This window comes from Marmota monax, unplaced genomic scaffold (assembly GCF_021218885.2).
Source record: "Marmota monax isolate L192 unplaced genomic scaffold, Marmota_monax_Labrador192_F-V1.1 WCK01_AAM20220418_F8-fsc00014, whole genome shotgun sequence".
NCBI lineage: Eukaryota > Metazoa > Chordata > Mammalia > Rodentia > Sciuridae > Marmota > Marmota monax.
This window is the reverse complement of record NW_026695222.1, coordinates 16,086,099-16,534,023: the sequence shown is the minus strand read 5'-3', so window position 1 is coordinate 16,534,023 and position 447,925 is coordinate 16,086,099. Positions and strand designations below refer to the sequence as shown.

General features: G+C 42.7%; 14 protein-coding genes, 3 non-coding genes and 1 pseudogene across 47 annotated transcripts; 11 read left to right on the top strand and 7 right to left on the bottom strand.

Annotated features, from left to right (window-relative positions):
* Positions 1–1,785: 1,785 nt before the first annotated feature.
* LOC124085991 (U6 spliceosomal RNA) lies at positions 1,786–1,891 on the top strand. Its single transcript, XR_006849667.1, has one exon. It is a non-coding gene; the product is annotated as a U6 spliceosomal RNA (small nuclear RNA).
* Positions 1,892–16,592: 14,701 nt separating this feature from the next.
* Positions 16,593–48,945, top strand: Rbm39 (RNA binding motif protein 39). Of its 7 annotated transcripts, none has more exons than XM_058575547.1 (18): positions 16,595–16,932; positions 17,544–17,607; positions 17,834–17,906; positions 19,391–19,440; positions 23,101–23,172; positions 24,301–24,495; positions 27,321–27,374; positions 30,442–30,559; positions 31,702–31,854; positions 35,348–35,485; positions 37,158–37,223; positions 39,353–39,557; positions 39,980–40,057; positions 43,675–43,725; positions 46,454–46,535; positions 48,014–48,119; positions 48,517–48,595; positions 48,692–48,945. In XM_058575547.1, the coding sequence occupies exons 8-18, from the start codon at positions 30,497–30,499 to the stop codon at positions 48,790–48,792; spliced, it is 1,122 nt and encodes a 373-aa protein (XP_058431530.1). In that variant the 5' UTR covers positions 16,595–16,932; positions 17,544–17,607; positions 17,834–17,906; positions 19,391–19,440; positions 23,101–23,172; positions 24,301–24,495; positions 27,321–27,374; positions 30,442–30,496; the 3' UTR covers positions 48,793–48,945. The 7 variants fall into 7 exon arrangements, with proteins under 7 accessions (XP_046288890.1, XP_046288888.1, XP_046288889.1 ...); XM_058575548.1 differs by having other exon boundaries at positions 18,867–19,440; XM_046432932.2 differs by lacking the exons at positions 17,834–17,906; positions 23,101–23,172 and adding an exon at positions 27,158–27,223 and having other exon boundaries at positions 16,594–16,932; positions 43,693–43,725.
* A 3,263-nt stretch (positions 48,946–52,208) lies between these two features.
* Romo1 (reactive oxygen species modulator 1) lies at positions 52,209–54,122 on the bottom strand. Its single transcript, XM_046432938.2, has 3 exons — positions 53,985–54,122; positions 53,664–53,794; positions 52,209–52,402 (listed from the first exon to the last, which is right to left on the bottom strand). The coding sequence occupies exons 2-3, from the start codon at positions 53,792–53,794 to the stop codon at positions 52,294–52,296; spliced, it is 240 nt and encodes a 79-aa protein (XP_046288894.1). The 5' UTR covers positions 53,985–54,122; the 3' UTR covers positions 52,209–52,293.
* Nfs1 (NFS1 cysteine desulfurase) lies at positions 54,110–78,499 on the top strand. 2 transcript variants are annotated; one of them, XM_046432936.2, is made up of 13 exons: positions 54,110–54,243; positions 54,830–54,933; positions 55,474–55,590; positions 57,403–57,486; positions 58,729–58,881; positions 67,166–67,259; positions 67,920–68,054; positions 73,130–73,287; positions 73,673–73,778; positions 74,178–74,259; positions 74,843–74,926; positions 75,460–75,549; positions 77,772–78,499. In XM_046432936.2, the coding sequence occupies exons 1-13, from the start codon at positions 54,147–54,149 to the stop codon at positions 77,833–77,835; spliced, it is 1,368 nt and encodes a 455-aa protein (XP_046288892.1). In that variant the 5' UTR covers positions 54,110–54,146; the 3' UTR covers positions 77,836–78,499. The 2 variants fall into 2 exon arrangements, with proteins under 2 accessions (XP_046288892.1, XP_046288891.1); XM_046432935.2 differs by having other exon boundaries at positions 54,824–54,933.
* On the top strand, positions 64,543–67,071 carry LOC131423761 (10 kDa heat shock protein, mitochondrial-like; annotated as a pseudogene).
* Positions 78,500–80,214: 1,715 nt separating the features above from the next.
* On the top strand, positions 80,215–114,640 carry LOC124085881 (RNA-binding protein 12). Of its 9 annotated transcripts, none has more exons than XM_046433900.2 (17): positions 80,215–80,353; positions 85,478–85,562; positions 109,722–109,850; positions 109,945–110,124; positions 110,262–110,336; positions 110,414–110,485; positions 110,621–110,701; positions 110,874–110,963; positions 111,064–111,150; positions 111,268–111,354; positions 111,455–111,514; positions 111,596–111,729; positions 111,835–111,889; positions 112,460–112,511; positions 113,626–113,759; positions 113,899–114,135; positions 114,309–114,640. In XM_046433900.2, exons 3-17 carry the CDS (start codon positions 109,722–109,724, stop codon positions 114,447–114,449), a joined length of 1,614 nt encoding a protein of 537 aa, XP_046289856.1. In that variant the 5' UTR covers positions 80,215–80,353; positions 85,478–85,562; the 3' UTR covers positions 114,450–114,640. The 9 variants fall into 9 exon arrangements, with proteins under 9 accessions (XP_046289856.1, XP_046289857.1, XP_058431528.1 ...); XM_046433902.2 differs by having other exon boundaries at positions 80,227–80,353; positions 85,510–85,562; XM_046433904.2 differs by lacking the exon at positions 80,215–80,353 and adding an exon at positions 88,800–91,696.
* Positions 114,641–117,783: 3,143 nt separating this feature from the next.
* Positions 117,784–122,299, bottom strand: Spag4 (sperm associated antigen 4). 2 transcript variants are annotated; one of them, XM_046433905.2, is made up of 12 exons: positions 121,933–122,299; positions 121,351–121,455; positions 121,030–121,096; positions 120,775–120,836; positions 120,482–120,525; positions 120,178–120,203; positions 119,952–120,060; positions 119,642–119,717; positions 119,426–119,541; positions 118,943–119,110; positions 118,356–118,445; positions 117,784–118,248 (listed from the first exon to the last, which is right to left on the bottom strand). In XM_046433905.2, the coding sequence occupies exons 1-12, from the start codon at positions 122,234–122,236 to the stop codon at positions 118,090–118,092; spliced, it is 1,326 nt and encodes a 441-aa protein (XP_046289861.1). In that variant the 5' UTR covers positions 122,237–122,299; the 3' UTR covers positions 117,784–118,089. The 2 variants fall into 2 exon arrangements, with proteins under 2 accessions (XP_046289861.1, XP_058431533.1); XM_058575550.1 differs by having other exon boundaries at positions 121,952–122,299.
* Positions 122,300–125,695: 3,396 nt separating this feature from the next.
* On the top strand, positions 125,696–167,653 carry LOC124085880 (fer-1-like protein 4). Its single transcript, XM_046433896.2, has 45 exons — positions 125,696–125,808; positions 126,085–126,140; positions 126,651–126,739; positions 126,837–126,936; positions 128,302–128,393; positions 128,568–128,609; positions 128,894–129,064; positions 129,582–129,642; positions 129,758–129,889; positions 130,152–130,214; positions 130,293–130,377; positions 130,632–130,791; positions 130,902–131,085; positions 131,173–131,359; positions 131,978–132,339; positions 132,638–132,746; positions 132,937–133,114; positions 133,206–133,326; positions 133,775–133,875; positions 135,414–135,501; positions 135,575–135,691; positions 145,938–146,090; positions 147,044–147,197; positions 147,321–147,445; positions 147,954–148,088; positions 148,188–148,361; positions 148,904–149,020; positions 149,111–149,272; positions 153,126–153,324; positions 153,454–153,512; positions 153,599–153,730; positions 155,244–155,286; positions 155,384–155,484; positions 155,560–155,697; positions 155,795–155,911; positions 161,888–162,015; positions 162,185–162,355; positions 162,909–163,063; positions 163,564–163,724; positions 164,201–164,286; positions 165,651–165,749; positions 165,942–166,183; positions 166,679–166,962; positions 167,048–167,148; positions 167,245–167,653. The coding sequence occupies exons 1-45, from the start codon at positions 125,730–125,732 to the stop codon at positions 167,441–167,443; spliced, it is 6,012 nt and encodes a 2,003-aa protein (XP_046289852.1). The 5' UTR covers positions 125,696–125,729; the 3' UTR covers positions 167,444–167,653.
* Positions 167,654–169,512: 1,859 nt separating this feature from the next.
* Ergic3 (ERGIC and golgi 3) lies at positions 169,513–183,162 on the bottom strand. The gene is made up of 13 exons (XM_046433658.1): positions 182,995–183,162; positions 182,788–182,858; positions 182,581–182,668; positions 182,251–182,370; positions 180,029–180,122; positions 178,744–178,909; positions 178,544–178,601; positions 171,909–171,940; positions 171,008–171,104; positions 170,866–170,930; positions 170,066–170,202; positions 169,922–169,977; positions 169,513–169,733 (listed from the first exon to the last, which is right to left on the bottom strand). Exons 1-13 carry the CDS (start codon positions 183,080–183,082, stop codon positions 169,654–169,656), a joined length of 1,152 nt encoding a protein of 383 aa, XP_046289614.1. The 5' UTR covers positions 183,083–183,162; the 3' UTR covers positions 169,513–169,653.
* Positions 183,163–196,413: 13,251 nt separating this feature from the next.
* Positions 196,414–243,663, bottom strand: Cep250 (centrosomal protein 250). 12 transcript variants are annotated; one of them, XM_046433262.2, is made up of 35 exons: positions 243,557–243,663; positions 243,283–243,437; positions 242,794–242,889; positions 234,416–234,723; positions 233,238–233,294; positions 232,237–232,319; positions 231,872–232,037; positions 231,069–231,175; positions 230,601–230,852; positions 228,633–228,798; positions 226,291–226,398; positions 225,607–225,768; positions 224,900–225,078; positions 224,421–224,603; positions 222,652–222,796; positions 221,708–221,854; positions 220,581–220,811; positions 219,608–219,801; positions 219,258–219,385; positions 218,877–219,046; positions 217,821–217,988; positions 217,295–217,429; positions 214,210–214,353; positions 211,833–211,966; positions 210,344–210,482; positions 209,089–209,431; positions 208,480–208,601; positions 207,439–207,559; positions 206,284–206,405; positions 203,287–205,884; positions 200,387–200,500; positions 200,049–200,204; positions 199,439–199,540; positions 198,514–198,576; positions 196,414–197,141 (listed from the first exon to the last, which is right to left on the bottom strand). In XM_046433262.2, the coding sequence occupies exons 4-35, from the start codon at positions 234,599–234,601 to the stop codon at positions 196,878–196,880; spliced, it is 7,389 nt and encodes a 2,462-aa protein (XP_046289218.1). In that variant the 5' UTR covers positions 234,602–234,723; positions 242,794–242,889; positions 243,283–243,437; positions 243,557–243,663; the 3' UTR covers positions 196,414–196,877. The 12 variants fall into 12 exon arrangements, with proteins under 12 accessions (XP_046289218.1, XP_046289219.1, XP_046289220.1 ...); XM_046433263.1 differs by having other exon boundaries at positions 243,552–243,662; XM_046433264.1 differs by lacking the exon at positions 243,283–243,437 and having other exon boundaries at positions 243,552–243,631.
* Positions 243,664–255,990: 12,327 nt separating this feature from the next.
* On the top strand, positions 255,991–260,637 carry Gdf5 (growth differentiation factor 5). The gene is made up of 2 exons (XM_046433580.2): positions 255,991–256,905; positions 259,232–260,637. Exons 1-2 carry the CDS (start codon positions 256,293–256,295, stop codon positions 260,104–260,106), a joined length of 1,488 nt encoding a protein of 495 aa, XP_046289536.1. The 5' UTR covers positions 255,991–256,292; the 3' UTR covers positions 260,107–260,637.
* A 12,017-nt stretch (positions 260,638–272,654) lies between these two features.
* LOC124085602 (ubiquinol-cytochrome-c reductase complex assembly factor 1) lies at positions 272,655–364,931 on the top strand. 2 transcript variants are annotated; one of them, XM_046433415.2, is made up of 10 exons: positions 272,656–272,806; positions 280,156–280,260; positions 287,179–287,274; positions 289,685–289,792; positions 298,932–299,004; positions 306,505–306,562; positions 321,593–321,701; positions 353,628–353,705; positions 359,692–359,805; positions 362,945–364,931. In XM_046433415.2, the coding sequence occupies exons 1-10, from the start codon at positions 272,783–272,785 to the stop codon at positions 363,077–363,079; spliced, it is 900 nt and encodes a 299-aa protein (XP_046289371.1). In that variant the 5' UTR covers positions 272,656–272,782; the 3' UTR covers positions 363,080–364,931. The 2 variants fall into 2 exon arrangements, with proteins under 2 accessions (XP_046289372.1, XP_046289371.1); XM_046433416.2 differs by lacking the exon at positions 353,628–353,705 and having other exon boundaries at positions 272,655–272,806.
* Positions 296,617–296,723, bottom strand: LOC124085980 (U6 spliceosomal RNA). The gene has a single exon (XR_006849657.1). It is a non-coding gene; the product is annotated as a U6 spliceosomal RNA (small nuclear RNA).
* A 10,669-nt stretch (positions 364,932–375,600) lies between the features above and the next one.
* Positions 375,601–383,501, top strand: Fam83c (family with sequence similarity 83 member C). 2 transcript variants are annotated; one of them, XM_046433807.2, is made up of 4 exons: positions 375,616–376,747; positions 378,889–379,056; positions 379,248–379,372; positions 379,872–383,501. In XM_046433807.2, exons 1-4 carry the CDS (start codon positions 376,100–376,102, stop codon positions 381,304–381,306), a joined length of 2,376 nt encoding a protein of 791 aa, XP_046289763.2. In that variant the 5' UTR covers positions 375,616–376,099; the 3' UTR covers positions 381,307–383,501. The 2 variants fall into 2 exon arrangements, with proteins under 2 accessions (XP_058431441.1, XP_046289763.2); XM_058575458.1 differs by lacking the exon at positions 378,889–379,056 and having other exon boundaries at positions 375,601–376,747.
* A 220-nt stretch (positions 383,502–383,721) lies between these two features.
* Eif6 (eukaryotic translation initiation factor 6) lies at positions 383,722–390,347 on the top strand. 2 transcript variants are annotated; one of them, XM_046433661.2, is made up of 7 exons: positions 383,722–383,866; positions 384,058–384,180; positions 384,277–384,362; positions 386,036–386,211; positions 386,722–386,898; positions 387,101–387,282; positions 390,070–390,347. In XM_046433661.2, the coding sequence occupies exons 2-7, from the start codon at positions 384,074–384,076 to the stop codon at positions 390,077–390,079; spliced, it is 738 nt and encodes a 245-aa protein (XP_046289617.1). In that variant the 5' UTR covers positions 383,722–383,866; positions 384,058–384,073; the 3' UTR covers positions 390,080–390,347. The 2 variants fall into 2 exon arrangements, with proteins under 2 accessions (XP_046289617.1, XP_046289616.1); XM_046433660.2 differs by having other exon boundaries at positions 383,743–383,895.
* A 522-nt stretch (positions 390,348–390,869) lies between these two features.
* Mmp24os (MMP24 opposite strand) lies at positions 390,870–391,768 on the top strand. Its single transcript, XM_046433662.2, has 2 exons — positions 390,870–390,957; positions 391,051–391,768. The coding sequence occupies exon 2, from the start codon at positions 391,056–391,058 to the stop codon at positions 391,215–391,217; it is 162 nt and encodes a 53-aa protein (XP_046289618.1). The 5' UTR covers positions 390,870–390,957; positions 391,051–391,055; the 3' UTR covers positions 391,218–391,768.
* Positions 391,769–391,783: 15 nt separating this feature from the next.
* Positions 391,784–433,023, bottom strand: Mmp24 (matrix metallopeptidase 24). The gene is made up of 9 exons (XM_046433069.2): positions 432,814–433,023; positions 414,483–414,631; positions 409,869–409,985; positions 408,007–408,311; positions 401,199–401,360; positions 398,952–399,166; positions 396,994–397,132; positions 396,533–396,799; positions 391,784–394,436 (listed from the first exon to the last, which is right to left on the bottom strand). The coding sequence occupies exons 1-9, from the start codon at positions 433,021–433,023 to the stop codon at positions 394,099–394,101; spliced, it is 1,902 nt and encodes a 633-aa protein (XP_046289025.2). The 3' UTR covers positions 391,784–394,098.
* Positions 400,248–400,320, bottom strand: Trnaa-ugc (transfer RNA alanine (anticodon UGC)). Its single transcript has one exon. It is a non-coding gene; the product is annotated as a tRNA-Ala (tRNA).
* Positions 433,024–447,925: the final 14,902 nt, after the last annotated feature.

Genomic DNA, 447,925 nt, shown 5'->3' with positions numbered 1-447,925 from the left:
TTCACCTAGATTTGCCAGGCTCTTCAAAGTCTGAACTTAACCTGCCTCTCATTCTGACACATCCAGCTGCCCTGAATTCTCAGTGTCTTTCAAGTCCTCATAGGAGTCAGTTTCCTTCTTACCTCAGGACTCTTGCTCCCATCCCTCCACTTTGTGTCATTAACTTCTAGGAAAATTCAATTCCTGTTGAAAAAAAAAAAAAAAAAAAAACGGAGCTGTATTTTGTCTCCAAAGTCCAAGTTGCATGGACTACAAAAGATTCTGAGGTGTTTTCCCAACAGGACAAATACCAAGGAGAAATGCTAAAATTAGTGATTTATGGGAGCAATAACGACTGTATTTTACACTGAAAAGAGAGGGTAGCCAGATCGCACTTCTTAAAATATAAATTTAATCATGTCACTGCCCTACTTAAAACCAACCATCAATCAGTTTCTCCATCTGCAGCCTACCCCCCACTCATCCTCTGACCACACTGACTTTCAATCAGGTTTTTTTTAATGTGTTGTTTGTTTTTAACTGGGAATTTAACCCAGGGGTGCTTTACCAGCCCCCCTTTTTTTGGACATATTTATTTTTTTTAATTTTGAGACAGTGTCTCCCAAGTTTGTTTAGGGCTTTGCTAAATTGCCTAGGCTGTCCTCATACTTGCAATTCTTCTGCCTCAGGCTCCCAAATCACTGGGATTACAGGCAGGCTCCACTGAGGAGGACTTTTCTGTCAGTTTCTATGGCTCTTTCCAGCCTCTAGGCCATTGAATTCCCTGTTGCTATTCATAAAACTGACTCTTCACAATGGAAGTTTCAGTTTATCATCTCCTCAGTTTATCATCTCCTCTCTTCAGCCACATAATCTAAAAGTGCTCCAATAAGATCACATACCCCTCTCACAGCAATTACTCTCTTCATTTTTCAACAGAGCCATTTACACAGTTTTAATCACTTCATGTTGTTTTTGTTCTGATTGTATTGCAAGGTTAAAAAAATGGTTCCTCTTTTAGACTGGGAGTGCAGCTCATGAGAGTGTAGGCTTAGCATGCACAAGGCCCTGGATTCAACACCCAACACAAAGAAAAGAAAAGAAAAGGAAAGGAAAGGAAAGGAAAGAAAAGAAAGGAGGGAGGAAAGGCAGAATGATTCTTCTTGGTTGCATTGGACTACTTCCCATGATAAAAGTATAGTCTACTTTGTTTGCTTTTTGAATAGTGAGAATTTGCTTGCAAATAATAGATACTCAATGTGTACCTGTAGAAGGAACAAAAGGAAAGAAGAATAATTGAAAAAATTAGATTATCATTATAACATGAGTCCACAGAAGAGATGCTTTTGGAATCACAGTTGGAGCTGGGTTTGGTGGTATACACCAGAGACTCAAGAGGCTGATAAAGGAAGATGGCAAGTTTGAGGCCATCCTCAGCAATTTAGTAAGATTCTATGTCTCAAAATAAAAAATGTAAAGCACTGGAAATGTAGCTAGTGATAGAGCACCTCTGGGTTCAATTCTCAAAAAGTAAATAAAATCAAAATCAACAAATCAAAACTTGAGATAAAGAGAGTTCTTCAGCTGAGAGGGCAAAAGGGTAGCCCCTAGGAAGAGTTACTAGATAACCAGGGACAATGGGGCTGGGGATGTGGCTCAAGCAGTAGCATGCTCACCTGACATGTGTGCGGCCCAGGTTCAATCCTCAGCACCACATATAAAAAAAAAGGATGTTGTGTCTGCCGAAAACTAAAATAATAATAATAATAAATATTAAAAAAAAAAAAACGGACAAAAGCTTTGGCTGTGCTCATTGGGTGGTATACATTCTAAAATTGTAACAATTCAGAGAAGATTAGCATGGCTCTTGCACACTGATAATATGCAAAAATAATATTTACTTTTCTTTCTTTATTTCTCTTTTTCTCATATTTTTTAAAAAGCATTTTGAGGACCAGAACCATTCATTAAAGTGCTCAAGAAAAGACCTTCAGGAGGGCTGGGGGTGTGGCTCAAGCGGTAGCGCGCTCCCCTGACATGCGCCAGGCGCTGGGTTCGATCCTCAGCACCACATACAAATAAAATAAAGATGTTGTGTCCACCGAAAACTAAAAAATAAATAAATATTTTAAAAAAAGACCTTCAGGATACTCCAGGCTTATTAACATGAAATTGCTCACATATTAATGCCTATTGTAATATAGAGAATTTCTTGCCCCACAAACCACGATAATACCAAGAATCCCAGACTCTGTAGGCCCATACAAAATATAACAAAATATAACATTTCCTGCATTTATTAGAGTCTGAATTGTGCTAGGCACCAAAGACCCAGAGCAAAATGAGATTTTAGGCCCTATTCTCTTTTTTTTTTTAATATTTACTTATTTTTTTTAGTTCTCGGCGGACACAACATCTTTGTTTGTATGTGGTGCTGAGGATCGAACCCGGGCCGCACGCATGCCAGACGAGCGCGCTACCACTTGAACCACATCCCCAGCCCTAGGCCCTATTCTTAAGGAGCTCATAGCCTGGTAAAGAAATTGGCATAATTTGTAAGTTAAAATTCTTTTTGCCTGATACAAGTACAAGCATTGACACTGTTGCAAGTACAAGCAAAAACAATTATAGCTGTTCACTGGGGGCACTCCTATAATCCCAGTGAATCTGGAGGCTGAGGCAGGAGGATTACAAATTCAAAGCCAGCCTCAGCAATTTAGTGAGACACTGTCTCAAAGTTTAAAAAAAAAAAAAAAAAAAAAAAAACACTAAACTAAAAACCTGGGATTGTAATTTAGTGGCAAATGCCTGGGTTCCATCCTCAGTACTAAAAAAAGGGGGGGGGGATTTATATTACAAGGATATTTATATTACAAAGATATTGGGGGCCTGAGCATCAACCAGAAATCAGACTTATAAATCAGACTTATAGGTACAAGGGCAGTTTAAGTAAGAACCTACAGCAGCTGCTACTGGAGTATTGTACACTACTGTTGGAATTCAGTCCCTTTGTCTTTAAGTCACTTGAGGCAAAGTTTGGCCAGCAGCCACTGCTGATTGGCCAATCTCAGATCACATGAATGAGTCCATGCTGCCAGGGAAAGAAGAGAGAAATTATCTACCCATAAAGGATATTCCTCCAAATGGGAAAGGAGGGAGGATGGAAGGAGGCTAACGTTGACCAGGCAATAAACAAACAAACCTGACACAGATATGAATAAAGTACCTTGATAGTTAATTTCTTTTTGATTAAGAAACCTGACTTGCCAGCTTCTTCTGAACTAGACATTAATAGACTGCTAACCAGAGAGCTGCAACTGACAAAGTTCTGTTTTTGTTTGTTTGTTTGTTTGTTGTTTGTTTGTTTGCTTGTTTGTTTTGTTTTTGTTTTAAACTAGGGATTGAATGCAGGGACATTACCACTGAGCTACATCCCCAGCCCTAAGTTGTTGAAGCCACCACAAACTTGAAATCCTCCTGTCTCAGTCTCTTAGTTTTGGGAATTATTAATGTGTACCACCTTGCCCAGTTTTACCTATGCCTTGTTAGTAGCATCCATCTTTTGCCTTAAGATCATCCATAGCATTTTACTAATATTTGGGTCTTGCCTTCCCAATTTTTAGGAGTCTTTCTTTGCATGAGTAGGCACTCAACTGGTGTTTTGAATGAGTAAATGAATGTATGAATAGCAGCCTCAACTCTAGAGAATAGAAACTCTCCTAGTCTCAACTATTTCAAAACTATAGTCATCCTAGCCCATAAAATGACAGCTCTACAACAAAACTCTGCATACACACAAGGCATATACTAACACAAGAAACATTCAACCCCTGCAGAGAAAAGTCCTTGAGTTCCTTAAGCATTACTTTTTTTTCATATTCCCTTTTGGGGGCTGGGAATAGAACTTAAAGACTGAGTGCTTGCCTAGCATGCACTGAGGCTCTAGGTTCAATGCCCAGCACACACATAAAAAAAAAAAAATTCACTTTTTTCATTCACTAGGATATCTACCCTGCTCAGATATTTGTCATGTTTAAGTTAGAGAATAAAAGCTGCAAAGTTCTACATAAACAATTTAATTGCTATCTTACTAGATTCAGGGTCCAATATATTTAAAATAATCCCTCTAAATAGAAGTAGAATTAAAGACCTAACATGAGATAGGACATTCAATTACGAAATGATTTTTCAGACCAGGGCTGGGGCTCAGTGGTAGAGCATTTGCCTTACATGGGTAAGGCATTGAGTTTGATCCTCAACACCACATAAAAATAAATAAATAAATAAAGATATTGTGTCCATCTACAACTAAAAAAAAATTTTTTTTAAATGAAAAGGGCAGGAAGGGGAAAGGAGTGGGCAAAGGGATAGGAATGATGGTTGAATGATTTAGACATCATTACCCTAAGTACATGTATAAGACATGACATGTGAAAATACTTTGTGTGTGAAATACTTTGTGTACAATCAATGTCTTGAAAAATTGTGCTCTATATGTGTAATATAAAATGAATTACATTCTGCCGTCAGGTATAACAAATTAGAATAGATTTTAAAAATGAGGGGCTGGGGTTATATCTTAGCAGTAGAGCGCTTGCCTCGATATTGTGAGGTACTGGGTTCGATCCTCAGCACCACATAAAAAATAAATAAATAAGGGCTGGGGATGTAGTTCAGTGGTAAAGCACTTGCCTAACATGCATGAGGCACTAGATTTGATCCTCAGCACCACATTAAATAAATAAATAAAAGGTATTGTGTCCATCTACAACTAAAAAAATTAATAATAAATTTATTTAATAAATAAAGATATTGTGTCCATCTTTAAAAAAATCTTTTAAAAATGAAATTATTTTTCTCAATCTCTATCCAACAAACCTAACTCTCTCTCTAATGAGGCATTTATAATGAGTCTGTCACGGCAAAAGGGCAGAACTAAGAAAAGCAAGCCTCTTTATCTCTCACAAACCTCATGTATTAAATAACACTAAGCTTGAGCATGTCAGACCCCAAAGCAGGAACTGGGGTGTGATCTCTGCAGCACAAAGACAAAGCTGAGTGTGAGAACTCAGGAAGCCGGAAACCACAGTCTCAGTAGCATCTAAAAGGTCCAAGAACTTCAACAAGGCACTAGGGGCCAAGGAAAGCAAGTTGAGTCTTTTTTTTTTTTTTTTTAGAGAGAGAGAGAATTTTAATATTTATTTTTTAGTTTTTGGCGGACACAACGTCTTTGTTTGTATGTGGTGCTGAGGATCGAACCCGGGCCGCACGCTTGCCAGGGGAGCGTGCTACCACTTGAGCCACATCCCCAGCCCACAAGTTGAGTCTTGACTCTGGCCTGGGATCTCTCCAGTCTGGGTTTGATGGAAAGTTCCTGAGCACCATAGCATTTTGTAATTTATATAGGTTTTTTTGTTCATTTCTTTTCTATTTTATTTTTTATTTTCCTTATTCATTTATTTTTTGCAGTACTGCAGATTGAACTCTGGTACTCTACCACTGAGTTACATCCCAGTCCTTTTAAATTATTATTGATTTTTTGGTACTGGGGATTGAACCCAGGGACACTTAACCACTGAACCACATCCCCAGCAATCCCTTTTAAAATTTTTTTTAAAATGTTAATTGATCTTTATTTTATTCATTTATTTATATGTCGTGCTGAGAATTGAACCCAGTGCCTCACACATGCTAGTGAAGATCTCTACCACTAAGTCACAACCCCAGCAAAACCCGCCCCAGCCCTTTTTCAATATTTTATTTAGAAACAGCTCTTGCTAAATTGCTTAGGGCCTTAAGGTCCTCCTTCCTCAACCTCCCCAGGAGCTGTGATCACAGGCCTGCACCACCACGCCCAGCAGCACTTTGCAACATTATAAGAGAGCAAGAAGCCAGGTGCAGTGGTGTGCTCCTCCATCACAAGTTTGGGCCTAGCCTCAGCCAATTAGTGAGGCTCTAGGCAACTAATTGAAACCCTGTCTCAAAATAAAAAATAAAAAAGCCTGAGAATGTAGCTCAGTAGTGAAGCATCTCTGGATTAAATACTCAAGAACAAAAAAAAAAAAAGAGAGAGAGAGAGAGAGAGAGAGAGAGAGAGAATGGCTTTAATTTTTGTCCTACTCACAAAAAAACTGATTAAGTCCTCTTGGCAGGCTTGTAGCTCAGTAGTAGAATGTTTTGTCTAGCAAGTGTGAGGTCCTGGTTCAATTCCCAGCATTGAAAAAGAAAAAAAAAATCCACCTGGTCCAATTGAAGGGACAAGGACTATATCCTGGGGACCCACTACTACGTAGCACTATTCCCTGTAATTTTTTTTTTTATTTTTTTAGAGAGAGAGAATTTTTTAATATTTATTTTTTAGTTCTCGGCTGACACAACATCTTTGTACGTGGTGCTGAGGATCGAACCCGGGCCGCACGCATGCCAGGCGAGCGCGCTACCGCTTGAGCCACAACCCCAGCTCCTATTCCCTGTAATTTAAATTCCTGAGGTTGGCTTTGAACTTGCAATCCTCCTGCCTCAGCCTCCTAAATCACTGGGATTATAGGCATGCAGAGCCCAGCAATTCCCTATAACTTAAACATACTTTAAAAAAAAGTTTTTGTTTTTTTTTTAAAGAGAGAGTAAGAGAGAGAGAGAGAATTTTTTTTTTTTTAATATTTATTTTTTAGTTTTTCGGCGGGCACAACATCTTTGTTTGTATGTGGTGCTGAGGATCGAACCCGGGCCGCACGCTTGCCACGCAAGTGCACTACCGCTTGAGCCACATCCCCAGCCCAAAAAAATGTTTCTTGTTAATTGAAATTTCTGTCAACCTAGAGATAAAAAGAAAGGGAAAGAATTTTAGTCTCAGGGACAAAAGGATGTGTGATTAGAAAAAAGCTGATTAAATAAAATCTAAGTCCCCAGGTATCCACACTATGAACTTTATATAATTAAATTAATTTTAATTTTAATTTTTTTTATACTGGGGATAGAACCCAGGGTCTGGCTAACTTACTTAGGGCCTTGCTTAATTTCTAACTGGCTTTATATCTTTTTTGAATATTTGTATTTCATTTTTATGTGGTGCTGAGGATTGAACCCAGTGCCTCACATGTGGTAGGTGAGCACTCTACCACTGTGCCACAACCCAGCCCCTGGCTTTGAGCCTCAGTCTCCTGAGCTTCTATGATTACAGGCATGACCACCACACCTGGCTCGTAATTTATTTTTAAATAATTAATATTGTCACAGGGTTTAAACACCAGAAATTATATAAAAAGATATACACATAAAGTGTCCCTCTAATTCTTGTTCCTCATTGGTATAGTTTCCATTGGTTTCTTACTGTCTTATAAATCCATTGATGATTTTTTTTTCTGGTTCTACCACCACTGAGCTATATCCTTAGACAGTTTTTTTTTTGTTGTTGTTGTTGTTGTTTTTTGAGACAGGGCCTCACTAAATTGCCTGGACTAGACTCAAACTCATGGTATCCTGAGAAGTTTGGATGACAGGTATGTGCCACATTGCCCTGCTAGAAATTATCTTTATAACCATGTATAGATAGAAATATCTATATAACATGTAAAGGATAAGCCACTAAGGAAAATATTATAAATTCAATAGAATTAAAAAATTATGCTTAGAACTATTCAGGAGGATTGCAGGTTCAAGGCCAGCCTGGGCAATTTGAGCAAGACCTTGTCTCAAAATAAAATTAAGAAAAAGGGCTGAGGATGTAGCTTAGTGCTTTCCAGGCATGTGCAAGGGCCCCTGGTTTAAATCCCAAGTTAAAACAAAACAATCAAACAAACAAACAAAAGATACATATGTTCAGGTTAGGAGTATAGCTCAGGGTAGAATGCTTACCTAGCATGTACAAGGCCCAGGGTTCAAGCCCCAGCAATTGAAAACAAATTAAATTTTGCACACATACACACACACACACACACATAAACATACATGCATGGGGCTGGGGATGTGGCTCAAGCGGTAGCACGCTTGCCTGGCATGCGTGCGGCCCGGGTTCGATCCTCAGCACCACATGCAAACAAAGATGTTGTGTCCACCGAAAACTAAAAAAAGAATAAATATTTAAAAAATAAAAAAATAAAAATAAATAAACATACATGCATACACATAGATGGGCTTATGCTAGGAAAATAAAAGGGGAGGCTAAAGAAGAGTAACCAAGAGGGTTCCCTCGATTTGTTTTGGATTTTATAAACAATGCTGCAATAAATAATTCCCCTATTACGGAAATTCACAACCTTTCTAATAATTATAAATGATGCTTCAATAAACATTTCCATGGGTTCAATACAAGAAAGAAAGAAAGAAAGAAAGAAAAGAGAATAAAAGAAAAAGTGACTTATGGAAACTGTGCCAAGACACAGAAGTATAGGGCTAGGGATATAGCCAGTTGGTACAGTGCTTGCCTCACATGCACAGGTCCTAGGTTCAATTCCCAACACCACAAAATAAAAAAAGAAACAAAAGTATGATTGACTATATCAGTGTAATTATGTGCTTTTAAGGATGAGGGGAGGATATGTAGAATTTTTAATAACTGAAGCTCTGCCTCCCAGAACCTTCTGAATTTGTTTTTGTATGCTAAGACCCAAAATCTCTCTCTCTCCCTTCTCTTTTTAAAAATATTTTTAAGGGCTGGGGATGTGGCTCAAGCGGTAGAATATTCAGAGATATAACTTCTCCAAAACCTGGCCCCACCCAATATATAAACAATGTATCAGAGCTAAACATATACATCATAAACATGATTTAAATGCTGTGATGAGGGCCTGGGGATGTGGCTCAAGTGGTAGCGCGCTCGCCTGGCATGCGTGCGGCCAGGGTTTGATCCTCAGCACCACATACAAAACGAAGATGTTGTATCTGCCGATAACTAAAAAATAAATATTAAAAAAAAAATTTTTAAATTGTTGATGTACTTATTATTTATTTATTTATATGTGGTGCTGAGAATCGAACCTAGAGCTTCACACATGCCAGGCAAGTGCTCTACCATTGAGCCACAACCCAGCCCTCCTCCTCCTCTTTTGCCCAGCCCATAGTTCCCTTGGGTTGAAATAGTATCTGAAGTCCAATCTGAATTCCAAAATCCAGACTCTATGCTGGGGGTATATCTCAGTAATAGAGGGCATATGTGAGGCCCTAAGTTCAATCCTCAGTACCAAACAACAACAAATTCAGGTTCCAAATAGAATCAGTGAAGAAAGTCATTGTAGGAACAATTAAGGAGAAACAGATAACCACAGGTACTCTCACACTCAGACCTTAGTTCACTTTCTCTGCTTTCCTTGACTATATCACTGGGTTTTTTCCCACCTGTTGGCTGTTGGCTTTTTTTTTTTCTTTTTTTTTGAGTGGGGATCAAACTCAAGGGCCACTGAACTACATTCCTAGCCCCTTCTACTTTATACTTTGAGGCAGGGTCTTGTTAAATTTCTAAGGCTATCTTCAAACTCACAGTCCTCCTGTTTGAACCTCCTGAATAGATGGGATTACAAATGTGCACTACCATGCCCAATTTTCCTTTCCTTTTTTTTTCTTTCATTCCTTTTTTTCAAATTCTTTTCTTTTGAATGCTGTACTGGCAATTGAACCCAGGGCCTTGCATATGCTAGGCAACTACTCTGCCATTTCAGCTACATCCCCAACCCTACAATTAATTTTTTAAAGTAATGACCAAATTGTTTTCCACAGTAGCTCCATCATTAAACTGTAAAAATTCATACCATTAATGTACAAGGGTTCCAATTCTTCATATTCTTGGCAATGCCCCTTATTTCCTTTACCATCACAGCATTTTTTTTTTTAAGATAGAGTGAGAGAGGGAGGGAGAGAGAGAATTTTTAATATTTATTTTTTAGTTTTCGGCGGACACAACATCTTTGTATGTGGTGGTGAGGATCGAACCTGGGCCGCATGCATGCCAGGCGAGCGCGCTACCACTTGAGCCACATCCCCAGGCCCTCATCACAGCATTTAAATCATGTTTATGATGTATATGTTTAGCTCTGATACATTGTTTATATATTGGGTGGGGCCAGGTTTTGGAGAAGTTATATCTCTGAATATTCTACAAAAAATAATCAAGGACTTTTTTTTCCCCAGCTCCAAAAAATAATGAGTCTACTAGATGCATCCTTTCAGAGATGCTGTCTTTCTGGGCTATTCATTGTACAAGCTCATTCAGTCATATCATGGAATCACATGCCTTTCATTGAAAATTACTGTGAGTTGATGCTTCTTTTGTTTCCCAACCATCATTTCCAAGGTATATCTTCATCTTGTGATGCCTTGTCAGCAGGATCTTCCTCTCTATTGCTAATTTGCTTAATCCCTAAATCTCTTCTAATGCTATGTTTGATCACATTATTTTTGCTTCTACGAGCAAATGTTTTAAAATAATACTCTGCCTGCTAATTTGCATTTCTCAGGTCGTCAATTCAGGATCTGTTGGGGGAAAATATATTGCTTTACCTGACCCTTTGTGTTTGTTTCTGTCTGTCCTTCACTTGTTTGTTTTTGCATTAGTGGGGATTGAGTCCAGGAAAGCTCAGTTATAGCCCCAGTCCTTTTAATATTTGAGAAAGGGTCTTTCTACATTTCCAGGCTGTCCTTGAACTTGCAATCCTCCTTCCTCAGCCTCCGGATCTCAGGGATTACAGGCCTGTGCTACTATGCCCAACAATTCCTTCACTTTATTATTTAACCCCCTGGGTTAAACTCCCAGTACCAAAAACAAACAAACAAAATAAATAAAATAAAGAGACAAATTATACTTTAAATTACAGTGTTTTAAATTTTTATTTTCAATTTAAAATGGTGATTTGGCAATTCTTTTGGCTATCATTTGAACTGGTTATTATGAATGCACATTAATTTTTGTTGCCTTAACCAGGGGGAGTTCAAAACACTTTACTTTTTTTTAAGTTGTTGATAGACCTTTATTTACTTATTATTTATTTATATGTGGTGCTGAGAATCAAACCCAGTGCCTCACACATGCCAGGCAAGTACACTACCTTGGAGCCACAACCCCAGCCCCTAAAACACTTTACTTTTCAACCAAAGATTAAACTCTGGAAAATGCAGCAATTGTTGTTTCCCTTATAGTTCATAGGGTATCTTAAGAAAATGTATCTTGAGTTTGGTAAAAGGGATTGACAGTTATTGTGAATGTTATAACCTGTGGTACCAACCTCAAGTAAGTGGCTATGGACATACCTCTAAAACATCTTAAGGACTAATCATTCACAGTTGTGTGTGTGTGTGTGTGTGTGTGTGTGTGTGGTGCTAGAGATTGAACCCAAGGCCTCATGTATGATAAACTCTTGCTCTGTCACTGAGTAACACCCCAGCCTATGTTCACAAATTTAAGTAAATTCCTTTAGGGTACGTCATTAGAATGCTCTTGATATCATGATCAACAAGCAGGTAAATATTTGCAACTTGTGCCAAATTCAGTAAGTAGTACAGACAGGATCTAGGTGGAGAGGATACAATAAATTTCTCTACCTAAATCAGACCAAGATCATATGGGTGGTAAAGTTAATTCCATCTGAATAAAATGGGCTTGAATTTACTGTTGTCATAGAGACAAAAAGAAAAAAGAAAAGACTCCTTGTGCCCATTAGTGGCTTAGGAAGAATTGTTAGAGCATCAAAGCCATATTGTGAAACCATAAGATTCTGATCCTGATTTTAAAAAATCTTGAATTGACAAACTTGAGGTCAGCCAGGACAATTTATTTATTTTTATTTAAAATTTTTTTTTTTCGAGGGGTTATCAGGGATTGAACTCAGGGCCACTCAACCATAAGCCACATCCCCAGTCCAACCCTATTATGTATTTTATTTAGAGACAGGGTCTCACTGGTCTCACTCAGTGCCTCGCTGTTGCTGAGGATAGCTTTGAACTCGGGATCCTTTTGCCTCAGCCTCCTGAACCACTGAGACTACAGGTGTGTGCTACCATCCTGGCTTATTTTTTAAAATGTTCTGGTACTAGGAATCGAACCCACATGATCATTACCAGTGAGCTAAGTCCCCAGCCCTTTTTCTTTTTGATGCTAAGTTACTTATGGGTTCAACAAGTTGCCAAGGCTGGTGTTGAACTTGTGATCCTCCTGCCCAGTAGCTAGGATTACCCAGTGCCAACATACCTGGCCAGCTTATGCAATTTAATTTTTTATTTTATTTTTTGGCAATCAGGATTAAACCCAAGGGCATTTTACCACTGAGGTACATCCTCTGCCCTTTAGGCTTCTTATTTTGAGACAAGGTGTCACTAAGTTGCTTAGGGCCTTGCTAAATTGCTGAGGCAGGCCTCGAACTTGTGATCCTCCTGTCTTCAGCCTCCCAAGTTGCTGAAATTACAGGCATATGCCACCAAACTGGCCAGTCTAGGCAATTTACTAAAACTAAAAATATAAAGTATGGGCTTGGGTTGTGGCTCAGTGGTAGAAAACTTCACTGGCACGTGTGAGGCACTGGGTTTGATCCTCAACACCACATAAAAATAAGTAAAGAAAATGTACTGTGTCTATCCACAAATAAAGAAAAAAATAGCTAGGTGGTAGTGGTAGAGCACCTCTGGGTTCAATCCCCAGTACCACACACACACACACACACACACAAAGACAACACAAAACGTGTGTGTGTGTGTGTACACTTCCTTGTATATACTGGAAATTAATTTTTAAAATGCAAATAGCAAAAATGTACTTTTTTCCCATAAAAGTCACACATGGCACTAGTTTAGTAATTGCAAGACCCTGGGTTCAATTCCTAGCACCACACACACAAAGTCATACATGGATATAAGAATAAACTTATGCCAGGTGTGGTGGTGCACATCTGTAATCCCAGAAGCTTGGGAGGCTGAGGCAGGAGGATCTCGAGTTCAAAGGATCTTGAGTTCAAATATTTTGTATTTTATTTAGACCTTGACTCTAAATAAAATACAAAATAGGGCTGGGGATGTGGCTCAGTGGTTGAGTACCCCTGAGTTCAATCCCTGGTAACCGCCCCCCCAAAAAAAAATCTTACCCAAGCAAAATGTTTAATTTTCACACAAATTCTGAGTACAATATCCATTATGTCTTCTATTCTATTGACTGTTGTTATGCCATGGACTCCTCTCTAAAATTTCAGACAAATTTAGTTCATTTTTTATACTTCTGTGTATCTATTTTTTTTTTTTTGAGAGTGAGAGAGATAGAGTCTAGAGAGAGAGAGAATTTTTTTTTTTTTAATATTTACTTTTTAGTTCTCGGCGGACACAACATCTTTGTTTGTATGTGGTGCTGAGGATCGAACCCGGGCCGCACGCATGCCAGGCGAGCACGCTACCACTTGAGCCACATCCCCAGCCCCGTACTTCTGTGTATCTAATCCAGAGGCTGCCCCATAGTTAGCCAAGTGTTCTACCACTGAGCTATATTTATAGCTCATATATCTGTCCTAGAACTTGATACTTTTGTTGCAACCTCCTGAGTCAGTGGGATTATAGATGTGAACAAGTTTTATAGGATTGGTCCACTGTGCCCAGTCAGAATAATGTGTTTTTTTGTATGTATGTATGGTGCTGGGGATTGAACCCAGGGCCTTGTACATGCAAGGCAAGTACTCTACCAACTCAGCTATATCCCCAGCTCCAGAATAATGTTCTTGATGGTGACCAATGACCTTCTCTCCACAAATGAGAAAATGATGAAAAGGAAATGAATTTACATACAATGTTCATGAACCAGAGAGAGGTTTTACAAAATGAAAAGCATGTAGTGTTTTTTGTTGGGGGTGGGGTGAGTACCAGGGATTGAACTCAGGGGTACTCAACCACTGAGCCACATCCCCAGCCCTATTTTGTATTTTATTTAGAGACAGGGTCTCACTGAGTTGCTTAGCACCTCACTTTTACTGAGGTTGGCTTTGAACTCCTGATCCTCCTGCCTCAGCCTCCAGAATTGCTGGGATTATAGGCATGGGCCACTGTGCCCAGCTTCAGCTGGTGTTCTTGATTGTCTGCTAAACTGATGGTCCTTGACTGGAATTTAAGAAACTTTCACTCATGAAGTGATTTAGATTCTGCTCCCCCCCCCCCACTTTGGTACCATGGATTGAACCCAGAGATGCTCTGAGCCACACTGAGCCACATCCCTAGCTCTTTTTTATTTTGAGACAGGTCTTGCTAAATTGCTGAGGCTGGTTTATGAACTTGTGATCCTCCTGCCTCACCCTCCCAAGCTGCTGGAATTACAAGGCTGTACCATCCTGCCCAGTTTCAAGTGATTTGGATCTTAAATCTTTCCTCTTCACAAATAAGAAGTCTAGAATTTAAGGTCAAATTTTGCCCCATCATGTACTTAAACAAACCAAAATATTTGAAGGGTATGATGTATCCTTTAAACTCCACTCTGCTACTCAGCCTTCCTTCATTAATTTTTTGTCTACCTAACCAGTGGACCCCTGGTAGTACCTCAAAATTCAGTAGTGAGTGTCACCAGCTTTGGTCAGTCTGGAGAAGCTTAAGACTTCCTAATAAGATTACCCCCTTTCTTCTTTTCTTCTTAGTAGTAGAGATTGAACCCGGGATCTCTCACATGCTATGCAAGAGATATACCACTGAGCTTCATCCCTGACTTTTTTTTTTTTTTTTTAATATATTTTAAGTTGTAGTTGGACACAATACCTCTACTTTATTTATGTAATTTTATGTGGTGCTGAGGATAGAACCCAGTGCCACACACTTACTAGGTGAATGCTCTACAGCTGAGCCACAACCCAGCCCACATCCCTGACCTTTTTTTAATAACTTTTTTTTGGAGGTGGGTACCCAGGGTTGAACTCAGGGACTAGACCATTGAGCCAAATCCCTAGCCTCATTTTGTATTTTATTAGAGAGAGTGTCTCAATGAGTTGCCTAGCTCTTTGCTAAATTGCTAAGGCTGACTATCCTCCTGCCTCAGCCCCCGGAGCTGTGACCCAAATAATAACTTTGTTTATTTACATTTTATGTAGTGCTGAAGATTAAACCCAGTGCCTCACATATGCTAGACAAGCACTGAACCCACTAAACCACAACACCAGTCCAATCACTGGCCTTTTACATTTTGACACAGGGTCTTGCTGAATTGCCTAGGTTAGCCTTGAACTTGTAAGCCTACTCTTTCAACCTCCACAGTAGCTAGGAAGAGTAACTGGATAATAGGAGTGTCCTATTGAGTCCAGTTAATCCCATTTATTTTTTAGGAGGAATTGGAATGTGTTCTGGGGAGTTACTTATCTAAGGACACAGTGTTGGAGCAGTTACACCAATTAAAGTGTTTTAATCACATTTCAAATCTTTTTTGCCCTCATTAATTTACGAATAAACTTCATCAAACTTGTTTGAAGACATCTTTTTTCCCCCCCAAAAAAAAAAAAAAAAAATATATATATATATATATTTAGTACTGAGATTTGAACACGGGGGGGGGGGGGAGCTCTACCACTGACCTATATCCTCAACCCTTTTAAAATTGTGAGACAAAGCCTAGCTAAATTACCCAGGCTGGCCTCAATCTTGTGATCCTCCTGACTCAGTCTCCTGAGTCGCTGGGATTACAAGTATAAGCCACTGTAACAAGCCTCAAACATTTTTATCTGGGAGGAAAAGTGACCCTGTGCTCCCTCTTGTATTTCTCAGACTTAACCAAAACACAAGTGGCAAGTTTACGCTTGGACTGCTAGGTTTTGAGAGGTGGTGAGGAGCCAAATTGTAGGGGAAAATTGCCCCTTACCCGCCCATTGCTGGAAATAGAACCCAGGGCCTACCATATGTTAGGCAAGCACTCTGCAACTGATCAACATTCCCCAACCCAAAATGGGGGCATTTTTGAAGAAACAATGATACAAGGCCAAACTAAATTCAGGGGCTCAACGCTGATTCAGTTTGAAAGGAAGCAATTTTCCCCCCACGCTCTCTTTGCTTTCACCCTGTTTCCTCAGGTGTTTCAAAGAGACAGTCTAGGCCTTATCTAGCCCACTGTCCCCACATGGCAGGGAAATCACAATTTTTATTCTATCCTCCTACCCCTGTAAGGTCTCTTCTCGCCGTCTCTTTTATACGTTTTCCCCTTCGTCTTCCCCCTCGGCGGACAATCTGAAAATAACCGTTTTATCCTACCGCCATTTGGACTAGGTTGCCTTATGGCGACCTTGACAGCCATCGGGGTGGGAGGCCGGAGGGGGTGGCGGTTGGCTGTGTGTGGGGGAAACCTTCAGATGGCTGCAAGGAGGCGCCACCAGCAGGGTACCAGGGCTGATCTCCACTCAGGTAGGAGTTCTCTGAAAGATTGACAGACAGTGCACCAACTGTCTTTGACCTTACGCTCTGCCCCATCTCGCGAGATTTCGACGACGATCTAGTGAGGGGGTCCAAGGCGCCTCTCTGAGTGGGGGATGGGAATGTCTGTGGCGCAATCATTGCGCGAGATTGAGCCACGGCCGCAGAGGCCCTGCTTAGATCTCGCGATACTTCTGTCTCAGTTCTGGAACTCCGGGCAGTTTCTCGCGAGACTCCGTGCCGAGAGCTCTGGGAGACCCCGTGTGTTTGTGTGTGTGTGTATGTGTGTTAGTGAATGTGAGTACGGGGAAGCATCGGCCGCCATTTCAGGGAGCTTGCCGACGCTGTCGCAGGGGTGGATCCTGTGCTGCCGAAGCCGCCGTCCTGCTCCTACGTACGGGTTCTTCTAATCCCATTGTTTCTTTTAGATTCGCTCCGGCCTAGTCGCCCTCGGAGCCCGATATACGGGCTGGGCGGTACCGCGGCCTGGGCCTAGGGGCTTAACAGTAGCAACAGCGGCAGCGGCGGCGGCAGCAGCACTAGCAGCAGCAGCGGCGGCAGCAGCAGCGCAACTGACTCGGGACAAGTACTACAGGCACCCAAAAGGCCGCACAGGTATGGGGGGCGTCGTGGACCTACGTATTTTCAGAGCTTTCCCAAGGTTTGCTGCTTATCGGTGCTCAGAGGCACTTCTGGCGGTTTTTAGCGACTGCCCGGATAGGGGGTACTTCTGGAGAAATAGACTCCAGTTCGGTGGCCGCGCCCTTATTTTCTGGTCGGGTATTGTTCGTATTGGTGGTGGGGGGCAAGGACCCTAGGGAGACCTGGGGCAGATGGAGTCCTGTCCCTTTGAGGCCTGCGCCGTCCGCGACCTCCCAACATGGCGCCAGTCGAATGCTGCCTTGGTACACAACCCCTCCCAACAGAGGGAGTTTCCCTTGGCCCCTAAAATGGCAGCGCGGGTTTTGTGCCGAAGGAGGCGCTCTCTCTGGAGCCTCTGATTTTAGGGGTTCATTGCGGGGTTTTAAAAATCGGTCAGTGAAGTCTTTTCATGTGTTGTAAAGGGGCGTTTTAGATGGGCAAGCCAAGCCTGATAAAATGCGTGTCAGTTTAGTCATTGTAGGGCTTTGAAGGATTTTATTAAGTTTTGGAGCGTATCGGCCAAGAAAAAAAAAACAACCTAATTGAAAAATGTTTATTCATAGGATTGTCTTGTTCTTTCCTAGGCGTTTAGAGAAAATGGCAGACGATATTGATATTGAAGCAATGCTTGAGGCTCCTTACAAGAAGGTGAGAAAAAACATGTCGGTGAGGTCTATATATTTCTTAATTTAGCATTATTCACGAAACTACTGCTGAAATGTAAACTAACCTCCCCGGAGCCCTCTTGATTTATCTTATCAGAGATGCATTACGTGTAACTTACAAAAGTAAATATATGCTATTGATGTAATAATATTGTGCAGTAGTTTCACTTCAGCGTGATGAATAAATGCCCATCTATCTCTCTTTGTAGACTTGCCTAACGATATCTCACCTCTACTCCCATGAATTCACCTTTGATTCCAGTGTGAACTGTCAATCATAAGGTAGTAATTGAGTGACTTATCGCTGTACCGTGGTCCCCTAGGTAAAATGACTCAACTAAGAATTACCAGTTCCAGTTTGGTATAGCAAAAAGGTGAATGTAGTGGTTTGGGAAAATAGCAGGGGTCCAAGAATAACAAAGTATAACCAGTCTATGGCAAGTAAATCTTTTAATAAGTCTTTTGAGAAGAAATGGGTGAGATTTTTAAAAATTTATACATATATATACACACATAATATATAAAAGACTGGTGATAGTAAATCTTACAACAGGCAGGTGGAGATCTGCTTCTCAGTTAATAATTATAAAATTCTTGGATCCCTGAATAGAAATTTAAAAAAGAAAAAAAAAAAGGCAAAAGAGGCAGTATCACAGCTTAGAGTCACTTGATGACTGTTTTACTGTTCTCCATATTGTTTTGTTTATAATTAGTCCCTGCCATAGTTTTTCACACTTAAAAACTACAAAGGAATTATTTTGGCTAATATAGTATGACCCATTTCAGTAGCACAGTAAAAGTTAGCTGTCTTTTCATTCTTTCACCCAATTGGTGGTGAAAACATCAGTATGCATGCATTATCACTGGTGTCACAACTGTAAGTTAGCAGTTATGCTCCTATAGCTGATGTGATCAAACTTTAAAATAAACATTGCGCTAAACCTTTTAAAAATAAAATAATACATTTGTTTTGGAGTGTGTAGCACGACCATGTGGTACCTTTTGGATGAATTCTGATAACTTTAAATAGTGAATGTAGTTTTGTAATGTTTAGACTCTTGAAGAGCTGCTTTCTGTTTTAATGTTAAAATTCTTGTGTCTTAGTTTAACGTGGATGTAATTCCATGTAAACAGGTATGGAAGTAGGAAATGTTTAGGTTGGACTGGTGGATTATTAATTAACTTTCGTGGGTTCTTGGGAGTCAACATTACTAAAGCAGTGTGAATCCCTGTTTGCTTCAGGGCGAGATGTGTGACAGAGGTGGCATCAAGCTCTTACAGTCCCAACCCTCCAACGGAAATGGGCGAAGATCTCAGGAATGGCATCGGTCACAGGAAATCGATAGTGGCTGGCTGCTAGCATGGCCACTTGGGGCTTAGGCAGAAATAGAGCCATGGTACTGACGAAAGGGACCATAGCACTTGGAATAAAACTCAAAACAAGACTTTATTCATATTTTATAGAAATTACATTTAACCACTTCAGCATTGTAAATGTGGATAACTTAATACCTAACTATGTAAGAAAGTAAAATTTTAACATGTTAATGTGGAGAGATTTTTATTTTTGTATCTTGATGACTTAATTGTAAGCAACAAAGTGGTTATACCATCTAAATTTTTTTATAGCCTTCCATGTTAAACTATAAATAAGTAATTAGTTTTAAAATTGTTTTGTATTTTCTTATTCCTATTCCCTTTACCCTTTGACATCTTGAAATGTTACCACTACGTCCTCATGATGTTCTTCTATCAACCCTGCTTAGGATGAGAACAAGTTGAGCAGTGCTAACGGTCATGAAGAACGTAGCAAAAAGTAAGTTTTAAGAAGGGACCTGGGGGGTGGTGATGAACTTTATGTGATTGAGGTCTTAAGTTGTGTTTCTGTGGCTAAAGCATCAAACTGAGGTTCTCTTCTGATACTCTTTTTCCTCTTAGAAAACTGATTCTTTACCTTTTGGGAAGAGAAACTCCTTGAGGATAGACTATGGATTCTTTTGCCTAGATTTCAGGATATTGTGGTTTCAGGGAACATCTGGATACCTTCCCTTTCAAGTCCATTATGATAATCTGGTTAAGAGTTTGTTTTAAGATGGGTGTGGTGCCACCCACCTATAATCCTAGCCACTTGGAGGCCAAGGCAGAGGATTGCAAATTTGAGGTCAGCCTGGGCAACATGGCAAGACACTACCTCAAAAAAACAACAAAATGAGCTAGGTGCTGTGATACACGCCTGTAATCCCAGCTACTTAAGACGCAGGAGGCAAATTCATGTTGGCCTCAGCAATTATTTTGAGACTGTCTCAAAATAAAAAGGAGTGACGATGTACCTCAATGGTAGAATGCCTCTGGTTTAAATCCCCAGAACCCAAGACAAAAGATTCCTGCATTAGAACTTTTGTTTGTTGTAAATTTCACTTTGGCTTAATATTTGGTGATAATGTTGATAAAACTATTTGTTGAACTTAGGAGACAGAGGTAATATTAGAAATTTTATAACCAGGCCATAGGCAGTGTCCTGAATCATTAAAGGAATTCTGCTCCTTGCTGTCTAAAGGCAGCACTTTTGGTAGTGATGAGATAGCATACATAAATACTACTTAGGCATTTTAAACTGCAGTAGATTTTAATAGTGAGAATGTACTTTTGAAAATTATGAGTATTTTAAGCAATTTTGGGGAGTATATATGTAACCCATTCTAGAAACTTGCTGCTACAGACTGTTAACAGATTAACTGGATCCCCTTTATAAGGTTGGAGCCTATCAGTTGTTGAAGTTTCCTTTCAGTTCTAAGGTTAGTGATTCTTACACGTGCTGTGGTCATGTTATGAGCATTAAGTTGTTTCACTAGCCTGTTTTTATATGTTAAAGCATTTTATCAACATTTCTGACCCCATAATGTATAATGAAAAATTACCATGTTTGTATAAATATGTCAAAATAGACTGTACTGTCATGTATAACTAAAAAGAACAAATAAAAAAAGAAAAATATTAAGATGGCCACTTAATTTGATTCTTTTTGGCTCTTTTTCTCCTAAGAGCTCAAAGTGCTTCATAACTACCTCAGTCATCCTCACAACAGCTTTGTTAGGTAGGTTGATAATAATTTCATAAAATAGATGAGAAAATTTTTGGATTTGGGTTTGCTGGGCCAGTAATTCTTTTTATAATGCCCTTAAAATAATGATAGTAATGGATAATTTGTGGAAAACATCGTTTTTCCTGGTACAGGCTTATGTGGTAATAATTTAGTTTCTAATTTATCACAGGTGAATGTGGGTATCAGGTTGGGTTTCATCTTGATTGTATGAGATAACCAGCTAATTATTTCAGGGTTTATGTCATCTGGTTTTAAACCTTTACAAAAGTTATGTTTTCTTAGTGTTTCTGTTTGAGTTTTTGAATCAAAAAACCCAGGAACAGGTTTCTGTATTGACATAAATTATCCCAAGTAGATGTCATACCTCTCAGCTAGGTAAAAGCTGTGATTTTATCTTAAATGTCAAAAGGATGAGGTCATACACTTTAGGATGCAGACTTTTATTGTACCATTTTCTGAAGTTACCCCTTGCCCCTAATGTCATCTAGAGTTTATATTTGTTGTTGTCCTGCATCTAAAATCTTCAAGGCCAGCAAGCTTTTATAAGGAAATCAAGCATCAGGCTCTGCATAAATGGTATTTAGTGGCCTTAATTTAATGTAATGTAAAGAATCCTGAGGGCTGGGTGTGGTAGTACATGCCTATAATCCAGTGGCTTGGGGGCTGAGTCAGGAGATTCCCAAACTTAAAGCCAGCCTCAGCAACTTGGCAAGACCCTGTCTCAGAAAGGACTGGGAATATGGCCCAGTGATTAAGTGGTCCTGGGTTCAATCCCTGCTACCAAAAAAATTAAAAGTCCTGAGGGACTAAATAAGAAGAATTGGTAATTTAATTGGCCATATGATTCTTTCAGGGAGGCCTGTTTCCCAATACTCTTTTAAAACCTATAAAATATTTCTCTCAGGATTTCTGTCCTAAATTAAATCTGGTTGTATAAATGATACCTTTGTTTAGTCAGGAGCTTTTTAAAAAATTTTTTTCTGAAGGAACTTTATTTTTCAAATTTGAATATAAAAAAATTTTGCCTTTAGGAAAAATTGTCTTACAAAGGAAAATGCTGCTTTGCATTTTTCCACCCTAAAACTGTGTTTAAAAAAGCCACTGACTCTTGATGTAGTTCTTAATAAGGTAATATGAAATAGAAATAGTCCACTGTGTTTCTTTTTTAAAAAATAGTGTTTCTGAACATGTAACACTTCATTGTATCCCAGTAATAAAAGGGACTATTTCAGATAATACAAAAGGTTACCAATTAGCTTGTTATTGAAGAGCTATACTCCTGAGTTTGGCAAGACCTCAAAATATGCTTTGTACAGTAACTTAAGTACCTGAGGTTGCCCTCATGGAAGTATTTGTTAGTGTAACCAATTTTGCAAAGTATAAACTGGCATCTGTTCCTTTCAGCTCAAATTAGAGAACTACTCAAAAAAGGATAACAGTAAAATGACACAGTTGAAATATTTGGCTACTGTGGTGTGGATTATCTATAAATTTTGGGATAAATGACTTTTCTATTTTTTTTTCTTATTTTCCAGAATACTTTGCATTTAAAATTTAGATCTTCTTACATGGAAGAGGTCAAATCCAGTTATAGCAAAACACCTTTACAGCAGAGGCCATATAACCAAAAAGTCCAAAGGCCCAGACCAGTGGACCATTTACTTCAATGATGTTCAGTACAAAATTCCACTGCCACTAAAGACTTTGGAAAGTCCCATTTAAGTTGTAACAGGATTTGACTATTAGTATGGATTTTGATAACAGTTCTTTAGTTAACCTAACACGTATTCTTTGAAGCTGGAATTTGTTACAGAGAAGTATACTGGTTTCTTATATAACTTTTTGTCTGGACTTTTATGTAGAAGATTATGTTTCCTTAATGTCTTAGTACATTGTTGTCTTTTTACCTGTCGGGGGTTGCCTTCAGATGTGGGTGGGAACTCATTTACAAAAAGTCCTAGGAAGATCTTAAGTTAAAATTAGCTCTCTGATTTTTGAAGTCTTGTCTTTGGCAGAGTACATTTTGGGGTCTGTGAGAGATAAATATAGAGGTTGGCTACCTGTGCTATGGGCCATCTGTGAAGAGAGAAAAAATCTATTAATAGTGTCTTTTGTGGGGAATAAAATACTTTTTATCTTGTCCCCTAATTTGAATTATGTATGGTTATAAACACATACTTTTGGTTTTAACCATCTCACAGAATTTTGTAAGAGATAGTGTCAGGTTTTTTGAGGCAAAATGGAATGTTATCTGTTGCCCTTCTGGGCATTGCTTTGACTTCTATATAAATAATGAGTGTAGCCTAATTTTCTGTCATGTGCTGCCTAGCATATACATTTCTGACAGTCAGGTGGATTATCTTGAAATTTTAGACAAAGTTTCTGCCTCCTTGGAAAGCTCTACATCTCCTTGTGATTGGAGTGTGGGTTTCAAGATTCCAGAAGGTGGGTGTCTTCATTTTCTATTTTCAATGCACTCTAAGGTGACCTGCTTATGGGTTGGTTCTCTGAAGCGGACCTCAGTTGCTCTTATGCTAACTACTTTGATAAGGACTCAACAGTTAATTAAATTTCCAGATAATGATGTAGCGTTCTCAGTATTCAGTCTATAAACCATTACACATGGACATTTTAGTGGAATAAATTTTATTTTGAAATGTCTTTTAATTTATATTGAAAATCTGAAGGCACCTCTAATTAGATGATGACACAGATATAGATTGTAAGATTTAATTATGAAATGAAGGGTAGAATACTGTGAAGAATTTAGAAATGAAGATATATATATATATATATATATATATATATATATATATAACTGGATTTTTTTTACCTTTCAGAGTTTGAGATTTTATAAAGATTTGTGAAGGTCAAGTTGATTATTTTATTGCACTCCACAGGCTTGTGTAAACTGGTGTAAAAATGGCATTCTCCATTTTCTGGTGTATTTATTACAACTTTAAATTTTAAGTATTTTAAATGGTCACTTGAATGTCTAATAGTTTCAAAGTGCATTCAACTGCATTAGTTCTAAGTGTCATTTGTTATTTCTTTGCTTATGAAAAGCAAATTGTTGATGCCTATGTGGCCCTTTGAAAGTATAAAATGTTCTGTAAATTGTTTAAAAATGGACTTAGTATTATGAAAATTTTTATGTGAACAACTACTATTACTCATGGATTTATTGTAACTTGATTTTAGTACCTTAACTTGTGGATTATTAGATAGTTAACATGAAAGTTTTACTAAAATGCTCAGGTTTTTCTTGTACCTGGCAACTAGTCCTATTTCTCCTTAAAGCTGTAGCTGACTCAGGAAATCCTTGGAGTTCCTGCTCTTAAAACACTATGGCTCACAATACATTGATTGAACATTTTCAGTTATAAGGCAAAGATGGGGGTTAGTGTTAACCACATCTAGAAATTTTTTTTAAATATGATTATGTATCATTGTATGATAGTTAATAGCAAAATGAGTTTACAAAAGGATAAAAATTCTGAGTGTTAAAAAAAAAAAGCGTATTTTGGTGGGGTTTTAAAACAGCAAGATAATGATGATTTGTTTTCTTCTCAGGAGAAAAAAAAGCAAGAGCAGAAGTCGCAGTCATGAACGAAAGCGAAGCAAAAGTAAGGAACGAAAGCGAAGTAGAGATAGAGAAAGGAAAAAGAGCAAAAGCCGGGAACGGAAGCGAAGTAGAAGCAAAGAAAGGAGACGTAGCCGCTCAAGAAGTCGAGATCGAAGATTCCGAGGACGCTATAGAAGTCCCTAGTATGTAACTATAATTATGATTTTTGGTTGGAGGGTCATTCTCTGGGTATTTGGGGAGCAATTTAACTTGAGACTTGACTTAGGAGACTTTATTTTTCAGTAAGTGGTTAAAAGTATTAAAAATTAAGGATGTTGGCATTAAAGATTAGAAAAGCAAAGGTTCAATGTTTGAAGAAATAAATGAAACTTCTATTTTACCAGGTATACTAGCTTATTTTCTGTCAGTCTAGCTAAAATTCTAATTGTATGCCCATCAAAGTTAGACTGAAGCACTATCATGCTTGAAAAAAGAAAGCTTAAAGGTGTGTGAGCTATAAAATATTCTTTATTAAATATATAAGATTTAAAACTTGGGTGTATAGATTACAAATGTGATTAATTAATTAAGTTACTCTTAAGTTACTGGCTCTTTCCAGCTGAAACTACAGATAATTTATGAATTTTTTACATGTGCTCCTTGATAAAGATCATTTGTTAGGCTCATCACACATTATTTTTAAGCCCTCTTTAATAGTAGTAAGATACTCTAAAAGTGCTTTGAAGATTAAATCACTACAGGATATTTGATGTGGTTAAACAAGTCGGAAGGAAGTTAAAAAATACCTGTATTAACTTTGGAAAGACAATTCTAAGAATGACTTGAAACTACTAGCAATCCTTAATGCTTTGTTGTTATTTCCTATTTAATCACAGTTATAAACTATATGGGATATACATACTTTCCGTTTTAAATTTTGAATGATTGAGAATAGAATTTAGAGAGACCTTGAAACAGTCCTGGTTCTTTTAAAAGATACTTAGCTCTCTTTTTTTCTTGTCTTTTAAGAAGGAACTAACTTGGAGTAAGCTGATAATGAGTAATAAATGAGATAGTAATGTAAAATTACTTAAGAGTACTTCCTGGAATTATGGAATGTTTTGATTTGAAGGCACTTGGAGTTAGTAACAGATTTCTGATTTGGATCTTTTCATGTTTAATGAATTGAACTACCTGTTTTCTAGGTTTCTCCAACATGCCTTTTTAATATAATTTTTCACTATCTGAAAATGGACCACAAAGCTATTTTAATTCTAAATGATGTATTAAAATTCTTTGCTTTTTGTCCAGTTCCTCAAGTTTATTGTATTACTAAAATGGGAATATATAACATCATTTTGCCAGAATGAACCAAATGGAAGCAACTGTTTCTAATTTGAATGCATATTTAATTTCTGCTTATAATCCTGATCTTAGTGGTTTAAAATTTAAATTTAAAATTTGTTTTGGGTTTCAGATGATTTTTAACTATGGAGGCTATCATGGAGATTGATTCAGAATTAAAGGGAAAGGAAGTAGTGTATAGATTCTTTCTTGAATTTTAATTTATCCAGAAAAAATATATTCTCAATTATCATTTGTCTGAATTGGAAAGGACCTTTCTCATTATATAAAGAATTGTATTTGGAAGTGCTTGGTTATTATAAGTAGAAGTTTTCATGAAAACTAAACCAATCGTGTTTCGTGGCCTCTTTGTTTTTTAATATATATATTTTTAGTTGTAGTTTGGACATAATATCTTTATTTTATTTGTTTTTAGGTGGTGCTGAGGATTGAACCCAGCACCTCACACGTGCTAGGCAAGCGCTCTACGCTGAGCCACAACCCGAGCCCTTCATGGGCTCATTTAAGTTTGCTACTCTGGAGTAGGATAGCAGGATGAGCACTAAAGTATATATATATCCAACTGGTCCCTATAAGTTAGCTTCTTGTTTACAAGGCACAAAAGTTACCAATTTTATAAAAGCCACCTAATATCTGTTCCAAAATACTTTTTTAATTCATGAAATTCTCAGATTTTCTGAAGAGTTGGTAAATTGCCATCACACAATTTTTATGGAATGTTTTGTTACAGAGAACTGAAGTACAGTGCACTAAGGTGTGCCTTTGTGCTGTGTAAGACTATTGCATAGATAAAATTCTAGTGACTATGTAAGGAATTTTTCCCTTTTTAGCTGGGTGTGATGGCACATACCTGTAATCCCAGTGACTCAGGAGGCTGAAACAGGAGTATTGCAAGTTCAAGGTCAGCCTCAGTACTTTAAGCCAGCGCCCTGAGCAACTTAGTGAGACCCTGTCTCAAAAAAGGCTGGGGTTATTTCTCAGGGGCAAAATGCCATTGGGTTCAATTCCCGTTTTGAAAAGAAGTTGAAACAAAAAAACTGCTATATATTGTATATGTATATGTAAAATTTTCATATGTGCTCTCAAGAAAGTATCTACAAATGGATTCTTGGGATCTGCACACAAAATAGTTTAAGTTACTGCTGGTGTGAGGAAAGTTCAGAGGGATCTAGTTTTACATGTGTGCTTTTCAAGTCTCAGGAATATATTCATATATATTTTGAAAAGTGTATGCGAATGGGTGCAAACATTTTCAGAATCTTAAATATTTGAGGCTGTAACCTATGGTCTTGGCACCTCAAAGTGGTCCGGGATGGATAAATATAAGGGCAAGCATGCCTGGGAAAGAGTTAAGCTTTTTCAAAGTCTTTTTGTTTCCTCTTCATACTTGAGGTGGAAAACAAGCAGCCTAACAATGTAAAACTTGCTGGAGAGCGCATGAATGCGATCTTAGCAAGACCCTAAACCTGTAACTAGTGTAATTTTGTGTTTTCTTTTTAGCTCCGGACCAAAATTTAACAGTGCCATCCGAGGAAAGATTGGGTTGCCTCATAGCATCAAATTAAGGTTTTTAAACATACTTCTGAATTGTTTAAATTGTTTTTCAAGGAACTTCTGTGATTTACATGTTTGGAGTAACTTCTGAAACTTTTTAACTTTGCAGCAGACGACGTTCCCGAAGCAAAAGTCCATTCAGAAAAGACAAGAGTCCTGTGAGGTAGCTGTTGTCCCTTTTTTTTTTTCCCCTTCTTTTAAACTTATAGTTTTATATGGGTTTTGCCAAAATGAGAAAAGGGGCGGGGAGAAACACTTTTGCAGTTCATGTTACTTCTAAATTTAAGCCCAATAATTTGGATCATGTTAGATATCTTGTTTTCTTTAGTAGTATTAATACCTTGAAGTCAACGTGAATTGTCATGTGAGTTTTCAGTAGCTTTCATTTTAATTTCGTTTATTTAAAAAGCGCGAAATACTATTATGATGTGTAGATAACTTATTTGAGTTAACAGAATTTTCAGTAGCTAAAGAAAGGTTCAAAAGACTTGACTAATTTTGTTATTAGTAAATAAAGAGTAGTTGTGTTAACAAGTTTTAATTAGCTCTACTTTTTAAATTTTTTTTGTTATGAATGGATCTTTATTTTATTTGCTTATTTATATGTGGTAGTAGGAATTGAACACAGAGCCTCACACGTAGGAGGCAAATGCTCTCGCGCTGAGCTACAACTCCAGCCCCAGTAGCTCTACTTTTCTGAATTAGGGCTGGGGATATAGCTCAGTTGGTAGAGTGCTTCCCTTGCATACATAAGGCCCTGGGTTCAATCCCAGGCTATTCTTATGCTCAGATTCTCAAAGCTTTACATGGATTATTTGTCTCCTAAATAAAAGTCCTGTCAATTATGTCATTTAAAAAAAAATATTTTTCTGTGGTGTTGAGAATCAAACCCAGTATGCGAGGCAAGCACTGCACCGAGGCAAGCACTGCACCACTGAGTTACAACCCCAGCCCCCAAGTATCATTTTTGTTCAAGGAAAATTTTTCTGTATAATAGCTTTTTTTTTTTTTTTTTTTTTTGGTACCAGGGATTGAACTCAGGGGAACTTAACCACTGCGCCACATCCCTAGCCCTTAATTATATCATATTTAGAGACAGGGCTCGCTTAGTTGCTTAGTGCTTCACTGTTGCTGAGGCTGGGTTTGAACTTATGATTCTTCTGCCCCATCCTGGGATTATAGGAGTGCACCACCATGCCTGGCTGTGGTAGCATTCTTTCCTGTCATTTCTAACTTATCTTTAAAAAAAAAGGAGTATTATTATTATTATTTATTCTTTTTTTTTTAGGTGGACACAATATTTTTATTTTTATGTGGTGCTGAGAACAGAACCCAGGAGCGTGCCAGGCGAGCACGCTACCACTTGAGCCACATCCCCAGCCCTGGGGAGTCTTATTTTTTAATATATATTTTTTCGTTATAAATGGACACAATGCCTTTGTCTATCTGTTTATTTATTTGTTTATTTTAACGTGTTGCTGAGGATCTATTCCGATGCCTCACGTGTTCTAGGCAAGCACTCTACCATTGAACCACAACCCCAGTCCTAAAAAAGGAGTATTGTTTATACTTTGAGTTGATTGTGTGTTTTTGTGGATTATAGTTACACTGCAGAATTTAGGATTTGATAAAGATCTTAATGATTATTAAATTTTCTTTCTAATAAAACATTTTTTTAGTTGTTAGTGGACCTTTATTCATGCTGAGATGTGAACCCAGTGCATTACACATGCTAGACAGGTTCTTTACCACTGAGCCAAAACCCCAGCTTCTAGGCTTATAACTTTAAGGATTAAGTGAGGACCTAGATACTTTGGAACAGAAATATTCTTTTGGGGGACAGGGTGTATGACTGAGCCACATCCCTAGCCCTATTTTGGATTTTAGAGTTGCAAAGTGCTTCTTTCAGTTTTATAGGATAGCTTTGAATACATGATCCTCCTGTCTTAGCTTTCCAAGCCACTGGGATGACAGACATGTTGTCCTGTGCCGGGCCAGAGATATTCTTTTTAAAAAATATTTTTTAGTTGTATATGGACACTTATTTATATGCAGTGCCGAGAATCAAACCCAGTGTCTCACACTTGCTAGGCAAGTGGTCTACCACAAACTCAGCACCCAGAGAAGATCTTAATAGATATTTTTCCTTTCAATTTGTGAAAATTTAGTTTTATCTGTTGTGCTTTTGTTTTTTTCTATTGAGCATTTAGAAGTATGTTCTGTATTTATGCCTTTTTCTTATTGATACTTGTTAAAGTAATTTCCTCTTAATTAAAAAAAATTACATATACTTGTAGATGGACAGAATGCCTTTTTTTATTTATTATGTGGTGCTGAGGATCAAACCCAGTGCCTTACACATGCTAGGCAAGTGCTCTGCCATTGATGTGTAGCCCTGGCCGATTTTTAGCTTTTGATTTAGTTATGATTACTGTTTCTGTGGTCTTCAATTATTTCAAAAAATCATGATTCAGATGCTAAACTTGTTGAATTTTATAAGCTTAATATAATTAAATGATAAACATTCAGCTTGCTTACTTTAGTAAAATAAACTAGCTTTCCTTACGTGAAGTACTTTTTATCATTTGTGGTTTTATTATTTTTGTCTTTATCCTTTTTGATTTTTAAACAATTTAATGGCCTTATGGTTTTGTTGTGGGGAAACATCCACTGCACAGATTTTGCATGTCTGGTACTTGTGGTCAGGGTTTGTATTATTACTGTCATTAAACTGTTAAGTTGTCTGAGTTACCATTTAATATTGTAGAGAAATGACTACTTTGAACATTATAAGTCAAGTGGAGGTCTGTCCTGATAGAATGCAAAATGTGATTAGAAGATACATCTAGGGGGCTGAGGATGTGGCTCAAGCAGGAGCGTGCTTGCCTGGCATGCGTGCGGCCCAGGTTCGATCCTCTCAGCAACACGTACAAACAAAGATGTTGTGTGTGCCAAAAAAACTAAAAAATATTAAAATTCATTCTTTCTCATTTTCTCCCTCTCCCCCCCCACCCCTCTCTTTAAAAAAAAAGATTTAGTTATTCTGTTGAAGGAATTGGGTCACATGGAAATGAATTACAGACATTGTGTATAAAAAAATTTAGTAAATATGGACTTGGACATAGGTATTAATTTTGATAAAAGTTTATTCTGCTTACTGAAAATGTACTTTTAAAAAATTACTTGAAAAGAACAAGTTATAAAGTTAATTCTGTGTTCCTTATTCTTAGGGAACCTATTGATAATCTAACTCCTGAGGAAAGAGATGCCAGGACAGTTTTCTGCATGCAGTTGGCAGCAAGAATTCGACCAAGAGATTTGGAAGAGTTTTTCTCCACAGTAGGAAAGGTAACAACCTTTTTAGGGAGGTCAAGTAATAGGTGGAAATTGGAGTGCTTTAAAAATTAGCATTATGGCAGGTAAAATGGAGAAAACATATATGCTTCAAGTTTTTCATGAGATTTATTTTTGTTATCCTGCCCATAAATAACTTTTTCCATATCTGTAAGTTGTGGTGTTAGAGTTAATGTAATTGCCCTTTCATCAAAATGCTTAAATAGTGCTTGACGGTCAGGTAAGTGGGTCATCAAGATATGTGAAACTCTGGTTTCTTTTATTTTGGGTACTAGGGATTGAACCCATGTGTGCTCTACCACTGTACGGTATTCCCAGTCTAATATTTTGATATTGGGTCTTGTGAATTTTTTTTTTTATTTTTATGTGGTGCTGAGGATCGAACCCAGTGCCCTGTTCATGCCAGGCGAGCGCATTACCGCTTGAGCCACATCCTCAGCCTCTGGTCTTTTGAATTTGCTAAGGGTCTTGCAGGGTTGCTGAGGCTGGCTTTGTTTGAACATGGAGTTTTCTTGCTTCAGTGTCTGCACACCTTGTGATTACACCTGTGCACCACTGTGCCTTCTGAGAAAATGTTTTGATTCCCAGTCAGTGAGAAAATAAAAAAACGGAGGGGTTAGCTGAATGGAGGGTACTTGTAGTCATATCACTTGAGAGGCCAGACTGTCAAAATAACAAGCCCCTTCTGGAAAAAAAAAAAAGAGGAAAGAAAGAAAGAGATTAAGGGTTGATCTCAGTATTAGAGACCATCCTTAGTATGCATGAAGTCTTGGGTTCGCTCCTCAACACAAAGAAAAAAAAATAGAAGGCCAATAATCCTTGAAATTTATCGCTTTTTTTGTGTCTCTGTGCATGCTGCAATTTGAAGTCAGGGAACTTTTATTTCTTTGTATTTTGTTCCATCCTCAATGCACCTTGTTTTCTGAATACGTATTTTACATTCCTGTGTTTGTTTCTGTGGTACTGGGGGTCAAACAAAAGGCTGACAAAGTAATAGACAAAGTGTTGTACCACTGAGTTGTAGTCCTAAACCTATTCATGTAATTCGTGCCTGCTTTTGAAATAATTATATTCATATAGGTCACAGTGCATTATTGCACAAGCAGAATTCTATTAAATGTGTATTTTCTTTTCAGGTTCGAGATGTGAGGATGATTTCTGATAGAAATTCAAGACGTTCCAAAGGGATTGCCTATGTGGAGTTTGTCGATGTTAGCTCAGTGCCTCTAGCAATAGGATTAACTGGCCAGCGAGTTTTAGGAGTGCCCATCATTGTACAGGCATCACAGGTAATTTTTTTCTTAAGAATTGAGTTACTGATACTGGAAGCCTCCTAAATCTTGCTGAAATGATATTATGTCCTGATGAGGTTTTATATACATTAATCATCACATTACCTTGAGTCAGATGATATTAGGTTGCTTTATTGAAACTTTGTTGTGACTCCTGTGGTATACTGTGTTCTTAACACCATATTCGTGCCACACACCTGTAATCCCTGTGAATCAAGAGGCTGAGTTAAGAGGATCACCAATTCATAGTCATATTGAGCAGTTCAGCGAGGCCAAAAGAAAGTTGGCAAGACCTTGTCTCAATAAAAAGGTCTGGGAAGTGATTCAATGGTAGAGTGCCTTTTGTTTAAATACCTACTGACCCCCCAATAAATAAATAAATGCACCTTAATCTAAGTTACAAACATTCATTTCATTAAAGGCTGGGCGCCATGGTGCAAACCTGAAATCTCAGCGGCATCAGAAGCTTGGATTACTATTTTAGCAAGACTCTGTCAAAATAAATAGGGGTGGGAATATTGCTCAGTTTTAAGCATCCCTGTGCCTGATATTTGGTACAAAAAAAAAAAAAGGCCTAAAAAAAACTTAGTATTGAGAATCATGAATGTATTTTCTCAAGAATGTATTTTCTCAAGAATGTATTTTCTGGCTGGACTCTTGTGGCACATTCCTGTAATCCCAGTAATTTGGAAGGCTGAGGCAGGAGGATCTCAAGTTCAAAAACAAGAGAGCTAGGCAACTCAGTGAGATCCTGTCTCTAAATAAAATACAAAATAGGGCTGTGGATACAACTCAGTTTAATTCCTTGCCCCTGCAAAAAGGTAGTACTTTGGGGGCCCAGGAGTGCTGAAGGTTACTTGTAATCCCTGCAGCTCAGGAGGCTGAGGCAGGAGGATCACCAGGTAAAGCCAGCTTACCCAGATCGTGTTTCTAAATACATATCTGGCAATGTGGTTGAGTATTTAAATGCCCTTGGGTTGTTCAATCCCTGGTACAAAAAAGATAAATGAATGTTTTCTTTTCACATGGTATGATTTTATTTTTTTTATTTAAAGAATTTAAAAAAGAAATTTTTAGCTGTATAAGGACCTTTACTTAATTTATATATGATGCTGGGAAACCCAGTGCCTCACATGCTAGGTAAGAGCTCTACCACTGAGCCACAAACCAGCCATAAAAAAGTTTTTAGTTGTGATGGACACAGCACCCTTATCCATCTATTTATTTATTTATTTATTTATGGTGCTGAAGATCAAACCCAGTACCTCAACACGTGTTAGGCAAGTGGTCTGCCACTGAGTTATAGCCCCAGCCCTAAAAAAAAAATTTAAGTAATGTCTTTACTGGTGGCTGGGTTGCTCACACCAGTGAGGTATGAAGGGAAAAGAAAAACGAATCTTCTATCATTAAATAGTAATATATTTTTACTGTGAAAATACATGCTCATGCAAAAAAATTTTTTTTTTTTTTTTTTTGGAATAGAGTAGTTTGAAACCATTGGTTACAAGATTCTTTTGAACATAAGGGTTTTTTGGGGGGTTGGGTATTTGGGATAGAATGTGGTAACACTTTATCTCTGAACTACAGACCAGCCAATCCCCTTCCCCCCTTTTGTGAGACAGGTTCTCACTAACGGCTTAACCCTTCACTAAGTTGCTGAGCCTTGCCTTGAACATGAGATCTTCCCCCCTTAGCTTCCCAGGTGACTGGGATTATAGATGTTTACCATTGTTCCCAGATTAGGTAAAATGTAAAAATCTCATTTGAAGTATTTTTGTTTAATATTCAGTTTATGATTTATTGATATCTCACAGTATTTGAGTATTCCTTTGTGGAAATGAATTTACATTGATATTTTAGTTATTTTGTACACAGAAAAATCAGGATGCCTAAATCTAGTGATTATGTATTTTGAAACTATCCTTAGGATTCAGTACTCTATACATACTGAATAAGCAACCATTTTCTGTTGCTAGTCAGCTTTTTTTTTGGTGGAGGGCTGAACTGGGGTTTGAATTAAGGGGCACTCTGCCACCGAGACACCTCCCCATCCCTATTTTGTATTTATAGAGAGGATTTCACTGAGTTGCTTAGCACCTCACTTTTTCAAGACTTGGCTTTGAACTCTATGATTCTCCTGCCTCAGCCTCCTGCAGCTTTTTCTTTTCATGGCAAATACGTTAAAATATTTTGTGGAATACGCTAGAAGAACAATGGCCAATCTTTTTCTCCTTTAATCCTAAATGTGTCAATCAGGGTCACTTTTCAGCTGAGCTGCATCCCAATACTGTGTGTGTGTGTGTTTTGAATAACTTCATGTAGTTCTGATGATCCACTTTGGTGCCTCACACGTGCTAAGCATTTGCTCTACCACTAAGCCAGAAAACCAGTCCTTCTAAGCACCATTTGAGACAGACTTAAGTTAATCACTAAGTTGGTTAAGTTGGTCTTGAGCTCATTTATCCATTTTGAGCTCAGTTATCAGCCTCCTGAGTCATCTGAAGTTGTTTGCTTTTCAATTACTGAAATACATTCATTACTCCATAAGTCTTCAGTTCATCAAAATTACATAATGCTTTTGAAGTTGCGTACAAACTTGATAGAGTATGTCATGTCTACTGTTAAACTGTAGGTATAGCCAACTTACTTGTTAGATTCATTTTTACCATTGTATTATATGTTCTTTTGTATTCTTGATTATTAATCCTGAGTAATGGTCTTTATAAACTGGATAGGAAAATAATCATAGGTTGGCTCAGTTGCAGAAAGCTTGCCTTACTTAGCACACCATGTTTTGTTTTGTTTTTTTTTTAAAAAGGCATTCCGTCCATCTACAGTTACCAAAAAATTTTACAAATAAATAATCCTAGCTCAAGTTATTTGTCAGAATGAATAAGAAGAAACCCAGTAGCTGTATGTGAATAAAACTGTGACCTCTCATAGTAGTTTGTGACCAGACAAGATCCTTGTTTCAGAATGTAAAATGTAGTTTTATGGTGGATTTAATTTTACATATGAAATATGGATTTTGTGTATTTGTGTGTGTGGTGGGGTGCTGGGGATTAAACCCAGAGCCTTGTGCATGCAAGGCAAGCACTCTACCAACTGAGCTATATCTCCAGCCCCTTGCGTATGAAATATGGTATGAGCTTTATATATGATTTGCATATACTTAATTTGATTTTATTATAAAACATACATTTCAGCTATTATTAAGCATTCAGTTCAGTGCCATTAATCATGTTTAAAATGTTGTACTATTACCACTATGTGTCATCAGAATGTTGCATAACATTGTGGTAATCTGTAAACTGCATTCTGTTTCTGACTTTTTTTCCTTCTAAAGTGATTTATAGATTTTTTTTTTAACTTGTTTATTTAGCATATTTGTATCTCTAATCTTGGCTGTGGTTGTTATTGAGCATCTCTGTCTGTTCAACCTGATGTATTAGCACTGTTTGTTATGGATTTGTTCATATTTTTCTTGTAGGCAGAAAAAAACAGAGCTGCAGCAATGGCAAACAATTTACAAAAGGGAAGTGCAGGACCTATGAGACTTTATGTGGGCTCATTACACTTTAACATAACTGAAGATATGCTTCGGGGAATCTTTGAGCCATTTGGAAGAGTAAGTACAAGTACATCAATGGATGTTTTAGAAGTTCTTTACCCAAATGTAGTGCATAACGATTTCTGTATGTAGAATTTGTTATTCTAGGGAATCAATTTTTTAAAAAATCATTAAGAATAAATGGTTATGCTGTGCATTTTTAATTAGATCATATTTTGTTTTGGGAGGTTTTCCCCCGTACTACAATTCTAGTGGTATGTGGAGAAGCTTCTCTACTACTAAGTTAAGTAATTAAATTGTTTCTGACAGAATCAATCTTACAATGGACAAACAAATGGGGGAGAGAGAATGTACTATCGATTGAACCCACAGGCTATCACAGCTACTTTTGCAACCCTTTTTATTTTTTTTATTTTTAATCTTTCTGTGTTGCCAAGGCTGTCCTTGTATTTGTGCATTGCTGGGATTACAGGCATGCACCACCGCCCTTAGCCTAATATTAATCTTTTGGGGGGGTTGAACCAGGGTTTGAACTCAGGACATTCAACCACTGAGCCACATCCCCAGCCCTATTTTGTATTTTATTTAGAGATAGGGTGTCACTGAGTTTCTTAGATCTTAGCTATTGCTGAGGCTGGCTTTGAAATTGTGATCCTCTTGTTTCAGACTCCTTAGCCACTGGGCTTACAGGCGTGCATCATGGCATCCAACTTTGAATGTGGTTTTTAAATTTGTTTATCAGCCCACCACCATATGGCATCCCTTTATGAAGTTTTTAAAAAAATCAGTCATAAAAGGCTTGTTATTGTTGGGGGTGCTTTATTGGAATTGTAGCAGTGCCACTATCAAAGTGTACATTTTGCTCAGTTATCACAACACAAAAAGGTTGAAACCACCAACCAAAACACTAAATAATATAATATAGGTATTATATTTGAATTTTTCTTTGCCCTTTTTTTATATGGGCAGCTTTTAGGGACAGTTTTAATTGTTATAATTGACAAACCATGAAGTTAACTTATTTAAGTGAACAGGCTAATGATTTTTAGTATATTTGGTGTCCACTAATCACTATATTCAGTGTTTAGCCTATTGAAACTTTTTTTAAAAAATAAGTGTCTGTAGGCAGGCATGGTGGTGCATGGGTGTAATCCTAGTGCCTTGGGAGGCTCTGGTAGGAGGATCTCAAGTTCAAAGCCAGCCTCAGCAAAAGCAAGGCGCTAAGCAACGCAGTAAGACCTTATCTCTTAATAAAATACAAGAAAATTGCTGGGGGTATATGGATCAATGGTTGAGTTGTCCTGAGTTCAATCTCTAGTTTTCCCCCATCCCCAGTATGGAAAGGACATAGAATATTTATTTTGTTTCCAACATCTGATGTTATTTTAGAAAGGCCTTAGACTTTTTTTTTTTTTCCCTGAATAAAAAGACAATTATTTTACTTGGCATTGGGAATCAAACCCAGGCTCTACAATTTGGAAGTTGTGTGCTGTGCCTATCACAGCAATACTCACAACTACTTAAGACAATCTTAATTTTATTTCCACCCTTCAGTGTATAACTTCTTGCTTAACGAATTTTCTAGAGTTGCTTTTTTTTTTTTTTTTTCAATTATGGGTTATGAGAAGTTTTTAGTTTCTTCTATTGGGAGGAGAATTTTTTGAATTGTCTATGTATACTATGCTTTTTTTCTCTTGTTGACTTAAATAATTATGACATTTATTTTTAGATTGAAAGTATCCAGCTCATGATGGATAGTGAAACAGGTCGCTCTAAGGGTTATGGATTTATTACAGTAAGTAATTGACATGTTAACATATGAACTATATGCGTGTGATTCTCCCCCTTCCAGGAATGTAGATGTAGTTACTGTTTTCAAATTGCTTAAATTTGGTAATAGTAGTCATTTTCTTTTCATTTTTTATTTCCTTTTTTGACCACACCGTTAATCCCCAAGTCTCTTGCATGGTAGGCATGTATGTGCTCTTCCACTTATCACCAACCCTTTTTCTTTCTTTGTATGTTACTACTTACTAAGTATACTAAATCTGATCATTAGGAGCTTATTATTATTATATCTGATTTTTTAAAATGTGTGGTCAGTTTGCTTACCCAGATCTTTTTTTTTTTTTTTAATTATTAATATTTATTTTTTAGTATTTGGCGGACACAACATCTTAGTTTGTATGTGGTGCTGAGGATCGAACCCGGGCCACACGCATGCCAGGCGAGCGCGCTACCGCTTGAGCCACATCCCCAGCCCTTACCCAGATCTTTATGAAAGCTGTTATATCATTCTGTTTCTCTTGTGTCCCATTGTTTACGATATCTTGTTTCACTTAAAAATTCTTTTTAAAATGCATACATACCTAACAACCATGTTTGCCTTATTACAAGCGATTGTGGCTAATCATGATAGCCCAGTTCTAATAGGATTATTAAGTGTTAATTGGAGTAATGTAGAACCGATGTGCTTCTACTTTTTCATATGTGTGTAGGGTGCTGGGCTTATAACCAAGGGCCTCATACATGATGGCCAAGTGCTCTACACTGAACTGTATTCTTAGGTTAAAAAGAGGGGGCATGCTGGGCATGTGACTCAGTTGTTACATGTCTCTGGGTTCAATCCCTGCTACCAAATAAATAAAATTCATATGTCTATTTTAGTCCAACTCTACCTTAATATATTGGTGAAAGGAGAAAAGCTATTTAGAAAATGTAGTACACCTGCATTGTGTTTCTTAATAACATCAGCATGGTTATCCTCTTTCATTTTTCAAAAAAAGGAGTTATAGCTGGGTGTGGCCCATGCCTATAATCCCAGTAGCATGAGAGGCTGAGTCAGGAGGAGTGTGAGTTCAAAGCCAGCCTCGGCAACACCACCTTTAGCCTGATATTAATCTTTTTTTGGGGGGGGGTGTGTACCAAGGTTTGAATAGGAGTTTTGTTAAGGGAATATATTCAGATTTTTTTCCTGTAATTTGTATCAGATTTGAGTATTGTATTCTAGGTAATAAAATATTCAGTAATTTAGAAGTACAAGGCTTATTTTGAGTTTGGTCTGTAGAACCCTTTTTAATAGAAGACTTAAATTTTACCAAATGATTCATGAACGTTCTATTATTGTATAGTTATATAAAATTAGATTATATAAATTATTTGCATGGCATATTTGTATTAAATGGTTGATATCTTTTCATTTAACTAGCATATACAATTATTATGATCTGAGTAAGCATAATTGTTATTTTCTAAAGGTAATTAAACCCTGGGATCACATCCCTAGTCTTTATAATGTTTGTTTGTTTGTTTGGGGGGCATCGTGGGAATTATAGTATGCATCTTTATGCCTGACTGAAATTTTTTTTTTAATTTTTTTTAATATTTATTTTTTTTTAGTTTTCGGCAGACATAACATCTTTATTTTATTTGTATGTGGTGCTGAGGATTGAACCCAGCGCTGCAAGCATGCCAGGCGAGCACGCTACCGCTTGAGCCACATCCCCAGTCCCTGAAATTTTAATTTCTCATTGTGTTTTCCTTCATGAGTGGAAAAAAATCTTATCAACATTTTAAAAATACGCTTGGGGATATACCTCAGTGATAAAGCATCCCTGTGTTCAATTCACAGGGGTGAAAAAAATTTAAAAAATCATTTTGGTTTTTGAAAATTTATTTTTCAAATTTTGTTATTAATATCCCATATTGCCAACTGTAAAATAATATCTTTTCTTTCATTGAAATTATTTGTCAATAAATTTTGATTTTAATTTGTATAATTTTAAGGTCTGATCTGTTACTTAAATCTTGAAACCTATTTCCCTATCTACCTGGTAGTCATTATTGAGTATATTTATTAGGGTTATGTGTATGTGTATAAATCAAATGTTGTGAATCTCCTCTCCTTTCCCTCCCCAATTGTAGTTTTCTGACTCAGAATGTGCCAAAAAGGCTTTGGAACAACTTAATGGATTTGAACTAGCAGGAAGGCCAATGAAAGTTGGTCATGTTACTGAACGTACTGATGCTTCTAGTGCTAGTTCGTTTTTGGATAGTGACGAACTGGAAAGGACTGGAATTGACTTGGGAACAACTGGTCGTCTCCAATTAATGGCAAGACTTGCTGAGGGTATGTTTCTGGTGGTGTTTGTCATAATTTTTTACAGGTGTACTGATGAAAAACTAGTATAGTTTTAGGTATTATACCTTTTCTTATTTCTGACTTAGGTGAAAGTGGTAGTATGGATCCAGAAAACATTTTTTTTTTCTTTATTAAAGAGAGAAAATTTTAATACTTGTTTTTTAGTTTTCGGTGGACACAACATCTTTGTTTGTATGTGGTGCTTAGGATCCAACCCGGGCCGCTTGCATGCCAGGCAAGCGCGCTACCGCTTGAGCCACATCCCCAGCCCTCCAGAAAACTTTGTTTCTCTTTTTCTTAGCATAGTAAACTAGAAGTGTTTGAGGACATTTAGAGAATGTGCCTTTGAATTTCTCTTCTTTCCTCCTGCCAAATTAAACCACTTACTTTGTAAATCTATTCTTTTACAGGTACAGGTTTGCAGATTCCACCAGCAGCCCAGCAGGCTTTACAAATGAGTGGCTCTTTGGCATTTGGTGCTGTGGCAGGTAGGAATTGAATCTTTTCTAATTTGAAATCATTTATTTTTTTCATCTAATTCGAAAATTTGCCAAATTTTTGCATTTAAAAGGACTAACTGAGAATTCAATTCATCAAGTACTTTTAGCATAAATTTGTACAGTTCATGTAAGGAAGTATACATTTTGGATTGAATTGTGTCCACTAAACATGTATGCCCCAGGTTTTAGTGGGAATTAATATAAATTTAGAAAGGTTAAAATATCACTCTTGATGAGAATCACAAGTTGATATAATGAGGATGAAAACATTTCTTTTCAATAATGTTTGAATTGTGAAAACAATAGATCCTTAAACTTAAAATAATTGCAAAAGTAACAGTGTATGAGGTAATTGCCTTCTTAATATCATGTAGGATTTTGACTTGGGGAATGACATACTTGGAGAAAAGAAAAAAACGGGAGAACTGACAGTTTTTTGTTTCATGGTTTTTGTTACAATACAAACCTTATCTTTTTAATGGAGAGCATTATTATTATTAAGAGAGGTGTGTTTTGTTATTTTGTTATTTGCCTTCTTGGTGGATAGCTAGAAGTGTTTGAGGACTTTGAGAATATGCCTTTGAATTTCTTTCATTCCTCCTGCCCAATTAAATGACTTACCTTTTAACCTGATTTGTAGTTAGTCTCTAGTGTTTCTGACAATTATGCCACTGCATTCTTGGGTGGGGGTTGAGTGGGGTGGGATGGTGGTTGGTACCAGTTATTGAACTCAGGGTCACATGATCACTGAGCAACATCACTGCCCCATTTTGTATTTTATTTAGAGACAGCGTCTCACTGAGTTGCTTCACACCTTGCCATTGCTGAGGCTGGCTTAGAACTTGCCATCCTCCATCTTCACCCTCCCAAGCGAGTGGGATTACAGGAATGTGTCGCTGTATTCTTTTTGAAAAATCATAACTATTGGGGCATTTTTGTATTTGATGCCTCTCTTAACTCTCTGTATTCCATTTGTTTCAGTGCATTATTATTTTTTACTTTTAAGATTATTATCAATTTAAAGGCTGGGGATATTGTATAGCTCATTTGGTAGAGTGCTTGCCTCAAATGCATAAGGCCCTGGCTTCAGTCCTCAGCACCACAAAATAATAAATAAGTAAATTACCAATTTAATTTTGTATAGTGACTGAATGGTCATAGAATGCCACTTGCTGTAAATGCATCTCTTTATGAAATATATCTTTTCTTAGGATTTGATAGGGATTTTTTTAAAACCTGAAAACTATCCCCTTTTATTACTGTACATGTCATTCTTTGATAATTTAGAAAATGTTTATCAATTCTAGTAGATGATAGTAACAAAGATTTTGTGCCCTACCTTCATGGAATTTATAGTGAAATACGAGTCATACCCTGATTGTAAATTTCTATGTAAATATTTTTAGCTGTTTTTAAAAATAATTTTTGATGTTGCATAGTATGTCCATTATGACTATTTTATTTTTGCAGTTTCCTGGGTGCATGCTTATGTTTTTGTTTGTTTGTTTGTTTTTCCTTTGTACTGGCATTTTTCTTTTTCCTTTGTACTGAGAATTTAACCCAGGCATTCTTAATCATTGACTCACATCCTAAGCTCTGTTCTTATATTTTATTTAGAGGTAAGCTCTTTCGAGTTGCTGATGGTGGATTTGAATTTTTGATCCTTTTGAATCTACCTCCCAATCAGATGAGATTAAAGGTGTGCACCACTGCACTTAGCCTTCCTGTGTGATTTATTGTATGGTTGGCTGATTTTTTCTGAGTTCATAAGTCTTAGTTAAATATTTCTGATCGGAATGTGTTTTTTTTTTTTTTTTTTTTTTTAATATATATATTTTATTTTTTAGTTTCAGTTTGTCACAATACCTTTATTTTAACGTGATTCTGAGGAACGATCCAGAGCCTCCACATGCTAGGTGATTGCTTGACTGCTGAGCTACAAGTCCATTTGGTGCAGAGTTTTTGTAAAGGTGGTTTTCATAAGCCCTTCAAATAACCACATTGAAATTAAATTGATACATTTTTACTGTGATTGAGGCTCTTATTCCTAAATCTTTCAAAGCAGTTACTTTGAAACCAAGTTTGGATTATCATTATTCATCATTTATTGTTGTAGTAGCTTAATAGTCCTAAGATAAAATATGATTATAAACCATGCTTTCTTTCCTAGTATGTCAGGAATGGCCTCAAAAATGACTTATTGAAACTGAGATTGATAAATACTCCATAGCATGGATTTCTAATATCTATGCGACAATTTGTGTTATTATTTAAGGTTTATTGACAGTATTCCTATGATCATGTCTTCAAGTTCCTTCAACAAGCTCCAGTTAACATTTATTCAGCTCCCTGAGATGCCAATTTTGAGAACCTAGGACCCCAGGTATTATATATATCCCAGTATAATTTTGGCTGCAGGGGCTGGGGGTGTGGCTCAAGCGGTAGCGGGCTCGCCTGGCATGCGTGCGGCCGGGTTCGATCCTCAGCACCACATACAAAGATGTGTCTGCCGAAAACTAAAAAATAAAATATTAAAACTTCTCTCTCACTCTCTCTCTACTTCTCTCTACCTCTCTCTCTCTCTCTCTTAAAAAAAAAAAAAAAAAAATTTCGGCCGCAGATCCCAAAATTTTGACCCGTTTCCCAGTCATTTCTATCTCCAGCAGGAACCTTCTATGGTAATAATGGGCCACAAAATTCAATCACATTTTAATGAAAATTATTATAGGAAACTTTCAGGTAATTTGTATATTTGTATTTTGTTTCTTTTTACCTTCAGGGTAGCTTTATAGCAATGTGGCATTTTAATTAGGCAAACTTGTTGTCATTTACTTCCCAGAGCTTTCTTGGGAAATGGTGATGCTTATGTGAAAAAATATGTTTTAAAATTCTGTGATGTATTTTTAATATGGCTAGATGTTTATATTTTCCATGTGTTTCATTGGTTGTAATAAAATCCCATAGATTTCATTCCTCATAATAGTAGTATCTCATAGTAGGCTGGAAAACTGTTAACTTTAATGAATTTGTGATCATCTCTGCTACCCTTGACAATTAAGTATTAAATTGTCAAACACAGTCAATATACATTCATATTGTTGGAAGTGTCTTTTCCAAAATTGATGTTCTTGTTACAGAAACATGAGATTATTGAATATGTTTACAACTTTCTGATTTATACTGTTGATGAGTTTACAGTTTTATTACCACCTTTTAAAAGTATTAGTCACTGATATAACAAAATATTATAATTTCCCAAGTACTTGGAATTGAATTCTCAAGATCAGGGTTTTTCACACATTATCTGACCGGTGTGCTCCCCTTTCCCCATTTCCCATTATTTCCATCTGAAGAGAGTAGTATAGTGGAACACATTTGAAGTATAGAAAGGTAGTTGGAATAGGAAGAAAGGAAGTTTCCTAGTGCAAGAGGGAAAATAAAGGCCCCAAAGCCTTGTCAATGAGGAATGGGGAAGGAGGTTTTGCTGCCAGGTTTTACTAAGTTCATTTTAATAAACCCTGCTGTTATAGTCCTCTTTTATTAAAGCTTTCCTGACATTTACCCTGTTAGTTGAGGCTCTTCATTGTTCCTGCACTGAGCTGTAGAATTCTCTTTTGTTATAGATTTGCAAACACGACTTTCCCAACAGACTGAAGGTGAGTTGAACTGCTTATAATTATTACTTGTTGTTAAATTAAAATTAAATGGAATAAGACATAGTTGCATGTTATTGTATAATTTTGTATCTAATTTTGAAATTTGACAGAATGACAACAGTGGTATATACATAGTAAGCTATGTATTTCAGAATATCTAATTCAGTTACCTAATATATAAGAGAAATGTACATGTCCCTGAATGCTTTTACTTTTAACTTTCTTATTAATATTTTTAGCCTTGTGCTGAGGGTATAGTCCTATGGTAGACTGCTGACCTAGCATGCCAGCAATATATTCTCAGCATCACCAAAAAAAAAAAAAATCAACCTCTTATTTTTATTTGTTTTGAGTGTTAATGGAACTTTTATAGATTTCAGAAAACAAAATATTCTGTTAATTGTTATTTAGTAGAATAGTCTTTCAAAACATGAAAGACGATTTTAAAGAATGGTATTTTGATGTCATTCATTTGTGTAAGCCCATATAAAGTCATGAGCGGTCTTTTTTGATCTAAATTGCATGTATATTAAAAGTATTGTATACTCTCTCTTTTTTTCTTTTGTAATTGTCGAGTTAATCTGCCAAATGGCAGGCAAGAACATTTTGCGGTTTAAATTTAGTATCTTTTCATAAGAATATCCTATTGTTTTATAAAATCCTATTCAAGGAAAGGATAATAGGATTTTATATGAATAATATCTATTGTGTTCCTTGATAGTTTAGAATTAAACTCATACTTTAATTTTTCTTGCAAATGAGATGTACTTGGTGTTCTTTAACAGATTTTTAAAAGGTAGAATAGAGTATTGTCCTATTCATTCATTGGATTCTTCATGTGATATAGTTTGAACCATGATGTTTCTATAGTATATGCTCTTAATATTTTTGTTTTCACATTGTATTTGTGAAAGCAGAAAAAGCTGGTCTCCTTCAATTGTTGAAGACCTTCTGGTTATTCCAAATATACTTGAAAATATTTAAAGCTACTCAGATTGTTCTTCAGTTTTTCTTAAAACTTACAGATTTTTTGGAGGTTTGTTATTGAGGTTGAACTGGAACTACTGAGCCCAAATGATCCTCTTAGATCAGATAGCCAAGTAGCTCAGATTACATTGTTGCACTACTGTGCCTGATTATATTCTTTAATATTTTTGTCTTTCCCCCAGTAGAATTTGACAGTTATTGTAGTATTTTTGCTTTTATTTAATACAAAGTTTATGGAAGAAAGCACTATTTGTTGAAGGAAATGTAAAGGGACAAAGATTTTTTATTTAAAATACAGCTTAATGTGCTGCATATATAGCTCAGTGGCAATGTCTGTGCTTGCCTAACAATTGCCAAACCCTGGGTTTAATCTCCGGTTCTTTAAAAACAAAACAAAAAAATAAACAAAATATTGCTTTACAAAAGGATAACAGTTGTTCATGTAAGGAAAATTCTGCCAGAAACAATCATTCTTTTATGATATATTTTATGCCTAGCACTACCTTTATTTAGTGGTATATTTCTAATACTTCCTCAGGTGATTGTTCATTTTAATTACCATAATTTCTTAATGAATTGTTCTGTCCTTAGCTTTGTTTGTTTTTATGCATTGGAATGAAATTTGGTCAGATAATATGAGTACGGTGAGTTCTGTAACTGCTACTGATAATTTTGTAAATCACAGAAGCAAATATTTTGGAATGTGTTGTAACTTCAGATTTCAAATATGTATTTTAATTGGAATATTAGTGTTCATTTTAAAAGTGGATATTGCAGATATGCCGCTCATTTTCATGTTTTTTATATTATAAAAGTATACTTGTTTAATTCATTAGGATTTATTTTCATTGGATATTAAGTGCCTTGTTTTATGCATTTTATTTTTGACGTCTAATTTTATTAAGGTTTTGTATTTCAAAGAAAGTATATGTTAGAAGGTTGTAGATTTCATTGGCATTTCAGAGGATTTTATTTTTTATGTTGGTATAAAATGCAGCAATTCTGCAGAACCAGTATTTTATTTATCATCTTTCTTGAATTATTTATATTGAGATTCCATTTTTTTTTTTGAGTTGATTTAGATCACACAGAAAGTTTAATTTTTCCTATAAACATAATACTCCCTAGTTGGGCATGGTTGCATGCCTGTAAACCCAGGTACTTGGGAGGCAAAAGCAGGAAGACCACAAATTTGAGAATAGTCTCAGCAGTGTCGTGAAGTTGTAAGCAACATTGTCAGACACCTTCTCAGAGTATTTATTAAAAATAAATAAATAAAGACTGAGTTGTAGGTTAGTGGTAAAAGTGCCCTGGGTCTAATCCCCCATAAATTTCAATTAAAATAACTAATACAATTTGCAGAATGTCTGTAGGTCGCCTATTTTTTGGCACCTAAAGTAAAGGATAGTGGCCTTCTGTGTTTGTTCCCTAAGGAAGGATTCAGCCAACCACAGATTGAAGAAAATATTTGGGTGAAAACGTTGCATGTGTATTAAACATTGTCATTATTTTCTAAGCAATGTAAAAAAAATTACATTTTATTTAGCATTATAATTAATCTGGTGATAATTTGTGACTGTAGTTGTAGATTAGTGCGGTATCTACAGAGTGAATGACATCCTTAAACATTGGGATACGCATTTTGTTTTATTTATCAGGGATATTCTCATGCATTTTCCATGAAAGTAATTTGTCTCTTTGGTTTTTTTTTTTTTTTTTCCTCCTTTTTTTTGTGTTTTAGCTTCAGCTTTAGCTGCAGCTGCCTCTGTTCAGCCACTTGCAACACAGTGTTTCCAACTCTCTAACATGTTTAACCCTCAAACGTAAGTATGCTTTGATCAAGTTTCAAAGAGTGTTCTTTGAGGGCTAGGATAAAGCTCAGTTGGTAGGGTGATTGCCTCCCTGGGTTCAATCCCTCGCACAACCCCCCAGTTTTCTTTGAAAACTGTAATATTTAGTTTATAAGGTAGCATATAGGACATTTTCATATGATTCTAAATTGAAAAAGTACAAAAATTTTTAAATATTTTAACATAAATTTTAGGTATTTTTTGTGTAGTCCTTATAATGGTTACATTTGTAAGATTAGGATAAATTAAAACTATGGAGATTTTCCCTGTTTTTCTAAATGATTTCATACTGTGCATTTACAGGGATTTACTTCTATCATCAGTTTACCCTCTCACTAGCTTTTAACTTTGAAATTTAAGTTTTCAGTATCTATTGATTTATTAATGTATTTATTTAATTTAAAGTGTCTATTGATGGATGCAGGGCATGAATTAGCAGATTTCTTTCTTGGAGATGCTGGGGTTTCAAACCCAGGGCCTCGTGCATTCCAGTCAACCACTGTACCACCAAGCTATACACAGAGCCCTCTTAATTTTGACAGCAAGTTCTTGCTAAATTGCTGAGGTTGGGCCAGAACTTGGGATCCTCTTGACTCAGCCTCCTCAATTGCTGACATTACAGGAGTGTGCCTTTTCACCTTTGACTAGCTAAGTATTAGAATACCATTTATTAGTACAGAGTTTTGGTGATTTTATAAATCATATTTACAATATACCAAGTAAATATAAACCTAAGTTTTCTGTTCAGCTTTAATATTTATTTTTCAGTTGTAGATGGACACAGTACCTTTAATTTAATTTATTTATTTATTCTTATGTGGTACTGAGGATAGAATGCAGAGCCTTGGACGTGATAGGGGAGTGCTACGTGGCTAAGCCATAACCTTAGCCCCTCTGTTCAATTGTCATTCCAGCCCTTCTTGTTTTATTTTGAAAAAGCTTGTTGCTAAGTCATTGAGGGCCTCACTGAATTGCTGAGGCTGGCTTTCAATTTGTAATCCTTCTTTCCTTCTCAACCTCCTAAATCACTGGATGACAGGCATGTGCCAGTGTGTCTGGATTCTTATGTTCTCCAAATACCAAATTTCTTTTTTATGAAACAGTTATAATTATTGATAAAAGTTTAAATTTTAGAGTTAGCAGTATTTGATCCCTACCATGGACTAAACGAGAAAAAAATAGTCAGCAGATCATTTAAATATTCATTACAGAAAAAAAAAAAAAGACCAGGTTATAAACAGTGTTTTACATTTTAAAATTTTATTTTTCCTACTGTTTAAAACAATTGAGTTCTCAATTGGTAAATTTATGATTATCCAGAATAATGGTATATGCTTAATTTTATTAATCTCATGAGTACTTTTAAAAAACTTAACTTTTATAAATTCTTTGATATTTCTGTATTCATTTGTTTCTATAGAGTTCTAATATAACTTAATACTTTGTTTTAGAGAAGAAGAAGTTGGATGGGATACAGAGATCAAGGATGATGTGATTGAAGAATGTAATAAACATGGTGGAGTCATTCATATTTACGTTGACAAGAATTCTGCTCAGGTATTTCTATCTCTAAAAAAGTATTTTATGGCCACTCTCTTCGATTAGAATGGTTATTTATGAAAAGAACTTTAACATCATGACCAAATATACCCTCCAATATAATCAAAACGTTGACCGGAGTGTTATTATATGTTACTGGTGATATTAAGAGCCTGCCATGAAATCCTCATATCTTGAGTCATTTCTAGCTTTTGGATCAGAGTCAAAAGACATTATATGGCAAAATTGAGGAAAATTTGAGATATGCATACTAGCCTTTGTAATAAGTATTTAATACATTTTATGGTTATCAAATAAAATATTGGGTTTTTCTGTAGGTACCTTGAATAAATCTGTGCAGGTCCACATTGTTTATAGGGATGTCTTTACCTTTGTGTTATTGTTTGCATTTTAGGGCAATGTGTATGTGAAGTGCCCCTCAATTGCTGCAGCTATTGCTGCTGTCAATGCGTTGCATGGCAGGTGGTTTGCTGGTGAGTTTCATCTTCATTCTGAGTGATTGTTAGTTTGTAAAACTTAAGTGAATATGCTTAAACAAATATCTTTTTTTTTTTTTTTTTCTCCAACAGGTAAAATGATAACAGCAGCCTATGTACCTCTTCCAACTTACCACAACCTCTTCCCTGATTCTATGACAGCAACACAACTACTGGTTCCAAGTAGACGATGAAGGAAGATATAGTCCCTTATGTACATAGCTTTTTTTTTCCTTGAGAATTCATCTTGAGTTATCTTTTATTTAGATAAAAATAAAGAGGCAAGGGTCTACTGTCATTTGTATACAATTCCTGTTACCTTGAAAAAATAAAAATGTTAACAGGAATGCAGTGTGCTCATTCTCCCTACCTAGCAAATCCCACTGTATACAAAGCTGTTCTCGTTCTGCCTTTTAAAATGTTCATGTAGAAAATTACATTAAGGATCTATAGGAATAGCTCTAGGGGAACAAGTGTGCTTTCTGTACAAAGGCAGACAGGTATGTAATGATGTTTTTAATGTTTCAGAAGCCTAACTTTTTACACAGGTTACATTTCACATTTCACTAATGTTGATATTTTACTCATGGTTTAGCAGAGGTTTCTGGAATACACATTTAGTGTATGGGGATTCAAGCCAGGTAAAGGGCTGTTTGGCTAGCATCTCATCTTGCATTTTGATCATTTGGCAAGAAAGGGAGATTTCAAAATTATATTTCTTGATGGTATCTTTTCAATTAATGTATCTGTAAAAGTTTCTTTGTAAATATTATGTGTTTTGGTGTGTCTTAAGATTCCAAACAAAATGATCACTGCATTTCCTGAATATGTTTAGTCAAGAGTCTGGTAAGGCAAAGAAGTCTTAGCAAGAAAATAGGAAATGCAGAAATAGGTTTTGTCTGGTTGCATATAATCTTTGCTCTTTTTAAGCTCTGTGAGCTCTGAAATATATTTTTGGGTTACTTCAGTGTGTTTGACAAGACAGCTTGATATTTCTATCAAACAAATGACTTTCATATTGCAACAATCTTTGTAAGAACCACTCAAATAAAATTCTCTTAAAAAGGCCATAAGAAATCTTTATTTTTCAAGTATTGTAAAGTCATAGAATCTGAAGAATAGGGTAAAAGCTTGTTTGACTTCTAGTGGTGAAATGATTCTTAATGTGTAGTCTGGGGAAATTCGTACCCTTATACAGTCCCTGTCAGTTCCTTCTCAGCATCATTACTCTAACCTAGCATTGTACTTTTAAGTCCATGTATCAAAATGAGAGAAGATCAAGCAAGTTTACTGAGACCTTCTCAACCTGGCTGGTTTTTATGTTGTCTATTGTCTGGCCATCTTGGTGGACAAATCTTCACGGTTCTATTTAACAGAAAAAATTCAAATCAATAGCAGGTTCCAGTGTTTTGGGGGCAGGGACACATTCTTTCAATATATTTTTTTCTCTCAAAGAATCTCCTGATAACCATAGTAGGACACCTGTGCTGAGGATTGAAGCCAGGGCCCCTCATGTGTTAGGGGAGTGTTCTGCTGAGCCACAACCCCAGCCCCCTTGAAGTTTTTCTCCCATTTCTATACCATGTCCTATGAAGTTTATTGTCATTCCTTTATAGGGAACTAGGACAGTAAATGTATTTTTGTAGTTTTCAAAGTTGTCCACCGGTGAACCACAGAAAAATTCAGTTTATAATGGATAACTATGATGGGGACTGGGCAGTTGAGCATAACTGTAATGATACCTACTCAGGAGGCTCAGGCCGAAGGAACACAGACTTGAAGCTACCTGGACAACTTAGTAAACCCTTCTCAAAATTCAAGGAAGAGTTGGTGTGTGGTGGTACACACTTGTAATTCCAGTGATTGGGGGAAGCAGGAGAACTGCAAGTTCCAGGCCAGCCTCTGGAATTCAATCCCCACTGTAGACCAAAAGATTAAAAAATACTGTTTAGTGGTGATGCATTTTCCTAAAGGAAGTCTTTGGGTTCCATCCCTAGTACTACCACATAATATAATGGTTTAGTTTTTGAACTTTTTTTTCCCCCTTGGCACTGAGTATTGAACTTGGGCACATCCCCAGCCCTATTTTGTATTTGTTTTTTATTTAGAGACAGGGTCTCACTGAATTGGCTAGCACCTTAGCATTGCTGAGGCAGGCTTTGAACCTCTGCCTCTAACTTTGATGCATAGAAAGAAGTTAAAAATTGCCACCGAATTAGATTGAAGTCATCAACTCCTGACACACTATGTCATTTTAAGAAATGTATGCTTTAAAAGCTGATTGACCTATGTCTCCCATACATTTTTTTCTCTGTTGAATGGGGGCAGGTAGGTGGTGGTACTGGGGAATGAACCCAGGCCTTTGATTGAACAAGTAGTTAAGGGGTGGTGCCTATTGTGGTAATCTCAGACAGTAATGGGGCTGAGACAGGAGGATCAAAAGTTCAAGGGGAAGCCAAGTTCAAGCCTGTAATCCCAATGTTATTTCAAGAAAAAGAATTTTGTGGAGGATCAGGTTACAGTTGACATCATTGAGGCCTGGTTAGGATGTTATCTGGGATTTAGCCACTTAAGAAGGTAGAAAAGTGATATTTCAGATTTTTTTTTTTCTTTTTCATTGTATAAGCTGTTCTTTTCTGATCAAGCAAGATCAATTTCAGGTGGGAATAGGATGTTATTAAAATCCTTTGGGAGGACTGGAGTTGTAGCTCAGCTGCAGAGTGCTTGCCTGTGAGGCACTGCGTTGGATTCCCAGTACCACATATAAACAAGCAAATAAAGGTCCATCAACAACTAAAAACAATTTAAAGGAAAAAAAAATTCTTTCTTTGCCAGCCATGGTGGCATGTGCCTGTAATGTAAGCCCAGCAATTTTGTGGAAGATTCCAAGTTCAAGGCTCGTCCTAGCACCTATATGAGTGTGTCTTTTAAAGAAAAAGGCTGAGGATGTAGCTCTGTGGTAAAGTGCCCCCTGGTTTCAATCCCCAGTACCAAACAAAAAATAAGCCTGGGTGTGGTGGTGCATGCATGTAATCTCAGCAGTCTGGGAGGATGAGTTAGGAGAATCAGAAGTTTAAAGCCAGCCTCAGCAACTCTGTCAGGCCCTGTCTCAATATATAAAAAGGGCTGGGGATGTGGCTCAGGGGTTAAGCAATGCAATGCCCTGTATCAAAAAAAACAAACTGGGTATGTTATCAGTGGTTGAGAACTACTGTGTTCAATACCAGTACCACAAAAAAAATAAAAACTTTTTGCAGTGTGTTATATTGAGGAAACATAGGCTTTACAGTGTTTAACCTCACAAACTGTTACAAAAACATCAAATTTACAAGGTTGAATTGAAAGTTTTAGTAGATGGCTGGGGTTATGGCTCAGGGGTAGAGCGCTCACCTCGCATGCTGAAGGCCCTGGGTTCAATCCTCAGCACCACATAAAAAATAATAAAGTTATTAAAAAAAGTTTAGTAGAGTATATGGAGGGTATCAGGCATCCCCAAGTTTCCAATTTTGGATATCTAATCCATGCCCTGTAAACAACAATTCTACTCATTAGCCTACCTGTTTTTACTCTACAAAATATTTGGCCAAGTTGGATAATAATAGACTGAAAATGAGAAGAAAAGACTTTGTTTTATTATGGTACAAGGGCCGGGGTGGATAGGAAGATGTAGATGTAGTGGGCAACCACTGTCCTGGTTAGCATCGTATGCCCATTCCGATGGCCATGAATGTGCCAAATGTGCCGCCACTCTGCATCATAGTTTTCCCAATGCCGCCCATCAGCTCCCGACCCCGCATTCCGATCCTGAGGAGGAAACCAAGATGGGGCCATTTGGGAACAAAAATACTTTCTTTTTCCAATCTGCACTTGTAATAATTATGAATTAAGCACTACTAAAATCTAGCAATTCCTTTATATCACTTGGTACTGCGAAATTTTACCTTTTCCCATATGGGTAATGAAAAAAAGATTAATCAGGGTCTGTAGGAAATTCAATAGAATGTCATATCAACTGCTTTCAATTTGTGGGAGACAGGAGATAGTGTCAAGTGCATGGTGGCACTGGGGAATGAATGATAGGGATATCTTACTGCACTATACTCCCACCCTCTTTTATTTTTTTAAGACAGGATCTTGCTAAGTTGGAGAGAGGCTGGTTCTTGAATTTGCAATTCTCCTGCCTCAGTCCTTTGAGTGTGGGACTACAGGGGTCACTGTCACTCCTGATGTGAAAGCAGTTTTTACAGTTGGTTTTGCCTCCTGAGTGTCATCGAATAGATATTTGTCTTAGTTGGTTTTTGGTATTGATGATTTTGGAGTTGATCATGGGTTCAAGAACCAGCTTTGTGATTTTATAGGCTGTGTCAAAAAACCATAAAATGGGCATCAAAACACAATTTTTTTTTTGGGGGGGGTACCAGAGATTGAAGGAACTCAGAGGGAGTTAACCACTGAGCCACATCCCCAGCCCCAATTGTTTTTTACTTTTAGACAGGGTCTGGCCAAATTGCTGAGGTTGGCCTGGAACTTCAGATCCTCCTGTCTCAGCCTCCCAAGCTGCTGGGATTACAGGCTAGCGCCACCACACCTGGCCAACAGAACTGGTTTGTTAAATATGGTATTGCTCAGTATATTGTAAGTTATAATCTGGAAACACGGGAATAACACTGCCCAAATGAGAAAATGACCTTCCAAGTGTACAGTGTTATATACTTCATCTCTACATCTCATTCCCAGGGCAAACACCTCAACAATTTTCATTTTGTGCAACTGGATATAAAAATAGCAGCAACAGCAGTAATAATTATTTACTAAGCCCTTGCTATGTGCCAGATTCTACACAATGCGTGCTGACTTGATTCTTACAAAGGTGGTGGTACTGTTTTCATCTACACTTGATGAAACTACAACTCCAATTTGCCTCACGTCACTAACAAATGAAAGTAGGGGCAGAAACAATTTGTAGAGCTCTGCACTGCGCTCCCAGCCCGAATCAGGCTGTATTCGGGATGCAATCGAGCAAGCAGTGAAGTCCCTCCCAAAGTTCAACAACTGCGTCCCTCACCTGAGACAGGAAAAGGTGCCAAAGAGCGCTCCGGCCGCCATGCCCACGGCACAACCCATGACAAAGCCCATCTTCACGCGGTCGAAGCAGCTTGGCTGGGACTGCCCGTAGGGACCCACGGCCACCGGCATCTGCGGAGTGTGAGGGACTGGGAAGTGCGGGCCCAGCGGACAGCCCAGAAGCCGGGCGGAGTGGGGAGCCAGCCCAAGGGGTTCAGGAAAATTAGTGAAGGAACAGCCTCTTGCCCTATTCCACCACCCTCTTCGCATTCCAGACCCGACGCCGCGCGACGGAGCCCGGCTCGGGCCACCCCAACCTCACCTCGTTCGTGGCCTTTGTCGCTCGGCTCTACGTCTCACACGGAAAACCAGACGGAGGGCGTTCGCATCCGGGGGATCGCTTCCGGAGCGCGAGGCAGTACTTCCGGGAGCCCGGGGCCGCGGACTGCAGCCACTTCGGGTAGTGGGTTCTGACGCTGGGACCATGCTGCTACGAGCCGCTTGGAGGCGGGCGGTTTTGGCGGTGGCGGCCGCAGTCGGGCCCAAGCCTGCGACGCCCTCCCGTGGGCTGCGCCTGCGCGGTACGCTTCCGATCCCACTCTTCGCCGCCCTTCCCCGAAGCGGCCTCCTTTCCCCTCCGAGCGGCCAGTCCCCTCGAATATTCCCAAGCTTCCCTGTCCCGCCCCGCTGCCCAGAATCTTTGACTCTTTGTCTCGCTTGCACCCCACAGAGTTTCTCAGGCTATACGTCAGAACGGTTAATTCCTCCGCTTCACACCCCCACCCCAGTCCCCGCAGATCTTGTCCCCAACCCCCCATAGCCTGGAAGCCTGGGCCTTCTGGCCTCTCCTGGCCAACTATTAGATATGTTGGTCTAGCCTCGCGTCCACGTTCCATCTAGATGGCTTTGCCCTTCTGAGCTCTCTTCACTCCGTCGAGCCAATTTGAACATTGCCACCAGCGTCCTCCTCCGCCCCCCCATCACCTTGTTTCTAACAGTAGCCTCCTTGTATAGTGTTCTTTGATATTGTTTACTTCCTCTTAGGATTCCACCCCATCACCCCTTAAACTTATCACACTTCTATCCAGCTATTGAGTCTCTGTGGCTGCTCTGTGTTCATAGTTGTGTCCTCCTTCACTTGGCCACTCCACTTTTTGTCAGTTGTAGATCATGCCCCCCAGTCGGCTGTTGCCTCAAATTCAGAGGCTGTCCCTGAGGCAGAGTCAGTGCTGCGACCTCTCTACATGGATGTTCAAGCTACCACTCCTCTGGTAAGAATACAGTGGCAGCTTTTCCTAAGGCTGTAATAGCAAGTACTTATTAGAAGTGAAAATTCATAGAAAGGGTGGATTGCTGTAGAGGTGAGAACCTTTGAGGTGTTTTGGGAAAAGGAATAGAGCCAGGAATTAGGAGGCTTAAATTCTTATTCATATGCTAAATATCTGATCCCCTTCTCCAGTATTAATGCAAATTTTCAACTATGTGTGAGAAGAGATTTTTCCCTGCCTCTATCATGTCCCAACTCCTCATAAATCACATTGCTGGTGGAAATGCAAACATCTGCAGAAACAGTAGTCAGAATAGTGTTTACTACCTGAGGGGACAGTAGAACAATCTGATTGAAGATGGGTTGGGAGTGGGAATATATTAGGTTGATATTTAATTAATAGAAGGGAGGGAAGACTTGTCTAACCTAGGCGCAGTGATGAAGGGTTGGGAGTGTGTTGAGGCAGGGTGGGCAGGTTTGGAAATGTAGTGGGGCCTGAGTTGACTGTGGACTCAAGGTGACTCATCTGTTGTGTTGTGCTCAGGACCCCCGGGTGCTTGATGCCATGCTACCATACCTCATCAACTTTTATGGGAATGCACACTCTCGGACACATGCTTATGGCTGGGAGAGTGAGGCAGCCATGGAACGCGCTCGCCAGGTTAGTACAGAGGAGTCTGGGAGGTTACAAGGTCAGAGGTTCTGTGGCCTGTGGGAGATATTTCCTTAGTAGGTGGAATAGAAGTAGAAATAATTTGGGGATTGGTCTTGGTGTCTGGGTTGCGTGACTCACACCTATAATCCTAGTGGCTCTGGAGGCTGAGGCAGGAGGCTCTATAGTTCAAAGCCAGCCTCAGCAATTTAGTGAGGCCATAAACAATTTTAGTGAGCCAAAAATAAAATTTTTAAGAAGGGCTTGGAATGTGGCTTAGTGATTAAGTACCCCTGGGTTCAAACCTTGGTGCCAAAAAAAAAAAAATCCTGAAATTATTATTTGGGTTCTTTCTTTCTAGAAGACATTCAGAGAGTAGCCTGAAGACTGACCATAGACATTTGATTAGTATCCCTATTTCCTAATTGAATTACCTTGGGGAAATGATCTAATTTCTCTTAAGTCTCAATTTTCCTCACATTTCAAGTGGAGTGGAGTAGATTCTACTGTGTGATTATTGGGTGAATTAAATGAGATTAGGTTGGTAAAGCTTTTTAACACAATTCCTATACATAGTCTGTATATAGTGAGAACTCAATAAGTACATTTAAAAAATAATGTCACTGCTGAATGCAATGATAGAATGTCTGTAGTCACAACTACTCAGGAGTCTAGGGCATGAGGATCAAAAGTTCCAGGTTAGTCTAGGCAACTTAATGAGCCATGACCAAACCCCAGGTACTCTGGAGGCTAAGGCAGGAGAGTCACAATTTTGAGGCCAGCCTGGGCAACTTGGTGAGACTATCTCAAAATGAAATGTAAAAAGAACTGGAGGTGTGGCTCAGTGGTATCATACCACTGATCCCTATTACAAAAAATACCTATATAAATAATTATAAAAGGGCTGGGGATATAACTCAGAGGTAGAACTCTCCTGGGTTCAATCCCCAAAATGATATCACTTAATGTTCTGTTTTTGATGGGGTTGCTGGGGATTGAACCCAGGGTCTTGTGCATGCTACGTACTCTACAACTTAGCTACTTCCTGAGCCCCCCCCCCTTTTTTTTTTTGGTCCCATGAATTGAACCCAGGGGCACTTAACCACTGAGTCACATCCTCAGCCCCTTTTTAATATTTTTTATTTAGAGAAAGTGTCTAGCTAAGTTGCTTAAGGTCTCTCTAAGTAGCTGAGACTGGCTTTGAATTTATGATACTCCTGCCTCAGTTTCTCAAATTGCTGGGATCACAGGCCTGCACCACTGTACCCAGCTGGCTTAAAATTCTTGCTAGTATCTTGTCTTGCACTGGAAAAGAACACGGAGTCTAAAATGTAACTGAAACTGGCCTTTGTCTAACACACTAACATTAGTCTAGTTGATCTGTAGTCTAGTTGATCTGCAAAGCTTCTTCTTGGGCTGTATGTAGAATACAGTGGAGCTCCTTTTTTATTTGCTCACTCCTAGTGACGGATCGCAAAGGCACTCTACCATTGAGTTATTTATTTATGTATGTTTTGTTTGTTTGTTTGTTTGTTTTTAGTACCAGGGATTGAACCCAGGGGCACTTAACCACTGGGCCACATTCCCAGCCTTTTTTTGTATTTTATTTAGAGATAGGTTCTTGCTGAGTTACTAAGTGCCTCTCCAAGTTGCCGAGGCTGGCTTTGAACTCCCAATCCTCCTGCCTCAGCCTCTTGATTTGCTGGGATTACAGGTGTGCACCACCATGCCTGGTTCATTTATTTATTTTTCTGAGGCAGGGTCTTGCTAAGTTGCTGACTGGGGAACTGATGATATCTATCTCTGTTTCTTGGCATATAGCAAGTAGCATCTCTGATTGGAGCTGATCCTCGTGAGATCATTTTCACTAGTGGTGCTACTGAATCCAACAACATAGCAATTAAGGTAAGAGAAGGGTGCTGAGGGTGTAGCTCAGTTGGTGTTGGATCCTCAACACCTCCTAAAAAAAGGAAAAAGGTAAGAAAAGGGAAACAGATGGCACCTCTGGAATTGTGGGCCATTATGCCCAGAAAGATAACACACCCATTCTAATATGTTGCTTCTTTTTTCCCTTTGTTCCAGTTAGTTCTATTTTTGTTATTTATTTTTTGATGCTGAAGATCAAACCCAGGGTATAAAGTGTGCTAAGTATGTGTTCTAACATTTAGCTATATCATCAGTTTCTAATAATTTCATATTTTATATGTGGTGCTGAGGATCGAATCTGGGCCGCACGCATGCCAGGCGAGTGTGCTACCGCTTGAGCCACATCCCCGGCCCAATAATTTCATATTTTACTTTTAGAATAATTTTGTATTATAAACTGAGTGCGGGGTACCGCACATTTTATCACTTTAAATTTTTGTTGTTGTTATTTTGATTTTTTGTTGGTACCAGGGATTAAACTCAGGGCCTCCTGTGTGCTAGACAATTGCAATAAGTTTTATTTTGACAGTGTTTTGTTAAGTTGCCTAGGTTGGCCTTCAACTTGCAATCGTGCTATGTCAGCCTCCCAAGTAGCTTTGGACTACATGTGCCACCATATCTGGTTATGTGTTTTTTTTTTTTTTGTCTTAAATGAAAGAAATGCTTTTTACTTCTTTATTTCCTTATAATAAATTGAAATTCTAAGAACTTAAAATATAATACTGGGGGCTGAGGTGTAGCTCAGTGGTAGAGCACTTGCCTAGCATGTGTGAGGCACTGGGTTCGATCCTCAGTACCACATAAATAAATTAAATAAAGGCATGCTGTCGATCTACAACTATACAAAAAATAATTAAAAAATATATATAAAATACTGTTTTTTCTGATATTAAAAGTATCACATGGGGCTGGGGATGTGGCTCAAGTGGTAGCGTGCTCGCCTGGCATGCGTGTGGCCCGGGTTCGATCCTCAGCACCATATACAAATAAAGATGTTGTGTCAGCCAAAAAACTAAAAACTTAAAAAAAAAAAAAAAAGTATCACATAGTTGGCTGGGAAATAGTCAGTAATAGCATGCATGCTTAGCATGTGTGAAGCCCTGGATTCAATCCTCAGCACCAAATCAAGTAAAAAAAAACAAATCCCTTTGTAAATGGAATTGAAGTTATTGCTATTTCCCTGAATATGTTCTCTTTCCTTCCACCATCATTACTGTTTAGGGGGTGGCCAGGTTCTACAGGTCACGGAAAAAGCACCTGATCACCACCCAGACAGAACACAAATGTGTCTTGGACTCCTGTCGTTCACTGGAAGCTGAGGGTTTTCGGGTCACCTACCTCCCAGTGCAGAAGAGTGGGATCATTGATCTAAAGGTAAGAATGGCTTTTGGCATGAGGGGCAAAATAGGAATATCCTGGCTTCAGCTCTAAATCTGTCACTTCCACCTTGGCTAGCTAGAGCTTAAAGGTGGTTCTAATGGTGAGGGTGGATTTTAGAGAAAGCATCCTGGCAAAGAAAGAGATTGTTTCCCTTGAGTGAGCACATCCTCCCTCTCTTTGAAGGACCTGTGTCTCCACTCTATTAGTGCTTCCTGGCTTTTATGAGAGCCACTGGGCATGTGTTCAGGATGCTGGAGACTCTTACTCACTATGGCAAAGTTCCTCTTTCCCTGTACTGATGCCATTTATCCCCCCTAAAAAGGAAGTATAGGGCTCTTTTCTTTCTCTCTGGCACTGAAGATTGAACCCAGGGTCTTTTTTATGCTAGGTAAGCATTCTACCACTGAACTACACCCCGAACCCTTTCCTTAAATTATTTTTTTATACAATTTTTTTTTAAGAGTGAGAGAGAGAGAGAATTTTTTTTAATATTTATTTTTTTTTAGTTTTCGGTGGACACAACATCTTTTGTTTGTATATGGTGCTGAGGATCGAACCCGGGTTGCACGCATGCCAGGCGAGCGCGCTACCGCCTGAGCCACATCCCCAGCCCAAATTATTTTTTTAATATCTGTTTTTTAGTTGTAGTTGTCAATACCTTTATTTTTTAATTTATTTTTTTATGTGGTGCTGAGGATCAAACCCAGGGCCTGGCACTTGCTAGGCGAGTACTCTACCTCTGAGCCACAACCCCAGCCCCGCCTTTCCTTAAGTTTTATATTGAGATAGGATTTCACTGAGTTGCCCAGGCTGCCCTCTAACTTGTAATCCTGCTGCCTCGGACTCCTCCAGTAGTTGGTACCACAGGTATGCACCACAGCATGCAATTAGCAGTGTAGCTTAGTGGTAGAGTGCTTGCTAAACATGAATGAGGATTTAGTCTTCAGGGCTGAAAAAAAAAAAAAAAGTATACTTTTATAGAATATTACCCATTTTGGTCCATTTCTTTATATATATGTATATATATACGTGTGTGTGTGTGTGTGTGTGTGTGTATGAGGGGATATATAGTAAATATATAAAGATATATTTATTTGGGGTTGAGGTTATAGCTCAGCGGTAGAGCGCTTGCCTAGCATGTATGAGGCCCTGGGTTCGATCCTCAGCACCACATAAAAATAAATAAATAAAATAAAGGTATTGTGTCCGAATACAACAAAGAAATCAATATTTAAAAAAAGCCAGGACAATTGGTCCCATAATAAAAAAAAAAAAAAGATATATTTATTTATTTTAGGTTGTGAGTTGAAGCTTCTTTTCTACCAAATTTTGGATACCAGCATTCCTAGACAAATTCAAACATGCAGTTTGTAGACATAGCCCTAAGTCCAAATTCAAAACTCTTTTTTTTTTTTAATCATTTTTTGTTTGTTCTGTCTCTCTTAATTATCTCTCAGTCATTCATATCTATGGCTGCTTCCACATAATGTCTCTGGAATTATGCTCTTCTTTTCTTTCTTTTTTTTTTTTAAATACCTTTAGTTTATTGATTTATATGTGGTGCTGAGGATCAAATCCAGGGCCCCTCATGTGCCAGACAAGCGCTCTACCGCTGAGCCACAACCCCTGCCCCATCTTCTTTTATTTCTTTGGCTAGATTGAATCCTGAATCTTAGGAACCTCTGTACTTGACCTTGTTGCCTGTCCTTTAGCCCCCACTTTCTAGTATCCTGCAGATCCTCACCAGATTGTATTTCTAAAGGACTTGTTTGATATTTTTCTTTTTTAAATATATATATTAATCTTTATTGGTTCATTATAATTATACATAATAATGGATTTGCTGTTATATATTTGTATATGTGTACAACAGCATAATGTGGTCAGTTTCATTCCCCAGTATCTCCCTTTTTCCTCCCCTCTTTCCTCTCCTTGGTCCCCTTTATATTTCCTTTCTATTTTCATAGGACCTTCCCTCCCCATGTTTGTTTTTTTTTTTTTTTTAAATTTACCCACCTTTTTTTCCTCTCTAGCCTTCACATATGAGGGAAATCTTCTGACCCTTTGAATTTGCTTTTATTTTGCTTAACATGATATTCTTGAGTTCTATCCATTTTCCTTCAAATGACATACTTTCGTTCTTTATTTTTTTCACTTCTGAAAAACCCTCAGATGCTGGGCATGGTGGAACACATCTGTAATTCCAGCAACTAGGGAGGCTGAGACAGGAGGATTTCAAGTTTGAAGCTAACCTCAGCAACATAGTGACACCCTATCTCAATATTAAAAATGAAAAAGCCTGGGGATGTAGCTTAGCAGTAAAGTCTCCCTGGATTCAGTTCCTAGTACTAAACAAAGAAACAAACAACAAAAACCCTGAGAGATTTACCTAATATTAAAATATCTTTTTTTTTTTTTTTTGTGGGGGGGGGATGCGGTACCAGGTGTTGAACTCAGGGGCATTCAACCACTGAGCCAAATTCCCCAGCCCTATTTTATATTTTATTTACAGACAGAGTCTCACTGAGTTGCTTAGCACCTCGATTTTACTGAGGCTGACTTTGAACTTGTGATCCTCCTACCTCAGCTTCCAGAGCCCTGGAATTACAGGTGTGTGCCACTGTGCTCAGCTTATTAAAATACCTTAACAGTGTTTTTTTAAGCATCTAAAAATTGAAATGTAATTCACATATCATAAAATTCATCCTTCAGGAGTGTTTATAATTCTCAGTGGTTTAGTGTATTTACCAAGTTGTTTGAGTTGGGTGCAGTTGTGTAGGCCTGTAATCCTTGTGGCTCAGGAGGCTGAGGCAGGAGAATCACAAGTTCAAAATCAGCCTCAGCAATTTAGTGAGGTGCTAAGAAATTCAGTGAGACCCTGTTTCTAATAAAATACAAAATAGGGCTGGGGATGTAGCTCAGTGATCGAGTACCCCCAAGTTCAATCTCTGGTATCCCACCCCCCCAAAAAAATGTTTGAACAATCATCACTACCATGTTCCAGATCATTTTCATCACCCCAAAAAGCTTTCAGTTCTTTTGACTATCATTTGTGCTTTCTGTGTTATATCTGAAAACCCTTTGCCACATTCAAAGTTATTAAGATTTATACATTTCCTTTTTTTCTACTTATTTATTGATTGATTGATTTTATTTAATTAATTTATTTTTAATTTTTTTTTTTTTTAGGTGTAGATAGACATAACACAATGCCTTTATTTTTATGTAGTGCTGAGGATCGAACCTGGGTCCAGCCCATTTTAGGCGAGTGCTCTACTGCTGAGCCACAATCCCAGCCCCCTTTTTTATTTATTTTATGTGGTGATCAAACCCAGTGCCTCACCTCCACTAGGAGAGTGTTGTACCACTGAGCCACAACCCCATCCCTATCCATTTCCTTTTAAGAGTTTTGTAGTTTTTATCTCTTACATTTAGGTCTGTGGTCATTTCAAATTTAATTTTTATACATGTAAGGCAAGAGGAACACATGAATCCAGGAGTTTGAGGCCAGACTAGGCAACATAGTAAAGCCCAATCTCAAAAAAAAAAAAAAAAATCAGTTGAGCATATATGTATCCGTTTATTTCTGGAATTTCGATTTTGTTCTTCTATTCTTATACCATTGTTTTGATTCCTGTAGCTTTGTAACAAGTTTGAAATTAGGCAGTATAAGCAATCCAACTTAGTTGTTGTTTTATTTTTGTTTTTTCCAAGATTATTTTGGCTATTAAGGTCTTTTGCAATTCCTCATGAATTTAGGATCAGTTCTATTATTCTTTTTTTTTTTTTTTTTGGTACCAGGGATTGAACTCAGTGGCACTCGGCCACTGAGCCACATTCCCAGCCCTATTTTGTATTTAGAGACAGGATCTCACTGAGTTGTTTAGCGCCTTGCCATTGCTGAGACTGGCTTTGAACTCACAATTCTCCTGTCTTAGCTTCCCGAGCTGCTGGGATTACAGGCGTGGGCCACTGCACCTGGCCTGTTATTCTTTTTTTTTTTTTTTTTTTTTAAATATTTATGTTTTAGGGGCTGGGGTTGTGGGGCTCAGTAGCAGAGCGCTCGCCTAGCACGTGCGAGGCCCTGGGTTTGATCCTCAGCACCAAATAAAAATAAAATAAAGGTATTGTGTCCAACTACAACTCTAAAATACGATAAAAAATTTTAAAAAATATTTATTTTTTAGTTGTAGTTGGACATAATACCTTTATTTAATTTATTTTTATGTGGTGATGAGGATCGAACCCAGGACCTAGCACATGTGAGGCACTGGGTTCGATCACTGGCACCACAAAATAATAAACACATAAAATAAAGGTATTGTGTTCATCTACAAGTAAAAAAATATTTTAAAAAATATTGAAAAAAAACATTGATTTGAGGATCAGCTTTTTTTCACTTCCCCCACCCCATTTTTGAACACAGGTCTTGTTGTACATGCTAAGTAAGTCCTGTATCCTTGATCTATATCCTGAGCCCTTTCTTAAATTTTAGTTATGTTGCAGGGAACAGACTGGTAGAGAAGCAGCAAGTAGCACTCAGACAGGAGGATAACTCCAAACTTTATTTTACACCAGCGGGCCCAGAGGAAAACAAAATGTCCAAATCTGAGCCCTGATCCACAGTTTCTTACAATATTTATAGGTTATTTGACATCATCTTAGACCTATTCTATCACTGGGGCTTTTTCCTCTTTTTAAAAAATGTCCTGGGGCTGGCTGGGGTTGTGGCTCAGAGGTAGAGCGCTCGCCTACCATGCATGAAGTACTGGGTTCGATCCTCAGCACCACATAAAAATAAAATAAGGATATTGTGTCCACCTATAACAACAACAACAAAAAAAAAGTCCTAATCTGTGAGCTGAAGGCCTTGTGCAGGGTCTCTAGCATAAGCATGCTCACAGAAACTGATAAGAAGAAAGGGCTCTTTTCACAGGCATCTGTTTCATTTCAAGGAGTAGTAGTCAGACTCCTAGGGCAATTATTTACAATCCAAAACATAGGGACTCATGCATGATTAATTAGGCTTCCAAGAGAAAGGCTGAGAGAGGGGTGTGGAATTGACCCCTTTCTCAGGCATTGGTTTCTTACCATACGTTTTTTATAATTTTATTTCACAACTGGGTCTGCTTTTGCCATCACAGTTATTGGCTGGTTCTTGCTAAATTGCTAAGGCTGGCCTTGAATTTGTTATTCTCCTTCCTCCATCTCTTGAGTTACTGTGTGCACCTTGGTGCCCAGCTCTTGTTTGGATTTCTCTTTTTTTGGATTTTACTTGTACTGAATTGTGTATATGTATGTGTTTAGTTCTGTGCTGTTTTATCACATTAGGTTTCACATAAAAATTACCATAGTCAAGGTAAAAATAGTTTCATCACCGTAATGATCCTTCACGTCATTCGTTATTCTTAAAACCACCAATCTAGCTGGGTGCAGTGATGCATGCCTGTAATCCCAGCTAATCAGGAGGCTGAGGCAGGAGGAAATTCAAGGCCAATGACTCACAATTTATTGAGACCTTTTCTCAGAATACAAAGGGCTGGGATGTAGCTCCAGTTACAGAGCACCCCTGGGTTTAATCCCCAAGGACTGAAAACAGAAACAAAAACAAAAATGCTGATCTGTTCTCAAATTCTTTAATCTTGTAACTGTATAATGTTATATAAATGGAATTATACAGTAAGTAATCTAGGATGGGCTATTTTCTTTCTTTCTTTCTTTTTTTTTTTTAAGGAGAGAGAGAGAGAGAGAGAATTTTTTAATATTTATTTTTTAGTTTTCAGCGGACACAACATCTTTCTTTGTATGTGGTGCTAAGGATCGAACCCGGGCCGCACGCATGCCAGGCGAGCGCGCTACTGCTTGAGCCACATCCCCAGCCCATAGGATGGGCTATTTTCACTCAACATCCATCTTTGGAAATTGTTGTTTATACATACCAGTAGTTTGTTATTAGCGAAGAGTATTCTCTGTTATATATGTACCATAGTTTATTTAACCACCTATTAAAGGACATCTGAGTAGTTTCTAGGTTTTCGCTCTTATGAATAAAGCTACATTGAACATTTGTGTACACGTTTTCAGAATTTAATTTTTCTCTGGGATAAATGCCTAAGAATTCAATTACTGATTCATTTGGTAATTTTATGTTTAGGGTTTTTTGGGGGGCAGGTACCAAGATTGCACTTGACCATTGAGCTACATCACCAGCCCTCTTTTGTATTTTATTTAGACACAAGGTCTCACTGAAGTGCTTAGCGCCTCGCTTTTACTAAGGCTGGCTTTGAACTTGTGATCCACCTGCCTCAGCCTCTTTTTTTTTTTTAGAGAGAGAGAGAGAATTTTAATATTTATTTATTTAGTTAGTTATTGGCGGACACAACTTTTTTGTTTTGTATGTGGTTCTGAGGATCCAACCCGGGCCACATGCATGCCAGGCGAGCGCGCTACTGCTTGAGCCACATCCCCAGCCCCTGCCTCAGCCTCTTGAGCTGCTAGGATTACAGACCCTGGGATTATAGGCATGTACTACTGTGCACAGCTGTTTCTTTCACTCTCTCTCCCTCTCTCTCCTTTTCTCCTTTTTTTTTTGTTTTTTTGATACTGGGGAATGAACCCAGGGGCACTTCACCACTAAGCTTTATCCCCAGTATTTTGAAAAAATTTTATTTTGAGATAGGGTCTTACTAAGTAAATTGTTGAGAGGCTCTCTAAATTATGGAAGCAAGCCTTGTACTTCAGATCCTCCTTCTTCAGCCTCCTGAGTCACCGTGATTACAATTGTGCACCACCATGCCCAGTGCAAGACCATCTCAAGCCAGACACAGTGGCACATGCCTGTATTCCCAGCAACTTGGGAAGCTAAAACAGGAGGATTTAAAGTTCAAGGCCAGCCTTAGCAATTTAGTGAAACTCAGCAATTTGGTGAAAACCTGTCTCAAAAATAAAAAGGGTTGGGGATGTGGCTCAGTGGTAAAGCGCCCCTGGATTACATCCCCACTACCAACAAAAAACCAAAACCAAAACCAAACAAAACAAACCTCAAAAAAAAAAAAAAAGGAAACCAGAAAAATCTGTCAAACTGTTTTATTAAGTGATTGGTTATACATTTTGCATTTCCACCAACTGTGTATGAGTGATTCAGTTTCTTTCCATACTCACCAGCATTTTATGTTGTCATTGTCTTTTTGTTTGTTTGGTTTGTTATTTTGCAGTGCTGTGGTTTGAACCCAGTGCATGCTAGGCAAGCACTCCATCATTGAGCTATGTTCCCAACCCCTAGTTTATTCTAAGGGTTCCCAGAGGTTGGGGGTGGGTAGCAGGGATATTGAACTCAGGGGCACTCGACCACTGAACCAAATTCCCCAGCCCTGTTTTGTATTTTATTTAGAGACATAGTCTCACTGAGTTGCTTAGCATCTCACTTTTGCTGAGGCTTGCTTTGAACTTGTGATCCTCCTGTCTCAGCCTCTGGAGCCACTGGGATGACAGGCTTGTACCACTGCACCTGGCCAACCCCCCTAGTATTTTTATTTTATCCAGTCCAATAGGGGAGTAGTAAAAGGCTCCCTTTTAAAATTATGTTTGCCACGTGTTCCGAGGGCCGCTCTGCAGGTCTCTTTGCGGTGGTGGCCCTAGAGCAGAGTCGGAGCTGCAGCGCCGCGAGTCAAGGCCAGACAAGCATTTAGAAAGTTTCTTCCACTTCTTGACTGAGTATTGGTCGAAAGGAGTGCAGCAGAAACTGTAACCAAAGGAGGCATTATGCTTCCAGAAAAATCTCAAGGAAAAGTATTGCAAGCAACAGTAGTAGCTGTGGGATCAGGCTCTAAAGGAAAGGATGGAGAGATTCAGCCAGTTAGTGTGAAAGTTGGAGATAAAGTTCTTCTCCCAGAGTATGGAGGCACCAAAGTAGTTCTAGATGAAAGGATTATTTTTTATTTAGAGATGGTGACATTCTTGGAAAGTATATAGGCTGAAACAAATCATTGTTGAAATGGCATCCTATGAAGCTGCCCATTCCACTGAAGTTCTGAAATCTTTCATCATGTAAATAATTTCCCTGTGTCTTTTATAATAAACTGATGATAATCTAATAACATCCACTGCCTCAAAATTTTAGTTTCCTCGTACTTGTGTAAACATTTCCAAATAAAATATGTAATGAAAATAAATAAATAAATAAATTAATTAATTAAATAAAATTATGTTTGCCTACATTCTTATTTAAGGAGGACTTTTTCATCAGAATATAGTCTTCTTAAATCCCTCATATTCTTAGGAACTGGAGGCTGCCATCCAGCCAGATACCAGCCTGGTTTCAGTTATGACTGTGAACAATGAGATTGGAGTAAAGCAACCTATTGCAGAAATAGGTGAGTGTCATGATCCTTGCTGACTAGTTGGGTCCATCTGAGGAAGTAGGGATAGACTGAGAGTTCCAACACTCTATAGAGCATTATGAGTGAACAAAAGAAAGAGAGTCTAAGTATCGCCTTCTAGGACATTATAAGTGGCAGAGCAGTATTTGAACCCAGATCTAGTACCATTTCTGTTTTTTCATTTTATTTTAGTTGTTTTCTAAAACAACCACAAAACAACAATAAAACAACCCTCTACTTTTTTTTTTCCTGTAGAACATCTCTTTATTTAATCTCCACTTAGAGCTCTCCTTGTAATCTCTTTATGCAGATTTGTTAATCTTTCCTTCTTTTAAATCAAAAAGGTTCTAAAAGGTAATGTGACATTTTGAAAGGTCATTGTTTATAAGGTGATAAGAAAGAATCTCATGCATCAGAATATCAGGAGTATATTCATTTAGTACTTTGTCCTTGAGCTTTAGAGAGCAGAGAAATAGGAGGACAGGGAAGGGAGGGGAAAGAGAAGGAGGGAGTGAAAGTGGAAAGGTGGAGCCAGAGGTGGAAGAGGATTTAGAATCATTTACTGTGGGTAGAGAATTCATGGTGTATGGGGGACCACTGTCAGGGTAGTTCCCAATGTTGTGCTGTGGGTCTTCCCCTCTGTTGTTTTTTCAGGGCAGATTTGCGGTTCCAGAAAGGTATATTTCCATACGGATGCAGCCCAGGCTGTTGGAAAAATCCCACTTGATGTCAACAACATGAAAATTGATCTCATGAGCATCAGTGGTCACAAAATCTATGGTCCTAAAGGTACCAGCCCCTCCTAGAGTGCCTCTTGTCTGAACATCTCAGGAAACTCTTTGATAGATGTTTCTCAGAGTTATTTGAAACTGCCATTACTTTCAAAGGAAGTTATACATTCAGAATGCCCAGCAGAATGCATGTGTCATTTAGCAATATTCAAGAAACACTGCCTATTTGTACACCCAAGTAGTTACTGTATGTACAATAGGCCATTCTTCCTTGATCCCTTTAAAAAAATACTTTGAAAGCATATAAATATTAATTTGACAGAGGAACACAGAGTTTTGTTCAGTCAAATTTCACCATGCAGTCCCAGTTACCTTGTCTGCCTCACTAGGATGTGCAGAGCTTTTAAGTCCTTCATTCCCAGTGTCTCACTTTAGCTTAGTGGAAGAGTGTATGGGTTTTAGCATCTATTGGTGTTCAGTAGTCTTAGTAGTCTGTGCCCCTAATAGTCTCTTAAGGATCCTCTCTGTTCCCTATGTTCCTCCTAGCTGAGGAGAATTTTCAAGCTTGAGTTCTGTCTCCTTGACCCTTGGAAAGAGACTATTATCTTTTGTTCTATGGAGATAGGCCTAAAAAAGAAAAAATTTCTGTCTCTGGAGTGAGGGTCTTTTTTGGGTTGATGTCTATACTAGTATATTTTCTGTGTCTGCAGGGTTTCATCTGAGTATGTACCTTATAAGAGAATTGTAACAGTTCCTGGAAGGATGGAAGATGTTTATTCTAAGGGTTCCCAGAGGTTGTAAAGAGTGTTTTTGTGACTATTTTTTTCAAAAAGTCCAACAGTCTTGATGACTATGCTCTCTGTAATCCCAGCAATTTAGGAAACTGAGGCAGGAGGATTGCAAATACATGGCCAACCTGGGCAGTTTAGGATCTTCCCCCCAGTACTGGGGATTGAATTCAATGCCTTGCATAAGCTAGGGAAGTGGTATTCTACCACTAAGCTACAGCCCCTGCTGCCAGCCTAGGCAACTTATTGAAACTCTGTTTCAAAATCAAAAATAAAATGGGACAGGCATGGTGGCACACACCAATTATCCCAGCGGGGAGGCTGAGGCAGGCTGATTGCAAGTTCAAAGCCAGCCTCAGCAAAAGCAAGGCACAAAGCAACTCAATGAGACCCTGTCTCTAAATAAAATACAAAATAGGGCTGTGGATGTGGCTTAGTGGTTGAGTGCCCCTGAGTTCAATCCCCAGTACCCCCCAAAATATATAAAAATAAGATAAAATGGGCTGAGGCTATAGCTCAATAATAAACCACCAGTATTGAAAAGGAAAAAAAAAATAAGTCCAACAGGCTCTCTATCTAATTAAAATGTTGTTTTTTGTTTTGTTTTTCATTTTTGTTTTTCCTTCTCACTTTTTCTATTTCATTTGTAATGCTTGGGATGAAACCTAGGGCCTCACACATGCTAGGTAAACACTCTACTACTGAGCTATACTGTAGATATATCTATTTTGGTAAAACCATTGAACTCATATTGATCAAAAGCTCCAGTCAGCTAGGCGTGGTGGCGCACGCCTGTAATCCCAGTGGCTGGGGAGGCTGAGACAGGAGAATCCTGAGTTCAAAGCCAACCTAAGCAAAGGCGAGGCACTTAGCAAGTCAGTGAGACCCTGTCTCTAAATAAAATACAAAATAGGGCAGGGGTTGTGGCTCAGTGATCCAGTGCCCTGAGTTTAATCCCTAGTACCAAAACAAAACAAAACAAAACAAAAACAAATGCTTTTGTCAGCACTTGTACCTATATAGGTATTTCTCATTATCTATCCTCAGCATCTTAATCAATTTAGATAATGTGGTATCCTTCACTATCCTTACATGGTATCTGAGCATTTGCTCTCAGATTTGAGAAGTGGATAGATTCTGATAGTGTAGGGCCCTTGCATTTTTTTAATTTTTTATTTTTTTAGGACACTCATTTTTTTTTTAAAGAATTTTTTTTAATATTTATTTTTTAGTTTTTGGTGGACACAACATCTTTATTTTATTTTTATGTGGTGCTGAGCGCCTCATGCATGCCAGGCAAGCACGCTACCACTTGAGCCATATCCCCAACCCGAGGACACTTAAATTTTTTTAATGGGAAAATGAATTTATTCATTTATCTATTGGAGACAGGGTCTCTCTATGTTGCCTAGGCAGGCCTAAAAGTCCTCCTGACTCAGCCTCCTGAGTAACTGAGATTAAAGGAATGAGCCACTATAATGAGTTTGAAATATTTCTTTTCTTTTCTGGTACCAGGGATTGAACCCTGGGGCACTTTACCACTGAGCTACATCTCCAGCCCTTTTTATTTTTTTATTTTGAGACAGGGTCTTGGTAAGTTGCTTAGGCCTCACTAAATTTCTGAGGCTAATCTTGAACACACCATCCTCCTGCCTCAGCCTCCTGAGCCCCTGGAATTATAAGCATGTACTGCCATGCCAACACTGAAAAATTTTTTTTTCTTTTTTTTTTTTTGGTTCCAGGGATTGAACCCAGAGGTACTTAACCACTGGAAACATTCCCAGTCCCTTTTATTCTTTATTTTGTGATAGGGTCTCATTAGTTGCTTAGGGCCTTGCTAAGTTGCTGAGGTTGACTTTGAGCTGGTGATCCTATTGCCTTAGCTTCCTGGGCTGCTGGGATTCCAGGCATGTGTCACGGTGCCTGACTGAAATATTTCTTAATAAATAAATGTAATAGAGTCTATAAATCATTGTTAAATTGGTGTCCTTCATGATAAACTTGGAAACTATTGCCTTAGTTTTTTTTTAAACATTTATTTTTTAGAAGTAGTTGGACACAATACCTTTATTTTATTTATTTATTTTATGTGGTTCTGAGGATTGAACCCAGGGCCTCACACGTGCTAGACCAGTACTCTACCGCTGAGCCACAATCCCAGCCCCTTGCCTTAATTTTTATAGTAATTTTATTCTGTGCTTAAACTGTTTTTCTGCATGGGAGATGAATTTTATCAAGTACTATATTCATTCTAGAACCCTTGACTGCTTAGTGGATATCTTTGCATACTCATGCTCACATTTTTGTACAGAATTCCTGTAAGTTGGTTTGCGGAGTCACAGGCTATACATATATATTTTTTAAATTTTAATATTTTTTTTTTTTTTAGTTTTCGGTGGACACAAAAAACATCTTTGTTTGTATGTGGTGCTGAGGATCGAACCCGGGCCTCACGCGTGCCAGGCGAGTGCGCTACCGCTTGAGCCACACCCCCAGCCCCTACTATTCGTATTTTTAAGGGTGTTTTGTTTTGGCACTGGGGATTGAACTCAGGGGTGCTTAACCACTTACCCACATCCCCAGCCCTTTTAAATTTTATTTTGAAACAGGATCTTGCAAAGTTGTTGAGGCTAGCTGTGAACTTACCATCCTTTTGCCTCAGCCTCCCAAACTGCTGGGATCATAGGCATGCACCACCGTTCCTGGCTTTTAAGTTTTGATAAACTTTGAGAGACAGTGCAAATTCTTAATACCATTCTGATTCTTCCCTTAAAGGTTTTTATTTTTTTTTCTCCTTTTAAAAAAATTTTATTTAGAACAGGTAATATATTTATATAGGTCAAACTTTAAAACTTCCAAAAAACACACAATGAGAAGTCTTCCTTCTACCTCTGTCTCCTCCCTTTGGAGAAAACAATTTCTTCGTTATTTAATTTTTTTCTGTTTTTGAGACCCAGCTCACTGTGTTGCCCAGATTGTTCTCCAAATTCTGGGCTCAAGTAATCTGATCCTTCTGACTCATCCTCCTGAGTGCTGGGAGTATAGGTGTGTGCTACCATGTGTATTTTTTTTTTTTTTAATATTGATTTTTTAGTTTTGCACAATACCTTTTTGTTTATTTATTTATTTTTATGTGGTGCCGAGGATCGAACCCAGGGCCTCATGCGTGCTAGGCGCGTGCTGTACTGTTGAGCCACAACCCCAGCCCCCACGTGTATTTTTATATAGCAATTTCTTCCCACAACTTCTTTTCCTGTCCTGGATCTCATATTTAGTGGCGTCTTGGCATAGCTAAGTTAGATTGCTGCTATAATAAATATACTTGTGTATATTTGTAGAATTATTCTTTGTATTTTCACATACATACATACTTCCCCTCCATCCTGCTGTTGATTCAGATGGTAGCATATTATATTCATTGTTCTGATCTTGCTTTGTTTTACCTAACAATATCTCACTTTTTTTTTAATTCCTTTTTTGGTACCAGGGATACAACCCATGCCTTAACCACTGAGCTACATTTCCAACCTTATTATTTTTTTTTTTTTAATTTTGAGACAGGACTTTGCCAAGTTGCTGGGGCTGACCTTGAACTTGTGATTCTCCTGCCTCAGCCTCCCATGTTGCTGGGATTACAGGCATGCACCACCACACCTGGCTGTCTTACATTTTTTAGTTATAAGATAGAATTTGTTGGGGTTTCATGAGTTTTCTTTCTTTTTTTGTGGCGGGGGGGGGCGGGTATTAGTAGGGATTGGACCCTGATGTATTATACCACTGTGCTATATCCCAGCCCCTTTTATTTTTCAGTTTGAGACAGTATCTTGCTATATTGCCCAGACAGACCTCAAATTCACAATTTTCATGGCTCTTCCTACCAAGTAGCTAGGATGACAAAAATGTGCCATTGTGACTGACCACCTAACAATGTATCTTGGAGATCTTTCAGTGTTAGTAGTGAAAGAATTTCTTCATTCTTTTATATATCTGGGTAGTATTTCATTGCATGGACATCAAATTATTTGACATTCCCCTGATAACGCCCATCCAAAATGTTTCCAATCTTTTTGCTCATATGAATAATGCTGTAATGTATGATATGATTTCATTCTTGCTTAGGGAACTACCTTAGACTATTTGGATCATTACTCCTTCTGGTAGTTAAATTCCTGATGTTAAATAATTTTGCAAAATATTACGATTTTGGTGCTATCTTCTCAGCTTTTTTTTTTAATTTAGAAAAATTTCAGCTGAGAGGAAAATTGAAATAATATTTTGATTTCTTGGAAAGTGATATTTTGTTCCATCTGGATTTCTCTTTTTTGTAACAAATTTTGTTTCCCAGGGGTTGGTGCCATCTACATCCGCCGCCGGCCCCGAGTGCGTGTGGAGGCCCTGCAGAGTGGAGGGGGGCAGGAGCGGGGTATGCGGTCTGGGACAGTGCCTACACCCTTGGTGGTGGGGCTGGGGGCTGCGTGTGAGGTGGCACAGCAAGAGATGGAGGTATGAGAAGAGCAGTTTCCTCCCACAACTTCTTTCCCTCTCTTGGGTCTCATATTTAGTGGTGTCTTGGCATAGCTAAGTTAGATTGCTGCTAGAAGAGGAGGTTTTTTTCAATAAGCTCCTGCTGGCCCCCTAGACCGAAGGAAGTATTAGGGGCTCAAAACCCATGTCCTGGGAGAACTTATGAACTCACTTGTTTTAGTTTTGTTGGAACCTTATGTGGCGTTACTGAGCACTTTTGCACATTAGGTGGTGTTCTCAGGGCTGGAGATAAAGTGGTCTCCAGCAGTAACATAGGATGGTAGAGGAGAAGGGTTTCTTTGAGCATGTGTTTTTGAACTGTTTGGTGATCATGTTGCTTAATCCTTCCCTATATTCGCCCTAGTATGACCACAAACGAATCTCAAAATTAGCAGAGCGACTGATAGAGAAAATAACGAAGAGCCTTCCAGATGTGGTGATGAATGGGGACCCCGAACACCACTATCCTGGTATGGACATAATTTTTTTTTTTTTTTTGATTGTTGGGGCTGGGGTTGTGACTCAGCGGTAGAGCAATCGCCTAGCATGTGCAAGGCCCTGGGTTCGATTCTCAGCACCTCATAAAAATAAGTAAACAAAATAAAGGTATTGTCCAACTACAACTAAAAAACTAATATTAAAAAAAATATATATATATTTTTGGTTGTAGATGGTCATGATACTTTTATTTTATTTATTTATTTACTTATTTTTATGTGGTGCTGAGGATCAAACCCAGTGCCTCATACATGCTAGGCAAGCGCTCTACCACTGAGCCCCAGCCCCAGCCCTGGATATATCTTTTTGATTCCCATTCTACAAGAAGCTGGAGTCTAGACCCCTTTCATAGAGTATCCTTCTTTCTTTAGGCTGTATCAACCTCTCCTTTGCATATGTGGAAGGGGAGAGTCTGCTGATGGCACTCAAGGATGTTGCCTTATCCTCAGGGAGGTGAGTTGGACCAGATAGACAGGGACTGTGGTAGGTCTTCTATGTTCCATACCGTTACTAAGCTTCATGGTATGGCAAAGACAGGCGCAAGAGCTCTTGATTCAAGGTAAAGGTAATTTTTTGGCTGGGTACAAGCTGAAGTTTATCACCCTAGCAGAGCTTCCTGGAGGAGAATTCTCTATTTTTGTGGTTCTAGGGAATGTGTGTGTCTGATATAGAGTTCCACTAGTAGTTCTGTTACAGATCTCCAGAATTGAAGATACTCTAAAGGTCACCAAGGATTTATCTTCCCTTGGAGAATGAGTACAAGGTTCTTTGCTGCCTCTCTTTGTCAGATTCACTTCATGGGGTATCATGCTTTGGCTCTGTCCTTGTTCAAGGATGTTATCCATGATGGGAGCCAGAGGAGCTGGGTTCACAACCTAAAATGTGTAAGGCAGCATTAGGCTCTTTAGCTCTGCCAGATTAGGTCTTTTGTCCCTATGGGGACAGAAGGGCCCTGGGGGAGGAAGTAAGACTGGAGTTTTGTGGCTTACAGAGATGTTGATGATGATCTGAGCAAGGTTCATGTCTGTTTCCTCAGTGCTTGCACCTCTGCGTCCCTGGAGCCCTCTTATGTCCTTAGAGCGATTGGCACTGATGAGGATTTAGCACACTCTTCCATCAGGTCTGTGAGTTGAGCTGCCATGTTTATGAAAGACATCCTCTTTATTTTTTATTTTCTGTTATACAGTCTTTTTCTGTCTGGTTCTTCTTATCCCTTCTTTCTTTCTCTCTGTCTTTTTTTTTTTTTTTTGGGGGGGTGTTGCTGGGTGTTGGTTTAGAACCTTGTTCCTGCTAAGCACCTACACTACCACTCCCAACCCTTTCTTATTCCTTCTTGATTCTTTGGGAAAGTTTCTGGGGCAGAGGTTTTCAGACTTCATTGAGCATCACTTGGGAAATTTGTGAAGGATGACAGTTTCTGAGTCTCACATTCGTATTTGGCTTCACTAGGTCTGGAGGAGAATTAGGAAACTTCTTCTGAGGTGGTTCTGATGTATTAAATTCACAGACCATGTTCTAAGAAACTCTGACCTATAGGGGTAGGACCATATTCTTCTAAGTCTTTTGTGTACTAGGTTCTCAGTGAGTACTGGCCAAGTAAATTTACCACAGTACCAGTTCTGATGCAAAGCTCTTCTCCTTTGCCTTCTTAAGGTTTGGCATTGGCCGCTTTACTACAGAGGAGGAAGTAGACTACACTGCAGAGAAATGCATTCAGCATGTGAAGCGTCTTCGAGAAATGAGGTATGCACTATTGTATCAGAAACTCTTAGAATAAACTGTAGTGTAGGCTCCTCTTTTGTCCTCATGTGTTCACGCTGCCAGAAACCAAAGTTTGATTTTTTTTTTTTTTTTTTTTTGGTGTTGGGGATTGAACCCACTCTACCAACTGAGTTATATACCCAGCCCCAGAAACCAGTTTGAGAGTAATTGGATTTTAGGATTTAGAGCTTCCATGAAGTAAGAAAGTAGAGCTCTTTGGTTGCTTGTTTTCAGAATATGAGAAAGTGGTTTAAAAATTGAAGAACTACATTAATACAGGTAGCATTTTTCATTACTGTTATTGAAAGTACTAGCAGGGCTGGGGATGTGGCTCAAGCGGTAGCGCGCTCGCCTGGCATGCGTGCGGCCCGGGTTCGATCCTCAGCACCACATACCAACAAAGATGTTGTGTCCGCCGAGAACTAAAAATAAATAAATAAATAAATATTTAAAAAAAAAAAAAAAAAAGAAAGTACTAGCAAACATTGTTGCAGCAATATCAGTACAAAGTTAGTGACTTATAGGCTAAATATATGAGAAAATTCCTTGTAAGATAGGAATTTTTTTTAAATTTTTTGTTTCTTTGAGGAACTGGGCATGGAACCCTTGTGTATACCTTGCTTCCCTTTGAGTTCTCCCTGGCCTTTCTGTGCTCTGGATATTACTTGCTAGGGTCCAGCTGTATTGCTTAAACATCTGCTGGTTGCTCAAGTTTCTTATGCTTAGGATTCTTCTTTTGGCCAGGCATGGTGGTACATGCCTGTAATCCTAGCTGCTCGGGAGACTGAGGCAGGTTCAGTGGTTCAAAGCCAGAGTTCAAAACCGGCCCCAGCAAAAGTAAGGCGCTAAGCAACTCATTGAGACCCTGTCTCCAAATAAAATACAAAATAGGGCTGGGGATATGGCTCACTGGACGAGTACCCCTGAGTTCAATCCCCAGTACCAAAAAAAAAAAAAAAAAAAAAGATTTTTCTTTTGGCCAAAGACCATGATACCTTATTTTTCCTATGTGGTTTCAGTATCTGTACCTTATTGCTTCTGACCCTTTACAAAATGAATTTAGCCTAGTCCCATTAGCTTTCAACCAAAACCTTATGTTGTGAGCCTATTAGGGACAGGAAGGAAATGATGGCTACCTTTAAGAAGCCTAGGAAAATATTATAAATAGAAAGTTATGCTGGGAATGTATCATATAAAGGAGAAGGATAATCAAGAATAGAATTAAATCAGGTAGAAAAAAATAGCTGGGTAATCCAAACCACAGAATTTCACAATTGGTGCTAGAGGTATAGCTTGGTGGTAGGTAGAGTGTTTACCATGTGTGAAACCTTGGGTTCAGTGCCCAGCATGAAAATACAAAAACATTCACATAGTCATACCACACTGAAGTAATAGGTGGTCTGAAACATGCAAGACATTCATGCTGAAGGGGATCGGAACTTTAAGTAGAGATTTCTTATATGAGATGGGATGCTGGGGCCTAAAACCCAAGAGGTCCTTTTGGATTGGAGCCAGAAATTCTGGAAGAAAAGTTCAATATGGGGAGGTGAAAATGGCAAGAACTATATGATGGAACTGTATGCTCAGATGATTTAGAGCCAAGTTCCAACCAGGAGAACTGAGAACTAGATCAAAACCCAGAAACAAGTGCTGAAAAGTGGGCAATTTGTGATAGTTGTAGTAGAGAAGATGAAACTTGCTTTTTATACAGGTCTGAGGCTGTTGGTGTTCTTGGGAGCCTATAGCCTCTCACATGTGGGAGGAGAGCTTTAAGAATATGACCACAGCTGGGGCTGGGGATGTGGCTCAAGTGGTAGCGCGCTCGCCTGGCATGCGTGCAGCCCGGGTTCGATCCTCAGCACCACATACAAACAAAGATGTTGTGTCCACCGAAAAATAAATAAATAAATATTTAAAAAAAAAAAAAAAAAAGAATATGACCACAGCTGAAGTCCATTGACTAAAGGTTCAATTGCCTTTGAGCATTAGGTGCCTAGTTAATACTGTTTGTTGGCTAGACTTGAGGAAGACTTATAGTAAGTAGCTGGGAAAGACCTTATTGACCACCTGTGTTGAGATCCACTCAAGCAAAAGGCAGAGGAGAGACAAGAACAGGAGGCAAGTCATGGCTCAAGGCCTCAGAGCCAATGTTGGCTGCTTCCTATCTAAGTTCTTACTCACTGAATGCCTCTTCTCTTTGACAGTCCTCTCTGGGAGATGGTACAGGATGGCATTGACCTCAAGAGCATCAAGTGGACCCAACACTAGAAGAGTGGGTCCCTGACTTTGTGCTGGCCTGGCCCATCCTGCCTCACTGACCCACAAAAGCCAGGGATCTCATTCTACCCAGTGGGTACTCTGTGTAACATCAGAATTGGTATAGCCCAGTAACATCATCACAGTCCTCTTCCACCTCAGAAACACAAGGAAAATTTCTTTCCCTCACCTTAGATCCTATGTTGGGACACATTCCCCATTTCTCTTCAGGTGTTCTTCTCTGGTCATTTATAGAGTGTGGACATTCTCATCTGGAAGCAATAGAGATATTTGCTATGATGTTGCTGCTGGACGTGTCTGTGTCCTTTGTGGGGAAAGCAAAAGGAACTGGAAGAAAGCTCTTTGGGGACTCCATTGTTCTATGTAGACATTTGAATCGTGGTATTTTACTGCTCAACTGGACTGGCTCCTTCAGCAACAAGCATAATCGACTTCAATTTAATCCTTTTAGAGACTCCAAAGAACGTCTGTTTTTATTGACTGTAGACAAAATAACAACTTTCTTAGTTCTCAGCTTGACCAATATAGATATTGTCTTAGACTCTATCCACTATTCTAATATGACTCTATCCATTATTTTAATAATTTTATGTTTCTTCTCTTAGAATTTGTTAATTTGAAGATTTGGAGAGAAATAAATTTATCATCTTCTGTTTACTGTGTGACTTTATTGAGAACCTGAGAGAAGTGGAAGCTGCACTTGGGCATAGTGAAGACTACCCATTCTACCTGACTTCTATAGATGACTCAGTCAGCTTACATACCTTTTTTTTTGGCAGTACTGGAGATTGAACTCAGGGCTTTGCACATACTAGGCTAATGTTCCACCATGGAGCTACATCCCCAGCCCTTTTGAAAAAAATTTTTATTTTGAGATAGGGTCTCACTAAGTTGCGCAGGCTGACCTTGAAGTGCCTTAGCCTCCCCAGTAACTAAGATCACAGGTGTGTGCCACCACACCCCAACAAATATAAATAAATAGTTATTTATTTATATATATTTATATTTAAACTTTTCTAATTTTCCACTCTGACCTTGCCTCCACGTGCTTCTCTGGTGTTATTCTTCAACATTGGGTAGCAAGGACTCGTCGCCCTTGGGTGGAAAAGGAAACTTTTTCCTTTAAATGGCAGCTCTCATGTAAGAAGGGCATTCAGATGCTAAGCAAGGACTGTATACAAAGTTAAATCACAGAAATATTCAACAAGATACAGTGTATGGGGGCTGGAAATGTAGCTCAGTGGTAGAGCACTTGACTAGTGCAGGCAAGGGCCTGTGTTTGATCCTGAATACTGGGTACCGGTGGGGGTGGAAGGAGGTTGTATAGGATACAAGTGATACCGATGGATGGTTATCCTGATGAGTCCTTGCTTCCAGATTTCTGAAGTATAACACCAGAGAAGCACGCAGAGACAAATGTAGAGTGGAAAGTAAAAGGCTTTATTAAAGGATAGCAGAGAAGACTTGCCCCTGGAGGAAGAAGGGGATCTGAAAAAGCAGAATCCCTGGGATGGAGAGGTCTTATCTTATTTTGTATCTAAGGTCTTCTTTTGTCCTCCTACATACCTGTAGGAGGACAAAAGGTGGAAAACAGGTGGGACCCTGGGGCAAGGTAGCAGTGATCCGGGCTGGAAGGGCCTAGGGTGATTTGATTAGCACCTCTCTATTTGCTGGGAGCTGCTTCATTAACAGTTCTTTAGGATGGGCCACCGGTGGCCTTGGGGACATTAACATTTCAATCTCCCAGATGTAGTTCTGACTTCCCGGGCTCAGATTGGACTCGCTTTTCTTTATTAGACTCGATATCAGACCCGATTTACCTAGCTACACTAACTACCTATCTCTTTAAATCTGGCTTCACAAGCAGGAGTATTTGGGTAGGGGTTAGGACCAAAGTATCTTGAAATAGATTTTTCTATAACAAAATAATACTAAGATACAGTTGTGGAGCGGTTAGGGTGCATAAGGCTTCCTGGATTGAAACTGTTTCATGGGAAAAAAAAGAAGCAGGTTCTGGCTTTGTTAGGACATTATCAATAGAACCAGCCACTATTTCTGATCCTTTTAAAGTTCAAAACAATTCTGCAAGGTAAGCACTATTTCCCTCTTTTCGGAGAAGCTGAAAGAATTGAAGGAATCTGCTCAAAGTCTCACAGAGAAGAACGTGTGCACCCAACTGGTAGCTTGCCTCAGCTCTGGCTTGGGAGCTAAGATTGTAAACACTAAACGAAAGTCTTCTCCACCGACACCCGCAACTTCCGGGAGCTCGCCTGAGAACCTCAGCACGCCTGCGCAGTCCTGCCCCACGACGTCACCATCTCGTCCCGCCCCCTCCTGGAACGCGGAGCCGCTGAGCGGGCTGGCGGCCATTTTGTGAAGCGGCGTAGGAGGTGGTGGCTGCGGTGGGCTCCGGGAAGCCGTTCGGGCTGGGGCTGTCGGCCGCGGGGCGGAGGCACTCGCGCGGGGGGTAACTCGGGTCTGGGTTCTGGTGCCGCGCAAGTTCTCCCCGGTAAGACTCCCACAGCCCCTAAACGGGCGGGGCTGTGCGGGGCTCGAGCCGCCCCTTGATGGCCCGGGGCGGGGCCTTCGGAGGCCTCTGAGCCCGCCGCAGCGAGCGCCCCACACAAAGGGTTGGGGGCTGGCCTGCGGGGTTCCTGGGGCTCACGTAACGTCTCTGCGGCCTGTGCGGACGCAAGGATGGCGCGAGAAAGGATGAGCCTGCGTATCGAAGTGGGGACGAAGCTATAGAGAGAACCCTTCGGTGGTCTGAGAGGAGGCAGCCAGAGCTGGGTACCTCGGAGGCCTGTGAACTAACGGGGACTGCAGTGAAAATACACCTACATCCCGCATGGGGAAGACTCCCTTTGCCTCCAAATAGAGCAGAGGTTATAACAACACCGCTGCCCAAGTGGAGAGGTGATCGTAGTGAGGACATTATTTGTAACTGAAGTGTAAAGAAGGCCTTTGTGGCCTTCCAACAAAAGGGGACTACAGTCGGGACACACCAGGGAGGAGGAAGCTCACTCCTGTGAGTCCAGGAAGTTAAGTCTCAGCACTCGCCGCCTTCCTGGCTTGAAGGTGGGCTTATAATGAAGTGCTTTCAAGGCCCAGAGCTAAGGAGGGGCTTACTCTAGCGTGTGTAGAAAGCTAGTGTTGTAAGCAGCACCTTTACTGCTCCTTGGGAGGGGAATCTCTGGCACTATGAAGGAAAAGGTCCTCTAAGATGTGGAGGGTGGATGCTTTCGATGGACAGTTAATTGAGTTACTCTGAAGCTTGGCGGCGCTAGCTTTGCAGCCACGTGAAATGGGTGGGAGGGCCTTTGAAGATCTACAGGTTAGTGTCGGGGTTGGACTTAGAGCAGCGGGTTTGCATAGACTTTGTCTCCCGTGTGTGCTTTATGGTGAAAAATATGAGGAATTATAGTGTGGGCTACTTAGGATTATTCAATGCTAAACATTAATTCAACTAGGTAGTGTATATTGAGAATTGCAGGCTGTGGTTGGAGTGGTTTCTGGCCTTAAAACTCGGCTTGGCGCCTGTGTCCCCAGAGAAGACCGAATGTAAATAGGGGAACCTGGCAGGAGCCATTTTGTATCATTCAAGATTAGGATGATGCCAATCAAAATAACCTTCGGGAGTGGGGGGGGGATGTGGCAACTGAAGGCTTGTGGAAGGGAGAGGTTTGTGAATGGAGTGTTTATCTTAGAGCTTCTTGCCCGCATGGTTTCAAATGGTGTAATTTTTGGAAAATTCAGTCTTTGCAACAAGAATTGCCTGGGACCTTGTTAAGTAGTGTTGTTAATGTATTTCAGAGTATTTGTCGTTTGGAAAAAAATCCTGCAAGTCTAGACATGTAGGTTGTACTTGTTTTTGAAATTGGTAGTTTTGATGGAATGGAGATTTTTGGATTTGGTGGAAAGTTTTGTGTTTGTGCATTTTTGTAAGAATAAAAAGTTTGGAAAAACTGTTACAGGTGATTCACATAAATCTATGGTGATTGTTTTTTGAAGGAAATGAAATGTTTGGTATGCTTATATAACAGTTCACGATCTGCTTAGTATGAATGATTTGACAGTTTACCAAAACAGGGAATACATTTTTATGTCACTTTCTTATGTTGGCTTAAATGTTGGTTACATTGTTTATGATTGTAATGTATAATTTCAATTTTTCTTATATTCAAATCCAGTAGGTGAAAAATACAAAGCTTTAGAAACCATTGTGGTAGTTACTTATAATGTGCTCTTACAGTACACTTTAGACTTTTTTCACTTTGATATGTCAAATATTTTGGTCGACAGCATAATGAGAATTTGGGGGTTGTTGGTACAATTTAGATCAATGTGTACCGGATGCTGGAGTCCAGTGACAATATTGGTATTGCTTTTATTCCATTTTGTAGAGGGTCACTTCATTATTCAGTTTGGTTGTTTTCTTTTGTAGGTGTAGAAAGAACTAAGTATCAGTAATTGGCTGCACAAACGATGCTTTTAGCTATCTCCCTAAAACATGGAGAATGTTGTCAAGTTTTATGTCTAATGCCTGGCTCACAAGTGCTTAATAAATATTCATGGATATTTGTTAAATATTTAGGTCAACTGAACAGAATAATAATTTTAACTGTGTAGTTTTGTCAGACCACCCTCTATGTACCCTTTGGTTTGCAGAGTTTTGGTTTAAAGCCAGCTTTTCAGTCCTAAACCACAGTGAGGGTGAATGTGGTAGGTTAGGTTAGGAATATTTTTACTTTGAAGTGTAAATGAAGTAAGAAAATGAACATTTTTGGACTTTTGGGGGGGATCAAAAATAACAATATTAAAGTCTTGCTGCCTTTGAGTACTGAATGGGAAGTTAATGGGAAAATTGATCAATGTATTATAAAGTGAATACATCTTCATCAGTGTCAGAAGAATTTTTTCATTACGAATGATTCCATAATCTTAAATGTACTCCATTTGGTGATGGGGATAAAATCAAGTGGATGAAGCTGTGGTAGTTTCATAATGCTTTCCATAATGTGATTATGATTATACTCTTTATAGTGTGCCTATTGTAATCGATTTTCTGCTGCTCATCTCTGATGTGAAATGAGGTGTTGCTGTGTTTTTTTGTTATTAGTGTTGTTTCTTTTAGATCTGAATGAAGTACCTAGATTACCTGAACAAAGTAAATATTCACTTCTGAGTGTATTACAAGATGAAGAGTGTAGATGGTCAATTTCTAGTTTGTGTCTAGACTTGATAAAGAGGTTTATCATTTTATCCTGAAACTCCAAGTGATTAGAATGACTAGTAAATCAGAAAATCTTGTCATAATATGCTAAATTTTTATAACAGATATTTGTAATTTATGTATAAATCAGGTAATTGTTGTGCTGCGTTAATGTCTGTGTTGTATAAAATGGAAAGTATACTAGAGCAAACTTGCTTGTTTTAGATCTTCTGAAATGTATTAGTGGATTATTGGTAAACCAGGCCCGTTTTCTTTTTGCCTATGCTTCTAGTCTTTGTATAAGTAAAATACATATTTTTAGGGGGGGTGTTGCATAGAATTGTTTCTCTTTTAAAGTCACGAGAGCTTAAAGTGAGTGGGATGAATTTTTCAATTTAGAATCCTGCATTAGATTGCTAACTGACATTAGCTTATAGGAATGAGCAGGTTCCTGAAAAACAGTGATACCACGTTAAATTATTGTGATCTTTACAAAGTATGGTTTTGAAACAAAAATACTTCAGTTCTCAGAACCTTCTTTCCTTTCACCTTGACTTCCTGCATACTTTGGCTTGGGATGGAATGGGGGTTTCTCTTTGCTGAAATAGAAGAGAATCACAAATTTATATGTGGATTGATTTTTGTATTTTTAAATTGAACACAACTTAAATGAGGCATTTGTCAAATTCAGCTGGGTTTTCAACCTTTCTTTGTGGAATGAGAATTTTTTTTCCTAATAAAATAATTTCGAATAGTCTTTAGAAATTTTTGTGTAGATCTTATAAGTTCCTTTGGGCTTGAGTAGATGATCTGGATTTGTCCTCCAGATGCCTTCTTGGTTCTAGAAGGAAAGAGGCTGAGGAATCTGCTTCCATTGTATTGAGACTTTTTGAATTAGAATCTCCAGTAGGGATCAAATGTTTTTCACAAGTAACTTAACTAGAAAATTACCCTGCTTCTATAGCTGCTAGAGTGGACGCCTTTTAGAAACAAATATTGCAGTAATTTCATGCCCTTCTTTATAACTTTATTTGAAGCTGCTTTTTTCCGTCGTATTTCTCTTTGTGAACCTTAAATAAATTGTTAGATATGGCTTTCAGATGAAGAGCCTTAAAACCCTTTAGACTTAATTAGAATAGATTTGTACAATGTCAAAGATTAATACAATGCTCTGGGCTTTTGAAAGTGTTTATAACATTTGCATAATTTTTGGCAAAACTGTTCTACAATTTGAGTAGTTGACTCAAAGACATTTAACTTGTCCTTTAGACAAGTTTGGAATAACACTTGGGATTTTTAAAGTTGGTTTTACTTTCTGGTGATGAATATTAAGCTCACTAGTGATAGCTTAATCTTGAAAGATATTAAAAAATGAAAGTCATTCTACTGTCATAACTAATTAGAACAAATTTTAAAAATGAGCATCATTTATCAATCTATTGATGATCTTAATACTGAACAGCAGCAATCTTTTTCCTCTCCTCTTCTGAATTAAAAAAAAAAAAGACCCTTTGAACCAGATGCATTGTCACAGTCTATAATAATCCCAGTCTCTTGGGAGGTTGAGGCCAGCCTTACAGTTTAGGGAGATCCTGTTTCAAAAACTAGAAAGGTCTCAGGATATAGCTCAGTTGGTAGAGCACCCCTGGGTTGATTCCCCAGTACTCCCCCCACCCACACTGTGACCTTTTGAATATAATTGTCATTTGGTCATGTATGTTGCTTGTGAACATAACTTTGTACCATTTTGGAATAAATTCTAGTGAAAGATGAGTGATCTGTTTCTTAGTATGTCAGACATTGTTAGGGAATTTTTAAAACAAGATTTTTGGAACTGTTGTGTTATGAGAAAAAAGTATTTTTCCTGAATATGTTGAGCCCCAGTGGAACTGGTCATCGTAGCCAAAACTTTCATTATGTTTTGTGATCTTTGATATTTTAATGCAAAGGAAATTATATTGAAAGAGTAGTTGCAATAATTTCCATGAATACCCTTGAGTTGACAACTTATTTTGCCAAGGAATTATTATTGTGTGAACTTAGTGCTTTTTCATCCAAAGTTTGTGGGAATATAGGGAAATAGGTAGAAGTTGGACTTGTTCTGCCACCAAGTGATTAGCACCAGTTGTGAAGCTGAGCTTTGTTTCTGTTGATTCATTCTTGGGCTAATTCATGACACGTTTGTGAGACATATAAATATATAGATATTTTGAGAGACTTCTATGCTTGAAAAGCAGTACAATTAAAAGTGTATGTGGGAATTTGGTATCTGCTTTCCCCCCCCCCTTTCCCCATGTGTATTCCAATGAAGTTCTCCGGTGGTTTCAGACTGGCTGCCTTAATATACAGTTCAGTGTGGCCTGTGCGTGTTGTTTTGTGTTTCCTGCATTGATTTTTGCCTCCGTTTATTCTCTATTGCAGTCTAAAAGTTGGTTTTAATTGGTTGCCCACAGGATTGACTTGGCCTCTACTTCTTGTTAAGAAAATACATCTCTTGTTTAATCAGGTAAGAGACTTTGAATACAGGGTTTGTTTTAATACAAAAATAAAATGAGATACTTTGTTAAGAAAACATAAAAATATGTGTAGTGGTGAAATTGTTGTATGTGTGTGTTTACAAATTTATTTGAGGGTTGGGGTTGGGGTAAATGGGTACCTTGAGTAGTTTTGCTTCCTTTGAGGGCCAGTTTTACCTGGATGCATTTCTCCTGCTACATTCTTTATTGTTAGGTAGTAAGTAACTTTACCCCCTTAGTAGCTTTCTAGATGACCTACAAATACAGGTGCTTGTTATTGGTATGGGTATGGGTATGTGTATGTGTATATATATATATATATATATATATGTATGTATATATATGTATGTATATATGTATGTATATATATAGTCCCTGGAGGTATAGGTATAGACAGTGAGTTATGTTTTAGAGTACAAATTTTAGATTTTAGATGGAAACTTAGCAAATTTAATATAACTTTTTTGTTAACTAAGCTAGACTCGAGATAGGTTGAAATGACTTATCAAACAGATGCTTATTAATAGCAGAACAACAGATGATAACTCATATTTTTCAGAACCTAAAAATTGTTTTCCTCTTCAGGTGGCTTTATGAATAAATCTTGTGCTCGATTTAATCCTCAGCCCCTTTCCTGCTTGTAATCTGAGGCAGATGAGCATGTTTTCATTGTAACTTTGTGTAGCCTTTCAGTAAATCTCTTCTCAGCAGAAAATGGTTTAAAGACTTAATGAGTGTGTCATTTTGCGTTGTGTTTAATTTTTGTGTACTTGAGGCCATATCAAGTTCCCATTTTATTGTCTGAAAGTTTGTTGGCATAATTTTTTTTAGTGTTAATTTTTCTTCTTGACTCTTGTAAATAAATGAAAAACTTTGCCCATCTTCCCCAAATTTGTAGTGCTTTATGATGATCTCATGAAGAGCATTTTCTGTTTGCCAGTCCATCTTTCTGGATTAAATTTTAAAATAACTTTTATTTTGGACTGGGATGTAGCTTAGTGGTAGGTAGAGCACTTGCCTAGAATGTGCATGCAAGGCCTTGGGTTTAATCTCTAGTACTGCCAAAAACAAACAACAACAAAAACAACACTTTTATTTTTGTATATAAGTGTGTTAGAAAACCATCAAAGTAAAGTAATATATTTCTCTTTTTATCCTCCTTTTAGAGATGGAGATCTTGGCCATTTGCCCAGGCTGGTTTTCGTGCCTCAGCCTCCTGAGTAGCTGGGGTTATGAGTGTATACCACTGCATTCAGTTTATTTCTCCTTGTATGCAGCAGTCAGAATATTGAGATATAGTTATAGATTTGATTACATTATATTAGTATTCATGTAATACTTGACATGGAAGAACTCCTTTCTAGAATGTTTCTTAAACCTTATAACACGAGACCTTTTAATACCCTTGTTTGAGAAGTAATAAAACCACGAATAATTAATAACTTCCTTGAGGCTTTGGAGCCAGTTTAATAGGCTCATATTGAAAAGTTGATTTGTTCACATTAATTTCAAATCAATATTTTTTCAGCCTTATAAATATGGTTTGTGTCAGTTTACAAAAGCCTGCCTTTGCATTTGCTCTTAGAAGCCATTAGAACTGAAATAGACATTATTTAAGGAGATCATGAGTAACTAGAGATCCCACAGGAGTTATATTGGGTAAGAAACTGAACAATTACTGAGTAAACTTCACACCCTAGACAAAACCAAAAAAAATTATTCCTTTTCATTGTCAGCCCTCCCCTGTCGGGGGAAAACAAGACCTTGTTTTTCCCCCTTTAATGGTAGATTTGGGAATGAATCATTGGACCTGAGTTTTAATTAAAGCATCAATGTGAATGGTGCTGCACCCAAGTTCTACATTTTAAGGTGATGAATTAAACCAGGTAATGTGCACACACGTGGAATCCCAACTACTCAGAAGCTTGAGGCAGGAGAATCTCAAGCTTGAGGCCACCCTAGTATTTATTTTTTATTCTTAATATGTATTAGCCATGTTTATAATAAGTAATTCCATACATAGATTAACTTTATAAATAAAGTTATAAGGCAGATTGTGCTGGGCACAGTTGTACTCTTCTGTTATCTCAGCAGTTTGGGAGGCTGTGGTGGGAGGATCACAAGTTCAAGGCTAGCTTCAGTACTTTAGTGAGCCCCTAAGCAACTTAGTGAGACCCTGTCTTAAAATAAAAAAGAGAACTGGAGATGTGGCTCATTTGGTAAAGTGCCTCTGGGTACAATCCCTAGTATAAAAACAGAACCCCCCCCCCCAAAAAAAAATGTTATTTTTAGGTTCAAAACTGCCAACCTAGATATACCACCAGCAATTGCTAGTAAATCAGGACCACCACCTAGATCAGGAATGAGTGGCAGTGTAAACTTGTGTATAACAAGTTTTTATTTTTTTGGTTTCCGTGTGTGTGTGTGTGTGTGTGTGTGTGTGTGTGATTGAAAAGTGTTAGGAGCCGAGTGTGTGGGCACATGCCTATAATACCAACTATTCAGGATGCTGAAGCATAAGGATTGGAAGTTTGAGGCCATCTTGGGCAATTTAGCAAGACCCTGACTCACAATAAAAAATTTAAAAACAAAAGGAGGGCTGGGAAATAGCTCAGTGGTACAGCATTTGGAGGCCCTGGGTTCAGTCCTCAGTGTGCCCCCACTCCCTTCCCCGAAGAAAAGATTTAAGTTTTAGTTTGAAAAATGAAATTGGTTCTCATTTGAGACTTGAGCATTCCAATTTTTAATTTGGATTTTGAGATGGAACCCTATAAAAGGACATTCTGGTAATTCTTTGAAATTATGAAGTTTCTAGGGAAGATGCTAAATAGTTTTAAATATTTAATGTGTCCTTTGTATGATTTTTTTCCCCTACCTGTTGTTAAACTTGGCTTCCTGATTTGATATACACATTTCTTTTAAATCTTAAGGGCTAGTTGTCTGAATGATGTTATGGTGATTTTGTACTGTCCTGTTGTTTTTTCTTGAAATTTTCAAATCTTAGGACTGAACATCTGATTGTTTCCAGAATTAATCTGTTTTGGAAATTGAAATTGTCTGGGTTTAACATTTAAATTTAGAATCTCTAAATTTAAAAAAAAGATGATGCCTGTGTTAGCCTGAGGGACTGTTCGAGGGCCTAATATGGTAGTTGGTCATTCTTGCAGCTAAAAACTTCGTGTGATAAACAGGAGTCTGACCTGGCCGTTGCCTTTTCTCATCTGCAGGTGTGTGTGGTTTCAGCGCGCGCAGCATGGCTGTGGTCATCCGTTTGCAAGGTCTCCCAATTGTGGCGGGGACCATGGACATTCGCCACTTCTTCTCTGGATTGACCATCCCTGATGGGGGCGTGCATATTGTAGGGGGTGAACTGGGTGAGGCTTTCATCGTTTTTGCCACTGATGAAGATGCAAGGCTTGGTATGATGCGCACAGGTGGTACAATTAAAGGGTCAAAAGTAACACTATTGTTGAGTAGTAAAACGGAAATGCAGAATATGATTGAACTGAGTCGTAGGCGGTTTGAAACTGCCAACCTAGATATACCACCAGCAAATGCTAGTAGATCAGGACCACCACCTAGCTCAGGAATGAGTGGCAGGGTAAACTTGCCTACAACAGTACCCAACTTTAATAATCCTTCACCAAGTGTAGTTACTGCTACCACTTCTGTTCATGAAAGCAACAAAAACATACAGACATTTTCCACAGCCAGCGTAGGAACTGCTCCTCCAAGTATGGGGGCTTCTTTTGGGAGCCCAACATTCAGCTCGACCATTCCAAGTACAGCCTCTCCAATGAACACAGTCCCACCACCACCTATTCCTCCGATCCCAGCAATGCCATCTTTGCCACCAATGCCATCCATTCCCCCAATACCAGTTCCTCCTCCAGTACCTACATTGCCCCCTGTGCCTCCTGTGCCCCCGATTCCACCAGTCCCTTCTGTGCCACCCATGACCCCACTGCCACCCATGTCAGGCATGCCACCCTTGAATCCGCCACCTGTGGCACCTTTACCTGCTGGAATGAATGGCTCTGGAGCACCTATAAATCTGAACAATAACCTGAACCCTATGTTTTTGGGTCCATTGAATCCTGTTAACCCTATCCAGATGAACTCTCAAAGCAGCGTGAAGCCTATTCCCATCAACCCTGATGATCTGTATGTCAGTGTTCATGGAATGCCCTTTTCTGCAATGGAAAATGATGTCAGAGAATTTTTCCATGGGCTCCGTGTTGATGCGGTGCATTTATTGAAAGATCATGTAGGCCGAAATAATGGGAATGGATTGGTTAAGTTTCTCTCCCCTCAAGATACATTTGAAGCTTTGAAACGAAACAGAATGCTGATGATTCAACGCTATGTGGAAGTTAGCCCTGCCACAGAGAGACAGTGGGTAGCTGCTGGAGGACATATCACTTTTAAACAAAGTATGGGACCTTCTGGACAAACCCATCCCCCTCCTCAGACACTGCCCAGGTCAAAATCGCCCAGTGGGCAGAAAAGGTCAAGGTCAAGATCACCACATGAGGCTGGTTTTTGTGTTTACTTGAAAGGGCTGCCATTTGAAGCAGAAAACAAACATGTCATTGATTTTTTTAAAAAGTTGGATATTGTGGAAGATAGTATTTATATAGCTTATGGACCCAATGGGAAAGCAACTGGTGAAGGCTTCGTAGAGTTTAGGAATGAGGCTGACTATAAGGCTGCTCTGTGTCGTCATAAACAATACATGGGCAATCGCTTTATTCAAGTTCATCCAATTACTAAGAAAGGTATGCTAGAAAAGATAGATACGATTCGAAAAAGACTCCAGAACTTCAGCTATGACCAGAGAGAAATGATGTTAAATCCAGAGGGGGATGTCAACTCTGCCAAAGTCTGTGCCCACATAACAAATATTCCATTCAGCATTACCAAGATGGATGTTCTGCAGTTCCTGGAAGGAATCCCAGTGGATGAAAATGCAGTACATGTTCTTGTTGATAACAATGGGCAAGGTCTAGGACAGGCATTGGTTCAGTTTAAAAATGAAGAAGATGCACGTAAGTCTGAACACTTACACCGTAAAAAACTTAATGGGAGAGAAGCCTTTGTTCATGTAGTTACCCTAGAAGATATGAGGGAGATTGAGAAAAATCCCCCTGCTCAAGGAAAAAAGGGCCTAAAGATGCCTGTGCCGGGTAATCCTGCAGTACCAGGAATGCCCAGTGCAGGAATGCCTAGTGCTGGAATGCCTGCTGCAGGCATGCCCACTGCTGGTATGCCTGCTGCGGGAATGCCCGGCGCTGGCATGCCTGCTGCGGGCATGCCTTCTGCAGGAATGCCTGCTGCAGGAATGCCTGGCGCTGGCATGCCTGCTGCGGGCATACCTGGTGCGGGAATGCCCGCTGCAGGACTGCCTGGTGCGGGCCTGCCTGCTGCGGGAATGCCTGGTGCAGGAATGCCCAGTGCCGGAGGTGAAGAACATGCTTTCCTGACAGTAGGATCAAAGGAGGCCAACAATGGACCTCCATTTAATTTCCCTGGTAATTTTGGTGGATCAAATGCCTTTGGGCCACCACTGCCTCCTCCAGGATTAGGAGGGGCCTTTGGTGATGCTAGGCCTGGTATGCCTTCAGTTGGAAACAGTGGTTTGCCTGGTCTAGGATTGGAAGTTCCTGGTTTTGGAGGTGGACCGAATACTTTAAGTGGGCCATCGGGATTTGGAGGGGCCCCTCAGAATTTTGGAAATGGTCCTGGTAGCTTAGGTGGCCCCCCTGGCTTTGGAAGTGGCCCTCCTGGTCTTGGAAGTGCCCCTGGGCATTTGAGTGGACCGCCAGCCTTTGGCCCTGGCCCTGGCCCAATCCATATTGGTGGTCCACCTGGCTTTGGATCTAGTTCTGGGAAACCAGGACCTACAGTAATTAAAGTGCAGAACATGCCCTTCACTGTGTCTATTGATGAGATTTTAGATTTCTTTTATGGCTATCAAGTAATCCCAGGCTCAGTGTGCTTAAAATACAACGAAAAAGGTATGCCCACGGGTGAAGCCATGGTGGCCTTTGAATCTCGAGACGAAGCCACAGCTGCTGTCATTGACTTAAATGACAGGCCTATAGGCTCAAGAAAAGTAAAACTTGTATTAGGATAGCCATTCACATCAGTTCTTTATAGGGTAGACCTTCATATTGCTGTGTTCAATGCATCCAGATTGTTTTCCTAGTATTTTCAGGTTAGAACCTGTGGATTGTTTCAATTGCATATAGATTGGTTTCCATAACAAAAGCATTGGTTGACTGTTTACAGCTCACTACCAGGATGAACATTGCTGTATGTAACAGTAAAGTTATCTGGAGAGAACACAAAAATGATTTTGGCATACTATTAGAGAAACCATTTGTAAAAACTCAATGACCACATAAAGTTTATCAAGGAGTCTAGATTGGTTTTGTTTCATAATATATGGGATGAAGAAAATAGAAATGTCAGTAGAGCTCATTGAGGGTGCTCCTGCCAGCTACTAAAATATAGAAGTTGGCTACTCTTGGAATTTGGTTTAAAGCTGGACAGATGTGCTTTGTTATAGGGTCAAAGCTTTGTCTAAAGTCTTCATTTTCTTTTAAAATTGAATAAAATCTCTGTATACAGATTCATTGTATGTACCTTTATTGCTTCTTTGAGGATTCTTGCTGTATGGACAGTCCTGCTTCAGACGTTGCTGCTTTGCTTGCCTAATTGACTCATTTGTAAATGAGCAGAACTGTTTTGTTGGGTTTTTTCTTTAAATATGAAACTCCACAATTGGTTTGTGCTATAACCCTGAACTTTTGATTTCTAATGACACACTTAAAACTGTGTGAAATAAGACTTTTGCCATAAAAATAAACTATGGAGTCCTCTACCTACCAGAGCCTTTTTGGTTTAACCGCCAAGTTTTAGTTTAGTAAGTTTAAAAATTGTTTATGTGGTTTGGGTGGCATTGAAACCAGAAAATACTTTTAGTAACCAGTGTTTAAGATGATTGTTCTAGCAATTCCCTTTTGTCCCAACTTCAGTGAAATTTTTGCCTGAAAGCATACAAAGAGGGATCTATTCATTAGAAAGAGCATTATATTAATCTAGTCTTTTAAAACTGAAGTTGAAATTGTTAGCAATATCATTATAGAATAAAAGATTCATTAGCTGGTCCATAGGTTTATGTGTGTTTAATCCTGTTAATTTAGAGGCTTTTTGGTATAGTTATTTAATCAGGAGCCTTGTTCTCAAAAATTCTTTATGCAGAGTAAAAGTTTAGCTGCCAGAGAGGAGCAAATTAAGACTCCTTGCCCTTTTATATTCGTTTCTTGGGCATTCAGGACACATAGCTTCTGGTTGGTACGTGTCCTAGTCATAAAAATATTTATCTTGCAATGTCCTGCTCACTGCCACATAGGCTCTATTTAGGGCTTTTTTCCCCCCCTTAGTTTAAATTCTCTAAAGATATGTCACATTATATTGTTAATGTACAGAATGGAAGATTGGAGAATTATCATGAAAAACAAATTTTTATCTTTTACATTTTTCTCTTGCCTTGGTTTAAAACATCTCCAACGTTTCCTACAAATCAATGTACTTATAGAGATCTGACCTTTAAAAGAAGTATATCCTATTAAAAATTATGTAGTGCCTTTTTGGTGTTGCAAATCAGTAGAACACTGAAATAAAGCGTCGCCCTTAATTTAGAGTAGCAACAGTTTCACTTGTGAAGATTGTGTACAATCAGAGGATGACAGTACAGGAATTTTGTTTTAGGGAAAGGATTGTTCAAACTCAAAGAAGAGTTGGCTGTGTTGTGGGTCTTTTTGATAATTCACAAACACAAATTTGATATGATAGATCACTAGATACTGCTTCCTTAACTTAAAAAGCAATATAATGTTTGTTTTTGCTGTTCAATTTAAGCTGTTAAGTAATCTTTTCTCATTCCAAAGACAATGGGAAAAACTTCAGTGCTGCTTGGGAGTCTTGTTTCAACCACAGATTATTTTCCCCGTTGGAAAGCTGACTATTTTCATTTTAGAAAAAAAAAAATGGGTTGTTTGAAGATGAAAGTCCTTTTTTCACAATTTATTTTGGTTAAATGTGCTCGTACATTCTTATTAAATACTTCATACACTTTATTGCACCTACTTTGTTATTTCTACATCTTAGGTAAATGCTGAAAAGGAGAATTTGATTTCATTGTTCATCAAATTAAATAAATTTAATAGTGGTTTGTGTAGCAATTGGAGAGAACTATGTTTCATATTTCGTTGAGCCACAACAGTGCTTGTTGTGAAATGTAATTAAATGCTTTGCTGTCTTGGAACTTGATTTTTGTGTATCTGAGACTTATTAACATAGTGCTAACTGCTAAGCATACTGTTTATCTTCTGGGCTTTGGAGTTTCAGGTTTGAAAAATTCTTGAAAATCTTCTGTGAAACTATCCATACATCTCTTCTTACAAATTTTCTCCTAAGAACTAGGTTTGGTGTAGAATTGAATTTATATTATTTTCTTATTTGCTTTGTATGGTATGAAGGATTGTAAAGTTTTGCTCAAAGTTGTGTGCATTTGTAAACACTATCATGGTATTCTCAATTTTTATGTGTAAATTTTATTGTCTGTGTTCGGTGACTTTGACATTAATGGAAGAGCATCTTTTCCATTAGGTTTAATTTTTTTTTCCTCCTACTGAGTTTTTATTGTTCATTTTTCTTTGGGTTTAAAGGATTAGAGAAACTACGAAAAATGTATTTTATAAATAAGCAAATTTGTAACTTTTCTGAAGTTTAGTGAAAGATTTAGTTTACAAGCCTAATTTAGAGGTATGTTCTGTTTTTACACTGTAGCTTGGATATACAATTATTAGTGGCTGGTTTTTGTTTTTGTTTTTTAATGCAACACAGTGTTAAGTGAAATGTAGTTCCTGACTCTGTATTCCAAGTTGTCAAAACATTGACAATGAAAATTCAATTAGAAAACTTGTTATTCAGAATTTCAAATAGTAATAATATTTAATATAGTTAAGGTCAGTCTTAACTCACCAGATGAAAATCTGGGATTGTACGGAAGTAATCAAACATGTACTTTTTAGGTAGAAAGAGTCACCTAGCATAAAAATGAGGAAGCATGACTTAAACTCACTCCATTTTTCTGGATTCTATGATTCTGCACAGGTGTGGGTCAAGTGTGTAAAAAGAAAATTCACTTAATTTTGAGAACACTTAAAAAAACAAGAAATGTAAAAGTCGCTGGTAGTTAAACCTCTTGGAGAGAATTTCTGGCAGCGATTGCTTTAAAAATTATTTCCCACCTTCAGAAAATTTGCCACACTTAAATTGTTTTACTGGCAGTTCTATTAGTAATCCAAACTTTAGAAACTACACACAGTAAAATGGCTCATAGACCATATGTGCCCAGCATTGCCAGCAAATACTGCCTTGGCATCATTCAGCAGATTTTCTTTTGTTTATAAAGATGAAGTCTGAATACTGTTCAATAAACTTGTCACAAAATAAAAACAGGCTGATGCTTTTAATGCTTTAACTGCACAAAAGTACTGAGCTATTTTAACATCAGTTTTTTAAACTTCCTGAAAATATTTTGTGCCTTTGGAAAGGTGAATTTTGGTGATCTTGGAGGAGGTAACAATTGTTGCTTTTACTTGTCTGCTAATGCTGAAGTTTGGAAAGAAGAGGATGCCTGGAACGGCAGGGAGGAGTCTTGATACTAGGTCAAATCTGTGATATCCACCTTTTCAGAATTTTAATTTACTGTGTGTGTTTGCTAGTGAACTACTTCATTATGTGGACTTGGAAAGAACAGATACCAGATTCTTCTTTTTCACAGGAGTCTTAAAGGGTCTGTGAATTACCATTTTAAAAAATTGATTACAGTAGGAAAAGAGAAGAGAAATCTTCAAAATAGATTATAATTTTCACACACCTCTACAGCTTTTTCTCTCTTTTTGGATTGCTGTATGAGGTATTTGAGGTGGGGAAGAAAGGAGAGGAATCACAAATATTGCTGCTTTCTGACGTTGATGCTCTGGTTTTAGTCCCTTCCACACTTATTCAACTCCTGAAAAAAATAGTGAATGAGTTTTCATAAACTCCACAGAATTCTTTTTTTTTTTTTTTTGTAAGTCTGGATTACAGTTGCTGGATCTAGTGGGCTGTTATAACGAAAGCTCTTGAAAAGTGTAATTATTGCTATAGTTTATTCTGTATTTGAATTAGAATAACCAGCTCACTTTAGAGGTATTTAGACTAATATACATAATTCCAGGTAGTAACTGAGCCATTTTACTTTTTTTCCCCTTCCTTCATTTTCTTTTTTTGGGATGTAGTCTGCCCAGGCTGGCCCTGAACTCCTGGGTTCACACAAACTCCTGCCTCAGCCTCCCAAATAACTGGGACAACAGGCACATGCCACCATGAGCCTTTTATAAATAATCAAGGTTGTCCAGGAATTTGAAAAATGACTGAGTGAAATCAACTGCCCACAGATACCTAGCATGGCCTTTACCACCTGAAAGGTGTGGACTCTGATAATGATTGTTTTTCTTGTTGATCACTTCTGTAAATCATTGTTTCTGCTTTCCAGTATTTTACAGCAAGAGTTTATTAATTATGTACATCTATTGACTGTTTTCCCAAAAGCAGAGCTTTTGTGGGATATGGTAGAATCAAACTATGGCTCTGCTTTTTTATTTTAAAAAATTGTTTGATTACAGTTTCATCTTTTTAGTGTAAAATCTGATGGAACACAAAGACTTAATGTAAAGTGTTTTGAAAAGATTGTACTCTGATAGTCACGCAATTAATCTTCTGATGCTAAGGTGACTTTTTCTGAGAAAAACCTGTTCAACAACATAAGCAAGTTCATCTCCTATTGGTGCCTGCTCAGGTAAACATTAATTCTTTTTGTGCCGTTCCTGGGTTTATTCTTGGTGCTTTGAGCTACTTTGTCCAAGAGTCTCAATAGCATCCTAGAATATGGCTCCTTTTCTGGGTCAACATAACTAGTAACCAGCAAACCAAGGTGGCATGCTTTTCTACATCATTGCTCAACTACTGAAGAGTCCAGAAGGAGAAAAAAGCCACCTGATATAAACATTCCAACCCTAAAGCAGCACAGTAGGGCAGCATATTGTGATGGGGAAATCTTATTAACTATATCCCTTAAACTCTGCCTCAGGGACCTCCTGCTAGTGAAAATGTAAGACAGAGACTCAGCTGGCAGTGGTAGAAAAGTGACAAATGGCACAGCAGAGCATTGGAAATGGAACCCCAGTTGTCCAACATGGACTCTAACCTTAGTAAAAAGTTTCAAGTCTTTTTTTTTTTTTTTTTTAATTTTATTGTTGGTGGACCTTTCCTTTATTTATTGATAGGCGGTGCTGAGAATCGATCCCAGTGCCTCACACATCCTAGGCAAGCGCTTTACCACTGAGCCATGAACCCAGCCCTCAAGTCATTTTCTTGATTAATTGATTGCTAACCATTTCATGTTAAGAGAATGAGATATAGTGACTGGGGGAAATGTATCAATGATACAAGAACATAAATGAAGAGTCAAAGATATTGTATTGGTTTAACTTGTCCCAGTAATGAACTAAGCTATACTTACATAGGTTATCCCTTGGTGTTTCAGTCCCTTTCCATTCTGCTGCCACCAGTGTTCTGCTTTGCCTGCTTATATAGTAAATCTTATGGTAACAAGGACTATGGGTCTCACTTGGACTGAAGATCCCTTGCTGCTCTCTTGATAACCCTATCCTCCTAATGGGTAGAGGTGGTAGAGATTAGAGATCATTCACTTAGCTCTTGATTAGTGAATAAGGCTTTTTCATACACATTTGTGCTTCATATCAAATGGTAACAGTTACATTATTCTACCACAAATCACCTGTTAGTCCTCAAGAAGTGGGAAAGCTTTAAGAAGGGTGAAGAAATTCAGCTGTTTTTAAAGGGTCTTAAATCATATCAGCTGGCACTGCTGCTGATTTCCTCATATATCTTTGGTTCCACTTTGAAATGAATTATGCCACCCACTGCTACACTCCTCCACATATTGGGTTGCAATGGGGGTGGAAAGATGGCACATACTTCATACATAACTCCCTCTGCCATCTGACCAGAAGAGCCCCTCTGCTATAAATCTGGCTAAACTGGTTGAAGGATTAATACAACTGCTGTCCTGAAATAGATAATGCTTTGCTTCTGGGGCTGTTGAAATTGGAAACATCTATTACCTTCATGCTTTTAAGACGGTTCAACCTGAATATACATGGTAGCTATAGCTATAACCTATACTAACAACTTTTGAGGGATGTTCTGTACCTAGCACATGGAAAAGAAAGCAAAGTAAGTGTAGAGTCTTCAGATACACATGAAAGTGCTTTATTGTATTTGTACCAGGCACCTCGTGTACCAGAGGAGTTGGGTAGAGGCTTTCCTGAATAGTTGCTGAATGATGTTCAGACAAGAGGAAATGTAAACCAGCCTGTGGCTGCAGTATGATTTCCCTATTGAAATCTCACCTTTACTTCCCAAGCAAGCAAATTTTGGAAACAACTCACCTTAAGTTCTCCCAAGTATCCCAAATGAAATATTCCAATGAAGAGTAGGAAGATTTGCATTACAAATAATAGGTTACTTTTCTATGGAATCTGATCTGCTTTTCACCCAGCCCCTCTGGGCCATAAGTCACTGCACATAGGAGATGGTCAGGAAGGTGGTCTTTCTATTGCATCATATGTCCCACAGAAAGTAAATTCTAGCAGGGCATGATGGGGCAGAATTGACTACACTGTAAATATTCTTTGAAAATTTTCATATAGATCACATTTTTCTAAGGTGAATTCTACCTTGTTTGCACTATTTATGGTTGCTGTTTAAGATGCATTCCTTTGATGAAGTCCTGAGAATGTGGAGTCCAGCAGTTCCGGCATTCCTGCCCCAGTGGTTAAACAGGGAGAGTGTGATGGATACATAATTCTTTCCCATCTGTGTGCAAGGCTAGTTATTAAAGGTCATGGGAGAGGCCACATGAACCTTACTACTCTCAGTGGACAGGTGGGCTTTAGATTGGGCTGGATTACAAGATGTGAGCTGTTGCTAAAATGGCTGGACAGAGAAAACACACTTTGAAGGAAAATCAGGTTGTGGTTCTATCAGTTATAGTGACCCGGGAAATATAATTTTCCTCCTGTGGCCTCTGTCTCTTCTATGAAATGGGATTCAACTAGATGATGTCCTCTCCAATTTTAAGCTTCTGCAACCCCAGCTATTCTCTTTTGGAAATCTGTAGTGGGTTTGGACCTTAGATTAGGGGTGAACTCAAGTTTTTGTCTGGATGCTGCTCTACTACTTCTTGTGTGGGAGCAGTCCCACACTGCATCTTGAGAACTTCAGAGTTTAAGTGTTTTCATTTTCCCTTAAGAGGCTGCTAGTTAGGTTTTCTGGATCAGGTATAGCAGAGGCATTGCTCTTAGCTATCGCACGAATCAACAAGGAGTTAATGATAACAGCACAAGGACTCAAAGATGCATTTTCCCTTTTATGAGCAATGAAGGGAGTGTTTCCCATAGTTAGCCTTATTTGTCCCAATAGCCATATAAATTTGACATTATTACCCCAACTTTATAGGGAAATCAGGAAAGTAACTTGCCCAAGGTCTCATTGATAATGGGGGTGAACAGAATTTTCATAGATGCCTGCATGGCTTCACAGATGCAGCCTATTCCCTGTCTCTTCCTGACTTCAGACCAGGGCGGGGAGTGGGTGGGCAGGATACGGAAGCTACCAGCATAGTCCTCTGTCATAGATACTGACCCTCCCTGCTCCAGCTTTTTCAGTCCCTCAACTGTAAGTATGGTATGGAGAAATGAAGCATTATCTGTTGGCAAGGCCTCTCAGGGTCCATAGTTGAGCTCATGGTCATGGAGAGTAGGCTGGTGCAGGCTGAGTGTAAGCATGTTCAGAGCCTCTAGGCAGAGAAAAACTCCAGCTCCACAACAGTGCAAGCCTGCTTATAGGCAACGCATTCCTTCCCAGTCTGGTTTGCCTTCCTTATCCAATTCTCAAACTAGGATTCTAGAATTGGGCACAGGTTAGACTTGTTCAACTTTGGGTAAATCTGTAGGGATGTTGAAGTTAAACTGCAGTGTTGCCAAATGTTGTATGGCAGCCAGACTTCTTAGTATGTACATTTAAACCAAATTTATTGGTTAAAATTTTAGTTGACATGGTTTTAGTGGCCCTGAATCATACATCTGAGTAAAGAATATAATTTTATAGTAAAGCTTTATACTTTTAGTTCAGTTTGTGACCTATGGGGCTGCCGATTTAAATTTGGAGAATCCTTGGGTTAGAATGCCTCGAGGAGTCCAAGAAGGAAAGGAATGGTGGTGTTTGTAGTCTTTTTTTCAATCATGGGAAGAGTATTCAGTGGGTGGTGTTTCTTCCATTGGAAGCCTATAGAGGATTTCCTGATTCACTTCCAAAACTTGATCCAGCATTTGAGCTGCTCCAGCATGCCAAGGTAGGCAACAGGTGTGAGCGTGGCTTTGGTTGTTGGAGGAGTGATCCTACCGCTCAAGACACTTGATCCTCTCTTTCTCCTTGCAGCCTCTCTCTACAATTTCTGTACCATGACTTAGGGTGGATAAAGAAAGGGAGGTAGTAATTGCAGGCTGGTGCCTTTCTTGATTAGGCTTTTGGGAGGGAAGAGGGTAGCGCATCTCCTAAGCTTGAAAGACAGATAAATTTCAGCTCATGTGGCGTTGAATTGAATCTGTCTGAACCCATGAGAAAAGATAGGTTCTTGGATTTATGAAGAGCAGGGTTAGAACCTCCCAAGGCAGGGAAACAGGTGCAATTAAAAAAAAAAAAAAAAAAGGACAAGTCATCCCTATTATCAGAGTGAAATACCCTGTTGTGAACTGCTCCCAGGGGAGACAAACCCTAACCCTAACTTTAACTGTAGTTTTAAACTTACCAAGGCCACTTGTTCACACAGTTCCTTAATATTTAACAATTGGCTCTTGTAAGTTATACCAGCCTGCTTTAGCACACTAATGCAAACTTCCCTCAGTTGTTTTGAATTTCCATTTTGTGTTCAAGTTTATTGTCTGTAGCAGAAGATAACTGAAGTACCATTTTTTAAAAATATATTTTTGTTGTAGATGGACAAATACCATTATTTTGCTTATTTTTATGTGGTGCTGAGGTTTGAACCCAAGGCCTCACACATGCCAGGCAAGCACTTTACCACTGAGCCACAACCTTATCCCCCTGAAGTGCCATTTATGCTGCTACTTTATGCTAAAGAAGTTTAGTCATTTAACTGACAAATAGCTGGAGAAACATTGAGAAAATACTGTTGTGTGGAATGAATGGAGTATGGTATCCTAGAGTAAGAAGTTGTTGAGTGCTAGAAAGATAAAAGGGGGGTCTATGTGAGCTAGGCTTGAAGGATACTAATAATAGCCAACACGTGCTGGTAACAGCCTATCATACACCTTGCATACATAACATTAATCTATTAATAATATTCCCTTACATTTGAGGAAACAGGCTTAGTAAGATTAAGTATTTTGCCCATGTTACATGAGTAAGATGTAATCTGGTACAGTAGTATTGTACTGTGGCTAGGAAGGACTACAAACAGTGTAGGAAGCCTTGTCACTTCGCTGAAGAACCCATGCAGTTACTATTGATTACTACTGAATATAAATGGAAGGGAGGATCTTGCAAGAAAACTGTATTCCAAAGTTTTAGACTAGTGGTAGAGTCAGACTATTTGTATTTAGCACTTATTTCACTTAACCATGTATGTGGTTTTACCCAAATCCCATTTTCCTTCTCTGCCTATTTATTTCTGACATTTTGTGAATTCTGAGTTACAAAATTGAGAGTGAATACGGTTTCTTTAAGGGATAGTGTGTGAATGTACCCTATCAGGGTCCAGGGCTTGGAAAGTATTGAGGTTGACTGGGGGTGAGTAGAAGAAAGAAAAATACGAAGAGAAGCAGCAGGGAATGTGACTTCCAAATGGCAAATAGTAAAGGCAGAAAATAGCTGTTTGCATCTGCAATTCCCAAGTAGCTTCAGATGGAAAGGTGAGGATAGCTGGAAGTACCAAGAGATAATAAAATTTGTCTTTTCTGTTGGATATTCCTAAAAAGCTCACTTCCCCTTTGATGGCTTCAGCAGCAGGTCAAAGCTAGATTAGAGTCATTTCCAAGGATCCTTGGGTTATCACTCATTTCCTAGAATTCATTAATACAACATATGCAGATATTAATACAGCATCTGCTATTTGCCAGGCACTGTAATGGGAATCAGGCAGATCTGGATTTACAGTCTAGTGAGAAATATTTAATAAGTAGGTTATACAAATTGATAGGTTTTGAGTAACTTGGTTTTTTTTAATATTTATTTTTTGGTGTAAATGGACAAAACACAATGCATTTTGTTTTTATGTGGTGAGGATCGAACCCGGGTCCTGCCCGAGTTAGGTGAGCGCTCTACCACTGAGCCACAATCACAGCACTGAGTAGGTTTTATTGGGTTTGAATCAGGCAATTTTTTTTTAGTTGTTGATAGACCATTATTTTATTTATTTATGTGGTACTGAAAATCAAACCCAGTGCCTTGCACATGCTAGGCAAGTGCTGTACTACTGAGCCATAACCCCAGTCCCCAAATCAGGCAATTTTTTAAAAATATTTTTTTAGTTGTAGTGGACACAATATTTTATTTATTTTTATGTGGTGCTGAGGATCAAACCTAGCGCCTCACACATGCTAGGTGAGCGCTCTACCACTGAGCCACAGCCACAGCTCTGAAAACAGGCAATTTTTAATCCCAGCATAGAGAACAGATTAGAGGGTCCTGAATGAAAATGGCCAATTAGTTAAACATAAGATACTGGTTGATAGAAGAACACACAAATGATCTTGTGAGTACTAGCCAGACCTCTCTTACAAAATAAAATCTTAATTTTCTGGCTTTTATTGACCCACTTAAATGTGATATGTAAGATGTTTTTGTAAAATCCTGATCCTAAAAAATTCAAAAGCCCCATAGGGTTAATTATGCACTATATGAAAAGTGAATGAGTTTGGTTTAAACTGTGTAGTTATTCAGGGACAGGAAAGAAGAGTGACCAGGAGTGAGCCAGAAGTTTTATCAGATTTCCAAGTAGAGATAAGCTTGGAGGTAGAGTTTCAAGGACTAAAGATTTGGAAGAGATTAATAATCCCATGGATTATAGATCATTTTAAGGAGAATGATCAAAAGATAGAAAACTGCAGGTTATAAACATCTGTAGAGAGTTGGCCAATTCCAGTAAGAAACAAAAGGAGGCAGATCTGTGAAAAATAATAAAACTGGTTGCACAGGAGGCTCGGGCCTCTGAGAATAGAAGCCAAGCTCTCTTAGTACCATTACATCCTCAAGAGTCCTGTTCCATATGCACCTGGGCCCATAGGACTAACGTTGGGATTTTGAGTCTCAGTTCAAAAAAGAAACTGAAAATGGATGGACTATATCTGGATGTAGGGAAAGTGGTGTCATGGTCATGACTAGAAAAGAATTTTCTACTTTTCCAGAACATAAGGCCTAGCACAGGAAGAAGCTCCTGGCTCACTCTATGTATTTGGTCTTCTCTGGGGGAATCTTTAAGATGATGGCACTTGGCAGATGTAGCCTATCAACTCAGATAATCACTGCTAATTCTTTTGTTGCTTACCACAAAGTCTTAGAAGATTATAGCTCCTTCCCCTTTTAAGACTTTCCAACATTTTATTATAAAAAACTTTCAACATGCAGAAGAGTTGAAAAGAATTGTACGGAATTCTCAAGAATATGACCTCCACTTAGATTCTATAGTTTTTCCTTTGTTTCACTACATATCTCTCCATTCAACAATCCAGTTTCTTTCTGGTGCATAAAGAAATTGTAGGATCAGTATACTTCTCCCATAAACATTTCAACATGTCTTTAGAAAAGTATTTGTGGGTTGTGTTTATTAATTTACATACAGTCAAATGTTATACAACAAAGTGTATCATTAGATAAAAAGTGATAAGTGCATATATTTCTGTGGTCTACAGTCAGATCATGATAAAGAAATACTTCCATTCCCTTCTAGAATTCTTTCTTGCTCTTCTCAGTCAATATTGTTCCCTCCCCTGGCAAAGAAGAGAGGATAATTACTGTTCTGAATTTTATCATACATTAGTATTGCCTCTTCTAAAACTTCATAAATAGAATCTATATACTTTATCCTTCAGATTTATCCATGTGACATTAATTTTGTTGTTGTTGAATGGTTTTTAATATATATCCATTCTCATTGATGGATGTTGAGGTTCTTTGGCATTTGAGGCTTTCATGGATAAAACTGCTATGAAGCTGTGCGTGGTGGTGCACGCCTATAATCCCAGCAGCTCTGGAGGCTGAGACAGGAGCATTACAAGTTCAAAGCCAGCCTCAGCAACAGCGAGGCCCTAAGCAACTCAGTGAAACCCTGTCTCTAAATAAAATACAAAATAGAGTTGAGGATGTGGCTCGTGGTTGAGTGCCCCTGAGTACTTAAATCCCTGGTCCCTCCCCACCAAAAAAAAAAAAAAAGCCTGAATAAATTTTTGTGGACATAATCTTTTCATTTCTTTTGGATAAACATCTTTGAGTAGGTATATGCTCTTGGGCTAGGTATATGTTTGGTTTCCTGATAAGTTTTCCAGATTGTTTTCCATTGTGTTACATTTATTGCTTTCACTAATGGTGTAAGAGCCCATATCCTTGCCAATATTTAGTGTTGTCCATAATTTTACTTTTAGCTGTTGAGGTAGGTTTGTAATTTATCTATCTCCTTGGTTTTATTTTGCATTTCCCTGATGACTAGTGGTGTGGATCACTTTGTTTGCTTATTTCAGATGCATGTGTTTTTTCGGGGGGGTGGGCAGTAACCAGGGATTGAACTCAGGGGCACTCGACCACTGAGCCACATCCCCAGCCCTATTTTGTATTTTTATTTAGAGACAGGGTCTCACTGAGTTGCTTAGTGCCTCGATTTTGATGAGTTGGCTTTGAATTCATGATCCTACTGTCTCAGCCTCCTGAGCTGCTGGGATTACAGGTGTGTGCCACTGGGCCTGACTTCGTATGTTTTTTTGTTTTTGTTTTTGTTTTTAATGAAGTATCTGTCAATCTCTTGTCCATTCTTTAAATTGATTGTCATTTAACAGAGTTATAGGAGTCCTGCGTTTGAAATTTTAAGCTCAATATTATAAGACTAGGGAAAATTTACTGCTGGACGTCAGTTCAAATGAAAAAGGCCTGAAGTATGAGATGATCAAAAAACATTCACCATCCATTCAGCAAATGATTATGAATACCAGCTGTGTACTACGTACTAGTAATTGGAGTATAGAGATAATATCTAGCAGTACTTAAAAAGAGCCCATAGTTTAAAAGACAGACAAAACTCAAAATTCTGGGGAAGTGGTTTCAACATTAAATCAGTCATTGAATATTTGCTATAGGGTAAGTACTTTTATAAGTACTGGAGATAAAGAAGTAGACAAACAAAGCATGGTCCCTGGTCATCTTGTTTTCTGGACTATGGAGGGAGTAGCTCAGAGGCCCTGAAATGGAGAATCAGATTGATGTTGTACATTTGTGGTTCAGATAGGAAGTTACCTGGAGCATGCTTGCTTGGGTGGCTAGATGCTTAGTTAGGCAAGGATTTGATGTTGCAGGCCTTATGGACCATGGTTAGAACTTTGAATTTTATTTTATTTTAAATATTTATTTTTTAGTTGTAAGTGGACACAATATCTTTATTTCATTTTTAATGTGGTGCTGATGATCAAACCCAGTGCCTCACATGTGCGAGGCGAGCACTGTACCACTGAGCCACAACCCCAGTCCTTTTTGAATTTTATTTTGAGTATTATGGGAAACCATTCCAGAGAATGGCATGATCTGATTTCTGTTTGGCTAATCAACACAGTATTGTGTGTGTGGTTGCAGAAAGACTGGTTAGTTATCCAGAAGAGGGGAAATATGAAATCCTACTTAGGGAAGATAGGCAAGGATTCATAATGGAATAATGTCATATCAGAGCCTTGGATGACAAGATATTTGCTATACAAGAAATTAAGATTTGTGTTTGTGTTGATGAACCAAAAATAGCTTTGGATGACTAGTTGAGTAGGTGAATGTCAAGAGATAGGGCTTAAAAGATAAAAGAACTAGAATTGCAGGGTTACCACATTTTAGTGCTCAGTTCTCTTTAGGTACATGCTCTGGAGTAGTTGTAACAGGGTGGCTTGCTAGGGAATTTGACTCTGAACTTAAGAGCCATGGTCATCTATACAGGGCTTTTAATTATGGTAGAGACTTTTTTTAAGCTGGCATCAGTGATGATTAGATGGGACATTGCTAGGGAGGAAAAATCAAATGGGAGGCAAGAGACATTGAGGCTTGATATTAGGGACTATTAACTGGAAGTCAAGACATTGAGCAAAGAATGAATTGTCAAAGAGGATCTGAGGAATAAACTGGAGGAAAAAAAGCTAATGAGGCCCCTTTAAAAAAAAAAAAAGTCTAAAATAAACCAGGCACAGTGGCACATGCCTGTAATCCCAGTGATTTGGGAAGATGAGGCAAGAAGATCACAAGTTTGAAGCCAGCCTCAACTAAGACCCTGTCTGAAAATTAAAATAAATAATACACTGGGGCTGGACATGCTCAGTGGAAAAGTACCACAAAAACAGTATGAAATATGAAACTACAGAAGAATATATAGAGTACATAAATTTCCACCTCATTCCACTTCTCCAGAGTACTTAAAATTACATTTAAAAAAATTATAGTTGTACAGAATGCCTTTATTTTATCTATTTTTATGTGGTGCTGAGGATTAAACCTAGTGCCTCATGCGTGCTACGTAAGCACTCTGTGTGTTGAGCTACAGCTCCAACCCCTAAAATCACTTTTTTTTTTTTTTTGAAGTTGGACCAACACTTAATTTCACTTGTTTATTTTTGTATGTGGTGCTGAGTATCGAACCCACGGTCTCAAGGCAAGCAACCCAAGGCAAGCACTCTACCGCTGAGCCATAGCCCCAGCCCTAAAATCACATTTAAAAAAAATATTTTTTTGTTTTAGTTATAGATGGACACAATACCTTTATTTTATTTATTTTTCATGTGGTGCTGAGAATAGAACCCAGTGTCTCACATGGGCTAGGCAAGCAAGCACTCTGCCACTGAATCACAGCCCCACTTTTTTTTGGTCCCTGGATTGAACCCAGCGGCACTCTATCATTGACACGTCCTTAGCCCTATTTTTTTTTTTTTTTTTTTTTTGGTACCAGGGATTGAACTCAAGGGTACTCAACCACAGGCCCACATCCACAGGCCAGTTTTATATTTTATTAGAGACAGGGTCTCACTGAGTTGCTTAGTGCCTTGCCATTGCTGAGGCTCCCTTTGAACTTGTGATCCTCCTGTCTCAGTCTCCTGTGCCGCTGGGATTACATACAGGTGTGCACCACTGTGCCCGGCTTATTTTGTATTTTATTTAGAGACAGGATGTCACTGAGTTGCTTTGTGCCTCACTTTTGCTGAGGCTGGCTTTGAACTTGCAATTCTCCTGCCTCAGCCTCTCAAGCTGCTGGGATTACAGGCGTATGCCACTGTGCCCAGCTCTAAAATCACATTTATTTGTTGTATCTTTCATTTTCCTGTATGTGTTTATTTTTTGTATATATCCAATTCTTTGTATATATGCTTATACACATACAGTTGAATTAGTGTCATACCCTGTTTTTTACAACTTAGTATTATCAGATAATACCAATATAATTTGATTAGTCTACCTTTAAGCTGTTGCAGATTTTCTGCAGTAGTGAAATGAGCATTCTTTTTCATTTGTCTCTATACTGTGCAAAGAGTATAAGAAATAAAATAAGGCTTTCCCTGATAGTCCAGAGTGGGAAAGAAGTAGGACTAATGGGTAAAAGTGGGAATTCTGCAGACTCTGGTCAGTGTGGATAGGACTTTATGGAACAGAACTTTCATATGAATGGGTTGTAGGAATGGTGGGTTTTTCATCATTGGATGCATTCAAGCAGAGGTCAAGGTGCTATGGAGGGGTAAGTTGACTTCTAAGAATCTTCAACTTTAGTTAACAGCATTCCAAATAGAAACCATGAGGGATCAAGATTGGTGCAGTGGTCTGAGTGTGGAGAGAGCTTGACTGAGGGTCAGTGTAAGGATGGCTGTGGCTGGAAGCATCCTGAGAATACTGTTGGGGAAGTTGGAATGTTACAGATGGTCTTCAGATGTATGAGCAGGGGAACATAGGAATAGTAAGAAGTCTGAAGACGATTGGTACGGTGGCTGTAGGAGGAAGAACTATATTGGAGCCAAATTATGATTCATGCAAGTTAGTGTGTCCAGCGGAGGCACTGGGTAGATGTTGAAGCTTTGTGCTGCTTGATTTGGGAAGCAAGAGGCCAGTAAGAGCTGGGTGGGCTTAAAGTTCAGGCTGGAAACAGCCTTTTGGGTTTCATTCAGCAAATATTGTCTGGGTGCTTGGGACACAGCAATGAACAGAACAGATAAATACTCCTTCCCTCACAGCATTTACATTCTAGTGTGGGAGATAGATTATATAGATAAAAATATATGTAATTTGTTAGACACTTATAAATGCTAGAGTGAAAAAGCAGGAAAGGAATATGTTATGTGCCAATGATGGTAGGCTTGGAATTTTAGAGTGGCTTGAAAGGAGAGCCTTTTCATTCATAGCAAAGAAGATGATACTAAATGAGGGGTTGGGGAGGGGAGCAACAAGCCATGCAATAATATGTGGAAAGATGTGGTTGGCTTATTTGAAGAATGGCAAGCTGGGTAGCTAGAATGAGTGAATAGGAAAGAAGGTGTTAGACCAGGTTAGAGAAATGTAAGCGCAATGGAAAATCTTTAAATGGTTTAGGCAAAGGTTTATGCTGTTTATTTTTATTTATTTATTTTGATGGGCCTTTATTTATGTACATGTGGTGTTGAGAATGGGACATATTCTAGGCAAGTGCTCTACCACTGAGCTACAACCTCAGCCCAGGCAAAGGTTTTGACTTGACAAGGAATGTGTGTTTTGCTAGGGATTGAACCCATGAGTGCTCTACCACTTACTTTTTAACTGCATCACCTCGGTTGGGATATTGAGAATAGCCTTTTGGGGTGGAGATGGGGCAGTGGAAATGTGGGATGGCATAGGATATGGGAGTCCAGAGGCTAATACTGTAATTTAGGTGAGGAATAACAATGACATGGACTAAATAGTGGCAGTGGAAATGTTGAGTTGGACACGAACAGCTGATTTTAGATTAAGAGAATGGGTGAAGCTGGGTGTGGGTGTGATCCCAATGACACAGGTGGCTGAGGTAGGAGAATTGCAAGTTCAGTGCCAGACTCAGCAACTTAGGACTTAACAAGTCCCTAAGCAACTTAGTAAGACCCTGTCTTAAAATTTTAAAAAGGGCTGGTGATGTGGCTCAGTGATTGAGTGCTCCTGGGTTTGATTCCTGGTATTAAATAAAATAAAAAATAAAGAGAATAAGTGGGTGAATCAACTGTACTCCAAGATGTTGGTGCCCAGGGTGGCAAGTCATTGAAGCAAGAGCTTTTTTGGGAGCAGTATCTGGATCATGGTTGCATTGATGACAATATGGGACTAGAACTTGGATTAGGGTCTGACCTAGGGCCCGTAAAGGTTCAGAATGAGATTCATTGGTTTCTGCAAAGATTAATGTTGGAGTACAAGACTGGGATTAGGATCAGTGTTTGAGTGAGTATTACTTAGGAGTCAAAAGCTATTTCCCCTTTTCAACATCTTCTTGTCATACTCTTTGAGAAAAGGATTGGTTGTAATCATTGAATCTGTGCCATTGAGGTTGGGGATATTGAGGGTATAGGGCCTTTTCTTCCTTGGGTGTTCTGGGAGTGGATGCCAGCTCATCTCTGCCTGGGTGAAAATGCTGACCTTTCCAACTGGGACCTACAGTCAGGGAAGGGTGAAGAATGGTCCTGGTGCTTGACTGAGCTCTTTTCCTCCAGATGGCCAACTGTGTGACCTTGGTTCAGCTGTCCATTTCCTGTGACCACCTCATTGACAAGGACATCAGCTCCAAGTCAGACCCACTCTGCGTCCTTTTACAGGATGTGGGAGGGGGCAACTGGGCTGAGGTGAGGTGGGCCTTGGAGGTTATGGAGGGAGGTTAGGTTTAGGTTTTAGGATGAAGGGTGTGTGATTGTGATGCTTATTGGCCTTTGCCCTCAGCTTGGCCGGACTGAGCGAGTACGGAACTGCTCAAACCCTGAGTTCTCCAGGACTCTGCAGCTCGAGTATCACTTTGAGACAGTCCAGAAACTACGCTTTGGAATCTATGACATAGACAACAAGACACCAGAGCTGGGAGATGATGACTTCCTAGGGGGAGCTGAGTGTTCCCTGGGACAGGTATGTAGGGCCAGGGATTAGAATCCTTCAGTAAGTGCCCTCTGAGATAATCTAGGCTTCTAGGCTCCCTGGAGGTAAGGGGGACAAGAGGACCTGGCTGTCTGGCATTGAAGCTTCCTTGGCCTATTTTGCCATAGATTGTGTCCAGCCAAATGCTGACTCTACCCTTGATGCTGAAGCCTGGAAAACCTGCTGGGAAGGGAACCATCACGGTAAGCCCCAGCAAGGGCCAGGTAGGAATTTAGCAACAATGAAGTTTTCATGAGGTAACAGAATCCTTCCTATCTAGGTCTCAGCTCAGGAGTTAAAGGATAGTCGTATAGTAACAATGGAGGTAGAGGCCAGAAACCTTGATAAGAAGGTACATCTGGGAGGAGGCCCTGGGGACCCAAGATTATAAAGGGTGGGGGTGGTTAATAGGGGATAGGATGGGTGTGGGGCTGGAAGAGTGGTTGTTTCTTCCTGAGTCTTGTAACAAGTCTTGTGGCATTGACAGGATTTCCTGGGAAAATCTGATCCATTTCTGGAGTTCTTCCGCCAGGGTGATGGGAAATGGCACTTGGTGTACAGATCTGAGGTGCGAGATCCTGGGATTAGGTGGGGGAAGAGTAGGAGAGAATCTCTTGGGCTTGCAAGGTTTGGAACACAGGAAAAAAGAGACTGCAGGTGGGTGTGGAAGGGCAGCAACTTCACACAGGCTCACGTGGGCCAGGCCAGAGCTCACTGGAAGCCTTGCCCTCCACCTCCAGGTAATTAAGAACAACCTGAATCCTTCGTGGAAGCGCTTCTTAGTTCCCTTTCAGCATTTCTGTGGTGGAGACCCTAGCACGCCCATCCAAGTAAGGAGCTTGCTTCCTGAATGAACTGAGCAAGGGAGAAGAGCCTGGAGAAGGACTTCTAACCTGTCTCCTTTATCTATATACACACACCTTTCCTCAGGTACGCTGCTCAGACCATGACAGTGATGGGTCACATGATCTCATTGGTATTTTCCACACTAGCTTGGCCCAACTACAGGCAGTCCCGGTGAGTCTGTTAACGCTGCTTAGGTGTATTGAGGTGGGCTTAGATGGCTAATCCAAGGGAATAGTGGGAACAATGCAGCTTGGGAGATTTTTACCCTAATTTTCCTCTCCTTACCAGGCCGAGTTTGAATGTATCCACCCTGAGAAGCAGCAGAAAAAGAAAAGCTATAAGAACTCTGGAACTATCTGTGTCAAGATTTGCCAGGTGAGACAGTAGCTTATGGGATCAATGGGCTATGAACCCTGAGCTCCAAGATTCCATCCCCCTTTTACCTGATTAGGCATGACACTGGTTTCATATGCAGGTAGAAACAGAATATTCCTTCCTGGACTATGTTATGGGAGGCTGCCAAATCAACTTCACTGTAAGTTGCCTTACCAGAGACAAGAGAATCAACCCTAACCCTAACCCTAACCCTTCAGCTCCCTTCCTGGCCTCTTCCCAGGTAGGTGTTGACTTCACTGGCTCCAATGGTGATCCCTCCTCACCTGACTCCCTGCACTACCTGAGTCCTACAGGAGTCAACGAATACCTGACAGCACTATGGAGTGTGGGCAGTGTAGTTCAAGACTATGACTCGTGAGTACCCGTTTCTCTTGGTCAATCCCACTCCCTACAGATGCTTCAACCTCTGGGTTTACAATCCCCTCACTGCCTCTTCCCCAACTCACTGTCTTTCTACAGGGACAAGCTGTTCCCAGCATTTGGATTTGGGGCCCAGGTACCCCCTGATTGGCAAGTAAGCTCTCTCCCCGATCCCACTCCACCCCACTGCCTCCCCCCCCTCCCGTTTTTTCTTGTAGCTGTAAATGGACAGAATGCTTTTTATTTTTTTTTTTTTAAGTTATTGACGGACCTTTATTTTATTTATTTATATGTGGTACTAGGAATGAAACCCAGGGCCTCACAAATACAAGGCAAGCTCTCTACTGCTGAGCTACAACTCCAGCCCCAGAATGCCTTTATTTTGTTTATTTTTATATTTTGGTAAGGATCAAACCCAGTGCCTCATGCATGTTAGACAAGTGCCCTGCCCCACTGAGCTACAGCCCCAGCCCCCATTTTTGTTTTTAGTTTCAGAATCCTAACTTGGGGGGATGTAGTTAACTTACTTGCTGCCTTGAAGGGGATGCATCCCTGTAGGCATGTATATGTCAAGCTTAGGACTAAATAGCTCCTGGTATATACCATAGGGTTTTTTCTTCTTTTTTGCACATGCTGTACCATTGAGCTACACCCACTCGGCATAATAATGGTGAGGGGGACATGGGAAGGAAGGAGACTGACTCATTTTCATTTTTGCCTTCAGGTTTCACATGAATTTCCCTTGAACTTCAATCCCAATAACCCATATTGTGCAGGTAAGTTCCCTCTATCCTCCATTGTGAAGCAGATCTCTCCACTCCTGAGTGGTGAGCCTCTGGCAGAGAAAGCAGGTGGGGAGGTGGCTGACACTTTGTCTAGAGGAGTAGATTTTAGAGCTAGCCCTCTGGAGTCAAATCTTAATCAATCATACTACTTACTAAACTATATGACTTGGGGAAAGTTGCTCACCTCTGTGTGTTTGGGCTTTGCAATAAATGTAAATATTGTAAGTTATTGAGTATTGAAGAAATTAGAAGTAAAGCAGTAAATAGGAAGCAGTAATCCTGACAACATAAGTGCTCTCAGAATTGGTAGCTGTTATTATTTGTTGCCTAGCGATTCACAGGACATCATTAGAAACCTTGATGCCTCCTCTGCAGGGGGTATTTTGCTAGTCTTCCAAGCCCTTTTAGTATTTTTTTTAGTTGTTGATCAACATTTATTTTTTATTTATATGTGGAGCTGAGGATCAAACCCAGTGCCCCATGCATGCTAGTCAAGTGCTCTGCCACTGTACTACAACCCCAGCCCCTAATTAATGTCTTTTTTTTTTTTTTTGAAAGAACTTTTTAATATTTATTTTTTAGTTTTCGGTGGAAACATCTTTTATTTTTATGTGGTGCTGAGGATTGAACCCAGCGCCCTGCGCATGCCAGACAAGTGTGCTACCACTTGAGCCACATCCCCAGCCCTAATGTCTTTTGACAAGAAACTTTGAAGCTGTCTAAATGCGCAGTTAAACATCAACCTTTACCCTTTAGATTTAATATCCATTGGTGAACCTCATTGGAATCAGTACTATGATAAATGATTTATATTTCTTCTTTTTTTATTTATTGAGCTTTTTCTTCTTCCCTAGTAATATCTGTATTGATTCTTACTGTATTAGATTATAATTTTTACTTTAGTAGGTTATAATGATGCTTAATTCAAGCCATTATTTTAGGCAATTTTCCTCCTCTCTTTGTATAGAGTTAAGTACCCAGGGTTACAGGGTGAATGAAATGCATCTACATTCCCAAATCTTCTGGCCAGGGTACTGATTTCAGGATCAGCCTAATCCTGAGAGGTCAAGTATTTTATAATGTTTCTTGCCCTTGTTCTCTACAGGCATCCAGGGCATTGTGGATGCCTACCGCCAAGCCCTACCCCAAGTACGCCTCTATGGCCCCACCAACTTTGCACCCATCATCAACCATGTGGCCAGGTTTGCAGCCCAGGCTGCATATCAGGGGACTGCCTCGGTGAGGGTTGTGGGTATTGTAGCAATGGAGTAGTGAGGGCTGTGCATCAAGGGACTTTTTATGTATGGGTGTGTGTGGCTAAAGTAGAGGAGTTTAGGAAAGAGGATCTGACTCAGTGCATGAATGGGCTTACCCCCAGCAATACTTCGTGCTGTTGCTGTTGACTGATGGTGCTGTGACAGATGTGGCGGCCACATGTGAAGCTGTGGTGCATGCCTCGAAACTGCCCATGTCAGTGATTATTGTGGGTGTTGGTGGTGCTGACTTTGAGGCCATGGAACAGCTTGACGCCGATGGTGGGCCTCTGAGGACACGCTCTGGAGAGGCATCTGCCCGCGACATAGTACAGTTTGTACCTTATCGCAAATTCCAAAATGTGAGTGGGTGTGAATCTGGGGGTTTACTCTTCCTGATATGGGTTGAGGCTCAGGACTTTCATCAAAGTCTTAGGGTTGGGTCTTGGGTTTTGTGTCCTTCCTTGGGTGTGAGATGTAGACCTTAGGAAGCTGTTGTAGGCCCCCACTGACCTTGCTGTTCTTCTCCTGGCAGGCTCCTCGGGAAGCATTGGCTCAGACTGTACTTGCAGAAGTGCCTACACAGGTGGTCTCCTACTTCAAGGCCCAAGGTTGGGCCCCATTCAAGATGCCTCCATCCCCCGCCAAGGGTCCTGTCCAGACCCCACAGGTCTAGATTCCCTTGGAATCTAGCTATGGCTAGACCAGGTCCTTAGCCTTGTACCCCCAAGATTCTCTGGGCCATGGCCCAACCCTAGACTCTCCCCCCATGCTAGCACTTTATATTTGATACTTTTATACTGGCTTCTGCTATTGCTGCTCTTCCTGTTTGTCCCTTATCATTTAATAAAGACCAGTAAAAGACCACTGCTGTGCCACTCTGTATTTTGGGTAAGATTCCATTAGCAATGTTTACTTCTCTGAACTTCAGGGGTGCTGATCCTGAATGATGCCTAAAGATGGGTATTTCTAGCCAGATTTCTGTTCCTTCCAAAGAAGCTGACTAGTTTTGAAAATACAAAGTCTGAATATAAGGGAAACACACAGCCTTTCCTTTTAAGGTGTAACGGGCTATATTACACTTCCTAGAGGAGGGAGCAGTGGTAGTTCTGGTCCTAAATATAGGCTATAAAACCTGAATTTTTTTTTTTTTTTTTTTTAACAGCGATTTTCTTTTTTTTTCCTTACTAGAGATTTAATACCTATATTCATTGTAGAAAGACTTTTATAAGGATGGGGCATGATGTCTCATTGTGTTGTCTAGGCTGGCCTTCAACTCCTGAACTCAAGCAATCCTCCTGCCTCAGCCTCACAAGTGCTCTGGACCACAGGCACATGCCACTGTGCCTTAGACTTATTTTTGTAATAGTAGGGATTGTACCCGAAGTGCTGTACTACTGGACTACAAGCCCAGTACTTTTCATTTTGAAACAAACAGGGTTTTGGGAAGTTGCTGAGGCTGACCTAAAACTTGGGATCCTCCTGCCTCAGCCTCTATGTAAGTACAGAGTTATAAGCATGTGGGCTGGGGCTCAGCGGTAGAACGCTCGCCTTACATGTGCAAGGCCCTGGGTTTGATCCTCAGCACCACATAAAAATAAATAAAACAAAGGTATTGTATTCCAATACAACTAAAAAATATTTTAAAAAATTAGGGCTGGGGCTATAGCTCAGTGGTAGAGCGCCCGCCTTGATGTATGAGGCACTGGGTTCGATTCTCAACACCACATAAAAATAAATATATTGTGTCCAAGTACAACTAAAAAAAAAAGTAAAAATAAAAAATAGACATGTGCCACCATGCCCAGCTAGAAAAGTTTCAAATATAGAAAAAATAGATACACCAAGATTCTTGTCCTAATTAAAATATATTTGGTGCTTTTAGTCCTTTATGCATATTTATAGGCCATGCATACTGTTTTAGGTTGTTTTGTTTTCTAATTTTTAAAATATGTCCTGGTTAGTATAGATTATTTCACGTGTAAATATTATACAATGTAGATAATGCAGTAGGATAAGGGCCTCTGTTCTACACAAAAAAAAGTTTTTCCTAAATAGGACATATTACATACTATTAGTACCTTATTTTTATTTAATATATTTTGGATGCCATATCTATCAGAACTTATTGCCTCACTTCATTCTTTCTGACACTGGGGACTGAACCCAGGGTTGCTATATCACTGAGCTACATCCCCAGTCCTTTTTTATTTATTTTGGAGAAGGGGTCTTGCTATGTTGCCCATAAGTATTATCTTTGAATATATATATTTTTCTTGCTGAGTGCTGGGGCTTGGAACCACACACGGTCTTACATATGCTAGGTAAAGTGCTTTACCACTGAGCTATACAACCCCAGCTCTTTTTTTATGTTATTTTTTGAGACAGTCTCACTGTGTTACCCAGGCTCAAACTTGTGATCTGCCTGGGAAGCCTCCCAGATAGCTAGGATTGCAGGTGCATGCCACTATGCCCCTATATCTGGGTATTCTTCAGATAACACTTTTAAATATGGAATTGCTGTGTTAAAGAGTATAAAAAATGTAAGGCTTTTGGTTCCTGTTGTGAGACTATCCTCCAGAAAAATCTGTATTATTTTGTTTTTCCTTTCTTTCTCTCTTTTTTTTAGTATTTAGTTTTTAGTTGTGGTTGAACACAATGCCTTTTATTTTTATGTTGTGATGAGGATCAAACCCAGGGCCTCACAGGTGCTAGACTTGAGCACTCTACTGCTGAGCCACAACCCCAGCCTTCATTTTTTCGGTGCTGGAATCAACCCCAGTACTGCCTCATATGTATATTAGGTAAGCATTGTATCTCTAGCCCAAGATTTTGAGAGCACTTAATTTGGCTTCAAATTAAGTACAAAATAATATCCCTGAAGTTTAAACAGATGGATAAGTATTCCACCCCAATCCCAGTTTTACTTTCTAGGGAACTATTGATAGTCTGTATATTCTTATAAAACATGAACATACTAGCACATGCCTGTAATCCCAGTGGCTCTGGAGGCTGAGGTAGGAGGATTGAAAGTTCAAAGCCAGCCTCAGCAACTGCAAGGCACTAGGCAACTCAGTGAGTCCCTGTCTCTAAATAAAATACAAAAACTAGGACTGGGGATGAGGCTTATTGGTCAAGTGCCTCTGAGTTCAATCCCTTCTACCAAAAAAAATAAACCATTAATATACTGAGAATTGGGGCTTGGGGTGTACCAGGGTTTGAACCTAGTAACTTAGCTTAAACCCTGACCCACATTTCCATTCTTTTAATATTTTTTTTTAGTTGTAGAGGGACACACAATATCTTTTAATATATTTTTATGTGGTGTTCTGAGGATCAAACCAGTGCCTCACACATGCTAGGCAAGCACTCTACCACTGAGCTACAGCCCCAGCCCCCCAAGCCCTTTTTTATTTATTTTACATTTTGTGACAGTCTCACTAAGTTGCTTAGAGTCTTGCTAAATTGCTGAGGCTGGCTTTGAACTTGAGATCCTCTTGCCTCAGTTTCCCATTGCCAGAATCACAGGCATGTGTCATTACACTGGGCCATACTGGGAAATCCTAACACCCAAGATGTTGCATATTTCTTTACTCTTGCTATGCCCTTTTCTCTACCCCTAGGTAAAATTCATTAATCCCTTGATTGCCTGTCTCTTCCATCTATTTTCCTTGAATTCCTTCTGACCATTAGATTGAACAATTCTTGGATCTGTAAATAAATGCTCTTTCCTAGAGCATCTTCTTTATTTACCCTGCCAAGCTTCTTGACGGCACACACTGATGAACACTAGATGGTGAACATCCACACTTTGTCAAACAGAGTCAGTCACTCAGGTCTCAGTGAAGACTACCTGCATAAGGGCTACTAGGCCTGCATCACCTCTTTGATTCAGAAGCTTCCTTAAGTCTCCTTAGTGTTTGAAGAAATGTATTTTCCCCTCCATCTGTACCTAGTAGGATTTGGGAAGCTTCCCAGACATTGGGAAAGTCATTCCAGACATTGGTGGATGGGAATTGAGGAGTTTAATCATGTCTTCAGCTGCCTGTCAGCTCTGCAATTAAAGAGAGCGGCCCTTGGAGGTAATGTGTAGTACAGAATGTCCACACAGCACTGGCTCTTGTACATGGTAAGCACTCCATGAACATCTGCTGCTATTATTTTGATCTGGACTTACTCTAAGAAAAGAGGATGCATTGGAAGGTAGACCCTATCATTTATATGCCAGAGATCTTTCCAGCCGAGACCCCCCTGGCTCAGTACTGATCTAGCTGCCTTCAGCACAGGGCTCAATTCTACTCCAACCATGAGCGTGTTTAATGGGACCCCCCAGTGGCCCCCATGGCACTATCCCCTGCCCCCTCTGAGGTTCGCACACCATGTGCGCGGACTCGATACAAGCATGTGAAACGTGGGTGGCCCCAGTTGCTTAGAATCTGGATCTTCACCTTTGGAAAGGCAGATGGAGGGTCATTCTGGGAAGACAAATGGATCATGCCAAAAAAAAAAAAAATGCTCTTCCAAGGGCTGCCCTCCCCAATCATCTCTCTGCTGCACTGCCTTAATGGTGAGAGACACACACCTGTAGATGGAAAGTCTGAATCTCAGATTTCTTCACATCAAAGGTGAATTTCCCCAAGAAAACTTCAGTCTCATCATCAACCTGAAGGCCCTGATGGGTGAAGAGTGAATGGAGGAACAGTGAGGCATGGGGAAGGAAAACAACTTTGTGGGGGTTCTTCTATGTGTTTGGTAATTGTGAGTATTCTGATGATAGGATGTGTAGTGTGGAATGTGGGCTCTTAAAAAACTAGGTTTTTTAAGTTTGGCCAATAGTTAGTTGTGTTACTGGGGAAAGTAATACCTCCTCTTCCAGAGTATTACTTTCCTTATATATAAAAGGGGAGATAATAGTATTTCATCGGTGGTGAGATGGATTCAATGAAATAATGCATGTAAAGTGCTTGGCCTAGAGAAAAGGCTCAATAAGCCATAACTAACATTTGGATATAGTCATGATTATTTATAACCTATAGCAGGCCTGAGAGGCAAGTGGCTTTGTCTTTATACAAAAATGAGCAAGCAAAGCCTCAAATAACCTGCCCTAGTTATTATGATCGCTTTGCGCTTTCTAAGCACCCCCCACCTCCTGGCCTCAGTACCACTCACAAAGATTGCGAAGTCTCTGGGGGCGCTGTTGGCTCCCCCCGTGTGTGCCACACTGGGCGGTGGATGCTGTAGGGTGATGTCGCTCAGCTCCACACGACCTGGCAACCTGATGACCACCTGACCCTGGTCGCCCTCAAAAGCCCAGCAATTTCCAGGGAACACATCTGGCTGCAGGCCGGGTAGGGGTGGTAGAGGGAAGAGATCATCAGAACCCACAAAAGAGAGCAACTGCCGTCCTTTCCCATCCTCTACTCCTCCCAGAGGGTCACTTCCAGTCCGGATCCCTATCAAGCCAGATGCCGCCCAGTGCTCAGTCCCCAGCGCATTTTAACCCCATCCTCTGCTTTCAGCACAGCCTCACCCGGGCCAAGCCAGACCGGGCTTTTCAGCAGGCCATACCCTTCTGCACCGCCAGGTTCCGCCTCCACGGAACTCCAGGTCCCGCCCCTTGATCTCATCCTGGGATCCCGATTACAGGCCCACCTCCAGGATGACCGAGGGCGGCCGCGCGTAGTTCCAAAAGCTGAAGCGGTTCCAGAAGTAGGCAGTGTTCGTGTCCTCGTAGTCGTGGGATGTCTTCTCTAGATCGATGGAGGCTCCTGTAGTAGGGAGGAGTAACCCTCAGGAGTTCCCAGGCCTTACCCCCTGCTGGGGAAAGATCTGTGTCAGGATCTCTCTTTGCCTGTCTCTGAGTCTTACCCACAGAGCTCAGCGCATAGTCGGGTTTCCTCACGAAGTCCTCATTCAGCCTCTGAAACACTAGCTTGGCCACTCTCTGCAGTGTGAAAGGGTGGCGGAGAGGCGGGCTTGTGAGCTGGTTTACAGGTGGGCCTGTCTCCCCAAACTGAGTGCTCTGGGATGGATTCTGTGGGCCCCCAGGAGAGACCCGCAGTGGGGACTGAATCCCGGGCCCCAGCAAGCGGGATCTGCCGGCGGTTCCCTAGGTGCGCGGGGACTGCGAGGGGGGCGGGGTCACCCAGCCTCTGGGCATCCTCGCTGCGCGGCTCACCTCGCTGTGGGCTGCGCGAACACTGGACACCTCCTTGTGGAGCTTATCCAGCTCGGCCTGGAGCTGCTGCAGCTGCTGCCCCTGAGAGCGCACGCGCTCGTGGTACTCGCTGGAGAGAGGAGGTTAGCACCTGCAGTTGGCTTCCTGATCCGGGACCTCTCCCGTTAATGCCCAGAACGAAACACCTTTGAGCCGCTCAATACCCACCCCAAGTGCCCTCTTTCACCTTAAAGTCAGCATCTCCTTAGGTTCCTATTGGAGAGAGGGAGGGACAAACAGTGCAATTCAGCTCCGCGCCCCGCTTTCTCCCAAGCCAGCCTTTGGACAACCGACTCAAAACGCCTCCTTTTGGAGAACTGCTCCTCCCACACATACACTACTACCCTGAACTTCCCGCACCACAGCCTCTCAGAAATTTGTTCAAGGCCCAGCCCTTCCTTAGAATTAGCCTCCAGCACGGCTCCCTCCCACCAGCACAAGGAGCCCCCCACAACCTCCGCCCATCCCAGAAAACGGTCTTCCCGACTTACATTCTCCAGAGGAGGGACCAGGTACAGGAGCCCCCACCAGAGTGCTGTAGAAAGGGGGGAGGGGTGTCCGGGAAAGGAAAAGGAAGGAAAGGAGTTACCTGGCGGAAGGAAACTGGACCGCAGAGGCCTGAAGGGTGGGGAGGGCGATGGAAGACAGAGGGGCGACTAGAGGGCTCTGAAGGGGGCTCTGAAGGGGCCGAGTGGGCTGAGGAACGTGGGGCGGGGGTGTAAATCAGATGGATTTGTCTCTAAACTTTCAGAGCTGGTGCCTCAAGGGATTCTCGGTCCCTTACCTGCCAGAAAGACGCTCAGCAGCGACACTGCGGTGATCAGGAAGCGTATGGAAAAGACCTCCCTAAGGAACCGGAGGGAGGTTGAGGCCCCAGGCCCTCCCAGGACCTCGTCATCCCCCAGAGTCCTACTAGACTCAGCTCCTGTGAACACGACTCATTCAAATCTGAATCGGCTCAAGCCTCGGTCTTGCCTGGCCCTACTTCCCACCCCCGCCAAAGAGCAGCCTCTGGGGCGCCCTTGTCGCTCCCTCTGACCTGTACACACTGACCAGCGCGTCTCCTACCAGGGATAACACCACGCTCAGCACCTGGAAGAGGAGGCCTGGGAAGAGGAAAGCGTGTTCAGAGAGCGTGGTGTTACAGGTTCAGAAGGGGCTCAGGAAGGGCATCAGGGCAGAGCCTGGGTTCAGGAGGGACCCGGGAAGCGATGAATAAGCTAGGAGAATGCGTTGAGGGCGAGAAAGGGCTGGATACTCAGACTTGAATCTCAAAGGGGCTGGGGACTCGGACTTGAGAATTGGAGTCCGAGGGCTGAGCGGGAGGATCAGAGGGGACTGGCGCTGGCCTGGACCGTACTCAGGAAACTCTTGGACACTCGCGGCGGAGGCATCTCCTGCCTCAGATCCAGGGTGGAGAGAAGATCGAGCGGCTCCTCAGAGACTACAGGAGACTCAGTCGGTTCTGCGAGAGCCCAAAGGCTCCATTGGGGCCTTGAGCACCGCAGGCCCATTCTTTCCCCGACAGCAGGCTCCCCAGCCCAGCCGCTAGAGAGCTGGGCAGCCTCTCAAACAGGCTTTGGACCCGCCGCACCGCAATCCCAGGCCTCTCCCTCCGCATCCCCCCAGGCTCAGTCTAGAGTCGGTCCCACTCCCAAGCGGATGCTCCTCCCCCATCCTGAAGTCTGGGTGCGGCCCCCTTTCCCAGATAGCCACTCACGCCAACACTAAGGCGCCTCCTCAGTGGTGCCCAATCACAGGGTTTTCCCCGCCCCTTCCCAGGGCAGTCCATCACACCAAGGCACCGCCCCTCAAGGGATTTCATTTAGCGTCCCCCTTGCTAAGAGGTGCCCAGACATAATCTTATCCCCTCTCCACGCCAGGCTCCGCCCGTAGGCCCCGCCCCCTCCCTCGGCTCCCCCAGGTTCGACCCCGCCCGCACCCGAGGCCCCGCCCCTCACGGTTGCGGCGCCACAAGCGGTCTGCCCTTTGTGGCTCCGAGACGCCGGCTTCTGCCGAGACCTTCCTGCCCATGTGGGTCCTCCGGGCAGTCCTGGGCTCAGGGCAGGCTCACCGCAGCTGGAGCCCCCAGCCCTTCTGCCCTCGGGTTCCCTTGGCCCCGGCCCAGCTGAACGGTGCCCGCTGCTGTCCCCCGAAATGACGCTCTCTGAACTATTGCTGTTGTCGCTGTAGAAGTTGGGTTTGTGCGGGGACGCGGCCGAGCCTGGTCGAGGGCTCCGCCGCATCCTGACCTGGGCTGCCCCTCACGGACGCTAAAGTCGCCGCCGCAGCCGCCAAGGCCCTCAGCCGCTGCGTGCCGCGAGGACCCTACGGATTCTGCGTGAGCCGACGGCCGCGCAGCCAGACTCAGCCCTCTCACCTGTATCTGGGCCTGGCTACTGTCGTCATAGAGGAGACCAAGGTCTCCGCCGCACGTCCTGACCGTACGTCATAGAGCTAGCCGTGACGTCGCTGGGAGCCATTGCAATCTCTTACTCTTTCTGATGTTTGACATCACGTCTTTTTCCAGAACACGCAGAATGGCGCTCAGCGTAATTTCTATCTTCCTTCCCTGCTGTTTTTCTCATTTGACACTAGCATGCTATATGTTTTACTTATTTATTACCTTATTGCCTGTCAGGCCCACTAGAAGGTAAACTTTTTGAAGGTAGGGATTTCCCCCCCACTGCGTATCTTGCAGTAAGTACTTAGATAGTCTAGCCTGTAGTAGGTGCTCAAATATTTGCCAAGGAATAAACATTAAGAAGGATCAGAGCATCATCCAGGGCACTTCTAAATAAACATATGGTCCTTTTGCTCTGCAAGCCTTCAACTCTCTCTTCTCGTTCTAGTTATCAAGACAGAAGACTCTGACCTCAGGATCTGTGGGTTCCTCCCCAACCAGGCCCATGTTCCCAGAGGTCTGTCGGGTGGGAATTGTGCACCCACCAATCACTATACCCACACTCAAACCCCACACTGAACTATGGATAAGAAAATGAGGGGGCTGAGATTGTGGCTCAGCGGTAGGGCGCTCGCCTGGCACATGCGAGACCCCAGGTTCCATCCTCAGCACCACATAAAAATAAATAAGTGAAATAAAGGTATTGCGTCCAACTACAACTAAAAAAATAAATATTAAAAAAAAAGAAAATGAGGAATCACAGATGGTCACTTCCAAGACACCAGAAGTTCCCAAACTCCTGCTGTGCAACAGAACACTAGAGCAGCTTATAGAAACTCAAATTCCCAGGCATGCCTTGGGATTATACCACTGCATTTCTGGGGTGGGCACAGAAATATGCATTTTAACAACCACATGTGTAATCCTGGTTAGAGACCACGCTTTGAAAACATCCAGCACAAATTACACAAAAAGGTCCAGAAGGGGGAAGGACATCCCTGAGACCACACAATATGTGACTGATTAGAATTCCAATATCCTGCCCTCCAGCCTATTAAATACCATTCCTTCCTTAGAATGTTAGGAAGTGAAAGTGGCAGTTCTTAGAGGGGTGGAGGCGCAGGGACAGCCTTTTAAGATGTGTTCTAGCCCAAGGGGAGGTGCTTGTGCCAGGCTCCAGAGAAGTGACATCAATGCATTGCTTGATTAGATACCGCAGAGCTCAGGACAGAAAAAGAGGAAGACCAAGGCACTGCAAACTAAAAATTCTGTCCAAATCTAGTCCCCTTCCTCCCCTACTTACTTAATATTTGTGAACTCTTTTGGTACAATATCCCTTGTTTATCAAAAGGGCAAGTGAAACCCCCCAACATCTGAGGACCTTGAGGTCTAACCTGGTCCTTGCTTAGAAAGAGAATAGTCCATTCCCCTTGTCTTATATTGTATAGATTCCCAAACTCAGTTGAATTCCTAATAACTGGGGGAAAAAGCAGAACAGGGCTTTCCAACCCCTATTGAGATGGGAATGCTAAAGCACAAGAAGGAATCATAGGTAGCTTAAAGCCATACAGCAAGACCTAGTTCCTCTGATGGTCTAATCTTATCTACTGCTGCTGCCCTGAATTCCTTGTATTCAGGTCAAACTGAGCAAAAGTGTGTCCTACAAAGCATCCTGCATTCCTCTCAACTGCTTAGATGCCTATCTCTGTTCCCAACTCCTATAATCAAAGCTCCCTCCTCTGGGAAGCCCAACTGCCCTCCTTCTTCGGAGATCCCCACACCTGACCCTTTCCTATTGTGATGGAAACTGCCATATGGTGGTATTTCTAGGCCGTTTTATCAATGGAGCCCATGAAGCTCCTGGGAGACAGACAACACATCTGACTCACCTCTCTGTGGCTAAATCCCTTCCGTCCATCCTCTAGGATATAGCACAAGTCCTGCATGTAGGAGTATAGTAAATAGAGTAAGTGACTAGGCATGGTGGTGGGCCATTATAATCTCAGTGATTTAAGAGACTAAGGCAGAAGGATTGCAAGTGTGAGGTCAGCCTCCATCAATTTAGCAAGATCCTCAACAACCACCACAAAAAGGGACTGATAATGTAACTTAGTGGTAAAGCACTCTTGGGTTCAATCCCCAATGCATTCAACACACAGTTTTTGTCACCTATTTTGGGTTCAGACTGTGAGATATATTTATTCCTTCATTGAGCATAATTATTGAACATCTATTAAAAGTCATTAACCCAAGCTAGGAATTTTATGCCCAGAGAAAAGCACACATACTTCGTATTTTACAGTGGTATGTTAAAATTTTTTACATTATGTATGGTGGCACATGCCTGTAGTCCCAGTGACTCAGGAGGCTTAGGCAGGAGGATTGCAAGTTCAAGGCCAGCCTCAGCAACTTAATGAAGCTCTCAGCAACTTAGTGAGACCCTGTATTAAAATTTTAAAAAATTACAAACTATTTTAAAGGTTTGCTGACTCCTTGGAGCCCGTGTATGATACCACTGGAATCCTAGGACCCCAAGTTAAGGACCGTTTGCTTCTGGTTAAGAAGCATATGGAGCTGGGCGCAGTGGCGCATGCCTGTAATCCCAGCAGTTCAGGAGGCTGAGACAGGAGGATCATGAGTTCAAAGCCAGCCTCAGTGATGGAAAGGCACTAAGCAACTCAGTGAGGCCCTGTCTCTAAATAAAATACAAATTAGGGCTGGGGATGTGGCTCAGTGGCCACATGCCCCTGAGTTCAATACCTAGTACCAAAAACAAAACAAAAAATATGAAACAACTACTATGCTCAAGCTAATAATGTATCCCGTAAAACTAGGGGATTCTATTATTATTCCATCCTTTTACCCAGGCAAAGTAAGTGACTAGGCATGGTGGCCCACCATGAGGATGGGTCTACTGTGTATCATATTCTGAGCTAGGAAAAATAAATAAAATGAAAACTGATTCTGAGAACACGAAGATGAACAAGAAACAGCATGAGATCTATGCTCTTGCGGCTTCATAGGCTAGCAAGGACTAGATTTGGGCCCTATCCTCTCCACTCCTATCCTGTCTCAGCTCTCACCCCATGAGGATGGAATGAAGTATGAAGCATTGACCAACTTGTAGCTGATGAAGGCAGGAAGGACTAAGCTGACCACAGGGATCTTACCCCCACCTCTCCATTATCCCTCCCTCTCCACCCATGACTCCCAGGCCTGCTGCCTGAGTGTTTGACTAAAGGGCAGGGATTGCTGAACCTGCTGGGTGAGTCCAGTGAGTCAGAAGTGATTGGGGTGGACAGTCAGGCAAAGGGTGAGCCAGTGGCACAGGGACCATGGCTCTGACTGTGTGTGTGAGGAGACTAACAGGGCTGCCAGGCACCCATGACCGACAAGTGAAGCTCAGCTTTCGGGGTAAGGCTTGCAAGGATACTGTAAGAATTCTTGGAACTGGACTTCTAACCCTCTATTTCCCAGATCTCTAACCCAATTCCTGGCCATCTCTACAGTTTGTCTCCTTTCTCCCCAGCCTACCACCTCTGACTTTCTGCTTTTTTTCTCTCACCCAACCGCTTTTTTCCTTTAAATGTGAATCTAGTGGGGAATGGACACTGGACCAAGGGTAGAAGAGGCTAATGACTTTTTTATGTGGGGAAGGGCTAATAAATGACTAGTTTCAACCCTGAGCAGGTTTTACCCAGAAAACAAGGAAAATTCGCTGTGGTCAAGAAGCCGATGTCGGTGAGGTCAGTATGGATGGCTCCTGGATGGGTAAAAGCTGGGCTGATTCCTTTCCAGGTCCATCCTGGGCTCATTACTGGGATTGGGGAAATGTAGTCTTGGGAAATGGGGTCAGAAACAGACTTAAGAAATCAGACCCTTGGGCTGGGGATGTGGCTCAAGCGGTAGCATGCTCGCCTGGCATGCGTGGGGCACTGGGTTCCATCCTCAGCACCACATAAAAGTAAAATGAAGATGCTTTGTCCACTGAAAACTTGAAAAAAAAATCAGACCCACTTGGAATAAGTCAGTTCTAAGACTGGAGGGCATTATTTCTTGACTGATTAGTTAGCTCTAGATTAACCCTTGTTTGTAGTCAGTCCCTGGTTGGAAGGATCATTTCAGGTTTGGAAGACCAGTCCTAGGGTTAGCTCCAGGTTTAGGAGTTGGCTTCAATTTCAGGGTTGGGAATAGGGGTGGATTAGGAATAAGGGCCAGCCCAGCAATGGGTGTTACAAGCTTCTTCCTATCCCCAGCTGTTCCGTTGGCCCCATTATGGAGCTCCACTCACTGGGGAAAATCTGTCCGTGCAGGTAGTCAACTGCAGCCATGTGTTCAGCTCCAGGTGAGTAGGCCTGAGGGAGCCAGGGATGCAGGAGAGGCTGGGATTGACTTACTGACATTTCCCTGGGATACTCTTCTGTCCCATGCTACTCCCCTAGGCCTCTGGGAACCCTGGTGATCTCCCTGCAACAGCTTCAGAGTGCTGGGCGTTTGGTGCTACGGGAGGCCCTAGTGGATGAAAACCTGCGAGTGTCCCCTGTGAGTCCCATCAGCACCAGTCTGCCACCCCCAAACTCGAGACCCCCTCTAGATAGAGGATTCTAGACTTAACCCAGGGAAACTCAAGACCCAGACACGGTGGTATCAACCCCTACCACTGCTAGGGCTCCTTTCATTGCAGTCCCTGTCTGAGTATGATGTGGGCCAGAACCAGGTTCAGCTCTGAGGCCCTGGGTTGTGGCAAAAGGGGAGATAAGTTTTCTGTTGCTCTCTGATCCTGGAGTAGACTCACTTCTTGTGAGAGACAAAGTTGAACATCTGGCTGAATTTTCTTTATTTTTTCTTTCTTTCTTTATTTATTTTAATTTTTTTTTGTACCAGGAATTGAACCCAAAGGCGCTTAACTACTGAACCATATCCCCAAGCATTTTCTATATTTTATTTAGTGACAGGGTCTCACTGATTTGCTTAGTGCTTTGCTCAGTTACTGAGGCTGGCTTTGAACTGGGGACCTTTCTGCCTTAGCCTCCTGAGCTGCTGAAATCACAGACATGCAATGAATTTTCCTGGTGTTTCACAGAAATTCATATTGCCTAGAAGTAGATCTGGCTTGAAATCTCCCATCTGACAGCTTCTCATTTGAAAACTTGGACAAGCTATTTAACATTTCTAAGCTGTTTTCTTATTTCCATTATGTGGATTTAAAGCAAGTGTTGTTTTTCATTCACTCTATAGTCATTGATAAAGCTCTTAAAAGCCAAGTGTGGTGCTGAGCAAAGAGGATTCAGTAGTGAGTAAAACCAGACATGGAATTACCCTGTTGGAGCTCTCTTGCCTAATATTAAACAAATATCCACACAAATAAGTGTGAAATTGCAACTGAATGCAGGTAGGGAGCTGGGAGAGTACATAACAAGGATATGAGATCTACTTTGAGGTCAGAAAAATTTCCCTGAGAAAGTAATGCTTAAGCTTGGAGCTCAACTATTATAGGTATGAAGCGTGAAGGAAGAATATTCCAGGCAGAAGAACCCAAATATGCTAAAGTCCAGTATCCTGGGGGAGCATAGCTAGAGAGCAGAGAAGAGCAGAACCCGCAATGAGAAGGAGCTGGAGTGAATGGCAAGGACCAGGCCATGCAGAACTGAGAAGATCACAGTAAGGGATTTGCAAAAGCAATAGGAGATTTTGGAGCTGTATTTGACCTCCTCAATAAATAGATTGCTCATTACATTCTTAGCAAAGTTGTGAATAATCAACATTATTGATAATTAGAGAGGATCCACAAGTCACCTTAGTTGCAGGCCAGGAGGGTCTGTGTTTACAGATGGAGAAAAAGGCATTGTCCTTGGGCCTCTCAGGCTTAGGACAGTTTGAGGGGTACTACACTGTATATGCTTTCAGATCCAGGTGGAGCTTGACCTGAAGTATCAGCCTCCAGAGGGCGCTGCTGGAGCCTGGGCAGAGGAGGACTTTGGGGCACTCATCCGGGATAGGTAACCTAAGCAAAGCCTGGTGATTCCAGCCCAGGTGGTCCCAGTTCAGGCAGGTCCTGGAAAGGGAGAAGTTTTCACTCTGGATCCATAGAGTTATAGCCAGATACTATGACTCTTGCAGCTCTGTCTTTGGGCCTGGCCCTCCCTCACTCCCCTCATTTTTCCTCCTCCCAGCTCAGAGTTGATCATCCCCAATGTGGGCTTCCAGGAGCTGGAGTAAGTATATGGGGGATGATCTGGGATCACTGGAGTTGGTGTTGGGGTTAGGAGCCAGTGACATGGGGTTAGTCCTGAAGGTATCAGGACTGAATCGATTCCAAGGGCAGAGATCTGTTCTAGAATCAAGAGTCAATTTGGGAATTAGAGAGCTCTCAGGGTTAGGAGTCTGTCCTGAGATCAGTGGGGTCAGTCTAAGGGTCAGTCCTAAGGTCAACAAAATCAAGGGATGCCCAGATATGGGTAACAGGTCCCAGCATATCTCTTGAGGGCTTTCCTATCAGGCCTGGGGAGGCCCGGCTGGAGCGACGGGCAGTAGCTCTGGGCCGCAGGCTAGCTCGAAGCCTAGGTCCGCAAGATGATGATGAGAATGAGCTGGATCTGGAGCTGGAGCTGGACCTGGAAGATGAGCCTGATGTGGAGCTTTCTGGGGTCGTGTTCAGCCCCCTCAAGAGGTAACTTGTACCCATATGCATCTGCTCCTACACCCTGCCAATGAGTCAGTCTCACCATTCACACATGTGGACCCACACCCATCCACCCTCACCAACACGGTCCCAGGGTATGGGTGAAGGGTGGATATCCTGTGGTCCAGGGTCACTCATAGGCATAGACACTGCCACTTCCAAGGTCAAGATTGGTTACACTGGCTCACACAATGATAAGTGATGAAAGGTAAAGAGCAAGTTTTAACTCTGGCTCACTGCAGTGTCTCAGTGCTTAGAACAGTGTTGGCATATAGTAGGTGCTCAATAAATTTTTGTTTGAACGAATAAATTGATTCAGGAGTTCAGGAATGAGTCAAATTCTGGGTGTTAGGCTTGCTTGAGGTGTAGGTAAGGCAAGACAAGCCCCAAAGGACTCAGAATCCAAAAGTTTATAAGGAACAGGAGACCTCACCTCCAGTATCAAGCGAGTGTGTGTGTTGGCAGGGAATGGGGAAGCTAGAGCTGACTTTAAGCTTCTTTACAGCCGAGCCCAGAGCCTGGCCCGTGGGGATCCTTTCCAAATGTCCAAAGCCCAGGACTTCCAGGTACTGCTGTCCTCCCAGGCCCCAAACCTGTGGATCCCCCATTCTGTGTGCCCGCACGTTCCTTCCCCTACGTTGGTAGGTCTGGCGTCCTCTCCTCCTTTTCTGCACCTCTTAGGTAGGGGTCACCGTGCTGGAGGCTCAGAAACTAGTGGGAGTAAACATTAACCCCTATGTGGCCGTACGCGTTGGGGAGCAGCGCCGTGTGACAGCCACACAGCGTGGGACCAATTGCCCCTTTTACAATGAGGTGGGCACGATCAAGGAAAGTGGCGAGTCTGAGAGTGGGCGGGACCAAGATAGAAATCATCCTTAGAGGACGCCTGGCCTAGGTGCGCTGGAGTCTAGAATATGGAGGGGCGGGGCTCATCAAGGGAAAAAGTGTGCGGAGGCTCAGTCCAGGGTGGAAGTACCGCGTTGTCTTCCCAGAGGCTGGAGCAAGCCGGCGTGAGCGCTTCACATCTAACGTTCTCTCACCTTCCCTACTTTCCCTCACCCCCACTTCAATCCAGTACTTCTTGTTCGAATTTCATGAGACCCAGCTTCGCCTTCAAGACTTGCTGCTGGAGATCACGGTGAGGAGACAGAAGGGAGAGCTTTCCTTCAGGAAAGGGGAACGCTGAAGCTTCGGGACTAACACCACTTCCCCCCAGGTTTTCCATTCGCAGTCCCTTCCCTTTATGGCCACCCGGATAGGCACCTTCAGGATGGACCTGGGCATCGTCTTCGACCAGCCAGGTACCGAACTTTAGGCTTATTGAGACTGATCTGCAGGGACAGGGACCTCTCAGCAGTGACTGCGCATGGACTCCTGTGCACTAACTTCTGAGACAGCCATCTCTTGCGAAGACTGACACTCCAAACACTCTCACTCCTCCCTACTGAGCCAGAGAGGAACCCCGGCCACTGTCCAATGCTCTGGTGGCAGCTCTATGAACGCCTGGTGCATCCCACCAGCGTCCCCTGACTCCTCGCCCGTCTTTCTGCCCTAGATGGCCACTTCTATCAAAAATGGGCTCCTCTGCATGACCCCCAGGACACCCGCGCCGGGACCAAGGGCTTCGTTAAGGTCACCTTGTCCGTGAGGGCACGCGGAGACCTGCCTCCTCCACTGCCACTCCTGGGTCCAGGGCACAGTTCGGACATCGACAAGTGAGCTGGGGTGAGGGGAGGAGAGAATCGGATCGGGTGCGGCCTCGGAGGCGCGGAGAGGCGAAGGGATAGATTCTGCTCCTCGGCCTCTCACCTCCCTGCTCCTCCAGGAACCTGCTCCTGCCGCGCGGGATACGAGCAGAGAGGCCGTGGGCGCGGCTCCGCGTGCGGGTGTACCGCGCCGAGGGCCTTCCAGCACTGCGTCCAGGGCTACTGGGCAGTCTGGCACGCGCCCTGCACGACCAACGCGTCCTCGTGGACCCCTATGTACGGGTGTCCTTCTTGGGACAGCAGGTAAGTCTCTAGCGTGCCCCCTCCGCCGCAACTCAGGCCCTGATCCCGCGCTCAGCTCTCTCAGTCTGTCTGCACGTCGCTCTTCAGGGCGAGACGTCGGTGCGCAGCGAGGCGGCGGCGCCGGAGTGGAACGAGCAGCTGAACTTTGTGGAGCTGTTCCCACCGCTGACGCGCGGACTTCGCCTGCAGCTGCGGGACGACGCGCCCCTCCTCGATGCGGCCCTCGCCACGCACGTGCTGGACTTGAAGCAGATCTCGCACCCCGGCCGCGCGGGTGAGTGCAGCTGGCGCTGGGCCCTGTCAGCCCCAGATCCCGCTTCAACTAGCCTGGGTCCCTCAGAGCCGCAGTCGCTCCTTCCTCGGGACCCAGCTCAGCTGAGGGAGTCGGGGCCACCGGGCAAAATAAACTGCTCCAGGCTGGCCCCGCCCTTCGCCCGCCCCCCTCCCCACCCGACACAAACCCCACCCTCGGTTTGACAAAAACCTGACCACAGTCACGCATCCGGTAACCACACCTGCCCTGCTCTTCCTACGGATTTACGCTGAAACACAGCTGCTGCCAAAGTAGCCACTCACCCAGTCCTTCACCCTATTACATGTAGCCCCACCCCGGTCCCGGCTCTGCCTGGGGGTATCTGGCTCTACCAATTGGTGGCCCCTAAAGGCCAAACTTCACCGATTCGCTTCGCCTTTGGGAGCCCGGCTGGTTTTGAGCTGCACCCAGGTGATGCTCCACAGCGGTCTGCAGCTTTTCCCTTCCAGAACTGCTGGATTCTTTCCTGCCCATATCCCCACCCCCCGGACTTGGAGAAGATAAGGGTATGGAGTATAGACTATTCTAGTACCCACCCGCTCCTGCTCCCCTGCAAAACACTGTTCTTGTCCCCCACAGCCGGGTTTAACCCCACCTTTGGCCCAGCCTGGATACCCCTCTATGGCTCGCCCCCTAGCAGGGGTGTCCGGGATGGTCTTCAAAGTCTCAATGAAGGCGTCGGCCAAGGCATTTGGTTCCGAGGCCGACTTCTGGTGGCAGTGTCCATGGAGGTGTTTGAAGGGAGAGCTGAACCTGAACCTCCCCAGACCTTACAGGGGTCCAGGTTGTCCCGACTCACCGGAAAGAAGAAGAAGAAAGCCAGACAGGGCCAGATCCCAACCAGGGTTCCGCAGCAGGTGGACACCAGCTCCAGTGCAGAATCTCCTGAGATTCCCAGTGCTATGGAGGTGGAAGTGGAGGAGTTGCTGCCTCTGCCGGAGGTGGGGGCTGGAGTCACTCTCGGCTTTGGAGGTTTATTGCATTCCCAGACACTGAACACCATGGGGGAGTTTCAATTTGGGGGCCTGGGTGGGTTTGTACCATAATGGTGGAGGGAGACTGACCAATCCCTTGGAGCCAAAGTGTTGAGGCTGCAAGGCGCAGAGAGGGGTGTAGGACACCTGCAGTGACTTCTGGGCCTTGGTTGCAATGGTTTTTTTGTGAACATTGTGGCCAAGCATAGTCCAGGCTGCTCCCTGGGAGGCCAGGGGCTGACTCCATCCTGATTCCCTTCCCCAGAATGCCCTGGCGCCCTGTGAAGATTTCCTGCTTTTTGGCGTGCTCTTTGAAGCCACCATGATTGACCCCACTATGGCCTTGCAGCCCATCAGCTTCGAGATTTCCATTGGTGTGTGGCCTACCTGAACCCCTGAGGGTCATGTTTTGAGGGTGGTCATTCATTTCAGACTGTATGCTCCTGGAAGGGGCTATTGACTTTCCGTAAGGGTGGATTTTGACTTCTCTTGAGGCAGAATTGATTGAGGGAGGGGTCTGATCCCCCACCCATTGCCTGCTGACTCTTGCTGCTCTGAGGCTAGGTCATGCAGGCCGCCGAGAGGAGCAATTGGGCCGAGGGTCCAGGGCTGGTGAGAGAACTGAGGGCAACCTGGGGGAGGCTCAGCCTCTCCTGGAGTCCAAAGATATGGGGACCGGTCTGGAAGAGGAGGAGGAGGTGGGAACTCCAGCTCAGAGGCCAGAGCCTGTGGACGGCAGTGGGTGAGTGTTCCAATGACTCTAAGGGGGGTGTTGGGAGGTCATCATGTACTCAGGACACCCCGGAGCCTCAGTTTCTTTCTGTCTGGCCCAGACCATACCTCTGCTTGCCCCTGCGTCACCATAAGCCCTGTGTGCATGTGTGGAGCCGCTGGGAGGATTACACATGGCGCCTGCAAATCAGCAACTGTGTGCACAAAGTGGCTGAGAGGCTGGTGAGGGCAAGGCCAGCACTTAAAGAGAGATGCAGGGCTATGCAGATGCTGGGGATACTTTGGCCCTTGAGGGAGCAACCAAGGGAAGCTAATCGGTAGAGCAAAAGGGAGCCAGCACCTTATTGGTGCAAGGCCAGAGCATAGTGGACAAAGAACACAGTTTCTGGGTAAACTGAAGGGAATTCAGGAGATCAAAGTTATAGGAGGACAGGGATTCAGAATAGTTGAACCCAGGAAGGGGCTGGGTGAAGGGGTGGGGTAGAGTACTGGAGGCCAGGCTCCAGTGGGGTGGAACCACTAAGGTGCTCGAGGAATAGAACCATGAATCCATAGAGCCAAAGAAGGGCAGGTTAGGAGGTATGGGTGGAAGTGGGTGGGGTCTCCAGGTGGGAGTGGGGGTTACTGTACCTAGGACCCTCAAGACTTTGACCCTCTCACTGCCCTACAGAGCCAAGGGCTGCAGGAAGTTGAGAAGATGCAGCGTAGATCAGGACTCAGTGCCTGCACACGGCTCAAGCAGACTCTGGAGGAACTGGTGGCTGGAAGCAGGTGAACTAAGAGAGAACCCTTAGAGCTGTTGATCCTGGGCCTGTTCCAGGGTGAGGGAGACTTCGTGACTTGAAGCTGCATTTGCTCAGCGTTTTATAGGAGACAATTTTAAATATCAAGGAGTTTGATGGAAATTTGGGGAGTTGGGATGTGCCCAGGTCCTTAGGTGCTTCTGCTACCACCTTCCATAAGGTCTCTTCCCCTAGCTCCTGGGGACATATTTTGCTTCCCGTGTCTCCTACTTTATGGAGGAAACAGAATCCTCACCTTCTTCCATTTAATCTACCACTTGACCAGCTTGTGCATCTCTCTCCTTCCTGCTAAGTGGAGGAAGCATCCTAGCTGTGATCTTGATTTTATCTCCTCTCACTTCCTGGAGGAATTGGCTCTGCTGTTGTCCACTTCCTCTCCTGCATCCTCAACTGGTCCTTACTTATATCATCTTTTTTTGCTGTAACCACATAAACATGTTCTGGTTCCTTCCATCTTTGACCTTCACTGACCCAAATTCCATAACCATAATTCCAGGCACTTAAGAACCTTTCTGGCGCTATTCTCAAAAGAATTAATTGTGTAATTATTCAATAAATAATTATGGTACTTGCTGGGCGTGGTGGCACATGCTTGTAATCCCAGCAGTTTAGGAGTCTGAGACAGGAGGATTGCGAATTCAAAGCCAGCCTCAGCCAAAGCAAGGCACTAAGCAACTCAGTGAGACCCTGACTCTAAATAAAATACAAAATAGGGCTGGGAATGTGGCTCAGTGGTTGAGTGCCCCTGAGTTCAATCCCCAGTACCCCCTCAAAAAAAATATAGTACTTGCTATGCCAGACACTGTTTAGGTACAGGGATATCAGTGAAAAGGCATTTCTGATCTCGAAAATCCCTGAAGCTTGTATTATTCCCCTGGGGTGAGGGTAGGGGGTATGAGCAGAAACACAGATAATAAACATGAAAACAAAGAGATAAAAATATGCTATGTAGGATAAGTATTAAGGGAGGAAATGAAAGAAAAATACATCAGAGAAATTTTATAAAGGGTGAAGAGGGCAGGGCATAGTGAAGGTGACGTGAAAAAGATGAAGGAGCATGTCACATCTGTAAGGGAACAGGCATGTTATGTCCTTTCAGCCAACCAGGGGCGACTAAACCACAGGTGATCTCTGACTTAAATGGGTACAGGAATGCCCCAGGGTGTAAACATGTACATCCTGATGCAGTAGTCTCTGGGTCGGGCTGAGACTCTGCAGTTCTGACAAGTATGCAGGTGATACCAGTGCTGTTGGGTGACACATGGAGTAGCTAGGGTTCTTCTCAGTGGATAGTTAAATACCGGGGAGCTGTGAGGCTCAAAGGAAAGGCGACATGTCCTTGATGAATTTGGGTTGGTCCAAATGCATACAGACACCTTATGGAGAACAAGGCTAAGAGGGCCGTGAGGGAATGGGGGTTGGGAGGCCTGCTCTGAGGGAATTGGCCCCAAGAGCCCATGTTCTCTCCTGTGATTCCCCTGGTTTGCATGTCCCCTCTCCCTGCAGACAGTTTTGCCGCAGTACTGAGCGTAGGACGATGACCCGGCCCAACAACCTGGATCGATGCCGAGGGAAACTGCTGATGCACAGCCTGGTATGGGCAGGGGAAGGAAGGCAGGGGGACCTGGTTAGAACCCTCCACTCATGCTCTCTTTTTGCCCTTTCAGAACCTGTTGGCAAAGCAAGGTCTGCGGCTTTTACGTGGTCTGAGACAGGCCAACATGCAAAAGAAGGTGACATTGGCCAAGAAACTCCTTGCAAAACTGCGCTTTCTGGCTCAGGAGGTAATGCCTCCCTGACCCCGTCTGCCTACCCTGTACACCCATCCCCCGAAGCCTTTTGACCATCCAGAGTTCTCTGGGCAGGTGTGATGTCACGTCATTCCTTTGGAATGACTGAGGGTGAGGAAGAAAGTTCTAGGGTTCAGCAGGGATTCAGGGAGCATTCAAGATCTCTTTGGTTGAAGATTTGAGAGTAAATTCCCTTGGGCATGACCTCCCTGGTCTGAAGCTCTGAATTCAGTGTATGAAGGGAAAGGGAGAATATTTTCTCTGCTAAGCATCTGCATATGTTATCTTGTGTTATTCCTCTGGCAAACTTGGGAAGAGTTTACCCCATTTGAAAGGAGCAGAAACAGGCTTAGAGAGGGAGTCTTAACAGCTGGTTGAGTAGCAACCGGAATTCCAAACCAGTTAGATCCTGGTTTCAGACTTCAAAGGATAAATTGGGATTTAGTAAGAAAGAATGCATATATGTGCAAATGGCCAGAATTAGAACTGGGGGACATGTGGAAGACAGAGTGTTGGAAAGACGGAGACAGTATATAGAATTTATACTGAATTTTAGTGCAAAATTGCTTTATTGGTTTTGTTTGTTTGGTGCTAGAATCAAACCCAGGGCTTCACTCATACTAAGCACATGCTTTACCACTGAGCTACAACCCTACTCTGCTTTTAAAAATTTGTAGTGAAAACCTGTATTTTGTGACATAGATAAGCATCCTGAAATAATATGGTTTAGTTTTGCTCTTTTTCAAACTTATATTATTTTGCTCTTTTTTTAATATTATGTATGTGAGATTTATCCAGATCATTACATGTAGATGTGTAATTTGTCTCATTACTGTATAATATTGTATATATGTTATACAATATTGTACATAATATTATATAATTTTGTAATTTGTTTCATTGCTGTATAATATTTCCTTCTGTGAATATACTATAATTTATTTATACATTGTACTGTTGATGGATTTGCAAATCGTTCCTAATTACTGGTCATTAGAAATAATGCTTCCAAGCTGTGCAGTGGCACACAACTGTAATCCCAGCAACTCAGGAGGCTGAGGCAGAAGGGTTGCAAGTTCAAGGCCAGTCTCAGCAACTTAATGAGACTCCATCTAAAAAATAAAAATTAAAAAAAGGACTGGGGCCTGAGTGCTGTGGCACACACCTATAATCCCAGTAGCTCTGGAGGCTGAGGCAGGAGGATTGCGAGGGCAAAGCCAGCCTCAGCAATTTAGCAACTAAGTGAGAGACCCTGTCTCTAAATAAAATTCAAAGTTGGGCTGGGGATGTGGCTCAGTGGTTGAGTGCCCCTGAGTTCAATCCCTGGTACCCAAAATAAATAAATAAAAATAAAAAGGCCTAGGGTGCTGGGGTTGTGGCTCAGTGGTAGAGCACTTGCCTAGCACGTGTGAAGCACTGGGTTTGATCCTCAGCACCACATAAAAATAAATAAACAAAAAAATAATAATAATTAAACAATAAAAAAGAAATAATGTTTTCTTTTTTAAAAAATATTTATTTATTTATTTATTAGGTGTAGATGGACACATACAATGCCTTTATTTTTATTTGGTGCTGAGCATTGAACCTGGGTCCTGCCCATGCTAGGCGAGCGCTGTACCGCTGAGCCACAATCCCAGGCCCAGAAATGTTTTCCAAGACCGTTTTGGCACATGTCCTGGTATGCAAGGGCTAGAGTTTCTGTAGAGCAGTAATTCTCAAGCTTTTTCTTCTTAGGACTCTTTTGTGCCTTTAATAACTATTGGTTTTCCCAAAGAGCATTTGTTTATGTAGACTTTGTTACCATTACATGAATTAAAAAGGAAAAACAAAGCCAGGTGTGGTTGTGAATGCCTGTAATCCCAGTGGCTCAGGAGGCTGGGGCTGGAGGATTGTAAATTCAACGCCAGCCTCAGCAATTTAGCAAGGCTCTAAGCAATTCAGTGAGACCCTGTCTCTAAATAAAAATTTTTAAAAAAGTATAAAAAGGAAAAACTAAAAATCCTGAGAAATAAAGCAATAGTTATTATTTCATTAAATAACACGAGCAAACCAATTACATGTTAATATAGATAACATGTTTTCATAAAAAATAACAACAGCCAGGCATGATAGCACAAACCTATAATCCCAGTGACTCAGGAGGCTGAAGTAGGAGGATTGGAAGTTCAAGGCCAACCTCAGAATTTTAGTGAAGCCTTAAGAAACTTAATAGGACCTTGTTTCAAAATAAAAATAGAGCCGGCACAATAGCGCACTTCTGTAATCCCAGCAGCTCGGGAGGCTGAGACAGGAGAATTAAGACTTCAAAGCCAGCCTCAGCAACAATGAGGCACTAAGCAACCACGGTGAGACCCTGCCTCTAAGTCAAATACAAATTAAGGCTGGGGATGTGTCTCAGTGCTATAGTGACCCTGAGTTCAATCCCTGGTATAACAACAACGACTACAACTACAAAAAAACCACCACCACAACAAAAAGCAAACAAAAACCCCACAAAGCTATAATCTCCAAAACAAAAAATTTAGTGAGAAAAGTGGTATTGCTTCACATTTTAAAAATAACTTTTTAATACTCTGTTATATTAAAATTTTGGTCTATCTTGTACTTTGAAAGGATTGATAATTTTGATTATTTTCAATTTTCAAGTGTTTGCTGAAATGACCCATCTTTTAGCTCTTGTGTACTTCCACAGTGTAACTTTTAGAATTTTTATCATACTTATTTTAATGTCCCAGTCTAATAATTCCAACATCTGGGTTATCTTATGTGTCTTATGTGTTATTTCTTCTCTTGATCAAGAGTCACATTTTTCACTTTTCCTGTCTTACGTTTTTTTTTTGTTTGTTTGTTTGTTTGTTTTGGTTTTTTGGTGGGAGATGTTAATCCCAGGGACACTTTACTACTGAGTGACATCCCAAGTCCTTTTTAGTTTTTGAGACAGAGTCTTTGCTCAGTTGCCCAGGTTGGCCTTGGACTTAAGGTCCCCCTGCCTCAGCCTCCCAAATGACTGGGGTTACAGGCAGGCACCATCATGTCCAACTGTCTTGTGACTTTTTCATTATAATGTCTGTATTTTTGTATGAAAGAACAGTAAAGACTAAAATAAATAATATATATTTCCAGAAAGTGTCATTCCCCTCCTCACATCAGGCATCTGGAGTGAATCCTGCATCATGCTTTGTATTTGACCTGGGCTTTGCTGTGAACTTGTTTGGGTTCACTTCACCTCTGGCTTCGAATGATTTGAGGATAGGACTGGACTCTCCTTTCATCTGGGCCTAGAATTGAGAACTGGCAAGATCCCACAAATCTGTCTCTATTCTCACCCCAACTGCCAACATTCTGATTATGGGCCCTTGTCCCTGCTTTACAGGCCACCTGACAGGCTTAGGGTTGTAGACAAGTTCTTGTTTTCTAATTCTGTTTCCTTCCCTCTGCACCTAAGGAGATAGCTTTTAGACCTGTTTTCCCTTCCCTAGACTTTAAAAAGGACCCACCCTGCAGCTCTGAAAGTCCAAAATGCTCCCCTGCTTTCAGTGGGCTCTCCAGCTGAGCCTTCAGCATTCGCTAGCCTTGGGGCAGTGTGTCCTTTCAGCTCTCCAGCTTCCCTCTCCACTACAAAAGCTGAAATCCCAGAGGACCACTGATGGATTTCTTTGAGCTCATCTGTCCTCTTATTTTCTTCTAAAGGTGGTTACTGTTCACTTGTAAAAAAAACCCTTAAGGGGGGCTGAGACTGTAGCTTGGTGGCAGAGTGCTTACCGAGCATGTGTGAGTTTCTGAGTTCAAACCTTAGCACCACATAAAAACAAACAAATAAAATAAAGGCATTTTGCCCATTTACAACTACAAAAACAAACCTAATGAGGATCTCTTATTGCAACTATTACATACCTCCCCTTAGCTCTAAGTGAAGATCCTTAGGAAGGAGTTGGTAGATAGATAAGTCTTGTTTTGTGGCTAGGTCCTTGGGATTCTCATGTGGCATGCAGCATTAAACATTTCTTTTTTTTTTTTTTTAAATTTATTTATTTTTAGTTCTTGGCGGACACAACATCTTTGTTGGTATGTGGTGCTGAGTATCGAACCCGGGCCGCATGCATGCCAGGCGAGCGCGCTACCGCTTGAGCCACATCCCCAGCCCCATTAAACATTTCTTAGAAGTTGTATAGTTTCTCCTTATTTACGACCAATTCCTTTTTATAACTGCAGCTCTGCCAGAGGTGGGAGCATCTGTAGATCTCTCTTCACCTATGAAGAATCCATCACTTTCTGGATTTATTTCATTAGGTTTCTTTGGATCCTCACCTCTGTGATATTTTGTTGTTGTTGTTGTTGTTTTAAACACACAGTTTTGCAATTTATTTGGGTTGTTTTCGTTGTTAGGGTGACAGTGCATCTTGTGTGCAACTTTCTACGTCCAGACTGGTAATGGACTCCTCCGCTGATTTTTTTTTAAATTTAGCATTTTCCTTTCACACATGCAGTGAAATGTACAAATCTTATCGAAACATTTGCTGAATTTTGGTGAATATATAGAACTCTATAAAACAAATGCCTACCAAGAATCAAGGTATAGGGGGATTGGGGATATAGCTCAGTCGGTAGAGGGCTTGCTTCACATGTACAAGACCCTGGGTTCAATCCCCAGCACCACAAAAAAAAAAAAAAAGAATCAAGGTATAGAATATTACTATCATCCTAAAATGTTTCTTTCTTTCCAGTCTTTACTCCCCACTGCCAGAGATAACCACTGTGTTAATTTTTCATTATGTTTTTGACTATTCTAGGATTTTGTATCTAGAATGATGCAATATGGATAGATGGTTCTATAAAGACATTGGAAACACTGAATTAGCACACATTGAACTAGTGATTCCTGAATCATTATGCCTAGGGGAGGGATGTTGGGTTTCTACAAACCTCAAGTTTTTGTCATTGGACCATTATATAACCTTGTTTTATGTCTGTTTAAAGAAACCTGGTAGTGGACTCCTCCACCGATTTTAAAAAAAATTTAGCGTTTTCCTTTCACACCACACATGCAATGAAATGTACAAATCTTATCTAAACATTTGCTGAATTTTAGTGAATATACAGAACTTTGTAAAACAAATGCCTACCAAGAATCAAGGTATAGCGGGGCTGAGGATATAGCTCAGTTGGTAGAGTGCTTGCTTCACATGTACAAGACTCTGGGTTATTTAATAAATATTGTTGATTTATTAACATTGAACTCCAGGCTAATAGCACTATCACTCAGGCCTAAATGAAGGTTTTCTAATACACATCTGTATTAGAAAGTACATGTTCTTGTGCTTAGCAAGACTAGCCAGCACTTCAGCACTACACCTGGGGATCATTTTAAATAGTGAAAGCGCTGACAAAAAGCACAAGAATGCAAAGATCATAGCGCTCAGTAGACTATAAGAAAGACACTTATTTGCAGTAGTATAGGTCATGAAGATAGAGAATGGCCTTATTCCACTGCAGGGTGGCTCAATTTTTTTGTCTCTTTGCCAAAAAAATACACATGTGCCTATAAAAAAATGCCAGGACTATAAATTTGGGGCTTACAAATATTAGCAAACAAGTGAATTTGCAAATACAGAATCTGTGAATAATGAGGATAGACTATATTCTTTATAGTGAAAGGCTTTTTTTTTTACTTTATTTTACTTATTTATTTATGTGGTGCTGATGATCATTTTGTTTATTTATTTTTTTATGTGGGTGCTGATGATCAGACCCAGTGCCTCACACATGTGAGGCAAGTGCTCTACCACTGAGCCACAACCCCAGCCCAGGAAGGGCTTTTTTTAAACTCAGAACTTTTGTTTGTGATTCTCCACATTGTTGCAGATGTCAGTTTTATTTCTTTTTATTGTTGAGTAATTTTTAATTGCTTGAGTATATGTTAGTTTGTTTATTCATCCTCATGTTGATGGATACCTGGATTGTTTCATGTTTTAGGCTATTATGAAGAAAGCTTCCATGAACATCTTACATAAGTCTTTTTAAGAATACATACATTGGTTTCTCTTGGGTAAATACCAAGAAGTAGAATTTCTTAGTTATAGGATGTCTACATGCTTAATTTTTAAAAAACTGCCAGATCATTTTTTGAAGTAATTACTCCTTTTCACACACCCACCAACAAAATAAGAAAGTTCCAGTTGCTTTGTTTTCTCTCCAACTTTTGGTGTTATTAGTCTTTTTTTTTTTAATATTGCACTTTTAAAATTTTTATTTTTAGTTGTTCATGACACAATACCTTTATTTTATTTATTGATTTTATGTGGTAGTGAGGATCAAACCCAGTGCCTCACACATGCAAGGCAAGTGCTCTACCACTGAGTTATAACCCCAACCCAGGCTTTTTAATTTCAGATATTTTGGGCCTGGAGATGTTGCTCAGTGGTAGAGCACTTGCCTAGCATGCATAAGGCCCTGGGTTTCATCCCCAGCACTACAAAGATAGATGAATAAATAGATAAAATAAAAAATAGTGCCCAATTTTTTTAAATTTTGAATTTTGATGGGTGTATAATGGCAACTCATTGCAGTTTTAATTTGTACTTTCCTAGCACTCAGTGATGTTGAACGTTTTCATGTGACCATTTGCCATTCATATATTTTTATGAAGGGGTTTTATGGCTTTTCCAGTCTTCAAAATTGAACTGTTTGGTTTTAAATTATTGAATTGTATAGTTTTAAAACATATCCTGGAACTGGGCATGATGGCACATACCTATAATTCCAGCAGCTCAGGAGGCTGAGGCAGGAGGACCACAAGTTCAAAGCCAGCCTCAGCAACTTGGCAAAGTCCTAAGCAACTTAGCAAAACCCTGTCTCAAAATAAAAAATTAAAAAATGGGCTGGAATATAGCTCAGTTGTTGAGTATCTCTGGGTTCAATCCCTGGCACCAAACAATAGCAACAACAACAAAAAACCCCAAAACAAAAAATCCCCCAACATATCCTGGATATGAATCATTTGTGACTCCCTGATTCATTTTCTTTTCTTTATTTAAAAATACTTTGTTTTAGTTGGAGTTGGACACAATACCTTTAAAATTTTTATTTTTATGTGTTGCTGAGGATCAAACCCAGCGCCCCACACATGCCAGGTGAGCGCTCTACTGCTGAGCCACAACCCCAGCCTATGATTCATTTTCTTAATGGTGTTTTTTGGTGACCAAATTTTAAAGTTTGCATGAAGTATGATTTATCTAATTTTTCTTTTTGTCATCCTCCTGATGCATGTGTAAGGCACCTTTGTCTACTTCTAATCTACAACGCTGTCCTCCTCTGCTTTTCTCTAAAAGCCTATGGTTTAGATTTTATGTTTAGCTCTCTGTTCTCAAATTAATTTTTGTGTTCAAGTAAGATAAAGGTCAAAATTCTATTTAAAAAATATAGACATCCAGATCTTCCAGAGCCATTTGTTGAAAAAATTCCTTCTTCCCATTGGGTTGTTTGGTTTCTTAATTCAACATTAGAAGACTATGTAAGTACCTCTATTGAATTTTTTATTTCAATCACTCCACTTTTCATTTCTGTAATCCTATTTTTTCACATCTGCTATACTATTTTTTACAGTTTCTTATTCTCAGTTAAGTTTGTCTTTTGTTTTATTTAGTAAAACAAGCACAGTTGTTTTTATAATACTTCAAATAATAGTTTTTTGGGTGTTATTGTTGTTTTGTAGGGGGTGGGTCTGGTATTACTCTCTGTTTCTGTTTCCTTCTGGCTTACTGGCTTTTGACTAGGATCTGCTAGATCTGTCAGACTGATGTCTTTACCTTTCCCTGCTTCTGAGTTTGATCCTTACCCAGTTTCCCCACCAGATGTCCATTTGCATCAGTTAAATACTGATGCAGATGTCAGTTTTCTCTAATATCCAATCACCAAGTCCGACCATTGTCCCCCTTCTCTCCTGTCCTTACCATCCTACTTCAAGACCATCCACTCCTATTCAGACAATGGCGTTCCCTTAAAATATCATTTGTAGGAATTCTTTGAGTCTTGGAATAAAGGTACATTTTTTTTTCTGGAAAGCATTTGACTTTGCTTCTGATTTAGATAACTTTAAACTAAAATTTGATATCCAGCAACACCCAGGCACAGTAAAAAGTCAGCTAGAGGATTTTCTTCTTAGGAACAATTTCATCACTTCACTCAACCAGGCAACTTTTCCTATATATCCTTGGTGGTGAAAGGGTGGCCAGGTTTATTTATGGGTTACTTTTTTTCCCGAAGGCACATGTTTTGTTTGATTGTTTTTGTTTTTTGGTGGTGGTGGGGATCCTGTCTTCCAGAGATGGGAGAGATCTCCTATTAGACTCCTGTCCTGAGTGAGATCTGAGATTTTATTTTATTTTATTATTTTATTTTACTTTTACTCACTGTCAGGTCATGAGAAGCTCAGGTTTGTCAGGTTTGGCCAATACCCTTGTAGCAAAAATGGCTTAAATTCTCTGCTAACCTCCTTGCATTCCCACTTTCATGTAGAGGTTTGTCTGATCATTGGGGACTTTTTTTTTTTAAGAGAGGAGAGAGAGAGAGAGAGAGAGAGAGAGAGAGAGAGAGAGAGAGAGAGGGAGGAAGAGAGAATTTTAATATTTATTTTTCAGTTTTCGGCGGACACAACATCTTTGTTTGTATGTGGTGCTGAGGATCGAACCTGGGCCGCACGCATGCCAGGCGAGCGCGCTACCGCTTGAGCCACATCCCCAGCCCCTCATTGGGGACTTTTAATAAAATATTCATAAATATTTTACCCAGACACTTTCACTGTTTTTAGTGAGAGGAAGGTCTTAATTTCTAGCTCGTGATATTACTCAAAATGGAATTGTGGGATGATGGCTTTGAATAGGGGAGGGAGAGGATCAGGTTTGGGCTTCCTATCAAGCAGTTCTAGCAATTTTTTGAATTCTGTGATATTTGAAGTTCTACTATGTTCCATGCTCTGTATTAAGCCAAGGGGATCCAGCCCTTCTGATGTTCTTCACCTTTTGGGGGCTTGTGTTTTAGTAAGAGAGGAATTATACATCTGTAAATGAATAAGAAAACTGGTTGTGACCTATAGGAGTTGCCATGAAAGATGTTCTAGAGGCTAAGAGGGCCAGGGAGAACCTCTAGGCAGGAGTTATCTGCAGAAACAACACTGACTAAAACCCAGAGGAAGGGGGAAATGGTTTTTCATAGTAGAAAATGGGTTGGGAGGAAAGACTGAAAGCAGGAAGACTTAGTAGGAACTGTCGCCATTATTGACTGTGGATGGTCTTGAAGTAGGATGGTAAGGACAGGAGAGAAGGGGGACAGTGGCAGGACTTGGTGATTGGATGTTAGAGAAACTGACATCTGCATCAGTATTTAGCTGATGCAAATGGACATTTGGTGGGGAAACTGGGTAAGGATCAAACTCAAGAGAAGGGAAAGGTAAAGATATCAGATTGATACATGCTCCAACATGGTTGAACCTTGAGGTCATTGTTCTAAGTGAGATAAGTCAGGCACAAAAGGACCAAATGCTGAGGAATCCACTCGTACAAAGCACATGGAATAGTCCATTTCATAGATACAGAAAGTAGAAGGGTGGTAGCTGGGGCCTGGATGAAGTGGGAGAAGGAAGAGTTAGTGTTTAGCGGGAACAGAGTTCTATTTTGCAAGATGAAAAGAGTTCTATCCAGGGGCGTTGGCACACGCCTGTGATCCCAGAAGCTCAGGAGACTGAGGCAGGAGGATCAAGACTTCAAAGCCAGCCTCAGCAATGGCGAGGCGCTAAGCAACTCAGTGAGACCCTCTCTGTAAATAAAATACAAAATAGGGCTGGGGATGTGGCTCAGTGGCCGAGTGACTCTGAGTTCAATTCCTGGTACCCCCCATCCCCCGCCAAAAAAAAAAAAAAAAAGAGTTCTAGAGATGCATGGCAGTGGTCTGCACAGCAGTGTGAATGCCACTGACCTTACACTTAAAATGCTTTTGGTGATATATATATTTTTTGTTATATGTAACTTTATTACAATTTAAAAAGAAGAACTGAGGTTGAACTATGAGTCTCAGGTATTCTATAAGGCATCTGAGCGGAGACGTCAGGGGCATATGGCACATAGATCTGGGGTTCAGGGGAGGTCAGGGCTGGGATGGATATTTGGTTGTCTGTCTAGCCCAAGCTGTGGGAGCAGGTAGTCTCAGCTGCAGATGCCTGGATGACCCTGTTCTCCAATGGCAGCCACAGCCGCCCCTCCCTGATGTGCTGGTCTGGATGCTCAGTGGGCGCCGCCGTGTGGCCTGTGCCCGGATCCCTGCCCAGGATGTGCTGTTCTCTGTGGTGGAGGAGGAGCGAGGCCGGGACTGTGGCAAGATCCAGAGTCTGCTGCTCACAGTGAGGGGGGCCCTGGGGTGAGGGTGCTGGGGAGAGTGGGGTGTGGCTCAGGGAAGGTGGGACCTCAAGAGTGGAGGCCTGTGGTTCCCAGCCAGGGGACCCTGAGCTCTTTTCAGTTGCCCCCAAAAGCCAAAAGGAGATCATAGGTTTGCCCAGGTCAACTTAGAAGTGAAATAAACAGCAAAGTTGTTAGCCCTCAGCCTGCACTGGCTCTTTTGCTGACCAGGCTCTGATACATGGCAGAGTGATGAGAGACAGAGAGAGATTAGTCAGTTTCTTATAAGGGTAACTGATATTCAGGCAAAATATTTCTAAATGAGGCATCCCTAGACAAGTTATCAAAAGGGATCTCTAATGGTGAATTGTTGTGACTCTTGGAATTGGGGACAGGGAATATATTGAGGGTGGAGGGAACAAAAGAGGGAGGGCAGAGGTCAGAGTGTAGCTTTGGGGTTGGAGTTTTGGGGAAGTGACAGCATTAGCCAGGAGGTGTAGAGACAGGGTATGGGGTGCAGGGCATGAAGTGGGGTGCAAAAGTGGAGGCAAGAGGAACTGCTTTTTGGACTGAAGTCCTCCTCTGTTCCAGACTCTGTTGTAGCCCTGGGGATCCAGCCCTTGCCATGTTCCTCATCTTTTTGGAGGGTGGGGTTTCGTAAGGGAGACTATACATCTCTAAATGAGTAAGAAGAATAGTCGCAACCTGTAGGATTGCCAAGAAAGATGTTACAGAGACCAAGGGGGTGGGGAAAACCTGCTCAGATAAGATGGCCAGGGACATCTCTACGGAAACAACCTTGAATCTAAAACCCAGAGGATGGGGAGAAGCCAGTGTGGAACTTGGGCACGGTTTGACTGTAAGAGCAGGGTGTGCCTTGGAGCCACAGGATTGTTGGGCCTAGCTGGGGTAAGAAGAGGAGGCCTCTGAGGCCCCAACATGCCTCCTTCCCACACAGGCACCAGGGGCAGCCCCTGGGGAGGTCTGTGCCAAGCTGGAGCTCTTCCTGTGGCTGGGGCTGGGCAAGCAAGCCAAGGCCTGCACCTCCGAGCTGCCCCCAGACCTGCTGCCTGAGCCCTCGGTGGGGTTGCCCCACAGCCTGTACCGGGATGGTGAGTGCAAGGCTGGGCGGGGCAGGCACAGGGCTCACCTCACTATTTGCCCAAGGTGGGAGCTCATGAGTCATGGGAGGGGTCGCCTGAATGGGCATGGCACCTTCCTTTTCCACACCCCAGACTTCAGCTACTTCCAGCTCCGTGCTCACCTATACCAGGCCCGAGGCGTGTTGGCAGCAGATGACAGTGGCCTCTCTGACCCCTTTGCTAGAGTCCTCATCTCTACCCAGTGCCAGACCACACGGGTAAGGGCCAGGCTGGGGTATGGCTGAGGATCCTGGGGCACAAGGTGGAGTGGGACTGTGCTTTTCCCTATGGCCCTAAGTCTCTGCCCACTTTTCAGGGCAGAACAGTGGATAGGACCACGCTGTTGTAGCTGGTGGTGGAAAGCCCAAGTTCTCAGGGGAAAGGAGTCGTTTCCTGGGGTTAACTTTAGGATAGGTTCTGAAGGTAGCAGATTACAGCAGGGAGAGCCAGGGCTGGGAAGGGCAGCCCGACCCTAATGGAGGATGTTGGTCTTCATCTATCCCAATTCTTTCATGAAATATTAAATAAATAAATAAATAAATAAATAAAAAGAGCTAAGGATTGTGGCTCAGTGGTTAAGTATCCCTGAGAATACCCTCCAGAGAATACAGGCTGAAGCACAAAAATAGAAAGTACCATTTTAGAGCAGGAATGCTCACCTGGCACACATGTGGGGAGCTGCCTGCTGACACCTGCCATTGCCCCCTTCTCTCCTTGGCCCCCAAGGTTCTGGAACAGACGCTGAGCCCCCTGTGGGATGAACTCTTGGTATTTGACCAGCTGATCGTGGACGGGAGGCGGGAGCACTTGCAGGAGGAGCCTCCGTTAGTGGTCATCAGTGTCTTTGATCACAATAAGCTTGTGAGTGCATGTGGCCCCACCTAGGCTCTTGTCTGCCCCTGCTTCTTGATGTCCCTCCTCTGAGCATCTTTTGTTTTTATCACCCTGCCCCTCTCCCAGGGCCCCCCAGTGTTCCTGGGCAGGGCACTGGCTGCCCCCAGGGTAAAGCTGGTGGAGGAGCCATACCAGCACCCTGAGCTGCAGTTCTTCCCCATGAGGAAGGGACCCCGGGCAGCTGGAGAGCTCATTGCCACCTTTGAACTCATTGAACTGGACTACCGTGGCGGACTTGAGGTCAGAGTCCCACCTGGCACAGGCTGTGGTCCTATCTTGTTATTCATTGAACCCCAGGGGATATAAAACATGGGTATAATCCTAGCGGATGGGGAGGCTAAGGAAAGAGATCATGAGTTCAAAGCCAGCCTCAGCAACTTAGCAAGGCCCTAAGCAACTCCCCGAGACCCTGTCTCTAAATAAAATATAAAAAGAGCTAGGGATGTGGCTCAGTGAGTGCCCCTGAGAATACCCTCCAGAGAATACAGGCTGGAGGTCTGTCGTGGGGTCACTCATTGGGAACATCACGAGTGGTCATACTGTGGGTTCACCTCACCAGGCCTTTAATCCCAGAGAGCCCTGGCTGTGGCCTTCTGGTGCCATCCTGTCCTACCCACCTGCCCCCCGTATGCGCTGCTTTTCAAGAGCCACTCCCACTCCCAGCCTTGCGGGCTCCTGGGCACTGCACTGCACCAGGGGCTCTCGGCCTCCCCTCCCCAAGCCCAGGCTTTCTCTCCTTTGGCCTGGTTCCCCTTTGACCTCTGACTTCTTTTCCTCTGCAGCCCTCAGTGCCCAGTGATGTGGAGCCCCAGGATCTGACACCCCTGGTGGAGCCCCTTTCCGGACGCCTGTCCCTGCCACCCAATGTGCGCCCAGTGCTCAGGGAGTTCCGTGTTGAGGTAGCACCAGGCACAACGTCTTCCTGCCCCCTCACAGGGGTGTCCGCTTGTCAGGTGCAGGCCCCTCACTCTCCCACTTCCTGACCCTAGGTGCTATTCTGGGGTCTCAGGGGCCTCGGTCGTGTGCACCTGTTTGAGGTGGAGCAGCCCCAGATTGTGCTGGAAGTGGCTGGGCGACGTGTGGAATCTGAGGTCCTGGCCAGCTACCGTGAGAACCCCAATTTCACTGAGCTTGTCACACATCTGACAGTGGTGAGCCGTGGGCTGGGGACAAGGAATTTGGGGCAGAGAAGTGAAAGAGGGCAGTGGGCGGTGAATTTCCACCTGGTTATCTTAGATCCAAACAGAAGACTTAGGTGTGTGTGTGTGTGTGTGTGTGAGAGAGAGAGAGAGAGAGAGAGAGAGAGAGAGAGAATTTTTGAGGACTGAATTGAACCCCCAGGAGCTTTATTGCTGAGCCACATTCCCAACCCCTTTTCATTTTTTGAGACAGGGTCTCCCTAAATCACCCAGGCCGGCCTCAAATTTATAATCTTCCTGCCTTAGCCTCCCAAGTCTCTGGGATTGCAGGCATGTGCCATGGTACCCGGCTCAGCAAGTTCTCTATAAAGGGCCAGATAATAACTATTTTAGCCTTTGTGGGCCATCAGTCTCAGCTGCAACCAGTCAACTCTGCCATTGCTGCATGAAAACAACCGTAGATAACATGCAAATGAATGAGTTTGACTGTGTTCCGAGGAAATTTTATAAAAACTGGCAGTGGGCCAGACTTGGTCTATGGGCTGTGGTTTGCTGATCTCTGGATTAATCTGCTGCTCTCTTGGCTCTTTTGAATGAGTGGACAAACAGGGCTGAGAAGAAAAACACATTGTATAATATGCCATTACCATTCTATGGGTTTTGGAGTCAAATTCTGACAGTGCCACTTAAGATCTTACCAAATCACTTGTTTTACCTGAGCTTCAGTTTTTCTATGTGTAAAATGGGTACAAAAGCAAAAGGGGCTCCAGTGATGTGGAGCCCCAGGATCTGACACCCCTGGTCGAGCCCCTGAGCACTGGGCACATGTTGGGTGGCAGGGACAGGCCACCCAATCACAGCGGCTCAGAGGATGAGGCAGGAGGATTGTGAGTTCAAAGCCAGTCTTGGCAATAGCGATTGCTTGCTAAGCAACTCAGTGAGGCCCTGTCTCTAAATAAAACACAAAATAAACCTGGGGATGTGGCTCAGCCATTTTGGCCGCACTCCCATATACTTTAGACTAGATAATTAATAAACAAGAAAAATTTGTCACTGTTCTAGAGGCTGGTCGGGCAAGGTAGCACATACCTGTAATCCCAGTGACTCGGGAGGCTAAGGGATGAGAATCACAAGTTAGAGGACAGCCTCAGCAATTTATTGAGGCCCTAAGCAACTTATTGAGACCCTGTGTGAAAATAGAAAGCAGGAAGGGCTGGGATGTGGCTCAGTGGGTTGGTTCAGCACCCCTGGGTTTAATCCTCAGAGCCAAAAACAAAACAGTTCTGGAGACTGAGAAGTCCAAGGTCAAGGCACCAGCAGATTTGGTGTCTAAAGAGAGCCTGCTCTTCATAAATAGCACCTTCAGTGTGTACTGTCATGGTGGGATGGCAAAAACAGGAAGGGACCCCCTCAGGACTTTTTTGTAAGGGTCCTAATCCCATTCAAGAAGACTCTGCCCCCATGACCTAATATCTCCCGAAGGCCCTACCTTAATACCATTAGTTTGGTTAGGATTGAATGTATGAATTTTGGAGAAACACATACCTTCAGACCACAGCAAGGTGTTTCCTCTCATTTCATACTTCATGGTACAAACTGGGCAACACACATTCCTCTTTCCACTATGCACTTGAGAAGATGTGCATTTTTCTGTTGTTGCGTGGTATTCTGTAGATATCAGTTGTATTGAGTTTTACTTGATAGTGTTATTAGAACCTCTTGACCAGGCATGGAGGTGCACACCTGTAATCCAAAGTGCTTCAGGAGGCTGAGACAGGAGGATTTCGAGTTCAAGGCCAGCCTCAGCAAAAGTGAGGCACTAAGCAACTCAGTGAGACCCTGTCTCTAAATAAAATACAAAATAGGGCTGGGGATGTGCTCAGTGGTCAAGTGCCCCTAAGTTCAATCCCCAATACCAAAAAAAAAAAAAGAACCTCTTGAACAGGCCTCCTTGATAGCTTTCTGTCTAATTGTTATATCCATTACTGAGAATAGGGTATTGAAGTCTCTGACTTCTATTGTTGGATTGTCTATTTCTCCCTTCAATTTTACTTTTTTGTTGTTGTTGTTGTTTGTTTGCTGAAGATCAAACCTAGAACACTACATATGCTAGATGAGTGCTCTACCACTGAGCTACACCCCTGGGTCCATCTGTCACTTTTTACTTATTGTGTTTTAAAGTTCTGTTGTTAGGTGCATATGTGATTATAATTGTGATATATTCTAATTAACCATTACAATTTACCATTGTAAAACAAGCCTCTTTGTCTCTAGTAAAAACTTTTGTCTTAAGGTATATATTCTCTGATAATATAGCAACTCCAGGTGTCTATGGTTGCTGTTTGCATGATTTATCTTTGTCCATTCTTTCACTTTTCACTTTCTCGAGAGTATCTCTTAGCATGGAGTTGCATCTTTTTTTTTTCCCATTCAGTTGTCAAGTTCTATATTTTTATTGGCATGTTTAATATAATAACATTATTATTGTTATTGGTACGATTTACTTACATCCACTATTTTGTAATTTGTTTTCTATGCTTTGTGTGTTTTGGGGGCTTCTTTACTGCCTTCTCTTGCATTAAGTAGATATTCCTTTGTATACTGCTTTAATTACTTTATTGATTTTTATTTAGTAGTTGCTCTAGAGGTAACAATGTACATATTGATTTTTCACAATCTATTTCAGATTAATAATTTAATTCCAGTAAAATATAGAATTTTTTTTCCAGTGGAGCTCCATTCTTTCATCTTTTCTTTGTGCTATAATTGTCACATATGTAAAAAATAAATTCAGTCATCCAGTACTGTAATTAGCATCTTTTCCTCCCTTAGGATCCATTGATAGATATAGAATTACTGGGTTAAAGGCCATATATAATTTAATGGTTCTAAATCTATATTAGCAAATTAAGCACTGGTACTTTACGTAAGAATAACAACAGCAACCCTGTATTTCTTGTTTTTTAATGTTTATTTATTTTTTTAGGTGTAGATGGACACAACACAATGCCTTTATTTTTATGAGTTGTTGAGGATGGAACCCGGGTCCCCCCTGTGCTAGGGGGGCGCTCTACCACTGAGCCACAATCCCAGCCCAACAACCCTGTATTTCTGATAGCACTTTGTAGTGTTATCAGAAAGTATTTTTGTATCTTTTATGTCATGTGATATTTACAATAGTCTTTTTCTTTTCTTTTCTTTCTTTTGTGATACTGTGATTGAATTTAGGAATCTGCACATTAAGCAAGCACTCTATTCCCCAGCCCTTTTTTACTATACATAAATGTATATATACATTTTTTTCTTTTTTTTCTCTCTCTCCCTTTTTTTTTGGGGGGGGGGGCAGGGATTGAACCCAAGGGCACTTAACCACTGAGCCACACTCCCAGTCCTTTTTGGAATTTTATTGGAGACAGGGTCTCGCTGAGTTGCCTAGGGCCTCACTAAGTTGCTGAGGCTGGCTTTGAACTTGTGATCCTCCTACTTTAGCCTTTGGAGCCACAGGGATTACAGGTGTGCACCACTGTGTCCGGCCCTTTTTATTATATTTTGAGACAGGGTTTCTCTAAGTTGCCCAGTCTGGCCTTGAACTTGCAATCCTCTTGCCTCAGCCTCCTAAGTGGCTGAGATCACAGAAGTGACCACTACTCCCAGTTTACAACAGTCTTTTGAACCGGGATTGTGTTGCTTTTTCACATGGGACACAGAATCAGAAAGCAGTGACTTAACTGAGATGACTTGGAGGGGCTGTGGTAGAGCTGGACCTGGGGGTCAGGTGTGGACCTGCTTCTTTCCTGCCTGCCTCTGGGCTGCTTTTCCCTTTTCCCAGTTCTCTGGAGACACAGTTCCTCTTTCCCTTCCCCAGGACTTGCCAGAGCAGCCTTACCTGCAGCCCCCTCTCAGCATCCTGGTGATTGAGCGCCGGGCCTTTGGCCGCACAGTCCTTGTGGGGTCCCACATTGTTCCCCACATGCTGCGGTTCATACTTCAGGGTCATGAGGATCCCTCTGAGGAGGAGGGAGAGGAAGAGGAGGCGGGAGACCTGGTACCCAAGGAACCTCAAGGTAAGGGGCCCTCTGCTAGGACTGTGAGATAGAACCCCCCTGGTTCCTGGCAGAGATGGCCCCTCCAATGGGGCACTGATGTGACTTTTATTTGTCTGAACTCCTGTGGTCCCACTTCCCGGCTTTCAGGACAGAAGGCCCTGGATTCCCTTTTAGCTGACTCTGGAAGGTCCACACGGCTCCTGAAGGTGATAGCAGCTGGAGAAGGGAGGACAAGGGGCTGGCAGGGCTTGGGTGGTGCTGGGTTGGAGTGACTGGGGCCTCTCTCCCTCAGGCTCCCCTGAAGAAGCTCCCCCTAGGAGGCCTCCTGAGTCTAGGCCCAGAGCTGGAGGAGGACATCCCGGATCCTGAAGAGCTTGACTGGTGGTCCAAGTACTACGCTTCACTGCAGGAGCTCCAGGGGCAGGTGGGACAGGGAGGGTCCCAGGGTGGGAGCTGGGTCGCAGCTACTTGGGAGGCTGAGGCAGGAGGATTGTAGGTTCAAGGCCAGCCTGGGCAATGGAGCAATGGAGTACACTTACCTAGGAGGATTGCGCGTTCAAAGCCAGCCTCAACAACAGCTAGGCACTAAGCAACTCAGTGAGACCTTGTCTCTAAATAAAACACCAAATAGGGCTGGGGATGTGGCTCAGTGGTTGAGTGCCCCTTGAGTTCAATCCCCATTAATATCACCCCCAACACACAAACACACACACACACAAAAAAAAAAAAAAACCAAAACAAAACAAAACAAAAAACCTGGAGGACACTTGCCTAGTATGTGTGAGGCCCTGGCTTCACCAAAAAAAAAAAAAAAAAAAGAATGATTTTAGCAAACATGGAGCTCTGTAGTTTTTCAGAGCTTCTTATTATAGTCATCTTTTCTTTACCACAATCTTAGAAGATGGGATTATTATAGCTTCATTATCTGGAGCTTTGTTGTCCAATAGAAATATAATGCAAGACATAAGTATAATCATTTTCCCCCCAGGTACTGGGAATAGAACCGAGGGGGCTCTACTGCTGAGCTACATCCCCAGCCCTGTTTATTTGTTTTTTATTTATTTACTGCAGTACTGAGGATTGAACCCAGAGCCTCGTGCATGCCAGGCAAGCACTCTACCACTGAACTACATCCCCAGCACCTGACATATATGTAATCTTAACTTTTATACTTATCACATTAAAATAAAGGAACAGGAAAAGGAAACAGGTGAAGCTGGGCATGGTGGCACACACTGGTAATCCCAGTGGCTCAGGAGGCTGAGGCAAGAGGATGGCAAGTTCAGAGCCAGCCTCAGCAACTTAGGGAGGTCCTAAGCAACTCAGTGCGACTCTGTCTCAAAAATAAAAAATAAAAAGGATTGGGCATGTGGCTCAGTAGTTAAGCACCCCTGTTCAATCTCTGGTACTGGAAAAAAATTAAAATGAGCTATTTTACATTCTCATGTTATAGCAAGTCTTTAAAACCTGCTGTGTATTTTATACTTCAGCACATCTCAGCTTACACGAGCCACATTTCATATGCTTAGTAGCACCATGTGGCTGCTGGTAACTGTGTTGTTAGTGCAGGAGTAGATGATAAGCATAAGTTTTGAAAAAGAAGTGTCTTGCCGGGTACAGTGGCACATGCCTGATATTCTAGTGGCTCAGGAGGCTGAGGCAGGAGGATCAAGGCTTAAAGCCAGCCTCAGCAACAGCCACGTGCTAAGCTACTCAGTGAGACCCTGTCTCTAAAAAAAAAAAAAAAAAAAGGCTGGGAGTGTGGCTCAGTGGTTGAGTGCTCCTGAATTCAATCCCTGGTACCCCCCACCCCCAAAATGAAGTGCCTTAACAAGCTGGAACTTGAACCAAGTTTCCCCCCTTACTATCCCAGAAAAGGAGTAGACTAAGGAGTGAAGAGGGTAGGGAAGAGTCTCTGAATTGCACTTTGATTTCAGCCCAATCTTGATGAGGATGAAATGGATGAGCCTGGGGATTCCGGTGAGTGATTGAGGTTTTTGCTTTTGCTCCATCTGTCCCTCCCCCCACCTCTACTCCACCAGATATTCCTGACCTGAGACACTTCTGCTGTTTCCAGATGGGGCCAACCTCATTTCTGTGGAGGGGGAGGCCAAAGACCAGGGTGAGGCTGATGTCAAAGGCTCTGTATCTCAGAAAAGAGCAATCGCCACCCTGAAGGTGACTGGGTGTTGGGACGAGGGGAGTCCCCTGGGTTCTGGTTGCCAGGCTGTCTCTGAGGCCCTCCCCTTTCAGATCTACACTAGCTCCCTGGAGGAGGAGTTTCACCACTTTGAAGACTGGCTGAATGTGTTTCCCCTCTACCGAGGGCAAGGGGGCCAGGATGGAGATGCAGGGGAAGAAGGGTCTGGACATCTTGTGGGCAAGTTCAAGGCATGTTTGGGGAAGGAAAGGGGGACCAGGGAGCACAGACAGGGATTCAGGAAGAAAACTTTCTTACCAGGGCCTTCTCGGTCTCTCTCCACTCCAGGGCTCCTTTCTCATTTATCCTGAGTCAGAGGCAGTGTCATATGCTGAGCCCCAGATCTCCCGGGGCATCCCACAGAATCGGCCCATCAAGCTCCTGGTCAGAGTGTATGTTGTAAAGGTGAGTGTCTCCAACAACAGCAGAGAAAAGTTGCTTGGCGCCTTGCTTTTGCTGAGGCTGGTTTTGAATTTGTAATCCTCCTGCCTCAGCCTCCCAAGCAGCTGGGATTACAGGCATGTGCCACTGCACCTTACATGTCTTCATTTTTTAGACAGGAAATCTTTGACACAAAATTAGGAGACTCTCCAGGGTTACAAAACTTGTTTATTGTAGAGCTAGAATTTAGAGTGTAGGGCTCCTGACTCCGGTTCCCAGTTCTGGTCCAAAGGCCTGGGAGTGTAGCTCTGAATCTTGAGCTTCAGAATAGTTATTACCAAATACCCTATAGCTACTTCTGTTGCTGTGGTTTTCATGCAGAGGTCAGCAGGCCCCTAAATTTTTCTGAAAGATATCCTCAGGGAGTAACAAGGAATGAGTGGGTTGCTGTGTCATCTCACTCCCTGTCACCAGAGCAGATGCTGTAGTTTTATCTGTTTTGGGTTCTGACTAAGCATTCAAAGAGATATTCTACCATCATCTAAGACTCGTGGGATTTCGACTTGGTCATGGAAGTCACCTTGACTTTCTGCTTTGAGCAACTGGCAGACCGGATGGTCTGAGATAAATTCTTTTTGTAGTACATCTACAAATGCTAGACACACAGTCTTTGAAGTGAATGCTAAGATTGTGGGTTGGGGTGTGGCCTGTGGTAGTCTTCACCTGGATGCTGAGATCCTAGGTTCCATCCCTAGCACTGCAAAAAGATTTTAAATTTAAATTTAAAATTAAAAGGCCTACATGAATGCTAAGCTCATAAGAAAGGACAGTGAAGAAGCAATGGGAATCCTGGATGGAAGACAAGCCGTGAAGCTCCGGTTGTCCTGGGGGAGTTTCTCCACACCTGGACCCTGGGCCTTGGGTTCTTACAGCCTGTGAAAGGTGGGGGACCAGAACTGAGACCGGGAATGAAGTAGGATCTCAGTAGAAGGTGGGCAAGAGGAAGCCGGGCCACCGGAAAGGAGCCTGTAAAGTCTACAGGCCATCTCAGCCTCTGTTCCAGGTGGGGAAATAGAAAAAAAAAAGTCTTCCTTGAGAATTTATTACAGTTGTGCCCTCACATTGTTAAAACGTGAATTTAAATGATCTTTTTAGTCTAGAAAATTCAAACTGAGAGATTGGCACAAAGTGATCCCAAACACAGCTTCATAGTTTCCATAGATATAAATGACCAAATGTGGGTTCACAATACAAAAATTATAAAATATAGAAGAAAACAGTGTATCTGAAAAAATCATCAGAAGAAACAACACAAAGGAGAATTAGACATTTAAAAACTTTGGATGTTAGAATTTTCCAATATTAGAATGTAAAACACTTGTTTAAAGTATTTCACAAGCAGAAAATAAGAGGCCATCAAAAGTGACAGAGCAATTTGTGGGAATAACAAAATAACATTTCTAAAAATGAAGGACTATTAAAAATGAAATCTTATTAATGCCCATGCATAGAAGAGTGTGTAAATAAACTATGACACGTCCACACCATGTAGTACTAGGCAGCTGTGAAAAAAGAAAATGAACCATCTCTATGGGGTAATTTCCAGAATCTTCTGTAAGGTCAAAATAGCAGAGTGCAAAAGAGTGCATATAGGATAGTACTCTCTATCTAAGAAAGAAGAGGATACAGCAAAATATGTGTGCAACAAAAATATAGGAAAGATTAACCAGAAACTAAAGAGACTGGTTCCTAAAGAAGGTGAGGGAAGGGGCTGGGGCCACAGCTCAGTGGCAGAGCGCTTGCTGAGCACTTGTGAGGCACTGGGTTCAATCTTTCGTACCACACGAAAATAAACAAATAAAAAATAAAGGCATTATGTCCATTTACAACTATAAAAAAAAACGTAAGTGGAAAAGAGGTAGAAAGAAAGGGATCAGGGCAGCAGGAACCAGGCAAAGCTAAACTGTAGGTATGCAATTACAAGAAAAGCAGGAGCATGATTACTATAAAGATCAAGGTGGTAGCTTTTACTTCTAGAAAGGAAGGATGAAATATGAAGAGGGGACCTGTGTCATATGCTGAATGATTTGGTATTTTATGTTTTTGTTACAGCTTTATTAAGATTTTTTTTTAAAAATTTTTAGTTGCTGATGAACCTTTATTTTATTCATTTATTTATATTCAGTATTGAGAATCGAATCCAGTGCCTCACACATGTGAGGCAAGCACTGTACCACTGAGCAACAACCTCAGCCCTTATTGAGATTTAATTCACATACCATCCAATTTGCCTATCTAAAGTGCACAGTTCAATTGTTTTTTAATATATTCTCAAATCATGCAATTATGCAATCAATTTTAAAACATGTTCAACACCTCAAAAAGAAGCCCTGGTTGAACCTGGTGGCACACTCCTGTAATCCCAGTGGCTCTAGAGGCTGAGGCAGGAGGATCATGAGTTCAAGGCCAGCCTCAGCAACTTAGTAAGGCTTTAAGCAACTCAGTGAGACCCTCTCTATATATAAAATAGAAAAAGGGCTGGAGATGTGGCTCAGTGGGTAAGCACCCCTGGGTTCAATCCTCAGTACCAAAAAATAAAAATAAAAAAAAGCTCTGTACTTTTTAGTTGTCACCTCCTCAAACTCCCCATTCTCCCCAACTCTAAGCCATCACTAAGGTACTTCCTGTTTTTATGTAAGTACCTGTTCTGGGCATTTCCTATAAATGCAGTCATGCAGTTCGTGGTCTTTTGTAACTGGATTCTTTTTTTTTTTTCAGTTGTAGATGGAGACAATACCTTTATTTATTTGTTTATTTTTATGTGGTGCTGAGGATTGAACCCAGTGCCTCGTGTATGTGAGGCAAGCGCTCTGTCACTGAGCCACAATCCCAGCCCCACTTGTAACTGGATTCTTGCCCTCAGCATAAATTTTCAAAGTTCACAGTGTTGTAGCATGTCTCAGCACTTCATTTCTTTTTACAACTTGGTATTTCGCTCTGTGCCCATGCTACACTTTGTTTATCCATTTGCCAGTCCACAGATATTTGGGCTGTTTGTATCCTTTGACATTATGAAGAACACAGCTCCAGGCAAGGATCTGTACATTGCTTTCCTGAGCCTCTAGAGTACACCTGTGTGTCTTGGCTCATGGTCTCGTCCTCCATCTTCAAAGCCAACAGTAGAGCGTCCTCAGATCTCCCTGACTCTCCTATCTCTTTCTTTCTCATATATGGACCTTTGTGAACCCATTGGGCCGACACTGGTAATCTCATGATCCCTAACCTGCAAAGTCCCTTTTGAGATGTAACCTAACACATTCAAAGTCTAGGGGATTAATATGAAGATATCTTTGGGGGGGACATTATTCTGCCTGCCACTGAATAGATATTATTATAACAACGTTGGAGAATAATTTAACATCAGTAAACCCCAGATGTCAGAGCGTCAAGAATACAGAAATTGGGGCTGGAGCCGCAGCTCCAAGTGGCAGAGCGCTTGCCTAGTATGTGTGAGGCACTAGGTTCAATCTTTAGCACCTCATAAAAATAAACAAATAAGATAAAGGCATGTTGGGGCTGGGATTGTGGCTTAGCGGTAGAGCACTCACCTAGCACGAGCGGGACCCGGGTTTGATCCTCAGCACCACATACAAATAAAGGCATCTTTTGTGGACACATTTGCGTCCATCTACACCTAAAGAAAATAATTTTTTTTAAAGATAAAGGCATGCTGTCCATCTACAACTATAATTTTTTTTTTAAAGAATATGGAATGTGAACTGGGTGTGGTGGTGTGCGCCTATAATTCCAGTGACTTAGAATGCTGAGGCAGGGGAATGGCAAGTTGGAGGCCAGCCTCAGCAACTTGGCAAGACCCTAAGCAATTTAGCAAGAACCTATCTCAAAATAAAAAAGGCTGAGTACGTGGCTCAGTGGTGCAACAACCCTGGGTTTAATCTCCAGTACCAACAAAACAAAACAAGCTTACAAAAACAATGGAAAATGAGAACATGGTGTTAAGAAACTTAGGGGGCAAAGTGAGTGCTAAAGGAGGCTTTCACCTGCCAGAGACTGCTGACCTTGAACATCCCTGTGGATGGCCATGCAGTCAGGACAGGCAGGAGAGAAGGCCCAGGGATTTCCTAGGGTGAAGAATTGGGCAGAAGGGCCCCTCTGAGGTGAGCACCTTAAAGGCTACCCCCTCAACATAAGGATGAAAAAACATGAACCTGCCAGTCAGAAGGGACTTAGTGTCTTAATTTTGGCACTGGCTAGAGGGGAAAATCTCTCCTGAGCATTTATGACCACTGTGTTGCAGTTTGGGACACAAGTTCCACACTCCACGTCATTGCCAAATCCCAGTTGGAGGATTTGAATTGAAAGTGGTTGCAAGCTGGTAGTTTGTTCAGGAAACTGGCAGAAGCAAAAGCAAACCCTCTCTGGAAGATCAAATTAGCTCGTAGAATGAGCTAACCCAAATAAGAATCATGATAAGAATACCAAATACCAAGACACAAATCACCATGAGTGAGAATTCGCAAAAATAACAGATTCAGAGGCCAGGGTCACAGATATCGGAATAAAGAGATTGAGAATATAAAATTACAAGGTATGAAGTATTTAAGGAAAAACAAGATTTAATTTAAAATGAATAAGGTACAAGAAGACTATCAAAAGTAAACAACAAACTTGAAGGAACAGATAGAAATTTGGGAGTCTGGGGGTGCAGTACAGTGATAGACCATGTGCAAGGCCCTAGGTTCAATACCAGCACCACAAAACAAAGAAAACCTTTGGAGAAAAAATTAAATATTAATAATTTAAAAATGAAATATTAATAATTAAAACCTCAGTGTAGGGCTGGAGTTGTAGCTCAGCAATTGAGCGCTCGCCTAGCATGTGCGAGGCCCTGGGTTCGATCTCAGCACCATATAAAAACAAGTAAATAAAATAAAGTCATTGTGTCCAACTACACCTAAAAAAAAATAAATATTAAAAAAAAATTTAAAAAACCTCAGCGTAAGTTTAAAACGCACATTTTTAAAACGTGCTAATATATATATATATACATATACATATATATGTATATATCATATTGGGATACACATATATGGAATAAAAGTATAAACACACCTGAGAGTGATTAACCTAAGAGTTCAGGTGAGCCGGGCGCATTGGTGCACGCCTGTAATCCCAGCGGCTTGGGAGGCTGAGACAGGAGGATCATGAGTTCAAGGGCAGCCTCAGCAAAAAGCCAGGTGCTAAGCAACTCAGTAAGACCCTGTCTCTAAATAAATACAAATCAGGGCTAGGGATGAGGCTCAGTGATCGAATGCCCCTGAGTTCAATCTCCAGTGCCAAAAAAAAAGAGAGAGAAAGAAAGAGAGCGTTCAGGTGACTTCAGGGATGAGAAGGGACTAAATCAGGTGAGCCTATTTAGGGGCTTTCAATTTATTGTTAATGTCTTATCTATTAAGCTGAGCATGCACAAGCTCAATGTATTGTTGTAAAAATTTAGTTAAAATACTTAATTTAAAAAGTAGGGCTGGGGATGTGGCTCAAGCAGTAGCGCACTCGCCTGGCTTGCGTGCGGCCCGGGGTTTGATCCTCAGCACCACATACAAAGATGTTGTGTCCGCCGAAAACTAAAAAATAAATATTAAAAAAAAATTCTCTCTCTCTCTCTCTTTAAAAAAAATAAATAAAAAGTAAAATATGCTCATCATGAAACAAAAATCTCTCAGTATGGAAAGTTACCAGTGGAATAGTTGAGTTCCAAATGATCTTTCCAAGTATATCCTGTTTCATTATATTTTTCATTATAGCTGTTTGTGTCTTCAGTATTTCATAACCAAATTGAAAAGGTAAATCATCTTGTCATAGCTCTCAGATCTCTTCTTGGCCACTTTCTGTTTACACTTATTCTGAGGTTAGGTCCAATAAGGGTTTGGGCTATGACAGTGATGCTTATTCCAATCCCACTTCATCCTCTCCCTCTAGGCTACCAATCTGGCTCCTGCAGACCCCAATGGCAAAGCAGACCCCTATGTGGTAGTGAGCACTGGCAAGGAGCGGCAAGACACCAAGGAGCGCTACATCCCCAAGCAGCTCAACCCCATCTTTGGAGAGTGAGGCTGGGCCCTGGGCTGGGAATGGGCAAGCACCTTGGCCATCCAACCTGTGGCCCAAGGGCTCTCACCCAGTAGCTGGTTGATGATGGCATGGGAAGGGACACCCACACTCCAGACTACTTCTGAGGACATAGAGGTGTCATTAGCCACTTTCCCTCCTGGCCAGGGTCCTGGAGCTAAGCATCTCTCTCCCGGCTGAGCCAGAATTGACCGTGGCTGTGTTTGATCATGACCTCGTGGGTTCTGATGACCTCATCGGGGAGACCCACATTGATCTGGAGAATCGATTCTATAGCCACCACAGAGCAAACTGTGGGCTGGCTTCCCAGTATGACGTGTGAGTCTCACAGGGCCCTCAGGAGCTGTTCTAAATCTCTGACCAAACATGTTCAAACTTACATTCCCATTCATCTCAAATCCTAGGACTCCATAGAATGGGAACTGCCCAACCCCTCCAAGACATAGTTCAGTGGCCAAGACTTGGGCTTGGGTGTTGGCATCCTGTAACTAATATCTCTTTGAGCCTCAGTTTCCTCATCTGCTAAACGGACATATCAGTATCTCTTTCATAGAAGCACCTTGATGTCTTTGATTTTCATCTTAATCGTAGATGAAGACTAAGCTGTCTCCCATTGGGGTTCTTCTTTTAAAAAAATAATCTGTTTTTTAGTTGTAGATGGACACAATGCCTTTATTTTATTTATTTATTTTTATGTGGTGCTGAAAATCGAACCCAGTGCCTCATACGTGCTAGGCAAGTGCTCTGTCACTGAGCTGGAACCCAGTTTGGGTTCCAAAACTGGATCCTTCAAGGGTCCTCATTCCTACTCCTGTGCCCAACTGTGTCCATGTGCTGGCTCCAGCTAAGGCATCTTCCTTTCCTGTCTCAGGGATGGGTACAATGCCTGGCGCGATGCATTCCGGCCTTCACAGATCCTAGCAGGGCTGTGCCAACGCTGTGGCCTTCCTGCTCCTGAATACCGAGCCAGGGCTGTCAAGGTGGGCAGCAAAGTCTTTCTGACACCGCCCGAGACTCTGCCTCCAGGTACCAGCCCCTCTCTGCTGGACAGGCCAAAGGGAGCAAGATGGAGGTAGAACAAGGAATAGGGACACCAGGTACCAATATAGTGTGTTCCTCCAAAGCCTGCTGAAGGCAGCAGGCAGAGAATATTAATTTAGTTGATTTAGGATGAAGTACAATGGTCTTTAAATGGACCCCACAGAGCCACAGTTCATCAACTTCCCAGAACACAGAGCATCCATACAATGGCATGTGGCTGTGGAATTGAGCTCATGCCTCATAAATAACCAGTGGTCTGTTCTCTACAAAGGATTTGAGCAAAGGCTACAGCCTCTCCTGTGCCTTTGTCCCCCTGCCATCCCCTGCCCTACACATACACGATTTGTGCTCTGTGGTCCTGCCATCCCATCCTGGGCTCCATCCAGTGCAGTGTGGCCCCATCTTAGTGCTGTGGAGGGCTGGGGGAAGAAAGGAGGATAGTGGGGAACTGTGCAGAGCCCAAGCTCACACACCTCTTGTTCCAGGTGGCAGTGGTCCCAAGGTGGCAAGTGAAGCCTCTGAGGAGGCCCAGGCATTGCTTGTACTACGGCGTTGGCAGGAGATGCCGGGGCTTGGCATCCAGCTCGTGCCTGAGCATGTGGAAACACGGCCCCTCTACCATCCCCGCAGCCCAGGACTGCTGCAGGTGAGGGGGTGCCCAACATTCCCAAGACTACAGGACTCCCAGAATTTTAGGATTTCCACTTGATTCACCCTTTCCCCAAGACCTTTACCTGAGCACTTCCACTGCCTCTTGACTCTGGATCCCTGGACCCCGTCTCTGACTCTGATCCTGCAGGATCTCCACCCCTGGGCTACCAAGGTTCAGATCTGGGCAATGCAGCCTCTACCCCAGATCACTATCTGGACCTTTGGAACAACATATCCTACTTCTGATTTCAGTCTTCCACTTCTGGGACTTCATCCTTGAACTCCTAACCCCCAACCTGACTTTGACCTGGAACCCCCACTTCAGGCTCCACCTTCATCCTGCACCCCAGAATCTGCCTTCTGTCTGACTGCCCCCCAATCCACTTGGAGTAAGGCACAGCTCTATGCCATAGGCTGTTAGAGGAGGTGGGGTCCCTAGCAATACCCACCAACCTGGTCCTGTGCTCCCAGGGATCCCTTCACATGTGGATTGATATCTTCCCCAGCGATGTGCCTGCTCCACCTGCAGTTGATATCAAGCCTCGGAAGCCAATCAGGTGAGAAAGTTATGGTCCCTCCTCCCAAGGGGTGGGGGAGGCACAACTTGATCTATTCATACCAGGGTCCTTTGAAAATCCAAAACCTCTCTGAAGCAGGTGGAGGCTGTTGACCACAGTTTTTTTTTTTTTGGTAGGTGAGTCATTAATTGACCTTTTCTCCTATAAGCCATTGTAAGTAGTTGGGTTTCTGTCACTTTACTTTTTTTTTTTTTTTTGGTGGTGTTGCGGATCGAACCCAGGGCCTTGCGCATGCAAGACAAGAACTCTGCCAACTGAGTTATATCCCCAGCCTTTGAACTTTCCATCCTCTTGCCTCAGTAGCTGCTGGGATTACAGGTGTGCCCCACCGTGCCATCCTGAGAGGAGCTCTGAATCGGATATATCCAATTCAGACAGGGCTGGATCCAGATGATCAATGTTGTCAGCAATATGTTACTTTCTGCCTCTGGAATCTGCTTTCCTTGATGCCACTCTCAGGGAGCCTTTGGCAATCTGAAGGCAAGGTGACTTCTGATAGTTGCAGGCTTATCTCTTAACAGCTAGGCCATTTGAGCAGAAACTAATCTCTTCCAAGTTGGAGCAAAAGCCTAGAGCCACCTCTAATTAGACCAGCTTGGGTCAAATTCTACCCCTGGAAGCTATTATTGTGGTCAGGGAGGATAATACACCAATTGGCCAGTCCTATGTGATGTCCCCTGGCCTGGAGCCAGGACCAGAATCACATAGATTGGCAGTAGGGCTGGGGTGGGAGTCACCAGCAGAAAATCAGGGTGCTATCAACAAACAAGGGGAAATTGATGCTGGTCAAGGAGAACAACTATCCAGGCAACACCATGACAGGCCCAGACAGGACCACAGGAAAGCAGGATCCAGAATGTTGCAGCCCTTCCTCTGCCCCTTGGGACTTCAGGCTCTCATTCCCACTGTCTCCCATTCTTCCAAATTTTCTCTGCATCTGGCTTCCTCTGCTGTGCTTACTCACCACTTTTCTGCACTTGAAAGTTTCAACTTGCACATCATTTTGGTTTGCAGTCATTTCAACTCTGCATCTGATGCCACACTGCCCAACATAGTGTCAGAGACTGGACTCCAAATTTATAGGAAGAAGAGCCTCCTTGCATTGTCTTGGGTCAGGAGAGCATTCCTGGTGCCATTGGCTATGGCTGGCTGGGGTAGTCAGTGGTAACTAGGCTGTGCCTTCACGGGACCACAGGCATCCTCATTATCCAGCCAGGCACACACCAGGTGCCCAGTGAATGTCAGTGGCCCTGGTCCAGGCCCTTCCTACTTCCTGCAGTCCCTCCTAGAACCTTTTAAAAGGTTTTAAGAGTCTGAAAACTGTCCCCCAATACATCCCCCAGCTATGAGCTCAGAGTTGTCATCTGGAACACAGAAGATGTGGTTCTGGATGATGTGAATCCACTCACTGGAGAGATGTCAAGTGACATTTATGTGAAAAGGTAGGTGTGCAGACAGGGAAGTCCAAATGGCTGTGCCCAAGGCGGGGATTGCACATAGCAATTGTACTGGCTGAATTCAGTGCTCTGCCCCAGGCCCTCTGTGTGCCTAGAGCTGGATGAGGAGCTGAGTTCTGGGAGTGGCCCCACCCTGGATGCCCAGCTACCCTAACCTGTCCCTTCCCCTGGCTCCAGCTGGGTGAAGGGGCTGGAGCATGATAAACAGGAGACAGATGTTCACTTCAACTCCCTAACTGGGGAGGGGAACTTCAACTGGCGCTTCGTGTTCCGCTTTGACTACCTGCCCACGGAGAGGGAGGTGAGCGTCCAGCGTCGTCCTGGACCCTTCGCTCTGGAGGAAGCTGAGTTCCGGCAGCCGGCAGTGCTGGTCCTGCAGGTCTGGGACTATGACCGCATCTCAGCCAACGACTTCCTAGGTATTGCTCAGCCTTCCACAGCCTCAGGCCCTACTCCTGATTTCTGCCCTCCTTGCTCTTGTCCGCCCCTCCCCCCACCTTACCACCCTCCTCCCCTGGTTCCCTATTTGAACCCAGCCCTGAGTCCTGGGATTTCAGACCCCAGAACTGAACCTTTGTTTTATGGCCTAATTACTGAGTCCATTAAGCCCTGACCACAATAAGTTCTGACTGCAGTACCCATAGTCCCTGCCTCAATCCTCTGATATGACCCTAGCTAAAGTCCCCCGGAATCCAACCCCATGGTTCTTGCTTTGGTAATCTGATCCCAGTCCATGGCCCTCTTCTGCTGGGATCTGACCACAGGATGGTAGTTGAACTGTGATCCAAAGCTGTGGACCTGACCACCACATCCCACCTTTTGATGCCCCAACTTCCAGCCTGGTATGCTGCTGCCTCATCCCTAATCCAGTTACACTTGAGTCTCCTGCTAACCCAGGGGCTCTGCTCCTGCAGGATCGCTGGAGCTGCAACTGCCAGACATGGTGCGGGGAGCCCGGGACCCTGAGCACTGCTCAGTGCGGTTGGCCCAAGATGGGGCTGGGCCAAGGTGCAATCTGTTCCGCTGTCGCCGCTTGCGGGGCTGGTGGCCTGTAGTGAAGCTGCGGGAGGCAGAGGATCTAGAGCGTGAGGATCGGGAGGCTCAAGCCAGCAAGAAGAGGAGGAAGCAGAAGAGGAGGAAGGGCCGGCCGGAAGACCTGGAGTTCACAGACACGGGCGGCAATGTCCACATCCTTACAGTGGGTGCATCAGGGCAGTGACCCAGGCCTGGCTGAGGGTTTGGCCTTTCTCCCAATGATGCAGGAGTATTTTTTTTTCCCCTAGGGGAAGGTGGAAGCCGAGTTTGAACTGCTGACAGTGGAGGAGGCTGAGAAGAGGCCAGTGGGCAAGGGGAGGAAGGAGCCAGAGCCCTTGGAGAAGCCCAAGTGAGTGGGAGCCAGGCAGCCAGAGTCAGAGAGAGGGCGGTGGGGGCCACCGGCAGGGGCTTCCCGGTCATCCTGACTCCACCCTCCCTTCAATAGCCGCCCCAAAACCTCCTTCAACTGGTTCGTGAACCCACTGAAGACCTTCGTCTTCTTCATCCTGCGCCGATACTGGCGCATCCTGGTGCTGCTGCTGGTGCTGGCGCTCCTCACCGTCTTCCTTCTTCTGGTTTTCTACACCATCCCTGGCCAGATCAGCGAGGTCATCTTCAGCCCCCTCCACAAACCCTCAGACTAACTGACCTGGGACACTCATCTCACCGTAGCAGCCCTTTAACTCCCGCTCTGGGAATCCTTCCTGCCCATATGAGCTATCCCAGGGTTCAGTGCTTTCAATAAACTTTATCACATCCATGGGCCCTCGATTATGTGCTGTGCAAGGCTGGTTCCTGCAGGTGACAGGACAGAAATGTTCTTGGGTGACCTCAGGTGCTGAGGGTTTGCTAGAATGCACAGGGATAAAGACTACCCACGTCCTGTCAGAAGGGGATCTGGCAGGAGGCTCAGGGCAAGGGGGCCCTGAAGACTGCTTGCTGCTGCTGTTCCTCCCTGGTTGGGTCCCACTCACCTATATGGTTTCTGCATTCCATGGCGTCTAAGCACTCTACTGTTTCATTAGCATTTTTATTCTATACCAACCCTTAGACTAAGCATGCCTGGCTTAAGCAAAAATAGAATTTACTTACTAGTTTGACTGGCTAGCTTCAGGGACAGTTTGTCAACAGGGTTCAAATGACACCACCAAAACTGGTTGTTTCTGCCCACCCCCCAGCTCTGCCATACCCTGGGGGATAGGTCATTTGCAGTCAAATTTTCCCTTAAGAATGGTTGCTGCAGTGACCTCAAGTCTCCCGGTATCACACCAGAAGAAAAGAAAGTGGTCCCATGGGCCTAACTTACCCTGGGTCACTGACTGCAGGTGGGGAGTGGGATATACACATTGTGATCCTCCCTGGGAGATTAGGGTGGGAGACCAACTCTCTTCATAAACCACATAAGCTAAGATGGTAGACAGGGGATCCCAAGGGAAATTTACAATCCTGTTAACAAGGGTGCCCCCCAAAACTGGCTCACTATAGCTGGTGTGGTCATCTCCTATTTATAGATGAGACTTCGTGTCCACAAGGAGGATTAAATCATGCCCAATCAAATCATGTCCAACATGACACAGTTCTTGGATGATTACATCATCTGGATATTAGGCCAGACACCAGAAATTTTGTCATTACCATTTGTTATGGTTTGAATGTGAGGTGTCCCCCAAAAGCTCGTGTGTGAGGCAATGCAAGAAGGCTTTGGGTTATGAGAGGCTTAACCCAGTGAATTAATCCCGTGATGGGATAACTGAGGGGTAATTAAAGGCAGGTAGGGTATGGCTGGAGGAGGTGGGTCACTAGGGTGTGCCTTTGGGGTATATATTTTATATCTGGCAAGTGGAGTCTCTCTGCTTCCTGATCATTATGTGAACCACTTCCCTTCACCACACTCTTCTGCCATGATGTTCAGCCTCACCTCCAACCCTGAGGAATGGAGCTAGCTGTCTATGAACTGAGACCTCTGAAATCATGAGCCCCCAATAAAACTGTTCTTGTCAGGTCTATTAGTCACAGCAATGAAAAAGCTGATTAAAAGACCATTCTTTGCCCTTGTTTTCTGCTTCTCCTTGCTACAGTCTTACATTGAAACTCCCCAATACATGACCTGACTGGTGGTTACCATCGCTGGGTCCCTGGACTATGGGAAAGTCTCTGGGCCACAGTTTTCCACGTGTCGAAAGGGTTCTAACGGGAAGCCCTGGTTAGGTCCCAAGCCAGGGGTCTGGTGCTGGTCCTGTTCCAAGATAGCCAAATAGCCACTGCCACCTCTGCTCCTCACTTCCTAAACAGACCTGGATGGACTTTTCTCTGGGCCAAGAGCCCTCATGGGCCTTGGCACAGAACAGGTTGTGAGCATGATAGGATCAGGTGGCTAAATTCAGGGTTGCAGGAAGCAGCCCCACCTTTAGCTGTCAAGAGGTGGCACACCTCAACCCATACTGAGCCTAGTGGTTTTGGGGTCACAAGCCTGGGGACCATGGTGGCTCCAAGGACACTCACCCTGGCAAGGTCCATCTGATCACAGAGGAAGGATTGAGGACAGGGCTGTGGAATACACATCAATCTGGTATGAATAAACCCTATTAGCCAGGATGTGCCCATGTGGGGGCTCCCAGAGGGCATCTGGGCCTCAAGTTGTCAGTCATGACATAGTTGAGGGACCAGTCCCAGGTTACAGCCAGACCCAAAAATCACACAGAGACCAAGCAAATACTATCACAATCAATATTTATCAACCTGGGGATGGGGATGAATGTTAGGTGAGGGCTGTGTGGGTGGGAGAGACTGGGGGCTATGATCACAGGCAGGAGAAACAGGGGAAAGAGGGAGGAATCAATTGGGTAGAGAATGACTACGTCGTCTTCCCTAGGTCGATTTTCTTCTGGATGGCTCGGGCTGAGTGGTAGATGAGTGAATCGATGAGTCCAGCCACTGGGAGAGACAAAAGCTGCTCTGGCCTAGCTGGTCCCTTGCCTCAACCTTGTGGGCTTTGTCACTTTACTGGCCAAGGCCAGCATCTCCTTTGGCTCTTAAGGTGCACCTTCTCCCCAACCCAAACCTGGGGCACTCAGAATTCATACTCCGTGACCCCAAACCCCAGATTCCCTGGGACTTCCTACCTGTGAACATGCCCCCAATGATGGCACACACGCCTGTCAGGAAGTGAGTGAAGGACCTGGCAGAGGGAGTAGGTGGACTCAGTGGGCTCTACTCCCACAGGCCCCACAGGCCCATGCCTGGCCACTCCCATCCCCTACCCTCACCTGTGCTTCTCTGTCAGCTTCACCATCATAGGTGAGAGCTCGTACAGCACGAAGACTCCAGGGAGCCCCTGGTCACCCAGAAGCCCATTCGCGACCTTCTCATGTCTGGTCACAGAGAACTGATTTGTCCTCAGCACCTGGGGTGTGAAGGGAGCCAGAGCCAGAGCTGGGTCTACAATCTGGCTCCCAACCCTCCCGCTCCCTGCCCCTCCCTTGACTACACAGAGGGAGAGAACGAGGTGCCGCATGGGCAACCAAAACTGCAAGGCACAGGGACCAGCCAGACTCCTGGTCCTGCCTTGCCATCCCAATTTCCACTCTGGCCACCAGCTCTTTATAGTTTATCCATCCCAGCTATATCTTGTGGAGGCCCAAGGATGAGAAAAAACTCTCAAGGTCAATCCTAAAGCTGGGACTGACTTCCTTGCCCCTCAGCCCCTTGCATTTTACCACTCTATAGAGAGGCTGCTCCACAGGTCACAGCAGGAATGGAACAGGGCCTCAGAAGGCTTGGCCTGGCCAACCCCCAGCCCAGGACAGACTCCAGGGGGACAGCAGGCACTGGAGGAAAGGATGGAGGCAGTCTAGGTGGTAGAAAGGGCAAGTGCTTTGAAATCCAGCAGCGCTCAGGCCTGAACTCTGTCTATGAGGGCAAGTCACCTGCCCTCTGAGTCTCAGTTTTTCATCCACCATATGGGGATAAGAGGAGCACCTGACTTTCCAGGGTGAAAGAGCTAAATGAAGGATCTCAATGCTTGGCACCAAGCAGGAGAGTGACATCTGAACTCCCACAGACTCACCTCCCCATCTACTTTCATGTACACTGTGGGTACCACCTTCACAAAGTACTGGAACATCATGGAAGCTGCAGGGAGAAGAAAGCATTGGGCATGTGTTCCAGGCAGAGCTTTGGTGGCAGGGGACTACCTCCCAGGTTAGTACCTTGGGGTGCAGTGACGTTGGTGTGGTCCAGGGGGTTGACAATGCCTGGGTAGTCCTGCCCGAATGATAGATGCTGGATGTAGTGGGTCATGTTGATCTGCAAGCAACATCAGTGCCTGAGTCCCTGACAGTCCACACTCCATACCAAGCTCTGTATTATACTAGCACACAGGGATGCCTGGGTCTGTCTGTACAGATGGGGAAAACAGGGATGAAGGGAAGGAGGGCCCTGTCTGGGAGAAGCTATGGTCTTAAGGAAGAAACCTTTCTGAGACAGACATCTCCCATTTCCTAAGAACCTTTTCTTCCCACAGTCCACACAGGCTCCCAGGGTTCAAGTCTAGGGTACTGGCTTCACTCACATGTGGGCACACTCAGACCAGGCACTGACTCTGCATGGCAGGTGCAAACTTTTCCTGGAGGCCTTAAGCCATGAAGGCCTGAACTGGAGGCCACTGATCTTCAGGTGAGCTCCCTTCCTGTGTCTCAGCCACAAGAGAGATCTTTTAAAAATGCAAATCTGATATGTTACCCTGCTTTAGGAAGGCCGACAGCTTCCCTATTAGGGGAAAGACCAGACACCTCAGTGTGGCCTCTAAGTCCTGTGTTCTCTGGTCTCATGGACTCCCCCAGTCTCCCCACCCACAGCTGCCCTTGCAGTACCTCACAAGCACCACACACCCTCCTAACTGTCCTCAGTTTAGGATGCTCCTATCCACCCTCTTCCCTGCCCCTGGCCTGCTTAGATCTCAGTGTTTCACTCTCATTCAACCCTGAGACCCACAAACAGGATCCCACCAACAGGGAATATTGTTCTCTAGATGCGTGCCTGCCTCAGAGAAAAGAAAGCCACAGCTAGTCTCCCCACCCCCCAACCCCCATGGTGTCCCCTGGTACATACGTTGTCAAGGCCAAAGCTCTGCAAGTCATGGACTAGGAGAGAAGGGAGAAAGGGTCATTCAGGGGAGCAAACTGGTCTCCCAGCCCACTCAGTCCTTGTTCAAGCCTCCTCCCTCCTCCCTCCGGAGTATGACCTGTCTGATGCTCTTTGACTCCTAACCCAGCTTGGCACCTCCTGGTCCTGTTTAAGGACACAGAAAGGGTCTGCCCTGGGCCTATGTGAGTCTGCACCTTCTTCAAGGGCCATAAGAACACAGACCCTGTTTCTTCCCTGACAAACACAGGAACTCGAGGCCTTCACTGCTAAGGCCCAGTTATGACTCAGGAAACAAAACCCACTGACTAGTCTCTCATGAACTAGTCTGATGGCAAATTACTGAACCCCAAAGTGAGGTGGGACCTGAGAATGCTAAGCTCTTTCCCTGATTCCCCTCCAAGCTCCCCAAAGGGAATCCCATGGGCACCCTGTACCAACTGTTCCAGAACGAGTTCTTCTTGCCCTCTAACCCCCAATCCCTCCTGCTGCAAGGAACCATACCCTCAAAGATATGTCCTAGTGCTTTTTATAGTCACCCAGCAGGCAGGCCAGAGAAGGCCCCAAGCCCAGACCCATCCAAACCTCCCCCCTTCTTAGGAGGACAGGCTGCCCCAGAATTGGGGCTTGGCCTCCCTGGAGGACAGGGCCACTTACTCTCCACAGCATGTACTGCAGCATGGGGGAGGGAAGGAGAGAGAGAGAGGGAGGAAGAGAACACAAATTCAGAGCTTCACAGTGAGAACCATGGAACAAGAGAAGTGGTGACGACTAGAATATTCCTGCCTCAGCAACAAGGTCTGGCCTCAGCTAACAAGTCTCTTTCTGTTTCCTCAAGGGAGCCCTTCCCTGGCCAAAGAAGAGAGCAAGATGGCTTGGGAGAGAAGGATGGTGGCCTAGGAAGAATAAAAGACCTAGAGTCCAAAGAGCCACTTTCCTAGCTGTGTGACCTTGGACAAATCACTGCGGTTCCTGAACCTGTGTGTCCTCTGCAAAGGGCTGTCCTGAAGACTAGGAAAGATGGGGAAATACACAGTGAATTTTATAGTGTAATATTATACTCCATTCCCCAATCCACAAGGATGTCAGAAAGTAGCTCCCAGGCTTCAATTCAGGTAGATTTCTGGTCTCGGGCAACTACAACTTTGTGTCTGAACGTCCATGCTTAAGGCAACCCTTGCCCTGGGGTCCATGACTCTGAAACAGCCCCCTGCAGACAAGCAGAAATGTTACTGCCTTCTAGGCACCACCTCCTATTGAGTACTTGCAAGGCCTTGTGCCAACAGCTCTGCACTGATCACCTTCCTACAATCCTAGTGAGCCACCCTCCCCTAAGAAAGGGTACTCCAGAGTTCTGCAGGGTCCCTCAGACCCACTTGCACCCACCCTCCCCATGCTTGGCCTCACCCCACAGACTAACAGACCTACAGGGCTATTGCCAAGGACCCCTCCTGCTTACTCAGTCACTTGGAGCAGCTCAGTGCTTACTCATGCCCTGCACTCTTCTTACCAGATGGCTTTGTATATCCCCTTGTGGTCCTGACTCTCAACCCGTCTATACCTTACACTGGATCCCCATTACTCAGTCATCAGCATACCCAGCTTCAACCTCTACACAGTCCCCTCACTCTTTATTCAATTTAGTTTTGCAGTGTTGGGGATGGAACCCAGGGCCTCACACATGCTAGACAAATGCTCACCACCAAAGCTACATGCCCTGTTTTCCTGCACCCCTTTGCCCAGCTCTCCCTTCAAGGTACTAGCTACATGGAATCACCTCAGTTAGTGACTATTTTGTCTCCCATACCCATTCCCTTTTTAGCCTAAAGAGAGGTCTCTCTTGCTCTTTACTGTCCCTCAGTCACTCTCCCTTGATGTGCCCTAGAACCCCATAGCTTTCAAGCTCCTAGCAACCCATCCCTTCTTGTTTTAGTTGTGAATCTCCACAGAACTCCTAGGACAGTTCTCCCACCATTTCTCAGTGGTTTAGCAACTGCCTGTCCCTCTCTTATGCTACCCCTATCACAATTTCTGTGATGTTCACACCACATCTATGAGACTTCCAATATCCTGGCCTCCCAGTTCCAGAGCATTCCCCTCTTCCTGGTCTTCTTTCACCTGCCTGAGCCACCAGATCTAATGGCCATTCCCCAAAACTTATCATTAAGAACACCCCTTTGCAATTTAAATTTTAAGCACCCCATGCACCAACCAACAACTTTTATTTCCCCATTCCTTCCCTCCAGTACCCTGAATTCAAGTTCTTTGCAACTACACCAAGGACCTTCAGTCCCTTGCTTCCCCTGCCTCCTCCCTGGCTTTCGGCTTTTGTCTCCATTCCTGCTCCCTTGTCTTGGCTTCCCTCCTTTACTGGCTTAGGTCCTGTGGTCCCGCACCAGGAATTTTTGTTTTGCAGTGCTGGGGATTGAACCCAGAGCCTCACGCACGCTAGGCAAGTGCTCTACCATTGAGTGCGCCCCAGCCCATTCACTAGTCCTTCTTTACATGTACCTTGAATCCCTTGCCTTTACAGGCCTATGGCAACACCAAACACTAGGTAATACCAATGCTCTGTCTCCTCCAAGCCCACCCTCACACATCTACCAAGAGCCAGACAGCTATGCTGACAGGTCTCACATCCTACTCTTGGCCCATCTCCAAGGGGGCCCTGGGATGCTTTGAAACCCAGCTCCAATCTCCCCCAGCATGCTCTCTCCCACCCCAACATGATCACTAATACCTTTCCTTTTTCTCAAATCACTATCTCCTACCCTTTCTCCTCATCCTCAGCTGATGACCTTACTTTCTACATCATGAAGAAAAAGAATCACTCAGAAGAGACTGTCCATGTGCTTCCACCACCCTTACTACCACCCTGCTGTGCCTAGAGTGTGCTTTCTTCCAGATGCCACATCTGGTCTTTGCATATGCCGAAGGCGCTACACTCCTGTCTTCTTTCTCCTTGAGGACTTCACTATAGGGATTGTCCCTAATCTCTGGAGCATCACTCCTACTGTTCTTAACTGATAATTTTCAATTATCATTCTGCTACACCACCCACCTTAGAAACCCTCCCTTGCTCCATATGTCCCTTCATGACAGCTCACACTCCCCACCCCTCAAAGCAAACTCCACAACAGGCTCATCTATACTCACTTGCTCCAAAACCCCTCACATCTCTCCTTGTGCCCAATGGTTTTGTCAAAGTCACAAGTGATGGCCACGTTATCCATGACATATTCAATTCTTGCTTGACATCCAGAAGTATCTGACAGTCTTTGAAACACCCATCCCTTGGTTTGCAGGATGCCACTCTCCTGCCTTGAATTCCTACCTCACCAGTGATTCTTCCCAGTTTCCTCCTAAGGTTCCTGATGCCCTTAGCTTTTAAGGATGCCATTGGCCTCCCTTGACCTCTAACATAGGAGGCCTGGCACTCACCCTTTGAGCTCTTCCTTTCCATCTACCCTCACCTGCAGGGTGATTCATGAAGTCTCAAGGCTTTAAGTATGCTGATGGCTAAAATGTTTGTGTTCCCAGGCCATCCTTTTCCCTGAACTTGGGGTCCTGGTATCCTAGGTGTCTACAAAGACACTCAAATCCTATTAGTCTGACCGTGTCAGAAGCGGAATACTAGTTTACACCCCTCAGTTCCAAAGTAAACCTGTCCTTCTGAGTCTTCTTCAGCTCATTAAATGACAGCTCCATTCTTCCTACTACTTAGGCAGAAAACACTGGAGTCATCCTCAATTCTTTCCTTTATCCATCACATCCATTAGACCTCCTCTCAGCTCTACCTTCAACATCTACACAGATGCATTCACAGAACCCAATTACTTCTTACCACCTCTACCACTGCTCTGAGCCAAGTCTTCTTATTTTTTGCCTGGATTAATGACTGCAATGGCCTTCTCACTGGCCTCTGATTCTGTTCTTTCTTCTACAATCTTCTCCAAGAGTGCTACTTACCTTTTAAAAGTCAAGCCAGATCATGGACTTCTCCAGAGTCCTATGATGGCTTCTCATCTCATGCAGCATAGAGTCAAAATCCCTATAATGCCCCCCTCCTTGCCACTACCTTTTTTTGGTACTAGGTATTGAACCCAGGGGCACTTAACCACTGAGCCACATCTGTGGCCCTTTTTATTTTTTATTTTGAGACAGGGCCTTGTTAAGTTGCGAGGCTGGCTCTGAATTTGCGATCCTACTGCCTCGGCCTCTTAAGCTGCTAGGATTACAAGCATGCACGCACCACCATAACCAGCAGTTACAATGCCTCTTCATACCCTACATGACATGGCCCTTTACTTCTCTCACCCAGTATCTAACTACAATCCTCTGCTCCAGCCACCCTAACTTCCTGACTGCACCTTGCATTTTACAGGCACATTCTTGCCTTTGGGATTTATATTTAATGTTCTCTTTGCTTGGAATGGCTCCCTCACCTTCCTCAGGTTTTGCTCAACAGTAAATTCATGAGAGTCTTCCTTGACTCCTTATTAAAAGAACACCCTGCCCCATCTTAACTTTCACACCAATCATCTTTATCCTGCCTCGTTTTGGTCTATATTACTTAATAGCATCTGACATACCATACATTTTTCATACTTGTTTACTATTTCTTTACTAGAATGTTCCTAGGACTAGGCTCTTACTGACTGCTGTATTTTTAGCATTTCACATTCTCAACACTAACAACCAGAACACAGGAGGTGACTACTAAATATTTAGTGACTGCATGAATGAATAAATGAATGAGAATAAATCTCATTCATCTGACATCCCTGTGAGGGAGGTATTAGCATCATTACTGCCTCCCTTGATGGAAGAAGAAAAACTAAGCAGGGCTCCATAATTCCCAAACATGACACAGCTCATATCATGTGGAAGAGGACCCGCGTGAACATGGGGCTGAGAGTGTGCTAGCTGCGGCGAGCAGCCCTGCACTTGGCCGGTGAGGGCGGATGCCATTCAGACACTGCGTACCGGACCTCTCTGCTCTCCCTGCATAAATTCACTGAGAAACACAAATGGATAACTACAGAAAATGGTATTGGAATAGTAGGAATGCTGATTTTGCACAGGAAGCTCTGGGAGATGTTTTTTATTTTTAAATTTTTATTAAAAATTTTTTATTTTTTAATAAAAAAAATGAGATGAGTTTGGTGCTTTGGAATGTGTGAAAGCTGCCAGTGAACTCTATCCTCCTCTATCAGGAGAAGTAACTGAAATTAATGAGGCACTTGCAGAAAACCCAGGGCTTGTGAACAAATTTTGTTATGAAGATGGTTGGCTGATAAAGATGACACTGAGTGACCCTTCAGAACTAGATGACCTAATGAGCAAAATAAAATCTATTGAGAAGTAAAAATGGCACCCTAAATAAACTGGTGCAGAATAACTTCAGCTGCTGTCTTAAATTAGTGATGGACAGAAAACTTAAAAAACTACTTTCAACACTGCTACTTGAAGAAGATATCTCTTAACTTCCCAATAAATGTCAATAAACACAATATGCATCTTTTTTACAATTCCTTATGATTTTTAGAGTATGCTTTAGGCTGAATCTGAAATTATCTGTGGTAAAAAACTATTTCTAAAAAGTATATAATTCAAGGATAACCTTTTTATAAGCCTAATATAATATTGTAACTTGCTTACATCCATTCCTGGATTTGGGTCATTATATTTAATGATCTTCCATTGGAAAAAACTGGGCATGGAGGAAAGTGCATGTTGTACAGTGTCAAAAAAACAATACTGTCTTAATTTTATAATATACTGTATTTACTGGTACTATTTTTACACACTGAAACAACAGCTTGGAATAAAATAATAAAATATTCAACTTCATTAAAAAAAAAGTGAATACATATATGATGTTCTGATGAGAAAAAGAAAAAAAAGTGTGTCACATTAAGGGGAGGAGTAGGGAGGACAGGAAGGGCAGCAGAATAGACAACATGATTGATGTATGTACATTCCATGTATGTATTATATGTCAAAATATATTCTGCTGTCATGTAGGACTAAAAAAAAATAAAAATAAATCATATGGTTAAAAAAAAAAAAAAGTGAAAGAATCTGAATTCTAACCCTGCTGTTTTCCCAGAGCCTCACACACAGGTCTTCTTATATTGAGAGCTACCATTTAAACAACTGCCTACCACAAGCCAGGCCCTGTGTTACAGTCTTTTTTTTTTTTTTTAAATTGCACAGAATCCTTGCACATGATAGGCAAGTGCTCCACCACTCTGCTACATATGCCCCCTAGCCCCTGTATTTTTAACCTGCACCAATGCCCTGTGGGATAAGTACTATGATCATCAATTTATCAAGAAGGAAACTGAAGTTCAAAAAGATTAAGGAATGTTCTCAGAGTCACACAGCCAGTAAGATTTGAAACTCACATCTGAACCCAGGCAGTTTGGCTCCTCAGCCTGTGCTCTTAACCACTGTGCCAAACTGCTGTCCTGAGATGAAGAAAAGCCTGCTTTGGACCAAAGACAAAAGAACATGAGGCATGTAAGGGGCACTTCCAACACACCAAAAGGGTGTCCACGGTCTAAAACCTCCCCAGCCGGTGATGCAGGATCACTTACCATGTACATGGGACTGCTGGAAGCTCTTCCCAGGGGCAAAGTGGAAGTTTCCGGCAACCTGTAGGGGATATTTTCTCTCATTCTCCAGTTTTGTTCTCCCTTTGCCTGCTGAGGACCTGCATGGGCCCCTGCTTCATGGAGCAACTTTCCAAGCACAGCTAAGCCCAGCTACCCTGCCATGCCTTGATCCCTCCTGGTACCTTATTGACTTCTAAGAAGCCATACACCTGGCAGCCTTCATTCTTCTGCTCCTGCATCTTCTGGCTGAAGCCCTCTCGCCGGCACTGCTCAATAGTGTCTGGGTTCTTAAAGGCCCAGCCTCGACGGCGATACGCCTCCCGCACATCTTCACAGGTGTTACAGCACCTATACGAGATAGGGCGTGGGGTGAAGAATGTGACCAGTGCTGGCCGCTGAGAAGGTCTGCCTGCTGTGAAGCTTCTGCTAGCCTCATCGCTGGCCACTGAACATCCTCCAATGTTTCCTCACTGGCAACAGGTGTTAAAAATACATGTTCCCATTCTGTTTGGGGTGATGAACTGTAGTGGAACGGATGGATGGTGGTGAGCGCTGCACAACACTGTGAATGTTCTCAAGAGCAATGAGCTGTACACTTAGGAATGGTTAAAATGGCAAATTTTGTGTCATATGTATTTTACCACAGTGGGTAAAAAAAAAAATTTGTAGTGCTGTAGACTGAATTCAAGGGCCTCGTGCATGCGAGGCACTGACTAGACCCATAGTCTCCCACTGAAAAGAACTTTGAAGTATATATTCCAAGATGGGAGCAGTGGTACATGCCTGTGATTTCAGCAACTCGGGAGGCTGATACAGGAGGATCACAAGTTCCAGGCCAGCTTCAGCAATTTAGTGAGGCCCTAAACAACTTAGTGAGACCCTGTCTCAAAATAAAAATAAAAATGGATGGGGTATGTAGCTCAGTGGTAGAGCACCTCTGGGTTCAATCCTCAGTACCAAAAAAAAGTAATATATTCCTAGGTTTCACCCCAGAATAGCTGAGTTAGCCTTTCCAGGGTCAGGACCTGGGAAGCCCCACAGCAGTTCCCATATTCTGGGGGCTTAATAATCTAGGCAAGGTCTTCTACCTCAATGCTTTACATACAATATATATTTAATCTTTAACACTTCTCTATCAGGAGGGTGTTATTATTATCCTTCTTTACATAGAAAGGTGACATGGTTTGGCCAGAGGCCACAGGGATGGAAACCAGGTAGTTGGCTTCCAGAGAACACCTGTGAACTACTTCTCTAAGCTGAGAAGTAGTTCTCTTCAGCTTCATCTCTAGGTCTGCAGTTTCCAGGGAAGGCCTGCTCACAGAGCATTAGTTACTTGAGGAATGCACCCCGTACCCTTCTAGACTCTTGGTTCGACCACCCACCTGCTACAGTCTGACTATGGCTGAGGCAGATTAACAGACAGCACCTGATGGGAAGCCTTCTCTCCACCCCCAGAGTCCTGCTCACTTGATGTCTTCTGACTCAGCACCATAGCAGCTCTCACAGCGATCGGGGTCCAGGGAATCCGGGTCAAACACCATCATCTCAACTTTCCCGAGCTCTATGGGGAGGGCAGAGGCAGAAGCATCAGCTGAAGGCAGACAAGGTGACATCTATAGCCCTAGTTCCTGCATGGGTCCTTTGGCTAGAGGGATGATAATAATTCAAGTTAAAAAAGGATCTAAGGGCCAGGGTTGTAGCACAGTGGCAGAGTGCTTGTCTAGCATGTGTGAAACACCGGGTTTGATCCTAAGCACTACATAAAAAATAAACAAATAAAATAAAGGCATGCTGTCCATCTACAACTACAAAAATATTTTTTTGGAAAGGATCTGATATTTACATAGTACAGACATTTGGATCAGACATTAAACATTTCTTTTTTAAAATATTTATTTTTCATTGTAGTTGGACATAATACCTTTATTTTACTTACATATTTATTTATTTTTATGTGATGCTGAGAATCAAACCCAGGGCCTCATACATGCTAGATGAGCACTCTACCACTGAGCCACAACCCCAGCCCCAACATTAAACATTTCTATAAGTCTTTAAATAAAAATAATAAATAGTAAGAACATGAGGTGGGCACAGTGGCCCACACTTGTAATCCCAGCGGCTTGGGAGGCTGAAGCAGGAGGATCATGAGTTCAAAGCCAGCCGCAGCACTCAGGCCCTAAGCAACTCAGTGAGACCCTGTCTCTAAATAAAATACAAAAAAGGACTGGGGGTGCTGGGGTTGTGGCTCAGTGGTAGAATGCCTAGCATATGTGAGCCCTGGGTTCAATCCTCAGCACCACATAAAAATAAATAAACAAAATAAAGGCATTGTGTCCATCTACAACTTAAAAAAAGAAAAAAAAGGACTGGGGATGTGGCTCAGTGGTTAAGTGCTCCCAGGTTCAATCCCCTGTACTAAAAAGAAAACACTAAAGGTAAATACTAAAAGGTAACTGGGTACAGGGTCACTGCATTTTACATACATTATCTCTTTCATCCCCACAATGATTCTATGAAGATAGAACTGAGGCTGGCCAACAACACTTACTTAGGGAAGCCTCTTTGATAAAGGAAAGGAAGCTAAAAGTGAGCACCCATTCTGTATAAGGCATTTTACACATAGGTGTTCCTTAATGTACGATGGCATTATGATTCAATATACCACTATAAGTTGAAAACATGGTAACTTGAAAATGCATTTCAATATCTGATGTTCTATAGAACATCATAGCTTAGCCTAGCCTACATACAAAATGCTCAGAATGCTTATATTAGCCTACAGTTCGGCAAAATCATCTAATGCAATGTCTTTTTTGTAATGAAGTACTGACTATCTCAAGTTAATTCACTGAATGCTGTACTGAAAATCAAAAACAGAATGTTTGCATGGGGACACTTTCATACCACCAGAAAGTCAAAAAAATCAAGTTGAACTATCACAAGTTGGGAATCAACTGTACTTTATTTGATCTTTTAATTCCATGTGATGGGTACTACTTTTTATCACCATTTTGTAACTGAGGTTTACATTCTTCAAGAAACAAGTTAGATCTAAACCCAGCAATATGACTGAAGAACCTACTCTTTTTTATTTTCATTTTGTTTTGGGTACTGGGGATTGCATCCAGGGGCACTCTACCATTGAGCTACATCCTCAGTCCTTTTTATTTTTGGGACAAAGTCTTGTGAAATTACTGAGGCTGGCCTTAAACTTGAACTTGCAATCTTTCTGCCTCAGCCTTCTGAATCACTGGGATTACAGGTCTGAACCCCCATGACCATACCCAGGCAGAACCTAGACTCCTAACCAAGCCACAGGCATTCCAAAGAGGGAAGAGCATTAAGGACTGAATTCAGCTAATGGGATATGGAAGCAAACACTCAAGAGAAGCTCAGGTTTATCTAAAGGAGTTCCACCATGACAATTGTATATAACACCCATCCTCAAGCTTCTGTTACTCAAACTACAATAAGCAGAGAATGACAGCCAGGTAAATTACGCCACTCAACTAGCTAGAGGTTAGAAGCCTGGATTTCAATTCACTGACTCTTAATAGCTAAGAGACCTTAAGCCAGCCAGTTGACTTCTCCAGATATTAGCTGTTTAATATGTCACAGCCTGCCATATTTGTGGGGCTTGGGTATGTCTAGTTCTGGGATCTGAGACCCAGTACCCCCTTGGTTACCATGCCGCTCAGCCTCTGAGCTCACGGGAATGCCATCCTTGTCTAGTCTTTGCTTGAAGAGGTTGTGCTCCACATCCAGCTGCTGTTCCCCAGCCACATCCATGGCATCGATGCTCAAATCTGAAAGCAGATAGTCAAATTAAGGTATTAAGACCTCAATGGAGTGGAGGTCTGGGTTTGGGGGAAAACAGCCTGTCTTAGGGCAGAAATGGATTAGGAGAAGGAGGCTGTCCTGGGGTCCAGTACAAATCTAAGGCTGGAAGTGTGAATCTGGAAGCCCACCCTGAAAGCCCTGGGACTTGCAACCCTCACCTATGGTGAGATACTTACAGGCACAAGGCATGTGTGGGAAAAGTACATCGATGTTGATCTTCAGTTTATCTCCCCGTGACTTGTCCACGTAGAGCTCAGGATGCACCTGGGGCAAGCGCTATCTCAGTTAGATTTGGCCCCAAGACTCTCCTTCCTCAAGCCCACCTATAGAGGTCCGACCCCTCGGAAGCAAAGCCCCGCCCACTATTAGGCCCCGCCCATTACCTCAGTGGTGAGGTAATACTGCAGCTCCGACAGGAACAGTAGCAGCATGAGAAGGCCACTGACGATGGTCACTGCAGGGCGAGGAGTGAGGGTCAGAACGGCCTCTGTGCCACTCCCTCAGACTCAAGCAGGCCGGTCTGAGTCCAGGAGCCAGGGCCAAGCTCCAGGACACCCCCTCCCCGCAACCTTGGCCCTGCTGCCGCCTACCCGTGGCGCCCCCGCAGGTCTTGACCCGGAAGTCCTCCAGAGTCTTGGGGTAGGCATCGAACTGCTTCAGCTTCCCCAGCGCCTCCATGGGGACCGGCCGGAAAGGGGACGCCAGCCGGCCCGCCTCTGCAGCCTCCTGCTTCCGGGCCCTGAGCCGGAGCCAGAGCCACGCCTCCTCGCTTCCTTACGCAGGCGCAGCAAATGATCATGCTGACCCCACCCCTCGCCCGCGTTCTGACAGATCGTCCCGCCCACTTATGCCGCCACGCCCCCTCGCGCCGGAACAGCGTTGGAGAGACCACGTGTGGGGTCCGGGAGGGACTAGGAGGAGGTGTCTGCGGGCTAGAAACACAGCAATAGCCGCCCTTGCCTTGTGCCGAAAAGCGCCGAGTGTTTCCCTTCGCGTGGTGTGGCGCTCAACTCCCGCTTCCTATTGCAGCTCGTACAGTAATACCGCCTTAATGACTAATGCGTAAAATGCGCCTCGCTTTTTCTTAGGTCAAACTATTTTTTTTTTCCCTTATGTGATTCTGGGGATTGAACCGAGGCGCTAGGCAAGCGCTCTACCATTGAACTACTTCCCAGTCCTCTTAGTTTTTTTGTTTTTGTTTTTTCGGTACCAGGGATTGAACCCAGGGGCGTTTAACCACAGAGCCACTTCCCCAGTCCTTTTTGTTTTATTTTGTTTTGAGGCAGGGTCTCGCTAAGTTGCTGAGTTTGGCTTTGAACTTGCGATCTTCCCGCTTCAGCTTCCCGGCATGTGCCACTATCCCTGGCTGTTGTTTTTGACACAGGGTATCACTGTGGCCCAGGTTGGATTGGAATTCCTGGACTCAAGCAATTCTCCTGGCTCAGTATTGGGTGTCTTGGTTCATTTTCTGTTGCTATAATAAAATACCTGGATAATTTATAAAGGAAAGAGGTTTATTTCGGCTCATGGTTCTAAGAGAAGGGAAGTCAAAGATTATGCAGTTGCATCCAGCGAAAGTCTTGTGCTGTTTCATAGCATGGTAGAAGTTGGAATAGAGAAGGCATGTGCACAAGAGAAAATAAGGGATTGAACTCCCACAATAACTAACCCATTCCTGTTCCTGAGAGAAAACCACTATTCCTTTCATGAGGGCTGGGTTCCCGTGGCCCAAACACCTCCCACTAGGTTCACCACCCAACACTGCAGCACTGAGGAATTAAATTTCCAACACATATAGGGGATATGGTGGGACCATTCATTGAGATAAGAACATTTTGGGAATGGATTGGTTTATAGGGAAAATCACGAGTTCAGCCTCAGACTTGTTCAGGTGAGATGATTTTGAGACATCTAAGTGGAAGTCCACTGAAAGAAGAGACTTTGCTGGATGTGGTGGTGCACACCTGTAATCCCAGTGACAGGAGGTTGAGGCAGGAGGATCATAAGGTCAAGGACAAGTTTGGTAACTTAGCGAGACCCTGTCTTAAAACAAAAAATAAAAAGGACTGGGGATGTAGCTCTGTGGTAAAGCATTCCTGAGTTCAATCCCCTGTGCCAAAAAACAAAAAAAGAAAAAGAAGAGACATATGGGCTGAAGGTGTGACTCAGTGGTGGAACACTTGCACTTGCCTAGCCCTGAGTTCAATCCCCAGCACCATCAAAGAGAGAGAGAGAGACAGAGACATGGTCATTTCTCTCCCTGTGGGTCTTATACTCAATGTAATATGCATTAGAGAGAAGATAGGGTAGTAACTTTTTCTAGGCAGGTTATAGGAAGGAGGTCACAATGTGTACTTTGATGACACTGAGAGATAATCCTTCCTTCTGTGGGAAGCATTTGGGACACCAACTTATGTTATCTCTCTGTTCTGGCATTTTCCATCTCAGGTCCCGTCGGAGTTCTCTTTGGGGTAAGCAAATGGATGGGGAAGTAGGACATGAGAGGTTGGAAAGAGGTGGAGGATGGAGGGCCGGGGAATTGTGGTGGCCAACAGGTCAGAGGAATGCAAGTGCTATCTGTAGCCTCAGTTCCACATCCCTCCAGGTGACAGAAGCCAGTCTACTGCTTTCCATGTGAGCCATTTCCTGGGCCAGACATGAAACACTGTTGGAAGATTTTTGTCCTGTGGGTCTTCTGGGTGTTCATCTTGTGGCTGGTGATCTCCTACCTGGATCTGACAGCTGAATCATCATCCCAGGAGAAACGGATGTACCTGATACCATGGCATTGCAACTGCTCTTGGTTTAAATTCGGGAAGTGTGGCTGCCTATTTGGGAACCTCAGCTGCTCCTCCTGTCATCACACAGTCAGAGAATGGAACTGGTTTGAAGCATGTCATGAAAAGACCACAGGGTAACTGACAAAGACAAAAGTTCTCTGATGGCTAATTAGTGGTCGGCTCTGGGTCCTGACTTATCCCCTTTCCTTCCAGGCCTAGCTTATCTCTTTCTGGCCCAAACCCCTGCCCTCAGCCTGATTTAATGCATTTCCCTCCTTTCAGCCTCAATCCCTGACTTCTGGCTGCAGGTCTCACCTACTCAAGCCTGTTTCCTTCCACTGATATCTGGCCCAGGCTGATACCAGTTTCCTCCTTCTGCTTTAACCAGGGCATAATCTCAGTGAGCAAGCTTGGAAAAGTATGGAAGATGCTATAGAAAGTGATTCCCAGACCCTTGTTTACATTTTGATTTCTGTTGGATCTGTGCTTTGTGGAGGACTCACAGATCCCACTGGGCTCTGGTCTCAGCAACACTGACCAACACTGCATGGTCTTCAGATGGGTGCTGAGGAAAGGGCAGCAAGCAGGGTGACAGTCAGGTCTATCCTAGGTTCTGTCAGTTTACACTTTCTTTCCCAGGATGAACCAGACTCCTGTGCAGGACCTTGAGGCAGATATGGGGAACCAAATCACAGGACCTTTCATCTGTCCCAGCAATGCCAGTGACCAGGGTTCCTGGAAGCAGCTGCTGTAACTTTCTGAACTATCTGGGGCTTCAAATGCTGTGACCAACAAGGTATACAGACAGGACAGTCTGTGTGGTGGTGAAGAGAAGTCACTTCAGGGGAAGGCGGAAGGATTCTGGAGAAAATCTCTTCTGGCTTACTGTGGGCACCTGCAGGACTTTCCCAAGTCTCAGGAGCTTTCAGAAACTACCACCTCCATTTTGGAAGATGGTCTGGTTCCCTAGGGGAGTGGGAGATAATTGAAGTGAAGAGCAGGGAAATAGAAGGTTGTGGCTATGGGTTGCTCAGGCCAGCCCTTGCCCTTCTCCCTCAGGTAAAAGAGGGCAACTGTCTGGAAAACCAGTCAGTATCCAATGCTGAGGCTCATGGCTCTGTTCTGGCCTTGTGTACCTGTGCCTAGACATGAAATTCTTATACTTTTCTCACCTAAAATTTCCGTTCCCCATTCCCTTCAGCATAGAGTCTAAAGTTTTCTGTCTGATATTCAAGGTTCTGCATAGTCTGACCTACCTCCTTGTCTCTTTTCTCCCAGGTGCTCACATTGGGCTTCTTGGGTTCCCCCAAATACAGTAGCTACCTCAGGCTACCCCATAGGCTGTTCCTTCTGCCTGGAATTTCCTTCTTACCTCCCTGGAGGAATCCTCTCGTCCTCCAGTGTCCTGGGAAGCAGCTAAGCTAGTTGATGGTCTATTTGGGGCTTCAGGGTGATTTTTTTTTAATGCCTGCTAGATTTGTTTTTCTCTTAGTTGTCAATAGACTTTTATTTATTTATATGCAGTGCTGAAAATTGAACCCAGTGCCTCACACATGCTAGTCAAGAATTCTATCACTGAGCCACAACCCCAGCCCCCAGGGGGACTTTTTGATATTATTTATTTTACCATGTCTAGAATCTGTCTTCCCTGGAGTAAGTGAGCTTCATTCTCCTTCCTGTTCTCCAAAGATCCTGCACTCTATATGTTGAATGAGGGGAGGTGGGGTAAAGACAGATTCTGGCTGCTGACACATACATCCCTATCTTATCCATCAGCCCTCCCTGTTTGGATTTGAATCAGAACAGCAAAGAAAGCCATCTTGTTGCTGAAAGAATAACAAGCAGACCAGTGGCCCCCAAGAGATCCCGTCTATGCAGAGTACAGAAGCAGAAACGGAAGTTGCCAGCCAGATAGGGTGTGCTGTACAAGCTCACCATTCATACGTGGCCCCCAGCTGGGACCACACAGGTCCTATTCCTTTGGAACTGAATGCTGGGGAGTCTTTAGATTGCAGCAGCAGCATCGAGACTGCAGAAACTTACAGGGGGTAAAGAACAAGAAAAAATTGTATGGAGATCAGTCTGGTACTGAATAAAATTCTAGCCTGATTCTGTTTCTGGCAGCACAGTGCCTGGGAAGGAAGGACCAGATCTCAGGGGCCATGTTTATGGTAATTGCTCTGTCTGATCCCCTGGATTGTACAGGAGGTGTAAATTTAGACCCAACTCCATGCAGAGTGTGTGAGGGAGGCTCTTTCATTATTAGGTTAAACCAGCCAGCCTCCTTGCTTCACCCATGTGAGGGGGCAAGGTATTTTCTAGCCCAGCTTTTTACTGAAGGTTCAGAATTTTGAGGTTCTCAGTTCATTTAGGGGTCTCAGTTCTAATTCTCTGTCTTCCCTGGACTGAAGACCCTCTGCCCACATAAACATTGTTTTAGTCAGCTTTTTTTCATCACTGTGACCAAAAGACCTGACACGAATGATTTAGAGAAGGAAAAGTTTATTTTGGCTCATGGTTTCAGAGGTTCAGTCCAGTTCAGCCAACTCCATAACTCTAGGCCTGAGGAGAGGCAGAATATCATGGCGGAAAGGCAGGGAGGAGGGAAGCAGCTCCGAACATATCAACCAAAAAGCAGAGAAAGAGCTCCGCTCACCAAAGACAAGATATAAACCCCCTATCTGCCTACAGTTGCCATTTTCTCCAGCCACACCCTATCTGCCTACAGTTACCACCCAGCTAATCCATATCAGTGGATTAATCCACCAATTAGGTTACACCTGTCATGATCTAATTGTATCACCTCTGAAAACTCTTGCATGAGGTTTTGGGGGGCACTTCATATCTAAACCATAACAAGCATTAAATTTTCTAAACTCTTGGGCTGTATTTCTGTTCTCTGAGGTTCTTGTACTGTCCTTACTTGAAATTTCTGTTCCCCAATGCCTTCAGCACAGCATCTAAAGTTTTCTGCCTGGAAGTCGCCTGTCAGCTAGGGTATGCAGGCAAGCTCACTGTCTACACATGATGCTCAGTTAATGCTCTACAGTTCCTAATCCTTTGGGCCCAAATGCTGGGGAGTTTTAAGATTGCAGCAAATCTTTTCTCAAAATGATCAAACACATTGAATTAATCAGTTTCATTATTTTCAGAGGAGGAGATTATTTCTTACTGGAACTGAAAAAAAATATATCCATATGGAAAAGATGAAATTGGTCCCTACCACATATCACATACAAAAATTTAACCCCAAATGGATTAAGGACTTAACTGTCAAAGAAAAAAGGAAAAATAGCCAGGCAATGGTGGTAATTCCAGCTACTCAGGAGGTTGAGTCAGGAGAATCTCAAGGGAAAAAAAACCTTGGAAACTAGTAGAAAATATAGGTAAATATCTTATAGATGTTGGGATAAGAAAAGATTGATTAAACATGAGACAAAAGGATTGACTATAAAATAAAAGATTGATAAATTTGACTATATTAAATGTACAAACTTTTGTTCATCCAGACCTCTGAAAGTTTAAAAAAAGCCCTAAAAACTCAGAGAGTACTGGGATTGTCGCTCAGCGGCAGCGCACTTCCCTGGCATGTGTGAGGCACTGGGTTCGAATCTTAGCACCACACATAAATAAATAAAGGTTTATCAACAACTAAAAAAAGAAAAATAAAGGTTTAAAAAAAATTCAGAGAAGATAATCACTGTACATATAACTGAGAAGTCAGTATCAATACTATTTGACAAATTCGTAAATAAGGACAAAAGCAGGGGCTGGGGTTGTGTCTCAGCGGTAGAGCACTCGCCTACCATGTGCGAGGTGCTGGGTTCGAGCCTCAGCACCACAAAATAATAAATAAATAAAAATAAAGGTATGTGACCAACTACAACTAAAAAAAAAATTTAAAACAAAAGAACAAAAAACAGTCATTAAAGAATGAGCAAAAGACAAACTGACATCTGACATCTTGAGAGAGGAAAAAACATATGGCTAATAAACATTTTATCACCAACATTATTGGTGGTCAGGGAAATTAATATCAAGACCACAAATTAGATACCATTTTTCATTTTAATTTTCAATAGTTAAAATATTTAAAAGTCTAACTATATTAAATAAGGGAGAAAATGTTATTCATTGGTAAAATGGTAAAAAAAAAAACCAACTAAAAAAAGTGACTATTAAAAAGTTTATGATCTAGCAATTCTATTTCTTGATAACTTAGATTTTTATAACAAGACATATATTAGAATATGTCTAATATTTCTAATGTCTAATGTCTAATATTCTTTGCAGCACTCTACAGTAACAAAAAACCTCCCAGGGTTGACTTTTTATTTTCTTTTTGAGAACTATGTAAACACATGCAAAAAATCTGTTTTAATTTCAGAAAGACTATTATATTTGCTGATTTTTCAAAAAGTTTTTATTTATTTATTTTTTAAATATATTTTTTAGTTGAGAATGTATACAATACCTTTATTTTTATGTGGTGCTGAGGATTGAACTCAGTGCTAGGCAAGCGCTCTACCACTGAGCCACAACCACAGGCCCCAAAAGGTTTTATTTTTAATTTATGTATAATAATTGTACATATTTATAGAATACAATGTGATATTTTGATACATATATAGTATAATGATCAAATCAGGATAATAAGCATATTCATCATCTCTAACGTTTATTATTTCTTTGTGGTGAGAACATTAAAAAAATTCTCTCCGGCTGGGGTTGTAGCTCAGTTGGAAGAGTGCTTGCCTCACATACACAAGAACCTGGATTCAGGGCTGGGGATGTGGCTCAAGTGGTAGCGCGCTCGCCTGGCATGTGCGGGGCGCTGGGTTCGATCCTCAGCACCACATAAAATAAAATAAAGATGTTGTGTCCAAAAAAAAATTTAAAAAAAGAACCTGGATTCAATCCTCAGCACCACCAAAAAAAAAAAAAAAAAAATCCTCTCTTCCAGTTACTTCGAAGATACACAATTTCTTTTTCCTTCTTCTTCTTCTTCTTTTTTTTTTTTTTTTTGGTAGCAGGGATTGAATCCAGGAGCACTTAACCACTGAGATATATCCTCAGCCCTTTTTATTTTATTTTTTAAAAAATTTGAGACAGGATCTCACTAAGTTGCTCAGGGCCTCTCTATTTTGCTGAGGCTGGCTTGGAACCTGCAATCCTCCTTCCTCAGCCTCCAGAGCCACTGAGATTACAGGTGCAATTAAAATTAAATTCCTTGTCCTTTGGGCTCTGAGCTGAAGGCCAAAGTAAAGTAGGAGGATTTGATCATGATCCTACATAGAAGAGGTCACAATGCAGTCTCTGTGATGAGGTCCCTAATATTGCTGGGCTGGCAGGGAAGACCCTCTTGAGCATCAATATCCTCAGGGAGGCCACAAGACATAGAAATGTCATGTCTCTCTTTCCATTCTCTCATTCATGCTCTGGTAGCTCTCTTTAGTGATTAGCAGGTGGGTAGGGAAGCCAGAATCAAGTGTTGGGTGGCGTGATATGAAAGATTTGGCAATGGGATGAAACTATCAGCATGAGTGACACCAGGGATGTCTTTGGCCCCAGGCCCTCCTCTTTTCCTGTGCCAGGTATCAGAGCCAATCTGCTGTCTGCTAGGGACTACCATTGGAACCAGAGATGAAGGTTCGATACTGGACTCTGTGTCTGACAGCTCTCTTTATGCTTTCATTGTGGATGATGGTTTCCTTCCTGAACCAGAAGGTCAGCCTAGATGTTATGGACAACTTACGTTTAAGGATCTGCCGCTGTTCCAGAAATATTTCCAGAAAGTGCAGCTGCTTATCTAAAGTCCGTGAGTGCTCTGCCTGCCTCTACGTACCTGGAGAGTCTGACTGGTTTGACAGACACTTTGAAAAGGGAATAGAGCCCCTGATGTCAGAAAATTCCATGTCCTATGATGCTCTGGGATTGTGGCTGGTCAGTGCATACTCTTGGTCTCTTTCAGATCCGCCCCCCAACCGGGGCTCTGGTCATCTGTGCCTCATGGCATAGACTCATAATTTTTTTCTACAGGTAGCTGGAGCCTGGACTAAGCCCCTAAATTCCCCCTTTCTATGCTCTAGGGACTTCAGAGAGTCAGGTCACAGAAGAATATTAAGAGTATGCAGTTAACTAATGTTTTTCCCGCACATTCCTTGGACCATTTGAAGTCTGGATGCCAGACCTGTGCAGTGGTAGGAAACTCAAGGTCCTTACTAGGTTCTGGTCTTGGCTTCAGGATTAACCAACATGATGTGGTACTCAGGTAGGTAGGTAAGGGTAAGAGGTGGAAACCTGAAAGGCTAAGCCAAACCCGCTTCCTTCTCCAAATACCCATCCTGCCCTTTCTTTCCAGGATGAACAAAGCCCCTGTCCAAGGCTTTGAGACGGATGTGGGGAATACCACCACTTTGCGTATTATGCAGCCTGAGATTGCCAGCACTGAGAGCCCCGAACCCCAGCTGCTGCTTCCATTGAATTCATCTGGTCTGAGATGGATGATGACTGTGCTACGTGACTATAAACTCTCCTGGAAGCCAAGAAACCCTGGGTATGTCAGAAGGGATGTCCATTGTATTGTAGTGACGGGAACTTCAAAAAGATCCTTGCTGAATGTTGGGGTCCCCCAAGGCCTACTTGATCTTGGGAGCTGCTGTGTCAAATGACTGACCTAATCCTTTTTTAGATTTCGGATAGTCCATTTCACTGATGTAACCAAAGACAAGGTGAGCGACCCAGGAAGGAAAAGGGAGAAAAGGAGGAACATGGACAGACTTCAGGTCAGCACTCTCTTCTACCTTCCTCAGGTTCTGATTATCAGCATCTCCTTCCTTAAGTATATCCAGGAAAATTGGCTGGAAAACTATGGTCAGTATCCATCGTTGGGGTTTGTGGCTCTGATGTATGCCTTGCATACCTGTGACCAGGTAAGACATCTTCTGGAACTCAAGACCTTCATTCCTCTGTTTAACCTTAAGTTTTCTGCCTGGCTTTCAAGAAAGACCATGCATGATCTGACCTATGGCTTCCTCTGTCCCAAACTCCCACACTGGGCTTTTTGGGGTCCCCTAATGACACCACCTGCATTATGCCTTCTCACATGCCTGGAATGTCCTTCAGTATCTGGAGGGAATCCTCTCTTTCCTCAACACGTTGGGAAAAAGCTAGCTGATACTTACTCTTTTCTGGGCTCCAGGGTTACTCTGAGTATTCAGAGTTTATCCTCCTGGATGAGTGAACTCCTTCCTCCTCCCAGCCCCAAGAGGTGGCCGCACACTGGGTGTTGAGTGTGTTTGCTGAAGGAGTGGCAAGTGTGCATGGGGGCAGGACAGGATCCAGCCTGTTACCCATGGGCATCTCCTGTTTTATCCCATCTCCCAGGTGTCCTTGTTTGGCTTTGGAGTAGACCATCACAATAGATGGACCCACTACTGGGATGATAAATATCTGTGCTATGACATCATGAGAAAGTTCCCCAAAGAAAACGATGTCATCATTAAGTTGCAGTGTGAGGGGAAGGTTGCTGTCTACAGATGAGATGGCTCTACTGAAGCCCCAGGAAGCAGACAGATAGCCAAAGAGACCTTGGAGTGTCAGAGAGGGACTTAACTTCAAGTGGACACAATGGAGATCACTCTGCTACCCAATAAAACCCTAGTTTATTTCTCTCACTGAATTCCTAGTGTCATTTTTTTTTTAAGAGAGAGTAAGAGACAGAGTGAGAGACAGAGAGAGAGAGAGAGAGAGAGAGAGAGAGAGAGAGAGAGAATTTTTTAATATTTATTTTTTAGTTTTTTGGAGAGCACAACATCTTTGTTTGTATGTGGTGCTGAGGATCGAATCCGGGTCGCACGCATGCCAGGCGAGCGCGCTACCGCTTGAGCCACATCCCCAGCCCTCCTAGTGTCATTAAAGGGCTATGTTCTATAACTGATTCTCAACAGCAAATGTATCATCATGTGACTCATACTATATATTATCAAAAACCAAAATTAATGAAAACCAGATAAATCTGAAAACAAATCAATAGAATCTAACTGTGTATCAAATTGATAAAATAACCACCAGAAAAAGGACTATTTCAAGTTCCCTTACAGGGCATCCTTTACAGGATATTAAAGGATAAAAAGAACTATAAAAAAATTATTGCTTTGCTGTCTGCCATGTGATAATGTAACAAGACAGGCACCTTCAAACAAGGACTGTCACCAGACACCTGATACGTAGACACCTTGATCTCAGATTTCCCAGTCTCTAGAATTAAAAGATCTAGCCAGATGAAGTGGAATACACCTGTAATCCCAGAGCCTGGGGAGACTGAGACAGGAAGATTGTTAGTTTAAAGCCAGCCTCAGCAAATAGAATATAAAAAGTCTGGGGATGTGACTCAGTGGTTAAGTGCTCTTGGGTTCAATCCCCAGTACAGAAACAAAAAACAAACAAACAAACAAAAACCCCCAAAACTGACCCCCTTAGGTTTTACTCAAGTATCTGTGAGTAAAATCATGTGCAACAGGAACTTAAATATCTGAGGCAATTCTATGGTCAGTCAAAAGTTGAGAAGTTGTACTTTGGTAGGACTCTCTAGAAACTTCTCTAAGATCCAGATAAAAACTAGGGAACAAAGGGGAATTTTGGAATGTTGTCACTGTCCTCTTCATGACCTACTCTCTCCATTTAGGGTGTTAATTTACTTCTCTTATAGTAAACTTAGCTATACCTCAAAACAAAAAATACCTTAAACTTCACTCAAAATTTAATATATCATTGGTATTATTTTTTGAAACCATAGAATAAATGTCATAAGTTAAATAAATATACTAATACTATTAGGAACCAAATACAGAACCAGTTAGGTAAAATAAAAACCCTATGACGTTAAATTCAAACTGGAAATATCATTAGGAACTCAATTTCTAGATTAATTAATTAGCTTATTTATATATTTATTTTTAATGCTGGGATTGAGCCCAAGGCTTATATGCTCTACCACTGAGCTATATCCTCAACCCTTTTTATTTTTTATTCTAAGACTTTTCTTCCCCGCCCTCTACCTCCTGCTTGACAATCCTCACTGGGAATTGATGGTTGTGGCCTTCTCAGAAAGATGTACATACCAGCTTCAGTTCTGTTCTTGCCCTTTCTTATTGCTGTCCCCATCACACTTGGCTGCCAAGCCCTCTTTCCTAAACTGGGCCTTTGGCGAATGTCAAGGTGAAGAGTCTTAGGACAAAACAGACATGCAGGAACTCACATGTGATTTGGGTGATGAGCCCCTGATATAACTGGGCTAGCATGAAGGACTCTATTGGGCATCAACCCAGGGCAGACACAGGATACGTTAAATGTCACCTCACCCATCTCTCCTCAGTCTCCAGGCAGAGCACCCTTCAGGACTCAACAGGTGGACAGACAGGCAAGAGGTAGTGTTGGAAGGAGGTGTTTGTGGAAGGCTGAGGAGAGATGAAGGCCAACAGTGTAGTGGGATGTGGAACTCTGTGACCACAGTTCCCCCCTGTTCCCAGTGCCTGGCCCAGCCTGCCACTTACTATTTGCTTTGTCCAAAGGGAAAAAAAGAATGTGGTCTTTAATGGGGGCTTTGAGGCTTGGTAGATGCCTCGGTGCTTACCCCATGGCTGATGTTAAAAAAATATATTTTTTAGTTGGACACAATACCTTTATTATTTTAAAATTATTTTTAAAAATATTTTTTAGTTGTTGATGGACCTTTATTTTATTTATTTGTATGTGGTGCTGAGAATTGAACCCAGTATGTCACACATGCTAGGAAAGAGTGCTACCACTGAGCCACAACCCCAGCCTAATACCTTTATTTTATTTATTTTTATGTGGTGCTGAGGATCAAACCCAGGGCCTTGCACGTGCTAGGTGAGTGCTCTACCACTGAGCCACAATCCCAGCCCCTCCCCGCCCCATGTTCCTGCTTAAGAAAAAAAAAAACTTTTATAAGTGGCAACAATATCTTTAATTTTATGTGCTGCTGCTCAACATGGCAGGCTTGGACAGCACTTCAGATGGGTCCTAAAGCCTCCGAGGAACTGGAGGCCACCTTGTCTCTAGAGGCTGGTGGAGGGTCTTCAGTCCTGGACTCTGGGCTGCACCCTCTCCTTGACCTCTTTCTCTTTTGGGTCTCCCTCTCCAATGGGGTACAGTACATTCTATACTGGGACCTTGGGATGAGGGGTCAGTAATTTGTGTTCTTTTCCACAGGTACCAAGCTTGATTTCACATAAGAACGAACTATTCTAGTGGATCCCTAGGCCACAGCCAGACCCTGACACCCTTCTAAGCCAATCCTCTGCTGTGGTGGGAACGTGAGGATCTCAAGTATTTGGGATAACCAAGGATGAAGGGGCAGGAGGGTGAATGTGGGGAGCTGTGCTTGGCTATGTCCTGTCTCTGCAGAAGGAACCAGGTGTCCCACTTCTGGGCTGTGCGAATGATGTAGGCAATTGAACCTTCCTGCACTTAATGCAGTTGCCAACAATAGGTCTTGTGCCTGTGAGGTGGGTTTAGTCTAGACTGTGTCCATCAGGCTCAGTCCATGTGACAAGTTCTGCCATAGTCCATCCTCTGAACTGGCTTGATGCATAGTTAGAAAAAGGGGACCAGAGTCAATTCCAGTTGATATGTCCAGGAAGGTACACCTCACAGCCATTCATGCAGATAACCATGTGTCATGGGGAACAAGGCCAGATGGAGCTTCTCAGCTCTAGAGAATCTGACTGTAGCCACATATCAATCCAGTGTTTTTGAAACCCAGAACTTATTTTATATTAAAAACATTTGGTGGTTCCTCATTGCCCAAGAGTTGGAAGTGGAAGCCCTCTATAATCTACCCTCCTCCAACCTTGGCCCCCAACCTCTGCTATAGCCAGATCAGTCTTCTCACTGATGAACTTAGCAGCACCCATCTCCTGATCTTTCCTGAAGGGCCAGTTCATGCCTCCCTCCCTCAGTCCCCGTGTACTTCTAGTCAGTACATAGAGCTGCCTCTGACTTGTTTCAGGTATTAGTCTGTTCTCATCAATTGAACTCCAGGCTCTGTGTGGACAGGGACTTTTGTTTTGTGTATATAACCCTGATCAGAGAGCATGACATGCAGGAAGTTCATGTTACTTGCAGGAATTAGCAAATTCTTCCCAAATTCCCTTGATGTGCAGCTGCTGCCCAGTTACACAAGTGGAGATAGCAGCAGAGGACTAATGCAGAGCCTGGGTTTATTGTTGAAGGGAAAGGCAAGAGAGAAGGTGACGTGTTGGGAAAATAAATTGCAGACAATAGGGAAACAAAACCTCCCTGAAGTTAATGCACAGAATGCTCAAAACATGGACAAGAATACCCACACACTGTCGTCATTGTTGAAGACCTAGTGTGGGCTGTTCTGGTTTCTTCTGGCTGTAAGCCAGTAGCTGCCCCTTGGCCAGGACAAGGCACTCCTTGGGAGAGTCTAAGTTATCAGGCAAATGTGATCTGCCTCATTCCCACGTAAGCTGGGGCCCTCTGCAGCCTTGTGGTTCTCTGTCTTCTTCCTGGGAATGCCAGGTAATCTGGGACAGCCAGGCTGGATAACAAGAGAAGACCTTTCCTTTGGCAAACCTATAGCCACTATGGTCATCTGTCCATATGCCATCAAGCTGGCCTGTATCCTGCTCTAGCTGTGGCTGCTACCTGGGGGTGGTGTGGGTAGTGCTGGGGCTGGGGTATAGCAGGACTGGCCCTGGAGATGTCAGACTTTGGGTCAGGGACTCATCCAGCTTGCGGGTCTCAGCCTCTAGGACAGTAGCTTCAGGGGCCTGTGCCACAGCAAGAAGAGAGTGGGACAAGCTGTGGTGTAGGCCTGCTAGCTCACGGCTGGTCTGCACAGAGCGAGCGATGTAGTCCTGCCTCTGCTTCCGTTCCAAAGCCAGCTGGGCTCGTAGCACAGCCACCTGGTGGGCAGGAAAACCAAGAGGGAGAGCAGTTGAGGGCCCTGCAGCTGTCCATCTTGTCTGCTCTGTGCTCTTGTGGCTCTTGGCCTAGCATTCATTTATACACATGAACCTCAGAATCAGGCTTTAGGGTGTCTGGGACAAGGACTCAGAGAATCCACTAATTCACAACCCTGACTGCCCCAATGATGCAAATAGGGAGCTTCAAAACAACAAAACTGTTCACCAGCTTTACTGAATTTAAATCAGCTTTACTGACTTTAAATGTATAATTTGATGAGTCTGATAATGGCATACGTACATGTAACCACTATCCCAAAGACACAAAACATTTTCACACTGCAGAATGTCCCATCATGTCCCTTTGGAAGGTTTTCTTTTCCTTTTTTTGGTACTGGGGATTGAACTCATGGGCACTTTACCACTGAGTTACATCGCCCAGCCCTTTTTATTTATTTTTAAAAATTCTTATTTATTTATTTTGCAATCCTCCGGCCTAAGCCTCTTGAGGCTTTTTGGAATATTTTAAAAAATATTCTGACTTAATTAGATTGGAGTGGGGCCAGGCATTGGTAATTTTTCAAAGCTCCCCAGGTGATCCTAATGTGCAGCCATGGTTGAGAATCACTGGCTAATCCTTTCATTTTTTCAGATGGGTCTAATGAGACAAGCAAGGAGGTGAAGCTACAGGGATCTCAGGGTGGTACAGGACTAGGGTGAGGTCTAGGGTGCAAATCTAAAGAAGTGCTCCAGGTCAAAAGTGAGTGCCCCCTTAAATACTACAACCCAGAAGTACCTCTTATCTCACTCTGCCAGGGCCCTGTCTCAGTATTGCTTTGTATAAGTTCAACAGAATTCAAAGAAACAGCTGGAGTCTAGCTACAGAGTCAGGCCCTACCAGTAGTAACTACTGATTTCTGATACAGGCCAGAAATCAAAATTCCATACTTCTTATTACTCCTGGGCATTGAGAGAGAGTGACCCTTGGCTTGACCTATGCACAATGTTCCTCTGCCTGGAGTGCTGGCAATAGTCCAGCCTGTAAGGGTGCAGCTAAGGTACAGGGGGCCAGCCTAGTTTTCCACACACTATTCTGTTTTAGAATCTTTGCTCCTCAGGCCTCTTTTTTTTCCAAATATGAAAATGGAGATTGGTCTGGAACATGCTCTTTGTTCTATTCCCACCCTAAGCACATGGCAGGTGGAGTTGGGGCAGGGCTCCTCTTGCCTCCCAGGGAGACTGAAGTTCTCTGAAGGCTGGAAATACTTCCCCTCTCCCTGTTGGAGGTACTCAAAAGGCCAAGCACACAGTAGACACTGATACCTTGTCATTTAAGTGTGTGACTTACAAAACGGATTCTTCTAGAACATACCTCTTTCTGCAGGTCAGCTATATACTTGGCATCTGAGGAACTGCTCTGTCCTCTTCTTCCATCCTAAGGAAGACACACCAATCTGGTTGGAATGGACCTTCCCACTCTGGGGTTTCTACAGGTATTCTTTGGCTACCTCATCACAGTCTTGGGACATGAGCAAGGACTGTGGACCAGAAGTGCCTAAACCTAACCCTAGATCTCTATGGGGTACCATATCCCAGGGCAAGGAGAGGCCCAGGCAGGCCCACAGCAGCATAAAGGACAATGTTCACAGAGACCTGATGTTAGAAAGGCTTGGCACTTTTATTTAATAGAAGCATGCCAAACATCTGCTCTGTGCCTAGACCTTTGCTGTGAACTAAGGATGAAAAGGAGACAGACATAGTGCCCAGAGCTGGGAGAGCTAGAGATGCTCACCAGAAACAGTCCCTCCTTGCCAGGCTCCAATACCTCAACTAAAGAGTGATAATTTAGGGAGAATCTTTTCCAAATACCTTATCCAAAAAAGTGACTCTGTTCCTAGTAAATACCATGGATCTTAACCTTGTACTTCAAGGAGGTCTAAGAGAGCTGTGTTCAAGCATCCAGGCACATTGGGGGTTGGGAAGTACCATACAACATCCTGTGCCAGTGTGACTATAGCCCTGCTCCCACTGAGCCTGGGGTACTGGTCTGGGAGTGGGCATATCTGAGGCTCCTCAGAATGCAGGATCACTACACTTGCCTCCCCCAACCTACTGGTGTTGGGCCTCCTTCTAAGGCAAGGAGAGCCTGAGCTGTGCCAAGTTCGGCAGAACCCATCAGGAGGGGCTCTCTGAATTGGCTGGAGTGGCCACCTTCCCACCTGAGGGTGCCTGGGATATGCAATGTAGAGGGCCAAGTTTGTGGTGGCTGAGGGTGCAGGTGAAGAAAATAGGTGCACCTTCTGTGTGGGTGATGAGGCAGCGGCGTCACTGATCTCTGGGGCCCCTGCCCGAGATGTGCGCATGGAATCCCTTTTCAGCTTCCTCCGTTCTCGCTCCACCTGCCAAGATGTGAATGTCAGACCAGGTCTTGGTTTGGGGCTAGAGTATGTGCAGGGGCCCACAGAAGCATAAGGGACAATGCTCACAGAGACCTGATGTCCTGATGAGTGTAAACGGACAGCAACCATGGGCAGTGAGACTCCTGAGCTGGGAAAAGAATGTGCTAGGGCAGCCCTGAGTGCAAAGAAGTGCTCCTGAGGCAGAAGGAAGAGGCTACTTCTCAGGCCTTTGGCTCAAAGGTCAGCAAACTTTTTCTGTGGCAAGTATTTTAGGCTTTGTGGGCCGTTCTAGTTCTGTCACAACTATTCAGCTCCTCTGATGTAGTGGACAAGGCCACAGACAATGCATGGCTGTGTCCCAATAAAACTATTTCAGAAGCAGGTGGTAGGCTGGGTTGGGCTCACAGGCTGTAGTTTACCAACCCTTGCTTTGGGAGCTGCATGAGAAGTAGAGATGTATGTGTACCCAACCACAGAGGAGGAGCTGAGGACGGCAGAAGTCCCTGACCTGCTCCAAGGTGGTCCGCAGCTGGACGTTGTGGCGCTGCAGCCTGCTCCGATCAATTTCCAGTCGGGCCACCGCTTGCTGAAGGTTTTCAAGCCTTTGTCTCCACGACTGTTGCTGCTCCATTCCAGAATTAGGGTCAGCCTCCATTCCTGAGGCCTGTTGGGAAGGCTTGTGAATCTCACCTGGGCAGTCCCACAAATAGTTGGGGGAACAGACTGAGAGCAAATGTACCAATTAAGCAGGTCTGGGCTTAAAGGGACCCAATTTGTAAGGAAGAGGAACAAGCCTGACAGAAGCTCCCTCTTTTGACCATTAGTTCCCACCAGCCCTCAGCTTACCTCTCTGGGCTGTTCGCTCTGCCCTGCTCTGGGCTCCTGCTCCACTCTGCTGGTTGAATGTAGGCTGTGTAGTCGCTCCTTCTCCAGAGCCTGTCTGGTAAGGTCCAGCTCTGTCTGGGATATGGAGGTATAAGACAAAAATCACACCACGCCTATCTCATATCCAGACTCACCACAGTTTCTATCTTCATAAAACCCGTTTGACTTCTTCACCAGGGTATAGTTTTAGTTTTCCTGGAGCCTCTGAGTGATTCTAGTCTAGACCCCTCATTTTCCAGATGAAGAAACAGAGCGAAGAAGCATCTTCCCAAGGATTCCTGGAGAGCCTGCACGTGAGCTAGGACCAGAGCTGCCATCTTATTTCAGGTCTCCCATGAAGCCAAGCAACAACTTGGGGCACTGATGTGTTCTAGAAACAGCAAGGACTCCTGGAGTCATACAGAGCTGGATGTGATGTCACCACTTATTGGTTGTATGACTCAGGTCAAGATTTGAGATCATTCCAAGCCCAAATTCCTCATATATAAAATGACTATATGCTCTATAAAACAAGGATCATACCCTTGAGGTTAAATCCCTTTGGATGAATGGGGAAACTGGAATCCTAATACTAGATAGTTTCTCAGCACCTGGTGTTTCATAAAAAACAGTCAAGAAAAAAGATTCACAAGAGGGAATGAGCATACATGCGTGGTGGCACAGGCTGTAAGTCAGAGAGGAAGAGCTGACCCTGATGTCAATAACCTCAGCTCTAAGAGTCAGACTGTCAGATCTAACCCCCCTTGGCCAGTTACCAGTCGTATGACTTTGGACAAGTTAACCTAACTACCATTTCTCAACTCTAAAAAGAGCTAAAAGTTCCACCTTTTCAGGGTAGTGAAAGAGAAATAGTGCACTATTGCTGGGCATGGTGATGTGTAATCCCAATGACTTAGGAGGCTGAGGCAAGATAACTGCCAAGTTCTAGGCCAGCTTCAGCAACTTGGCAAGATCTTGCTTCCAAATAAAAAGGGCCGGGGTGTAGCTCAGTGGTAGAGCATCCTTGGGTTCAAACCTCAGTATAAAAGGAAGGAAGGGGGCTGGGGTTGTGGCTCAGTGGTAGAGCACTTGCCGAGCACGTGTGAGGAACTGGGTTTGATCCTCAGCACCACATACTCAGTATCCCAAGAGCATGGCTAGCAAGTACCCTCAGGCCCAGTTATGTACTGGGCCTGTGAGAGTAGACCTGCAAATAGGAAAGAAGTTTTACTGAGTTTTTTCTTCCCAAGCACTCGGTAGGTATCGTCTTACTCCATACTATCGTTCCTTATTTATTTATTTTTTTAAAATTCCCTATCTTGTTAATAAGAAATCCCAGAGTCAGGGAAGTGAAGACACTTACCCAGGGCCACACAGTCAATGAATTTGAGCAGTATTTCACCTATATTGCAGGAACTTGACTCCAAAGTTCATAAATATAATTCCCTATATATTGCCCTTTTACAATTTTGTGAGTTCCCAGAAGGCAAGTTCTTGTGGGACTGTGTGTTTGAGATGAGTAAGGGAGATCCTATGGGGATTAGTTAAGGAATGAGGATGTAGAGTCAATTTCCATGAAAAAATGGACTGAATTTCTCTTGACAAAAGCAACAATGTTCCTCTGTAGTCAGCTGTCAACCTAGCTTTCCTGAAAAATTGTTCACTCTGTGCAGGTTTTGTGCTCAGTGTTAGGGGTATAAAGATGACTTAAAGCATGACATTTAAACCTGAGGTTAAGTGTTATGCCCCACAAATCCTATTTGAAACCCACTTCCTTTGTCACTTAACATTATACCTACCAGAGCCCACTTGTTCCTAACTGCTGATGACTCCAAATTCTCCATCCCTAACCCAGTCTCAGTCTCAACTTCAGACCACTTCACTGAGCCGCCCTCTGGACAGCTCCCCTTGCATATCCCATAGGTCCTCCTCGTTCCACTCCTTTTCCTCATACCTGCTTTTCTTCATCTTAGTGGGAAGAAACCCTAGTGTTGCCTTTGACTTTTTTTTCTGTCCTTTCTTACTCCTCCCACCTCTTGGTCAGTCAATTGCAGAACACCTGTGAGTACCTGTTTCCACTCACACCATCTTAGGTGTCCACCACTCCCCTGGACCTCTACTAATCTCCTAGCTGGTCTCCCCAGATCTGCTGTTACTGCACACGGCAGCCTGAGAGATTGTCCTGAACTGTATCTCTGATGGTGTCATTTTCCTGCTCTTCAGGTGCTTCCCACTACTAACCCAGGTCCTTAGCGTCTTGCTTACAGGTCCATACTTCTAAGACCTGAATGCTGTGGTCTCTGCTGTCCTCTCTTCTCTTGCCAACAGCCCCTCTAACTTCCAGACAACCTGAACCTCCTACACCTCCGTGTTCTTTCTCCTTTTTCCTCTTCCTTAGAAAGCCCCTGCCCCCACCAGTGCTTGGCTAGCTCCTGACTGGTCCCTTCAGATATTTTTTTTTAGTTGTTGAGGACTTTCATTTTTATTTATTTATTTAGATGCGGCACTGAGAATCGAACCCAGTGCCTCACACATGCCAGGCAAGCGCTCCACACTGAGCCATAACCCCAGCTGCAGATCTCATCCACTTTTAGCAGGAAGCCTTTTGGGACATACTTGAAGGAAAGGTTGGGCAACCCTCCAGCCTGCCTGGAACAAGAGTGCCCTCATTAGGCACGAAGCACACTGCAGCACAGCTCTTTATTTACTAGTCCCGCTCCAAAAGCAGAGACTGTGTGTCTCACAGACTAGCTCATGTTGAGGTACTCATGATCTCAGCTTCTTATACTTTCTGAGTGCCACAAGGCCCAGGGTGGCAAGCAGCCCTCGAGCTCAGATAGACGGGTTCTGTCTCTGACCCTCGCTTCCCCTGAGGCACTTACCTGCAATCTCTGCTGTTGTGATTCCTGCTCCAGGACAGAGGCTTGTAGAAACATGGCTACCTCCTGCAGACTGTTGACACTGGCCTTGCTCTGGGCCAGGGACATCGCCAAGTCCCGGGCCTTCTCCCTCCACTCAATCTCCCTGGCCTCTGTCTGCCTCAGGACCATCTGCAGTCGCTCCAAGTCCTGCTGCAGCACAGGTGCTAAAGAATTCAATTTTGGAGATGGCTCTTCCACTGAGGAGGCTTTGTGGAGGTGGGGAGAGGCCTCCAGATTCATCCTTTGCTGGGCTTCTCTCAGTTCCTGAATCTCTTCTTCCTTTTGGGCTAGAATCAGCTTTAGTTCCTTTAGATTCTCACGCAGGCTCCACATCTCTTCTTCTTGCCCAAGACTCTGCTTCTCTTGGATCCTATTCTCTCGATTGCTTTGTGCCAAAGACTTCTCCAACAGCTGCCCCTGTTCCTTCTGCTGCCTGAGCTCTTCATCCCTTTGGGCAAGTGCCTGCTGAAGTTGCTTCACATCCTCCTGGTGTCGAAGATCCTGGTCTTGAATCTCACCTTCTCGCATCCTCAGGGCCTTTTCCAGCTGCTGGGCATGTGTCTGACAGGTGCCGAGTGCAGCTTGCAAGGTGACAGTGCTGGCCTCCAGACCACGGCTCAATTCTGCCTGCTCAAGGAGATGCTGTTCTTTTTCCTTCAGGGCAGCCTGGGCCTTGCTCAGGGCCTCCTGCAGAGCCTCTGCCTGGCCCAGTGCAGCGGTTTCCTGATCCCTAGAAGACTGGCTTTCTGCCAGCAGAGCCTCCAGCTCCTGGTCTCGCTCTTTGAGTGTGGCCTCTGCCTGCAGCCAACTGTCCTGCAGAGCTCTGGCCTCTGCCTCGTGCTCCTGTGCCTGCTCAGCACATTGTTGCTGAAGGGCCAGCAGAGCCTTCTCCTGCTCCAGAGACTCGGCCCTCAGGTCTCCTAAAACCTCCTCCAGTGCCTGAACCTGCCGTCCCTCCACTGCCAGCTCTTCCTGGAGCCTTCTCACCTGCTCCCTGTGCTCCTCCAGCTCTCCTTGGCACTCCTTCAGCGTCACATGGGCCTGCTCCAGAGCAGCCTGGAGGGCACTTGCCTTCTCCTCCTCCTGGGCCAGGGCCTGCCGCTGATCTTGCAGCAGGGCCTCGAGATCTTGGTCCCTTTGGGCCAGGGCTCTTTGGACCTCTTCCAGCTGACCCTGAAGTGCCTGCTCTTTCAGCTCCCCTTGTTCCTTGGTTTCCTGAAGGTGCTGCTGCAGGATTACTATCTCCTGCTCTCGCTGGGTCAGGAGCAGGCTGGTGTCACCCACCTTCCTGTGCAGGCCCTGGAGCTGCTGCTCCAGCTGGTCCTTATGCTCCTGAAGTTCCTGGATATGCTCCAGCTGGCATTCCACCTCCTTCTCCTTATCACGCAGGATCAGCTTCATGTGCTCCAGGCTCCCACGCTGTGCTTTACTAGGGCTTTTCCCCTCCTCTGCCCGCTCCTGCATCAGCTGCCTCTGGGAGGCCAGCTCCTGGCCACGCTCTCTCAAGGACAGCTTGATCTGTTCCAGGTCCTCCTCTAGGATCTTGGTCTGCAGCATCCTCTGGTCTTCCAGAACCTGAATTCTCTCCTTCTGCAACATCAGCTCCTGGTCCCTTTTCTCAAGGTCCTGAGTGAGTTGGTCTTTCTGCCTCCGCAGCTCTTCTATTTGTTGGTGCTGGGACTTCACTTCCTCATCCTTTTCCTGTAGCTCTCTTGCCAGAAAGGTGCTGTGGCTCTCCAGCTCCTGTATCTGACTGCTTTGTGCCTGCAGCTCCTGACTTCTTTCTTCCAGGTCCAGAGTCAGGTGGGTCAGAGCCACCCTCTGTGTTTCTCTCTGGCCCTCCAGTTCCTCAATCACCTTCTGCTGGCCCTCCACTTTGTGATGACTTTCCTCTAGCTCCAGAGCCAGGCATTCCAGAGTCATCAACTGCTTTTTCAGATCCTGAATCTGTCCTCTCTGGGACTCAATCACTTGGGCTTTCTTCTCAAGTTCCAGAAGTTGATGCTCCAAAATGTTCCTCTGAGTCTCCCGATCCTTCTCGAGCTCTTTGATTTGCTCCCTCTGCACAGTCAGCTTCTGTTCTCGCTCCTGGACAGCCATGGGCAGGTGCTCTAAGACAGACCTACACTTCTCCAGCTCCTGAATCTGTTCTTGTTGCAGATCCACCTCTTGGTTCCTCTTCTTCAGGTCCAGAGACAGCAGTTCTAGAGCTGCCTTCTGCATTTCCCGCTGCTTCTCCAGTTCCTGGATTTCTCCCTGCAAAGTCTCTACCTCTCCTTCTCTTTCAGATAGAGTCTGGGCCAGCAGAGCCAAATTCTCCTGCAAAGCCTTCCCTTGGGCCAACTTCAGCTCGCCCTGCTCTTGTAGAGCCTGGGCTCTCTCCCGCTCACTCTCCACCTCTTCGTTTTTCAGTTTCAGTGCAGAGCGAGCCGTTCTTAGGTCTTCTTCTAGGACCCCAGCAGCACTTGCCTGAGCCCTGGCTTCTGTGACACATACTTGCAGATGTTCAACCTGGGTTGTTAAGTTCTCTTTGGCTGCCTGAAGTAACTTTCGCTCACTCTGGAAAACAAGAGGCAAAACCACTTTAGGCACTGGACTTTCCCTTCCTTATTTTGTGGCATTAGCAATGACAAAGACTTGGGAAAAATGAACAATTACACTTAAGCTGATCCTGTAAAAGGAATCCCTACCATCTACCAGGACTCTGCATGGTGCAGAGTCATCCCAGACCCTGGTCCTTCAAGGAAAGGGACAAAAATCTCAACCTAAACTCAGAGAAGGTAATTAGAGGAGGATTCATTATGACCTTAACAATGGCCTCCAGGGACTTGGGGACAACCAGAGGAACTGAGAGACTTGCTAAAAGGAAGCTGGGCACATTACCATAGGCAAAGGAGAGCGACAGCTACAGCTGTGGGCCCTGAGTACCACTCAGTGGCCCAATCAGTACCACTTTACCTGGGCTTCCATTCTCTGTAGCTCTGCTTGCCGGAGGCGACTCTGTAAGGATGCCACAGTTTCATGCAGCTCCCTCAGCTCAGATTCTAGGGTGCTGTGTTTTCCTTCCCACTTGAATTTCTCTTTGGGAAAAGCAGAGATACTGAAATTAGGTCCATGGTTGGGGTGGGAGACCACAGGAGTATAGAGGCAGATGGAGAATGGGGAACATAATCAAAGGGGAAGAAGGCCAGGAGAGAATTACATTCAGCATCCTAAGACATCACCCATCTGCCAGCTGCTCCCATCTATCTAGGCTCCCTGAGGCTCCCAGACTTCTGTCTGTGTCTGCTGCCAGTCCTAGCATTGCCTGTCAATTATCCCAACACATCTTTATCCTGATCACAGAGATCCTTAGGCCTGGATTCCAGGGAGGGTTGAGCTAGCAACATCAGAGGTTCCTTCCACACCCCAATCACATGATTTTGTAGAAGCTCCTAGGGACCTAGGTGGCTCTGCTGGCTGCCCCTCACTTCTGCAGGGTGTCCTGGAACCCAGCTCTATTTGTGTGGATCTCTAAGAGCCCTCAAATGGCCTCAAAAAGGCAAAACCCATCATCCAAGTTTCCTTTTCTACAGAAGAACCTTGAGCCTCAAGAGCCTTCTCTCTCCTCTCTAAGCGGTCATCACCCTTTCTAACCCTTAGCTGTGGTACAGATGTTTCCCCGAGATTTCCTCTCCTTGTTTTCTCCCAAATAAGTCCTTATCCTTCTGCCCTAAAGTCTAATTTTGAGGACATTGTTGGCAATGAAACAAATAAGTAACATGAATAAATAACAAAAGAAACAGGATTTTATCATATTCTCATACCCTGGCCCTGGATTTCCAGCTTTTTTGTTTTTAAGAACTCTTGCAGAGACAGAAAAATGGAAATCCTGCCAGCTCCTTCTGTCAGTTTCCCAACTCTGTTCTTCCTGATCCCTTCTTCCAGGATGGCCCTCAAAGGCCAAGCAAAGCATACAAATAGTTCAAGGGGCTCACTGCCCCTTTGGTTCTACCTTAGATATAATCTCCCAGGTGTGGGTAAATAATAGAAAGAGTGGCTGCTAGGCTGTTCCTGCCACTTTTGGTCTTTCCACCTGTCCTCTCTGCCAATCTGCCCACCGACACAGCTCACCTTCCTGGCTCTGGGAGAGCTGTCTCTGAAGGTCCTGAAACTTGGAGTGGATCTGGCTCTTCTCCACCTCAACATCAATTAGACTCTGTGTCAGCTTCTGGGCCTGATCTCTCAGGTCATCCTGGGAAAGGAAGGCAGGGCTGAACTTGAGTCCTTGTTTGCCACAAAGCTGTCCCAGCCAGGGCTCAAATTCTATTCTCACTTCCTCTCTGGGGTGGCCTGCCATCAAGGCCCTATTCTCAAATAGCTTCCACAGAACTCACATGTGCATTTTGCTCCCTGAAGTGATGATGGGCTCTACTCCAACTTGCCTCCATCTAATATCTTTTGAAATAATTGCTCAAGGCCCTATTCCAGGGAACACCTCTACCCTCCCAAATACTTACTTCAAAGTGTTGCCTAAGGGCAACCTCTTCCTTCCTTGGATCCTTTGTGAACCAGAATGGACTGCCCCTTCCAAATAGTTCCACCAGTCCATCATCTGTGTCTATTACTGATTCAATTACTTCTGTCAGTTCTGTTTGCTATCAGAATGCAGTTTGGTCCCTCACTGTGTCAAGAGACTTCTTGAGGGCAGAGGTCAGGTCTTTCTCTTTTTGATAATCCCAGCTCAGAGTGGCTGGCATGTAAGTGGCCAGCAATTTGCATGGATGCTCCTATAAAAGGCAACCTCAAATCTTGGTGGTCCTTTCCTCAACGAGTTTCTCTTGGAGGGCTTGGTCTAAGAATAAATTCTTGGCTGAGAGGAAAATGATGTGAACCAAAGCGTACACATATAGTTTTATAGTTTACAGGGCTCCTTTACACCCCCACTCCTTTAATCTTCACAACAACCCCTGGGGCAGACATTAGCGGTCCTCCTTTGCAAGTGAAAACAAGGCCCAGGAAACCTAAATGCTTTAGTCACCAGGAGGCAAGTGATAGGGAGGAGCTCATTCCAACTTGACCTCAGGAATAAAACAAGCCAAACAGCTACTTGAGTCTTTGCCTCAGTCTTCTCAGGGAAGTGACCCTCAAGGAAGGAGGGCAGAGAATACACACCCGGGCCTGCTGAGTCTTCCACAGGTCTTGGTGAAGCTTGTGGAGAGCAGATTCTACAGCCTCAGCCGAAAGAGCAGTCAGGAGGGACCCTCTCTTAAAAAGGCTCCTGGCTCCATTTTGGCCTGAAGAAATGGAAGAAAATCTCCTTACCTGGCTGCTGTCATGAAAACAAATAGTCTTCCTTCCCAGATGTGGCCTTGGCCTTCCTGCTAGTCCCTCCTCTCATCAAAGAAGCCCCCCCTTGGTATTGGTAGTTGATTCATCACATAACTTTCTGCTTTTCTAAGCACTAGGCACCAAGGTGGGTACCAGGTAGTTAGCTGTCATTTGTTATGCACCCTGTGGGCTATTTACACCTGTAACCATATTAACTCCTTAGAAAAATCCTGAGGTAGGTGCTTTTAATATCCTCACTTTAAAGTCAGAAGTTAGGGACTTGCCCAATAACACATAGTTAGCAAAATGGTAGAGCTAGAGTTCAAACTCACATAGAGTGAATTCTAGAGTGGTGATCTTAACTTTGATGTAATATTGCCCGAGGAACTGCGTTCCCCTCCTTTCTCCCCAGGGAGCTAGGCCTGGCTTCTGCGGTAAGGACTAAGAGCTCACCTGGCTCTGGGCCCCACAGGGTGGGAGCAGAGTCTCCCCCGCCCTTCAGCTCTGGCCTGTTCTCACATAGAGATCCCAAAGCCTTCTGCAGAACAGAGTAGAGGCTGGCCAGCTGGGCCTGAGCATGGTTCCCAGGCTGCTGCTCAGCAGCCAGCACCTCCAATTGGCTTTCTGTGTTACGCAGTTGCAGCTGAAGTTCGTCAGCCTTGGCTTCTTGGGCCCACAAGGAAGCTCGCAGCTGTTGCTCTGTGATCCGAGAGGCCTCCAGCTCCTCCAGCAGTTGTGCTTCCTGAGCCACAAAATCAGCCTCCTTTTCCTTCACCTCCTGCCTCAGTAATTCCACCTGCCAGGGAGGAAGCCATTCACTATGAGCAGGGGGTGGATACTCTCTCCTCAGACTTTCTAAGCCTGACCCTGCTCAATCCCTTGTAAATCTGGATCAGGACAGAGGATTTCAGCTGGCTCAGCTCTAAAGCAGGTAGGGAGGGCTCTGAAGTGAGTGCCTAGGTCTGACACTTAGAGGCTAACAACTCCTGACACATAGGCCCAATCTATACTAATGGGCTCTGGCCTTGGTTTCCCAGGCTGATGTGCCAGCTCCCTATGATATCTTCCCTGAGATCCTGACAACTAGCCTAAGACCACTCATAACAACGGCTACCATTTACTGCATGCTCACCGTGTTCCTGACGCTTTATGTATTTCCATCACGGCTCAGAATTACCATCCCTGTTTATGGATGAAGGGACTGATGCTCACACAACCAGGAAGCAACAGAGCCAGCAGTCAGACTCAGGACTAACAGGCAGACCTGTCTAGCTAGCTCTTACTCCCACTCTTCTTCTCCCAGTCCTCTCTCCTCTGAACCCAGGTCATGGGTCCCGCTGTGAGCAGATCTAGTCCTGGGAGGTCCTGCTGCTGCTACCTGACCTGGAGTGTTTCTTGCCGCTCAGTTCCCTCTGCTGTGTCTTGCCACGCAGACCAAGCATACTTGGAAGTGGCTGTGTGTCCACCAGGCCCACCTGGGCTCTGCCCCTCTGGTCACTATGATCCAGGCTGTCAGGTTCCCCGCAGAGGCCATTCTCATTGGTCAGGTTCCCAAGCCTCCACCCTGCCCATTCCTGGCTTTCCCCTCCTGCCAGGGCTACTGAGGATCCAGTCTGACCCCTGTGTAAGAGGACTGTGAGCACTCATCCCAACACTTCAGGAACAGGCCTCCCCCAGGAAGCAGGGTTATAACCACAGTGGGGAGTACCTGAGCACTGAGTTCCTTTTGCCTTTCTTGAGCCTCTTGCATGTCACGGTGCAGGGAGTTCAGCTCTTGCTGTCGAACAGAGTCAGCTTCTTGTAAAACAAGGAGTTTTTGTTCCTTTTCCACCAGTGACAGAGTCAGGCTAAGAAGAAAAGGGTCACAGGGCTGTCACACTCTCAAGGAGAAGAAACTACCTTCTTACCGTACTATTCTAAACATAGCATAAATAATTAAAATAGAAATACTAATGATAATGAGTATAGTGTCACAATACATGCTACCATTTACTGAGCACCTACTAAGTGTCACTTCATGCATGACACCTCATTTCAACTTCATAGGGTATTCTATGCTACATTCTACACGTACCTATGCATGTACTTTAAATTCAACATGACTAATCTTCATCCCGTGTAACTTCAACTCCCCACTCATCTCCTACCATGTTTCCTAGCTCAGAAATGGTACCTTCATCCTCAGTGTCCCAACATAGAAACTACGACCACAGCAGAACTCTCCTTTCATCCTGCCCACATCCAATCTGTGACTATATATAATTGATTCTAACTCTACATCCCTTAAACCCCTTCCTCCCTTCCCTTCTCCTCTACCTGCCTCAGCTCAGCATCCAGTATCTCTCATCTGGACACCTATACCAGCCTCCTGACTTGTCTTCTACCTGACACTGTCATCACCAAAAGATCTGTCCTTTCTCAAATTCCTGCAGCACTGAGAATGTATGCTGCTCTCCATTCTGTCGCCTGCTGTTTCATGCCATTAACTGTCTCTTCTAATACCTCATAAGCTGAATTATGTCAACTTCCCTGCTTGAAATCTTCCAGTGGTTTCCTACTAGATATAATCTACAAATTCCTTGCCATGGCCTACAGCTTCCTGAATGATAAGGACTTATCCAGTTCTCCTTGTTCACTATGCTTGTTACACCATACTCTGAGTTTCACCAAACATTTTAAGTTTTCATCTGCTCAGGGTCTCTGAGCATAATTTCTATTCCTACTGTATAGAACTTTCCTTTATCCTTTGGCACAGATAGCTCCATTTCATCCTTCAGTGCTTTATTTAAATAGTGTCATGAGACACTGTTGCCTTCACTAACAACTTTCTACAGTGGGTCTCCCCTCTCTCACTTCCATTTCAACACCGTATTTCTTTCCTCTACACTGTATGTCATAATCTGCACTAATGTGTTTGGAGAATTATTTGATTAAAGTCTTCCCCGTAAAACTATAAATTCTGTTGGGTCAGGGGCCACAATGTCTTGTTTATTACTATATCCCCCACTCTGAAAGTATCTGATGCATAATGGATGCTATTTACTAAATTAATTAAGTGTAAGCTTTGAAGACAGAGATCATGTCCTCTCCACATATACCTGTATCCTCCAGAACTGGAGACATGAAGATGAGGTGCAAAGAACTGTCAGAACTGTCAGCCAGAAAAGCAAAAACACCTCCATGGCTGTCTAGCCTACCTGGCTTTCTCCCTCTCCAGTTCCTTCTGAATTCGGCTACTCTCCTGGGCCTCTCTCAGCTTCTCTTGAACCTCCTGCTCCTCTAGTCTGTGGGAGTCATCCTGGGACACCAGCTGAGACCTCAAGTCCTCCACCTGAAAGATTAAGGGGATGTGGACCAGATGACAGGGCAGGGGAACAATGGGAGGATGCTTCTAGTAGAGCTTTAGGGTCCTGCAAGAACCACACTCAGTGGCTCATCTCTAAAGCTCTGGAGGTTCTTCCCACCAATTCCTAAACTATTCTTAGCCACCTCCTTTCCCAGTATCATTCAGACCGGGCCATCTGTCTCCCAGGCTCACAAATGCTGCACACAGGCAGATATAAATAAAATCTTGGCTAAAGAGCAAAAGTAAAATTATGGGAAAGTGTGTAGTGATTACATTTTTTTAAAATAAACAAACAAAAAAGATCAGAACATCATCTGATATAGGATTCTGATAAGAAAAATCAGACTGAATAAGAAAAGTAACCCCAAAACGGGATGGATTCAAACTAAAAAGGTTCTTCTCAGCAAAAGAAACAATCAGGTGAGTAAAGAGCCTACAGCTTGGGAGTGAATTTTTAACACTCGCACATCAGATAGAGCATTAATCTCTAGGGTAATAAAGAACTCAGAAAGCTAAACACCAAAAAAACCAAATAGCCAAATCAATAAATGGGACAAGAAACTGAACAAACACCTCTCAGAAGATGATATACAATCAATCAACGAATATATGAAAAAATGTTACACAGTTCTAGCAATTAGAGAAATGCAAATCAAAACTACTCTAAGATTTCATCTCGATCCAGTCAAAATGGCAGCTATTAAGAACACAAAGGGCTGGGGTTATGGCTCAGCAGTAGAGCGCTTGCCTAGTACGTGTGAGGCCCTGGGTTTAATCCTCAGCACCACATAAAAACAAATAAAATAAAGGTATTATGTCCATCTACACCTAAAAATTAAACAAAAAAAAAAAGAACACAAACAACAATAAGTGTTGGTGAGGAGGTGGGTAAAAAGACACATTCATACATTGCTGGTGAGACTGCAAATTAGTGCAGCCAATTATGGAAAACAGTATGGAGATTCCTTGGAAAGCTGGGAATGGAATCACCATTTGACTCAGCTATCCCTCTCCTCGGTCCATACCCAAAGGACTTTAAAAACAGCATACTACAGGGACACAGCCACATCAATGTTTATAGCAGCACAATTCACAATAGCTAAACTGTGGTACCAACCTAGATGCCCCTCAATAGATGAATGGATACAAAAAAAGTGGTATATATACACACAATGGAATATTACTCAGCAATAAAACAGAATAAAATCATGGCATTTGCAGGTAAATGGATGGAGTTGGAGAATATAATGCTAAGTGAAGTTAGCCAATCCCCCAAAAACCAAATGCCAAATGTTTTCTCTGATATAAAGAGACTGATTCATAGTGGGGTTGGGAGGGGGAGCATGGGAGGATTAGATGAACTCTAGAGGGCAATGGGGTGGGAGGGGGCATGGGGATAAAAAAGATGGTAGAATGAGATGGAGATCATCACCATAAGTACATGTTTAAAGACACGAATGGTGTTCACTCTACTGTGTACAACCAGAGACATGAAAAATTGTGCTGTATATGTGTAATATGAATTAAAATGCATTCTGCTGTCATATATAGCAAATTAGAATAAGAAAGAAAAGAATTCTAAAAAAATTAAGATATAATAATGTAACTATAGATATTTTTGTGTGTAACTCATCTTTTCAAAGTCTCTACAATAAATATATTTAAAAATAAAAAATAAAAAAATACATAGAGTTGAACAAAAAAAAAAAAAGAAAAAGAAAAGAAAGAAAGAAAAGCAACCTGATATATAACAACATTGGATTCAGGATGAGAATGGGAAGAACAATCAGAACTGGGACAGCCTGAGAAAAACCTAGCTTTGTTTAGATCACTTCAAAGAAAGAGTTACAGTGGTTACTCGCATCCTAGAATTAATAGACACCAAAATTTGCAGATGTTCAAGTCCCTTATATAAATTGCACCATGTTTTGAATATAACCTAGGCACACCCTTTCATAACATTTAAATCATCTTTAGATGACTTATCATCCTAATACAATGTAAATAGTTGTTATACTCTGTTTAGAGAAAGAGTTCTGTACACATGTGATACAGATGCAATTTTTTCCCAAACATGTGGAACCCATGGATATGGAAGGCCACTTGTACTACTCCAGGGCACCAAGAGACACATGCTTAGCTCTGAACACCCTTCAACTATCCACTTGGTACTGTGACCTATCCCTGTGCTCCTGAGCTCAGGCAGCAGGATGGAGAAGAGCAGGGACCTGCTTCTGTAGGTCTAGTTTGTCCTGCAGCAGGGTGCTACCCTCCTCCTGGAGGGCAGCAAGGTCATCTCTGTGCTGCTGTGCTGCCTCCTTCAGCTCCGACTGAGCCTCGCGGAGCTGGGACTGTAGCATCCCAGTGGTCTCCTGCAGAGGGAGAAGACATCAGGGAGTGTGACGTATACTTGAGCCTTTGTCCTGAAACCTGCATTGGATACATACGGACATTTTGTTTTTTTCTATTGGGTTGACAAAAGCTAAGGCAGATCCATGTCATTCCAGCAATCCATGTCTTTCCCACCTCAACTCCTTGCCTCCTTTTGCTCTCCTACTTCATACTGTGCACAGGGTCACCCAGGTTTCTGAGTCAGGGGCCCCGAGTTGGTAGTGGTTCATCACCCAGACCATACCAACAGCCTCCTGACTATCCCCCTACTTCACTTGATACCTCTATCTCCTATACACATACACACACACACACAAACGCACACGCACACACACATGTACACACACACTCTCTCCATTCTCTTTCTCCACTTGACTCAATGGAGAACTGTATCTAGAGATGTAGAGAGAATTTTATTCTGAGATGTAGCTCAATGGGTGAATGCTTGCCTAGCATGTTCAAGACCCTGGGTTCAATCCTCAACACTGCAAAAGAAAAAAAGGAAAAAAAATATGTACACACTCATACACACACATATAAAATCATGTCCCATACCTGCTTTCTAATTGCCATCCAACAGTTTCCTACTGCCTTTAAATGAAATCTAAGCTTCTACTCTGGCTGAGGTAGGGTTCCTGCCTACTTTTCCACTTGCCCCTGAGGACATCACATTGAAGCTACACTGCTTTCTGTCCTTGAACTTCCCAAGCCCTTTTCTGTCTGTCCTAGGGCCCTTCAGAAAGCTAAATCCTCTGAAGTATTCTCCAAATGTCTGGCTTCTTTCTTTTCTCTTTTTCTTTTTAAAGCCTTTACTGAGATAAAATTCACCTACCATTCAATTCACCTGTAAAAAGTATACCATTTCAACACCTGTAATCCCAGTGGCTGGGGAGGCTGAGACAGGAGGACTGCAAGTTCAAAGCCAGCCTCAGCACTGTCAAGGCACTAAGTAAGTCAGTGACACTCTATCTCTAAATAAAATACAAAATAGGGTTGGGGATGTGGCTCAGTGAGTGGTCAAGTGCCCCTGAGTTCAATCTCTGGTACCAAAAATAACAACAACAACAAAAACAAAAAAAACCCCACACATAACAAAAAGTATACCATTTCAGAAATTCAATATCTTCAACTGCTTGAATGGGATCCTAATTAGACATATTATACATTTGTACCCCATGTATGTATAAATGTATAATAAATCAAAATACACTCTACTGTCATGTAAATATAAAAAGAACAACAACAAAAAGTATGCCATTTCAGTGTTTTTGTTTATTTTGGTGCTGAGGATTGAACCCAAGAGCATTCTACCTTTTTTATTCTGAGATAGGGTCTAAGTTATTGAGGTTGGACTTGAACTTATGATTCTCCTGCTTCAGCCTCCTGAGAAGGTGGGATTACAGGTATGCACCACTATGCCCAGCCAATTTGGTAGTTTTTAGTATATTCAGAATTCTGAACTATCACCACAATTAAGTGCAGAACATTTTCATCACCCAATTACAGTCACTCCCCATTTGCCACCCTGACCCGACCACTAATCTGCATTCTGTCTCTGTAGATTTGACTGCTCTGGACATTTTATATTAATGGAAACATAATGTGGCCTCTTGTATCTGGCTTCTGTCACTTGGCATGTTTTTGAGGTTCTTCTGTGTTATACCATATATCTAACTTCTTTTGTGGGGGTATACTTGGGACTTAACTTGGGACTTAACACGGGGGCACTTTAAAACTGAGTCACATTCCCAGACCTTTTTAGTTTTTGTTTTTGAGACAGAGTCTCATTAAATTGCTTAGGGCTTTGCTAAAATGCTAAGGCTAGCATCGAACTTAGGGTCCTCCTGCCTCGCCTCCCAAGTGGCTGGGATTCTAGCTTCCTTTTTTTTTTTTTGGTGGGGGACAGGGGTACCAAGGATTGAACTCAGTGGCACTTGACATTGAGTCACATCCCAAGCCCTATTTTGTATTTTATTTAGAGATAGGGTCTCACTGAGTTGGCTGGCTTTGAACTCGTAATCCTCCTACCTGAGCCTCTGGGATGACAGGTGTGCATCACTGCGCCTGGTTTGGCTAGCTTCTTTTTAACCTTCAAGTCTCAGCTCAAATGTCATTTTCTTCTTCTTTTGTTTTTTTTTTAATATTTATTTTTTAGGTAGAGTCGGACACAATGCCTTTATTTTATTTATTTATTTTTATGTGGTGCTGAGGATGGAACCCAGGGCCTCACATGTGCTAGGTGAGCAATCTTCTGCTGAGCTACAACCCCAGCCCTTCATATGTCATTTTTTTTTTTAATATTTATTTATTTATTTATTTTTTAGTTTTCGGCAGGCACAACATCTTTGTTTGTATGTGGTGCTGAGGATTGAACCCGGGCTGCACGCATGCCAGGCGAGCGCGCTACCACTTGAGCCACATCCCCAGCCCTCATTTTTTTTTTTTTTTTTAATATTTATTTTTTAGTTGTAGTTGGACACAACACCTTTATTTTAATGTGGTGCTAAGGATCAAACCCAGGGCCTTGCACGTGCTAGGCGAATGCCCTATCACTGAGCCACACCCCAGCCCTCAAATGTGATTTTCTTAGTGAGGTCTTCCCTGCCCACCTTGTCCTAAGTGGCCTCCTTTGAACCACTCTCAATTACATCATTCTTTTTATTTCTATTGGAACACTTATTACAAACTAATTATAAAACAATCATATCATTTATTTTGTGTCTGCTCATTTCACATCTGTCCCTGCCACCACAGTGTAAGTTTCTTGTGGGCAGGGACCAGGTCTATCACATTGACCAATGAGCCACCCCTTTATGTACTTGTCACATGTCAGCCCATAGCCTAGTACTTAGTGCATAAGAAGTGCTAAAGTACTATTAGTTGTTGAATGGGTGAATGAACGCCTAAGACCACCCTCCATACCTGCTCTCTTAACTGCTGAACCTTCATGTCCTGCCTCAGCCGTTCCAGTTGTTGGCTGGCATCTGCCAGCTCCTTCTGGGTCCGTAGCAGTGTCTCAAGGAGGGACACTCTCTCCTTCTCTGTTTCCAGCTGCATCTGTGGAGAAGCAGAAAGGGCAAGGGTTATCATGCTCGCCCAGGAGGACAAAAGCACAGCCCAGCTGCTGCTCTAGGGCCCCTCCAGCAAATGGGGTGGGGGCTGATGGCAAAGGAAGGTCTGAGCCCACTGACTGAGAACCAGGAAGTGTGAAGGTAGCCACTGGTTTGCAAGCTGACAGGATGTGGTAAATGTCAGCCCTCCTTCAGGAAGTACGACATACTGAAGCCCTGCAGCTAACAGTGTAGAACACCCCACTCGCTGGCAACTAAGTGGGTACTACATTCTCTTCTGGAAGCCCTTCTATAGCTTGTTCTAAGGACAGCAAAAGAAAATAGTTGGGGTCACCAATGGTAATGGATGTGCCACTCCAGTTGTCCTAGCTTCCCACCTGGCAGAGGGCACTCTCTGCCTGGGTCCGTTCCTCTTCCCTCTGTGCCTGGATGGCTTCAGTTTCTGTTTGTTTCTCCCTCAGCCTTATTTGCAGCTCCATTCTTTCTCTCTCTAGGCTCTCCAGGGCCTTATTCAGCTCCTTCTGAAGCCGGAAGTGCTCTTTCTCCTGGCCATGCAAAGGAAATGCTGTTAGAACCGAATGGGTGGGGAGAGAAGGCAAAAGAACTGGTTTGAAAGTAGAATCTCTCTACTACTAGCTACGTGAGCCCGATACCCCGCTAAGCCTGTTTCCTCAACTTAAAGTAATGCTTAATAATCTGCCTTATCTGTCTCACTAAAATTTTGCAGTCAAATGAGATTTATTAAAAAAAATCAAATAAGGTGAGAAAGGATGTGGGGAAAGGTGTCATGGCTAGGGAAGGTAAGTATCAAGAAAACAATGCTAGTGTGGCATGAGGATAGGGCACAGGGTCAGGTGAGGGATCACAGTAGGGGGAAGGTCCAGGGTGAGAAGAGTTAGTGAGGTGAGGAGAGATCTCAAGGTTGTGGCAACATTGTGCACTGCCCCACTATGTCCCCTGCCAGCCTTGTGTGGCCAAGATTCCGAGTCCTGCAGGTGCAGTAGGCAATACTAGCAGGCTACTGACACTGTGCAGGCTGTGGGCAGTCTATGATTTCTAGGAGTGCACCTGGCCGGTTTGTCTTGAATGAGTTCAGAGGGTAGGTAAGAGCCAGGCAAGTGACCACTTCTTTCATCAAAAGCTGGTAAATACAGTGGGCACTATGCTCAGCATGCTGGTGAGCCCACCCAAGTTGGGAGGCTGGCTTTGAACTCATGATCCTCCCACCTCAGCCTCCCAACTTGCTGGGATTACAGGTATGTTCCACCGTGCCCAGCTATTAACTCATTTAATACCTAGAAGTTATTTATACCATGCTGTCCAAACCACTCCTGTAAGCAGTAACACCTAGACCAAGCGTCAGCAGGTGGTGCCCTTTCACAGAAGGGAAATCACGTCTGCCTCTCCCAACCCCAGCCACATTCACCACCTACCCATTTCTCCTGAAGCTGTTTGACCTCCTCCTCATGGGCCACCTTCTGCTGCTCCAGGGCCATCTGCCCATCTTGCTCAGCCTGGGCCAACTTTCTGGCTGCTCTCTCCCGCTCCTGCTCTGCTTGGCTCCGTTCAGTTTCCAGTTCTAGCTTCAAGCACCTCACTTCCCCTAGGATTCCAGAAAGAGGATCAGCTCTCTGAGCCTCTGCCCCTGCTCCTTTTACCTAATAATATTCTTCTGCTCCCCATGAACCTTATGAGCAACTCCCATCTCAAAGGCCCTGCGCTGGCTGGAGAAAAGCTTTAATAGCATCCCACTGCATTCCTGACTTTCACCATCCCCATGGATAGAGTACGCCCCATCCCATTTGGATTCTCACCTTGGACTGCTTCCTTGGCTTGAGTGACAGTTTGAATCTGGACCTCTAGCTGTCCCTTGGTGACCTCTATCACAGAATTTTGTTGTTGGGCCTCAAACAGATTGTTCTCCAGCTGTTCCTTGGCCGAGCTGTGAAGTTTAGGATACAGGAAGAGATCTTACCCATCAATGCCCTTACCTTTCCTTAAAAGGAGTGGAGTTCTAAGTACTGGCTACCTGGAGAAGTTAGTGGGGGCAATTATAAATTCATAATTCACTTGGAAGTCATATACTTAGGGCACAGAAGTTAGCTTGGCTACCCTTTGCCTTGTGAAGCTCTCTAAGCGTGGCTGAACTGGATCAAAGCCTTACCTAAGCCCCATAAGTTGTTCAACAAGGTCCTGGCGGTCTCTCTCCACAGCCTGCAGCCGCACCTCTAGAGCAGCCTTCTCTCTTACTAGAGACTCTTTCTCCTGGACTGCCCTGGCAAGCACTTCTTCCTGTCGCTTTGCTTCCTGATGCAGCTGTTCAAGCTGAACTGTAGCTGCCTCCTGCTGGTAAAGTACCTGAGGGGAAGAAATTAGTGAGATATAGAGTAGAGGCAAAATTCCCCTGGTCGGCTAATACCAGGTTAGGGCCATTGGCGCTTCAGAGATTCTGGGCCCAGCACTGTAAATCTGAATGTTGCTCACTTAATAACACTGGCATTTATCTATTTCCCTGAGCAACCCAGAGAGCCCCAGCCCTGAAAGGATGCTCTTTTATGAGCAAGACTCTCTGCTGGGGACAGAAGACCTGCACATAAGAACTTTTAGTTTTCAGAAATAGGATGCATATAATACCAGGAAGAAAGTGACCAGTGACCTGTGGAAGGGATTCTGAAATGGAAGATTATGTATAATTATTATGAGAGGCTTGGTGAAGGAAAAAGATGACCTTTGGGCCAGGTCATTCATTGGTTCAAGAAATAAATGTACTGATTAGCCTTGTTATGTGTTCAGCGCTGAGCTAACAGCCAAAGGAATACAATAATAAGACACAGCCTTGCCTGACGGACATGGAAACAGATAACTGTAGTATGAATGGTGCAGATGTTGAAATAAGCATGAGGTGTTGGCAGAACATATAGGAGAAGCATCTAATTCAAACTGGTGGGTAGGAAGAAGTAAGGAATCAGCAGATTCTTGTAGGAATTACTTTAAAAAATAGGAAGATAGACCACAAACAAGTAACACGGGTCATTTCTAGGAAATAAGACTTTCCCTGAGTCATTTTCATCATGTTTTATTTTTTACAATGAGTAGTATCTTAATTAATGGTGTCCACTGTATAACTGTCTTCTCACCTCATTTAATTTCTCTTTAATTTCTTCCTTTTCTTCTTGGATGCTCCTGAGCTCTGCCTGTAGCTCAGCTCCAGTCTCTGTAGCTTTCTGCAGCTGAGCCTCCAGGTGAGTTTTCTTTTCCCACAGTGCTTCCTTGCTCCTCTCTACCTCTGCCAGGTCTACCTGCAAAGCATTTCTCGCCTGCTCTGCCACCTCTACTCTGCTGCACACAGACTGGTTGTCATGCTCCAACTACTGGCCAAAAAGGAAAGGGGGTACATGTCATCAAAGACAAGTGGTTAGAGTTTCCCTAACGGGTCTCAAGTGCTGAAAACCAAAATCCAAGTGAGATGTGAATCTATTCTCCAAAAATGAAGATGGGGGAAAATCTATTCATTTGATCTGGTGCTTGTATTTTAAGTACAGGATAGGCTGGATGCTGGAGATGGAGATTAAAAAAAGGGCAAAATTCCGTTCTCAAATAATTCAGAATAATAGAACAGAATATTTCTGGAGCTCAAGAGAACAGGGGGAGTAAGTATGGTCCTTTGCTAAAATTATAGGTTAAATTTATAACCTGTAGAGATTTTGGAGGATTTAGGCTCTTTGGTGGATTATTTTCTAGTGATTGCCAATATTTCACCTAATAGGATTAAAAACCTGGTCTTGCTTCCAGAGGACATCAATCCCTTCCCAGTTCTGATGACTCTCTCTAAAGCCTATACAAAGGTGGTTCTGCTAAAAGTGTGGGACAGGAGTATTTCTAATTCTCAAATCTAATCCTTTGCTCTCCAGTGTACAGTAAATGTTCCTTTTGTTCATTTCAGAACTGTTTGATGCCAGGCATGGAGGTGCACATCTATAATCCCAGCTGCTAGGGAGGCTGAGGCAGGAGGATCTCAAGTTTGAGGTCAGTCTCAGCAATTTATCAAGAACCTGTCTCAAAATAAAAAAGGCTGGGGGTATAGATCTGTGGTAGAGTGCCCCAGTACCAGGAAAAAAAAAGAAAAAAGAAAGAAAGAAACAAAACTACATTTGGGAGCTAATCCCTTAAGGAGTCTGCCCTAATATGGGCATCAGCTTTGCTTGTCACTGGCATCTCAGTCCGGTTCCAGCCCTTCATGGAGATCAGACAAATCTCTGCTCACCTGGAGAAGCTGTTGGTTCAGTCCAACTTTATCTAACGCCAAAGCCTCATTTAAGGCACTGAGCTTGACAGTTGCAGCCCGAAGATCGGCAACCTCTGCCTTCAAGCTGTTCTCAGAACTTGAAAGCTCTGCAATGGATTGTTCTGCCTACAAATCAAAGAGGGTTAAAGCGTTTCCCATTCCTAGTTTTCTTAAAACTGTAAACAGTTCACATTCCCAACACCTGCTGCTTTTGGTGCAAATATCAGTTAGCACTCCATCCCTTCCCCTACATTCTAAACAAGTTTTCCCTTTGCCCATTTATTCCTTCATTGAGGTGTAAGACAGGAGCTCACAGCATAGAGGCACAGACATAATGAACAAGCACAATTGTGAGGACACCATAGAAATATAGACCCAAAGTGCTCTGGGGAACTCAAAGAAGTCATTCATTCAATTTGGAAGAGTCAAAAATGCTTGGTAGAGGAGTTAACAATTAAGTTGGGTATTGAGAGATGAGGAACAGTTCCTGGTTAAAGGGGAAGGAAAGAAGCAGTCCAGGCAGAGGAAAAAGCATATGCAGAATACTAGGGTCAAGAAGGAACATAACAAAACTGAGAATGCAACTAATGCTACATGGAGCAAAGGACAACAGGGGTTAGGGTGGGTTTGGAGTGGACAGGGAGGCTAGACACACAGTTTGAGGCAGATGGCAAGTCTTTGAATGCAGCTCCAGAGCTGGGAAGCCACTGAATGGTTTTAAAAGGCTGACATAACCATCATCTAATTCCAACATAGAGGGTACATTCAGAGGGAGAGAACCCAGAAGCAGGCTAGGAATGGAGGAAAGAAACCCAAGGGTCACAGCTTAAAGGGCAAAGAGAATGAGGCAGCTACATGCCCTTTTTCTGGGAACCCAACTTCCTAAGCCATCCACCCAGTAAGTAAAGAGGAGGCCTACACACCCTGGCCAGTGCTGCTGCCATTTCCGCTTGCTCTTGCCTCAGTAACTCCCCTTCCAGGCGACTTGACTCCAAAGCTTCCCGAAGTGTGATTAGCTCACTGAGTGATTCTGACTGCTTGGCTTCTAAGCCCACCAGTGTTTCCTGACTGAGAAATGAAGAAGATGGGGCTAGAGTAAGTCTTTGGAAGTGGTCACCCAAAAGGTAACATGAATATAATTACATTTTCTATGCAAAAGAATGAGAAAAGTCTCCAAAAACTGATAAGAAATGATCTCTAATATGCTAAGTAAAAAAAGTCAGATGAAGAACAGTACACATGTGCATTTTTTTGGGGGGGTACTGGGGGTTGAACTCAGGGGCGCTCAAACACTGAGCCACATCCCCAGTCCTATTTTGCATTCTATTTAAAGACAGGGTCTCACTGAGTTGCTAAGTGCCTTGCCAATGCTGAGGCGGCTTTGAACTTGCAATCCTCCTGCTCAGCCTCCCAAGCCACTGGGATTACAGGTGTGCACCAATGTGCCTGGCACATGTGCATTTTTTATATAATATATATATGCAAAATGTATACATTTCTTTATGCAAAAAAAGTGAGAGAAAGAAGAATCTATGCTTATGTTTGCATGAAGTAGCATGGGAAAGATAAACAAGAAATTAATTTAAATAGTTTAGAGGAGGAAGGGAAACAAGATGTAGAAAGCAAAGATGGAAGTAAGACTTCATGTGTCTATCTTTTGTAAATCTTTTAAAATTCCTTTTGAATCATATAACTATGTCATCAAGTCAGGTAAGATAAGTTTTAAAAATATAACTATTTGCAGATTGTCTGCCTTCTACTTGGTGCAGGGGAGATCCTTCCTAGGACAGGGCATGACCCTTTTGGCAGTCTTTCAAGTTTCTACTCTTCATGCCCACTAGTTGCAAAGAACTAGGATACAGAAGAGGAGGGGAATATACCAAGGGTGAAGAAAAGATAACCCTGCTACCAGTTATTCAAGATCTACTGTATGCTAGGCTCTATGCTGGCATTTTCTAAAACACTTTTTCCATTAATTCTTCAAGGTAAATAGTCTTATCCCCATTTTACAAATAATCTGTCCGTGGCAGATCCAGAATCTAAACCAAGCTTTCATTCAGCTCTAAAGTCCCTGTTCCTTGTGCAACATCATATAAGAGAATTCATAGATTTAATATTGACTCTCGAATTCCCTTCTTGAAAGCAAAGTTTATTTCCTGTTACTTCTCTGCTCATCTGTTAGCATCCCAGCCTACTCTGAAAATGCCATGAACATTCTTGCCTCCTTTTCTTTGCTATACTGTTCCTTTAGCCTCTCTCCTATTCACTATCAAAATAGGTCAAGGTCCCACTCAAACCATCTCCTACTCCTTAAAGCTCTTCCTGGTTCTCAATAATTAACTGTTACTCCTATGCTACAAAAGGAACAGGTTCGAAGGCCTATTTATACTTATACTTCATCTACTCTCATTTTACAGTTGTTTACTTGTGTCTTCTCCATTATTGCAAGTTTCTTGAGATGAGGTTATCTGTAATTCATTTTTATATTCCTCACAGTGCCTCATCTCTATGGGTGCTCAACAAAGTCTGGATGCACTTTGTGTATTCATCTTTCTGCAAAGGAAAGTAGTAAGCTAATTTTACCCATTCTGTGCCAGGCTTCTAGACAGTCCACTTTCTAAAATAGAGGAGCAGGTGGGGGAGGGTGTGGAACTAAAGGAAGGCCAGAGAGGAAGAGACTGGTCACACTTACAGACGCTCCCTCTCCCGAACAGCCAGGTGCAACTCTTCCTGCTGCTCCTCCTTCTCCCCCTGGGCAGAGTCACCCTGCAGCTGTAGCTCCATATTTGCCCTTCGGAGCCGCCATGCTTCCTGTTCCAGCACCTCTAGTTGCTGCTGCAGCTCTTCCCTGGCCTTCTGCAGGAGCTCTCGCTCCCTGGAACGAAGAAACCAGAAATGAGCAGATCTTGGGACCTAAAATCCTTGCTGGAAGCAGACATCACAAGGTCAAAGGAGAACATTCCATCTTTCCTTTTGAGCAGGAAACTGTTTTTTAATCATTTCAAAACACAAAAACCCAAAAGCTTGTTAAATAGAACACAAAGCAAAGCAGCCCTGGATCTCAGGGATGACAGGAGGAGCTGACAAAAGATATAATGGGTACTGGTAAATGGGTGTGGATGAGGACAGAGACCAGACATGGGAGTAGGGATGAACAGCCCATCTGCTCACTTGCTGAGAGTGTCCACCTCGCCCTGGAGGCCCACAGTCTGTCCTGCCAGAGCATCCCGCTCCCCAGAGAGCTTCTGCAGCCGCTGCCTCAGGGCTTTGCCCTCTTCCTCCCACTGATCGTGCTGCTGCTTCAAGAAGCTCATTGCTTCCTGGCAGCCTGAAAGCTGCTGCCTTAGGTCCTGTGGAGGGACAGCAGTAGAAACGAGATGATAAGCAAGAGGGCAAGGGCAAAGGAGGGATTTCAGAAGTCTGAAAGTCCATTTGGACATGAGGTTAGGCACTGGTACAAGGGCAAGCTGGGAATAGAGATGTGACTGGTTGAAAAGTCAGAGGACAAGGGGTTATTTGCTTTTGGAGCTCTAGAGTGTTAAGAGTTCATCATCTTCAAAAGTACAGTGGCATGGGGGGATGGCAAGTGTGCCTAGGTCCCTCAGATTGGGGGAACTCATACCCATACCCTACCATAGCTCTTTTCATAGTAATAAACACTGTTGTACAATGTGAAGTTGCCACAGGCATGGAGAATCAGCCTGTTACCCACAGTATAACTGGGAAGACATGGAGAAATTCTAAGAAGCACTCTGGGGTGTTGAATAGACACCTCATGACTGGTCCACTGAAAGGGATAGTCCACGCTAGGGAGGTACTTGGGGCATCTGTCAGTTTAGCTGCCACGTTATTGACTGAGGAACACTAGGGAGCCTCACCTGCACAGCCTGGTGTTTCTGAGTCAGCACTGAACGCACCAGAGTAAGAGCTTTGTCTGGATCCTGGGAATCAAAGTGGGAGGAGAAGCCACTAGAGTCCAATTTCAAAGAGCTCTCATGACCAGAGCCTTGGCCAGTGTTGTCCCCTTCTTCCACCAAGGCCTGAAAACCAACACAACACTGTTACCACCCTACTGACTGAAGCCTGGAGTCCATGCAGGAGCTTAGCTCACACTACAGCCAGAAGAATCTGAGGTTTTCCTTCTCAGGTCCTTTCCCTGAGGGTTAGAGTAGGTATCTGAGAGAAAAAAAGGCTCATTTCTTCAACACTCCACCTGTGGTCACCCAAATCTAAGACTAGCAACAAGGCCAGAACATTCTCTGAGATAATAATAAATAAGGGAACAAAGGAAGAAGAGGCTATTGAAGTGACAAAAGACCAGAATCTATTCTCTGGCTTGAGAATTGCAGCTGGTGACAGTAAAGAGGTCCTGTCCCACCACATAGTGCCAGGATATGAATGCTTACCTATCCCTTAAGGATCTCATCTTCAAATATAGAGCATTCATCCCACAAGACCCTAAGTCCAAACCTCAAGAGACTGGAAATCTAGGCATGTGAGAGGACATGGAAGACTGGGGAGAGGAATGAAGCATTACCTAGGTACCATGACAGCAGGCTTACCAGTACCTGTGTTATCTCCTTGATCACCAGCTGTAAAGACAACTTCTCCTCTTGGGCATTCCTACTAAGAGATGCCTCATGTTCCATTAATTCTGTGTGATTTGACTCCTGCATAAAGAATAGAATAGAGGGCTGGGGCTGTAGCTCCATGGTAGAGTGCTTGCCTTGCACGTGTGAGGCCCTGGGTTTGATCCTCAGCACCACATAAAAATAAATAAACAAATAAATAAAATTAAAGATATTGTGTCCAACTACAACTAAAAAAATTACAATAAAAAATATAAAAAAAGAGTAGAGCCTAAGAGCCAAACTCTCAAAAAATAATTTGTAATTACAGACCCCAAATCAGCCAAAGTCTTATTCTGCTCATTCTGTCAACCACACTTTTCCAAGAAGTCCGAAGACAATGCAATGTGATGATAAAAAGTTCAGATGAAGCGATTAAAAGCTCCAAATTAGCCTGCCCAGGTTAGGGTTCTTGCTCTATCACTTACTAGGTTGGTAACTTTCGGCAATTTCTTCTTTGAACTTTTCTCTTAAAAATAGGAAAATTAACAGCAACTATTTCCATAAGTTGTTTTGGAGTCTTAAATTAAAAGCTGCACATAAATTCTACAACATCGTGCTGATACAAAGCGAACACTCAACAGATGTCAGCTATTATTGGATGGGGGATGGCCGCTGCCTCCAAATAGTAAATCGATGCCAGAGAGCCATGGCTATAAACCAGCTCTAGCCCCAAAGCTAGTAATAATCTTGAAGACTCAAGATTTCCTCTCTTCCTACTGCACTTATGTTAGGCTTGAAAACACAGACCTGTAGTAATGTTTTATTTAGCCAAAATTTGAATCAACACGTGTAAAGGGAGAGACTTTGCAAAAAGTCTGAAGTTCTGGCTTCTCTCAAAAAAGTTAAAAATGAGCTTCACCCAGCCCCCATTCCTAGATGATAATTATTTATTGAAGTTGAACAATGGATACCTCCTCAAGATGAGACATTTATTTGGGGTCTTTCATTCCTTGCCACTCCTCACTGTTTCCTTAGTACTGAACTCAAGTTTCCCCTGCTTTACTGAAAACTAAACAAGATAGCATTGGAAAACAAGAAGTATTGCAACTCATCCACTTCATTCACTTACTTCTAAGCCCCATGGATGTCTGAACAGGCAAATTCTTGACAAAAAGAAATCAAGAGGGCTGGGGTTATGGCTCAGCAGTAGAGGGCTTGCCTAGCATGTTGAGACTGGGTTCAAGTCTCAACACCGCATATAAATAAAATAAAATAAAATAAAGGTCCATTGACAACTAAAAAAAATATTAAAAAAAAAAAAAAGAAAGAAATCAAGAAAACACAAACAAGTCCAGCTCCCAGGTGACCCCAGTCTGGATGAAAAAATTAGGGGTGTGAATACAGACAGGGGTTCAGGAGCTGCTGAAAATCAGAAATCTGAAAATTCATAGAAATAAAGGAAAATATGGAATCAAGCCAGAGGTTCTAACATGCAACTTTAAAGAACTTCTTTAATAACATCCCTGTCACATGTTAAGTCAGTAATCAAAGCTTTGCTCCTTTAATAAGACAGACCATTCAATGGGGTTGGGATTGTGGCTCAGTGGTAGAGCGCTTGCCTGATATGTAGGAGGCACTGGGTTTGATTCTCAGCACCAGGTATAAGAAAATGAATAAAATAAAGGTCTGTCAACAACTGAAAAAATATTAAAAAAAAAAAAAAAAGATAGACCATTCAAGTAGTTCTAGCTGTGAGCCAAACCTCCTACCCTATGATATCTAACCTCTGATGTTGGTTTTGCCCTGGAAAACATTAAATGCATCAATCTTTTTCCCCCAGTGTCAGACTTCCATGTGTGAAGACAGACACCCTGACTTCTTCAAGTCCTTTTGTTCCAGGCTAAAAATTGCCATATTCCTCATTTATTCCCCAGGTAACCTGCTAATTTGACATTGTGTCTCTTAAAGTATATGCTACTTCTCTCTGAAAAGAACACATGGCATCCATATGCCATTATAATTTTCCCAGGAAAACAGTTGAGATAGTGAACAGTTAATAATATTTTTTGAATGAATAAATTCATGGGTTTATTGTCAGATTCAATCAAAATATATTTTTTTGGCTTTGGAGAACTTCATTAAGAAACATTTCGTGGGGCTGGGGATGTGGCTCAAGCGGTAGCGCGCTCGCCTGGCATGCGTGCGGCCCAGGTTCGATCCTCAGCACCACATACAAACAGAGATGCTGTGTCCGCCGAGAACTAAAAAAATAAATAAATAAATATAAAAAAAAAAAAAAAAGAAAAGAAACATTTCGTGGTAGTCTATACTACCTGTTTATAAAGGAGGAAGGAACCTACAAGCCCACTCCCAATTCTTTTCCAGAACAAAGGATTATGTACCAGGATCTCCATTGTCTCTCTCAGAGCCTTTAGCATTTTTTCATAATCTTCATTTTGCTTCTGAGAATGGGCCAGCAAAGCAGAGAGCTCGGTCACTCTAACGAGAAGAGCACAGCACTGTCACTTAGGCATCCCATGGAGCAGGTAAAGCTACTATGCAGCACACCCCAGCCCCAAAAGACACTTCCACTGCAGCCCCTCAGAATCCCTTGGGCACTCCCTGAATACCATGTGAAGCTACTAGCTTTGAACTGGGAGCAGGAAGCCAAAAGCCACTCAAACACATGCAGGGATTTACCACATCTCAAGGCTGGAACTTGTGTTTGGGGGCCAAGAGCTGAAGGAAAGCCCTGGCCCAGGCCCTTCCAGGCCTCGCTTGATCTTGAAGTCAAGCACCCTGAAGCCAATAAGAATATCGAAATTGACACATGGGATAGTCCCAAGTCCCTCCAGCCCAAGGTTCTGACTCTGATAGGGAAAAAGAAGGGGTGATTCGGATAGAATATGGTCAATCTCCCTGATATTACTCTAAAGTCAGTGACATCTTTATTGCTTAACACTATATCATGGAGCTTAGTGCCTGGCATCATGTGGGTGGCTAAACAAGTATTTCTTTTTTTTTGCCAGGGGGTGGGGATGGGGTGTACTGGGATGGAACTCAGGAGGCACTTAACCATTGAGCCACATCTCCAACCATTATTTTGTATTTTATTTAGAGGTCTCACTGAGTTGCTTAGTGCCTTGCTAAATTGCTGAGGCTGGCTTTGAACTAGTGATCCTTCTGCCTCAGTCTCCCAAGCTGCTGGAACTATAGGCATGAGCCACTGCACCCGTCCACAAGTATTTCTTAAGTGAATATTATTCAGGGGTTTAAATATTTTTATAAAAAATCTTAATAATTATATCATGTACCAATTCCAAGAGCCCAACTCACCACATGGTCATTCATTTAATTATTGTATCATTCAACAAACATTTATTTAGTGTCTACTATATGGAGATAAGTGCAAAGCACTAGAGACATAAAATTTTTGCCCTTCTTATCCTCATTTAAAAATCCCATTTCATGCCTGGCATGGTGGCACACGCCTGTAATCCCGCCTGCTAGGGAGGCTGAGGCAGGAGGATTGAGAGTTCAAAGCCAGCCTTAGCAAAAAGCGAGGCACTAGGCAACTCAGTGAGATCCTGCGTATAAATAAAGTACAAAAAATAGGGCTGGGGATGTGTCTCAGTGATACAATGCCCTTGAATTCAATACTCAATACCAAAAAAATAAAAATCCCACTTCATTATAAACCCAGAATTAAAATACTCGTGTTATTGTGGTAAAGCATTTGCCTAACACACACAAAGGCCATGGGTTCAATCCCCAGGCACCGCAAAAATAAAAAATCAGCAAGAAACTAAATAATTAATGGAATACAATGAGATCAATGCTGTAACAAGCAGGCCAAAAGACCACAGGGACAAAGTAACATAACAGACTACTAAATTCACAGAAGGTTTTGTAGAAGAGGTGACATGTGATCTATGCTTTAGAGGATAAAGCAGAGGGGAAGGGAGGGTGGCATTCCAGGCCAAGGTCAACATATACAAAGGCAGAGAAACATGGAAGAACTGGTAATTCTGGGTATGGCAAATAGTTTGGTATTGATAGAGGACAGAGTCACAGCTAGCTATACAAATCTACACGAGAAAAACTGAGCTACAAGGTAATCTGAGGGCAGAGGTCAGTGAAAGCCCCAACTACGGCACTGGGTTTCAAACTAGACTATCCCAGCACATCTATTTTCCCTCTCATGGTAGGAACACTCTTGGTTTCTCTCCTGCCTTTCCATAACTCTCGAATGAGTCAGTTTTCCCTCAAGGAGCCTTTCCTGGGACCTCAGGCCATCTCACCGATCCTGAAGTTCAGCTTTCTCCAGATCCCCTTGGCTCTTGAGTTGTATTAACTCCTGGCTCTTCTCATGGGCTTCCTTCTCTAGCTCCTGAGTCTTGGCTAGTAGGAGCAGCAGCTGGGGTGGCTCACTCTTGTCCGTTTTCCCAGATCTACTGGATTCCCGAGACTGTGTTCCCACGGTCAAGCGCAGACAACAGGTCAGCAGGGACCCTGAAAGCCTCGCGTGTTCAGCCTTTAGCTCTGTCAGATCTCTGAGTACAAGCAAGGAAAAGAGCAGACTCCAATAGGAACCAAGGGAACTTGGAGATCAGGCCCAATAAGCCTGAGGGGCAGGTATGTGAAAAAAATCACCTGAAATGAACAATAGCACCCCCCATCTTCACCTGATTCCCCTTCTACAGCAGCCCACTGCCTTAAGTTCAGAATCAATAGGGGCAAACCTCCTCCCTTCTTATTCCCACACTGACCTGTCAGTTGCTGACTTCATTTCCAGGAAGTGGCGTCGGAAGGTCACTACCTCCCGCCATAGATTGAGAAGGCGACCATGTTCCCCCTTCAGATAGCCCTTGAAGAACTGTGTGTTCAGAAACCTGGGTCATACCCAAGGGCAGAGTACTATCTTTTGCCAGTATAAGAGTCTTGAATTACTCCTGACTACTAGGGTGAAAGAAGGGACTTTAAGGACAAACGACATCGGATGGTAAGCAGTCTTTCCCTCAGCTAGATTAGAAAAGGAGATGCAGTGGCTGCTTAGATGGGGGCTATTATCATAAACTTATAAGGAGAAGTAAGTGATCTAACATATGTAAGTCACCTTGCATACAGCAAGGGCTCAAGAAACATTGGTTTCCTTTAGCTGGAACCTGAAAATTCTTCAGGATCTCTGTCTTTTCTTTTCCATGCAACTTCGTAACCACCTTCATGGCATCTAGCTATGCAGATCTCCAGCTGAAGGGGACCAGTAAACCTTCAGATCCATTTGAAATCAAAGCTAGTCACTTCTGCAAGAAGAGAGTGCTTTGAGTATCATGCCACCAGCAAGACCTAGACTAGGTAGGTAACGCAGAACTAAGAAAGCCTAACAGAGCAGAGCTGCTAGCACAGGCCTGGCTAGCATGGGCAAAGCCGTCTGCATGGGTAAGGATAGTCAGAGGCTTTAATGACAACAGTTTCCATCCATTTTCTGAAGTTAATCCTTTCCAGCACTGACCAGGGCAGCACTCAGTATGCACAGCCCTCTTCTCTCAGTTCTGCTCTCTGTCCTTCCTACCTCCTGCTCCATCCGCCACTGGCTCTCCTTCCTTATTAGCTCATCCCGGGCCCGACTCCAGTCCACTGTCAATTTTTCCATGTCTTCCCGAAGGGCTTTATTCACCACGTCAGCTTTTTCCATGTGCAGTCGAAGCTGAGTATTCACTTCTGCTAGACTCTCACACCTGCACTGGGGAGGGGAAAGAGCAAATGCAAATAAAGGTCTGTGCCACCCCTTAGACCTCTTGAGAGTGAGATGACAATGACTGGAATTTTCCATTGCCAGGATGGTTCTAATCCATATTAGCCCTCAGGACAGTTTTTTCATCAGACTTCTCCACCCACTGGCCAAACACTCAGGTCAGAAAATATGGGGTCCATCACCTCTGTTGCTCCTCGTCCAATCGGATTAGCAGCTGTTCCAGGTTTGGCTCTTCCACACTTTCCCAAGGCAGAGGAATCGGCCCCTTTGCCAGACAGAAACAAGCCTTATTCACTTCCAAAGAGAACATCACTCAAGCCAATTCCCTGAGGCCTCTTTCCATAGCAGCACACTTTCTTTTTATTCTTTCTCCCGCGATAGCAATTTCCTTTCTTTTCTCAATCACTATGTCCTGGAAGCAAATCCACTGCATCCCTCTTTCCAAAAATGAACCAATAACCTCCTCTGAAAGATGGAATTTGGTTTTAAAAAGAACCTTGAACCTAAGAAGCATAAGATTATTGTTCACTAATGGCCTTGATTTTTACTATAATAATTTTTGGACCTTGTAAAGTCACTTAACTTCTTGGTGCTACAGTGTCTTCAGCTACAAAATGAAAGTAATATCACTCTTCTGAGAAAGTTCTTTTGTGGACTAAGTGACATAATTATACCACAATCTTTGCCCTACCTGCAAAGAAGGTACTCAATATGTTTTGGTTCTTTCCTTCCTGCAACAGAACTTTTCTGAGAATGTGATCAGGTGCCTGAGGGAGCTGGAACTAAGACAAATGGGTCTTTCAAAGCCAATTCTGCCCAGCCAAGATACAAATAGATCCCTCTAGAGTAGACATGCGTTGTAGGTCTTAGAGGAACACCTCTCCTACCACAGAGAAACAATGACACCTGCTGGATAAAGGATGCATTTCCTCCCTCTAGTTCCACTTGCCCACTGGGCTAAGTCCCCTGATATTGCATTGGTCCTTAGAAAACCAAGGGATGGACTCTCATAGACCAGCCATAGCAAGGTCCAAGGAAGACTGCTGTTGACAGAACTTTCAGAGGCTGAAGAGAGACCTCTAGCATACACCCCTTATCATATCCCGGCCACCCTCAGAAAATAAAGCCTAATAAGTACATTTACTGAGGGCTCAAGGGGAACATGGAACTCAGCCTCACTTACTCCAGTGGCTTCCAGTCGCTTCTCCAGTTCTTGGCACCAGCTCCGGTACTGCAAAACCTAAGGCAAAGACAGCACACTCTAGGCAATGGACACAACTGGTACAAAAACTCCAAACCAAAGTTCCCTCATAATTTGGGCAACCTGCAGTGAACAGGAGAACTGGGTGGTGATGGTGGGATAAGGCCGTGACATCTTAAAGTTTCTATTTGTCTATTTGGATATAAAAAGAATATTTTCAATATGCCTCTTACATCAGAAAAACAAAACCATAAATCTTAGGGTCAGATCTCAGCTCTAGACAAGAACAAGCCTGGACAACTAATTATGTGTGTGTGTGTGTGTGTGTGTGTGTGTGGTGCTGGGGATAGAACTCAGGGCCTTGTATATGCGAGGCAAGCACTCTACCAACTGAGCTATATATCCCCAGCTCCTGGGCAACTAATTAAAAAAAAATTTTTTTTTTAGTTGTAGATAAACACAATACCTTTATTTTATTTATTTATCTTTATGTGGAGCTGAGGATCGAACCCAAGGCCTCACACATGCTAGGCAAGTGCTCTACCACTGAGGAACAACCCCAGCCCCTGGGCAACTAATTTAACCCTTATAAATGCCACCTTTTTTGTCTCCTGGTACTGGGGATTGAACCCAGGGGTGATCTACCACTGAGTTACACCTCCAGCTCTTTTTATTTTTCATTTTGAGATATGACCTTATTAAGTTGCCTAGGCTGGCCTCAAACTTGTGATACTCCTATCTCATCCTCCCAACTAGCTAGGATTACAGGTATGAACCACCATGCCCAGCTTCCTTATGTATTTATTTTACCAGGGATTGAACCGAGGAGTGCTTAACCACTGAGCCACATCCCCAGTCCTATTTTATATTTTATTTAGAGACAGGGTTTCACTGAGTTTCTTAGTACCTTGCTGTTGCTGAACTGGCTTTGAACTTGCAATCCTCCTGCCTCAGCCTCCCAAGCTGCTGGGATTACAGGCATGTGCCTCTGTGTGAAATTCATTTTTAAAAGGGACACAATCCAGACCTTGTCAAGTAGTAGTGAGGATCAAAGAAACTATATTTGAAAGCTGAACAATGCAGATCCTCAGCTCACCAAGCTAGGTGTGAGCCATCCCCCCGCACCTGGCTCTACCTCTTCCAGCTGCTACCCTGCTCACCTTGGCCTGCAGCTTCCTCACAAGGGCAGCTTGCCTTTGCTGTGCCTCCTGGAAGCTCTTCAATTTCCGCCAGGAGACTTCCTGGTTCTCCGCCATCTGCTGCTGAAGAGCCAGCACTTGCTCCTCCAGCACCAGCTGCAGAGACTGGGGCTTCATGTCGTTCAACCTGGTGCTTCCTGTCTCCATGGGGGCATCAGACAGCAAGTCCACAGGTCCCTATGCATCCAGAGGCTGTTTGCTCCCTGCAGGGTTCTCTAACCATTTCTGTACCACTTCTACTTCTTCTTGAGCTGGAGACCAAAGCACAACTGAAATGGAAAGAACAGTCCAGATGACCCAAATTTATTCAACAAACTTGTATATGGCAAAACTTGGTTGGACAAAGTAAACAGGTTCCTCTACTACAGGACTCCTCAGAACCTCTAACATAATAAGATAGATCCAGGAAAAATGGTAAGCACTTATAATCCCAGCTACTTGGGAGGTTGAGATGGGAGGATTGTTTGAGTCCAGGAGTTCAAGGCCAGTTTGGCCAACATAGCAAGACTCCATTAAAAAAAAAAAAAAAAATTTTAAGACAGATCCTAATCTCTAAGACGGGGTTCTGATGAGGATCATTCCCCAAATTTAATGGATCATGAGACAAGCTCACAGGAATACCATTTCCTGGCATGCCTTTGGAAACTCTGATGAAACCAAGGGCTCCTGGTTTACCACTGCATCCCTCATATCTACCATAGCCATGAAGACATTTGTTGAAGGAATTACTGAACGTGCTGTTAGTTTGGCAAGGGAAACAGACACAAATAATTACAACAAAATGAAGCATATGCAACAAGAGTGCAGGTTAGCATGGAGAAAAAAAAAAAAAAAAGAAGGCATTTCACCTAGCTTGGGGGGCTGTGAATTATGTGAATCATCATCATTCAGGTCAGTTGCTTTAGCGTTTTACATGCATTATGTCATTGTGTCTATGTAAGAATCTTGAAATCTTCTGAGACCTTCCTACCTCCCTTCACCATATGTGCTATTCTAGCTCTTTATACATGGATGAAGAAACGGAGGATTAGAAAGATCAAGCAACTTGTACCAGGTCACACAGCTGACTCCCTGACAAAGAAAAGGGGTTGCTGATGTTTCAGGTAAGGGATCCAAAGAGAAAGAGAAGGGTGGGCTGGGTGAGACAGTACATGCCTATTATCCCATCAAATCAGGAGGCTGAGGCAGGAGGATCACAAGTTCAAGTCCAGCCTAGGCAATTTAGTAAGACCCTATCTCAAAAAAATGTAGGGGATGTGCTGGGAAAGCAGCTTGGTGGTAAAGCACCATGGGTTCAAACCCCAATAATGAAGAGAGAGAAAAAAAATAAAACAAAACAAAAAAACAGTTGCACCAGGATAGTAAACCATTCTCACCTACCTGGGCAATGGGCCACCTGCAGGCAGAGGCAGCCAGCCTAAGAGTGACCTTTGGATATACCCAAGAGAGGGGAGGCATTGTAGCAAAGAAAAATTATGGGGGGCTATGACCTCAGGCGTGCCACTTCCCTTTCAGTCCCCTTGTCCAAAAATGAGGGCATCCAGCTCTATGACCTCTGAATTTCTTAAGTCTCTAAAACTGACAATTATTCTACAACCTGTGTAGGAGAGATCAGGGAGTTCCTTCATGTTATTAACCCTAAGACTCCCATCAGCAGGATTAAGGAGTATCTGTATTTCCAGCAAATGAAAATCTAGCATTTATATACACTAGAGGTTTTAGGGGCCGCAAATGCTTTCATGCACCAAACTGCAAATCTTTTACATTCTGGCTCAAATGCCACCTCCTATCATATGCTCCCAGAAGGAAGTTACCACTTTCATAGCTATACACACATACACACTCACTCACTCTCTCAAATACATATATATTCTAGAATATATATTCTAATGTTCAGATTAATTACATTTTATCTTCATTATTTATCTACCTTCTAATCTGTGAGTCCCTCAAAGGCAGAAGTTGTCTAAATCATTTTAGTTGTCTGTAAGTTGTCAACAATGCATAATAAAGAAATATGTGAGGGGCTAGGGATATAGCTCAGTCAGTAGAGTGCTTGTCTCACATGCATAAGGCCCTGGGTTCAATCCCTACGCACCACAAAAAAAAAAAAAAAAAAAGAAAGAAATATGTAAGAATATATCACAGATCTCCAACAGATCTAAACCATAGGCCAGGTATTGCAGATCAGTGGGGTTTGCTGGCTCTTTTCAATCACTGTGTGTGGACCACACGATGATTTTTTTTTTTTTTTTGGTGGTAGCACTAAGGATTAAAACCAGGGTCTCTAGTGATAGCTAGGCTATCACTTTACCCTTTTTATTTTGTTTTTTGAGACAAGGTCTTGCTAAATTGTTGAGACTGGCCTTGAACTTGTGATCCTCCTGCCTCGGCCACCCAAGTAGTTGGGATATCAGGTGTGTCACTGCCCTGCCCAGCTACATACAATGATTTTTTAAACATTCAAGTTAGGTTTCAACATTTATAATTAGGGGAATACACACTAAAAACTGTTATTACTGGGCTAGGGTTGTAGCTCAGTGGTGGAGCACTTGCCTTGCATGTATAAGGCACTGGGTTTGATTCTTAGTACCACATAAAAAATAAACAAATTAAAAGTATTTTGTCTATCTATTACTAAAAATATTAGAAAAACAAAAACCCTTATTTCTGGCTCTTTTGGAAAATTAGAGTACAATGACCTTTGAGCCACATTCCCACAATAAAATGACCCAAGTTGCAATTGAATAGTGCCTGTCCCCTTTGGATAGGGCATATACTCTCTGGTTCACCAAAGTTCCTCTGTCCCATGACTATTCTCTGCCTCACACTGACAACAGATTTCAGTTCTCATTTATCATTGTACTCGTGCTATTGTTTTTCTTAGAGTTATAGAGAAAAACTCAGTTTACTAATTTATCCTGAACAACTGAAGTCACCTTAGTCTTCAGAACTTTTCCTGGGCAGTTAAGAATAAAACAATGAGGGCTGGGATATAACTCAGTGGCAAAGCACCTGCCTTGCATTTGCAAAGCCCTGGGTTTAATCTCCAGTTCAAAATAAAGGACAAAATTAGAAATAAATAAAGTAGTGACAGTAGAGTGGCACCAGTGAAGGTCTGGTGGTACCAATAACCCAGGCGGAAGTAATTCAGCCTTCCCCAAATTACAAACATCTTCCTTTTCTGCCCTTCCTTTCCACCAGGGCTGCAAAACCAACTAACCATTGCACCAGGAAGTGCTGGCTCTTCAGAGTTTGATGGAGTGCAATCCCTCTCTGCTGGATGGAGGCAGACCTTCCAGAAAACTGCTCGCTTACCCCAGGATTTCTGCCAACACTCTACCAACAATAAGAGCAGATCTGAGTTGCTTCAAAGGAACTGAAGTGCCTTTTCTCTCCTAATACTTCGAGGGTTGAGCCAGGCTTTTCCACATGCAGCTTCAGTGGACCAAAGGCTCCCTTACCCTCCTTTGAATCTCTATCCCAAATTACCAGATTGAACCATAGGACACTGCTGATATTTGCTCCTTATTTTTTAACCTACAGAAATGGCACTTTCCTCTAGTTCAACCTAATGTCTCTATATACAGCCTTGTCACAGTTCCAAGAATTCTCATTTAATCCTCTTTTAGGGTAAGGTTGCCAGTAACATGCAAACATTATTTGGGAAGATAATATCAGTAATATTTCAACAAAGAAATAAAATAATTTAAAAAATATAAAATTGCAGATAATTAAAAATTGTAGTGCTATTTAAAAGTTTAGTATAACCCTCTTTTTTTACAGATAAGGAAACAGGTTTATAAAGATGAAATAAGTTTATTTACTCATATTTTGTTTATATATCCACTTATCTCAAAAAAATGATTGAAAAGTATAGCAAATATACCATAATAATGTAGATATCACTAACAGCAGAAACTGGGTAAATAGAAACCCTGTGTACTATGCAATTTTTCCATAAATCTAAAATTGCTCTAAAAAATAAAGCTCAGTTGGGCGTGGTGGCGCATGCTTGTAATCCCAGAGGCTGAGACAGGAGATGGAGAGTTCAAAGCCAGCCTCAGCCACACTGAGGTGCTAAGAAACTCAGTGAGACCCTGCCTCTAAAAAAAATACAAAATGTGGCTGGGATGTGGCTCAGTCATTGAGGGCCCCTGAGTTCAATCCCTGGAACCCCCCAAAAAATAAATAAATAAAGTTCATTTTAAAAAAGGACTTGAAGTGTTATGATTAAAACAAACAAACAAACAAAGGCCAGGTTTGGTGGCACACACCTGCAATCACAATGATTTGAGAGTATGAAGTAGAAGGATCACATGTTCAAGGCCAGCCTCAGCAACTTAGTGAAGCACTAAGCAACTAAGTAAGACCCTGTCTCAAAATAAAAAATAAAAAGGGTTGGGGATGTGGCTCAGTGGTAAGGTACCTCTGGATTCAATCCCTGGTACCAAACAAAAAACAAACAAAAAATTGTAAATCTGAAATTCACTAAAATCAGAATAAAAAGGAAGGGACAGAAAAATCACATCAGGGAACTTTCTAAAATTGAGACTTAGTTCTGAACTTCCTGGAGATAGCTCAGCACCCTTTTATTAACACTTTAGATACACTAGCAGAGCTCAAAAGGAAAGGTAGGTTTCCATGTCCCCCAGAAAAGGAAAAGGTCAATAGCTGACAAATGGTAACAGATTAGATTGCATTCAAACATCCAGGAAGCCTGTAAACTGTAAGCCTCTGAATAGGATTTATTATTACTGCAGGAAAAGGGAACAGATTCACTTTCTTTATGCATTAGTTTATCCCATAAATACTCAGGAATTCAAGTCTGCCACTGTTGTACAGAAATAGCAGGACCTACTTCCCGCTTTTGTCAAGAATCAGATTGAGGGCTGGGGCTGTGGCTCAGAGGTAACGCACTTGCCTGGCATGTGTGAGGCACTGGGTTCGATTCTCAGCACCACATATAAATAAATAAAATAAAGGTCTATCAACAACTAAAAAAATATATATTAAAAAAAAAAACAAAAAGAATCAGATTGAGAAGGGCAGCAAACTCAAGACCAAGAGCCGCCTGTGAACTTAAGGTAGAAGGTAGCAGAATAATGATATGAATAATGTATTTAGTCTGCTCTCATCCAACATATTCTAAAAGGAGTCTTTAAATAAAGTTTAAAAGAGGAACAACTCCACCTAAACTTGGAGTAGAGGTATAAATACTACAAGGACTAAGAACCAGACTGGCATTATTAAATATAATTCGGCATTTATGGCAAAAAAGAAAAGGCACTTAAGGACACATCTTATTTCCTGAGTAAAAACACTATAGAGACATTTTGTGTACAGATACCATTTCTGCTGCTGCTGCTGCTTCTTTTTCTTTTCTTTTTTTTGGTACCAGGGACTGAACCCAGGAATGCTTAACCACTGAGCCACATCCCCAGCCATTTTTTGTATCTTATTTAGAGACAGGGTCTGAGTTGCTTAGCGCTGCACTAAGCTGCTGAAGGTAGCTTTAAACTCACAATCCTCCTACCTCAGCTTCCTGAGTCGGTGGAATTACAGGTGTGCACCACTGCATCTGGCTCCATTTCTGCTTCTTGTGGAGGTGCGGGGAGTTAGCATGAAACTCCTTATATAAGTCACACATGTGGGATGTTCCTGTGTTCTCTTCTCACTTATGGTCTCTCCCACTCAATCTTTGTTGCTGGCCCCTCTTTATCTCCATGATATCTGAATATTGGGGGCCCAGGGCTCAGGCATCAGGCCTCTTCTCCTACATTTATTTCCTAGGAAAATTGCATCCTGTTTCACAGCTTCAAATAGCACCTACACACCCATAACCCTCAGGGTTACATCTCTAGCCCACACCTTCCTCTGGAACTCTGTCCTGCTATACCATAATCAAACATCTATTTAACTTCTCCAAGTAGATGTCTAGTAGGCATCTATCTCAATTTACTCCAAAAGTAAACTGCTGCTGCTCCAATCTTCCCTACTTTAGTAAATGGCACTGCCATACTTCTACTGCTCAAGTCAAAAGCCTTACAGTCAGACTTATCCCACCCGGCCATGCCCTATAACCTCCACATCAGCAAATTCTGCTGTTCATACCAGACCCCCACTGCCACCATCCTGAGCCAAGCCACTCTTTAACCTGGTGTGACGGCTTTGAGACATGCCTACAAACTCTTTGATACTTTTCCCTCAAGAGGTAACGCTTAATTCGCTTCCCTTGAGTGTGGGCTGGACTGAAGTAGAAATGATTTCTGAGACAAGGTCATACATGGTACTATGGCTCCTTGTTTGCTTACTGTCTTTCTCTCTGTCTCTGATCAGTCTCTCTGGGGGAAGCCAACTATTCTGAACTGAGGATACAAAGGCACCTGTGAAGAGGCCCAGAGGTAAGGAATTGGGCCTTCTGCCAAAAGTGCTGTGAGTGAGCCTTCTTGGAAGCACATCTTCCAGCCCCTGCTGAAGCCTTCAAATCACTGCAGCTCAAGTTGTCAGTCTGACTGCAGCCTAGAGATCCTAAGCCAGAAACAGCCAGCTAATCCACACTAGGATTTTTGATTCTCAAGAAATGTGAGAGACAATAAATTACTATTATTTTAAACTGCTTACTTTTGGGGTAGTTTATTGCACACAACTGATAACTAATACATCTGGATTACTACAAAAGATTTCTAGACGGTAGTGATACCTCCTAAATTTTATTATTTCTCAACAGAGTAGTCATAATCCTTTTAAAATATAACAGATGATGCCACTCAGAACTCTCTACCAAAATCCTCAAAATGGTCTTCAGGATCATAATTCTTTGATCCCAGACCCATTTGTTTTAATTCTACTTTCTATTCCTTTCCCCTTTGTTCCCAACCCTCCAACCACACTGGTCTCCCTGCTGTGCATGCTTGGAACACACCAAACCCAACCCATTTCATGGCCTCTTCCCTAGTTATCTTCATGATCTGCATCCTTACCACCTTCACCTAGGTCTCTGTTCAAGTGTCACTGCTCAGTAAGTGGTTCCTTAACCATATAAAATACCATCACTCCTCCACACATGCTGGTATTTCTACTCACCTTACTATTTACTTATTTGTCCTTGTCTAATTATTATTATATAATAACCTACCAGAATGTAAATTCTACCAGTACAAAACATTATTTTATTGGATGCTTGTGCTCTCAGCTCCTAAAATAATGCCTGGAATGTAACAGGTGCCCATTAGATATTCAACTGACTGATATCACAACATTAGGTAACATGATCTACATTATCCTTCATAACCTTACAAAATGCTGACAGTTCTATTGCCACTCTAAAAGCAAAACTCAGAGCTTATACAGTTTGTACAGCACTTTACTTTCATAATAATAACTTGCAATCTTCATTAATTAAAAAAAAAAAAAAACCCTCTCATAGCCATGCAAGGTGATGCACACTTATCATTCCAGCAGCTCGGGAGGCTGAGACAAGTTCAAAGCCATCCTCAGCAATTTAGTGAGTCTGTAAGCAACCTAGTGAGATTGTCTCAAAATAAAAAATAAAAAGGGATGGGGATGTGGATCAATGGTTACTTGCCCTTGGGTCCAACCCCTGGTACAACAACAACTTAAAGATGAGATTATGGTCCTCATTTTATAAACAAGAAAACTAAGGTTCAGTGGGCAGGAGTCCTGGCTCATGTGATCCCAGGGACTTGGAAGGTTGAGGCAGGACTGCAAGTTCAAAGTCAGCTTCAGCAATTTAGCAAGACCTCAAGACCCTGTCCCAAAATAAAAAATTAAAAGGGCTGGGGATGTAGCTCAGTGGTAAAGCACCCCTGGATTAAATCCCTGGTTAGAGAGAGAGAGAAAGAAAACTAAGGCTCAAAAAAAAAAAAAAAAAAAAAAAAGGACATAACTGGTCAGTGGCAAAGCAGAGACTGAACACCAATCTAATTGATTTCAAATTGTATGCACTCTCCATTACATTACCTGCCTCCTAACTTATAGACTAGGAAGCTACAATTCTAAGGGTCATTTCTTAAAGGGTGTGAAATAATGACATCTACGCCTGCAGCTTTCTGAGGAAAAAAGAGCAATAAAAGGTAGAATATGATGGATAGAATATAGTTATACAAGGACAACCCCAGTTTTATCCTTGGTTTTGTCATGAACTCATTCTATCAATTTGAGAACATCAATTCTTCTTTCAAAGACGTGTCAGTAAAATGGGAATCATAATCCTGGCCTTCATAACTCAAGGGGCTAATATGAAAATCAATTCAATAGTCAAAGGCAATGGAGTAAAGTTATCACATGCCCTGGGGACAGTTTCCAGCTCTACTCACTTATTAGTTGTGAGACTCAGGAATATTACTCCATCCGTGAGTGCCTCAGTTTCTTCAAATGCAAAATGTGAAGATACGAAACACACCTCTAGGTCTCTGTGAAGATTAAATAGACCTTTACATGTAATGCGTTTAAGAAAATCTGACACTTTGCGACTACTCGGTAAATATTAGCTTTTATCATCATCATGTTCAAGATCCTTGAATATAGAGACCAAAAAGGCAAAGCATAACGTCCAAAGACCGAGCTCAAAGTGTGAAAAGGCAGAAAAAGCGATTTGTGAAAATGCACAAAAAGCCACAAAGCGAGGTTAGCTGCGCCTGGCAAGGACGGCTGGGAAAGGCTTCAAAGAACTGCTATTGAGTTGGGTCCGGAAGAACAGAGTTCCAGGGTCGCGCGCCAGGGCGGTGGGTGGGACTGGGCTTTCGGACAGATCACGTGCAAAGCCCGGGGACTCAGGGAGATGGGCGGGAGAGCGCAGTGCGTACCCGCACAGCCCGGGGTTGCCGGCGGTTGGATACCAAGGTTGGAAGTACTTTCTGCGCGTACTGGAGCCCAGAGTGGTGCCGGCAGCAGGAAGCTGAGATGGGCAGGCCAGGGGCCCTAGGACAAATTCCAGTCCCTCTCTGGGCCTCGGGTCCTCCTGGGAAACGGGAGGCCGCTGTCCAAACGGGATTCCCGCGGGCGCCCCAGGCGGGCCGGTCCCTGGGCCTCGGACCGTTAACCCGGGCACCTCCCGCCTGCCCCTGAGCCCCACCTCACCGCGATCAGCTCCGGCAGATTCCTGGAGAGCTGCTCAGCAAAGGAGCGGCCGCAGCCGCCGAGAGGCCGGGCCGGGGGCGGGAGCCCTCCGGGCTCGCGCTCAAACCCCGCCCCCAAACTCCCGCCCTTTGGGAGGGCCCGCCCCACAGTGTAGCGCGCCTATAGGCCGACAGCGCCGGGGGCGGATCTCCACCATGTTGGGTACTGGCGTCAGGCTTACTCGAGACATCCAGAAGGAAAGTGGGGGTTATATGGAGACATAGGATCCCTTGCCAGACATGGAGACAGCCAGAGCTTTTGGATTACAGCAAAGGACATTTCAAGAACAGAAAAATCTTGCCTCAATTATTCCCCTGTTGGCTTCGGCGTTACATAACGCGCATGCGTAATAAAAAAATTCACTTGGTTCGAGACGCGCCTGCGCATCGCTCTACTTACAAACCGCGTAGAATACCAACTGCGTGAGAAAGGAGCTGTAAAACTTGCGACCCTGGTCTTCCTTCTTGCTTTCGAACCCCGACGGTTCGGGCAGCCCTAGGCAAAACAACAGTTGCAGCAGAATGACTTAGTGTTATTTGGAACACTCATCCCTTTACATACCTTTGCACAGTGTTACCTTTGCCTGAATGGCCTAAATGTGACCAAAGAGCTACATAGAGTTGGTCTCATTTTCTACGTAATCAAGATTCCCCTAAAATTTCCCCCTATGACTGCGGTGTTATTCTCAAGGCATTTTGTGTATCAAATATCAATGCACTTTTTTTTTTAAGAGAGAGAGAGAATTTTAATCTTTTATTTTTTAGTTTTCGGCGGGCACATCTTTGTTTGTGGTGCTGAGGATCGAACCCCGGCCTCACGCATGCCAGGCGAGCTTGCTACCGCTTGAGCCACATCCCCAGCCCTCAATGCACTTTCTTAGAATTAATATTCCCTTTATCTGCCTCTTCCATTAAGTGGTCCTCAATTTTTAGTAAGGATTGAAAACAAAAAAGCTGAGAAACTTCTACCCCTTAAAATTCAGCAAACCAATGGGGGAATCAGTAATCTGCGTTTTAGCGAATACCCCCATGTGATTCCAATGTATTAGGTACACATTTTGGGTAGCACTTCAGGAGATTGTGAGCTCCTTGAGGATAGAGATTATTTTTTGGCCATTTCTGCTTCCAACACACAGCACAAAGCCTGGATGAAATAGATGCTCATTAAGTGTTGAGTGAATTAATGAGTAGCAAAAGTGAAATAGGCAATAGGCCTCTAGTTAAGACAAAGAGAACCTGCCTGGGAGAACACTGTGTTAGGAGCTACATTTTATTTCTCTTGTGTAAGAACTTCTTAATATCTACTTTGCAATAAAGAGAAAGTGGAGTGAAAGGAGATAGGAAAGTGAGGACACTTATTCGGAAAAGCAGTTTCTGGAGAGGGAAGAAGAAACATCTCCAGGTACTGGGCAGAAAAAGATGGAAAGAATCAGTGGTGAGAAGCCACCCTAGGGAAATAATTCCACTACAAGCCCTGTACAAGAATATTCCCTGGGGCTGGGGATGTGGCTCAAGCGGTAGCGCGCTCGCCTGGCATGCGTGCGGCCCTGGTTCGATCCACAGCACCACATACAAACAAAGATGTTGTGTCCGCCGAGAACTAAAAAATAAATATTAAAAAAAAAATAATAATATTCCCTGCTACACTACTTGGCATGGAGAAAAACAAAATTGCATAAATGTGAAACATACCAAATTTTCTGTACCAGGACTTTTTGCAGTACTTTGCCCTCTATCTAGACCACTTTCCTCCCAGCTCTTGGCTCAGCTGGTACCTTCTCCTTTTTCCTGTCTCATTTTAAAAAATATTTCCTAAGTTGAGTCTTCCCTTACCATGCTATCTAAAGTAAAACTTACCCTATATTTTCCATCATAATTGTCTATATCTTACATAGCACTTTCTACTTATTTTATTTGTTTACCTATCATCTTCTCCCCACCTCTGAAATTTAAGCTTTATGAGGTCAAGAGTCCCTGACTTCTTTCTAGGATAACACATAATCTGACACTTGGTAGGTGCTAAATTGAATGTTATTCGTTGACTGAATGAATCAAGTCAACCTAAGTCTTAAATATTTTAATAACATAAAATCCATCGCAAAAAAAGACAATATGTTACAACTATGAGGAGTAAACCTAGGCTTCAGACTACCAAAACATACCAATAAAGGGGTAAATGAACTAGAAGGGGATCAAAATCAAATGGTAATTTTTGATCTTTGTAAAGTGGGATTAATTCATTCCCTTATTTATTCTTTTACCCAGAAACATCTCTTGAACATATAGTATGTTCTATGATTGAATAATGACACAATGTATTAACCATAAGTTGGAAATTGTACTAAAACATAAGTGGGGCTGGGGTTGTGGCTCAGCGGTAAAGCGCTTACTTAGCACCTGTGAGGCCCTGGGTTCGATTCTCAGCACCACATAAAAATAAATAAAGGCATTGTGTCCAACTACAACTAAAAAATAAATATTAAAAAAAAATAAATAAAGTGGTACAACTAAAGCAGGAAAGTGAAATTGCTGATGCAGGAGAGTAAGTAACATTGCCCTCTAGAGGTTCTCTAGGCATCAGCCTTCAAATGTCCTGCCTAGTGCCAGGAACATTTGGGATGCCTAAGTGTTAATACACATCACTTGAATTGTTTGGAGGGTCCCATGAAAAAAGACTTCAGACACAATTAGAGTCTGTCCATTTTAGAACCATCTGATGAATCAGACTCGGGAGGAGTCCTCAAAGGAGGCTGGGTTGGAGAAATAAAGAGAGAGAGACAATGGATCATTTGGAAGAAAACCTAACTTGGCCCCTCCAGGTGAATTGGGCTCTTTCCTTTACATCCTAAATTCCATCTCTGGGAATGTGAAACATACCAAACTTTTCTGTACCAGGACTACATACTTTGCCCTCTACCTAGACCACTCCCCCCCCATGACACTATATTTTCCTAATTGCCTAAGATCTGTTTTAAACTTCTGAAACCTTTATCCATTACAAGAATATAGAGGAATCAAGAGCATAGGGGATAGAGAATTTGTATAGCAATATTTCTGGTTGTGGGTCCTCACCCCTCCTTGGGGAAGATTGGCGGGAATGCAATCTTTAAACACTCCGGTCAAGTGATTGGGAAAAGCGGCTTCCACAAGAATTTAAGGTGCCAAATCCATCACTATTATACCTGGGGAGCATAGTGACTAGGCCTGCTTCCTGCCTGGGAATCCTAGCAGCAAGAGACAGTACAAACCTGCTAGCTGCTTTGGTGGCAGAGCCAGGAGAGTCTGTGGATGTTGCCTACTCTCCCAGAATTTTTCAGTGAGTGTTTTCTGAAGGCCAGATGTGGGCTGTAAGAGAGAGCCTACAGAACCACCCTAGGTCCTGTTCAGTAGGGGTAAAGAGGCCCCAAGAATAATAATACAGACAAATGAGCACTGGTAACAGAGAAGTCTTTTGCTAAGGGACCTGTAAAGAAAGGAGCCCAGCAGAGAACTACTGAGGAGCCTAAAACCATTTCATGACACTTTGATGATGGATAGAGAAAGTAATGGTCATCTGTGAGACCAAAAAAACACAAAGCCTGCTACAATACTCGATTTTTCCTACTTCTTACCCATCTTTCTATGTCAATACCTTGAGTGTCTGAAGTGAGCTGAGGGTGACAGAAGGGGACAATAGAGGAAAAAAAAAACACAACCATTTCTCACTGCAAGTGAAGTTCTTTTTAAAAATTTCTTTAGTTGTAGATGGATACAATACTTTCATTCTGTTTATTTGTTTTTATGTGGGGCTGAGGATCGAACCCAGTGCCTCACACATTCTAGGTGAGTTGTTTACCATTGAGCCACAACCTCAGCCCTGCAAGTGAAGATATAAGCAGAGCTGGAGTCCCCAAAAGAAACAGTCTCTTGCATTAAATTGTGAACAACTTGCTGCTCTCCGTCTATCTGAATCTATTCATGCACCATTAAACAATATTGATTGAGCACCTATTACTTGATGAATCATGAGCTAGACATTGTGAGGTACCCAAAGCATAATAACCCTTGGGCCCAGTCTAGAGCCTCAGTTCATACACTCTCATGGGAGATGGACAAGGAAACAAATATTTCACACACATACAGTGTGGTAAATTCTATAAAGAGGGAGTGGTCTGGATTTGGAGGGGTGGAGACATTATGAGTTGATTGAAAGGGTAAAAATGTTGAGCAGACAAATGGAATGAGGGCATTCTGATCAGAGTATGTGCAAAGCACAGTGGTGGGCAAGAGTGTGGGATGTTTGGGGAGTTTTCTCTGGAAACTCCTTTTGCTCATTTCACCACTTGGTTGTCCCCCACCCCGACCCCGCACTCAGCTTGATATTTTCTTCCTGCTTCTGATCCTGCCTTAGTGGGCAAGTCTCCAAATCTAGGCCCTTCTCACTGATCAAGTCAGGCTCTAAGTTACTAGCACACCCAAGCTTGATACTTCTTTAAGGGGCTGACCTATTTTTGCCACTGTTCAGGACTTGGCCATAAAGGAATGGTCAGTAACAGTTCTCATGGGACCAGGTCATTTCTTTCTTCAAAAATGGGTCCTTAAAAATATTTAAACCTGAGAACTTATCTGCTGCCTTGTGTGACACAGCTAAGCTCTAAGATTCTGGATTAGAGTCAGGCAGAGGAATATAATGGAAAGAACACTAAACTTGGGTTAGACACACTCACCTGGGATTGAACCCTTGCCTCTGCCTTGTGTCCTTCAGCAACTCACTTCCCCTCTCTGAGCCTCAAATTCTTAGCTGTCAAGTGGGAATTATAATACAGATCTGCTAGAATTCTTATATGCAAAACGGAAGATGGAATTAGATGGAGAGAAGGTGGAATGAATGGAGTCCCTAGCAAGGATCTGGAGTGTCTGACCTCAAGAAGAACAATAGGGGGCTGGGGATGTGGCTCAAGTGGTAGCGCGATCGCCTGGCATGAATGCAGCTGGGGTTCGATCCTCAGCACCACATACAAACAAAGATGTTGTGTCCGCCGAGAACTAAAAAATAAATATTAAAAAAAAAAAGAACAATAGGGTTTTCAGGTCCCAGGGTAACCATGGTTACCCTCAGGAAAAAAGATGGGGGTGGGCAGGGCAAGCAAGATTTTCTCTTTTAATTCTAAATTTTTATTTTATTTCATTTTTTTTTACAGTGAATATGACTTAATTTTGTAATTAAACATACAGTATAGATATACATCAATAAAAGTTTTTTTATATCTTTTATTTAGAGACAGAGCCTTGTGAGTTGCTTAGGTCCTTGCTAAGTTGCTGAGATTGGCTTTGAACTTGCCATCCTCTTGCTTCAGCCTCTTGAGCCAAAAGGTTTTTTTTGTTTTGTTATTTGTTTTTGTACTAGGAATTGAACCCAGGGATGCTTTACAGCTGAGCTACATCTGTAGTTCTTTTTATTTCTGTTTAGAGACAGGGTCTTATTAGAGCTGGGATGTGGCTCAGTGGTAGAGCATTTGCCTAGCAAGCATAAGGCACTAGGTTCAACCCCTAGTACTGGAGAGCTGGGGTTGGGGGAGAAAGAGGGAGAGAGTCTGACTAAGTTGCTGAGGATCTTACTAAGGTGTTGAGGCTGGCTTTGAACTTGTGATCCTCCTGTTTCAGCTTCCCGAGCTGCTAGGATTACAGGCGTGTGCTACTGCATCCAACCAAAACCAAAACCAAAAGACTTAAAAATTGTTTTTACTATATTGCATGGAAAGTCATCTAGGAGGCTGATATGGTCGTTGTTTCTGGACTGGAAGACCTGGGGTCTGGGTGGGCAGGAGACTTTCACTTGTGTATTTTTATTTTGTTGTTATTCTGGAAATTGAGCCCAGGGCATGTTAGGAGGTTCAGCTGAACAGAGGCAGCTCTACTCTTGCATGGTAAGCATGCATGCTACCACTGAGCTATATCCAAATCCTCCTTGTGCTGTCTTTTGTAGTTTGAATTTATTTTTATCATGAATTCATATTACTCTTCTTTGTAATGTGTATTACTATTTGAAAAGAACTTTTAAATTAAAAATATATTTATTCTAAAGAAAAAACTGAAGATACACACACACACATATGTGTTTAATTCCCCACTCTCCACAACAGACACTCATGCAGAAGTTCCAGTTTGTAGTACTGTAACCTGTTGCAGGAGGCCCACTCTGACACGGTGCAGCTCTGAAACATACCAGGAGAGGGAGTCATTGAGCTCTTGCTCTGAGCAGTGGCTGATCTAGAAGAGCTTAAAACACAAATCAGAAAGGTGGTTGGGGTGCTGGGTGAACAGAGGCAGCTCTACTCTTGCTAGGGCTATCTGAATTCCACTGGGTGGGAGCAAATCAGAACTCACAGATTAGAAGGAACATAGACGAAAGGTTAGGAACTTGAGGGCCCTCTCCCTGGACAGCCCCTACCCTGTGCTGTGGGAAGAACATTGGTCAGTCAGGTGCCTGGGTTGAGTCTTAGCTCCTTCATTACCAGCTATGTAACCTTATGCTGATCACTTAATTTCTCTGAGACTCGATTTTCTTATTTGTGAAACAGGGACAATATTAACAGAGCAAAAATATTTTTTAAGAACTATAATTTACAGAGCATCCCTAACATACTAGTCACAAAAAGAAAGGTATTTTACGTAAGTAAATATATTTAGTTCTTTGAATGATTCTGTAAAACTGGTATTTTTATCCTAATTTTATGGGCAAAGAAGCAAGTTCAGAGAGGTCATTTTCTAATTTGTAAATGATAGCAAATATTTACGTAATACTTACTATGCATCAGACTTTTCTAAGAACTTTACTCACAACTACCCTATGAGACAGGTATTCTGAAAGGGATATTATTATTGAACTGAGGCATAGAGAGATTAAACAATTTATGTGAGAGTATACAGTAGGTGAATTGGGGAGCCAGGATTTGAAGACAAGTAGCTGAGTGTTTTTTTCTACCTATTGATGAACATAATGCCCTTATTTTATTTGTTTATTTTTATGTGGTGCTAAGGATTGAACCCAGTGCTTCCCATGTGCTAGTCAAGTGCTCTGCCACTGAGCTACAGCCCTAGACCTAAGTAGCTGAGTTCTTAGCCATTATGTTATCTCTTTCCTGCTTAACATCTTCCACTGGATTTCCCATTGCATTAAAAATAAAATCTAGGGCTGGGGCTGGAACTCAGTGGTAGAGTGCTTGCCTAGCATGTGTGAGGCACTGGGTTCAATCCTCAGCACCAGATAAAAATAGGTAAAATAAAGGTATTGTGTCCATCTACAACTAAAAATATTTTTAAAAAATAAAATCTAGCTCCCTTTCCATGGTTTTTCAAGGCTACACATGAAGTGGTTTCAGCACAATTTGACCTCATCACATACTGTTCACCCCCTGGCTCTCTTTGCTTCGGTCACACCAACTTCTCTTAGTTCCTCAGATATGCCCAGAACATTCCTATCTCAAGACCTTTGTATCTGCTGTTCCCTCTGCCTGAAATGACCATTCCCCAGAATTTATTATGTCTTATTCCCTTACTAAATCCAGGTGTCTGTTCAAATGCTACCACCCTGCCCCCACTAGTGAGGCATTGCTAACTGAAATAAACACCTCTTTGACCTTGCTTAATTTTTCTACACAGCCCTTAGAATTCTCTAAAATAATGCATAGACTCATTCACTGTCATGAGAGCACAGACTTTGATGTGTTGTCCACTGCTATATAGCTAGTACTGAGATCTGGGGCCTACCATATAGTAGGCCCTAATAAATGTTTGCTGAGGGCTGGGGATGTGGCTCAAGCGGTAGCGCGCTCGCCTGGCATGCGTGCGGCCCAGGTTCAATCCTCAGCACCACATACAAAGATGTTGTGTCCTCCAAAAACTAAAAAATAAATATTTAAAATAAATAAATAAATAAATAAATAAATGTTTGCTGAATAATTAAGCAAATAAATGAATGAATACCCAAGATCACCTAATTGGTAAATGGCAGAGCTGGGACATGAACTGTGTTGTCTGATCCTGGAGCCCTGTGCTCTCATCCTCTGTGCTGTGCTTCACTGACTCATGGAGAGATGTTAGGAAGTTCAGCTGGTGAAGCCTCTTTGAAAATTGCCAAGTGCTTGAAAAAAGCAAAGGATTCACTATTTGCTCATCTACTAATACTCTGGCTTAGTGACTTTATAAGGATGTTTTGTGGGGTGCCAGTGAGATAATGGATGGGGAAACATTTATAAGAGTTAAAGGCTCCGCATGGTGGAAGGGACTGTAAAGATTATTTCCATGTCAGTGGCTTCCCAAGACTCCCATCCTCTACCTCAAGTTTGACATTAATATTGCTGACAGGAGAGGGGGAGGGAGTGGGACCCAGGGGACCCAGGGACTCTATGTCCCAGTAATTAAACACGTCGGGACTGAAGTACTGCCAATGGCAGCATCTGGTTGCAATTACCAGAGGGGACCAAAGTGATTAGTCACCTTTATAGTGAATGCCAGGCAGGAACCCTGGGCTTCTCCTCAGAGAGGGCCTTCCATACAAGCTCAGAGTTGCTTTGCTACTCCTACTCCATTCCTGGGAGTTCCCACTCCTCAGACGTTAGCCGCTGGCCTGAGACTCCTCCATGTTCCCAAAGTCCCAGCCCATTGGGTGAAACTTTGGCTGAAAGTCAAGAAGACCCTGACTAAGATCCCCTACCATCCTATCACATCTTATATTCCTAGAAACCCGAGTAGGATTCTTAGCATAAAATGTGTTGAAGCAGAAATTAGCCTTCAGAAAGTAATTCAACTTTTCTGAATTTCATATTATTTTTCTGTAAAACATGGGTACTAAGAGCACCTTCATCATAGGGTTGTTGTGAAGATAAGGTAATAAATGAGATGGAATCAGGTGTGATGGTACATGCCTATAATCCCAGAGGCTCGGGAGGTTGAGACATGAGGATCACAAGTTCAAGGCCAGCCCCAGCAACTTAGCAAGGACCTAAGCAATTTGGGGAAACCTTGTCTCAAAATAAAAAATAAAAAGGGGTCTGGGTTGTGGCTTAGTGATAGAGTGCTTTGCCTAGCATGTGTGAGGCATTGGGTTCGATTCTTAGCACCACATATAAATAAATAAATAAAATAAAGGTCTATCAACTAAATTTTTTTAAAAAATAGAATAAAAATAAATAAAATGAAAAAGGATGGAGATATGACTCAGTGTTAAAAACACCACTGGGTTAAATCCTCAGTACCGCTTCTCCCCCCAAATGTAATGGAAAACAAAGCCCATGCCTAGTTGACTAGAAAAAGTACTCACAAAATAGTAACTATTACTAATATTTGCCTTGTTCTAGGCTAATCACACTTTGTGATTAATTTCATTGATTCCCCACAAAAACCCTATGTGAGATAAGTACTATTATTATCTTTGTCCAGAGTTTCAGAGATATTGGGAGGATTCCCAAAATCTCACAACATGTAAATAGCGGAACCAGGTTTCAAAACCAGGTCTGTCTCAGAACTACTGCTTCCGCCCTCTGCCCCAGTACTGGGGATTGAACTTAGGATGCTATATCACTGAGCTACATCCCCAGCTGTATTTAGTTTTTATTTGGGGACAGGGTCTTGATAAATTTCCCTGAATGGCCTTGAACTCATAATCCTTCTGCTTCAGTCTCCCACATCACTGGAATTATAGGCATGTGCCACCATGCTGGGCCAGAGCCCTTACTCTTTAACAAACCATGTATAGGGATGTCTGGGTTATTTGACTGATTCTTCCCTTCATCTGTGCACTCAATGGAGCTTACAGAACGCCAAAGTGGCAAGACAAAAATCCCTCCCTTTAAGGAACTCAAAGTTCTGCAGGGAAGACATGATATATTGAAAATGATAGCTTTTGGCTGGGCACGCCTGTAATCCTAGTGACTCAGAAAGCCGAGGCAGAAGGATTGAAAGTTCCAGGCAGGTCTCAACAACTTAGTGAGACCCTATCTCAAAAGATAAAAAAGACTGGGGTGTTGCTCAGTGGTAAAGCATCCCTGGGTTCAATTTCCAATACTGAAAAAAAAATCTATGTGCTGGGCCCTATGCCAAGCACTGTGAATAACTAAAAGACAAATATGGTACAGTCTAGTTATAATGTAATGGGGGAAGACAGATATGTACGTAGACAATTTACAATAGGTATAAATAATTAAGTGGTAATAAAAATATGAAAAAAAAGTATACAGAGTAGAAAAAATGAATTGCTTTGGAGATGGGACAGAGGTAGAGACTGGATAAACTTTGAGCTACCAGAGTGGGTGGCAGCACAGGAAATGCGTGAGGGCAGTTCAGGAGGGGTGTGTGTTTTGGGGGATGAGGGAAGGCTTTGTGGAGCAGATGGCACATGAGTTGGCATTTGTTTAATGGGTGGGTTTTAGGTAGAGGGAGGGTTGGAACAGAGAGATCCTGGAGGCCTAGAAGCCAGTTATAAGGGAATTATAGCAGGTCAAGAGGTAAGGAGAACAGCATTGGAGACAGTAAGATGGAATGAAGGGAGGAATGTCCTAGAAGACTGGTTAAGGGGGACAAGTCAAAAGGAAAGCCAAGTGTGTCGAACCTGGACAACTGAGGGGATAAAAACAAATTCAGCCCTTCCTTAAAGCCCCCCAAAGAGAATCTGGTGCTGCATTGGTCTTTTGAGATTGGGAGCTGGAGCTATACTTCCATTTCTGACCTAGGCGTACCAGGTGAAGCTTAAGTAGCAAAGCCATACAGCTGGGCTTGTATGGCTTGTGACCTTGGGAGCAGCACCATGAAAGGACTTGAGGGTCACTTGGTCACCCAGCCACGGGGGTTGTTTTATTTTGTTATTTGTTTGCAGATAATGGAACCCAGGGCTTCACACATGCTAAGCATGCACTCTACCACGGAGCTCCAGCCCCCAGAGTGAGTTTCATGTTGTTTCATTCATCAGACACTCACTGACTTTCTACTGTGTCAGGCCATGTCAAGTAAGAACCTATGGGGTTGCGGTTGTGGCTCAGTGGTAGGGCACTTGCCTAGCATGCTTGCTTGAAGCCCTGGGTTCAATCCTCAGCACTGCAAGGAAAATAAACAAAAAAATCCAAGAAGGAAGCCTATCTGACTGCTGATTTTCCCGCTGCCAGTCATCTTTGTCACAGTGTGACAATTATTGTCTTAGAGGGAGTCATTGGTACTGACTGGGAATCCAGGAAGGCTTCTAGGAGGAGGTGGGTGTCCCTTAACTTCTCAGGATAAGGAGGACTTCCTTCAGTTGTGGAAGTGATAAAACATTATTTCAGGTGAAAGAAGCAGCTTCCCCAGGTGACCCTGTGGTAAGTTGTCCAAGGGCTCTATAGGACATCCCAAGAAAGGGGGCTCAGTACTTCACTGAGGCACTTTGAGAAACCCTTGAGTCTAACTGGAATTCAGACTTCCCCAACTACCAGTTTCCTGTGGGAAATCGTTTTTTCCAGCCTCCTGCAGGGGCCGCTGCTGCCCCAGGCTGGGGCCACTGCCTCCTAACTCAGCCAATCTGTTCTAAGAAAACTCCGAGGACGTCTTTGCTGGGGTAGTGGCAGGGTACACCCAGTACCTGCCTCTAGACAAGCAGGGGCTTCAGGGTGGCAGTGTCCCCCAAGCCTGAAGAAATCATCTGAGTTCAGCCAATGGCATTTGTGGGGAAGGAGGGGTGTAGTGGGCACTGATATTTTTTTCTGCCTCTGGGTCACCACAAGTTTACTAAAATAAAAGAAACTGTGGGTAAATGCTGCCATCTGTTCTGCAACACACACACACACACACACACATGTGTCCCCCTCCCCCAAATCGGATCCCAGGCTAGATGCAGGGGTCGAAATTGCTTTTAAAACACTCCAAGGATTTCACTGAAAACCCACACTCCCCATGCTTCTGCGGCTTTGGATCTCAGGGCTCACTCTTCAGCATCTCTCCTTGGGTTGGCAGGGTGGGCTTCTCCAGGAGGTGGAGATGAAGACCCCTGAGTCTGCTCTGGGGACTGAGAGGCCTCCTAAGCCCTGAGTCCTGCTACGGGGCTCTGTGCCAAGAGCCCCCGTGAGCCATGGCCTCAAAAGGGCAGCGGTGATTTTTTTCACATAAATATATCGCACTTAAATGAATTTAGACAGCATGACATCAGAGAGTAATTAAATTGGTTTGGGTTGGAATTCCGTTTCCAATTCCTGAGTTCAGGTTTGTAAAAGATTTTTCTGAGCACCTGCAGGCCTGTGTGTGTGTGTGTGTGTGTGTGTGTGTGTAAGTATTTTCACTGGAAAGGATTCAAAACTAGGAGGAAAAAAAACTGGAGCACACAGGCAGCATTACGCCATTCTTCCTTCTTGGAAAAATCCCTCAGCCTTATACAAGCCTCCTTCAAGCCCTCAGTCAGTTGTGCAGGAGAAAGGGGGCGGTCGGCTTTCTCCTTTCAAGAACGAGTTATTTTCAGCTGCTGACTGGAGACGGTGCACGTCTGGATACGGGAGCATTTCCACTATGGGACTGGATACAGACACACGCCCGGCGGACTTCAAGAGTCTCAGACTGAGGAGAAAGCCCTTCCTGCTGCTGCTACTGCTGCCGCCGCTGCTCCTAAAGATCCACTCCTTTCATGGTTTTTCTTGCCAAGCCAGAGGCACCTTCGCTGCTGCCGCTGTTCTCTTTGGTGTCATCCAGCGGCTGGCCAGAGGATGAGACTCCCCAAACTCCTCACTTTCTTGCTTTGGCACCTGGCTTGGCTGGACCTGGAATTCATCTGCACTGTGTTGGGTGCCCCTGACTTGGGCCAGAGACCCACGGGGGCCAGGCCAGGATTGGCCAAAGCAGAGGCCAAGGAGAGGCCCCCCCTGGCCCGGAACATCTTTAGGCCAGGGGGTCACAGCTATGGTGGGGGGGCCACCAACACTAGGGCAAAGGCAGACCCTGGGCAGACACAGGCCAAGAAGGATGAGCCCAAAAAGCTGCCCCCCAGATCTGGTGGTTCTGAACCCAAGCCAGGACCCCCTCCCCAGACCAGGCAGCCTGCAGCCCGGACTGTAACCCCAAAAGGACAGCTTCCCGGGGGTAAGGCACCCCCCAAAGCAGGATCTGTCCCCAGCTCCTTTCTGCTGAAGAAGGCCAGGGAGTCTGGGCCCCCTCGAGAGCCCAAGGAGCCGTTCCGCCCACCCCCCATCACACCCCACGAGTACATGCTCTCGCTGTACAGGACGCTGTCCGATGCTGACAGAAAGGGAGGCAACAGCAGCGTGAAGTTGGAGGCTGGCCTGGCCAACACCATCACCAGCTTTATTGACAAAGGGCAAGGTGAGGGGGCGGGGTGGCGGGAGGAGCATCTGCATGCACAGAGGGACTCCTTGAGCCCTGATGCTTAACAGGTGGGGGAATGTGTGTGCATCTGGTCCTGCGTGGGTGGGTGACAGGGAATTACCTTACATATACCAGATCCAGGCTGCTGGCATGTCAGCAGTATAGGGTACCCAGGGATCACTAAGTCCGGTTCCTGCAAGGTGCAGGGGGGAGGGGACACTAAATCCTGGAGAGGAGATAAGACCTGCCATTTGGTGGCAGAGTTGGAGACTTGATTATCCAAGACTTGATTATCAAGCCACGCTCTGTAACTTTATGGGTTGGCCAAACTTTCCAAGCTCCAGGGTTTTCTCAGCAGACAGAGGGATGAAACTTTAGAAAGGTCCCCATAGTTCTGCAACTTGGTCATCAGGACACGGGGCAGGGGAGGCAGACAGGTGAAGAAAGGAAAGGGGGCATCTTGGAGTCATGGAAGGAGGCATCAGACCTAGGGTTTAACTCATAATGTGACCCTGGGACAGCCCCTTCGCCCCTTGGGGCCTCAGTTTCCCCATCTGTCCATCTAGATGGGAGTCTGACTGGGTGATTTATGAAAGTCCTTCAAATGTGAAAATTTTGTGTCCTGTAAACATATTTTTATTATTAACGCAGGAGAATATCTGTTCTCCTGTGTTTCCCTCTGCCAATCTAGTATTACCATCTCAGCTTTTTCTCTCAACTTGCTGTGTGAACTCAACAAGACTCTTCCCCTTTCAGGGCCTCAGTTTCTCCATAGTGTGAAGAGGGAGGTGGACTGCCCGTTGCTAAGGTTGCTTACAGCTCCTATGCTCGGGTTCTGAGTCTTAGGACTTTGGCTGGCAGGGTGGGGGAGGGGTCAGAGAGTAGGAGAGACTCCTCATTAGAGCTGGCCTGTAGGGGAATGACAGGGGGCAGGAGGGGGGAGGCACAGAGGCAGCAGGTCTGGCTGAGGTGGGGGAGGTGGGCTGGCTGCCTGCCCAGCCAGGGAAAGCTGTGACCCCTTGGGGGCTCATAAAATAAGTCCTTGTGCCCCCCCCCCAGCACTAAGGGAGCTTGGGGAGGGGGAGATGGGGAGTTTAAAGGCCTAATTAGTTACCTTCTAGAGCAATATATGAATGTTTCCCAATGGCAAATTGGTATTTAGGAAGGAGGCCATGCTGACACAGAGACACTGCTGAGCTTCTCACACACACAGCCTTATATTTTACACACGTTGACTCACACATGTGCACATGTATACACACTTTATGTATATACGTGGAATCATACACCTACATTCACATACAAGCCCTTCAAATATTCATGAGGCCAAGTGGGCATGGTGGCACATGTCTGTAATTCCAGCAGGCCCCAAGGCAGGAGGATTGCAAGTTCAAGGCCAGCCTGGGCAACTTAGCAAGACCCTGCCTCAAAATAAAAAGTAAAAAGGGCTGAGATGTAGCCCTGTGGTAGAGGGTTCTGGATTCAATGCCCAAACACCCCCCCCCACACACACACACAGAAATTCATGCAAAATATTCATACATATCTTTGTAACTCACATATCTATTACCTTGCATACTTACAAATGAACCCCATCTCTCTCTCTCTCTCTCTCTCTCTCTCTCTCTCTCTCACACACACACACACACACACACACACACTGTTACATCCTCATCCACCCAGCAGGGGAAGACAAATACACAACAAAATTATTAGACTGGGGAGCCAGGAATTTGGGTTGTAGATCAGCTTTTTCATCAACTTGCTGTGACCTACGTCAAGTCACTCATCATCTCTGTGCCTTATCTGTAAAAATGAGAACACTAAGATCTTTAAGGTATAGTGGGAGCATCTCAGTATGAGATATAAAAATTCTAGAGTTCTAATTCTGTTTTTTCCTAGCAAGGGACCTTGAGCAAGCCACATAACTTCCCTGAACTTCAGGTTTTTCAAAAAATGGGTAATTTTAATGTATACCCCACTATCTCAGACATAGGATATCATGTTAGATCACGAGGCAGGAGAGATAAGTAGAAGGAAGTTGTAAGGCTTATGACTGTTATACATAAATCATTGACACAAACAGTTACCCAAATCATCCATTTCCACATTCACCGATAAACACCCTGATTTGGTCCACTGTGCAGGAAGCTCCCTCATTTTAAAAAGGCTCTCAGTGGTTTGATGTTGGCCTCTGACACAGTGGGGAAGAGGTTAAAGAAAATTCTCCTGAGGGGAAAGAGCTTGGGCCTCCCTTGGGGCCTAGAGGTGACTGGCTCCCTTGGTGAGGTTGCAGGACTTGACTTCTGGCTATTCTCTCTAGATGACCGAGGTCCTGTGGTCAGGAAGCAGAGGTACATGTTCGACATTAGTGCCCTGGAGAAGGATGGGCTGCTGGGGGCCGAGCTGCGGATCTTGCGGAAGAAGCCCTCGGACATGGCCAAGCCAGTGGCCCCTGGTGCCGGGCGGGCTGCCCAGCTGAAGCTGTCCAGCTGCCCCAATGGCCGGCAGCCGGCAGCCTTGCTGGATGTGCGCTCGGTGCCAGGCCTGGATGGATCTGGCTGGGAGGTGTTCGACATCTGGAAGCTCTTCCGAAACTTTAAGAACTCGGCCCAGCTGTGTCTGGAGCTGGAGGCCTGGGAACGGGGCCGGGCTGTGGACCTCCGCGGTCTGGGCTTTGACCGGGCTGCCCGGCAGGTCCACGAGAAGGCTCTGTTCCTGGTGTTTGGCCGAACCAAGAAACGGGACCTGTTCTTTAATGAGATTAAGGCCCGCTCGGGCCAAGATGATAAGACCGTGTATGAGTACCTGTTCAGCCAGCGGCGGAAACGGCGGGCTCCGCTGGCCACTCGCCAGGGCAAGCGACCCAGCAAGAACCTCAAGGCCCGCTGCAGTCGGAAGGCCCTGCATGTCAACTTCAAGGACATGGGCTGGGATGACTGGATCATTGCGCCTCTTGAGTACGAGGCTTTCCACTGCGAGGGGCTATGCGAATTCCCCTTGCGCTCCCACCTGGAGCCCACGAACCACGCAGTCATCCAGACTCTGATGAACTCCATGGACCCCGAGTCCACACCACCCACCTGCTGTGTGCCCACGCGGCTGAGTCCCATTAGCATCCTCTTCATTGACTCTGCCAACAACGTGGTGTATAAGCAGTATGAGGACATGGTTGTGGAGTCTTGTGGCTGCAGGTAGCAGCACTGGCCCTCTGTCTTCCAGGTTGGCATATCCTGAGAGCCCCTCCCCTCACTCCTGGAATCACAGAGGGGTCAGGAAGCTGCAGTCAGAGCATCTACACAACCGCACCAAAGGGCATTCCAGTAGCCTTGTTCACTCTTGAGTGTGACTTGGGCTCCCCTTCTATTCACAAGTCCCCCATCTGAGGATTTCTGCTCTTCTGTTACTCTGACTGACAAGGACAGTCCAAGGGGACAGACTCTGCATGGGACTGAGACCCAGGAGACAGTGTTTTCCAATGAGACTCAACCTGTAATCTCTCCTAATTTAGGCCTCCTTGGCCTCTGAACTCTCCAAGGGGGTCTGGTGCTGTCCTGAGCATCTGGTGGGAGAGACACAGGTGTCACCTCCTCTTTGAATCACCTTTGTGCCTGGTGACTTTCAATCTTTAGGGCAGATGCTTATTGGGCTGGTGTGGGAGAGCGGGGAGAGGACTTGGGCAAGGGTAAGGAGTATGAGGCTGTTAGACTGTTTGATTAAAATGTACATTGATGAGAAAAAAAAGCCAAACTGTGCCTAAAACTGTAGCAAATTTCTTGTTTACTCCAGGGGACCCATAACCCCTCAAGGAATTCCTGACTCAGAGAAGGAGGGTGGGTTGCTTCATGCCTGAACTCTGTTTCCCAGGCCCCACCCCCAACCCTTGGAAACTGAAGCAGAATGGGGCAGAGAGTAAGAACTGGGCAGGACCAGTGTTCACCTCTAACCTCATTCCTGTTCTTTCCAAAGGCCCATTGGCCCCCCGGGTCCATCTGCTCCATTGGGGCCTGGCGACAAAGTTAGATTTTTACATTCCTTAGTCAAGTTTTTTTTGTGTGTGTGTGTGTTAAAAGGGATCCCTAAATGAGAAAGATACTGGGGGTTTAATTTCCTTTAAATGAAATGGAGACCAGGAGCAGTCTGTCTCTGGTTCTCATCCAGGAGGCCTTAAAATCATCTCTGATCATTCACCAGCATCTGCCCTGCCCCCATTTTCTCCCATCCTCACAGAATTAAATGGGCAACATTTAAAGGGCCCTCTACTTCTGCATTGGGGAGTTTGGACTGCCAGGAGTCTCCCCTTCCCAATGGGAGCCTCTTATTTTGCCAGGACCATTGTTCTTCATATGACCTTGTCTGTGACCCTGCTGCCCTCCAGCTTAGCACCCACAGTATTCCTTATTGCTTACCCATCACCTACCAGAGTCAGAATTAGAGCCCCTCACTTTACATTATACATTATATAAATACATAATTATACATTAGGTAAATCATCTTCCCACTGATCTCAGACAGAAAAAAATGCCAGGCTATGTTTCTACTTAGGGCTTAGTCTATAGTAAATACTCACTTTCCCTTTTCAGTTAGAATCTTCGGGGAGGAGAGAGCACTATATAGCACACACTTATAATCCCAGTGACTCAGGAGGATGAGGCAAAAGGATTATAAATTCAAGGCCAGCCTCAGCAACTTGATGAGGCTCTAAGTAACTTGATGAGAACTTGTCTCAGAATAAAAGATTTAAAAAGGGGCTGGGAATGTGGCTCAGTGGTTAAGCACCCTGAATTCAATCCTGGTGCAAAAAGAGAGAGAGAGAGAGAGAGAGAGAGAGAGAGAGAGAGAGAATATCTTTGGGGTGTATGAGACCTGAGCTTTTGGAAGAGGAACACAACCTCCTGGTGAGGAAATTTAGGCACCTGGATCCTCCAACTGAGGGTTCAGAGCCAGGTTTTACCAGGCTGATGAGAGACTCAAAGAGGAGCAGAAATCCAAGCCTCTGGTTCCCACCCAGGAGGCCTCAAAATTTTCCCCATCTCTCTCTAGCTAGGTCTTTAATTCTGAGAGCCCTTAGCCAAAGCTGTCTCAACAGTAGGGATTCCTGCCCAGCTATGGGCAGAACTTGTACCTTTTCCCTCTAGGCCTGAAACTTGGGTTGTCAGACTCTGAAGCAAGAACCCAGCACAGGGAGCAACCTACCTTTGAGCTGCCTTCTTGGTTTGGAGGCCATTACCTGTCCCAGAGGGGCCAGATTGATCCTAGAGCCAAGATCTCCCTGGCCAGGCCTCGTTGTGTTTGGCTAGTGGTGAGCCTGTGAGCTCTGGAAGTAAACAAAGGAGCTGCCATGGCAGACAGTCCTGGTGTGAGAGAGAGGAGAACGAGCCTGGAAGGGAGGTGCTGGGGATGCCAAACAGACAGCTGTGGATATAAGGAGAACAGTGTAGAAGCTGGGTGGCTGGAAACCCAAGGGCAGAGATACAGGGAATTAAGGGGTCACAGGTGCCATTGGAGGCCATAAGTACTTATTTCCTGGGCTGTGCGTCCTTGGTTTCTTGGAAAGTTCTGAGAAAACTGGAGCTTCTTCCTGCCTTAACCCCAGCAGAACATCATGAGTTACAGTACTCTTCTTGCAGAAGGCCTTGGCTTTGAATGGGCTATAGTGGCTCTGGCTGGACAACCTAGGATCTTCCTCTCCCACCACAATCTGCTCTGGAACAGTCTCTTACAAAGGAGCTAGTCAGACTGTGTACCCTCCCTCCTCTCATCTAGACCTAGGGTTTCAATCTGATCATGTGGGTGAGAAGAGCCCTTCCCACCTTTGGATTTGCACAACTGCCTCATTAGAAATGCTCTCTGTAGGTTCCCACTTTCAGCCCCAATCATAAGAAGCCATAGACTGTGCAATATAGTTTTGCCCAGAGAGTACAGGACTTCTATCATACTCTCCCATCCTCCATTTCTCAGTTCTAAAGGGCTCAAAAGGCTACACAGTTTCAAACCTCAGTTCTGACACTTAGGGTTAGAGATCTTGGGCAAGTAACAATTCTATGAACTTTGGCTTCCACATTTATTAAAAAGGAGCCTTGCGCTGTGGCCCATGCCTATAATCCCAGCTGCTTGGGAGGCTGAGGCAGGAATGTAAAGAGTTCAAAGCCAGCCTCAGCAAAAGCGAGGTGCTAAGCAGCTCAGTGAGACCCTGTCTCTAAATAAAACACAAAATAGGGCTGATGATGTGGCTCAGTGGTTGAGTGCCCCTGAGTTCAATCCCTGGTACCAAAAAAAAAAAAAAAAAAAAAAAAAAAAAGGACAAAGATGAAAGGAAGGAAGAATGAAAAATTAAAATGGGAGTAAATAATATATCTATTTCATAGTGCTAAGACTATGAAAGGTACTCAGCATGGTAACTGGCAGAGATGTTACTCAGTAAACCCTAGCTGTTGTCATCATTATAACACAAACCATTATAAGGTAAAATGAGGACTATTACTTCCCACCATTCTTACAAAGAGGAAGCTGATACCCAGATAGAGGGTGGCAGAGAGGCAACCACAGATTTCCCACGGGTCTTCTAATTCTTTGTACCTACTCTTCTGGGCCCCTGACTCCGCTGACCCTGGTTCTGGCAAGCAGTTGAATCATTTCCCTGGGTCTTGGTTCCCTGGCCTTAAAAGTGTCTCCTTGGGGACACACAATGCTGTTAGTTGCTTAGGAGAAATAGCAGAGCAGAGTTTAGGCAGGGAATACGACAGGCCCAGAGGGGAGGGAGGAGGGAGGCTTCCAGTGCTCTGTTCCCCATCTCTTGGGCCCTTCCACATCCCTGGGTCCCAGGGTTACAAGAGAATCAAGTTCTCTAGGGCTTGGGACACACAACCTTGGGAAGTCTCTCGGACTTCATTCTGGCTTCCTAGCACGTTCTTTCGGTCTGAATATAGATGTGAGGACGCATCATAGGGAAGGGTCCGCCATGTATGCTTCGGAATCAAGCAGATTTGAGTTCTAGTTCTGGTTCCACTTTTCAGTTGAGTGACCATGGGCAAGTTATTTAACATCTATGAGCCTCAGTTTCCCTATTTGTAAAAGAAAGATAATAATTTACTTGGCCTGAGAGTCAAGACAGGGAATATTTATTAGTTCCATCAATCTTTGAGCCAATCATTTATTCATTAATCAATGAATATTATTAGGGTTCTACTGTGAGCCAGACACTGTGTTGAGTATTGGGATAACAACCACCCTACAATTGTTTGTGTTTATCAAGAGCTTGCTGTATGCCAGGTATTTGTGCTTAGCACCTTACAGGAATTTTCTTACTTTGCAATGATCTTGTCCTCAGAGTCCAAGCATAAATGGTAAGGAAAATATAAATCCCAAAGGATGTTAGAACAGAATAGGCTGAATCCTATGAAATGAAATAAAACAGGAAAAATGTTAAATTATCCATCTTAATTCATGAACCTAACTGCACAAACACAGGATGTGAAAAAATGTGCTTTTACAATTTCAAATGGCAAAGAAATGGTGTTACAGGTAGATGTGAACTCAGTGGAGTTAACTAAATAAAATATGGCTGCCTAAATGCCACAGATGTGAGTTTCAGGGCTGTAGTATGCTTGCCTGGCATGCATGAAGCCCTGAGTTTGATTCCCAGCACTACACAAAAAGAACAATGATAATAATAAAAAGACATGTAGAGTACAAACCCAATATAACTGTTCATTGATTTTCTGACTTCTTCACCTAAGCCTTAGCAGAAGGGAGAAAGGATATGATAGCAAGAGGTCTAGAAATAATATCTAGGGCTGGGAATGTGGCTCAAGCTGTAGCGCGCTTGCCTGGCATGCGTGCGGCCCGGGTTCAATCCTCAGCACCACATACAAACAAAGAGGTTGTGTCTGCCGAAAACTAAAAAAAAAAAAAATATTTAAAAAATAGAAATAATATCTGATATTATCTATGAGATATTATTTCTTTAGCTGCAGGAACTATAGATAGAGATATAGGGGAGGAGGAGGAGGAGGAGGAGGAGGAAAGGGAAGGTACCAGCAGCTTAGAGGAAACATAATCACAACCTTCAGAAATTGAAGGACTACTGTAGATAATAGACATGATCAGTTTTTGTGCATCCAGAGAACAAATCTGTGCACAAGAAGGCTTAGAGCCAATTATTGTCATGTGTTGTGCAGTTCCTGGCACCAGGCACTGTGTTACATGCTTTTAATCATTAATTCCTGCAACCACCCCATGAGATAGCTGCTATACTCTCCATTTTACACATGAGTTACTATACTATACTGCTCCCTGAACAGATTTCAGATGAATTTAAAGGAGAGATTTTTAAGTCTAAAGATGAAATAGGCAAAATACCAAGTTTTCTATGGTCAAAATGAGCTTGGAATAATTACCTAGGAAACTGGAGAAGGGATTAGATCATAGTTTAGGGGAAGAGAAAGTGGCAGTACAGGAGAGGAAGTTGACTAGATAAACACTAAGGGTTCTCTCAATCCAGCACATTGAACATAAGTCAGAACTCTGGGGTCATACTGTATGAAAGAAAATTCCAGCCTTGCTCCTTACTATCTGCTTGACCTTGGGCAAGGTCACACATTTCTTTCCTCAAATATAAAATGTGGACAAAAATACTCTCGATGTTGTAAATATATATCTAACATATGTATACAATCCTTTTTAATGATGTCTGGCCTATAGTAAGCATGAATAAATCTTAGTCACAATTATTATGATTAATCATTATTTTTCTGTGATGCTGGGGATTTTAAAATGGGCCTCAACACATCCTAGGCAAGCACTGTACCATGGAACTATGCTTCCACCCGATCTACAATTGTTGATAATGGGAGAATCAAGATTTTCAAACTTGAAATGTTAAATAATAAAATAAGAAGTAAAGAACAATGAAAAAAATATATATGATAATTTAACTCAGGTAAATAAGAGAGGGTCCTGAAGATTGAATAAAATTTGGTTGGGGGTTGAAGGAAGACATTTGCAGCATACAGACTATGTGAGCAAATGAATAACAGTGAGTCTCCAAAGTGGGGCAGGCATATCCTCCCTAAAATCACACCATGTTGGTGAGTGGTTCCACTGACTCTGAGGGATGGACTCAGCAAGGGATTTCCAAGTCCCCCAGGTATGAGCACTTGAGGCTGTCTACTTGACTCCTGAGAGGTTCTCACTTGGAGAACAGAGAAAACCAAGTAGCCAGGGCCTCAAAGATCAATCACACCACTAGAGAGATGGTGAGGAAGGAGAATAGTAAAAATTGGTACCAAGACTTCAGGATACACAGAATAAATTTTGGACACTCAGATTATGTTCATATGGGAAAAATGATTGTTGAAAAATCTTTAAACATCATATTCTCTCTTCTCTTAGCAAGCTTAACATGGCCATTTTCCCCACTCCAGTATCAAAACGGTATCTTTGATTGAGGTCCATACAAGTAGTTGGCTTGCATGTAAGGGCCATGTTGCAAGGAAAACATTTGTTTTTAAACAACAGAATCATAGTCAGCTTTGGAGACGTGAAAGAGGAAGGAATAAAGACCAGCTGTAGGAATAGTAGATTCATGCTCCCATTTCAAAAACACATAATAAAATTTACCATCTTAATAATTTGTAAGTGTACAGTCAGTACTGTTAACTATATTCATGTTTGTTGTGCAATAGATTTCTAAAGTTTTTTCATCTTGTAAAACTGAATAATAACTCCTCACTTCTCTCACCTCCTAGTCCCTGGCAACTACTGTTCTATTTTACATATAAGTGAATCATAAGGTATTTCTTTTTTTTAAAAATGTTTCCCCTAAGAAATAAAGTAAGTTAAATGGGTATTAATATGACTTTATTGTTTTTGTAGACTGAATAAAACAGTCTTCAAAAGAAACCTGCAGTCTAGTTGTACAAATGGACATGTAAATAAATAATTTCCATTTAAAGTGCCAGAAGCTGGGCATAGTGGCATAACCTGTAGCTATAGCCACTTGAGAGGCCAAGGGGGAGGATCACTTGAGTCCAAGAGTTTGAGGCCAGCCGCCAGCCTGGGAAACACTGTGAGACCTCATCTCAAAAAAAAAAAAAGTGCAATGAGGAGGTTGTAGGGGTAGCTCAGTGGTATATGCACAAGACCTTGAGTTCACTTCCAAGCACAGCAAAAAAACAAAAAACAAAAAACAACAACAACAAAAACCCACCACTCCTACAAATATATATACACATATATGAAAATGTTAAGGCTGGGACTGGGGCTCACCTCACCAGTAGGGCACTTGCCTAGCATGTGTGAGGCACTGGGTTCGATTCTCAGCACTGCATATAAACAAACAAACAAATAAAAGATCTATCAACAACTAAAAATATATTTAAAAAAAGGAAAATTAAAAAAAAAATATTTAGAGGGGCTGGGGTTGTGGCTCAGCGGTAGAGCACTCGCCTAGCACAGGCGAGGCCCTGAGTTCAATCCTCAGCACCACATAAAAATAAATAAGTAAAATAAAGGTATTGTGTCCAACTACAACCAAAAAATAAATATTTAAAAAAATATATCGGGGCTGGGGATGTGGCTCAAGCGATAGCGCTCTCGCCTGGCATGCATGCGGCCCGGGTTGGATCCTCAGCTCCACATACAAACAAAGATGTTGTGTCCGCCGAGAACTAAAAACTAAATATTAAAAAATTCTCTCTCTCTCTTCTTAAAAAGAAAAAAAAAAGCAATATTTTTTTGGGGCTGGGGATGTGGCTCAAGCGGTAGCCGCTTGCCTGGCATGCGTGCGGCCCGGGTTCGATCCTCAGCACCACATACAAACAAAAATGTTGTGTCCGCCGAGAAATAAAAAAAATAAATATTAAAAATTCTCTCTCTCTCCCTCCCTCTCTCACTCTATCTTTTTTTTTTTTTTTAAGAGAGAGTGAGAGATGGATGGAGAGAGAGAGAGAGAGAATTTTTTTTTTTTAATATTTATTTTTTAGTTTTCGGCGGACACAACATTTTTTGTCTGTATGTGGTGCTGAGGATCGAACCCGGGCCGCACGCATGCCAGGCGAGCGCGCTACCGCTTGAGCCACATCCCCAGCCCCATCTCACTCTATCTTTTAAAAAATAAATAAATAAACAAATAAATATATCTAGAAGAAAATTTTGACTTTAGAGAGGGTAGAAAGAGCTAGGATTCAAAATGGTGGGTAAAAAGTACTTTAGCCTTGGGCTGGAGATAGGGCTCAGTTTTGTAGCATTTTGCTTAGCATGTGCAAGGCCCTGGGTTTGATCCTCAGCAACACACACACACACACACACACACACACACACAAAATTCTTTAGCTTTATCTGTAATATAAAGCTAGTCTTTGGAAAAAAAATGTAATCATACAACACCTATTAATTTAAAATTAATAGATTAAAATTTAAAAAGTGAAGAGTGTTTGAATTTTACTAGGGCTTCAATTTTCTTTTTCTTCTTTTTTTAAAAAAACTTTTTAGTTGTTGATGGACCTTTTTTTCTTTATTTATATGCGATGCTTAGAATTGAACCCCCACACACTGCTAGGCAAGTGCTCTACCACTGAGCCACAACCAACCCCAGCCCAGTACCTCCATTTTCCCGACTCTTTTACTTTTTATTTATTTATTTATTTTTAAGCAGGGAGCCAATCTAAGCATCTTAAAATATATATATATATATATATATATATATATATATATATATATATATATATTTATTTTATGTGGTGCTGAGTATCAAACCCAGTGCCTCACAGGTGCTAGGCAAGAGCTTTACCACTGAGCCACAACTCCAGCCTCTGACCCCTTTATTTTTATTCTCTGTTGAACTTTAAACTTTTACTACTCTTCTAAATTACAGTTCCATACCATCTGCATTCTTTTGAATAGGAAAACTCTCTCCCCTATCCCAGTTCACAGAGAAAAATCAAAGCCATCAGAAAGGAAATTACATATCAACCTTTTTTCTAGCCTCCAACATTTAGTCCATCATCTCTTGTGCATATTACTGAAATACGTTTATTTGTATATGCTGTGGTTTGGATATGTCTCTCAAAGATTCATGTATTGGAAGCTTGGTCTCGAGGGTGGCAGTATTGGGAGATGATTTGGAACTTTTGAAATGTGAGGCCTACTGGGAGGTCCTTAGGTCAATTGGGAATTCTGCCACTGGGAAGTGATAAAAGTTGTTCTCAAAACAGTGCTGTTATATAGTCTGAATCTGTTCCCTCCTGGCTTTCTCTGGCTTCCCTTTGGCAATGTGATTGCTTGTATCCACACTTGATCCTGCATGTGTTCCTGTCTTTGCCATCACTTTGATGTGACACAGCCAAGAGGGCCCTCATTAGAACTGAGTCAATGCCTGCTAGCACCATGTCCTTGAGCTTCCAAAAACAGGAGCTAAATATACCTATTTTCTTTACCCAAGTTAGTTTGCTTCAGGTATTTCACTATAGCAATGAAAAAAACTGATAAAATAAAGCAGTTTTTGTGTCACTTTGCTTCTTTAATTTGATTAACTAGAATGCTTCTTTTATTCCTCTTTTAATATGCAGTGAAAGTTGTCCTAATTTATGTATAGAAGCACTACATCATTGGTTTCTAATATTGTACATGCAAGTTACCCATTGTGTATAGAAAGTATTTTCATTTAGGCTTATAAAATCCTTCAAATGGAAGATTAATGGGCAACATCTTTATATTTTGTATAAAAACAAAAACAAGGTCTGGGGATGTGGCTCAAGCGGTAGCATGTTCGCCTGGCATGCATGCGGCCTGGGTTCGATCCTCAGCACCATATACAAACAAAGATGTTGTGTCCGCTGGAAACTAAAAATAAATAAATAAATATTAATGATCTCTCTCTCTCTCTTTTAAAAAAAAACCACAAAAAAACAAAAAACAAAAACAATTTTATGCACTAAAAATAAAAAACATTTCTCACCTCAGGATTCTTATCTTAGAATCTTCCTTCCCTCTCTAACCTCCCAATATTTGCATGTGTTTAGACACTTAGACCAATAGAGAGAATGGAATAGAGACCCCAGAAATAAATCCATATTTTTATAGTCAACTGAGATGGGATCTTGCCATGCTGCCCAGGATGGTCTTAAACTTGTGGGCTTAAATCATCCTCCTGCTTCAGTCTCCTGAGTAGCTGGGACTATGGCATATACCACCATGGATGGCTTCTTTTCTTTCTTTCTTTCTTTTTTTTGAGGTGCTGGGAATTGAAACTAAGGCTTGCGCATGCTAGGTAAAGGCGCTACCATTGAACTACATGCCCCACTCCCTGTCAAGTGATCTTTAATAGGGATGCCAAGAACACAAAATGGGGAAAGAACAGTTACTTCAATAAATGGTGTTGGGACAATGGGATATCCACAAGCAGAAGAATGAAATTAGACCCTTATCTCACACCACATACAAAAATCAACTCACAATGATACAGTGCTTATCTAACATGAACTGTACCATGTTAGACAAGACATAAATATCAAAGCCGAAACTTTAGAAGGGGAAATCTCCATGACATTTATTTTTTCTATTTGAGAGAGTCTTGCTAAGTTGCTGAGGCTGCCTTTGAAGTAGTGATCCTCCTGCCTCAGCCTCCTGAGTCACTGGGATTACAGGCAAGCAACACTGCTCCTGGCTTATCTAAAACACTTTTTCACAGCAAAGGAAAAAAAATCAGAATAAAGAAACTACCCAAAGGGCTGGGGATGTGGCTCAAGCGGTAGCGCTCTCGCCTGGCATGCGTGCAGCCCGGGTTCGATCCTCAGCACCACATACAAACAAAGATGTTGTGTCCGCCGAAAACTAAAAAATAAATATTAAAAAATTATAAAAACAAAGAAACTACCCATGGAATGTAAGTAAATATTCTCAAACTATACATCTGATGAGGGATTAATATCCAAAATATATAAGGAACTCAAATAATTCAATAGGGGTGGCTGATAAGAATTAAAAGGGAGGTCAAAAGTCCCCAAATTAAGTATAATAGAGCAAATGAACAGGGATTCAGCCAGCAGAAACAAGGATGCCCTGGAGCTGGAGAGCTTGATGAGGACCTGACATCCCATCACTTGTCATCCTTCCTGATCCTCTGCATGATCCTCACCACTCTCAAACTCTACGGCCTCTTCTGGACCCTGGTGAGAGCCGCAACTTCTCCCTATGACCCTCTCCTCAACTGGTCATCCACTCCATGCCAGGAAAAGCCTGCCTTGGTTCTGGACCTGATCACCCCGGTCTAAGTGAGTGCGCATCTGCTGGACATAAAGCCTAAGGCTTGAGACTTTTGAACTAAGTGTGCAGAGGGAATGTCTGTCATTAGCCTGTCATGATTAAGTGTGTTTTGCAATGCCTAGAATTAATCTAGAATTGTTTGCTGTGAATTGATTATGTCTATTGCAGTGCCTAGCATTAAGGAGATCAGTGGAAGCGCGTGGACATTCTTTATTTCTCCCCTTGACTGCATATGTCACAATTTTGCCCCCTCGCTACAACCAGGAAGATTTTTTATTAAGAGAAATAAGCCAGGCACAGAAAGGCAAATACAAAATGATCTCACTTATATGTGAAGTCTAAAAAAGTTGACTCATAGAAGTGGAGAGTAGAATGGTGGTTACCAAGGATTTTTGAAAATAGACAGCTCATAGAGAAGAATACAAATGACCAGCAGGCATATAAAAGTGTTTATGTTGGGGAGACAGATACTGGTCAAAGGATTCAAAATTCTAGTTAGATAGAAAGAAAGTTCAAGACAGCTAAGTAGGGCATAGAGGCTGAGGCAGGAAGATTGCAAGTTCAAGGCCAGCCTTAGTAACTCAGCAGGACCTTATTTAAAAAAAAAAAAAAGGACTGGGAGAGTAGTTCAGTGGTAGATCACCCCCTGGATTCAATTGCCAATACCACACACACACACACACACACACACACACAAGTTCAAGAGATCTACTGAACAACATGGTGATTATAGAGAATAACAGTATATCATATTCTTGAAAATCACTTAGAAAGTAGATTTTAAGTGTTTTCACCACAAAAAATGTTAGGTAATACATAAGTTAATAGACATTCCATATTGTATGCATATTTCAAAACATCAATAAATTCATTCTGTGCCTCATTTTAACCTGTCCTCAAATTCCTTCTTTGCGACGACATCAAGGACTCTCCAGGTCTCAGTTGAGGTCCACCTCCTTCTGGGCGACCTCCTCAGGACCCTTGTCAGTTCCTTTGACCAGCTTCTTCTTGTCCTTTAGATATTATCTTATATGTCACTTCCTCAGTTTATTTTTTCCTCCATAGCACTTACCCACAGTTTCTATTTTTGACAAGACTTTCCTAAACTTCCCTTATCAGTTAGGAAATCCAGGAAGCCAATGCCCAGTGCCTCACACGTGCTAGCCAAGCGCTCTACCACCGAGCTGCAACCCCAGCCCCAATCAATGTCCTGTTCTGTCCCGTCCCCATGGAAAGGGAGAGCTCCTGCTGGTGACTCAGTCTGGAGGGGAATGGCTCTGGCCCGGGGTTGCTGAGGCGTGAGGCTGGGGAGCTGGTAGAGGAGAGGGCTGCGAAAAGCCGGGGTCCATGAGGCGGCGTGGGGGAGGGCTTGAGCCACTGTGACGTGGAACCGAGAAAGGAGAGACCCGAGGCGGCGGCGCGCGCTGGGCCCGACAGCCACGTGCACAGCCACCGGGTAGAAGCAAGCGCGAGCGTCGCCCCTGTGCGCCTGCGCCGCGGCTGCCTGTCTCCCTCCCGTAAGAAAAAAAAACCCTGAACGTAGTGAAGTGGTGGTGGCAGCGGGGATTCCGGAAGGCCACCCTTCACCCGGAAATGGTTGTTGAGGAACATGGCGTTGCTGGTGCGAGTCCTTGTGAGTGCAGGAGCAGTTTTCTGTGGTGGCCTGCCGGGTCTCCGGCTTGGAATCGGGGAGGGCGGGGCGGGAGGAGGTGGAAGGACGTGCACGAGGGGAGCCTGTGCTGTAGCGTGGCTGCGTGGCCGCCTTTCCGCGGGGAAACTGAGGCAGCTCTCCACTTCTCCCTACCCCTGGTTTGGGCTGCGCTTTTCCCTCTTTCAAGGAGGGGGAGAGTGACGGTGGACCTTTATTTGAGGAGGTTTGCTTTTCCTCGGGCACCACTTCCACTCAGGGAGAGGAGCGCCCAGGGGCACTGACTAGAGTTGCGGAAGACCTGAGTTCTAGTCCCTGTCACAGATGCTCAAGTGTGACCTTGGCAAAACACTTTCGGGCTTAAAAGTCCCCATGTGAAAAATGGACACTTGTCTCTTTACAGTCCTTTTATATTCCGAGGTTCTCTGAGTTTTTTTTTTTTTTTTTTAGAGACCCTAATCAATTCTTAAGTATAAAGTTGACTGAAGATTTTGAGGTTGAAAGCTGCACGAAAACCCGGGCCATATCTGTCGTTTTCACTTTGCTTAGCATAGTGTCTGGCACATACAATAGAGACTTTTTTGCATGAGTGAATGAAGTAAAGACTACTAAACTCGTTTTTTAAAAAATATTTTTATTATTTGTTGATGGATCTTTATTTATTTATTTACAAGAGAATCGAATCCAGTGCCTCACACATGTTTGGTAAGAGCTCTATCACTGAGCCATAACCCCAGCTCAAGACTGCTAAGCTCTTTGGTACCTATATGGGAAGCTACTGCACCTTTTGAGACTTATTTCCAATCCTCTTGAGATTCACTCTAGCATACTCTGACATTTAGAAATTAAGGGTGGAAGAAAGTGGCAGCAGAAAAACAAAAAAAACAACAACAACAACAACAAAAAAAACGTTTCCAGGATACAGAGTTTAATTCCTAATTGTAGAGGAATGGGACAGTTAATTTTAGAAAGTCTTTAAAAAACTGGGTCAAGCACACTGTCTTTCATAACAGACATCGCCTATTCCTGCCTCTGGCTATCTTTTGAATTGTTATTTTACACTTGCAGTTTTAATATTTTAATATATGGCTTACAATATATGACTGCAATTTTGCATCTAAAATTTCTTGCCAGCCTAACAAAGTGCTATACCCTTATACAGCAGCAGCTCAGTGAATATTTGAGGAATAGTTCCTGTAACTTATAGGAAGATTTATTTGGTGAATTAATTGTTGATGCCAAAAAAGGAATTGATTCAGATCTGAGGACATCTGGGGAAATGGCAGCTAGTATGTTCTAAATTATTTATTTACTTTTGGTAGTCTTGTGAATTGACTCCAATGTTTAGCACATGCTGGGCAAGTGCTCTACCCCTGAGCTACACCCCCAGCTCTAAATTATTTGTTTTGTTTTTGCACTGGGGATTGAACTCAGGGGGCCACATCCCCAGCCCTATTTTGTATTTAGAGACAGGGTCTCATTGAGTTGCTTAGCGCCTTGCCAGTGCTGAGGCTGACTTTGAACTGGTGATTCTCCTGTCTCAGCCTACCAAGCCACTGGGATTACAGGCATGCACCACTGCACCTGATTAATTATTTGGTTTTTAAGATGGATATTTTGGGGAAAAAGATGAAAAGTTTATTAGGCAATCAAGATGAGTTGAACACCTTGATTTGTCTTGGAAGTTAGTGGCTACCCCAGCTATCCTATATATTCTTTTAAAAAAATCTTTTTATTTTTCTTGTAGCTGTAGATAGATAGAATGCCTTTATTTTATTTGTTTATTTTTTATGTGGTGCTGAGGATTGAACCCAGTGCCTTATGCATGCTAGGCAAGTCTTGCTGCTGAGCTACTGCCCCCCAGCCTCTTATATAGTCTTGTCCCTGAGCATACTACTTTTTAGATGGTAGCATCCATAGAAACCACCTCTTCACCTCCCCTCTATTAGACTCATCTTTTCCTCCCCCTCCCCCGTTTCTTCTCTTATTATTATTATTATTATTATTTTATTTTTTTTGGTACTGGGGATTGAATCCAGGGGTGCTCTACCACTGAGCTACATCTCCAGCCTTCCTTTTTAAAAATTTTGAGACAAGGTCTTGCTGAATTGCTGAGTCTGGTCTTGAAATTGTGATCCTCCTACCTCAGCCTCCTGAATTGCTGGGATTGCAGGTGTGTGTACCACCATGCCCAGGTTAATTATCTTTTTTTTTTTTTTAGAGATAGAGAGAGAATTTTTTAATATTTATTTTGTAGTTTTTGGCAGACACAACATCTTTGTTTGTCTGTGGTGCTGAGGATCAAACCCGGGCCGCACGCATGCCAGGCGAGCGCCCTACCGCTTGAGCCACATCCCCAGCCCTGGGTTAATTATCTTTTTGATATAGTGAGTGCAAGTTTAGAAAAGGAAAATCTGGGGCTGGGATTGTGGCTCAGTGGTAGAGCACTCGCCTAGCACGGGCAGGACCCGGGTTTGATCCTCAGCACCACATAAAAATAAAGGTGTTGTGTTGTGTCCATCTACACTTAAAAAAATAAATATTAAAAAAAAAAAAGGAAAGGAAAATCCCTTTCACTTTATCGTTTGATTCCCTGAGATGGTCTCTTCCTCCCTGCTGCCTTCTTCTTGGTACTGGGGATTGAACCCTGTGTGGTACTATTGTTGAGCTACATCCCCAGCAACCCCCGCCCCCCCATTTTTTAAAAAATAATAGGAGACTTTTCTTTTTAATTAATTAATAAATTTATTTATTTATTTATATTTTTGTGGTGCTGGGGATTGAACCCAGGGCCTTGTGTATGCAAGGCAAGCACTCTACCAAATGAGCTATATCCCCAGCTGCATCTTAAATTTTATTTTTGTTTATTTTTTTGGTTTTGGGGATTTAATCTAGGGGTACTTAGTCACTCAGCCATATTCCTAGTTCTTTATATTATGAGAAAGGGTCTCACTGAGTTGCTTAGGCTGTCCTTGAACTTGCCATTTTCCTTCCTCAACCCCCTCCCAGCCACCTAGTTGCTGGGATCAAAGGCACCGGCCACCATGCCCCCCCCCCCCATTTAAATTTTATTTTGAGACAGGGTCTCACTAAGTTTTCCAAGCTGACCTTGAATTTTCAGTCCTCTTGCCTCAGCCTTCTTAGTGGCTGGAATCATATGCATCATGGGTGTGCACCATTGAACCTGTTTCTCTAAGGTCTCCTTTTTTTTTTTTTCCTGGTACCAGGGATTGAATCCAGGGGTTCTTAACCACTGAGCCACATTCCCAGCTCTTTTTTTATATTTTATTTAGAGACAGGGTCTCACTGAGTTGCTAAATACCTTGCTAATCTGCTGAGACTGACTTTGAACTTGTGATCCTCCTGCCTCAGCCTCCAGTACCTAGCTATAAGGTCTTCTTTTTTTTTAATATTTACTTTTTAGTTATAGGTGGACATAATATCTTTATTTTATTTTTATGTGGTGCTGAGGATTGAAACCAGTGCCTCACACATGCTAGGCAAGCACTCTACCTCTGAGCCACAACCCAAGCCCTCAAGGTCTTCTTGTAACATGATATGTGATAAAGCAATGAAAATTCCCTGAGGATTAGTTGAAAGTAACTACTTATGGTGGATGTGACCTTGAGCAAGTTCTCTAATCCTCAGATTTTCTTAATCAGTAAGGTTGCTAGGGTTGATTAGACAATCAATTGCTATGTTTAAATGATTCCTTCCCTTTTAAACTCAGCAACTGTTTTGGGTGTTTACTACATTTTAGGAACTACACAAAGCACTGCACGAAAAATCCAAACAATTCAAGTTTATAATCCAATAGGAGAGAGAGAAAACTACTAATAGAATACTTGGAAAGCGATATTAGAAGTTTATACCAGATACAGATAGATGGGAGCAGAATAGAAGGGCACTTGAAGACAGGGAGGAGATGCTTGAAGTAAGTGAGATACTGAGATATGGGAAAAAGCCATAGAGAAAAAGAATTAGTTTATTTTAATGTTAGACAATCAAGGAGCTATAACTAAATCTGTTTGACTGGACTTAGGAGCACTCAGAGAAATGGAAGAGACCTTGAGTGTCATGCTTTAGAGTGTCATGAATTTTATTCTGAAGGCAGAGGGTAGCCTTTGAAGTATTTTAAGCAAGTTTTTACCTTTTTTTTTTTAAGGTTTTTTTAATTCGCTTATTTTTTTCCCTAATTTTTCTAAATTGAGGAATAAACAACACAATAAATTACACTATTTAATTGTACAATTTGATAAGTTTTGACACAGTTTTGATACCTGAAAAGCTGTCACTACCCTAAAAGTAATGAACATATCCATCACTCCCAAGTTTCTCTGTGGTTCTTTGCAGTAAGTTTCTCCTGTTTGTTGTTCCTTTTCCTCCACATCCATAAGTGATCAGGGAAAGACTTGTGTTTATTTTTTCTTCTCCCCAGCACTGAGGATTGAACCCCCAGGACACTATACCATAGAGCTACATTCCAGCCTTTTTTTTTTTTTTTCCAGTTTTTATTTTGAGACAAGATTTCACTAAGTTGCTCAGGCTGGCCTTGAACTTGTGATCTTGCTGGTTCAGCCTCTGGAGTCACTGGGATTATAGGCTGTGTACATAATAAATACTCATTCCCACTACTAGATTTTTCTTTTAATAGATTCCTGCAGCAGTTGTAGATGGGTCAATCAGAGGGGGCTGAGATTAGAGTCCTCAAGTTGGTCTGAAGCCATTTAAGTAATCCTAAATGATGAAGATCTGTACTAAGAGAAGGCTGAGTAAAGGGGAAGGGATGGTCAGGCTGATCAAATAATATGCGTTCTTTGAGAACAAGGCTTTGAGGAGCATCAGCCCCATTCTGGAGTTGACTTTCCCGAGTAGCCTAGATCCTTCTAGTAGATATTGCTATTTAGAAAGCAAATCTGGATGTGTGTGTTCATTGCTATTGGGGTGTCATTGCTTCTATGCCCTATCAGGACATAGGTAGGAAATAATATACATGAACATGTATGCATTTATTTATTATATGTCCATATATTAAACACACCAATTACTCTATATCCAATTCAATCTACCATCACAGGGGTTATTCTACCCTTCTTCCTTGCCATATTTATTAACTCCTTTCTCTCATAGAAACCTGACCCTCCCCCTTAATGTATTTGTTGTTTTGATCATCCTTCCTTTATGTAGTCAATCTTCTGAAAACTTATATTGGGCAAACTCAACAAAGTGGGAGAAGGCTGTGTGTTCAGTAATAATTCTTTTTTTTTTTTTTTAAATGGTGCTGGGGATGGAACCCGGGGCCTTTGGATAGTAGGTACATAGTAGGTAAGTGCTGTACCACTGAACTGCATCCCCAGCTCAATAGTTTTTCAAAGAGTGGGTTAGAGATTCTCTGCTGCTTCAGAATGAAAGTACATTGTAACCTGTAGGAGTTTGTTACAGTAGTTTCTGTGTTTGGACTATGGAATTGATATAGTAACCATGGCATTCAGAATGTAGGTATCACAGGGGGATTATTTAGTAAATATGGTGATTATAATCAGTCTTTATTCATGTATTCTGTATTTGTTAATTATTAGCTGGTTGCTAAATTTTATTTGTAATAACAAAATCAATAATTCAAGTACTTTTAGTCATTTGCAGACATGTACAGGGTGAGAAATTTGAGCCACCAGTATACACTGTTCCCAGCTGAAGTCAAACAAGGCAACACTCTGCCTTCTTATTTCAACTTTGAAACTGTAAAAAGTATCCTTTTAGTGGTCTGTGTAGTACAATGTTTTTCACATTTTGTGCTTTGTTGGTGATATATTTGTTTAAAATGCCCCCAAATGTAATGCTGGAATGTTGTCTAGCATGGCCAAGTATTAGAAGGCTGTGGTGTCCTTTACAAGTGTCAGATATCTAAGTTTTGTTCAGGGGTGAGTTGTAGTGCCATTGGCTGTGAGATTAGTGCTGATGACTGTTAAGCTGGGCACACATAAAACAAAGTTATCTAGTTGATAAAAATTTTGTAACCAGAGGCTTATAGGGATCTAATACTGTCTTTCCCCCAGGAACAGGGATTCAGTATGCTACGTTAAAAATAATATTTTAAGAAAATGGTTCTTGATGCTATGACAGTTTGCGGGGTAAAGGGAAGCCTATATAATTCAGTAAAAAATATTCACAATGATAATAATGCCTGGGTGTGTATTGTTTGATTATCATAGTGCTTTTACAAATGTTCTTGTAGAAAGGAACAGTTAATTACGATTTTAGAACTGTGAGACACTTTAGATAGCATCTGAGTGTTTAAAATTCTAATGCCTTTCTCCATCCCACCCCTACCCCAGGAAAGTGGAGATCAGATTTAGCTTAATACTTAATATTGAACATACTGCATGCTACATTTGTTAGTTTTTTTTTAATCATGAGAAATAGGGATTTAATCTTCATTTTACAGAAAAGATAACCAAGCCCCACATAGGCTGTTAACTAATATGTAGCTTGTGAACAGAGGAACCAAGAAGCATCCCATTGCTTTCTGATTCCAAGTGCTTGGCTTTTTCCACAGTTCGCTATTTTAATCAGTTCTCTACCTAGCTAGGCATGGTGATGCATGCCTATGATCCCAGTGGCTTGGGAGGCTGAGGCAGGAGGATTTTAAGTTCAAGGACAGCCTCAGTAATTTAGGGAGGCCCTGTCTTAAAGTATAAGAAAGGCTGGGGATGTGGCTCAATAGTTAATCGCCCCTGGGTTCAATCTTTGGTACCATAAAACAAAGCAAAACAAACAAAACAACTACAAAACTTACCTATGGCTAGTGTTAAAGCTAGAAGGGACCTTGGAGATAATCCCTTTACCTTTTCATGTGAGCATGGATTCTGGAGTTGGGTTGCCTGGGTTCTAATCCTAAACCTGCTGTTTATTAACCATGTGACAATGGGAAGTTGCTTATTCTATACATATCTTCTTCCTTTTCTGGGTACGTAGTATACAGTATGGAGTAAAAACAATAAACCTAGGTAACTGGGTGGTTATTGGAAGGTTTAAATGTTGGAGTGAAAGTTCTAGCCCTCTACTTATGCCGTTCATTCTTTTGTCAACCAGCCTCTCATCTTCTAAGGGTCATCTCATTAATGTTAACTCAGGTAAAGTTGAAAGGGGCTTATTATAAACACAAAACTTCCTTCTATGACTCAGAAATTTTAAGGGTTTTAGGAACTCTATGCCAGGAATTAGAGATGAAGACCAAATACAAATTTCTTAGTAGATCACAATATCTCAGGTACACTGTGCCTTCTACATATGGAGTCTGATATAGGTTCCTGACAATGTTTTTTTTTTCCTAGAGGAACCAGACTAGCATCTCCCAGTGGATTCCAGTATGCAGCCGATTGCTACCAGTGTCTCCTACCCAAGGACAGTGGAGCCGGGCTCTGTCTGGCACTTCCCAGGTAAGGTTTGTTGTTTCTTTGCTGGATATGAAAACCTAGTGTTTATGTGCAAATGTCATGTATTTACAGATTAGCTAACCAAATTGTGTGATGGAAAAACCTCATGAGACCGCTCTGGGTCTCTCTGTGCAAGCTCAGGACTGATTCCTGGAGTATGGTGTCTTGGGCGTTGCTTCTAAATATCCCAGCAATGGAACTTAGCCTAGGATACCACGTTACAGTCCGATGATTTTTACTGTTGGGGAGCTTTTCCAGATATTCATCATAGAGTTAACTTTTTTCAGTTTCTTTTCGAATACTTTATGCTGCTTTTATTTGGGGTATGAAATGTTCTTCTTCTTTTTCCTTTTTATGAATGTAAAATCCAAAAAACAATTTTTCGAGGCCTTAGTTTACTATTGACTACGTGATTCATTATAATATAGTTAATATTGGACATATTATGAACGGCTTTATTTCTCCTTATTTTTGTTATTCATACAAATACTTTAGTAATAAAGTGAATAAAAGTCACCTATGACTTCACGTCTGAAAACATTGGTATTTTGATCTCCAGTGGTTTTTTTCCTGCCTTTGTTTGTGTGTATATACTAATTTTTTTCCCTTAAGTTCCTTAACAAATATCCACAAAGTTTTATATTCCAGCTTTTCACTTATTAGAGCAGATTTTATGCATGTTATTTAGATAGCCTTTATTTGATATTAAAATTATTCTCCTTTGCCATCATAAGCTTAAACACACACATTTTTTTTTTTTATTTTTATTTATTTTTTGGTGCTGGAGATCTAACCCAAGCCTCATGATACTGGGCAAGTACTCTACCACTGAGCCATATCCCTAGCCCCTATTTTTTCTTATGTTTAATAGGGTGTTCCATTACTCTAGGTACCTCATAAGTGGAATTGTATGTGACTTTTTGAGACTGGCTTACTTCACTTAGTATAATGTCTTTATGGTTCAACCATGTTGTAGCATGTGACAGGATTTATTTTTTGCTTTTAAAGGCTGCATAATATTCCATTGCATATATATCACATTTTTTAATCCATTTGGGTCAGTGAGCATTTGGGTTTCTTCCATCTCATAGTAGTGCTATAGTGAGCTGGGCATGATGGAGCATACCTGTAATTCTAGCTACTCTGCAGATTGAGGCAGGAGGAGTGAAAGTTCAAGACCAGACTGAGCAACTTAGTGTGAGACCTGTCTCAAAATAAAAAATGAAAAAAGAGCTGGGAATGCAGCTCAGTGGAGGAGCACCCTGGGTTCAATATCTAGTACCTCAAACAAAACCCGCTATAGTGAACTATAATATAGTGAGATCTTTTGAATTCTTTTGGATGTATGTCCAGATTGGATTGCTGAGTTAGCTGGATTATATGATAATATGATAATTTTTTATTTGTTTGTTTGTTTGCTGTTGGGGATTAAACCCAGAGGCACTCTACCACTGAGCTAGGTTCCCAGCTGTTATTTTGAGACAAGGTTTTACTGAGCTGCCCAGACTGGCCTCTAATTTGTTAAGGAACTTTTGTTATGTGCCACTGTGCCTAGCTATATATGATTGCTCTATTGATGGTTTCTGATTACAACAGTTATTACTGTGGTGTTTGCCTAGTATTTTCTATTTCCATCATTCTTACATTTATTAACTAGAGGTCTTTTGTAAGGAAGACCTTACAAAAGGTCTGTCAGTTCTTCCCTACTTATTTACTTACTCAATTATTTATGTCAGTATGAACTCATGAATGTTTATTTTCTTCCATGATTTATAATCCATTTTCTAATTAGTTGTTTTATTGATCCATTTGTCACAATATTGGCTAATGAGAACACCTTCAATTTTCTTTCCCCATGCCCTCATCTTTTTTGAATGCTTCCTTATTTCCTTGTACCACAAGATGTTTTAGGTTATATTTTCCCTATTCTAACTCTAGATTCAATCATTTCTTCAAGGAACCTTGGTTCCTTTTAATGGAGAATGGTATTTCTAAATTTTATTCTTCAATAAAATTATCTGGTTGTTAAATGTGCCTGAACCTGTGTTGTTGAACTGTACTCAGGTTTTTTAAGGCAGCTTATTAGAAGGGACAGAACATAGCAATCCTTAATGAACTGTATTTAGTGTCCTAATTTTTAAAATGGGTAAGAAATAGTATTAGCTGAACAAAGTTGTTATGAAATAAGTAAGACATGAAGGTTCTGGGCACATAGGAGAGAAGAGCTTCAGTAGGTTATAATTGCAAGTTTTATTGCTCTGCATTTTCATGTTACTTGTGTGAGTTTTCTCTTTAGGTATGAAATGAACCTCAATTTTTTTTTGTTGTTGTTGTCCTAAAACTACCTTTACCAAGTTGTAACCTCTCCCTTGGTTTTAGTTTCCTCATCTGTGAAGTGAAAAAAGGTTAGACTAGAAGATCACTGAGATTTCTTCCAGCTCAAGTGTTATTCTAAGTTACTCTTTAATTCTTTAGTTGCCTTTTCTCCAAGCTAAACAGACTCAATTCATTTTAACCTTCCACTAGGACCTTTTATTCATCCCTTTGATCATTCCTGTGGTTCTTTTTTGGACCTTCTCCAGGTTATCCCTCTCTTTGAAAAAAAAAATAGAAGAAAAATCCACCTAGTTTTTATTGAATACTGACTACATGCCCAGAATAGTGTTGAGCTTTGGGACAGAAAATAAAAGAGGTGTAAGATGACCTGTGCTCTGGTGGATCTTATAGTTTTGCTAAATTATAAGACACACACACCTCTATGGCATTTAAGAATTGCTTCAGTCTGTTTTTATTTCTCTGTCTCTCATCAAAGAAGTCTCTTGATTTTCAGAACTCCTTTTTTTTTTAAAATTATGTTTTTTGTTGTATATAGACACAACATCTTTATTTATTTTTCTGTGGTGCTGAGGATTGAACACAGTGCCTCATATATGCTAGGCAAGCGCTCTACCACTGAGCTATAATTCCAGCTCCAAGAACTCTTTTGAAAGCAAAAATAAGGGTGAAATTTTAGCTGGGTGTGGTGGCCCACATCTGTAATTCCAGCGACTCAGGAGGCTAAAGCTGGAGGATCAGAAGTTTGAGGCCAGCCTCAGCAAGGCTCTAAGCAACTTAGAAGACCTTGTCTCAAAATAAAAAATAAAAGGGCTGGGGATGTAGCTCAGTGGTAAAGTGCCTCGTGTTCAATTTCCAGTACTAAAGCAGTTAAAAACAGATGAGATCTTACGTTCCTTTTAACCAGGGGCCAACTGCAAAAGAGTTTATCACTGTAGATATCTAGAACAGGTCTTTACTTTTGTTATGTGATGTAGTTTGCACACCCCTTTTATGTTGTTTCATTTGTTTTTAAAAGACGGACAGAAGTGGAGCTTCAGTCTAAATCTCTGACTCTGTATTCTCTTTCCACTGCACCAGGCTTCCTCATTTTTTCTTCTTTATCTTGTCCTTTTCTAGAATGACTCCAGGTTATTCTTTTTCATTTCCAAATTTATATTGTTCACACTGCTTATTTCACATCTTTTTAAGCATTTTTTTTTTACATTTTATTGAGATATAAGTGATAGAAAATGGCACAAGTCATATGCGTATAGCTTAGTGAATTATTACAAAGTAAACGTACCCAGCATCCACATGGAGGAAGAACATTACCTGGACTACAGACGGCCTCCATCCCTTTCTAGTCACTGCCTCCACCAGGGTTAACTAGTCTTCATTTTGAATACTGTAGATTAGTTTGCCTTTGTTTACATACATATAGTATGTAGTTTGTTTGTCTGCTGTCTCTCAGACTTGTTCTAGAAATTCATCCATGTTGTTTTTTTGCAGTTATAGTTTATTAATTCTCATTGTATAGTATTTTATTATATGAATATGCCACAGTTTATTTATCTATTTCATTGATGAATAATTGGGTTGCTTCAATTTGGGGGCTTTTATGAATAATGTTGCTATAATCATTCTTGTTCACATGTTTTAGTGAACATATGTATACATTTCTGTTTGGTAATGAAAGAGAATTGCTGAGTCTTAGAGGTTGTATATACATTCAGTTTAAGTAGATACTGCCAAGTATTTTTCCAAAGTGACTTAACATTTTACACTCCCACCAGCAGTGTCTGAGAGTTCTAGTTGCTCTACGTTCTTGCTAACGCTTGGGTTATATTTGTTTGTTTGTTTGTTTCGTGATGAGTGACAATTTAAAAAGTGATATTCGGTAAACTTTTTCCCTCTTCTTTACAAGATTATGAGTCCTTTGAGAATGAGGATTCTGTCTGTATCCAGAATCCTGCATAAGGACTAGCATATCCTGGGCATTTAATAGAGGTTGGGAGAATGAAGCATATATTATTTGATGAATGTGTAGATAAGATCAGGAAGGAAATAATCAGAAGTAAAAAAGTGTACCAGGTGTAAGATTCATTCACTCAACATATTCGAGGGTTTCCCTTGTGTAATGCACTGTACTTGATTCTAGTGATACCTCGTTCTTACCCTGATGTTTATTTTTTGGTAGTGGTGATTGAGAGTAAACAAACACATGAATAAATATGTAATTATACATTATAGTGAGACCATCAAGGAAATGAACAGACTGATTCTATGACAGAGAATAACAGGTTGAAAGGAACCTGTTTTTAGATAAGGTGTTCAGAGAAAGCCTCTTTGAAAAAAGTGACATTTCAGTATTTCATGTTATCTGTTGTCTTTTAAAAAGTTATTTATTGATGTCCTTTCAATTAAAACAAAAATTGAGGTCTTAAATGGTCAAATGAATCTTTTTGAGAGAGCAAAGGCAAGAGTGGGTAGTGCAAAAAAGTATGTGTGTTTATAGATAAGTATAGGTGTGGGACAGTTAGATGTTGTCCTTGGTACTAAGTACATAGATACTTCAGTAGTTCAGGATAGTGTGAAATGTTTTTACTTATTAATAAAGGAGGTACAAAAATACAGTAGGTGATGGTGCAGCCAGAGAAGAAATCCATTGATTATTCTTAGAGCTGTGGGCCAGAGAAAGATTATACAACCTAATAGAAAGAGAAATTAGTCTGAAGCACAGCTTATTGAAATTATTCTTGGTTGTGTTCTTTGAACTGGTTTAAATGCTTTGCATTCTAGATGGACTGTTGTGTTCTAGATGGACTATTACAATGATGTGTGTGATGTCATGGGAGGTGTTCTGTTTAGTCCCTGTTTTATAAAGCCTGCTTGATACTCAGGAATTAAATAAAACACAAGTGTCCCTGGGACTTACCAGAAGGATTCTGACTAATCTTTTAATATCCTTGTTTGGAAAGAAATGTGAATAGTAATGTTCCACAATTAGAAATTCTATTTTCCTTCATTAAGATTAAAGAGGAAAATCATTTTCATTCCATGTGTCCCATCTCTTCTTGGAATAAACCAGAGTTGAGGGATTAACTCTCTTCCTGCTCCCTCCCCACCCTTTTTTATTGTAAAGGTAATAAAACTTACTGAGGGTTTGGAAACTAGATTCCTAAACTTAGTCACAGTTCTTTTTTCTCCCACCAGTACTGGGGATTGAACCCACAGCTCCATGCATACTAGGCAAGCACTCTACCACCTAGGCACATCCTAGCTATTACCCATAATTCTAATGTAACAAAATGACCCTTTTTCTATGTGTTGCTTCCTAGATTTACCCATATACATTTATGGTTTTGCCTATAATTTCATCCATATTATTAGCATTTTTGTGTTAAAAATAATAATTTCTAATGTAACCATGACTTTGGGTGCTAGAATGGGACAGGGTACATTTTAAGAAATGTACTACTTTGGTGTGACATGTTGTTAGTGGGGGAATTTGTGCGTTATGGGGAAGAGGGCATGTGGGAACTCTGTGCTTCTTGCTGGATTTTGCTGTGAACCTAAAAACTGCTTTAAAAAGCCTGTTAAAAATAGCAGTGGTTACCTGATTATCCATTGAGTGCCTTAGTTTAATTGACTCTCCTCATTGGACTTTCCCCTCAGTTTTCACTCTTGTAAATAATGCTACAATGAAGATCTCTTGCATGTAGTTTTCTCTTTTATGTTTCCAAAACTGTGTATTGTTCTTAATAAAAACAGCAATCTAGTAGAGTTGTAGTGAAGATTAAAGAAGGATAGAAGGATTTTTATATGGCAGTTAGCATAGTACATGGCACATAATAATTATAAATAGTAGCTATTAATTACCAAATTGTTTTCAAATGCAGTGTGAACATAAAAGGAAACCAATTATGGTCTGAACAATGATGTTGATGATGATGTTGGTGATGATGCAAATTTCTGTTTATTGAATATCTATTTTGTGAGAAGCACTTTATATAATTGTCCCCTTTAATCCTTACTGCAATAAATGAGGTTCAGTAAGTTACCCATAGCCACTGAGCTTGTAGGTGACTGAAACAGGTTTTAAATTTAAACTTAATGTCTTTGGGGTTTTTACCTCTGTGTACTGCACAGCTGCTGATATTTAGATACTAAATCTGAGTCAACTTTAGGAAACAGAATTACAATAAGTATCTATAATTAGTATTATATATGTAGTATAATTAGTATAATAGTATAATATTATATATATATATATATATATATATATATATATATATATATATATATATAAAATAAGTGTCTATAATCTATAATTCTGTTTCCTAAAGTTAACTCAGATTTAATTCCATGTTTCCAGGGCTGAATCCTTTTATTTCTTCAAGTATTTATTAAGTATCTATTGAGCACCTACCATGTATGAGACACCATTTCAGGGGCTGATCTTGGGTCCTCTTGGTGATCACATCACCAGGAACTATGTTAAACAGGGTTGGATAGCACCTGTAGTCCTATTTTAAAGCAGTTTTCTCAGATTAACTCTCTAAGTGCATGTTCATTGTTGCTTATATTTGTTTTTTTATATCCCAGTTGCCCCAGATGAGCCAATCCAGAACCTGTGGTGGGTCAGAACAGATTCCTGGAACAGATGTGCAGCAAAGTAGGAATTATCACACCACAAATAAGGTGAGAATTATTAATGTCTTCTATGTTTATGTAGTGCTTTCAGACAGATGTTCTTTTTTAATTATTTATTTATTTTTAGTTGTAGTTGGACACAATATCTTTATTTTATTTTTATGTGGTGCTGAGGATTGAACCTAGGGCCTCACACGTGCTAGGTGAGCACTTTGCCGCTGAGCCACAACCCCAGCCCCCAGATGTTCTTTTATATGTTTGTGTGGTGCTGGGAATTGAACCCAGGGGTACTCTACACTGAGCTACACCCTCAGCCCTTTTTATTTATTTATTTATTTTTATTTTTTTGTACTGGGGACTGAACCTAGGGACATTTAACACTGAGCCACATCCTCAGTCCTTTTTTTGAGATGGTCTTGCTAAGTTGCTGAAACTAGCTTTGAACTTGTGATCCTTCTGCCTCAGCCTCCCAAGTTGCTGGGATTATAGGCATGTGCCACCACACCTGGTCTTTTTTTTTTTTTTAATATTTATTTTTTAGTTGTAGGTGGACACAATACCTTTTTTATTTTGAAATAAGGTCTCACTAAATTGCTGAGGCTGTCCTTGACTTGCAGTCCTCCTGCCTCAGCCATCTGAGTTTCTGGGATTTAGAAGCATGCACCATCATACCTGACCAGATGTTCTTTTTTAAATATTTTTTTAGTTGTAGATAAATATACAGCATGTTTATTTTTGTATGGAGCTGAGGATTGAACCCAGTGCCTTACACATGTGAGGTGGGCACTTTACCACTGACTACAGCCCCAGCCTCCAGATGTTCTTATTTTGATCTCAACAATATCTTTCCTTCTGTGTGGCAAGGAATTTAAGCAAATATAGAAGTGAGGCTTGGGGAGTTGAAATGATTTGCTCAATGTTACAAAGGATGGTAACAAACTGAATTATTTGAACTTCAGCCTTCTAAAATTAGTCCTGTGTTTCTTCACTGTACTGTCTTGTCTGGGAAGCATTTTAGAGGAGAAGATTCTTCATGGATTTTGGACAAATTATTTAACTTTTAGGGTTTTTTTTTTTTTTTAAATTGGTTTAGATAGCCTGCTTTTCTTTGGAGAGCTTAGTATTAGAACAGGTTTTCCTTGGAGTTTATTTTCGAATTGCAATATTTATGTTTTCTATATTTATTGTACTGTTATGGTTTGGGCATTAGATGTCCTCCAGAAGCTTATGTTTGAGACATGCAAGAATATTCAGAGGTGGAATGATTGGGTAATGAGATCCTTAACCCAATTAGTGAATTTATCCCCTGATGGAATTAACTGAGTGGTAACTGAAGGCAGGTAGGTGAGGCTGGAGGTGAGGGGACATACCTTGGAGTATATATTTTGTATCTGGAGAGTAGAGTCTCTCTCTGTCTCCTTGCTGATCATCATGTGAGCCGCTTCTCTTTGCCACACCTTTCTGCCATGATGTTCAGTTTTATCTCCATTCTTGAGGAATAGAGCCAATTATTTGTGGACAGAGACCTCTGAAACCATGAGCCCCCAAATAAACTTTCCTCCTAAAATTATTCTTGTCAGGTCTTTTAGTCACAGTTGCAACAAATTAACTAAAATATGTACTAAGAATATAAGGCTGGGTTCAGTGGCACATGCCTGTAATCCCAGTGGCTCAAGAAGCTGAGGCAGGAGTATCATGAATTCAAAGCCATTCTCAGTAAAAGCAAGGCACTAAACAACTCTAAATAAAATACAAAACATAGGGCTGGGGATGTGGCTCCGTGGTCTAGTGACCCTGAGTTCAATCCCCAGTACCAAAAAAAAAAAAAAAAAAAAAAAAATATATATATATATATATATATATATATATATATATATGAGTTGAAAAACATTGTATTCAGGGTTTACTTTGGTTGACTGTGGTTTTGGATGATTTGCCTGTTTTCAAATAGTATTTTTCTCACTTTTCCTTTTACACACCAGACTGAGGCAGGGGGATCTTGAGTTCAAAGCCAGCCTCAGCTGAAGTGAGGCACTAAGCAACTCAGTGAGACCCTATCTCTAAATAAAATACAAAATAGGGCTGGGGATGTGGCTTAGTGGTTGAGAGCCCCTGAATTCAATCCCTGGTACCCACCCCCAAACCCCACACACAAAAAAATTGAAGGTAAGGCAGGCTCAGTAGCACACACCTGTAATTTCTGTGACTCAGGAGGGAGGCTGAGGCAGGAGGATTGCAAGTTCTAGGCAACTTAGTGAGACCCTCAGTAACTTAGCAAGACTCTGTCTCAAAACAGAAAATAAAAAAGGGCTAGAGATATAGCTTAGTGGTAAAAGTGCCTGTGGGTTCAATCCTCAGTACAAAAAGAAAAAAAAAAAATTGTAGGGAATAAAATGTCTAAGCAATTTTTTTTACAACTTATTTTGGTTTCTTTCTCTTTGGCTATTTGACTAAATAGCTTTCTGCTACCAAGGATTCCCTACAGCCTGTTGAAGAGAAGGTTGGTGCTTTCACGAAGATAATAGAAGCCATGGGATTCACAGGACCATTGAAATACAGTAAATGGGTAATGTCTTCTAAATTCTTCTCATTTTTTTATTTTGGGTTTTGTTCTTTCTCTTTCCCATAGAAGATTTTTTTAAAGCTTGTTTACTCTCATGAAATTCATATGTTGTTTTGATAATTTCTTAGAAATGCACTCCCCACCTCAAGCCCCCACTTCTTAATCAGTGAGACTGAAATGTAGCATGTGGGACTGAAATATTCCTTTTTTAGTTGTAAGCTGCCTTGGAAGCAGCTTACAGTAGCTGGCACCCAGTAAGATTGCACCTTTCAGGCCCTTGCTACATGGTATGCCATGTAGAAGAGTGCAGAGGGTCAGACGGGCGGCATTCTTAAGGAAGCATAAGTCTCCAATGAATTCATTTTTTAAAAAAATTATTTTATTTTCTAATTTGTTCTAATTAGTTATACATGACAGTAGAATGCATTTTGACACATTATACACAAGTGGAATACAACTTCTCATTACTCTGGCTGTACATGATATAGAGTCACACCCTTAGTGTAGGATGAATCCATTTTCATTAAGTGATTTTTTCCCCTAGGTCATTATAGTGACATTCTTTAAAATTTTAGAAAAAGCATCTTTTTTATTAAAATTGACTCCATGACTTTGTTATAATTGACTTCTTGTCAATACTTGACCTAGGACCTTATTTCTTGTACAGTAGTTGCTGTAAATGAATGAGTGTTCTCTCTGTATCAGGTGTATACTGGTTCTTATTTATACCTTTAATCAATTTAGTAATAGAACATTAGTGATTCTGTTCTTCTCATCCCACTTATTTCCTATGACTATTCTATCACTGTGGCAAAGTGTCTCTTAATGCCTTTCAAGGTTGCTAGAATATTTGATAAGTCTAATCATTGTCAGTTGTAAGTCAGAGCATACCAACACAAAGTGGTAGGAAAGACATTTCTAGAAAATGTCATAACTTTGCTCAAAATAAGTAATGACATTTATACCGTTTTAACAAGTTGGATTCAAATTAGAATTTCAGTTTTAATATGGACTCTATTCTTTGTTTCTTCTTACTTGCTTTCTCTTCCTAACAGTCATTACTACAGCAGATAGAGGTTTTGCTTTGTATGTGAATTCTGAAAATTCAGCAGTGATTGCACAAGAATTTGTTTATTTTTTATTAGGGGATTTTTGAAATGTATAGAGAGGGCACAAATGTTAAGTAGTAATGATATTCTTGAGACCCTGAGGTTATGAGGTACTTTCCAAATCATCAAGGAAATATTAAGTTTATTAAAGTTATATATATGTGTGTGTGTGTGTGTGTGTGTGTGTGTATATGTATGTATTTTTCATCTTAATTCTTTGACGGTTGATAAATTATTGACTTATTTAGTAATGTATTAACCAGAATCTTTTCCCCTATTTTTTAAAAAAGGTAGTGATTTAGATTTTAAAACTTGAAATATGTTTTGTTTGAAAATTAGAAGAGGGAAATGAAAGCAGAAAAAAGAAAGAAAAGAAAAATTTACTGTTTTATTCATTTCTTGGTGATTGGGTTCCACTTGGTTACTACCATATGCTTTGTCTAGTCTGTTTTTTTTTATGATTCCAGAGGGAAAATTGGCCACCATTTGGAGGATTACTAAATCATCAAGAACATCCCTTCACTCTTGTAGCTTAGGTTAGCCTCTGATTTTTTTTGGTTCCCTTTGTGACCTCAACTAAATTCCTAATGTTTGCATTAAAAAATATCTTTGTGATGTGGCATTGTCTACTTTCTATAATCTTTGTTTTTAAAACTTATGACAGCAAAATACCAAAGTCTACCATTCTACTATGATTGTGTTGGGAAAATCTAGATACAACTCCCCCACTTCCCCTTTATTTCCAAGAATTGAACTGAGAGGCTCTTTACTGCTGAGCTATATCCCTGACCCCACCCCTTTTTTTTTAAAGATATTTTTTAGTTGTCAATGGACCTTTATTTTATTTATTTATATGTGGTGCTGAGAATCGAACCCAGTGCCTCACACATGCTAGGCAAATGCTGTATCACTGAGCCACCATCCTAGCCCCCCAACTCTTTTTACTTTTTATTTATAGATAGGGTCTTGCTAAGTTGCTCAGAGGAGCCTTTAATTTTTTTTTTTTTTGGTACTGGGGATTGAACTCTGGCACTCAACCACCCAGCCACATCCCCAGCCCTAATTTGTATTTTATTTAGAGACAAGGTCTCACTGAGTTGCTTAGTGCCTTGCTTTTGCTGAGGCTGGCTTTGAATTTGTGATCCTCCTGCCTCAGCCTCCTGAGATTAAAGGTGTGTGTGCTACCGTGCCTGGCACAGCCTTGAACTTTTTTTTTTTTTTTTTTTTTTGAGAGAGAGAGAGAGAGAGAGAGAGAGAGAGAAAATTTCAGTATTTATTTTTCAGTTTTTGGCGGACACAACATCTTTGTTTGTATGTGGTGCTAAGGATCGAACCCGGGCCGCACGCATGCCAGGCGAGCGCGCTACCGCTTGAGCCACATCCCCAGCCCCAGCCTTGAACTTTTGATGCTTCTATATCAGCCTCCAAGTTGCTGGGATTACTGGTGTGTACCACCATCCAGCCTCCATTTTGAAAAACTAAAGAGCCCTTTCAACAATGTTAACTCAGAAATCTATGGCTAGACACTTGTATTTGATTGCATTTACAGAATTCTTTATGTATTTCATTAGGAAGTAAAATGCTGGCTTATCTGTCCATGACAGCAGTATCAAATGTCTTTATACTTTTCTTTAATGTTTTAATGTATAGTTCCCATTTTTCTTTAGAGTCATAATTAGGATTTTTAAAAACTTTTTTTTTAAATTTTTTTTAGTTGTAGATGGACATACAGTATCTTTACTTATTTTTATGTAGTGCTGAGGATTGAACCCAGTACCTCACACATGTGAGGCAAGTGCTCTACCACTGAGTTACAGCCCCAGCCCATAATTAGGATTTTAAATGTAGCTTTTCCTTATTTCTTGTAGTATCCTGAAATAACCACTCTTTTACATTATATTTGTATAGCAATATCATATAAGAAAGGACAGCACATGCCATGATTCAAGCACATGCTATGGAATGGATAGGTTTTGTATTAGCATTGAGCCAAAAATTTATTTTTGTTCTGAAGGACATGAGAAACTGGAATATATTCAGAGTTGGACAGTGAGTCTTGTGAAAGCTTAGAAACTGTTGAATAAAGAATGGTTGAAGGAAACAGGGATGCTTATCCGAGTTACTCCAATGGCCAGAAAAATGTCTAATGAATATTATATGAAGCAGATTTAAGTTCAGTACAATGAAAATCTAAGAACTGTTCTTCAATAAGATAGGTAGCCTTGCAAAAAGTCATTGATCTTATTTAACAGGGGCCCATTCATGAGTCAAGAATGCTGAAGAAGGAATTCCAGTACAGAATAGAATGCATAGAATTCAGTACAGAAACTATCAGTTTCTGGGAGATCATCCTAAAGCTGTCCTAGATACTTCTGTTTCGGTCAAGTAGCCTGACGAACCCTTCCAAAGTTAGAATGAAATAAACATGAAATCATCCAAGGACCAGAACAGCTTGTATTGACTTGGTGGACATTTAGTCCATTTACCTCTTTAACTTATATTAATGCATAATTCTTGGATAACTTCTTTCCATTTATTATGTCCAGTCCCTGTGTGATAATCTTCAGGGACTTGCTTTAGAGATTTGTCCAGGAAAATGGCTCACCCAAGTATAAAGGCTTGGCTTTGCTGCAGGAAAAGTGAAGAACTGTAAAATGCTCTTGATTTCTACAGTTTGAGCACTGTATAAATACCCGAGCCAATCTGGTGAACTCTTCATTATTTGTAATGAGTGCTTTTTCATGAACATATTATGGGGGAAAGCTTCCTTCTCAAGGAGCGATGTGGTCCTTGGAGGCAAGTCTGCTTTTCCTAGGGCAGGGTGATTAATTGTGAACCTAACAGACTTTATATAGAGGAACCTAAAGGAAACTACAGGATTAAAAAAAAAAAAAAAAGAGCAAGAAATAAACAATTAGGGATTTTAGTTAAAATTATAAACTGATCTGGAGTTGGACAAGGCCATAAGTTTCTTTCTTTTTTTTTTTTTTTTAATATTTTTTATTTTTTAGTTTTTCGGCAGACACAACATTTGTTTGTATGTGGTGCTGAGGATCGAACCCAGGCCGCACGCATGCCAGGCGAGCGCGCTACCGCTTGAGCCACATCCCCAGCCCAAGGCCATAAGTTTCTAAAGGGCACAGATTTTTGTTTGTTTTGTTTTCCTTCTATTCTCAGCTCATAAACATTGTCAAATGAGGTGGAAAACTAAGGGATTTCCAGAATTCCCATCTCAAGGTTAGGAATAAACCTGAGAAGGCCATAATAGTAGTATAATGATAGCATTATTTAGAGGATTGTACAGATCAGTGCTTCCCAAAATGTATTCTGTGGTTAAGTACTTAAAATAACTGCAGATGTTAACAAAGTTAAACAGGTTTTCTTTTCTTATTTTTGTATTTTGATGTAGGTGAATTACATTGATTGATTTGCCAGTGTTGAATCAACTTTGCATTTATGGATAAATCCCACTTGATCATGATATATTGTCCTTTTTATATATTTTATTAAGGAATTTTGCAACTATGTTTATGAAGATTATAATTCTAAAGTTTAGCTTTCTCTCTTTCTTTCTTTTTTCTATTTTTTTTTTAAAGAGAGAGAGGGAAGAGAGAGGGAGAGAGAGGGAATTTTTTCAATACTTATTTTTTTAGTTTTTGGCGGACACAACATCTTTGTTTGTATATGGTGCTGAGGATCGAACCTGGGCCACATGCATGCCAGGCGAGCGCGCTACCGCTTGAGCCACATCCCCAGCCCCTAGCTTTCTTTCTTTTTTTTTGGTACCAGGGATTGAACTCAGGGGTACTCAACCACTAAGCCACATCCCCAGCCCTATTTTATATTTTATTTAGAAACAGGGTCTCACTGAGTTGTTTAGCTCCTTGCCAGGGCTAAGGCTGGCTTTAAACTCGCAATCCTCCTGTCTCAGCCTCTCAAGCTGCTGGGATTATAGCATCACGCCCAGCAGTTTAGCTTTCTTCTAATGACTGATTTTGATATCAGGATAATGGTTTTATAAATGAGTTGTGAAATGTTCTTTTCCTCTACTTTACCGGAAGTGTAGCTTTGGTATTGTTTCCTTCTTTTTTTCTTTTCTTTCTTTCTTTCCTTTTTTTTTTTTTTGTAATACTGGGGATCCCATCCAGGGGTGCTCTACTGCTGAGTTACATCCCCCAGCCCTTTTTATTTTTTTGTTTTGAGACTGGGTTTCACTAAGTTGCCTAGGCTGGCCTTTAACTTGCAATCTTCCTGCCTCAGCCTCCTAGTCCTCCTGCCTTAGCCTTGGAGTTGCTGGGATTAAAGGAGTGTGTGGCTGTACCCAACATTTAAAGAAATGACATGAGCCAGGTGTGATGGTACATGCCTATAATCTCAGGGGCCAGGAAGGCTGAGACAGGAAGATCTCAGGCTTGAGGTCAGCCTAGGAATTTAGGGAAACCCTTGTCTCAAAACAAAAAGTAAAAGGGATTGAGGGATGTAGCTCAGTGGTTGAGGTCCCCCAAGTTAATTTCCAGTAGCACAAAATAAAAATAAATATTGGGTGTAATTCTCTAAGGTGCCATCTGGACCTGCAGTTTTCTTTATGGGAAAGTTTTTAACCACAAATCAAATTTCTTTGAGAGATACAGGACTATACCTGTTTTTTATTTATCCTTGTGAGTTTTGCTAGTTTGTAGCTTTCAAAAATCTGCCCATTTCATCTAAGTAATCACATTCATTGCCCATGGTTGTTCATAATATTCTCTCATTATCCTATTAATGCCTTTAAGATATGTAGTTATGTCTCCTCTCTGATTCTTGATATTGGCACTTTAAATCCTCTGTTTTATTTCTTTGATAAATCTGGCTAATTTCATTTATTTATTTTCAAATTTTTCCATTTTGATTTTATTTTTTCCATATTTTTATTGATGTATTATAGTTGTACATAATTATTATACATAATGGTGAGATTTATTGTTACATATTTGTACATGTAGCAATATAATTTGGTTACTGTGATTCCCCAGTATTTTCTTTTCTTCCTCCCCTCTGGCTAATTTTACTGATATTTTAAAAGAACCAAATTTAGGTTCTTTGATTTTCTATATTATTTTTCATTGGTTTCTATTTTTTAGGCTATCATTCTTTCTGCTTGCTTTTCGGTTTAATTTGCTCTTCTTTTTTAGAGTTTTACCATGAGTTTTATTTAAAGGTAGACTTCTAAACTGCTGATTTACTCCCCAGACTTATATATCTGATTTTCATTTGTTTATGTGTTCTGTTTTTTTTCCATATAAGCTTTAGATAAAAGGCTTTGAAAATGTGATAGACCTCAAATTAACAAATCTTCATTACAATCAGAAACATAATCCTGGCTTAATTTATTATAGGCATTTCTGCTCATCAGAGACACTGTTTTGGTTTTGGGTTTTTTTTTTTTTTTTTTTGACTCTAGAATGTATAGAAAAATATGAACATTGTATAGCATTGGGTATAGTTTATCTTTGGTGATTTGAAGTTTTATTAACAGTTCCAGTGAATTGGACATTGCTTGTCTTCAATTGCTATGCCATTCTTAGTCTGTGCATGTTTTTGTTTGCATATTTGAGTTTTAACTTTTCCTTTTTTAAAAATTATTTTATTTTTACTAAATTATTTATATATGACAGCGGAATGCAATTCATTTCATATTACACATATAGAGCACAATTTTTCAAGTCACTGGTTGTACACAAAAATATGAAACGCTTCACAGATTTGTGTGTCATTCTTGCGCAGGGGCAATGCTAATCTTTTCTTTATCATTCCAATTTTAGTATATGTGCTGCTGAAGAGAACACTTCCCTGTCTTTTATTTTTTTTAATATTTATTTTTTAGTTGTACACAATACCTTTATTTTGTTTTTTTATTTTTATGTGGTGCTGAGGATCGAACCCTGGGCCTCGAACTTACTAGTCAAGCGCTCTACAGCTGAGCCACAACCCCAGCCCTTTCCCTGTCTTTTTAAGAAAGAAAAATAAAACTTCTACAAGTGGTTTCCTTGATGTGCTAATTTAAGTTAGTTGTGTCCTTAATGGAAAAAAAATTTTTTTGGGGGGGGGTTCTGGGGATTGAATCCAAGGGCACTTTCCCACTGAGTCATGTCCTCAGCTCCCCACTTTTTTTTTTTTTTTTTTTTTGAGACAGGGTCTCATTGAATTGCTGAGGCTAGCCTTGAACTTTCAATCCTCCCACCTCAGCCTCCCAAATCACTGGGATTACAGGTGTGTGATACCTTGCCCCCTTAATGAGAAGTTTTAAAAAATCCTTGAAAATATGTTTCTGTAGCACTGAGTTGGTCTTCAGACTTTTAACAATTCAGTTTAGTTCTTCCCCTCCCCTACCCAGTACTGGGGATTGAACCGAGGGCTTGTGCTTGCCTTGTGCTTGCCTCTACCATTGCACTACATCCCTACACCTTCCTAATTTCATTTTGAGACAAGGTATCACTAAATTGCTTAGGCTGGTCTCAAACTAATGATCTTTCTGCCTGGCCTCCTGAGTAGCAGGGATTCCAGGTGTACAGTGTCACATCAGGCACAATTCAAAGGAATTTACTTTTGATTTTTAGATTTGTCTTTATTAAGGCATAAATTACATACAGTAAAATATACAAATCTTAAGTATACAGGTTAGCAAATAAGTTAGAATTGTTATTTATATCAAGATCCTAAGCTGGGCAGGGTGGCATACGCCTGTAATCCCAGTGACTTGGGAGGTTGAAGGCAGAAGGATTGCAAGTTTGGGGCCAGCCTCAATAATTTAGCAAGGCCCCAAGCAACTTAGTAAGATCCTGTCTAAAGGGCTGTGGATGTGGCTCAAGAGGTAGCGCGCTCGCCTGCCATGCGTGCGGCCCGGGTTCGATCCTCAGCACCACATACCAACAAAGATGTTGTGTCCACCAAAGATTTAAAATAAATAAATAAATATTAAAAAAAAAAAAAAAAAAAAAAGATCCTGTCTAAAAATAAAAAGGGATAGAGATATGATGTGGCTCAGTGGTACAGTATCCCTGGCACCAAAAATAAATAAACAAACAAACAAACAAATAAATAAATAAAATTCTGAGAAAATTTTTATTACTTTGGGAAATAGAAAAAGGTTGAGTGTTCTACTGTATTTTATATTCATTAGAAACTTTTGTTTATATATACAGTATTGTTAATCTACAAACTATTAAAACTAAAGACAATATGGAAAAGACCTCCCCCCGCCCAAAATAAAAGATTTATAGACTGTTAGTAATGTTTTTGAGGAAAAGATGAAAGATTTTTATTTGATTTTGGTAAAAATAATAGGTAATTTTATTTATTTATTTTTATGCAGTGCTGAGGATTGAATCCAGTGCCTCACCAGTACTAGGCAAGTTCTTTACCACTGAGCTACAACCCCAACCCTAAGTAATTTTTTAATATAAAGGATTTCAGAGTATAAAGAGTTGTTGTGGATAATGTTGAACATCGGCTTAGAAGTTCACATGTGGTGAAAAATTAAAAGGAGTGATTTAATTTAAGTATTGAGAGAAATCTTTGACATTTTCATGCTAACATTCTTAACATTGTATAAAGTTGTGGCTAGAAAATGGCTAGAAAAAAATGTCAGCTGGATGGGGAGTTGTGGTGCACACCAGTCATCTCCAGTCTCTGCACGGCTAGGGATTATAGGGATCCTTTCCCTCAGGCAGGAGGATGGCAAATTTAAAGTTAGTCTGCATGCATCTTGGCCAAGGGTTAAGCCAATTAGCAATATCCTGTCTCAAAAAAAAAAAGAAAAAGGCAGGGGGAGTGGGAGCCTAGGGATGTGTGGCTCAGTGGTTAAGTGTTCCTGGGTTCAATCCCCAGTACCAACCGCCCCCCCCCCCCCCAAAAAAAACTGTATTAGATTAAATTGCCTAGAGATAGGTTTTAGACCCTTCTAGTTGAAGAAATGTATGATTTTATGACCCATTTCTTATGATACTGGAATATCCTCTTGGTCCTGTGTTGAGTTTTTTGTTCTCTTTGTCTAGAAAATTAAGATTGCAGCCCTGCGCATGTATACTAGCTGTGTGGAGAAAACTGACTTCGAGGAATTCTTTCTAAGTAAGTTACCATTTAATAATTCTGGACAGGAAAGTGAATCTATTTTTCATTTTTATGGATGCATTTTAATAGGATAGATATTTAAAAAAATCATTTGTGAAACAATTTTTCCTGCACAAAGTATATAATACAAGCTGTTTTTCTCTTGGTAGAATAAAAAACAACATGTTAATAGAAATAAATCATTTTTTTTAAACAAATTTGGAAAACCCCTACAAATTTGTCTAGTACTTTGACTTTATCATCCTCCTGTACATGTGTCTTTTTTAAGTCAGAGAACTTGTAGTGACCATACCTGTTTTACATTGAGGATGTTTTAATTAGCATTTAAAAAATTTTTTGGGAGGGTAGTTGTGTGTGGACAGCATGCCTTTATTTTATTTGTTTATTTTTATGCAGTGCTAAAGATCGAACCCAGTGCCTCACATGTGCTTAGAGTGCAAGCACTCTGCCACTGAGCTATAGCCCCAGCCCTTAGTTAGCATTTTGACATGGACTTTTTGCCAGTCATTCTTCCTTTGTTTCTAGTTTTTAATTGTTTTAGTCAATTCTGGAGTAAGCCTCAAGATTTTTCTTCTGTTAAAGGACTATTGGTTTAAAAGGCTCATATAATTTTATTGTTTATAGTTGATTGATAAATTGCTTTCCAAAAGGGTTTTACTAGCTTAGACCTCCCCTGGCAGTTGATTTTATCAATACAATATTAATTTTGATGCTATAAACTGTTGTAGCTATTAACAAAGTTAATTAAAATGAATACTTATGAAATTACTGGAAGAATTGAAACCATTTCCAGTTCCACAGATTTTAGAAGAGCGTGCTATAGTATAGCCATTTCCTCAAAAGAGCAAACACCTAGAAGGTTTATGAATCTGATATTGTTTTCTGACCACACATTTATAATGCGTTGCAGTAATGTTCATTATTGTATAATGTTAGCAATAATGAAGAAAGATAGATGCAGTCTTGATTATTTAATAACTATTCTGTTTAAAAAAATTTTTTTTGTAGTCATAGATGGACAGCATGCCTTTATTTTATTTGTTTCATTTTTATGTGGTGCTAAGGATTGAACCCAGTGCCTACATGTGCTAGGCGAGTGCTCTGCCACTGAGCTGCAGTCTCAGCCCCAATAACTATTCTGTTTTTAAAAATCAAACACAAGTTGTTTTATTTTACTGTTTCAGCAGACTGACATTAGAGACTTGAAGTACCATATTCAGTTGTAATCCCAATTAATTGTCCATTTTCCATTTCTTACTTATTCTTTGTTAAAAGCTATAACAATTTCTCATTGTAGGATGAATTAGTCCAAAAGGAGGAAATATACTTTCCTACATAATGAATAAACTATTATTATTAAAAGCTATTTTTTTCCTTAAGTGGTTTCTTGAATTCATATACTTAAATATATCCCATCATATATACATACATATTTTTTTCTTTTTCTTTTTCTTTTATTTGTGGTGCTGGGTATTGAACCCAGTTCCTTGTGCATACTGAGCTACATCTCCAGTCTTTCTTTTCTTTTTGGGTTCTGGGGATTGAATTCAGGGGCACTCGACCACCTAGCCACATCCCCAGCCCTGTTTTGTATTTTATTTAGAGACATGGTCTCACTGAATTGCTTAGTGCCTCGCTTTCACTGAGGCTGGCTTTGAACTTGCCATTCTCCTGCCTCAGCCTCTCAAGCCACCAGGATCACAGACTTGTGCCACTGCACTTGGCCCCAGTTCTTTTTTAAAAAAATTTTTTAATTGTAGATGGACACAATACCTTTATTTTTTAAAATTTATTTTTATGTGGTGCTGAGGATCCAACCCAGTGCCTCACATGTGCTAGGCAAGTGCTGTACCACTGAGCTACAACCCCAGTCCGACAGTTCTTTTCTTTTTTTTTTTTTTTTAATTTTATTTTTAGACAAGATTTTGCTGAGTTGCCCACGCTGGTTTCAAACCTGTTATCCCTGCTTCAGTTTCCTGAGTAGTTGAGATTTCAGGTGTGTGCCACCATATCTGGCTGCTTTTTTGAATAAAAACTTCATCCTCAGATATCTATTATTATTTTATTCAACAAATAACTTAAATTTAGTATACTTAATTTAAAAGAATGTTTACTAGCTATTTTGTTTTAATAAGCTCCTCATTATTGAAGGTTCTTTAGCTATTATATTGTATTATAGTGTCGGATAATAAGATTATTATTACATATCTAAGTTAATATGTCAAGTTTCAATTCATAGCCTGTTATAAACTACAAACTTAAGAAAAGTTTATTTTTGTCTTGTTTTCAGAAACAGTTGAGAGCCAGGCCTTGTACCTGTGTTGTCTTTCTTAAAATCTAGAGATTTTCCCACTGTAACATTGCCTGTGAATGAATATAACTGCAAGTTAGGAATTGTGATCTATATTAATAGTTTTACTATTATGTTGGTACTAGGGATTGAACCCAGATGCTTTACCTCTGAACCACATCCCTAGCCCTTTTTGTTTTTTGAGATAAGGTCTTGCCAAATTGCTTAGGAACTCACTAAATTGCTGAGGCTGGCCTTGAATTTGTGATCGTCCTGCCTTAGCCTCCCAAGGCACTGGGATTATAGGCATGTGCCACTGCACCCAGCATACTTGATTATATTTCAATGAGAGCCACATCTGTGAGATGTGTGTTAGTGTTGTATAAACTGTTTCTATATGCTATGGTGTATATATCTCAGCGGGCTTTGTCTTAGCTTTGTCATTCAATATAGTTGTCTAAGGTGTCAGTAAATATTTCAGTGACACCTCTCTAGGGTCTAAGATTTTCTAAGACTTAGAAAATTGCCTTTAAAGACCAATAGTAGTTCATTTGTAGTATGCTCATCTTTATCATTCATGGGTAGGTTAAGTTTTAAAATCAAACCAAAGTGGTTTCAAGTACGGCGAGTGAATAAAAAGGGAGCACATTTGGAAAGTACCATCTGGAGGCAAAAGATTAAAAAAAAAAATCTTTAAAATAATGAGAATTTCTTGTCCCTTGGATTCTATAGAGTAGGCCAGGCAAGTTTAGAATCAGAAAAGGAAACACACACACACACATACACACACACACAAACACAAACACATATCCTGTCACACCTTTACATTGGCCATTGTTCACTCTGATGTTTGATTTTGTAGGGCTTACCTTTTAGAGTCCTGAGACTTGAGAGCCTCAGGCAACTGGCCAGCATTATCCTTCCTCAGCAAAAGTGAAGCTAGAGCCCTTTCTTAAGGATTATATGTTAGTGAGTTGTTTACTCACAATATGTTATGCCTGTCAAACTCCTGGACAGTCTCTCACAAAAGAGTTACAGACTCTCTGTCATTTCACAGCCTTGGTGTTCATAGGTTTAAATCTAGAGAGTTAGATATTGGGGATTCTGAGTGATAAGATACCTTAGTAGCTTCTGTTATTTCTTTTCTTTCATTCTTTTTTAAGTCTAATTGAATTTAATTGTTGAAAATAAATAGATTTTCTTCTCTGATTACAAAATTATTGTCAGAAGTTTATAAAAAATGGATGTTTAGAGAATTCATAAATATTGGAAAGCAGCACATTTTAAAAAAATATTTTTTAGTGGTAGTTGGACACAGTACCTTTATTTTATTTATTTATTTTTATGTGGTGCCTGTGTGAGGCCAGCGCTGTACTGCTGAGCCACAACCCCAGCCTCTCTCTATGCAGCACATTTTTTATAATAAGTGTTAAAATGAAAAAATTTTTTTTCAGCTACTGTTGTTTCTAATATGAGCAACTGCTTTTGTTTCTAAGATGTTTGAATAATGCCCCTTGCCCATCATAAGTGAGCAGCATGCCTACAATACATGGCAGTTTTCTGACTGGTGTTAGGAGATCAGTTCTACTAAGAGCAGTTTGGCCAGGCGACGTGGTGCACGCTTGTAATCCTAGTGGCTTAGGAGGCTAAGGCAGGAGGATCTTAAGTTCAAAGCCAGCCTCAGCAAAAAGTGAGGCACTGGGCAATTCAGTGAGATCCTGTCTCTTAAAAAAAAAAAAAAATAAGGCTGGGGATATGGCTCAGTGGTTGAGTGCCCCTAAGTTCAATCCCCCGTACGAAAAAAAAAAAAAAAACCACTAGAGTAGAGGTGGCCAATCAGTAAAACTTATTTAATCCCACACCATTGCCTGCAGAGTTTTTGTCATTAGTCCTTAAGAAGCTGATTACCTTGGAGATGAGAAGCCTTAATTAATAAGTTCTTAGTTCAAAACTCAGTCAAGGTTCACCCCTGTCATTTTTTTGATGCAATCTTAACTATTAGTAAGGATTTTCAAAGATAATTTAAACCCTAATATTTAAATAATTCATTGTAAAACAATAACAAGTATTTTTGAGTGCCTATTAAATACAAACCATTTCATTAAACATTTTATAGGCCTTAGCTAATTGAATCCTCACAAAGACTGTTTAAGGTAGGTTATCTTATTCTCCCCATTTATACAGAGAAGACAGCTGAGGCACTGAGAGGCTAAGTAACTTAACCCAGAGTCATGTAGTAAGTAAGGGAAAGAGTCAAGGTTTTGAACCATACAGTCTGACTCTGTGTGTGTGTGTGTGTATATATATAATTTATTTATTTTTGTACTGGGGATTGAACTCAGGGGCACTTGACCACTGAGCCACATCCCCAGCCGTATTTTGTATGTTATTTAGAGACAGGGTCTCACTGAGTTGTTTAGCGCTTTGCCATTGCTGAGGCTGGCCTTGAACTTGTGATCCTCCTGCCTCAACCTCCCGAGCTGCTGGGATTAAAAGTACCCAGCCTGACCCCATATTAAAATGTGTTAATACTGCCTTCCTTCAACAGTGATGGATTATTTAATTTTTTTTTAACTTGGTGTAAAGAAAGGAAGTGTACCTAGTCTCAGAAAATAATGCTCCATATATGCGCTAGAGGAATGTGATCATTGCAAAGGCTTTTGCAGGTTTTAATTTTGAAGTATGTAAGGACTTTTGGTCGAGCTAAAGAATCTGCTGTACTTTTGTGTTGCTCACAGTCAGCCTTCATTGGTGTTATTTTTTAGGGCTTTTCTCTGTGGGTTTCTGTTTCAACACCAGTGGGTACAAGGACTCAATCATGTACCAGCTCTCTTCTCATCCTCAGCCCTGAGCTGACCCCAAGAAGGGGAAATTGTGACCCAGGTCCAGCTGCTGGCCTGTCTGTCTGTCTGTGCTTTCCAGTCTAAGTGCTGATTCCCTCTCTGAGAAAATTGGAAAGGCTCCTGGAGGCTGCTGAGAAGCTTTGATGTAGAGTTAGCAGTTGAACAGATTGTCCTTTAGAAGCAGCCAAATTTCATTTTCCAGATTGAAAGACAGACTTCCAAGAAAACTTTTCTTTTTAATGTTTTGTTCTAGCATCCAAGAAAAGACCCAACTTCAGATCCAGGCTTGAGAGTTTCTCAGGGCTATTCTGGTTCTAGGTGGAGGGCTGTTGGCCCACTCTCAGATGGCGTGTGTCTTAATAGCTGAGCCTGGCCAGGCCAGCCTTCACCTCCCTCCTGCTGGGCTCAGAGAGGAAGTCCACTTGACAGCTGCAGGGCACCTCCCAGTAGGTTCTCCAGAGTATTTTGGTGTCACTTAGTGACAGACCTGGATTCAAACCCCAGCCCTGCCACTAGCATCTTAATATTGTGGCTGCCCGCAAGTCACTTAGCCTTTCTGAGTCTGTTTCCTCACCTCTAAAGAGAGGATTACAATGCTTCCCTCCAGGGTTAAAGTGAGGATTAAGTGTGATAATATATTAAGATGACTAGTAGTAGACCTGGCATGTAGCATGAGCCCTGTTGGATGTTGGTTTCCCTTCTTAGGCAGTTAGAGTAGCAATTAAAAACACAGTATTTGGGCCAGGCATTGTGGTGTATGCTTGTAATCCCAGTGACTCCGGAGGCAGAGGCAGGTGGGTTACCAATTTAAGGTCAGCCTGGGCAATTTAGTGAGACCCTGTCTCAAAATAAAAAATAAAAAGGGTTGGGGATATAGCTCCATGGTAGAGCTCTTGGATTCAATTTCCTGTACAACACACACACCCTCCCCACCAAAAAGAGTATAGTATTTGGAATCAAGCAGATGTGAATTTGATGCCAGGTGTCTTATTTCATGGCTATATGACTTTGAGCAATTATCTTAATCTCTCTAAGTTTTCTCACCTGTCAAATGAGGATAATATAAATTCTTACCTAATAGGGTTGTTGGGAGGATTGGTTGAGCTAATACATGTGAAGCACATAATGTCTGGCACATAGTAAACCCGCAGTGAATTTCTGCTCCTTATTAGTATTGGTGGTGTTAGTGTACCTCAAAGGATCATGCCTATGTTTTTATCTCCAAGTGATCCCTATTCATTATCATTTAGTCATTGTATACCTCATCAATAGCTGAAAGAGAATGCGACTTCTTTCTTGAGTCATTGCTCCAAAGGATAGACTCTGCCAGAAGTGTCCACATTTCTCAGATTCTCTTGCTTCTTCATCCTTTTGCTCCAACTTTTCTCCTTGTCATATAATAAGGAGGGCACATTCAGTGGGAGATCCCTTTTCCAGCCAGAAACATTTTAGAGATCTGAGAATTGAGAGGCTTGGATGTTTGATCACAGATCTGATTTGTGGGATCTGAAACCAAGAAGAAGCCCTGCCCAGTTTTGTCATTCCTGGGGGTGATGAAAGCCTTTGATTAGGTAAAATCTGCTTTCTTGTTCAGCTACAACTCTCAAGAATCCCACTTTTTTCTCCTGGTTATTTGGGTAAATCGTTAGGTATAACCATGACCACACCACTGGGTCACCTTAAAGAAGATAAGAAAAGGAGACCAGAAAGGCTTAAATTTCTCAGTAGGGCTACAGTGAAAAAAAGATGATATTTGAGTAGAGTAGGGGAGGTGGTCTTCGCTTAGATTTTTAGAATTCAAGCCCATGGGGCTGGGGATATGGCTCAAGTGGTAGCGCGCTCCCCTGGCATGGGTGCGGCCCGGGTTCGATCCTCAGCACCACATACAAACAAAGATGTTGTGTCTGCCGAAAACTAAAATGTAAATAAAATATTAAAAAAAAAAAAAGATTACAGATCAGGGCTGAGAATATAGCTTAGTCAGTAGAGTGCTTATTTTAAAAAAAAAAAGAATTCAAGCCCAGGAAGGGAAAATACTATAGAATCATGTGGAAGTTGGAGGGTATCCTAGGGACTACTCTAGGCCACCTTGTGCAAAATGAGAAAACTGAGACTGAGAGGGAGGACATGATTTGCCCAAGGCCACATAGCAAAGGCTAAAACTAGAAAGCTGGACTACTGTATGCAGTACTCTTTCAGCCCATGGTCTTGCCTTATGTTTCCACCGCTCTTCTCTGCAGTAGCATAATCTGAGAGTACTACACTGCCAAATATTTTCATTGAACAAACCCTTACCAGTATTTTAAATATAATTAATATGCTTCATCTAAATTCTCACATTTATGCTTTATTATTATTTTCTAGGGTGCCAGATGCCTGATACTTTCAATTCATGGTTTCTTATAACCCTACTTCATGTTTGGTAAGTGAGCAATTTAAATGAAGTAACCATTTTTTTTTTTAAACACTGTTGACTTGTAAGGTATGGTCTTCTGAGGGCCTGATTATGTGAAATGGCAGTTGTTCAGACATGAAAAATTGTTCCTTTCATTTTAATAACTGGTGTCTTGAAGCACATTTTTATTAAAGGTCAAAGCATAGGCCCAGAAAGAAACTAATATTTGTAGGATTTTTTTGAAAGAACACCTAACCCAGTGAACAATGCTATCAGTATCTCTAAGGGACTCTATGAGCTTGGATGGAAAGTTCTCTCCCTTGGCTGTTTTAGGAAAAGTTCACATTTACGTAAAAGTGGTTTGAATTGTGAGAAACCGTGGTCATTTTCACTGCTGGTCATCAGAAACCCTATAACAAATTATAGCACTGACATTTACGCCTGTACCTCCAAAATGTGCATACAGGTTAGATTCATGCCAGGTTTGTTGCGTGTAAAAATATTTGACACCTTAAACAGTATATTTTTTCTTCAGGTATGAAATAAGTAGCCAAAGAAAATCAATTTTTCATCTACTGTTACACAGTATTAAAGGTCAGAGGGATATAGGAGTCGTTGAAGTGGGGGCTGGGGAATGTATTTTCAAACTGCCAGATCTTTGGGAAGTACATTCTGGAGAACCACGTTTACTACTTTGACCATAGTATCTGAGGAACGTGGGCAATGGCCGCCCTGTCAAAAGGACCCTTGTTTGAAATTGCCTTCAGCTGAGCCTTGCATCACATTGCTCACTACTATATAAAGACTTTTTGGTTTTGATCACTTCTGAAATGTTTCGTTTAAACTCACACCATCACTGAGTTTGGCTAAGGTGCCTAGGGTGGCATTTTATTTTGTGTTATTTTTTCTTGAGTTGTTAGTTTATTGAATGCACTATGTCCTGAACACTTTGCTTGGATTCTCAAGAATCTCACAGTGTAATAGGGGAGACTAAAACATGTAAAATGATCTGTTATAATTTGAAATGGCTAAGTTCTGTAATAAATGTGAATAAGTAGTGATGTTGGGATCACAGAGAAAGCTGCAATATCAAATCCCTTCCTAGCTTTACCTGTTATTCTTTGAAATGTGCTATGGCTTTTAGGTGGCTGAGAAGGCACACTGTCTTCCTCTGCTCTTTACGGTGAAGGTTAGGAAGAGGGTGTGGAAGGGAAGCTGGATATAGTGAGAGGAAAACTACTTTTTCAAGAGCCGAGGACTGCAGAGGTGGTACTGTAGAATTACTCACTGGAAAGGTGGGAGGGTTGAGAGAAGGCTAAACTGTTCCCAGAGGAGCTCAAAGATAATATTCAGACCCTGTATAAAAGACTCTTTATTGCTCATATAGCTAGGGGTATCAAAGTTGGTAGAGGGAGTGGATGGCAAAATAAAATATATAATCCCTATGACCACATCCCAAGGTCAATACCTGACTAACAGCAGCTGGGAGAACCTTGAAACTACTTGTAGTTCTTTAAAATTTCCAAACTATGCTTACTGAGCCTTCATTACTGAGGCTGGTTAAATTTCACAGAGGAGTGGGTGTACCACCACCAGTTAAGCAGGGGAGGGAGGCTTTCCGCTTCAGATCTACACTTGCTCTCCCTTTTACCCTCTCCCTTGCCTTTAGTTTTGATTATCTGCAGGTGTTGGTGGAATGAATCAGTAGCTTAGGACCTACTATGTGTTCAAGACCATGGGGTGTTGGAAAGGCTTTAATATCTGTGTTCAAGAAACTTTAGTTCAGTGGGAAGCAGACAAAAGTATGGGATCAAACTGGATGATACACAGTCCATACTGGATGATAATAGAGTGCTGTGTCCAGGGCACAAGCAGGTGCTGTGGTACACAAATCCAGATTTGGAGGCAGAAAGTCAGAGGGGCATTGGATAAAGGGTAGCTTAATAGCAGAGGTAATATTTGAGATATGCCACAAAGTGGGAGTAGAATTTCTGTCAGAGCAAGGGAGGGCATGTTAGGTTAGAGATTATCAGGAGCAAAAGCCAGAACACATACAAGAATATGGAATGTTTGAGGGCAGCCAGTTTGGGGAGGAATGTAGTGGAAAGGTCACCATAAAAGTCATCAAATGCTACCAATTGTGCTGTGAGCCTCCAAGAAGAATTGGAGAACTCTCTAAGAGATACAGGAGTGATGGATCTATCTCAAATCTATAGAGAAGTTGTTCTTTGAGCTCTGTCCTCTTTGCTTGAGGCTCCAGGAGTGTAAGCAAGGAATAGCCAATTTCCAAATTTTAGGGCTCAGTAGACTTGCTAGAGGTATGGGGATTGAAATACCTCTTGGAGGTAGGGCTATGAAGGAGAGGTGGGGAAGCTTTGAAAACAGTCATAAAAATAGAAAGACTTCCCTAGCCCTCTCAAACAAGACCAAAACCAAACTCCTAATAAATAAAAATATCCTGGTAGCAGACTTTCCAGAGTGCTTGTTTGTGTTCCCAAGGGTGATGGTTCCTTGTAGACTCCTAGACTAGGGGCAGAATTTCTCACATCCTGTTAGGTCTCTGGAAGAAGAGTAGATGCTTTTTCTGTGAATTGGGATTTAGGACTGGGACCCTTCCAGTTCCTAGAAGGCCGTTATCAGTTGTGTATTCATGTGAGCTTGCAGTCGTAGTGACTATGTGTCCATTGTCTTTGCTGAACAAGATTAGAATTGACCGTGGCTGCTGAAAAACTGCTAGGCTGCTGAGTTATCCAGCATCCCTATGAGGACCTGATAAAAGCACCCCTCCTCCTCTTTTCCTTATCATGGCCAGTGGCATTGTGAATCCATTCAGGTGTCCATACCAAAAACCTGCAATTCTTGACTTTTCCTTCCCACCCCTTTACCTATCACCTAATTCAAACTTTTTTTGACCCTGAGCCGTAGTTACATGCATTTTACTTTGTGACCCACAGTGTATACAGGTATCTTAGAGTAAAGTTTTATAAAACTTACCTTTACAGTGTTGGGTAATCTCTGATATTTTATTTGGCTTCTGGCTTCCCTTTCCCCATTCCATGGTCTTCTCATTCCAACTTGGATCCCCCTCCTCTCTCAAGTTTTTTAGCATGGCATTTCTGTCCCAGCAGATGTGCTGCCTCTACTACTCTCAATTGGTGCCATTCTGCAAATTTCTTCTCTGTGAAAGGCCCTTCTCCTTTCTTCCCTCCACTTGACAAATTCTAGTTTTTCCTTTAATATCCAGTTAAGGTGTTATCTTCCCTTTGAAGCTTTCCCTTCCCTCTGAAGTTAGTTCCTCTTCTTGTTCCTTTTGTACATTTTTTTCCATTTTAAAAAATTAAATTTGTTTTAACTGATATATTAAAACATAAAAGTTGTACATACACATTAATGTTCTACTTTGATACCTACATGTATGCATGATTTTGATATACTACATGTATATGTTGTATAATGTTTAAATCAGGTTAAGCATATCTCTCAAACATTTATCCATTTATCATTTCTTTATGGTGAAAACTTTTAAAATCCTTTCTTTTAGCTTGTGTGTTGCAGGGATCAAACTCAGGGCCTCATGCTCTCTAGGCAAGCATCATACCACTGAGCTACATCACCATCCCTCTTCTAGTTTTTTAAAATCTATAGTTTATTACTATTATCTCTAGTCATCCTACTGTGTAATAGCACAACAGAACTTGTTCCTTTCTAACTGTATCTTAGTACCTATTTCCCTAACATAATTTAATTGGGGTGTGTATTTGGGAGAACTTCACTGCAAAGGTGACATTTACACTGACACTTAAAGGATGAGTAGAAGTAAATGAAAGAGTGGATGAGAAAGCACTCCAGGTGGAGGGATCTACTGGTTTTCAAACTTCTTACTAGCAGAGTTCTTTTTAAAAATGAAATCCTATGCTCAATCATAGTTATATAAATAGATAAAAGGATTGCTACTTGGGTTGAAGGAGGTGGACTTCATATCTGTACAACATGCTTACTATAAAGGACCCTTAAGTACCTCCATGGAAACTCAGATGATACTTTAAAAACTACAGACCCAGGGTCTGGGGATATGATACTTTAAAAACTACAGATCTAGGGGCTGGGGATATTGCTCAGTTGGTAGGGTGCTTGCCTTGTATGCACTAGGCCCTGGGTTTGATCCCCAGCAGCACAAAATCAAACAAACCAAAAAACCCCACAGATCTAGTTCAATTTCCTCATTTACAAATGAGAAGACAGTTTTGGAAATTGTGGATTTCTCACAGTCCACTTAATCAGAGTGGAATATCTAAGACAAATCCAAAGCTAACTATGTGAACTGCTCCTTCTGCAATGCTTTGATTCCTGCTTCAGTGTCCTCTCTTGGTGGCCAAGCGGCTGGGGGTCTCTTACTCTGAATGTGAACAGAATAGTAGGCACTTATTGATCCCAAGCTATATGGCAGGCACTGTACTTCTGTATCTTGGTAAATCCTGAAAATGATATGGGGATCCTACAGTACAGATCACATGGGAGCACAGGGAAATGCCTGAACTGGTTAAGAACTTTTGCATTGGCCTTCTGGGGGCTAGAACCACAGGATATGAGCTTGAGGAGTTATTAGGATGGGAATAAGTCATTGTAAACTACTTTTTAAGAAGTTTCTGTAGAAAAAGATCCATATCATGCACTGGATTTTCCAACTCAGCATTGGGCAGAAAGCCTTCCCCAAATGGGCCCTCACCATTGGGGTGGCCTTCATCTGAAAGGAGACCTCCCCATTTGGAAAAGAAGGGTCCACTCACACTCTCACCTTTGGCTCCAATGGGAGGAGGAAGAGGCTCAAAGGGCCCGGAGAATCCTCTGGACCATCCGACTAGCAGTGAAAGAAGAGAATCCAGCTGTGATAGGTTCACTGATCTTCAGAGAGTACCTTCTGGCACTGGGCCCCTGTCACCTTCATGGGAACAGGCCCGCAAGATGATAATCCCTCCACCAGGCCAACCATATTCTTCTGATCCACATCTTCCTCTACAAAGGCAAGGTCAAATTGTGGTAGACCATCGGGACCAACAGAACTCAGAAGTTCTAATATGCCTCCTTTGGATAAAGGGGATGGGCCTATGTCTTCACAAAGGCAATCCAGTAGAGAGGAGACCATAGACGATCTCTGGGACTCTGATGTGCCTGAGTCACCTCTCCCTGCTGAAAACCAAGCAACTGGCTCTGGCTCTGTTTTTGCACCTTTCCCTCCAGTCAGAGGTGCCTTGTTTCCAGTAGACCCAAGGAGTCAGTTCATGACAAGAGGACCTTTTTTTCCTCCACCTCCTCCAGGAAACAGGTATGGAGCACCGGAGATTATTTTCCACCAGGCCCACCACCCCCTCCATTTCCAATGCGAAATGTCTATGCAGGGAGGTGTTTTCCTCACGACCTTCCCCCAAGAGCTGGATTTGCTCCCCCCACCCCTGCATTCTGAAAGTAGAAGTAAGTTCCCTACATGGTTCCTTCCACCTGCAAATGAGCCTACTACTCAACATCCAGAACCACAACAAGAAACCTGATGTTTTTGCTCTCTCTTCAAAAGGAATTTGACTTATCTCTCATTTTTAGTTTTTAAGTAACTGCTTTTACTTAAGTGACTATACTTTTGCTCCAATTGAAGCTAAATGGAACTCTAATTCTTATGATAGTGTTTTGTAAATAAAGATGGTTTAAGTATGAAAAAAAAAGAAGTTTCAAGTAACAAAGTAAGATGAGAAGATGATCACTAGAGGGATGGTAGGAAAGCATTTTGTTGCTTTTTATTTTAAGATGGGGAAACACCAGAATATTTTATAAGCTAAAGTGAAGAAGCCTCTGGGAAAGAAGAGAAGGAAGTAAATTGTGGGGATGGGAAGGGTTGGGAAGCAGATGAGTGCCAGACTCAGTCCAGCTAGAGAACTGCCCAGGCAGATGCTGGCAGCTTTTGCAGGGGGCTCTTTAAAACCACCAAGGCAGTTTTGATGTAGTTGTAGGGCATTTAGGCTCCTGCCAGATTCCAGCAATCCAGACCTGCCATATATGGTGTTCCCTGGCCATGTGCGCATCCTCTTTCTCCCTCCCTCAGCCACAGTTGCTCTGTTCACATACCCACACTGTAGCTTCCCCCTTCTGCCCCAAATCAAAGGCCTATACAGCAGCACTATATCAGCTTTGTATAATGTAAGTGCATTGGTTCCTGCTACCCAGGAGCTTGTTCTTCATGGTGGATCCAACAGGCAGGCCACAGGTGTAGCTCTTAGAGGTGGCTCATTGTTGGGTGAGATGGCTCCAGAACGTGCCTCCCCGACACTTATCTGTTTGCTTACAGACTGTCTATTGCCCCATGCTCCCCCCACAGAATGGTTAGATTTTGTGGAGAGGGAGTTTAGGAAACCAGATGGAGATAGCCATGTACATAGCCCTGGGAAAGAGTCAGTGTGCCAACTCACAAATAAATGAACCATTCATTAGCACACTGCTAGGGCTTGAGTGTGGCCATGTAGGCTCTGCTCTCTTGGCCTTGGCTGGTGACAGAGTAAGGGAAACAAGCTTTGTGAAAAAGTCCCTTTTGGGATTCCTTCATAGCAGCTAGTGTGACAAACCTGCCCAAGCGCCCACTGATCTTCATTGAATTCAAAATTAAAATCCCCTTGGAGCAGGTCATAAACTACATGTGGGCAAAGCAAGGCCAAAACACAACTGGCATTGTCAGAGCGCCCAAACAGAGCAAGTGAGACAGGATGCTCAGAGCTGCCAATACATGGCAGGAGGTCAGCATCAAGAATAACAGAAATTCTTCCCTTGCAGTCTGAGGCCAAGGGAAGGAAGTTGTGGCTAGGAAATACTCCCATTCCTTTTAACTCTGCAGACAGTATTGTTGTTTTACCAGTTGTCTTATTTAGTGGGAAGAGACTCCTGGTGTTGTACTGTCACCGAATGGAGGAAACAGTATTGGAGACGTTGTGGCTTGTGGGGGTGGAAGGAAGCTGAGGCTTCATTGTAGCTCTTCCTTTCTCCTTTGTGGGACCTTAAGTTACTTAAGCTTCTCAGTTTTCTTTTCTGTGAAATGGGAACAGTTATAATGGTTTAATGATTATGTAGATTGAGAGACAATGAATATAAATACACCAAATCTTATATTAGAGGACTTATTGATAGTGCTCATTACTATTATGTCACAAGGCAAAGTCAATATCTTTAGCCTTTTATTATTTGAGATTCCTAGTCAAAGAGTTTTTCTTCCTTTGTCTCCTGTCTCTCTGCTTTGCCTTTTGGAGAGATTAGGGAACCATCAAATTGAAGGCTTGAACACTCCTCTTTTTTTTTTCTTTACTTTGCTAGCTGGGTTGTTTGCCTTCCTTATATGTAAAAGAGATCAGTATTATTTATGAGCCACTGGGATCACTGAGAGACAGGATAGAACTGTGAAGCTTAAAACTTCAATAATAAATTGTAGGTTTTAGAACATCAAACTTGGGAGAAGCAATTGGAATTGTTCCTAAACAGAGAATAACTTATGCACAGATTAAATCTATATTCAGAATAGATGCTTAGTAAATACTTGTTAATGAATGATTAAATTAATTACTTAATATTATGATCTTATTGTTAATCTCTTTTTAATGTTTATTTTGCATTCTTTTTTTTCCTGCTGAGAATTGAACCTAGGATCTTTCACGTGCTCCATTATGCCCAACTCTATTTTGCTTCTTAAGGGCAATTTTTATGTTTTAGCATGGAAGACTCCCCTCCAAAAGAGTCCTGAAATTATGAAGTTGACTCAGTGGCAAAATATGATTTGACTTGTCAACCTTTAACACACATTTATTATGAGAAATGCATTCACTGTATGAAATGAAGTAGAGCTGTTCTATTCTTTTGTTTAAAGCTAGTATTCTTGGCCTGGAATTCCAGTGACTCAGAAGGCAGGAGGACTGCAAATTCAAGACTAGCCTGGGCACCTTAGTGAGATTCTGTCTCAAAATAAAAAAATAGAAAGGGCTGGGAATATAGCTAGCTCAGTGACTTGTGAACCCCTTGGTTTAGTCTTTGGTAACACATACATACACACATTTAAAAAAAAAAAAAACAACCCTGGTATTCTCAATTGTTGGCTAGCTTACTAATGACTTAAAATGTTGTTTTTATATGGTCAGATGTGGCAAGTGTTGGCTTTATTTTGCAGTGAGATCTAGAATCCTAAAGTCTTTGTTTGGGTTAATCATTCTGAATTTGTTTTATCATTTTTCCTTTCACCTTCCAACATGCCTTAATATTCCCTGGATGGTTCAGGCTGTCCTGATAACTTTTTTGGGGGGGCAGTAATGGGCTGGACCCAGGGCCTCATGCATGCTAGGCAAGTGCTCTACTCTTATACTCAGCCAAGCCTCATTCTCTCTCTCTCTCTCATTTTATTTTTACTTTTTGCCATATGGGTATTGAACTCAGGGGCACTCTACTGCTGAGTGTCCAGCTCCAGTCCTGGTAACTCTTAACTGTATTTTGCCATACAGTTGTTTTTGAGTTGCAGTGGGTAGATTTACCCTGTTCTATTGCTGTGCCATTTTTGTGTGTATGTGTGTGTATTTCAAATAAATGTTTAATTTCCCCCCTTTCCTGTTAGACAGCCAACAGTTACTTTTTGTTTTGTTTTGAGACAAGGTCTCATATGTTGCCCAGGCTGATCTCGAACTCCTAAGCTCCAGTGATCCTCCTACTGCACCCTCTTGAATAGTTGGGACTACAGGTGTGCACCCTCATGCCTGGCTATATTTTGTCGTTATAGACATGCTTGCCTAAAGTTAGCTAGTCTTTTCTCTTCTGATATGCTATTTCTAATGTGATGTTTGTTTTGAAACTTAAATTACTGCCCTTGTGAGGATTAAGTAAAAAAATACAGTAAAAGGGTTCTGGTGGGTTTGTTCTAGTTGTTCAAGAAGGCAAACACAATATGACTGTGGGATCATATTGTGTAGGTTCAGACCTCAGCTTTGACATATGAATGGGCTACTAGGACTTGGTTTTCTCAGCTGTGAAATGAGACTGTAGGAAATAGTAGCCTCATAGAATTATAAAGATTAAATGAAACATGTCCAAAGCCCTTAGTCTAGTGTCTGGCACACAATTGCCTTTGTTGTTAATTATAGCTCTTGTTCATTTTTACTATTTTAGTTTTTTTTCTTTAGTCATTTTTAGAATAGGAAAATTTGCAGATGAACTGAATTTAGCCTAGATCAGATGTTACCTTAACGATTGTTGTAAATTAGTAAAAATCTATTATCTCTGGTGTTCATAAAAGACTCCGTTGGGACAACTGTGGTATCTGTGGATGAAACAGTTGTAATTGAGCTCTCTTCACTTCCATCTTATATGATAATATATAAGGTATTTCTCAATGTAAAAATAATGTATGTAGAACGTTGCCATTGTGAAAAAAGGGAAAGAAAAGAAGCTTCCCATTTATGTAAAAGGATGAATAGGTATTCACCCAGGAGGGATTCCTAAGAAACTAGTTACTATGATTGCTGGGGGAGGAAAGTAGCAAGGAGACTTTGTTTTTATTACCTTGTACACATATTACCTGTTCACAACAGTTGTTAACAGAGAAAGGAGTAGACTGTGATAAGCTTCAAGGTCAAGTAGTCTAGGAATTGGCCTTCAGCGTCTTGTCTGGACTTCCCAGGAGGCTGGCTGTCCAGCTGTGGGCCCAACCTTCAGCTCTGCTTTTCCCTTGAACGGGATAAACACAAATGTTCTTCACAATAGGACTATTTTTCTGTCCTTCATTACATAAAGAATGTGATTCACAAACTTAGGGCAAAAATTAATTGAGCTTTTAGATAACTGAATAGTGCTGGTGATTGAACAGCCCTGAGGATTGGATCTTATTTTCCTAGAATTCATGGGAATCATTAGCACACTAGCTGTTGTTAGAAGAAATGATTCCTAATTTTTTTTTTTTTTTAGTTATAGATGGTCACATTACCTTTATTTTTTTTATTTATTTTTATGTAGTGCTGAGGATTGAACCCAGTGCCTCATGTGTGCTAGGCAAATAAGTACTCTACCACTGAGCTACAACCCTATCCCCCTCCTGGTTTGGTTTAAAACTTAAGCTGAAATTTTGCTCTAGAGCTTTATATTTGAAAGTGTTTTGTATCAATCAAATATCCATCAAACTAATTTGCTACATTGTTTTAGTAGTAATTCACATTTTCCCTCCTTGCATTTACAGGCTTCAATTCATATTTTCTTAACTGTTAGGTGCAGTTATAACAAACTTTGCTGATTAAGTATCTCTCAAAAGGCAGTGCTGTCTTCAGTGAGTGTTTTTGGATCAACAGCTCTGATTACCATTGTTCTTTTAACGCAAATATTCACCAAAGTTGTAATTTTTTAGCCCTGGTGACATTAATATTTAATTGCAGGGCTGAGGCTGGGAAGAAAGGGTTAACTTTTCATTTGCTCTCATCTGTTTTGAATGTCAAAATCTTACTTACTACATTTCTTCTTCCAGTGGCTCACCTTGGTCTCCTTAGTCTTAGACTTTTTCTTAGTAGGACATTTCAAACCCTTCATGACTTTTCTAGATCCATTTTCCTGTTTCCTATAACCTGCCCTCCCACACATCTAGGTATTCATTTTTCCCTTACCATGTGCTGACCTCTTCCATATCCCTGCCTTTGCTTTTAATATTCTATTTGTTGGAAAGCCAGTGTTGGGGATTAAACCCAAGGTTTTGCAAATGCTCTAACTCTGAGCTATATCCCCAGTCCTAGAAAGTCCCTACCACCCCACCCCACCCACCCCCCCTTTTTTTTTTTTTTTTTGTCTCTGCTTATCCAACTTCAGCTATTCTTCTAAGCCCCAGGTACAATGTCTCCTTTTCCATGAAGCTTTCTCTGATCCCAGTCAAAAATAATCCTCTTAAACTCCATTGCACTTTCTCCTGGGATACTTATCACATTGTCTTTTAGGGCTGTTTGCATGTGGCATACGTTACCTCCCCAAGGAGACAAACTGCTCCTTGAAAGCTGGGTTCTAGCTTTACCCATCACTGAAATACCCACACCAGTCATATACCTCCACACAGTAGGAGCTCAGTTATGTTCATTGGATGAATTGTCAGTCACCTTCTTGAGAGTGTCTTTACTTTGTATTATCTTTTCAATCATTTGAGCAACTGTTATCTATAAGAGCTATGAATGAGCTGTGCTGTGAAACCCAAAACACTTCACCCCATGTTGATATAGTTAGAAAGTTTATGGTCTGAGAAAAATCCATGCCTTTTAAACCTCAGAGGGCAGGTGTATTAACAAACTACAGAATTTTCAAATAAATGAAGAATTCCATTACCTCACTATTGGTGTTGATGAATTGGCCTCTGACAACACTTAAGCATCAAAACACACAGTGTCTTTTCAGGTGAGAGACTGACATGAGTGATTTGATTAACTTTTTGAAAAGTCTTGTAAGAAAGGACTGTTGAACTTTCCCCAGTTTGTTTCTGAATATGTCCTGTATCATATAAAGTAGGCCAGTCTTTTTCCATAACTTGTTTCATTATTGTCTCTAAGTGTTATTTCTTATGCACTAATTGGGTTCACATTTAGAGGTTACAAATAAAGAATCGTAACATTGAATCACATTAGAGATCAGGTAGTCAGCCTCCTGTGTGAGCTGTGTTCCCAAACAAACATTTATTCAGTAATGGGCAAGTACTCTACTTTTTGAGGTCAGTCGTTTGTTCTATTATTCAAGTCGTCGTCGTCGTCGTCGTCTTCTTCTTCTTCTTCTTCTTCTTCTTCTTCTTCCTCCTTCCTCCTTCTCCTCCTCCTCTCTCTTCTCCTCCTCCCCCTCCCCAGCAGCACTTAATCACTGAACCACATCCTCAGCCCTTTTTGTTTTTTATTTTGAGACAGAGTCTCTCTAAGTTACTGAGGCTGCCCTTGAACTTGCAGTCTTCCTGTCTGACCCTCCCACGTCCCTGAGATTACAGGCATGAGCCTCCATGCCCAGCTGTCATTCAGATCTTGTTGTTCAATATTGAGTAAATCTTTCTCCCTCTATGGCCCACCCCTTGGTTTTAATTCACACTCTTGGATAAACGGTCTAGTCACTTCTCTGTTATGTTTAAGGCCCCTCTCCTATTTTTATCCAAGTTAGATGCCTTCTTACCTTTCATCTCTTCTACTTTTCTCTCTTTAAATTTTATTTTATTTTTAATTGACACATAATTATACATATTTAAGGGGTATAATGTGGTTTTCTTTTTTTTTTGAACCAGGGATTGAACTCAGGGCTACTCGACCACTGAGCCACATCCCCAGCCCTATTTTGTATTTTATTCCGAGACAGGGTCTCACTGAGTTGCTTAGTGCCTCGCCTTTGCTGAGGCTAGCTTGAATTTGTGATTCTCCTGTCTCAGCTTCCTGAGCCACTGGGATTACAGGTGTGTGCCACTGCACCCAGCTATAATGTAATTTTTTTTTTTTTTTTTTTGGTGCTAGGGATTGAACCCAGGGCCTTGTGCATGTGAGGCAAGCACTCCACCAATTGAGCTATAGCCCCAGCTCTAATGTGAAATTTGATATATGTTACATTACTATCAAGTCAGAGTAATTAGCATATCCATCACCTCATATATATACTATTTCTTCCGGGTGAGAACATTCAAAATCTCTCTTCTAGCTGTTTGGAATTGTTGTAGTTAAAGCTTTGTCCCGGGGTTTCATTAACTGACTTCCAGACCACTCATGTATAATCGAATCAAGCCTTTATTGAAGCACACTAGTGGCGGCTGACCAGAACATAAAGCTGTTCCCCTGATCAGCCCCGAACAATTGCAAGGGTGCTCCTTATAAGACTGAAAACCGCAAAAGGAATGTTCGGGGGTCTAGCCAATGCAAGCAAGCAGGTTACAGAAGCGGGAGAGTGCAGTCAAGTGGTGGGAAGCCTAACCAATCACAGTTAGCCCAGTCAACCCAGTTACAGAAACAGAGTCCTGTTATCCTAGTTACAGAAACAATGCCCCATTAGGTAGTTCCGTGTTCTTAAAGGTTTCTATAGCAATAGGAAAAGAACATCACCCCAGTCATGACCCTTCTACTTGGCATGGTCGTTCTACAGGATGAAGTCATAAAACAAAATGGAGTCACATTTTCTTCTACTATCATAGAATATGTAATATATTATTGTTAACTGTGGTCACCCTATTGTGCAGTGGAACACCAGAACTTATTCTTCCATCTAACTGTATCCTTTGTCTCTTAAAATATAATGTTCAAAACTGTAATCAGTAGATTCTGCTATTCCAAATAGATCTTGATCTGTGCTGAGTAGAACCAAAGTCTCACTTTGCATGTTGAGGATATAGTTCCATGGCTATATCTAAAATCACTTTAATTGGGAGGCAACATCATCATTTTGTTGACTTTACCTGTAAGATGTTTTCACATGTAGGTAGTTGTGTCTCATCTATCCTTGTACCCCTGCATTTGTTCTTCAGCCATTGACACTGCCTGTTTGAAATATTTTTGGCTCATGGTTGGGTCATCTAGCATATTTGTTTTTCTGTCTAGCTTCTTGTCATTTGGCAGTTTGATAAGTGTGTTTTCTTTCTCCATCTTAGTCATGAAAAGAGATGTTTAGGCAGGCCAGGCTGGAATCTTTCCATTGTACCACGCTGTTGCTAGTAGATTTTAATGGGCAGGATTAATTATATTAGGAGAGAGAGAATTGTCAGTTTAGACTGATCATTCCATAATTACAGCAGGAATTGTCGTCTGTTGTAGCTACTTAACAATTAATGACAGACAGTAGAAATCAGTATGGTTATAAAATTAGGAACCAATTTGAGAGGTTGGTGATCTTGCTTATATTCTTATATATAATTAAATATAATATTTATTAGTTAGTAAAATATAACTTTTATCTTCATATATGAGGTTATAAGCAGAGAACCCTCTGGCTATGTGGCATAGGGAAAGGGCCCTAAACTTGGCCTTATTATGTTTATTCATTTAGTTATTCAGTACATATCTATTGAATGTCTTCTACATGGAGATACAATGTTGAAAAAAACCAAAGCTTGATCTTTGCTTTCAGTGGAATTTACATCAAGTGGGTGAAACAATTTAATACTTTAAAAAAAGTAATTATAATACTTTTTATGATCTGTGTTCTAGACAAGTGTTATCGAACAGAAATACAATGCAAGCTATACCTGTAATTTAAAATTTTGTAGTAGCTAAGTTTTGTTTTTTTTTTTTTTCTTATTCCAAGGATTGAACCCAAGGGTGCTTAACCACTGAACCACATCTCCAGCCCTTTTTAAATATTTTATTAGAAACAGGGTGTCACTGAGTTATGTAAGGCCTTGCTAAGTTGCTAAGGCTGGATTTGAACTTGGGATCCTTGGGGTCCTCCTGACTCAGCCTCCTAAGTGGCTGAGAGTTTTAAAAGCAAAAAGGAACAAATGAAATTAATAATATATTTTATTTAACTCATCTGAAATATTATTTCAACATGAAATCAATTTTAAAAATTGGATATTTTCTATTCTCTTTCTTGGACTAAATCTTTGAAGTCTTTGGATTTATTCACATTTAAAGTGCTCAATAGCCACAGATTTCTAGTGGCTACTATAGGGACAGTGTTGTTCTTTACTCAGTAAATAGATGACTTTGTGGTGTCAGGAAAATTACTTTTATTCTTTAGGATTCCTGTTTCCATCAGTAAAATGAAGGGTTCAAATTTGCTTATCTTTTCACAACTAAATGTGGTCTCTTCCACGTGTGAGGGAGCCTTCTGAGGTGCGCTGAATAACCCATGTCCATCTGGGTGTTGCTTTCATGGATAATATTGTGAAAAAATTCATCAAACTGTACAGTTAAGGTTAATACAGTTTATAAAGTCTGCATTGTATGTGAATAAACATTTTTTAAAAAGGTCACTTCCAGTTTTTTGATTCGATGCCCTTTGCTAAAATCACTCTGATGTAAATGTAAGGTGTGAACGATGCCTAACAGCCTCTCTGTCTTCTTCCACTAGGATGTGTCTAGTCCGAATGAAGCAGGAAGGCCGGAGTGGGAAATATATGTGTCGTATCATAGTTCATTTTATGTGGGAAGATGTTGAGCAGCGTGGCAGAGTCATGGGGGTAAGTGCTGGATGTCAGATCTGGATCTGGACAACTCTGGTGAGGGATTGCCTGACTAGAGTGTGGGGTTTTATCTGTTTTAGAATGGCCTTGCTTTGGATTTCTGTGAAAATGCTGCCTTATGTCTAGAGGCATTTCAGCTGGTGTTACTTTTCTACCTCTATTGAGACTGACACACTACAGATACATTATGTGTTTATACATGTTATTGTGGTTTATCAGTGTGAGGACATCCTGGGTATGGAGAGAGGTTACACGTCCCAAATCATGGTGATAGAAGGGATGGAATGGGTAAAGAAGGGAATCAAATACTAATCCAGTTTAAGGACACTTTGCTTTTGATACTAATGCAATATGTGAACCAGTTCTGATATAAAAATCATGTTATAAATATTTCAGTTCTTGCACTATTCTCAGGAGCTAAAAAAGCAAGCTCCTCGATCACTAGCAACATAGAAAACTTCAGCAGAATATCCACTGAAAACATACATCAGTACATTTAATAATTAGCCTTAGAAAGGAGAGTATATGGTATATATGTCACCAGGAGTATGATGACAGTAGAAGAATGAAACCAAAACATTGGGATACTATTTATTATATAAACAGTAATTTTGTCTGTTTTTGTCTCCATACTTGATCGTAGCCAAAAGACTGAGAAGCAATTATGTTTTATCTCTAGACCATTGATTTTTAGTAGTTCCTTGTTATTTCCTAATTTGTTATCTTCCAGCTTGGGAGAATCATCTGACTGGGTCACAAAATGGTTTAATTTATTAGAAAAGTTACACATGCTCATAGAATAAAAACAAGCAGTAGAAAGTGCTTAATGTAAAAAACAAGTGTATTTTTCTTATTTCAACTCCCCATAAGTAACCGCAGGTCAGAATTGATGTATATTTTTCTAGTATTTTCTATACAAATATATAAATGTATATTCTTTTAACATGACACAGGTGGGCTTATACTATGTACTCTATTCTGAGTCTTGGCTTTTTTTTCACTAATATGTATTAAAAATGTTTTTACTTACACTTGTTTTTTAAATTCAAAATGTGTTAACTAAGGCTAAAATTTCTTTAATCATCAATCTCAATCCTGGCCATTTATCTCTTTCCAAGAAATAACTACCATTTCCATTTTGGTGTGTATCTTTTTTTTTTTTTAAATTAAAAAAAATGTTTTTTAGTTATAGGTGAACACAATATCTTTATTTTTATGTGGTGCTGAGGATCGAACCCAGTGCCTCACGCATATGCTAGGCAAGCGCTGTACCTCTGATCCACAACCCCAGCCCTGGCGTGTATCTTTTAAGACTCTTTCCTCTGCTATCTATAGAAAATATGTAGTGTGTTTTCTTTATGTACTTATATGCAACTTTCTTTCCATGCTTCATGTTTTACTTTTATTTATTGTAACTATCTTCACACATTCCTATGCTATTGTCTGTTGGCATTTGTGTTTATTCTGTGTGTAAAATTGTAGTCTTTGAGACTACATCATGGAGGGGATGGTTGCCTCTTGGGAACCTGGGTTGAGGGTTTTTTCAGATTCTCATATGTCTTTGAAGGAGCTGCATCTATAGGAAGCTTGGCAAACATGGGTTTGCATAAGTATTTTCATTGACATTTACATGGCATTCCCTGGGACAACAGACCGTTGGCATTTTCTGTTCATTCTTAAAAAGTAACATGTATCAAAGTTTTAACTGCAATCATCATTATCATCATCATCATCATCATCATCATCATTTTGAAATCAGTATTGAACTTTCTTTGTAATTGTCTCTAGTTCCATTTTCATTTTTCTCACTGTTGCGCTTGTCAGCTCTCTTGGCTGTTGAGTGAAATCAGCAACCTTTAAGCTATTCATGCAGCTGACTGTTCCACATGCCCTCAAGTTCTCAGTATGCAGTTCTGTGGCAACACACAGCATTCCATTTAATGATGACCAGTGATACCCTCTGGCCAGCCAAAGCCTTGGCTCACTGCCAGCCACTTGGTCACGCAGTAGCTCTTCTATTAGTGAACTTGTTTTTCTTATCACTGTTGACTAAACTCTGCTGGAAGTTGGGCCACTGGAGCCATGTGGGTCACAGCTGTCCCATCCTGAATAGCTTAGTAAGCCATAAATTGCTGACTCCTGGACCACAGGAATCTTTTCATTGTCCCCCACTTCCATGAATTTCCTTTCACATCTCTATCACAATATTCAACATTTCGAGCCCTCTCCTGTGTTATTTTTGTGTAATCTCCCTTCTATTTAACTGTAGGCTTTATAAAAGCAGGAAGCTGTCTTGTTCAGTTTTTTGCTTATGTAATAAACATTGATTGAATATTTGTCAGAATGAGTCAGTAAATTGAACTTCTGCCTCTGGAATTCTGGTTTTTGTTTTTGTTTTTGTTTTTGGGGTTTTAGGGATTGAACTCAGGGGCACTTGACCACTGAGCCACATCCCCAGCCCTACTTTGTATTTTAGTTAGAGACAGGGTCTCACTGAGTTGCTTAATGCCTCACTTTTGCTGAGGCTGGCTTTAAACTCGTGATTCTCCTGCCTCAGCCTCCTGAGCCGCTGGGATTACAGGCGTGCACCACTGTGCCCAGCTTGGAATTCTGTTTCAAAGTCACCTTATTTATCAGATAAATCATGCCTGATTTACTAGTCTCTGGTCCATTTGTACATCAGTGCAGTCCTACAGGAATTAGTGTGCCCCTATTTTATCCAGCCTTTTTTTCCCCTCTATTTGCTGCCCTGAAAGGAAGTGTTTTAGATCAGTGTTCCTCAGACTTTAATGTGCCTATCTATAGTTTACCTGAGAATCTTATTAAAATTAAAATACAGATTCTGATTCAGTAGGTTTTGGGATGGGGTCAGAGAAGTGATTTTTTTTTTTTTTTTTTTATACTGGGAATTGAACCCAGGGGCACTCAACCACTGATCTGTACACCCTATCCTTTTAAAAAATTTTGAGGCAGGAGTTTGCTAGGTCACTGAATCCTCCTGCCTTAGCCTCCAGGGTTGCTGGGATTATAGGCATGTACCATCATGCTAAGAATCTACATTTCTAAAAAGCTTCCAGGTTGTGCTAATGTTGCTAATGATGCAGGATAGGGGAGGAGGTAGCCACACTTTGAATAGCAAGGTTGTAGGTGATTCCTATAGTACAGGTTCTTAAACTGCCTTCATGAAGAGAAATGCCCAAGCTCTGATTTAGTTATAAAGACTATAAGTAAAAGACAATGATTTAAAAATAATAGAGATTTGGAAGAGTTGAGGAATTACTCTTACTGCTTTTCTATTATAATTGACTTGATCCCGCCTTTTCCAACCTCATGGTATAAACAGACCCCTTTGTATAGCAAGACATTAGTACATTAACCACATCTGAGTTGTGTGTGTGTAGAGGGAATCTCAGTCTTCTGTGAGCATACAACTGGAAGAAATGGGACATGTGGCTGGAGAAAAGTAGTAGGTAACATGGAGCCGGTCTGGCTTGGTACTCACCCAGACTGGTAAGTCTTTCCTCTTTGTATCTTCTGTGCCTCATTTCTTCATTAAAAAAAAGCACCAGGTGGTGATGGGTCTAACTACATGATTTCCAAGTTTCTTTTCAGCTTTGAAAACCTATGATTTGAAGGTGGTAATTTGCAAATCTATCTCTGTGTTATTTGGCATCTCAGTTATACCTCTGTAAGAAAACTCATATAACAAGTAAAATTTATAAAACAGATCAATACAGTGGTGATTTTTCTCATGTGAAAGAATTCTTAGAGGCCATTACTTTTAGTGGGTTGGTGTGGGTAAGATCAAGAACCATGAGAGCCAATGGCAAACTAATGAATCAGAAATTTGAATCAACAACTCCTTTGGAATTAGAATTCCAATCAAGAACTCCTTTGACATTAGAGTTCTCATTTCATAAAAGTGGGAGAACTTTCATTTTACCAAAGTTTTCTTTTTACCAGCTTTTTAGGAGCCCAACGATTGCAAAAATGGGGCAGACTCATATATCATCAGTGAAGCTGGTATAAAAAGCAAGTGTTAAATTTGAGGTTTCAAAAATCACAGCAATAATTTAGAGTGTTCTGACTTAAAAAAAATATTATTTGGGATTTAAACATATAAATTAGCTGTGGAAATAAAGTTCATTATATCACCTCATCTGGTCTTGTTTTATTTCATTAACTGGTTCTTAAAAACCTTTGTGAGCTGAGTTGCAGCTGAAGAGGTTGGAGACCATTTTTCCTTGGGCCCTTGCCGCACTCCTGAGTGTTGGTAAGAGTAAGAACTAAGACTTGACACAGCTGTAAAAACAGACAGCGCCTTTGGCCTCAGCACTTTCTCCTAGTGCAGGCAGATTTCAGATGTAAATTTCACTCTCTGCTTCTCTCTACTAATGAAGTAAGTTTCTTTTGCTGGGTTTGCAGCCAGGTGTGTCCAGTCTTGTGGCTAACCGGGGCGCTTTACTTAATTTTTCCATTTGTGACATTTCAACCAAACTTAAAAAACAAACATAAAAATTAGCTCAAGGCAGTGGCTCAAAGTGTTAATGGTAACCTTAGGCTGACTAAATGACTTCCTCTCAGTTCTGCTATGCCAGACATCTCCACCTTGTGGCTTACAATGAACAGGTTTAAGCTTTCCAAGCCAGGGAAGCAGAGGTGGGAAGGGGTGGGAGTGAGCTGTACTTCAGAAATTACAATTCATCCTATCGGTGGTCTTTGGCATGCCAGTTGCCTCAGCAAGACTTCAGATGATTTCTTGATAGTAGTATGACAGAATAAGAATGAGCCTACTTTCATCACCTGATCTCCTGCTCTCACCATAGCAGAGCTGCTTGATGGAATGGTGCAGAGGGAAAGGTGGTAAAGCTGTGGGCTAAACTGGACTCCTTCGTTAACTTCTGCCTCAGAACCAGTGTTTTGCATTGCAAGGTTCTCAGTGATCACACTCCAGACCACCTCTCCAAACTCATTTCCCCTAGTTCTTGAACCTTAAATATGTGAAACTTTCTAGCACATGTGCCTGGCACTTAGCACTCAGTGAACATCACATTCCATCCTTGCTTTCATATACTCTTCCCTCCGGCCAGGCCGAATGTCTTGTTGTTCTTGTTTTGCGTCTTTCTTCGTTTGGTGCATACACCTAGACTGCCCTAATGCTCCAGCCCCAATGCCTTCACCAAACTGGAAACCAGTCCCAGTTTTCCTTAGCTGCAAGTAAGTAATAATTTTCATGTACCTTTCCTCAGGCACTTATTCTATTTTGTATCATGATCATTCATGTATGTTGACAGACTTCCAGGTAAATTTCTGGGGACAGGATCATATGTCCCTCTTTGTATTCTCCAAAGTACCTATAATTGCCTCTTGGCTGGGCTGAATGGGTACCCAGTAAATATCTAAAGAATGAAAGAAACAGCTTTGGAAGCCCAGAATAAGTATTGAAAAAAATGGTTCAGGGAAATATCCTTTTTATTCTGAAGATATTTGTTTGCCTGTTAGTCTTAAAAATTGGAAGAAAAAGAAATGAGAAAACATTTCCCTTACCGGCAATTTTGCTGTTCCGCCCCCCCCCCCTGCTTTCCCATTTTCTGATGGAATTATTTGATTCTAAGGAAAAAAAAAAAAAAAAAAGAAAGTTTAGCTAGGCATAGTGGAGCATGCCTGAAACCTTAGTTACTCTGTAGGCAGAGACAAGACAATTGCAAATTTGAGGCCAGCCTGGGCAACGTAAATAGACTTTGTCTCAAAAGATAAAAAGGATCCCAGCAGCTCAGGAGGCGAAGGCAGGAAGATTGCATGTTCAAAGCCAACCTCATCAACTTAGTGAGGCTCTAAGCAATTCGGTGAGACCCTGTCTCTAAAAAAAATATTAAAAATGGCTGGGGATGTGGCTCAATGGTTAAATGCCCCTGGGTTCAACCCCCTGTACCAAAAAAATTAAGTAATTAATTAACTAATTTAATTAAAAGGATTGGGGATATAGCTCAATGGTAGAATGCTCTGGGTTCAGTCTCAAATACTGAGAGAAAAAGTTTATATATAGTATGTATTTCTTTTTTTTTTAAAGAGAGAGGAGAGAGAGAGAGAGAATTTTAAAAAATATTTATTTATTTTTTAGTTTTCGGCAGACACAACATCTTTGTTGGTATGTGGTGCTGAGGATCGAACCCGGGCGGCACACATGCCAGGCGAGCGCGCTACCGCTTGAGCCATATCCCCAGCCCTATAGCATGTATTTCTAAACTAGGAGGCTTTTAAATCTTAACAAAGGCTTTAGTTTTTGTGAAAATTTCCTTCAAAGTCTCCAAAACTCCCTCCCATTTCCTCCCCCCTAAAATTCTTTGAGCAGTATTGTGCTCGCGCGCGCTCGCGCGCGCGCTCGCGCGCACGCACTCACACGCACGCACTCACGCGCACGCACACACACACACACAGATCGTCAACAAAACTTTTACCATGAAGTACAAATTTTGCTATCTCTAGGTCCGAATTGAAACTCATTGTCAAAGACATTTTTGCTGTGCTGGGGATCGAACCAGAGCCTTGCTCACCCTAGGCAAAAAGATGTTTGTTTTAAAGACAAGGACTGTGATAAAGGTGTAGTTTTTAGGTCCATATGTATGAACTGTGTCAGTGTAAAGAAAGAACAATCCTTTGGGCTCAAGGCCATGAAAATAAGAATATGTGTTTGTTCTCGGATATCAATAGTTCTTTTGAAAGTTTTAAATGGCCTGAATCGTTGGAGTGGATACTCAGGAGAGAGAAAGCTAAATTCTTAGAAGGCAAAGTAATTCCATTTGGGAATTGGCTCATGAATTTAAGCTGAGTCCAACTGAAGATATACCTCTAGTGGATGCATTCCTTTCTCTACACAAGTTTCCTATCCCCAGGCCTTAAGACGTGACAAGAGAGCATGGAGTAGATATTTAAGCAGTTTCCTGACTGACCAGGAGCCTGGGTGCATGCAGCTGGGTTGCAAGTCTGATGGCTCAATCGCCTGTCCTTGTGAGTGGCTTGCTGGACTCCCTCCTTTAGGGACGTGTCCCTGAAAGAGAAGTGATAAGCTCTTGTATATTTGAAATCAACCAAAGCATGAAACTCCCCATGCTCTTGATTATGTATTTCATGGCCCGTTTTTACCTTCAGTTGTAGTGAGTTCCTGAAGTCGACTTTGTCTTTTTATGCCTACAGAACCTGAAATGGAACTTTCACATTCTAGGTATTTAGTAGATGTTTCTCAACTGAATGAATAAATGAATGAATTTAATTCTCTTTTGGTGTCTTCATTTTGTCTCAGAGAATTTTTCAGACCCCTAGCTGCCTTGGGGCACTCACACTTTCCATAATGCCCCACCTTAAAAACTCCTCTTGCTGAGTGTTCCCAGTTCAGCTCATTCTTTCAGAACAAGTTACATCTTCTTCCCCTCCTGTTCCTTTTGCCTTCTGTCTCTATGGGTGTCTAGATTTGTGTTGACATTTTTTGTTTCATGACCATAAGATAACTTAGAGCTGAATGCATGGGAGTGGGGCCCACAGCCTAAACCATTTTCCATTTTACCTTTCAGGGGTCACTAATGTTTCTCTCAAATTTCACTCAAGAGGCAGGGGACAAATAGCTCCATAAAACTGTTCTTTTTGTCTCACTTCTGATGTCACCGGCAATCCAGTCCCCAAGCTATAATGCTTAAAACCATTCTCAACTCCTGCCTCATCCTCTGCATCCACTTGGCCTTGCAGTTCTCTATTAAAAATATCTCCAGGTTTTTTCCTCTCCTCTGTTCCATTACTATACTTTAATCATCTCTCCTTTATTGTAAGTAGCTTCTAAATGAATTCCTGGTCATTCCTCACTCTAGGGAACCCTCCCACCATATAACTGACAGATTTCCTAAATCTCATCCAATCATGCCCTTCTCATTTTGGAAACATCCGAGGACTCGCATCACATATTAGGACAAAATTTAAACTTCTTGGCAATGTATATAGAATGTATATAGAATCCTTTGTGGATATATGAGAATGTGCTGTAGGGGTAGAATGTTTTAATATCTGCAAGTTATCTTCAAGTGGTTTAACAAAACAAAATGGGTGTATGGACATACAGAGATGAAGCAGCTGTCACAATATATTAACGATCATGAATCTAAAGATTAAACATGTTTTTGTTATATTGCTCTTATATCTTTTTAAAAAATTAGAGTAAAAAGAAGTAGTCATGCTCTGATTCCAGTCCACCTTTCTAGTCTAATTTCCAACAAACTGTTACCATCCCACCCCCAGAGAAAAATGTTTGCATGTATGCACACACAAAAACATTGCACTAATTTTAGAATTTTATTGATGTGTGGTGTGCCATATTGATTTGTACTTCTAGGCTTTTGTTTATGCTGTTCCCTCTGTCTAAAGTGATCTTATCCCATCTCCTCTGCTCATGGTGCTGTTGGACACAGCTAGACAGTGTCTCCTTCCTCCAAGACACTTTCCATCACTTGCCAATAATGATAGTATATTTGCCACTCTCCCCTCTGTATTGCTACAACACTCTGTACAGACTTCTGAGATAACAATGTACTGTGGTATTCTGTAATTACTGGTTTATGTAGGTCACTTGCATTGGATAGGATAAGAATCCTGGGTAAAGATTAAGTTTTAACTTCTGTTTTATGCAGCATGAGTAATATAATTACTACTTAGTTACTACTTAGTTACATAGGTACTTGGCTTCTGCTCTTAGCATTCAGCTAGCACTATCTCCCTAATACTGACTTAATGAACCATCTTTTCTGATCACGCCTGCATTCAATGTCTATGACCCTCCTTTTCCCCACAAAAAATGTGGAGGGGCTGGAGTTGTAGCTCAGTGGTAGAGCACTTGCCTAGCATGCATGAAGCACTGGGTTTGATTCTCAGCACCACATATAAATAAATAACAATAAAGGCCCATTGACAACTAAAATATATATATATATATATATATATATATATATATATATATATACACACACACACACACACACACACATTTCTTCTTTAAAGTGGATTTTTCTCTTCTTGCTCTGACTTATGGGTTCTTGGCTCTTTAGTTACATTTCTAATCTACTTTATAGGGTAAAAGAACCTTAGAATGTTACACTGAGAGCCTCAGAGAGTCTCTAATTCAGTGATTCTCAAGAGGTGAAAAGATTGCACAGGTGTATACATTTTGAAAAGAAGATGTTTGATGCATATCTCTAATTAGGGATCATAGATCTGGGTCTACTCCTGTTTCTTTGTTTAGGATATAGAGGCCCAGAGAAGTTCATTGATTTGCCCTGGGTCATACAGTTAGAAAACAGCAGAATGAGGACCACAGCTGGGACATGCCAGTTTCCAGTTCTCCATGATACCATCCCCCAAATGCAGCCTTCTCTCATGTCTTATTACCAAAGACTTCCAGAGACTAAAAGACAGCTCTTGAATCTGGAGACATTCCATTTCTTAGGTTCCATCCCAAACCTGAGGCCTCTTTTTTTTTTTTTAAGACTCTCGAATCCAATACGGCAAAGGTTTCCTACTCAACAGGACTAATAGAGATTAAGGGGAGAAAAAGACAAGAATGCTGACAATGTTCTGAATTTGTTTTCTTTTCCAGCATAGAGTCTGATGAATGTCTCCACATCATATGAATTTGCCTTAGTTGATTTTACAGTTATTTTTCAGAGACTCCTTGGTTGTGTTTTTTTAAGAGTAGGGGAATACTAAGACTGAACACTGGGAGTGGAGGGGTTGGGCCAGGAGACGAACAAAGGCGGTATTATACTGTGCACTGCAAAGCCTATAAATGAATTCAGGAGACACCTAGATGTGTTTCTAGAGGAGGGAATGGGGGTGGGGTATGGTGGAAAGGCAGAAAGGTGGGATTAAGATAAATTAAAATGGGGCCAGTTTGTTGGATAAGGGGGCAGCCTCTTCCTGTTCCCACTGTTGCTTCAGATTTCTTATTCTGCGTAGTTCAGAAGTTAAAACTTACCAGGTACCTCATGATCCCCCTCCCAGCCCTCCCTCTCTTACTTAGTAAAAGAAATTAATTTTAAGGCTATTCCAGCATGGCATAGCAGTGCTTATTACTTAAGTGCTATATCTGTTGCATGTTCCTGAGGAATCTTAGACTTAAAATTGGAAAGGAACCTTGAAATGATCTAGTTTGGAGATTCTCAAATTGTGGCCCTCAATATCAGCAGCCTCAATATCACTTGGGAATTTGTTAAGAATGCAAATTCTGGGGTTGCATGCTGGACTGCTGAATCAGAAACTTCGCAGATAGGATCCAGTAATTTTTTTTTTTTTTTAAACAAATCTTCCAGTTTGAGAATCACTGCTCATCATCTGACCCTATATTTTTGTTGTTGTTGTTTTCCCCTGTGGTACTGGGGATTGAAACCAGGGGTGCTCCACCACTCACCTATATCCTCAGTCCTTTTCATTTTTTATTTTTGAGACAAGGTCCCACTGAGTTGTTGAGGCTGATCTCAAATTTGTGATCCTCTTACTTTAGCCTTTCAAATTGCTGGTACTTCAGGTAGGCATGCGCCATGATGCCTGGCTGATTGTATTTTTAATAGATGGTGAAGCTGGGAGAGACGAGTATAAATTAGAAACTGACAGAAGAGAACTCTGGTCTTCTGGGCCAGCTGTTACAGGAGGAGCAGGGTATGAGCATGCAGTAATGCCACGTGAAAATTGGGAATGTCAACTTAATGCAGAATAGAGTTCTCTGATAGTAAGAGCTAACATTTACTGAGTGGTTTCTCTTTGCCACACACTTTATAAGCACCATTTAACATTTACCACATCTTACAACATTCATACCTGCAAGATAGATAGCATTTGAGATAGATAGTACTTCTATCCTCATTTGATAGGTGATGAAGTTAAGGCTCAGAGAGATTAGTATATTTGTTTCCTTTAGCACCTGTAACAGATTACCACAAACATGGCTTAAAACAGAAAAAGATATATTCTCCTGTATTGCTGGAGGCAAAGATAAGTTTCACTGGACTGCAGTCAAATCATGGCAGGGTTGTGCTTCTTCTGGAGGCTCTAGGGGAAAATCTGTTTTTGCCCCTTCCAGCTTAGTGACTGCTGACGTTCCTTGACTTGTGGCTACATCACTGTAATCTCTGCCTCCATATTTTTCTGTCTGGGTCAAATCTCCCTCTGCCTCTTTCTTGTAAGAATATATATGATTGCAATATAGGGCTTACCAAGATAATTCAAGCCAGTCTCCATATCGGTAGTCAAGTGTTCTTTCAGTCTCCCTCTAACTTCCATAATATATGTCACATAGCGCTGAACCTGTTGATCCTTAAGTCTGTCCTAGATCTTCCAGTTTGAGTGTTAGTTCCTAGAGGACAGAGATTCCATTTTTCCAATTTAAAAAATTAAGAGACTGTTGTGGTGCATGCCTATAATCCCAGCAACTCGGGAGGATGAGGCAGGAGGATTGCAAGTTCAAGGGCAGCCTCAGCAATTTAGCAAGTCTCTCAGCAACAAATGAGACCCTGTCTCAAAAAAATAATAAAAAGGGCTGAGGATATGGCTCAGTGATAAAGCTCCTCTGGGTTCAACCTCTAGTACCAAAGTAAAATAAAGTAAAAAATTAAGATATAGTTCACTATATCATAATATTTGCCAGGTACAGTGATGCACACTTGTAATCTCAGTGACTTGGAAGGCTGAGGCTAGAGGCTCATAAATTTGAGGCCAGCCTGGGCAACTTATCAAGACCCTGTCTCAAAAAATTAAAAAGGGCTGCTGATGTAGCTCAGTGGTAGAATGCCCTGTGTTCAATCCCCAGTACCTGCCTCCAAACAAAACAAAACCACACACCGTACTATTCACCATTTTAGTAAATTCACAGTGTTACACTGCCCTCACCACTATCTAATTCCAGAGCTTTTTTTTTTCCCCCCCCTTTGTGGTACTGGGGATGAACTCAGGGACTCTTGCATGAAAGCAAGCACTCTACCCCTAAACTACTCCCCCAGCCCATTCCAGAACATTTTTATCACCTCAGAAACAAACCCTGAATACATTAACGTCATTGCTCATCTCCCCCCTCTCCCCAGCCCCTGGAAACCAGGATCTTACTTTGCCTCTCTATGAATTTACCTATTCTGGACATTTTATATAAATGGAATGATATAATAAGCAGCCTTTTAGTTTTGGCTCTGTTCAGTTAGCATACTGTTTTCAAGGTTCATCCCTGTTGTAGCATATTTCAGTATTTATTCCTTTTTATGGATAGTCTATTGTCTGGATGTATCACATTTTATTAAGTATTGGACACTGGAGTTTTTTCTACTTTTTAGCTTTATGAATAATGCTATTATGAACATTGACATACGGTTTTCATCTGAACATATGTGTTCAGGTCTCTTGGGGATTGCTGGGTCCTATGGTGACTATATGTTAGCTTTTTTGAGGAACTCAGATATTGTATCTTTTATCAAGTGATTTGGATTCCTAGGATGATATCCAAAGTTCATTTGCTTATAATGAAGTAACAGTTTCACAATATGTAGTTGTAATCCCATTTCTTATTCTGCCAGCAAATAAACATTTACACCCACCATTTCAGACTGTAATAAGAAAGGACAGTGTGGTATAATGGAAGGAATTCTGGCCAGCCTGGCTACTCTATGGGTGAGCTTGAATAAGTCAGATCCCCTCACCTCTCTGGGGAAGTGAGTTAGATGATTTCTACATTCTCTTCCAGACTTAACATTTTGTAACTCAGTGAAAGTCTGAAAAGCTAGCCTTGTGTTAAATCCCAGAGCTTGTGTTCTGTTTTTTTAGCAGTTCATCATTCTCTGGCTGATTTCTGTTCCCAGACACAAATAAGGTTTTATCCATCTAACCGTCCATTTTATTGTGGGCCTGCTAACTTCTAGGTACTATGCTAAGCACTAGAGATACAAGGATGGCTAGGATATTATCCCTGACTCCCAGGTCAAGTAGGAGAAGACAAATGTATGAACAGATAATTATAATATTAAGGAATTATAATGTTTTAAAATTTGCTAAGAATGCCCAGAGGAGAATAGCTCAGGATAGACGACATTTAGGTTGGATATTTCTGGTAAAGTGGGTGTTTGCTAGACTAGAAGAGCTTTCCAGATAGGACTAGTGTGGATAAAGCCACAGAGTGGTATGAGAAGGCAGAGAACTTTTGGATTCATTTAGTGACTTTTTCCCTTTTCCTGCAATGGTGAAAGCAAATTCTCTTTAAAGTACTGGCCTCATATGGATCTCTTCCATGTTGTTTTGTTTTGTTTTAGGGGACTTCAAGACTTTAGCTCAATTTCTGAGTACGGAGGTTCATTGAATGGTTGAGGAACCCTGGTTAAAATTTGGGTTTCTTTGTAGCACAAGCTCACTTTGGGTTCCTGCAAATGCCCTCTTATCCCTCTAAGGGTTTTAGTTACATAAAAATATTAGCAATGTAGAATTCTACAATATGATTGGCACAGCCCAACTAAATTTCTAAATTTGACTAGAAACATATATGGAAGGCTTTGTGTTTCAACCACCCCTTCCCAGCCCCCCAGCCTTCACGAGGGGTCATTGTACAGCTCTTTCCATGGTCACTGTTCTCTTCCCTTTTACTGGAGGGCAAAACTAGGGCAGAGAAATAATTTTTATTCACTTCTGAAAGGTTACAGTAATAAAGAAACTCTTGTTAACATCAGAGAACATTGCAGCCAAGAGTTTTCACAGTCTGGCATTGTTTATTTTACATGTAATTTGGAACCTTCTGCACTCTTAAAATATTGGCACAAAAATGTTTTAACTCTTGCAGTACTTTGCTGTAGGCAGCAGAATTGTGGTGTCAGAGGGGCAGCAGGACTCTTGAGAGCCATTTTCCCTGTTTCTTTGGGAGAAATGGTAGAAGTGTGTGTGTGTGTGTGTGTGTGTGTGTGTGTGTGTGTATGCATGAATACACATTCACTCTCAGGTATGTGTGCCTCTCTGCATTGAACATTAAGAACTTTATCTTCCGGATGTGGTGGCACATGCTTGCAATCCCAGCTGCTCAGGAGGCTGAGATAGGAGGATCACAAGTTCAAAGTCAGCCTCCACAACTTAGTGAGGCCTGAAGCAACTTAGTGAGATCCTGTCTCAAAATAAAATATAATAAGAGCCTCTAGGTTCAATTCCCAGTTCCAAAAAGAAAAAAAAAATTATCTGTCCTGATGAATTTACATGCTTCCCTTCATTAAACAATAAGAATGGTGTAACAGTCCTGCTTTCCTTTTTGCCATGATGATCAGAAATTACAGAACTCCCTTATTTAGATATTTTGATAGAATTATTCATTATCTTCTTTCTTGCACATGCACATTTTATTACTTAACTCTTTGACTTTTATTTTGGTTGAGATGCATTCTTTGTATGAGCCATACTCTGTGTCAGGTATTTTGCAGACATCATCTTATTTAGTCCTTACAGGTTACCTTGAGATATAGTTGAGTGTGTCCCAAGTTTACAGATTAGGAGGGGCAACGGGCAGAGAAGTTAAAGCCCTTGCTTGTGGCCACTATAGGAAGTCACAAAGCCAGATCTGAATGGTTTCAAGACCTATGCCCTTCTGGCCATCAGATACACTTTTTTTTTTTTTTAATATTTTTTTAGTTGGCAATGGACCTTTATTTTTATTTATATGTGGTGCTGAGAATCAAACCCAGTGCCTCACACATGCTGGGCAAGCACTGTACCACTGAGATACAATCCCAGCCCACTTGAATACACTTTTTGTTTAAGTCAATTTAAACCTTTTTTTTAAAAAAAGAATCTTTTCCCATAATACCTTTATTTTATTTAATTATTTTTATGTGGTGCTGAGGATTGAACCCAGTGCCTCACATGTGCTAGGCAAGCACTCTACCACTGAGATACAGCTCCGCCCCCCCCCCCTTTTTAAGTAGGGAGCATTTAAGGAATAATGAATGAGCAAATAATGAAAGTAGCCTATCCATTGATAGGAGTGAGTCACTTATGTTGAATGAGATAATTAGTAGCTTGCTCCATCAAAGAGTTTTTGTTGTTGTTTTCTTAGGTTGAAATTAAGATTTAGAAACAATTACCAAAGGATGCCATGAGTTAAATGCTAGAATAGAAATTCAGCTTCCCTAGTTCCAGGTTCAACTTTGCTTCCAGAGTTTGGAGGACCTTCTCCTTCCCCCATCTGTCTGAAATTCTGTGGGCTTAAAATAGAACTGTTTATTAACCTGGCCCTTGCTGAGACCCAGGCATTCCCCAGGGCTGGCCATGTTCTCTGTAACCTGTCTGGCCTGGGGACTGTAGCCTGTTACCTCTTAGGCTCTCCTTCCTCTAAGTCTGGCACTTTCTCCCTTGGCCTCCACAATGGAGTTATGGCAAAATAAGCAGAGAATACCACCATCAGGTGAGGTCTGCAGAGCTGTCACCAAGGTGTGCCCTTCTTCAGGGATCTCTAGCAGAGGGCTCCTTCTCCTGCAGGAGTTGTCTCTGAGCAAAGGATTCTGGCCACCATGCCTGTTCCTGTAGGCTGTAGATCTTCTGTTAAAGTCAGTCAGAGGATCCCGAACCTTTGGGTTCTGCTCTGTTTTCATTCCCCATCAAAGGAACAAAGAGGGCTCAGGACTTTTCTGCTCTTTGCCCTTTTAGAAAGCACACCTGCTATTTGCTTCTTGACCTTCAGAAACTGTCTGTATTGAAGAATCCAGGTTAGTAATGCATATGCAATTCTGTGCCGGGGAAACAGGCCAAAATCTAGTGAAGACCCTTGTGTGTTTCTGCTGTTTACCTCTCAGGTAAGGAAATGCTGTGCTAAAAAGTCCAGAAGCCAGCTTCCAGTTTCCCAAGCAGTCACCTCCCATCATATGGACTTTGCAGCCAGAGAGACCTGGGTTCTTATCCTACTTCTGCCACAACATGGCCTTGAGACCCTGGGCAGATCTCTTCACCTCTCTTCACCTTTCCTTATCTCTATGACTTAGCATAGTGCCTAGCATATATTAGGCACTGATAAATAAGTCCCAAAGCACTGTATATAGACCTTTCCAAAAGCACCTCGCATACACATTAAAGGTGTATTATTTTCTTCCCTTGTGCCCCATTGAACTCTGGATTTCTGGAGGATGGAGACCATGTCTTCTTTTTATCTCCTGATCAGCCTGGCTGGGTCTCCTGATCAGCCTAGCTGTACTCAGTTGATGTTGGCCTGATCCATTAGAATGACTTGGGCAGAGCAGGGTGGATGTGAATGTTTTAGTTTCTCCATCTGTATGTAGGGAAATAGTAACTCCTTATTTTGGAGCCTTTGAGGACAATTTAAAATGCTACGTGTGAAGTGTTTGGAGCCCTTCGAAAGGAGGGTACTGGGGAAATTAATGGTGTTTTTGCTGTTCTTGGGAAAGTCCTTTGTGGTTCCCAGTGAATAAATTATTTGGAGTGAGTTTTCTAACACCTCCTACTCTGCCCTGTTCACTGTGGCTTTTTTTTTTTTTTTTTTTAAGAACTGTCTACTGTAATGCTTCTTTGCTTATGACTTATAAAGATATATATTTTTGGTGTTGGACTTTTGACCCCTTTCTGCTCCCAGGAGAGACATTTCTATCAGAATAATAAAAGGTGTAAACTGTGTATTGCTCTTTTTTTTAGGCTGTGGGCAGTTTAGCTGCTGGGGTTAAGAATCAGCAGACTTGTGGTTTGTATGTGATTATTGGGGGGAGAAAAAGATGATTCCCACTGAGTCCTCAGCAGCCTTCTAAGCGTCCCCCACTCCACTCCTCTTCAACCCTGCTCCATGTCCTTTTGCTAAGATTTTTTGGATTTCAAATGCACCCTGTTGTATTTAGTACTTTGAATTCAGATATTTATGGCGATTCCCTTTCTCTTTCAAAGACAGAAGGTGTTTATGTCTATTATGCTTTAGGTCCCAAGGTGACCTGCCAAAGAAGAGCCTCCTTCTTTGAAGGGTTCATCTAGCTCCTTTCTCATCCGTCAGGCGTGGTGATGCAGAGCAGTGGTGTGCGTGGGGACCTGCTTCCCTTATAGTCCCAGATAACCTACACCATCATAAAAGGCTCACTGTTACCTTCTTTGTGCATTTTTTGCCTGGGGATACAGAGGGGACCAAAATATGATCTTATTCTCCAGAATTTTATAGTAAAGCCTCCAGTAAGTATCCCTTGTTCTGTTCCTGAGTGGTGTGTCCTACCTCATGTCAGGGCTTGCTGCCTTTTAGCAGCAGTGGGCTCCCAATCTGTCCCCACATTTCTGTACCCTTCATAGCACTGAGCAGTGCTCATCTTAGGGACCTCAATGGCAGGATTAGGGCAATAGCACTAAATTACCACCTATCATTCTATGTATTTTATTGATTTATTTTACTTCTTGTGTGCCCTCCTCCCCTTTCTAGAACTATCTCTTTACTGTTATAGCCTCAACTCCTAGAACAGTGCTCAATCCAGGAACAGCATGGAATATACATTTAATGAAGGCATTATGGAATATTTCTTTTAGGTTCAGTAGCAACATTAATTTGTATGGCTCTCTTAAGGATTGTTTTATTTATTCATTTATTTATTCAAGGAACATTTTTGACCCACACCATTTAGTGCTAATCCCTAAATACTATTGGTTTCATATACCAGAGAGATTTTACAGGACTTGCAATCTACTTTATGCCAAGAAGAGAAATGAGTGGAATCTTTCCTAGGTTCAGATCCAACCTAAATAAATTAACAGGTAAGATATGAGTTCAACTGCTGTTTTGATTTGCTTTTGCTGCAGGCTTCCTAGATAAGCTATCCCACAGCAGGGCCGAATGTGATGGGAGGAGAGGGCAGAGGAGTAGGCAAGATCCCCAGGTGCTGAGGAGAGGACGAAGACTTCCAACCCCACCTCCAAGTGGAGGAGTGTGTTGGCTTCATTACTTCCTTTCTAAGGCAGTGTCACAGTGTGATTGAGTGTTCAGGCACAAAAGCCAGACTGGGATTTGGATCCCATGCCAGCCCTGTGTCCTTAGACAAGGTACCTAATTTCTGTGCCTCAGTTTCCTGTCCATAAAATAGGGCTGTCTGCCCACTTTAGCATTTTGAGGGTTAAAAGAGTTTCTACACATGAGGCTCTTTCAGCACTGCCTGAGAGTTAGGTAGATACTTAGTACTGTTATTCATTTTATTAATGTTAAGCATTTTTCCTCACATGTTATTATAAAAAGAAAAAGGAAAGGCAATCTTGCATAGTTTTGATGGGAAAAACTGAAGCTCAAAGTGATTTTTCTTCTAGAATCACAAGGTGAGGAAACTGCTCCTGGGCCTGAACTTAGATTCTAGCCCATTTTTTAGACCCAAGTTGGGACTTGAATACAGACCACTAAAGAGGACTCTCTAATAGACACCACATTTTAGCTGATTTTTTTCTCTTTCCCTTGGATAAAATACCCTTTAAGCAGAATTTTTCTGGGGGGGAAAAAAAGCCAAAATGAATAAATAAATAAACAGAGAATTATTCTTAGGCATGGGTTTAGGCCAAGCATTAGTTTTATTTTAGAGATATCTGAACCTCACTCCTTGCCTCACTGTGGGGCTCCTCTTCACTCAGGTAGGAATGATCCTATCACTTCTGCCAGGATCCAGTTCATTCATTCCTAGGATACTTCTACAGAACTCTTCAACTGAATGGCAAGTCTATTTGAGCCTTAAAAGAATATTGCCCCTGCATTCAGGAGGCTGAAGCAGGAGAATCACTTGAACCCAGGAGTTCAGGACAGTCCTGAAGAAACCTGAAACCCTGTCTCAGACAAACAGAGTTGGTCTACGTATCAGAATACCTTATTTCTGTGGACATATTGACCATTTATTATCTGAGTGATCTCTGGACAAGTCACTGGGCCTTTGTTTCCTCATCTCTACAGCTTGGAGCCACCTTCTGCTCAGATTACAATGGGGCAGTCTTTTGAAAATTGTACTCCTCTGAATGGTAGGCAGTAAGGACACAGCAATGAAGGTAACCATCCTGTGGCCTGTGGTAAACAATGGAAATGTCTGCTTTACTATTTCTTTGGGCTGTAGACTTTGGTCTGGCCTACTATGCCTCAGTGGGGTCATCAGTTAACTTGTGTGATTTGGTTCATTAGGGTGACTGCCACTCTTCTATTTCCCACTGCTGGAAAAGGAGAAGGCAGGGCTGTGGAATGAATGGGCTAGGAACCTCTATGTAGTAAGGGGTTAGATTTTGTATCTATTTTAGGATTGCTGAGTAGAAAAGGATGTTGGAGCCAATGATCTCATTATTACCTTTAAGTCCTCTATGTTTAGGTCCTCAGCATCCATGACAAGTGATATAACCTTGGCTCATTAGGAAAGAACTCGTTCACTTATTGATTATTTTCCTCTGTTGGCTCATATGTCTATGCATTTGAGATGGCCAGGAGTGATGGGGAACAAGCATCCTGTAGTTTTCCACTATACCCAGTCTGCCTACATTTAATAGAAAAATCATTAAAACAGCCAAGTTGTGCCTGCAGCTTTTCTGCACTCGTAAATGCAATCACAAGGCCCAGGGTGCAATTAGGAGCCTACTAATGTCTCTGGAAACTTGAGTTTGTCTGCATCTTCTCAGTGCCAGTGGTCAGACCTCATGGCTTCAGGTAGAATGCAGAGAACCCAGAGAAATGACATCTCCTGACATGTAGTGAACAAATTATTGGAAAGGAAGTTCAGGCTCCTAGACCCTGGTGTGCTGTACCCTTGCTCCCCCAGAGACGCCTGCCGAGCTCAAGCTAAATACACATCTTGCTCATATTACATCTTGTCCAAGTAAAATTTTCCATTACCACCACATAGAAGACATTAGGGGCACAGTGATTGCTAAAACTCTGTAAGACTGGTTGTCTACACTAAGTGCTGCCAGGGTCAGAAAGTCATCAGTATACAATTGCATATAATTGTTTCATTCTTTCTTCATCTTACGTTTCTTTTTCTCTTTTCACTTTCTTCAGTGAGTTCTGATCATGTGCAAGTCACCAGCCTCACCTTTCTTTCTCTTCCTCCATTTGATTACCCAACCCTGTTGATCCTGCTCTAGACATTTCTCTTGAATGTACTCCTTCTTCTTTACTCCTATTGCTGCTTACATTGACTATTCCTTACTGATTGTCACCTAGATTATTGCACAGCCTCCCTGGGGTTCCTGCCTCTATCCTTCCCCCAGCACTGGGGTCCATAGGATTACTTTTCAAAGGTAAATCTGCCTATGAACATTTTTATGCTTAGAGCCCTTCCTGTCTTTCCTTCATGTGGGATTTAGGGGCACTTAGAGATAACACAGTCTGCCTCTTGGGCTCTGCCTTCTACTTTGTCCACCATGAGCTCTTGGCTAAGAACTTTTCTCTGAAAATGTCATACCATTCCTTTCTCTGTGGCTCTTTATACCACTCTTTCTGAACATACCTGTTCTCCCTCTAATACACAGTATAAGGCATGCTACCTCTTCTCTGAAGCCTTTCAGTTTCCACACCATTGCCTTTTTTTAACATGGTGTACTAGGTATGACTTCCACCTGAGATCGGGAACTCTTTGAGGACAAGTATTTTATTCATCATTTTACCTCCAGCAATACTGCAATGCCTAGAATATAGCAAGCACTCAATACATGCTTATTAAATATGCAAGAAATGTAGAATCTGTACTCAGACAACTGGTAGTCTAGTGAGATAAAGAAATTAGTTCTGGTACTACTATGAAGAATGGGTAAATATTGAAAGAGAGGCTCTGATATACACAGAGTTAAGTCTTGGATTGAAATACCTGTTTGAGAAGAATCATTTGTAGTAATTTTCTTTTATGATGGTAAAATATACATTACAGTATCTATCATTTTCACCATTTATAAATGTACAATTTAATGGCATTAAGTACATTCACACTGTTGTAGAACCATTATCACTATCTTTATCCAAAACCTTTCATCATCCCCAACAAAAACTCTACCCATTAAATAATGACTCCCCATTCTCCCTGTCCTCAGCTCCAGGTACTCTGTTTTCTTTCTGTCTCTATGAATTTGCCTATCTTAAATATCTCATATAAGTAGAATCACACACTATTTGTCCTTCTATGTTTGACTTATTTCACTAAGTATAAGTTTTCAAAGTCCATCCATGTTATATCAAAGTTTTTATTGGCTGGGTAATATTCCATCATAGGATTATACCACATTTTGTTGATCTATTCATCTGTCAATGGATACTCGGGTTGTTTCCACTTTTTGGCTGTTGTGAATAATGCTGCTGTGAACATTGGTGCCCAAGTATCTATTCCAGAGCCTGCTTGTATTCCTTTTGGATGTATGTTTAAGAGTAGTGGGGCTTGGGTTGTGGCTAGTCAGGCAAGCGCTGTACTACTGAGCCACAACTCCAGCCCCACTTCTCTACTCTTAAACATACATCCAAAAAGAATACAAGCAGGCTCTGGAATAGATACTTGGGCACCAGTGTTCACAGCAGCATTATTGGGTTTGATCCTAAGCATCACATAAAAATAAATAGATAAAACAAAGGTATTGTGTCCAAGTAGTATTGCTGGGTCATAGAGTACATCTATGTTTCACCTTTTGAGAAACTACCAAACTGTTTTCTAAAATGGCTGCACCATTTTATATTCCCTCCAGCAACAAATGAGGGTTCCGACTTTTCTATATCTATGCCAGCACTTATTTTCCTTTTTTAATTTTAAATTATAGCCATCCTTGTTGGGTGAATGGAATTGTCTTTTGCTTACATTTCAGGTAATTGTCTTACTTGTTTCTACCCTCATTATTGGCCATTAGTAATCACTAACAAGTTAAATTGTTTTCACTTTCCAAATCTTATATTTCACAATAGAAAACCAAACCCTAATTGAAAATTTCATGCACTATTACTTGTTAGCAGACCATTAGCCCTTTCTGAAACTTGAATAGAAAGACACTCCTTAGAAAGCTTCCTGTTATTCTTCCTCAGCACTTGTTATAGAGCAGACTGGGATGAAAGGTCAATTGTTTGATGTTTAACTGGTTTACTTTTGAGAGTTAGTTGACTGTCATCTGGTTAGAGTGAGCCTGACAGTTGTGAAGTTTCTGCTCCGTTCAGCTGGAAGCTTTCTTCTTGACTTTAGACTTCTGTATGAGTGAGTGAGCATGTTGACACCAAGTCTAGGACTCTAGCAGGTGATAGTAATGCAACTAGAGGTGACTTTGAAACATATTTCAGTGGAAGAGATTGATTTGAAAAGGGTGTGAGGTTTCAAAGGCCAAGTGAAGACAGACACATGATGGAAACTGGGCCTCTTGAGCCAGAGTAGTGTTGTGTTTGAAAACTAGGGAAGCAGCACAGCACGTACCCTGACTTACTCAGCCACTTCTGAAATTCTTATACTCGGGGAGCTTTCTTGAAGACTGAAAGTGCATGGACTTCTCACTACCAGAAGTGATTACTGAAAAACATTGACTTGTTCTATTGAGCAACATGCTATCTCAGCCCTCAAGAAGCTCACAGTCTAATTCGGTGGAAGGGGGAAGTTGTCAGCTTCTAAACAGATTGTTAAAGTAGCACAGTGATTGTTCCTGGTGGAAGTGAAGTTAAAAAAAAAATGAGAAAACTTCAACAGCTTCACAGAAAGATAAGGTGATACCTTTTCTATAAAACAAGGATAGTAACATCCCCTTTTTAGGATTGTTGTGAAAACTAAAGAGATAACATATAAAAAGCTTTTAGTGCAGTTTCTGGTGCATGGTAAGACTCAACAAATGTTAGCCAATGTTAGTTTTTAATGAACTGGTGAGTGATATTATATCCATTGATTGCAAGCAACAGAGATTGACCCCAGCTAATTTAAGCAAAGGAATTTTTTGGAAGGTAACAAGGCCCACAGAATGGAAAGGAGAGTTTAACGACAGACTTCAGAAAGGAAAAATACAGGGCAACTAAGGACCCTTATATTAGTAGCAGAAACTTATATGCAGTCTTTTTGGGGCCACAGAACTTTAGCTGCCTTTTATCTTTGACTATCTCTATTCTTCAGATGTAAGAAGAATCTGATTAGTCAGCTTGAGCTATGTGCCCATCTCTGTGAAGAGGGAATAAGGTTCCAGAATCAGCAGCTTTCCAGCTCATATGGTGGGAAAAGTAGGTCATTGACCTAAGGAAAGGGAGGGGGTGTAGAGAATATCATTTCAGATAGCATAGGAATAATTCTGAGATATATTGATCTTTTGAGACTGATGATGCAAGCAACCAGACCAATCCATGGAGCCGTCTCTGGATGTTTCAGTTGGTCATAGCATATTAAGTGCCATGACCTTTAGCCAGTGCCAACCCATTGTGGCCATATCTATGGAACATTCTTCGAAATTTCTCTGTTTTTTTCTGTTTATTCTTAAGTTTAATAGCTAAAAGAAAAATTTGTAACTATTACAATAATAGAGAAAACTCTTTGATCTTTGTATACAGCTTTTTAAAAAACATGTATTTTTTAGTTGTAGGTGGACACAATATCTTATTTTATTTTTATGTGGTGCTGAGGATCGAACCCAGTGCCTCATGCATGCTAAGTGAGCACTCTACCTCTGAGCCACAACCCCATCCCACAGCTTTTCTTTTAATGTGTCCAATTGTGGTTTCCTTTTCACATTTCTGATTTATTAGTTCATGATGAGAATTTTGCTCTGAGTCTGTGTCATGCCTACCACCAATCTTACCTCCATTATGTATGTATGTATTTATTTTGGTCTAGGCAGACTATTCTGTACTTTGTTGAATCTCCTCTTGTTTTTAGGATAATTCTGCCAACAATTAGATCATTTCCATTTTATTCTTGTTTTACAGTGTATAAAATTATCTATTTTAGCTTTGGGCTTGTGATTCTTCACTTCTGATATAACTCATCAGAAACAGAAAGGTGGGACTGGCCATTTGAGTTAAAAGTCCCAGAAGCTGCCACTACAAGTAGAGTATGATTTGGGGGCAAGCCACTTAACATTTTTGAGCTTCTGTTTCCTTGTTTATTGAATTAGGACAACAATAGCATTTAAGCCATGAGTTACTGAAGGGCAGTTATAGTTGTGTGGGCTGGAGATGTGGCTCAAGTGGTAGCGTGCTCGCCTGGCATGCGTGCGGCCCGGGTTCGATCCTCAGCACCACATACAAACAAAGATGTTGTGTCCACTGAAAACTAAAAAAAAAATAAATATTAAAAAAAAAAAGTTATAGTTGTGAGGCACAAATAAGATCATAAACATGAGAACATTATCAAATCAAATACAATATACCACCATCATTACCACCACCACCATGATAACCATTATTAGTACAGATTTTAAATAAAAGCCCCATGATTGCTTCCTTCATAACTCTGTACCATCAATTTGTTGATAAAAAAGTATTTTTTAAGCCAGGTATTATTATATGTCCTGACATTGAAGAAAATTTAAGCCAATCTCCCCACAAAACAAAAGCCAAATGTTTTGTCTGATATGTGCATGCTGAGGCAAGAGAAGAATGGAGGAACTTTGGATTTGGCAGAGAGGAATAAGGGGACAGGAGGCGATCTGGGAGTGGGAAAGATGGTGGAATGAGATGGACGTTATTACCATATGTGCATGTATAATTGCATGAATGGTGTGGTTCTGAATCGTGTACAACCAGAGAAATGAAAAGTTGTGCCCCATTTGTACAATGAGTCGAAATGCTGTCATGTGTAACTGATTGGCTATTGGAACAACTAAAAAAATTAAGCTGGTATGATAGTTTGGTCTTCCTATGGCCTTAATATACCGCATCAGCTGCTTTTCAAGGTGATTATGGACTTTTAACTCTGATGTGTTCAAATGACTTGTCAGTTGGATAAATGGCTGTAATTTCTGAGGTCAACCATCTTTTTTGATTTGCTATTTAACAAACCTGTGGAAAATACTCTTGTTCTTTGTGGCCATTCAGAAATTAAGGTTCTTATTCTGCATTTCTGCCTGCCAGCCAAATACCTTATTTTTCAGGATGTTATCAGGCTCTGGAGATTTTGAATGCATAAATCCCAAGCAACAAAACTGGAATTTTGGGGCTGGGGTTGAGGCTCAAGTGGTAGAGCGCTCGCTTAGCACCTGTGATCCTCAGCACCACATAAAAATAAAATAAAGCTATTGTATCCACCTAAACAACTAAAAAATGAATATTTAAAAAAAATACTGGAATTTTCAAGATAAGCAAATAAGAAGGGACTTCTTTTTTATAGAAAGCATCTCATAGCAAGCTTCCTGATACATTAAAAATTTGAAATGATGTTTTAAAATTGGATTTTAAAAAGGATCATGCAGGCTGGGATTGTAGCTCAGTGATAGAGCACTTGCCTAGCACATGTGAGACACTGGAATCAGTTCTTAGTGCCACATAAAAATAAATAAATAAAAGAAAGGTATCATGTCCATCTACAACACACAAACAAATAAAGAAAAGGATCATGCCTTGTCTTGTTTAAGTTGGCCTTTCAGCACAACTGGAATATGTTTTACTTGGGTTTTCACATCATTTTCTAAAAAGGGAAGAAGAAATCAAAGTTATTCATCTGTCATATTTTGTTATATTTAATTTTCTTTCTTCTTGGTATTGTCATTTTACTCTATAACTGCCTAGTATGTGAACTTGTGCACTCGTGTGCACATATGTACACATACATGCAGAATTGTTTGTATTTTTGGATCACTGCTAAAAGACCCTCAGTAAATCTTTTAGTCCTAATGTAACTAAATGAGTTACGTACATACTTTTGTATATGTTCTCTCTGTGTGCCCTTCTCTTTCGTCTATCTATTCTCACCCCACTTATATGTATCTCACATAATATTTCACAGGGGGCTAATTTCTTTTTTTTTTTAATTTTTTAAAAATTTTTTAGTCGTAGTTGGACACAATACCTTTATTTTATTTATTTATTTTTATGTGGCGCTGAGGATTAAACTCAGTGCCTCACATGTGCTAGGCAAGCGCTCTACCATTGAGCCACAACCTCAGCCCCCACAGTGGGCTAATTTCTAACATTAAATTTAAATAGGCCAGCTGATTTTCATATTACCACTTGACCATAGCATGTGATGTTTCTGCAAATTATTAATGATATAGCATTGGTGGGTGTCTACTAAAAAGATGATGAAAATGCAACCTGCAATCTTATATTGCATTGTTGCCTTATGATGACTTTGATATATTCCTATTCTTCAGCGCTGGTCACCCTTTGTCATTCATTCACTCTAACAAATTCTTTTTTTTTTTTTAATATTTATTTTTTTGAGTTTTCGACGAACACAACATCCTTGTTTGTATGTGGTGCTGAGGATGGAACCCCGGCCGCACGCATGCCAGGCGAGCGCGCTACTGCTTGAGCCAAATCCCCAGCGCCCCCCCCCCTTTTTTTTTTAAAAAGAGAGAGTGAGAGAGGGGGAGAGAGAGAGAGAGAGCATTTTTAATATTTTTTTTTAGTTATCGGCGGACACAACATCTTTGTTTTGTATGTGGTGCTGAGGATCCAACCCGGGCCGCACACATGCCAGGATAGCGAGCTACCGCTTGAGCCACATCCCCAGCCCTCTAACAGATTCTTGTTCTGCTACTATTAGCACCTTTGCCTCAAGTCAGTAATCTTATAGCTTATTCTTACCTGTATCACTTCTTGTGTTTTCTATACTCATCTTCTTTGATTCCCCCTCCCCTCACCATAATTGCACCTTTTTTCCTTCTCCCCAGTTTTCCCAGGGGCTATACTAGGGGTGTCTGATGATACTGTCTCTAGCTACCACTGGAATTGGGAATCTCTGAGTTGTTTTTCACCCAAGACCATTTTGACATTTTTTGTTTTGCCTCTACAATTAAGCTGAGGTGTGGGGCACATGAAGGGTAGCCACATTATTTATAGTAACATGGATTATTAATGGAATTGTACTGCTCTGTCTTCTAACCTTTATTCGACTAGTTCCTAGCTGAGTAGCCTTAACTTTCCCAGACATCAGCTTCCTCTATTCTTTTCTTTTTTTAAAATTTTTATTTTTTCTAGTTGTAGATGATATAATACCTTTATTTTATTTATTTATGTTTATGTGGTGCTGAGGATTGAACCCAGAGCCTCACCTGGGCTAAGCAAGCACTCTACCACTGAGCTACAACCTCAGCCCCTCAGCTTCCTCTTTTCTAAAGTGGAGATAATAGCAGTACCTGTGCCATAGAGTCATTGGGAAGGATTAAGCTAATATGCATAAAGCTCTAAGCACAGCTCTTGGCACTTGGTAACAGTGAATTATGGGACCTGCTTCAGGATTCTAATAATTTTTGTGGCACCTGTGGATTGGGGAGGGGAGAGGCTTTGTAGAGAATGTAATTTGGGAGCTAGGTCTTAGAAGGCAAGAAGGTATTAGCATCCCTTCCATTAGTAGATAAAGAAGAGAAGGATTCCTGGCAGCAACGTGGCTGAAATGTCAGAGACCATGACATAGCTGTGGAAATTGCAGAGTCAACTCTTAGATGAAAGTGGGGAGGCAAGAGGAGGTGAGGCAGAAAAGATACCAAGGACCAATCTCAAAGAACCTTCTAGAGCTTATGGAGAACTTCGAACTGGATCTCCTTTCAGTCCCTCTATTCACATAGTCTGGTTCCTCTGTTAAGCAGTTACATGAATGCCTTTAAGAGCTGCAACAGTGAAAAGGGGGAAAGGGGCAGTGAATTGGCCTCAAATGAACTGGCATCTCTTTAAAGTTAATATTCCTCCTTGAGAATACTACATTAATTGAACATGTGGCTTGCAAGATTCCTTATTGCTGTGTTCCCTGTTGGTTGTCATTCATTAATCTGCTGATTAGTAGCCCTGAACTCTTGTATTCCCCCCACTTTTTTTTTTTTGCATTCCCTTTTTAATATACTACGTTGTTCCCTTGGGACATAAACTCCAGGACCCGTCCCTGGCCTGCTTATGTTTGTTTTCTTTGCCCCTTGTGCCTGCCTCTGCTATAACATTTGTAGTATGTGTTAAGTAATCCTTAAGGTAACATTTTTATTATGTCATAAAAAGTGCATGGCAAATATATTATAACTCACGGACTTTGTTTAAAAATGAACGGATAATTTATTGAGTGTGTTACTTGAGCCTTGCTCCCCTCCCCATTTCAGCAGAGACCTGCTGCTCATTTAGCTTAGCCTCCTATTGAGTGCTCCCACCCTGTGACATGCTGGGAAAGCAGAGCCATGGTTGGCTAGAAATGACATCATAGTTTATGTACTCAATAAAAATTTAATTAAGTCATTACAGGAATTGCAGTCATCATTTAACCCTCTGATTTCTTCTGTTTAGTTTATTATTAAACATTCAGTAATACCAGGCACCGAATCCTGATGGCTTATAAAATATCTGCATGAATTTTAATAGCTTAAATAAATGGGAAAATATGAGTAACTGATATAAAAGGAACCTTTCCCATGTGGTAGTGCAGTATGTATGGGTTTTTATAAAAAGCAAATCATTATGGAAAGGATAAGAGTTTAATAAGCAAGCAGCCCAACATTATCTGGGAGGAGTTTCTCTTCTGCTGGGGGCATCTCTACAGGCTTGGTGCTCCATACAGAATGATCTGGCAATAAGTAGAAAGAGAACCTGCATACCAGCAAACAAGAGCTTAAGTAAAGTAGGGAATAAAATCCAGTAGGGTTCACCAGAGGGAATATCCAGTTCCTCTTCACTGTTAGGCTGGCAAGAAAGGCCCAGTGAGGTGAGTTCAGTAGTTCAGGAAGCTGCTGTCACTTTCCCTCACCTGTTGCCTATAGATCACGTGTCTGCACTGATTGAGCTTCCACTGTCTTCCAGGAAGAGTCCTTTTCATGATCTAATCCAGCCTGGTGATGAGATCTGAAAACCATCCCTGTCTGTGGCAGCTTGCCATCTCTTAACTGGAGGTGATGGGGAGAGGCAGCTTATAGGTCATTGGACTTAGAATAGAAGACCAGGAGGTAGAGGAACCTTGCTAATAAAGAGCTCCACTCCTGCAGTTTGTTTTTTCTGGGCAACAGACAGCCAGGATGCAGGTGCATCCCAAGAGAGAACGTGTTTTTGTTCATACTTGGGCCTTGCAGGGAAGCAAGAACTGAGGTTTGCAGATTAATATGTTGGTGATCTCTGAAAATACTCTGCAAAAGGTGAAGTAGGAAAAGTACTGGCCCAGAAATTAGATTCTAATCCTGGTTCTGGCACTAACTTGATGTGTGACCTTGGATGAGTGTCTATCCCCTTTTGGGCCATCTCCTCCGGGGTATTGAGGTAGGCGATCTCTGAGGGTTCTTCTAGCTCCAGAGCTTAATGGTGTGATTCAACATGTACACTGGTCCGCAGAGCAGATTTGTGAATGTTTTCCTCTGAGAGGTCCTCCTGCTTTATGGTGTTTGACACCCCTGATGTCTTTTTGTGGCTCAGGTGCTTCTTGCCCAGTTAAGAAAACAACTGGCCTGGGAGTAGGGAGAGCCTCCAAATGGGTATTAAGTAGTTTGAGTCAAAGTTGCATCTTCACAAGCCAGAAGGAATGAACTCTAGCTCTGGTGTGTTTTCTTGATTTTTCTTTTACCCCCATCCATTTGGAAGATGAGCAGAAGTTTGGTGATATGTTTCTGGAATTTTCAGAAACATGGAAGTTGTTTAGTAGCAAAACCCCAAACAGAACAAAGCAATGGTGTCATTGAACCAAACATGCTCTGAGTGGTACCCTTGTAAAGATTCTGTTAACAGCATATCTGTATGTGCCCCGCCCCTGTCTCTGGCTATGGACTACCTGTTGGGGTGCTGAGATTAATCAGTCACAATGTCTTTGACCCTTGTAGCTTCTAGTTTGGTGAGAGAGGCAGGTGCATAAGCAACTCTAAACCATGTTGTGTACCCAGGGGGGAAAGTGTACATAGTGCTCTGAGAACACAGAGGATGGATGGCTGATGCCACCCTGGTTGAAGATGGTGGGAAAGGTTGTGGTTTGCACTCCCCTCTGCCACCAATCTCACATTTTTCAGTCTTGAGCTTCACATTTCTCTTTTTGTTTTTGAAAATTATCCATGACTATAAAGTATTGGAACTGGTTTTAGTTTTACATAAACAAACCAGAAGTTATTACTCATAATTCCTTGCCCTGTGCAGTTTACGAAGGCTTTCAGCATATGTTGTTAAATTAATGAATGAATATACACTAACTCATTTGCTCTTGAAAATAACCCTTGTGTGCAGGGCATTTAAAAGACAAGAAAATGGACTTGGAGAGGTTATTTTACTTGCTGAAGATCATATCTGATGTACATAGCAGAACTATGACTTGGACTCAGGATTTCTGATTCTAAATCCAAATCCTTTGGCCTTTCCTGCTCTTCTTCAGACAGTAGTTATGAACCACAGGATAAGATCACTCTCAGTCTTTTGATTTGTGATCCTAAGTAAAATTTTCCTCTTGGAGGCAGGCATCTGTGGAATGGAAGTCAGTGTGGACTTTGTATTCAGACTGACCTGAATGCCAATCCCAGTTTTATCGCTGATTTGCTGTGTAACTTAGGGCAAGTCACTTCACCTCCATGAGTGCCTCAAGCAGTCACATGTAGGTGATTGTAACACACATCTATCTGCCTCTGTGAACTTCTAGTGGGGATTAGAAGAGATGATGTTAATAAAGCACCTGGCCCATAGCAGGTACTCAGTAAATGGAGATTATGGTGGACAAGGTCATGGAGAGGGTTGTTATTCTCCTATAAGTTCCAAATAATGTTTGGTGGTTTCTAAAACCAGTTAGGTTAAATAGCAAGTCCTTACTCTGTGTTACATACTACAAGAGCTTTCTTCTGGGATCCCAGAGAAGACTAAATCTTGGACCTTGCCCTGAAGCGTATTACTTACTGCCTGAAGGTCAAAACATCCAGTGAACTCCAGGCTCTGAAGGTGCCCTTGACTATTCCCTAATTCTCTGAGGGTCTCTACAATCCCAAGAATTGCCTTTCTAAAACAGTCTCTCAGCATTAGTCTTACTGCTTCCAAGTTGCCCATCTCTTTCTTCGCTCCTCTCCACATCCTCAGAGGCCCTCGGTGCTCCTCACCATCTCACAGTCATGCCTTTCTCCCTCCTCTTCCCACCTCTGACAGCTTCCTTCTTTTTGTCTTTCATTATGACAAGCTCTTCTGAGCAGCCCTTGAGACATTTCCTAACCAGGTGCCAACATACTTTTCCAGTGTTTCTGCCCATTCCCCTTCCTCGACACTTCCAGGTGTTCTTTTTCCTGCTGCTCACCTCTGCACACTTTGTTCTCCCTGTCTTTTTTTTTTTTTCTTTTGTGTTCTCCCTGTTTTGAATGGCCCCTCTCTTCTGCCTCCTGTCATGCCTGTCAGACCTTGTCCCAGGTCCACTTAAGTGTTACTTCCTGGAGCACTCATCCCCAACAAGAAGTCATTGCTCTGAAATTCATTTCTCTCTTAGCACATTTTGAGTAAGGTTTGAGACAACAGTTGCAGTGTTGTTGTTGTTGTTTTATATCTTTTTCCATAGTAGACTATGTTCATCCAATTAAGACACCATTTCTTATATATCATGTTCATATTATCTAACACAAAACCAGATCTGTAGTTTGATCAGTTCATCAAACTGATTGCTTTGTGTAGTTTGACATAAAACCTAAAAAAAAAGTTGGCGAATTGAGGAGAATTCTGATAGACAAAGGTATTGGGACTGGACTGGCAGTTAGACTTGTTAAGATTTCTTTCTCTTTGTTCTACTAACAGTCTGTAACAGCAAAGAGCCTAAGGTCATACTTTTTGGCTTTTTTCCTTTCTTTCATCTATTTTGTTTTTGCCCTTTGTTCTTGTAGGTTAATTCTTATGTCCTGAAGAAGAACATGATCCTCATGACAAATAATTTCTATGCAGCAATCTTGGGATACGATGAGGTAAGATCACATGCCAGGTCTGGGGCAGAACAGTGGCCTTCCCTAACAAAGGCTTTTGATCTGAAGGAAGCTTCAGGACCATCTTTACTGCCTGTCGTTATGGCTTAGTATCTATTTCTTCATCTTATTGACTGGTTCACCAGTGCTTGGAAAAGACAGCACTAAATAATGTGGTCACATCTTAAAGTAGTCAGTGCTTGAGTGCCTGCTGGGTATTGGATAGATAAACACTGACAAGTCAGACACTGTCTCAGCCCCATTTGCTCCCAGAGAGAGGGACATTCACATGTAGATAGCATGATAGCCAGGCAAATTACATACTTTTTTTTCTTTAATTATAAAAGTAGTACATATTCATTTAAAAAGTTTGTGAAATTCTACATAAGTGGTTGAAATATAAATAGAAGGCCCCATTTTCTCTTTTGCTCTTTTCTCTGCCCCAGAGGAAAACTAATATTATTAATAGCTTTTTGGATGTCCTTCTAGATATTATCTGTGCATAAACATATTTTTTCTCCTTTATGCAAATGGAGAGTTACACTCTATACACTATTCTTCAGCTTACTTTTTTTTACTGAACCATGTATCTTGGGAATCCTTCCATATCAGAACATTTAACTCTATCTCATCTTTTTTTACTGTAAAATATACATAATATAAAATTTTTCATTTTAACAATTTTAAATGTTCAGAATAGTGGCTGTAAGTATATTTGTCTTGTTGTGCTCTGAACACTGATTCCTCTATACCCTCTTTCCTCCATCCCTTGGCAACAGTTTTACTTTTTGTCTCTGTGAATTGGAGCACTCTAGGATCCTCATGTAAATGGAATTTCATTGTATTTGTCCTTTTGTGCCTGACTTGTTTCATTTAGCATAATGTCTTCAAGGTTCATCCATGTTGTAGTGTCTAGCTCATCTCCCATCATCCACCCCCACAGAAAAGTTAAAAGACAGAGAATGAGCACCTGTACACATACCACTAGGATTCGCCAGACTTTTTTTTGGTGGGGAGGGGGAATAAACCATGTGTCTTTGTACTCAATGTACTCATTACCTCCAGATTTAATGCAAGCATCACCCCTCCTAGAAAGTGATCCCTGACCTTCACCAGGCTTAGCTCATTCAGCCCTCCCTGGACTCTCACAGCTCTTACTATATTAGCATTAACTGTCACCCTGGCTGGGTGTAGATTTTCTTCTGGGAGGTAGCAGTGCCTACTGTGTATATTTCTGTTGCCAGAGTAGTGCTTGGCATTGCAGTAGGTGAGCAGTAAAGAGGGGAGGAAATGCACAAAGGGGTGAACATGAGGCAGTGGAGTTCAGGCTGCGTGAAGTGTTATCAGAAAGACAGTAATGAAAGCCAGAAGATAAACTTGTCCCCAAATTAAGTTAAATGACTTGCTTCAGATCATGGAACTAATTAAAATTTAAATTGGGGTCTCCAGATTCCCAACCTACTAGCTGTCCTCAGTTATAAGAGAGCAATTTAGACTACATACCATACACATGAGCTTTGATATGAGAATTGAGAAACATTGCTTATCTGTGCATATTAGTTGCTTCTTTTTTTTTTTTGGCTACATCCTCAATCTTTTTATTTTTTTGTTTTGAGACAGGGTCTTGCTTAGTTGCTGGGGCAGGGCCTGAACTTCTTGCCATCCTCCTTCTTTAGACTCCTGAGTTTCTGAGGTACAAGTGTGTGTCACTGCACCTGGTACATATTGGTTGCTAAATTAGATGCATTCTGATGTCAGAATTTCTCTCTCTCTCTCTCTCTCTCTCTATATATATATATATATATATGTATTAGTTCATTCATCAGCATTAATAAAAATGCACTGAATGGTATCTGTTCCAGTCCATTCTGGTAGGGCCATTTTACCTGAACACACCAGATCACAAGTTACCTGGGGTGCTTTTTGTTTTGTTTTGTTTTTAATTTTTTGGTGCACTGCTGGGGATTGAACCCAGTGTACTCTACCCCAGGTCTCACAAAGTTGCTGAGGGTTTTGCTAAGTTGCTGAGGCTAGCCTGGAATTTTTGGTCCTTCTGCCTCATCCTCCTGAGGCAGCTAGAATTATAGGCATGGGTCACTGAGCCCAGCCCTTTATACACACACACACACACACACATACATATATGTGTAATATATGTTACATGTATATTATATATGTGTGTATGTATAAATACATATGTGTGTGTGTCTGTTATACACACACACACACACACACACACACACATATAATTTTATTTTGAGACAGGTCTCACTAAGTTGTTCAAGTTGACCTCAAATTTGTGATCCAGCCTTCCAAGTCACTGGGATTATAACTGTAGGCCACCATGCCATCCTCTCCTTTTTAAATTTAATTTTCTTTTGAGACAGCATTTGAAGCCAGCCAAGTTGCTCAGGCTGACCTCAAACTTTCATCCTCCTTCCTCAGCCTCCTGAGTGGCTGAAATTACAGGTGTGTGCCACCACATCCAGCCCTGTGTGTATATTTAATGCACTAATGTTCTCTCTTGCTTACAGTGTCCTGCAGCTGTCTACATTTTCCCCATTCTTTAAAGCTCATGTCTCCACAACTTTCCCTGACCTTTCTAGATCTCTGGTGCTTTGACTCCACATTTCAACATTCCTGTCCATTTAGCATGTGTTTATTGGGTGTCTACCATGCACTGGGAATATATTGGTAAATCAAGTAAACATGGTCTCTTTCCTACAAAAATTACCTTATTACTGAGAGACAAGCAGACAGTAAACAAGCAGCAAGTAAACAAGTAAATAAATGTCTAATTACAAATAGAATGCAGTGATAGAGAATAACAGGGGAATGAGGAGTCATCAGAGATCTAAGGCTGAAGAATAAGGAGGTCCTGTGCAGCCCATAGGTTGGGGTCTACCATGCAGCTTAGCATTTGTTCACTCTTTCCAACTTCGTTCTGTGCAGCTGTTTGATGTGCACTAGCTTTGTCCCTCCCCTCCCACTAAGATTGCAGGCTCCCTGAGAGCTGAGCCCAGGTTACTTTGACTCTGTTCTTAGTATCATGCTAAGTGCACAGTAGTGTTAAATCAGTCTCATCCAAGTGAAACTCTGCCACTCTAAACCCATCACCGTAACCAGATCCACTAGTGCCAGGACAGCCCCTTGACTTCCTCTCAGTTTCTTTCCACCAGGGTATCTTAATTTCCTGAAGGGATGCTCTCTTTGTATTGTGAGGGAAAGAAGTCATGAGGAAAATTGTGCAACCAAAGGCTTAGCTCCTAAGCACCCCTTTTCCTTTTCTGCTTCCTTTGTTTGAAATTTACACTCCCAGGCCAGTCTCCCATTTGTTTTTACTGAGTTACTGGCAGTCCGGTAGGTGACCAGCTATTTTCTGATCACTTGCACTGTGTGCCAGGTACTACATCATGCCTAGAGTGAGGCAGCAGCATCCCCTGACCTCAGCAGTGCTAGCTGGATCTACTTCCATCACCAATTAGCTAACTAACCCTTGAGCCTCAGATCTTTCACATGGGGGTAATAGTATCTGTGCTACATGCCATATGTACTCATTAAGAGCTGTCTGCATGAAGGAACCCTGAAGATCTGGAAGAGTCAGGTTGTTGGCACTGTTATCAAGTCCTGAGTCTTCCTCAGATTGCTCAAAAATTCCTGCTTATGGATTTTCCCTGCCCCAGCCTTCTTGCATACCAATTTAGGCTGCCTGTTTGTAGCAGGCCATTGCTGCCAGGATCTTCCTGTCCTGGGCTCTGCAAATTCTTCAAGTCCCTGTGATACCCACTCCCATTCTCAGTTTTTCACATATTAGGCATGTGGTTCTCTGCCAGCAGCACTCTAGCCTGTGCCCAGGGCACTCTAGACAAAGGCAGGGTGTTGTGTTAGCAAATAGCTTGGAGAATGGTGATGTGCCTGAGCTTGTCCTGGGTCTCTATTGCCATCTGCCAGAAGAAGCGTGTTTTCCTGACTCAGCCCTGTTGCCAGGACAATCTTCAGCTGTGGGACTGTGAGGTATTTAGTAGAGGGTGTCTGGAGCAGGTGGAATACTTTTCCACCAAATCGTCACCTTCCCACACTGAACATGGCCCTTCCTGGCAGCAGGCCTGGAACCAGACCTCAAATACCACAGTTCCCAAGAGACCAGACCATCAAATAAAATGGAACAAGTGCTCCTGGGTCTTTGCAATGTTTACCACTTACAGAGCCTTTCACAGGTATTGTCTTTTAATGCTTACAGTAGCTCTATGAGATGAGAATTATTCTTGTTTAATTCATGAGAAACTGAGGCTCAGAAAGGGGATTATTCTTGTTTAACTCATGAGAACTGAGGCTCGGGAAAGGTTAATGACTTTTCAGAGGCCACACAGCCATCAAGTAACAGAACTAGGGGTGGAATTGTGGCTCAGTGATAGAGCACTTGCCTCGCATGTGTGAGGCATTGGGTTCAATTCTCAGCACCACATATAAATAAATGAATAAAATAAAAGGCCCATCAACAACTAAAAAAAAAAAAAAGAATTACAGAGCTAGCTTTATTTTTTTCTTTTCTTGAGAAAGGGTCTTACTATGTTGTCCAGACTGGCCTCAAACTTCTGAGCTTAAGTGATCCTCCCTCCTCAGCCTCCTGAGTGCTGGGATTACAGGTGTGTGACTCTGCACCCAGCTTCAGAGCTACATTTGAACTCTGGCAGTCTGGCTTCAAATCCTGCTGTTGTCTTGACTGTATCCACAGCTTCCAGCTACAGCATGCTTCTAAGTGCTTGTATTCAACATATTATACTTTAAAAATGCCTTTACATTATCTTATTTTTATTTAAAAACTTTTTTTTGTTACAAGGGATTGAACTAGACGTGTTCTACCACTGAGCTACGTCCTCAGTCCTTTTTTGTTGTTGTTGTTGTTTTGAGATGGAGTCTCACTAGGTTGCTGAGGCTAGCCTGGAACTTGAGCTCCTTCTGCCTTAGCCTCTCATGTTGTTGGGATTACAGGTGAGCACCACCATGCCTGGCACATAATCTTATCTTTTATAATTCAAAGATGCTGTAAGTAGAGCAAGTATTTTCATCTCTTTAATAGCTGTGGAGTTTGAGGTTCAGGTTTAACCATCACCATTGAGCTTGGCATGGCAGAACTAGGACTTGATCCAGCCTTCCAACTCCAAGTCAGCACTTCAGTTCCACACACTATTTTGGCACTCAGGCAGAGCAATTTCCCAGGACCTTTCCCTCAGTCACCTCCATCCCTCCCTCCCTGAGAGATCTAAGCTAGAAAATGGCTCTAGTTAGCCTCTGTGATATTTGGGCTTCCCAGCAGAATTCTCTGTGCCAGGAGAGGCAGTATCAGGCATATACAGATTCAGGCTCTGCACATTGCCCTTGGTGGCCCTCTGTGGCCCATGGCAATCCTGCTGAACAGCCTATTCCTCTATTTAGGGAGAGGCTGGGCCAGTCAAGGCCAACCCAGAGGTGAGTGACAGTGAAGGCAAGGTTCCTGGCTCCCTTGAAAGAACTAGCTGCCTCATAGATGGGTGCCCTTGGACCAAGCAAGAAGGTGTAGTCCACACCCACTTCCATTCCTGGGAAAACACTCAAAACACTGTCAGCCATGCTGTGAGCAGCAGCACAGGCACTGCTGCTACCATTTCTCTTCTTGGCCTCTCAGTCATTGGCTGGGCCAGGCATGGTGAGTTGTTGTGCTGGGAGGGTCAATCAGATGTGAGTCCCAGCTCTGCATCACTTCAGCCAGTGACTTGTACCCTCTGGGCCCCAGGTTTTTCCTCTGTGTAAAGTGAAGAAGTTGGACTAAGTGTTCTTGTAAGACCCTTTCCAGCTCTGTGGTGCAGCTGCCTCATTTCCCCCTCACTGTCTCTGTGAGGTCCTTCTGAACCAGTTCTTTGTTTTCTCTTGTGCTCACAATATCCCCAGTTTTTGTATCATGGCCCTGCAGTACTCTCTGGAAGACTAGTTGTTATACTCTGTGTTCCAGGGGATCCTTTCAGATGATCATGGGTTGGCTGCTGCCCTCTGGAGAACCTTCTTCAACCAGAAATGTGAAGACCCCAGACAACTTGAATTGCTGGTGGAATATGTGAGGAAACAGGTGGGTGCCCTTTACCCCCCAGCAGAATCTTTTGAAAAGTGGGTCATCTTGAGGTTATGGGTGCTAGACTTTTAGGGAAACATGGGAGGCTGAGTTGCCAGAGACCTGTCTGCAGGAATTCTGACTTGATCATGTAAGCAGCAGGCACTGATTAAGAGCCAGCATCCTCTGTGTGTCTAGCTGTGAACTAGGCCAAGGACTCAGGGAATATAATAGAGAAGGAAGGACACTGAGTAACTTCCTGCTTTCAGAAAATTGTAGTTGTTATCCATTCTCTATACATTGCATTGCCTACTGTGTGCCAGGTGCTGTACTAAATGCTGGGCTCACGGAGTCCTGAAAGATACATACAGGCATGGGGCATATTGGCCCACCTATGTAGCCCCCTTCTGTATCCACTTAGAGCCCAGGATGCATTTCCTGTTCCTGACTTGCAGGACCAGGTTCTAAGCAGTATTCCACAGATACACCCCCAGAATCTTCCCACTGGCTGCTGTTCACTGTCTAGCAGGGTCTCCCCACTTCAAGTCTTCACCTCTCTAGCTCCCCAGGGCTCCCTGACACCAGAGCTTCTAGGAGAAGCTCCACTGCAAGGACTGCATTACTACACAGCTTTCTCAACCCCGTGGAGAATTAACTCCTTGATCTCCCTGTCCCCAGATTCTATAAAGATGAGAAACTCAAACTTTCTAGATGAGTAGGCCAAGTGACAGCAGGAGAACATGGAGGCTTTTCCAGGGTCTCCCAGTGAGTCAGCTTACACAGTTGGCCTCAGACCCCAAGCTGGGTGATTCATGTCACCACTAAAGGCCTCAGCTGCTGCAGACAGCTCATCAGCTTGGCTGCCCATGAGTCACACCTCTGCTTCATGGACCTGGCCCTGGGGCTGAAGGGGCCTCACCCAGTTGTTCTCTGGTTCACCTGTATCCACGGCCTTCAAACCTCCAACAGTCGGGAAAAGGAAGGGCTATCGGCTCTTTTGCAGTCATGGCCAATAGGACTACCTAGTTGATTGCTGGAAAGGTGACATATTGAGGCTCTTCAGACTCAGAGGGTAGAGAACCCCAGAAGCCAGAACTTCTGTTTGACTATTCAAATCTGTCAGAGCCAGGGAGAAGGCACTGGGGCCAGAGTGCTCCACCCACGGAGAATTCTGAGACTCTCACTGTTGACTGGACTCGCCCTCAGACAGGAGTAGCAATTGGCAAAGCAAATGCTGTTTTCTGAGAGACCCACCCAACTTTTCCATCTGCCATGGTGGGCATATGCCAGAGGCCACACACAACAAAGGCACAGCTGGGACCTTTCCAGGGACCCCGAAGAAGGGGTTGATACAACCAATATCCCTATATAGAAGTTCTTATATAGCCCCAGTGAGAGTCAGGAAAACAGTGATGGGGCCCTTAGGAAAGCAGGGAACTTTGATGGGGACCCATTTCTGTCAGCAAGCCTTTGAGCACTTGCCATGCCAGGCCCTATTGCTGGGAGAGCAGATTAACTAGGTCTAGTCCTGCGTTTGAGGAGCCAGTCAGGCACATCTCTAGTCCTGGAGTAAGTCAGTCTGCCCTGTGATCCAGGTAGACAGTGTTGGGGAAGGACCAAGAGAGAGGTGTGTTCTGTCCAGGTGGATCAAGGAAAATCAGGAAGCTGAACCTTGAGCAGACTCCAATCCTATTCCTGGTGCTGCTTGGTAACCAGTGTGGGTCATGTGGAGGTTTACAACTCAGGAGATAGGCAGTGGTAGCTTAGGGGCAGAAATGTAGTCACTAGAAAGAGGAGTGGACTTTAGGAAAGATGGCAGTTCAGTTGAGCTTCTTGCCCTGGAAAAGACATAGGGCATGTGAAATTCTAGACCTGAAGTATATCAAGAGGCTGGGGTTGAGTTCAAGGTTCAGCACTCTGAAGATGGGTCAATAAGAGTGATAAGTTCTTGGAAGAGGGATATAACCCTAGGCTTAAGATGAAGCTCCTGGTATTCCCTTTCCCCCAAGGAAGCCACATCTGTCTAGATATAGTGGTGCTTCCTGCTGTGATCCAGTTCTCACAGGAGATGTTGCTGTCCACTTGGAAGCGTTTCCCATCTGCAGCCCTCCTTACTAGCAGGCAGCCAGGGACTCCTCCAGAGATGCTTTAACCTCCTCATTAGCCCATCTGTCTCTTGCAGAACTGCCTCACCCTTTCCCCTGAAGCTCTTTCTGTTTGCCTGCATCATAGGTGTTCCTTCTCCACATGGAGGGTTGTGCACCTGGAGTCCTTGGGCAGGTCTAAAAGCATTCAGGGGCATGGCATTGCCCAGGGCAGTGGCAACTGGAGCTCACCCTCCGAGTGCCAAATGGGCTGGAGGTTAGTAAGAAGTTAGTTAGAAGAAAGCCCAGAGTGGACATGATCACTTTCTCCAAATGTCAGAACATCTGTCATTTGTGGGGAGCAGAAGGATAGGGCATTTGGTTCCCACCCCGCCTTCCCCAGTTTCAGCAGGAACACTTGAGGATCAGTGGTGAAAGCTGTAGGAGAGCAGCAGGGGCATTTCTGGGATGATGACCATCCTAACAGCAGAACTGTGAGGCTCTGTCAGACTTCCCCACCCATCCTAGATGGGGCACTCTGGAAGACAAAAGGCATATGTATTAGCAAAAAAGAGAAAAAAAGAAAAAGTTTGGGTGATCAACTCTGTGCAGATAACTTTATTTTTCCATGTGTCCATGAAGGTACACATTCTGTCCCCCCTCAAACAAGGGAACATAGATCTCCGAGAAGGGAAGGAGTAAAATTGGGATTCTTTTCTCCCAGCAGTGTTGGGTGGGGTGACTTCTGTAAGTTGCAGACTGACTTTCTGGCCTGCAAAAACTTTGTAGGGAGAGTGCAGCAGGGGGAGAAATGTCACTGGGGTGTGTAAGTTCAGAGGTGTGATAGGGAATTCCCTAAAATCTTTCCAGGGAGCTTCTTTCCCCAGACTTGTTTCTCCAGATCTCCTTAAAGTAATAATCTGGGAAATCAGAGTCACCTGGCCTGAAAGTTGGATGGTCAGAAGCCCCAGACTCCCTCCCCTTCCTCTTCTTGAGGAAGCTGGTTCATTATGCCACCTTTTGTGTGTCCAGCACCTGTCCTTGTCCTCTGATCCCTGCTCTTCCTGCTGCAGATGCAGTACCTGGACTCCATGAACGGTGAGGATCTGCTTCTGACAGGGGAGGTGAACTGGCGCCCTCTGGTGGAGAAGAATCCACAGAGCATCCTGAAGCCCCATGCTCCCACTTATAATGATGAGGGTCTTTGAGAGGCTGGTCCCTCCAGACAGGTGGCCAGCTGGCTTTGAGGAACCTCAGCAAGAGAAGTGCCTGTTTGGCTCAGGATCCTGCAGAAAGTGGCCTGAACTGACCTTTGAACAGCAGCTGTCAAATACCTGGCCCCATTTATGTTGTTTCCTCTTAGTGTGCCCTGGAGTCTGATCTGCTTGGGGGTAATAGTACAGGGAAAACCCCTAGCTCTTCTGACACATCCTCAAGAGGATCCCCAAGAAAGAGCACCCTGAAGCACATACTCCCCAAGTCCTTCCAGCACCACTTGTGACTGACAGCTCTTCCTAGAGGCTTACCAAGGGCTGGGGTAGGTTAGAAAGGAGATACCTCTATCAAGGGCTTGCTGTAGCCTAGGAGCAGTTTGCAGTGCTGCCGGGCCAAGACAGGTAGCCATACTCTGTCCCCCAGCTTTGAGACATAGGGTTGAGTTGGCCATTAAAAGAAACAGAGACTTATCTCTGCCATGGTTTTTATTTATTCCAGGATCTTTTAGGAACTTCTGTGAGGTGATGGATGCCATAGGCTAAGGAGCACTGCCCAACTCAGTTAAAGACAGAGAGAGAGGGGAGAGGTCAGATAGTCTCTGCTGCCGCCGATGCCTCTGGTTCTCAGAGATGTGTCACTCTGGCCAACACACAGTCTGCGAGGCCATCCTCTGGTAGCCAGGAGAGGTCTAATGGCCAAGGGGACTTGTGGCATCCTAAGTCATTTAAAGAGGCCTCAAGAACAAAGGTCCCTTTGTTAACCCCCAGTGAACAGAGTGAAAAATATGCTGTCTTTCCTCTCTTGGGCCTCCCCTTTTATGAGATATGGGGACAAAAAGAACATTCTTCCTGGCCTCATTGTACCTTCCCTCGACCCAGTCCCATGCCCAGCTCTCTTTCCTTTTCCAACCCTGGAAAATGTGCTGCAGAGCCACCTTGTCTGAGCACTGGAGTACCAGTTCCCCTCCTCCCTTGGAGTGTGGATCATTTTTGGGGGGATTTTCTTAAATTGAAGAAAGGGGGCGGGGAACCATCTTGCCCCTCCTTCCCCCATCAAAAGTCCTTCACTGAACTTGCTATAAAATGAGTCATATAAAGAAACTCTATACGGGTGAGGTATATCCCACTTCTGTGAAAACATTACAAATCAAACCGCCTTCTCTTGGTTTATTTAAGATGCTTTTGTTGCAAGCGGAGCTCCAGAGTGAAGCCTCCTCTGTGTGTGTGAGATAATAACACCTTGTAACTCATTACAGCTGGGCACTATTTACATAAACCAGAGCTGAGCCAGGCAGGAATTTGCTGATTAATTTATTTTTAATGGAGTGAAGTATACCATGCACCAAAATAAACTTTACTGTGTGTACCTAACTGCTCCTGGAATGGATGGAAAAATTAATGGAACAGATTTTGGCTCCCAGCTCTGCACATTAATTCATATATAAAAGTTATTTGAGCATTAACCCATTTGCTGCCCAGAAGCTCCCTAACCACAGATCCCAGCTCACATCAGTTTAGCTACTTACTGGGCTTCCTTTAGAATTCCAGCACCTCAGCTTGGGAAGGAACTTTAAAGGTCACTTGGGTCAGCCCTGGTCCAGAACTTGATTGCCCTTCATAACATCCTGGTTGGACTATGTTCTTGCAAGTTCTAGCTGAATCTCTCCAGCAGCAAATAGATGGTCCTTGCTTGCAGAGCCTGTATCCACAGGATTCAGTAATCATCAGACACAGCAACTCGTGACATTTCAAGCAATGTTTGAAAGAGCCAGATTGGATCTGTCATGTCTCTGATGTCCTGATGCCAACCTGTTTCCCCTTCAAGATAAAAAGCCAATGACTTAGAGGCTTCAGGCTCTTCTTTGACCCCTTTCCATTCCAGCCTGTCTTTGTAGATCTCTAACCTATTTCTTCCCTGAGCAAATGGAACCACTTGGCGTTACCAGAAGGGACCACATCGTGTGTTTTCTCCACCAGAACTCATCTCTTTCACTGCTGACTAAAGAAATCCCAAGTTTCCTCGAATGTCACCTCTCCTGTTTCCCTCAGGCCTGGGCACACTGTCCACAGGACTCTTTACAGCATCCTCTGCTCACTTAGCACCTCCCTTGCCACATGTGGTGATTTTTTTTCCCCACACAGCCGCCTCACACATAGCCCTGTGAGGAGCTTCCATGTAGAGCAGATGCTGTGTTGGTGTGGATCACCCAGTGCTCAGCAGAGTATGAAATGAGAAAATGAATGAACGACTAAAATCATCAGTCATTATCAGTATAAGCCCAATTAAAAAAAAATTCCTTTCTAGACCATTCTCAGTCTGACCTACAGTTCAGCTTATTTGAACAGTAATAGTAAAATATTAAGCACCTCCTTTTGCTTTAGCATAGGAACCAAAACTAAAAGCTCCAGCTAATGTTTTTCTAATGTAAACTGTTATTTTACAAAACAAGAGAAGGATATGATCTCTTGCCTCCAGAGAGATTGCTTTTTAGGAATGATTTTGTCATTTGTGTTCCATACTTCTGCAGGAGGGGGAATCATAGCAAATTTAAGAGACATGTTTATAATAAAACTAAGGCTATATTAAAGCAAAGTTTGAAAGATAACATGCACATATTATTGCAAGGGAAGAGAGGGGAAAAAATAGAAATCCTAGGCTGTTAATCGTCAACTTTCCTGACTTCTTTATAATAAAATATTTTAAATGCATTGTTTCACCCAGTCCTGTAAAATAGTTGTTATCCTCATCATTTTTCTTATCCCTTTTCCACAACTGAGGAGACTAAAGTTCAGAGAGGTCTAGAGAGTTAACCAAGAGTGCTTCAGCCTACATCATGTGACCCCAGCACTCCTGCTCGTTCTCCAGACCACACTGCCTCCCTCAGGTCAGTGAGGAGATCTGCACTTGACCTTCTGGCAGCCCAGTATGGAAAAGAGAAAGCCTTAAGGTTCCCATTGTCACATAAAAGAAAGTCTGTTTGCTAATTCATCAAAAAAATACAAACATTTTCCTTACTTTTTGGAGAAAAGTGTTTTATAAACATTTGCAAATAAGAAACAATAATGTGAACACTGCCTCCGAAGTTTCAGTTTTGCCTAAATTTTTTTTTTAATTGCTGAAGCTGGCTTTGAACTGGTGACCCTAGTGCCCCAGGCTCCTTTGTTACAGCAAGCTTATATTAAAACCCAGGCTACATTTCAGCTGCTATTTTTAGAAATTGTTTTTAGTTGTTAATGGACCTTTATTTTATTCATTTACTTATATGTGGTGCTGAGAATTGAACCCAGTGCCTCACACATGTGAGGGAAGTGCTGTACCCCTGAGCCACAAGCCCAGCCCTCTGCTATTTTTAAAATTTCTGCTCTAAGACACAGCTTGGTATTTTCACTTATTATCTCATTTAGTCCTCATTGACAGTCCTATGGGGGTAAGTGTGAAGTTCATGTTACACCTGAGGGAAACAGAAATGATGGAAGGTCCTGCATGCTGTGCACACTTGTGTGGCTCTGACCACCCAAGTTCTCTGCTTTTACTTCTGGAAGGGAATTCTAGATGGAGGATGGGGCAGTTGTGCTGTAGTTAAGAAGTTTAAAAATAAATAAAAACTAAAGCATTATTCCAGCCACAGGGGCTGGTGTGCGCACATAGACGGCTAACTGGGAAAATCACAAGAAGGTTAGAAATAAGGAAAGCTTTGAAGACAGGATAGGGTTTAGGGAGGTGGAAAAAAAAACAGGAAGTGTAGAACTGCCCAGATGAAGGCAGGAAACAGGAAGCTCTTCAGACACAAGTGGACCAGTGGAGTTGGCTGCTAAAGGAAGGAAAGGTTGCACAGTTCAGGGGGCCAGGAGTGGGCTTGGCCAGATACCATGCTATCTGATAGGCTGCAGGGAGGTGCATTTGCCCTAACGGTTGGTGTGCAGGATGAATTGGCCCAGCCAGGAAGGGAGTCTAGTTGAGGTTCTAGTGGGTGGGATTAGGAATTCAAAGAAAAGTTAAAATTCCAGAGACATCTCAGAGAAAAAACTCACCTAACTGCTCAAAATGCCTAAAGAAGGGGAGCAGCCACAGAACTCCCCTGGGGCCAAGGGTGGTGCCATCTGGTGAAAGACAGGCTGGAAAAGAATTGTGTTTTTCCAAATGGTGATTACAACATCCTATAGGCTGGGCAGGGCAGGGACTGCTGCCCCATCATGTGGTAGTGAAACAGGTTCACTCTTACTGGTATGAGGCAACCCCATAGCACGAACACTCACACTTCTCTTCAGTCCTACCCCATTGCTTTTGGTGCACACTGGCGTATCTGCATGGGGAACCAAGCTGGTGGGAGGTGGACTTCAGGCAGTAGAGGTGCCCCCGGGAAGGGCAAGGAGTATAGAAAGGATGCAGGAAATCATGAATTCTGCATGAATTCCCAGAGGTGAGGGTAACCCAGGGACTAGGACAGGGAGGCAGAATCCCTCACAGGAGGTGGTAGGAGGTTCGAGGAGGTAGGAGGTTCACTTCCAGAAGGACTCAGTTGGGCCTGCTGCAGAGTAGGGGCCAGGGAATGAGCTGGAGAGCTCAAGGGTTTCTGACTATTCAGAAACATAATTGTAAAGAGAATAGACGAGTGGTGAAGACGGCAAAGTATGGCAGCAACTGTTGGTATTTTGGGATGTGCTAGCTGAGAAGAAACAGAAAAACCAGGCAGGTTTTAGGAGAGAGGTGAAAACTCAAGGGAGATGTGTAAAGGAGGTGGGGGGATTCCAATTAAATGTAGAGCACCTGCCAGGTGCAGTGGCCCATGCCCAGTAGCTCAAAGGCTGGGGCAGGAGAGTCACCAGTTCAGAGCCAGCCTCAGCAAAAGCAAGGCGCTAAGCAACTCAGTGAGACCGGTCTCTAAATAAAATACAAAAAAGGGATGTGGCTCTGGGGTGGAGTGCCCCTGAGTTCAATCCCCAGTACCCCCTCCCTACCCACAAAAATAAAAAGTAAAAAGGGCTGGGGATGTGGCTCAGTTGTTAAGCATCCCTGGGTTCAATTCCCGGTAACCTCCCCTCCCACGCCCTGCCACACACACACACACACACACACACACACACAAAGTTAAGCACTTAGGGGAATAGGAAACTCCCCTGAATGTCAGAGATTCTTATTGCTATCAAAATCTAATGGAAATGGAGGTCTGGCTTGAGAACCCAGTCGGTCCTGGTTGGAAGAAGGGAATCTTTTCCTTGAAAGAATTCCCCACGCAAAGACACTTCGCCGGGAGAATTCCAATTTTATTGCAAAAAGCAGTGTGCTTATATAGAACTAAGGGGGAGATGGTAGGGCTTAGATAAATGGCAGGCAACCCGTTTATTGGCAAGTTCTTTCAGATATCAGCTCCGGAGCCCAGGAATTAGTTCTCATTGGGGCTAAGGTTCCCCGCCAGCGAGATTTGAAATTGGCGCCGGCGGGAGAGTTCACACGGGCGGGAACTTTTCGCGCCACTGCAGAAAAGAAGAAGGTAGGAAGAAGAGGTGCTTAGGCGCCATGTTGGGGTTTTTTCTCTGGGGTATGGCTGCCGTTTATACTTTTCCCAACATTCCTGAGGCCAGATATTGGAAGAACACATACAGGGAGGGAGACTAGGGATTCCTGAGGTGAGGCACAGAAGGAGAGGACAGCTCATGCCAACTGGTCTTGATGCCCAAGAAATCTAGAATTTATCAATCACTGGACTAATAATGTGTGAAGGAAGGGAGCTGGTGGGTTTGTGGGCAGGGAACAGGACAGCCCCAATGTGTTTGAACTTTTATACTTTGGCTTGGTCCTGCCCACTTCCAGCCTTCTCCCCGCTGTACCCATCATGTGTTGCTCACCCTATCCACCAGGTGTCCCTCTCCCCACTCACCCCTACCCCTGGTGCTAACCACCCATCAAAGGCTTTCTGTGCTAGCAGGGGACAAGTTCAGAATGGATTGGGAAATAAGACATGAGACAGATGGACATCATTCTAAGACAGATGCCTTAGAATCACAGCCTCTGGAATAGGAGTCCCCTATGTTTCTCCTTTGGTAAAAAAGCAATAAAACTTCTTTTTCCTTTTCCTCAAAACTGTGTTCTCATTATTGGATTGACATTGGGGACAAAAACCAAGTTTTCCATAACAAATTGGTGACCCAGGTGGGACTTGAGAGCAGCCCCCACTCCAGCTTTCTGGGGCAGGCCTGGTACTCCAAGCAACACCACTTCTATGCTGAGGATGCAAGGTGGCTGGCAAAGTTGTTGAGAGCTAACTGCTGAAAAGTTGGGAGTTGGGTGAGTTTGCCTTGGGTTGAACCAGAGAAGCTATTCCTATAAGTAAAGAGAGGGACAAGGGACGTCCCAGCAGCTGCCAAAGCTCCTCTTGCTTCAGGGAACTCTTGCCTTCTCTCCTGGAATGGTATGGGTTGCTACATCTTGGTTCACTTCAAAAAAAAGGAAACTGCTGGGGTTGTGGCTCACAAGTGGTAGAGCGCTTACCTAGCATGGGTGAGGCACTGGGTTTGATTCTCAGCACCACATAGAAATAAATGAATAAAATGAAGGTCCAGCAACATCTTAAAAAAAAAGAAAAAGGAAGCTGAATACAGTAAAGTCACGACTTCTTTGGCCATCTGCATGATCCTTTCCCTAGGTATGCATTGTCCAGTCACCTGCTAACTGCCACCATGGACCTCTGCACCACTCTGATGCAGAATACCCTTAACTGTCCATGCCCCACCTAATAAAGAACAAGGACTTTCTGTCACTTTCCACAACTTGCCCTCTTTCTATAGGAAGCAGTTTAGAGATGCCATAGCCCATTTTTTCCATAGAAATGGAATGTAGAAATTGACAGTGGGGAAAGGTAACAGTGGTCTACTTTATGCTTTGAATATAGCCCTTGCTGCTCTGCCACTGCAACTTATTTTTAAAACAGACACGTTCTTTCTCTTCCTCTCCCTCCCCTTCCCTAATCTTTCCTCATCCTTGGATTTGGGAGAAACAGGATTGCCTCTCTTCCCCATCCTAGGCAGAGTTATCTGTCCTTGAGCACACACCAACCACAGGAACAAAGTAATCCAGACTTGGGGATGGCACCCGACGATCTAAGAAATGACTATCTTTCAAATTAACAAGTCAATTACAACTCCTGACAGAGAACATGAGGAATGTAGCCTTGAATCATCTCTTTAAAAAATCCTGTTCATGGATGAGGTAGCACACACCTGTAATCCCAGCAACTAAGGAGGCGGAGGCAGGAGGATTGCAAGTTCAAAGCCAGCCTAGGCAACTTAGAGAGGCCCTAAGCAACTTAGTTAGATCCTGTCTCAAAATTAAAAAAAAGAAAAAAGAATTAAGGATGCTCAGTGGTTAGGCACTATGGGGTTCCATCCCCAGTACCAAAAACAAACAAAAAAATCCATGTTCCCCCCTGATGGGGAGACTCTAGGACAGGAGTCCCCTGGTTTCTCCTTTTTTTAAAATTTTTTAAAAATATTTCTTTTTTTTTAGTTTTTGGTGGACACAACATCTTTGTATGTAGTGCTGAGGATCGAATCCGAGCCGCATGCATGCCAGGCGAGCGTGCTACCGCTTGAGCCACATCCCCAGCCCCCCTTGTTTCTCCTTTGCTAGCAAAGCAATACAATTTCTTTTTCCTTTTTCTAAAAAAAAAAAAAAGGTTTTATCAGTATTACTGATACAGTTGATTGGAGAACATAACTTTCACTCACTAACCAAATGAAATTGCTAACATCCTCCCACAACTAAGCATCCTGTGTGCCCATGAAAGGGCAGACCTGTCCCTTGTAGGAGCAGGATCTCCTCTATAGGTTTACCCAGAAGGTGGATGGAGAATGAGATACCTTGAACTACAGTAGAACTAACCAGAGGCAGAGAAAGAGAAAGGAGAATCAAGAAAGACCTGAGTCTGGCTCCTTCCCTAAGCCACCAATCAGACAAGTCATTCCTCTTCCTTTGGGAGGGAAGGAGCAAGTAAGGATGCAGAAGAGGAAGTGGTACTTCCTCTTCCAGAAAGTGGAGTGGGAATTCCTCCTCTTATGGAAACACTAGTGGCACAAGTCTCCCACAAGTGGCTGCCCAAATGTTTGGCATTCCAGAGGGGGTGTGAATGCCAGACATGAGCATGTGCGTGCAGAGGGAGAGAGGACCTTGCCACCTTGCCTCCTGTGAGATGGGTGAAATGAGAGATGGGATCCCAGAGGCAGTAGTGGGAGTGACCAGCTACACTCTACTGGCACAGTCCAGTGGTGACCTTCAGGGCTAGCCTGTGGAAGTCCAGGGACTATCCAGGAAGAGATCCTTGGGTTCTTCTGGTCACTGCTTCATCTGCATTCAGGCCTCCATTGAGTCCCTGCCCTTTCACAGCCTGAAAAGCTCTAGAATTCAGCATGCACTGAGCTACTGCAACTACTTTTGTTGGAGCTTGGTGCAGATCAGCACTTCTATCTCTCAGAACAATCTGGTGAAGGAGGTGCTCTTGATCCCATTTTATAGATTAAGCCCCTGTGACTTAGAAGTTCAGTTCTCCCATTAAGCAACACAGCCACTGCTCCAAGCACAGGCTCTGACTCTTTCCAGTGACACAACCACAGCCCCTAGGTATGCTCAGTCCTACATCCCAGCCTTTGGGGTATCAGGGTGAGATAACTCAGAATAGATGCCTTCCTGAAGACCTATGTGGCACTCAGCGAATAGTGAATCACCCATCCAGGTTGCATCTGGGAGGCTGGTAATTTGGGCCACTGTCCCCCTCAGGGTCATTTCCTAAGTTATCCTTAAATACTACTCTGGACTCTTCCCAACCTCTGTGCCATCATCTTTAGCAAGCTCTTGGGGCTCTTCAGAGTGACTCCAGTGGCTGTCCTCAAAGCACTTTTCCATGTGCCTCAGCCTCCACCTTCCTTCCAGGGGCAACATGGCTCTCTTCCCCCAGCCTGGAAGGAACTCCCTGCTTACCATTGTAAGCTGTTGAAACCTTCTGTCTCTGACTCCTAACCATCTGTTGCTTCGTCTCTCTAACTTTTAGGTACCTTTTCCTTGTTTAAAGCCATCTGAGCACTCTGTGCCTCACCAGAGCTCTCTCCCTTGACCCAGAGGTGCCACAATGCAGGCTTGTGGCAATGCTGGCATTAGAGCAACACTGGAGAGCTGTAGCCAGACTCCCACCACCCCACATGACAGTCACCTACCCAGGTGCCACTCAGCTTAGAAGAGACAAGGTTAAAAGGCCCCCAGGAATGCCTAGCAATGCCAGGCAGGCTCCCGACACACCTCCTGGACAGGAAAATAGTTTTGTTCCTTTTAATAACAGTCATTAAGGGACCGGTCCCCCACACGCTGCAGCCAGGGGCTGGGCTTGGGTCTGTCTGTATGCCTCCTAGCACCCTAAAGCCCAGCTCCACAGCTGAGATACACTTGTTTACTTCCCATCACCCTTTATCTACATAGCCCACAGGGAGGGGCAGCTGATCCTGCAGCCCTGGGGGACTGGATTTGAGGTAGATGCTGTTATTACCAGGAGGATGGCAGGGATTCCTGGGACCCTCTTCCCTCAACTCAGTCTTCCCACCCCTGTTCCCCTCAACTGGTCTCCCTGTACACACACACACACCCAGTACTGCAGGCCAGAGTTGGAATCAAGGGTTCCCACTGCCCAGACACCCAGCACACAACAGATCTGTGCACAGACGTGTTCACAGTTACACACAACGGCATGTGACCAGATAGTTAAAGACAGAAATGCAGGCATACAGTGTCCCAGACAGTATGCTATGTGTACATACACACAGGTACAGTCATGCATAGGTATTTGTATATATATTTTGTTGAACCATATGGAATTGCCAATATTCAATGACTTTTTACTTACAAATATGGAATGTAGTACCAGCTTTGTCCTGAAGGGAATACACAGAAATACAGAGCCAAATTTGTAAACCCATTTTATCTCTTTCTTTCTTTTTTTTTTTTTTCCGGTACTGGGAATTGAACCCAGAGGGGCTTAACCACTGAGCCACATCCCCAGCACTTTATATTTTATTTAGAGACAGGGTCTCACCGAGTTGCTTAGGGCCTCTCTAAGTTGCTGAGGCTGGCTTTGAACTTGCAATCCTCCTGCCTTCAGCCTCCTGAGCCGCTGGGATTAAGGCATGAGCCACCGCACCCACCTGTACACCCTTTTCCAAGTAGTATTATTCGCAATAGCCAAACGGTGGAAGCAACTCAAGTGTCCACCTGTGGGTGAATGGATATGCAAAATGGGCACATTCATACAATGGGATGTTATTCAGCCCTAGAAGGACAGTTTGACATGCTACAACATGGATGAAACTTGAGGACATCATGCTAAGTGAAATAAGCCAATCGCCAAAAGACAAATTCTGCATAATTCCAGCAAAATGAGGCTCCTAGAGCAGTCAAATTCATAGACACAAAATAGAATGGTGGTTGCCAGGGGTTGGGGTGGGAGGGAGAAATGAAGAGCTATTGTTTTGTGGGTATAGAGTTTTAGTTTTGAAAAAATAAATTCTGGAGATGGATGGTTGTGGTGGCTGTACAACAGTGTGAGTGTACTTAATGCCACTGAAGTACACTTCAAAATGGTTAAAATGGAAAACTTTAGCCAGCGTGGTAATGCACACCTCAGCTCTGGAGGCTGAGGCAGGAAGATCACAAGTTCAAAGCTAGCCTCAGCAATTTAGTAAAACTCTGTCTTAAAATTAAAAAAAAAGGGGGGGGGGTGGGTCAATCCTCAGTACCAAAAAAAAAAAAGTAGATTTTTTGTTTATTTTTACCACTATTAAAAGTAATAAGGGCCGGGGTTGTAGCTCAGTGGTAGAGTGCTTGCCTAGCATGTGTGAGGCACTGGGTTTGATTTCAGCACCGCATATAAATGAATAAATAAAAAAATAAAGGTCCATCAACAACTTAAAAATTTTTTTTTAAAGTAATAAAAAAAAGTAATAAGATACAGAGCCCAAATCATATGCATACTAGGGACAAACACAATTAACTCAGCAACACACTACATGCCTGCCTCCCTCCTAGGAGTCCTTCTATTATCCAGATAAGGTGCTGGTTCTCCCCTTCCAACAAATCTGGAGATAAGGCCCTAATGAGGGCCCTGCCACTTCAGCAGCCCCCACAGCTCATCATCCTCCCACAGCCTGACTTTGTTTACCCAACTACCTGCTACTCGTGCATCCTCCCCACCCCTGGGGAAAAGCCTCCTTAGGGGGTCTGGTGCTCCAATTTCTGCCCCTGAACTTGGGATAGGAAGAAAGCATTTCAGCTTCTGGCCTATGGCTTGCCTATGTCTCCCCTGAACCTCTTGCCTCTAGGCCCCATGTCCCAACTCCCCATGCAAGTTTCTGTTCTCACAAAGCAGAAAAAGCAAGTGCAGTCAGTACTGCATAGGGTGGAGCCCTGGCTTTAGGTCTCCTGCTCTCCCGCCATCCTCATCAGACTTTACCCCTCTGTGGAAAGTGACCCTTTGTGCCTGGCCCACTCCTCGCCATCTGCAGCTACCAGAGGCTGACCCCTCTCTGGAGGGAAGCCTCTAACCATCCTTCTGAGGACAAGTGTACATACCCTGGGACTCTGGCCCTTGCTGGGGAAGAGATGCCTACCCTATTTTCTTCCCACCCTTCCTGTGTGTCCACACCCTCTGAAACAACCTTTTACACTCTAACCATTTAATACTCAACTCCAAGCCAGGTATCATGGCCCATTCCTGTAATCGCAGCCACTTGGGAGGCTGAAGCAGAAGTATAACAAGTTTAAGACCAACCTCAGAAACTTAGTGAGATCCTGTCTCAAAAGAAATAATAAAGGGCTGGGGTTGTGGCTCAGTGGTAGAGCGCTTGCCTAGCACGTGTGAGACCCTGGGTTCGATCCTCAGCACCACATATAAATAAATAAAGGTATTATGTCCAACTACAACTAAAAAATAAATATTTAAAAGAAAAGAAATAATAAAAGGACTAGGGATGCAGCTCAATTGTAGAGCACTTGCTTAGCATGTGTCAGGCCCTGGGTTCAATTTCCAGTGCTGCAAAACAAACCAACAAATGAAAACTTAATTCATCCCAGAGGAGAAGTGGAGGGCTGGATCCTGACTCCCACCAGACCAAGAGCATCCCTGGAATTGAGGGTGCTGGAAACATGGCCATCTGGAACAGCATGTCTTGGGTTGACAGACCCTGCTGCACCAGAGCACTTGTTAAGGCAACCTGTAGACCTTCTCAGGATTTCAGGCCTTCTAACTCAGAATTTCAGGGTAGGTGGAACCTGAAAGACTCCATTTAAACATTTCCTACCATTTTTGGCACGGGTGAGGCTTCTATTCCATATTCTTGGATGGATGGGCTCAGAGCCAGAGTGAGGGTGGGGCAGGGAGCTATGGGTACCATGATTATGGGAGCAAAGAGGCCTAAATGGGGGACAGATGAGTGTTGATGTCTTTGGCTATTCTCTGTGACACTCTGTTCAGCCCTTATCTGGGGTGTGTGTACATGTGGGCCAAGGCATGCACTATCCATGGTGGTGTATTTGGGATTATGGCCAGGGTCTAAATTAGTATTTGGGCCTGGCAACATGAGTGAGTTGGATCAAAACGTGTGGTCTGCGGGTCAGCCTGTCGTCTATGTAATTGGTCAGTTGTGTTATTTATTGTGTATTCATGTCTTTATCTGGGCGTCTTTGAGTCATATATCCATCATAGAGTGTGTGTGTGTGTGTGTGTGTGTGTCCCTGAGCAAACCCAGCCTCTCTGGACCGTAACCCAACCTCCCTGTGTCCTTAGGTTAGGGTTGGAGACTTGCTAGGAGCCTGATGGGATGGCATTGCTGGGGAGGGGAGGGAGGCAGCAGCATGCACTAAGGGCCTGGCACTGCTGCTTCCCTTGGCAGGCGAGTCCCAACAGTAGGCAGACAGGTGGGGCTGACCTGACAGGTTCCAGAGGCCAGGGGCAACAGGGCGGAGCGTGGCTCTGACTTAGTATGGAAACGGGCTGGGGGGCCCCCACCACACACACGGCAGGCAGGCAGGAGGTGGTTCTGCCAGTATCTTCTTCCTGCTGCAGCCAACCTAGGTGCAGACCATGGAGCCTGGTGCTGGGTGAGGCAGCCAGCTGGATAGGCATGTTGGGAGGCCTAGGGCCTGGAGGGACCCAGGACATGGCGGGATACCTGCGGGGCCGGGTGGAGGAGCTGAAGCGGCCGTGGTGGCGGGAGAGTTCACCCTTGGTGCTGCAGCACAGTGAAGCAGCCCGGCTGGCAGCTGACGCTCTCCTGGAGCAGGGTGAGGCGGCCTACCTACGGGTCATCTCTGAGGAGCGGGAACTACCTTTCCTGAGCACCCTGGACATGGACTACATGACAAGCCATGTGCGTGGGAGCCCTGAGGTCAGCGAGGCTCAGGGTCCTGAGGCCTCAGGACCTGACCGCCTCAGCATGCTTTCTGAAGTCACTTCTGGCACCTACTTCCCCATGGCTTCTGACGTAGACCCCCCAGACCTGGACCTGGGTTGGCCTGAGGTTCCACAGGCCACAGGCTTCAGCCCCACCCAGGCCGTGGTCCACTTCCAGAGGGACAAGGCCAAGAACATCAAGGATTTGCTTCGTTTCCTCTTCAGCCAGGCCCGCACGGTAAGGAACACATCTCTTCATTCATTTCACAAATGTGGAAACTGAGGCCCAAGGAGGGAAGGGACCAGTACAAGCCCATACAGCAACTAAGGAGAGGACTGGGACTAGATCTCCTGACTTCTATTAGATCCCAATGTACCAGAAGGTGGGCATGTGTTTTATTTCCTTTGATAGCCCTTTGGCACTCAAGAACTTTATGGATAAGCATAGAACAGGGCATGGGCCTCTGGGACTCTCACCCACCCTGAAAATACAGGAGGTTGTACATATTGCAGGGCGGGGCCCTTATGGCATTTTTCTTGGGAGAGAGTCCAGGGCCTTCACCAGATTCTCAGAAAGTTTAATGATCCCCAAACTAAAAGCCCAACCTCAAAGAACATCTGAGACACTCCCTTGACTAACAGAGAAAGAGACTAAGGCCAGGGAAAAGCTGGGACTTGCCCAGGGACTTGTCAGGTTAAGGGAAAGAGAAGGGGTCTCTGACTCAGGCCCTTATCCCCGGCTACCTCTCACCCTCCTGTGCTCTTTTCAGCTGGGCCTGAAGCAAGGGAGGGGGCACTGCGTGAGGGCCTAAGCATGCACTAGAGGGCTGGGCATTTAGCTCCTCATCAAGGAGGAACAAGAAGTGGAGGCCTCTGGGCTCAGAGGAAAGACAATGGGAGAGCAGGTAGAGGCGGTCATGCCTGGTAAGTCTCCAGCCACACAGCAGCATAGCTTTACTCCGCAGACCTGGCCTCTACTCAGGAGACAGGAGAATGGACACAATGACCCCTGGAAGGATTTGAGGTGGGGATAGACTCCCGCTGCAGAGATCAAAAGCCAGGATGCCAGGATCCTCCGGTATCTCCACAGCCCAACTGGCAAGCCTGTCTGTGCCCCAGGCAGTGGAGGGCCAGGCCTGATTGGCATCAGGAATGGGGTTATTAGTGAGGTTGTTGTCATCACTATCCCCCTTTGATCTTTCATGCCTGTCCTTGTTCCCTACTTCTGGCCAGGTCTGTGATGTAGACTAGGGCAACCCCAGTGCTTTTCCTATTCACCCCCATTTATACCCTTCCACCCTGGGCTAGAAGCCAGGTTCCTGCACTGGGCTGTCACTGTCTCCCAGAGTGACCTTGGGAAGTACTTCCTTTTCCCAAGGCCTAACGTCCTCATTTGTTAAGAAGGCAGCAGGAAAGGCACACTTATTGAGCTTCTGTTGTGTGTCCATCATTTTCATATGTAATTTCCCATAACTCAGAATGCAGCTATCATTATCTCCCTTTAGCAGCTGAGGCTTTTGGAGGTGAAGTGATTCACCCAAGGCCCTATCTATCTCTAGGAAGTGGCAGAGTCCAGGTTTTTATCCAGTTCTTCTGGCTCCAGATTCATAATACTGGGATCTTGACTTCCTGCCTCTCAGCCAGCCTTGTACCTACTGTCTCTCAGCCCTGCCCAGAAAAGGAAAATCTCACAGTAAATACATGCAAAGGGAAGAAGGCATGGGAGACTTGGGAGTACCAGAGAGGTTTCAGGGCTTCTCGAGGTAGCCCTTTATATGGGAGAGGGGCACAAGCCCCAGCCCTCAACTAGGCAGAAACTCCATTCCACTTGGCATGAGTGGGCGTAGGAAAACTGTGAGTATAAGGTGTTACATAAGACATATGTAGCTTCACAGAGAAACTGAGGCAGGTTTAGCAAAGGGCTTTGAGGAGCCCAGCAACTGGCTTATAGCTTTTAAGAGGGGAGCCTTAGCCTTCCAGCCCCTGAGCCAGAGACAGGGCTGGAGTTAGTAGGAAGAGTATGAGGAACTAGGCTGGGAAACAGGATTTGGGATCTGTTTCTGATTCCTGCCCTCTCTGGGCCTCAACACGGAGTGGGACTTTGGATTATTATAGTTGATCCACAAGCACCTTTGAGTATCTGATGACAGATAAACACAAAGACCTTCCTACAACCAAGGTTCAAGACAGTCAATCTCCCTGTTGCCAAGTTAAAAACTCCACGTTAGGGATTGCTGAAAGCCCTTCCTATTCAGATATTCTCACAGGCTCTGGTGGCCTCTGAGTTTCCATACCATTATTCCTTCTTGGAATAGGGCTGGACTGGATAGGATGCAGGCAGTGCTCTGGGCAAGGCTGAGCTTCCCTTTCTTCTCCTAGGTGATAGCTGTGGTGATGGACATATTCACTGACATGGAGCTTCTGTGTGACCTCATGGAGGTTTCCAGCCGGCGTGGTGTCCCTGTTTACCTTCTCCTGGCCCAGGAGCACCTGAGGCACTTCCTGGAGATGTGCTATAAAATGGACCTCAATGGGGGGCACCTGCCGGTCAGTGTAAGCCAAGGATTGCAGTCAGGAGAGGCAGTGGGGAGTCAGGAGGATAGAAGATCTAGTGGGTGGTCAATGAACACGAGGGGAATCAATGGAAGTGGGGAACTGGGTTACCATAGCTGTTACCTTGGGACATAGATATGGCTTGAGTCCCACTCTCTTAAGGTTACCCTCTACCCTTGGTCCAGAAAATGCGTGTGCGGAGCACGTGTGGGGACACATACTGCAGCAAGGCAGGCCGCCGCTTCACAGGACAGGCCCTGGAGAAATTTGTCATCATCGACTGTGAGCAGGTGGTGGTGGGCAGCTACAGGTGAGCAAGTCAAGTGGGGAGGGGCCTGAAGCTTCGCCATGGGCTGGAGAGGGCACCTCAGATGACCACTTTGAACTTCCCTCCATCCATGCATACACCCATCAATCCCTTCAGACTCATACTGAGCACCTGCTGTGTGGGAGGACTCAGGCCTGTGTGGGAGAGGCAGCCATGGAGGAGTCTCCCCTAAGGGAAGGATTACTTTAATGCCCTTGTAATAGAAAACAACTACTGCACAAGGGAGAGATTTCAAGGAAACCTTCACCTGATCCATTTTATATATGGGGAAGTTGAGGCCCTGGGGTGGACAGCCATGTGCCCAAGTCTTCCAGCCAGGGCTGAGATGAGCACAAATCTGGAGTCACAGCTCTGCCCCTTCACTATGAGCCCTCATGAGGATGGAGTCTTGGTCCCTTGCAAGGCATGCTCCCCTGATTATGACTCCTGCCAAGTCCTGGGCTCTGTACTTTGACAACTGACTTTGACCCTCTGTCCCCAGCTTTACCTGGCTCTGCAGCCAGGCCCATACCAGCATGGTGCTGCAGCTGAGGGGCCGCATTGTAGAAGACTTTGATCGGGAGTTCCGCTGTCTGTACGCTGAGTCACGGCCTGTGGAGGGCTTCTGTGGTGGTGAGGATCCATTGTCTCCCCGGGCACCACGTCCTCCCCCAGTGACCTTGGCCTTTGGGCCTGGTATCCCAAGCCCCACCTGCTCCTCACCCACCAGCACCAGTCTCAGCAGTATCAAGCACTCACCTCTCATGGGCCGTTCTTCCTACCTTGCTCTACCGGGAGGTGGTGGCTGCAGTGACACAGGCATGGGGTCTTCCTCCCCAAGTCTTGCCCACCACGAAGCCAATGGCCAACCTTCTCTGCATCGCCAGCTGTCAGACCCTAACCATGGCTGCCTTCCAGGGTCCTACAGGGTCAACCTGGGCAAGCTAGGGGCGGCCCCATGGTCCCAGTCTTCCCCTGCACTCAACCACAGTAGCAATGGTCCCTTGACCCCAACAGTGGGGTCACCCCTGCTCCCCTGCCCCCGCCCCCTCCTACACTTCCCCCGAGGGGTCCGAGCTCTGTCCCGGCTCCCAGAGAATGGGCCCCCAGGATGCCTAGAACCCAACCCTCCACGAGGTCGCTGGGTACCTGGGATAGCCCTGGAGACAGTGGAGGAGAAGAAGCCATCACTGAGTCAGAGCCATGGCCAGCTGGACCTCCTTGTCCCCTTCCCTAAAGCCCGAGAAGCAGGAGGCCCTGACTCTGGGGTTACACCAAACTCAGCCTCCCTTTGGCCAGGAGAACAGGCCCCAGAGGATAGGAGGTTGTCCCTCAGTCAGAGCTATAGCCAGTTGGATCTCCTGCCCCAGACCCAGAGTCCTGAGGGGGCTCCTGATTCGAGCTCCCTCAGACCTAGTGCCCCAGAGGACAGGAAGCTATCCCTAAACCATAGCTGTGGTCAACTGGACCTCCTGGTACAGTACCCCAAGGCCCAGGACTCCAGAGTGCCCCCTGAAACCAATTCCTTGGCCAGGCCTGGCAAACAGGGTCTAGATGAGCGACGGCAGACCCTGGGCCACAGTCAGCTGGACCTTATCACCAAGTTTGGCCCATTCCGAAGTGAGGGGCCTGGGCCCAATGTCCTCCCAGGACCAAGCCCTTCTTGTGTGGCTGGAGTGGGCTCTAGGGATGAGAAGCGGCTGAATCTGGGCCACAGCAATCTGGACCTTATCACCAAATATCATCAACTGCAGGGTGCCAGGCAGGGACCTGAGCCTGGCCTCCCTGGGGGCCCAGTAGGTGGCCATCATAATAGTAGTAGTAATGACCTGTTCGGGGAAGAGAAACGGCTAACACTGGGCCACAGCAAATTGGATCTCATCACTAAGTATAACAAGTCCAAGTTCAAGCTGCTTCGCAGTCGCTTTGAATCCTAGTCCTGCTCCCGGCAGAGACAGATCCTTCTTCTATCCTCTGAGCCTTGACTTGCTCAGATCCCAAACCCTGGGGTGGAAGAGCAAAGCCACAGCTTATGGGGAGGGTAGGCCTGGGTCAGAAACTCCCAGGGTTCAAGATTCTTGTGTGTACTTGTATGTGAAAGCGCATGCTCGTGCACAGTTGTGCATGCACACACAAAACACAAACACACACACACACACACACATATACACAGGGTTGCCTACTATATGCTAGAGTCCTGGGCATGTTATATCAGTGATTTTTCTTATCCTTCCACCTCACAACATCCTACAAGATGAACCTCTTGTTGTTAAATAGTTATTAATAGGTATTATTCCCCCTTTTTACAAATGTGGGAGCAGAGGGCCAGATTTTGGAAGATTTATTTGTGGTCAGGTCCAAGTAAATGGCAGAATATGGCCCTCTGCCAGATCTTATCCTCTCGGTCTAAAGCTTCTGTTTTCTTCTCAGACATGACATTCAATTCACATGTCTCCATGCGCACAAAATATAAACACTAAGAGTTGCCTCAAATGTCCATATAAGGGCTGGGGATGTGGCTCAAGCGGTAGTGTGCTCACCTGGCATGCGCGGGGCGCTGGGTTTGATCCTCAGCACCATATAAAAATAAAGATGTTGTGCCCACCAAAAACTAAAATATAAATATTAAAAAATTCTCTCTCTCTCTCTCTTTAAAAAAAATGTCCATATAATAGACTCAGCACACTGACTGGATACACACCCACAAGTTGCACACCCATAGATGCATAAAGTAAGTACACATAGGTCCATGTGATAAACCCACTCAGAACTTTAGAGATACTCAATAAATGTCATCTGGCTAAATGAATGGCTACACAAAAATATACACATTCAGCGCACACTGTAGAACTCCTCAAGATCCAAAACTATAAATATGCACACAACCCAAAACACAGACACACACACACACACACACCCCAACTTGTATCTGCTTGCACCTAAGCTATATTCCCAGCCCTGCGCTGGGCATGGCATAGGGCTAACAGATAAATCAGACTCAGACCCTAGGGCATAAGAATTACTTGCAGAAGCCACTGGAGAACAAGACAGGGATGAACTGAACAAAAGATTAATTAGCAACAGAGAGCAAAAGGACATAGAGTCAGAGAAGTTTCTTGGAGCAGGTAGCCTTTAAGCCAGTCCTTGAAGTATAGGGAGGTTTGGGACAGAAAAGAGGAATTCTTGGTAGAGCGAGCCAAGTGAAGAGAGGCCCAAGAGAGGACTGAGTGAGTAGGTCTGAGGTGAAATGGAGAGGACAAATAGAGCATGTGGATACCCAGACACATACACATGCCATCTTGCTGAGTGTCTCTTGAAGTACTGATTGACAGTTTGTAGGCCTTTTTCCTGAGCTCACTACTTTCCTGGGACAGTGTATATGATACAAATCAATAAAGACAGATATGGCTAGACCCAGAAGCAGCCTGGTGTATGTATCCTGAGGAATGTCAAGCTATAGAATTGCAGGTTGGGGATGGGAAAGGGCACCATTCAGGAGGATTATGGGGTTGGCTCTGGAGGAAACCAGATGGACCTGTGAAGGCTTGAGGTGAGGGGTTCCAAGCCCCTTCTGCCTGCAGTGTAACTTTCTAAGAAATTCTGAGGCTTTTCTAGATTCTACAATATGTAAGCCAAGTTCATTTTGTCTATGAGAATAGGGCCCTTATCTGACCACTATCCCAGAAACAGGTGGTGCTGAGAATGAGGGACAGGGGACATGTGAGAGACACTTTGCTGAAGTCAGCCCCCACATGAATTGCCCACCCTGGACCTCTTCCCCTCTGACCTCTGCCTAAGACCCAGCTTCTTCCATCCTCCCTTCTCTCCAATACCTCCTTCAGCCTGTTTTCTTTGCTTCTCTGGCCACGCCTCCTTCTCCAGACTATATGGGTCTCGATTTTCCCCACTGGATACCCTCTCCCGGGTGACTTCATCTACTCCAGGCTTCAGCCCCAAACCTCATTCATCAGTCTTTCACTCTCGCCTAAGCTCCGAATCTGGATTTTCGTCCGTCTGGCCGAGGTAGATTCATCACCTTTCTCAAACCTGACCTTCCTCCTTCGGCTTCATTTCAGCAAATACCTCTATCATCAACCTATCTTCTAGGGTTGGGGATGTAGCTCAGTAATAAAGCTTTTGCCCAGCACGTGCCAGGAGCTGGGTTCAATTCTTAGTACTGCATACAAACAAAAAAATCGGGGCATCTCTGGCTCCTCCTGTCCTTCAAGCCACACAAGCGACCTGCAGCAGGTTTTGATCGACGGTACTTCCTATAAAGCTTCAGAATGAACCAACGAGTAGGCGTGCTGGGGGCGGAGCCGCGGTCAGGTTGGGTCTTTTGCAACCATAGAGCCCGCCCAGAGGGTGGAGCTAGAGTGGCCGCATGCGTGGCGGGGGAGCGCGTGGCTCTCCCGGAAATCTGCCCGAGCCGAGGCGGAAACGGAGAGAAGGAGTTGTCGTGTGAAGGAGTTTTCTTGTGGAGGTTGCCGTCGCTTGGTGAGCTGGTGTGAAGGACAGCCGTAAGGGTCAGCTCCGGGCCCCGAGTCGGGAGAAGTTGGGGCTGGAGACCCTGGCGTGACCCACTGGGCGGGACCCGAGGTTGAGAGGGGGCCGGGAGGGGGCGGGGTCGCGGCTGGGAGTGCCGGAGGCCGGGAGATCTGCCGGCCCTGAACTCTCCGGTTATGTAGCCCCCAGGCCTCCCTCATGGCGGTCCGAGCGTCCTTCGAGAACAACTGTGAGATCGGTTGCTTTGCCAAACTTACCAACACCTACTGCCTGGTGGCCATCGGAGGATCAGAGAACTTCTACAGGTGTGGCGGGAGCCCGGGGCCGATGGCGGCGGCAATGGGGGGATACCGGGAGTTCCAGGCCCCCTGCCCGTGACCACCAAGTCCATGTCCCTACAGTGTGTTCGAGGGCGAGCTCGCCGATACCATCCCCGTGGTGCACGCGTCCATCGCCGGCTGCCGCATCATCGGGCGCATGTGTGTGGGTAAGGCAGGTGGAGGACGCCGAGGGAGAGAGTAGAGCCTCCAAACACGATTAATCACTAATCATATCCCTCAGGAGGACCTGGAATGACCTAGGAATTTTCAGGCTTCGTTCATTATCTGCATATACTATGTAATCTCCCAGGCTGAGTGGGACCTAGTCTGAGTGTCACCAGATCAAGGACAACCTGTGGCAAAGCCTTATCAAGAATAGTCATATAACAAATAGCAGTAAGTGCTTTCACTCATGTTCACACTCCATCTTCACAACGACACTGGGAAGTAGCAGTTACTGTCCTATTTGATGATGAAACTGAGGCTCAGAGAACCTGTTACTCACCAAGTTCCACACCTAGGGTGGAGGAGGATTTGAATCTCATCTTTTCTCCACCAATTACTATGGGAACGTTGTTTTCTCTTTCTGAGCATCCATTTCTGCCTCTGTAAAATGACTGGATCATCCTGTTCAGCTACATTTAAATCTTTATTTTCCTTTACCACATCTCTGAATGGGATTCCTTAATCTCTCAGCACTGTTGATGACTCTGTCCATCAGTCCTTTTTTTTTTTTTAAAGCGGGCTCTGTATCCCATTACTACCACCTCTTATGTTTTAGTTCTGCACATGTGGGTCATACAGTAGTCTATTCCTTGTATTTCTTTTCTTGTATTTTAATTTTTTAAAAATCTAAGTGCTTTCTGATTCAGTTAAAATACTCTGACCTCAAAATAATAAAACACTGATTTCTAATTATGGCAGTAGAACTTGAAGCAAATTTTGACATAACGAGAGAATTTAGCCCAGTCTTTGGTATTTTAATGAGAGTAACTTATTAAACTTTAGAATTTTGAAGTTTAGAGTTGTGGCCTTTCAGGGATAGGGAGAGGTTTAGCCATAGTTGTCACAGTGTAATTATATTTTATTAATTCTTATTGTCCTAAAATTACTTTTAGGATGTATTCCTCCATGTATTCTAATGACAGTGGTTATTTGATCAGTTTTTGGCTTGATCTATTAGGAATAGTGTTGTATGTAAATATTAACATGTACATATTTGTATTGGGTATATACTACCTAAGAGTAGAATGGCAGGGTTACAGGCTATGATTATTCAGCTTAGTAGGTGATGCCAGATAAATTTATGAAGCGGTTAACCAGTATATACTCCTGTCAGAGGATGTGAGTATTTGAGTTGAAATTCCACACATATTTGACAACTCTTGGTACTGATGGTGTTTTACATTTTTTAGCTATTCTGATAGGTGTGTAGTGTTAGCTGAATTTTTCTCCCCCTGGTGCTGCAGATCAAACCCAGAGGCACACTCATGCTAGGTGAGAGCTCCACCACTGAATTACATCTCTGGGCCAGCAAAATGAACAACTCATGCCCATGGCCTTTCCTACTAGTCCTGCTTCCCCTACTAGATGATGATGATGAAGTGGGCAGGGTTTGTTGGGATAGATTTCTGGGCCATCTTGGGACTGCCCAGGGGACCATGGATCCCCTTGAGTGACATATAGATTATTGGGTTGGAGGGCTGGAGTCTGAGACTCCAATCATCCTTGGAAAGCTAATCAGACTGGGCTTGGTTGTATCCTGAGCCCTCAGGGTACAAGAAACATCTCCTATATTCATGGTTCATCTTTGCCCTACCCTTCATTTGGGGTCTTCCAGGGAACAGGCATGGGCTCCTGGTGCCCAACAACACTACTGATCAGGAGCTGCAACACATTCGCAACTGCCTCCCAGACTCAGTGCAGATCCGTCGGGTAGAGGAGCGGCTCTCAGCCCTGGGCAATGTTACTACCTGCAATGACTATGTAGCCTTGGTCCACCCAGACCTGGATAGGGTAAGTCAGCCCAGCTTGGCCCAAGAATCACAGAACCAGCCTTCTCTGGTTAGGCACTGTTCTTGTCCCACAGGTTAGAGGTATCATAAATGATATCTCCTTATATCTGGGCTCTCAAATTTTAGGCACTCAGGAATAGTGACACAGCTCCATACATGGTGTGCTCAATGTCAGAAGCTTTGGAAGGCATTAATCCTTCAGGATCACAAAGATTGGCCCATTGATTTATCCTGAATCAAGATAAATGATTGACAGTTGAAATTGAGTGTGGTTTAGAGGAAAAAAGGTGATATGGAGACTGGCCTTTAGCAGTTCAGGGCATGCATGGGTATTAAGTGCTCGGCAGCTGGCCTAGACTCTGCTGTAAGCTCTACTTTCTCTTTTCTCTGAGGCTTCCAAAGCAGAGAAATGAGGGAGTCAGAGCTGAACCCAGAATAGTTCTGGCTTGGAGAATCCCTGGTTCTTGAGCCTTAAGTTCTGGGCCCTAATCACAGTACCTTTGGCTAATAGGAAACAGAAGAAATCTTGGCTGATGTGCTCAAGGTGGAAGTCTTCAGACAGACAGTGGCTGACCAGGTGCTAGTAGGAAGCTACTGTGTCTTTAGCAATCAGGGAGGGCTGGTGCATCCCAAGACTTCAATTGAAGACCAGGATGAGCTGTCTTCTCTTCTTCAGGTCCCCCTTGTGGTAAGGAATCCTGCTCTCTGACCTCTGTCTCCTGCTGAGGCAGATCCCTCCCAGTGTTTGGGAACCTGAATCATTACCTGCACTAGTTTGGAATTGGGACTGTGGTCTAGGGGAGTGTGGTTTGGGGGGATTGTCCTCAATAGGGAAGGGAGAGGCTTTGACTGTTGGTACCATGACTCAAACCAAGCCCATCCCACGGCAGGCAGGCACCGTGAACCGCGGCAGTGAGGTGATAGCTGCTGGGATGGTGGTGAACGACTGGTGTGCCTTCTGTGGCCTGGATACAACCAGCACGGAGCTGTCGGTAGTGGAGAGTGTTTTCAAACTGAATGAAGCCCAGCCTAGCACCATCGCCACCAGCATGCGGGATTCCCTCATTGACAGGTATTTGGGGCCAGGGGAGGAGCATACTTTTTGCCTTTTGAGGGAAGGGGAAAAAAGATGCCAGTTAGAGTGGGAGCCCTATTGTGTTTGTACTAGTAGGTTCTCCTCAAGTGAGACTGTGTCTACGTGCTGCTGTATAGTCACAGAATATGGAATACAGCCAGTAAACATTTCTTGAGCATCCACTAATCCTCATCTTTGAAGACTGAGCTCTGTAGGCAGACCTGTGGTCCTTCTTATTTGCTTATTGACCATGTTTTTTTGTTTGTTTGTTTTGTTTTTTGTTGTTGTTTTTGGTACCAGGGATTGAACTCAGAGGCACTTAACCACTGGTATTTAATTCTTAGAGACAGGGTCTCTCTGAGTTGCTTAGGACTTCCCTAAATTGCTGAGGCTGGCTTTGAACTTATGATCCTTCTGTTTCAACCTCCCAAGCCACTGGGATTACAGAGGTGTGCCACTGCACCCAGCTCACGATTGTGTTTTGTTTGCAGTTTGTATTTGCCCATGTGTCAGCATCTTAGCCAGTAGCCCAGGACCTGAAATAGAAAAGAGCTTTTGGCTAGGGAAGGTGGGAAAGCTACTCTTAATTACTGAAGAGACCCCAGATACCTGATACCTGAGGCACTGGTTGGAGCTGATTAGTGCATCAAAATTCCAATCTGGACTTCTGTGGGTTAAAAAACAAAACAAAACTGGGAGCCCTAACTCTGGAGATAGAAAACTTAATTAAATTGTTTGTGGTCTCTATTTAGGATAGAAACACCAAAAGAGAGCAAATGTCAAATAACTGAACAACTATTTTCCATGGATAAAACTTCCCTTCATTCTTCTTCCTTAATTGGTTTGCCTGATGTTCGTTGATCCCTAAGGAACAGACTCCATAGGGGATAGCCAGGCAATTGAGTTCTACATTCTGCCTGGAGGGGCTTACAATATAGCAGGGGGGAAAAAAAGATACAGTGACCACAGATAACTTTTTTCTCCTGTCTTCAGAGGAGAAATAAAAAATACTGTAATTGTCCTCAGAAGTTGACTTGGGTATCTGATGAGAAGCCTTTCATATGGCAGTTTCATAAAGGACAGGTTATTTATTCTGGTTTCAAGGAATGAGTAGGTATTTGTGCAGGGACGAGTGAGGAAGACCCTCAGACACAGAGATGAGAAATTATGGAGAGAGAATATGAAGGAGAGAGTATTCTCAGAGAACTGAGAACTCTGAACACCCATATGACCACATCAGGAAATTTTGTCAGCCTGCAGTTTTGAGCTTTTGTGTGCTGAAGTAGGGCCTTGTTTTGGTCTGTTTTTTTTAGTTGGACACATACCTTTATTTTATTTATTTATTTTTATGTGGTGCTGAGGATCGAACCTAGGGCCTCACAGGTGCTAGGAGAGCACTCTACCACTGAGCCACAACCCCAGCCTTTTGGTCTGTTTTTTAAAAAGCTACCCTTGGGTAATTTTGATGGGATCACTTTGGGAACCATATTAATTTTGCTGTTAGTACAGGTGAACAACTGAAAGTTTGTTTTGTTTTGTTTTTCTCTGTGGTGCTGAGGATCAAACCCAGGACCCTCTTGTGTGCTAGGCAAACATTCTGCCACTGAGATATAGTGTGCAACAACTTTTTATATGCCAGACAATAGTGATGTGATAATGAGTAAAATAGACCCCCTGTCCTTTTGGAACATAGAATCTTGTAAGGAAGGCAGTACTTATACAATTAATCATTTATTTGAAGAACAAAAATGCTTTTAGCAACCCGAGAACAGAAAAGGAATTTCTATAACATGATAATTGATACCTACCAAAAATAATACAGCAAATGTTGCATTTAACAGTAAAACTTTAGAAGCTGCCATTAAAGTCATGCAGAATTGCTACACTAGTCAGTGTTTTTCTGGTAGTTCTTGCCTATGCAGTTAGATAATGTAAAGAAAATGGGTATTGGAGCCCGGTGCAGTGGTGCACGTCTGTAATCCCAGTGGCTCAGGAGGCTGAGACAGGTGGATCATGAGTTCAAAGCCATCTCAGCAACTTAGTGAGGCACTAAGCAACACAGTGAGACTCTGTCTAAATAAAATACAAAATAGGGCTGGGGATGTGGCTTAGTGGCGGGATGCCCTGACTTTGATCCCCAGTAACACCCCCCTCCCCCCAAAAAAATGGGTATTGGAGATCAAGGTAGATCACTCACTTGTCTTTGGTTTTGGGACACATTTTGTTTGAGGCACCCATTAGACCTCATGATGAAGATGCCAGGTAGGCAATTAGAAATACATACTTCAGTTTTAAAATCCTATAATGATTATCACTTTCAGTAAGAATGTTTTCACCCCAATCCTTACAGAGCAGAACTATTTTCCAGCCTAGTATTTGTGACTTTTTGTATTTACTTAGTGCTAATAAGGCAGATTTCTGGAAAAGGAGGCCAAAAGTTCTGGTCCCAGCCCTACCACTGGGGACTTGTGATCTGGCATATATTTTCCTCTAAACTGAGCCCCCTTGCTTCCTTCTCTAATATTCTGAGACTGCTTTATGATCAATAGCTGAATAAATTGTTGAGCAAATTGGCCCACTTGAGTTGGGAAAGAGTTACTTTTAGTCTTTAAGCACTGAGAGTTCTAAACTAGATTGTGACATGGGATGCAGTTGGAACTTGGATGGACCAGGTCGTTCTCTGAAAGTGGCTCTTCAAGACTGAGCTCAAACAAAAGTCCAGGAGTGGTGGTGAGGTGTGCCCTGTGAAAAGTCTATTGATAATGTTCCTTCTTCTCTTTACAGCCTCACCTGAGTCATCCTCCATGCTGTTCCATGGGCTTCGGCCTCTGGACTTTGGCTCCCTCTCACACCTCACCTAGTCTGTACTGGATGCTGGCAAGGTGTGGCAGGGAGCTCACCAGAACTGAGTGGATGGGCACCCAGCTCCCTCACTTGTGCCATCTCCTGAATCTGTTGTTACTCTAAAAACCTGCAATGTCATGCTGATTGTTAATGCTGGTTGGCTCCTGGATGAGGGTTCTGCTCTCCTGGGCCACCCCATTAAAGGGCAGCTGCCTCTGGCCCTTGTTGTGTGTGTATTTTTTGGGGATGGAACCCAGGACTTGGTGCATGCTAGGCAAGCATTATTCACTGAGCCCCTTGCCTTCTGGCCATTGCGAATGTGCTGTTGGGAGGACCTCTGCCTGAGTGGCCCTCTCCCAGTTGTTCTAGGGTCCTGTGAAGGTTGGGTGGGATGGACATACACAGCCCTATCCGTTGTCATCAGGATGGAAGACTATCCCAGAGCAAAAGAAGCATCTTCACTCTAGTTCTTGTATTTTTCACCCAACTTACGCCTCTTGTCTTCTCTGGCCTTCAGAGGGTATGAATCTGTTCTACCTCTCCCAGGCCAGTGTGGGGACCCTCTGAAGGGTCTCGGGCACCCAGCCATAGGGCATTCTTGCCCTCTGACCTGAAATACTTGGAGGTGACCCCTCAGGTACTTGGAGCTTAAGTGGTATAGGCAGCGGTCTCGGTTCCCAGGCTGCTGGGCGGGGCCTCAGGGTGCTGGGGCGGGATTGGCTGGGCGTGACCACGGGGTCCCGCCCCCGGGTGCAAATCTCTCATTTCCGCTCTGGCGGCTGGCGGGAGAGTGAGGTCAGAGTGACTTCAGTCGCAGCTCCTCCCAAGGTCTGTGAGGGACCCGGCTCCCCGAGGTGAGGGCGGGGCGGGCCGCGGGGGTGGGGCTGCTGACCCAGCACCTGGGGGTTTCTTGTCCTGTAGAGATCATGGGCACTCAACTGAGCGGCGGCCAGGGAGGCCCGGAGCCGGCGCGGCCCCAGCCCGCGGCCCCAGAGGGCCCGGAGCGGCCGCAGCCGCAGCCCGAGCCCAGCCCGTGGGGGCCGCTGGATGACGTGCGCTTCCTCATCGCCTGCACCTCCTGGTACTGACGGCAGCCTCCGTCCTCAGCCCTGTTCGGCCTGGCTCTCAACGCCCGGGGCCTCCTACACCCCGGCGCCAGGAGCCAGCAAGGAATCCAGAAAGGTCCCGCGGGGCTGGAGGAAATCTCGGCAAGATCGCCTCGAGGGCACCCCCTCTCCCTAACCCCGAACTTTTCGCCTCCAGCCTGCACCCAAACCCAGCTCAGACCTCCGTGCTCACCCCTGTCCTCTCTCCAGCATCCTGGGGCAGGCTTCCCTGAACCAGAACCAGAACTGGGCCGGGCCTAGTAAGAACCTGAGGCTTTTGACCTTCCGGCGTGTCTGTCCCATATTACTAGAACTGAACTTGTGCCTTGTGCCTTCATTTCATTCATAGCGATCCTCCCCATCCTCCTATGGGTTGCTCCCCAGCCTGAGATGGGCCAGCTGCACTACACCGCGAAGCACCCTGTTCTCTCCCAAGCTTCTTAAGGCCACTCAGACCCTGATGTTTATTCCCACACCCCAGGAAAATGACACACTCTGTATTTCTGTTTTATTTATAAATGATTTAAAAAACATTATACAAAGGCTGATCAGTTTAAAATGTGACCGACACTGAAATGCTGTGATATTCCCCCAGGCTGAGGAGAAGCTGGGCTCTGGGGCCATCAGCACTTTGCCCCTCTGTCTGACTGCCCTGTCCTGGGGTGATGGACACACAGATGACCACAGGCAGGAGTATCCCAGATTGGAAGCCTCTAGGCTGAGCCCTCTCTGGGCCTGGCTTCATATCCCTCACTTCTGCAGCCTGGGCTGCCTGCCTCCATCCCCTGCTCTTTGACAGCTGGCCTTGTTCCAGGAGCCAGCAAGGAGCCTGGGGGGCGGGGGTGGGGGGTGGGCACGGCTAGAGCTTTCAATAAGCGAGAGCACCAACCTGAGGAGTGGAGAGGGATTGGGGTGGGAGATGGGCAGGAAGAGATGGACAGAGGAGACACTTATCTCAGACCCAAAAGGGGTCCACAGATGGGGAACACAAGACCCAGCCAGCTCATAGGATGACTTGGTCAAGTAACAGCCTCTCTGTGCTTCATCTGAGGGCATGATGAGAGTTACCCTTGGCCTCCCAGGGCCTACACGAGTTTCATGTGAGTGGACAGGTGTGAGCTAATAAAGTGCTTTGCAAAGTATAAAACACTGTACAAACCTATGAATCACTAATATCTCTGCAGTTGTTCCCTGCCTGCCCCAGGGAGCCTGCCCTTGGCCAAAATGAGAAAAAACAGGATGATGATGACTGGGGACACAGTGGACCCACAAAAGTGCCTCTGGGACAAGAGATTTTACTCAAGACACTTCCCAGGGCAGCAGGAGTCCCTGTCAGTGCTACAGGATAAGCCGAACCAAAGCCCAGAGGTCACAGGGTGGGGGCAAGGCCCATGCAGGCTCAGAGGACAGGAGTGGCATCTTGGACCCTGCCAGCACCCTGAAGACTGCCTAACACCTCTTTTTGGCTTTGGCAGAGAGCCACTGCACCCATTGGTCTTGCCTAGGGTTCCTCAGTGACAAGCAGGGCTGCTTCTGCCAGATTGTAGCAAGGCTAGCAGAGCTGGAAACTCCTGCCAGACATGAAGGGTAGGTCTAAGAAGGTCAGAAAGGGAGGCCCCTAGGCTTGGGGCTGCTACCATTTGGGGGTGCCCTTTTCCTAAGAGCAATGCAGAAGATGGGCCCAGTGAGCTGGGTTTCCAGGGCCAAGTTCAAGGCCTAAATACCGCTTCTGGACTGAGAATTTGAGTTGCCTTAATATAGCTGGGGGTATGGGCACTGAGTGCTTCAGAAGGCTGCCTGGGGCCCCTTACTCCAAGGCCATGACAGCAGTGACCCTGAAGTCATCTCTGCTTCACCTGACTTGTCAGGCTGAGCCTCCAGGCCACAAGCAACAGGATGGAGCAGGACTAGGGACAGAGTTAATAGAAGGGGGAGTAGAGGACATCACAAACTCAAATCTGCCTCTGGAAATGTGGTCAGCTCCTGCCCCAACTCTTGAGCCTCATGAGCAGGGCCACAGCTAGTGTTGGGATGCTAGAGTGGCCTTAACAGCACCTTGGTCCTTATCACCTGGGGGAGGGCCACCAAGCTGGCTTCATCACCAAAACAGTCACTTCTAATTCACCTAAAGCCTCAAGCAGCCTTTGCAAAATGGGACTTTAAATAATAGTGACAGGACATTTAAATATTCACGATGTGACATCTGGGTCCTTGTCAGACCCAGCTGGGCCACAGCCCTGCCTGCAGCATGTGACCCTAAACCTAGGTCTCCAAGGAGACCTGACAAACAGAGCAGGTTTCCTGAGGGATCTGCTGTTTGCCAGCAGGGGAAACCCAGTCTTGTGGCCCACTGTGTTGGCAGCAGGGGTCCTATAGCCTTCAAGGACAGTGGGCTGGGTATAGGGGGACATCTGACCAGCAGGTGTTGGCAGAAGAGGACTGGGATTAGTGGCATCTCCCAGACAGGGGATGAGAGCTAGTGCTGGCTTCCCATGGAGGGTACCGGGTCCCAGCCAGGACGAGCTGTGGTGCCTCATGGACACCACAGGATGCAGTGGCCACAGGGATTCTTCTGGCATGGTCCCTGCTCCTGACAGGGCCTGGCCTATTCCCTTGAGTAAAGAGTAGTTTACCGAGGACAGAAGGCTGGCAGCGGGGTGCCAGACACCTATCCTGGGGCATAACCTCCATCACTCCCCTCCCCCATGCTCAGCCTAGGCCAATGCACTCACCACTTCAGATGTACGACCCTGGCCTAGGGCCCTGCTGGCCCCTGTGGGCAGTGGCCAGAACTGCCCCTCAGACCCTGGTGAGGAAGGGCCTGGCTGGCCAGACTGAGTGGATAGAGAGGGCTCTGGGCTGCTCACACCCACTCCTGGACTGGCCGCTTATAGTAAGTGACAGGCTGAGGGCCTGCCTTGTTCTTGAACTGGAAGATGGTGTAGACCAGCACCAGGATGCAGAGGGACAGGATGCAGGGGATGACCACGGCCACAGCATTCACAGAGCCTGGCATATCATTGATGGTCACCATGATGTCCACATCATCCTGAGGCAGCCGCCGCTCCTTACGCCGCTCCACCTCCTTCTGGTTACAGCCCATCCAGTCACGCAGAATGTTGCGTGGGTAGCCTGGCTCCACACTCAGTTTCTGGTTGTCAAACTTCCAGTAGTCCCGGCCCTTGTAGAAGTAGGTGTAATCTGTAGAAATAGGGCCCAGCATCACTACTCCCGGACACTTCCCAGTACCTGCTCTGGGGCAATGTGAGGACACAGGATACTGTGGCAGTGTTCAGAGGGGAGCTCTGAGGGAGGGGTGGCATGTTAGGCGGAAGGAGCAGAATCATGGAGCTGATGGGATGCAGTGTTTGGTGGGTTGTAGAATAAACAACACATCTGCAGAGAGGGGCACCCAGGACCTGGAACAGCCCTCCTGTAAGCTCAAAGTTATTGAGAAACAACTGAAGGGCTTCAAGTAGAACTGGGACGGGGATCAATAACCCAGAGAAGACCATTCTAAGCCTGGGAACACAGCTCTTTCATACTCCCCACGAGGGTCAGATCAAGCCCTCAATTTAAGGCTTTGATAGTAATGTCTCCAGAGCTCTAGGGCCTCAGGCCAGCTCCTGCCTGAGCCATGGGAGATGGAGCAATATTTCTTCTGCTGACAAGAGACAATTAAGGGACTTCCACAATTAAGGGACTTTTCTTTTCTTTTCTTTCTTTCTTTTTTTTTACTTAGCATTTTTCAAAAGATGTGCAAAAAAAAAAAAAAAAAGTGCCGTCTTTGGGACCCTTGTAGGGGAAAGGCTGAAAGGAAAGGAGGAGGGCAGGCTGGGAGCTCTGCTAATCACTCCCTAGGCAGCCATCAGCAGCAACCACCCTACTAGCCCAACAACTCCACAGACAGCAAAGCAACTGACTCAGACTCTCCTCATTGGCTGGCTCCCCACCCTGGCTCAGACTGTCATTGGTCAAAGTCCTTGATGTCACCTGTCTCTGAGACTCCCCTGAAAGGAGACCACATTTGTAAAGCGCCCAGTACATAAGACAGCCAGCAAATAGCAGCTCTGCCCCTGTGGCCATTGGCTTTCTAAGCTGTGATGTGTCCTTAGAAAGCCCTAATGGTCCCTAATATGCTGTCCTCTGCCTGGTTACTCTCTCACAGCATTTATTTCTCTTCTAGCTTTTGTTGCCACCTCATTTGTTTTCTGCCACTAGACTAGGAGCTAGGCAAGTGATGTTCACTGCTCTATCGCCAGCCCCTCCCACACACCTGGCTTTCTACTGTGGAGGGAATGAATGAATTCTGTCATTCTGAATAAACGGAAACACACCAAGATGATGATGATGATAGCAGCTAAATTTATATAGTATACGCCATGTGGTGGGTATTCTGCTAATGCTTTGTGTGATGTTTTTAATCATCACAAAGCTATTACATAAGCGTAAGTGCCATTATTATCCCCATTTTGAGGATGAGGAGACAGAGAAAACTTAAATGATTTGCCCAAACACACAAAGTAAAGGGGGTGGTATATGAACCTACTCAACCTGGCTTAAGTCTATGTTTTTTTTTTGTGTGTGTGTGTGTGTGTTGTTGTTGTTTGTTTGTTTCTTATACTGGGGTCTGAACTCAGGGCCACATTTTCACTGAGCTACATTCCAAACCTGGTCTTGAACTTGTGATCCTCCTGCCTCAGCCTCCAGAGTTGTTGGGATTACAGACTTGTGCCACTGTACCCAGCTAGTCTGTGCTTTTGACCAGATCATCAGATAATTATGGATGCCCACTCTGCACCTGGCAAAACTTGACCTGTCCGAGAAGCTTTTAGATTGATGGAGAGACAGGTTGTGAGCACCTGATGACAGCCATGGTGGCTGGTTGCCAGCCTGACCTCTGGGAAAAGCTTAGGAAATGTCTCATAGACTGAAAAAGTACTCCCCTTTCTAGCTTCCTGCCCTCAATCCCTGTGAAAAAGTTCCTTTGAACCACCCCTATATATCAGCTTTTCAGATCTGACCATCAGAGGAGCCCTGTAGAAACTTGAGTACCACTGAGGAGTGCTGTCTGAAGAAAGCCTCCCAGCTATGAATCATCCTGCAGGTGGGAACGTGGCTCTGGTACCTGGTAAGCAGGCGAATGCACTATGAGTTAGACAGGGCGATTGTCTGCTACCAGACAATCAAACCTGGGCATTTATCAAACCTGGGGATCCTAAGAATATGTTCAGGGCCCCCAGGAGAACCACATAAAATCAGCCCCCCATCCCTGTGTGGCCCTGGCCCGTACGTACACCCTTCCTTGCTGATGAAGGCCCCTTGGGGAGCTTGAGGGATGCCCTTCCACACGGTGATGGGCTTGGGATAGCCAGGGTCTGTGGCCCGCCGCTCCTCGCTGTAGCGCCAGTACCGCTCGCCTTTGAAAAAGTAGGTCTTGCCCACAGGTTCCCACCGCAGAGCCGTGTCAATGCCTTCACGAGGCAGGCAGCTGCCCAGCTCTCCCAGGCTGTGGGGGTACCCAGGTTCCACTGTCACCTCCTTAAACACCCAGTATTTGTCGCCTGTGGGCAAGAGATCAGGATTAGTCTTCCCTAGCTACTTGGTGGCAGAGGTTGTAGCTAGTGCCACTTGCTTATCTTCTGCCCATAGAGCCAGAGTGTCAATTCCTTTGGTTCCTTCGCCCCAGTAGAGCTTGGGGGCAAGAAGCCAGAAGTGCAGGAAATTGTCCCAGGTCCCGTAGCATAGGTTACATTACCTTTGAAGAACACAAATCTCCCATCAGCTCTTTCGTAGGCTGCATCTATGCGGGCAGGTAGGCCCTTCCAGAACTGCTCGATCTGCATGGGGTAGCCCTCCTGTACCCGGTTATTGCGCAGGCGCCAAAACCAGCGGTCCTGGGGAAACAGAGGAGTAAGGCCCTGCCTCTGAACCAATGATCTCAGCTCTGGGACTCAGGTCCAAAAACCCCACATTATCTTTTGGGCCAAGCCTCACAACCCTCCATGCAGTCTGTCATCTTCTGCTTCCAACTCTCAGAAGAAAACAGGATGCTCATGTAACTCTTCACTTAAACCTCCTGATGGTTCTTGCTGCTCCAGGGACCATGAGACAGACAGCAGACAGGCCCGGTCTTCGTGAGGAAGTTTGGAAAAGCTGGAAAGGAAGTGCTGGGGCCTGTAGTGACCACAGGAGGGCATTGGAGAGTCACTGACAACACCCAGGCCAGGCTTCAGGCTGGTGGGAAACCCAACACTGGTAAATGGGGGGTGTTTAAATCTGAATTTGACCTTGAATATTTTGAGAGGATTAAAATTTAAAAAAAAAGAAAAAAACAAGTAAAGAAGGAATATAATTCATAGAAGATGGTACAAAAGCCAGTATTTTTAAAGGTATTTTACAAAGCACTTCCAGGTACAGTTTTCAAACTTTATTTTGACCTCCACAACTCTAAGTCAATCTGAGATATAAAAACAGTCTTAAAGAAGGTCAAGTGACATGGAGCCATTCAGTGAGAGCTGACCCACATTGCCCCATTCTTGCTTAGTGCTTGAAGCTTTCTGGGTAGAACTCCAGAAAGTGTGGAGAAGTATTCTATCCAGATTTCCATGGGTGGCTGGAAGTACTACCAGCAGGTAGTTTTCAACTACCAGTCCCTTTGGAGTTGGTCTCGGCTTCAGAGAGCATCCCCGAGGTCATACCCTTTCTCTCCAAATGACTGAATGAGGCAGAGGGTATAAAGTTCTGACGGCATTGGATCCAACATGGGATGACTCCAGTGGGCCATTCTGGCTCCAGAGCTCCCTGTGGGAGTGGTCAAGTCTGCAACAGGCTAATGCTGCTGCTCAACTTGCTGCTTTGCCCTGTCCTGCTTCCTGTTCTTCCTGCCCACAGATGTTGATCCTGGAGTTATTCCCTAATCAGAATCCTTCATTCTGTAAACTCCACCTCAGAGTCTGCTCTGCTGAGGACCCAGCCTGCAACACACCAAGCAGGCTAATGTCCAGTCAGATCTTGGCTAAAGTGGCAGGCAAAGGACAGTTGACAAGATGTAGTCTGATCGGTACCAGGCTCTCAGGCGCTGGCAGGCTCTGCAATCAGGCTGGATGTGGTGGCTCACTCCTGTAATTCCAGCAACTCTGAGGCTGAGGCAGGAGGATTGCAAGCTTAAGGCCACTCTCTGCAACTAAGACCTTGTCTCAAAATTTAAAAAATAAAAATAAAAAAGGCTAGGATGTAGCTCAGTGGTAGAGTGCCCATGGGGTCAATCCCCAGTGGCGCAAACAAAGAAAAAACAAGAATCTGCAATCAGATTCAGTCACTCTGGCTCAGCCCCCACTCCAAACTAGCTGTCTGCAGAGCCTGTCACTCATTTGCTATTCATATACTCCTTGTTAGAGTAATGACATGCTACCCAGGTTTCAGATGAACAACTGAGGCCCAGAGAAGGGAAGTGACTTGCTCAAGGTCACAGACTAGAAACCATCTCCAGCCTTTCCCCTAGCGTTAACCCCTGGAAAGGTACAAGATCACCAATCTTCCCTGCTCACCTATTGGAAACAAGTTGTTTTACCCCGCAGCACCAGAAAGAGACCCTGGGTCCTGGACACTAGGCCAGCTCCTGTCCAGTCTCCATAGCAGCTTATTCCAGGGCAGGAGTGATGGAAGAAGGAATAGGAGGGGACCACCTGGGTGGTGCCAATCCATTAGCCCTACCTTAAACACAAACATCTCTCCACGGAAGAGGGCCACTGTGTTGAAATTGCCATCACAGATGTTGGGTTTGGTGCCTGGAGTGGATGGTCGGTCCCCAAGAGGTGGCCGAGGAGGTCTGGGCTGGCGCTCATGCTTCCTTTCAGATGGTGAGTGGATCCTGCGGACTGGGAGCGTGGGAAGGGGTCTTGTGGGCTCCAGAGGCTCAGCTGGGGGTCCTAGAGAGAGGAGCCACATCTGAGAGAGGGAGCCAGCTGTTCCCTGCCTCCCTCTGCCATTGCCTCATCATCACCCAGGCAGCTCCAGGTTTATTCTGTCACCTTTTGGCCTCCTGTCCCCTCTCCTATTTAACTTTGAGGAAATACATAAAAACAGCCACTAGATGGAGACCTCATCTTTCTACCCTCAAATCTAACATCATGGGTTTTTTGTTTTGTTTTGTTTCTTTTTTATAACAGGCTTTTGCTCTCCTGTTAAAAGAGCAAATTTGTCCTTCTTTAGGATGTCTTTTTTCTCTGCTCCCCTTCACACAGGCCTCACATTCTCATCCATTTCCATTCCTTCAGTCCACTTAATACCACTCTGCCCCATTCTCCACCCAAACCACTCACCAATGACCTTTATGTTGTTGAATCCAACAGTTATTGACTCAAACTTTATTGAGCATATGAATCATGCAGGTATCTTGATAAAATTCAGATTATGACTCAAAGGGCCTAGGGTGGGGCCTGAAATTCTGCATGTCTTTGAGGTCTCAAGTGATACTGATGTTTCTGGTCTGAGGCTCACATTTGAGCAGCAAGATCCTGTAAACACTTGCCCTTGGAACACTTTCCTCCTTTTCCAGGCTTTGCATCCTCATGTTTTTCCTGCTACCTCATGAGCTGTTACCTCTCAGCCTCTTTGGGGGCTGTCAGATGTCCTGAGGTTTCTCTCATTCTTTCTCAACATTTTCTTTCATCCCTGCCTCTCAACTTGGGCTGCATATGAGAATCACCTGGGAGATTTAAAACTTTTCCTGCTCAGGAAGCACCCCAGACCACATAACCCTCATCTTTGGGGTAAGGGCTGGGTGTCAGTGTTTTTTGTTGGAATCCCAAGGTGATTCCATTGGGCAACCAAGTTGCTAATCACTGTCTTAGGTGGCTCATCCAGGCTCATGGTTTTAAAGCTGTCAGGACATTTTTGTGATGATGGAAAAATTGTTCTTTGTCTATACTGTCTCTAGCCACATGCACTAATTCTTAGTGTGATTGAGGAACTAAATTTTTTTTTTTTTTTTTTTTTTTTTTTTTTTTTAGGTGGTGCTGGGGATTGAACCCAGGGCCTTGTGCATGCAAGGCAAGCACTCTACCAACTGAGCTATATCCCCAGACCTCTGAAACTTAACTTCATTTAATTTTAATTAATATACATTTCAATTTCAGTAGCCATTTGTCACTAGTATCTGTTGTATTGGACATTAAAGATCCCAAGCCAGTGTCCCAGCCTAGGTCTTTGGTTGCACCCTGGTAAATCTCATTGTCCCACAATTACAAATGCCAGAACCCTTGGTGTTATCCTTGCCTCTCTCCTCCTCCCGCTCATCCCCACACCTGATCTGTTAGCGGATCCTGTCCATTCTACTTTGAAACACCTTCCTGTGCTTGCCACCCGCATCTGGCCCTCTGCTGCTTCATCTATTACAGTCTGGAACTCTAGTGGGGGCTCTTCCTTCAGAGGGAGTCTTGTTCCTGAGCTCCACTGCCTGAGGGCTGGGCTCTGTTGACAAGCATTTGCTTCCATATGGTCTTCCCATCTCAGTTAACTTGACTAGAATAAGAACTTCGCTTGCCGGAGTGACTTGAGCTGGGAGAGAGGCCTGGTGGAAGGCTTCTTAAGATCTCTGGTTACGATACTCATCACACTATATCATTGTTTTTCAGGCAGATGTGTGACTCTCCTTGGCTGGAGGTGAGACCCAGGAGAGTGCCCAGTGGGAAGGCATGGAGTACAGGAGATGAGAGGAAGATGTTTAGAAGAGGGGAGGGTGAAGAAGAGGAAATGGGTGGGCCACTCTTCACTTTCGTCCCTCCCTGTCACAGCAAGGACCCTTTTCTAGGTTTCCCGAGTATGCCAAGGGGAAGCCTTGTGAAGGGTGGCACATGATTGGAGACAAAGCTCTCTACCCCATGCCTGTTTCCCACATAGGCAGGCAGCCACAGCCCAGCCCTATAGAAAAAGCCGTGGCCCCTCTCCCCTACCACACACCATAGATCTTCTGGATGCCTTGGAGATCATCCTGGGGCAGCTTGAAGTTGTGCGTCTCCATGTACTGGTAGAAGGGTGCCATGATGGCGCTGGGGTCATTGGAGTGCTCCAATCCCAGGGCATGGCCCAGTTCATGCACAGCCACCAAGAAGAGGTCATTCCCTGTGCAAAGAAACATGGAAGGTGCCCAGGGCACCCACGTATATATCAGTCAGTCAATCCATTACTTGAGCAAACACTGAGCATATGCCTTGTACCAGGCCCTCTGCTGGACATCGGGGATATACAGAGAAATCAGCCACAATCTTTGCCCTCCAGACTTCTTGATATAGAGAGTAACATGGAGAGAGAAACAATGTAAGCAGTGCAGGGTTCCAGGTGCTTTAACAGAGTTCTATGAGGGTCAAAAGGAATTCCGAGGAGGAAGGGGTCATTTAAACATGGAGGAAGATGCTTAGGGAAAGTTTCATAAAGGTGAGTCTTGAAAAGTAGGAAGTTGGTCAGAAGAATGGATTCAAGGGAGGAAGTGGGTGGGGTGGCATTCCTGGCAGAGAGAATGATATGAGCCAGGTCCAGGGACAAGCAGTTTCATTCCACTTGGCTCTAGAACAAAGCATGAAGGGAGGGCCAGAGAGAGAGATGAGGTCAGCCAGGCTGGCAAGCAGGGCTCTGTAATGCCCTACAAAGGAATTTGGATCAGCTTCTTGGCTGGTGGGGGGTGTGAGCAGGAGTGGAGGTGGGAGTGTGATGAAATCAGCCAGGCTGCAGTTGGAAGGAGGATTAAAGCAGAATGAGACCTGAGGCAGGGGGACCAGGGGCATCAATTCTGAAGCTGGTACCAGAGTCCAAGTGGAAGGTGAAAAGGGCCTGAGCCAAGGCAGCAGCAGTGGGGATAAGTGGAGGAAGTCCTGGGGGTGGCCGGCTGGCAGTCAACTTCAGGAATCCTCAGGAATAGGGCCCTAGGTGTGGGGCAATTCTCAGCAAAACCCCAGTCCTGGAAGAAACGAACTACTGGTCAAGATCAAAGAGAGGATTCAAGTATGGGTAGAAACACAATCCAGGTGCTGAAAGTGGGACACAGTATCCCGGTGTGAAACTGAGGCGGCAGCATGACGCGGTGATGATGAGCATCTCCGGGGTAGAGAGATCACCTTCATTTCCAGCTCTCCTCTTCCCAGCTTTGGGAACTTGGCCAGCAGGGCTACCCCCTGAGCCTCCATGTCCCCATTTGTAAAGTGGCAGAATCAAACCTACCTCATGGACTGAGTGAGGGGTGAATAAGGTGACATATGTGAAGTTCATGGTACAGACCTGAAGGTTGTTGCTGTTGTTATTGTACATAAGACAGAAGCTTAGTTAACGGAACAAGTTCATCAACCAGAAAGGAAGTGCAAGGCCTGTGAGGCTCCAGCAACCAGATACTCTGAGAGCCAGCTCCCCTGAGCTTCTGTATTAGTCCTAGGACAGAGCAAGGCCTGAATTTGGGGGATATTAAGTAACCTCAGCTTTGGGAAAGAAATGCCAGAACCAGAGATCCATAGTATCCATAGTCCTGGCTCTCTTCTGCCCTGTTGCAGACCCCTGCTTGCCTTGACCTCAGGCATTTGTATGTCCCTTGAGCCCCGCCTCTTATTTCCCAGCCCCAGTCATATTTCAGCCTCTTCTAGCTACCTCTACGTCCAGGGAGGCTACCAGGGCCTGGGAAGTAGTCAGAAATCCTGATGCCCTCTCTGGTCCCAGCACCCCCCTGGCTAAGCCCTTTAGCCCTATCCCAGTCCAGCCAGTTCCTATGAGGGTCAGATGGGGGTGGGAATTGTTTGACTTTTCTGGTTAAGGTCTTGGGAAAAGAGAAGAACCCCCCCTGGGGCAGACCTAGGCCATGGGAAGCACAAGCCTGCCACTCCATTGGCATCACCAGTGTCTTCAGCATTTTGATTTTGAGCACCAGAGAGGAAGGAGGATGGGCAAGATCAACACAAGGTTGGCCAAAAGCCTGGGGCTGGCCTTCTGCTGGGAAGGGCAGGCTGGCAGGAGAAGGCCAGGCCGCCCCCAGCTCCTTCCTTAGGTCCTGGTCCCTCTGGCAGCAGGGAGGCATGAGCTCATCTTTGAGCTTCATCCCAAACAGAGGCGGCTGCTAGAGCCAGCGGAAGGCAGCTCTGCTTCCTGGGGTCCAGTACTGGCTCTGCTCCTGGCCTGTTCCTCGCCCTGGGACAAGCTGTTCACTGCCTGTCTCCTGACCAGGTTTCTCCCTGGGGGCCATCCACAGGGATCTCAGCCCGGAGCAGGGCTCTGAGCACATGGGCAGACTCAGCCTCTGTCCTCTGCCTGAGCCTGCGTCTGCAGAGAAGAGGAAGAACCCCTTGAAGGAAGGGGGGTCTACAGAATTTTTCCAGGGATCAAGGGAGAGAGAAGAGGTGGGGAGCCAGTACCTTACTGCACAAAAATCCAAGAGAATTCTAGGGAAGAAAGGGAAGGAGAGGGGCAGGAGGACTACTTGAATCTGTGAGCAAAGCAAAGGTACTAGCCCAGGTCTACTACGGAGAAGACTCTAGGTAGAAGGCTCTTCAGGGTCTTCTCTCCCCAAGAGGTTGGAGGCAAGAGGCAGAGTGGTCAGGAGTGTGGTCTCTGGCAGCCAGATAGCCTGGCTGTGAATCCCAGTTCTGCCATGTCCTAGCAGTGTGACATTTTAAATCTCTTCCTCTGTTAAATGAAGGGAATAATGGTACCATCTTCCTAAGAATGGGGTGAAGATGAGGCAAGGTATGTCAAGTGCTTATACTGGCTCCTTGCACAGAGGTATCACCATTAATTAGGAGAGCTGTGCTGAGCTGTGTGAGGACCAGCTTCCTCAATAGCAAGTGCTCCCAAAGTCCCTGAGCCTCCTGGAATATCCCTAACAGTTCACCAGCTACTTGTTCACTTCCCTCAGGACTTCCCTATTTGGCGATCTCTGTCTCATTGACTCCCCCAACTCTCCAAAGGAATCCCCTTCACCTGTATTCTCTTGCCAGTGCTGTTCCCTGCACCTGGAATACCCTCTCTTCTTCAACAATGAGCTCAACGCCTATCTTCCAGGAAGTCTGCCTGGAGTTCCCAGCTGGCTGTGAACTCCTCCGCACTCTGGCAGCATTCTCTCTGAAGCATCTTTAGCCGCTGGCTGCTCTCCAGCCTGCATTAATTATACCACTAGTGCACACTCTCACTGCCCCAGGACTGCGAGCTCCATGGGGCAAGCTCTGGCTCGGCAGGCCAATCCTTCAGACCCAGGAAGCATCAGTGCCAAAATCTCAGTATTTTCCTAGGAGTGATCTTTGGGCTACCTGCAGCAGAAGCCCCTACGTGGGGAAGGATGTTAAAGACATACAGAGTCCCAGATTCACACCTGGCTCTGCCACTTCCTTACAGTTGGGGAATTTCTGAACCCCTCAGCAAAACTTCCCTTTTCTCATCTGTAAAATGAAGATTATAATCTCTGCTGCCCTGCCTCCGCCTCCTCCCCACTGTGGGGAAAAAGTTAGTGACCTAAGTGTGGAAGTGTGGTAGAGCTCTATCCTGTGAAGTAGGGTTTGGTCATGATGGCTCTTCCTGTCTTGTCACCTTTCCCAATGCAGGAGCAGCACAGGGCTGGGCTCCCTCTCCAGCAGAGCTTAGTGAGTGTCTGCTGACCTCACTAGTTGACTCATTTGAAAGAAATGAGGACACAGTAAGCTTCTGGAACTAGCACCAGAAACAGGCTTAAAGGTGTTGTGGGTAGCTTTTGCCCCTTCACAGACTCCAATGAGGTGGGGAATTAGATAGAACCAGTATCATAATTCAGTGGTTCCACAGGGAGCCTTTAAACACCCTGGGACTGGGGGATTCTGACAGTACAGCCATGTGTGATGTGTGAATCTTGATTGAATCCTTATTCAAGCAAACAAATGTAAAAGAAGTTTTTGAGGTAATTTGGAAAGGTGAAAACATACTAGATTTAATTTTGTTTGGTTTGATAATGGTTATATTAAAAGAAAGTCTCTGTTAGAGGCATATACTAAAGTATATACAGGTGAAATGATATTACACCTGGGATTTTCTTTAAAACACAACAGCCAAAAAATAAAAGTGGGAGGGGATAGGTAAAATGAAGTTTTACAGAGCTGATCATTGAAGCAGGTGGTGGGTACCTGGGGATCATAATCATTCTTCGTCCTTGTATGAGTATGAAATATTCCATAATGACATTTTAGGAAAAAAGAAAACCAATAATCAGAAATTTCCCAGGAGACCCTATTCCCCACCTTCCCTTGCTGAGTCTCTGTGGAAATTATATGAGACAATACACAGGTACTCAAACAATCTTGATTTCTTTCCTCTCATTCCAAAACCCATCTTGGGGCAGTGTTACCAGCTCACCAGCCAGGGATCTACTGCTATATTATGATCTGCATCTGGTTCATGCCTGGATTTCAAGAGCAAAGTCCTGACTCTTGTCCAAAGAAGTTGTTAGCTGTTCTTGGAATGAGGTGGGTGAAGTTCTGTGATGGTACCCATCCACAGGTTCCAGGACCTTCCCACACATGCCATTAGTTCTTGGGATCTGGGGTCTGGGGCCAATAAATTGTCCAATATCAGGGAGTAAATATGGGAGTGCAACCCCCAGAACTGGGCAGAAGGGGAGCCAAAGGAGTAGGATATCTTCCCAGCACTTCCTTTGGACAACAACCCTTTGAAAATTCATTTGTCTCTATCAGGGCTATAACTAAAACCTTATCAGCTAACAGTGCCTGGCACATAAAAGGGGATCAGAATATTATTTTTCTTCTCTTCACATCTTATCAGTTAACACAGATAGCCATTTGTTGACACCAGTCAAAATATAAGAATATAAGAATGAGATAAAAAATAGGTATGCAGAAAGCCAGGAAACTTTGGGGAGAGATACCAGGGCAGAGGAAACAGTGCTTCACGGGAAAGAGTTCAAAAATCTGAAGAGAAAAAAGGATGAAGAAAAATTTAACAGTTTCATAACTCTGTTTAGGCTGAGCTCTGGCTAAACCAATTTCTGACAGATTACCTGAGTGGCCAGCCCCTGACCCACACAATAACTTGGAATGTTCTCAAGCAGGCAGTCCCTACCTATGGCATGGCCTCTGAGAAAATGAGCCTTGGAAGAGTCTGCTTGAAGCCTGAAGCAGCACCAAGGGCAGAAAACAATGCCCACTGTTTCCCAAACTTGCTTGAGCTTTAAAATCAGGATCTCCAGGGAAAGGGCCTAGAACCCATGTTTCTACAAGATCCTCAGTTGGTTCTTTATGATTGGACAGGTTAGGGAAACGCCAGGGATGATGATGGTATTTCTCAAGGTGGCAGAACACCTGCATCAGAAGCACTAGGGGAATTAACTGATCAGGCCATGTGCAGAGTCTGGACCCAGAGAATCAGAATGGCAAAAGGGTAGGGACCTGGAGCTTAGAATCTGCATTCTTAAAAGTGGTCTCTAGGTAATTTTGATGTGCCCTGCAGTTTGAGATCCATGAAAACTTAGCATGGTGGCTTAGAGTATGGACTCCAGGGTAATAATGCTCAGGTTTAAAGCCTTTATTTCACCACTCTCCATCTATGGGAACTTAATGGTTCTCTATGCCTCAGTTTACCTATCTATAAAATGGAGATGATAATGTCTACTTACAATATGAAAAATACTTGGTATGGGCCTTAAAACGTTAACATATCCACTGATTGTTATCTACTATAATTTAAAAGGTGAACCATCTCTCTTTCCTCCAGACTCCCACTGCATTTTCTTGGTATATCTGCCTCAGCCTTCAGGAGGGTCTGCCTTGTGGCTGTCATTATTTCTCTGGACATATTGTCTTGACTTCAAGAGAACAGAGACCATGTCTATTTTTATTATTATTTTTTTAACATTCAGATCCTCCTGTGGTCTTTTGTATAACTTTGTATCCTGTCACATTAGAGTAAAAGATCACCTACTGCAGCTCTTGCTTTACACACAAGAATTCTAAAGGTGAGGCTGGGGATGTGGCTCAAGCGGTAGCGCGCTCGCCTGGCATGCGTGCGACCCTGGTTCGATCCTCAGCACCACATACAAACAAAGATGTTGTGTCTGCCGAAAACTAATAAATAAATATTAAAATTCTCTCTCTATCGCTCTCTCCTCTCTTAAAAAAAAAAAAGAATTCTAAAGGTGAATTTTTTGTCCCTATAACATCATCAGGTAGTTGAACTAGTGTTTGATCTCCAGTGCTTCCACCTACCACTTATGCCATTTGAGCCCTGAATTCTTCATCTTAAAATTGGGTATAATCAGGTATCCTTGCCTATGTACTAAGCAAATGCCTTGTGAGTAAATATGTATAAGGAACACTAAAGGGTATTTTTAGTGTTACTGCACAATTTTGATTCCAGCTTAATGAATATTTATTGAATCATAGTGGTGCTGGGCAAGTTGTTCAAGGATCTGGAGTAATTATGGCGCCTGTTAGAGTAACGGGGGCCAGAGCTGGCTGCTTTCAGCATCAGTGCCTTTTTATCTTGTTCTTCAGCTTCTGAAACATTTTATCTTATTCTTGACTTAACCCTGCCTGAGCTCAATTAGGCCATCTCCTCAGCAATCTGACCAATCTCTGTGGCTCTGGCCCTAGCAGTTGAATATCATCAGAGATCACAGTTCCCACCCATTCGAGTTCTTGGTTCTTGGACAGGAAGCTCTAGAAAGCAGGAATTTCATCTGTGGTGGTCACTGAGCTCTTCTTTGGAGCTTCTTTCTCTGACAACCAAGCAACCACCCATCCCCTCATGGCCTTACCATCATGGTTGGCATTTCCTAGCGTCCACGGCTCATCTGAATCAAAGTGAGTGTCTCCTCCAATCCCAGGGCCAGGGAAGTAGGCATGGGCCAGGAATCCTCCTTCCCCATCAAATGGGGAGCTATCACCATGGAATCCAGAAGCAAAGAAGATCATGATGTCTGCCTCCTTCCGGTCACTTTTGATCTCATGGTATGGCACCTCTTCAAAGGTCAGTGGGGTCACCTTCTGCCACACATCAAAAGCCTGGCGAATAGCTTTCCGAGTGTCTAGCTCACCCACCTTTGGGGTATAGTTGTGAATGCTGGCAAGAAAGGGGAAGATTATTAGGGGGGAACAGAGAACCAGGGACAGGAGAGCTAAAAGAGATGTCAGAGACAATAAAGCCTAGTGATCCTCACCATTTGTGTCCTAGAGTACTGATAGCTGCCCCAGAGGTCAAAGAAGGGCCTAAGTAGATAGAACTCTGAATACCCACCACATGCATCAGTCAGAATAGCTTTGTTTTAATCATTGTTTTCATTTTATCTCTGACAAAATTTGTGATGAATAAAGGATTTCACTCCACTTTGTAGGAAAAAAAAATAGGTTGGTTGATAGCATTTTCTAAAGTTTTAATTTTCCTCCCAACATATAACATAGCTACATTTATAATAGTTATAAAAAATATTTCAACAGTAGAGAGGAGTTTGAGAGAAAAGTCTCTCTAAAAAAATCTTGGGCACCAACTACAGCTTGTCTACCTAGAAACTGGTATAGGGCGGTATCTAATTTAATCCATTATAGATTTAGCTATTTAAAGTTACTCTATCCATATTGCATGATTCTCCTCAAAGGAACATCGCTACTTATGAATACTCTGCCTCATGAAAGTCTGGGGCACCAATTACCATACCCTTTTTATAAGTAAGGAAAGAGAGGCCCAGAGAGGTGGGGTAATAAAAGTTAAAGTCAGAGTTGGGTTAGAACGCAACTTCTTTCTCTTGATCCACTTAATCTCTTCAGGAGACCCAAGAACCTAGCCACTTTCTAACCCAGATTCTTCTTAAATTTATTTTTCTTGTCAGATTTCTTGGAAAAAGTCCTATTCTCAACAGCTTGTCAGTAGGAGAGCCCTTAGTTTAACTCTAAGGATTGTTGTCTTAGGTCCTTCCCCTGTATCCAGGGAATCCACCAAAATGGATCAGCACTTTGAGAGATGCCAGTGAGAGCCCACCTGAGCCTGCCCTATGCCTGGTCCTTGCCCCAGTCCCACTTGAATTCTGGTTTCTGAATTTGCTGTGATGAGCTCCATCATCTCTGCTCTCAGTCCACTTGGTCTGACTTGGATACTGATCCTGCTCTGCCTTGACCCTCCCAGACAGTTAAGGAGTGACACTGTTGTGATTCAGGTTCTTATTTTTTTATATTCCTTAAGAAACAACTGGGATTCTGGGTTGGCAATCTCGAGTGAAAACTATCAGGCTAATTTGGGGTGGGGAAGGGATCTAGTTCAGAGGAAGTGGAGTTTGACAAGCACTCACAGGGAGAACGAGTTCTGCCATGGGTCCTCATATAGCTGAGAGTTACTGAACAGTCCAGACTCCACTTTCTGTAACTAAATATTACAGGTGTCTGAACAGAATACAATTAATGAGCCCCCAAAGGACGAGGTCAATTTGAAAACCTAAAGTTGGAGTCAGCATCCTCTAGAAGCCACAAGGAAGGAAAAGTCACAGGCTCTCAACATCTGGTCCTAATGCCCATGCAAATGGACCCTGTCCAAATTCCGAACATCTACTGTGTAAGCTTCTGATATTCAGACAGGAAAAACAGAGTGGGCATGGCACCATGGCCAGGGATGGAGAGGGAGTCAAGGCACCTGTAGGTGATGTGTTTTTGCCTCCACTTCTGTCCAGTCAGGGCATAGCGCTTGTTTCTTCGCCTTCGGCTCAAGTGGGGGTGATCAGGGACACCGCATCGGGGTTTCTTCATCCACCTGGGCAGAGAGAGGACATACACACAAATATATTGTGGTCATTTTACTCTTGAGGAAGGTACTGCATAGTCCCCAGTCCCAGTCTGAAAGGCAGTGTGCATCCCCATCCTCTGGGATCCTGGCTCAGAATGACCCCCAACAGGAATTTGATTGATAGATTGATTCATTCATTCATTTGCAACAAAATATGAAGAAACATTGCTGAATAAGAGATTGGGAATAAGGAGAACTGGCTTGAGTTCCAGAACCGATAAGTTCCAGCTCCACCCCTAATCTAGGACCAGGCAAGTGACTGGATCAATGAGAACTTCAGTTTTCTCATCTGCAATTGAGAATTATAGTTCTTGCTGTTTGTAGGTTGCAGAGAGTTTCAAAGGGAGGAGTGTATGTGAAAAGTCTCCCTAAATGCAATTAGATCACGGCCCTCCATGGGGTAAAGCCTTCAGTGACTTCCCAAAACATCTAGAACAAAATCCAAACACACTGGCCAACAGGTCTGGCCCAATCTAGCCCTGCCTACCTGTTCAACAGCCATCATCCTTTGCCCCTCATACACTGTGCTCAGTCATCAATCTTCTTGCCGTTCCTTGGACTTGCTAAGCCTATTCCCACTCCAAGGTCTTTGCATTTGCCATTTCTTCCACTTGCAACACTTCTTCTTCATTAGGCCTCTGCCCTTCAAGAGGACTTTCCTGCCCCTCTCATCGGAAATAACCTCCCCATTTCATCCTATCCACTTATCTTGCTTAATTTTCCTTCATAGCATTCATCACTCCCTGAAATTATATATTTGCATTCTTTTTTATTCTTTTTCTCTCCCATCAGATTCTGAGCTCCATGAGGATGGGAACAGTTTTTGTATCCCCAGGGCTGGCACAGTGCCTAACACAGAAGGGGCTGAGTAATGGTTTGTTAAGTGACTGACTGACAAAATGAATGAATCAGAACTCTCCACCAGGAGGATGGCAATCCGCTAAACTACACCTCAGCATTGCTGGAAGGAAAAACAGTCTGACCTCATTTCCAGCTGTTAAAAGCAGTTGCCATTGGCAATGTGAAGACAAGAAAACAGGCTATTTTGATCAAATATTAAAAGACCCTTGATGGAATTAACCAGGTTTTACTCATCTTTGTGTGCTTTACATTGCTTAGAGAGTGACCCATACTCATAAACCAATGATAATAGATACAATGATAGCAATACCATTCCTTGTTCTAGACATTTATAATTTTCACAGTATTAATATTCTTTGAGAATTTTATTTTTATGAGACAAAGGTCTCACTATATTGCCCAGGCTGACCTCAAACAATGCTAGAATTTCTTTAAATTTTTATTTTCCACCAGGTGAGGTGGCATGTGCCTGTAATCCCAGCAGCTCAGGAGGTTGAGGCAGGAGGATCCCAAGTTCAAAGCCAGCCTCAGCAACTTAGTGAGGCCCTAAGCAGCACAGAGAGACCCTGTCTCTAAATGAAATATAAAAAAGGGCTGGGAGCCAGGTGTGGTGGCGCACGCCTGTAATCCCAGTGGCTTGGGAGGCTGAGACAGGAGGATTGAGAGTTCAAAGCCAGCCTCAGCAAAGAGCAAGGTGCTAAGCAACTCAGTGAGACCCTGTCTCTAAATAAAATACAAAATAGGGCTGGGGATGTGGCTCAGTGGTCAAGGGCCTCTGAGTTCAATCCCCAGTACCCCCCCCCCTGCCAAAAAAAAAAAGGGCTGGGGATGTGGCTCAGTGGCTAAGCCCTCCTGGGTTCAAATCCTGGCACAAAAAAAAAAAAATTTTTTTTCCTATACTGGGGATTGAACCCAGGAGCTCTCTATCACTGAGCTACATCCCCAGAACTTTTTATTTTAGTTCAAAATTTGAGAGAGGGCTTTGCTAAATTTCCCAGGCTTGTTTCAATCTGCAATCCTCCTGCCTTGGCTTGCAAAGTAGCTGTTATCACAGGGTATGTACCACTGTGCCTGGCTTGGAAGTTTTGATTCTTAAAACAATCCTGTGAGGCAATGAGAAATTATTATCCCCATTTTCAGGCAAAGATACAAAGATAAATCAAGTAACTTGTAAAACATTGAAAACAGTAAGGCAGGACTGGAACTTAGCTGAATGAATAAGCTATTAATTAATTAATGTAATTTATCAAACAAAGACTGGGGTTTTTATTTTTTTCTCTTAAAACCTAGCACAAGGTTGAGCTAGATGAACTTTGCTGTTGACAGAATGAATGAGTGATTGAATAAATGTGTGACATTTCCCAAGGTAGACATTCAAAAATAGTACTTGAAATTGCTAATCTAGCTTCCTTTTACCAACAGTCCCTGGGAAGAGAACCAAGAGCCACCTCTACTGCTGAAAGGCAGGGCCAGACTGGAAAGACCCCAGGGAAGGAAACAGGCCCAGAGAAAGGCAGCAATTGCCCAAGGTCACAGAGTTGGAGCTAAAACTCAGGTCTCTGAATTCTACCCCAAACACCCATCCCACTCTGGTGTGGAGGGTGAGCAGCCTCCTCCTTCACATGCTTCCAGAACACTGCTCCCTGCCTTTCTACAAAGAGTCGCAGGAAGAACTGAGAATGGGAAATGCCATCCTCTTCCCTCAGATACTTCCCTCTGCCTCCCCCTTTCCCTGTCCACCTGCTACTCTCTGAACCTCATCCAACAGGCCTGGGGTGTTCTGGAACATAGCAAAATCTAAGGCCAGGTGGTGCCTCAGCAGAGATACCAGTGCTCCTGGCCCAGGATGCACTGCCATGAGGCCTGTGCAAAGCCCTCAAAATAACCTCTGCCTGGAAAGACTGTCAGGTTCTCTAACCAGATCACTCGTGAGACCACAGGGCCAAAGGAGTCCACACACATCATAGGAGTCTTCAAACATACTATCTCAGAACTTCACAGTCTCACAATCAAAAATCCTAGGAATAGTAAGTGTTTGAACAGAATTTTAGGATCATAAAATCCCAGACTCACCAAGTTTTTAAAGCTTAGAAGCTTAGAATAATGGAATCTAGAATTTGAGAGCCATAATCCAACACTCCCCTTTGCAAATGAACATGCTGAGATCAGAGAGATGATTCGGTGGAGTGACTTTCCAAAGGGATGAACTGATCCTTGCTCCACAATTGGGTGCATTGCCTATTTTGATCCTTGCTAACTCTCTTGTCATCTGCTTCCACCTGAGCTTGGGCTCCGATCCTTTACCACCACCTTTGGAACTTCACTCCAGTTCTTTCCAATGGAGTGAATGGCTTGTTGTCTTCTATACTTTTTTTTTTTCTCCTTCCCAGTATTGAGAATTGAAGCCAGGGGCACTTTACTACTGAGCCAGATTCCCCCCGATCTTTTTATTTTTTATTTTCAAACAGGATCTTGCTAAGTCGTAGAGTCTAGTTTCAAGTTTGTGATCCTCCTGCCTCAGCCTTCCAAGTTGCAGGAATAACAGGTGTGTACCACCACGCTGGGGGTGAACTGGCCTCTCAAATAGCTTGAATAGCTTCTGTAGATATTTCTCAAACAAAGAGAAACATACTCAACTCTCTCCCATCTGCAACAAAACTTCATTCCTCTCTGGCTATCACCCATTTCTCCTTCCCTTCACTCTTGGGCTTCTCAAAAACTTCCCCTCCAGTTGCCGTCTCTGCTCCTCACCTTCTTCTCACTGCCATCTGACTTTGTCTCCAGCATTCTGCTGATCTTATTGATAATCTCTTTATTATTAAATCCAGCAGGTGCCTTTCAGTCACTGTCCTCTTGGAGCATTTTGTAGCAGCTGACCCTGCTGACTGTGTCTTCTTCACTGCTACACCATCATGTCACTGAGGGCTTCCTCCACCTCTCTAGCTGTCCATCCCCACATCCTTTCTCTCTCCTCTTTGTGCCTTCCCTAAGTGATGGCAACCATCCTCATGGCTTGATTGATTTGCTCCCACCTCCTAAGTATCTCCCTGAGACTGTCCCCTAGGACAGGTGTGGCCAGATGACTATGCTTTTCACTACACATTAAGCCTCTGGAGGGCAGGATGCCAGGGATAAGCATACTGCGTGGCACACACAGGCACTCAGCATAGGTTTGGTAAATGGGAAAAGTGGAACAAGAGTTGCTAACCCATTATCATCCAAGACTTTTCTGTATCAAGTGAGATAGGTACATCTCAGGGAAGTCCAGTAGAACCATGAGTTATTGAAACCAGAGGAGATTTAAGAGACCTTCTATAGCACAGCCCTTCAGTGTACTGACAAAGAAACCCAGTCCTAGAAGGATCAAGCAACTTGTCTCCGAGGCCACACAGCAAGTTAATGGCAGAGCTGGGACTTCCATTCCAGAAAACCCCCAGCTTACACAGGAAAGGGCACTTTGGGGTATTCCCTCCCAGGATGGCACTGCAGGAGTAAAAGATAAGAAGGCAGGATGGGAATGGTGTGTGCAAAAGGCCGTGACAAACGGGAACCCAAATATAAGTCCAGAAAGTTCAAAGGCACAATGTCCTACGCAAGTCTTACTCGATCGTTGTCTGATCCAACACACCGGTGACTGGGATCCCGTAAAACTGCTGCATAGTGGAGACTGCTGACTGTAAGGCCTTCCCTGAGTGCAACGCAGATGCCCGTGAATCATAGGGAAGCAGATAGCCATATGACTTTAACCAGTTCTGAAAGACATGTGAGAGAAAAGGATGCATTATGGGGAGAAGGCTCTGTTCTACCTGGGCAGAGTTTCGCCCTTAAAACTAGGGATCATTTTACCCAAGCCACTTATGGACTCCTGTTTTGATTTCTTCCTCCTTCCTCCTCCTATCCTGGAGACAATGTCAAATTAATCTCCAGAAAACACAGCTTTTGTTGGCTTACTCCCCTGCCGTCAACTTTTCATTAAATCTCTACTGGCTACAGAACAAATTTGCATTCAAAGCTTTCCCCTGCCCTGCCTCTTCAATGATTCACTCCTTTCTACTGATACAAGATTCACATGCAGGAGTACAAGAACAGTTCATTTTCTGAAGTAGAGTAGTCTGGGGAAATTTTTGCACCAGAAATCCTTCCTGTCTCAAGTCAGAGTCTGATGAAGAATTACATTGGTAGAGTATCTATTGGCAGGAAATTATATAATTTTTTATTGCCAAACCACCTCCCCTCTAAAGCAAGTCATTATAAATATAAATAAATAAAACAAAGCCTTCTTTGGCTTAAGTATAAATAAATAATAGATGCATAGGAAAAAAAAACTATTATGTAAGAGAGTTTCTTGTTTTTAGAAACTATACACTGAAGTATTTAGGCTTATATAAGGGTGCATGATGTCTGCAACTTGTTCTTAAATGTGTTCAGAAATAAATACATAAATACATTCAGAGAGATCGCTAGATAAAACAAATATAGTAAAATGTTAACAGCTGGGGAATCCAGGTGAAGGAAATTTAGGATTTTTTTCCCATTCTAGAAAACTTTTCTGAAAGTCTGAAATGATGTCAATGATATTTCTTATTTTTATTTTTGCAGTGCCAGGAATTGAACCAAGGGCCTTACACATGCTAAGTGCACTCCTATCACTGAGCTACACTCCCAACCCCCTTTGAAAGAAAAAAAAAAGAGAGAGAGAAAGAAAGAAAGAAAAAAATTCAGACGGCAGGAACAGAGGAGGGAAAGAGGAAGTAGTAGGGATTGAAATGGATGAAACCATGTCATATGCATTTATGAATGTCAAAATGAACCCCATTATTATGTATAGATATAATGCACTAAAAAATTAAATTAGCTGTGAATATCTTTGGTTAGAGTATCACGGGGAACTTGGAGTGTAGCTCAGCAGTACAGCATTTGCATAGCACGTGTGAGGCCATGGGTTTGAACTGCAATACCGAAAAAATTTTTTAAAAGTTTTTCAATGGTGGAGTATCAAGAAACTTCTGACTTTTGTTCTTTTTGTTTTTTTCTGTTTTCTAAGTTTTATGCATAGAGTCATATTTTTTTAAAGGAGAAAAACTTTAAGAAGGCAAGAGAATCTAAAAGAAGTTACGGTGAAGAAGCTCAAACAAGCAATGATTCTGAAAGATATCAGAGTAAAGATGGTTATTCCCATCAAAAAGATAAAGGAGCAAAAACCTGAATAAATGGGAGCATTAGGAAATATTTGTGGTATCCATTAGAAAATGAGGAAAATATCCATATGTTTACAGAATCCACAAGCATTTTCAGGAGCGTTTTTAAAGCCAGACTTTCAGCCAGAAAACCTTATTCTCTGCCCATCTTCAGAGGAACATCTCCATACTAAGTGAGTGAATAAAGGGAACGCCCCCTGGGAAATGGTATCATTCCCTTTCTATCTATGATTTTTGTTTCTTGTTTCTATATGAACAAGCTTATTGTGGCTACGTCTTTTATTATAAGTCAAATCAAATTATTTTTGGAAGAAGGCATACCGGAAACTAGAAATAAGTTATTCTTTATTTCACCAAAGGTGACTATAATATCTTCACTGCCTTGTGATAAAATTCATCTGACTGATTAGAAATAAAATTGTCAGAATAATAAAGTCAGAGTGACAACCTGACTTCTCTCGCATTTGGAATTGGAACATGTTTTTCATTCTGAGTGATGACACAGAATTGCAATACTTCTTGCATTTCACCAAACATTGATTCTTTTTTCATGTCTTTGTACATGTTTTTCTCTCTGCCTAGTATTCTTAATTTGGTCAGATTTTAATGTTCAGCTCATAAATTACTACCTCTGGAAGACTTCCCGGGCTAAGTTATTTTTCCTCTCCTCTGTGCTACCCAAATTCTCTATTACAGATTTTATGGATCTTATAATGCTAGGCTCCAATCATTACATATCAATCTCCACCAGACTGTGACTAAGCTCTTCAAAGAAAGGGTCTATGTCTTATTCATCTCAGTATATCCAGTGCCCAGGACACTGCTTGGCACACAGTAGCTGTTTAGTATGTCCATTCAACAAATATTATTGAGCATTTATTACATGATAGGCACTGTACAAGGTTCCTTGGATACAATGATGAATAAGGGAAACTCAGGGACTGACAAATAAACCCATACATATAGTGCTACAAAGCAGGTGTGTTCTATGGAAGAAAAGAGAGGAGTGTCTTATTGTAGGGGCAGAGGGGTAAGGAGAGCTCAGGGAAGTCATGCAGATGGAGGTGAGATTTGAGCTAAGTTTTTACAGCATGTGCAACTCCCTGGAGGTTGGGGAGAGTGTGGCATTTAAATTCTGAGCAGTATTTAAATTGGCTAGGACTTTGGGATGGTGGTGGCAATGAGCGAAGAGGTTGTCAAGGAGGAAGTAGCAAGAGATGACATAAAATTACCTGTTCACAAAGTAGACACATTACAGAAAGTCCTGCTGTGCTTTGTGTTCATATTACAGAGAATTGCTTCTGACTTGAGTATGACCCAGGACCAGCCAAAAAGCTCAAGTGAAATATCAAAAAAAATGGAAGTATGGGAGCTGGGGTTGTGGCTCAGCGGTAGAGCACTCACCTAGTACAGGCCGGGCGCTAGCTTCGATCTTCAGCACCACATAAAAATAAAATAAAGGTATTGTGTCCAACTACAACTAAAACAAAAATTTTTTAAAAATGGAAGTAGCAGGGAAACTGACAAGTTATCCGTTCATTCACCTGCATTCTCCAGCTTCCATCCCTAGATTAAGTCATATCATCAAAGCATTAAATCCTTGCACCAGATTCTCTCTGCCCCTCCCACTCAGAATGTCACATCATATTCCCTTTTCTATGTAAACTTTAAGAATTTTCAGAACAAAAAAAACAGGGTAGTACAGTTAGAAAGACACACAGACCTGAGATGGAATCCTGACTTCCCCACTTCCTGGCTGTGGCCCTGGGCAAACTGAGCTCCAATATCCTTATTTGGAAAACTCCTCCTTCCCAGAGTTGTTGTTAAGATAAAATGAGTGAATGTACTTGCTACCTAATAACCACCCGGCATGTATTTGTTATCCCTTCAGATGGTGTTTCTGGTATATTTTGTAAATTTGAATGGAAAACATGGTTTGGACTCCTTCTCTGTCTTTTGAAATCTAGTCATCCTGCTCTGGACCTGGACCAAGAGTCCTTTTGGGTCAAATGGAGGTTAGTACATCCATCATGGTCAAGACTGTTTTCTATTGGGCAACTTATGGACATTGTTAGGTCAGTGGTGGCAACTTGGTGGCGACTTAGAACAAAGCAGCTCCCGTGGGGAAAAGAGCGTCAATCAGATGCAGGCAACAACGCCTGTCAATCAGCCAGATTTCCTGACTAACGCCTGTCAATCAGGAGGACCCCCTGGCCAATCCTGGAGTTCAGCCAACTCCCCTGACCAACTCCAAAGGGACAAGGGACCCTAAAAACACCTTTTCCTGTCCCAAGCCCTTCCCTTCCTGCTGTAAGCCCCACAAAAGTCCAGTCAGGTCGAGCTTCCACGCGGTTTCTCCTCAGACCCTTCCCCTGTCCACTCTGTGGGTATGATCGAGTTCAGCCCGGGAGTGACATATTAATAAAGCCTCGATCAGCGGCCCTTTTAAATCTGCCTCCTTTGGTCGCTGCCCACCTGATCTGACAGACATCACTATCTCTCACAAAGACCTGCAGCCTTGCAGAGGGTCTGGTACTTGGTGGCTGAAATGACAGCTAACTTGGATTACATACTCTTCACCCTGTCACTAGACTTTCTTAGGACTAAGCTTTAGCTCAAGGAAAATGTCTTCCCTGAGGAGATTCTGGAAGCTTTAAGGTGTAAGAAAGGGAATACCGGGTAAACCAATGGATTTTCCTTTTGGCTTTTCTGCCAGGAAACTTTCAGTCAGATTTATAGCTCCACATTTATGGCTTAAATGTTGAGCATGGTGGTGCTTGAAAGTAATGATTACTTTTTTCATCCTTCAGATTACCAAGTTATGTTTTTTCCTTGAAAATTAAGGCACACATCTGAGCCAGGACCAAAAGCTGGAATGACTCAGACACACAGTGGTCATGGGGGCAGTACCAGTGCCTTCTTTGGATTTTGTTGCCCTCCCAAGGATACCGGGAACAATCTTTAGAGTTTGGGGCAGACCTCTTAAGAGGGGAAATGGGAGAGGGAAGGGCTGGTCAAATGACAGAATGGAAGCCAAGGAACAGGGCACTGACAGAGCTGGTGAGGTGTGGGGAGAAAAAGAGTGTGTGTGTGTGTGTGTGTGTGTGTGTGTGTGTGAGAGAGAGAGAGAGAGAGAGAGAGAGAGAGAGAGAGAGAGTTTATTAGAGGGTAGGAAGCCAAGAAATATGATCGGAGACCAAACAATTCTAGTTTCCTCTGGTTACCTGTTTCTGCCACTCACTTGCTCTGTGCCCTAGCAATTCTCTGACTTCTCTGGACAGAAACCCCCGAGGTTGAAGCAAGTGTTCTACACCCCATTCATACCAGTTCCCAAACATTCCTTGCCCTTTCACATTCTCAGACTCTTCCTGCTGTCTCTTTTTGGTACTGGCAATTTAACCCAGGGGTGTTTTACCACTGAGCTACATCCCCAGTCCTTTTTATTTATTTGTTTATTATTTTGAGAAAGGGTCTTGCTGAATTGTTGAGGCTGGCCCCAACCTGGCAATCCTCCTGCTTCAGCCTCCCAAATTGATGGGATTACAGGGGTGTACCACCAAAGTCAATTCTCTTTATCCATGTTAGCAAATTCCTCCTTATCCTTTAAGTCCTAGCTTGGTCAACTCCTGTGTTAAACTCTCCTTAATTCTCCCTTACAGAGGTAGTGGGTAACCTTCCCTCATTCTGCTTTGCTTTGTGTATATCACTGTTAACACAACAATTACATATCTCATACCTATTCATTGATGTCTATTTTCCCCTGCTAGATTAAGTTACAGGAAAACACAGAATGTGTTATATATGTGTGTGTGTGTGTGTGTGTGTGTGTATATATATATATATATATATATATATATATATATATATATATATATATATATATATATTTGTATTTGCTACAACATTTAGTGCAGTGTCTGGCCCAATAAATAATCGCTGAGTTCATGAATGAATAAATGAATGAATGAACAGTTGGGCTGGGAGGCACTGTTGGGTATCAAGGAAGGATTTCATCTTGGGAAGGCTTAATGAGTAACACACATGAAAGCACCACACATAATTCCTCATGTCTATTAGAGGTTGAAAAATCATTTGCTGAGTTTCAACCTATTGTGGTTGCTTGATGATGCAATAGGCTCCATTGTCCCATTTGAAAAAAGATAAAAATCTACTAAAGGAAGAAAGTCTTATTCAGTTTCAAACAGAATGACCTACCATTTGTCTTTTTACACCTGGATCCATTAATCAATCACCGGCTGCACAAGTCTAACCTTGACAGCTCAGTTAACCAACTCTAAGATGTCTGTCACCCTCTAAGTGCTGAAAGAGGTGTAAACCCAGAGGAAAGTGAGAAGAATCTCAGAGTGCAAGCAGGGACCAAAAATAGCTGGGCTGAAGAGATGGAAGGCTAAACTCTGATTGACCGGCTAGCCAGAAGGCAGGATTTTGGTCCCTGAGAAGTCAAAGCTAAGACATTCTGAAGTAGTGGCAGGAAAGGGGAGAGCAGACAATAACAAAGAGAAGGAAAAAATAAATAAAAAGAAAGAAAGAAAGAAACTCAGACAGAAGAGGAAAGAGTGGCAGACAGCAGAGGCGGTGGTGAGATTAGAAGTGGCAGTGGGGGTGGCAAGAAGCAGATCCCTGGCAGTGCCAAGGAGTGCACTTGGAAAACAGAGATGCCCAGGCGAGGCGGGTGGGGGGCAGTTGGATTACTTAACGCAGGTGGTCTCCAGGAGCATTAGAGCAACACCTGGGTGACAACAGAGCCTAGAGATAGAGCGGGGAGAGTGATTGGGATCAGATGTTTGTAGTTGGTGGGATTAGCAGAAAGGCCAGAGGTGAAGTCCACGAAGGAGTAGGTAATAGGGTGTTGAATTTGGAAGCACGGGCTGGAAGGAAGAAGTATAAAAGGCTCTAAGAAAAGAGTCAACCAAGATCATAGTCTAAGGTGATAATGTGAGAAACAGGGATAAGGAACTGGCCTCAGCACACACAGGGGTTTCAAGTCCTGTTCCAGAGGTTTACCTGTAGTAGACAGTCACAACTGGAACTTGACTAAGAGAGGACAGCCAGGAGAGCAAGGAAACCAGGCACCCTGTCCCGCAAAGACAGATGGGGATATTTAGGCTGGAAGAGGGAGGACTGCATGAAAAAGAATATGAACATGAAGGAGATCTATCTGTTCTGCTGGTACAGAGAGCAAAACTTAGACCCGAATGAGAAACTGCAGGACATAGATCTTGAGTCATTGCAAGAAACAACTTTTTAGAAGTCAGAGATGTTCTAATTATATTAACAATAATAATAGCTATGATTATTAGAGTGACCACTGTGTACTTGGCATTGTTCTAGACACACAAGAATGCAACAACCCCATGAGGTAGAAATGATGGTCCCCAATTTGCAGATGAGGAAACTGAAGTTTAGACAGATTAAGTGATTACCCAGAGCCATGAAATTCATCAGTGGAAGGATTGAGGCATTCCCTACTGTCAGACTGCTGGGACTTCTTTACTCTTAAAGTCATAAATCTTATCTTAGATCACAGTGATCCAAATACCCTTATGCTTTGGTTTCTACATCAGAGTATGGCACCATTGCCTACCCAGTTATCCAAACCAGAAGCCTCATAAGACCCATGACTTCTCCCTTTCCTTCACTGCCCACATTCAGTGTTTTATCAAAGAACTGTTGATTCCACCTTCTAAACATCAAATTGGCTTATTCCTGTACATTGATTCATTTAATAAGTATTTCTTGAGGACCTACTATATGCCAGTTATTGTGTGTTAGGGCTACAACAGTGAACAAAATATTTAATTAAGCCGGGTGTGGTGGTGCATGCCTGTAATTCCAGTAGCTCAGGAGTCTGAGGCAAGAGGATCGTGAGTTCAAAGCCAGCCTCAGCAACAACAAGGCATGAAGCAACTCAGAAATTAGAAATTATTTAGAAATAATATAAAATAAAATAATATAAAATAAAATAATAATAAAATAAAATAGTGAGAAATTATTTAGAAACCCACCCTGTTTCTAAATAACATACAAAATAGGGCTGGAGATGTGGCTCAGGGGTCGAGTGTCCCTGAGTTCCATCCCTAGGACCTGCCTACTCCCCCAAAAATTACTTTCTAGTTGCATTTAGTGGAAGAAACTTATGATAATAAGTTCTATGAAGAATAAAGAGATAGTGATGGGACAGCTATTTTATAGAAGGTGGTCAAGGAAGGTCTCTTTGACATTTAAGCAAGAGACCTGTAGGAGGTGAGGGAGTGGGTTATGCAGCTACTAGGAAAAGAGTTTTCCAGGAAGAGGGAACAGTAACTGTAAATATCCTCCAAGGGAATTCAAGGGCATCAAAGGTTTTTCATCTATTTTGTCAAGAGCCTTAGATATTTGGTCCCTGACTCTCTGCAGCCTCTTTTACCATTCTCCACGGAATGTCCTGTGTATTTTAGTTCTTTCAGACCCTTCCAGATCTTTCTGGCTAGATCACTCTCCCTCTCTCTGAGGAAGCCTGCCTTGACCCCTTAAATCTACACCAGGAATTCCTCCTCCATCCCTTGTCTGCCCCCCATCCTTCTTCTTATGACAATCCTTACAACACTATGTTGTAATCACGTGGGAATTACTTGCCTCCTCTTGACTGTAAATGCATGAGGACAGGGATCATTCCTGTCCTCCTTATCACTGTAACCCCAACATCTAGCACAGGCCCTGGCAGAGCCACAAAGAAATGGATGCATTATGTTCATTATCACCCATAATTTCCTAAGGCAGGAAGTACAGTATTCATTTAGAAAGTCTTCTGTTAACCTTGGCTCCATGTCCAGCCCCTGTCCTCTGTGCCTCAGCTCTGCTGTCATCTCTAAGTCCCTCACCTGTCCATCTCCTTGGCCAATCCTCACTTTGGCAAATGGCCCATTAGCAGCTTCAACTCCAACATTAAGAGTCTACTGTGTTGCTGTGTACTGGCAAGACCATCCTTTCCCATCCATTGCTTTATTAGCTTAGTCCTTACAATTGGGTTTTGGCCTCAGTATATCCGGTGCTCAAGTCCAAAACTGAGATTGCTGTGACACTAATCTGTTTCTCAGGGTCTCAAATTGCCTGCCCAATTCTCCAGAGAGTGAGACAGAATTCCCCATGCATCTGGGAGCTGGAGGGGGTCCTATATGAAGAGTCAGTTCACTTGAGACCAAGATACTACCACATATCAAAATTGCCTAACTTCCAGTGGTGTTCCCTTGGGCAAATGACCTAACTTCTCTCAGCAATGCATTCCTCATCTGTTAAGCAGGATGATGAAAGCAGTGTTGTCAGGATTCAGTGAGAGGATGCACTGTGGTAGGTAAAATAATGGCCCTTCAAAGATGTTCACATTCTAATCCCACAAACCTGTGAATATGTCACTTTACATGGCAAAAGAAACTTTACAGATGTGATTAAGTTAAGATCTTTAGATGGGGGATTATCTCAGATTATCCAGGTGGGTCTAATGGAATCACAAGTCTATAAGAGGGAGACAGAGGGTCAGAGTAAGAGAAGGAGATGTGATAATAGGAACAGAGATTGGAGTAATGCCACTGATGGAAAAGGGTTCCAATCCAAGGAATGTGGATAGCTTCTGGAAACCAGAAAAGAAAGGATTCTCCCCAGAGCCTCCAGAAGCAACGGCTTTGCCAACACCTTGATTTTAGTCCTTTAACACCCATTTTGGATTTATGACTTTATTTGTGTTTCTTTTGTTGTTGTCTGCAGTGCTGGGGATGGAGCCAGAGCCTTGTGCATGCTAGGCAAGTGCCCCACATTGAGCTGCGCTCCCCGCTTGGGGTTTTGTTGTCGTTGTTGTTTTGTTTTGTTTGTACTGGGGATTGAGTCCAAGGCACTTTACCACTGAGCTCCATCACCAGCCCTTTTTAATTTTTATGTTGAGACCAACTAAATTGTTTAGGGCTTTGATAAAGTTGCTGAGGCTGAGTTTGAATTAGCAATCCTCCTGCCTCGGCCTCCCTCATACTTGGAAGTGTGTGCCACTGCAGCTGGCCCAGTTTTGTGGTTTTAAGACACTAAATTTGGGGTAATTTATATAGCAACAATAGGAAACTAATACAGGCACATAAAGCATTGAGCTGATTCTGGCACACAGAAATGTTCTTGTTCCTACAGTCCTCACAATAGACTAACATCTTTGGTCATTGCTTCCAGACCAAATCACTGGTCTCTCTGGGACTCCTTAGAAATTGGCACTGTTTCTGGGTCCTTCTGACTGCTGTCCCACTAAAATCCTGGTTTCTCCTCTACCCTGACAACCAAGGTCCCAATCTTGCTGCTGAGCCCAACCTGAGTTATGGCTCTTTCAAAAATTGCATCCTGAAGGCATAACCATTCAGGGATCTAGGAAATGCACTGGTCAATAATACTTAGAAATCATGTAATTTAACATGCTTATTTTGCAGAAGAGTAAAATAAAGCTCAGGAAGGGGAAATGACTTGTTCAAAATTGCAGATCAAGTTGGCAGGGGAGCCAGAAATGGAGCCCAGTGTCCCTGCCTCCCAGAGAGGGTTCTTTCTGTCATGCTACACCCCCCACACTAGCTCTGGTTTGCTTCCAAATGCTGTTTCTTTCTTTCTTTCTTTTCTTCTTCTTCTTCTTCACTTCCAGCCAGTCTAAAAAGGGCCCTCAGGATCGCCCACAATGCCCAGCTTAGCTTCTTGACAAACACCTTAATGGCGCAGCATTGCCTGTTGGCTGCCATCGGCTCTTGAGTGGGTGGTAAGTGCACTAGCGGGAATTCCCTGGCGCTCCGCACGATGTCCTTGGCCCAATTCCAGGAGGCCACCACAAGCCAGACAATCACCAGGACCGGGAAGGTGGCACATTTGGGGTTTTGGGTCAGCAATGGGATGTCCGAGTTTTCCAATTCTGGGGAGGCCTCTGCCCAAGGCCAGGAGTGTGGCTGTGCTCTCATTCACTCTGAGAAATCTTCCTTCTAATCGTCTTCCTTGCTTTTTCCAATACCCTTCTGTCTCTTGGGCTTAACTTAGTGATGAATTAAGAAAGGGGAAAAAGACAAAGCCCAGCAGTCAGGCCTCAGCCCCTCCCCCATCCTTTTCCCCCAGCTCCAATATAGGGATTGAACTCAAGGGTGCTCTACCACTGAGCTACATCCCCAGGCTTTTTATTTTTTATTTTGAGATGGGGTCTTCATTAGTTGTCCAGGCTGGTCTCAAACTTGGGATTCTCCTGTTTCAGTCTTCTGAGTAACTGTGATTACAGGCATGCACCCCTGGATCCAATTAGGCCTCAGTTTCTTAACCATAATAAGATAGCTGACTAGATGACCTCTAATTAATTACAGAAGTTTCATTATTTTAGCTTAGGTGGACTGAGTATGAAGCTGATATTCTAATTCCTCACTGGTAGTTGCAAAGGCCAAGTTCATGAGCACAGCCCTCACTTTTTTCCCCACCCCAAGTTTCCCATATTTGGTATATAACATCTATTGTGTTGCCCGGACACATCCTTCATGTGTACTTCTGTAGGTCTTTATTCCATTCTCTCCCTTCAGAATGCCTTTCTCACATGTATTCTGGCCTAATCCTGATGAACTCTTAGATACCCTCACATGTACTTCAAATGCCACTTCATGGGGAAGGGCTCTCTGTCCCAGGTTAAATGGAATTTCTCTGTGCTTCCAATGGCATTCTCACATCCCTCATTTATGACACATGTCAGATTACATTATGAATAATGCTTTTTATGCCTGCTGTCCCCATTGAACTCTTCCTCATGGAGCTTACAACCTGGTGGGCAGATGGATATGAAAATATTAAGCATTTCATTGCCACTGTGATAAGTGGAATGAAAGAAAAGGACAAGATACAGGATGTGATGTCAGAGGTGGCCTCCCTGAGGACATGACATCTCAGTCGAGACCTGTGAATGAACAGAAGAGGCTAAGTGAAAGCCAAAGAATGAGCATTTTAGGAAAGAGCATCTTATTCAATTCCTGAAAGGGAAGGAGCCTGCATATTAGAAAAAGAGAAATAAGTCCAGGGTGATTAGAGTCTAGTGACCAGCAGGGAGAGTGGGTGGAATAAAAGGAAGCCAGAAAGTGGGAAGGACTTTCATAGGGCACCTCGTAGGCCATATGTAACAGCCTGGTGGGCACTGGCTTCAAGGGCATCTGTAATACTGTTCTTTCTACTTTCATGTGCATTTGAAATTTTCCCATAATAAAAATCACTAGACTACTACTACAGCTGGTACTTTAGCCTTTGTCCTAAAAGCCATTTTAAGTAAGATAAGGGTGGGGTAACATAGAATTTTTGATATGTTTTAAATTTTTGTTATTATTGGAGATTTCAAGCATTCAGAAAAACAAAAATAATAAAACAAACACCAGATAATCAATAGCCAGCATTGTCAGATACTAGTTTTACGATATTAGCTTTAGATATAACAGACCCCCGTGCAAGACTTATTTTTAAAAGGTCCCTCTAGATCCTGCATAAAGAGGGATTACAGGAGGGCAAGAGAGCTGATCAGGTGGGAAGTTTTTGAAGTCCAGATGACAGATGACCTAAGTTTAGTCTAAAGAAGGCAGTGGAGGTGGAGAGAAGTGAACATAGTAAAGATCCACTCTGCAGGTGGAATTGCTGGGGTGTGGCAATGGCTCTGAGGCAGAGGAGGAGACAAAGAGGTGAAAGATGATTCCTGTTTTGGGGGTATCTAAGTGTGGCATAGAATCAAATATTTAAATTGTTGCTAACAAAAGTTTAATAATGCCTTGCTTTTTCTACTTACTTTGTTATAACAACATGTATAATCTTTGGGAAAATATTATTTTTCCATCTACACACACACACACACACAACACACATAGATATACACATATGTGTATTTACACAAACAGATGATTTGCTATTAGCCTTTGTATCACTAAAGCCTAAATCAAAGTTAGCTTTTTCTTCCTTTTTTGTTTTGTTTTTGGTAGTGCTAGGATTGAACCCAAGGCCTCACACCTGCTCACAAGCACTCTACCACTATGCTACACCCTCAACTCCCTTTTTATTTTATTTTATTTTGAATCAAGGATCGCCAAGTTGCTGAGATTGGCCTCAAACTTGCAATACTTCTGCCTCAGGCTTATGAGCAGCTGGGATTACAGAAGTGCACCACTACACCTGGCTCAGAGTCGCCTTTGAAAGCAAAAGCATGCTGTAATGAGGAGGTAAAACTAGTGAAGAACTTGAATGAATATATCCAGAAGTCCAAAGAAACAAAGTGATTGATTCCAAAACCTTTAAACAAGAACTGGGGATGTAGTTCAGTGGTAGAACATTTGCCTAGCATGCATGAGGCCCTGGGTTGAACCCCTGTACTATAAAACAAACAAAATTTCTCAAGGAGGAGAGCCAGAGCCAGAACTCACACCTTCATTCACATACCATTCCCTAAAATGGGTACTCAGATCTCAGTTGTGCTCAGAAAACCTAAAACACATAGAGCAGGAATAAGCACTCAGAACAAGTCTAGTCCTGCCCTTCCTCAGCACTTTCTGAGCAGGTTGCTTCTCTGCTCAGAAACCTTTAATGACTCCCCTCAGCCTTTGGACAAAAGCCAATTTTACAATCTGCTCTCAGCCTCTCCTTCCAGCCTCTTCTCCTACATGCTCTTACTGGAAATGGCAAGCAAGTCAATTCTCCAGGCACATCCAATTACCCACTGTTCCCTAAACATGCCATGAACTTGTATGGAGACATGCTTCATGCTTTTCCTTCTGTTTGGACAGCTCGCTCACCATTCTCCATCTTTCTCCTCCCTCAACAGTTCATCTTAGATGCCACTTCCTTTCTGAAGCATTGACTGCCTCAATCTCAGCTGGAGAATCTCACCCCTCCCTTTTTAGTGTTTCCCTATACCTTATTTATATCATTAGCGTGCATTAATTTATTCTTCAAAAAAGCTACTGACTCGTGCACCAAGCACTATTCAGAGAAGTTGGTAAGGGATACAGACAATAAAATTAATTTAAAAATACTTATCACACATCCTGAAGGTGTCAGGCACAGAGAAGACAATGGACACAGAGTGTCCCTCCTTTTTGGAGTTCAAATGATACCATAATAAAAGGTTAGGCATTTCCTAAGATTAGTCTCTGTGATACAATTATACTTCTTTCAAGAACTAGAAAATGCTGGTTAAAAGGCCGTGCCAATAATTCTGGACTACACAGTTTAGTATAAAGGGGAAAGCACTGAGCCCAAGGACAGAAAATCAGCTTCTGGTGTTCAGTTTACTGTTTATTAGCCACATGTAGGTCCCTGGACAAGCTGATGGGAAAGGCACATCATCTCTCCACCTCTGTTTATCACAGCTGTTGTTGCAAACACACACACACACACACACACACACACAAGCATTTGGGAAGTACAGAGCACTTTACAGACACAAGGGGCTATTCATGGAACAGGAAAACCCCACCATAATAAGAAAAAATAAATTAAAAGCACAGCAGACTAGGTTCAGCTTATGTAAAATGAACTTCCAAACAGATTTTTCCCCCCAGATATAATGGGGGCTATGATCACACTGAAAGAATTTTGGGGCTTAGAAATATGTTAGTGCTTCTTAGTAGGTATACTGCACCCTCTAATCATTGGACTTTACCTCCTTGGCTATACGTGCAAACCAAAGAATGGTCTCCATTTGCCCAGAGCCAATCATTCAAAACCAATCTTAATGGGTAGACTCCATTATGCCCTGGGCCTTGGCGCCTCACTGTCTTACTCATGTGGCTGGGACTCTTTCTGCCTGTTCTGACCCTCGTTAGAATCAGATTGGAACCTAGGAAGGCCAAACAAACACACACACACAAGCAACAACAAAAATTTGAGTGGCATTCTCCCCAACTAAAAATAAGAAAAGGGGTGATTTAAATAAATCAAAGGCACAATGCCAATTGAGAGAATTGGTAGGACCCCACAATGTACAAAATACAAAAGAAACACTCAAGAAAACATACTGAATCACCTTTTTTTAGTATTTGTAATGAAAGATTCAAGTTATGAAATCAACAAAGATAATGAAAAATTCTTTCAATTTAGAAGGCAGGAGACCAGGGAAAAGCTCAGGTTCCAAATCACCTACTATAAAGGTTTGTGCCCTTAGGTGCCTCATTTAAGGCAATTCAAGAAGTATCTATTAAGTGCTACTGTGTGCTTACTTGGTGATCTCTAGGGTAATGGCTGTCTCTCAAATCCTCTCTATTGCGTGTCCCTATCATTAGAAGACATCCTACCTAAAGAGTTATGAAAGAACTCAAGGGTTAAATTGTGGAATTACTGCCTGAAAGAATAACCTCTATTTCCACTGAAAGAAGGTCAAGCAATGAGTCTCATCTTAGGAAGGATTTTAGAAGGGACCTTGAGACCTGCATGCCCATGAGTGCATATTTCAGATCCATGAAATTTCCGGACATAAAGACTAAAGAGTAGGCTGGGTGCAGTGGCGCACGCCTGTAATCCCAGCAGTTTGGGAGGCTGAGGCAGGAGGATCGAGAGTTCAAAGCCAGCCTCAGCAATGGCAAGGTGCTAAGCAACTCAGTGAGACCCTGTCTCTAAATAAAATACAAAATAGGGCTGGGGATGTGGCTCAGTGGTCAAGTGCCCCTGAGTTCAATCCCTGGTACCCCCAAATAAATAAATAAATAAAAGACTAAAGAGTAGAATCACTGAATGTTCACTGAATGTTCAGTGGTGAGCCTTGAGGGTTGGGGACTATGTTAGATCCATAAACAAAAAGTGTCTTTTTTTTGGCGGGGGAGTCCTTGCCAAAAAATCATAACTCATCTCTCTCAAATAATGTTTAAATATTTAAAAAATTAAATGACACAATGGCTGGAACTGCCTCAAAGTGTTCCCCTGAGAAGAAAGAAATAAAGGATGCCTAGAGACATGAAAGAGAGTTTCCTGGAAAGGCAGGGCGTGAGCTGGAACTTTTACGGTTCGTTGGGTGGGAGTGCAGCAGTGAACATGTGATTATGTCCAGAGAAACGTGGGTAGCTTTCTTAGGATAAAGAAGAGAAAAGCTAAGCTGGGGCAGGGATGCATATCGATATGCAGTGGGAAGGATAGCCTGCTAATGGGGAAGTAGGGTGCAGTCAGACTTCAGGGGCCTTAAAGACAGAAAGAGGAATAAGCAACTTTATCTGCTGGCTGAAAAGCAACAATATTTCTATAAGGTTTCAATCACATGACCTGCTAGTCTTCAAGGAAGGGATAGTTAGTCACAAATTGTTGAAAGAAACAGTGGATATAGTGTGTCTGTTTTTCAGAAAGTTTTGAACAATACATTAGACAATTTAAAAGGAATGGTATGAAAAGAAGGGTAGTGTTTTCATCATGGCTTAAGAACTCAGACATAGGAAACAACAGATGGAAATAAATGGCCACTTCTCTAAGTGGAAGAGTGAAGGTGGTCCCAAGAGACCATGCCAGGACCTGTCTGATTTAAATTTTTTATAAGTAATCCAGAAGAAGTAGAGCCAAGTGAAAATTTCAGGAGTTCAGATCATATGAAGTCCTTTCAGATAGGAAAATGCTATGCTGAAGGAGAGGGGAGGGAGAAAAGAGAGTGAGTGGGCTGCAAAATGGCAGCTGAACATCAAGGTGGGGAAATGTAAGGCGATGCACTCTGATAAAAATAATCCACATATATGGTGTCGTGTTCCAGGCTATCAGCTTTGACCCAGGAAAGGGATCAGGGAGCTATTGCACAATGTTTCCTAAAGGCAGTGGCCTAATATGTTAAGGTCAGGGCAGTGCAGAGACGGGCAGAAGCAGGACAGACCTGGAAACCAAAGGAAAAAAAAATCATTCTTTCTTTAGGCAAAACCATAGGGTCCTACAATGGTCAGGTTGAAAATTAAGGCCCCAAAACATCCAGAAAGGGAAACTAAAATGACCCAGAGGATACAGATGGCTATTCTGGGGAATGGTCTGTCATAATGGGGAAACTTAAGTTTGAAAATGAAAAGGCTAAGAGAGGTGGAATAATCAAAGCTTGTAAAATTGGTAAGGATAAGTACCAAGTAAACATAACCTTCTCTCCAAATCCTGAAATATTTAAATGAATTGCCTCCTCCTAATGCTTAAAATGCCATGGGAATAAAAAGGTTTCAGAGTTGAGATCAACCAATCCTATCTCTTTGTGTGAAAATCAAGCCTAGAGAGAGCAGGGAAATGGCTCAAGGTCACAGAAATCACCAGGGGCCAAGGTCCTGATTAGAGCCCAGGGCTCTTAAATCCTGGGTAAGTGTCTTTCTACTTCATCCTGTGCATTCAGGGAGTCTAAGGGAGCCTTACTTTTTCTATGTTAACTCATTACTTTGATGTGTGATAAAGCTAATACCCAAACAAACTAGGGAAAGTTTTCACCAAAAGTCAGCCAGGAATTATAAAATCTTTGGAAGCTGTCATCTGGGGCTTTCTTTCTTTTTTTGAGAATCTGAAGAAATCTAGGGATTCTCTCCTAGAAAAACACATACTTGCACACACAAAAACAAATTTGCACAGAATTTCAGGGAATATATCCCTTTGGGTCCCATGCCCAATTTACTGCTGTTTCAGCAGATTGTCCTGAACAAGCAGACTGCCTGCTTCAACACAGACTCTCTTTCTCTTGGGATAATTCAGATAATCACTGATTTTCCCTAGCAAAATTCCCAAGTCTCAACATTGTCTTTAGGATTGCAGACCTCCAGGTTGGAAGAGATCAGAGAAATAACAATCCAACTGCTCCTCTACCCATGTGATACAGAATAATGTCAGGGTTAAATATAAGGAGACTAGAGTCAGCCAACTCCTTCACCCACTAGCTGTGTGACCTTGGGCAAATTACTTAAGCTCTCTGGGTCTATATTCTCAGCTGTAAAATGGGGATAATAATTGCAACTATCTCATAGAGTAGTTATGAGGACTAAATGAGCTAATTAATATAAAACAGTACCAATCTTGGCCCATAATGAGTATTCAGTAAATGCTAGCTGGCATTATTGTTATTATTATGCATGTATCCATGCAGGTATTATGCATGCATCCATCCAATCCCTCTCGGAGCTTCTGCTTGCACATGCCAGTGATGAGCAGCTCACCGCCTCCTATGTTGGCTGAGCAGCTCCAATTGTTAAAAACTTCTTCCCATATTAAGCCGAAATTTGCCTTCTTGCAACCCCACCCCCACCCCTATTTGCCTTAGTTCTGTCCTGTGTGGCCACGCAGAGCAAGTCCATCCTGCCTCCACCTGACAGCCCTTCAAATATGAAGACAGCGAAGAGTCCTTCTTCCGCCCTCCCCCTCCCCCTTCTCCAGCTTGAACATCCTCGGTTTCTTCTCCCAACCCACAACAGACTGGCTGCGCTTACTATTTACTCCGAGGCGTTGTACGGTTTCCCTCACACACAGTCATGCAGGCCACACACCCCACCGCCACCAAAACAATCCCGACCCTCCTGCTCCGCCCCCGCCCGCTGCCCCTGTCCGCGGTGCTGAACAACTCCCAGCCCGGGCGGCCCTCGGCGCGGCCCTCCCCGGCTCCCGCCTGGGCCGCGGGCCCGGCCCCCAGGCGCTGACCCCCGGCGGCCAGCGCGGCCCAGACCCGGCCCGGCGACGCCCCCTGCCCTGCCCGAAGGCCCCCGAGCCCGCGCCCCGGCCCGGCGCGCCAGCCCCACCTGCCCAGCGAAGGGCGCCTCCGCCTTGGCCGCACGCGCCGCCGCCACCGCCGCCCGGTCCCTGGCCCCAGCCGCCGCCCGCGCGGCACCCGGGAGGCAGCAGAGCGCGGGCAGCAGCAGCAGCAGCCGCCCGGGCGCCCGCCAGCAGCTCCAGCGCGGGGCCTGGCCGGGCGGCGGCGGCGGCCCCGGCGCGCCCCGGCTCCTCGGCATCCCGGCGGCGGGGCCCGGCCGCCCGGCTGCGATGGCGGCGGCGGCGGCGGCTCCGGCCGGGTCCTCCCGCTGCAGCCGCTGCGGAGCCGCCGAGTCACGGCGCCGCGGACACGCGCCCGGCCCGCCTGCCTTCGCCGCCGCCGCCGCCTCGGCCGCCAGCGCGCCCCCGCCTCCGCGCGCCCCGCCCCGGCGGGGGGCGGCCGGAGGCGCGGGGGCAGCACCCGAGCCGGACCTGCCGCGGAGCCGCTCCGGGCAGCCCTGGGGCAGGGACCGAGCAGCCGCGCGGGGGAGGAGGTCGCCGAAGCTACCGGAGCAGCTCTAGGACCGGGGTCCAAAGCGGAGAAGTGGAGGAGGGGGCCTGGGGGCAGCCCGAAGGAAGGGCGGAGAGGCTAAATAAATAATCCTGGAGACAACCAGGGAATGGCCTGGGAGGACAGCCGGGGTTGGGGGTTTGAGCCCAAGGTTACCCCTGGGGGAGAAAGTCTGGGGGGCAGCCCTGGAGGAGAGGGGCGTCTGAGATACAGCTTGGGGGAGGGGACTGAGGCGAGGCCCTGGGTAAGGGCTGGCTAGGAGGAGAACGAAGTAAAGAAACAGCCCTGGGTCTGGCAGGATGGCACCGGCGAAGGGGGTCTCTGGGACTGTCCTGGGAGTGGGCGGGTGAGAAGCTAATAGACCTGAGCAGCGTTTGACCGGGTGCGGTCCTGGGAGGCGTTAGGTAAAGTTTAGGTGAGGCTCACTCCCTCATCCCCTAGAGGGAGAGCGCTCATCCAGTTGGGAGGATCTTTCACACAAAACAAGCCACATTTATTGAGCGCGTTCTATAAGTAGGGCTCAGGGCTACTCGGGATACTAAAAATCAAATAAAAAAGAGGGCCCGTTCCCTGAAGTATAGAGCTTTACACCTTGGCGAGAAAACATTAAGTGCGAAGAAAAACAGGACAGCAAACATCAAGTGTCAAAAAGGATTCGGGCAAGTACTTAGAAGCCAGGGAGTGTCTGTGTCAGGAAGGAGGTAGGACTCCAGATCCTGCCTTGAAGGAAAGGTTAAATCAGGGAAGGGGAGTGGAGAGGAAGAAGTTGAGGGTGCATAGAATGTGGCTGGGGCAGTAGTTTGGTTTCTCAGGAACACATACAGGGTACCTATAGGAAAGTGCTAACAAGATAGTGAATGTAGGATAATGAATCTGGGTTGTATTTCGAAGGGGGTGGTGATTGAAGGTTTTGTTAAGCAGGATGATGTGTGAAAAATGGTATTTTGTGGTTACCTGATAATTTGGATGTAGAAAGGGCACAGGCTTTAGAGTCAGACCTATGTTAAAATCTTGGCTTGTTACACTTTTATACAATGATGCCAATATTACTGTATAAGATTGCAGCAAGGATGAAGTGCTTGGCACTTAATAGATACTCAATGTTAGTTCCCCTGTCAGGATGGAGCACAGTGACCAGAGGATTCAAAGACATGAGTTGAGATACTACTGTAATAGTTTCAGATTAAGGAAATAATTATCACAATAATAATTGATGCTTATTGAATGCTTACTACATACCAGGCACTGGGCTAAGCACTTTACTGAATTATAAAGTATTTAGTCCTCATAGATAAACCTGATGAAACAAGATCTATGATTACTCCCAATTTAGGATAAGGAGTGTAGATTCTCAGTAATTTGCCAAACTCACATGATTCATAAGTAGTAGAGTTGGAGCAGTCTGATCTCAGAACTCATTTTTTTTCCACTAAGATGACAGGAGAGGCAGGTGACAATGGACATAAAAGAAGAGGGAAAGGAGTTTGGGTTAATAAGGAATTCGTCCAGAAAGATGAATGGTGTTATCTTTACAGAACTGGAGTCATCATGAGGAGGATCTAGCTTAGGGAACATGACCAGGATTTTGGTTTTAAACTTGCTGAGAGTGAGGTGACCACAAGGTTGGTGAAATGGGTATGGGAATGAGTTTAGAAGGGGATGGGGAATAGTTATTTTGGAGCCCTTCAGGTGAGCTAAGAGTTGAAGCTGAAAGAGAAGAGTAGAAAAGAGCAAAAAGAGCCGGATGCAATGTCATCGACCTATAATCCCAGCAACTCCATAGGCTGAGGCAGGGGGATCACAAATTCAAGGCCAACCTGGGCAACTTAGCAAGACTCTGTCTCAGAGTAAACTAATAACTTTAAAAAGGTTTGGGCATGTGGCTCAGTGGTAGAGTGCTTGCCTAGTTGCATGAGTTCCTGGGTTCAATCCCCAGTGCTGAGAAAGAAAGGCATGGGTGGAGGGTTGTGGAGAAGGAGAAGGGAAAAGAAAGGAAAGAAAAAAAGAAAGACTAAGGGCCCCATCTTAAAGACATCTGAGAAGGAAAGCCAACAAAGTCTAAAGGGTGGTCAAAAAGACTGGAGAACCAGAATTGAGGAGCATCATGGGAAAGGGGTGGAGAGTTCCTTAGAGAGAGGAGGTATTGACAAACTCAGGAGAGCTAAGAGATGGAAGGCTGGTAAACAGCATCAAACAACTCAATGTAAGAAGGAGATAGAGAAAAATAATTGTGATGACATCCCAGGCTGGCCTTGAACTTGCCCGCCTCAGCCTCCCCAGTAGCTGGGATTACAGGTGTGCACCACCATGCCCTGCTTCTCTAACTCATGGGAAGGACCACGCGAATGATTGGGATTCACTTTGTAAACAACATGGCCACCTCACCAGACATCAGGAAAGTCTTTGATACTGATAATCTTATCAAGATGTACCAGTGCCAAAACTCAGGGTAGGGAGCAGGCAGTCCTCAACTCCACCTCCTCTCTTCTTTCTTCACTTGACACATGTTAATTGCATATCTTTTGGGTGCTAGATACTGTGGGAGGGCCTGGGGATATAAAGAAGATTCAATTATAATCACCCTGTAGGAAGACAGTCAACTGGGGAAATGGCCACTAATATAGATAACAAGAAGATAATACAATATGAGAGAGAACAATAGATTGTGAGAGTAGAGAGGCAAAAACAATGAATTATCTAGAGATGGCAAGAGATGAGATGGGCCATGACTGATCAACAGAAATCTGCCATGTAAAGTGGGAGGGAAATCTATATATAAAGGCATAGACATAAATAACAAAACTGTTTTCATGACAATACCAAGACATTAGATTCCTTTTAAATTCTTATTTTCTCATGAGATTACTATGTAGTTTTCTAGATGCTTTTTTTGACTTACCACCACAGATTTAATACAGAAGCAGATATGAAAATACAATTGTCTTCTATTAAGCCAGAATTTAGACTTGGTGGAGCACTTGCCTTAGCATGCATGAGGCCCTGGGTTCAATCCCTAGTACCACCAAAAAAGAAAAAAAAAAAAAAGAAAAGAAAAAATCCAAACTTTTAACAGATTTTCAAAAATGTAAAGCAATACCATTCTTCTTATTAAATATTTTTTTTTGTTTTGGAAAACATGGTTATTTTCATAAAATGTTATATATGTTAATACTTATATATAATGTTATATGTGATAGCTCATTATTGTTATTTTCATTTCATTTATTTTTTGTGAGGTTGGGGATTGAACCTAGGGTCTTGCTCATGCTAGGCAAGTATTCTACTACTGAGCTACAACCCCAGCCCTATTTTATTATTGTAAATGAATTAGTATGTACATATTTTTAAATGTATCAGTTTTTATTTCTACTCTGGTAATTATCAATAAATCTAACCCACATAACAAAAGCTTTTTGGGGTCCTCAATAATTTTTGAGAGTATAAAGTGAGTCCTGAGATCAACAAGTTTGAGAACCCTGTTCTAAGTGGGAGGGCATCACTGAAGGGTCTTAAATAGAGAGGCAATATGACAACATTTCATTTGCTTCGGTAAATAAGTTCAACAAATGGTAATTAAATACCTACTATTCTAAGGGTCTAGGATAGAGCAGTAAACAAATAAAATAAAACTTCTCTTTTTTCACAGAAGTTACATTATAATGGGGATGAAAGACAACAGACAAACTATATATATATATATATATATATATATATATATATATATATATATGAATTATATATAAATAAATGCTGGGCATGGTGGTGCACTCCTGTAATCCCAGCAACTTGGGAGGCTGAGGTAGGAGGATTGAAGTTCAAGGCCAGCCTCAACAAATAAAAGGACTGGGGATGTAGCTCAATGGTAAAGGGCCCCTGTGTTCAATTCCCAGTAATACACACACATACGCACACACACACAGAGTAATAATTGTTAAGAACAGCAGAGAACCAGGACATAAAACCTTAGAGGGGTGTGTGTTTCTGGGAAATTTTGGATAAAGTGGCTAGGGAAGACCTCAGTAAGGTGAGTTTTTGGGTAAAGATCTGAAGGAATGAGGGAGAAGATTGTGCAGCTATCTGGGAGACATAAATTCTGGCGGAGGGAACAGCAAATGCAAAGTTCTGAGATGAATATGGCTGGCAAGTCTGAGGAACAATGTGGAGGCCTGTGCGGTAAGAGTGAAAGAAGAGTGAGGGTGCTAGAAGATGAGGGTTATGGAGGGAACGGGCTGTACATGAGGTGAAAAGCCATTGGAAGAGCAGGGCATGGTGGCACCTGCCGGTAATCCCAGTGACTCCAGAGGCTGAAGCAAGAGTATGGCAAGTTTGAGGTCAGCCTGAGAAATTTGGTGAGACCCTGTCTCAAAATAAATAATAAAAAGGGATGGGGTGTAACTCAGTGGGACAATGCCCCTGGGTTCAATCCAAAAATAAAAAATAAAAAAGCTAGTGGAAGTTTCTAAGAATAGAAGAGACATCTTCTGACTTATATTTTAACAGAACCACCTTGGTTGCTGTGCTGAGATCATGTTGCAAGACTGTAAGCAGAAAGGCCAACTAGGAGGCCATTGCAATATTTAGGGGGGCAAGATGATGATGGCTTGGGCAAGGGTCCAGGTGGAAATAACAAGATATAGTTGGATTCTTGATAGATTTTGAAAGCAGAGTTGACCAAATTTGACAATGGATTGGAAAATAAGAAGAGTCAAATTACATCAAACTTTTTGATCTGAGCAACTAGAAGAATAGAGTCACCATTATCTGACACAAAGAATACTGCAACAGGGACAGATTTGAGTAGAAACACCATGAGCTCAGTTTTGGACATATTATGTGAGAGGTGTCTATTAAACATCCAAGTGGGTGTAGCAAGTAGGCTGTTTGATATATGGGTCTGAGTTCTGGAAAGAGGTCAATAATGGAATATGAATTTGGAGGATCTTAGGATAAAGGTAATATTTAAAAGTCAAGGGACCAGGGCTGGGGATGTACCTCAGTGGAAGAGAGCTTGCCTAGCATGTATGAGGCAATGGATTCGGTTCTCAGCACCAAAAAAAAAAAAAAAAAAAAAAAAAAAAAAAGTCAAGGGACTAGAAGAAATAACTTAGGAGACAAAAGCACCTTTGGAAGATGGGTAATCCCAACAGCTTGGGAGGCTGAGCAAGTTCAAGGCCAGCATCAGCAATTTAATGAGGCCTTAAGCAACTTAACAAGACCCTGTCACAAAATTTTAAAAAATGATAATAAAAAGTACTGTGGCTTAGTGGTAATGCACCCCTGGGTTCAATCCCTAGTGCTTTAAAGAAACCAAACAAAACTGGGAGTGGAACCCAAGTGTCTGGCACTAAAGCTCATGCTCCTGGTGCAACCCCTGGCACCTTTGTTCCTTTATTAGTACCTCAAAATTTCCATAAACATTACAAAGCAGCCCCTCTGTGGGAAGTATTGCGTTGAATAACACAGTCTTCAGGTAAAAGAGCTAAGACGTTAATATGCCTAATATGTGATAAATAACTACAAGTAAATATGCTGCACTATAGGATTTCAGAGGGCAGTGAGGTCACTCTGGCTGAGAAAACCAAGGGCTCAAGGAAGTGGCTTTTGGGATAAGCCTATATAAAGAGATTGTATTTTAAAAGCTAATTGTTTTATATTGCGTGTGAATTGAGCATTACTGTACCTGTGTTTAAAAGTTATAAGCTAGGGAAGACTGAATTTTTAATCTGCAGAAGAAGGTATGTGGGGGCGGGGTGGTGGTGGTACATTAAGGGCTGGGGATATAGCCCTGTATTACAGCACTTGCCTAAAGTGCATGAGGCCCTGGGTTTAATCCCCAGGATGGAAAAAAGAAGTGGGGTGGCGGGTGGAGAAGGAAGGCATGAACAAAGGAAGGAAAAGAAAATGAAGAAAATGGGTGATGATAGCAGCATAGAGGAAAGAAAGTGTCCAAATGTTCAGATCTAGAAAAGTCCCTAATTCAATCTCCCACCTCAGTATCAAGATCCAGCTCCAAATGATCTGTGGATATTTCCCACTTGGGTTTTTTTCCCTTCAGAGTGTATACAAGGCTGTGTACGTACAACAGAACACTATGAACCCATTTAAAAAACAATGAAGTACTTTATGCTTTCGGAAATTATTTCCAAAATATATTAAGTAGAAGTAAAGGAAGATACAGAATTCTGGATATAGAATGCTACAGTTTGTATAATGATGTTGAATATAGAGCATGTGTGTGGGGAGGGGGAAGGTGGTGTGCACTTGCTTGTTTGCATATAAAATATGGAAAGAATTGGTGGGCTAAGGCAGGAGGATCACAAGTTCAAGGCCAGTCAGGGCGATTTAGTGAGACTCTGTTTCAAAATAAAAAATTAAAAGGTCCCCATAGTCTGGTACACGGTGACATACGCCTGAATCCCAGACACTGGGGAGGCCTAGGCAGGAGGATCACAAGTCTGAGGCCAGCCTGGGTAACCTAAGAGAGTCCCTGTCTTAAAAATACATACAATATAGGCCAGGTTCAATGACGCAGGACTGTAATCCCAGCGGCTCAGGAGGCTGAGACAGGAGGATTGTGAGTTCAAAGATAGCTTCAGCAACGGTGAGGTGCTAAGCAACTCAGTGAGACCCTGTGTCTAAATAAAATACAAAATACTGCTGGGGAAATGGCTCAGTGGTAAAACAGACACTTCTATGTGGTTTAGAAGGGCTGTAAATTGGTGACTCTTTGGGGCACAAATGGGCAATGCCTATCAGCCTTAAAAATCAGCATCCCTTTGACCCATCAGTTCTAATCTCGGGAATTTATTCTAGATAGATAATAGGCTTCCATATGTACAGACAACTCCTCAAAATTTTTCTTTGCAGCATTCTTTGTAGTCATAAAAGATTGAAATCAGTCTAAATATTTTTTAGTTGGGAAACTGCTACATCTAAACACAGAATCAGTAGGTAGGTGTTGGAAAGAATGATCTGGATCTGTATTCTGTTCTGACAACACCCAAATTTAGCCCTCATCATCATCATCATCTCTTCTCTCTCTCTCTCTCTCTCTCTCTCTCTGGTAAATCCAGAGGTGCTTAAGCACTGAGCAACATTCTCAGCCCTTTTTATTTTTTACTTTGAGACAGGGTCTCACTAAGTTGCTTAGAGCCTTGTTAAATTTCTGGGGTTGGCCTCACACTTGGGATCCTCCTGCTTTGGCCTCCTGAGTTGCTGGGATTAAAGTCATGTGCCATTGTGCCTGGCCCCTCATTATCTCTTACTTCGACTATAGCCATAGCTTCCAGGCAGGTCTCCCTACCTTTCTTTTGCCTCTTTGCAGGACTAGCTACATAATTTACAAAATGAAAACGCACTGCTCTTGGGGCTGAGGTTGTGGCTCAGAGGTAGAGCGCTTGCTTAGCATGCGTGAGGCACTAGGTTCGATCCTTATCACCATATAAAGTAAAAAATGAAGACATTGTGTCCACCTATAACTGAAAAATAAATATATATAAAAAAGACAATGTACTGTCCTTTATTTAAAAATGCAATGAATTTCAAGATGACAGCAGAGCATCAAAATAAGTGTGGGGCCCTGTGTGACTACAGGAGTCACAAGTCTGGGAAGCTTTCCTCTCGCCTTAAGGGCCATTTCAGCCATCTCCTTTTCTTTATGATGCACTACATGTCTGTCAAGAATAACTCCAATGTGACCCACTTTGGCAATTTCTCCTTGAATACTTTCACCCAAATCACTCTCTTCAGTACTGTTTTTTTTTTTTTTTTTTTTTTTTTTTTTTTAAGAGAGAGGAGAGGGAGAGAGAGAGAGAGAATTTATTTATTTTATTTTTAGTTTTTCGGCGGACACAACATCTTTGTTTGTATGTGGTGCTGAGGATCGAACCCGGGCCGCACGCATGCCAGGCGAGCGCGCTACCGCTTGAGCTACATCCCCAGCCCAGTACTGTTGTTTTATTAACTCTTTGTTTTATCGTCTTCCCTACCTCCCTGGCCCTTGCCCTAGGTTTCTTTTTGCTAGTTCCATTTCTTCCAACTGTCCTCTTAAATTCAGAAGTTTCTCAGGGCAGTTATAAGCCCTCTTTTCTTTGTGTTCTTTTCTCACTAAGAGATTTCATCCATTACCAGTTTCAAATGCCTTCTTCATCCCAGCAACTCCCAAATTTCTTTCTAGCCTAAATCTTGATCCCAGACCCCTAAATCCAGTTGCTTTACTCTACACCTATACCTTAATGTCTCACGAGATTCCTGAACTGTAAGAAGTCAAAGCCAAACTCCTATGCTTCTATTCAAAATCTCATTCTCTTCTAGCCTTCCCTAACTAAGCACTCCATCTTCAAGAGACCTGGGAGGAAACTTTGATACCTTCTTAACCTCCCCCAGAGCTAATCAATAATTTATTCCTATGGATTCTACTTCATACAAGAGTTCCCTAAACCTCTAGACTAGGCCACATACCCCTTTCAATACACCAATATAGAATCTTGTACTTTATAGTACTTAACTAAGTTGTAATTAAGTAATTATTTGTGTAATTCTATTTCCCTCAGTAAATCATAAATTCCATCATAAATTTCAGGACCATGACTGGCTCATTTCCAGCACATAGTAGACTCTCAATGAATATTTGGTAAGTGAACAAATGTAAACTCTCTCTGTAGGGATCATATTGTCATCTAATTTAGTACCTATGCTATGCTCACAGTAGGGGGCAGCAGAATATAGGTAATAGGAAGATCTCACACACACACACACACACACACACAACCCATATTAAATCACTTAACCTTTCTAAGACTTTATTTCCTTTTTTTGAAAAGCAGAGCTAATTCTCCTTCCTTTATATCAAAAAGAGATAAGCAGATGTGAAAGGGCTTAAGTGCTGTACAAACAGGAGAGAATATTATTAGAGTCAGTTAAGATAAATATTTGTGGAATACATGGAGTCAGAGGAAGAGGATTTAGGTCACACCAGATTTGAGGAGAGACCTGACAAATTCAAAAGAGAGGAAATGAATGCTCAAGGTAGAGGCTGGCCTAAGTCCTGAGCCAGCCAGAGGCAGGGCTGTGAAGTCAGCACAGGGTGCTTTTGGCATCTCTGCTCTCTGCTCAAGGCCTCCACCTGCACCTCTAGCCTCCAGAGCCCTATTACTGTCATGCTGTGCTCTGGGTCTTCCTTTCCCTTTTGTCGCATCGAAGTTCATCTGTCCTGTGTCCTGGCCCCTAAGAGGCCTCTCACTGCCATCCACAAATGACCACTAGTTAACCCAACAAGTGGATTCACTCTAGAGTGTTAATGACAGATAATGTGTTATTTTGCCATCCCCCATAACGGGAGCCGGACCTTACTGAGACAGAAGGGATAAGCTCCCCAAAGGAATATGTTCCAAATGAAGTTTTCAGTTCTGTGGAATGAAAGGAAATGGAAAGTTAACAGAGATTAAGGCAGTTTTCATTTCAGGCTCAAGAGAAATAATTATACAAAGAATCTGTGAGATGTGACTTGATAGTAAAACTTTTTAAAATTTCATAAATAGACACACATATAATAGATGCGTATATATGTATAATTTTGTTCTGTAAGTTTTGACAAATGCACAGAATTATACAGCCACCACCAAACAAAACATAGAACTATTCATTGCCCCCCAAATTCCTTTGTATTACCCCTTTGTAGTCAAAACCTTCCTCTACCCTCAATCCCTGGAATCACGAATGTGCTTTCTATCCCTATAGTTTTGATTTTGAAGTTCATATAAATGGAATCATATCATAATGTAGCCTTTGAATTGGTTCTCGCTCTCTCTCTTGCTTGCTCTCGTTTCTTTTTTCTGATACTGGGATTGAAGCCAGGGCCTTGCACATGCTAGGCATGTGTTTTACCACTGAACTACATCCCCAGCCTTTCTTATTTTATTTTGAGACAGGGTCTCACTAAGTTGTCCAGGCTGACTTCCAACTTGCAATCCTTCTGCCTCAAGCAAATAGCTGGGATTACAGGCGTGTGCCACCATGCCCAACCTTGAGTGAACTTTCTTATATGGGTTTTTACATTAATATAAATTTTCATTTTATGTGGGAAAATTTCTAGTAAGGATTATTGTATTATATGATAAGTGTATGTTCATAAGGAATTGAGAGAGGGTTGCATCATTTTTCATTCTTATCAGCAATATATAAGAGTTGCAGTTGCTTTGCATTCACCAGCAGTTGCTACTATCTGGTTTTGTTTAAAAAAGAAAAAAAAAAAGATTGTTTTCATGGGGGCTGTGGCTGTGGCTCAGTGGTAGCACACTTCCCTGGCATGTGTGAGGCACTGAGTTCAATTATCAGCACTGCATATAAGTAAACAAAATAAAAGTCTAATGACAACTTAAAAATAAATATATTTAAAATTTTTTTTTCTTTCAGTAGTGGGGATTGAACCCAGAGCCTTGCACACTGAGTTACACCCCACCCCTTTTTATTTATTTTTTAAATTTTTTAGGTGTAGATTGACACAACACAATGCCTTTATTCTTATGTGGTGTTGAGGATGGAACCCCGGCCCCGCCCGTGCTAGGTGAGCACTCTACCACTGAGCCACAATCCCAGCTCTATTTTTTACTTTTGAGACTGGGTCTTTCTCAATTGCCCAGGCTGACCTCTAACTAGCAATGCTCCTGCCTCAGCCTACTGAGTAGTGGGGACTACAGGTTCATGCCAGTGTGCCCGGCTTTGTTTCAACTTCTTTTTTAGTACTGGGGATTGAACTCAGGGGGGCTTAACCACTGAGCAACATCCCCAGCCCTTTTTATGTTTTGTTTAGAGACAGGTTCTCACTAAGTTGCTTACAGCTTTGCTAAATTGTCGAGTCTGGCTTTGAACTCACGATCCTCCTGCCTCAACCTCCCAGCTGCTGGAATTACAGGTATAAGTTTTGTTTCAACTTTAATAGTTATATGGACATGTCCTATTGTGGTTTTAATTAGCATTTCCCTAATGAGTAATGATTTTCTACCTTTTCGTGTGCTTATTTGCTATCTGCATATCTACTTTGGTGAAGTGTTTGTCCAAATCTTTTGCACCCCTCCCCTCTTTTTTTTTTATTGTTTTCTCTTTACCAAGTTTTCAGAGTTCTTTATAAATTTTGGATTCAAGTTCTTTATTAGAAATACAATTTGCAGATATTTTCTCCTAGGTTGTTGCTTCTCTTTTTGTTCCCTTTATAATGTCTTTCAAAGAAAAACAATTAATTTTGGTAAAAAAGTTTTCTGTTTATGCACTTTGCTTTAATGTTGCATGTAAGAATTTTGTCTAAGCTAAGGTGACAAAGATTTTTCTCCTTTCTTCTAAAGTTTCATAGATTCACATTTAGGTCTTATCCGTTTCAACCAATTTTTTTTTTTCTTTTTGGTGGGAGATGCTGGGGTTTGAACTTGAGATACATCCTCAGACTAACCAAAATTTTTTATACAAGATGCAAGCTATAGGTCAATGTTTACATTTTTTTATATGAATGTCCAATTAACTGTTCCAGTATTATTTATTGAAAAGGCAATAAAGACAATCTTTCCACATTGAATTGCCTTTGCAACTTTGTGAAAAATCAGGTAGCCATAATTGTGTCATTCTATTTCTGGACTCTATACTGTTCTATTAGTCTTAGTGTCCCTCCCTTCACCAATACTACACTGTCTTTATCAGTGTAGCAGCATTGTAAGTTCTGAAATCAATAGTATGAGCTATATATTTCTCTATACACACAGTTTTAGCTGCAAGCCATAAATATTAACATGTATATTCATTTTCTTTTCTTTCTTTCTTTTCTTCTTTCTTTTACTTTTGGCAGTACTGGGGCTTGTATCTAAGGGGCACCCTTCCGCTGAGCTACATACCAGTTTTTTTATTTTATTTTTTTAATATTTATTTATTTAGTTTTTAGGTTCACACAGTATTTTTATTTCACATTTATGTGGTGCTGAGAACCAAACCCAGTGCCTCACACGCATGCTAGGCGAGTGCGCTACCACTTGAGCCACATCCCCAGCCCTTATTTTAATTTTATTTTTATTTTGAGAGAGGTTCTCACTAAGTTGCTGAGGCTGGCCTTGAATTTACAATCCTCCTGCCTTAGCCTCCCAAATAGCTGCAATTACAGGTATGCACCAGTGTACGCAGAGGTGTTTTCATTTTTACTCAGTTCAAAATATTTAATTATCCTTAAGAATTCCTCAGTGATCCAAGGGTTATTTAGTAGCATTCTACTACTACTAAAGTATTTCCAAATACTCCAGAATTTTTTATTATCTCTTTCTTTTTAAAATCTGTTATAGCCAAAAAACATGCTTTAGCTATTTTAATGTATTAAAAATAATTAGTATTTAATGACCCAGAACATGGTCTGTGAACACTTTTATGTATTCTGCTGTTCTTGGGAGAGTGCTCTATAAATGCTCATTAGATTGAATTGGTTGATAGTGTCATTCAGATCTTTTATATCCTTGTTGATTTTTCATTTATTTATTGATTATTGAGATAAAAGTCATTGAAGTCTTCATATAATAGATACATATAACTGTGGGTTTGTTCATAGCTCCTTTTGGTTCTCTCAGTTTTTGTTTTACTTACTTTGGATCTTTGTTATTTGCATATTGCATTTTATGTTCTTGTTGAATTGACCTTTTATCATATTATGTGCCTATTCTCTCTCTATATATATAGATATAGATATAGATATAGATATAGATATAGATAGATAGATTTAGATAGATATAGATATATAGATATGTGTATGTTATGGTCTACATGTGAGGTGTCCCCCAAAAGCTCATGTGTGAGACAATGCAAGAAGGTTCAGAAAAGAAATGATGAGGTTATAAGAGTCTTAACCCAATCCGTGAATTAATCCCCTGACAGGGATTAACTGAGTGGTACCTGAAGGCAGGTAGGTATGGCTAGAGGAGGTGGAAATTGGGGTGTGGCTTTGGGGTATATATTATGTATCTGGCAAGTAGAGACCTTTCTTTGCTTCCTGACCATCATGTGAGCTGCTTCCCTCTGCCATACTCTTCACCATGATGTTCTGCCTCACCTGGTGCCCCAAGGAATGGAGCCAACCTTCTGTGGACTAAGACCTCTGTAACAATGAGCCCTCAGATAAACTTTTCCTCCCCTAAAATTGTTCTGTTCAGGCTTATAACTATATAGGACCCTTTACTCTCTCCCCTTTATGTTATAGTTGTATTAGTTGGCTTTTAGTCACAGCAGCAAAAAAGCTGACTAAAACAGTATATGTACATGTGCGTGCAGGCACGCATGTGTATCTTTATATTTAAAAGAGGTTTATTGCACGTAGCATATAACTGGGTCTCTTTTTTCCCCCTTTATCCAACATATTATCTCTGTCTTTAAACTGGTATATTTACACCATTTACATGTAAATGACATAAATGGATTTGGTTTACAATATATTACTTTTCTATTTGTCACCTTCATTTTTTTCTCAAATTCCCTTTTCCTACTATCTTTTGGGTTATATTAGAATATTTTTCATATTCTATTTTAATTTATTTTGATTTTTTTTTGCCTCTCTCTATATGTTCTTTTTCTTTTTTGCGGTTTTATTTTGTTTGTTTTGTTCTGGTAGTGGGGATTGATCCCAAGGGCATTCTGCCACTGAACTACTTCCTCAGTCCTTTTTTTGTTTGTTTTTTGAGACAGGGTCTCACTAAGTTGCCCAGGTCTCAAACTTGCTATTTTTCTGCCTTGGTTCCTGAGTTGCTGGAATTATAGGAATATGCTACCACACTCAGCTTGTGTGTGTGTGTATGTGAGGGTGTGTATGTGTGTATAGTTGTTATTTGCTGTTGCTCTAGGGATTATAAAATACATATCTAACTTCTCACAGTCTACTTAAAATCAGTATCTTGCCATTTTAAGTAAAATACTAAAGGCTTATAACTATATAGGACCCCTTACTCTCTCCCTTTTATGTTATAGTTGTTGTATTAGTTGGCTTTTCATTGCTGTGACAAAATTCCTGAGAAAATAAACTTAAAGGAGGAAAATTTTATTTTGGCTCATGGTTTCAGAGGTTTCAGTCCATGCTCAACTGACTCCATTGCTTTTAGGCCTATGGTGAGGCAGAAACATCATGGAAGGACAAGGCACTTCATGACAGCTGAGAAGCAGAAAAATAGAAAGGGGTCGGGGGACAAGATAGTCCTTAAGGGCATGGCCCAAAGAACCCACTCTATTCAAAAGGTCTCACCTCCTCTAATTTCTACTACTTTCCAATAGTCCATTCAGTTATGAATCTCTCAACAGATTAACTCATCAATGAGGTTAGAGTCATCATGATCCAAATGACTTCCCAAAAGCCCACATCTGAATATTGCTGCACTGGGGACCAAGCCTTCAGCACATGCACCTTTAGTGGGACATTCCAGATCCAAACTATAACAGTTGTCCTATATGTATTATGTATACACATATTGAAACTCCCTTAGGTTACGTTATAAACTTTTCTTTCAATGGTTATATTTCTTTTTTTTTTTTCTGGTACTGGGGATTTAATCCAGTGGCACTTTACCACTAAGCTTATTTTT

Coding starts and splice junctions, on each gene's coding strand:
- Eif6 (XM_046433661.2), top strand. CDS start 384,074: ATGGCGGTCCGAGCGTCCTTCGAGAACAACTGTGAGATCGGTTGCTTT. Junction 384,181..384,276: donor GGATCAGAGAACTTCTACAG/GTGTGGCGGGAG, acceptor ATGTCCCTACAG/TGTGTTCGAGGGCGAGCTCG. Junction 386,899..387,100: donor TTCTTCAGGTCCCCCTTGTG/GTAAGGAATCCT, acceptor ATCCCACGGCAG/GCAGGCACCGTGAACCGCGG.
- LOC124085880 (XM_046433896.2), top strand. CDS start 125,730: ATGGCTCTGACTGTGTGTGTGAGGAGACTAACAGGGCTGCCAGGCACC. Junction 130,215..130,292: donor ACTTGCTGCTGGAGATCACG/GTGAGGAGACAG, acceptor ACTTCCCCCCAG/GTTTTCCATTCGCAGTCCCT. Junction 162,016..162,184: donor CTCAACCCCATCTTTGGAGA/GTGAGGCTGGGC, acceptor CCTCCTGGCCAG/GGTCCTGGAGCTAAGCATCT.
- Mmp24os (XM_046433662.2), top strand. CDS start 391,056: ATGGGCACTCAACTGAGCGGCGGCCAGGGAGGCCCGGAGCCGGCGCGG.
- Ergic3 (XM_046433658.1), bottom strand. CDS start 183,082: ATGGAGGCGCTGGGGAAGCTGAAGCAGTTCGATGCCTACCCCAAGACT. Junction 170,931..171,007: donor CAACGTCACTGCACCCCAAG/GTACTAACCTGG, acceptor TTCTCCCTGCAG/CTTCCATGATGTTCCAGTAC. Junction 170,203..170,865: donor ACATGAAAGTAGATGGGGAG/GTGAGTCTGTGG, acceptor TTCACACCCCAG/GTGCTGAGGACAAATCAGTT.
- Fam83c (XM_046433807.2), top strand. CDS start 376,100: ATGGAAACGGGCTGGGGGGCCCCCACCACACACACGGCAGGCAGGCAG. Junction 376,748..378,888: donor TCTTCAGCCAGGCCCGCACG/GTAAGGAACACA, acceptor TTCTTCTCCTAG/GTGATAGCTGTGGTGATGGA. Junction 379,373..379,871: donor GTGGTGGTGGGCAGCTACAG/GTGAGCAAGTCA, acceptor CTCTGTCCCCAG/CTTTACCTGGCTCTGCAGCC.
- Rbm39 (XM_046432931.2), top strand. CDS start 17,557: ATGGCAGACGATATTGATATTGAAGCAATGCTTGAGGCTCCTTACAAG. Junction 17,608..19,390: donor TTGAGGCTCCTTACAAGAAG/GTGAGAAAAAAC, acceptor AACCCTGCTTAG/GATGAGAACAAGTTGAGCAG. Junction 48,120..48,516: donor TTGACAAGAATTCTGCTCAG/GTATTTCTATCT, acceptor TTTGCATTTTAG/GGCAATGTGTATGTGAAGTG.
- Spag4 (XM_046433905.2), bottom strand. CDS start 122,236: ATGCGGCGGAGCCCTCGACCAGGCTCGGCCGCGTCCCCGCACAAACCC. Junction 120,204..120,481: donor TGGTCCCTCCTCTGGAGAAT/GTAAGTCGGGAA, acceptor TCTCTCCAATAG/GAACCTAAGGAGATGCTGAC. Junction 119,111..119,425: donor CGCCCTCGGTCATCCTGGAG/GTGGGCCTGTAA, acceptor CCCGGCCTGCAG/CCAGATGTGTTCCCTGGAAA.
- Mmp24 (XM_046433069.2), bottom strand. CDS start 433,023: ATGCCGAGGAGCCGGGGCGCGCCGGGGCCGCCGCCGCCGCCCGGCCAG. Junction 408,312..409,868: donor CAAAAACACATCACCTACAG/GTGCCTTGACTC, acceptor CTTTCTTGCCAG/CATTCACAACTATACCCCAA. Junction 399,167..401,198: donor AGGCATCCAGAAGATCTATG/GTGTGTGGTAGG, acceptor TCCTCTCTCTAG/GACCCCCAGCTGAGCCTCTG.
- Nfs1 (XM_046432935.2), top strand. CDS start 54,147: ATGCTGCTACGAGCCGCTTGGAGGCGGGCGGTTTTGGCGGTGGCGGCC. Junction 54,244..54,823: donor CCGTGGGCTGCGCCTGCGCG/GTACGCTTCCGA, acceptor ACTTTTTGTCAG/TTGTAGATCATGCCCCCCAG. Junction 58,882..67,165: donor GTGGGATCATTGATCTAAAG/GTAAGAATGGCT, acceptor TCATATTCTTAG/GAACTGGAGGCTGCCATCCA.
- Gdf5 (XM_046433580.2), top strand. CDS start 256,293: ATGAGACTCCCCAAACTCCTCACTTTCTTGCTTTGGCACCTGGCTTGG. Junction 256,906..259,231: donor CTTTATTGACAAAGGGCAAG/GTGAGGGGGCGG, acceptor TATTCTCTCTAG/ATGACCGAGGTCCTGTGGTC.
- LOC124085602 (XM_046433415.2), top strand. CDS start 272,783: ATGGCGTTGCTGGTGCGAGTCCTT. Junction 272,807..280,155: donor CGTTGCTGGTGCGAGTCCTT/GTGAGTGCAGGA, acceptor TTTTTTTCCTAG/AGGAACCAGACTAGCATCTC. Junction 321,702..353,627: donor AGCGTGGCAGAGTCATGGGG/GTAAGTGCTGGA, acceptor TTGTTCTTGTAG/GTTAATTCTTATGTCCTGAA.
- LOC124085881 (XM_046433904.2), top strand. CDS start 88,826: ATGGCTGTGGTCATCCGTTTGCAAGGTCTCCCAATTGTGGCGGGGACC. Junction 110,964..111,063: donor ACCCTAGCACGCCCATCCAA/GTAAGGAGCTTG, acceptor ACCTTTCCTCAG/GTACGCTGCTCAGACCATGA. Junction 111,355..111,454: donor TCTGTGTCAAGATTTGCCAG/GTGAGACAGTAG, acceptor TTTCATATGCAG/GTAGAAACAGAATATTCCTT.
- Cep250 (XM_046433262.2), bottom strand. CDS start 234,601: ATGGAGACAGGAAGCACCAGGTTGAACGACATGAAGCCCCAGTCTCTG. Junction 225,079..225,606: donor AGAAACACCAGGCTGTGCAG/GTGAGGCTCCCT, acceptor GTCCCTCCACAG/GACCTAAGGCAGCAGCTTTC. Junction 205,885..206,283: donor TACAGAGAATGGAAGCCCAG/GTAAAGTGGTAC, acceptor CTTGTTTTCCAG/AGTGAGCGAAAGTTACTTCA.
- Romo1 (XM_046432938.2), bottom strand. CDS start 53,794: ATGCCGGTGGCCGTGGGTCCCTACGGGCAGTCCCAGCCAAGCTGCTTC. Junction 52,403..53,663: donor GGCACCTTTTCCTGTCTCAG/GTGAGGGACGCA, acceptor TTTCCTCCTCAG/GATCGGAATGCGGGGTCGGG.